Source organism: Neodiprion pinetum, chromosome 7, assembly GCF_021155775.2.
Source record: "Neodiprion pinetum isolate iyNeoPine1 chromosome 7, iyNeoPine1.2, whole genome shotgun sequence".
In the NCBI taxonomy this organism is placed as follows: domain Eukaryota; kingdom Metazoa; phylum Arthropoda; class Insecta; order Hymenoptera; family Diprionidae; genus Neodiprion; species Neodiprion pinetum.
The window spans coordinates 6,282,072-6,767,855 of NC_060238.1; the positions used below are offsets into that span (position 1 = coordinate 6,282,072).

The 485,784-nt window shown below is 36.6% G+C and overlaps 8 protein-coding genes and 3 long non-coding RNA genes across 26 annotated transcripts; 7 read left to right on the plus strand and 4 right to left on the minus strand.

Annotated features, from left to right (window-relative positions):
* The first annotated feature begins 90,365 nt into the window (after positions 1-90,365).
* LOC124222871 (uncharacterized) lies at positions 90,366-130,359 on the plus strand. Its single transcript, XR_006884140.2, has 3 exons — positions 90,366-90,452; positions 99,833-99,968; positions 129,971-130,359. It is a non-coding gene; the product is annotated as an uncharacterized lncRNA (long non-coding RNA).
* Positions 130,360-131,440: 1,081 nt separating this feature from the next.
* LOC124223009 (Ejaculatory bulb protein III) lies at positions 131,441-133,981 on the minus strand. Its single transcript, XM_046634594.2, has 4 exons — positions 133,829-133,981; positions 132,682-132,853; positions 131,867-131,961; positions 131,441-131,710 (listed from the first exon to the last, which is right to left on the minus strand). The coding sequence occupies exons 1-4, from the start codon at positions 133,832-133,834 to the stop codon at positions 131,609-131,611; spliced, it is 375 nt and encodes a 124-aa protein (XP_046490550.1). The 5' UTR covers positions 133,835-133,981; the 3' UTR covers positions 131,441-131,608.
* LOC124223011 (uncharacterized) lies at positions 133,970-140,926 on the plus strand. Of its 2 annotated transcripts, none has more exons than XR_006884174.2 (3): positions 133,970-133,984; positions 139,145-139,463; positions 140,386-140,926. It is a non-coding gene; the product is annotated as an uncharacterized lncRNA (long non-coding RNA). The 2 variants fall into 2 exon arrangements; XR_006884175.2 differs by having other exon boundaries at positions 133,974-133,988.
* A 2,203-nt stretch (positions 140,927-143,129) lies between these two features.
* Positions 143,130-146,913, plus strand: LOC124223012 (protein FAM98A-like). Of its 3 annotated transcripts, XR_011177590.1 has the most exons (8): positions 143,149-143,183; positions 143,353-143,530; positions 143,768-143,845; positions 144,084-144,167; positions 144,414-144,491; positions 144,730-144,852; positions 145,093-145,187; positions 145,668-146,913. XR_011177590.1 is itself a non-coding variant. In XM_069137635.1 (7 exons), the coding sequence occupies exons 2-7, from the start codon at positions 143,407-143,409 to the stop codon at positions 145,682-145,684; spliced, it is 504 nt and encodes a 167-aa protein (XP_068993736.1). In that variant the 5' UTR covers positions 143,130-143,183; positions 143,353-143,406; the 3' UTR covers positions 145,685-146,913. The 3 variants fall into 3 exon arrangements, 2 of the variants coding, with proteins under 2 accessions (XP_068993736.1, XP_068993737.1); XM_069137635.1 differs by lacking the exon at positions 145,093-145,187 and having other exon boundaries at positions 143,130-143,183; XM_069137636.1 differs by lacking the exons at positions 143,149-143,183; positions 145,093-145,187 and having other exon boundaries at positions 143,244-143,530.
* A 6,663-nt stretch (positions 146,914-153,576) lies between these two features.
* Positions 153,577-178,248, minus strand: LOC124223062 (uncharacterized). 3 transcript variants are annotated; one of them, XR_011177675.1, is made up of 9 exons: positions 158,548-178,248; positions 157,324-158,234; positions 156,960-157,137; positions 156,645-156,722; positions 156,323-156,406; positions 155,999-156,076; positions 155,638-155,760; positions 155,303-155,397; positions 153,577-154,822 (listed from the first exon to the last, which is right to left on the minus strand). XR_011177675.1 is itself a non-coding variant. In XM_069137889.1 (8 exons), exons 3-8 carry the CDS (start codon positions 157,081-157,083, stop codon positions 154,806-154,808), a joined length of 504 nt encoding a protein of 167 aa, XP_068993990.1. In that variant the 5' UTR covers positions 157,084-157,137; positions 157,324-158,234; positions 158,548-178,248; the 3' UTR covers positions 153,577-154,805. The 3 variants fall into 3 exon arrangements, 2 of the variants coding, with proteins under 2 accessions (XP_068993990.1, XP_068993991.1); XM_069137889.1 differs by lacking the exon at positions 155,303-155,397; XM_069137890.1 differs by lacking the exons at positions 155,303-155,397; positions 158,548-178,248 and having other exon boundaries at positions 157,324-158,373.
* A 103-nt stretch (positions 178,249-178,351) lies between these two features.
* On the minus strand, positions 178,352-440,169 carry shaker (potassium voltage-gated channel protein Shaker). 10 transcript variants are annotated; one of them, XM_046635189.2, is made up of 10 exons: positions 440,050-440,169; positions 438,815-439,102; positions 436,970-437,480; positions 203,236-203,359; positions 197,332-197,597; positions 194,610-195,253; positions 189,242-189,371; positions 185,684-185,874; positions 182,340-182,513; positions 178,353-178,694 (listed from the first exon to the last, which is right to left on the minus strand). In XM_046635189.2, exons 3-9 carry the CDS (start codon positions 437,131-437,133, stop codon positions 182,347-182,349), a joined length of 1,686 nt encoding a protein of 561 aa, XP_046491145.1. In that variant the 5' UTR covers positions 437,134-437,480; positions 438,815-439,102; positions 440,050-440,169; the 3' UTR covers positions 178,353-178,694; positions 182,340-182,346. The 10 variants fall into 10 exon arrangements, 9 of the variants coding, with proteins under 9 accessions (XP_046491139.1, XP_046491141.1, XP_046491145.1 ...); XM_046635187.2 differs by having other exon boundaries at positions 439,946-440,169; XM_046635183.2 differs by lacking the exons at positions 189,242-189,371; positions 436,970-437,480; positions 438,815-439,102; positions 440,050-440,169 and adding exons at positions 189,424-189,553; positions 317,138-317,262; positions 318,289-318,410 and having other exon boundaries at positions 178,352-178,694.
* Positions 324,092-343,180, minus strand: LOC138191272 (GATA zinc finger domain-containing protein 7). Of its 2 annotated transcripts, none has more exons than XM_069137892.1 (3): positions 341,827-343,180; positions 329,499-331,861; positions 324,092-325,562 (listed from the first exon to the last, which is right to left on the minus strand). In XM_069137892.1, exons 2-3 carry the CDS (start codon positions 329,897-329,899, stop codon positions 325,502-325,504), a joined length of 462 nt encoding a protein of 153 aa, XP_068993993.1. In that variant the 5' UTR covers positions 329,900-331,861; positions 341,827-343,180; the 3' UTR covers positions 324,092-325,501. The 2 variants fall into 2 exon arrangements, with proteins under 2 accessions (XP_068993993.1, XP_068993992.1); XM_069137891.1 differs by having other exon boundaries at positions 341,817-343,180.
* A 6,069-nt stretch (positions 440,170-446,238) lies between the features above and the next one.
* Positions 446,239-447,003, plus strand: LOC138191252 (uncharacterized protein in mobD 3'region-like). The gene has a single exon (XM_069137768.1). The coding sequence runs from the start codon at positions 446,239-446,241 to the stop codon at positions 447,001-447,003; it is 765 nt and encodes a 254-aa protein (XP_068993869.1).
* Positions 447,004-449,434: 2,431 nt separating this feature from the next.
* LOC124223341 (uncharacterized) lies at positions 449,435-451,940 on the plus strand. Its single transcript, XR_006884272.2, has 3 exons — positions 449,435-449,577; positions 450,872-450,930; positions 451,267-451,940. It is a non-coding gene; the product is annotated as an uncharacterized lncRNA (long non-coding RNA).
* Positions 451,941-462,067: 10,127 nt separating this feature from the next.
* snRNP-U1-70K (small ribonucleoprotein particle U1 subunit 70K) lies at positions 462,068-470,102 on the plus strand. Its single transcript, XM_046635193.2, is given in 9 exon segments — positions 462,068-462,378; positions 463,714-463,896; positions 464,019-464,081; positions 464,387-464,468; positions 464,750-464,794; positions 464,797-464,823; positions 467,705-467,948; positions 468,571-468,923; positions 469,472-470,102. Coding segments are annotated over 9 exon segments (1,302 nt in total). The 5' UTR covers positions 462,068-462,234; the 3' UTR covers positions 469,633-470,102.
* Positions 470,103-472,641: 2,539 nt separating this feature from the next.
* Tudor-SN (staphylococcal nuclease domain-containing protein 1) lies at positions 472,642-482,122 on the plus strand. The gene is made up of 9 exons (XM_046635179.2): positions 472,642-473,062; positions 473,666-473,784; positions 474,509-474,651; positions 475,354-475,860; positions 476,697-477,186; positions 477,425-478,055; positions 478,160-478,609; positions 478,792-478,995; positions 480,133-482,122. Exons 1-9 carry the CDS (start codon positions 473,012-473,014, stop codon positions 480,241-480,243), a joined length of 2,706 nt encoding a protein of 901 aa, XP_046491135.1. The 5' UTR covers positions 472,642-473,011; the 3' UTR covers positions 480,244-482,122.
* The last annotated feature ends 3,662 nt before the right edge of the window (positions 482,123-485,784 follow it).

The following is a 485,784-nucleotide window of genomic DNA, read 5'->3' on the forward strand; positions in this document are numbered from 1 at the left end:
CATATCTCTCTCCGTCTCTCCCCGGTTTTCGATCGAGCCTCTTCCCGTTTCTCACAGGCAAAGTTGTCAGTTTGGATTAACGATCGGATAAAGCCTGCAGTCTTTCTTTGCTCGTGGCTTGAGAGGTGAGGCGTATAATTAGAGAGGTTCCCCCATCTCGACCGATCGGCTTGCCTTCTTACCTTCTTCATCCCTCGGCGCAAGCGTACTTTATAACGATAAGACCTGCTGCAGTTCAGGGTGCCATCTTCTTATCGCTGACACCGTCTTCTTCTACTTCTTCTACTTCTTCTTCTTCTTCTTCTTCTTCTTCTTCTTCCCCCGTTCGAACAGCTAACGTGGCCATTAAAGGGACGGATTACTTCGCCGAATCGTTGACGCTTCGGAGGAACCGTAATCAGTTTGCTGCTGCGATTACTATGATCTACACCTTTTTACAAACATATTACGCATCGCTTTTCTCAACTGTCACCTTGTATGTAGCTCTTCAGTGATTACTCTTAAGCCGATTCGATTAGCTTGAAATTGGATTTCCTTTCGTTTCTTTTATTTCGCCTATGAAATCCGCCACGAGTATAATGTTGAAAGGGTTTTTTCGAGTCAACACACCGGTATGCTGGGCTGCCTACCACTAAGGGGTACAAATATCGGTAAAACAGACCTACCGAGTCATAATCACTTTAGTCGAGTCAAGTTATATAATCACTTTAGTATGACTCTGGAACGCGATCACTGAACACTTTAACAGATGTTATAAATGACGATCCAACTGTTTGGCCACATCCACACAACTTGGTAACACAGGCGCTTCCAGATCACTCGCGAGGACTTCAAAGGCCGTACCTACCGATAACTCAGTAGCTCTGTCTTACCGATATTTTCTCCCCTCAGTGGTAGGCAAAATTCTACGGTGTGTACACCCTGAATATTTACTTTCGAGTTCTGGATACTCGGCTTATATTTCTCCGCAGTTATTGAAAAAGTATGTTTTCTTTCTATAACACCTTGCTGGAAAGGTGTAGTAAAATTTCACGCTTATTTCGTGACACTATATTTTTTTTTTTTTCATTGCGTGTGCTCAGTGGGAAAAATTTAAACGTTCACATTATTTGACTTGGGTTAATTTTTACAGATAAATTTGAGAGTCTCAGAGTCAGATATCATGCTTGGAGCAGCCGCGATTGCGATTGTTTTTAAGCTTGAAAACATATGTGCTTATCAATTATAGTCAGTGTTGTACATCATCTAGATTATTTTATTGAAAATAATTATCTTCGATAAATGTACCTCATCTCTTATCTCATAGAGATAATGTGAGTCAATTTCATCTTCCATTTTCATTTAAATCAATATGCTACTCATCTCTATCTTTTTATGGCATACAGATAAGATAACAGCTTGTACTGAAACAACGTCGACACCATTCAGAGTCAAATCAATGATGTTATTTTTTGAACATAAATAGTTGACTTAAAACGTCTTTTTGGAAGAAACTCTTTGTAATCTACGGTCACTGAGAAAGAGTTTCTTTGCGCATTGTGAAAAACATGGTAAATTTCACACGATATTACTAAATTTTTCATTGCTAGGAAGAATCTGCACTGTTTAGCTGGTCCCACCAAATCTTTTGTTGCCTTAACAAAAAATTATTTTTAGCAACAAAATATTTTTTTCGCCAGACGCGAAGAAATATTCTATGAAACAAACCATATTTCTTTTATTTTATTTTTTTTTTGCACAGTAGGTATATCAATAATCTTTTGTTATCGGCATCATTTTGATGATCTGAATCAAAATTATACAGATAACTGCATGATAGATTATCTTTTATATTATCTATATGAATTTTTATATAAATAATCTAATCTTCATCTAAATAATTATACTCATCATCTTGTGGAGCACTGATTGTAGTCATTGCTCGTTGCTATTCCGCTGTAAAAATTCTCTGCAGAATCATTTGTTGCTCCCTTGAGTTATACATGCAGAAAGCCAGCGACTGTAATGAACGTTGATTCAAATTCAAAGCTTTGGTCAATACGCCAAAGGCATGGTGCCTTATTGGCCCGGTAAGCACGGTGACGTTGTTGTCCCGGCGTAAGTAATTAGGAGAATTTTAATAAGCTACCCTTTTGGGACGGGTAAAGCAAAATTGTACCCCGGGGTGGACGCTGTAGCAGCATGTCAAACGGTCCACTGGAAGTTTAATTTTTAATTTTTTTTATCCTTTCTCGTTTTTTTCTTTCCTTCGTATTTTCTCCTTTATAAATTTACGGAGGTAGTCAGAGGCCTCCGAACAACCGCCAGGAGTCTTTTCAACATTTTTCATATCCCCTACATAAAAGCCACGAAAAAAAGGTGTTTCTTACGCGTTAAATCAACCCGGGGTAATCCAGTAGAAAATGACATTTTTCAAACGACGTATTCACGTGATATTAATTTTTCCGAAGGAAAGAATGAAATTAAATCTTTAACAGTAAAATAACTTTTAGGTGCGAAGACTGACGTATAGAATGGCGAGTTGACGATTGGAATTCAACTCCTGGCGCATGACATACACCCTGAAAACCGATATACAGTTCGTTGGAGTTATTCGGTTAGGAATTCGATTAGAGAAAATTTATCACAAACATCACGCAGTAGTAAATTTCAACTTACAGAGACGCGATACTTTATTATATGTAGTTTGAGGTATTTTGTTGCGTGCTGAAAAACATAAACGTCTAGACATCGGTGTGAAAACGCTGTAGAAATATAGTTTCAAGCAGTAGCTGCAGATTAGAAAGTAGCATGAATCAGAAAAAACGAGTTGAAGGCCAAGTGGAAGTACAACTGTTCGTAAACGGAATGGTTTTCCCTGCAATTACGATCACAAATGATTAGCAAAAAGATCTGACACTAGAATAGAAATATTTTTTACCAGCTGCAAAATCGTTTGCAAGTATTTTCAAAGCGTGTTATTGTAATACTCTACCGTATAATCCACTGCTCTATTAATTTCGCTGAAATTTGGATAGAAAATTATCCACTTCCAGCTGTTCCATTTACTTTTCCCTAGACCGATTCTACATTCAATTTGAAAATGGCGAAGATTCAAGCTTCCAGACAATGCTGAAAATTCTATTTTATCATATTCGCTTAGACGATTTGACTGATATTCGAAATTTTAAGAATTACTTTCCAGAATTAAAAAGAAATAATTTTTTATATTGACGGTTTCATTTACAAGCATTCTGGTTTAGTCAGGATACCAGACCAACCGTTGAATCAATTTTGCATTTCCATGAAGAGTTATAAACTTTTTACGAAAAATCGAATTCACTTCCAAACAGTCGCTATTTCTTGGATAAAAACCTGGCCATGGCAAATAGAATAAAATATCCAATTAACATACTGTCGAAATTTGAAGTAAATCGGTCGAACAAGTTCGAAATATCGTGGGCATCGCAAAACATGTCACTGATTGTGAGCGAAATGGTTTACGCAATTGCGAAGGAAACGAAAAAAATATGCAAATGAAGTTCGATCTACATAAATTTGAATAAAACAAGCCGTGATTGGATTGAATAATTAATTGTCGATGTACAAATTCGCAAAATTCACCCACTTTTCTTCAGTCCTGCTTACTGGTATAAATCTTATCCAATTAACGCAGTATAACTCGAAATCGCTAATTAGCCGCTGTCTCGAATGCTTCTAAATTATTTTCTGCAAGCGACATATTGAATACCTAGTCGATAGCAGATGAAAAATCTTGTTTTGGCGTGGGCAGAGTAGCTGACTGTTTTCCCAGCTCGACTCGATGCGACGAGAGGGAAGTTATTTTTAATTTCGCTCGCATCACTTCCGATCTCGGTATACAGGGTGCTTCCGAGTAAACACCGCAGTATATGGAGTTGCCTACCACCGAGGAGAAAAAATATCGGTATTACAGAATACCGCGTTATCGGTATTCCACGCATTTAAAGTTCTCGTGAGCGAGCTGAAACTACCCGTGTTGCCAAGTTGTGTGGATTTGGTCAAGAAATTATTTCTTTGTTTATAATCATGCTAAAGTGTTCAGTGATCGCGTTCCGGAGTCACGTTGAAGTAATTATATGACTTGACTCAACTAAAGTGATTGAGACTCGGTAGATCTGTTTTACCGATATTTGTTCCCCTCAGTAACAGGCAACCGAACATGCTAAGGCGTATATTTGGAAACACCCTGTATACGAGGGTTTACATCTCTGCTGCTCCAGGAGTGTGTGATTAAAAAGAGTACTTCAGACTTCACTGTCAGCAGCAATGGATCGCCAATAACCTCCGTAGATCAATCCGGAACTCGTTGGAACATCACCAGCTGTTATATCAGTGTCAGAAATTACATTCTCCCGGTAGTGGCAGAGAGTCGAGTCCTAGGACGCCTGAACGAGTGGGGGCACCCCGTCGGCTTGGACAAGGGTGGCCACGTCCAGGGCGCTAATTAAATGGCCCCGGCAGGGGTGCCATTTGAATCCGCTTCGCGTGAAAGACTTGTCTGTCAATTGCCACTAGGCGCACGAACACGCGCGACAGGGAACAACCCTCTGCTCAAGTTCTCTCGGTATTGCGGCTTCGCACCCTCATTCTTGAATGGCAAGTGTGCCAGTCCTCTTCGAATTATAGTAAAATCGGTATAGTTACAACAATGGCTTAGGTTAGGTATGCTACTACCTATACTGCTAGAATTGCACGAAAATGTGGGGCAAGTAACTCCTGCTAAAAATTACCATTTCTTAAATCACGTAATGTTGTGACCGAAATCAACGTGTAATTTATTACATAATTTATCTTGTAAATTCGAGAAAAATATATGAATAATTACGTAATGAATTGCAAAAGCACCAATCATCAAGTACACTAAATCAAAAGTTATAGAGTCAATTGTATATGATTTTTATCGAGTTTTCTCTGATTTACCAGATAAATCATGTAAAAATTACTTGTTTGTTTCAGTCATAACATCTGATGAATTATGACATAAACATTTTCGGCAGGGACTATTAGTGTGATTACAGTTGTCACGTTGACACCTGATTTTTTAATTATTTGCGAAAGTCATGTATGGCCATATTTTAAACTTTTTTGGGGAGAGATTTTTAGTTACAGTATTGACTCCGAATTTTGGCCCGTCCGAATAGAGCCGCTTCTCATAATCCTTGTACTTTCTGTTTACAAGTGTTTGGACGATTGCCTCGGTACAGGGCCGCCATTGCAAAACGCTTCAAATCACACACTGATAATTCATCAAGTCGTTTTTGACATGTTTGAAAAATATTCTCGTACCTATATTATATACGATGCGTTCTCCACCAACTCAGCCCCTTTTCTTTTATCCTCTCGGTTCTGTTCCATAATTGGTTATACAGTAGTACGATTTAGCGGTAGTCTCTGCGAATTTTCTCAGAATTTTCAATTTACTCGTTTCTGAAATATTTTTTATAAACTCGTATATCATGGAAGATTGAAGCCAGGCAAAAAAAATTTTTCTTTGCATAAGACAGTTATATTTTTCCGTGAACTATTTAATTCAATATATGGCATCAAAATGGGTATTTTCAGCGAAAAAAAATGGTATATTTAATGTGATCTCCTGTTTTGACGACTTGGATTATGATCTCAAGAACTGTAATCTGTTGTACAAATGATTAATAACTGGGAATTCTTTATTCCGATGTAGCCATTCTAATGAAAAAGAGTTGAATTGTTCATTTTCGCACAGTTATATATATATAACCGTAACGAATCGCTTATGTTTGCAACTCTGATAATATTTCGAAGACGAAACTAATCTCTTTACATCGGTAGTCTCGAAAATCGTGTTTGGCAGAAAATAATTATCTGTATTCTTCCCATTTGTCAAATTCAACCCCAGCTTCGGCCCCTTCGACCTCGAAGCATCGATCATTAGTGAGGGGAGCAACGTTTTTTTCTTCTGAAGCTGAACCCTCCTGCACTTTTTTTTAATGCAGGTAGGTACCGTGCTGAACAGGGTGATATATCCAGGCAGTTAGACGGGTGATGATGATCCTCGGAAACTCTCGTGATGCGGTTATCGTCTTCCAACGCGGTTGTTGCGGCACTCTACGTCTAGACTGGTATTCCATAATGCTCGCAACAAATTTGTAACACAAGAAAAGCATTACCTTAACGTTATACCTTTCACACCGGTAATTTTCGCGTCGTATATTCTGTGCGGCTAAGCCACAAATCCACTTCCGTGATTCCTGTTGCTGTAGAACGCATGTGTGTGGCCAAGCAATATGGCGTCCAACAGTCAGCTGATCCTTTTGGGGTTAGTTTTGAAAACATCTTAAGGTATCACGTAGAAAACTTTAAAAAATATAAATGCGAGAAAAACACGTGCGGTTATAATAATAATTGTTTTCGAATATAAGATTAGTTTCCGTAGTTAGAAGGCATTTTTCTATATAGTCTCTATCTGGTGTATTTCTGCGCGTTGAGTTTCATAACCTGATTTATAAATGACCTTATAGATGGGAAACAACAAAAGCACTTGCCGAATAGTTGGACCTAATAGTTAGTCCGTTGATTCGACAATAAACTTTTACATCGAACTCGTCTTAGCTGATTTCATGATGTGTTCAAAAGAGTTAGATGGTATTGATTGATCCAACCGAAGGCGAATAATCTTCTGGGATATTTTTTGCGCTAGATTACATTAGTGAAATACTTGATAAAACTGGAATATTAATCGAGTGGGAGTTCCTGGGTAACCTCTCAGGAACTTCCCGCCACCTCATTGGGAATATTCTCGGAGCGGATAAGGGGGGTAAAATATGTTTGGCCCTCGCTTCACTCAGGCGGACGGAGCAGTCGAGTTCGGTTGAGGAGAGCCCAGGAGGCCTGTCCAACTTTCGAAAGTAATTAAAGCTACTCAACATACTTTCTAAACTCTCGCCTTCGAAACTGCGCGCCCTACGTTCCCATCAGTACGAAAGACGCCCTTCTTTATCGACGGGGCTAACACTGACGAGTGGAATTCATTTCTCGCCAATCGGTTCTTGGAAAAATTAATTTCATCGTAACGAATCTGCATAAATCAATTCACGGGCAAGCGTCATGCCTCGACTGAATTTTTTTATCTTCGAAAGATGGCGGCTGCTCTTTCGGTTCTGTGAATTCTGAGGGCGTACGAAATGTTCAATAAAAATAATCCCATTTTGCCGTTAATTTTATAGTACAATCAACGGCAATCATAAATTTACACATAACTTGTCTACAATTTTTGAAATCGTACTTAAGAGGATGCTATAGTGATTCTTTACCGGTCGAGTGAAATGTCACGTATTTTGACTTTTATCAAAGCCTCCGCAGCACTGATGTCTTCATGCAATGCCGAACAAAAATATCGAACTATCAACTTGTTTCGTAGTAGTAAAACGCCATCAAATGTATTCCTACCGTTAGCAGTGATTCTGTTACAGGAATAAGTTTTTTGGAATTATTATTTGGTGAAACAAAATTTCTTTCAGATATTTGTAATTGACATTACATGTAAAATTCCGGTAATTGCGGCATTTTCACATCAGTAATGTGTAGACTTTGATGATAATGAAAATAAGTGACACTTTACTCGATCGGTAAAGACCAGCATTTATAATATATTAATATATATTAATATATAATATATTCTTTTGACCTCAATAATTCAGAATTTCATTAATTTTTCGCGGTGTCTTTTTCTTGACGATCCTGGGCGGCTATTAAATAACTCAGATTGCAATTACGTTGCAAGTGCAAATGGGAAAGTCAAATATAGGGTTTGTAAGACTGTTGTGAGTGTAAAATGGCATTCTACTTCAGAGAATCGAATAGATTGAAATTTATTTTCCGGAATAACCTTTAAATTTCAACTAGTGCACCACAAGCTTTAAATGACAATTCTTCACGGATTAGCTATTTCTGATAACCATTTACGAAGACTCGATTCAATGACAATTAAGTATAACAGTCCGAAAGGTCTTTGAATATCTTTACATTTTCTTCTCCGTAGCGTTTTAAGGTCTGAAAAATTGGCAAACCAAATTTGCAAGTTTTTTGTCGTCGGCTAACATATTTCGAAAGATATCCGATCAATTCTCATTCGGTAAGCTTTGTCATTCTACTGACGACAAACAAATTTTGAAGGATAAATACCCACGGTCAATTATTTGTACTTGAAGCAAAATGACATTTCGGAATCTTGATTATTTAAAATTTTTTTTTTTATTTATCTTGTACAAGCTCCCAAAAAGTCTGACCGTTTTACCGAACCCCCATCTAGTGCGGAGTTACTCTCGACTTCTGAATTTGTTGGAACGCTTGAGCTTACCGAATAAGAAGTGAATAAAAGAAAAGTCCGAATCCAAATTTATTCTTTCAAAAATGGTATGCCTAATTAATTTTCAACAGGCGTGTAATTCATTTGACGCCTGATGTGAATTTTGGATATTTATAAGACAAAATTAGTTCCTTTCAAACTTTGAACTTATATTTTCTCCGACGCGCATGTAAAGGATTTTACCGAATTCGAACGGTGTCCATAAAAATCTGGGGTGACGCGAAGCTGTTTAATAGCAGGAACACTTTTGCGGTTACATTGCAATATATGTATACAATAAAGGGTCAGGCGATCGGATTATGGTTCAGCGAAGTTGCTCTAGTTCCCTTTATAGCCGAAGCCGTAAACCTCTTGATACATCGTAAAATAAATTTGAACGAATCGTAAACTGAAAAATGATTTGGTCGGTCATGATATCGTTTCAACGAAGGCGAGACACTTTAGCATCGTGCGATAATATGACACAGCTTCTGCGACGAAGCGAACAGACCTGCATACCATACACGCAACACCCTCTCATCCGTAGATGCCTGAATTCATTGGGAAAGTTGCAAAAAGCAAATGAAATTGTTATTACAATGTAATGACGATGTGAATTTAAAGCTTTTCACCTTCGTTGCATTACGTCAAGAGCATTCTCCAGCAATTCTAAATTTCACGGTCCTTTGGGAGTTTTTATGAGCTTCCAAGAGGTACCGCAGCATCAAAATTATTCAAACCAGACGCAAAAACTCTCTAAAACCGATTAAATCCAGTACGGATAACTCGCATGAGATTTTCTTGGAATCTCATTAGAAATAGAAACCACTCTCAAAACCCATAAGAATTTTTGAGATCCCGTAACGTTTTTCATAGTCCCATGGAACCCGTGTAGAAATCTATGATAAAAATGATTAGAACTCCATGGAATATACCGTCATGGTCTTGGTCCATTTGATGATTTTCACAGCAACGATCATGAATTTTTGTAGACGTATTGACTGAAAAAATTGAGTGAACCAATCGAACGGATTTAATGTTAAAATAATCAGAAAATGCAGTTTTTACAGCTACAATTACAGTGAATAATTTTTTGTACCGCATTTTCTTATCATTCCCGCAATACTTAACAATAAGTCGATCACTTCAATTCATTGGAAAAAATTAAAGAGGAGAATTGATGGAGACAGTACATGCCTGCAAAAAAAAAAAAAAATTAAAAAAGACATAGAAAAGAATTTTTTTTGACAAAAACCAATTACACCTACAGCCTTTTCCAATTCTCCAGTCCAATTGACAATCCATCAAAATAATACGTTGACATTAGACAAGTTTGGGTCATGTGAGTAAAGTATGGAATGAAATGAAAAGGGGCGTCCATTAGTTTGAGTTCGTCTGTTAAAGTGCCCCGCAGTTACCGCGGACCCCATACCAGGCAGAAAAACCCTATACGGTAAAGGGTGCGGGGTTTGATCTGTGCGAATTCAATAAACAAAAGCGAATGACCGCGTCTTCTTTTGTCAATGCTCTTTTGAAGTTAAAAGGAAATGGCGGATGCCTCGGCCGTGCCCCCTTTCCAAGGAGAAGAGCAGCTCTTTTGAAGTCTCGGAAGTTTTTCCGCTACCCTAGAGTGGTTATATAGGATTGCTCGAGCGTTTGTAACCGTTCCTACACGCGGCAAAGAGACGAACATTCCGGCAATATTTTCACCTCCAAGAGATCTCGACAGATCAACGTCGCGGATGAATCGGACTGTTGGAATGAAACGTTGAAAGATGCGGTAAAACCGTTTCAAAAATCTCTATTAGCGTTATTTGCGTCGACGACGGTAAATACGAATAATAAACTAGAACTGCTTTTACGCAGTAATAAGTGAATCTGAAAAAATGCGAACGCAAGTCAACATAAATCGACAATTTGAAAAAAGACTCTATGATTATAATCTCAAAAATGTATTGAACTCTCGTGTTTTTTACGTAAATTTAATGTTTTTGAACTCATGTTTTTCACCATAGACAAGCCGTTTTCAAGTAAAACCCGCAGTATGTCGGGTTGCCTATCACCAAAAGGAGAAAATATCGGTAAAACAGAACTACCGAATATCGGTAGTGACCATCTCTGTCTGGATTTGGCCAAAAATTTTTTTAGTTGTTTATAACCTATGTCGAAGCGTTCAGTCATTGCGTTCTGGATTCACGTTGAAGTGTAAATACTACGTGACTTGACCAAAGTGATTATGAGTGGATAGGTATGTTTTACCGATATATGTTTCCCTAGGTGGTAGGCAACCCAACATACTGCACATAACCAGGGATCGCCCGAAAGAAAACTCCATGACTAGTAATTTGGGGATTGGACGAACAGTACATTTCAAATTTGATGATATGTTGTCACGTACTATTCGAACACTGCTAAGAGTAATTTCTATCCCTTGGTGAGGCTGTTAATTACCGTTCCGTTCGCGGTGACCACCATCGGATATTTGTTGAACGATTTATTCCCCATACAGGCAATTCATACTTAAGAGCCCGATGCACGAACCACCGGAGTGTAATAAATGCCAGAGAATAACCAGCGTCCTGCACCCCCGAGCAAAATGGGGCTGAGAAATTGCACCCTCGCTTCAAGTACTCCATTCCATACCCGCAAGGCCGAGCCATGCTTCATTTAGGCGAACTTAATTGGTTGGGCAGCAACCGCTCCTTGGCTGCAGCAGCCTCTGGTTCATCTTAGCTGGTCCTGATTCCGGAAGTGAGAACTAAGTGTGAAGTACAACCCACGGGAAAGCGTGTGCTTCGTTGCTTTCTCTCTCTCTCTCGAGTAATTCAGTTTATGTCAGCAGCTCATTACACTTTACTTTTATGTCCATCATTACTCTGAATACCTACCTACCTACCTAACCCAAGTTCTCTCGCCCTACGCGGACTCGGTGATGGAAAAATTAGGTGCAGAGGCGCAAATCGAGGGGCTTCGGTACTTTTACCCTCGAGAAAACTGAAACACTTTTCTTTAATTTCAGTTTCACCTTCTTCCCCTTGCATCTTGGTTATTTTTGTTTTTTCTGTTCTTCCTTCTCTTACATTCGTCAGCTCTTTATCCCCAATTCTTTCGGAACTGTTTTCAGCCGACGATGAGATTGTTTAATGTCGACTACGGTACTCGGTTTTAAGATTTATTCTCTCAGATTCCACAGGTCGTTACTACATTCTTGCATCATAATGACTTATATATGTACATTACTTTTCGCGAAAATACAGGCCAACGTTATTTTCACCGAATTCCGGACTGTCTGTCTGTCAGATTTTACAATATAATTGCCATTCCAACAATTCACAGCCAAGCTAATAATTCCCGATTTTTTCACACCGTCACATTGCAACTGAATTCACGCTCTTTGCATAAAATGCTAAAGTTGCATACGTTAATCACTGTAAGAAAGTCACGTTTATTTAAAACGACAAACAATTATCGTTAGAAAATACAAGATTCTTTGATACAATTATAGGTACATCGTATAATTGTCCCAGAAAAATTATTCCGCTTCTCGGCTATTGCACTGAGGAATTTCTAAAGTTTGAAGAAAAGTTTGTCTCAGGGGGAAAATTATGGCCGTTTACTCGAGCAGCACTGCATTGCTGTATTCGGAGTGTAATGTACACAGCTGCCTCTATAACAGTAAGCTCAAAGTTTCAAGGGTCAAAATCGACTCTGCATACTCGGTATGGCAGCAGCAGACCGTTGTATGCATAACGTTAAAGTGCCCGTCGCCGTAGGTAACTATTGCTGGCTATTAGCTGCCTGATCTACACGCCCGTTTACTCCGGATAAAGATTCGATTGCCACCATTTCTGAAGACGAACTTCGAGGCAAATGTTAGTTAACACAAATGCCGTGTGGAGCTCGTATTATTTAACTGCAGTTGCAGCTGTAACTTCCTAAATGATTTATACCGTCCAAACGAACATCGATGAGGTTTTTTTCATTTCACTTTCTAAATAGATTTGACCTGCTGTAACACTGAAAAAAATCGACAGATAAAAATATCGATAACAAACATCTAATTGTGGTGAAATATCTAATACTCAGTGTATCGAACTCATTAATTTTTCGCATCGAGCCGAAATTAAAATTTAAACAGTACTTGTCAAATATTCTCACGAGAATGATTAACGAGGTTGCATTTACAGTAAATTTGAATCGAAGTCAAGTTTTTCAAGTCTGTTTAAACTTTGCATAGGCGATTTTCATGATCTCCAAGGATAGAGAATATCTTATTCGTACATAGGCAGATGTTTTCAAAGTTCCGAATCACCGTGTTGGAAAATTATATTTGATTAAAAACATAAATAATCATAGATCTTCACGAAAATTATCTAAAAAAACAATGAAATGTGAAGCTGTTACATTTTTACAGTTATTCCATCAATCGTTTACAGATTTTAAATGAAATTTTTTTGTAAAGCTGTACAAAAAAAAATATTCAACGAATTTGAGAAAATTTATTGAGGATTCCGACTAAACTCAATGTAAGCTTCTCATTTGGAATATGATCTAAAAACAGATATGATTTAAAATTGAGGGGTAATAATTTTAAAACGAACGAATACTTAATTATCCATTCATGTCACGAATTATTTATGATAATCAATCTTACACTGAGATTCTTCTGTCAATCGCCAAAAGTACTATATTGACTTGAACTCATTTCTATCTTATGTTTTGTTTTCAATCCATTCAGCGATCTCATTTGTCAATGTGAGAGCAAGTGAATCTGATTTTAAAAAACGTATCAACCCTCTAATCTGATCATCCTGCTGATCCATCCATACGTATTGAACGGAGCTATTCAAATACATAAATATCGTATTCCAGACCGTTTTTAACACGTATTCTGTAGAATCAGCCGATATAATATCCAACAGCTGGGGTTTTCACCAAGCGATTAAACCTAACCTCAGAACGTGAATATCGCAGGCTAGTACGAAAATTCAAATCTAAATCAACTTTGATATTTTTTATGAACATTTTTATCGAGTTGCGCAAATGTAAATCATACTAGCTACGAACGATCGATGCTTCAAATTCCTTTCGCTTGGGTAGGTGGGTAGGTACTTATTCTTTCGAATCGTAAATTCTTGATGAAATGAGGTTTTGCTATAGAGGGAAAAATTGACTCTGCACAAGTTAGACTGTTATGAGAGTTAAAAAATAAATTACGTCAAACAATGGTCATACAATAGAAAATTCTGTAAAATAGAAACACCATTTTTTTTCTCGTAGGTGCGTACGAATAGTTCAAGGTTCTCTAATCATCCGGTAAGAAGTGTAATCTTTGATTTTTATTTTCATGCCACGTGATAAAATATTTGTATAGCTTGTTCGTCGTCTCAAATATGCGATGTTTTAATCAGTTTCGTTTATAAGTTGACTTGGACATCACAGTTTTTGTTACTTTATAAATATGACAACTATTCTAATTTATACCATACTTGGACTCAAGATCCAATTCGTAATTTCAAGAATTTTGACAGTTCAACCTTTTACTCGACTTGTATAAAGTACATTGAAAAGAGAAAAACGAAAAGGTGAAATTTTAAATTTGTACTGAACGACCTGGATAATTCTAACTGTTTCAACAACTGACACAACAATTTGAACTATTCGAATAGCGCTAAAAATTCAAATTGGTTTCGATTCGAGCACTATTCTGGAACCCGTCTACTTTCTTGCATATCAATTAACGTAGATCATTCCTCTCTGTTCTATCCTCAAATTTGAATGACGAGAAACTAGAATTTTTGTTGAAACGGATAAAATTCAGAAATCAGTTGAGATAGTCAAGGTTAATTTTATGAATTACCTGCATTCCAGTATTCCTTGTGTACAGTGGATTTAACGAGGAAGGAAGAAGAAAAAAAATAAATAAAAATTGCACGAAATAAAGAATAGGCTGGGATATATCCGCGACGATTATATAAGATAAAATCAGCTGCCGAGGTATAAAAAAAGAAAAAAAAAGAAAAAAAAGTTGAAACTGGCGTAAACTCAGCCAGTGGTGGGGGTTTATCATAACCGTACCTTCCATAATAACAAAAAGGGTGGGCCATGGCGAGTTGGGCAAACACGCCTTCCCGGATGATTGCAAATTTATACTTTACCGTGGGTAATACGAGGAGATGAATTTCGGCGAAGCCGCGAGCGAAAGCAAGAGAGAAAATCGCGGGGGAGAGAGAAATCGGCAGAGCTTTCGCGAATCCTGTACACCCGATGGAACACGAGAAGAGAACGGAAAAGAGGAAGAAGAGGAAAAAACCGAAAAAACGTAAAAAGAGAAAACAAAGGGAAGAAAAAAAAAAAATGGAAAAAAACACACACAAGAAAAAAATAAAAAAAAGGAAAAAAGAACGAGGTAGAAATGTATAGGTATAATATAGTGCATTCGTCTAGCTTAGCCCCTTATCTTGCGACGCTACCGTGGTCTTCTGGGGGGAGGGAGGAGGGGGAGGGGCGAGAGGATCGCAAGAGGTGGATAAAAGAAGCGTAAAAGGAAGCAACCAGCCAGCGAGCAGAGGAGCAGCAAGAGAGGAAGGAGAACGGCGGAAAAGAGAAGGCGGGAGGGGGAGGGGGATGGAAGGGAAGGTTATCACGCAATTTTATTCCCCTCCGCGCGTGGAGAAAAATGAGTCTTGAATTGCCGAGTGAAACGGAAGCCGGGCCCCGGGAAAACTCGAGGTAACCTATAGGTACGTAGCCCAACTTTTCTTCTTCTCCCATGTTCGCCGTGCTATGGCGGTTATCGACGAGGAAGAAACACCCTTCAGCACACCCTTTTTTCCACACCCCCTTCTGCCTTTGCCGTTGACGCAGGTAATTAACTCGGGATCTTTGCGCGGGACGCGCGTTCTCCTTTTGTTTGTGAAAAATTGGTGCAGAGTTCGAAACGGTTCCGCCTCTTTTTTAACTCCGTAGCGTTGGGGTTGAATCTAACTTGACGCATTTTACTACCCGCGAACACTTTTGGTCGCGCCCCTGATTCAATCGAAGACTCGGAAATTAGAGACAACCCAAAGCCTGGATTTTGCGCCTACTTGATGCCGACACTCGTCGTTCGCGTCGATAATTCAATTTCTACTAATAAACGGAGCTCTCTGCTACGGACAGCTGCATTTACTCGTAGGTATCGGTCGAAATTGGGTTAGCTCTACATCGACGACGAGTTTCGGTTGTACTCGGCAAGTGTCCGAATTCCGATCCTCTGTACGCTAATTTTATCCGATTATTAAACTACAGTCGTAATCACTATTCCGAACAGCGACGTTCGCTCTGTTTCAGATTAGCTGCACAATTTTTTTTTTTTTTTTGATCGGTTTTACTATTCGTTACAATTTAGACATGTATAAAGACAGGCAGGTATCAAATATTCGTAGAAATATTCATCGATTAGAGTGTTATCTTTGCTGTTGTCGCACGCCTGTTCGAGTCAATTTTGTTTTTCAAGATTCTTTGAAAATCCATGTGTTCAAGAACGATTTCATGTGAATTTTCTTGAATACTGCACACTGTTTTTATAGAAATAGGAGTAATTTTGCAATGTATCTCAGGTATACTAAGAAAACATGCCAAGAATATTATATTCCGTAATATTACTCTCCTAGTACGTACTAGCTATATCAATTTCTTTGTGATCGAAACAATTCATCGTGTACGAGATCAAAGGATAAAAATGAAATTTTTTCTCCTCAACCGCCCAACGTTTTATAAGAAATTTTCCGAAGATTATGGATAATGTTTGTATCTCACAGAAATGTACTGTAGTCAAAATAAATATATTTTTGCTGATATTAATGAACCTTATGAATTGAGAAATCATAGAATCAATTAATTTCACATCGCCACTTCTATGTGATTCGTATCTTCGACGACATTACGTTTCAGTCGATAAAAACGGAATCGTTAGCATTTTTTTAGTGTAACCTAAAATGCGAAAAAAACTGTGTTTCAAATGATATCAACGAACTTTACAGATCGAAAAATTGTAGAATAAATTAATTTCACGTCACCGTTTCACAGTGATTCCAATGTTCGAAGACATCACGTCTCGGTCGATGAAAACGGACTCTATACAGCATCCTCTTAGAGAAAATCGTTATTCTGTCGTCAAAATTAGTGACATTTCTGTAAATCAAAATACGAAAAAGCGGTTTCGTTCTCGATATCAACGAACTTCATAAACCAAAAAATGATGGCATCAATTGAATTTACCTCACCGTTTCGCAGTGGTTCGAATATTCGAAGACATTACGTCTCGGTCAGTAAGGACGGACTCTGTACAGCATCGTTTTAGAGAAAATCGTCATACTATAGTCAAAATGAGTGACATTCCCGCAACTCAAAATACGAAAAAGCGGTTTTGTTCTTGATTTCAAATAACTTCATAAACCAGACAACGATTGCATCGATTAATTTTACGTCACCGTTTCACGGTGATTCGAATATTCGAAGACGTCACGTCTCGGTCGATAAAGACGGACTATACAACATCCTTTTAGAGGAAACCTTTTTTTTTATTTCCTCAGAGTCCGGGCAACGTGAAAGCGGAATCAAATAGCCGGGACACGTGTTTTTGCGCTGCCGTAAACACTCAGCCTGGCCGTTCGAGAGAAAACCACTGCCCAGGTTACTCGCATGGTTTCAGCGACGCGCTCGCGCGAGTCGAATTCAAGTGGGTTCGTATAGCGCGGGTAGTAAAGCCTCGCCTCGCGGCCGTGGTAATTCTATGTTCGGGTCCTGGTCGTGAAATTTTCCTTTTCCTTTTCCTTCTTCTTCCTTTTCCCGTCTCTTTCTTCACCCCTGCTTTTTCACCATACATGTTGCACGTGGCGATATTCAACCCTGAAACGGCGCACTTCCGTCTTCAATCATAAAGGGTACTAAACCGGGGCTAACATACAATAACTTCCACGATTTTAACCGAACGGCATTTCCGTCCCGATTCCCATTCTTCGATAAAACGAAATGGGATATTTTCTACGGACTTTTACCGAATGTCTGTATATGACGCTGTTTATTCTGGTATACATATTTCTATGAATCTTCGATATTATCGGTCGGTTTTATCCGTATGTTAGTTTGCTACCATTTATGAAGTTTATATTCTCACCGCTCTGAGTTATTTAGAAGATCATTTTATACGAGATTCTTTTTTCAAAAATAGTTCATCTCATCATTTATCCCATTCATTCTTACAGAGATAACCCGCGGCAAGTTCATCTCTTATTTTTACCGACATAATTCAGCTGTTTGTCTTTATTTATTTACTTATTTTACTTTTTTTCAATTCATAAAAGAAAAGATTGAACTACTCTTAATGAAACATATTTCAGGCAGCGTGATGTGGACTCAAGACTCTGACGCAACTCTACGTGGAAAAACGTCTTTCTGCGGAAAAAAATTCGTCACAATCTTCCAGCACTGAGACGAAATATTGTGTACATGAAAACTTATTTTCTGCGCGTTACGGAAAAACTGTTTATTTGTTCGCTCTAAATCGCACTTTTTCTCACCGAGTCTTTCGTTATTACGAAATAAAAAAAACGTTGACCCGTATTGTCTAACCGATCACACCAAATATTGTATTGCTTCAACGGAATATTATTTCCATCGACATATTTCATTTGATAACTACGAAGAAAAATTTTTGCGAACCAACAAATTCTTTTTTCTCAGTGTATTGGAAGTTTCCATTATTCGTCGTTATTTTTTTTTATTATCTAGATTAAATTGAGTATAAAATAATCTTTCACAGATGCAATTTGACGAGAAATTATCTTTCATCTTATCTATATGATTTTGAAGATAAAGAACAATATCTCGTCATCTCGTACGATAACGCTGAGTTAGTTGTTATTCAAAATCTTGGCAAAGCGAACATCGTCGAATGGTGAAATTTCTGAAACTCATTCATTGGCAAATTGTTGAGAAATTTATACAAGGTTGCGGGGATTAGAGTCTATGGTGCAAAACGGATTCGTTTCGGTTCAGCGCTACGTATAAATGTATGTGTGTGTACATATTATACTTGCACTAGAATTTGTGCACCGTGTGCAGCTTAATTACGTTGCCTTAATCCCTGACTGTACACTGCGAGCATCGTTCTCCAGGTTCCAGCGATCGTTTTAAACGGAGAGTGCAGCGCTTCACGCCAACTTACGAGGCAAAAAGCAACATCATTTCGATCCCGACCTGCCTGACCGTGCTGCTCTGTACGATAAAACTCGTATCGTTGCACAGTTCTGTTTTTAAACCCTGTTTATATACCGACGGAGCGAAGGTCTTTTATGTTGACCAGTGAATTTGTGATGACGTCGGAGGTTCGAGCTGAAATTAGCCAACATCCGGAGCTTTTACCCTTTTCGATCCTTTTCCGTTTTTATTTTTCTTCTTTTATTGTTTTTTTTTTTTTTTTTTTCTGCTCACTGCTTCAAGGTTCGACGAAAGTTTCGTACAATGTTGTGCGAAAGACAGACGGCTCCGGAGAATTGGATTCTCCAGAAATTCGTAACTTGTTTGACGTTTTGACAATTTTGAATCTTGTTGCATTTGAAATTCATCAAATATTTGACGTTTGTAAATATATGAGGTCTCAGAGGGAGAAGTTTCTTGCGCGAGACGGAAACGCTACGAGCTTGATTCTGTTCTTGTCAATATTTGACTCATACTCCCGAATAACGTTCGCAATTTATATTATATGTTGCGAAAATCTCAACCGTGTGTATCACCCGTATCTTGGCATGTGAGATTTTATCCTACTTGTTATGTATCGTCTTTTTTTTTTTTTTTGTGAAATGCGATCGATATTTAACCAATTGACAATAATTGAAACAACGAATAAAATTGCGATAGTATTTCTTCGGTATAATTCGGACAATTGAATAATCATACCGTGCAATATTGTTTATATTTAACTTTACAGCGGAACACTGAAAATGATTGCATTTGTTATTGGTTAAGAGAAAATTCTTGTAAAATGGGCATCGTTACAATAACGGTTCGAATATTGTTCAAATTTTATAGACAAAGTGAAACAAGTAACTGTTCAGAGTACATATTATAGCTGTCAAGACCACATTTTTTTGTTATCGTAACGTTAAAATTTCTTAGTTAAGTTGACTATATATTTTCATTTAAAAAAGAGCATAACATCAATTTATTCTTTACAAGAAAACATAGCACCAATGATCATAATCAAAAGGTATAGTAATCGGAACTACAAATTTTTCCAAATGAACAACGTAGAAAAGCAATATTTGGAATTACTAAATAACTCACCTAAAATGAAGTTGTGGCGTTGATGAAATAACCGCCGTTGGTCAACGCAGCACCAAATTTCTGCTGAAATCACCCTTCGAAATGTAATATTAGCATTCCTGTTCAACCGAGTAAATTGTGGTCGAATACCTGCTCAAAGTAATATCAGTAACTGACTCACGTCATGTCAACCGGTATTCCAAAACGTCATCACCATTTTATTTGCACAATAAACTCAACTCCATTGGAATGCTAAGCTTGGCTTTTCTCGACAGCGGATTTAACACTCGTATTAAAGCATGAAGAATATGAAACTCCAGCAGATATCGACACCTAAAGTACTGGAAAGTTCGTATCTTCGGGAATAAATGGTGGTTGAAAGTAAATACAGGCACTGTATGATTTCTCTAAAAAGATTTGTCGTTAGCTAAACTGATTAATTGATTGGGTTGCATGTCAAAACGAGCATAAGATGCCATTTTAACAATTCATCTCAGTACTGATCATAAATTTTATTTTAATTCAATGTACACTGGAATAAAAATTTCATGAACTGGTATGGATTGTGTAGTTTGGTACCAATCTAACACTATCAACTCTGATATTTGATTTTGGAACGAACCACAAAATTCTTGTATCAGTGTAAAAGTTTTGAAAGGGTCATCGTTATTCCTGGCCACGAAATAAGTCCAAATTTTTTCTCACACATTTTTAAAAAGTGTATTAGATAATAAATTTCAGCGAGATAAAATCCCTGATGCAAAAATATGAAATCCTTGCTTTCAAGAATTTTTTGTTTAACATAACACGTGACGAACAATTTCTTTTCTTGACTTTCGACGTCTACTTTCAGTTGACCCGATTTTTAAGGACTTGAAGCTCTTCTCAAAATCAATATGTCGCACGATTTCGAAGGTGATTAACCACTTTAAATATCAAAACACGAATAACCTGCATAGCTTCACCCTCTAATCAACAACTTAATATCATCAAGCACCACCGCGAGTGTGGAGGGAGCTGCTCTCTCATTTTCCGTGCCTCCGTCCAAGGCTGTAAATATCTTGTATCTCGTAGCTGGAAGCACGGCTACGTTTTACGCTCGGAATTCATTCGCGTCTAGACCAAGCTACCACCCAAGGGAATTTGCGGCACATATAATGACTTTAACGCTTAACGTTACACCCCACAGCCAGCTGAAGCTGAACTGCGTTCGTTCCTAATCGTCTCGCCGATTGAGCATCGTTAGAGTTCTTTGATTGAATTGAAATCACGTGTGATAGATACTGTGGTATCAATGTGTAGGCACACGTTTTTGAAGATTGTGTTGTTTTCAAGGATGGAGTCAAATTTTGGTTCAATGGTATCGCATAACTTCTTTCCATATCTGTGAGAAAAACTTTGGTACGTCAATCTAACATTATACCTGATGTCAGTATAACACTATCCGATGACGATCTAATACTTTATAAGGTCGTGTTAATTTGAAACGATTAACCAACACCATCTGATGATAAATTGTCAAAAAAAAAAGGAAAATCATCTCATTATATAGTCCACATCAGCTAATCTGATACCACATTCCTTACACTGTAGGTTACAATGACAATGACTGATGATTGGTGAATCTTGATCGATTCGAAACATTGGAATAGATTTTGGTATAACACTCAGCGATCTTTATTGACGTATTTTTAGTTGGAGTCTTGTGTTACTGCAGAACAAGTTAGAATTCAATACATTCACTAGGTCATGCACAGTCTCTAGTTTCTCAGTTTAGATCAGCTCTTCTGTATTTTAGTCAATCAAATACCAAAATACCGTAACATGCCGGATCGAGAGTCAGAGTGAGAATTGAATTCAGTAGATCTACAGAGTTGAAGCAATCCGTGCATACGTTCCCAACTTCATTGCTTGACAGTACCAGATCTATACTTTGATCATCTCGACATACGTGACAAAAGTGTCTGATTTTCACTTAATTTCTTAAGACATGATCGAAGAACAGTTCGATTGACATAAACAATTATAATTTGAAACCAATCATATTCTGCTATTAACACTGTCTCGTTTGTTTCTTATCCTTCTGGTTAACTCAGTTCAACCGTATCACCAGTCTTCTATCTCCTCTGGATATAGCTGTATCGGCACAAAATTCGTACGTCAAGGAATCGGTATCATAGCATGCAACGCAGATGACAAGATTTTAATTTGAAACTGATAAATCTATCTGAGATTCGCCATCGATACTCGCATGTAAAATTAGAAACATCCGTAAGTTGCTCAGCACAGATACCAAGCACATGCGGTTAAAAAAAAATGCCTGTGTTGATGAGGGATATTTTGTTCCCATGCAACGTTATCGTCGAAGTTTCAGCGGCGGGTTTATAATAGAAAATTAAATTTCTCTCACAATCGATTCACCGACATTTACGCTTTGACGAAAATTGATATTAGAGCTACCTTTACCATAAATACAACGATTGACTTCACACGCTACGTATCAGGTGAACAATTAATGGTGAAACCTGAGAGAGGTCGAATTACTAATGACGTAGAAAAAAATTGAAACAAATAACTTGCTTTTATGACTTCAACTAGCATTGAGTATATTCAAGTAACTTGTCATCAGGTACGTTAGATACCACTCGTACATCACAGAGAAGAACCTATTATTGCATCCCTGAGGTTGGAGAGTTGGAGTCAAATTGGATATTGCGTCGCAAAACCCTCGGTAGGTTTGAAGGATAATTTACAGCCGCACACACACATCTGGTTTCTTCCAACTTTAGCTAGGTTCTTAAGTTTCTCGTCCTTCCTGCTATTCTCAACCTTTCAAGTACCTAGCTCCATTTTTTCCCACCACGTCCGCATCCTGCAAATTTATGACCTTTGTTCTGGCTTTCCTCTACCTTCTTCCACAATCTTACCTCTCCAAAGCTTTCTTTCAATTTCAAAAGTTAGTTGTCCACGCACTCTTCATCAGAGCAGACGTGTTCACTCCGCGAGTCGTTTTCTACCATATTTCGATCCACTCGTGTAACAACGTAACAATCTGAACATTATATAAAAAAATCAATGCTTGATAAATATATTCGTTATCAATTTCAATCACTATCAACGCATATATTTCGAACCCAAATACCTGTAATTCTTTAATTAGCATTTTACACGGAGAGCAATTTTTAGTTCCAGTTACCGGTCAGTTCTTAACTATTTTCATTTCCTACCACAATCGAAAAATATAGTTCTAGATAGAAAATGAAAATTAGTTTTCTAGCTGTTACCGGAAAGTCTAGTATCCGTTACTATTCTTTCTCAATACGATCACTGTTACTATATTTTCTTGCAATTGTTGCGAAAATTTAACGCTTGTGCGAGAATAAATTGACGTTAAAGCCTTATTCAACTAAAAAAGTAGAGTAAACCTCACAAACTGATTTTGCGTTGCAATTATCGAAAAAAGGAGGTCTATGAGTTCACGTGACATCCGACGCAACAAAGGAGTAAGCGTGAACATTGAGCCAGGTGTATGTTTAAAGTAGAGAGATGTATGATTTGCGATATCACTTTATTACATGCCTGCAGAGAGGTAATGATCGACCTTCGCAAGTACCTGCCTGACAGCTTTTACACATTTACAACGTTTTCACCTCACGTATGTAGTTGAGTTGGAATACATCGTAAGGGCTACTTCAAGGCACAACATCAGGTGTGAGAATATTTGTTCGTGAGTTCGTATACGTTGTGTAAACATAAAGAGCGGTCACGAATGCAAACAAAACCGGCTAGCCGGTAACGGCGGAACGATAACTAACCGAAAAAGTCTACAAGACCTTCCGATTGTCAGCAAACAGGCCAATTAAACTAAAATAAATATTTGTCAATCAATTCGTAAAGTGTAATTTGGCTAGGATTGATATTCCAACGAGTCACGTCATTATGGTCTCGGTTTATGTTTATTGAATGAAGTGCCGATGAACAGATTATTATGACACATGAACGTTAAAAACACTGGTGTTTTTTACTACTAGTTCCATAATAGTTCGGCATCGTGAATTAATAACCAAATCTAAATTGCGTATCTAAACTATCTAGATTGTCAGTAATGTTGTTGATGTCTGACGTAATTAAAATGAAGCTTTTATCTGTATTACAATGCAGTGTTCAGGACTTTTCGAAAGCTTAGAACGCGTCATTCGAAATTCTGTTCTATTGCGTTGAGTGAAATTCGGAACATGAACAAAGTACAGCGTTAAATCCATCGGTTCGAGGATAGCTTTCATCGCATTTAGCGAGTGTCGAGTCAGGTTATTGGAAAAAATCTTTATCAGACTTTGGTTACTATTTGGTTTCGTTGAAAGGCGAGGTCTTAAGGAAACTTTTGAGACAACAACTACGTAGAAAAAAAAACGATGGCTTGAGGTATTAGAGGGGCGAAGAGGAGGAGAGAGGAGAGGAGAGGCAGTTTGTTGGTGTGAAGAAAAAGTTAAGTTGTATGCTCGGCACGCCGACACAATGCTACTCTTCTAGTCTTATCTTCAGGTTCGCTGTGTGCTCGGTTCGCGGCTTTTCGAATCTAGTTTGTTGTTTCGTCGTCGCGGCAGAACTTTAGCTGCAACTAATACCGACCAACTTCGTTCACCTGCAACTTCGAGAAGACGGCTCGACAAACCAACCACGAATTTTCTTTATCTTTGCTTGTTTTATCACCTGAACGAGATGGCTTACCGGTTACTGAAACTCACTCGTGCTCAGTGCGCTAATTTTAAACACTGCGATTCGTTGCGGACGACAATTTTCGGGAGTGTTTTTCACTGTGAAGATAATTTGCGCTCGTCAACATACCGGGACAATCTTTTCAAACTTTAAAATCAATCGCGCATGCGCGAATCTTATCAGCTGTTCGTGCAGGCTGGCCATCCCGAGTTTCAGTCTGTCAAACTTTTTATGGCAGCGATGTAGTTGATACGAATTTTCGAGGTTAGAATATCAAATAATTGGGGTAGCGACTCGGAAAGGTTTGGGAAGCATTTGTTATTAGGTCGGAAAGTTGATTCTTCAAAGAACTGTCGGAATTTAGTGCTTGTGCTCTTTGAAAATTCAAACGTACACGTTTTGTGTAAGTTGGCCTGCCTGTATTGCATACAAGAATATCGCTGCGGGAAGATTTCGCCGACCAATGAGATTGCATTATTTGGCGCATGCGCGGTTGATTTTCAAGTATTAAGAGATTGTCCCGGTATGAATTAGTGTTATTTCACCTTTCATGATTATCTTTCTTCATATCAAGCTGAATTTTTGTTCTAATGTCCAATTAAATTTTGGCGGGACGAATCGTGTCTAGAACTTCTAACCCTTGTTTGATACCCTGGCGTAAAAACGACCCTATGCCTTGCCTTCGTTAATTTAAAGTACCTGAGTGTAAAAAAATGGGATCTGTGACGCCATCTGGCATTTTATTATTTTGTTACATAACCTATATACAGTTTGAAAAGGTAGCTTTTTTAGATGTTCCGAAAAAAAATTTCAAGCACAAATATTTCACACATCAGATTTTGTAACCATTTTGACCCCAGTATGTCAAGTATGTGATTCTACAGAAGTGTGTCAAACAAGGATTGATAAACTAGGAAAATATATTGAGTAAAAGGTATCATCAAAACGTGCCTAATGTTGATTTTTCATAAAATAAATTCACCCGCCAAATTGGTTCGAGGAAATGAGGTCGTATCCTTCCGGCAAAAATATTCCTGCATCCCTCCGAATTTTCATTCAAGATATGATTCGAAGTACTCTGCAGTCAGACTATCGTACGGGTTGGTTAGTTGGTTTTCCGCGCTCTGAAGGAGGGCTTGAAAAATAAACGAATCTTGAGGTTCACCTTAAGAATTCCACCGGCGATGCCGGATTACCGTGCAGTAAGATGAGAATATTTGATTCCTCATTTCACTGCGGAATGTAAAGCATCTGAAAGGTAACCATGCTGCAACGACTCAGAATCAGACACACGGTAATGAGCACGGACGGTTTTTGAGCGAAGACATAAGTCTGACGATGAAAGATTTTTATCAACTCTATACACCGAGAGAAGTTCTTAGTAGTGGTGGTTACTCGGTCCTCGATCATATTCACTTTCTGTTTCTTTTTTTTTTTTTTTTTTCGAAACCATAACCGAAAAATATACATAACTCTGGGTGTAAAACGAAAACTGATTTTCTATGTGTAACCAGAGAATATAACATTGAACAATATCGTCGCTTATCGTTGCACATGCAACTCATTTTTTTGCAATTCAAACAATACTTTAAATCATTACTGTAACTATGAGTGCCTGTACCTTACTGTAATTTTCTAGTAACTGTAACATGTGTTTCAGAGACAGTAGTAGCCTAATGTTTTTTTTTTTGTCTTCCTTCGTTTCGTATTTTGTGGAAGTACTTAAAGGAGATCCTGATAATTACGCGCCGAGTGAAAAACAAAAAAAAAAGAAAATACGAACCACTTTTTTCGGGAGTTAGTAATTATAGACCCTAAAATAAACGAAGTAAGTAACAAACGGTGCAGTCAGTGTCAGGAACATTGCCCTGCGCGGACTAGAGCGGAGAGGAACCATCAATCAACCGAAAAAGAGGTGCTTAAGAATGGCGTTGAAAACAGTACATCCATCTTCATTGATGCTCAGGTCTCAGGCACTGACAAAACAAACGGATTTCTTTGCCTCCCGAGTGTATTTCCCGTTCAACAACCGATCAGGACTCTCATCGGAATTTTCAAAACCATGTATCGTCTTTGGAAATCATATAATGATAATAATAATAACAATAAGAGTTAGAATAATAATAACAGATTAATTCGAAGCTTTTCTGATACGTTTCCAATATTACCTTCATGTTTTATATTGACGTTACGACGAAATTAATTGTGGAAAACAAATGAAATATTTATATTTTACTGGTTCATCTTATTTCTCATTTGGGATTCTCTTCTCAAGTCAACTGATAGGCTAGTAAATAATTGGAAATTGTTTTTATTATGAGAATAGCCACGAAATGTGAATTTTGTTTCTTTAAATTTTTTTTCAACATTTATTGTTCGTGTAGTTGGTGGTTTTTTTTTCGGTCCTTTTTTCAACTTACAATTTTCCAAAGTGATTGATTAATCTTTGCACAAAACAATTGTATAATATTTTTCCCAATCAATTTCCCACTGCATTGTATAGAATGAAAATATTGATTTCATTATTGGTTAGATCAGCAATCAACTTATGAGAAATTTGAAAAACTGCTGAAGATTTTGCAATCTCGTAATGATCGTAATATCATCACGTTTCATCATTACGGGAAATTTAAAGTAGCATAATCACAACTAAAACGGCCAGGATAAATTGTATAATTAAGTTGAAAGATCGTTTTACTAATTCCTTTCACCAAAAATCAAAAGTCGTACAGACTGATGAGTTTTTTTTCTTTATTTTTTTAAAATTTATGTCATTACTGAACAAAATTTCAACATGACAATATATTGAGCCCTGAAAACAAAAAACAAAACAAAATGACTGAAAAATAATTATTGATCAGGTAGAAAAATTATTAAGAAATTACCGGTTTGCCTGCCCACTTTGATTTTGATTGAAATATTTTTGCTTTTGGTCTCAGAATTGATTGTAATTTTTTTCACTATTTTCAAAAATGTCGCAATCACCGTCAAAATGTCATCATCTAAGGAGTTTCGGAAGCATAGGAAAAAATCTGTAAAAAATTCGGGATGATTTTTAGTGCTGGGAAAACAATATAAAAAGTTGCAGTCCAAATTCAAAAGGGTGAGACCCTGTACTTTAAAAAAATTCGTTGTGGACTTCCATAGAATTAATTATTTTTTGATGTCAATCTAACACTATCCGACTTTCGATTTCTGAATTCACCAAAAAAATTGTTCCATGGTATTCCACACCGGCCACTTTTGGTCAATTTCAACACCACCAATTTCTTACAGTGACAGTCGAAGTCACGTGGAATGCACCATATACACCTTTGATACCAAAGCCAATTAATGACACCGCAAGGCCAAGAATTCCGGCATTCTCGCCTCCCGGTTATATAATACGACATCATTTTTATCGGGTAAGGAACTCTCGGCGCGCACTCGATTATCGCGTCACATTGATGGGAGGTGGAAAGTGGATGGGGTTCTCTGCGCGGATCGGGTGACTCCGGTATCAATAACATCGGGTCTGCGGACGTGACGTCGATTGGTGAACTGTATATTCCTCGGTGGCAGAGCTTTCCAACTTTTATATTCAGCGAGTCGAACGATTTTCCACTTCCATTTGACTATCGATGCATGACCGCGTGTCACGTATGCATCTTCAATTCCGACCTCTCTTCCTCGATGTTACGTATAAAAAAAATTGAAAATAGTCAAGTACTGCATAGTTACTAAGATCAGAAATTTTTCGTAGGTTTGTAACGCAAAAATTTACCAAGTTACGAAGCGATAAACATCAGCTTGCCATTTATCCATTTGTTATGGTGTTTTTCTTTCCACCGATTGATTTTTGATCTTGAAATCGCGGCTGATGATGGAGATGATTGATATCGAGTATGAAGTTTTCAAATTTGAGATTTAAGAATCGTTTGGATTTAGGTAATACAAATGTGAAAGAAATTATTGGGACTGGATGAAACTTGTTAGCTGTTAGTACTACGCTCATTACGTTTCTTAAGTCAAACTTGCGAAATTTAAAGCAATTCACTCAAAAACTCGGTCACTCTAAATTTATGGATCTTAATTTCAGATTCGTTATCAGCGACCCAAGAAGCCTCCAGATGTTCTATGTTTTGACAAAACGACACAACTCCTTTTATTTTCGTCAGTCATATCGGATTTGCTACTTGGAATTTTCAACTTTTGAGTTGAGGTTCCAAGTCAGCTACTTCAAAATTTCCCGATTTTCAAACTTCGAGTCGATCAATGAGTTGAGGAATAATTTAAACCCCGAAATGGTGAATAAACTGCAGCTTTTCTGAATCGCATAAATTCGTGAATATAGGGGTGGAAGAAACTTCACTTGCACTTTACTATATCAATTCATTTTCTATTCACCCTGTTCAATATGCCTATTGCTTATAGTGTACTTGAATTTTGCTGTTGAAGATTCGCGCGTCTGCTGGATAATAATGATTCACTTTATCGATTTTCGCTCATATTTATGTGCCCATCTATTGATTGTGACCTACGCGACACTCGCAGATTATTGTTTTCTTTTTCCATCTCGATGCAATAAAACTTCCATTAGCCCGTAAAAGATTGTTTATTACTTACGCAGAGACAGCAGCTTCTGTCGCACGTTCTGATGACACTTAAGAAAGAACCTGTATACCTATAAACAAAATCGTGACGCGATTTTATCAATAGATATAATTGAAGGATTATCGTTGAAAAAAAGTAACGAGTGGTAAAGAAGAAAAATGGTCTCGTAGTGAAAGAGTCAGACTTGAAACCGAAATTTTCAGAGCGAACATGAAACTAGGAAAATAGATCAGAGTCATCGATCATCGTCTCATTTAATCGATGACGTTGTTCTGCTCAGAATATACAATCTCCTTGCGGAAAACCATAATTTCGTGCAGTTTGTAACAGTAATAAGTTGACAGATAGGAAAAGGTCGATGAATGTTGAAATACGTGGAGTACATTGTTTGGAGAAGGTGAATTTAAGACCCTCGTGTAACTTCAAGACTTGAAATTCAGATATTATTGCAATCAGGTTCTATAATGCATTGGATTGGATATAAGTCACGAAACGAATTGTTTGGATCTTAATTTTCTCATCGGTGTTTGAAGTTTTTTTCTTGTACTTAGAATTGACCAAGTTTTTATTGTTTTTGGGAATTCTTTTCATGCCAAGCATCCTGAAATATGGATAAATGCGAGCCCATGCTTGATACGATACTGGTGATAAATGTTTCGTCGTATACGGCCTCAAAGTGTTCAAATATTGCCGGGTGCATAAGTGACTATAAAATGTTTGATTTCGTTCCATCAACCGACACTCTGACGACAGGAAAATGAAAACTTTGACGATCGTCAACGCACATTTATAGTGATGTATAACGCACGTTCAGTACGACCACTCCGAATCCTTCTACCATGAAATATTTATGATCGATGTCGTAACAACGTACTCGATTTTTTACACATTCCCTCGTATGCTTCGGTTGTATGAGAAAGAAACTTCTAGAAATCACGAAAATACCGTTTTATTCCGAAATAGCTATCGCTTGGGGGTCTGATCCCAGAATCCAAAGGATCATAAAACATAATCCTAACGAGATTCTTGAGCAATTGATTAAAAGGCGACGCGATTAACGTATTGGAAGAAAAGAAAATTCCCCTGGATTCGTTTCAATTAGGTTTATACTTCAATACGGTCAAACACGTGATTCGTAAGTTTCACCGTATTTAACAATTTTTTTTTTTTTACTTTCACCGGACGATCGATAAGCCCAACGGATTATTCCAATGAAGGCAGTATCTTTGAAATTTAAAATTCAAGTTTCCGGACACACGTTGGCCTAACGTATACTATCCCTCATGGTTTATTTATACTTCGTGACCTACGCAAGATACTAATATAATAGCAGGAATGTAGTTCAGGACGATAATAAACATGTGGCTTCCCTTAATCAATGTACCTCCACTATAGTTCCTGTCATATTGTAGCAAAATTTCAATTCATACGTATTGTGTTATTTCAAACATATATCTTCCAAAGCGATACACTAGTTTATTGTTAGTTCATACTTTAGGACCTAAAATATGAGTTTCATTGAATAGTTCCACTAACTGAAAAGTTTGTTTTATGCTAAGAAAAAATGTTCCGTTGCAGTAATGGTAGACACTTACCAAAACTGATTATCCATTTATATCATTTTTCGAAGTCAGCCGCATTTTTTTGATGGGTTGTAGTGCCAGTTAGTTGACACAGTGATATTCAAACACAATAATGCGATATTGACATTAATAGCTCATGTTTTTGGTGCACCTACGTGTTAACAGACTCATAGCAAAATTGTAAAAAGTTTCTTCAGCATGAGCGCCTGATTTTTGGCAAGATTTCAACCCGAACCTAACGTATTTGGATGGATGAAACAACCAAGTCCTCCTGTAGGCTGTATATCCATAAAAGCATCTATTACGATCTTTAAGGTACCAAAGTGCTACCAAGTACGGATCTTGGGTAACCCTCGGTAAGAGGTTAATATAGAAGATCAAGTACCATTTTTTTTTTTTTTTAACATCATTACACTACTGCCTAAACGTATAATTTTCAAATCATCACAAATCCCAGATAATTGTACCACTTGGCACTTGTTCAGCTGATCTTAACGTGGTCGGATCCATTCCAATAAATTGTCACTAACGATAAATCGTGATGACTTGACCCGTTTGGAAGAGAACGATAAAGAGAACTCTTGGCAACGTGATAAAAGTAAAGCGTACCGTGTAGACCAAGGAAATTGAAATGTACAGTCCACAAGAAATGGTTGTGTATCGGAGTCCGGCAGTCCGGTAATCCGGCGTCTGATGTTGTGCAGTGGACGCTGCACCTGGAGGCAGAGCATAGTAATTTCTCGCTAGTCGCACCTGCAGATTGGCACAATGTGTTCGGTACATGGACGTGGACCATAGCCGGGGCTTCGACACGTGTGCTAATAAAAATAACAGGGTAGAGAACGTTTCTGGAACAACTGCTGAGTGAACAATGTCTCCGTGTGTATCGACTACGTTGTGAGTCCGCCTTCAGGTATTGCCTCTGAGAAATTGCTGCACTGAACTGCGTCGCGATTTCTCTCCCGTGAAATTTCAACTGCATCGAACTACAGCCAGGAGGCAAACGCTGCTGTGTATTTCCTTCTCAGACCAATTTCCAGCTACGGTACATTTCTCTCCAATGATTAAGGACGGGTGCAATTTCGTGACGTTACATCATCCCGGGATTCTCAGATACGCGTTCAGACATCCGCTAAGCTGCAGTGCGAACTTGAAACAAAATGGACGTTGATTGATCAGGATACGTGCAGTTTCTGCAATTTTTGGATGCTTGTATCCTAGGGTGATCCTTATTTTGGGATTGGAAAACTTTTTATTGGGACGCACGTTGCAGGTCTGTTTCAGATCAATAAAAAAAAAAAAAATCTGTGTACAGTTTTAAGCCTCTACGACAACTGGAATACGTGCACCTAAGCTTCGAAAGTTTTAGATGTGAAATACATGTATTTTTTATAACAAGTTATTTCGTTTTGTATGACATACGTCTAAATTAAGGGACTGATCCGAAACTTGTCACAGCTTTTGCTTATGATGATAGGAAGAAACTCTGAAACTTTCAAAATTTCATCCTAATTTTATAATGTATTTCTCTTTATATATAAGCTTCATAACATACATTTTTATTAGTCTTTATATGCAAGGGAACATTGATCGTAAAATTTTGAAATTTTTATGGTTTCTTCCTAACATTTTAAGCAACAACTCTGCCAAGTTTCAAATCGGTTTCTCAATTTATACCAAAGACAGACGAAACTGAATAACTGTTTATAAAAACTAAATGTATTTTACATTTAAAACTTTCGGAGCTTAGCAGCACGTGTTCCAGTTGACCTAGAGCATTAAGTCTTCATACAGAGTTTCTTTTCTTGTTCAACCCCCAAATAAGGACCACCCTGATGTATTTATGTGGCAAAACAAAGTCGGTTATTTAGGTACCCATTTCGGGTGTATATTCTTCATTACGTCCAATTGACTCGAAATTTGGTAGTAGGAGAGTTTTGACCACGCTTATTGCGAATCTGAGTTCAATATTCGGCAATTCACAATGGCGAGATTAACATGGCTGACAACAAAGCAAGACATCGTTTTATTTAGATGAAATTTGGTACCCTGAGGTTTCTAAGGTTCATGATGACAAATTCGACAATGAAGGAAAAAATTGAGAAATTTGAAAAAGTTGAGTCTTTGAATCAGCTATTAGCAATGAATTGATACTTGGACACGTGATCGGAAGGTCTTTAAAATCCCCAGGGGTTTCTCGTATTTTTGACCTTTACATTTCAACTGTCTTTTGAAACTGCCAACTTGTTAGGAGTGATTAGAATTTGTGAAATTTTGCCTCGATTGCCAAAAAATGATATTATCGTACGAGCTTACATACCGCTTGCCCCAACACTCCCCAACCTCTTGAACAGTAACTGCTAGTCTTGCGTATAATTCGCTCATGTATAACGAAACATTATTGTTAGCGACTCCCGCCTTTATTGCATTTTATTATAAATGAATACTATCAGCCAATCTCGTATAATATGCCTGACAAATTTAATGGGGCAACCTGTCGACGGATAAAAAACCGAGGATGGTAAGTGAGACAAGAAGGAGGCGTAAAGCAAGACAGGGTGGTTATTGTGTCTCAGTTACTCGTCGTGCTTTCTGCCGAATAATGATTCAATTACGAGTATGACATGAAAAATAATTGCAAACAATAAACTGCAAGCATTGCCTCACGTTTTTTTAATACTGCGGCAAGGGAGTCAATTTCTTCAACAGCATTTCTTTTTATATTCTTTCTTTCTTCTATTTCCCAAACCATCCAAACATGTATCGATGTATTTGAAAAACAACCGACGCATATTTTACACAAAACTATACGTTTGATTTTTATTTACCCGCCGGTTGACAGGCAGAGCAAATTTTTATTTTTTTTCTCTACCGTACTTCTGTGATCCCCGATTATTTTCCGGTTCCGGTTACAGTAACCTAGCTTTATGTCAGCCCACTTATCAGCGGGATCGAACGGATGCAGAAATGTTTCAATAGCCGTCAGTTCCAGCACAGCACTGTCTGCTGCTGCTGTTGTGCAGTGAGATGAACGCTCTGGTATTGGTAGCCGGAGAATTTCCACCCCCCCCGGCAAACAGGAATCGATATTCATATTTATCGCAGCTCGGGTACATAACGGAGGTAAAAAAAGATAATCGAAAGTCGTTGCCAGAGAGAAGCAATCTTGTCGGATAACGTTGCCGGCAGCATGTTTTATACGTACTGTATAACTCGGAAAATCATCTCAAAGTTCTTATACATATCATTTCGGTCGTATTAGTTATTTAGCTGCATGTTGCTTTTTCGTGCGTTTATTAATTTTCAAGAATTTTTTAACACGTTTTTTAACGGTCATTACAAAACGTGGTTAAATCATCTTGGTTTCAATTTTTTTACAACAAGCTTTTTTTGTATCTACACGTTGACAAATTATTGATATTTCTTTTGTTTTTTTTTATCGGTCAAAACTTGAAACGTGCGTATCGAAACATTGTTTACCACGATACGACCGAGGAAAAATTCAGGCATAGAGAATTTTTGATAAATCTTTTGCTTCACGAAACGTTATTATTTTAGTTATAATACTATTTTGCGGGTAACTTAATTTTCTGAAGAGTTATGTGTGAACTGGTGTACTTTATTTTTGACGTCTGTGTAAGCAAAAAAAAAAAAAATAAATAAACCAACTGTTGGTAAAAGTTTAGTCCCGGAACTAGTTCAATGAATCACTAGCACCAGCTCGTAACTGAAAATTTTTTAATTAGCTCGTCCTCGTTTGAGTAGCTGATCATGTTTTTATCAAACAGAAGACGTGATTAAAAGTTAAACCAGAGTACGAAGTATTTACACCTTGTTCATCTTCAATATACAAATATAATTAATTATGCTATTGAGGAAAATCAATCAAGGCAGATGACGAAATTGCATGCCTTCGGCATTCGCATTCGGCGAATTTTATGTGAATTCAGAAATACGTTTTCATTAAAACATTACTTGAGAAAGATGAAATAAGTCAATTATTCCTGGATGCATATCATGTTTGAGATAATCACCGTCCGCACAACGGGTCGAACAAAGGAACTGATTTCACAAATATGCCCGGTAAGTATTCACGAAAATTATTCTCATGTCGATATTATATTTTAAATAATATCGAATACAGTGTGAATAAAAATTGAACGTAGAAACTCAATATTTCAAACAGATGGAAAAACATTAGTTAATGTTAATATCCACGAAAGAGAGTGTTCGAAGTAGTAGGATTTCTTGAATGCAATACAGATTACAGAAATTCTTATTATTCCCAGAGATAACACTATTTACCAAACAAAACAAATGAAGGGTGAAAATAGTACGGAAAGATTTTTGCTGTACACCGAGAAAAATTTTATTTGTTATAATAACTAGAACAAAACAGTAAAACAGATGTTAACATGAACTGTTTGAATATTGTTGGAATTACGAAAAACGAGGTACGCGTAAACATTTTGCGCTATCGTCGATCCTTTTTTGGTAATTGCAACGCAAAATCAGTTTGTAAGGTTTACTCTACTTTTTCGGTTAAACAAGGCTTTAACGTCAATTTATCGTTGCGCAAGCATTAAATTTTCGCAACAGTTGCAAGAAAATATAGTAACAGTGATCGTAATAAGAAAGAATAGTAACGGATACTAGACTTTCCGGTAACAACTAGAAAACTAATTTTCATTTTTTACTTGGAACTATATTTTTCGATTGCGATAAAAAAAGAAAATAGTTAAGGACTGAGCGGTAACCGGAACTAAAAATTTCTCTCAGTGTACGTCTGATTTCCTGGTAAGTATTTATTCCTACCTGCGACCGTATCTTCACTATTCGCTATCTATTGACATTTTTCTCCGAGGTATTCTCCCGGCGTAACGGTGATCCGGGCATCGGCTCACTTATCAGCGGTGCCAAATGGATGTAGAAATGTTTCAATAGTCATTAGCTCCGGGGTATATAGCGGTACTTGGAGCATCGCGGTTGGCGGTGTACTTCACAGCTAGGTGTTATCGCGGCGTGCAGGGCGGGTCCATCGCTTAACTTTTATCGGCTCGTCCCCCGAGCCAATATAGCGGTTAATCTCGTGCGATAAATTATCGCGGACCGCAGCCATTACTACTTAATCGGATTCGAATAGTTTGCTTTAATTGAATCAGCGTCAAGCATTGTACATTATATACCATGCACCGTGGTCAGATCAAGACGCTTGTCTAGTCTTCGTATCCTATGATTTTTCATTCATCATCTCAACCCTTTGAAGCATACATTTTTCTCTGCAGTCAAATTTCGTGAAACTGGGTATAAAAGGGGCCTCAAGGTCGCGAGTTGCAAAAATGGGGTCAGATGTGAGAAATTTAAAAAATTCAAAGTGGGTGATCTGATGTGGTGGACTAAAAATGTAGAAGTGATCGAAACGACTCGACGATTCACACTCAGGGGTTTTTTGAGTCACCGAGTACGAAGGGATCCGCCATTTATAATTTAAAAATTCTGACATTGGATTCGTTTTCACCGACCCCAAAAACACCAGATTGCCGAGTTCCACTTTTACAGTCCCCATAATCTTTCTGCAATTACATTTATTCTCTAAAAACAAGCATTTACCAAGCTTTGATAATAGTCGGAAAAAGTTGCATTTTACTCGATTGGTAAGGACTGACTGAAGCATTCTCTTAAAGACACGTGACAATCCGATTTTATCGACCAAGATGATTTAATCTCATTTTTCGTCGTCATTACTGAACTAACGAATAGTTTTTGATCAAATTTTCGAGACAAAATTGCTTCTCGATTGCAGAATTAGGAATAATCATTGGTACTCTGTAAACTCCCCGAAAAATGTATCGTTTTCTACCATGTGATACTATTTCCCAATTCTCGAATTTTCGAGGCAATGAAGTCTACGACCCAGAGGCTTTCCACCGTTCTGAAAATGAGTAGAAGTAAAAGCTTCCGACCGACTATTCTCATATGATATTCAGTCCCTGAAAGCAGAGCTACAATTCATAGTAATTTTGCGATGTCTTTTTTTTTTCATAATTATCCTGGTATTGATGATTCGTTGAATTTACACGATGGAAAGGCAACGTCCCGCAGAAATTTGAAGAAATATCATTCACTGGTTTGCAAGTGATGACGAAAAATAAGAGTCAGCCCACTCGGTCGATAAAAAAGAACTATCACATGGTCCTGAGTGATTACGAAGAGTAAAAATCTGTCGACTCGATCGATAAAACTAACTATCGCATCCCCTTGATTGCCGCCGGTATTGATCCGAAATTCGTTTTCTCCCTCGGCGTCGCGTTCATCGGGGAGATGCTCGAGGAAGATTTTGTTTTCAGGATTGACGAAAATTAAGCCCCACGCTTGACGGCGCAGACCGACACCTCGGCAAAGTTCAAATTTGAACGAGCCACGTCGGTGAAGGGTTGAAACGCGCTCAGGCGTTCCTCGACTTTGTCGTCATTTCAGGATCGGCGAAGGCTTCCCCAACCTTTTCACTTCGGGTCTCGTTATTCCGCGTGCAGGATCGCACGAGAGCTTTTTCACCCCTCATCTCGGTCAACGCTCAAAGATTTCGTTTAGGGTGTTGGTGTTTCATACACAGCATTTCATCCCGCGATACGCACATGTATGCATACACGTACCTACAAAATTCCACACTTCGTTTCGCCGGCACGTTTACCTTGTTAAAATTTTTGCTACATTTACGAACCAGCTAGCTCGCCTAGACGGAATCTGATTCGCGCGAATTGGATAATTTCTGAATCAGGCTCTCAAAATTAAAACCATAGGTCTCAGTCAGCATAAAAAACATGGAAAATTATTAACTATTTGACGATTTGCTTCTTTGTCAAGCCTCTGGATCAGCTTGATGCGGGCTTTTTTCATGTTGCCAAACTTTATTTCTTTCGTAACTCTTAACCACGGTATATTAATACGTAATGTCAAAGCTCTGAAGTATCGATCGATAAATTTTATGATAATTTACTGAGAAACTATTGTTACCAATTTCACAATGTACTTAATATAAAAGAAAAATGACAAGTATATAATACACTTCTTTCAATGCCATGACGATTTTATTCTAAATGGAATTTAGTAGCAAATTATTAACAAAATAAAGCAGAGAAATGCGGTTGATGACAACTTTAGTTCAAAGTTGCGTATGGTTTAATCAGTTTACAAATTTTTGTGCTCGCATTCTCTTTAGTTTGTACGAAACGTAAGTTAAAAAAAAACGAATATTTCACCAAAAACCATGCTCCGTTATTCACAAATTCCCATATGCTTTCAACGAACTACGAAACAAGTTATCGATGCTGCAGTAAAACTTGTGAAAAACAACGTTCAATTGCTCTCATTTCACTGAAAATATTCGCAATAAAAGCAGATGTCGTTACGCGTATTATAGCAATTTCATTCCCCTAGAATTTTCGCTCTGTTTTATCACATTCAAAGAAACAGACAGCTGAATAAACGTTATTACGTCGATAGTTGTCCAAAGACCAGCCGTTTCTGATGGCTGATGGACATATTACTGAGTTGAAAATTTCTAGTTTATCGTGCTCTCCAGTGACAGAACAATTACGATGAATTATGATGAAACATGGCGTCTTTATTGTTCACGTGATTTCTTGTTACTTGTAGGGGAGACGGATCGTCGTTGTCACATATTCTAGTTGTCACGAGGCTTTTATCTCCGCTGCTAGATATCGGAAAAAGCCGTGCTATAGATTGAAGTTGTAATTCACCGTTTGAAACAAATGAATGTTGTTAACTAGAATATCGTATCATACGCGGGCTCGTAGTGATTGAAAAAGTGAAATTGGACCTAATAAGTAATTATTTTTCAACTTCCAAATATATTGTTTTTCCATTTTCTTGGCTGCATTGCAATATTTCGCAATAAGATAATCGGAAAGGCGTTTCTTGTCGCTCTCATTTGATACATGTATATGTTTTTGATATTTGAATACCATTCTTAAACAAAATCGCGGATTCGGGAAAGTTTTCACTTGTAACAATAATTTCCCGACAACTTGCCCCATTTCGACTTTTCCGTGGTTTTATCAGTCCGCGTCAAGTTTTTCGAAATTTTTGGAGTCTTGGTTGAATTTTTCATCGTTTTTGGGGTTTTCGGAGTCCAAGTCGACTGTTTCGTGGTTACCAGGAAAAATTAAAGTGGAGAAAAGAATCGTTGCTCAAAAATATACATCGAACCTTCGAGTTTCTCACATCAAAACAGAAACAAGAAACAAAGGTGTGAAAAAAGAATTATTGATCATTTTTCATCAGTTCTCGTCATTTAACCACATAGGACACTCCGCCATGTATTTTGAAAATTTGAAAAACCCTATTCAGACTTGCTTTTTTAACTACCAAGAATTTTTCGTAGGTGCGCGAAAGGTGCATCTACAGTGCCTGTATCCGAATTGAATGAAAGTTTTCCTCATAAAAATTCTGAAAATCAGAGAATAAAGAGTGTGACAAGTAGCCCCAGTCTCCCCTATATTTTGTAAAGAAAAAGACGCGTGGATTTTTGATCCTCTATGAAAAAAAAACTTTAAGATTATCAAATCTTCAACTAGAAGCCTCAGAGAACTTGCCTAAATTTTTTCAGAATTTTTGTACCGCTTCAGGTGGCTAAAATAAAGACAAGACGCGAAAGATGTTTTCGCCATGTTTCACTTTAAAGATTCTGCAACATATGCGTATCATAGTTTCAGCCTGGCCTTCTGCTTACATACACGTAATATTACATAATTTCCAGAAATCGGTTTTCGTTTTTCAATTCGTTTTTCAGTGGTTCAATTCTGCGTTGGTTCGTCAAGTTTTGAGACTCAGCCACGTGTCGCCGGCAGGCAGCGATTCCATATTTCAATGTTATCACTCGCGCCAAGAGTTACGGGTGGGGTTTGGGTTTGCCGGGTCCCGGGCGCAAATAATTACGTCTATACACAGGCTCTTCATACGAAAGCCGTAGCGCTTCCCCGGGAACCATGGCTGCGTAAAATTAATGTCATCTAACTTTGGAATCACTGCTCTCGTTGCGGTGGCGTCGGGCTCGTCAATCTAGGATATCAAAGAAAATTTATCAAAGCGACAGAATTTCGTTGGTTGCGTTAGTGACATCTTTCTACATGTACATACACACATGCACACTATGCAAACAAATTCTCGAACCTTATTTCTTGCCTTATAATGCTGACCCGCCCACATCCAATCAGTCAAATACACATATTATGTACTTAGAACATCCGAATAAAACGAGACTGATTGTGAAATTTGTGCCGTAACTTTGCTCGTCGCAAATGAAGCGCGTACACCTCATCCATGGAAGTCGATACCTCTCGCAAGCTTTCATTTTAACACTTGCTCTGACTTCCTTCCCCCGTGACATTTCAATTTATAAGTTGGAATTACGTAGGCCCGTTTGTAGTCAAACCCAAATTCATTAGTTCATGTAACTTCACTGGCCTCGTAGATTTGGAACAGCAATTTGCTTGTGGGAACGACGTTTGAGCTTCCCTCCATCTGGCGGAGGATTCCGAAGTTAGACGCTGCAGCTGCACAAAGACTTCCATTATTCCTGCGCCGTTGAAAATTTGTGCTATTAAGTTTTTCTCTGCTCATTTGTGAGATAATTTTAGTTCATACCTTCCATGGCACTTTAGAGAAAGTTTCCAAGTTTTCAAGTTTCTGTCAACACTTTTAAAATCGGATCAGCAGTTTCTTGAATCAGGTATAACAGACTTATAAGCGCTCTCTCTTTATATTCTCAATGTATCTTCACGAATGACGTATAATAACCGTGTGATAAAAGTACCGATGCTCACGTAAAGTGCTTCGATATATTTGTGTCTCTTCAACTGTACTTTTGTACAACAATTCTAGTGGCAAATACTCGACCGTAGTAATGGACTGTTCTTTTTTTTTAAGGAAGTTTACAAAACAATCTCATCGTACGTTGAGTATATCTTTTACGACTGAATGAATTCGCGGAGAACAATTGTGAACGCCAAGATAGACTCTAACTTTCGTCCCAACTCAGACTGTAAATCATACTAGACCTCCTAGAATGATGGTAATCATTTAATCATTAACGAGAAAGACCTCCAGTTCATTTCTAAGTTTAAAATATCCAAACGACATGATATCCGGTGATTTGGTATTCAAAAGTTGAATCAATTATTTGGCCTATTGTGAATGAGGAGAAATAATCGCCACACTAAAAAGTCCGATTCGATTGCACTGACAATGTAGCCTATTGAACGCTTGGGAATAAAAATAATAATGAATGTAAAGCTCCCCGGATAACTTTGTTCATTGCCCAATATCGAACAAAGACTTTGAAACGCGTAATCATTTCACTTAATAAAATTATATCCCAGCATAAAAACGTTGGCTTTCTTTGTTATAAGCTTATCGGCATTGTACGAATATCAAAGACCGTAAACTACGTATTTCAGTATCCAAGAAATAAAAATATGGTAATAATTGCAAGTTGAGTCTGACAACCCGGTGTGAAAATCAACACTCAGTTTATTTTCACATCAAATTACCTATAGTATCAAAACGGAATGTATTGAGGTAGTTCATCAAATGAGAAAAAGAGTCGTCAGCCCAGTATCTATAAATTTGTCTTACAGATATCAGATTTCACATTGACATGATCGCACTGAGCAAGGAACAATGTCGGAAATAACTAAAGTTCAGCTGAAAGTTTTGAAATTACCTGGCATAAAATGGAGTTTGACTTTTTATAACTGTTGATACAACGTTGAGCTTCCATAACCGTACTATTATGGGTGCGTTATAGGTTTTACTGCTTTCCGCGTTGGCTTTTGGTCATTCGGTTTAAAAGTCTGAACCATTACGATCAGAAAAGCCATGTACGTAGTAACAACGACTATTTTTCAAGATACGATCAAACTTTTGCAGAACCATGTTACGTACATGTACCTATATCGGAAAGTTCGTACCAAGTCGACCAACGTCGAGCTCCTCACCTGTTTCCATTTTTCTGTTAATTTTTCAGTAAGCTTCTTACGCCAAAGTAGACGCCTTACATATTTTCAGATCGTTAATGACAAGCGAATACGAATAGCAACGAGTCATTATGACTATGATGAAAATCAGTTGGAAAACGCACATCGGAAGTTGGAAAAACGAAATAAGAGGACACGATGAGTTGTGTCTCAAAAGACATCAGGACGAATTTACAGTCACGAATCGACGTCAAATCAGGAAGCTGTCAGCGAACTCGTTCTTCCGACTCACAATCCAGATATTGAAAAGAGAAGGAGTCCCCCATCCATCGCTTGTTTGTCGAGGGTTCCGTACCCTCTTACTGTCAGAGCTTTGTGGGGCGTCAATGTCGGTGGAAATGAAGGGTAAATTGGCGTCGCGTGTCAGAGACAGGATCGTGGGGGGCAAAGTAAGCTGTCAAAAGTCGGAAGCAGAAGATACTGCTGGTTTAATTCGAAGGCCTGGGTAACCCGGCTGGCTGGAATGAGTCCAAGAAAGATCAAAAAGAGCTACATACAGTTTCGACAGCCCTCGAAGTCGTGAGATTTGGAAACTGCCACCGAGTGCACTTCACGTCGGAACAGATTTCTCTCGCTCCATCTCCGAATCCACTTCAGCCGGGATCGTTTTCTTGGTGGAAAATTTAGGGGGTCAAAGACCAAAGTGTGACGAACGAACGCCAGATGATTTTGAGCTCGTGAGCTTCGCGAAAACTTAGCTCGCCAAGAAGAAGAGAGTCTACAGTCTGCGGGATCCTCTGAACTGAATTTTCCGCGAATGGAAAGTTGTGAATTCGGCTATTGTATAACGCATACGTTTATCCTTTGTGTTGTTATAACTGGCTCACGTCATATCCACACACCTATAATACACTCGCAAAATTGAGTATATAGACTGTGAGCGAGAGGCCGGAAGAAGAGAGTGCGGAATGGGCTCGGTTCCGCAGTATGAATTGCAAATTGGCACAAAGTTGCCCGAGCTTGGAGCTTCCTATTTCTGTTAGCTCCCATGATTTTATTGTTGAACTTTTAAATTAAACGAAAACTCGGTACAAGAGGATATACAGACGTAGAATACACCTTACCTTAACCTTACCTTACCTACTTCAAGAAAGTCTCTTCTTACCAGTTTAGGTACTGCTTTCGGACAATGAGTAATATCGTAAAATACGAGGCTCCAATAATTTGATTTGACTGGTTCTTGCAAGGAAAGTAACCCAGATGTACCTCACAAAATTTCTTCATTCTGTAAAAACCACCCTTCAGTTCGCCATTAACAAAAAAGGATAGATTTCCAGAATATAAAGTACTCCGCGGATACTATCGTCTAATTATGATAAATAATTCCTGATTGATTTTATTAAACAATGTTCTCTCCTCATCCAGAAATTCTGAAATTTTTTTTTTTTTTTCAAACGACTATCGGACGTTAACATCAGGGGTGGTTTTTAGCCTTAAAATGGGCAAACTTTCTCTTTAAAATTAATACGTGTTGATCGTTTCTTGATGTTCTTTAACATATCACAGAATGAAAGAAATCAGTGAGGTAGGTACACTTTGTATACTTTTGCTTTTGGTGAACGGTTTACTCATGAACAGTCTGCAGGATGCGAAATTTGACATCGGTGGATTAAAATTTGAGATTTCGAAACAATATTTATTCTTTTACTTATTTTAATTTTTTTATTTTCCATAGTTACGGTCAGAATCATTGATCAGAAAATAAGCCCGACGTTCATGAACCTCAATATCGTGACTAATTAATGCTCGATACGCGGGCTTTGAATTCCGATGAAAAACTGTGGCAGGTCAGTTCAATTAACCGTTCCAAATTTTCGCAGAATATGCGAAACATTCATGATAATCGTTGCATCGGAATTTGTTGCAGGGCGAATAAGCCAAAAAAATGTTGCAATCAACATCGCTATCATGAATTCCCGACGCTACAGAGGTTCTAAAAAAAGCGACCATGTCTCGCCTAATCCAGCATCACGCAATATTTGAACGAAATGCAATTTAAAATTAATCTGAAAGGTCGTCAATTCTCATCTACCAATCGAATATATCCGTGTTACGTAAGTTAAGCAAATCCAAGGTATTGCACTTTCGAGTAAGACATGCTATAAATCTTTTCTCGCTTTGCAGCCGCGCCGCGAGACGCGCTTTAAAAATGGGAAACGGGCAATGCGGTTGTTCCTGCAATAATCAGAGTTTAGAATACACATAGATTTCAGTACAAGCTATTTTCATCAACTCTGCCAAATATTTGAGAATTTTGGCATATTTACATACCTTGTTAACTGAGATTTTATTTAATCTTGAAAACTATTTAAGGTTGCCTCTGATAAACATGAGATGGTATAACTTCTGGAATTAATGAACATATATTTCTCAGTTGACGAAATAAGGTTCGAGTTCTTTGATTCTGTTTTTAATTCAAACCGAGCAATCACTCTACTCGATCTGTGTGCGAGAAGAACAAGATTATCCTCGTATAGCCTGATTTATGTTGAAATTAAAATCCGCAAGTTATCCGTATAGTTAGAAAAAAAAAACCGACATGAATGCTTTTTAATCAATTACCTGAAACAGAACCATGACTAAAATTTCAAAGTTTTTATCTGCAACCATTTCCAACCTATATCTAAATATGAGTATAAAAATGACAAACGATATTGCATTCTCGACTATTTGTCGGAATAATTTGTGTGAGAAAAATATCGAAATTGAAACTGTGAAAAAATTGCACCTCATGTTTTTGTCGTCGGAATAGCGACGTCATCTTTCATCGTGAACGATGCGACCACGGTTGAAAAAACTTGAGTTAGGAACCCTCTACAAATTTTTATCGGAGTTGAGAATATCTTCGAAAAGTCGCTTGTTGCCAAGATGCGGAATTTGTTCGTTTTTGTTCGGTCTTCGATGCAGGCTGCAAAGGAATTAGGAAACGCCGTTGTCGATCCGAAGAAGAAGAGGAAAAAAGATAAGAATAAGAGAACCAGATTCGGCACTGACAGATGTGAGCGTATTACGCAGCTGCCTCCGTAAGGAGATAGGAAACATATAACAGTAGCAGCCGGGGTGGAGGGAAGAAGAGATGGGGGATGAAAGGCGATGAAGCGTTGCTCGTGGATGCGACAGAGAGCCGGAGAAAGCATCCACGATCTGGAATTAAGGAACGGGAAAACGAGAGGCGTACCCTCCCAGAGAAACCAGGCATCGTATCAAAACTCGAGCCACGTATTCACCAAATGTTCTGAGGTAATTTTCTTGCGGTTTAGGTTTAAGGAAATATTCCTGAATTTCTTTACTGGGAACCCGCGCGGGGTGTGGAAAGAGCGGGGAAGAGAAAGAGTGACTGAGTGAGTCGGATAAAGATTCCTGAAAGAGGTAATAGAGGGGCTAAGTGAAGGAGAAAGCATTGAATATTCAAAACACCAACGAAATGCGTGTATTATGCTTTTTTTTTTATGGCACTCGCACGATTCCAGATGTGAAAAGCAATCGCATTTGCATCGAAATAGAATTCGAGTGTTTGAGGAAACTTTCAATTTTTGAGAAACACCAATTGAATACCGAAGAAAATTTATCATTTGATTTATTAAAAAAAAAAAAAGAAAAAAGAAATACAGTCGATAAAGCGGTAGGTCTGTATTACCGATATTCTTTCCCCTCAATGGTAGGCAATCCAACATACTGTGGTGTTTTCTCGGAAATTTTGATCGTCGAATACTCTCGTCTTATTTGAAATAACACTTGCAATTTTTATAACGTACGAAAAAGTCGAGCAGATTAAAGATGAACTTCTCCATTTTCACCTTCAATCATATGTGGTGGGATGAATTCATCCTGCAAACTCTTGCCTCAAAAATGTTTTCGAGTAGAAAAAAGTACCATTTCCCTTCACTAGTTTGCCGGATTTTGAAAGTAGCATCTCGGTGACAAAACAACACGAATCATGAAACAAGATGGTGCCACGTATGAATTGATGTATGGTTGAACCATAAACATTGCGAGCCATGAAAAGCTCTCACAAAAGGCCGCACACAGTGTACGCATAAGCTATTTGACTGCAGTACTTTGCGTTATGCACTCGTAACGGATAGAAATTGCCCACTGAAATTTTCCAAGTAACGTCAGTTTATGAGGAGAATTCAGCCGCGCTTGATGAGCTTAAAATCGCTGAGTTGTAACTGAACTTCATTAAGGAGAAACAAGTGAATTCTGTCTATTCTTGACCTGTTTAACTGTGATTCATTTTTCAAATTTTATATTTCAAACAAAAATGTGTTTCTGTGTGCAGAATGAAAATGAGGTTTGTAGATGCAATCATAAAATGTAGTATATTATTATGTCACTATTAGTGATACGTACCTCTAATATTTTCTTACAACTATTGCGACAATTTGATGTTGGTGCAACAATAAATTGGAGCTACAAGGCCTGCGTTATCTGATTTTTTTTTTTTTTTAATGATCAGACAGATGTAAAATTGGTATGGTCAGAAACTGTAGTCTTGAAAATGATAATTATTCGCGCTGAATGGTCACTTGTAGCATATCATTTTTTTGCTATTCCAACAGCTTTCGAAATTTTACGAACGAATATCAACGTTTTACAAATACTCGATTTTTTATAACTATCTCTTCATGAGATCGTAAAAAAACATTGTTTTTCCGCAAACCAGCCTTCTCAAACGGACTCATTCCGCTATCGTCGCAGTAACGAGGCTAGAGTTAATCCATGATCAGGTTGAGTCCAAAAAGAGACCATTTGGGAATAGTGGGAATGCATTCGCCACGTGATTACCATCGTAAAGAATCGAGAACGAACCGATTCAGCCGAACCTAATGACCAAAGGCTGGCACAAATCCGGCGGTGAAAAAACATTGGGGAGCCCTTAGGCCAAGGTGTTCCATTCCGGAATAATGCTCGCCTATTTCACGAGGCGGCTTAGCGCTCAGGTGAATGTCTACGCAAACGTATGGCATTAGAACCAAGTAGCGCAGAGCAGGCTAAAACGGAGGTTTGGAAGGGGCGACAAGTGTGTGCTTTGTACCATGTGTGACATGAAACAGTGGTGTTTCTCAAACATTCACAGTGCCATGCCATTCATGTGTGCTGGCGAAGCTCGCAGTGCTCAACACTCGGATCGTTGGACAATGGCAAACAAAACCGTGGCGATAACCGACTGATATAAATGCTTCGAGAGGATAACTCGGGAGGTCTGTTTTACCGATATTTGTTTCCCTCAGAGGTAGGCAATCCGATATACTGCGGTGCTTTCTCGGAAACACCGTCTGTATGCATTATATGCTGTGCTTAACACCCGGATCGTTGGACGATGACAAACAAAACCGTGGCAACAACCGACTGAGGTAAACGCTTCAATTACTATTTGAGGACCACCTGCGTTATTATTAATGGGAATGCAATGCTGCATCGATCGATACATTAACTGGAAGCGAAAGTACGCTGATATTGAGGTACAAAATGGTTTTTTTTTCACTTCGCTCTGCAGCTTGCATGTAACTTGGAATTTTTATATTCATAATCTTTCATCTGATCACTTTCTGAGGTAAATTTTACGTCAGGAAAAATTTGGCTGCAGAAAAGGTTGAATACTTGAATCTCTGCATCGTTACTTTATAATATTCGGTATTAAAACTGTAACGTGTTTTACAAAAATAAACAATGATTACTCTATTCCGAAATGACTTTTAATGATACGTCTCGTGAAGTATTATCGTTGTACGATGCGTATTTTTTCATTAGGTAAACAATCGTTCAGTACTGTTACAGTCGTTAAATTAGTGTCGTCAATTCAAAACAGGTTTTTTTTTTTCATAATCTAGACAAATTATGGGAGTGAATTTTTACATCCTAATCTCAGACAATCTTGACGGTATTGAATTATCTAGTCTAGGTGTAATTTACAAATCGAACACGATATGTAATCATCATTAAAATTCAGGCCAGTTTCATACTTTGGTTCCTTTTTCCGTACTTGATACTTGTGAAAATCAAGGTTGTCGGAATAATTACACGAAGGTAGAGTGACACACCTGAGATTGGCAGATGATACGTTGCAGTCATCAGTGTCTGGTGCAGACGCGCGGTAAGATAGATTGTATTCGTATGATTGATAGTTTGGTTCAATTTATGCTTCGTATCCACGAATGACAAACTGTCGAATATCACAAATTGCGCATCTGGTTCAAATCTTCCTCAGAAATGCTGATCGGGTTTAATTTCCATTGATTGTTCGTGAAATCAAGTCGACAACCCGACTTGCATTATGTACAGTAAAACTCCGAGGATTTGAATCCAGGAAAATTTGAATTCTTTGTATTTGAAAGGTTTCATTTGGTCCAAGTTGAAATGCGTTCACGTGATAGTTTGAATTATAATATCAAAAATACTTGATACTTCCGAATGATGACGATTTAAATTATTTCTTCGATTAGCCTGAACTTTGAAACATCGCATTTTTTCTGAGCTTTTCCGAAATTATCAGAATGTTTTAAATTGCGTAATTGTGTTCCAAAATGTGCGACAGATTCGAGCCTTTAATTCTTGTAAGCTAATTTATCTGACTATGGGTAGAATTTTGTTGAATTTCAAAACTGCTTTGATCCCCGTTTGTCTTTGAACTTGATTTTGTTGAACTCTCTCGGTTGCTCGGTGGTTTTGCGTCTACTATATCTAGAACTACGTCAGAGTTCTCTTACATCTTCCCCGTTACGCCTGGAGGCAAGAGGTATAATATTTAATTTCAAGGAATAAGACGTAGCCATGAAGAATCTTTGTCATGAAAAAGTGGCATTGTCGACAATAAACAGATGTGTAAATTGTGTGCCTTGAATTGAACGGGATTAATTTTGAGGAAGTCCTAGATACGATTCGTACTGAATAGTATTGAACGAGAATCGTTCCCTTTAAGAGAATGTGAAGCTGATTTCAATACAACATATCCTCTCAATTCAATCTGCTATGTGATATTAAGTGGTAAATTATATTCGTCAATTCACTTTCCGAAAAATAATACTTTCCGTAGTACCAAAGTTGTTCAATTTTGTCCGAAAAAAGCACAGCGACGTTATAAATAAGCGCGAATCATATGACGAAAAATTTAAAACGTATGTTCGTATTTCAATAAAAAAATAATGTCTTACAAAGTAGGTATCAGACAGTGCGACAGACAGACAGAAAGACAGACAGACAGCTTTGAATTGCGATCCTGGCAGATATTGCCACCTTACCATCCGTTTCACCCTGCAGTCTGACGACTCTCTATTTTATATTATATACTCTCACCAAAGGTGAAATATACAAGAAAATATAATATGTGTGTGCCGCCACAGTAATTCGCAGTTTCACCAGCTGTTCGCGAACAATGCTTCAGACATGTTTTTTCCTCTTCCCTCTCTCTACTTCTCTATCTCTCTTTTGCCAATATAAGTAGGCGAAAGGGTGGTTAGGGGTTGAAATGGATGGGCGAAAGAAAGATAAAACTAAAACAGAGAGGTAAATACGAAGTCAGAAATAAAGAAGAAGAAGTAACATCTACCCCCGCGATTTGAGGGAACCAAGTTTCCTCGTCATGAATTCGTCGTAAAGGTGGCAGCACTGCTCCCTTCCCACCTTCCCGCGCGTTTTATCCGAAACTCGATTTTATCACAGCTTTTCGTACACCCAGCTGCAGGGTGTCTGTACTGAGACAGAAGTGAGTCATACTTTCGTTGGGAGTTTTCTCGCTTCATTCGTGCTCCGGTTCCGCAACAGCTTACCGAGAATGACATCCCTTAAACCTATTATACAAGTGTAGAGGGCACTGCCGTTGGAGAGGAGAGGAGATTCTTTTACGGTTACTTCGCACCCTTTACACGTCTTTACGACTCGTTGTTAAGCAGAGCTGTATAACGGGTATAAGGTTATATACTACAAAAGTCGGGTCCAGTCATTAAAATTTCAAATGTCCCATATAAACTGCAGGAGAGTGTCTTCGCACCGCCAATCTTGAAATGGTGTTTCTGCAGATGCTGAACAAAGTTGTTAACGGGGTATTATCCTACATATAATATAACTACTGAGTAAAATGTCACTCATTTCGAGTTTCATCAGCTGGGCCTACACTTATAATATTATGAACACGGGGTGAATTCCTAATTACAGAGTGGACCCTCGTCTGCTACAGTTTAATGCGCATGCGCTACAATCCGAGAGCAGTTGTTTGGCAGGGTGACCAACCGTCACGAAGGTAACCTCAAAAATTTTGACAATTTTCGATGGTAGTTGTGTTCTACACCGACGGTTGGTAAAATTTTTGAGGTTACGTACATCGCGGCGAAATGTCTAAATTTATGACGGTTGATCGCCTTTGCAAACAACTACTCTTGGATTCTAGCGAATGCACATTAAACCATAGCAGACGACGGAAAATTCTGTCGTTAGCAATTCATAGTGTGTGTATAGAAATAGGGATCTTTGCAAAAAGGGAGTTCAAGTTTTTGGTTGATTTAAAAAACGTTAATATATATATTAGGATGGTCCGTATTTGGGGATGGAGAAAATTTCCAATGCGACGTTTCGCAGACCTGTTTTAAATCATGAAAAAAGAAAATCTATGTAAAGTTTCAAACAAAGAATATCAGAAAACACTGGAAATTGACACAATACCGTATAATAGATTGTGCAGATGAATATGATTTCTCAATTTAAGCTTCTAAAGTCGTATTTTATTTTGAACTCGCTTGTAACAAACAGGAATAAGCTTAACAATAGTTTGAAATATTTTCCTCGTGTTATGCGACTTGTGGGGTCAAAATTTGTAATTAATTTCTCACGATCACTTCTCACGTCAGTGTTTTTTTGTTTTTTTTTTATTTTTTTCAAACGATTTGTAAACGATTTCAATTCCCAATCGATACGTTGCATCATTGCGGAGAAGTTTCAGGGAAACAATGATCAAAATTTGACATCTCGAATGGATATGTCAACCTGAAGCGGATTTTAAGATTTGACATTTTGCGAATTGGATAATACTCCATAATATTTTTGGGTATACCGGAAAAATTCCGAAGCAAATGATGTCCCATTTTTGAGGTAATGAAAATCTTTTCTTTCTGTTAAATAAATTTATTTTCCATACGATTTTCCATTACAATTCTTAATGTTGTGTAGTTTCTTTACTTAAGCTTTTATACGACTTAAATATAGCATTCAAGTTACATTATTATTATCGTAAATTTTTATTTATCTTGCGTAAACCAAGGAATTGTGAAAAAAAAAAATGAAAGAAATAAATTGAACGACAGAAGCTTTTTTACGTGTCGGTACGGATTTGCAGCTAAATAATACGCTTCCCTTGTGAATTTTATTACGCCAACAGCTTGTTATTCATACAGTAACTACACATAACCGTATACACTGTATCCGATGTGTGTGTGTGTGTGTGTGTGTGTGTGTGTGTGTGTGTGTGTGTGTGTGTGTGCGTGTGTATATACACATATACACGCATATACACACATAACCAATTTTCAACCCAGTCAGGGGTGCAGGAAGGAGGTTGGAAGAATTTGGGAGAGGGACAATTATTTTTACGTCAAAAGCAGGCGAACGTTAGCCGACTCTCCGTATATAACCTACCGGTATATTATATACAATATCTAACACATAGAGGCGAAAGGCACGAGGCTTAGCCGGCTTAAAGGATGTGCGTAAAAGGTACCGCGTGCTAAAAATATATAAACAGTCATAAATTGATGAAATTATTGTTATTTTACAACCCGTAAATATACACACCGATAAAAATGTCTTGTCACTGTCCTTGCCTGGGTATTTTCATTTGTTCACCGTAACAAAAAAAAAAAAAAAATAATCAATACATGTGTCAATCTTTTTGGTGATATGATTATTCGTAATAAATTTTCTTTGAACCTTAGCGATAATTTGATGTTAATTATGCAATACAATGTTGTCGAGCTTCTATTTAAATGAAACAACAAATGTGTTCGAACTGAATCATCAGAATTAACATTGCGATCACCATAAAATGTAATATTTGAAAACTGTAAACACACTGAACAGTTGCTTTTGCCACATTATCTTGTAATATTAACAATGTTTAAATCGTTTTTGTAACGGTATCGAATATTACTATAAATTTTCAGTAAGCATAACAAGTCAAATTTCATTTAACGTAGATTCGTGTGCTTTATACATCTGTTGTAAAGATGTGTGCATATCAGTAGATAACGAACCTCAGACCTTCAGCGTATGGATAACGAAATTCTCTATTTTTGCGTAATTCGTTTGCCTCGCCGCATAGAAAACGGTGCATTTTTATTTCCATTGTTTTGAATAATCTCATGCATTTGATTATTTCTCGTATTTTTTATTTTCTAGTGTTTCTTTCTTTTTTCTTTTTTTTTTGGTTTTTTTTTTTTTTTGCATTTCGGCTGGAAATTTCAATTTTGATTGCTTTTGTATCGACGCGTCTCGTTTGCCTGGAGGGACTTTAGTGCTATGCTGGATTTTCGGACTACGTCTGCTCGAATGAAAATACCTGCGTTTTGTATCAACGAATTATTGGAAAAAAAGTTTAAAAAAAAATTATCGTTCGCATATATGCCGCACAAATTGCATGTGCACGCACACTGAGTGTAAAATTTTTGACGGATATTTGAGTATTTCTATTATTGAAAAATTATTATTTTACTAAACTCTTTTTTCAATCGTTTTACGATGATTCGATTACTCAGCTTTTGCAATTGGACGTTTTTTTCTTTTTTTCTTCTTTCAACAAATCGACGAAGACTTTCGAACGAATCGTTTTTCGATTATTCAGCTCAAGACTAATTAATCGAAGTCTACGATTCTGTGAATCGCATAAATCTTACTAGAAAGATAACCGCTCTTTTCCTGCCTTCACAGCTAAAGATCTTTATTGATAAAAAAAAAAGTTTTTCCTCCTTTTGTTTGTCGTTCATCATTCGGAATACCCGGTTGAGTTTGAGGCCGGAAAACCAGGATAAAATATTTGAACCCAACCTCTCTTTCCTCGTTACGTAACGCCTAACAAGTCTTACGTTTCTTAAACAGCCTTATATCGACTTTTGCACGTTCTGACCTCGAGGAAAACGGTATGAATTAGCCTGAAAATTTTATGACACGTTTGAATGTGAATAACTTTGTGAACCATTTTTTTTTTTTTTTTTTTCTCCCAATCGATTTGTCAGGGAACATTCTAATAATTTTGCAAACATATTACATGTATAGACAGTTTTACACATGTGATTCGAATTAGAGTTACTTAGAATGTATAAGAGAGATAAAAAAAAAAAAAACAAGATTAATAACGACAGTTATAATAAATATATTCCATCTCTACAAACAAATGAAAATACAATTTATTGTCTTTCGTCGAAAAAAATTTTATAGATATTTCATCTTTCGTTCTCTTTCATTTTTTCGGAACACATTTTACTGTGTCTAGAAACAAATTATTAAAAGATTTTTCAAAATCATATCCTTCTGATAGAAAATTCGATTGTTTAATAATATTCGATCCCATTTCGGTAGAGTCTCTTTTTAATGAGGCTTGAAAATATTTAAGTAGTATTGTAGGTGAGTATTTGATAAAATTGTATCTCTCACTGTAATTTCGGGAATAATTAAGATATCTTACAAATATATACGAGAGTAAATTAGTGAAAGTAACATACGCTTTTGGAAACTAATGGAAAGTGTTGAATTTTTTTTTTTTAAGATTTTCATGTATCCAGTACTTGTTGGTAATAGTCTTCTTGCGTTCCTATTAATTTTCTCGTCCACCGTACGGTGTCTTCAACGAAATATTTAGATTTATCATTTAAATTGAATGAAATTCTTTGTCTCTTATTCGGCGCATTAGAATCACCCTGTAATTAAATAGATCATTCTGACCTCGATTATTTGTGATTTGAGCTATAAACCAAACAAACTTTCGCACAAGTACAGTATCATTTCGATGTTCGGCTGTTGCCAGCGCGGGGCGTAGTTGAGGTTCCGAATTTTAAAAGTTCCGAAAGCGCCTAATTTCAAATCATTTGGTGGCGAAGCTCAAAGTAACGAGATCAAACTTACGAATCAAAAAAATTTCAAACGGATAGATACCCGATGACTTAACGTTTGGAAATGCAAAATTCTAAAAATTCAAGTTACGACAGAACAAGGTTCCAAAAAATGAAGTTCTAATGGAGCGAAACATCAAAAAATAAAGTTTCGATAGAGTGAGTTTCCGAAAATTACAATATGGGTGGGTGTAAAAATATCATAAATCAAAGTGGTGAAATTTCGCTAGCCAGAAATGAACGGAAATAAAAATTTTAAATCATTCGGAAATTTTTGAATTATCTCATTCTCGGACTTTCGGAACTTTGACTTGTCGCATTTTGTCGTTTCGGAATTTTTCCCTTTCCGAACTTCAAGCGTCGAGTTTCGGACCATTCGAAACTTTGATGTTTCGTCCAAAGTTTGATTTCCTCGCTCCTAGTTTCGCCCAAAAAAAAAAAAAAAAAAAATCGGAATTCGGCGCTCTCGGAATTTTCAAACCCGGAATTTCCACCCCGCCCCTCTGGCGCATCGTTAAATCTTCATGTCGAAGGTTTCCGGCGGCGTCAGATAGGTACAACAGTCGCGTCTATATCTCTGTGCCAAAATCTCGCGGGGCAAAGTGAAGAGGGGAGATGAATGAGGACGGGAGAAAAAAGTATGCGGGACAGAGCAGCTCTGCGCGAGTGGTGGAAGGAAACCGAAAAAAAAACAACAAAAAAAAAAAAAGAAACTCGAAGGTCCCGGAGCTTGACGTTTGGCGCGTAAAATCGTGAGAGGTTCATGGCTTTCGGGAAATTGGTGCCCCCTACGTGCGCATTGCTATTCCGGATGGGTCGCCCAGGGGCGAAGGAAGCTTCGCCAAGGTTTCAAGCCTCGCCACCGAGCCGCGGGGCTACAAACCGCAAGGAGACAGAGAGCCGGAGAGTGGAAACGAGGCGATATCGAAGGAAACCCGGGAGACAGCTTTTTATTCGAGGAAACTTTTCGATCCTGGAAAGTCCACGTTGTAGGCAGGGCCGCTCCTGCCACTAAAGGATCAACCGAAAGGTTTCATAAATAATATTACGACTTTTGGTGTATGGGTTACATTACAGAGTTAACCGTGCCCTAGGGCTTAAACATGTGCATGCGTGGATATGTATACCTCATTTTATGCGTGCAAACATTTACAGCTCACATCACACGTAGATTATATATATATATTTTTTCCTTTATTTTGGGATTTCGTCGCGCTCACCCCTACTAAAGGGAATAGTGAGTTCTTCCTTCTGAAGTTTATCAATTTATCTGTCGAAAATCGTTTAATTTCTCTCGAATTGAATTCACTTTGCGTATTGTGTATGGAAAAAAAAAACAACAACAAGTATTAAATATGTGAAGCAAAACTGAAACCCTATATTTTTTCTATGTATAAATCTAGCTCTGATTATTCCTTAGTAATTGTTTTTCTTTTGATATTCTTCAAAAGTAATCACGTTATATAGGAAAAATATCAGGATAAAACCAAATTATTTTCCGACATTTTTATTTTTTTTTTTTTTTATTTTTTAGATTTAACAAGATTGTTCATTTCTTTAACGCTGTATATTATAGAGAAATTTCTTCTGGCTATTCTGTACGAAATTTCAATGCTCTACAAAAAAGAACCGATGTAACATTTTCGTAAATCAGATCGTTCGAAGGATCAGTTTTTTGCTGATAACGTGATAAATATTAGGCTTGTGAAAATTTTACAAGATATCCTTCTCGTAGAGCATTAAATTTCGTACCGAATAGCTGGGGGATTCTGTATTTTTTTTTTTTTTTTTTTATAAAATACAGTTTTAAAGTAATTAACGGTTTTCTTAAAAAAAAATTCAAATGCATTCATATTTACGTACAAAATGCGATTTCTTGGCGTGGCATGTTGGAGTTATCGTAAATTTTTTTGGATTTGGCGTGATCTTTTTCCATATAATATGATGATTTTTTGGGGGTGAGACCCAAATGAGAACGACCCTATTATACATATACCTAATGGGTTTGATTTTTTACTTTTTAATTTTTTTTTTCCTGTCTTCGTTCCATCGTCTAATTTACTTTCATTTTTTGCTGATACTTAACTTGGTTGCAGGAGTTTGGTTCACCGAATATCGAAGTTTTTAAAAACCTTTTAAATTACAAGATAGTCGTACGTCAAGTATTTATCAAATTATATGTTAGGATACATTGCTAAGCCTCAAAGATCTCTGCAAAGATATGCGACATTCCATGCCAACTCGATCAACGTCGGATCCTCACAATTTCTGATTTTGTTCAACATTTTTCATGCAACTGCCGCAACTCCAAAAGAGTAACTTAATTTCTTTTGTTAGACTTTTCTTATAGTAAATCTGTTCTAATCCTACTTTTTGAAATCGACATGTATTTGGCCGTAATTTAACAATCTGAAAGAAATCTCAGAAATCTTGTATCAGATATCAAAATTTCCAATATTTTGGGAGATGTACACAATTTCAAGAATTACCGAGTCATTATGATTTGTTACACAGTATAATTATAGCTTGTATTAGAAAAAATACTCGGTAATTTTCTCGGTAATTTTTGAAATTGCGTATATGTGAACTCAAAAATATTACTATTCAACGTGTTTTTAAAAAGAAAAATTCATACCAAAGAAAGAAAATGACAGTTTGATCAATGAGGGCATTTGAGAAACTGATAAAAAATTCGTAAAATTTGAGGGTTCAAAACTGTACGATTGCGCGTAAAAATTAACTTTTACGCTCGTAATCGGATTCCTTGGTCTGATAAATACTTGAAACTCATGCTTTAAAAAGTAAATATTTACCTTGGACACCAAAAACATTGAATTACTTTATAACGCCTTGGAAGTTGACAGGTTGATCAGCGTCTTATCGTTTCCAATAAAGCGATTGTAGAATCGTTTGGAAAATACGAGAATAGTCTGCAGCTGTGATAATACAACAGAAAAATATGGTGGCGGGAGTTTGTCTCCAGGCTTGAAAACCCCTCTCAAAGCAGCGGCGCGTTTCGCTCGGCGACTATCCGTTATCTCGAAAACGAGGTTCCGCGATTCCTCTCGTAAAAATAAAAAGCCTACTCATATTCGTGGGAGGGGTTGAAAATATCTGGTTTGGGTGAAGAAGGCCCGTCGCAGGTTCGCCGAAACCGAATAACGAGAAAGAGAGAGAGAGAGAGAGAGAGAGAGATTGAAAAGCGGGGGTAAAAGACAGGAAGAAAACTCGTTGATATCCTCGCACATTACCATAGCGGTATAACACTTTTATCCGATTTCCGCCCCGCCAAATCAATACTTGACACACGGATGCCAATTCTCCGACATAAAACTAATGACGCGCCAATACTTCGAACCATCGGCAAAAAGACGCCAGGCGTCGCGGCGCCGAAACCACGAAGCGTCGCTGCTCGAGCTGCACCCTCAGGGCTTACCGCACGCCACCCTTGGAGCTCGGCCACCGTAGGGTGAACCTGGGACCTGCGGCCGATCAGAGATCCGGCCGTCCCACCTGAACCCCGGCGATTCTTCCCTCAAAGTTTGCGATAAAAGTTAGAGCGAAAGACAGATTGAGCCAAGAGCCTGGATACCCCTTTATTTCACCCCTTCGCACCCCGAATCGACCCTCTTTCTTAGCTACGGGTCTTTGAGAGGCTCCGCGTTTGCCGAAAATCGATACTTATTTTTCTTTTGTAATCTTATCACGACGCAATAGTTTGTACGGTGTTCATATTATTGTTGTACTTTTAAGCTGCGATGATATATTTGTCAAAAAAAAAACTCGCACTGAGAAAAATTTCATTTGTCGTAGTAACTGGAAAAGTTCAGTAAAACAGGTATCGTTAAAAAAAAACTGTTTGAATATTGTTGGAATTACGAAAAACGAGGTACGCCTAACCATTTTGCGATATTGTCGATCTTTTTTTGGTAATTGAAACGCAAAATCAGTTTTTGAGGTTTACTTCACTTTTTTAGTTGAATAAGGCTTTAACGTCAATTTATTGTTGCACAGGCATTAAATTTTCGCAACGGTTACAAGAAAATATAGTAACAGTGATCGTAATGTGAAAGAATAGCAACGGATACTAGAGTTTCTGGTAACAGCTAGAAAACTAATTTTCATTTTCTACCTGGAACTATATTTTTCGATTTTGGTAAAAAATGAAAATAGTTAAGGACCGAGCGGTAACCGGCACTAAAAATTTCTCTCAGTACGGATAGTAGTGAATAAAATTTTAGGAATATCTATGCTTGGTTCTAGAAAACTCCAACAGATTTTTATAAATTATTTTCTGCAAACTCAAAGAATCGATCAAGTCACAGCTGCGATTGTTTTTACATTTTTTACACAATTCGAAATTATTGGTAATTATGAGTTGTGAAAACCGTGATTGAACAGTTATACTTTCATGCTTTTTATTTACATCCGTGAGTTTTCAATATCGAGCATAAAATATTGTAGTCCTAAATTGCGAGCAGGTTTCAAAATCATTCGGCAACATCAAGTGATTACTCTTCACATATAAGATGATATTTATACACTACGCTTCACGTTACATTCAATAAGCGTTTCTCCGAGTTTTCGATGGTGTAGAAAACTCAGAAATCACGATTAAAACATCAATTTTCTGTTATTTTTATCCTCAAACTTTACGAACAGCGCAATTCAAATTCAGAATCAAATTCAAACCGATAGATTCTGATGAAATTTCATGCCGCATCTGATAGTGTTTTCGGGCTCTTTATTTCTTTATTTCTATGGATTTTTTGACATCCATAAGAAAAGCAAGTTACTCGACATTTTTCCCAAGCTGTTGACACTTTCCGAAAACTTTGACATCTTAGCGTAAAATGATCGGAAACAATCCCAACATAATTATGAATATTCACAAAATTCGTATCAAGTAAAATGTCGAGTGAAATTGAAATTGTGAATTATTTTACGAAACTTTCAACGCTGTAGAAAACTGTTTCCTAATTAGAAAAAAATCCCCTTGACCTGGCAGCATACGAAATTCAGAAAACATAAAAAAAGAACTTGTTAATACTCACAAGGAATAGCCCATACAATGAAACCTGTAACTTTAAACCTGAGCGCATATAACCTCTTCTCACAGCGCGCTCTCCTCGGAAACAATTATCCTGTAAAACACGTCCCGCGAAAACTTCATTATAAACCTCACCTCTCGAATAAATCCCCTCGTCTCTAATCCAGCTGGGCATGTACGTACTGTTGAGGAAAAACACTCACCCATGAATATCATAACTTTGCGAAACCAGTTTTCTCCAAAAGCGTTGAGACCCTTTGTTTCAATACACGAAGTACTCGTATAACCGTAATTAGTGATTTATATCGGTGGTAAAATTTCATGGATTAAAAAAAAATATACATATTTTGAAGTTTGTAGTTCACCATCACTAGTTTACAAGTAATTCGCTCGCGTGAACGAAGAAGATATTTCAAATATTACGCATCTATAAACGAAGACGTAAAAATTAACATAAACTGTCTTAGGAACTCTTGCAACGACATATTTGAGTTGTTACGCGATAACTTCCAACACTCACCAGTTACTGAAAACTATTCAAACCACGACGAGATTTATACAGTAGAAAATATAGTTCAGTTAAAATTTTTCCACGGACAAAATGGGGTAGTACTTAAAATTTATCGAGTGAAATTCGCTTCTATATGAATTATAAATTTATTTCCATACCGAGATAATCCTGGAACGGTTGAAGCTGAAGAATTTTTGCAGAATCTTACAGTATTTATAATTTCAAGTAGATATAGGTAACGTATTCTGCAACGGTTGGCACTCAAGCGTAAAACACCGCTCAGCAGACTTGCTTCTTAGAAAAAAAAAAAGATGGACGAAAACAGGAAAACTAGGAAACGAGCTGCGTAGTATGCCAGAAAAGTGAGGATCAACAGAGAAACAAGTGTTGAAGTTCTAATGAGTTTTTACACCAACCAATCAAGGATTCAATTACAGACTTTCTCGGACTTTCAAATTTTGTGGACAGCTTGAAACTTATGTTCTTTTTCGTAAGATAGGAGACGTATTTCATTGATGGATGAGCCTAATTAGTACCTAGTATACTCTTTAGTCTATACAAATAAATAACAAATTTCAAAGTGTCCAACATTATTTATGGATCAAAGATTACAGATGAAAAAACAATATTCTTATTTTTATCCCTACTAATTGATGGTAGCGATCACTTAAGTTTCACCGTCATGTTGTGTAATTTTGCTCTGATGCTAACGGTGAAATTCAAGAGTAACGTTTGTACGTTTCTCGGTTCAGAGAATGAAATTGACTCACTTGATTCAAGGTAATAAAAAGAAAAGTTATTCATTAGGCGTGATCAAAGGTTACGATCACAAATAGTACAAAGGTGCTCTGATTTTGCTGAACGCCAATTTTCAAACAGTGAAGTGTATCAATCAGTATCAAAGCTTCTCTTCTCTTCTCACTAGAAGTCGGTTTTTGCGAACGTATGGGGTGTTGGAATAGATTTGAAGCAACAAATTGACTATAAAAGAATTTTATAAAAATTTATCACAATTATGAACGTCATGTGGATTCATTGAATGGGGATAGGCAAAACACGGAATCGTGTTTGAATGGATTTTGCAATGGTCGTGACGTATTAACGTCATTAGTCTGATCGCTCTTATATTGCTGTTATCGCGCCCCGACTGTGAGCATTGTTGTTATTTTGTCATTGTCATTATTACGATTTCACCCCATGGCCCGTCAATAAGAGTTTGGGGATGGCACCTCGGACGTTTAATTGCGTCTTTATGAGTCGCCCGATCAGCAGGGTCACCGGTTCGCTCATCCCATCGCCGTTTCTCCCACCCTACGGTTCACCCCTGCAAGTTCGAGGCGAGAAGCGCTGACAACGAGCCCCAGTTAAAACCGTTATTACCACAGGATGAGCCCATATTCCCTCGTAATATCTCTGCAGAGCGCTTCTTGCATTATTAACTAGCGTAAATGCGAATCCCGTGTCACCGAGGGCTGCAGACCTGCCCGCTCGGTATGGTCGAGCACTTTTCGCGCGAGCCTGGAAGGCCACCTTAAACGCCGGCGAATATTCACCTAAGTGTCGGAAATATCTCGGAGACACTCGGGGATGCGTCATCCTTAATAAAATATCACCTCCTCCCCCCCCCCCCCCCCCCCCCCAAAGCCCTTCTCCAGCGGGTACCACGCAACGTTTCTCATACCTCCTTAATTCACCTTTAACCTTAAAGCTGCCCACTCTTGGTTCTCATGCTTCATTGTCTTAAAATTAAATGTTCAGCCGGCAGACTCCGTCGATAACGTCATTGCGAATGTTCGATCGGTACACTCCGTCGGTAACGTCACTGTGAATGTTCAACCGGTGGACTCCGTCGATAACGTCGCTGAATATGGATGGCAAATCATTCTCGCTACCAGAAAACGTTGTCAATGCCATTTCAGCCGATGGCGAAGTCATTGTAATACGTATATTTGATGTGAATCTAACACTATCTTATATCAATCTAATACTTTTATTTAATGTGAATATCGTGCTACGGCAACTCGCAATGTAATAGTGTCTGACATCAACCTGATTTTGTCGAATGACAATTCACCATTTATGTTTGATATTAAAGCGACACTGTCTGATGTCAATCCAAGACTATGTGACGTCAAGATAACACTGACCGATGCCAATGTAACAATGTTTGCAGAGATTGGTATACAGTAATCCACACTATCTAATTTTGGTCAATTTCAACACCATAATTGTTTACGGTGTGTTTTACATCCAGCAAAGCGATGAATACGTTAATATTCACATCTGATCATAGAGCATGACAGGATATATTTTTTGGATCTTTGCCGTTGAGTTAAGATTTTTTGATAGGTACGTAGCATTTGAGAGTCATCGCATCGTGAGATATGCCGTAGATGTGTTTTTTATTTCGCTTCTTCTAGTTGTTGTATCGTTCATCACCTTTTCTTGATTTGGAATGTCAAGGTAGAACAGTGACGAGTTCAAAACGATGATAACACTATCAACATCATTTTCTTGGTGATTATTCTACACAAATAAAATACGTCAACTGCTCGATAAACGGTCACCAAAATCAAATTCAAGTGCTGCATCCTTATTATTTCTACGAAGATAAGCGTTATAATTTGGATAGTAATTGCATACGGTGAAAAAAGATATGGGTAATGCTAATCACACGAATGATTTTTGTATCAACGGTATATTCTTACCGGATCGATAAGTCCATAAAAAATCACGCGGAAATGCTCTCATCTTAAGTATACTGTGAGCTAGTTGATACCTGATGTAATTTCAATCTGACGTTTCACACAGAAGTTACACGAGACGCCAATGCAATTCCCGTTTACAGGCTCAAATTGCTCCTCCACACAGAGTAAGCTGCGCATGTACAAGTGAGTTAATCGAAGTTTACTTCGAGCAAGCCGAGAACTTCAGTCGCACCGAGCTAAGTGAGGGGAAAGAATGTCGTCGTCAAATAAGATGAATTTTTGATGATGCACAACGTGGCTTCGCTCGAACAATGGTAGTGCAGAACCTTTTTGCCCTCTCCGGGGAGTGGAAAACTGGAAGCAGATGGTTGTACATGGTAAAGCTTAAACGGCACCGGAGCTTTGCAGGAATGAGCTGTTGAAAATAGGTCTAATGACTTAATGGAGTGTCTAATTCTGACTAATTTTCCCTTTCGGAGCAAAGACATGGCCTTCACAGGTCGGGGACCTTGGAGTGATATTTGCAAATCTGTACTTCGATGCAATGAATAAAGTTGACAGTAGCTATGAATTTTTTGACAAATGTCGAATGGGAAAAAGCGTTTTGCAATCCATGTAAAATTCTAACAAAAATTCATCCAAACGCACTCATTTTTGGTATGTGTGTTTTAGGTGTGTCTAACGCACAATAGCGGTACATGCGCTATTTTTATGTTGGAAAGCAGAAAAACCGGTAATTAGAATGCCTCAGAGAGAAATTTTCCCGGAAAAGATTTATGGAGAGGTCACCGGTTGAAAAGGTGAAAATAAAATCATGCAAACAAAGGAGTTGAGAGAAATTAAACCGTGCAAGGACGCCGTGGGCGTGTAGTTTCGAATTCAACACCCGGGTCGCTGAAACCAAAAAAGAACTGGGGAGGAACGTTATAATTGAACGTATCATAGTTGGTTCAACACTGCGTTTTGGTGTAATTAGAACCCGGAATGGCGAACGTCGCATGGTTCGTTCTAATTGCTTAACCTTTTCATTCTTTGTTAGCGTGGTCCTTATTTCGAGAAACGAGTTCAAAAATGATATCCAGTTTTTGCTAGGCATGCATCGTCGCATGTGAGATTGTCAAAGCAATTGCTTCTTTTCAATAGCCACAAACCGACAGCCACATCCCAGCTCTGGTAATTTTAGTCTAAAGTAGGATTCAAGTTCTCGGCCTTGACCAAAGTTCGCGATAATTTTTTAGCTCTGATTGTCAGAAGCAGAAATTACAAAGTATAATATTACTCATAAATCATGAGAATATCATAACCACAACAATCAGTGCATTCCCAAGGACTAACAAAAAAAAAAAAAAAACTTAAGCACAAACAGCTGGCCGACGACCTCAATAGTTTTCAACGCCTAGTTGCATCGGTAACATTACTCTGGCACAATCAATTTACAGCAAATCGAAGCATCTGATAGGAATACTGACCATGCAATAACGAACCACGTTAATAACGTTGCGGATTTTCGCTAATAAATCCAACCGCTTATATGGCTTTTAATCGATCGATTACTCGAAGCATTCGAATCATCCCGTTGCGTAATTTCACTGATCGTTAATAACGAACTTGATCAACCAGACGAAACGTATTGCTCTCGATTGCTTGATCTGCAAATAAGCGGACCTACTTGTCAAATCTGTTCTGACCTAGCCTGACCTAAGCTTAATACATGGTTATACGAACTTGCATGCACTCCTTGCGCAGATATTCGCACATCTGACCCTATTCGACACGAACGATCAATATTAGGATGAACGCTTGTGACGCGAAGTCCCTCGACCAAAGTATTCTCTGAATTATTAGTAAGCGGATCACCTGCTGTTGTAGGTATCAACGCGATACAGCCGGACGGTTGAATTACATTTCCTCGATTAATATCAACGAAATACAAGCATTGAGCCGTCGACGACGCGTGGTTCTCGGAATCATGGAGGGACTCTTGAAATCGTTGGTGTATAACAGATTTGGGATCATCCCGCTAGCACACTTCTCATCGTTAGCTGCATCCGTCATGAAAGCCCTTCCGGCAAACATTCTTGCATAAATTCTTGCTAACAATGTGAGCTACAGAAACAATCTCTCAACAATATCTGGATCCTTCAAACCGATCACCTGAATCCAAGTTGTTAGGTGATTTGAAAATATTCGAAGTAATACGTGTCGTAGATTTGTTTCGTGCATTTCGAGCATGAACAGAAAAACAGTGTGTGACCATCAGAAATATTGAAATGTATCTTTTATCAGTGCTTAGTAAATTAACTCGCCTCGAAAATTGTTTGCAATACTGAAATGTCACTTGAGAAAGTAAAAGATGTAATAAATGGTGACAGCGGTAGGATTGGTATGCGTAACCAGTGTAACTTCATATTGTATTGCTGATATTCGGGTCACAGTTTAACGATTCACACTTTGCAGCCAGTCTAAACTTTTCATTGCGTGCAATGGAAAGTTGAATGTGCAACGTCATAACATGTCATAGTATCAGGCTGTTCTGCATTCTAAATTACCATAACAGAATGCTAATGATTTTACTTGTTTTGAAATACATGTGTTGTTCATTAAACACGATGAGATGAGAATTTGTTTCAGGTATTGTGTGTGAGGTGTCTACTTACGTGCAATGGACCAGTCGCTTAGGTGGCACAAGAATAATAATATCTTTATTTTAACAATAAAGCCGTTTGTTTGTTTTGATGTACCAAATTCTTGAAGGTGTATGTGTGTGCTAACCACAAAATCGCAAGTTATATTCGGGTTCAAACAGCGGTATGTGTAAAGCATTATTGCTCAACATTGAAGATACAATAAAATCTTGAAATCAAAATTTAGTGGTTTTTAGAATACGTGCTTTTCCGGTAGTTACTATACAATATTCTTGTTGAAGTTGGTCGATGGATTTCAGCAGTTAATGGGCGATCATTCAAATTGAAACTATCAGCTGTAAGTGTTCACTATTGCGACGGACCATCCGTTCGCGTTTTAAAGTTCCACTTGGAAGTGCAATAGCCCTCCAGAGAAGCTCGGTTGTAAAGTGGAGTGGCGAAGGAGGGAAAGCGAAGCTTTTCATGCAGTTAGCGCGACTAATGAATTAACTTCGTTATGGGATTAGCCTTATTATCTATCGGGTCGACAGTTGGCTGCCCCCGTCTCCGTAACACTCGCCACACGTGGTACCATAAATAGCGCCATACAGCTCGGGCTTTGCGTATGTATATATATTCGTATTACATGAGTGTCTGTAGGCTTTACTATAATGAAATGTGAGCTGGACCCTATTCCCGTAGTAATATAACTACATGTGAAGGCTTATCTCGAGCAGTTTCGTTACACAAAGTAGCTGTAATGACTTACACTTATAAAGCACATCCCAAATCTTATCAAGGATATCATCGGCTTGTTCTAACGTTAATAGATCACGGGATTCAACCGGAATGTCTTTATTTCATTCATTCCGATTTCTTGAAAATCTATACCTCCAACTTTGACGTTCTTGAATCTGTTCAGACTAGCTAAAAATTACGTTCATCTTATGACTATATTCGGTAGATAATATACAATATTATCACACGATTATTCTGCTTACTGAAGCCGCTTGAAATAAAATTAAGATTTCCATTTTAAATAATTTTCTGTCTAAAATATACCTTGCGTGATTTTTAGATTCAATCTCACGAATGAAACAAAGAATGAACATTCTTATCATGCCTCTTGTCGTTACTATGGCAACAACTATACATATATCGTACGTAAAAGTGTCTTATGGCTTGAATTATCAATAATAAATTATCGTTTCAGCACTGTTTAAAACCTCGTTGCTAGTACCCCAACAAGAATGGCTTATCCATCCATTGCAGCGAAGGTTCAACCAATTTACTTAATCCTTTCTGACCAGCACCTAGCCAGGGCCTTACCAAATTACCTGCTATATCTTCATTAGTCTGGACTAGGAGGTTCTTACTGCTGGCTTAAGAGGATGTGAGTCCTTCCTATTTTTGCGATCAAATTAGCGGACTTTATTCTAAACTTACTACTCCTTCTGGATGAAAAAGTGATTTACGCTTTGGGTAGTGTTGCCTTCAATACCATTCAACTGTAGTCGTAAAAATTTTACTCGCATTTTTATTTCTCATCGGTATTTTTCAGAATACGAGGGTGTCTCTTTTCAATCAATCCAGTCAAATATCTCGAAAACCAAAAGTGTGAGTGAAAAATGTTTCAGCCAATAGTGGTAAGGTTCAAAAGGGTGAAGAAGATGAGAGTATCAGATTTCTCGTAAGTGGAACCGCCAAGGTCAGATGAAGGTCAACTTGGTTTTTTTTTCAATGGAACAGTACGTTTTTTTCATCGGTATCTGAAAGGACATTAAATTCTTCATCAAAAAGTACACACATACTTACCACCTAAAGTCGACTGATGATGATATACGAGCCGGTCGAGTTGCTACGGAAGGTTCCTGTCGTACTTGGTTCATGAGTTCTGCATGTTCAGCAGGATTCGCAGACGCGTGCATCTGACAGGGGCCGCGACACGAAAGCTCCTGCTGTGACCCTTTTCACTTTTTTTTCTAAATACTTAATTTTTTTTTTCCAAGACTAATCTTTAATTTTACAAATAATTTAATTCTTTTAACTTACATTTTTAATTACTCAGTTTAAATTTTCATCATTCCAATATTTTCTTACCTCAACTGCTTTTAGAAGGATATTTATTTATTTCATTATGAACTTGAGGTATAAAACGTTACTCATACACCGTATTAACGATAGCATATTATCGAATTATCAACGCGTTTTGCGCTATTCTAAGAGCTATTTGTGCTACTACCCACAGTCTAACAATTTCAAACGAGAGCTGAACGGTGCATTAAAGCGCGCGAAAATTTTTACGAACATTGAAGTGATTTATAACTACGTAATTTGCCATCGTAAATATTGTTTACAAATAATATTTTATTTTCAAAGTTTTCAATAAAATCAACAAACGTCCTTTTAAAAGTAGTTTAGGTGAAAGATTTATGAATTAAACTAAACTTGAAACCAAAAAATAACTTGAAAACAGTCATATAACCCATACAATTAAAGATAAAACTTAAAAAAAAAAACATATAAATATTTAGAAAAAAAAAAGATAAAAAGGACCCACAGCAAAAGCGTTGACGTCACGGCCCCTGTCAGAAGCACGCCTCTGCGAATCCCGCTGAATATGCAAAACTCATGAACCAAGTACAACAGGAACATTCCGTAGCAACTTGACCGGCTCGTATATCATCATCAGTCGACTTTAGGTTTAAAAAATGAAGTTGACTTTCATCAGATCTTGGCTGTTCCACTTACGATAAATCTATTACTGTCGTTATTTTCCTCCCTTTGAACTTTACAACTTTTGTCCGAATCACTTTTCACTTACACTTTTGATTTTTGAGGTACTTGACTGGATTGATTAAAATGAGACTCCCTGTGTATTTCTCACGTTTGATGATTAGAGAAATTATCTGAAGCAATGGGATTCGAGAACGGGAATATAAAAGCTCACGATTGATGGAGGGGAACAAGCTAACAGAGTGGAATCTCCTCTCCGGGATCGGATAAAAGTTTTAAAACTGGTATACTGATTGTGACAAATGGCTACTTTTAAACTTACCAAGTTTCTACGTATGAGTTACTATTACACCAATGAGTTTGGTCACTAATAAATGTATTCTTTGCACTACTTTACAGAAAATATTAGAAAACATCTTCGTGGAAGAAAGAATTATTGGATCTATTAGAAAAATGCAACACTCAGTGATGTGGCAATGACACCGATTAAGACTAAAGTTCGCGCTTTGTGATCTCAAATATTTTTATAATATCGAGATCGAGACGGTTAGAATAAATAATGAATAATCACCACATGACATAGAATCAATAAAATCTTCTTTTTGTTTAAATTTCCAAGCGTTTCTTGAATGTTACTTGATGACGAATTAATTCACGTTCAACTTTTTTATCATCCCTCGTGAATCGACAATCTAGAAAAAGTTGATGAACTTGTGATTTGTATTTGGTCAATCATTCACTTTGAATGTGTATTTTTCATCACCTGACATAATTCTCGACTTTATTCTTGGTCGGCAATAAGTTCATATTCGTCTATAATACCGCTATGAACAAATACAGTGTAAACAAGTGAATTCAACGAGTTTTTATAGCGAGGCCATATATTTTTGGCTCGAGACGTTTTTCGTACTGCTCATATATTTGAATCAGGAAATCCTCGAAGCTAACGTACGGATTATCAAAAACAAAGTGAAAAGGATCTCTCGTCGAGAGGTATCCCATCGAGAAGTCATGTCTTAAAAAGAGTACCTGATTTTCAAATCTCTTGAGACATTAACGTTAGTTAATTTTTCGTCGTTAGGGCAGATTTGACGCAGATGTTTGGTCAAAATCGTTAGTGGCCGTTAGGTTTGACGATCAGTGCCCGTGTTCTACCGAAATGACCCTTTTACTTCATGAAGCTCACCACCTTGCCCATTATTCAGGAAGATAAGTATTGGTGCTTCCACCCAGCCGCTGTTAATCCCTTTCAAAAGACGGTTGGGATGTTTTTTCATGCCGATATTCAAGGGCCTCATATCCAAACTGTAGTGTTGACACACAGACACGCGGCGATGTCGTTTCAATGAACTTAGCTCGTCATTTTGGTTAACTGTTGGTCGTGCCAAGCAGCGAACGAGTCTCATACATTATTCTTGTTGAAGGTGGCAGCGTGTTGGATCCGATCTTGTGCCTGCTGGAAAAAACTTGCCAGCTTTCGCGCTTTTTCCACTGTGTCTCCTTCTTGTGGATCCACACTCTGTTTGATCGACGAGGTCAAGGGTGACCCTTCGAGAACTCTAGCTCACGCACTTGGTGTTTTACCGCTTGTTGTTGGTCCCCTGGACCAAAATAATTAATGCGTTCTTCACCCGCCCTCGATGGAATATCAAATCTCCCGATGTTTACTGGAATATAAAATGCCCCCGACCTCCTGTACACTCAAATACCTTATCGATTATCGACCCGTCGCCCCAGGGATACGATTTGTCGAGGGGAAAATATCGCGAACGGTGTTTCCGACATAGCTTACTTCCATGACCGGTGAATTGCATATTCATTAATACCCCAATCTTTCCACAAAGATGTAAACGTTTAATCGACACAGTATCACTGGCATGTATCAGCGGTAATTTAAAGAGCGATTAAAATAATAATAACATGTTGTGTCCTTGTTTAAACATATTTGGACATACCTTTTCTTATCACTATGTCTGGCTAGCTAAAAACTATTCTTCTTCAATTTTCCAACCTTTGAGTTTGCATTTCACGATGAAAACATCAAGTTTGACCAACGCTTGCAATGAGTTTCAGAGTAATTTGACTCTGTATAATTTCCGTAAAAACAAGCGACTATGAGCAATGTTCTCCGAAAGACGTAATGAATGTTAACAACGGCCTTTAATTATATATTCATTCGCTTCATCACATCTTTTATTTGTTACTTAAAGGGGATATGCTAAAATTTTTGTACTTCATAAAAAAGTCATTTACTCGCCAATTTTTTTTTTCTTTGAGTAACGAAATGAATTCAATTACAAAAATGAGCATGCTTAGACTTATATCAAGATTACAACTAGACTCAAAGTTATGTTTCATTGATGGTATGCTTAGGCGAAAGTGTCTAGAAAAAGAAGGTAAACTCTAAGTGTGATAGGTTCACATCTCACACGGTGAAACTGACATCACACTCACCATTATCAATGATGACTATACATACAACAGCTGTCATTATCGACAGTAATCACTTGGAATTATTTACCGTGTGAACCCTCATAGTCAGTCTAATCAACATAGTGAAACTCTTCTACCGGCAGTTCGAGTAGTTCGACATGAGCGGGGCTTCATTGCATTCGATGATTTCGATCCTACATGACATTCATCAGTTTGTTAGCTAGGTGCGGTACCTACTTGGAACAGTAAATACCCCACATGCAAATTCACAATCATATCCGGTACATAAACTCTACCTACCCCTCAACATTGATCGAGTTTTATTTTTTGTGCTCAGATGATGTGACGTGCTTCCCAATTCAAACACTTGATACCGATTTTCCCATTCCATTGGCGCATATCGCTTAATGTGAGTGAACTCTAATTCTCTGGACGAGAATGACGTGCTTGTGATTCATCAATTTATATTACATCGGCTTGTTACCTCAAAAAGTCTAGGATGTTAGGATTGGTTGAATTGGTCTAATGATATAGTAATGAAGATAACTAAGCATGACTTGCATAACGTATAACGTGTGTCATTTTAATAAAACATAAGTTTCCCAAGATTACCGTGACAACAGAATTACATCCAACGAACCACATGAGACACTACTTCATAAAAACGTGTCTACAATATTAAAGGTGAGGTGTGTACATTTTTTGTAACGTGTGAATCAATGATGTACAACATATAGCCGAAAGGCATGGAAGCCATCCAATCGAACCAATTGGACGTTTATATCATCAGTCTCGAAAAATAAATTCAAAGTGTAGTCGTTCGGTGCACCTCCTTCTTTGATCCTCAACCTGAGAGAGAAGGAGTGAGAGTAAGAGAGAAAAAGAGACAGCGAGAGAGAGAGAGAGAGAGTCGTTTGCCGTCGTAAAACTGGCTTCAAAAGATTCGAGGTCTGACGATCCGGTTTGAGCAAACCTAGGAATGGATTTATATTCAAAGTCTAGGTGGAGTAAAACTTAACCTAACCGAACCCAACCCAACCCCGACAAGAGGCAAGGGGTTACATTCGCGGTAACTGAATCGAACCCGTCGTTCTCGCAACGGCCGTGGTCTTCTACTTGGGCAGGGATAGACAGAGGATTACCTCGGGTGCTTGGAAGCGGTAACTTTCCACTTAGATTATGCATACAACCGCGGGAGCAGCCTCACGAAGAACTCGGAACCGGAGAGACACTGTTGACACTTGGAAGGTAAGGGTCGCATAACTGATCATTCGAATCAGGGACTCCTCGCTTCGACTCCTCTCTTTTGCAAGATTCGCTGGTCTCAGCCGCCTCGACGACGCTGCTCAGTCGGCACCGAGACGAAGGATCGATAGGTTCGTAGAAAGCTCTCTCCCCTGACCCCTCGATTCCTCCGCGAAACAGTCTCGATAAATACCAACTGGAACGTAATTAACGGTATTGTTGAACGCTGTCATTCGCATGGCTGGGCTGCAAGCGGAAGGCAAGGAACCCTTACGTTTTGCTGGCAAACTGCTGCCACCGAAATACAGATTATTTATATACCTATATCTCGTAATTTTGTTAACTTCTACCTCAGGACAATTTCGGATAAAGTTTTCTTTTTTTCCTGAAATCCTACTTCGCCGGCAATCAGGGCAGCAGACTAGAATAAAAAGATGACGTGAACTTACAAGGAAGGTATCACAGGTCGATCTCTCTGATTTGATTTCTTTTGCGATATGTTATAGTTGACTGAAAACCAAGTGACACGTATTATTTTTTAACCGTCATTAAAAACGTTAAGGGGATGAAACTACCCTTCAAAGTCAGGCATGTCAAGGGGTGATTTGGCAGTTTCATTAACAACAACGTAATACTTTTTAACCAATCCAACTGGAAAAGTTTTCTTGTAACGAGAAATGAAAAATGTAATTTTCTCAAAAAAAAAAAAAAACTGCCGAACCGCCCTTTGACATGCCATACTTTGCAGGGTGGTTTCACTCCCTTAAAGTGTTTATGGCAGTTGAAAAAAAAATATGTGCACCTAATTTTTAATCTACTGTAAAATATTACGAAAGAAGTCAAATCGGAGACATCGACTTGGGATACATTCATTGTGAGATGTGATGGCAAATCGTTAACAGTACTGATGACAACCTCTGCAATCTTCTGTCGATTACGATTTGAGCTTGAACAATTGGATGAGATGTCATAAGAACTGATTTTCTTGGATCCTGTGTACCACTTCCAGTCAAAGATAATCAAATTCAGTCACTGTAAAAATGGTCGTAGAATCGACGTTTATCGACCGGATATAGAATTTAGACACGCTTATTGGAGTCGTTACACTCCATCGAGTTTCAAGGGTATCTCCTAAGCTATCCTACCCAGCATTATCCTGCACTGTTACTTCGAATCAAATTAACTCCAAGGCTGAATTGAACTTGTCGTTGACTGTCACTTCAGGTATCATACTTATATGTATATTCAAAATTATCGACAAACTGCAGTGACAGCAGAACTGACCTTTTGATTACTTTTCTTGATTTGATCCTCAAAAGCTCTGTGATTGCCAGTTGTGTATCTGTACGTGTGCTGATTCTATTATTAATCAAGTCAAATGAGTACACGAACAATAAAAAGAGCAAAATGAAAAATCAGAAGCCAAGAGACAAGAAGTAATGCCTCACACCGGCGTTCTTTGATCTATGATTCTTTATTGTAAAATGTAATGAATCAAAGGGTCGATGTAATGTTAAAAATGATTAAACTAATCGTTCCAGCGTGACTGGAACCTCAACTGTCGCAATTCAATTGTCTCTGTAACTTCCGAGGTACTTCGCGATAAGCTTTCTAATGGTTCCGTCATATTCACCGTCATCTAAGAATCGAGTTTTATAAGGTATCACGTGCAAGATTGACACACTATAATTTTTGTAACACTGAATCTATCCGGTTTTATCACCATCATCTGATGTTTGGCGAATAGGCTTCGACGTTCGTGATTACGGAAAAATGTGAAAAGTTTTTGGAAGCTCCCGCTAATAACAACTTAAGTCACTAATAATCTAACTCGATTGCAGTAGGCCATTCGGCGGTAAGTTTAGGTCAACGGATCGATTCTTCTACCTGCTTGTGGCTGATGTCGAACGCTCGCGTTGCCAAGGAACTCGACGCCTTTGAATGGACTCAAAACATAAAGACAACTAACTTAGGCGACGGCAGTTACCAGACGCTGTTGCTGGCCCCGATCTTCTCCAGGGATTATAATTTCGTCTACTAAGGCAATGAGTTTTCTTCGTAGAAGTCAGAGGCCTTTCAGAGTGCCTATTAATCAGAATTTTGGGCAACTCAATTATACCGAATGACATGATTCGCGGAGACATTACGTAAATACTGACACATACAGCCGGTAAGAATTCCCAAAGTAACGAACAAACAGAATAATTTTTTCGAGCAACAGTTTCGTGAAGGCTTAAAGAGAGTGTTACATCAGATAGATTCAACCCTTCTTAGCCGGTACACCCTTTCGAGTTCGGAGCTAATTTGGTTTCTTTAAAATCAAATGATCGTGTAAAATGAACCTTCCTTCACCACCATTGAATTCGGAGTACAGTAATTCTAGAAAAAAGGTCCGTCTTGAACTTTTGGGTTCACCGATTTCAACCCTAATAGTTTGGTATTCGAAATGGTGTAATCAGTATTCTCAGTGAAAATTGATATCGAATCAAGGCTTTATTAGAGATATTCATTTCTTATTTTGCTTTACAATATTAGATGAGATATATTGTATACTGAATTGCAATATTCCAAAGCTAGATTCGAAGTCGGTGATTCCAAAACGCTCTGAAGACTGATTTTGAGTGGCACTACTTTATGTTTATATTTCGTTTGCCATTCGAGGTTTCCACACTTCTGGTGTCGTATCGCAGATCAAAGCTCTGAAATATCGCTTGTCTAATGTTTTGTTTGACAAGATTTCAGAATTTCCGCAGATCTCCATATTCTCATGCATTTCAACGATTTCTAAAGCGATTGCAGAAACAAACAAAAAATGGTTATTACGACCTTCTGGTTTCATGTACTTATCATTGGTGAAAGGTCGTATCTGGTTGACATACAACCTTTTGCCTTTAATTTAATTTTTTTTATTTTCAAACGTTTGATTTCGATTAAATAATACTTTATGATCATTTTCGGAGGTAATGGTGAAAGAAAAATAATTATACGCCCTGACCTCATTAGATACGGGACATGGCTTCGGAAATCAAGTTCTACTGATCGTAAATTTTCAGTAGATACTATCTCAATTCTAATACCACATTTATCAACAGCAATTCTCAATCTCTAGAAATGGGTTTCTTCCAGAGAAGAATGACTTCGAAATCTACAAGATACATCGATTCAGACAAACTCAGCAAATTTTTAGTAGCGATCTATTTGAAACCAAGCAGTTCTTGTTTCGGACATTTTCCTGTAATTTTGATTAATTTTACAATTATACCTTACTGCAGGATCTATCGAAATGAGACGCGATGTTACAAATATTCATGATAGCGTTTCCGCTTACCGAATAAACAATGCTCATTACTTATTCATTTGAAACTCGATCAAAGATGCAACACCCTGAAGTAAGAAGCCTCTCATAGTAAAGTATCAAAATTGGGTACTGTGGAGATTACAAGCACAAAATGCTTTGAGCTTTGAGCTTTGAGATGGTTTTCGACATGGTGTTAATACGGCGACGGCCTTTGATGCCGTTTCGTGGTAGTGACTAAACCCACGTTTAACGGCCAGGTCGCATACGTTTAACGGGTATAACTATATCGATCAATTTCTACCTGGTGGCACCGTTTGTTACCAACAACTGACTCAAACTCATCGGCATTATTCATACAGATCTGTCAAAAAATTATGTTGTTCTTACGAACACAGTTACCATTTTGCGCTGGAATGCAATACGGTGTTTTTTTTTTTCACGCCAACTGTCACCGCCACGCTTCAACCTCACTCAATTTCTACATGGCCACCCCACATAGATCAACCATATTGCCGCTGACTGGCTCAAGCTACCCTGACCGTGTCCAGAGTTCAATCCATAGCCACATAACCACGGCCTCGCATTGCCATATTGTGGCTTCTCGAGAGGATTAGCTGCTAACACCACACTCCGAGTCGATATCATATTTACATGACTACCATTTAGGACTTTGCATGGATTCCAAATTGGAGGAGCTGCCACGAAAAGATCATAGAGACTCATTCGACCTCTACCGGTCATGACCTCAATGCACCAGCGTCATCCAGTCATTCCCAATACTTCTAAAACACAATTGTGACATCATCCGAACTATTACGGTTTTCATAAGATGACAACTTGACTCAATATAGTTGAATTTTTTTTTCTCTCGTAGAGCAAATTTAAATAGCAAATTACTGATAAAACGCAGCTATAATTCCAAGCTCGAATAAAAAAGTCACTCCAAAATTACACGAATCACATATTTGTTCAAGTAAATTACTCCGTGCAATGAGTGAATTGATGCGTTTCCTAATGATTTTAGGAAAAACGCGACACATTTCAAAGCTACTCGTATGGTATGAGAAAGTGTAGTGTTACAATGGTCGCCGTGTGACGGCTGTGCCGCAGACTTAATGGTTCAATGTACTGGACTGAGTGAGCCAACATATGTGGTCACCGCATGGCTGGTTGACGGTTTATGCTAGACATTTAGCTAACCGCGACATCGACACACATGCGACTTCCAGACGGCTGCCAAATGTCTATACCTACTGGAGAACATTTTCATGATTCTGACTCCTGGATTTTACCCAGCCAAAAAGGTAGTACAATTTTTACATGCTCTGTAAGATCGATGCCACCTCAATGTTAATAGATACTATTGGAGTTTTCGAGACCAAGGAGCAATCGTGAAACTTACTCAGCTTTCCTCGTCCGTCTTTGAGACACGCCACGAACGTTGGTATCGTTGATGAGAAGATTACGAAGTGAAATTGTGAATTGTTGGTAGCCACCAATTTAGATGAATATGGCAGGTGCGAGTAAAAATTTTAAATTGTCAAACTTTGGACTGACCATCCAATCCACGGCATATTGCGCAAGTTGCTACATTCGAAGTTTTGACCATTGGGAATCCTGACCATTTTAAATTTTGACTATTCGGAGCTTCAACCGTTTGTAATCTTAACCATTCGGAATTTTGACCGTCGAGAATAACATATTTCGAACAGGTTTTACTCACCAGTTTTAATGAAATGCCTGTATTCAGATTTTTGACACTTCCGAACCCAACATTTCGGTATTAATTCTTATCCGAGAACTCGGCCATCTGCATCCTATTCGGGCGTGTATAAGTAGCTTGCAAAAATAATTTTTACGTTTCTGTCACCTCGATGACACATAAGCATGGCTTTATGCAAGGCGATTTGTGAAGGTGTGTCTGAGAATGATCACCCGGGGCTAATTTGTGGGAAAAAAATTTTGATGCATGTTTCCCACTGGGATTATGTAATGTAATGTAACACATATATTCCGGGTGAAATCCCTGGCAATTCTTCTCGGGTGAATATATACACAGCGTGATTGATTGCGAGAGCCGGAGGCGTTAATCTCGGAATAGAGTTTATAGAACACATTTCAAAAACGCATTTATCATGAAACCTTCGGTTAGCTGAACTCAATCCCTCCAGGGCCGCCCTCCGGATTACCAGCTGGAAGTGGATCGTGAAACGGACGGAAAATATGACGGCTGGTTTAATTAGTTACTTGTTCAAGTTGAAGCTGCGTCTCCCGGCCTTTCAAATCCACAGTCTCGGTGGGTAATACGAACGTAGGTGGGCAGGCAGGCTGCAGAGAATCGATCTAAATAGCCTCATAAAAGGTGGCGATGATAATAACAATGAATCTGGGCTCGATTATATTCGAGCAGGAGGAATTCATTTCCGAAGAAAATAAAAGGACCGTTTTTGTCCGCTACGGCGGCGGAAAATTAATTGACAATTAAACCAAATTAGCGAAACCGTGCAACGACTGCATCATCCGTTCAATTTCAACTCCACACTCAATGAACTTGATTGTTATACACTTTTTGTAAATTTGAATTCTCTCTCCTTGATTTAACCTCCAGCCGGCAGCTCTTTCTCCGTCGCTCAAAGTGCCCTTCAAAGGACAAGGAAACTCGATACATCGCAGAACCACAGCGGCCTGAGGTGAAAACATGACGCCGCAGTTTGAAAAATGTTCAACCTCGCGCCGGTAATTGTAAATTTCAGTAAATTAATAGTGCCAAGAAAACACAGACCTGTATAAGTTTGTACGTGATTATGAATCGAAAATTTTTAAACGATTTACAGTCAGGTTCAACAGAATAATAAGATTGATACATATTTGATGAATGGATTTTCCATGTTTGAGTGATTTACCCTCGGATTTATCCGCATTTCATTAATCTTATGAGGAATATCACGCATGATTTCAATGAGCTTTAGGTCTGATCCATGATTGAAAACCTTTTGCTCTCGCTCGCTCTCAGGGTATCCTAAAGAGGAAACCAAATTTTCTAATATTCTAGAAATTTCAATTTCTTGTAATACTCAAAATTCAAACATAGCCACAAAATTTCATCGGGCTTTTTTTTTTTAATTTTCTGTGGCATTTTCGAAATAAACAGAAAAAATTGTAATCATATAACACATCCAACACATGTGAGTATGTCAGAAGTCATGAGGTTGAAATTTGTAACGTTATCATAACGAAACATCGGGAAAAAACTGACTATCTTCTTATTTTTACAATGACTTAATAAACTAAAATTTCAAAATACAAATATGTTTTTTTTTTTTTATCGGTTTACTGAATTTCAACCAAATCCAAAGTCGCAAAATCAAGTTTTTCTCCAGATATGATTCATTACAATAACGTTACTAACTGCAACATGACCAGAAACTGCACGCCTCGTAAATCTTCGAAGACCCTGAACCTGGTCTCCTTTCTCCTGATTCTCATGCTTCTGTAAACAATTATTACATCGTATTAAAAATATTTAATGAAATGAGCTATTTCACTTTCAAGAGTTATAACTCCAAGCCAAACAATTTTGCTCAAGAAACTTGAGGGAACGTTAAACAACGTAACACACACTTCAGATCAATGACCGCTAACTAGGTCATCAATTGTACCCAAGACCAATATTTTTACCAGTATGAGAATTGGTGACAGCTGTTAATGTCGATTATACACGAGTGACAATAGTTGCCAATGTAGCATGATGAAATACAAGGAGACCCAGAAAGTTGAGAAAGCACTCTACTCTTCAAGCGGAGTATACCAAGCTAAAACCCAACGTGTTACTCACTGAAATCGGCATCTGATCCCAACCAACGGAATCGATCTAGTTTCCGTTGATCGGAGTTCAGAGATTGCAGCTACTTCACCCATCCTTCGTGTCAGTAGCCGAGAGACACGTGAACAGGAACATTGTTCCCTGGGAAACAATGGCGAGTAGAATGGGTAGAGTGTGGGAAATAACAAGGGTGTGTCTCTCCGTGTCCCCGCTTCCATCCTCGTCTTCCTTGTCTCGAACTCCATCGCCGCCTGTGTGAATCTTCCAGGGTCTTTAAGGCGGGCGAGTCACCATCGCCGACAATTGCACCAGGACTCCCCATCACCGACCGTTTCAGACACGCTTGTGCCTTATTATCTAGTTATAACTTACCCTACAGTGTAGGTTCCCTGTGGGCATTCCCCGAGGCTACTATGCCACTCGTTATATACTTGTATCAGACAGCTGGCACGGAAGTTACCCTATGCAGTCTCGGACACCCGTGTTCATTATGGTCGGTCAGACAGGCGTACGCAACTTCTTTGCTCCACGTGTCAATCAATTTTTTACGTATTTTGTAGAAAATTGTCTCGTGGGACCGCAATGTTTTCTTGTAAATACCAAATCGGTGAAATAATTTTCTGATAATCGCAATAGTACATTATGTAACGCGGGAATAAAGTACAAGATTATTTTAGCGGGTGGGTTTACTACCCGAGCTAAATCCAAGGAAAATATGAGGCCAATTTAAAGGTCCCAATTTTCAAATAAATATTGCGGCCAGAAATGAGTCGGAAATAAAGTCTTATATGTAAGACAGGAATGAAAGTCGACTTTATTCCCTCATACTGGTAAATATGAAATCTCGATGTTAATTTAGTCAATTTAATGAAATAATACTTTTTTCATGCTATTATCAAAATACCGAATACCTTCTGATCTAAATCGGTTCACTAGATAAAGTTAGTGAAATTTATGAAGTGATGAGAAATATTTAATGATTACCGCTATCAAATGATATACATCGTAAATCTACAAAAATTTTTGTCGAAGTGGCAAAATACTCTCGATAAAGCGTTAAAAATCCTTTCTCGCAACAGAAGTAAGTTGAACAGGCATCCACCTAGTATAATCAGCAAAACTGATTACATTAGTGGTCCAATACCATCAATTTGCAATGGCATATTTTTCTCTCATCGTTTGATGTGGCAGGTAAATCATATGACATAAATTACAATCGAATGGTAATTTTATCAATTACAACAATTAAACAATCATTTTCCAATCCTTACAACGTGATTTCACTGATTGTGAGTAGATTTGATTTTATATTCGCAACAGAATCTATGGGATTATGGTTCCAAAAATTTTCTTAGATATTACTAAAAAATGTTGTGTTCTGCGCACTATAAAATCATCTAAACTTCTTGGTTTTGTCAAAGTAATGTTTGGTAGGATGTATATTATCCCTGAAACTTCTGGCTTCGAGGACAAAATTTCGGTCACTACGACCAAATTATTTTCTCAGTGTAACCACTCGTGACCTTCATCTTCGATCTCTTTGATTAAACTACAAAAAAAGCATAATATAAAGTCGCATATGGTATTACTATAATGGATGGATTTTCCGTTGCAATATAACGATTATACCGACACTCCAAGCACAATTATTACCACAACTATAGCAGGTACAATTTTCTATACAGTATAAGACTAGTTTCCATCGAGAGGCGGCAAATCCACTTGCTAGCACACCTCGTACCATACGTGAATTTTTTAGCATACCCACCCTGTACTCTGTATAACTTCAACGATGTCATTGCTACTCTTTGAAAAAGAGTCGGTGAACGTATAAATGACTACCCCGTGTTTGTCGAGTGAGTTTTCCCACGACTTAAACACCTCGTGCAGACGTCGTATCGAACACTGTTCAACAGAATACTCATGGAATAATTCCTAGTGAAAAGTGCGGTGCAGGCATATAAAGGTTTAACGATTTTACGAAGGGACGGAATAAAGATGCACGAGCTACCAAGTAGCAGCAAACTTAAGCCACCATGAAACGGTGTCGGTTATACACCATGAATAAACCAAGATGTTACGCTGCTCCGACGTGTGCGACAGTTACATTATAATGTGGACAGTAAGTTTCACAGTTCGTGTAAACTCTCGAGTTTCTAGTCGTGTGATAATATCATTACTGTTACCGCAGTAACAGATCTGGAAAGCAAACTTCCAATTCTTATGCTAATCATTCGGTACATATTTGGCACTTGTAACAATTCAAATATTCCCGCCTCAAACCAAAACTAGTACTACAATTGGAATTGATTCAAGGTGTAATTACGTGGTGTCCACCTTCGTCGATTTACACTTTTGTTCTCGGAATCGAGATTTCTCTGTGACAATCTTTTTTCGGAACAAAATGTGTGAAATTCCCGTTCACAATAATTGTCGTTGTTTTTTTTTTTTTTTTTTTTTTTCATCGATTGAACTTTGATGATCATCAAACCGTTTTTCATTACAAAGTTCCTTGTCGAAGGTTCTGTCACAATAGAAACAAGTCAGTGACCGGTGAAGCATAAACTTTGGAAATTATCTTCGAGAATAAAACCACATGGATCTTGGTTTCCAACGAACGTTTCGCTGTTATTAATATCATCGAGTAATCTACGTTACTTGTAATCGGAAGATGAGTGATTATTAGAGAAACAATTCAAACATTAAAAAAACAAAACTTCAACGAAAACATATACAATGAAAGTGAGAGAGTATTGAAAATGAATAAAGATACATCGGAGAAACAATCGTAATGTGGAAAAAAAAAAAACGATTTACGTTTACAATTTTAACTTTAAACACCATTTGACAGATAATCTATGTATTGAATGAGCGAATGATTGAATGGATGAATGAATTAATATGCAATGTTTTTTTTTTTTTGCTATTGCTATAAAATTGAGACGGTAAAATGAAGCGAAATATTTAAAATTTTCATCATACGTAACAGAAAACTCTGGTTAATTTATTTTTAATCAACTTAAATTAATATACACTCTAACGGATCCCATAAATGAAAAAAATGTACTTAAGCTCAGGTATCGAATCAAGAACGGACTTGAAGGCCTTCAGTTGTACGGTGCTTGACGCATACGCGCTAACGCTTTTCATCCAATCATCTTGATGGTGCCAAGAACATCAGGACAGAACATAACGGCATTAGTTACTCAGAGCTTTCCAACGAGTGCTGATTCGGGCAACTCCCAATTAAAGTCCTGGAAAATTTCATTAAACTTTCCAAACAATGATCATTGTTTTAACTTGCTCAGAATCGAACAATTCAAACCTCGGTACGGTGAACGCTTGACTTTCTCAAACTTACCAGTAAATCCGTTACAGGTTAGACGGCTTAAGTATTAAATGAAGAAAAAATAAATAAAAAAATTTCCATGACTCCGGTTCACACCGTAATTCTACACCGAGAGAAATTTTTAGGTCCGGTGACCGCTCAATCCTTAACTATTTTCATTTTTACCACAATCGAAAAATATAGTTGTAGGTAGAAAATGAAGATTAGTTTTGTAGCTGTTACCGGAAAGTCTAGTATCCGTTACTATTCTTTCTCATTACGATCACTGTTGCTATATTTTCTTGCAACTGTTGCGAAAATTTAATGCTTGTGCAAGAATAAATTGACGTTAAAGCCTTATTCAACTAAAAAAGTAGAGTAAACATCACAAACTGATTTTGCGTTGCAATAACCAAAAAAGGATCGACAATAGCGCAAAATGGTTACGCGTACCTCGTTTTTTGCAATACCAACAATATTCGAAAAGTTTTTTCAACGATACCTGTTTTACTGAATTTTTTTAGTCACTATAACAAATGAAATTTTTCTTAGTGTACGTGTCGAGAAAGCTTTAACGATGTAGATTCGGTGCAAGTTTCTGGCTGTGAAATAACTCCGGGTTGGATTGCACAGAGTTCCTCGAGGCGTACGTAGCGTCGGGTGCAGCAAATTGACGGTATATCAGTTGCCCCTCGTTAGAGCAACTCTGCAGGAGCCGGCTGCACGAGCCAGAAAACCGGGAATCGAAGCTCACATAGACATCGCGGATTGAGAGAGGGCATGGAAATTTGCTGCCTTCTACTGCACGCAGTCGGAACACTGCACAAACGGAAACAAACGGAGGAGATACGCTAGCGGTAAAGTAAACGCAGAAAATGTACGACTTGTGAATATAACGATATTGCTTCTCTGCATTTTTCCACTTGACGGCTGCTTCGGGTAACGTTATTCACTCACAGGATAAATTTCAACATGCAGATACTCGATATCTGCTACCTACCAGTCGCCGGATGTGCGTTATGGAAAATTTCATGTCTTCAAAGGATTTAAATGTCACATTGGTGTCACTGGTATACTCATTTATACTCAGCACAGTTGATCTTTTATAATATAATGCCCGATTATGAGTCGTCTTCAACCAGTTAAAGTGCATGATCGAATTCCTTAAATTTCAGAGTAAAGCAAAATTTCAATTTTTTTTTTTCTGTGTAAACGAATGATCAGTCAATCATCTTGAGCGCATCGCTGCATCGTCAGAATTAGTTATCAGAAGTTTCTAATACGGTAAATTACTTTGATGTTTAGCATACTTGGAATAACAGGTAACAATTCACCGATTTCTTGAATTTTCGTACAAAGTGTATTTTATCACAGATTTTACAGTAAGTTCGTAGAGATGTACTAAAATTTTGAAATTATTTTATCCAATTGTGAAACACAACGAGTCTACCACACCTTTCTCATATTTTGTATTTTACGATGTAGAAATCTTGAAAACTATATTTCAAAACACGAAAGTTTTTTCTCCAATTTAACTAATTTCTGAGTCATAATTATCAAGGGTGAATTTATAATCTTCAACATAGGCGAAGTTGAAAAAATATCTTCGTTCTAATATTCCGAGAAATTTTCACGTATTTTCACGTCAATTACAGACAGATGGACATAATTGAGTTGAAAAGTGCGACGTCCGGTAACTCGGGAATGTAAAGTGGTAATCAGTTTTTGAATTTTTGACAAATTGATAGGAAGTTTCTGTTTGAAATTTTTTTATCAGCTCCGTACTTCATTGAAAGTTGAAAGTGTGGTTCATGTTCAAATTGATGAGAAACCGTCGTTTCATCGCCTGCGGGGTTTCGCCTGACAAGGCGTTTCGAAACTTTGGGAAAAGTTTCAAAGCAAATTTCCAAATATATTACAAAGTCATATCTATACTCATGCACACAGCAATATTGATATTAATAGAAGTGCTTCCGTACGAGTTTTCGCCCCTTCGGCTTTCGACTTCCGTGTAAATATATTTTCGATTTTTCCATACCATTGAACAAAGAATCGCGTGTCTGTAATTTATTTATAAACCCCCACTGAGAGAAATTTTTATTTCCGGTTAGCGCTCAATCCTTTTTACTATTTTTACTTTTTACCACAATCGAATAATTTATTTCCAGATACAAAATGAAAATAAGTTTTCTAGCTGTTACCGGAAAGTCTAGTATCCGTTACTATTCTTTCTAATTACGATCACCGTTACTATATTTTCTTACTACCGTTGCGAAAATTTAACGCTTGTGCAAGAATAAATTGACGTTAAAGCCTTTATTTAACTAAAAAAGTAGAATGAACCTCACAAACTGATTTTGCGTTGCAATTAGCAAAAAAGGATCGACAATAGCGCAAAACGGTAACGCGTACCTCGTTTTTCGTAACGCCAACAATATTCAAACAATTCTTTCAACGATACCTTTTTTACTGAATTTTTCTAGCCACTATAGCAAATGAAATTTTTCTCAATGCCGAACATCATTTGGTGGAGGAAATACCGTTCATGCCGAGCAAACGGAGAGGAAAGAGAAAAATTGAAGCTGCCGGAGTCTCGATATTTGGATGATCTCTGCCCGAAGGATACGGTTTGCTCAAGCGGCGGGTTCCTACATAATTCTACGGTTAGTTCGTTAGAGGGAATCCTTCGGGCTTTAGCGCCGCTCGTTCTGCAAGCACACCATCAGAAATGCGGAACGCGTGTAACTGAAACTCGGTCTATCCGACCGAGAGCCCCTCTGAATTTTAAATTTCTACGAATGTTTACATGGAAGAACAACCTGCCCGTGGCTAACCGCGAGTGTATGTCACAGTTGCGTTCCATTAATGCCTCAATTGTCGGCTCGCGTTGCAGACCCCGTTAAAGGTGAAACCGCGCAATTCGCGTTGTTGCAGGTATTTTAATCGAGGCGTGCAGTCCGTTTGCGGGAGTGGTGAAAATTGGTATTAATCACATCGCATCCGTGTATGTTTATCGGCCTAACGTTGGGCATAATTTATGCATGTTTTTGGGGCTGGTTTCACGCAAGTATAAAGCACGCGCACCGCCCGTTAGTGCCAGCCCAACTTCACCGATAATTCATTCCGGCTCCCGACAGACTCGCGTGACGAAATCCGCGATTTTCATATGCTTGTTTATTCATTTATTAACGCGTTTCGTTGTTTTATTTATACCGAGATGCACGAGGGACTTTCTCAAGAACCACGAAAATCGTGGAAATAAACAAACGTCTCTCTGGCAGCTTAGGTAGTTTGAAAAAACGGGGCGGGGTTGAAATTCCGAATTTGAAAAGTACCGAAAGCGCCTGATTCAAAATTATTTAGTCGCGAAATTTGGAGTACGGACAATGAAGAAACAGAAACAACAAAGTTTCAAACGGTCGGAAACCCGACGGCTCAAAGTTCCGAAATGCGAGATTCTGAAAATTCAAATTACGATAGGGCAAAGTTGCGAAGAGTAAAATTCCGAACAATAAATTTTCGATAGTGTAAAATTCCGAGAGTTGAAATGTACTCACACGGCATGATTTACTCGAAGAGCGACCGTAAATAATCAGAGGAACTGAACCGATTCCGAATGTAAAAATATTATGTTCATATATTTTCATACTCTACATTTGAAGTTGGGATTTTAATCAATGTTAGACGGTTGGAACAAATTTAGAAAAAAAATATTAAAAATTGTGCTGTAAAAGAGCACGCAAAGAGCTTCTTTGGTTTATTGTTGTGATTGTCCATTTCACAGCATCTTACACGATTGTTTTTCCACATATTAACGGCGATAAACTGCCTTCATTTGGAAAAAAACTTTATTTTTTCACACAGTATCTTACATGTTTTCAATGTAGACCGTTTCACACACCTTCATAATTTTTATTCACGCGTATCAACAGCTACCGTTGTGATATAAATAGCATACGCAGTGCACGCTACGAGTCTAATTTAAATCAGTAGCCATAGCTTATCTCTAGAAATCAATCGATGACGTATCTTTCTCGACGTATCCACGCTACTGCATTCATTATCATACGCTTATCTGCTATATCAAAAAGCCCTAAGACCTCTCTCAGCTTTCTCCCTGAATATCTTTCAGGTGCCGCAGTGCTACACGTTCATTCTGACAGAATATTACGACGGAATTCGAAATCCCGTGAATATATTTTTAACGAAGAGCATTGATTTTGGAAGACAATTTTAACATCCGTTGCAAAAAAATTATGGTATTCAATGCGACTAAATTTGGTCGATGTCTATTAACATAGCGTAATTTTTGCGGTCAATTTCGAAACCCGACGTCAAAAAGTGTTAGATTGACATTAAATATAGGTATTAGATTATCATCAGATAGTGTTATAGATTCGCACGAAACTGCAATACACGGAAAGCAATGCCGTGTGTTTTACTTGCAGAGTAAACTGCACACAAATTACTTGTTAAAACTACAGTGATTCAATTTATACGTTCTTTCGACGATTTAAAAGATGACGAAAAGCACGATGCAAGAGTTAAATTGAAATGATCGATAATCTGCGTGACAACCTGGAATTGTCATGAGATTTTTAATTTGGTCGTGGAAAAAACTGAAAACATCACTTTTCTATCATGGGAATTGGAAATGATTTTTTGAGGTAACAAGTTCACCTTTTTTCGTCGATAAAACAAGTTGGCTTGAACTGACTTTTATGTACATTATATTTTTCATAGAACATAGAGTTGATAAACTGAACGATTTAGTTTTTAATAACTTACTAGAACTGGAAAAATGTCAGGGAAAACCAGGTTTTAGGTTCTGGAAAACCTGGATGACATGGAATTTTTTTTCCACAAATTTGTGGCCAGCCTGAGTCGCGATAAAAAATGTCAGTGGCACCTATTCAGACATTCGTGTGAATGGCCAGAACCAATGGTCTTGGTCTTCACAGATTGGAAGATGATTATCGGAGTCTTCTTACGAATCGCTAGTAAAGTAAGAAAGGTAGCTGAAAGATAGTCTCTGTGAGGAGACTAGCTCAAAGAGGTCCTTGGGACTTTGGATAGAGGTGAACAAATGCATTGCTGGTCAGACGTAGTAAATCCTTCTTGCGGTGAAACGACGGGGCAGGACAATGAATTACTACTGAACCACGCATGGGACAGCGAATAAGACAGGAAGTTACGCCGAGGATACGGGTTGAGTGCTCCTCGGCCAAAGCTAGGTATGTGCTTTTAAGTGGATCTTCGGATACTCCGGCCGATAGCCTCGAGTGTATGAGTGGTCGCCACATGAGCCGTTACACACACGCCTTCAAGGCGCCAGTCGTGTGTTACACGGTACCCATTCAAAGAGATAATCTGTCTTTCGGAGAGCAGAGGAAACTCTCCTGTTACACATACAGGCACACACACGCGCGCAGAGGTATCCTCTCGCTAATTAATTGGCTGTCAGATACCGTTGCGTTCACTACGATTCGCATGGCTCGGGCAATATTGTATCTTGTTGTGATTTGTGGACATCTTACATCCCGATGTAAGATTACAATGCAGAAGGGACGGATTTTCGAGGGATTTGTTTGGGCATAAATTGAGATTCTTGTGAGTATTTAGGAGTGGATTTCACGGAATAACAAACGGACGATTATCGCTGTAGATTTCTCTTAATTATATATATATGTGGCGCGATATAAATAATCCACTCACATTGGGAAGGGTTGCAAATCAGGTCCACTGTTTCTCGACAGCTCATTTTTGAACTTGGATGAAAGATATCATTTAGTATGGATTTCAATTGGAAATATACCGATGACCTTTCTTAACCTTCAACCGACAGCTTGGGGTCGTTCGTAACGTAAGGGTTTTTCATTGAGATTTTTGTAACTTGAAAGTTTGGAAATGTGACTTAATTTTTGACTACCTTAAAGTTGAATATTATTATTGCCACCTTTTTTATCCTGGAAAAGACATTTCGGTGAATACCTCAAAAAAATTCAGGTCAAAATATGGAACTGCTTCATTACAGCAAGCAATTTTCGGTTGGGGTATTTAACAAACCCAACGACACCCAGCTAAAGGTTAAAATTGTACCTTTGGTGAAGTTGTAAAACTGTATGCTGTTTACTTCAAACTTTGATGTTCGATCAATTCTCTCCGTCACATCTTCAGCCAACATCTTGATCCGCTGATAGAAGTCGAATATCGTAAGTTATTAATAGTTAGCATTCAATAAACGTAGTTGCTCCCTTCTAAAATTTTTATGCATCCAGATAATCTTGTTTTTCATTCAATTTAGAATCATTGCATTATGTTTTAGAGCCAAAATGTCAAGTGGGGTTTCCTAACCTCCAACTGATACAGGTTCCGATAATTGCGTTAAAATTTCCACCCCGGAACTTGCGTAATTTTGTTCTCGTCTGTGAAGATTATTATACTTAACATAGGTTGTCTAACATGTTATGTTTCTTAATCGCAGAACTGAGGATGGCCGGACATGCAACGACCGAAACGTCGTAACAATATGAATCTTGTAATCTCCGTTTTCAAAAATTTTAGATTTCGAAAAATGGAGAAAAAATCGCGAATCTTGGATACGTTTGCGTAAAAACATTGTTTCCGATTTTTATCTTATCATAAATTATTCAATATTATCAACGAGACTCGCTTCTCGTTGAGATTGTATAGCCAGTACATCCTTAAGGATAATATGGTCTTAGAGAAGTTGAGCTAAGCCTATTCTAAGCTCTGGAGCACTCGATACGGCTTACTTTACAATTCGGCTAAGCGATATTGACGAACGACCGGAATGATTCAAAGGGTTAATGGTGAATCGTGCGGTGTACAAATGGCGTGATGAGGGTTCCAATGGTGGGTACGTGGACGAAGTCCTACCTGCAGTATTTGTACGGATGATGAATTACGCGAAACGGACGTCACGCCTTAACACCCGTCCGTTTTACGTATCTATAGATCCGCATGCCCGATTGTCCCTTCGAACAAAGCATTCTTAGCCAATATACACAACACGCATACGCGTAGACCTTCGGTGATCTGTACAGGCAGGAAGTCCATATGAAACGTAACAATTAACGGAAATGAAACGGACCATGAGACCATTTTCTAACAATTAACGTGCCGCTGCCCTTTGTCCTGGAATTGACTCAAGAGATTATCATTTGTCGTCACATACTTCTCATCGTAACGATTTTCTTCACGGTTGGATGGATGTTCTCTCACGAACACCTGATTTTTGAAAATGGAATAAAAGTTGATCCCGTGGAATTTAATCGGAAGAAGTTTACCATAGCGCAGAAAAAACTAGAAAATCATAGATTTTAGCCATGCACCATTATTGATGATCTCGAAGAGATCATTCAATCAATCATTTCTACAGTGGGAAAATTGCAACGTTTTACCGATTTCAATGATTTTATTCATCAACGAATTCTCTACAAATCAATAAGGTTATATTTTCTGCTTGGCTCTTCAGTTAACTTAGAAAGTCTGATTAATGAAATCATCGCAAGCGACGAACAGTAAATCAATGATACAATTAAAAATACTTCGCCGTTATCCAAAATTCGATTTCACAGATGTGTACAGAATTTTTTACGAACAACATGGGCTCTAGTTCATTTCAATCGGTTGAATGCTGTGGTTTCTTTATTGTAGAAATGATTCACAATGAGATCTCTTACAAGTCATAAACAATTGCGTCATTGTAGTTGAAAGTCATTGCTTTTTCAAATTTCTCCTGTCTTGAGAGAATATTGTTTCGACAGAACTCAACTGAATTACCTTCAGTTACACTTCCAATCGTTCGTTATATCCTATTTCTGTCTTTTTCAGCGCCTTAACTGGACTGTACGTCCGGCACACTTGTCCGCAGAGGTTCTGAGACGGTTAATCTTTCGGACAAGTCGGTCACGTTGGCAATGCAGAATCAGCACGTAGCGTCACCGTCGGCTGGCCGTAAAACAGGCTCGATCTTTCCAAACCTAACGTAACTCTTGATCCTCGAACCTTACATTTTCAAGATCAAAGGGTTATGGGTTATCGATTGTGCGAGGTTTACAAAGATTTAGATCATGTAGTACTTCTACCCTTACCGACTGAGCAAACTCACCCTTCTTCTTTCTGTATTAAATAAACAAACGAACAGAAAGGGTTAAAATTTCGACATTGCCTCGCTCTTTTTAGCGGATATTGCATCGCCAACGTAACCGACTTGTCCAAAAAATTAACCGTCTCAGAATCACTGCTGACGAGTGTACATCCATATCGCGAATACGTATGCAGATTTTGAATAGTCGTCGAAAGAAATATGAATCATGAAAGAACATGCATGGATTAATTCGAAACGTTGAAATTCTTTAGGTTTCTGGTTATTCTGAAGGGAATTAAATGAGTGGTCGGTGGTGGGTGCGGCGGCACATTTGATTGAGGAAGCCTAACGCGGGAATAATTTTTGCTTACAAATTAGTACTTCAGTATTCATGTATACAGGCGGACTCCGAGATTGGCGAGTTATTTTGCGCTTATATGCAAATCACCGGCCCAAGTCTATACGCCCGATGTAATACAGCAGCGATGCCATATAAGCAGGGCTACTGCTTTCTGTAATCAAATACTTCTACGTGGAATAATTGACTAGTCCACTCAAACGGCTTATATCACTATAAACTTATCCGGACCCGAGTTGAGTTATTCCGTTTTACAGTTGTTTCTCTCTATAATATCAAACGGCTTGAAGCGTACAACTTATAATGGCTTGTTCGATAATTACTAATATACACTCTACGAGTGGAAATTCGTTTAATTCTGCTATGGGTTTTCAGACAGAAACTTGCTGGCTGAAATCACGTGATTTTGATAACTTGTTCAGGACTTCGTGACCTAACCAAGTGCTGAAAATCACTTGCAGAAAATGGTGAGCCAATCGGATCAGGGACTTTGATTTCTCAAAACCATTGGAAATGGTATAGGAAAATATAAGGTAAGTTTATCAGTTATTTAACCCTTTTATTTTTCAAAATTATAAATTTACGATACAAATTGTTAATTTCTCGATGACTAAAACCAATCGTTGGAGGGACAGACACTAGGAATTTACTGTTCATTAGTTCTAGAAAAAAAAAAGGTGAATAATTGAGACAGGGTCAATAATTGATACACTCACCTTAGGTATGCAGGGTTTAACAATGTGTATTCATTAGTACGCTACTTTTAGAAATGTTCAATTTTCGAAGCCTGTCTCGAATATGTGACGCTTGCAAAAAATTTCCCTCAGTACTGAACTATATACTGTTACAAAATATGTGTAATCGTTCCAGACTCAGATTCATAACTCGAACGTGTAATTACTGTTTTTGCTCACACAAAAAAAAATTGATTATTTACACCAAAAAAATGCGAAGCTTGTACGTTTCTGTAACTGAGAGCAGGAGTTTGTTTGTATATATATTCGATTCTATTCAGATGTGTGTCGCACTTATAATTAGGTTTCTGTGTTGTATACGATATACGACTGGATTGGTGGCTATGCTGGAGTAAAAAAGACCTTGTGGCCGAGTAAACAGCATCATCAATTTCTTCCCCAAGTATTTCCTCTTTTAATTGCACCCCAGACGCATTAGATCAATTAATTCTTTCTATCATTAATATCCACGTGTGTAGATGGATCATTAATTTTTCTTGGGTAAATTTTCTGTGTGAATCTTTAGTAGTACGGAAATACATCGTAATTAAGTAGTTTTTTTTTTATGATATTGACTTTTTGTTACAATAATGTTCAAAGTGATTTGAACTATTTTATGAACGGGAAGAAAAAGAAGATTAATAATAACAAAATTATTCTTGACTGTGTTTTATTTAATCAAGAATTGTATAACGAGTTTATCGTCAATTTTTAACCTTCGACGGTCCGAAAACGTAATCACTTTTCTTATTGCGATTCATCCAATGGTAGGCTTACGATTTTCAAAAAACTTGTCGTCTTTTTATTTCTGAGATACCTGAATCGGAGCATAATATCAACGCTCGAGAAATCGATTCGAAATGGCGAATCCAATGCGACATTGGAAAATTGAGTTTTCATGGAACTAGATATATCAAATAATTCATCTTCCGTTCGGTATTCTTGAGAAAAAAAAGTATACGCAAAAAAAAAAAAAAAAAAAATAGACTTTCTTACGTGTGAACTTCTTCACTTGAAAACTTGGATGAAATACAATGCTCAGTAGTAAGATCCTGCAATTCTTTTACCCACTTCACATCACTATAGCTTGTGATAATTACTTCCATCAACCATGAATAAAAAAAAAAACTACCATTCTGAGTACATTTCACTCGATATCGAGTCTAATCAGAATTGAATAAAAAAAATGTCAAGATAAACGATTCATTTTCTGATATTCGGAGCACGGTTTTCGTGGCAATTCCACAGAGTGACCAAGCAAGTGAAATACGAAGTTAGCCCAAGTTTTCGATAGCGTATATACGGGGCAACGGGATAGATAGAAACACTCGAGAAGTTGTTCGATACAGGGAAAGATCGCGAACCTGGAGGAGGGTCGTTGGAGGAGTTACACCGTAGCGGTATCCCTCAGTTAATTAACACCGAGATAATCGCCGGTTCCTACGTGCTCTTTGGCCGAGTCCTGAGAACCGTCGGAGAGCTACGCGTGGCAGCCAGTGTTTGAAGGATAGCCCGAGAAGTTCCGGGTAACCGGAGCAAAGTGTTTTTGCAAACCAAGTCTCGTGACCGTTTCTCAATCTCGCACCAGTTCATTTTTATTTATTTTTTATTTTTTTTTATACATATCTTGAGCGTTAATCGAATTTATCCGCTAATTGGTTGGTCGATTAGAGTTCTGTATCGTAGCGTGCAGCTGCGATGCCCTCGAGGCAGATTTCGGATACCAAACCTCAAACCCTCGCTTTCGTTCTCGAGAAATCATTTTCAGACCGTAACTTTCCGGGGATATTTGGTATTCCAGATGGAGCACGCGATGGATCAACCCTTAGGCTTGGATAGTGACGGTTCTCCAGTGGAGAAAAAGTTTGGTGAAATTTTTTCCCCGTCTTCTTCTCTTCTCTTTTAACCCCCTTTCTTTTTTTTTTTTTTCCACCTCTTTTTTCGACATGCCTGCCGGCCTATCGACATTACTCTGGACTCTGAGCCGGAGGCGCCTACTGGCAACTTAATGAACCGAGGAATTCCAATTCGGGGAATTTCCGTCATGGACTGAGAGCACCGAATTTATATGCCTTTCACTCTTACGTCTATTTCTCGTACTAAACCACCGTAACTTTCGAATATCAGGCTCAGTCGGCGGAATCAATTTTTTTCATGATACTTTCGCAGAACACCGTCCAAGTCTTTTAGAATTACATGAGAAATTCTCGTTGGAACTTTCTACACTGTGGATTCAGGACCAAACTCTTAAATTTATTGGAGAACAGAATTAGTCGCTCTGATTTGATCGCAGTGAATTATTGCAATAAATATTATCCGATGATTACCACGAACCTTGATAAAACGCTACTTGCGCTACGACATTGAAAAATGAGCGAAAATATTCCAGTGACTCAAATTATTACATTCAAATATAATTTACAAATTTTGAACTCGTACGATTTTGTGAAAATTAATGATAGATCGGTTGTTCGAAACAGGCTTTACAGCTTTAAATTTTAGTTTTAATCACAATGAACCAAGTGAATAGTAAATAATCTCATAGAATCTCATTGTCAACCTTTTTTCTAAATTTCGGTCCATGATGTTGAAACGGTTATGATGATTTTCCCATTTTTAATATTATATTTGTGTCGGAAAGCTTGAAAAACTTCAGGATTCCGATCTTTGTAGAAATTTCAATAACATCGAAACTATAAAAAACACGTGTTGCATTTTGAAGCCAGATATTTGAGAGAGAATTTTTTTAATAAACTCTACATTTCTTCTTGATTTTTTGAGAATTACAATCAAGAGCGACGACTTCTCATTTCGGTTTGTGAAAATCTTACTATTGACCAGTAAAAAAAGTTTGGAAAAAGTTTGCGAAGTATATTGAATCAAGTAAAACCTATCGAAGCTGGCCGCTAGACATTTTCTAATTTGATATGCGTGAGCACAGTCGATGGAAGGATGGATCCAATTGTAAGAATTGTAATTGGATCGGAAAAGTTGGCGCGAAGGGTGGCGACAATTTCTGATTTTATGCAGTATCGATCTGCAGAAGCAGTGAGCGGAACGGCAATAATTCAAACAGCGAGATTTGCAGTCTCTCGTTACTCGGGCAATTTTAAAAGTAAACAAGACGGCAGCTTGGCTCGGTTCTCTGAATATTATATCAATGAATCATGACGAGACTGCAGGGAAAAATCTTCCCGGCATGTTTTAGTTTTAGAATACATAGGTAAATGTACAAAACCGACCATGTGAATCAACTCGCAATCATACCCTAGACGGCATGGCTTATTTATATGAACCGTAGCAGATTCTCAAGGGACACTTTAAAGCTCGACCGCTCGGTTACACAAACCTGAAATGTGGAAACTTCTTTAGCGAGTTACACTCTGGGAAAATTCTTTTCAGTAAATAACAGAAAAGCGTAATCAATTCACGTCTTCTTGAAAAATCGCAAAAAATCTACCGAAGAAGGCTAGCCTTACGATATTTCGTGTTTAAAACAAAAATTTGATTCTACCTTTTTCAAACTCATGTGCATAGCAGTACTTGCATATAATTATATTTTGTAATTGTAGTTGTTACGTTTTGATTGCAATTAACGTATGGACGGCAAAATAAATTGAAATCATTGCATTTACATTTCTTAATAAGAGTAAAATCAAACACGTATTATATTAGTAATGATCAATTGAATTTGATTTTCTAGCAATTTCGGCAAGTAATTCGGGTGGATTACAACTTTCAAATCTATTTATTATTTTCATTTGATTCAGTGACAGTTGTTGAATGCAATCGATCATTCCATTGAATTTAAATATTCAACATACTTCAAGATTTACACGATTGAAATGTGTATCTCATTCTGCTTTAATTACAAATTATAAATACATGTATTCTAGATTTTTCTCATCATAAAATATAAATGTAATCTAATTTGCAATTTACGTTTATTTTCCATTAAAAGTTGAATACGATCACAATTACGATAGTGAAATACAAATTGTGTTCATAAATTGTAATTCGTAGAATCCTATAAGAGTTTTTTTCCACCGTGATGAAAATTCTTATAGATTTATTTCATATTTCATGCCAATTTATATTGTGAAAATAATACCTGTTCGATTTAAATACACAGCACTTGCTTAGAGTATATTAGAGGGATCGAGATCAGAATGTATATTCAAGTTACATTCGCGAATGTTCTTTGAACTTGTCAAATACCGCAATCAAAGTAATTTTGATTCAAAAGAGTTGTTTCCGTGTAACGATCGCCAAGCATAGGAGCTTTTATAGCTCCTCGACTATTTAATGTATACTTTTATTATTATTTTTTGGTTCTTCGTCTTGTTTTCAGCTCAGGTATTGGTGGAAGACGTGACACGTGCTCTGTAAAATCCGTCCCTATCCCAAAAATCTTCCCACACCGTTCCATTCAATTTGTAAAACTGAAAATCCGTATTTTCCTCAGCGATATTGAAAATGAAACGATGACTCACTCGCCGTGAACCCTGAAATTGGTTGACTCCAATCGGCAATTTTTCACAATGCACAGCAAATTGAAGCTCGCGATGAAAGCACCGTTCGTGCGAGAAAAAACGCAGGTCATACCAATACATATGATTACGTAAAGTCTTAAAGAAGTTTATTTACGAGGAGACACGGACGTTCTTTCATATTCCCCTTCGTTCTCCCGCGAATTCGCTCTAAAGTCAGCGTTCCGCTGGGTTTTTCGGGATACCCTTGACCCGTGAAAATCGTATCTGGGCTGCTGGGAGCAGCCGGTAAATTCGTGGAAAAAAGCCTTTCTGGCGGGTGGATTTCTCCAGTCGCATGTATATATGAAACGACGGAACGACGGAGGGCCGAAGGTCTCTTCGACTGTGGGACGAGTCCGAGAGCTCGGGAGTTAAGCTGAAATGTTAGATTGTTCTCTCGCCTTCGGTGGACGCAGGTCTGGCTATGGTGGCCCCGGGTAATGGTTCCTATCTGTCCGAAAACCCTCGCCTCTCTCGGACGCCCGAAAGCGCTCCGGAAGCTCCGAAGGTCCCGAAGGCTCCGAAGAGCTATAACTGCGCGCAAGCCCATCGCCTACCTCTCGGAAGATAAACCTTACCGCAGGATCGCTCGATACGGCTGCAAACCTTATTCGATCACGCGAAGGACGAATCAATCTGACCGAAGAACCGATGCTCTTTGTTGAATGACCGTTGATCGGAGAAGCATTCTGCCGTGCATGGATTAAAGGGAAGACCTACGTGCAGGCTTTCGCGTTTTCGGGAAAACCAATTCTAGGTTTCGACATTGTTATGTTATTTCAGGATAAATAAATTGTACCTTTGCTGACCCTACGCTGGCATGCTGTTACAGGCACAGGGTGTTTCCGAGTAAAAGCCGCAGTTTGTTGGGTTGCCTGCCACTGAGGAGAACAAATATCGGTAAAACAGATTGACCAAGTCGTACCACTGGTCAACAAAATTTTGTAACAAGGAAGGTGCTTACTAATTTTGAAATACCTATCTACCCTCGTTATAAAACCATATCTATTTTGATTTCGATCGGGTCGAATTTTTGTGCTACAGATACTACCACTAAAATTCAATGTTTATCGTTTTGACTTACCTTTTTTGGTCAGGGTATTTTGGTATTTATTGTAACTAATTAACTGGTATTTATTGTTGATAAGAGAATACTTTGAATCAAAAAAGGTAAGTCAAAACGATAAACATTCAATTAAACTCGATAACTCGGTAGGTCTGTATTACCGATATTTGTGCGCCTCAGTGGTAGGCAACCCAACATACTTCGGGGTTCCCTCCGAAACAACCTGTATACTTATAAGCTCAGGTCCCACAAGCCAGCGACCCACCAAACCCCAATCCTTAACCTTAATTCGGGTCGCAGAATTATTTCTGGTATCAGGTGCAGTCCGCGTTTTAGGAACACGAGTCTTCCAGATGCTTCCCTGAATTGAACGGTGTGATGTTTATACGATCGCAAAGCAAAATGTCCGTGAATTCCTGGAACGTAAATAAAATATTATGTTAAAGATGGTCTCCGATATTAATTTACGGTGAAGGTTAATGGCTAAAAATAATATGATGATCATGATAATGACCAAAACTACCATTATCTCAGGCATTTAAAATATTCAAGCAGCAAAAAACTTACGATCAGCCGTCACAAGACCAATATACAATTCACCGATACTCCTGATGATGAAATATTATCCTTCAAGAAACGTCATATTCAGATTGAACTGCACACTGACCCTTCGACGTCACGTAAAGTTTGAAAAAATGACCTCAGAAGGCTTGTTTATATTCGAAGAACGTCGGTCTACCGCTGCATAATAGAACGGAATCTCGAGGAAAACCGGGTTCAGAGAAGTCCTCTCCTCCTTTAATAACGTCTCTTCGCGGTGGACTCGCCCCTCTAAAAGGTCGAGATTGGGGTCCTTGTAATCGCTAAAGCTCTGCTCTTGGGTCAGGCACGTATATGGAGAAAATAAAATAGTAGGTTTTACTTAAAGGTGCAGGAAAGGAGAAATTACTCCAGAAACAGTGAAAATCACTGTGTGCGTATCAAAATTTGCTACATTCGTAGTAAAAAAATTAATTGAAACGGGTGTTTTTGACCAAAAACCTTGATGTGTCTCTCTTTTTCTCCGGTCTTGAGCGAAATCTGTTTTTTTTTCTTTTCTTGGTGTATTTTAAGTAGGGCGCAAGGATCAGAACCCCCGTATCGATGGCTCAGGGTTTTCTTAAAATAATAAAGTAAACATAAAGCTGAGCTCTGTTCCTCTGTTCTACCCTACGGCAGTCGTATTGGCTTGAAATTTTCATCCCGCTCGACTGTTTGGTGGATTCAGAAAACGAAGCTAAAGTTCGAAAGTCCGATAAGCCGCCGCTTCTAGCGTTGGGACAATTCGAGAGGGAGTTTCGGACCCTCGTAAGACCATAGAAAGCCCAGAAATTCAAAATCCCTACCCTGCGATGTAAATTATGTTCTGATTTGAATACACACATTCATATATTATATATATTTGTTTGTTTTGTTTTATCAACTATGCAACATCGGGTGGATTGTTTTTGATATCTCAACGATGTTTGGGAAATATTCTGTACGAACCCCGACGAGAAGTGAACGGAATTAAGCTTTGTAATTTAACTACAAGCACGTCTAAGAGGATTACATTACCATAACATCAATTTATACACAGCGTAAACTTGTATAATTCCAACAACAAATCAAATAAATGCTAATAAGGTGCGAAATTCATTTTGTGTTGCTCCGTCCATGAAAACACTATAGATTACACTCGGTGGAAAACTAGGGCGGGATGAAATCCGAAACGGTTTTATGGTCCTGAATAGCCTGAGGTTATGTCACAGTTGGGAACTCCTTTTGTCGCGGGACCGTTAAACGCTCAGTGAGATGTATTCGGTATAATCCGATATATTTTCCGTAGTTTTTTATGAAACTAAAATAGGATTGAAAAAAACCTTCTAGCAGTTTAACCGTGTTTAACCAAATCAGATAATTTCTCTTAATTTCACCGTGCAAAAAATTTCAATGAATCGACATGAATTTTATGTACATATCTAAAATCAGACTCCAAAGTTTTTACTAATGCAAAGTTTTAACATACGAAAGACCGAAGGTTTACATAAATTCACCTCTCACAGCTTGGAGTGAGCTACATTACGTAGGGTACGTGGGACCCGCTATCCAGCAAGTATAGCTGGTATAGTAGTGTAGGGTGCTTGAGTATACGAGTAAACTAATGGCTCCAGAAAGTTAACTAATTCCCTACCACGCGCCAATGATGCGGACTAATTTGTTACGGCAAGGAAGCTAATCCAGAAGAGCAACTTATATTACAACGATCGGAACAATCTAGGAACCTGCTTCGTATTCGCTCATCGTCCGAGATTTCTTCGCTTCCTGGCTTCCTCCAAGTCACAACGGCGATACTAACAAATATCAAGGCTTACCGTTTCAACAACGACAGTGTAATTTTTTTGCATTTCGCGTTTTTTTTTCCCCTGTAATTTCCTCAATCCATTCATCCGTTATTGATTACAAAGTACCCAAGAGCACCTGATTATTGGACACCCAATAAACCGAGAATAGCTACCAACGGTACCATTGTTCAACAGCAACTTTATTTCATAGCGTCATGTCAAATTGTAATTCCTTAACCTCTATTAGCGATAAGTGTCAGCTACACGGTTGATTGGTGATAAACTTTTGACAGTTCAGTATATCACCAATAAAAACAGTGCTTTTCTGAAGCAGTATTAAGGTGGTATTTTAATCTTGTCATAGCACTTTCATTGTTCTGGTTTTAAACCATACAGCACTTAACGCTCTTGTCAATCGTAATTCGCATTAATTCTCGCTCCAATTTCGATTCGTTAATTGAAATGAGCTGCAATTCAATTCAATTTACGGCATCAGCTACTACAATTGATGTGAGAATATCCTCAGTCACTCACTTCTTAATAATCTGTGCCTTTTAATTTCGATGATTAATGAATCGAATCGTGCATTTGTTCATTCTGAGGACCTTAATTTCCGTGCAGCGCTTACTTCCGCTTCACTTACGTTTCGCGTACTTTTTGCTTTGTCATTTTTATTTCCCTCCCTATCATTCTTATCTTTATTTTTGTATGTCCGCTCAGGCGGTTGTATGTTCTTCCTCGTCTCGACTCTCAAGGGACTCGGTCGCAGAGCCTTAATAAACTTCTATCTACACATCTCTTTTTCCTTTTTCTTCTCTCCCGTATCGCTTCTCCCATTCCCCTTCTCTATCTCTTTCTTTATCCCTCTCTGTCTCTCTCTCTATCTGTCTCTCGCTTTCTCCCTATCTTGTAATTTATTTCCTTTTTTTTCTTCACCTGTAAAAATACACGAGTATACTCTAATTGGTTTCCTGTTGTTCAACGTAATATCGAACGATTCCGCTGTCTGTTTACCAAAGTCCGTCCAATTTGCGGAGCCCTTGTTCCACTCGAACGAAAAATCAATCGTCAATCAGTCGGAATCATCGCACTCTGACCTTTTTTTAATCTATTCCAATATTTAGAAATACAAGTACTGTGTATATGCATGTTTTAATGGAACTTAAAGTTTTCAATCCAACAATTTTTTCATGCATCATTCTGCATTTTTGTTTTCAGAAAAGACGGGTGCTCCTCCGAGACAAGTGGATTAACTGTGAAAACTCAAGACAACACGCCTCTTGGCTCTAATTCTGATTGACCATCAAAGAGATGAAAATGTCTATCGAAAAGTAGAACACTGAACCATTTCAAGGTAAAGTACGCAACCCAAAGTTCAAACGATAAATCCAACCGGATCTTACTTACAAAATACAAAGTTTCCAGCAACGTAGATGCATGTATGATACCTACAAAGTGTTGCGAAATTATTGCAATACGCGTTATACGGAGTATTTACTGGAGTAAATATTACACAAGCTTCAACGCCAAGGGGATTGTTTTCATACCTCGGAAATGTATCGGGTTTCTTCTCCTGAAATGCTTGGAATAATGTGATATTTATAACGACACAGTATAACGTATCAATTCAGTTGAATGTACACATTGCAGAGTACTGTATATGTATAATACATCGATTGAACATGCCTACTGTGTTTCCTTCAAGGCTTACTTAGCATTTCGATGTATTGTTAACGTTGAAGCATCATCAATTTTCTCCAGTACATACTACGTACCCTGTGTACGAAGTGAACTGTACATATGCTTTGATGACTTTGATGACACTGTCTAATGTCTCATTCCGATAAATGAAAATGCCCTGAAATTGATAAAGAGTAATAATAAGCAGCTTGGATGTCTACCCCAATATAAAGTTTTCTGATTTGGTAAGTGGAATGTCGCTATTCTAAGCTTGGATTGTCAGAAATGTCTTGTCTCCACATTGCACGTTGTTTCAATTAAGGAATATCTTGAACGGTGCGCAAGTCAATAATGATAACCTGAGAAGATTATATCAGAAAATGTAATGCCTGTCTGTAAATTTGATTATTGGTTCCTCTCTCCGCCTTAAATCCTAACATACACCCTGCGGCATCGAGAACCAATGGTAATCCACGCTTAAAGGAACATACCATAAAGTATATATTGTCACGAAAAGTGAAATCATCCGTTTTGCCCTGCTTTCTGATCTAGTAGTCGGCACAGATAAAAGACGTCTATAAGCTGTCATGTGTCACAAAATTAATAAGTTTGTCGCGTCAACCGTCATTATTGTAAAAACAATCATGTTTCAAACTTTAAACTGCGAACACGCATCGCCGTTGAAGTATTTTTCCGAACTTTTTAATTTAGCTGCCTGATTGTTCGCTTCATAAGCTCACGAACCTGTTTTATTGATTCTGTAAAACCCAGTTCGTTGAAATATTTATAATTGCATCCCATTCCTAGAAACAAACCAACGTCCCCAAATGTACGTTGGCACATCCGTGTGTGTTTACAGTGAGAATTTGACCCCGTGACGAAAACAGGGACTGAGGTGGACTCACTTAAATTAAAACCATCCCCTTGGGAGAGCAGCAGCAGCAGCAGCGTGCATTACGAACAAAACAGTTACGAGTGGTCGGTAGGTACGAGCCGGTATTGCGCGCGCTGTTTGGTACATACACGTAACCCACGTATGTTTTATATTATCGTGCAATAGTTGTACTTTGCCTCACGTACGCGGCGGCCCATTGTCATTTACCTCGAATATACAAAGCACGTGATTTTACTCTGATAAAAATTTCCTTACATAGTACAGCACAGTAGCTTCCGCGATTGCATCTATGTACGCGGATATTCATAGGTCATTTCCATGGATTGCCTGGTTGTACGAAACTCAAAGCTTTTCCTGATTCGCGATCAGAATTATTCTCAAGAACTGTTCGTGGCGTCCATGCGTGTCTCGCAAGCCATTTGTCGTGCGTAAAAATCTTCTCGGATTTTCTAACTTGTGTTGGCACATTTTTACTTTAGAAGGTACACCTTGCGTACCCGGAAAAGATGGTTTCAGCTCGTTAAATCTGACACTGATGGCAGACTTTTTTTCGGGTAAACATCCAATTAGATCAAAGATGACCCAACTACCGACGCGTGATGTGACCGAATTCGTATATTTGGCAGTCGTTTTCCGTTCCGAAAAGTAAGAGCGTTATCCATGTGGAAGGCAGGCAGCTTGGCAATCAGGTATTTTAATACATGGAACGGAACAGAAATACTGTACGGTTCTGGTACTCACGTCTTGAAATTGAGCGGTACAAAACTAAAGTGCCTGATATCGATATTTTATCGAACCAGCAATAATCGGTTGCCGCAAATGGATAGAAAGAAATTACAGAATTATGTTCGAAGACACAAATATAGTCAAGGCGTATGATTAACATACACACGTATTTGTGTATAAGCATCACTGTCAAATTGTTGAAATAAAATTTAAGTTTCGACTAATTGGAACTGCATCTGTTGGTCCTGAGAAATTATTTTTTCCGAAACATCCAAAATAAGGGTAATTTGTTATATAAGTGTATTTTGTAGAAATAAAGTGAACTTATTTGAACTAAAAAGTGTTGAATTTTGAAAATTAGAGGAAAAGAATTGGACTCAAAAAATTTTAAGTCGTGGAAATTAGAGAAACAAATAATTTCAACGTTACTCTATGAATCATATCCTGAAGATTTGCATATGAAAAATGTTTACAATTTCGAGAAGGAATTCTTCCCCGTGAAAAATTATTCGATGAAACTTGGTCAATTTCGTGAATATTCTATTTATAATTTGGAGATCGCCAGTGGATTAAAATATTGATATTTTAGTAAAAGAGTGTGATTTTGGTGAAACCGTAGTGGCAAAATGTGACAACTGAACCAAAAATTTCAGTGTAATTTCAGTTATGACCTGGAATATCACTTTAAAAGGAAGTGGCGTGAAAATAAACGAATACATGCCCTCTCAATCAAGCATGCATGCCTTCAGTCACACAGCGTCGACATCACATGCAGTCAATCAATGTGTCCCTGTTTTTAGAAGAGCTCCTCGGTTCTGCTGCGCTCCTGATACCAGGAGTAATTTTCCGCTGAAATTTCTCCGATTTACTAAATTTTAGAAGGAAGTGGCGTGAAAATAAACGATCACATGCCCTCTCAATCAAGCGTGCATGCCTTGAGTTACACAGCGTCGACATCACATGCAGTCAATCAATCAATCAATCAGTGTGTCCCTGTTTTTAGAACAGCTCCTCGATTTTGCTGCGCTCCCGATACCAGGAGTAATTTCCGCTGAAATTTCTCCGATTTGCTTTGTTCTAATAAGAAGTGGCACGAAAATTAGCGATCACATGCCCTCTCAATCAAGCATACATGCCTTCAGTCACACAGCGTCGACATCACATGCAGTCAATCAATGTGTCCCTGTTTTCAGAAGAGCTCCTTGGTTCTGCTGCGCTCCTGATACCAGGAGTAAGTTTCCGCTGAAATTTCTAAATTTTAATAGGAAGTGGCGCGAAAATTAGCGAACACATGCCCTCTCGATCAAGCAAGCATGCCTTCAGTCACACAGCGTCGACATCACATGCAGTCAATCCATGAATCAATGTGTCCCTATTCTCAGAAGAGCTCCTCCGTTCTCCTGCGCTCCTGATACCAGGAGTAATTTGTGGCTGAAATTCCTCCGAATTATCTATTTCCGAATAACATGACTATAGCGGCAAGCTTTACAATTCTGTTTTATCCGTGTGGGCTTATTTGTATGCAGTAGTCATCGAAATCGAAACCAACAAGCAAACATCTGTATCAATTTCTTGTTTTCATCTTATTCGACTTTAGATGTCTATTTCCACTACAGTAGCAGTTCTACGCTGAATTTTTTGCAAATCGCACAATTTTGACCTGCAGCCATCTATGAGTATTCACGCCATCGAATTTTGTCAATTGACAGTAAGATTGGCATTTTTATTGGTAATCGACTATTTATTGCTCAAACCGTAGAACTGAGTTCTAGGCTCAATATCATAACGTCAATTGTCATTCAGAAGCGCTTAAGAATATTCTAAAGTCCAAGTTAACTAGGGAAAACTGCGGTTAAGTTTCTAGAATTCACATACGTGGGTCAACCGTTCTTCGAAATCGGTCTTTCATGAAAAGCTTTTAATCAGAAAATGAATCTGAGTCTTATTCGTATAGAACCGAGTGACAGTGAATATGCCTAATTGGATTGTTCGAGACTACGATGTTGACTTCCTACTGTCAAAGTAAACGCGTCCGATCTTGTGCGACGTCAACAAACGACGTCCAATCCTTTTAAAAAATGGAGAAGTCTCTATATTTCTTTTTCCATTTGTTGCACTGCCATTTTTTAATTGAGATTTCACGATTTCTTTATTTCTATTTAATGCTATCAGAAATCTGTAGTCGTGTATTGAATAGGAAAATCAATAACGATTGTGTTTCATAGGAAATGTCAATAATGCAAATGACTTGAATTTCTTTCTCTGCTTTATTCATTTTGACAATGTATTGTTTATCACTTGTACAAGTTTTTTAAAACTGTGAAGAGAGGATATTTTTCACAATTAGTATTTTCATTTTTATGCGTAGGTCTATTTTTCGATTATTCCTTTCTATCCAATATCTTTTGGAAGGACATTTGTTAGCCCAAGTGAAATCTCAAGCGGTTATACAAAATGCCCAAATCGTGATACTGACACAGAAAGAAGATTTAGTTTATTTCATGAAATTCCACGGCGTTTCACATAGGTGCGAGTAGATTTTAATATGAGATTTCATTCGAGCTGAAACGGTTGATTATGTCGATATGTTCGAGTTGTACTCTAATGCAACAGTGAGAGGACACTGAGTTCCAGCTTAATGATGCTGACCGCTGTAATCCTGATCTCCCTATCTTGACACGCCACGATGTACGTACACTGGTACTTCATTTAATCCTGTTGCCGCCGATACGTCATGTACATCAAAGCCCCAGGATGTCCTTCGCAAGAAACTTCGAGGACCATCAACGATCCTTGGATTAATGGCGTAACCGTCAAAGCCAATTACTGCAGGAAATAATACATTAGTAATGGGAAGCCGTAGCTAAATATTCATTGAATGTGAATAGAAAATTTCTATTACGGAAGAAGTTAGTCAAATTGAATCAAATTATATAAACAGCTGAAATAAAATTCTGAACTAACATTCTGTACCCAAAGCCAAAAGCTCAGCTAGTGCGTATGTATCCGTTAGTTTTCAAAACTTCTTATTTCCCAATTTTTGAGTACGGGAAGGACGGATACATAAATAAAATTCATTAATCTACCAATCAATAATTTTTCAGATTCAAAGAATCGATTGATATCGATTCAAATTTTGTACAGTTTAGGGAAAAGTTACCTTTCAATAATTCACATGTTTTCTTGAATATCCGAAGTACAGTGATAATTTATCCGCATCAATGATTTCTTGATTCGGAGCGATTGGATGTTTTAGGCCGGTCATTTTTCTTGGTCTTCTCTCCAAGTGATAGCACGCATATTTTCCAAACTCATCTGAAACAAAATGGCATAATCTTGAATTGCTGTTGTTACTTTATAACTGAGTGTTTTATGAATTTCAATCGCTGTCACGAATTAACCAACACACTAAATCCGAATCCAGTATCAGAATTGCTCCATCACCCTCAGATTTTGAATATTCTTGTCCAAAACATTTGTTCGTTGACCTCGAACATTGCAAAATCTCTAAATGCGTAAGTTGGAGTGGAATACCGCATATATTTAACTTAAAATCTGGAGTTGATGAGTAATTCTGAGATCAGAACCGGAATCAGCATGTCCGAAAACACATAAGTATGGTGGTCTAATCCACCGGAAAAGACACTTTTTTCTTGGGTGGCTGTGTAATCGATTGAAAAAGTTAACTGTTTTGTTATTTGGTAGTTACGTTGACAAAGATTTAAAATTACCTTTGTCAAAGTTCACCTAAATACTGAACAACGATAACAGTACTTGCACTTAAACGGACTCTGCATGGATGTTACACAAACCGTTTACTGGTAAATCAATAAATTTTTAGAGGATGCTTCATTTACCTCGTATAAACGGAGCTCCACCTCATTCTGACACACCAAGGGGCTTTTAAAAGGCTAATTATACCCTCGACGGAGTGCGAGAAAAACGCCACGGCTGGTTCAATTCGCTCTATCTGTGTAGTGTACACCCTACTTTAAGCCTTCGAATGTGCAGTGCTCCCTCGAGTACCAAGGATAGTGTATACCCATGCATCTAGACAAATCCTCTACATTAGAAGAATAGCCTCGACGTTTTTTAGTGTACCGCATAAAAAAAAAAGAAAAAAGAAAAAACGAAACTTAACCAGAATTCAGTTCATCTCTTGCCATTTCCCAATCGCCGAACCAACCACATCTTCTATCGGATCAAAGAAAAAACTAACCTACCCAAAAATAAACTTCACCAACTAGTTTTGTGTGAAAGCGAACTTTCCTAGCTTGAAAAGGAGTCACCGTGAGCAGTCTCATTCCTCGTTTCTGTAATTGGCTATCAAGCTCCACTCACGAACCCGACTAGATGACACCAATGAGCCATGTACTGATATAACTGCTTCATATCGAGGGAAAAGAATTTGTGAGCGACGCGTGTAAATGCCGAAGGACATTTCTTCGCAGTCTATGGGGATGCTGGGTCCCCGAACGCAGGACTCTGTCTTACTCATTTTTGCTCCTGAATCGCGGGGGATTTGTTGTTGAGGTGTTTTCCCCGCCCTGCTACCGGGAAGTGGAATCCTACATCAACGAATCCTCCCTAGGGTCCGTATCTTGAAGAGGTATTAGGTTCCTCGATCTCTGTTCCTCAACAGCTCGTTGAACGATTCTTTGTCCCGTGTGTGGAAGAGGCGGTTCACCAAACCATATATGTGACTAGCAACAAGTTAGACAATAAAACTACTCTATTCTGTACTTAGAAACACCAGATTTTCTACCTCACGTACTAAAAGTGCTCGATGCATTTCAATCGCTGTAGCGTTACACGATAAAATAAATACTGGCAGGAATATCGTGACTACGTAATTTCACCAGTGTCAAAATGTCGATCCCTCAATTTTAATATTCCGAAAACATAGTCTAATTGGTTTGTAAAAAAATTTTACGACCTTTGGATTTGTGTCACTAATTCTGGGATTTCAACGTTGTCAAGTGTTGCATGTCCGAAAGATCGAACTTTAAAGGGGTCGGAACTTCGATTGCATCTCACTGACTAGGGTTTCACAATGAATTTCGTTTTGCATACCTCAGCTACCACTCTAATTTGAAAATAATCCCAAGAATCGTTCCTCGTTAATTTTTCAAAGTGTATTTGTAGTGGCCGTAATTTTGAACATTATTTAATCAATCCGTGGCAAAGACTGACGATTCATCTTACAGTTATTCGTTCACCGTAATGATTTTACGGAATTTTACAGCATCAAATAACGTAGGTGCGTTTGTATGTTAAATCTAGGAAAAAAACGCCTGTCTGAAACAATTGTTCGTTACTCTATGACTAGTTGTTGTTACAGTCGATAGATTAAAACAGTTCAATCTTCATTCTTTACCTGAAATTCTCGGGTTACAAGGAATTTGGTATCGCACATTGCGTGACACTGAAAACGTGACGCAGAGACTTAACGCCGGTGACCTAACAACATAAAACGTGTAAATGTTGTACAATAAAAATGTAATGTCACTGTAATGGAGCACTGTTCAATCTCAGTTTAACATCACGCCGATCCTTAGATTTCCTCGCAAAAAGCACGGCTTCTTTTATAACATAGTGCCAACACAGTTCCTCGATTGTTCTTTATCAATGATCTTTATTGGCTGATTGAGGAAATTACACGTCGGAATGTCACGACCCGAACATATAAAAAAAACCTTGGAGTGTATAAATTTTTCTCCCTGGTTTTTATGTCATTACTTATATTCATTCTTATATATTACGAATTGAAGTTGAGAGAATATTAAATTTTTATGAATATGTATGCACTGGAAATCGTAACTCTTATACCGCCAGTGTGTTAAAATATTCCGCAAACTCGCCGATCGAGAGAACTTGAGTTCTTTTCGTTAATATCTTGAATTGATTTCAAGTTCTCGAGATGCGGAAGAAGATTTTACGATTTCTTCATTATCCCATACATTGTTTCAATCTGCTCTTGTACATTTAACTACGCGAAAACGTATGGTGATTCCGTGAGAAATTTTCACTATCGTATTTTGGAAGTTGCATAATATGTATCGGAATACAAACATCGAAAATTTGTTGAAAAAATTTAATCAGAATCTAGACAGTAGGTATATATCATGGACCATATTATTTAAGTGATGGGCAATTGTATTGATCGATACACGCCTCGGTTACGGCCCGTTTCTGCTATGTACGTAACGTATCAATATATGCCTCAATATCAGTATATTGATCCATACAGTTGGCACGTATGGTCAATACCTGAATAATATACTATACATATTTATAACCCTATACATCATTAACGTATTTCGACGTGCGGCATATTGCTCGACGGGCGCCGACTGTTCAAGCGCAAAATATCGCAAGCAACTGCCTAATGTACACTCGGGGACAATGAATCTGAGACGACTAATTTTTTCCACTAGACAGTTATGTTGGCAACACAGAGAAACCTACAGCGCCACAGTCAGCCGAGCGCGAAAAAAACTCAATCTCAATAAACATAACATAACCCATGACCGTGGAATCTAACCTTAGAATTGACGTGTCAATCCAACAAATCATTATCCCCGCGGTATTCTAAGGTTAGATTAGACGGTCATGGGTTATGCTATGTTTATTGAGATTGAGTTTGTTTCGCCCTCAGCCGACTGTAGCGCTGTAGGTTTCGCTGTTTTACCAACATAACTGTCTAGTGTAAAAAACAAGCCGTCTCAGATTCATTGTCCCCAAGTGTACACTCATCGATACGATCGTTATTGAGTATAAAGTACAAAATGAATACCTCAAATTATATAGTTAAATTCATATCTTGTCTCTGTTTAATCTAATCCGACAGCATGCAATTTTATCCAATCTGCTCTAACCAGATATAATCCATTCTGATCCACCTGTGTTTAATCTAACCTATTTTGATTTATCGGTGTAATGTATACAATAATTTGGTTTGCTCTAATCCAACAATTTATCTTATAACATATATATATATATATTAGGCTGATTAAAAAAAATCATTATTTTTTTCGAAAAAAAGTGGTAGTGAAAAAACGATTCGAAATGACGAAAAAATAATGCCTGCACGCGGAAAAATTTTTTACTCAAGATTTAGAGGTAGCGCAAGTCGATTTTACGTGTTTATTCAAGGTTCTTTTTTCGTAAAATTTAGATAAGATCATAATTGCCAGTGTAAATATACATTTTACGAAAAAAGCACAAGATACCTTCATATATATTTACACCTTTATATTATACACATATTTCAACGTTACAGATCATTACAAGATTGTATAACCAGGCATAAATAGATGTAGTTATAATTTTTCGGCCCAAGGGTAAAATCTTTTGAAACATCGCACATCAGCCACGTCCGTATAATTTACCGGTACGAAATTTTCTAATTAACAAAAAAGTCCCTCTCTCACCTCGTCAGCGAGTGTAGTTAGCTGATGCAGAAACGATAGAATAGATAGGTATATATATATATATATATATATATAAGCTTAAGGTAAGACGTCACGAGGTTAGAACGAGGACATAATTTTTGAAGCAATTTCACGCTCCTGGTGGATTTTCCAAGGCGGCGGAAGCGGGTTATGGAGGGTTGGAGGGAGGGAGGGAGGGAAGGGGGCACGTGGGCCCGTAGTTTGGACCCCTTTCTCTCACTCGGTAATATCTGACTCCTACTCGCTCTCACTTATAGCTTTCTAATACCCCTCATAGCGGTTCTCCTTCCGGCAAGGGGCGCCATTCTTCGCGAGCTTCTGCCAGCTTCGGCGAATAGATATGTATATCCTCTACATTACCGCCGCCGCCGCTTCTTCGTCCGCGTCGTTTCACCCTTGCAGATTAAGCGATATACCTACTAGGTATGCAGTATACTTCGCTCACCCGGGTTTCTGCAGTGTCTACACATACACACACGTACCTCGTGTATACTCCAATATGCTTGCCGTCTTCACTTTCCCCGAACGAAGTTTAATGCCCAGCCTCCCGCAACCGCGAGGCATATATTAAGGTATTGGAGGTAGAAATTTTGAAAGGAGAGGAGATACCTAACTCTCACCGAACAGTTTATCATAGATTCTCTAGGCATTCCTATCCCGCTGCACAGGGAGGCGGAATAACTATTTCGCTTGCTAAATTATTAGCAGTCTTCGCGTCTCGAGGCTGCTGCAGGTTGAAAATCGCTTTATATCGAGCGAACTAATTACTTAGCCCCCGATCGCGTTGTAGCGATTATACGGTCAGTGGAAATCTCTCTTTTGACTTTTTTTTATCCTTCGTTAAGGACCTTCAATTCCAAATCCTGGGATATCTCGGGTTATATTTTCAGCAGGCCTTTTACTTTAATGCAAAACTCTCCGGATATTAGATTTGGATATTATGTTATCAAAAGTAGGATTCGGTATCTTGATTATCCGATATTCTGCACCAAGAAAAATTTTATTTGTTACAGTAACTAGAAAAATTCAGCGAAACAGGTATCGTTAAAAAAACTGTTTGAATATTGTTGGAATTACGAAAAACGAGGTACGCGTAACCATTTTGCGCTATCGTCGATCCTTTTTTGGTAATTGCAACGCAAAATCAGTTTGTGAGGTTTACTCTACTTTTTTAGTTAAATAAGGCTTTAACGTCAATTTATTCTTGCACAAGCATTCAATTTTCACAACGGTTGCAAGAAAATATAGTAACAGTGATTGTACTGAGAAAGAATAGTAACGGATACTAGACTTTCCGGTAACGGCTAGAAAACTAATTTTCCTTTTCTACCTAGAAGTATATTTTGTCGATTGTGGTAAAAAATGAAAATAGTTAAGGACTGAGCGGTAACCGGAACTAAAAATTTCTCTCAATGTAAATACTATTTAAGAAATCTGCAAATCATATTGACGGACAATTTTATATACGCTATAAAGAAATTATTTCGGCATTGTAAATCAAAGATTTATAATCCACGAAAATATCAGATCAACCTGAAAATTCTGAAGTTTTCTGTCACTGACTGTTGAATTATAGTTTGTCCAGCAGATTTATCGTCACTGCTTATCATTAGCATTAAACCATTCAAGGGGACAATTCTCTAACCTTTGAGATTTGCATAATTATATAATTTTGTAACATATTCCGTGATCGAGAACTTAGGATCAGTGCATGACTGGCATGAATTAGGGCCTGTATAATTATAGGCCTGAACTGGCTGATAGTAACCAAACCCGGACCTTGTCCCTGTTTGCTTAGGAAAATTTCAACCTTGATATTAGAGTGTTAATACGTAAGATACCTGCGGTGAAGTTAAAGGCGCATGATAAACTATGCGAAAGTCTTGAAGGGTCAATTGCTTGTGGAAAAAAAGAAATGCTTCTATCAATTTTTCACTTTTCATTCCGAAAAAATCGTTTTCACCGACCGTAAGACTGGTGCTACAGTGTTCCGTCTCTTTGAAGCTTCTTTTCAGACCAAAAGCAAGCATTTTCTGCGTAGGAAAATTGAAAAAATTTTAAATATGCAACACGCTATAATACAGATTTTATTTATTTTTTTTTTGCTAATTAATTCAATACTTAACTCACAAAATGCACAAATACATAAATAGAAAGGTTAAAAATATCACATAAATGATTTTTGTGCTTTTTGTGAGATAAGTATTGAATTAATTAGCAAAAAAAAAAAGTTCACAGTCTCAGGTTAACAGAATTAAAGTAATTTTACATAAAAAATAATATAAATATGGCATATGATATTTTTTTGTACTTTTATTGGAAAATATTTGAAATTTTTGATTAGTGTTATTTTTGATCGCTGATATCTTTGAAACGGTTGATCTGAAGAACTTTGATCTTTAGACGTTTTTTGTAGAACGTGAAATTTCCTACAAATTTCTTTTTTTCAGATTGTTGTTACGATTAACCGTTCCAAAGTAATAAGAATTCAAAAATGAAAAAATAGTTTTCCCGTGTTATTTAAATGGAAAATAAAGAAATGGATAGAGGCAAACCTTCCTATTGATATTAAGAGCTCATATTGGCGCCAAAATTTTTGTTTTTAGATATACTATCAATTTTTGGACACCATAAGAAAAAAAAAAAAATTCGTCTTTTTTTGAAACACCCTAATATATGTATATATAGAATTTAAATATCCGAAGATCTAATGAAACGAAAAAAAGGTATCACTAAAACACAACGAACTGTATAAAACGCTTCAAACTTCTCCATGGTTCTGAAATATTTAATAAGTATTTTGAAAATTAGCAACAGCGTAACGATCAATAATTGTTACTTTCGTTAATCAATTAGCTATGACTGAAGAAAATGTTAATCTATAGATAATGTTTATTGTATAATATCGCGAGCTTTTTCGTTCGATAAATTAAATAAATAAATGAATATACAAATAAAATTATGCACCCAACAATTATTCGCTACAGGTTAAAATGGGATGATAATGAAAATGAGAAGAGGTACGGAATTAAAAGTTTTATCCCAGTTTGGCAGAAATATGCAGATAGCCGGAGATTAGATTGGAGAAGGGTGCTTTTGGCCTCGAACTTTCCGCAGTTGTCCCAAAAGTTTTTCAATTGTGTTTCGAGGGAACAGGCAGTAGAAAACTGCATTTCGTTTGTACGCTTCGCATAGCTCATAAGCTCGTGATATACCAGAAACAAATATACCTACAGGTGCAGTATATGTATATACATCGCATACGAAAGATGCCGTATATCACATGTAAGGAACATTTCATTCGCTGAAAAATCCCTGGCGCACATTCGTCTTTCTAATATCGTGAAAAGTTTTGATTGCATCAGGCTTGCTCACTGCAGAAACCAAATACCGATTGCAACGGATTATTTCTCGATGAGTAGAACTTACAATAATACCCCAACAGAAATACTAATGAGAATGCAAATTATGAGCTAAGACATTGCTATTGGTGCTTTTTATTTTTTTACTTACAATTATTAATTATCGTGTCGTTTCTATTTTTCTGAATCGTTTCACACCTCAGCACATTCAACGTTATGAAAAAGTGTGGTCAAATTGTCAGAAAAAGGTTACAAAATATGGTTGGTAGTATGCTATATAAGTGATCATGGGTGCAGTGACGCGGGTTTTCAAATCAGAAACGTTATTCAAGCATTCAATCAGCCGATTACAAGTAGGAATATAAAGCTTCAAACTGAAAATAAAAGCTAGTATTTATTGCATGTCAAATTTACTAATGTTCTTCAAACCTGCATTTTTCGCGTCATTGGAAACTAATATTCTGTCCTATTATTCGACCATTCTTCTTTTTGACTCACATTCAAATATGATTAATCACAGCCCTGTTTATAGTGTGTCTAAACACTATTCAAAACACTTGAAAATCATCGATACTTGAAGTAATTGTTCGATAGTTTGGAATAGTGTTTTAAATCCCCAATAGCAATTTTGAGCGTGAGCAAGATTGAAAAAGAAGCACATGACTCCTGGGGATTTGTAATTATTTCCAATCATATAAACGTATACACAATCATTCGGAAGCAGGGCGCGATGATTGCATAATTGCCTGTGATTATTGGGTCTGAAAACTTTTAAGGTGTTTTTACGTGCAGTGAATAAAGATTTCATTTTCCATCACCGAATCTGAGTAGTATTTTTTCTTATTTCACCTAGCAAATTATTACGTTTATATGAATATACAAGAATACAGGGTGTTTCCGAATAAAGGCTGCAGTATATCGAGTTGCCTATCACTTGCGGGAAAAAATATCGGTAAGACAGACGTACCAAGTTATCGGCAGGTAGTGTGTTTAAGGATTATGACTTGGTACGTCTGTTTTATCGATATTTGTTCCCCTCCGTAGTAGGCAACACGACATGCTCCGGTATTTAGTTGGAAACACCCTGTACAAGGGGAGCAACGATCTTTCGTATTACAACGCAATAATAATATTCAACGCACTTTTTATTCATATCAGTTTTACGGTACGATGTTCGTGTCTTGTATTCCAACGTCTGAAATTAATGACTCATTTTCGTGTGCTTGAATTATACGCAAGTTGAGTGAGAGAAAAAAACCAGGATGAAAAAGAAGAAGGAAGAAAGAAAAGATTAGGCTTGATTACTACGAAAAAAAGAGCGAAGAAAAGGAAGGGAACAATACGGTTGCCATAATGCTCGCTGGCGAGGTAGGATAAAGTTATATAATATATGAAGCGGGCGCATAGAGGAGAAAAAATTAATTGAAACTTGTAAGAAGAGGGCGTTAAAGCGCCTATAAATAAGAGCCAGCGTGAAATATAGTATAGGTATAACGCTTCGGTAACTGTATTTTAATAGTAAGATAATATATTCTACAATCCTAATCAGAATTGCAATACGAGTAATTAGATATTCGAATCAAAATTTGTCCGTAGTTTAATGACACTCATTTGTTATAAAGAGTCGGATTATCGGATGAGCAGCTTTTAATCGCACTTAATGATAATAGAACGGTAATTAAAGTGCTGCAGTGACGCGTGAATCCCTTTGTCGAAGTCTAGGAGTAGAGTAGAAAGTTTAATTGCAGCGCCTAGCTCACTGAAACAAGTTTTAATGAAATTTAAGGCATATGAAAAAGACACGGATGCGTAAAACGCTTCTGCAAACTAAAATTGTGCAAAATCCACAACAAAGACCGCACACTTTTGCACCAGGGCGGAAAGCGGATTATTTTTTTTCGCAAAACAGCGTCGACACGTAGTTGAATTTGAATTTTTAGTAAATAAGATTTTCAACTCTTTCATTTGATTGAAATTTTTCATAATCGTTAAAAAAATATGTACGGGAGGATAATTTACCCAAAAATTAAATTGTCCTCAAATTTCAAGTTTCCAATTCCGATCGCTTGAACTGTTCTTCAGATATATTTGAGAAACTTGGAATGAAATAGTTCAATAGTCTTGGATAAAAGACTATCTTAAATGGATAGTCTTGATGCTAAATTTTGTACACATACCTGAATGTTCTGACATTTGAAAAAAAAAAAAAAAAACCTATCCAATAAATAATCGTCAAGACAGGAATTCCCGATACGATATCTTAAGCAGGTTGAATATCCAAAAATCGATGTCTTCTATTGTTTATATCACGAGATACAGTCATAAGTTGGGTATTCATGAAAAAGGTTGGGTGGGTCATTTCAAATCGTTGCGAAATGTCTAAAAATATAGTTAATTAGTTCGATTTCCCTCAACAACGACTGATTTTATTCGGAAGATTTTTTGCCGTCAGTCAATTCAATCTGGTTATTTGTCGTTGATATATTTAATATCGCTGCAAGTTGTAAAATCAAATATTCAACAATATCGCCGTGATAAAAAAAAAAAAAAAAATAAACCGGTTCTATAAATTTGTATAAAATAGTCTACTGAATAAAATGAGCCATCGAGGAGTTAAATCCGAAGAATCTGGGTTCTGGATTTTAAATAATTTTGAAGCGATTTGAAATGAAAAATCAATGCCTGAACTGTCGTTTATAATTTCACTATTTTCTGTCCTTGTATTGTTAAATAGATTTTCGCAGCCTACGAATTTAATGAATTGAAAAACGTACCCATTCTCGGCAATCCAACCCCTTTAAAGCCATCCTGCATAAATAATCGCGAATATATATTATACAACGGAGTTTATTGCTCGGCATTTATTTGTCGAGTGTCTATATGTATACATAATTATTCGTAGGGACGACAAAGCCGTGCGATAATTAGCCCTTTATTTTATACGCAATTCTGGTTGAATGCGGAAATGAAATGCGCACATCCCAATGAATTAGTCCTATAAAAGCACGCGAAGCTCTCAACCCCGGGAAATTCAAACTAGTACAGCGTATAACGGTAAGAATTGTCACTCAGTGGCGTCAATTAAATTCTGATCTACAGTCACGGCTTCTCCACTTTGCGCTTTGCCGCGTTACTTCGATTTTTAAAGTTTTATTGGAAGCGTTTTGTGATTTGATGCAAAAGTTCCTCTCCGTCAGATTCGGAGTGAGTGAAAGAAAAAAGAAAAATATAAAAAACAAACATAAAAACAAACGAACAAAAGAACGATTTTATCCAATTGGCAATTTCCATTTGATAATCAACCCTCGTCCCGGTCTCTTCTTTAGTCTTTAACCTTAGTAATTGGAGCAGTATCTTTGCTCTTCCCTCCTCGGTTTCTCAGAACCCTACGTAATATAAACCCCCAAAAATAATTTCTTGCTGAGATAAAATGCCCTGATTCATTACCCTCCGGCAAAAGATAATATTTTAGTGAGCCAATACCCTGATCTCTTATCGTTAAAACTTTATGATAAATTGTTAAATTAAAATACACGGCATGGATGGAAGAATAAATTTCATTCCTCGTTTATAATATAATCTCCCTGTTAACTATTGATTCATCTTAAGCGTACCTTCATACATTTATTTCAAACTCACTGATTATTTCACCAACGATTCTCTAAAATTTACCGCTGCGAAATTTAGTATTCCGAAAAATCTGACTGCCTGTTCGGACATCGTGTTCATCATTTTCGCAATAATTATATGTGTATTTTTCTTTTGAGATTTTTTGATTGAGACTGAAATCGACCTGTAAAGATTTTTAAGGTCACTAACTACTTTCGTAGGATATCTTAGCTTATAGTGGAATCACTTTGAATTTCTCCCTATGTGAGAGAAATGAGTTTTAACAAATGCTAACCCCAAGAGCTAAGATATTATGAACAATTTGAGAAAAGTCTCGAGATCAATAAATTCTGTTTTTCTTCTGAATCTATTTCAATATGCTAGAGCTCAGTTTGTTCACTAACCAGATTCCGAAAGATTCACTGATAAACATTTAAAAAGTCTCACATTGTAACGTAATTATTACGAATAAATGTATTTGTCAACGAATATATTCTGTACCTCACATATTCAAATCTATTCTCATTCACTCTGGAGATATCTATTCGTGAAATTTTGTTGATGCGATTTCTAAAGATCTCTATGATGAACAAACTACGTGAACTAAAAACATTAGAATCGGATCGAAAGCCTCAGTGTTCAATAATATTGGACGTTTCATCGGTACAATTTTTTCTCCGATTGTTCATATCGTTAGCTTCTGTAATTTGAAATTATAATAACTTGTATCACACATTATGGACGTCGCTTTATTAGTGTTTAATATCATCGGCGTGAATAACCTAGTAACAGATTTATCAGTCACAAAGAAAGGATTCATCGATCAAACCGAATACGGCGATCAGAGAAATGTCATTTCATTGAGAAAAAAAGTGCTTAAAACACAAATTAGTCTTTTTAAGTGACAGCGTATCTATTAAAATTAGCGAAAAATTTCTTTCAACGATCAATTCGATCATTTACCAGAGTACTCGGTAAAGTCAACAGACATCTTATCGTGAGTAACCTTCGACCATTCATCCTTAAAACCGTATGTACTCACTGGTTCGATGCAATTAGGATACACAGCAGGTTTACGAGCAGACTTCCACCCCCCGGGCTCTCCAATGCTCGTGCACGCAAGGGCCGAAGGTGCGGTCAGGGGCGAGGGTGCAGAGGGCCAGCTATTGTGAATATCAGAGGTCACAAACTCGTTAGCACGTGGAGGTGGGTGTGTCGGGACTGTTTGGTCTCGAAACGACACCCTGTCACGTATGCAGAACGTCTACAGGGTGTTTCCGAGTAAACGCCGGAGTACGTTGGGTTGCCTACCACTAAGGGGAAGAAATATCGGTAAAACAGACCTACGAGTTCGTCGTCACTTTAGTCAAGTCAAAGTCATATAATCACTTTATTATGACTCCGGAACGCAATCACTGAACGCTTTGGTAACTTTTTCACCAAATACACACAACTTGGAAGCACAAGCATTTGCAGATCGCTCGTAAGGACTTTAAAAGCGCTACCCACCGATAACTCGTAAGTCTGTATTACCGATATTTGTTCCCCTAAGTGGTAGGCAACTCAAAATATCGCGGCGTTCACTTGAAAACACCTTGTATACGTAATGTAGGTCGCAGTATGAACCCGTGTTAACGGCGTACATGCGCGAACCTTTGCTCATTACACAGGTGTACGAAACTCTTCCGCAAACAGCTTTAAAATTAGCCGAAAACTCTGCTCCGCCAATGATCACCCGGGATACTGAACAACCGTCTGCCTACCTCGACTTTCGGACCTTTCAATACCTGAAACTGAACGGATTTCAACCTCGTGAGCATCGATTTCCGCGTTATCTATAATCGCGAGTATTCTAGAGGCCGCTGAGTTGGCGAAAACTGTTCAGACGGATTTGATCTGGGATAATAGTCAGTGGAAATTGTTGTGAAAAGTGGACATCGTTGATGGATCTATTAAGGAACGTATTTCTTGTTCCCGCAAATCTTGTGAAACGTGACCGCTACGATTAGCAATAGAAGATGCCTTCTTTTTGGAACATTTGCGAAATTTAACTCGCGATTTTGATTTAAACCAATAATGATTTGAGCATCAATTTGCAAGTACAACACATATTATATCGAACATGACGATGCTTGGACTGTTCAAAAATTCTGAACATCGAATTTCAATTGTTCGTAATCGGAGAGAAAAACAAATTTTTTGTTACAATAACCACTACTATTGTTAATGTATAATAATTATTCTGCTGTAGCAGGACTTTCATACTGATTTGTAAAACTTGTCGTACAATTTCGTTGACCGTTGAAACCATATAATTGCTACGTTGATCGATGTCATTGATCGTAACTTGAAAAATGACAACGAAAACATCAAAAACGGTGTTATCTCTTCACCCGTGCGAGAAAATACGAACTATAAAAAATTTTACTGTTATTCTCTGACAGTGAGAATTTAGCGAGAAAAATTTGTAGTTGTGATTCATTTTTTACCATAACCAAAATATACAATTCTGCGTACAAAATGAAAAACAGTTTTTAAGTTGCACCCAGAAAACTTCGTAACGGTTAGTGTAACAACGAATAACGACTAAAACAAACCAAATTTTTCCCAGTGTGAGTGTGGACCGGAGAAATGACTCAAATCGCGTAAGAAGCTTCTCGCACATTCATGACAAAAAAAAAAAAAAAAAAATGAAAAATTAGGTAATTTTGCCTACATCTAAATGAATTTCTAAATGACCGAATGCCAATTTTTACGTTCGAGTTGCGAAAAATATAACACCTGTATTTGACGTGGAGCGGAATAAGTTTGCGAAAGTTACACACAGGAAGCATAAGACGGAATATAATAAGGTAAGAGTCGTGGACACTTGCTTTGTGTGCATTGAAAAGTCAAATACGGAACTAGGACGAGAGTGTACTTGAACAGATATATATTTCAAGGCGGATTTTCGAGACGTTGGGTTATAATTGTCGGAAAGCTCGCGGTTAGGGAGGAGAGAGCTAAGGGATGAAGAGAAAGAAGCAGAGAAACGGAGGAAAGACGTATGTAAACTCGGTTGTAAAGTTGGTTACAACGGTAATCTGAGATATTAAATTAATTCATCATGCGAGTCGGTTCGATGGAAGTTGATAATGTCTTCGTTGGAGTTCTGCCTCTGTATCAATTCCAGTCGCACTTGGTTTAATGAGCTCGGACCTACCTGCAGCGGATTTATATTTCATAATCTTTTACTTCGGAACGGTATTCGGTTTAAGGGTGGGAAAATTCTTTCGCCCGAGGGAAGCTACGCAGGTTTCAAATCGAGTTTTATACTTTGTCTTCTCTCCGTTTTTCACCCCTTCTCTACTCCCGGTAGATTTTCCCGTTACCTCAGGCTTCGTGAACAGAAATCCCCGAAGCTTGCACCCGGAAATGTGATCCTTAAGATCCTGAACGGAAATTCGTAATCGGTGCATAATTCGTTATTCCTACTTCCCTTCGCAATATTTTTGAATTTCCAACGTAGCCTAATTGTTGCCAAATATTGGCTTCACGGAGATTGACGACTAGAATATTATTATTCTTTCATTTGTTTTATTGAGGAACAGTCGTACACCGATTATATTAAGCTGTAAAGATTTTTCTGAAAACCCTCAATAATGAAATACTACATTTATCAGCAATACCTTATGTTATATCGATTTTTCATTTCAAATTGCTGTAAGGTGGTAAAAATGTTACGGATTTCTTCAACTCGGCTAATTGCGGTGACTTATTCTATTCACAGTTCTATTTTCTACTATCTCACTAATTGTAAAACATACTTCTTTCATAACGTTAGTTTCGTTGAATATTAGATTTTTCAACACTGCAATGATACTGGTTTTGACCAACAAAGTCGGCAACTGAACTGACTATTAAGGATATACCAAACGTAGAGTTCAGTCAAAGAGCTGTAAAGACAGAAATATCATGTAACGGAAGTTTCAAAGTGCAGCTGGAATTCAATAAGTTCAATTTAGTTAAAGCGATATTCCTTTGGAATGATAAATAGCATAATTATTGATACCTTGTCAGAGATCTCAGTACTGAATCAATTCTATAATAAAAAAAATTAACATCGATTCAACAATTTTAATAAACTAGAGCTTATTTTCATCATGAATAATTTTTTTACAAATAAACAGTCATATTTTCTACTTACAATTAGATTCTTGGTTGGTCAAAAAAACATGATTAGTGAAATCATCATGAGTGATGAATAGTAAACCATTACTGGATTGAAAAATACTCAACTGTTACGTAAAATCTAATTTTGTAGATTTGTAGTTCATTGAAATTGATCAAATAATACGACTTTTGAATTGTAGACAAGATTTGATGATGAAATCTCTTCCGAATCATGAATAATTATGCTATTATATAGCTAAAGTTTATGCTTTCCTGAAATTTTTTTTTTTTCACGGTATTACGGGAATATTGTTTGAACTCAATTGAACTCGATTAACTTTAGTTGCACTTTCAAATCTTTGTTATTTTGTATTTCTGTCTTCACAGCTTTTTAACTAAAACGTAAATTTCACACATTCTTAGGATAAAAAAAAAAATCCGTTTACTGAAATTGGAAAAAAATATAATTTGCTGACTGAAATTAAAATGAATCTTCTGAATTTTCAACCATTTTTAAGTGATTTGAGATGAAATATCGATTTATCAGCTAAATTGTTAAAAATTTTAGTACAAAATTTTCTTGTACTTCCATAAAACTCGGCACAGTTCGGAAATATGAGAATTTGATTAAAACTCGTTTTGCGATCTCATCACTTAATTAAATCAACGCAAAAACAATGATTTTTAGCCCACGAACCTCATTTATCATCTCGATTGAAGCCGAGGAATTTAGAAAGAAGAATTCAATCCGACCTGAGTCAATTTTCAGATACTATCGCATTCACGAGAAAAAAAGAAACACTCACTTTTGAATGACCCTTCTCCAATGAAATAAATAATAAATCAATTGAATTATTTGTTTGATGAACATACTTCTCCACTATACAACCACATATATTCATATGTATTGAGCTCTGTCAAACCACCATATTACATAACAAAAATTTCTACGGACGAAATAATGGTCCTGAACTGACTAAAGTCGACTTCTTACCAAGGCAACAAGATGCCCAAACATATGTATAATCAGGTACTAAAAAAAAAAAAAAAAAAAATCGCCATATTTTCACTCCAAGTTAGAAAACGTATCGTGAGACATACTATACGCAGATTGAGACACGCGCCCCGTGAAGATGAAGAAGTTTCGCACGTGCAGAAATATATCCGCAAAGATGTTTACCGGTAAAGCAGAGTGCTATAATCCTCGGGTTCTCATTTCGACTCCGTAAACCACGCCTGGAGTTCTCGTTCAGTATTTAGAGGTAAGGTAAACAAAATTAGGCTCATACATGTATATGTGTAAAATGTATCTTTGCTCAGCGCTCATCTCGCTTTCTCTCTCTCTCTGCTTACCGACTCAGCTTTTGCCTGAATATTGGCTTAGAAGCTGGTTGTATAATAACGTATAGTCTACACGTGACGAGCTGCGATAATAATTATCACTAAACGGGGGTGGTAATAGTAGTTTGTGACGGTGTTACAAGTCCACGCGTTTCCCATTTTAGCATGCCGCTAAGCATTTCGCCTGGATCACGAGTGCATGGCGGGATTAGTTTTTGAGCTTTCCAACTTCAAGTTTCAAAGTATTCCCGACAAGTTGCCACGTGCATGCTTGCTGCTCTTCACCGGGACCAGAAGCCATTACGCGAAACTAAGTAGTTTGCAGATTACACCTTGCGTTTTGGGTACGTGAAGACGGGAGGTTCACCATGATGAAAGGCACCGAATGTTAAGCGAGGTGACCGATATTACGTTGGGAAAACAGACCATTTCTGATATCTCAAATTGCCGGAATCCCAAAGTTTCATTTATCGACATCGATTCATTTTTTTGATTCATCGATACCACTCTGAATCCAATGAAGGGAACATTTTTTGATTACCGACACAGTCCAAAAGCTTTTCGTTTGATCAATTCCGGACTTTTTTTTACTCCTTCCTTAATTAATTAATGTATAAGTGCATTTAAGGAACGACGGAATTCGGTGATTCGTTTTACGTACGTGAGAAACTGTTCGCTCTTTCGGCTCTTGTCAGTTAATTAAGAGCAGGCCCGCTGATTTTCTACAACATTTTATTGAGTAAAAGGTCTGCGTTAATTCGACCCTAAAAGGAACAGTACTTTCGCCGCACTTTTTGTATCCCTAATTACGTTTGACTAATGGTTTGTCGGGAAAGTTCCTGTCATTTCGGGGTGATTTAAAGAAAAGCAAACCGGTTTACGGGCGCTTTAGTAACCGCCCTGCACACTCGCGTTAAAGGGGACAAAAATTAACGCAGGCGAAAAAGAGAAAAAGGGAGGAAAAAAAAAAAATTGTTGGAAACCCGAACGATTGGCCCCTTTAAACAGAGCGAACCATCAAACTCTGCGCGAAACTCACCCCAAACTTCCTACTCGATTGATCACACGAAGCCCAAAGCCTCGTCTCAGCCTCGTCAAACTCAGCAGGGGTCCGAGCCCAATGCAGCATGTCAGATCCACAACATCAGTGCGGCCTGTCCGCCCGTCTAACCACCTATTTTCCCCTCCATCCATCTGTAGACTTCCAAGAAAGACCCTTTATCGCGATCGAGCTTTGGGAGATGGACCCTCGCAACGCGATGCAGGGAATTAAGAAACGAGGAGTGGAAAAGCTCAGGATTCTCTGTCAACGACGGGAAGCCAATAATATTGACAATTCTTGCACCGACTTCTGCCAACCTGATCGCTGATAAATGTCCTGGTTAACAGCTACAACTGCAACAGCTGCAATACCTCAGCTTCGTTTTCTGACGTACGTCGGACTCGCGCTTCGCTGATCAAAGCTCCCCTCTATCGACGTCCATCGCTCAGACCGCGAAAAACGGTCAGCTAGCGGAGTTTGAAAGCTGCAGGTTCAGGAGAATGAGTTACTTTTGAACTGGGAAGAAACGGTAAAACTCAGCAGATTGAACGTCAGGCTGCGCATGCGCGGTCTTTGTTCTCACATCGTACGTGCAGGCTCGCCAACTCAAGCTTCTCAGGTTGTCAAACGCAGCTTGTAGAGGTTATGTACAGTGCTGAGAATTATAATGAGCATTACAATGAAGTGTAAAATTTCATTTGTTATAGTAACGAGAACAATTCGGTAAAACAGGCATCGTTGAAAAAAACTGTTTGAAAATTGTTGGAATTACGAAAAACGAGGTACGCGGTAAACATTTTGCGCTATTGTCGATCCTTTTTTGGTAGTTGCAACGCAAAATCAGTTTTTTCGGTTTACTGTACTTTCTTGGGTAAGTAAGGCTCTAATGTCAATTTATTGTTGCACAAGCATTAAATTTTCGCAACAGTTTCAAGAAAATATAGTAACAGTGATCGTAATGAGAAAGAATAGTAACTGATAATAGACTTTCCGGTAACAGCTAGAAAACTAATTTTCATTTTCTACCTAGAACCATATTTTTCGATTGTGGTAAAAAATGAAAATAGTTAAGGACCAAGCGGTAACCGAAACTAAAAATTTCTCTCGGTGGGTGTGATTTGAACAATATCCAACGCTGTGAAGCAATTTTAAACGATAATTATAATTATTACGGAGATAATCGAAGGCGAGCGAAAATCGGCGTGATCTCGGAAAGGAGATAATATTATTCGATTACTAGACTTCCGAGTGGTAACGCGATGATCGTGTGTCTTACGCTTGGCAAAGTTGTTTCACATTAGCAGAAATCGGAAATTCAATTATTTCGTAGAATTAAATTTAGGATACCTTGTTTGCTATACTCAGTTATAATCGGAAGCCGGTCGATTATCGAATATGGTATACAAACCACCGCCGGTCAGAAAGTTGAGAAAATTTGTCAATTATAGCTGTGGCGCTGTATTCTATTTCAAAATAAATAGTAAGTATGGAAGGTCTGAGCGGATCAGAGAGTCAGTAGGCTTACAACGTTTGATTGTGAGAGAGACGGTACGATTAGAATCTGTGCGAGGCCGTGAATTCCGAAAGTCTCGTACAATTTGCGGAAGTGTTGTTTCGTAAGAAAATCCTTATCAGGTAATTAATCAACCATCCATTTAATTCGAAGCTCAACGTAGAACGAGGAAAGAGAACGGAAAATTATTTTAACAGTCTAAATTGCACAAAATACTATTGATTTTCGATCTCCCTTCGTATACCTGACGTCATAAAACGCTCTACTGATTAATATAAATGTTAATCGTCGTTGTTTCATCATTTAATGTATTTCACCATTTACAATATTTGCCGTTTTGTTTTCTTTGGGTTGAAATTAAAGTATACTTTTATTTGTGCACTCTGTGCTGTGATTTATATTTCGTATTTAGTACTATCAAGCCAATTTTTTTGGCTTGCCACGAATAGGATTCGCTAACAACTAGCTAAATAAGTGAATAATCTTTCTTTCTTTATCTAGTCTCAACTGTATTGTGCATTTTTCTTTAGTGATCTATTTTACTTCATATTCAATCGTTACAAAAAACAAAACAAAGAAAAGAAATACATCACATACTGTATAAATAATTTGTCTATAGAATCAATATGTCAAAATTCGCATCGTTCAAAATTCGAATTTTTCGTTCACATGTTTATATCCGTATTGAAAGAAAAATTTATTTATCACAAAATAGGTAAAATTTATCAGTGGGAACTTTTGATGGTATGCAAGTTGTTCAGAAGTATCTGATCTCTAATTGTAAGGCGTGCTGAGAGTAATGTGTTAAAAAGTTTATCTAGATTTCTATTTCTACAGAATATTTGTTCTTATTTTTCCAACGAATGTTTCTACCGATTATTCGTGAAAAACGAAATTTCTTCAAAACACCGTTACGGTTTTTCTCACGTGGAAGTTTCCATAGAATTTTGAGGAAGATTTTGCAGATTTCGCATTACGAAAAATCATCTCTCAAGGTGCGTATTCAATTCAACACAGAGAGATATGAATTTTTATACTTCAACTGATGATCGGCTTTCAACTCGGAATCTTCTGTCTTAAATGTTCCTAAAAATTTTTGAAACTTAACAATAACTAAAAATAATCGTATCGTAGGAATGAAAAAAAGAACGGGAATAAAAATGATCGCGTGGATAAATTAGTTACACCGATCAAGAAGAAACCTGTAAAAGTACCTCGATGCATAACTACGATAATATCCGATAAGGGAGACTGCTAAAGAGAAGTAAATCGAGAGGTAATTAGCCTTCCTCGGATTGCCACGTCACGCGATTCGAACCTCACTTTTCACAGATTACGGTCTGAACGACAGGAAGAAAGACAGATTTTTATATCGTTCGTGAGAATCCCGGAGAGTCTTGCTGGATGACGTATAATTACATCTTGATTTCCGATCCCCCGTTCGTTGCGAATCCGGGCCGAATTCCGGTTTCGAATATCTTTCTGTTACGGAGAGGGATTAATTTGAATTAAATACGAGAATAATATATATACGTATAAGTGCAATAATTTGCCGAGTGTCGGTAGCGGAAGTTCGATTTATATGTGATTATTCGCAGTTAGGAAGGCGATTTCTCAAGGATTTTTCAATTTATTACTATAAAAATTTATATACGTATCAGGGTAACATTGAACTTTATCCTGATGTTTTTTATTTGTAAAAATAATGATTTCTAAAGTTGCTGTAGCTTATCTTCGGGAGCACCCTTAAAAATAGCGTCTTGCGGTGAACAAGATATTATCTCTGGACTGGATCATCTGTAATGCAAAAATTAAGACAGATTCAGTTAATATAAGGTGTTATTTGGTCTTTAATCTAAGGAATGAGGAAAGTATTGATTTTCAACAATACGGCGGCTTCTCAAAAAAAAGTTAAAATGAAAAATCTTTATCGGTGAGAAGAAATCTCGGATTAAGAACTGAAAAGTATATTCATAAAGCTTGTGTAAAAATTTGAGACTGATCGGATCAGCCGTTTCCGAGAAATCTTGACGCCTTTTTTCAGCAATGCTCCCAGAGGATCGGCCATATCAGTTTTAAAAATCGGTATATTTCCAGATAAAAGATATCAGAACGAAGTTCAATGTTACCCAGATATGTGTACAAATATTTGTATCGAGAAATTGAAATGCACTCTCCGTGAAAAATCGTTGAAAAATCGCCTTTTTCGTCATCCCGAGTGCTTAAAACACCTCATAGATGTCAACTGCAGTTGAATATTGTTGGGATTGGAGCGAAGTGTGGAGGGCATAAAGCGAGCTCGCATCCGGGGCGACAATTACGATCGGAATTCGGGAAATTTTGATAACGGCTTCATTATGCATGACGAGCGTTCTTGCCAAGGCGAGCGAAGAGCAGGAAATCGCGAGAATTGGTTGGCAGCAATTTCGAGCATTCTGAAGACCGTGCTCAGCGGTCATTCGAAGCTGAAATCCTCGATGTCGAATTGGACAAGTGCCAGGTACTAACCGAGAGACTAGCCGCCGCTGCCCGATCTCTTCGCCCCATGGATCAGCCACCGAAGCCACGAAGCCACGAAGCCACGAAGCCCTAGTTGAACCTGTCCTTCTGACTGAGTAAGGACAACTTTTCATTCAGCCTTTTGGAAAATACTCGGGTGTGCTCGAAGAGCGAGCTTATCCGATGGAAATAATACAGGAGATATTCGCTTATTTTTACGACAATCCCGCGGGACTCGGTCTTTTACTTTCTGTTATGAATCACCGGATTTAAAGACACACACACGCGCGTACATAAGTGTAAAATATATACAGAAGGAATTCCTAACGACTGCATGGCCCGTCGTCTGCTAATATTTAATGCGCGTGCGCTATAATCCGAGAGTGGCTGTTTGTCAGGGTGACCAACCGTCTCTAACCTCAAAATTTTGAATCGAGCCTAACTGCCACCGATGAATGTTAATATTTTTTGATACCTTTTAACCTCGAATAACTTTTGAAATAGTAGATTTATCGTACAACGATAGGTGGTCCTTTACATAGAGCCTTGAATTCCATAGAAAAATACAGTTTATTTAAAAGCGAAATAGAAAATCGCGATGATGCAATTCTAAATATTCATATTAAGAGCTGAAAGTTGGAAAGCATCTTTTTTGTTCGTCTTTCGAAACAATACTTTGAGTTAAATTTTCAAAATAATATTCAACTTTTTTTTTATACAGTCTAATATACTATACTATAAGTATTTATATATATTCATCTGCTGCTCTGTGTCTTCAAATCCACGGAGAAAACTTTCTACTTCTTCTATCGTTTTTTCTAAAATGTTTGGTAACAAATATGTTACATGCTTGTACAAAATAGTTCGACTCAACTTTTTATCTGGTTGTTTTTTTTACACAATGTTTTGTAGATCGTTCATGAATTCTAAAATTTGCTCACGCGTGAACACGAATTTGCCTGTCACAATTAGGTAACATTTTCCGAATGTGACTATATATGATATTAATAATCGCAACATGAATGATTATTATAATATCACGTACCGAACAAGCGTAATAAGCGTTCAGAGATTGATGCCGAATATTTTGAGATTCGGAGTGGATTGCAATATTTGGAATGCACATGGGATGACGACTTTGTAAAGGTTTATATTCGGACTCGGGGTATGCAAGCACAAATCAACGTTGAATATAGTTTCAATATTTCGTCCGTTCCTGCAGGAGCTGGAGTTCAATAGGACGACGTAGCCTCGAGCAGTGAACCTTTGAACTTCCAAAAGCTCCAGGTAATAATAAAATCCGCGTATATGAAAATACGCAACTCCGGCGGCATTTTAATATCACTTGTCGATATTCTTATGAAAATTTTAAACTACTGGGAAGTATTTCTGCTGTACACGAAATAATGACAAAATAATATCCTAGCTTGATCTGCAACTGTACTTAAAACTTCTCCAGGATTTTTTCATTGTGCCCGTTCCTGACTCATCGTTGAATCTTGAATTCACCTTAAAACTATAAGCGCATTTTTCAATACGAATATTCTGATATCCATAATACAGTATTTTCCAAACTATGGTACCAACGTCATTTCTCATATTCGAAAGTTCGACGTGAAGCAACACGGGCGAAAGGTTGATAAACTGTGAGCTTGGCCGAGGCGACGAAGTGCTTACACGATAACGTCGAGCTTGCAATCATACTTTCTTACTTCCAGCGTTGGCCAATAAGCAAACATTGAATTTCATATCATAGAAAGCTCGTTCCAAGAATATTTCAATCATTACTTCGCATTAGATGTAATATATTTGATGTATATACGAAAAACCGAGAATCGAGCTTGCGAAATAAGCTCGAAACGTAAACGTACAGTTGTCTCGAAAAATTCGTACGCGTGCATAAAAATTGACGATTAATCATTAGTGCGAGAAGTTTTGGTCTAATCGTCACGAAGTATTGCTGATTTCTTTATGCTGACCAGAAATTTGGCCGTTGTAATAATTTTCTCCTCGTTCGGATGAAAAGCGATAACTGTATACGCGATGAGGATACAGCGTCACATTAATGCGAGATCACCTTTCCCTCCGATCCTCTCTCAGCTTCGGCATCAACTCTACCCCCGGATGATTCTACCAGAAGTAGATGTAATGCTGATCGGGCGGCTCGAGTTAGGAAGCTCAACAGCACTCAAGCTGATAGCCTTTCGCCCTGCCACAACCTATTAGCTCTTTCTCTCCAATCCACTCTTTTCGGCGTCCGCGAGCTAATTATACTTCATGCCAACCGGCTCTGTAGCCACAAGTTCAAGGCCTGCGCCGTCATTAAGGGAGTTGTAACCATACGAGGATTCACGTTCGGTTTTCGATAAAATTTTACAATTCAATCCCCAGGTGAAAATTCTTTTTTATCGTATCACGGTATTTTTTATAAGATATAAGCAATATATGTCTTCGCTCATTTCACACATATTTTTACGTAATGAAGTTACATTAAAATATCGTCGAAGTACTTTGGCAGCAGAAACAAATCTAATAATTGTGGATAAAGATATTTCAGAATTATTTACCACTTCTGTGAAACTGGAAAAAGTTATGTTGAAATATAAAAAAACGTATTCAGGTCTGAAGTTGTATCTAGCTGTGCAGGCGATGACACGTTGCGATGTGGCAACAGCGCATCACATGCATAAAACATGAAATTGCTGGATTAGAGTAACTTTTCGGTTATAAATAAAAAATAAAGTGGGTCTTACGCATGACGGATCTTGGAAATATTATATATGGAGTGAATATACAAAGATTTCGCAATAACGTGACGCGACGTTGCCAAATTCTGAAAAATCTAATACCTAGGCTAGTCAGACACCCAACGAAAGCGAAATTTGACTAGCTGCGTAACGCCGTTAAAACTTTCTTAATGCCGTTATTGAATCTCTGCAAATGCGATTTGGATTTTTAGAAACTATAATTTCACGTCAATCCAACGCTACCTGATGTTGAATTTCCGAATTCATTACTAAACTTGTTCCATTTTAGTACGAACAGGACATTTCTGGTAAATTTTCATACGACTCTTTTTACAGCGCACTGCTGTACCGATAGAGAATAACGAGGCTGAGTGATCGACCACGCCTGCGCGAATCAATTGAATTCTATTGGCCTGCGAGAGCGAACCATGGCAATATTTCAGTATACAAGACAGGGGAGCCATTACACTCGGAACGTGTCAAGCGGTGAGTTAAATTTATGTTTTCATGATGACTTGTAAATGTAATCACGGTCGTCAGTCAGTTAACAATAATAGTTTTCCAAGCCCTTCTGCATCACTGTTCATCAATCTGATGTACAGTCTAACCTCGATCGATAAACTCGCAATTGCTACCGAACCTGTGTTGTATATAATAGAGATAATTTCATCTAAGATTGTCATCTTACATAAATATACCTGATATTTTGTCGCGAGTCAAGTTTATCTTTCATCTTTATTTAGGTAAATATGCTGGTCATCTTGGTCGTTTTTACGGTATAATAATAACATAACCTACTTATAGTGAAACCACGTCAACAACATTCGGAGTCGAAACTCTGTTGTCGTTTTGCGAAGATGAATAGTTCAACGAAGACGTCGTTCTGAAAGAAACACTTCACAATCAACGATCACTGATAAAAAGAGCTGTTGATTTGAAATGATTTTTTTGCGGTTAGTGAAAACAATATTTTGTTGTTCGACGTAAATATAACTTGATTTCACCAAATTTTTTGTTGTTAGGAAAAATCTGCACCGCCAAATTGACCCTGTCAAATCTTTTGCTATCCCAAGAATAAAATTATTCGCGTCAACAAAATTTTTTTCCGCTTCACCCAAAGAAATTTACTATGAGATCGACAGTTTTTTTTCTCAGTAATTATATCAAGAATCTCCTGTTTTGATCGTTACCTCTATGAATTAATAGCTGGGTAACTTCATGTTTTGTAGTGATAATTGCGTGGGAAACTGTGTTCACTTCATCTCGATGACTTTCCATACGTATGATTTTATTATCATCTAGACGATACACTGAGAGAAATTTTTAGTTCCGGTTACCGCTCGGTCCTTGTCTATTTTCATATTTTATCATAATCGAAAGATATAGTTCCAGGTACAAAATGAAAATTAGTTTTGTAGCTGTTAGCGGAAAGTCTAGTATCCTTTACTATTCTTTCTCTACTATATTTTCTTGCAACTGTTGCGAAAATTTAACGCTTGTGCAAGCATAAATTGACGTTAAAGCCTTGCTTAGCTAAAAAACTAGAGTAAACATCACAAACTGATTTTGCGTTGCAATAACCAAAAAAGGATCGACGATAGGACAAAATGGTTACGCGTACCTCATTTTTCGTAATTCCAACAATATTCAAACAGTTTTTTTTTTTTTTTTAACGATACCTGTTTTACCGAATTTTTCCAGTTACTATAACAAATGATATTTTTCTCAGTGTAGAACCGCGGGCACTCTTGAGCATATTCAACGAACTGCAACTGTGCTAATTATTTATAAATAAATGACTACCAATTATTGCATTTGTTATAACAATATTTTATTCTCACAAAACATTTTATAAACTTTACAATTCAATTTAACATTAACTATAATCCCAACTAATCAACGCGTTGCATTCTCTCTCTATTTCTCTCTCTCTCTCTCTCTCTCTCTCTCTCTCTCTCTGTCTTCTGTATTTGTTTACAGTTTGATTCCAGCTTTGGCGGCAGTGACCTCGAATTTACGCTGGTACTGACGATTAGGGTCGTACTTCTCGGCGAGTTTAGCCCAAACTTGCGGCCGCTGTAACGTACAAACGAATATTGACAGACCCGTCTTGATGCCAGAGGCAAACGCTGGATATGCGGAATAGTAACAAACTTACGTATCGATTAACTACACTTCTAAACTACGGTATAAATTGAGATGTTACGATATCTTGGATTCTCGTGTACATACCTCGTTGACCAGGAAGCGGATCACCTTCTCGCTACCGAGTCTTTGCTTTTCGCTGCAATTAAGACAATCGCTGGCAAGAGCGTCGGGCAGAGCCTCTGTAACGTAAGAAACGAATTTTCGTTAATTATTTATATAATTATTGCCAAACGTCACGGAATCATTTTACTGTCACGATTTTTCATTCGTTTATAAAATAATGTAGTACGAGTTGTCATAATCGAATGGACAGTAACTTATATATATATACTAGATTTTCTATGGTTGAATTTAGAAAACTGATTTGAATTCTCCAACGATAGAATTATACATACATCAACACAATTAAAGGGTATGAGAAAAATGTGTTTCCTGTAATATTTTCAAAATTTAATACGGTATCTAAGTAAACAAAAATAGTTCATCTATGAGTAAATTTCGTACAGGCTTAGAAAAATTCAACTGTTTAAACTATTTTAATTTTTTTACCACAAACGAAAAATACAGTTCTAGGTAGAAAATGAAAATTAGTTTTCTGGTTGTTACCAGAGAGTCTATAAAAAATGAAACATTTCTCATTGCAGACATGATAATCCGATTAAGGCTAATAAATTTGTCCAAGTAACGTGCTGCTTAAAAAAATGACACGAATAAGATTTTACTTACTCGTTGGAACTGTGTATTGAAGTTTTGATATAAGAGATTGATAAAATACATAACGTGGAGTATTTGTACATGCGACAGGAAAATTAAGTTGTATACGTTAATAATTATGATGAATGCGTGTATAATAATGATAATAATATAATGTTATTAATAATCAGCAATGCGCGACTCACTCTTGAGTTCGTTGCCATCGGGGGTGCAATTGCCGACCCCAAGAAGACAATTCACGTAGTTCTTGAGAAGACGTTCGCTCTGGAGGATCTGGTCCAAGTCGATATTGTCGTACTTGGTGGTGTAAGAGTTGGCGCAAACGCAAGCCACAAGGGCAAGAACGACCACAGCAACCTGAAAAAATTTTTCATGATGAATTAATTTCAGCCAAGCAAGGCCAAAGCTACGTTTCACAGGCAGTAAAATCCAACATCCGCTCGACGATTTTTAATATTCTTATTTTCTATGCTTTTAGGGAGAACGGGAAGTTTTTGTAATCACTCCGATCTTTGCCAAACTTAAAAGTGTTTTAACTTTTATCGGTAGAGTACTTTTACAATTACTTAAATAACAGTATTCTCAAGAGTAAAATACAAATGATTTTAGCTGGAGAATGAATGATTTTGGTATTGCTGATCATGAATCTGAAGTCAGATTTTCTGAATTTAAATTCGGTGTGCATGGATATTGGAAATAGAAAAATGCTGGAAAAATGAATCTACAAAACATTTGAACTTTGATAAAAATTGGTACTCGAAGCTTCTTTGAATCACTCATCACGAATCTAAAGTCAGATTTTCGATATTTTCTATTCTCATTCTTATTGTTATTATTATTTAAATTCAAAACAGTAGACTTTAGCTTTGATCGGTTCGGTACTTTTCCAATTATTTATGTAACGAAATTCTGAGGAGTATAATGAAAATGATTATATCTGGAGAATAAATAACGAATTCGAATGAAGACTGAAATATAACCGTGATGATTTTTAGATCCTGATCATGAACTTCAAGTCGGATTTGCTGAATTTAAATTCGGTGGGTCAGATATGCCGGAGAGAAGGAACTATATATAAAACATTTGAACTTTGATCGAAATTGGTACTCGAAGCTTCTTTAAATCGCTGATCACGTATCTGAAGTCGGATTTTCGGTACTTTTTATTCTCAATCTTATCGTTGTTATTATTTCGATTAAAAATATTCATGTTTATTCGAAACTCGGTGTTGTTACCGACGGAATTCGTAAAAAAAAAATAATAAAAAAAAAGAAAGAACCGGCTAGCGAAATCAGAAACTATATAGACTGAATCACGTTACGGTCACAGTACCTTCATGTTTGTTTATTGAGTGATGCTTGTAACTTCAGGATCGGAACTGATGCCGATGCCAGCTTACCGGCTGCTTATATAGCTCTTGGACTCCGCGAACTCTGTTTGAAATATCGAGACAAGACGCTTATTCGACGGTCATTTGTTTAGCCGCACGTAAGTATGAAGACAGTTTTGCATAACCGATTAGATTCACCGGTCGTATCACGTTTCGCTAATTCCATCTTGGCCGGATCGAGTGTGCCTGACGTGTTTGCTTGTGTATCCCAAAGAGTTCGCGTGTTGGGTGTATTTCTCTCTCTCTCTCTCTCTCTCTCTCTCTCTCTCTCTCTCTCTATCGTCATTTTTTAAAACCGTTTTTCACCGAATGAAACATCGCGGACAGACGTCACCTGGGTTTATTCATGAGATGGGATTTTCATACACTGCAATATTTGTAGCCGGTCGCTGTATTTGATTCACGTTCTCTGGAGGATAGAAAAGTTTTGTCAATATTTACGCAAAAACAGTTTCAAGGATTTATCTCACTTACAGACTGCGCGCATTGACGAAGATATTCCAAATTGTATTTTCGACATTTATTCGTAATCGAAGCGATGGATTCGATGAAAACTTTTCAAAAAATCTATATTCTTCAAAAATTTTACGTTTTTGCTATCACAGAGTGCGATAAACAAATTAATGGGTGTAATAAATATGATTTTATCGATTTTCAGAATGACAAACTGATAACATTGAATTTCTTTTCAATCAATTTCAAAATCATTGCTTCGAATGCTCGATTAATAATTGAGTATTTGATTGAAAGTTTTTTATTTCATATTCTTTCAGATTGGAAAACAATATTTTGAAGGTATTTTTTATTTTTTCGATCGAATCAAAATTGCCATTAATATAACAGATTGAAAACTATAAGATTGTGACGTCACCCGTGTCAAGATATATCTATATATATTAAAATCAGTGAAATTCAATCACCTATAAGATGAAACATTATCATTTTTAACGAAAAACAAAAAATACTTCCTCATTATTTTGACTTGCACTGCATTACGCACCCCTAAAAATGGAAAAAAAAAATTTCATTAAAATACTCGATTCAATAAAAAAACTTCTTTTCATATATACTCTATTTTTCAGCCTGAGTCAATTGTTCGTCATAGTTTAAATATGATTCTGAATTGTTTTAAAACAATTTTAGACATACAAGTCCGTCCAGAACAAGAATTTTGTGAAAAAAAAAATGTAATAATTTGAATCCTGAACCGAGAGTGAATTCGGAAAAGGTATTAAAAAAATCCTTAAAAAAAAAAAATAAAAGAAATTTTTGAAACTTGACGTAGAAAATATAGTTGAAAGTGCATGCTTGGATTATTCTGTTCTCGGACAAAAAGGGTCTTATTACGGGTCGTAAATTTGCGTCGAAAGCCGTGTTCGCAGAATCGATTTTCTCGAGTAAGGATAGGGCGTTCAAGTCGAGCGAAGCTTATGAATAAATCAAGAGAGCCACATTAATTATTTGTGATTAGTGCGAACGAAGAGACGTGGTCCGTTCCCGTGAGGAGGATACAGGAGGGGGAATTTGCCGAAGGAGAGACGGCCGTATAATTTCGAATTCATAATTTGTCGAAGAGATGTCAAATGATTGAAGATATGACGCAATCGGAAGATGAAACACCGATACGCCTGTTAAAAAGAAATCATCTACGTATTACCCGCTTTGTAAAAAAAAAAAACAAATTGTAGGAGTTTTGCAAACGGTTGTTGATTTATCTACCTTTCTTTGGAATAGTAAATAAACAATATCGAATAAGCCCTGCGAAAATTGATTTTACTCTTCTGAAAATGAGAGTTTATTTTTCGCGAACAAGTTTTTAACGACACCTGTTTTACTGAATTTTTCTAGTTACTGTAACAAATAAAATTTTTCTCGGTGTGGAAAACTTGTGAAAGATTCTAGCAGCCTCAAAAATCGTACCGAAGTAATCGTACACGCGTCGTGGCAACAGCTGGAGCAAAAAATTCATTAAGATCGTGATTCAGCATTAACGCGTATCTCAATCAGTGAACCAAAGATTGCGTCATCGAGTATTAGCAACTAGGTTTTTACCTTCTCTCTTAATTTTTTGTCGACTACGTCAACTCGAATAATTTATTATGTATAGCAGTATATTGATTATTTTTATCATTCTTAATCATCGCGATGTGCTGTACAAATCTAATTGAATTTTTATAAGTTACGTGAAAATTATACTTTTCAAAGTTACCGCTTCAATAACATCGGAGGTTAAAAAATATCTCCGGACAATTTACGCTCGGACGACGCTGAGATTTAACGGTATACTTTTTTTTAATCTAAGTTTCAATGAATGGACGTTTATCGACGAAACGAATAAAAAAAAAATTAATAACATTGGATTAAATATTGGAAAATCCCATCCGATTAAAATGGAACGTGGTCAGCGTTGCTTGCTTTTGAGAACGATGATCCTCAAATCACATTGATTTTTTATTTTATTTTTTTTTTGCTAATCAATACAGTGCTAGTTTTGCTATATTCTTTTATTTTCGATCCTTATTTTGCCAAACCATCATTACAATAATTAATAAACAGCTAAGGAAATATCCATGACTGAAACACTGATCAACTCTGAAATGACGTATTCCATTACAATTTCTTCAAAACTCTCAGATGTACCAGCATTTTTTCCGATTTTCTATCCGAAGAAGAATTTCTGGAGAAACCAACCTCAGGAACGGTAAATAAAAAAATCTTGATTTTCCGCGGAACGCTTAGGCTTGAGAAATATTCAAATTTCCAGCAAATTTCTTACTCCTCCTCAAATATTGCTTCAATACGTTACAGTTCTCTGATTTTGCCAGATGCTTTCGAATATTGTCAATTCGCGGTAGATATTCCGCTGAGTTTTTGCGAAAATTTAATATAAAAAAACCTTTCAAGTTTCAACGGTTTCTAATAATTATCACCAATTTGATCATGCCACTCCTCGCTTTCAAGTGTCTACCTTGAATCGATTAGCAACAAGCTTGCTACTCATCGTTTCACTCTTTACCCATCGTTGTTAACAACAATTGCTTTGCATTAGTCACGTCCGATTGTTGATCTCGAACCGCTTGGTTGGAATTTCATAGGAACAATTTCAATTCACATGATTCTACAATGTTATTTCACACGCTGTTTGTACGAAAAAATATTCTCTATCATCGAACGCAGAAATTATTATCATATTATGCATGATCGGTAAATTTAAGGGTACCAAAAGCCGAAAAGAGAAGCGCAATTGTCGGCATGCTACCAACTCTGTATCTGTAAACGGTCGGGTGACTTGAATTCCTTCTTTATCGGCACATTTCCTGCAATTTTCGCATTCTCTGTAAAACACAAAAAAAAAAAAAAAAAAACAACGTACGATGCTCGAAATTTAAAATTTCTTCAATTTAATTTGTCTGAACTCGTTGCGGTTATAAAGTGTCTGGAATGTCAATGACTGAGTCTGAAAAATGTTCGAATGACGATTCAATGTGAACAACCTTATTCAACGTCACCGGCTTATTAAAATAATTTGTGGTTTTTTGGCACATTAAAATTCGTTGCATTCTTCATCAGGCTTCGAACACAAAATTATACTTCCACTAAAAATTACCGCACGGATTTTGCATTTGCATTTAAGAAACTTTATTTGCTTCAAGGTGTCGGCTAACGGCACTTTTGAAAGTCATGACTCACCTTCGATATTTGCGATATGCAAATATTTAAATTCAAAGTTGATTCAGAGCTCACAGCGTTCGTATAATTGTTTCTATTTTTCTATTCACATACTATGTTTGTCCAATAACTAATTACTTATCCGATGAAACTTGAACGCGTTTTAGTAATAAGTATTGATTTTCCGAAGCATTTTTATTTTCACTGCGACTTGAAGAAAAAAGATTCGTTCAAGAAATCTGATTAGAAAATAGTTTCCTGTCAATTTTTATAAAACTTTAACCAATTGTATAAAACGATTGTGTTTATACGATGACGAATGTTTTTTATTTCGTAATTAAGATTACAGGTTTGACCAAGGTTAATGTACGCGTGAATATAAATCGTATCGAATTAAGCATCTCGTCGGTATATAGTTACTATAAAATTGATAGTTCCACGGAATTTTTCATACCGTCAATTATATTCCGGGGAATACCCGTCACAGACAACTATCACGATTAGCCCAAACCATAAACGTTGAAGAAACGTATAATTGATTGCCGATGTAAGTGCTTTCAACTTTGCGTGTGTACACAACTCTGCAAAACTGCTTCCGTAATATTTTTACCAAGAACCGTGATGCGTGCAATTTACTGCCGAATACGTCACGCCATGTATGAGGTACCTTAAAATTATACGAATTTTTCGCATGCGGGCATGACTTCTCTCTTCGTTGTTGGAATCGTTACCATACGTAATCAATGTTGTTTATTCTAGAGTTGCGAACCTTGTTCAGAGTCTGGGAATTTCGAGCAAATTTTTTTCAATATTTTACTTCGTTGACAAAAAGATTTGTAATCTGCACTCCGTCAGATTTACAGCGTACAGCTAAAGTACCTTCTACCGATCAATGATCTATTCGATTTTAACTTCAAACTTGTTTATAAATTCTGTCATGAATCACGCCGAAAATTTATTTAACCCATATTCGTCATTTATTTTTCTATTACTAACATTCTGTTATACTGGATCAAGCCTAGATTTCTTTATCAACGTGATCGAAAATTTTACACGAAGAAAATCTCATCTCGAATGACGTTCTATTAGAGTAAAAACCGCTAATTCTGCAGTGATTCATTCGATTCAACAATTTGCAATACTCATACAATATTTTGGTGAATTTAAAAATTCGCAATTTTCTTCTTTTATTTTTTTGTAAACTTCTTGTAATCCTTGTTTTGACGATTTTTCAAAATTCTGGGAATAGCAGTTTGAGAATTCACCATAATTTACTACAAACATGTATTTATCAGTTTCATAAACAGGTAAAATTAGTGACGTTGGTGAAGAAAAAGAAACAAAATGTCAGTAATGTTCCAGTTCGAAAAGGTGTAAAATAATAAATTAATAGACTCAATTTTTCTGATAATAGCAGTTTGAAAATTCACCATAATTTACTACGAACATATATTTATCAGGTTCAAAACCAGGCAAAATTATCAATAATTTCAGTGAAAAAAAAGAAACAAAATGTCAATAATGTTGGAGTGCAAAAAGGTGGACAATAATAAATCAATAAACACAATTTAGCACGTAATATTTTCTAGGGCCAACAATTCTCGGGTACATTGTTGAGGATACCAACAGTGAAATAAGGAAGAACCGAATGTTAAGAGAAATTCCCTCAGATGGCGCCACGAGTATTAAACAAAACAACGACTAAGAAAAGTGGAGAAGCTCTCTCGACTGCGTTGCGCGTTATTATTCCTCTCCTGTCGTTACTGCTGGCAGAAGTGAGCCAACAACTCTATTGCGATGAGCTGTTTAACACCGTCGCGACTCATTGAATCAACCTGCGTGATCGATGAAAGTCCGAATTCCACATCAACGAATGAAAAGTCGGCAACTTGCTTGCTGCAATTGACTGTGAGTACTTATAGCTCAACTCATCTGTCACAGTTCATTCCACGAATCGAGTCTCAACATTTTCACATCGACTGGCTCTGAAATCCTAATGGCAGATTTCTGTGTCTTCAGTTTTTCGATTGGTGATGATTATTGACTCCCTTAACCTTTGTTATATTTATTTTACACTTTTTTTTCGTTATCGAAAAATTGATATGACTCATTGTGTACCTTCGGTAAAGAAGAAAATCAATTCCACCAGTTACCGGTAGATGACACTGTAATGCTTGATTTGCAAACTCGAGAGAAACAAAAGATGAATAAATAATTGCGATCTTTTTTTGATACAATTAAAACGGTTTTTCAAACTTACAAGTCAGGACAGATTAATTTTTCTGTGAATGCTAGTATTTTCAAACTTTGTAAAAAAATTTCAGCGTTTATCTTATAATCTAATTCATGTGAATGACTGGATTTCTATTTTTATGGAATGAAACAATTTTCACGCGAATGACTTAAGATTTTCAAAAGTCTAATTGCTGATGCGAATTACGAAGAATACATTTTTCATGCCAGCTGTAGATATAAATGCAAATTTTTATTAGGTGAGAAAAATTGGCAACTGAAACCTAAAAAAGGAAAATGAAATTATTACCGTACTACATATATTTCAACTTTTGTACGTTTTTGGTACATGGTTTCGAGATTCAAAACGAAATTGTTAAACTAAAAACAACGGATCGAATTTATTGGATATTTTTTTCCATAAACGAATAAAGAAGGCCGAACATAAAAAGATTCCGTTTTCCCTAAAATAAACAGCTCATAGTTCAACAGTTCGAAGAGTTCTAAATATTATATATACTAAATATAATTAAGGTCCGAAAAAAATTAGGTAACCAAATTTCCTTGTGAATTTACGAATGTATGTAATTTGTTTCAGGTCGAGGAACCAAAATCTTACGAAGAAAGTGAAATGAAGACAAAAAAATTCGTTCTGGATCTCCCTCCGGAAACTTTGAACACTCTTTTAGACGGTCTTACCAGAATACGAGAACAACTATCAACCGTTGCCCGAAAATAATGTTACAGATTGTATAACATGACCGTTTAGTTAAGATCTATAAATATTGGTGAATAAAAAAAAAAAAATATTACTGTAAATTGAGAATGTGAGAACCGAGGAATAAAGAAATACGTATTATATTTTTTATAATAAATCGTTAAACTTTTTTTTTCTTCCTATTCAGTCTGTTAGTTATATTTAAACTGAATTATATTTAGCATTTGCATCTTATGAGGAAAATTAGATAATTACACGTATGGAAAGGATTATTTGAATCAAGTGATACTTGTTTGATTCAACTAGTTGCTGTAATCAATTTGGCGAACATAATATTTATTTGTCGAAGTAAAAGCTGTACCTGTTTCTTTGACGTTACGCTGTATTATTTGCGATCGATAATAAACCAGTTTGAGTTATACGTTGAGAGTTGATTTATTGTGAGCAGGGCTATACACGAAATTGGGTGTTATGGGATAAACACCAAACGTAGTCGCAGTCACGGGATTAAGGGAAACTTGATGATAAACACAAGGGGTACCAATTACGGGAGCGGAGAGAAACGGCAGTCGAAGCCGAGCCTCCAGACAAATCGGTCTTGATCCCGGACACTGTGAGTTCGTTGATTCCGCAAATAAGATGGACAGTGTCACGAACGATGGGACGAACAAGTCTCCATTGTGACATGTGAATTTTGTACCAAAAAATGTGTGATTGAAACGACTAAAAAATTAAAACAAATTAAGCTTGTTCTAAATCCACGTTTGATTCAGTCAAGAGTTCAATAAACGAACCACATAATGAGATTTATTGTTACACAAATCTTTAGTATCGACCAAACATTAATGTTATGCGAGTGCACCAAACGTATTCTTGGAATGATAATCATTTTCTAATTCTGTTTATAGAAAATTTTGGCCGATATACTCGATGTTCAACGGATAATACCCGACAACTTAATTATGTTCACGTAGAAGTATGAATGAGACACATGTCTCACTAGTTTTTGATTGTTTGTCGACAATAACAATGCCGAGACTCAAGACTTGGTATTGTGCCTTCATCGTTGGTAATACGATCGATTGATGACTTAATCTCGTGTTATCCGTACCGACTTGGCTAGCCACATAGCTAGTTTTATAATAATCCCTAAAGCTACTTCCGTAGCGAGAAACTTCGCCGCCTAGTGGCCGTTTATGGTACTTAGTACACTGATGTTTTACCAACCCTATATCCTTTACCCGTTTCAAATCATGTCGTGTTTCTTTTACCTCGTAAACGAACTAGTCGTTGACTGAAGAATATAAAGAAAGTTGCCCTAATGGGCTTTGGTGTGACAACCGAAAATCGTCGTGCGCTTGCGCTACCTGAGATGTTCTTACGATAGAGTTGAGAACTTACTGCAGAACATCAGAGAGTTACCGATTTCGACGTGATGCAGGCTGCATTCACCTTCCGAGTAACACAGACTTCGTTATGGTAAGCCCAGGCCAGTAGTCAGCCCGTGTGTACTTACCAACTTGTCGGCGATACAAGAAATTAATAATGAGAGTAAATTTCTTCCGAAATTGGTAGGAAAACTCGCAGTGGACGTCCGAAAAAAAAAACGTCTCCTAAAGTCGATCATATCATAAAAAAGTCATCAACAAGTGATGTTCGGAAGTCAGTTGTAATGATACAAAGAGAATTGAAAAAAAATATAACATCGACATTCACGTTTCCACTGTCAAACGACGCTTGAAACTGTTTGGATTACATGGACGAAGACCGACGGAAAAGCCTTTAGTACCTACAAAAAACAGGAAGGCTTGCGTTTGCATAACGGTACATATCGTGGTCAAGATCAGACTTGTCTAAAATTTTGTGGAGTGACGAGAGCAAATTTAATTTAATGTCATCTGATGGTATCAAGTATTTTCGACGTCCTGTAAATAAAAAATATGACTATCGGTACAAAATTCCCACGGTCAATTATGGAGGTGGCTGTGTGATGGTTTGAGGATGTTTTCCACGCTTTGGAGTTGGACCGTTGGTTCGAATTGAAGGAAATATGGATCGGTTCGTTTACAAAAAAGTATTGAAGATTCAAATGCTACCATACGCCAAACACCACATGCCAGCTGGATGGTATTTTCAACAAGATAACGATCCCAAACACAAGTCCAAGTATATTAGTGATTTTTTAAAACGCGAAAAAGTCAAGGTTTTAGAGTGGCCAAGTCAAAGTCCAGATTTGAATCCTATAGAACATCTGTGGGAGGAGTTGGATCGCAGAATAAGAATGAAAAATGATTCGAACAAAGACGCTTTTGATAAAGCTCTCGAAAATAAGTGGAATGAAATTCCGATGAATCGATTCCAAAAGTTAATCGACTCAATGCCGGATGCTCCGTATATGAGGCAGTATTTAACGCAGTGTCCTGATTTGAAGACCTAAAAAGGTGATTGTCGGCGATTTTTTTTTTCTTTTTTTGATGCGGAGAGATAGAACGAAGCTTCTTAAAACTTCGAGTGTATTTCAACACACGTTTGAAAAGTACGAGCAAGAATTAATATCTTCCAACTGTCGCAGAACGACAGCGTTATTAGCTGACCCGTTAACTGGAGAACATATCGTTAGTCAACGGCTGACCATCAAGGGGTAACCGCTTGAGTCTGGAATCGGCAGGAGAGATAAAGTGCGTATTTCTTGTCTGAAATGTAAAATCTAAAATCTTACATCATATCATATCATCGTACATCATACATCATACATAGTATTGAAGTTCGAAACCAACGTTTGGATGTTCGGACGTTCAGAAAGTGATGTAACCCAAAATTTTTTTTCTCTTGACGTCATCGGTCTAGAATCAGCTAGCCGAATTCCTCAGTCTGGAAACAACCGCGCGGTAGAGCGGACGTATGAGAATCGCGCTCCGCAGATTTCGAGTAACGGGTTCTCTACCTCCTGAATCCTGCGCTCCGGGTCCACTTTCTGGTGCAACTCGACTTCCAGAACAAGCGCTCCGTAGTTTTGGCTGTCCAGGTACTTGACCTGATGACTTTTGACCTTCCGGACTAATTTTTGAGTTTACAAGTTTGATCATTCAAAACGTCATGTTTTGTACTATCAAGGCAATAGCTAATAAAATTGCAATAATTTTTTATAATTTTCTCATAAATTTCTTGGTGAAATGTGTCGGTAAAAAAATTATATTAATCCTTATACAATATTTTTGATGTGTTACAATACTGAGAATATTTATCAGTATTCGAGTTATAGAACGAGGTGGTTGGCGGTGGTTGGAAGTAGATGGAGGTAGACGAGAAGGAGGACGAGAAGGACAAGGATTTGTGCGCGGTGAGTTTAACATTTGATTAGTATTTCATGGCAATTGTAATGATATTTCGTCTGAAATTTTTCAAACTTGTCATATTTACAATCAATTATCTCAATTCATTTTTCGCGCAAGCACATATTCAGTAGCTTCAAATGCACTGATAAATTTATTACATATTTATTAATTAATTAATTGTATTAATCCTTACACAATATATTTGATGTGTTCTTATACTGAAAATATTTATTATTATTCCAGGTATGACCCGAGGTGGTTGGCAGTGTCGTTGGAGGTGGTTGGAGGTGGTCGCAGGTGGACGAGGAAAAGGAGGATTTGTGCTCGGTGAGTAAAACATTTTCATAATATTTGATGGCAATGCAATTATATTTCATCCACAAGTTTTCGAACTTGCCATGTTTACAATGAATTATTTCAATTCATTTTTCGCGCAAGCAGAAATTCAGTAGCCACAAATGCGCTTATGAAATGTATTATATTATTGATTACTCAATTGATTATATTAATCCTTACACAACATTTTTGATGTGTTCTTATACTGAAAACCTTTATTACTATTTCGGGTATGAGCCGAGGTGGTTAGCAGTAGTCGTTGGAGGTGGTTGGAGGTGGTCGCAGGTGGACGAGGAGGAGGAGGATTTGTGCTCGGTGAGTAAAACATTTTCATAATATTTGATGGCAATGCAGTTATATTTCATCCATAAGTTTTCAAACTTGCTATGTTTACAATAAATTATGTCAATTCATTTTTCGCGCAAGCACATATTCAGTAGCTTCGAAGGCGCTAATATAATTTATTACATATTGATTGATTATTTATTCATATTATTCGTTACACAATATTTTTAATGTGTTCGTATACTAAAAATATTTGTTACCATTCTAGGTATAACCCAAGGTGGTTATCGGTGGTTGATGGAGGTGGTTGGCGGTGGTCGAGCTGGACAAGGAGGAGGACGAGGAAGACGAGGAGAACAAGGTGGACGAGAAGGACGAGGATTTGTGCTCGGTGAGTAAAACAGTTTTACAATATTCAATGGCAATTGTAATTATATTTTATCTAAAATTTTGGAAACTTGTCACGTTTACAATAAATTATTTCAATTCATTTTTCGCGCAAGCACAAATTCAGTAGCTATAAATGCACTTATAAGATTTATTATATTATCAATTAATTGATTACTTATGTTAATCCTTACACCATATTTTTGACGTGTTCTCATACTCAAAATATTTATTACTATTCAAGGTATATCCTGAGGTGGTTATCGGTGGTTGTTGGAGGTGGTTGGCGGTCGTTGGAGGTGGCCGGAGGTGGACAAGGAGGACGAGGAATTTTGCTCGGTGAGTTTACCATTTTTACAGTATTCGATGAAGTAGGATCGGGATCAGAAGTGGGATCAGGAGTAGAAGTAGGATGAGGGGTGGATGTAGAAACAGGAGTAGGAGTAGGTGTAGTAGTAGAAATAGGACTCGGAGTAGGGATAGGAGTAGAAGTAGGAATAGTAGGAGTTAGAGTGGGATTAGGAGTAGGAGTAGTCGTCGTAATAGGAGTAGGAGTAGGAGTAGGAGCAGAAGTAGGTAGGGCGGGGTGGGTCGTGAGAGGGGAGGGGATGGGCGGAGGGAGGGGCGCGGAGGGGCGGGAAGGGGATATTATCATATGAAGTTATCAGTAATAAGCGATTGCGGGTAAAATATTAGCTTACTTTTGTAAGTATTTATGAATATAGCCTCTATGAATATTCATTGTTGGTATATAAGGTCTGGCAAAGTACCTACTTTCTGTAAGAGATGTTGAAGATCTTTAACATAATTATGTTTCAGTTCTGTGCCCCACCTAGTGATCCGCTAGTACATATCCTCCGACGTGACATCGCTCTGCTACGTATGAAGAAGAAAAGATTTATTAAGATGCAAATTGCTCCTCTCTTCTTGCCATTGTGCTTTCAGCCATTGTTGTGCCGTGTGTTTAAAATTTAGGACAGTATGTAATATAGAATAACAGGTACAGCTACGAATATAGGACTACAGTAAATCTTATAGAAATGAGCTCTCATTGAGATTTCTCTGTATTTATAACTCGACGCGAGAAGGCAAAAATCAATGTAATGCCATCTGTAAGGTAATTGGACTCGTCTTTGCACTACGAGAACTCGTTGGGCATTTTGCGGTGAAATTTGAAAAATTGTTGTACAAGAAATTAAATAACTATAAAAATGGATGAAAAATATTATCTCTAATAGTGAATGTAGCTAATACAGCTTTAACCGTATATTGATTATGTTAATGATCTATTGTGACAAGATCGGAATTAGATAAGCTCTCTAAATACTCTTTTCTAGACTATTAATTTATATCATGTATATGTAAATGTATATTTCTTCAGTTTATACAATCACTGCACTAGGATTACCCTTGCCATGTTTTATGGTGCGCTCGTGTAATTTGTATATTATTAACCTTACGTTTTACTCTATTTGCGACAAGTTGTGAGTGTTTCTAATTTCTTGGCAATTATTTATGTACATGTATGTGTATATATGTATATGTATACTTATGCATGCGTATATACATATATACACATATATAAAACTAGATTTTTACAATAAACACAGAGGTTTTAGTATATTCACATACGGATTTCTGTGTGTAGGTATACTTGAACTAAAATATCCTTATCTCTAATACGGAGTTCTTCGTAATTCGCATTTGTTCTTGTAACCCAATGTCCTACATACGATGGCAAAAATCGAGATCCAACTTAACTGAGTCTCAAAGCCCTGTTGACATAAAAGCAGCTATTTGATAGAAATTATAGTTTATAGTTTACACAGCCCATTGCATGATATTTCATTTTAAATACATATGTTTCAATGTATTTAGGAATAATTTATCAAATATATAGAGGTCATGTGCAAATAATAAATGAATTGATTCGACCGCAGTTTGATGTATTCATTGGAGCTTTAACAATAAATTTAAGCTTTGTTACTTCTTTTATTTTATTATGGATAATCAAAAACATTTCCGACTATTCGTGCTGTGGAAGCATGGGGATTAAACCAAATGTAGCAAAAGATTAGAAACAGTGTATGTCGAGTACGGGTATTTTTCTAATAATGCAAACACGTGCCGCTAGCTTAGTTTTGACACATCTAGAATACCACGCCTTGCGAATTAGCTTTCCAGACAGAGATGAATAAGCGATTTTAAGGACTGCATTCTCGTTGTTGAATACTCTATGCCTCATGGGAAAAGAAAATCTGTAACGACGAAATTGATGCACCGGATCATCGTCGACTTCAACTTTTGAAATGTCCTAGCATTTCCGAACACCTCCAACCATCCTATTTACCTATATTACTAGATTAGCTATGATATGAAAAGAGAAGAATTATTCATTTTGAAATGGGATTCTATTCGACACGCGCTCGATGTATCCCATAACATTAATATTCAAAATTATTCCAACAACTTTTCATTTGCTCTCTCGATCTTGAATTTTCATAGGCATAGAATCGAAACGCTGTTTTAGCTGGTCGCAAGTGAAGTATTATAACTGCGTTGGGTGGAGGAGCGGAATTGTGTTTCGAAAAGTATTCGGATGGAAAAAAATTCAGAGTACTAATTTTGAACGAGATGAAATGGATGCTTCGTATATGAGACAGTATTTAACGCTGCGTAGTGATTCAAAGACCTAAAAAGGTGACAGGAAGAGAAAGAACGAAGCTTCTTAACACTTCGAGTGTTTTTTGACACACATTTGGAAGATACGAGCAAAATTTTTCATTGCCAACTGTCGCAGAACGGCAGCGTTATAAGCCGACCCGTTCACTGAAGAATATATCTTCAGTCAACGGCTGACCATCGAAGGGCCTGGCCGCTTGAGTCTGGAATCGGCAGGAGAGATAAAGTGGGTATTTCTTGTATGAAACGTGAAAACTAAAATCATTATACATCATATCATATCATCGTACATCATACATCATACATCATACATCATACATCATACATCATACATCATCATACATACATCATCATACATAGTATGAAAGGTCGAAACCAAAGTTTGGATGTCGGATGTTCAGAAAGTGACGTTACCGATCTAAAATCAGCTAGCCGAATTCCTCAGTCTGCAACGAACCGCGCAGTAGAGCGGACGGATGAGAGTCGCGCTCCGCAAATTTCAAGTACCGGGTTCTCAACCTCCCGCATCCCGCGCTTAGGGTCCGCTACGTATTTCGAGTACCGGGTTCTCAACCTCCCGGATCCCGCGCTTCGGGTCCGCTACGCGGTGAAACTCGACTTCCAGGATAAGCGCTCCGTGGTTCCTGATTCATGTTTACAATAAATTATTTCAATTCGTTTTTCGCGCAACCCCAAACTCGGTAGCTGTCAGTCCGCTAATAAAATTTCTCGACTTCCAGGATAAGCGCTCCGTGGTTCCTGGTTCATGTTTACAATAAATTATTTCAATTCGTTTTTCGCGCAACCCCAAACTCGGTAGCTGTCAGTCCGCTAATAAAATTTCTCGACTTCCAGGATAAGCGCTCCGTGGTTCCTGGTTCACGTTTACAATAAATTATTTCAATTCGTTTTTCGCGCAACCCCAAATTCGGTAGCTGTCAGTCCGCTAATAAAATTTCTCGACTTCCAGGATAAGCGCTCCGTGGTTCCTGGTTCATGTTTACAATAAATTATTTCAATTCGTTTTTCGCGCAACCCCAAATTCGGTAGCTGTCAGTCCGCTAATAAAATTTCTCGACTTCCAGGATAAGCGCTCCGTGGTTCCTGGTTCATGTTTACAATAAATTATTTCAATTCGTTTTTCGCGCAACCCCAAATTCGGTAGCTGTCAGTCCGCTAATAAAATTTCTCGACTTCCAGGATAAGCGCTCCGTGGTTCCTGGTTCATGTTTACAATAAATTATTTCAAGTCGTTTTTCGCGCAACCCCAAATTCGGTAGCTGTCAGTCCGCTAATAAAATTTCTCGACTTCCAGGATAAGCGCTCCGTGGTTCCTGGTTCATGTTTACAATAAATTATTTCAATTCGTTTTTCGCGCAACCCCAAATTCGGTAGCTGTCAGTCCGCTAATAAAATTTCTCGACTTCCAGGATAAGCGCTCCGTGGTTCCTGGTTCATGTTTACAATAAATTATTTCAAGTCGTTTTTCGCGCAACCCCAAATTCGGTAGCTGTCAGTCCGCTAATAAAATTTCTCGACTTCCAGGATAAGCGCTCCGTGGTTCCTGGTTCATGTTTACAATAAATTATTTCAAGTCGTTTTTCGCGCAACCCCAAATTCGGTAGCTGTCAGTCCGCTAATAAAATTTCTCGACTTCCAGGATAAGCGCTCCGTGGTTCCTGGTTCATGTTTACAATAAATTATTTCAAGTCGTTTTTCGCGCAACCCCAAATTCGGTAGCTGTCAGTCCGCTAATAAAATTTCTATAACTTTATGATCTTCTCATAATCTTTCTGGTAGATAATATCGATAAAAGTATTATATCAAACCTGACACATTATTTTTGATTTGTTCTCATGCTGAAAATATTTGGTGGTTGCGGGTAATCTCGGTGATTCAGGACGAGGAGGACGAGGATTTGTGCTGGGTGAGTGAAACACTTTTATAATATTTGATGGCAATTGTAATTATATTTCATCTAAAATATTACAAACTTGTCACGTTTACAATGAATTATTTCAATTCATTTTCCGTGCAAGCACATATTCAGTAGCTATGAATAATCTTATACAATTTATTATATTATTAATTAATTAATTAATATTCTTTTAATATTTGATGGCAATCGTAATTACATTTCATCTGAAATATTACAAACTTGTCACGTTTACAATAGATTATTTCAATTCATTTTTCGTGCAAGCACATATTCAGTAGCTATGAATAATCTTATACAATTTATTATATTATTAATTAATTAATTAATATTCTTTCAATATTTCATGGCAATCGTAATTACATTTCATCTGAAATATTACGAACTTGTCACGTTTACAATAGATTATTTCAATTTATTTTTCGTGCAAGCACATATTCAGTAGCTATGAATAATCTTATACAATTTATTACATTATTAATTGATTGATTAATTACATTAATCCTTACACAATATTTTTGATGTGTTCCTATACTAAAAATATTCATTACTATTCCAGGTATCACCCGAGGTGGTCGGAGGTGGACGAGGAGGAGGACGAGCTGGACGAGGAGGAGGACCAGGTGGACGAGGAGGAGGACCAGGTGGACGAGGAGCAGGCGGGGTGGGTCGTGGGAGAGGACCTCTCCTCTCCTCAGAGGAGGGGAGGGGGAGGGGGAGGGGCAGGGAAGGGGGAGAGGTGGGCGAGGAGGGGGGGAAACGGGAGGGGAGGGGAAGGGGAGGGGGACGGGGAGGGGGAGGGGTGACGGGGAGGGGGGGACGGGGAGGGGAGGGAGGGCGAGAGGGAGGGAGGGCGGGCGGGAGGGTGGGGGGGGCGGGAGGGAGGGAGGGCGGGAGGGAGGGAGGGTGGGAGGGCGGGCGGGAGAGAGAGAGTGGAGGACGGATGTCGATGCGAGCCCGTTAGAGTTAATAGAGCAGTACCGCCCCCCTACACGCCCTCCCTCCCTCCCTCCCTCCCTCCCTCCCGCCCCCCCCACCCTCCCGCCCGCCCTCCCTCCCTCTCTCCCTCCCTCCCCTCCCCGTCCCCCCCTCCCCGTCACCCCTCCCCCTCCCCGTCCCCCTCCCCTTCCCCTCCCCTCCCGTTTCCCCCCCTCCTCGCCCACCTCTCCCCCTTCCCTGCCCCTCCCCCTCCCCCTCCCCTCCTCTGAGGAGAGGAGAGGTCCTCTCCCACGACCCACCCCGCCTGCTCCTCGTCCACCTGGTCCTCCTCCTCGTCCACCTGGTCCTCCTCCTCGTCCAGCTCGTCCTCCTCCTCGTCCACCTCCGACCACCTCGGGTGATACCTGGAATAGTAATGAATATTTTTAGTATAGGAACACATCAAAAATATTGTGTAAGGATTAATGTAATTAATCAATCAATTAATAATGTAATAAATTGTATAAGATTATTCATAGCTACTGAATATGTGCTTGCACGAAAAATAAATTGAAATAATCTATTGTAAACGTGACAAGTTCGTAATATTTCAGATGAAATGTAATTACGATTGCCATGAAATATTGAAAGAATATTAATTAATTAATTAATAATATAATAAATTGTATAAGATTATTCATAGCTACTGAATATGTGCTTGCACGAAAAATGAATTGAAATAATCTATTGTAAACGTGACAAGTTTGTAATATTTCAGATGAAATGTAATTACGATTGCCATCAAATATTAAAAGAATATTAATTAATTAATTAATAATATAATAAATTGTATAAGATTATTCATAGCTACTGAATATGTGCTTGCACGGAAAATGAATTGAAATAATTCATTGTAAACGTGACAAGTTTGTAATATTTTAGATGAAATATAATTACAATTGCCATCAAATATTATAAAAGTGTTTCACTCACCCAGCACAAATCCTCGTCCTCCTCGTCCTGAATCACCGAGATTACCCGCAACCACCAAATATTTTCAGCATGAGAACAAATCAAAAATAATGTGTCAGGTTTGATATAATACTTTTATCGATATTATCTACCAGAAAGATTATGAGAAGATCATAAAGTTATAGAAATTTTATTAGCGGACTGACAGCTACCGAATTTGGGGTTGCGCGAAAAACGAATTGAAATAATTTATTGTAAACATGAACCAGGAACCACGGAGCGCTTATCCTGGAAGTCGAGAAATTTTATTAGCGGACTGACAGCTACCGAATTTGGGGTTGCGCGAAAAACGACTTGAAATAATTTATTGTAAACATGAACCAGGAACCACGGAGCGCTTATCCTGGAAGTCGAGAAATTTTATTAGCGGACTGACAGCTACCGAATTTGGGGTTGCGCGAAAAACGAATTGAAATAATTTATTGTAAACATGAACCAGGAACCACGGAGCGCTTATCCTGGAAGTCGAGAAATTTTATTAGCGGACTGACAGCTACCGAATTTGGGGTTGCGCGAAAAACGAATTGAAATAATTTATTGTAAACATGAACCAGGAACCACGGAGCGCTTATCCTGGAAGTCGAGAAATTTTATTAGCGGACTGACAGCTACCGAATTTGGGGTTGCGCGAAAAACGAATTGAAATAATTTATTGTAAACGTGAACCAGGAACCACGGAGCGCTTATCCTGGAAGTCGAGAAATTTTATTAGCGGACTGACAGCTACCGAGTTTGGGGTTGCGCGAAAAACGAATTGAAATAATTTATTGTAAACATGAACCAGGAACCACGGAGCGCTTATCCTGGAAGTCGAGAAATTTTATTAGCGGACTGACAGCTACCGAGTTTGGGGTTGCGCGAAAAACGAATTGAAATAATTTATTGTAAACATGAATCAGGAACCACGGAGCGCTTATCCTGGAAGTCGAGTTTCACCGCGTAGCGGACCCGAAGCGCGGGATCCGGGAGGTTGAGAACCCGGTACTCGAAATACGTAGCGGACCCTAAGCGCGGGATGCGGGAGGTTGAGAACCCGGTACTTGAAATTTGCGGAGCGCGACTCTCATCCGTCCGCTCTACTGCGCGGTTCGTTGCAGACTGAGGAATTCGGCTAGCTGATTTTAGATCGGTAACGTCACTTTCTGAACATCCGACATCCAAACTTTGGTTTCGACCTTTCATACTATGTATGATGATGTATGTATGATGATGTATGATGTATGATGTATGATGTATGATGTATGATGTATGATGTACGATGATATGATATGATGTATAATGATTTTAGTTTTCACGTTTCATACAAGAAATACCCACTTTATCTCTCCTGCCGATTCCAGACTCAAGCGGCCAGGCCCTTCGATGGTCAGCCGTTGACTGAAGATATATTCTTCAGTGAACGGGTCGGCTTATAACGCTGCCGTTCTGCGACAGTTGGCAATGAAAAATTTTGCTCGTATCTTCCAAATGTGTGTCAAAAAACACTCGAAGTGTTAAGAAGCTTCGTTCTTTCTCTTCCTGTCACCTTTTTAGGTCTTTGAATCACTACGCAGCGTTAAATACTGTCTCATATACGAAGCATCCATTTCATCTCGTTCAAAATTAGTACTCTGAATTTTTTTCCATCCGAATACTTTTCGAAACACAATTCCGCTCCTCCACCCAACGCAGTTATAATACTTCACTTGCGACCAGCTAAAACAGCGTTTCGATTCTATGCCTATGAAAATTCAAGATCGAGAGAGCAAATGAAAAGTTGTTGGAATAATTTTGAATATTAATGTTATGGGATACATCGAGCGCGTGTCGAATAGAATCCCATTTCAAAATGAATAATTCTTCTCTTTTCATATCATAGCTAATCTAGTAATATAGGTAAATAGGATGGTTGGAGGTGTTCGGAAATGCTAGGACATTTCAAAAGTTGAAGTCGACGATGATCCGGTGCATCAATTTCGTCGTTACAGATTTTCTTTTCCCATGAGGCATAGAGTATTCAACAACGAGAATGCAGTCCTTAAAATCGCTTATTCATCTCTGTCTGGAAAGCTAATTCGCAAGGCGTGGTATTCTAGATGTGTCAAAACTAAGCTAGCGGCACGTGTTTGCATTATTAGAAAAATACCCGTACTCGACATACACTGTTTCTAATCTTTTGCTACATTTGGTTTAATCCCCATGCTTCCACAGCACGAATAGTCGGAAATGTTTTTGATTATCCATAATAAAATAAAAGAAGTAACAAAGCTTAAATTTATTGTTAAAGCTCCAATGAATACATCAAACTGCGGTCGAATCAATTCATTTATTATTTGCACATGACCTCTATATATTTGATAAATTATTCCTAAATACATTGAAACATATGTATTTAAAATGAAATATCATGCAATGGGCTGTGTAAACTATAAACTATAATTTCTATCAAATAGCTGCTTTTATGTCAACAGGGCTTTGAGACTCAGTTAAGTTGGATCTCGATTTTTGCCATCGTATGTAGGACATTGGGTTACAAGAACAAATGCGAATTACGAAGAACTCCGTATTAGAGATAAGGATATTTTAGTTCAAGTATACCTACACACAGAAATCCGTATGTGAATATACTAAAACCTCTGTGTTTATTGTAAAAATCTAGTTTTATATATGTGTATATATGTATATACGCATGCATAAGTATACATATACATATATACACATACATGTACATAAATAATTGCCAAGAAATTAGAAACACTCACAACTTGTCGCAAATAGAGTAAAACGTAAGGTTAATAATATACAAATTACACGAGCGCACCATAAAACATGGCAAGGGTAATCCTAGTGCAGTGATTGTATAAACTGAAGAAATATACATTTACATATACATGATATAAATTAATAGTCTAGAAAAGAGTATTTAGAGAGCTTATCTAATTCCGATCTTGTCACAATAGATCATTAACATAATCAATATACGGTTAAAGCTGTATTAGCTACATTCACTATTAGAGATAATATTTTTCATCCATTTTTATAGTTATTTAATTTCTTGTACAACAATTTTTCAAATTTCACCGCAAAATGCCCAACGAGTTCTCGTAGTGCAAAGACGAGTCCAATTACCTTACAGATGGCATTACATTGATTTTTGCCTTCTCGCGTCGAGTTATAAATACAGAGAAATCTCAATGAGAGCTCATTTCTATAAGATTTACTGTAGTCCTATATTCGTAGCTGTACCTGTTATTCTATATTACATACTGTCCTAAATTTTAAACACACGGCACAACAATGGCTGAAAGCACAATGGCAAGAAGAGAGGAGCAATTTGCATCTTAATAAATCTTTTCTTCTTCATACGTAGCAGAGCGATGTCACGTCGGAGGATATGTACTAGCGGATCACTAGGTGGGGCACAGAACTGAAACATAATTATGTTAAAGATCTTCAACATCTCTTACAGAAAGTAGGTACTTTGCCAGACCTTATATACCAACAATGAATATTCATAGAGGCTATATTCATAAATACTTACAAAAGTAAGCTAATATTTTACCCGCAATCGCTTATTACTGATAACTTCATATGATAATATCCCCTTCCCGCCCCTCCGCGCCCCTCCCTCCGCCCATCCCCTCCCCTCTCACGACCCACCCCGCCCTACCTACTTCTGCTCCTACTCCTACTCCTACTCCTATTACGACGACTACTCCTACTCCTAATCCCACTCTAACTCCTACTATTCCTACTTCTACTCCTATCCCTACTCCGAGTCCTATTTCTACTACTACACCTACTCCTACTCCTGTTTCTACATCCACCCCTCATCCTACTTCTACTCCTGATCCCACTTCTGATCCCGATCCTACTTCATCGAATACTGTAAAAATGGTAAACTCACCGAGCAAAATTCCTCGTCCTCCTTGTCCACCTCCGGCCACCTCCAACGACCGCCAACCACCTCCAACAACCACCGATAACCACCTCAGGATATACCTTGAATAGTAATAAATATTTTGAGTATGAGAACACGTCAAAAATATGGTGTAAGGATTAACATAAGTAATCAATTAATTGATAATATAATAAATCTTATAAGTGCATTTATAGCTACTGAATTTGTGCTTGCGCGAAAAATGAATTGAAATAATTTATTGTAAACGTGACAAGTTTCCAAAATTTTAGATAAAATATAATTACAATTGCCATTGAATATTGTAAAACTGTTTTACTCACCGAGCACAAATCCTCGTCCTTCTCGTCCACGTTGTTCTCCTCGTCTTCCTCGTCCTCCTCCTTGTCCAGCTCGACCACCGCCAACCACCTCCATCAACCACCGATAACCACCTTGGGTTATACCTAGAATGGTAACAAATATTTTTAGTATACGAACACATTAAAAATATTGTGTAACGAATAATATGAATAAATAATCAATCAATATGTAATAAATTATATTAGCGCCTTCGAAGCTACTGAATATGTGCTTGCGCGAAAAATGAATTGACATAATTTATTGTAAACATAGCAAGTTTGAAAACTTATGGATGAAATATAACTGCATTGCCATCAAATATTATGAAAATGTTTTACTCACCGAGCACAAATCCTCCTCCTCCTCGTCCACCTGCGACCACCTCCAACCACCTCCAACGACTACTGCTAACCACCTCGGCTCATACCCGAAATAGTAATAAAGGTTTTCAGTATAAGAACACATCAAAAATGTTGTGTAAGGATTAATATAATCAATTGAGTAATCAATAATATAATACATTTCATAAGCGCATTTGTGGCTACTGAATTTCTGCTTGCGCGAAAAATGAATTGAAATAATTCATTGTAAACATGGCAAGTTCGAAAACTTGTGGATGAAATATAATTGCATTGCCATCAAATATTATGAAAATGTTTTACTCACCGAGCACAAATCCTCCTTTTCCTCGTCCACCTGCGACCACCTCCAACCACCTCCAACGACACTGCCAACCACCTCGGGTCATACCTGGAATAATAATAAATATTTTCAGTATAAGAACACATCAAATATATTGTGTAAGGATTAATACAATTAATTAATTAATAAATATGTAATAAATTTATCAGTGCATTTGAAGCTACTGAATATGTGCTTGCGCGAAAAATGAATTGAGATAATTGATTGTAAATATGACAAGTTTGAAAAATTTCAGACGAAATATCATTACAATTGCCATGAAATACTAATCAAATGTTAAACTCACCGCGCACAAATCCTTGTCCTTCTCGTCCTCCTTCTCGTCTACCTCCATCTACTTCCAACCACCGCCAACCACCTCGTTCTATAACTCGAATACTGATAAATATTCTCAGTATTGTAACACATCAAAAATATTGTATAAGGATTAATATAATTTTTTTACCGACACATTTCACCAAGAAATTTATGAGAAAATTATAAAAAATTATTGCAATTTTATTAGCTATTGCCTTGATAGTACAAAACATGACGTTTTGAATGATCAAACTTGTAAACTCAAAAATTAGTCCGGAAGGTCAAAAGTCATCAGGTCAAGTACCTGGACAGCCAAAACTACGGAGCGCTTGTTCTGGAAGTCGAGTTGCACCAGAAAGTGGACCCGGAGCGCAGGATTCAGGAGGTAGAGAACCCGTTACTCGAAATCTGCGGAGCGCGATTCTCATACGTCCGCTCTACCGCGCGGTTGTTTCCAGACTGAGGAATTCGGCTAGCTGATTCTAGACCGATGACGTCAAGAGAAAAAAAATTTTGGGTTACATCACTTTCTGAACGTCCGAACATCCAAACGTTGGTTTCGAACTTCAATACTATGTATGATGTATGATGATTCATGATGTATGATGTACGATGATATGATATGATGTACGATTTTAGATTTTACGTTTCAGACAAGAAATACGCACTTTATCTTTCCTGCCGATTCCAGACTCAAGCGGCTACCTTTCGATGGTCGGCCGTTGACTAAGGATATTCATAAGAATACTTTTCGAAAAACAATTCTGCTTCTCTACCCAACGTAGATACTTCACTTGCGACTTGACTAAAACAGCGTTTCGATTCTCTTCCTGCGAAAATTCAAAATCGAGAGAGCAAATGAAAAGTTGTTGAAAGAATTATGAATAATAATGTTATAGAATACATGGACGAGCAGGGGGACGAAGAAGACGAAGGTGGTCGGAGGTGGTTGAAGGTGTTCGGAAATGGTCGGCGGTGGTAGGCGCCAGCAGGAGGTGGTAGGGGGTGGTAGGAAGTGTTCGGAAATGGTATGAGGTAGTAGGAGCTGATAGGAGGTGCTTCCAGGTGGTAGGGGTCGGTTAGCGGTGGTAGGAGGTGGCAGGGGGTGTTTAGCGGTGCTTGGAGCGAGTAGGAAGTGTTTGGAGGTGGTTGGAGGTGGTCGGAGGTTGTTGCGGCGGTTGGCGGTGGACGCGGCTACGCGTCCTCTTACGGTGATGATCGAGCTGATCGACATTCCTAAGTCGCAGTCGACGACTAGTCTTACGTACTCACTTTGTACCGACTTAATCTCAAGCTTCCATACCGACACTATTTTGGCTGTTACGAATGTCGGTGCGAGCCCGTTAGGTAGAGTCAATAGAGGCAGAACTCTCCGAGGTATCCGTCTTTGTGTTCTTCAGTCAACGAATTGGTGCAACTGATTCAACCAGTTAGGCCAAACAAGCTCCGGTTCGATCAATGAAGTATGGCATTCGATCGATGTAAATTATTCCTCGGCTACATTCATGCACTTATTTTATTCGAAGTAGTTAAATGTCTCTGTCAACGAACATGCGACTTGGAGGAACGATACATAAACCTGAAATGAAATGATATTTAGTTGACTCAATTTCGGAAACACATCAAAACGTTCACTCGAATCGATACTTCACTCGATCGCGACAAGAAAGACTTTTGACGAATCAAGGAATTCGCTTGACTCAATCATTACGACAAACTAACTCAATCGAAATTGGTGAATTGAAATCATCGTGTTCGGAACAAACAAGGGATAATAGATTGAAGCGAATGGACTCCAAGAAAATTTATTTGCTTGGTTCAAGAATTCCTTTCCCTCCGTTTAGGAAGACTAAAATTGTCGTTAATTATGAAACCTTTGCATAACCACTTACCTGTAATGTTCGACACCTGTTGGGACATTCTGATAAAATTGTGAATCTGATATCTGTATTGTCTATACTTTGACTCAATAAACATTGGAATTTGTCCTCTTACATGTATTGATTCCTTTCAATCTGTTCCTGAAATATGCATGCAGGATTGGAAAAAGGAACGTGAGTGAAAAATTGATCAAAAATTGAGAAATTGCAAACAAATGTAAAATATGTTCAATAAGAACAGAACAATTGAAATTTTTTGTTACTCAAACTAAGTAAATCATTCTCAAGGGCACTTTTATAGATAAGAAGTGAAACTGACTTGTCGCGAGATCATATCGCGTTAAAATTTCAGGAAAAGCAGGTAAGATCATGCAATCGTAAATAATATACGAGGTGCCATATCCCAATTGGAAATATAATATCTGCAGTTAAATAGCCCGATAATTCCTTAATATACGATGTATATGAACTATAGTTGATGAAATTGCAAGGCTGCCTTTTTTTTTATATCTTTTATATATTGCGTGATAATTTTACAGTAACAATAAAATTAATTTTCATAATATTCGTTAATTGCGTATATATATATACGTACGATATATTCCTCCGGATATATATCATATCATATCATCCGCAGTAAAATAAATTTTGACAAAGGAGAATCTTTGTCGCGTCTCGCATTATACATGTATGCCTTATACTTTCTTATTTATCTCGATTTTAATTCAGAAGATACGTTCGTATTAATCAGGAGTTGTCGCCTCAATACTCGTCGCAGAGAATTGCCCAGCTTACAGGTCTTACAGTTAAACAAAGGAATGATGTATATAGTATAACGTACATTCACACTTAAAATTTTAGGATTAACAATTTTTATTTTAATTAATTTGCAAAAATTAAATAAATTATGACAGAGGTACATGGCGTATTGGACGGAAGGGCCCAAAACACTCCGCAGAGGTGAAAAACGAGGATAATTTTCTTTTCTTTTCTTTATGTATATATATATATATATATATATATATATATACATATATATATATATATTTTTTTTTTCTTCCTTTTTTCGTTCAAATTTTTCTTCTCCATTTTTTCGACATTATTTTTTGTTTGTTTTTCAATTTTTTTTCCCATTTTTTTCGAAGGTGCAATTGCTCTGACAAATATTAGGTTCGCTTCGAACAATTGAGTCTGAAATTTAAGAAAGAGTGTGAAACAAATTCTTTTTATTATTATTATTATTATTATTATTATTATTATTATTATTATTATTATTATTATTATTATTATTAGCATTATTATTAGTATTATTAGTATTATTAGTATTATTATTGTTATTGTTATTGTTGTTATTTTTGTTCTTTTTGTTCTTTTTCTTGTCGTTTTTTTTTTTTTTTTGTTATAAAAAAATCTATCGAAGCATGCCCAGTAATACCAGACAAACAGTTTGATATGCTCCTACTTATTAATTTTATATATTACAATAATTAACATCGTCACATACAGACTTAAACACTAACGATATGACTACAGCTCCAAACCAGCAGAGCATAATTGATGAGAATGAAAACTTTTTTTCTTACTTTGCGTTTATTTTTTATTTTCGTTTTAATTTTTGTTTCTCCTCCTTCTCGTTTATACATACAATATATATATACATATATATATATATATATATATATTATATATATATATATATATATATATATATATATATATATATATATATATATATGTATGTATATATGTATATGTATATGTATTTTTTTTTTTTTTATCTTCGTCAAGTGAAGTCTTGATTTAAAATTGATATGCCAATTTATTTACAAAACGTTACAAATTATTAATTACTGTTTCAGCAATTTTTTTCTTTTTTTACTTTTTTTTACTAATCTTCGCTTTACAATTGCAGATAAGAACAAATTTCAAATTGTGACGCTTAAATGTCGACCACCACGTTCGTAATAATATTATACGATAATAATGTTCGTTTTTTTTTTTTTTTTTTTTTTACGTATGTTAAACGTTCTTCACCGCCTTCATTATGAAATCGATCTTTTTAACCATTACGTACCCTACACTTCGCCAATTTATTTCACAAGTTATATATTATATGTAATAATGAGGATATTTTTTATCCGATTTTCCTTATTTCTCATCTTATGCGCAGAGTTTCATTCGTTTAATCTCGGAAGCTTATAATATTCCATGCAATGTTTGGGCAATCTATACGTAATGTAATATTAATTAACGAATTTCTGTTTTCTCTATGAAAAAAGCCACAAGTCGTAATGTTGTAACATAATACAGGCGTATATTGCTGAAATTACTTTTCTTCTCTTTTCCATTCACATGACGTATATACCGTATACATCACATATTACGTATATAGATATATGATATATGTGTATGTAGGATATCGTATTGTCTTAAACATCATGCGGAATCTGATATGTTCGATATGAAATTAATTCATCCTTCTACCGTGGATTTTAACCGTCGTGAAAAATTTTTATTCGGCGTAATTTATACAGTATGATAATAATAATAATATTTCATGTATACTGTACATATTCATTATATGTATATATACAGTCATTTAATTGGTTGTTCACCTGCGATAAGACTCTCGAATCATTTGACGACGTTTTTTTTTTTTTTCTAACGTAACGCAATTTCATGTCGTTGCAATGCAATCATGCTTAAAAAATACTGACGATATTGCTGCTACGTAAAATTTTTAAACTTGCGAAACTGTTTGTATAATATATTTAACTTATAATCGTCATGCCCGTAAAAACTTGCTGCTGTTATTATCTTCTTAGCATTCCTTCTTGTACCATTTAAGCGTTATCATTACCATTATTAAAAATTATTTTTTAACCGCATTAACAATTTTATTTACAACACATTTGGTTTGTAAAATTGTGTAAAACGATTCAAAATCAAAAAATATTACGGTATACATTAAACGAGAATAATCAAGGTTTTGTTTTTCATAACAATAACAGCGGTAGTAAAAATATCAATAATAATCAGAGTTCAACCGTCTTAAATGGCCAAGAATCGATTTGTTAAACTTTTTCTCCATTTATTTTTTCCTCTCATTCTTTCATTCTGTATGACAGTGACCTGATGATATATTAAATCGCAATGTCACGCGCAGTGTTTGCACAATTTATGATGATACCGTTGATTTTTATATAATAATAATATAGCAAATGGAAACAGTTATGTAATCGTAGACATCGGATTTTCGTTACTATTATTATACGAACGTCTCTTATGCGGCTACTACAAAATTTTTAATGTTTTAACTTGTTTTTTTTTTTTTCTTTTCTCCTCCTTTTATCTAACATTACGGTAAAAATTTTTAGCTCCAATGCTTATTATGGATACAACAGTTACAAATCCTTATACAAAACGCACCCTACATGCATTATAGATCTTTAGTCACCTTTTATCAGCGTAGGGGGGAAAAAAACGGAAAAAATTGAAGGAAAAAGAGAGAGGGGAAAAAAAAAGAAATGTTTAAAAAAAAAAACGTCTCCTTTTCTTTAACGGACATTACCGATTCGATCGTGCGAAGGTATTTCGGTTGTTGGAGGATAAAATTGCTGTTCAAAGTACAACATAATTGCGATTTAGAACGGTGATTGTATGTATGTATAATAACTTTTGTTCCCCCCATTGGTTGTATGCATGTACGGATAAAAAATTTATTTACAGTAGCTGAGAGAAGTTTGAAGCGATTATATTATTGTTATAACGAGACTGTGTTGAGTTGGTGTACTTTTGTTTCGTTTCGAAACCTTGTCTTCTTTTTTTTTTTTGTTTCTTACACTTGTTTAACAAAAAAAAAAATAATAAAATTTCTCTCCTCTCTTCGTTTAATGCGACACGTGTTTTTTTTTTTTTCACCGTTTTATTCTTTTTCAATCTAACTCGGTTGCGGTCCGCCTTTTTGTTTTTTTTCTTCCGTTCACATCTTCTCGCAAACAAGGAATGTCGTCGTCGTACATTATATCAACATTTAATAAAATATCTGAAACATCAACAAATAGACTATAATAATACATGATTATTATACGACTGACCTTAATTTATTATATAACCATATATATATATATAATGAATTAAAGGTAGTGATAATAATAATGATAATAATAATAATCACAATAATAATCACAATAATAATAATAATGATAATAATAATAATATAGATAATAATAACTCTTTCGATAACATTTACGTTACTTTACATTTAATTTTAGGAGTATTTATTGGTGTTGGTATTATTGGAAATGCTTGATGCTGTATGTATGTATATATACACACACACACACACATATATATATATATATATATATGTATATATCAGCAGTTAGCACACGCTCTCACCTCATGCAATCATACGCTAAATATTATAGCTTTCATTCTTACAACGTCAAAGTGACTCTGTTATTACCGACTATTAGAATTTTCTTTCTTTCTTCTTTTTGTTTATTTCTTTATTTTTTTTTTTTTTCTCTCCTTCTTTTTGAATCAATTTTTATGCAATTACGTGTCGTTATAATTGTATAATGTGCGTATACGCATGTAAAGACAGTTTTACGATACAGTAAGTTTGACCAGTCGGAGTGTTTTGCTACGAACAAATCCTGCGTCGCAATAACTTACGGTCATTAAGTTGAAATTAAAATATTACGATTCAATGAAACTGAATTTTAATTTTATTAACAGAGATCGGAAAAATCATGCGATTTTTTTTTTTTTTTGGTATTTTTTTCTATTTTTCGCAGATACGGATCGAGAGCATATTTAATTTGAGAATCACAAACGTTGACATAATTTCGCGTTGTATTCGTTAGTATTCAAATTTCAATATATAATTCACAGTTTTTCTTTCGGGACTCTTAAACTGCATTCAAATTACCCAATTCACGTATTTATTTACGTGCGACGTTTCTTGAGTTGAAATTTAAATCAACAATGCGTCGAGAAATTACTCTCGAGCTCCTCGAGAATAAAGATTCTCACGAATGAAGTAACTAATACATATAATATGACGATGCAATGTTCAAATATTGAAATCATAATCGTTATATAACCCACCATTGAGCAATTTTCCGACAGTAATAAGAATCGAAATGAGGAAATGAAAGGAGAGCGAATATATTAATGAAATAAATTTCTCTTAAATGATATTAAATAATTTTAGAATTGTGCCGTAACTAATGAAAATATAATTAACTCTCCGTAAAGATTCTTGGGGATCTCGCAAACTCTCAAATCGTACTGTACATAGAATATTGTCACGTATGATATACGCATTTACATAATTATACACGTTTTAGGGGAAGGGGGAGAGGGGGAGGTCTATAGCAGTTATACGGAGTGATTATCAAACGAGCGAACGGTCCGTCGTCTGCTGCAATTTAATGCGCATGCGCTACGATCCGAGAGCATTTGTTTGTCAGGGCGACCAACCGTCGTGAATGTAACCTCAAAAATATCAACAATTTTTCCGTGGAAGTTATGTTCGATACCGATAGCTAAAAATGACCAACACCAATCGATTAATTTTTCGACCACAATCGATTATTTTTCATCAGAGTTGGTTTTTGTTTTTTTCACTTCCATACGAACGATTGCGACACAATAACAATTTATGCGATTATTGTACGAATTATTATCATTGTCTCACTTATTTGGTATAAATAAGTGAAAGGTAAATGAATATTTTCACCTAAGAATTGAAATATATTTTTAACGAAACTACAAATTATCAAAAAACTTTTCCGCTATCAAGACTCCATACTGAAATTTACGAAATTTGGTTTCATACGTACCGTTATAATAAAAAAAAATAAAAACAAAAAAAAAAACGAAACAATCGATTAATCGATAAATTTTTACCGATTCAATCGAGTCGTGTTCGATTTTTTTTTTTTTTTGGTTTTTGTATTTTGGAATCGATTAATCGATGAATCTATTATATTAAGCTTGGTGGCCATCGCTGGCCGACAGCTGTGAAAAATTTTGTAGTTTAAACACATGGCGGCGAACTGTAATTTGATTTTACGACAGTTGGTCGCCCTGACAAACAACTGCTCTCGAATCTTGGCGCATGCGCATTAAATTGCAGCAGACGACGGATCGCTTGGCCGTTAGACAATCACTCTGTGTACGTATAACGTGTATTATGAAATTTGGATAAGTTCTAAGAACTGGCATTCAAGTTTTGAAAGACGACGTATTACGCAATTTCATTCGAATTATACGCATGCGTTTGTTGCAAGATACGTTTGCACGAATTCAAATATCGGGCATACAACCAATTATTATATGTAATCTATGCAGATCGTATAAATAAATTCATTGACGTATGCATACTGTTGCCCTGAGTGCCTTGGCTTGAATGGAAAAATCAAAAGCTTCTAAACGACGAATAATCAACCGTATAAATGATTTTTCTAAACCTGCGTTGGGTATTTTGTTTTTGCTCTTTTTTTTCGTTAAAGCGTATTATTCCAGGTTATTTAGCGCAATTCGAATTCAATAAAGATCGTTCAACACATTCCTCTACAAGCCTTTGTTTATTTATGGAAAAATTAGCTTTTCGCTGTGCTGAGGGTATCTTTTTTGGTTTTTTTTGGTTCTTCTCACGCGCAAAACGATAAATGTAAAACGTGTGTATTTTAATTCATCGTAATGTCATATTTTCATTACGTATAAATGAAAGATGGCTTAGGTGACTATGTATAGTTGTTAGCAAAACTCAGGGCAAGTCGGCAGGATGTTTACCTGAGCTAGTACCGTTATAAGAATAATAATATAATATATAATTTATAATAGGTATATGTATATTATATATATATTGAAGGTTTCTAGAATCGATGAAAAACGAAGACGCCGAATCAATAACATATTGAACAAGTTACATACGAACGTTATGACTATTTTTTATTTTTTTTTTTTGTTTTTTTTTTAAATTTATTTAATTTTTTTGTTTTTGCTTTTGTTGTTGCTTTCTTCCGTTTTTTGCTGTTGTTGTTGTTTATTTACATTGCTTTTTGATCGTATTTTTCCATCAAACCACTATTAAATCCTTTGTTACGCGATCATTATCATTATACCTTTGTCATCACTTCTCTTTCCCTCTCTCATAACTACATATATTTGTAACTTCGGCTATTATTTATTAACTTTAATACGACGTACCTCGGAGAGATGTTTTTTTTTTTTTTAATTTTTGTTTTTTTTTTTTGTTTCTCCTCCTTTTTTCTTTATGCCTCGAGAATGATACATATATATACATATACACACATATATATATATATATATATTTTCATACGCAAAAAGCCAAATATTATGATAATTAGTTTTTGGTTTTATTTTTTTTCTTTTCGTTTTGTGTTTTTTGTTTTTTTTTTTGTCGTTTTTTTTTTTTTTTTCTTTCTTCCTCTCTTTCCTTCTTTCCTCCCTTCGTTTAATTATTATTATTTTAATTTGATTTATTTGAAGCTTCACACAGCCCAAAAAATGAAAAGCACTTAAAACAGTGCTCAACACTATATAAATAAGTTTATCGATAATTATTAATTATTTTTTTTTTTTTCTCTTTTTGCTCCTTTTTTTTTTTCTTCTTTTACTTATCATTATTAATGAAACGGATTCCGTCTGGCTGGCGTTAGGCGCAGGTTATAGCTGCCACGCCACGTACAGCCCTCATACAAATTTATTTAAGCCTACTAAGTAGCTTAAGTATATCATATATGTATACATATAGTATATATATATATATGCATACTATACATATATATATACACACATATAGTCATTCATATACATAGTAACACATTAATTGTTTACCCCCGCAAATATGAATGATTTTCAAGTCTGAGCGATATTTTTACGTTTAATAATCATCGTCACCATCATCGTCGTCGTTATTTATCATCATCATCGTCATCATCGTCATCATCGTCATCATCATTATAATTATCATCATCGTCATCGTCGTCGTGATCGTTAGAATAATTATCATTATATATTTATAATATGTATATTATTATTATTATTATTATTATATTTATTCAATATTATTCATATGTTCAATATGGTTCAAATTATTGAAAACCTCAGTAACAACGAATATTAATTTTAATTAATATTACAATAATTCAATATGTTAATGTCGATTGTAATATCTAAATATATCACTTGAAAGCGGTCAGCTCGATCCACGAGCGGTCGCACGCGTTTTAATTAATATACACCACCCCTCGTGTCTCGTTCTATGCGGCAAGGCATCCCCCATACATTACAAACATCTTAGTCGCAATTTTCACCGCCATATATATATATATATATATATATATATATATATATATATATATATATATATGTGTGTTTGTGTGTGTTTCAATAATAATAACAATAATAACAATAACAATAACAACAACAGCAATAATAATTGTACGCACCGTTTAACTTTCACAAACTTGCGCAACCTTCGTCAAAGTTTCGTCACATATGCATACACACGTATGCGCGTACGATATATTTTTCACTAGGTTGCAAGTTTTCATAAATTCAGGATCGGTGGAATGCAAACTTGGAAAGAAACGAAATAAACAAAAAAAAAAAAAAAAAAACATATACATATACGTAATATGTTATATTTGAATCGACATGTCGCGGTGCATGAGTCATGTGCAATGAAATGTTTTTTTTTTTTTTTTTTTTTTGTTTTTTGTTAATATCGTGAAATTAACACAAAGTGAACTTGTGATGGCAAGACTGCACTTCCACCGTAGGTATACGATACATACGCTGCGGTTGAACGGATTGATAAAGAGAGCAAGGAGAGAGGGGGAGGAGAAAAAAAAAAAAAAAAACAGTATAAGTCGTACGAAGATACATATATATATCAGAAAATTTCTCAACAACAAACGAATGAGACGAATCTTGATAGTTGGTAGATAAGGTTTCTTCGCGAGTATCTAATGACGAAACGGTTTTAAGCCTGCTCATCGTAACTTCTCGTTCGAGCTTTTAGCTACCGTGTAATGTAATGCATATAACGTAAGCTTGCATATATGTAGAGAAACAGGGGGATGCCTAAAACGGCATTTGCACTAGTTTTCTCGCAATCTCTATCGCCAGCCCAATTACCCTACTTTATACAAGTCCTTAACGTTTCTATTATTATCAATATTATTATTATTATTATTATTGTTATCGTTATTATTAGTATTATTATTATTATTAGTATTATCAGTATTGTTGTTGTTGTTGTTGTTGTTAGTAAGGTTAGTAAACAGATATCTTTGTATTACAATAGCAGTTTGCCTCGTAGCAAAACTATATAATATTTATATTGCGGAATGCATGCTCGATCTTCTATCGATGTCTATCTCTCCCTTGTTTACAATCGCTCTCTTTCCAAAAAGTAGAAAAAAAAAAAGAAAAAAATCGACGATTCGAAATAATGAAACGTAGAAGAGAAAAAAAAAAGAAAGGAAAACACAACAACAATACTTATCGTGTTGAAATTCTGTTATCGCGTGCGCGTGTATGTCATATACGCGTATCACTCTTCATCTGTGCCTGTGTCCGATTATTATTATACGCGTGCCATTGGAATTTACAAACCGTAATTAAAACTGAAGCTACAGATATCACTTTCTCATTCTCTCTCTCCGTTACCTTGGATAACGAAATGAAATTTAAAAATCGATTTTTTCATTCTTATCGTACATCCGTTTTAACATACTCGTATTTTTCATGACTCGCGTGATAACGAGAAAAAAAAAAAAAAAAAAAAAACAACAGCCACGGATTTTGTGTGTGTGTGTTTTCTTCCTTTTTTTTTTATTCGTATTTTAACCTCATACCCAAAATACGGGAATTGTACTTCCGAAGTGAGAATGCAGGAAATAATAATATATATGTATGTATCGTCTATCAATGTTTTACATATACCGTATTAATTTCATAGTATTCAACGTAATTACGTTGAAAAAAAATTTTGGTAAGAAACAAAGAATGTAAGATCGTTAGCGCAGCTGGTTAAAGTTTTTTTTCACAATATAGAGAGGATGAGAATAATTTTTAAAAGCTTATCATTTTACGCATCACACAATAAATTATACGAGCCATGGTAAAAATTTAGTTCGACGACACGTATGTAATAATAATCCAAATTTCTATACACGTTTTTGACGATCTTCAATAATCGGTTCCAAGACTGAGAAAAAATATTCACAATTTCAACTTGCATTTGGTTTCTTCAAATCAACGTCCCAGTTTGAAATAAATTACATTTTAACGAAAAAAAAAAACGTATCACTTTTCACAAGATGTTATTTATTTATTTATTTGTTGTTTTTTTTCTTTTATTTTTGAAACCCAGTTAATTTTCAATTAATTATTTACCGGTAAATTTTTTTCTCAGCGAAGCGAAGAACCGAATTTCACGTAAACTCTAATACACTCTGTTCAGAACGAATAGAACAGTTTTGAGGCGAAAGAAGAAGACAGATGGAAGAAAGAAGGGAGTAACTTCGAACATTCTGCGTTAAGAATTAAAGACCCACCAAGCTATGTCTATACATTACGACCGTAAACTGTGGAATTATAGAAACGTGTGTGATATGTGATAAGGATGTGATAGCGGAGCTGGTGAGCTACAATATGTTGCCTTTATACGTGTGACGTGGAGTGAGCATGATATGGAAGTCCAATGGTGGAGTTTGTGCCGATTCCGACAGTGTTTTGAGTGCCCACACAAGCCTATAACGTAATCAAAGTCTGTCGATCTCATTGTTACATGCACAATGCGTGTGCATATAATTTATTGATGATAATAACAATAGGGTGGCGTTTGATAATGTGAATTCAGTACGTAGCTGCCGCTTCGACGCATTCGTGACGATCAAGTTTTCCATTGTTTCAACTTTTGCATTTCACGATGCAATAATGCAGCTATACATTGTAAGATGTCTGTAAAACGAGCCCACAGCGTTTCGACTGACAATAAAACTGAATTCCGCCGGATTCATAACCGTAACTTTATAACTCGCGTCAAGTTTATTACGCGTAATGCAGAAATAAACTTATTGCTAGCGAAACGGTTTAGCGTTGAGAAAAAATAATTTAAAATTACGTATTAGGCTGGATAATGGATAAACCGTTCGATTTCTTTCGCGTTGAAGGTTATGTGGTACTCCTACCCTTACCGACCGAGCAAACTCACCCTTTTTCTTCCCTTATTGAATAAACAACCATCGGAATCTGAAACCTTTCCGTTTGTTTGTTTATTTCATATGAAAAGAAAACGGGTCAGTTTGCTCGGTCGGTAACGGTAGAAGTACTACGTGACCTTCGGTTTTGCAAATAAATCGAGGACGAAGATTGGATCGTTAATAGTCAACCGCGTAACCGTTTCTTGTTCCGATACATGTAGACACGTGCGAGTGATTTTTTCGCGGATTAAATTCCCGGTTGTGAGAATTTATTTGAATGTGAAATTATGCTCCAGAAACTCTTGCTGCCGTTTTATCGAACGTGAAATAAAATTTGATATACAACGAGCTTCGAAAATCAGTTCAGAGTAAAAATAAAAATCCAAGCGTGTAACGTTATAGTGGCCATTTTGATTTGGCGCCAAGTTCAAATACGTCTGGACAATATCTTGAAAAAGCAATATTATCCTCGATTATAAAACTGCGGATCTGAAATTGTAGCGATTTATTTCAAGCCAAATGTTTCTCATCAAGTATTTGCGAAAAATACTTTTCAATTATATTAAATTTAACATACATGTACATGTATTGAAAAAAGAAACAGGCCGACTCTTTACGGATGAAACTCCGCTTGTGACCTTTCTGAATCAGAAATTGAGATACGACAGGCAAAACCAGTTAAAAAAGAAAAAAAACATTTCAATAATGTTATTTGGGAAAATTATACCGAAGGTTAACGAAATGAGCCCAAAGAGATGAAATTCGGTTCAAAAAAAAACCTACCAGAGTCCAATCATTCTTAACCGTATAACAATCGCTGGAGATTTTCCAAACTTTTTTTTCTATTTTTTCGCGAGTTTTCCAGTCCAGCCGAGTGTTTCATAATGATTCAAAAAAAAAGACAAACGAAAAAAAGCGAGTGATTTGCACTATCGAAATATCGAAAACGACGGTCATGTGAAAATCAGTAATCCAGTTATAACTTCGAGGTTTATTCCGAGACTAAATAAATTAATGGACGAGCTTCGAAGCGGTTGAATGTCACATGTGCCAGAATTTTAATCGACAAGTCTTGCTCGTATTGTTTGCTTTAGACAGGCATCGGGGTACCTAAAGAATTTAAACGCGTATGTATCTATTATGCACTCGACATGGCAATATAATCTCGGACGAAAAATTGAGAAATCTTTTTCTACGTACGAGTTATCTACACGTAACAATATTATACGCATATGCCATTATAATTCTGGGGGCGGTACGTTAACTTTCACTCGAATTACACCGCACAGACGATTCCCTCGCGATCCTACAATAATCTCAATGTTGAATAGTTTCGTTTTATTGTTAGTTATTCCCTTTTCGTTTTCTTCGATCTCTTCTAAATACAACACAATTACAAAACTTTCATACGGCCAAATTCACTAATCGTCTATTTTCCTGTACTCTAGTACCTATACACACTGTCTATAGCAGATTTAGTTATTCGTACTTCACCGTAGTTTCTTTTCTATTCTTTTCCTTTTTTTTTTCGTGTTCGTCTTCTCCCTTTGTTATACTTCTACATCGGTGTTAATAGTAATAGTAGATTTGTTATGTATAGAATATGTTTTATTTATTTATTATTATTTTTCTTCCCTTTTGAATTAGCTACGAAATTGGTAGTTGATGCGTCGTATTTTAAGCTTTCTCACTACGTCAGCGAGGCGAGAGATTCGAGTAATGTATTGTATCGAAAGCGTGTAACGTAAACCTCATTGTCAGTGATTTATCATTTTTACTTTTATTTTTCTTTTTTCTTCTAATACCAATAATGTGAATTGTATTGTTAAATTCTGTATATTTTTTTTTTTTTTTCATTCACCTCGTTTGCTTTTATAAGTTTTTACTTTACTCTTTACGCACTTATCGTTATTATCGTTTAATCGTATTAACATTATCATTATTATCGTTATTATTATTATTGTTGTTATTATTACTAATATTGTTAATATTATTATTATTATTATTATTATTATTATTATTCTGTTTCGCTCTTTACTGATCAAAAATGGATGTCCATGGAATTATTGAACTCACTTCTAGGCTTAAATAATCAAATTATATCTCGAGGTAATTAATTAATTATATATAAAAATGTCAGGCTTCGATTAGCGTACTGCAGTGAGTGCATAAAGAAGTTTCTCATAATATTATTATTCTGTGCTTTCATCATGGAACAACAGTGCCGCTGGGAGTCGATTGAACGATATATTTTGTTTGCACGACGGATTATACTTGATGTATATATACATACATACATACATACATACATACATACATACATATACATACGTGTAATATATGTATATACGTATTTAATCATTGTCATTACTATTCGTTATTATTATTATTATTATTATTGTTATTATTACAAATGTTATCATAATTATTACAATATAGTAAGTATTATTATTATTACTACTATCATTGTTATTCGGAATAGTATCTATCTAATTTTTAAGTCTTTGTCGAATAATTTCAAACGGTAAAGCCAAAGAGTTGAAAAAACAAAAAAAAAAAAGACAAAAAAAAAAACACAAACGAGAACGAAGAAAAGTCTTATTTTTAGGCTTTCTTTTTTGACTAGAATAACATCTGACTGTAAACCGTGTTCGCAATGTTCTATTGTTTGTAAAAAAAAAAAAAGTATCCAATTGGTACACGAGGCGTTGTCCCATGATTGTATTTTATAACGTCACGATTGAATTTATACAGCAGTATAGACGTGCGATTTTTATATTATATACTGTATTTCTGACTCGGCTCATTTTACTATTATTATATATTTAATTATTCATTGGAAAAAGAAATAAATATTGTCCAACTTTGTTTTTTTTTTTTTTATCGTAGTTTTATTCTCTTCTCATTCGCTTATTAACTTCTGAAGCCCAATTTCTTGTTAGTTATAGTTTCGGAGACGAGACGATTTTTTTTTCAACAAATTTTAATCCAGTATACGTGAGTGTGGTTTTTTTTTTTTTGTTCTCTTTCCATCCTCGATATCAAAAATCGCTTAGCGCGAACTTTTGAAACAAAGTGAAAATAATAGAAACAATGATGATGATAATAATGATAATAATAACAAGAATAATAATAACGATAACAAGAATAAGAGTAATAACGCACTTATATAATATGTAAATAATAATCATTCAATGTAATTCGATTTAATTGAATTGTAATTTTATTGTTATTGAAAATTCCTATTAGTCTAGCCTAACTAAGGCTACGATGCAGGTTACACCTAGGATTTTTTTCTTACCGTACACCTAGGAGTTTGTATATTTCGGGACACTTTTTGCCAGACTTGTTATACAATTATCATAGCTCGAGGCTGTGTGGGTATATAGATATTATAATACAGTTAAAGGTTGAGGATATATTACCAAAGGGAAATAATGCGAAGGTATATCTTTGAGTAGCTAACTAGTTGCAGGATCTAAATTTCTGTTAATCAAACTGCAGCGTGTTTGTCTGTGTGTGTTTGTTCGTGTGTAGAGTATTTTTTCCTCTGTAGATATCGATCAGATTCGTCCGACGACCTGTTTTCACGTAAATATTTCGTACCTACTCCCACATATACATATAAATGTAAGAATAACAATTCAATACGTTTGCACGAGGTACAATTTTTGCTAATGAAATTCAAGTCAATTTAAACTTCATTTCTTACTTCAACGTATCATTTCGCTCTATGTATTATACGTAGAAAAAAAAAAAAAAAAAAAACATTCGTAATAACGATAGTAGATTAGAATAAAATCAAATAATGTCACTTACGTATCGTATACCGGGACAATCTCTTCAAAGTTGAAAATCGACCGCGCATGCGCCAAATAATTCAATCTCATTGGGCGATAATCTTGCCTGCGATGCAGGCGGGCCAACGTACGAAAAATTTGTACGTTTGAATTTTCAAAGAGCACAAGCATTAAATTTCCCATCGTTCTTTGAAGAATCAACTTTCCGACCCTACAACAAATGCTTCCCAAACTTTTCCGAGTCGCTACCTCGATTATTTCAGATTCTAACCTCGAAAATTCGTATCAACTATATCGCCTACAGAAACAGTTTGACTGCTGAAAACTCGGGATGGCGAGCCTGCAACGAAGAGCCGATAAAACTCGCGCATGCGCGGTTGATTTTCAAGTTTCAAGAGATTGTCCCGGTATAATAAAAAATTCTTTAGACCTAATACCTAAATGCTTTCTTTCTTTCTTTTTTTTTTCTTTAATTATTATTGCAGTCACAGCCGATAAATAATTAATTAATAACAATACGCACCGAATATCATGGTCGGAAGATCGACTGCTTGTTTAATCAGTTTTCTCGCCGTGACAAAACTCGCGTTTATGTTTAACAAAGATTTGGATTTGATGCGGATTACCGTAGTCAATTTTAGGACAGGCATTTTTATATATATTTTGTTTTTTTCTCCACGTCCCATTAAACCGAATATTTATACTATTGAATCGATCGATTTTCAACGTACATAAAGCGTGACGTAAAGTACACGTGATTCAATCGCTTAGAATGATTTACGTCCTCGAAATACGATTTATCACCGTATCAGGTATGGAAAGAAAGAAAACATATTTTACCAAAGAGAATCAATTTCAAGAGAATTCAATGAGAGTCGATAGAGCGAAAATTTACGATTGGCAAGTTGGAAACTTCGAGAACTAGGGATTTGATTTGATTTTTTTTTTTTTATTCATTTTTTTCTCCTTTTTTATAAGGTTAAGGGCACTAGGCAATGGAATGTTAATTTAGCAAAGTATGAAATACTAGGCTAGGCATGTAAAATTTTCAGTTACTATCAAATTTCACTTTTCTTTTCTATTCAATTTACTGTTTGGAAGTTTGGGAAAAAAAAAAAAATTATTACCAATTTTATCGATTAATCCGAATGAAACGTATTTGCGATAAATTATGTATGAGAAACTTTGCAGCTCTTTTTCCAAACTCATTCTTCTGGATCTCAAGCTAAAAATCAAAGATATGAAAGACAGTAAACTAAATTCTTTTCAAAATAAATTCGACGCACATTTTGCATAGAGTCTGAATACATTGATTTCCTTACCGATTAAAATCTTGTCTCACTATCAAGAACAAAATGTCGAATAAACGGATTGTTTATTGAATAAAAATTAAAAATCTCAACAACACTTTGTCGCATCCGTTTAGAACAAAGAATTTCCATCGTGTTGAAATTTATTCGTACTTTTAGAAACAGGAATCAATTGAAAAATTCATCAGTTAATTCAGTGAAAAAATGAATACCCTTACAATAGTTTCTGAAACAATAGGTAGTTTTTTTTTGCTTCTCAACTTTCTTCTGATCTACAAAGTGTTGAAGACTGAACGATTTTCGTCTTACTTACACTGCCCAGTACCCTGAATCGTCATAATAATCGTCGACGATCGTTCAAGATCGTGAAATTCAGTGACCGAAAAAACGAAACAAGAATAGCATAAAAAAAAAAAAAAAAAAAAGGGAAATTTCATACTGCAACGAAATTGTTTTGATCCACGTTTCAAGTAAAATAGCAATTCGGGCCTGTGTGAATAATTCCACTGTAGATTGAGTTGACGGAATAATCTGTACATGGTTTAGTTGTTAGGTATTAGGCAGTTCACCAGCTGTGCTGGAAGGATAAAAGCACACCGTGTATATACATATACATAATATATGTGTATGCGTAATCGCACTCTGACACTCTCAAACACACACGCATATATATATACGTATATATACATATATATATACAGACAGTGACATAGACAGTATATAGAATAGTATAGTTAATAGAATACAGTTAGAGTAGATAGGTAGCTAGAACATGGACTTGGCTCAGGGATGATCGATATTGTGCACGCAACTATTTCAGATTTGAGCATCTATATACATACAATATATATACACACATATATATATACATTATACATATGTATACATATACATATATATATATATATATATATATATATTGAATTTGTTGAGAAAATTTTTATTGAAATCGTTGAAAAATATCTTCAACTTTCGTATAGATTAATTATTGGTGAAAAAATGGTGAAACTTCTTGTCTGTCTCATTTCTCATTTTCAACTGCTTGACTTTGCGTCGGGATTGATTTGTTGGTAGTGTTTTCGGTTTTACATATATATATTTTTTTTTCCCCTCCTTTTTTTTTCCATTCATTTAAACGTATCGTTAATTATTGTTTTCTAATAAATAACACGATATGGTTGTTGAACATTTTCGTCAGACATATAGCTACACATGTATGGATATTCGAAATTGAAATAGAGCAATTACGAACGCGAAGAGGAAGTTGTTTTTCGTTTTTTTCTTATCTGCTTTCCTATGACAATATATCGAGAATCAGGACAGAATTGTGTGTCGACTACTATTGCATGTACATACATGTCGCAGCTGGTGAGAAAAAATTTTCCGAAGACATGCGACGCTTTTCCTTCCTCCGTTCCGCTTTCGGAACGAATGGCAACAAATAAAAAGAAAAAAAAAAATTTGCGAATATAATATGCAAAGGCTGGATATGCTAATGTGAGAAAAAGAATATATATATATATATATATTATATATAAAAGAAATTGTACAACGGTAGAGAAGAAGAATATAATGAAGAAGAAGAAGAAAAGAAAAGAAAAAACAGATAGGAAAAGAACAAGAAACGAGAGCAAGTGGTGAGAGACCTCAGCGAAAAGCGTAACACGTCTACGCCGCGCGAGAGAGCTTTTTTTCACCTTAATTAGTAGAAACGTTTCACATTGCAGCACGCCTTTATATATACATATAAATACACATAAAGCATACATATATCCATACATATACATATATATATATGTATATATATGTATGTGTGTGTGTATTAGGGTGTATCGAAAGATTAAAAAACTCTTGGCTATCCTCAAAAATCAAAGATATCATTGAAATAAAGGTCTCCGTGCAATGATTCGATTTTTTGACAATATATAGGGGGCGCGCGGGACGTTTAAAAACGTCATTTTTAGCGTCAAATTCACTTTATCACTGACAAACGGAAACAGATCAATCAAAAAATTCAGCTTTCTATATACAAGGTGCCCAGATATGTACTCTTTCAAACCCATACTCACCGAGCATTAACAAATGGTTCGTATATTCGAAAAAAAAATCTCTGAAAATCAATATTTTCACTATTTTTCAATTAATCATCATTAAATATTGATACTATCAGTGATAAAATCAGTGAATTTAACGCTAAATATGGCGTTTTTAAACGTCCCGCGCCCCCCCTACATATTGTCAAAAAATCGAATCATTGCACGGAGACCTTTAATTCAATGATATCTTTGATTTTTGAGGGTAACCAAGATTTTTTTAATATTACGATACACCTCAACGTGTATATATGTATATATAATATCTCGTAAAAACGATATTGTTTAAAAAAAATTTCACCGCCGCAGAAGCTATAATAATAATAATAATATCCTCGTGTTCTTGCGCTTATTTGGTTGTTGTTGTTGTTGTTGTTGTCGTTTTTTTTTTTTTTTCAATTTATTAAAATTTTTTTTTTTTTTATTCTCATCTTTATCCTTCGCGTGTGGTTTTTTTTTCCCTTATCTTAATTTTCTTCGCGCGTTCGTTTCCTTGTTTTTTTTTTTTTTTTTTCAGTTTCATCGCAGTCGTTTTTTTTTTTTTTTTGTTTTTTGTTTTTTTTTTCACCCTCTCGTTTATTTTACTTTGTTCATTTGTTAGCTTCATTTTTTTTTTTTTTCGTGTTTTTTTTTCCCCTTATTTCGTTAAACCTTTTCCTTAAACGTAATTCTCTTCTCGTCCCCAATCCCCGTAAACATACTCACTTATATAGTCAATTAATCAATCAATCAATCAACCAATCAATCAATCAATCAATCAATCAAACAATCAATCAATCAATCGTTTCATCAATTAATCAATAATAATAATTATCATATAGTATTATCTGGTATATAATTTAATCCCCGCCGTCGGTGAGAGGGAGCTCCCTTTTCCAGGGGGAGTCCCCGAGCACCGTAAATGCGGAGATGCAGTTGAACACTGGAGTCGGTGGTGGGGGCTGCGATCGCCGCGTAGGTCCCTGGAGGCGGTGGGGAAGGGGGGATTTTGGAAATTTCGGAACGTTTTTTTTTTTTTTTTTTTTCTTCTTTCTTTCCTTTTGGATTTCCGATTTTGACGGGAAAGTAGGAGAGGAGGTGTGAGAGGGAGGGTGGAGGGGGAGGGGGGGGGGGGGGAGTGTTAAGTAGGAGGGTCTGTCCGCACTCACCAATGTCTCTACTACACATGCATTTGCACATGCATGTATGTATGTATAATGTATACACGAATTGTAATATTACACCGCGGAACACGTCAATTTATTTGTTTATTCATTTAAATATTATTGTTATTATTGTGTTTTTTTTTTTTTTTTTTTTTTGCAACGCATGCGTGAGATTTAATTTCCCGTGCTCCGGATTTTTTCTGTTGTTGTTGTTGTTGTTGTTGTTGTTGTTGTTGTTGTTGTTGTTGTTGTTGTTGTTGTTGTTGTTGTTGTTGTTGTTGTTGTTTTCTGCTTGTTCCTCGTTTTCATTCTTACTTTGATTTTGTTTTATCTTTATTTAATCAAACAATTAATTAAACATTGTTCCAAGTTTTTCAGGACTGCAGGCGAACGCGACCCGCGTTCAGACGGACAGACACTCACACACATGCAACACACTCAGGAGGCACGCACACCGTTCGTAGGTGTGCGGTGATACAGGCCTACGCCAGGTACTGTAACGGGATGCTCTTGAACAACTTGCCCAGCAACGGCCACCATACCGCCACCGTCTCCTTCACTGAAAATCATACGTACACACGTTACTTTTTGTAATTCGATACGGATGCGTGGGAATTTTTTTTTTTTTTTTTTTTCAACAAAGATCGGTATCCATGTATGAGGAATTCCAACCCAGGTCAACCCAGGTCGAATTGGCGTGGAATTCCCCATATATATACAGTTATACACTTAATTTCGTACGCAACGCGAATTCCCAAACACTGCTGACAAGGTTGCCAGATAAATAGATACCGCAAGTCGCCGAAAGGAGGCGAAGAGGTAGCCAAATGTAGCCAACCTCCCATTCAACAAATAATCCCTATGCAATGTGAAAACAAAAAATATTTGTTACCGCGCGTCTCAAATCGAAGTACTGTTAAATATGAAAATATATGAAGTATTGTCCAAAACGCAAAATACAAGCGATGATTCAAAAAGTCCGGTTTCATATAAGTACATATTTACTTTGTAACATTGAATGTAGAACTGATCATAAAATGATTCCCGGCAGTCTCTACGTACGAATGTACGAAGGAATTCAGGAGACTTTGGAAAAAAAATAAAATTCGAAGAATTATTACGTAGCATTTAATATTTTTTACTTATAAATCGCTTGTATTTTATAGTTTTCATTTTTCTTTGACACATGTAATATAATAATCGTACTGAACATTGGTATGTGATAAATCACACAATGTTATAACCGATTTTCGGAAATACCCAAAATATCGCCATGTCACGAATCCAAAAAATCTGCCGCGAAAACCAACTTCTGAAGTAGCCAATTTGGCGCAAAGTAACTGAATTTGGCAACCCTGCGACTGCATGCAGCGTCGTCTGTTAAAATTTAATGCGCATGCGCTACAATCCGAGTGCGGGTCTTTGCCAGGGTGGCCAATTGTCTCTAACCTCAAAAATTTTTACAGATGTAAACTGAGCACAACTGCCATTGACGACAGTGAAAACTTTTTAAGTTAAAGACAGTTGGTCACTCTGGCATAAAGCTCTTCTCAAATTCTAGCCCATGCGCGTTAGATTTTAGCAGACGACAAACCGTGTAGTCGTTAGGAATTCACTCTGAACAGTAAAGAATGGAGCAACCGTTTAACGGTTTTAAGAGTGGTTGAAATTTGAGTATTTATATCTCGACGACCAATTATTAAAATCGATTGGGGTTTCTTTTTTTCGGAAATGTGTAGATCGAGCGTTATTTTCATATTCTTTTCATGAAAGTCAATTTATAGGAAGCATATTTATTTGCAATAACGTCAACCATTTCGCTCGGTGACCTCGATGTCTCAAAAGGGTCTCGAATCAGTTTATGTCAAATTTGGACACAGTGTTTTTGAACGATTTATCCTGTGACCCACAATTCCATTCTTCTTCTTAACCGTTGTAATTTTTTATATTAATTAAACAGTAAAGTCAAAAATTCCAGACATAAAAACGAATTTCAACTTCAAACGATCATTTCTTTTAAACAAAAACAAAAAAACAGTTCAATTTTGGCAAAAATGTTAAACTATATAATTACTCTATGTAATAACAAACCGTTTTCTAATCGCAAGTAAATCGGTTTAGCCATTTTTGAGTTACTTTAGGCACCGAAAAATATGTGACTGAGCAAAATGACTTACGTTGTTGTTGCCATAAATCCTCTCTATCACTTGATTCGTACGACAGAAAAAAAAAAGACTAAATAAAGTTCGATCTGCATGTTTCCGAAGAAAGCAAACCCCAATCGAATTGAGTAATTGATTGTCGAGATATAAATTTCCAAAATTCGGTCACTAGCTTTTTAAGCCGTCTACTCGGTATCATCAAGTTGTCTGTAATATTTTTATCAAACGCTAGATCATATTTTTCAATTACTAGAGATAATAATTTTACATAACGTCAGAAACAATACGGTAATTTTACACCTCTTGAAAACGAAAATCTCAGGTTTCAAAAATTTCCATTTCTTAATTTTCTGATCAAATGTGTAACAACTGAAATCACAAATATGATTCGTAATTTTTTGAAGCTACAGACAATTCCCAATGGTATTCATATTTGATAGGTTACAATTTTTCAAGTTTATTCATTTTTTTTCAACCATCATTTCAACTATTTGATTAGGTGTTGGAATTAAAAAGTACCTATTTATAGAATCAACATTTTTTTCAATGCAAATCCGAGAAGAAACACGTGTCAAAATTCAGGTCGATCTGGAAAATCTGTTAAATTTCCATGCACCGATAACAATAGTCATTTCTGATATGTTCACCGAAAGTAAAGTTTTTCACATCACAGATGCTCGCTGCTATTATTTAACTAACTAACCGTTCAGAAACTGATGCTCGTGAAGAAACCATTTTAGTCAATTTTAGGTACCTACTGAATCAAGTAAATTTTTTACAATATCTGAGAAATTAATATTGTCAATTTTGGAGAATAAAAAAGGAGAGTCGAGTGTTTTGCTAAATATGTAGGCCTGAAAAAATAGATAATCGTTGTTAAGAAGTTGGATATCGAAAATTATATCAACTGATAAATTGTCCCTTTCCACATACGTGGATTTGTATCCTAGGTACATCAATTATAATTAACATTAAAATGGCAGACATTTCCAAAAGTTGATGAAATTATTAATCACGACCTTGTGACAACGGCAGTCAACAATATGTAACAAATTGAATACGTAATAGATTCACGGAGGTGTTAGCCTGGCTTTATACTATCCAAACTTGTTTTCATTTTTGATACAGTCATTAAAAACTCATACATCACGTGACGTAACGATTAAGATTAACACGCGGTTTGTAAAGTGGCATAGTTCAAATGGCGTGGAGATTACGATATAACATTTACGGGGGTTGGAACCGGTAGGAATTGGAATTGTACAGAACTGGTTTCTTGAATTTTTCATTCTTCTCTTAAAAGGTCCTACAATCATTCCCAAGCATTCAATTCATCTTTGATTGTTACAAAAATGGTTTCTTCGGTAGTAATTACAGCATGGTTTCATTATCCGTGTCTTAGATGATTAATCACATTGGAATAAGGTCGTTCCAAGGAAATTTGGTCACTCGTGGAATCAGGCCGACAATTTTTTTTCTTCTCCTATATTACATCTATCGATATAAATTCAGCTGCAAAACGTCACTGCTCGTAAAGTTTTTTTTTTTTCTTCTGTCGTAGGTACGAGTTCTTTTTGTGGAAAATATCCCAAAAGATCAAGTCTTCTTTTACCCAAACGATGCTCACGTATGGAGGGTAACATACTTCATCTATATTCTTCAGAGACGCGTGTATCAAAAAGGGGAGTATAACCGTACAGTGAAAATTGACACTAAGCTTCGAAAGTGAATTTTTACAGTGCTTGAATAATTCTGGCAATAAAAAGAACGTGTTTCTAAACAGCAATACAAGAAGTAAAAACTAAAACAATCGGATCCTGAATGATTTTTGATCGACGAATTCGTGTTCAAATGAAAAAGAATCTTTCCAAAGTATCATCGTTCAGTTATTTTCAACTAGCAAAACTGATAGTGAAATGGTTTCGTTGAAAGAAAGATGAGTGGCTTCCAGGAGTGGTCGTATTTCTCTGAGAGGACCCGATACTAGTCTATACATCATACTTTCGTGTGTCAATCATATTATCGATTTATATAATAATTACCTAGTAGTCAAACGTCAGTCTCAATGCTTACGCAGGCTGGGTTAATGTTATTGTTGTGGCGGGAGTTGCAGTTGGGCCTTCTGGCAACCTCGTGATGGGTCAACAAAATCCCCTCCTCGAGCTCAATTATGTCTGAAGATGACTCCGACATCGAGTTCTTCTTCATGTGTTGACCTGTCGTGGAAAAGAGGAACGCGGTTATAATAATGTGAGAATTGCGATAACGCCTCTCAACTGCAATAATAACATCGTGTGACAGAATCACCTTAAATGGAGATGTTACACTGGCTTGTTACTCTGAATCCATCGGCTGGTAAAAGGGTGTGAATACCTTTCACGCAAACTGGGCAAAGCCTTAAGTAGGATGAAAAGAGCATCTTGTGGCTTCGTAAGTAAAGGGATTACCGACAGCAGAACATTCAGCCTTGCACCTAATCTGACGTATGCCGGACTTTTACTCTAATTTACAACCCTCGACCTTCGTCTTCTACTTTCTTCTGACACCTTGATTTTCTTTCTTTTTATTCTTATCACGAGACGATGTGTTCGCGAGGCCAGCAGTTTTTTTTTTTTATTTTTATTTCGACATCTCAATCCCAGTGCCGATTCAACCCTTGTTTCATTCAATATTCAACCCCAGACTTGACGCAATGTCTCCCACAAATAACCGACGTACAAGCACGTAGGAATAACGATCCAAGGATAAAAGAACCGTTTACAAAATCTGCAGTTATCTTATGCGTGCTAATAATAGTGAATCATAAAGAAACGACATCCTTACTATGCATCAATATGAGTAAATTCAATTACCGCAACCTAAGATAACAACAATTCGATAAAAGCTACTGTAATCAGAGTGTTGAAAAATTATTACACGCTTATATTTTGGATGCCAGTTCCCAATGTTTTTCAACTTATTTCGAACATCTCCAAGAAGTTCGTGAAGAATTTTTTTTTCATATAGTCATCTCCAGCATGGGTGAAAATGGATATGTACGAGTAAGCTACGAATCAAATAACGTTTTGAATTTACGTCCGCCATATTGGACCCGCTATTTTGAATTTTATAATTTTTAGTTCAGATTCGTAATCAGCGACTCCAAAAGTTCATAAGTACAAAATTCTAAATGAATCGAATGTAGGTAAGGAAAAATGTATGCACGAAAGTGTCAAGTCGTTACAACTGAATTTGGAATAGTATCTTCTTCGAACGCGTTTTGAGATATAAAGTTCTTTCTCTGTAACGTCGAAATGATGATGAACAAGATTAAAATCACACGTTATAACTACACTTGAACGTGAAATTTCTTGAACAAAGAATTTCTTTCAAAATGAGCCCACAGATATTAGATTTGGATCAAAAACATTAGATTTCAATCATTTCGATCGTGGGTACTGATCATAAAGAAAAAAAATCTCAAATTCTTGATATTGTATCTTTCGTTGTTCGAATTTGCTGTCCGATGGTAAAAATGTTTTCTTCTTCGTATTTACTATTATTAGCACAGACAAGAGATTCACTGAAGATTTTCAAACGGGTTTTTCTCTCTTCTTTCCAAAGCCTTTCTGCAAAATGTAAAGCACAAATGATTCGCTTTGAAAATATCTCCAAGGACTCTCGTGTCAAGAACCTACATGGCGCGATCATCGAACGGGTTAAAAAATTATTCGCCCTGTTTATGAATCCGTCAATTCACAAAACTATCTGTATTTTTTGACACGAAGCAGCTACGCGATTCGATTCCGCTCGACTATTTTTAACAGAGGCACATCGACGTTAAACCCGTTCAGAATTCCGCGTGTATTCAATCATTTCGACAATAAAAATTAATAGACGCTAAATGACTTGTTTATCACACCGATTGATTTAGTACTCAACCCTCCAGCGGTCAGACTCGAGACATGTTAAGTAAATATTCAAGAAACCATAGAATTATAGGCATACCAGTGCTAGTTGAAATCATTAACCGATGTCATTTTTTCTACAATATGATGTTTTTTTTTCACGCAAATTGGCAATTGTTTTTCAATGAAAAAATCTAGCACCATGCATCAAAACAATCAAAAAAAAAAGCACACGAAAATATTCAACATGATTTTGGGGCTAGGGGTCGGCCGTTAAAAAAGTCATTGTATCATCCGTTATTGTAGGCATTTTGTAATCATTGTAATTACGTTGTAATTGTGAAAACGTGTGCAATCGAATAATTATTTTTTATTAATGTGATCATTTGCAGTCGTCTTGTAGTCATTGTGATTACAATAATCATGAAATTCTTAAAACTTTGACCTTGATTACATGAAATTTGAATAGCGCCGGTAAGATAGTCTTATTCGTTGTTCGTTATATGGCAAAAACAAAATCACTGATGATTACAGATGATTACAGATGATTACATATGATTGGTTTGTATCGTGATCGCAGTAGTCATGTAATTAACGTCCCGTTTTTCTGTTTCCAGAGACAAAAAAAAGATATTGTAATCACCGTGAAAATGAAAAGTTTGTTTTGAAGTTCACCTCCAATCATTGGAACGTATGTGATCAATTTTTTTGTTCAACGATATCTCGAGAAATAGTAACCGGATTTCAATGACTCTTGTCTGAATCGACGCAGCTTTTCCAAACATAAAAGTGATTAGATTTTAGGTTCAATTATTTAAATAACAAAATTCCAAAAAATCAAATAAAAATGTCGATATCACGAGAACGGATGGATGGATTTGAATGTAAAATTCATACGGTGATGTTTCTTGGATTGCTAATCACGAATCTAAGGTCAGACTGCTAGATAGAAACAGGCGATTTAATATGGTGAAAAAAAAAATCCAAGAATATTCTGATTTTGGTAGAAATTTGTAGGTGGAGCTTTCCAAGGACGGACTTTCAAAATTCGTAATGGTAGATCCATTAAAGCGGTTCGAAATCAAAAAAAATGGTTATATTTTCATGTAGTATGGTATCCGATGGCTTTAAAATCGTTAATCACGGTTCTGAATTTGTAGTTCGAAATTCCAGTTCGATATTATTCTTTTTCTTTCTCTATGAACTTGGAACCTGCACTGTAAGAATGGGAAGTTCGATGACTGGCACATGAACGGTCTGAGTGTGATTGTTTTTCCGTTATCATACATAAACAAATTTCAATATTCAAAACACGAAATATTATGTATTCGTGAGGATAAAAAATATTTTTTAAATTCATGTAATATCTGTAGTCCGCGATAATTGCGTAATTTTTTATCTCAACTGCCGACCCCTCGCTTTGTGAAACACATTCGAAATGGATAACCACTAATATTTCGATCAAAGCTGCAGGGGTGAATTGATTTAGTCCGACTCACCCAGTGTACCGGGAAGATACGGGCAACTGGTGACATGATTAAAGTTCTGTGACTGCATTTCCTCCTGGTCAGTCTCCCGATGATAAAAGTAGTTGAAATTCGAGACGATGACGGGAACGGGTAGAGCGATCGTCAGGACACCAGCAATCGCGCAGAGCGATCCAACGATCTTGCCCCAAACTCCGACGGGCCTGAAACACGTCAAATTAACGGTAACAACTTTCCGTCGACGAATAAATATATCGGTTTTCAACGTTGTGCGAGGTGTGGTGTCTATTTTGTGTTGGCGTGTCGAGGAATAGTGTGGCTCTACTTGCAGGAGGTTCATCTGTGAATAACTAGTGCTGCTTGTCTAATTCAAGTGCTCTCTAGGTCTATACTAGACTAAGAACTAAGCTAAACTTATAATTGGCTAAATAGGCTCGGTACATTCTATACTTTCGTAAAATCTCACCAAACTGACTACCTACTTAATTTTCATGTCTGGCTGGAGGCAAAGTTTTGATCTAAAACGTTCTTTCTCATCGTTGTCAAACAACTTGGAACAGGACGCCACACTGCAACTTCTGCGAACATTGCAGCAATTGACACTGGTCTTTTTACCCACCGCTAAACTTCCATCAACGATTCCATACCCCGGAAGTATGTCAAGTCCCATGACCACTCATCAGGGATGAGTTTATACCGAGGACCAGTGTTATTGGGAGCGAGAAACTCAGTGATTACAAAATTGTTTTCGTATGATAATGTCCAACGAACGCACGACTATTAGAAGCAGTCTCGTTCCTAGATTCCGGTATTTATATGCTGTAAAAATTATGGATCTTTGAGATGAGACGCATAAAATCATGGATGTGAAACACATGGGGATAAACAGTCGTGTGGTGTCGCGGTGACAGCACTAAACTCTATAATCAACATACCGACTTTGCCTCAGACCTTACATTATAATTATTGGTTATGTGCACCAGCCTCTAAATCTATATAAAATTGATAATAATATAATATAAATATATTTGCAACGCTAAGTCATTGTGCAGCAGTTTAACTATGGTATATAATATGATAAATATAATAACGATCATGATAATCAGTATTAACTTCAAATCCAATCCAATCGTCTACGTGTTCTTAGTTTAGTTAGCAAACAGAATGTATTAACAAAGTAAAACAAATGTACGTATTCCGGGACAGTCTCTTGAAACTTGAAAATCAACCGCGCATGCGCCAAATAATTCGATCTCATTGGTCGGCGAAATATTCCTGCAGCGATATTCTTGTCTTTGACGCAAGCGGGCCAACTTACGCAAAATGTGTACGTTTGAATTTTCAAAGAGCACAAGCATTAAATTCCGACCGTTCTTTGAAGAATCAACTTTCCAACCCTACAACAAATGCTTCCCAAACCTTTCCGAGTCGCTACCTCGATTATTTGAGATTCTAACCTCGAAAATTTGTGTCAACTACATCGCCCGCAGATACAGTCCGACAACTGAAACTCGGGATGGCAAGCCTGCACGAAGAGCCGATAAAACTCGCGCATGCGCACTTGATTTTCAAGTTTCAAGATATCGTCCCGGTATGTACATACACAGTGTATATATGTATATACTGAGAAACAAAAGTCGAGAAAAACAAACGTTAGTATAAAATATATATAATGTTGGTATATACGAAAATATCCCATGTGGATGGTGTTGGCCAAGGATGACCGAGGAATCCCTTCGTCAATTGACCGATTTATAAGCACTCTGACAATAGGATGATTATACCGTGTGAAACATGAAACAATGAGATGTCAAAGAGCATGCCTCTCTCAAGACTCTTGATCTCTGAATCAAAGTATGTACATGCATGGATTCGTGTAACCTTCAGATATTCGAGGACCTGCTCTTCAGGAGCTGCATTGGTTGCGTCAAACGCTCGACGGTGACGGGAATTCTTAGGTTTCATGAGGCTTCTACATGTTCGTGATAGTTGCGTTAATTTTACGATAAATTCGATGCAGTTAATAATTTGTTTTGATGTGTTGTTTCACAGCAGGAGTGGCTACGGGGCGAATGTTCACCCCGTGAAACTGCAATTAACGAACGACTGTATGCACCTATTCCTCTGTTATCGAAAAATTGGCGGACATGGGAAACGGTGAAATTTTGTCTGTTCCCAATTCGCCAACGAAACGGGGTGAGGGAATGCATGATTCGTTTCAAATCGTGACACAAATAAAAAACATCATGTGTATATAATAAAAAACGTATGTGGCGAAGATGATCCAGTCGCTGGGTTCATCCACCTAAATCTTCGTGGTGCTTGGATCTTTCTTTTTCTTGTTAGTTATTATCTCCCATCGGATGTTCGTACATGCGTGTTGGACGAGGTGACATATCCGTTTGTGATGCGGGTAAGGTGAGATAAAAAAAAAAATGAAAAAAAAATAAACAACCACCGACAAAAAACAACACTGCAATTAAACGCACGCCGCGAGGAACAAAGAATTTTTTACAAAAAATTATGTTCGCCAGTTTGGATTGTCGAAAACATTTCTCTAGAAATTTTCACTTGCAAAGAGCCGATTCGTTGCACGCGAAGTCCGTTTTAAAATGTCAACGACTTCCGTGAGTTACAGTAGCACGAGTCTTGTATAATTAAATAAATGAATGAATGAAAGATTGTAAAATAATGTAACATCTACGTAGAATGAACACAACTGGCAGAAGAGTTGTAACAAAATTGGTAAGGTGAAAAAAGAAATGCCAATGATCAGAAGAACGAAGGAAAATAGAAAACATATTAGATACCCAGGTAAATATATCAGTGTGCATAATATGTTGTTGTTAAACACCCTGCAGTTATGATTCAAGACAGTAAAATGGCATTCGTGTGAGAAATGAAAACAAAACATTCCAATCGTATAATAGGGTTATACATATCAGAGGATAGATAAGTGAATAATTCGATGTGTTGAAAAGCAGAGAAAAAGAAAGCGAGAGAGAGAGAGAGAGAGAAAGAGAGAGAGAGAGAGAGAGAGAGAAAGCGGATCAAAAGTTGGTGTACGATAGACGTTAAAAAGTGATTTGATATTATTTCTGAATTTCAAGTGAAATGTGAATGTCGAAGTGAAGAAGAAGATAATGTCACAAGACGAACCGTACGCGTAACCACGTACTCGTCAAAGAGATGCAAAGATATGGATATAGATGAGCGAGAGAGAGAGAGAGAGAGATAAAGAATCATCGATGCACGGTGGAAATGATCTATGTTCGATGACAAGTAGTAATGGCAGTAGTAGGTATGGTATAGTATTCTGTATTGTTAGGTATTGTTGAGTATAGTACAGTACTTAGTAGGTGATCAACCAACCAGCCAATCAGCCAACCAACCAACCAACCAACCAACCAACCAACCAACCAACCAGCCAACCAACCAACCTATCAACCAACCAACCAGCCAGCCAACCAACCAACCATTTAGTATAAAACCACGTACAAACGACATAACTGAAGAGGAGCATACTGTGGCAGATAACTAAAAATGTTAATGAAAATGAGTACATCATACGTCATGTCACCATAGCCCACGGTCGTCATCGTGACAACGGCCCACCAGAAAGCGTCCGGAATGGACTTGAAGAATGAATTCTCGGAGCCGGCCTCCGCGAAGTATACAGCCGACGAGAATAGCACCACACCTGCAATACAAGGGAGAAAACTCGTTCAGAAGGATTAAGTCGTAGCGTGTACCTCATGTCCCCGTAGCCCACGGTCGTCATCGTGACGACGGCCCACCAGAACGCGTCCGGTATCGATTTGAAGAAACTCTCCTGCGAGCCAGCCTCCGCGAAGTACACCGCTGAGCTGAACAGGATGACGCCTGAAACACGGCCCCTTTCTTTGCTACTACTGCCGCATCTACTCAACATTTTTTCCGTTCAAACTCTGCCTGCCTAGCACCTTCGTCTGCTACGTAATTTCATTCATCTTCTTATCTTTTCTTATTCTTTTTTGCTTTTCTTTACCTCTCGTTACCTCTTCAACCGCGATAATATCGACACTCTCCACCTCTCTGTCTTCTTCGCGTCTGGGAGAAGGTGTATTTTTTTTTTATTTTTTTTTTTGCCCAAAAAATGACGACTCCATTTTTCAAATCATTTCACGTCAGCACGTATCATGTGCAGTGACGGTGTCTGTTATCTTCAACCCTCACGCTGCACACGGTCTCTTTTGTACAAGACTCGTTTCACATCGGGTTCGCTGGAGACCCCAAAATGAAGAATTATTGGAAAGAAACGGAGATATCGATTCAAATGATTCGAAAAAATGTTTGGGATACTCTTTAACTATTATAATTCAAGGCAAATTAGTTGAATATGAAATGAATAAAAAAAAAACATTCATAAAACAACAAAATACCGGAAAATTGATCATTCTAATCAAAAAATCATAACTCACTGAGTTTGGAATATTTTTTTGGTGAAAATCGACCGAATAATTATCGAGACACAGATATTGAAAAAAAAAAAAAAAAATATGAAGATACCACGCAATGAAAAAAAGGTATTTATTTGAGTGAGCAAAGTTGCATTTTTGGAAAAAGAATGAATTTGAACACGGTGTGCAGAGTAGGGGTTAAAGATTGCCTGATTCTGTCGATAGTTCCGAATACATTGTCAAAACGGAAAGAAAAAAAAATAACAAGCTCCTTAAGAATTTTGTACGCGGCAATATTGTTTCAGTGCCTGCAGATTTTCAAAAAACGAAAACATCAATCCCACTTGTTTAATGATGCATAATTTTTCATTAGAATATCACATTTACCAAAAATGCGAATGAGTTTTATGAAATTGGTATGATAAATTTGAAAAATGCATAAATCTCGTTTCGATGTTATGGATTACCTTTGAAATGCAGCATGTGTTATTAAACTTAATTGTTAGTTTATATCGGTAAGAACAAAAGCCTTTTTGCCGAGTCACGACGAGCTTTGAGAGTCATAAAATTTAAGAACTACTCTCTTATGATTTGACCAAATGAACGGAATTTTTTTAGTACTTTGTCATCGTCGTGATGAAAAGAGCTGAAATTCCTTATTACGGTAAAATGATATTTTATAACCCTACATCAAATAAGAAGCAAATTATTCATCTTGTATTTCGTATGTTTTATCGCCTGTTTTATAAACTTTTCTTCTGTCACTTTCCGTTTCGTTTACTATCTGCACTACTCTAATTCGTGGTAGGCTAATATTGTTATTCACTACTCAGAATACAAACGCAATCACTTTTCACTTTGTTTATGTTTTCCCATGAATATTAAGATGAACGTTACGTACAAAATGCGATTATTTTTCATCGTCACTTTGGGTTAAATATCTTTTATCTGCAGCAGGACAGTAATTCTAATTATCAAGTTGACACGCGTGTCATTCACAGCAACGTGTTGTTAAATTAATTTACAATTATTATGGATGTACGGGTATAATGTTAATTTAAAAAATAATAAGAGAAAGAAAACCAAAATACAAATATCGGTGAATGCATCATATGCCTGTCTATTTTGCAAGTAACAACGTATGTAAAGGTATCAATCGATTGGCGGGAATATGTCGAATCATCTTACATAAAAATCGTTTTATGAGTATAATGCTTGCTCGGCAATTATCGTTAATGCGTAAAATATACAGCAGTTGTAGTCCGGAAGCCATAAAGAAATGGACACGTCGACTGCGAAGCAGCGAAGAAACTTTGTATTAATTTCTACATATTTCGACCCCCTTCAAACGAATCCATTGATAAGTTAACCGGGTAAAAAAAAAATTCTTTCCCTATTTGAACGTGTTTTCGAAGATTGTAAAAAATCAACGTTTTTCGGATATTATTTTGCGAGAGAATTTTTTTTTTTTTAACTTCCAAGCGTCGCGTACAGAAACCCGTCATTTTCCATTAAAAACTCTGCGTATAATGTAAATATCTAGTAGAATTTCATAATTTACATAAACTAAAGAGATCCAAAAAGTTTCTGCAACGTTCTACCGAAATTACGTATATCTTTCATACCTCTTTCAACGTTAAGAAAAATTCTACTTTTAATGCTTAAATTGTTACTCGACTTTACCTTGAAAAGTCTATCAGCACCAGGCAACGAACGCAAAAAGTTGAAATCATTTATCGTAAATCACGGTAACTTGTTTAAATTTTTTTTTTTTTTCCTCGTTTATACCGATAGAAACAAAAACTGTTTACACAACTAAAGACGGATACTTTTCAACGGGATCAAAATACATACGGTATAATAACATCAAGTTACCTCGTTGATTCCGCAGTCGTAACACGCGGCCATCCTTCACTGGCCCCTGGAAAATCACTACAATCAATACTGGAAACAATCACCGGAAAAGGTGATAGCGGATGGCACTTTTGCTTATAACCTGCCGAACTAGAAGCATGAACTCCGAAACATATCATGATTTATTTAACGTCGGTCATTTTACGAGTATCAACCCTTGACCTGCATGCCGGGGTCAAAATGACCCCACGACATCTTCACCGCAAGTTTCATGTGAAAAAATATTCGAAATCTGATCTGATTTGATCCAATGTAAACAATAAAATATCGTAAGAAACTTTAATTCATCGTTTTCCAAAAATTCAAATACACTCGCTCAAATAGATCACCTTTTTTTCATCGGGCAGTATTTGAATATTTTTTACTCTTTAACATCTGCGTCTTGAAAGTTAGTCAGTCAATTTTCAGCTGAATATATTTCAAACTCAGTATGTTGTGATTTTTTTAGTAGAATGATGCATTTTCCGGTATTTTGTTGTTTTGCAAAGTATTTTTTCATATTACAAATTTCAATTTGCTAAAGATAACTAATTTGCAGCGAAATATAATTTTTAACCCTTTGAAGCATACATTTTTTTGTTGCGATCAAATTCCTTGAAACTGGGTACGTAAAGGTTTTCGAGGTCACTCATTTCGAAAATGAGGTCAGATCTGTGAAATTTTTAATATTCAAAATCACGGATCCAATATGAACGAACAGGATAAATTTTTATATTTTCAATCCGTCATACTGGATCCGCCATTTAGAATTTCACGATTATGGTTTCGGATTTGCTTTCAGCGATCCCAAAAACCCCCGAGCAACAAATTTCAAACGAATCAGATGAATTTTTACATTTTCAGTCCGCCATATCGGTTCCACTATTTTGAATTCTGAAATTTTGACGTCAAATTTGTTTTCAATGACCCCAAAAATTACATTTGTTCTGTAAAAACAGGCAATTTCAACAATTTGTTTATTCATAGCGCTCACTATATTCGCGAAATCATCGTAATCTCTCCCTTAAAACATCAACATTGACATATTAGAATTTCAATCACGGAAAAAAAAAAAAAAACATGACAGCGTCATCTCAAAAACTGAATATAAATCTTGAATAATCAATTCAAAAAAGGTGTCTCACATATGAGACACTGTGCCGAAAAGGGTGAAAAAGTATCGAAAAATTGTTTCAATTCAAGTTACTTGAATCGATATCTCTGTTTCTACGCACTGATTTTTGCTGTGGGGTCTCTAGAGACCCCGGTGTGAGACCATTGACATACACAGGATGTGTGCAGCGTAAAAAAAAACCAAAAACAAAAAACAATAGATTATCGAGTAGTACTTTACTACATGACGAAATATTGAATAATCCCGAGGGCTCGATTATCCGATTTTTTTTTCTGTCGTTGATTTCACGTTAAAATCCAGGCATAGGTAATTTTTACTGTTTTCCAACCTCATGGCGATCACCAAATCCTAACCTATATTACTTGAGAGATGGTTTCTTTCACTAATCCGCACCATCGTTTGAAGCCTGCTCGTACTGCCGGACAGGCAGACAGGCTTACGGGTGCAGCCTAAGTGCCTCGTAAATGTTCAAGTTTGCACCGGTAATTCTCCAGTGAACTTTCCGAAGCGTTAGTTTCACGATTGGGTGCCAACAGAGTATTAATATTCATGGTACTAAAGTAGGTGACATTTTTGTTTCCATATGTTTGGATAAAAAAAAATTTCCAGCATCGCAAGTCCAAAATTTGAAATTTTTACTTCATGTACTTGATCTCGCCAAATTACCGGCTAGACATTGAAAGAAAGAAAATAAAAGATTACGTCATATCAAATTTGAAAAATATCGATCAATCGCGGCAACAGCATTTGCTGCTTTCCTGGAGCTACTATAACAATCAGTTGATTTGCGTTTATTCGTAACAACATCGATGATTTAATTCGTGTTTCCGGACATCGGTTGAACAGGTATTATACCGTTTGAGAAGTAATAAGCTTTAATATCAATACGCTGCGTTGTTTATATAATATAAAGAATGAATGAATTCGGTTAAGGAAAACGAATGGAACTTACCTGATTCAATAATCACTACCTTTTCTAATAATACAGTTCAAAGATTCTATATCAATTCACAAAATCTAAATATAATCATAGAAAAGCTCTTCTATTGTCTATTGATACTGTAGGTACTGCAGTTCCGATAGAATACTTTCGGTAATTAAAAGGGTGTGCCTAATGATTAAAGGTATATTCGTGCCAACACTTCTTTCTAGTGAAACGAAGATTCCATAAAATGAATGCAAAGGTTCTTACGTCCGTCGCAGATTGAAACAACATACTGAACGTAAATTGATTTTTGCTAAACTTTTCGATATCCTCAAATATCAATGCACATCATGACTTCGAAGTAATTAGCAGGGATCAATCGTACAGACTAATGCATTGTCCAGCTTGAAACGTAAGTAACTTTTCTCCACGCGATATAAACGTGAACAAGTGTTATTGGAGCCTAAAAAAATGTATCAGCCAGTGCCGATGGTTCGATTACTTTTATAATACGATATAACAATTATCCGTAATGGAGAAACTCACCAATGAACAGGAAAAAGATGAGCAGGCCAAGCTCACGCATCGAGGCCTTAAGAGTGCGACCTAGAATTTGTAGCCCTTTACTGTGCCTGGAGAGTTTGAATATTCGGAACACCCTGACCAGCCGTATGACCCTTAAAATCGCTAGGGACATCGCCTGGTTGGTACTCTTGTCCTGCGGGCTGACCGGAGCCTTTGGCAGGTTGAGCGTGTCCTCCTCCTCGGCCACCACCGTAGCCAGTGTAATGAAATATGGAATGATGGCGATGATATCGATGATGTTCATTACGTCACGGAAGAAGTTTAACTTGTTTGGGCAGGCGAGGAAGCGTACTGATAACTCAAACGTGAACCAGACGATACAAATAGTCTCTATTAGGAAGAACGGGTCCGTGATGTCCGGCACTTCGTCCTCTTCGATCTTTGTGACATTCGCCGTCGTGTTAAACACTTTGTAGTGCTTAAACTCGGGGAGGGTCTCAAGGCAGAAGATCACGATGGACAGAAGGATTACGAACACGGATATGATGGCAACGACTCGCGCCGCCTGCGAGCTCTCCGGATACTCGAATAGCAGCCACACCTTCCTCTGTAGCTCGTGCGACGGTAGTGGCTTCTCCTCCTCTTTAATGAAACCCTCGTCCTCCCTGTCAATCATCACAAAACACGTTCAACAACAAGGTATTTTCCTCGAAAACTTATAAGGATGGTATGTTTTTCAGGGAAATCGCACTGCGACCGTCAGATTCGAGGAAAGGACCTTCTCAGTATGCACTGATGTAGGAATTAGCCCCAACATTAAATACGCGACTATGCGATAGCCTTATTATCATCTTACAAGGAAGGTACCCCAGGTCGATATCTCCGATTTCACTTTTTTTGTAATATGTTATAGTAGACTGAGAACTAAGCGACACGTATTTTTTTCAGCTGCCATTAAACACTTTGAGGGGGTGAAACCACCCTCCAAAGTTGGGCATGCCAAAGGGCGATTTGGCAGTTTCACCCGGAAGAATGTAATATTTTTTAACCAATCCAACTGGAAAAGTTTTCTTGAGACGAGAAATGAAAAATGTAATTTTTCTCAATTGAAAAAAAATAAACTGCCAAATCACCTCATGACATGCCGTAATTTGGAGGGTGGTTTCACCCTCTTCATGTTTTTAATGGCAGATGAAAAAAAAATGTATCGCTTGGTTTTTAGTCTACTATAACATATTACAAAAGAAATGAAATCGAAGAGATCGACCTGAGATACCTTCCTTGTTAGTTACGTTTACCTTCGTACTAACGTAAAAAATTATGGATGTTGCTGAATAAGTGGTTGCTCGATTTACTGGGAAATGGTTCAACGGGTTGCAAAAATTTATAATCTATTACAGGAACTTCGTACAAGTCAACAATTGAACTTGTGCTTGGTAAGAATTCTCGAACATCTAAATACTAAACGATATCTAACCAAGCAGATGTTACCAATCGAATGTGGTTGAAAACGTTTTTCAATAAAGCAAGAATCAGTGTAACATTTTCCTTTCGTAAAAATCAATCTCTGGGTCGCTAATGCATAAATTAATATATAACGGTGAAGACAATTTCTAGATTCGTTATCCGGAGCATGATCAAGGGAAAAGCAGACTTAAGGCAAACCGAGAATAATACCAGGATTCGATGAACGAATTGTCATAGTTGCAGTAAATCAGTGCAGGTATCACAATTACCCCCAATCATCGTATGATCGTTGATCGTTAATTTTTTTCACCCACTTTGCATGGCTGTTAAAACGTGATGTGATTCATTTTGAAAACTTGAATACGAACAGCCAATGAATCTATTCTCAGTTGCAGGATTTAAATTGTCACACGTTATGTTTACATTATACTGCAGAAGGTGACGATGCGGAGAAGTAGGCATGGCTTACTTTTTGTACTTTGAAACAAGGGGGTATTTACTTATAGATCGGGTGACAAGCGATTTCAATGATTTCAATGATTTCAATGATTTCAAGCGATTTCAAGCGATTCCAATAAATTTCAAGTGATTTCAAAACAACTGCTTTTCAAAGTGGTTTGCAATTTCCAAAATTGAATAAACGTTCGATTTCAAGCGATTTTGAAATTAGAGGTGATTTCAAGTGATTTTAACTGATTCGGAAATGACTTCTCTGGATTGATTTTCGATTTCAAAAAGTAAATACACGTGTCATTTCAAGCAATGTCAAGCGATTGTTAGGTATTTCATGTGATTTAATGTGATTTCACGCGATTTCACGCAATTATACATGATTTCGAGTGATTTCAACTAAGTTCAACCGATTTTAAAGTGACTGCCTTCTAAAGTGTTTTGCGATATCAATAACTGACTACCCCCTCGCATTGAGAGCCGACTATCGAGTAGCCGGAAAATTATATTTCACAACAATTGTAATACGAAATTCTTTTCCATTAAAATGGCATCAAACTGAAGTTGTAAGCTAGTTCAGAGACAGTGTCTCATTAATTTCACAAGTAATAAAAGCCCTCCGGATCATTCCAGCCTCAATTTCTCCCGCGAATTACGATCTTGACACTAATGCCAATCAAACTCAAAAAACGTTAGACCTTTTGCCCTTGCATTATACTCCGGTACCATCAAATGTAGCGACGGTCGCATTGTTGTAAGCACCGTATCGTTCCCTGGCGTGATTGAACTCGCGTTGTTTTAAAATGGAATCGATGATCCCTCGTACCTGAACTTGTTAGTGGCCATCTCCCCCAGTTCGTAGAATTTGATTTCTTCGGAGAAGACATCGAGGGGCACGTTGACCGGGCGTCGAAGACGACCGCCGCTCTGGTAGTAGTAGAGGATCGCATCGAAAGAAGGTCGATTGCGGTCGAAGAAGTATTCATTTCGCAGAGGATCGAAGTACCTTATCCGCCGCGCTGGATCGCCAAGCAGTGTGTCCGGAAACTGGTTTAGCGTGCGAAGCTGTGTCTCAAACCGTAACCCGCTCACCTGTATCCAGGATTAAGAGTAAGAGTAAGACGTTACATTCAGAAGACGCGATCGTCACATCATGGATTTACACATTTCACTACACGAGTTTCAATCACGGTTACGTTTTCGTTACAGATATGTGACGGTTCTTAGTGGAATTAGGAGAAGAGACAGAGAGGCAGAGAGAGAGAGAGAGAGAGAGATAGACGAGTTTGGGTCGAAAGAGTTAGTAGATCTACGTAGCTCGAGAATATAAGACGTGTGACGATAATTAGTTGAAGCGTAAATCCTGGCCAGGTAGAAATTTTAACCAAATATAGGACCGAGAATACAAAGACTTCACTCAAAATCTTATTTTACTCATTTTCAACGTCACCGTCTTCTGTACATATATATATACGTCCGACTAAAAAACCTCTCTCGTCTCAATTTTATTTCACGGACAATTTTCTCCTCACTCATCGTTTCATCTTTTTATTTATACATCTGTGTGTTATTTGTTATTTATCATGTGTTTGTTTTTTTTTAAACCATCAGGATAAGCTTGTTAGACCTGCGACGAATAGTGTCCCTTTAATACTGTAATCATAGAATAACGAATTTGAGTAAGAGTGGAGAAATGAAAGAAAAAAATCGAAGTTCCAAAAATTATACAAAAGACTCAATTTCTCTAGTTGTCTGATTTTACGTTTTTATATCATTTTCTTATTTTATTGCTTAGATTGTACAAGAAACTAAAATCCTTACAGGTACCTAATCAGGCGTTCAGGCGTACTTTTTTTTCTTTTTTTTTTTCTATTATTCTTTCCTCCTCCCTCGCATGATATCCAAGCTAATCCGAACACGATTCTTTGTCACGATCGTGCGAACTGAATAACCCAGATCGAATGTAAGATTTTAACTCAGTGGGATGTTTAATCTTGAAGCCACACCCAAAAAGCTTCCTGCCAATCGATCAATAGTACTTAAAACCATATATATATATATATATATATATATATATATGTATATCATATAATATACTCGTATTAAAAACCCAATGGAAGTTACAAATTGATGTATCGATCAGTTTGTAAACCTTCGATGCTTCTATGTTATTCCGAGAGTAAACAACAATCCTGAAAGCTCAGTAGTTACCGTACGTTCTAAAAATACAATTTTCGATACTTTTGTGTAAAGGAAAAATTCAACGATTATCGAATCACCGGCGAACATGATGATGGGATTGATCATCGTTTTCTTGAAATCTTTTGAACTAAACAATGAGCAGGTTCACTAAAATTGTTAAGTTGATTTTACTATTTTTTTATGTGTTACTAAGTGAAAAATAAGTACAAAGTACAATTTAAATGTTAAAATTACAATAATTAGAGTCATATTTACTAACAAAGACGTTACAAGTACACTGAGAGAAATTTTTAGTTCCGGCTACCGCTCGGTCCTCAACTATTTCCTTTTTTTACCACAATCGAAAAATACAGTTTTTGGTAGAAAATGAAAATTAGTTTTCTGGCTGTTACCGGAAAGTCTAGTAACCGTTACTATTCTTTCTCATTACGATCACTGTTGCTATATTTTCTTGCAACTGTTGCGAAAGTTTAATGCTCGTGCAACAATAAATTGACGTTAAAGCCTTGTTTAACTAAAAAAGTCGAGTAAACCTCCCAAACTGATTTTGCGTTGCAATTATCAAAAAAGGATCGACAATATCGAAAAATGGTTAGGCGTACCTCGTTTTTCGCAACTCGAACAATATTCAAACAGTTTTTTCAACGATCCCTTTTTTCCTGAATTTTTCTAGTTACTATAACAAATGAAATTTTTCTCAGTGTACATAACACAAATAAAAAGTGAACCTGCTGGGACATTAAGTTTAGTTAAATTTTTCTATCAATTTACTATCATTCACGTGCAGAAATGAACAAATGCGGACTTTCAGATAAATTTTCTAGTTAGCCAAACTGCTAATATAACTGGTTACTATAATAACGTTTAACGTCGATCGTTTGCACGGCGAAGAGTGCGGAGAGAGAAGATTTGAAAGGTGATAAACTGTCATTTGGCTACTGCTACACGTGTTCAAATATGAGCTAACATCGTAAAGCGGATAGAGGAGCGACAGTGGCAGATGGTACCTCACCAACTACCCGAAAGCAGCTCAATGGATTAGTAATGGCATTGTTCCAAAAAGATTTCCAATGATTAAAGCAGCATTATTCATTGGGTAACATTCTGATGATACACGCAACTCATATATTTTCACTGTATCTTTATTCATAGCGAATACTTATCGAATGGCTGACGTTATGACCTGAAAAAGTCTATTGGAATGTTAACTGGTACTAGAGCCAAGGACTTTATCGTAAAGCCGAATTGCTACTCTTCTCTAATTCTCGTTTGTAAATTTTTCAACCAATTTCATCACCGTTGAATTCTTGTTGCAGAAATAACGTTAGTTCGTCTCCACGCCTTTTGAAGTATGTTGTAAATGTATAATCGTTCCAGGAATTTATTGCTACCGGTTAATAATACTTGACCCTCGACTAAAAATATCAATCTTTAGAAAAAAAAAAAAAAAGAAACAACAAAAAAAAAACAAAGTATAACTTGAGTAATTATCCCGTATAAAAAAGCATCGTACGTATTGTAATTTAAATGGTTTACCGCTACGGAAATAAAACGAATTGCGGCAGAAGCTTTGGGATCGTTTTAATCGACGCAATGCAGTCGTGTCAACCTCAGAAGACTAATAATTCCCTGGCACATGGCAATCTCGGTGCTTATATACGTGGTTCCCGATACCGAGGTGAACTTGGACTCTAGCCAACTTTCGGCTCTAGGTCACTACTGTCTTGGGTTAATCTTACTCCAACGGAGAACCCATAAGACGATAAAAATAAACACATTCTCGACAATCAACCGGACGATCTCAAATGCGGCAGCTATGCGGATCAGTATGAAAATATCGTAAATTTTCGCCTAACCGATTCTACACGCACTTATAATTTTTAACGTCTCTGTATGCACGGTTTCACGACTATCCGCGATATCCGATGTCGATCGATATCGATCGAGCGATCTGCAGTCATGCGGAATTCTCGAAACGATATTTATTTTTTTTCTTTTTTATTTATTTGTTTTAAATGTAAATTACGTATATATTACATAACCAAACATGTGCCGATAAAATGTATCGATCGATAACATTCGACACAATTCACGACGCTAAGTGAAACATCATTTATTTAAATTCGCCGAGAAATGCTTCGGGCTAATTATTTTCTCAGACTAAATCCGTAACGTTAATATAACAAATCCTTTTACCAGGATTGATCGTTCGAGTAAGAGTAAAATTCGCTTAGGTTCGGTTGGTTTGGGTGCCGTTGATATAACAAATCCTTTCACTAGGACTGATCTTTCAAGTAAGAGTGAAATTCGCTTTGATATTTCAAATTCTTGATTCTTGAGGCTTAAATTTTTACCGCGGTCATTTCGCGAAGCGTAAAATGAAGTTCTATTCTCGATGTGTGTGAAAACGCGTTTTGTTAAACGGTTAGCAAAGTTAGTCGTATTAAAAAATGGTAACGCTTTCTTTCATTCGCTTTTGAACACGTGTCAAGAATCATCACACAGAATTTCGAAAGAAAAGTCTTGAACCATTTTTAGCATCATGGTCACATGGAGCTTTCTTCAAAGTTGATTTTACTAAGAAAATAAATTCTTGTTTGGATTTCGAGTATCTAACGAATGTAGTGATTGAAATGACATTGGGAGTACTATATTTATCGCAGTGCAGACTTTGAAAAGTTTTGTTGCAAAATAAAACGTGTATTCCAAGGCTGACGAACGTAGGTTCGTTAGTATAGGTACGTTTGAAATTACGTGTCTATAATTAAATCTTCCCTGACCTTTGCCTTTGGCCATCACTGTTTATTACTTCATTAGCGTTACGTTGTTCGCATTACATTCACACTACTATGTAGTGTTCTGTTCAATGAACAATTGGCAACTCGCACTTTACAGAGAAATTCATGGAAATATATTATCCGCATTTTTTTATACAGGTGTACTGAAATATACCGTCTGGCTTTATTTTTCAAGAATGTTTCTGAATTTTTAGAAATCGTTCTCACGTGTGAGTTATTTCTTCAAAATGTTTTTCTGATAACTGTACATACGATCCTTGGAATCTCAGTAGAAATAAGTTTTGGCAATCAAACTTGCCGCGATCAATTTTAAACAATTTTGACTTGATTTATTTTGCATGACTCGTTTTCGCCCTGAAATTACAAGAAAATGTGATGCAAATACCTGTTTAGTTGTCTACATTGAGAGAAATTATTAGTTCCGGTTACCGCTCGGTCCTTAACTATTTTCATTTTTTACCACAATCGAAAAATATAGTTCTAGGTAGAAAACGAAAATTAGTTTTCTAGCTGTTACCGGAAAGTCTAGTATCCGTTAATATTCTTTCTCATTACGATCGCTGTTGCTATATTTTCTTGCAACTGTTGCGAAAATTTAATGCTTGTGCAAGAATAAATTGACGTTAAAGGCTTGTTTAACTAAAAAAAGTAGAGTAAACCGAACAAACTGATTTTGCGTTTCAATAACCAAAAAAGGATCGACAATAGCGCAAAATTGTTACCCGTACCTCGTTTTTCATAATTCGAACAATATTCAAACAGTTTTTTCAACGATGCCTGTTTTACTGAATTTTTCTCAGTGTACACTAAATTTTCTTGTTATCAGAAGAAATAAATATTCATGCTTGGTTCGCCTAATTTTTTCAGTTGAATAAAGTTTTGACGACGATTTATCGTTCCTTCAACGTCAAATTGCCGTAATGGTTACCAAAAGTATCGTTCAAGTGATCGTAACCAGAAATAATGAGCACATCTTAAATTCTCACGTTACAGCTAAAACACTCATTTCTATTTTGTGCCTACAACCATATTTCTCGGTCGTGTTATAAAATGAAACTTGATGCTGAATGATACGCCAGTCTGCTAATTCGACAACAGGTACTTAGAAACCTTCCATTTCATACCTGCTTCACCAATCCAGTGTTTTTAACTGTGCACATATGATGTTTTTTATGTCAACTCCACAGATCTATTCCTCTTATCATTTTTAATTCACTTCACGAATTTCAATACGATTCTCCAGTATCAAAAAAGTACTCCAGAATTTTCTCAAATCATCCCGACCCATCTCAAAATCAGCCTTTTTCATAAAAATCAAAAAATCCCATAACAGGATGTCTTCTCAATTTGTGTTGTTTCGATTTTTTTTTCTTTTTCTTTCAAAATTGAACATATTTAACAAACCAAACACTAATATTCCGAAAATTCTCAAAAAAAAAAAATTCCAAAAATTCTGTGTTCGTGCGTCGAACTATTCAGAATTGACTAAATCATAAAAAATTAACGGTTGGAGGAGAAAGGTATAAAAAAAAACTTTAGGATCAGGTACTGTTTTGCAATCGGAGAATCGTGTGAAAAATTCTTAAAACGAACCGAAAATGGTGAGAGAAAATCACTGGTCAAGTTGACATGGAAATTAAGCCTCATACGTACCTCCTGTTCTGTCGAATTACTGAAACGCGGTCATGTTTTATCGCGGATATATAAAAAGTTAGATGAACATTTCTTACGTTGATGACGACCCTTTCACAGAAGTCATGATCGTGAGGTATAGGCTCGAAGTGTGTGACGCCTGTGTATTGGGTGTGGGGGTTTGGCCCGTCCTCGTCCTGGCTGCTGAGCTTTGGCAGCGATCTGTAACAACGAAATCGAGGGTTAAAACACCGTCAAAAGTCCCATCCTTTGATTCGCCTGATGCCTACGCTAGGTTAGGTTAGGTTAGGTGAGGTTAGGTTGGGTTACGAAGTGGTAAATATTGGTAAACGGTCGGTAAGTGCGTTACGTAAAATTTTGTCAACATTTCGACCCGATTAGGGGCCCTCCTCACAACGAATCGATTATTTATTCAACTGCCAAGAACATAGAATTCAACAGTTAGGAAGATGAGATCAATAGATATCACAATATTAAGAATTATCATCCATTGTACATTGGAGAGTAACATTCCAAATATTTATTCCAACTAACAAATCTATTATAAACAATTAAGGGGAAGTTTAACTTGTATAAGAAGATCAGAGTATAAAAACACTATTCAGGAATCGTAAGGTTCAAAAAGGAGAGAGACGGTTCTTCGGATTAGATCATCGAAGACCATTGACGGCTGCTTCAATCGGTGAACAATGTATATTATATCAATTATTTACACTTATTAAATAAATTAGCGGTGAGATATTCCGGAAAGCAAAAGGTCATAAAGTTGAAAAAAAAATTGTTAGGTTATGTTAGGTTAGGTTAGGTTAGGTGCACCATTCGTGTCCCACCCTTGTACAATTCTGTATTCATAACGAATTCAACTTTCGATCCCTTGAATTGCTCGTTTCACTACCAAAATCCGATGCTGAGCAAGTTTTTTTTATCTAGAAAGCTTTCAATACTCGGTACCCTGATGAAAGCTTCTACTGCTACAAATTTTTACAGAAATCGGAACATATCGAATTATTTAGTACAAAATTGTATATATGCAGTTTTTCACGAAGAATTGTGAATTTTCTTTCAAAATTGTAGTTCTTTTGTAGATTTTTTAATGAAACGATACAAATTTTCACGACAATCCACAATTTTTTTTATGAGAAACAATGCATATCTACAGTTTTGTGTGAAAATAGTTTTTTGTACAAAATTATACGGAATGTTTCAATTTCTCTGAAAATTCGTAGAAAGTCGTAGAATCATTTTCACCAAGGTACACTTCATTGTTTGAAAATTAGTCTTTGTATGGATGAAATCACTTCCGTATCGTTTGTGATCATGACTTATTAAACTTCACGCAATAAATATGGCGACAGCTGGTATTACAACAAAGGTGAGAAAAACCGGTACATATCTACCCTGTAGTGTAAATCCTTGGTTGTATCCTGAATGAAAAATAGTTAGGCTAAGGTCCGATGAACAAGTTAGAAAAACATATGTGTATACGACGCTCCTCTCCAAATAACCAACCTTCTATGACCGAAGTGAGTTCTCAATGAGAGGTGTAACGTGAGCAAATTTAAAAGCAAGTTATTTATTAATAAATATTATTCGTTGTAATGTGAACTCCTGTGGGATTTTATTTGTGCCAGATTGTCGAGTAACTTTTCGAAATATACCACAATAGGTTGTTCAATAGGCTGGTTCACCAAAGAAAATTGTTTTTTTTATTTTTTTATTTTTTCAATACTACTCTCTTATAAAACTATTGTTTATGTTGAAAAACCATTCCTCTGAAAATTTCAGAAGTAGAGGTCCAGCTTTCGAATTTTCGTTTTCGCATTGAAATAACAATTAAAAAAAAAAAAATACTTCCCTCAACTCACTGCAGTCTCGATTTCGCGTAACAATATACATATACGAAAATAAAAAATAGCCAGAGACCGTTTTTTTAGGCAACAATATTCAGTATAAAAAAAGCTCTCCAGATATTTCATTCGGTTTTGCATATTTTCAGAATTATTCTGTCTTGAAAATTCAAAATAGAAAAAAAATAATATAAATGAATAAAAAAATTGAATGGTCAAAAATAATCGTATTAAATTCAAGCGTTTCAAAAATAAAAGCGACGGTTAAGGCAAGTATATTTTTTTTTCCAGTATTACTTCAATGTAAAAACGAAAATTTGTAATTGGGGCCTCTAAATCTTATACGATCGAGCTCAATGAATTTCCAGAGGATTTGTTTTTCGTCATAAACAAAACAGTTTTATCATGGAGCAGCGTTGAAAAAAGAGAAAGCCCCCCAAAAAAAAAATAAAATAAAATCTCTCTTTCTTTTCGAGTCAACGACCATATCGTACAACGTGTTTAAAAACCTATAAACACGTACCCTGTAACACACAATGGGTAAGTAAGTTCGATAAACGTAAACAAGATGGCGGCCGTTGTTACAAGTCTAATCGGTTGCGCAACCGCAAGATAAAGTTTCTCCACGCTAAATTAGACCCCGTATACGTACCTCTATACACCCCAAATATTATTCGGCTGTCGTGGACGAGAACAATAAACCGGGTGAAGAACGGGGCGAAGGACTAAGCTCGTGTGTGTTTAGAGAGTAGGTATAAAAGCGTCGGTCTACCTGCCGCACAATATAATCCGCGTACCCGTAAAATGCCATGCGTGTTTCAGTTGGACGGAAAAGAAGAAGAAAAAAAATTAAAATAATAATGGTAATGGAAAAAAAAAAATAAATAAATGAAAAAGAAACAAAGAGGTAAACGTGCCAAGGAACGTGCTCGAATACAAACAACTGTATTACCGGCGGATGCAGATTACAATCTATCCCGCTCAAAGTTTGCATGATGGCGATTCCGCAGCTACAAAGTGCTTCCTCGACGTTGACCTCATGGATAATTTTCCGCAATTATTAACGCCTGGCAATTCGGAGAGGTAAAATCTGCCGATACGAATAAACGCAGCGTTCACCGAACGTGAGAATGTTCAATTTGATAAGCCTGATTCAGGCTTAAGTTTTTAACGTTATTTTAACGATGCATCTTTGGACAAAAAAAAAAAAAAAACATCGTTATTTTGCAAATTTAGGATTACTTGAAATTTAGTAAACTTTTAATACTGCGTCGATAAATTCAGATTTTGTACATTTCAGTTTTTCAGATTTTCTAAAGGTGCAATATCGTGATTTTTGTTTTAACGTTTCGATACATTAACGTTACTAACGTCAGCCTCGTTAAACTGATCCGTATAATCGCGGCTGTAGAAACAACCGTTTCCTCATTATTCAGAACCTGTTTGTATAATGCACGTGAAATGATCGCTCGATCCGAACCGATTCATCTCATTTTCATTGTATAAAAATTCAGGCAGAGTACGTTTAAAATCATAAACTATATAATATAAATCTTTCAGTATTGAAATCGTTGAAAAATCGAGGACAAATGTGTGTTTTAAACCATTTATATATCGAATCTACGGTGAACATGCTGTGGGGTCATTTTGACCCCGTGTGGCAAGCGTGAGGTTTGAGCATGCAGAGCAATATGTGAAGTATCAGAAAAACAAACGGCATTCGAGCACGTACTAGGGATCAATAAAAGCTGAATTATTATGGTAGGTTTTCGCAGTGGGTTTCTCATTGATAAATTTGAAATAACGATTTTTTTTCTCCCTCACCGGGAAAGGATGCGTAGAACGCGCAAGCTTGCGGAACAATCGATATCAGACGTAATTACAGAGAGCCCCTTGCATAATCACGTCGATCACTTACGCTGCTACACTGAGAAGAATTTCATTTGTTACAGTAACAAGAAAAATTTCAGTAAAACAGGTATCGTTTAAAAAAAAAAACTGTTTGAATATTGTTGGGATTACGAAAAACGAGGTACGCCTAACCATTTTGCGCTATCGTCGATTCTTTTTTGGTTATTGTAACGCAAAATCAGTTTGTGAGGTTTACTCGACTTTTTTAGTTAAACAAGGCTTTAACGTCAATTTATTCTTGCACAAGCATTAAAATTTCGCAACAGTTGGAAGAAAATAAAGCAACAGTGATAGTAATGAGAAAGAATAGTAACGGATACTAGACTTTCCGGTAACAGCTAGAAACCTAAATTTCATTTTGTACCGAGAACTGTATTTTTCGATTGTGGTAAAAAGTGAAAATAGTTATGGACTGAGCGGTAACTGGAAAATCTGACTTTGCACTGATTCCATCGCGTCTTTGTTCACTCTGTACAGGACTCCGTAGAATTGTTTACACCGTATCAATTACCCAGTCGCAGGTCACAGATATTATGCATCGAACAATATCTGCCTCGAGTATAATGGACGAGGATTGGCTCAATCGAGCATGGAATAAACGAGCAATTTCCCTGTCTCGATTCAAGAATTTCACTATTTCCGTACAGCGTCGGCGGCTTGTTGTATGATCTGTAATATTACGAGTCGGTATTTCACGTGCAAACACTCCGTCATAAATGCTTGTCTGTTTCTGCTATTTTCTCTGGAGACCATGGAAATAAAATACCAACATAATTCCTGACGTGTTGGTACGCAGGGATTGAATTATAAGTTTCATTTCTCAAACTGCACGCATCTCTACTTGCATAATACGTCCGAGTAAATATGGATTGTCATAAACAGAATTACGGTTTACACGAGGTAAAAAATATAATAAAGGCAACTGTATTGTGACATAATGGTATTTTTCAATTCAATATTCGCAGTGAATATTGTTAAATGTGTGAGGAATTTTTTTGAAAATAATTCACTCATATATACATTAGGTTGTAGAAAAAAAAAACCATACAGGTTCAAAAGTTCTATTTAGGTATAAAAATACGCCTGTCAAAATTTCGGCGCTTAATATTAACGTTAAAATGTTACGCATCGCACTTTTCCATTTTCCACAAGAATAACATGGGAAAAATGGTTTTTGCTTCTTCTGATTTTTATAAGAGGCTAACAATGCGTTGTAGAAAAAAATCACGTACATATTTTTGTAGAGAATTGAACGCTCTTAAAAAAGATCTGTCATCGTTTTATTACAAATCTACTCTTTCAAAAGTTATTTATGACCCTTGAATAACTTTTCAACCAATGAATTTATCAGAAAATAAGTTGGAGACCTTTTTTGAAGATCGTTCAATTCTCTGGAAAAATATGTCTGTGAATTTTCTATACGACGCATCGTTAGCTAGTTGTAAAAATGAGAAGGAACAAAAACCATTTATCCCACGTTATTGTTGTGGAAAATATAAAAATGCGATGCGCAACCTCTTAATATTAATATCAAGAGGTGAAATTTTAACAGGCATATTTTTATACCTGATTAAAACATTGGAACCTGTTTTAATGTAAATGAAAAACAACATCTTTCTTTTTGAAACACTCTAATGTACACGATTTTAAGTCACGTGCTTTGGTAGATTTTACTGAGAAAAATATTCCTGATACAACAGTCGTTGCCACATTTGATGATTAATTTTTTTCCACGAACCCGCGTATTTTTGCGGTCAAAATTACAGATCATATGATTCGATCGATTCGCCAGCTTGAGAGTCGACCGTTAAAACGTATTCTGAGACCGTTTTTCTTCCCCACGAACTTGAAACAACGATGCTGAGAATAACTAAACGTAGTTACGAACTGATCGAGCGAGCTTTTACGTCTCTCTTGACTGACCCATTCGGTTTATCGCGTATTACATACGCTCGAGATTTGACTGTTAAATTGCCAGCAAATAAGAGGTGATACTGTGCTGCTGAAAACGTTGTGGAGTCAAGAATTGTCGAGAACACGTTAAGATTCACGCGATTTCATATAAACACACGTATTGTTAGACGGCTTTCTTTCAGATCTAATTTACTTCCGGGTTTCCAAAATATCTCAAAGTAGTCTCGAAATTTTTTTTTTTTTTTTTTCAAATATACACATCATTTTATAATAAAGATTAATTTTTCTCGACTAGTTTTCAAAGAATTCGCAAACTCGGAGTCTGGATTATAGTCAGTTTTTGAAAATTAGTAGCTATCAATATCGTTGAATAAATATAAGGATTACGTAAAATATACCTGCAGATGATGACTTTCATGTTAATCATTGCTTGATTTCCTTCGTTCGTAAGATAAAAAAAAATCCATTGAAAGACACTGGTATGTATGAAAATTTGAAGTCAAGGCAAATGACTTTCACTGAAAAATAGTTATTCATTATATAGTTAGCTCAAGTATTTTCGTCTGAAATTACCGCAGAATCGTTCCTTACGCTGAAAGAAGATAAGCGTAGCTTCAGGCGGACATTCGGTTACAGAATAAAGTGCGAACGGCAAATACAAGAACGTTCCACATTTATACATATTTTTACATTTGCATGATTTTCAACAAATCGACCTATTCGCGATGTTGCACCTTAATTCGGTCGCATCTTGCAAGTACTTCAGTGACGAATAATAGATGGTAAGAGGTTTGAAAAAAAAAAACGTCTGTACAAAGTTCAAGCTCGACTTTTGTTCAAGCGTTACACGCTTCAACGCTCAATAATATTCATTCATCCATCAGATAACGGGAATTACGAAGGTGAAAGAAGCTGCAGAAGTGTATATATGTATATATATATATATATATATAAGGAGACACTACGCTACCTAACTGTTAAAGATGTATCGAACTTCGATAATACTCTGCACAATACCGTCGAGTCGTTCATCCGTGGAGGAGTGGAATCAGATACCTACTTTTCATCGAATCGAATCATAGGTATGCACTGTACGAAAGAGTAAATGTATCGTGGCGGTAGAATGAGAATAGTAGAAATCATGGAAGTATCGGTGGAAAGCGTAAGGAACGAATTCAAAGCTGAAGGTCAGACGCAGGGTCATCACTCAAGACTTGTGCGTTCGATCTTTCGCCTTGGGATTGGCAAGAACAATTTCAAAGAAGCAGACTATCCTTTGACCCTAACGCTGCGAATCTCGTGTGCATAAAAACTGGTGGCGGGGTTGAAATTCCGAATTTGAAAAGTTCCAAAAGCGCCAAATTCCGAATTTTTTTTACTGTGAAACTTTAAAGTAAAGAAATCGAACTTTAAAGAACCATCAAAATTTTTAATGGTCCGAAACCCGAAGCTCAAATTTCCGAAAGGACAAAATGTTGAATAAGGTTATCAGCGACGAGTCAAAGTTCCGAAAGCGCGAAGGTGAGAAGATAAAAAAAATCTGAAACATCGAAATTTCGAATGATCCAAGATTTTCAGTTCCGTGAAATTTCACTACTTTGATCTTTCTTTGGTTTGGATTTTCGATATTTTTGCGTTCGGAATCCTGGTTTTGCTCTATCGTTATTCAAATTTTCGTAAACTTGAATTCCGACACTTTGTGCCGTCGGTTTTCCGACCATTCGAAACTTTGTTGTTTATCCAAAGTTTTATTTCCTTACTTCAAGTTTCGCCACCGAACAATTTCAAAATTAGGTGCTTTCGGAACTTTTCAAACCCTGCATGAAAAATCTTTGCGTAGAAACAGAAATATCGATTCAAGTCACTTGAACAAAATTTTCGGCCACTCACTAGCTAGTAAATTTCCAGGTGAATTAATTATGTTCAATAAAATGGATCATACTACAAAAAAATTCATAACTCACTGAAGTTTCATTATTTTGTGCTGTAAATTGACCAAGCAACTATCAAGACACAGATATTCAAGCAGGCAAAAGAAAAAAAAAACTCGGACATGCTACGCGCTGAAAAAAAGGTATCTATTTGTGTGGATAAGAGGAGGGTTGCAAATAATGCATTACTTTTTTAATTGCATTAGTGTTTTCGTTAAAACATTAAACTTAATGTTTCAATGGAAATTATTTCGATTGAATCATTAAATTTAATGTTTTAATGGAAATTGTTTCCATTCAATTATTAAATTTAATGTTTTAATGGAAATTTTGTCCACCACATCATTACATTTAATGGAAAATATTTCCATTAAATTATTAACATAGAAATAAAAGGATGAAAAAAGAAGGGAAATATTGAGTGAAACTGCGAGGGCATTTTACCAAGATGTTGTTTTTTTTTTGTTGCCATGTAAGAGCTATTTATTTTGATAAAGCTTATCCAGCAGTGCCAAGTTGAATCCGAATCGGCTCTTTTGTACGAGGAAAGAAAAATTCTTGACTCGTTTTCGAAGCGAAGAAAAAAGAAACAAACACGTGGCCTTAAAAATGAAAGCTTCTAAGATCAAATGAGAAAAGTAAGATATTCTTTTCAATCGATTGAACTGAACAGTAAAATTTTGAAATCGCGATATTCCTTTGGTGTGAATCAGGGTTGCAAATTTTTTAATGAAAAAGTAATGCATTAACCATTACTTTTTCAATTCATAATGGAAATAATTTCCATCGCAACATTAAATTTAATGCAGTGGAAATAATATCCATTAAAACGTTAAATTCAATGTTTTAGTGGGAATAATTTCCATTAAATCATTAAATTTAATGCTGTAATGGAAATTATTTTCATCATGAATTGAAAAAGTAATGGTTAATGCATTACGTTTTCATGAAATAATTTGCAACACTGCATAAAAATGAATATTTGGTAAACGGATAAAGTAACAATTTTTACGATATTTCATTAATCATCTTGGATCAAACAAGATTATTCCGGATGTTTGACCCCGGCTTACAGAACAAGGATTAACCTTCCTGCAGAGGAATAAATAACATCGGCTATGTGACGAAGGACCAACAGCTGTAATAGGATCCAACAAAGAGTGGAAACCAGAGACACTGAAGAGAGGTTGTTCTTCTCGAGTCAGATACTACAGGGTCCATTGATACAAGAGGAAATCATCCATCAAGGTGGTAAAATTTTCGGTAGCGAATTTCGTCCCGAAGTTTCATACTTATGCAACACCAAACATGCAACGTCGTAGCTCATCGCTAATTCAGGTCCTCGTCAGAGCGTCTAGTGGCCTCGGCACTCTTCTCTCTTTTTCTTTTTTTTTTTTTTTTTGTATTTCCACCCTCTTTTCTCCGCTCTCGTTTCACCGACCCCTTTCTCCTTTCACTCGCCTTCACTGCCGTTCCGCCAGACGAAGGTGCACCCCGTGAACAAGGTCTACACACCACGCGAACCTATCTACGACCCACTTAACGACCACCCTGCACTCATAAATCAGCCCTCCCTGCAACATCGAGCATACGGTGTACTGGATAAAACAATGCACCCTGTATTAGGCGGACCGAAAATATCGTCGAAGTATTTTTTCGATCTACCAGAAGTTGGTGAAAATATTACTGATCCAGTTATGTCAAAACTCGACCAACTTTGACGACTGATATACGTTTTTTTTTAGTTCCAAGTGATCCCTGTGAAACATTTCTTAGTCTGAAAAACAATGTAAGATTTATTTATTTATTTCAAAAATAGTCTCCTACGTGTAAACGAATGGTCGATATTCGTAGTTTTCCACGAAAACAAGCATTTTGTAGCCAATCTACCACGAAAATCCGAATGCCAATTTTTGCACAAACTTAATGCGCACCAAACAACTTTACAGTATTTTTTCAAAATTTTTATCGTTGGTTTTATCTGTCCGCCATATTGGTTCTGCCATTTTTAATTTTAGATTCTCGAGTTCAGATTCGTAATCGGTGACCCCAAAAACCATGTAACATTGAGTTTTATCAAAGTCAAATAACGTTTTGAAATTGTGTCCGCCATATTGGATCCGCCCTTTTCAATTTTCAACTTTCGGCTTCAGAATCTTAATTTAATAATCGTTCCTGAAAGCCCATTAATGCAAAACTTCAAGTGAACCTCATTTAAAGAAAAATGAATGCATGAAAGGGAAAATTTGGATTTTTTTTTTTATGCTAAAAATGTGAATACGTAAGTTATTAACTTGAATTCAGATGTTACCTAAGATCACTTCTAATCGAATTAATTTAATTACTTATTCACTGACAGAAATAAATAAATGTCTTTCGACTCAAGTATTTTTCCGCATAAAATAGATCTCGCAACAGCGCATCCAACAGCTGTACGTTGTTGGTGCCAGAGTTTCGTTGAATTTCATTCATAAATTTACAAAACGAGTAATTAAACAACTCAATTTAGACACAACGTGAGATTTTCTGAGAAATAAAAAAAAAAAAAAACAAATTATAAAATGGAAACAAAGTTTTTTTAACCGACGTTCTCATACTTTCACGAGTCAGATGCGTCATTCATTTTCAAGTATGGATGAGTAATGTTTTCGGAAATTTTCGATCATTGAGGTTAGAATATTTACAAAACTACACGTCAGTATACGTTTCTTCGTAATTTTTGCGTAATCTACGAAAATTGATTAATATAAATTATAATTTTTTGTACTTTTATCTTCAGCAGTTGTAGTTGAATTGTATAAAACAATGTGCGTTTCACACGATGTATCCTATTGACTGCATGTTAGATATACAATTTTTAATAATTAATTACACAAAACCTACACGTCGGATATTTCTCAAAAAATTATTTCATACGTATTCATTAGCGAGTAATAAAATAACAAAAATTCAGCTTTTTATAATTACATTGGTCTAATTTCAGAACAATTTCAAGATATAAGTCGACGAAACTGCGACGTATGGAAAATCTGATCGAATTATCTGATAAAATTTTCATTAATATTTTATCAAATTCTCCAAATTTCGACGGTTTGAATCAAACTCACGGGGCATTACCGTAAAATCATTATCTACTTCATCCTTTCAACTTTCGTGAATCATCAGTTTTCAAGAAATAGTGATGGAATCGAAGCCTCGGGGCAAAGTTTTAAAAATAAGGAAATGAACAGCCTTGTTGATGAAAGAGATCAAGTCGCATACGATGGGTATAGAAATACAAGCCGAGAAAAATAACGATATGACTGTGGTTGAGTTTGAGGTCGTGAGTTCGAGATAAAAACTGCTGCTGATCTAACCGCAAGATTTCAGAATTGAAGGTTGTAACAACTTGTGCCAGAGATTTAAAATCGTAGCAGCATGCGAAATATTCGTCGAGTCCATTACGCAACGGGAAGTCATATTTTGACTACATCCGTCAAACTCTCTTGACCGGATATCTTCCCCGGAATTTTGGCAAGTCAATTATTCGTATCAGACGTGTTCGTTTGCAATTTTTAAAATTTAAATCATCCAGCGCAGTGGTTTACGATGAAAAATTTTCAAAGTGTCGAAAAAAGTGTTGGATAAGATTACGGTACTTTTAAATTAAGATAACCTTAATATATTGTAAATTTTCTAACGTATTATCACACTAATTGAAAACTGAACGCTTGGATATGAAATGAAACAAGAAACTAAAATTTGAAAGGATCAATTCGAATTATTATATTAGTGTTACGTTTTTTAACGTTCAACAAATAAATTTCAAACAACTCTCAGTGCCATCGATCGGTATACCTAATTCATTATAAGTGTTGAATACAAAGTTTATAGAGATCCAACGATCCTTGGATCTAGATTACTCAATTTTCATACAACTTTGATTTATGCATTTGATGGATTCTTAATAACACATCCGATTTTGGCACGCCGAAGCAGATTCTTTTCGCTCGTCATAGAAAATCGTAAGGAAACTCGTTTTGAATACGGACTAAAAATTTCGTTCTAATTACTAATCTTCGTATAATATTATATATCATATATACATGCAGACAAATTTGTTTCCTGAATGTATCTTGTGAGTTAAAGATTCAATAAAGTTCCTTTACCAGTGTAATTCAAAGAAGTGTTATAAACATAGCCGAAAACTTATTTTCAATTTTTCTGGCTCGAAGCCGGCAATATAATTGAAACGCATTTTGGTCTTTTTGAAGTGAAACGATAAATACGCAATGTTAGGAATAATCGTATTAAGTTGATTCGTTGGACTGAAAAATCTCAAAAACACAACAATATATTATTTTTGAAACGTTCCAAACCGATGAATCAACTTTCTGCAGTCAAGATAGAATAGATGAAATAAAAACGACACAAATTAAAACTTTATCGACAAGATACCGGTGAACTGTTCAGTCGATGACGATGATCTGGTGAAATAAAAATGTTCAGCCTGCTTTTGCATCTGCAGGAATTATAGTCGTGAAAAATGTGTTAAGAGAAAGAGAAAGAGGGAGAGAAAAGAAAACACACATAACACGAGGTGGGTAAAAAAACAAGAAATGATAACAAAGAAAAACTCCGTGCTTCTGGAAACCATTTTTCCTTCCTGCAGTTGTACTCTATAAACGTGTGCCTTTTATAACAAAGACTAAAAAGCACTTGCCGGTGGTGAGGATTGCCATATACGAAACAAACAGTCGGCAGTAGAATCGTCCTTACTCATTCTCTCTACTAGTGGAACGTTTATCAGCGATGGTTCAAAAAGTATCAAATAAACTCGTAAGGTGCCTCCTTTCCCCAACGTACGGAGGGCAGAGGTAAGGAGAACTATCTGTGTCTATAAAAAGTGTCCATAAAATAGAGTACACTTAAGATCTCGTTGCTGTAGGAAAAATTTTGGCATTCAAAAGAGATAGCCGATCAGATTGAATTCTGATTGCTTATTAACGCCATTATGGTGACTTGTTGAACCACTAAGGTAAGTGTAACGGTTATTGACACGTTCGGACCCAATTCTTGACCCTTTTATTTTCAAAAATTATAAATTAGCCGTACAGATTATGAATTTATCAACGACTAAAGCCAATTACCAGAGTTAGGCACTGGAAATTTATTTTTTGGTAATTTTAGAACTAAGGATCAGACGGATGTAATCAAAAAAGATCAATCATTGGAAGAGGGTCAATAACTGGTACACTCACCTTATCCGTATCTTTTTTGGTGGACACTTTTTTCAGTTGAAAATCCATATGGGATATTTCTCCTTACCCTCCACCCTCCGGATCCCAACCAAAGAATGCCCGCTATACCTTGCCAGAGTAAGAGAGTTCCTATATGACTTACGACAGAGTTGTTGGAACAGAGCCCTGATCGCGGACGTTGAACGGTGCCGCATACCGCGGGTCGAAAGAACAATTAAGCATTTTATTTATAAATCGCGATTCATGAACAGACTGATCAACAGAGGATGCGTGTATTCGTAGACTAGCCGCGAATCCAATGAATCATGGGTTTAAATAACATTCCGTAGTGGGATACAGCATCTTCGTACCTGCACGGAATAGCTATGTAAACATGTTCTACACTAATACCTTATACTTGTGGGTTTGACTAAGGGAGAAAATAAATATATATGAGGCATTCCACGTCACTCGTCTTTACCCTGTGATTTTTGAAACTCATCTCAATAGCACATAAATTGATTTTTGTGAAACAAGAACGAAACACGTTTTAAAGCAAAACTCGGAATGGGACCTCGATTTTTCCTATTTTTTCTTTTTAATCAATTTTTGTACACATTTTTTTTTTATAGCATTTTCTGTTCTTATACCTCTTAAAAATCTATTATAAAATTTTGAAACAAATCGTGAGTGTATTTTAGAACCGGAGAAGTAATAAAAAAAAAAAACATCCGTCATCAAATCAGAGACGCGGTACGTGTTATGATAGATTTTTAACAGGTGTGAAAATAAAAAAAAAACCGATTTAAAAAGCGTGAACATTTTTCATTTCGGAAACCAAATGTGTTTGTGATATGGATTCAAAAAGTCATAGGGCTAATACGAGTGGTTAAAAAAATTCGAAATTTTTTTTGGAAACTTTTCGAGGGCTCGTACGAACGTGGGAAAAATCCTTGGTGAAATAAAAAAATGTCATGGTCAACCGTTTATCGAGTTGGCACGGAATGCCCTGTACGTACCTACAGTAAGCATGTTTATATTTACACACACCTGATAAACATATAATGCGTTGCATTTGGCGCTCAAGTTTAAAAATATACAACCGCGTCACACGGCAAAACTCTAAAAACATTTGACACGTGCTCTTATAGAACGGATTCCCGGCACGCAAATCCTCAGCTCACTGCGCCCGTTATACTTTTCGATTTAGGTCTACGGCTTGCTTTACTTTGGGATATTCGAATCGTCGAAAACTTTCTGACAACTCTATCGTCGGAGGTATAAATACGCTACTTTAATTTGTCTGACGGTATCAGAGGTTGTAATTAGATGAGAAATCGTTCCATCCGAATTGTTTCACTTTGTCAACCTACAACGAAAGATGTCGTGTCATCTACACTCCATTATAAACATTTTCAGTTTCAGATTTGTGAGAGACAAATTTGTAGAGAAAAAAGGGTACCTGGTTCTTGCTCTCGATTTGTGACGTACGATACCTATCTTTGAATAATTCAAACTCTATATCAGATAGAAAGGATTCCTAGAAATAAAAATTTACTCATACCTTGTACCGCATTTAAATAACTCGAGTAAGGTTTAAAGTGTCAATTTCTGAACAATCCGAGACTGAGATATCAAGATTCCTGTAATGATCGTTGGTCTGATTCGCTAAGAAATTCAAGAAATCTGTCTGTACCGTAAAAGTCTGTCCTAATGTAAGCACCAGTACGTGCTTTGAATATATAATACACGCTAAGGACCCTGTATTGCGATAAAGATGTAGTGAGACATTTTTCCAGACCGACCAGACAATAATGAATAAGCAAAATTGAATCGGTTTATATTTGTCAGAGATTTAACGCGCGTTGAGAGAATTTGAATATACTGCTCGAAGGAGAACGACACTTCACGTCAGTATGCGGTAAACGTAAAACGTAATTTGTGAATTGAGGTCTCGAATTATCATTATCACTATGATAAAAATACGGCGTATGCATGGTTGTGCAAGTCTTCAAACTTGATTCATGGTTGGGCTCACGTAAAATACGTTATTTTTAACCATTTTTGTGATTACGTGGCATTTCGAATGACTTATCTTGACCTGAAACGAATGTTGAGAACAATTATCATCATACTTTTCTTTCGACGCGACAGTCGGGAAACATTGTCTTCCACAAGGGATCGAAAGAAGGGTAAAACGTGTACGAAAATATCAATTTCATAGTGAGATCGTGGATTCGATTATCCCGTCAATCATTAATCCCGATGCCATCCTTGTGAACTTGCCAAGGTGTACAACGCCAGGGATGACAAGGTGAGTTCCGCATAGAACGGAACGGAACGAATGGAAAGGAAGAGACGGAAAAGCGGAACGGGGAAAGCAGTGCATAGAGAAGACACCTTGGTATGTATAGGAAGAGCACAACGGTAAAATTGTAGCTGTCGAGCTGTGTAGCTAGGGAACTGCGGCAGTACGGTATTGGCTACCTGCCATGGATCTACCCTCCCTTCCTGCCGCTTTTCGCCGCCCACCCTCTCTGCCACTGTTCTCTTTCTCCCTCGGCATCACCACTACCACTACCACTACCACTACCAACAGCAGCAGCAGCAGCTGTGGCACTGCCACTTACCCTTTGGCCTACTCGTCCCGTCATACCCAATACCCAGCGACCCAGGACCATAGAACCTCGAATCCATTCACCTGTCTCTGATGCCCAGCTCAACTGTTTCGTGTTAAAGACAAAGAGGGCACGACTTATCACGTTCAGGATGCGTCATTCGGCTCCTGCACGAACCTTGTCCAATCGCAGGACTGATTATATATGGAATTCAAAATGTTCTGCACCACCTATTGAACAGCGACCTGCACCGGCTTGTACCCTTACATAATTTTCGTTCTTCCGCTTCGCCGTTTCGTCGATTTATCACATCGAGATTCCAAGTTTAGAGAGAGGCGGAGAGGAAGATAGAGATAGCGAAAAATGGACTGACAGCGAGGCCGTCGAATGCTTGACTTGCGTGGGCGTGCACCATTCGCACATTGGGCAACTCGTACAGGAAATCTTCAAAGACGTCAACGAACGGAGATATTGTACTAGGATTTGATGTCGGTTAGATGAATCGGTTATTCAATGCGGAACGTAGAAAAGTGAATAAGTTTTTCTTCATCGATGCTTGGCATCGTTCTGGTATTGTAGCGCGTTATGTTCAGTTCTAGAAAAACTTGGTATTAACCGAATGTAAAAAGCAATTCCAACCGTCAGCAGTCTATGAACAAGAATATTGAGCTGCCAGATGATACTTCCAAACTCACACTGTCATTTGAAAAACGTCGGTATGACGGTACGCTGTGAATAATCTAGAGATGATGACAACAAGCGTAAAACACACTGTTAATAAATTGTTTTGTTTTCCTCGTATATTTCGTCTCATACGCCAATTGAGAGTATATTATTCCTCAAGGACAATTAGCCCGTACGGGTAAAATTTCACCGAGGCTCATCCGAGTGGATGATTATGCTGTAACGAGTATCCGCACTGCAGCTACGGCAAGATCAACCCACTATGGAAATCCTCATTGGTACTCGAAATCACTACTGCGGATACCATCTCGCACCTGCCCATTTGTAATTCGTAAACATTAGTACACCCTGAGGACAGATCAATAAGTAAGTACGGTATTGTCACGACAAGTTTTACCCAATTCACTCGACGCCGGCTTATTGATGAAATCTAGATTTGAAATGCGGCATTATACTAGACTATGACAGATGATGAGATACTGTCGAAAACGCATAATTTCAAGTTCCATGATATCGCATACTACTCATTTCATAATAGACAAGGTGGATAAAGATCAAGGTGAAAGGTGGAAGCTGGAACCTGATTGGATATGTGTACAAGATCACGTTTGCTTGCATTAAATCCGTGAAGAACCTTGAAGTGGGATATGAGTTGACGTGGAAAAGGGTGACCGGTTAGCGTTTGGCGTAAAGGACGTACCTCGTGCAGAGGAGGACAGGAATCTATATATCCAGGTAGGGCGCAACGCCGCAAAGGGGATAGTTCAAAGCCTCGGAGGGTTGGGTGGATGGAAGAAGAAGAAGAAGAAGAAGGAGAGGAGGAGGAGGAAGAAGAAATAGGAAGGACGAAAGAGGGTGAGAGAAACGAGGTAGCAGGCGCAGCGTCGTACCTCGTGTCGCCGTGTTCCTCCGCACCATTCCGGTGGGGGCGTAGTTCCTGCCTCGGTTTGAGGACAGGGGTCAGCCCCCATTTTTCGATGAACTCGATGCGGGAAATCTTGGCGCTTCGTGGCGGTTACGAGAGGGGGCTTCTCCCCCCCTCGATCCCCATGCCCACTGGCATCCACTGGCCTCCCACGACCCCTTCGCACCCGCAGCCACCAAAATGGCCGCTGCCTCTAGCCCTCCACCGTCACCTCGAGGTCACCTCGTGCGGGTGGCAGGATTACAGGTAATACTGGAGGTCGGAGGCGGCGCCCTTTTCCCCGATAACCCGCAGCCTTCCACGGGGCATCGCGCGTTCCCTCTAATTATAGACTGCCGGGTTCCCTTGACGCCGCGCGAACGTCACCGCCTGCACCACGACCACCGACACCACAACCACTGACACGACAACCCGCACCACAACGGCGAACAGCACTGCTGGTTCTGCTGGTTATGCTGCTTCTCCTGCTTCCGCTGCTGCTGCTGCTGCTTCCCCGTGCAGACGGGGATGAAAAAACCGCCCCGTCGCACCCCGTCACGCCGACAACGACCACTCGCTGCTCGCTCACTGAGCCTGCACCGCACAACCCGACAACTGCAGACAACACCACCAGGCGCCTACAACGAACGCTAGCTTTCATCTGAACCAAGCACTCTGCACCTTCTTCTTCGGCCGCCACCCCCCCCACCCGCGACTCTCTTTGACTGCACTCTTTGGACGGATATGCAGCGCGCTGCCTGCGCGGAGACAGACCACCACCTCCGTTCCACGGACACCCGTCTCCCGCGAACACACACCGACCGACCGTCTCTCGAGGCTGCGTACGCTTTCGAGCTTTTCCGAAGCTGCGGGTACGTGCCGCTGTCTGCTAGCCCAAGCTGCGCGCGCCACCGCCGCCGCCGCTGTTGCTGCTGCCGCTGCTGCCACTGCCTCTCGAGTTCTTCTCCGCCGACCCCCACCCACCCCTCCCCTAGCCGCCTTGACGCGAGGCTCACGCACACCCTACCATCACGGCTATCACGGCTGCCGGCTCCACACCAGCGCCGGTGCACCGTTGCTCCGCCGCCTTGCCTTACACCTTCGCAAGCTCGCCGCGCCGGCCGACGGAGGCGCCACCCTCGTCGAAAGCTGACGGATGGGTGCGCACGCGGCGCAAGCTCGCCGGCCGCCTGCCACCACCTTTTTTCGCGCCGAACTCGCTTTCTCGGCAGTGGCGTGTCCGCTGTTCACCGGATCCTGCCCACCGACACGCCAGGCTCGTAAGCCTCGCTTAAGTAACCAAGCAAGAGAGTAACGCGACTACTCAAATAATTCGTACCCCTCGATAAACCGAATCTCATCACGCGGTCAAGCCGCACAGACGACACCTTAGCCTACCTTTATTTCGTATTCCATCTTCTGTAGGTCGTTCACACGAGACAAATAACAAATATATTTGAATCTAGAGAATAAGAAATCGGATTCATCCGAGTTATTCTGCAGAGGGGCCCCGGAGATCGAGGCACGCCGATGAACCGAGCAGCAATCGTGAGGGTTCGTGCATCCCCGTAAATGCGCCACCCATGCGCCGGGGGCGAAGCGACGAAACTCGGATGCTCGTTCCTCTCCGTCTTTGAAGCGTGGCGCTGCGACGGGCCATTTCCGCCAACCGGGTACCACTCCTTCATTTTCATCCCTCTGCAGGTATCCACCGACGACACCCCTGATCAGAGCGTGGTCCGCATCGCCGGCTCTAACATGTATGCCTGCATGCCGATAACTCTCTCACTCCCCCTGTCTCCCTCTCTTTCCCTCCCCCCTCTCTCTCTCTCTCTCTCTCTCTCTCTCTCTCTCTCTCTCTCTCTCTCTCTCTCTCTCTCTCTCTCTCTCTCTCTATCCCTCTATCGTCCTGGCTTGGCGAGGACGTCGGCCTACGGGATCCGTTACGCGATGCGAAGGACGTGGGGCATGTGGCAGCATTGCAGTGACGGCATTGATCCCGAGGACTCGGGGAAGGGGGTGAGGAGGGTGAGCAGGGGTGAGGGTGGAGGGTGCCAGAGACAAGGCCGCAGCGACGATGCTCGTCCCTCTCTTCCGCGCTTCCCGCTCTTCGTCGCCTCCCTCTCGTGAACCACGAGCAATCAATACGCCCCTCTTCTCTTTCAACTTCACCGACACTACCATCTCTCCACCCTCCGTCGCATCATGGCTTGCCTCCTCTGTCAGTGTGTATCCTCACACAATCGTCGAGTCAGCTGATCAGACCCCCGTCTCCTTGTCCCTCTCTCTTCGCCGGCCTCTATCGGGCGTACTGGCTAGCGCTCGCATCACCATGAAGCCAAGGTCCTTAACGGGCCCCGTTCACGCTCTGCACCCTCGAGTGCAACCGTCGAGGAAACCATGGGACGTCCTTGTGCCACCAATTTGCTACCTCTGCTCTTTGGGCCAGACGCGCACGAAACTACCCTCCACTTCAACTCTCGATCATGCTTCCATGGGCGTCGGAACGAGCAGCACAAATTAGGTCCTACCCTTCTATTCTAGTTCGAGTTACCATTGCTAAAAAGGATTGCCGGGCTCACCTGTGACTGCCGCGTTCAACTTTCTTTCTTGTAGACTTCTTTCGTTGGAAATGGTACAACGGCATTTTTCATCCGATACTTTACCCTGAACGCATGGTTTCCAGATATGTTTCTTCGAATCTGAACAGGTCTGAGCATGAGAAGCTGCCTTCACACGAGGGAAGTGGCCAAGCGCGATAGGATCGTCCTTATTTGGGAGTCAGAAAAATTTTTATTGGGATGGCCCCAAATCTTTTCCAAATCATCCAAGAAAAAAAAGAAAATTGTGTCAAGTATCAAGGCTTTACGTCAACTGGACCATTTGCCTCTAAGCTCTGAGAGTTTTAAATGTAAAATACATGCAGTTTTTATAAATAGTTATTTCGTTTCGTATGACTTTGGTATAAATTGAGGGATCAATTTCGAACTTGGCAGATTCGTTGTTGATAATGATAGGAAAAAACCCTGAATATTTCGAGGTGTACCTTATCGAATTTCTTCATTCTGTGATGGATTGCAGTACATAAAAAATCATTAGATACGTGATTTTTTCTACGTGATAATTCAGCCGTTCAAAAAGCAAAATTCACCTCCAAATTTCACCCCATAATAAAAAGGGGTGCAGCCCCTGAGAGTAAAGCGCTGCGCATTTTATCTGGGTCTGTTGATAATGAGTAACGCCCAATTGGTTTCAGCAACAGATTCCACGTCATTTTTGTGAAGGAAAGTTTGAAGGGTGGTTTTAACCCCTTGAACGCGAAGATCAGCACACGTAAAAACGTGTTTCAGGCTTGCGGAACAATTATTCCCTCTTTATCGATGAAGATTCAGTCATCATAACCAATCTAAATTTATCTGCATTTTTTTCTGAAGTATCAACTGCTCAAAGCTACAATAACGAGCTTTCCCTCTATGCAGTATTTACAGCATTTTGATGTATGTATACTAAATCTACAATTTCCATTTTTTTACCACGAATTAAAATGGCGGTATCAATCTAGCAGCTTTACCATTCGCATCATAACATCTGTCACATGGACTGAATTTTCTTTGCAGTTTTCATTTGAAATCGAAAGTTATAGACGTTGTTGAAAATTGCTCTACGCGATAAATGGAACATCTATAGTTGAGTGGGAACAGAATAAGATTTTTCTTTCAGAAGCACTTTCAGGATCGGATTACCGAACGTGAAGTTATGTTCTTCATGCGCGAAGTTTATCAAGCTGTTAAAAATTATTTTCAAAAAAGTTCGAGAACGTGGAAATCCTTGAACAATGTAAATTGTATAGGTTACGTAAAATTATATCAGCATGGCCAATCAATGTACGTATAGGTATTTAAGTACCATCAAAACATAAAGTTGGATCCTTCCCATTTTGTAGTAGCTTGTATAAGTTAAGTTTGGTAAAACAGTTTCAAGGTGTGAAACAAAAATAAAACTCCCGGTGTCACTTTCGTTTCCACGTGTCGCTTCCTACATTCTCGATCTCACTGTTTCTCACTGAGATGTCAATCTCACTAATCGCTGAGGAATTATCGTAACAGAAATGACGAATGCTGGTGAAACTCGGACCACATTGTGAACGTCTACAAGCCGACCTGATATCGGCATTAATTTTCGATGGACATCAAACCTTCGTTACGTAAGCTGAATTTTTGTGATTCGTAATTCTTTCGAAGCGCAAAAGCTCGCGTGCAATCCCTAAAAGATGTCGAGAAACTGCGATCAAATTGTAAATTGAAAATGAAAAGTACAAAATCCGCCAAGCATTTCTGTGTTCAAACGTTTGGATGTAAATCAATTTATCGAATGAGTGTGCACAATGGGTAGAAACGTTACTGCAGGAATGCGCAACGGGGAAGGGGATGGCTGGCTCTAAGTATTTGGCAGTATAGATCGAGGCAAAAAGACAGGTTCGCATAATTGCTGCCCATCCATAAAGCAAAACTTTCGGGCAACCGAACTGTCGATAAAACAGATTGATAGTCCTTTAATATAATATACGTCTATATACGTATATGTACGTATGTGCATATATTCAAAACTTAACCTATTAACTCAACCTCGTGGATACCGTGACTCGGGCAGAGATATACTGTGGTTAACATGCACACGTATACATGCATACATATACGTGTACACACATATATGTATACAAGTATACTTTCCTTCGCGCTATTCTGGTGTTTATAAATAGCATGAAACCCCCGTAGAGGCTGTTTGAAGTATCTTTGCTTTATAGCATGCATAAGGGTACTCGTCACTTGACGTGAAAAAAAAATACCGATTGCCCATTTCTGTATTGATTTAAATTCTGATGGGAGAATACACCCGCTCTTACTGTCAGAAGTTAAAATCAAAGAGTTATTCTTCACGATCACGCAATTTTCATATTTGTTCAGAATTAAAACGATCACGGATACTAAAACTTTAACGATAATTTGTTGTGCATTTTTTTCAATAGCGTAATTAGCTGCGATATAATTGCTTGGGGTTTGGAGCAGGTGAAAAAAGGAATAAATCTCGTGCAAAGAATTCGAACTGGATTATTCAAAATCATAAACAAAGGCTTTAACGCCATGGAAACAATAATCCTTTGAATTTAAAGCAGCTATTTGTACTGGAATCTGTATCATATCGCTATGAAAATTTTAAAGTTCTGTTTTTAAAAAATAAGCTAAATACTAGATACAAGAGTATACAATTACCTAGATCAAGCAAAACTATAAGTGATAAAAAAAAAATTCATATAAAGTATTTAATAGACTGCCTAATGAACTTAAAACCTTGACTGTTAGTTGAGACATTATCAAAAGAAAACTGAAAATATTCTTAAGTGTATTAAAGATTTATTATATTTATTAAAGGTGTAACTGTTTTATTATTAACTTTAACAATAAATTTAATAAGCGTTGAGCTCATGAAGTTTTATCTAATGTTGAATAGTCTCAAGTAGTATGTAAGTTTGTTATTAATTTTTAATTTTACTGTAAGATATCAATATCGTACCAGCCTATCTAAAGGTTTTTACTTGCTGTAACTTTTAAATTTATAAATTATCTGGTATCAATAAATTACAAATTACAATTGCAGACAGATACGGAATTTTCTAATCAATATTCTTGCAGATATGTGTATTCAAATTTAATCAAACTCATGACTATTCAAAAAAAAAAAAAAAACGACCGTCTATTCTGGAGCATGCAAATGTTGAAAAATTAATTATCAGGCTAGATAAAGTAGTTACCAATCTAAGTTATTTTTCTACCCATCGAACAAATACGCCATGATGATTATACAAACCGAGAAGATACTTCATTCGCCAAAATTTTCAACGAAGCAATAACGGTGAAGTGAAATCGATCAAAATTATTTGATTCAAAATATAAAGAAAACAATTCCTACAAATCGCAACATTTTGTAGAATTCCAGAGTTAATATTTTGATAAACTGATACTGAAAATTTTCAAAAGATTTCACAAACAGCGATAGAAACATTTCTTCCAACATATTTATATGGAACGATATCAGTCATTGACAAAGTTTTCAACAAGTATAATTAAATCACCGAAACAAAAAATTCCGAAAAATTTCCACAAATTCCGTCACACAGAATGACGAAAAATAATTAACACGAATTTTTTCCTCTTCAAATTGAATGTTTATTAACAAAGATATACAGCCAGTTGAATTTGAGTGACGTCATAACGCTCACATTGTAGTACAACTATATCTATGCACGTTGTGACGTCACGCGTCAATTTCAAACTGGCTACATCTTTTTTAATAAACATTGAAATGAGAAGAGAAAAAAATACGTGTCAATTATTTTTCGACGTTTTATCCGACGCTTCTAATGGAATTTATGATTCAACGACCCAATTACGGAATTACTCGTAATCGGATTCTTCGTCTTCGGACACGTCAACAATCATTGCGAGAAATGGAATTGATAAAAAAAAAAAAAACAATCATAATCACAGAAGCGCCGCCTCTTAGTGCTGACAAGTCAAGCGCACCGATAGTCTGATCGCCTGATGCTAAGAAATGTCAATTTCGTTATATCGAAACGATCTCACCGTTGAGAATTCTATGGAGAATTCATCCGGGCATTGTAAATGTCAAGTAGTGGTGAAAAAAAAAAAAAAAAAAAAATTCAATTTCAATACGGTCGGAATTAATCAGGAACTGCGGAGTGAAATTGCTTGGAAAGAGAGACTGTATATATATATGTATGTATGTATAAGTAGAGATCGAGGTACGGAGTAATATTCATATCTGGTATTGTGGGGTAACAATAATGTCCAAGAATAGAAAGATATTCATCTATACACGGATGCACTTTCCCCTCGATAAGAGATTTTTCCTGCAATTTCCCATAATACCAATACCCAATGACATTCCATGTACCAACCTATACCTACCTGACCTACCGTTCCCCTGAGCTCGGTTGAATTATCATCGACGTAGAGAGTTCGGCACCAATATAACAGATCGTCTACGAGAGACGTGAATAGAGAGTCGTGGTTGGGTGTTCGATGGATACGGAGGAAGAATAAAATGCACAATATTTTCCCGCACGTTACTCCATTGAAAGAAAATTCATGCGATTGTCGCATTGAATCGAGTCACCGTGGAGTTATGAAATCTGGATGCTTCGTTTTGTCTCTTTCAGTAGCAGAAGTTACTACAGTGGCAACCCTCCTTTCATTTTTGTCATTTTTTTTTCTTTTTTTTTTATACTGCATGCAAAATCCTGATTTTTTTTGGCATTTTCAGGTAAAAAAAAACAAAAACAACGACAACAGACACTTAAACTTTGGAATGAGTAGGATTTTTGTGAATTCATAATTGTTTAAGAATTGTTATAAATAAACAGATGGGAAGAAAGGTATTTTCGTGAATGTAAGTCGTTGGCGGAGAAATTTGATGATAAGCTTATTTTAAAAACCCTTGGAATTTTGCATTGGCTGACGAACAGAGATATCAAGATGGCTATTAGATTTACAAAATTTAACGCATAAGGGTAGTTTTCACCCTTCTTAGGGGTGCGTATAAATCCTATTAGAGGTCGCGCATCTATTCTCGGTCTAAAATCATACTGTCTCAAAATAAATATTCATATAAATCTCATTCAAGAACACTGTCTAAAACAATGTTTATAATTAACCCCATTCTCGCCCTATTTTAGGGGTTGTTTCTAATTTTATCACATTTTTGACATCAGATTTGTATTCAGCGTTGCAAAATACGTAGGAAACTTACAATTTCATTTCCGTAACAATAAAAACTGAATTCCGTGACTGAAATGGTTATTAATTAATTAAAAAAAAAAAAAAAAACAATATTTCAATCAAGCTCATTCCACGTAATTTTGAGGAAAAGAATACCGATTAAATTTTAATAATTGAGTGTCTAGGTATGAATTCTCGAAATTAAAAAAAAACTGTTTCAACCACCTTAAAGTAACAGTTGATATTACCGTGTTAAACACCAAAGAAATCCAAAAAACGCATGCATCGATCCTTTGCCAACGGTGAATTCAATGCGCCCAATTTTTTTTACATGTCGGGATTCTGATAAGTGTCCAGAAATTTAGGGCAACTGGAATGAACTACAGGTCCGCAGCGTCGCATCGTGGATACTAGCCAACGGATCTCACAACTAGAGCCAACCAACCATTCAATATAATTTCTTGGAAGATCTCCATGTTTAGTGATCTCTCTTTTTATTTTCATTGCGGATGCTGGTAGAGATGTCGTATATATTTTTCACCGACGCGGCAGCGCGATTTTATCGATGACGTTTGCTCGCGGTGCTTTTATTGGCTCTCATTATTTCACCAGACTAACCAATTTTCGTTTTAATATGATGTATTAATAACAAATCACGCGAATATTGGATCGTAATTTATTTTTTAAATTAATGGCACACTCGCACAGATAGATGAAAAAATATATTAAATTATGTATTTGCACAGTGTTGAGAAAATAAATTTATCCAACCAAGCGCTTTACGGTTCGTCGCTTCAATGTTTGAAATGAAAACAGTTTTGGACAACGTGACGTCGTCACAAGTTAACTCGTAAGTTTCTATCGATGTAAATTTAATTTCCAGCACATCGACACCTCCTAAGAGCTCCGTCTAAGCTAAAGAGTCGTTGAAATTTAAGGAATGAATATTCAAAATACTTTGTTTGAAAAAAAATATCAAAGCTATTGTACCGATTACACGATAAAAATTATCTCTAAATATAACGCACGTTGGGTAAAATTTAATTGCATTTCGAGAAACGCAGATGAGGGATCGTATAAATAAGTATAAATGCAGTACCATTCGTTTCATTTGATGATGTTTTGTTGGGAAGTTCGGTATTCTTTATTTGTGAACTCAAAAAATTTACCACTCATTTTTTTTTTAATTTTTTGACATTCAAGACTCATTAGATTTACACGGTTTTGTCTTTAATGTAATTTAATTTTTGCTATTCCGATCGTATAAAAAGTGTGCTTTATTTATTATCACAGACTGAGGATTCTTTGTATCTTCGAATTGTTGCTGAGCAGTGTTACGTGATTTTATCGATCAGCGTGCTGAATTTGGCTCTGCAGGAATATTCCAACAATTCACGTTCCAATTCCTCGCAAAATATTATCAATCGACTGGGATAAATAATGCATGAATGATTCAATGTTTTCTGCGGCAAATACATTTTCCTAAGACAAATCGTGACTCACTTGAAACTGAGTGATGTCAAATGACAGTTGATAGCATAAGCCTTTTTTATTCTCGAGTTGTCAAAAGGTTCAATTATTTTATATCCTTCCTTCCATAGTTGAATGATAAATTACCGACCACAGCTAGTTTCTTTTCCCTTCAATTTCATTTCCAAGGAATTGCGAAAAATTTCAGATCACAACCTGAAGATTACAAGCATCGTGATTACGGTTGACTATAAGAAAGATCCTCATGCGGGGATTTGCTCAAAGTTATTTTTAACTGTCATTACGCGCCGATTAATTGACTATCTGCGAATCATTATTTCTCATACTATTTTCATCAGTCTATCGCAAAATGGTACATTTTGCGCTTTGTGCAATTGAAAAAAAAAATTAATCAACCGTATAAAGTACAGTCAATGCAATTACATCAGATCACAGATTCTGATTTGAAAAATTCTACATTACGTAACAAGGGAATAAAGTTCAAGATTATTCCCGCGTGTGGATTCACATTTCCGTTTCCACACCAAACATTGGCATTTGTCAGTAGAAGCAAATAACTACGAGTGAAAGTTTTGCATGCTTGTGGAAGTTACTTGTTCTTCTACGAAGTAAACCGTTTATGGTATTCAACTACAGAAATGTCACTTTTCAAGCCTACAGAATCGAACTTGGCAAATCCAAATATGGTCTCAATTTTTGAGTCGTATCACTTTCACTATCGCCGAGGTCCGATATGCTACTTTCGTCCCGGTTTCCAGGTAAAAAAAAATCTACATCACGGTCGAGTCGGGAATAAAAACGCTTCCGTCTGATTCTGAGATTGTCGAATGGACAGTGACGCGGGAAAGCGAAGGGATGCATGCGTGTGCATCATGCTCGGTCCATTCACCGGCTTCGTCGAGAAGCGAATCTGGGTCAGCCTGGTTGCACTGAGGAGGAGGGGGAGTAGCGGCAGGTTGGACTTCTTCAATGTGATCTCCGTGCATCAATGAAACATCCGTGACATCCTCGCCTCGTCGTCGTCGTCGACGTTCGTCGGCCCAGCTTTTTTACATCTGTCCAGGGTCGTTAACATCATCGTTCGTTTGCGAGAAGGCGGAGAAACTGGGCTAGTTATTGTAATTTTTATACTGAGAGAAATTTTTAGTCCCGGTTACCGCTCAGTCCTTAACTATTTTCAATTTTTACCACAATCGAAAAATATAGTTCGAGTTCCAACAATATTCAAACAGTTTTTTTAACGATACCTGTTTTACTGAATTTTTCTCAGTGTATCATCGACGTTTGAGACACGGAAATGACGTCGAGTCACCTGTCTGGTGCTTTCTTTCCATCGGAGCTATTCATACTGCATGAAATATCGAAAAACAAATCTACGGGTCACTTTGGACGATCTAATGATTTATCAGTGACGTGGTCGACGGATTTTAAGTACAAGAATACTTATTAGGGTGTCTCAGTTCAAGGGGAAATATTTCAGGTCACACATACGAGTGGTTTCAAGTTATTTCAAATCGAAAAAGTTTCAGAAGCATAACTTCACTCGGGTACGATTTGAAATTGATGGGTTTTCTTCGATAAATCTGTCACTTTGAATCTCCATAAAATGATTTACGATTCTCTGTACTCCGGTTGGTGAAAAAAATTGCAATTGTTTTACGAATCTTAGATAAAAGATTTTATCACAAAACATGACAGAAATATCTTCGCTTAAGTATTTGCTCCGATGATCCGTAAAAAATGCATCACACTTCAGTGGACTAAGACGTCGGATTATTTATTGAAAGAAAAAAATTCCTTGTAACTTGTTTTTCTTTCAGACTTATCGAAGTACGAAGGTAAGCGTACATTAAAATCAGAACAAACAATCATAGAGAAAAGTAAATCTCTTGGGAAATGATCGCGAACGTAGAATAAGCATGGCAACAATCGAGACGTGTAAAAATAGATCGAAGCAATGAAATTGGCGGGAAAACGTTGAAACAATGTAAACGATAACTAAAGCGCACGGCTACCGCGCAGCGCTATGCAGTTACGGAAGCGCATCGAAGTGGGGGAAGCCGATCAGGTATATAAACGAGTGCCTCAAGTCCAGTAGCCACTCGGGTCACATGACTCTTAGGTCACAGGCCAAAACACGCGTTCGCAAACAGAGCTAAAGTCCGACTGACAGCAAAAAATTTATCTTCGAATTCTATCTCTTCTCTAAGAGCCATTTGAGGTTATGTAGTGCTCCCACCTTTACCGACCGAGCAAACCCACCCTTTGTCTTCCTATATTAAATAAACCAATGAACGGAAAGGGTTCAAATTTCGACGGTGCATCGCTCTTTTGTAACGGAATTCAGGAAAGTGTGTTTTAAAAGTGATAGAAATGAGTTTGCTCGGTCGGTAAGGGTAGGAGTACTAAATGACATTAAGGCGTGTCCTCTACTCGCCAATTTCATACAACTTCGACTTATTTAATGCTTCATTAATCAGTTAAATTTTTAAATTGACATTCAAGTCAATCAAATTTTTCTTGTTTTCTGGTTCAATGATCGTATGTTAGAACATTTTTGTTTTTTACTTTTCACCATCTCTGTCGATATAAGAAGAGTACTGGTTTCGGTCGAAAATCTATTTTTCTAATTTCAACGAATCTTTGCGTTTTCAAACCTCTAGAATCCGAAAAACAGGTTTTTAGAAAAATGTCTGTCCGGTTGTCGGATTTTGCAACGAAATGCCGGACATGAAAAATTGCCATGTTCTGTTTAGACCGAACTGCCAGTTCTACCGGAAATAAACGGATTTTCAATGTTTTGACAAACATAATTTTTCCACCTCACTACTTTTTCTGAATAAATGATTCTCTTTTTCCCAGCGATTCTATGTGCAACCTACTCGCCTCACCATTCACTATATCAGTCTATGACCCATTGACCCAGTTTTCTATAGATTTTCAAAGAGAAACAGTTTAACCGTTTGATATCTCTCTATGACGTCAGGTGAAATCATGCAATTACGCGAATCTCGACAATTTTGTTGTATGGATGGACATAACATTCAATGACTTTGTAATGCTAGGCGAATAAAAATAACAAATCGGATGAAAAAATCAATATTGCATGAGAATTTTCATTAAAAAATAAAAAAATTGATTGAGAACACATTGATTACAATCTGTCTTTTTTTACAATTTTCACAATCTAAATTTCTGATAATTTTTACGTACGAATCATCATTCGCATCGATAAGATTTGCACTCTCGTTGCAGATTTAGAGATTCTCAGTAAGTTTGGCTCGAGTTCTGTTCTTGCCGATTTCACAATCAGCTGCTAACAAATTCCTAAAGATAGTCCAGATGCTGACAATTCAAACAAACGGTAGTGAAATGATAAATAACCACTTTGCTTGCCCGTTTAATTCGACGCCGGTACTATAATACATATGTCTAAAACGATAAAACGTCGGTCGATGTTTTGGAATTGTGCAGAATACTAGAAGCGTTTGTAATAATCCGGTCATTGGCCGTGTCAATTTTCTTCACACTATTACAAATAAACGTTTACCTCAATAAACTTACAGCTGCGTATTTTTTAGTACGAAGAAATTTATTCAACTCAATCCATCGAAAACGGGATTTTTAATTTCAGCATCGTCTGTTTAGATACGAATGTGTATTTATGTTATAAATATGTCAAAATATACGCACAGTATTAAAAGACACAAAAAGGAATTAAAAGAGCCCGATGTATTTTGGGAGATGAAAAATAGTGTTGTTAAACTTTCGCGGATCAAGTAGAGAAGTGAAAACAATTTGTTGCTACCTTCACCGTCAAATCTAAATTCGAAAGGCAACAATTTAGCCAAAACTTTTTACGGACACTCAAATACCAAACAATGCATTCGAATATCACCATCGAATTTGGAGAGAAAAGAAACGTACGTTGTATAAAAATCGTATTTCACTACGGTTCTTTTATGAAAAACTTATATATAAGAATCGTAGCTTAATTTTCAACTGAGAACTTTATGTGCCGTGAAAACTTTCAGTTTTAAACAGAAAATTGGAAAATAAGTAATAACTGAAACGTGTAAGTTTCGAAACTCTGTGAATGAAAATTGATGATGAATCGTATTCTTCCAGCATAGAAAAGCTTTTACCCTGCACTCATCTGTTTATTAACAATCGCAGACCGAAAACATGTATCGTGTACTTCTACAAAATGTTGCGTTTATGTCTAAGATCTGTCACTCAATGTCAATTTCACTCCTAACTGTATAATAAATTTTGCGTTTCGTCATATCGTTAGATTTGCAAAAGACTCTAGAAACTCTCCTGCAGAACTTTCAAAGTACACTCCTCTAAATATCTATGTAAATTTTTGCTTGTGTCTTTGTTTTTTATCATCAGACTCGACTTCTAACAAATCCAAAATTCAAAATCGACACTTCAGAAACTGCACTTCAATGTTCCATCTGAATTGCGCAAGCTTTATTTCAGAAAACAATGAAAGGATATTGTATTTTATTCAAAACATTTCACTAACGCATAATTGATCGAGAAAATTTTCATAGAACTTGATAGAATTAATAATATAATACCCAAAAAAGTTCCATTTTAAAAAACCAAAAATTGTATCGCTGAAGATCAATTTCGATTTTCCATTATTCGTACTGTTCGTAAACGATGTTGCCAGAAAATCAGAAAAAACAAAAGCCTTATCCAAACTTTTGCATTGCTTATTGCGAGTGGATCTCTATTCCGCAAGCTCAAATTTTTCGACATTTAGGCGAAAGCTCGGCACAGTTCGATGCTCCGCTTGCGACGGCCGATCAGAGGGAATTTAATAAAATGAATAGTATAATATCCAAAAAAAAAAGCTCCATTTTGAAAATCCAAAAACTATCCCGTTCACGACAAATTTCGATATTCCATTACTTCTACTATTTGTAAATGATACTGACAGTAGAAAAAAAGCTTTATCCAAAAACTTTTGCATATGTTATTGCGAGTGAATCGCAAGATTTATTCCGCGAGCTCAACTTTTTAGCTATCCGAGAGAATTTGATAAAATGAATAGTATAATATCCAAAAAAAAGCTCCATTTTGAAAATCCAAAAACTATCCCGTTCACGACAAATTTCGATATTCCATTACTTCTACTATTTGTAAATGATACTGACAGTAGAAAAAAAGCTTTATCCAAAAACTTTTGCATATCTTATTGCAAGTGAATCGCAAGATTTATTCCGCGAGCTTTAATTTTCAGACATTCAGGCGAAAGCTCCGCGGTTCGATGCGCCGCTTGCGACGGCCGATCCGAGTGTGATCCGAACCGGTGAAGCGCAGGGAAGTTAAAGGCGGGCAGACGCAGCGCCGCGAGCTTGCAAGCTCCAGCTCTCGTTCGAGGTGAGTTCCGGCCGTACCAGCAGATGGCAGCACTGCCTAGGCCAACCGGCACTGCGCTATCGACTTCACTGCACCAGACTACCCCATGCCCGCCATCCACCCCCACCTCGCCACTATTTCATTTCGCCACCATCACCTGCGTGGGAAGGTGATCGGAAAGACATCGTCATGCGCTAACACCGAGGAAAACTTCATCTCTCTCATAGTTACTGTAGAAAAATTCGGTAAATTTGTCATCGACACAACAATCGCAAAGTAAGAATCAGCTTGACCTTAAAGTTTATATATGGAAAGAAATTTTGGAAATGTAGGTCGATCAAAATTAAGCATCAATTTTTTACTAACGTTTTGGCCCCTTGTGCAGGCCCTTCTTAGGACACGTACTTATTTAAATATTTAGGGCAGAAAAAAAAAAGAAAATTTTGGAGACATGACATTGACCTCGTACGAATTCAAACCATAACTAGTGAAGATTTAAATTTTTACGCTTCACGCATCGCCGATAACTATTAATAATAACGACTGCAAAGGTTCGAATGTTTTTTTTAAATTAGATGGAAAATCGGCACACGTAATACTGTTCGGTATATGAATATATTTGTTGAAAACTTTTTGCTTTTCAAGCAGAATCAATACGTTCATCCATTTTGCACACATTTTTTCCTCGATTGGACAGAATATTTTTTTAGAGAAAATCCAGAATAAATCAAACGATTTATGTAATATTAGAAAGAAATTGATCAAATGAAATACACTTATTATCGCGGAATCTCGACTGAAACGACAATTCTTTCAATTTCTGTTAATCCTCTTTGTTAATTCAGTTAAGTTCAGTACATTTAAGGTTCGTTTCGTGGTATACTTCTAACTGTTTTTTATTAAACTCAGTTTTACCCTTTTATCTGATTTAGAGTCCTTGAAATAGTAGAATTTGAATTTCATAGAGCCAAAACTGATTAATAAAATCAACCGTACAAAGCCGATTGACTCATTTTACACGAATGAGTGTGCGAGAATGAATGCGATGTATCAATTTTGTCAGTCGTTGATAATTTCTAAGTTTATCATGTGCCCATAACCCTGATTTACGCAACTATTGTTCCAGATAAACAACAATTTTCCACACAACTAAATGAAACTGTTTTCCATAAATATTTTCTTTTCAGGGACAATCAAATAAATAACTCATTAACTGTCTAATAAATCGTGACAAATTGCAACAATTGATCAACCATTCTGGGATATTTATAAAATGATTTTAGTACGCAGGTCGAATTTCGTCGCCGCAAAAGAATATTTCGAAATGTGGTATCAAAGCTTCTCGCGAACAAAACCACCTATTTTTATTTCGTATACGAAATAGTTCTATTATAAATTTTGAATTCCTCCGAAAAAATATTTGGTGAATTGTATGTTATACGTAACATTCATTCACTGTAACACAATTCTTTTGTTGTCAAGAATGAATTTCGTTCTGTATTAAAAACTATATTTATCGGACAGCTAGAAATTTCTCCAAGTACAGCTGTTCAGTTTCGAAAACTGTGACATCGGTTTACTTTCAATCGCTTTTTCGCTTCGTTACAAGTCGAGAGTGAATGAATAAATGATTTTTCTCCGAGAAACAATACGGCGGAGAAAACTTCCGAGAAATTATTTATTTTCATGACTGGGTGTCGAGTCTCCAAGTTTATTTATACGCGAATAAAATAAAATACCACGGGTGCAGGAACAAACCAAGTTTCGTCCAAATTGTCAAGATTCTTTCAGAGGCACGTGACCTGAAAATCAATAAACTCCTACCCATGTGTTCAAGATACGAGCTTTCGAATCTGCTTCCTTTCGATGTAAGAAACTGCAGGCTGAGAATACTGCGCTTTGAATAATCGAGAGGAACACTTCAACCGGTACATAAAATTCTGTTCAATTTTATTCGCCTCGCGGAGAATTGTTCTCCCTCCACAAATTCGGTTAAAAATGCCGAACAATCCATCGCAAATTAATTCCACCTCAAGCAACAAACTTGTCTGATGATAATATTTTCAATCGTGCGATTAGACAGACGATTAACTCAATTAGAAAGAGTCTTCCGACCCTCTAAATTACCATTCATTCACAGCATAAGTCTACGCTTCGATGTATGACCGACGTGGGAAAGAGATAAAGGCGGTTCTAGCCCAGATCCGAACCTTTCGCATGTGTTACCCTCTATCGGAGAGTTGTGTAAAGTATTCGCGTGAGACGTGGTAAAACAGGGTCAGTCGAAGGATTCGATTCGGGTGCTTATACGTAAATCATAGAGACATAAAACGAACGGTTGATTTTACGTCTCGAAAAACATTGATCGGAAAACTGTCTGGGTCACCGGATCACGTGGTATAGAATAACAGCTGACGGAGTCGTGTCGGTACAGGGGATGTGCAGAGTTCTTCTTTATCATGCGTCACTTCGAATTCGCAGGAACAATTCGAGCTTTTTATACTTGCGAAGGAATGAAAAATTATTCAAGAAACTAGCGGATACGGTTGTTGTCGTAAAAAATTTCAAACTACAAATCCTGTCAAGAAACGTACTTATTTGTTTGTTTTTTTTTTTTTTTTTTTTCCTCAGTCTTGGACACGATCAGTCAAAGAGATGAGGGATAGACGGAAGGAGGGATGTAGGTATAACTTTTCTCAGCTTAACTTACACACTTTGAAATTGGGTTTCTTTGCAGAACTGAAATGCCCCCCAGGGAATTTTCTTCTCATCGCACAGTTTTATTACATCACTGCATAGTCTTTTCGATGTGTGTAATCGTATAACACTCCGTTGGATATAAAGTGCGATATTACCTTTTCTAACACTTAAAAGTCGCTTTGACTCTGAATCTTTCATCATCCGACGCTGATTCAAAGCACCCACTAATTCCTGCAGTCTACATATAAATTCACGCATAATATCAGTTCAATGTCATCTGTTAAAAAGCTTTTTTTCAAGTAAAACAACAATAAGAGACCAAATTAAACTGCCACTTCCACTGTGTTTGTGGATAATGCGAAATGCGATGTCACGAGACTCTCTCTCTCTTTCTCTCTCTCTCTCTCTCCATCTCTCTCTGTCTCTCTATTGATCGAACTGAAGACCTTTGTAATATTTTAGGCGTCACGCCAATGACCGGAGTAAAATTGTCAACATCTACTTGAGTGCCCCTTTAAACACTCATTTCATAAATTCACAGTCTCGTCTCTTCAGCCGTCCCTGCATAGCGTTATCATAATTGTTCTAGCTTCGCACTCGAACTGGCTAATCTGTTTACTTGCTACACAGTAGTTTTTACGAATCAGCTTTGAGAATTTGAGCAAACGTATCGCTGAATTAACGCAAAAACAGATAACCATCATCCGATCAATTTGTTTGCGCAGCTTTGAGCTTTCTTACGTTATTTTACTCCTGGGGAACATTTTATTCCAACAGCAAGCAATCTGTATAGCAAGTGCAAACTTAATTTTTAAACGATTTGAAATGGGTATCATTATGCTTAGTGAGATCATGTCAGTTTCCCGTACTATGAAAACTATTCTATATCATAACACAGGTCTGGAAGCAAAAAACTGCACATTTATTTTACACCGTTTCTTATTGATTTTTAGTCACCAAAGTCGGGAAAAATACGAAAAAAATTCCACCACGTCGGGTTTTTTTCTTGAACTTCAGTCTGCAGTTTCATTCAGAGTGAAACTCCCCGTTTGACTCGAAATCTGGTATCCTATTCTTGATTTTGAAAATCTTACGCAAAAGTGATCCCTTACTTTCGTATAATATGTATAAAGTGAGACTCGAGAATAAATACAAACAGATGTACAAGAAGATGAATGTAGAGAAGAAGAAAAGCTTTCATAGGAAAAACGAATGAACACGGAATATAAAGTGCATTTCATAAAGAAACTGTTTCTTCACTTTTATGATAAATATTATTCAGTTCATTGTAATGGATTGATGGTTTTTTTCATTATTATTGTTTTTTCTTTTTTTTTTGTGGCAACACTTTGTATTTTACAAAAATACTATACGTGATGGAGGGAAACGGGAATCATTTTTGGATTCAGCAAACTCGAAAACTTTAAAAATTTACCAAAAACATCCGATGCCATCACGATTGCAAATGATCGATATTCAAATTCCGAGTCTTGGAATTCGAGGTAATGAGCCCAGCTGAGGATGTCTTACAGTCGCTATATGAAATCTAGATAAGTTTTCCGATGAGAATATTGGAAAACTGACAACGTTATGAGATTGGAAATAGATATCTGCAATTGCAGGTCCTTAAGATTAAATATAAGATTATCCTCGCGATTGAGAGAATTGATAATCCCGGAACGCCGTGACTTCCAATCGTTTATGTCATTTAAGCAGAATCCGGATTCGTTATTTACGATGGCATTGACCTTCTCTAATAACGAAATCCTCGTTCGTATCCTTCTCGGGTGATCTCAGCTTATATCATTCAACAATTTTCTGTAATATTAAATACAGGAGCCAAATCGATGCCAAATTGTGATACGGAATGGATACGGAAAAATATTCGAATGGACTCGGAAAGAAATCTTTATCACCAATAAATCAGCAAAATTGTAATCAGTTTTGATCGAGATGAAAATTATGAACAGTAATTTTATTTTTTTTCACGAATTTCACGAAATCCTGATAATCGTCAATGCTAATGTTGATTAACAAATATTGCTTATAGAACAAAGCAGAAAGATTGAAAGAAAATTGAAAAAAACTTAAATTCGACTAAACTCTTTCTTTTTTTTTTCAATTATCTGAATGGAACAATTTACGAATAACAATCTTCTTCGAAATTAACTACCAAATTCAATATTTTTTTAAGGTTATGAATTTCCAGGTTGGTCTTATTCCAGCGATTCGAGTTGAACGGTAAATCACATCCATCGTGAGACTCTTATTTTCCTATCTCATTAATTTCGATTTAATCCGACATCCGATATTCAAGAAAAATATTCAATCACGCCGTTAGAAAAATCCACCCGTATTTTCCAAAACCTAAGAAATCTTCAAACTAGATAAATAAAAATTACTAAATACGTCCGCTAGTTTTGCAACTGCTGCTTTGATCGAATATTCTCTTTATATGTGAAGCACGAACCGAAACGTTCGAATTCGATAATTAAGTTGAGTCAAATGAGACGCGACTCGAGATTAACTTGTGAAAATCAATAGCAATTAAATAACTTTAGAAACGAGAAGTTGAGGGCCCTCTTAAGAGTTGGACTGAATTAATTCTGTCGATTAAATGTCAACGAGCAGAACTAAAGCAACTTTATCCAACGCATAATAACCTTTCCCTGCAGACCTTCACCTGTACCGATATCCTTGAAACAAGGCCACTGAACTCATCACTGACCTTCCGCAACTTCGGAGTCACAAAATAGCTACTTTTTACCACGAAACAAGAAAAGTTGAATCAATTTTCACCTTTAATTTTATCGAATTCCACAATATTCAGAGTAAATTCAGGCACCTTGAGTCTTTGGAAATGACTTCGACCAACTTCGCATGTGAAACACTTCGTCAAATCGAGTTTGTAGTCTCCACATCCTTGAATGTTGTTTAATTTCTTCAGTAGTATCGTAGTTTCAAGGAAAGTTTGAAGAAATTAACGACAACAAGTTCCACGAACACTTTTTCACGATCAAATTTATAACACTTTCGAAATCGTGAGTAGATACGATCGCTATTCTTGCTTAAATTGCTGATGATCAATATCAGGCGTCACTTTGTACCGTCGATTTGAGGTTTGGTCGGTTTAATCGTTTCCTACCTTACTGTTAATTTCATTTCTAAATTTTGGATTCTTTTTTTCTCTTTTTTGTACTTGGAGTAAAAATTCAGTTTAAATTATAACAAGAATCTGTAGATAGTGCAATATTTTCGTTACACCGAGAGGTTAGGAAGAAAGAAAATAAAAATTGTCAATGAAACGTTTTTTCGCATGAAATTCGATAATCAATCTAGTTTTCCTGTATACAAAAATTGTTAGTTGTGAAATTGACATCGAATATCATAAAACTGTATCCAATTTATACAGTGTATGGTATGTTTATTCAATTCTTTGTATCAAAAAGTGGGAATCGTTGCCAAACTAGGCTATTGCTTCGAACGCAACGAAGAACTTAAAAGCATGCTGCTCCGTAATTTCGTAACCTAATCGATTGTTCTTGTTTTGCTATAATCGTTATTTTTTCAACTCCATTGTTTTTTTTTTTTTGCTTCTCGCTAAGCGAATACACCAGAGCATTATAAATTAAATTATCGCTGTAAAACATGCCTCATGTTCCCGAAATATAAACCATTATTTACCTATAAATGCTAAGACTAGAATGAATATTCATTGCACTCTGTAAAATAAGTTCCACGTGTTTTATTCCAGTAAAAAGTAAATTCCCCAACATTTCCGACTTTCCGTAAAATAAAATAAATCTATAATGATAAATATTTCGTACAAGAACATATTCTGTATCTAATCATCGCCACTCGGAGCGTAATAAGAATTGGAAATCCATATAGAAAAGCAATTGCATGACCTAATTTTCTCCTCAGGTTCTTCGCAGCGCGATCAGATAAATGAATGTGGAAATGTAGAAATTGCGAGTGAGCTGAGAAACAAAAAAAAAAAAAAAAAATATTAAAAAAAAAAAAAAACGGTTATTGTGTTCACGTAGCGCGGCGATTGGTGAAAACGATGAAAAGTTATTTTTTATCGACGCAAAGGATACGTAGTGTGGCGACCATACACGAAGGTATACCATACCGTATGACCTACATCTACGTACGATGTTATACCTACACGGTACGTAGGATACATATAATATATTCGTATAACGTGAGGTTAGCCACGGGTGGAATTCACTGAGGTCTTTTGTCAAAGAACACGTGGCTAGAAGCACTGCGAGCGGACGATCCGGCAGTCATGCAGGCGACTGTCAGCCCTAATTTTCGTTAAAGTCGTGTGGTACTACCACCCTTACCGACCGAGTATTCCCGCCCGTTCTATTCCTGTGTTAAATAAACAAACGAATGTAACGGGGTTCAAATTTCGAAGGTTCGTCGCTCTTTTCTAACGGAATTCAAGAAAGTTACTTTGATATCCCAAGAATCGTTAAAAAAAAAAAAAAAATGAGTGTTTTTTTGTACGCGTTACTATTTCCACATTTCACGTGTGAAAGGATTTAGAAATTATTGCAACACCTAGTTCTCGTCCAGCGAGCTCAATATTGCATGAAAACAGTTACAAGATGGTTCATTTTGCTCCTCATTCTTTCCGGAATTGCGCAAAGTATCTCATATAAAATTATGATTGTATTAGATTGGCTCCAGGTTATATGTTTCTGAAAAGTATTAGGTTTTGTTTTTTTTTTTTCTTTTTTCAATTCCGAGTGAATAAATTAAGTATAAGTAAATCCATTGATGGTATTTTTTTGATAAACTTTAGATATTGATCGAAAAGAAGAAAACGAAATCGAATTTTCGATCTAAATATCACTTTTTTGAGTCATACGTGAGAATGTCGATAAAATAAATAACTGAAGTCAATTTCGTGCACCGAAAGAAATTTTTAGTTCCGGTTACCGCTAAGTCCTCAACTATTTTCATTTTTTACCGAAAATCAGTTTTATAGCTGTTACCGGAAAGTCTAGCATCCGTTACTATTCTTTCTCATTACGATCACTGTTACGATATTTTCTTGTTACTGTTGCAAAAATTTAATGCTTGTGCAACAATAAATTGACGTTAAAGCCTTGTTTAACAGAAAAAATAGAGTAAACCTCAAAAACTGATTTTGCGTTGCAATAATTAAAAAAGGATCGACAATAGCGCAAAATGGTTACGCGTACCTCGTTTGTCGCAATTCCAACAACATTCAAACAGTTCTTTCAACGAAACCTATTTTACTGAATTTTTCTAGCTACTGTAACAAATAAATTTTTCTTAGTCTTGAGAGTCGTTGACATCAAATCTTTGGCAAAATAATAATTGACTCTTTATTACTCCAAAGTTCAAACGCCTGTATCAATTTTGTGTAGGTAATTGATTGAAACTTGTGTGACTTGTAATGGAGAAACTGATTTCCTTATTCAACAAGTGTAACATATATAATAGTCTTCAATAGCGAAGATTAGATATGTAAGGGTTAGAATAGGGAAGGATGTTGGATGTCCTTTAAATCTGTTCAAAACTTGACTGCATTTTCTGTTCCGAGAAACAAGGGGTAAAATATGACATAAACAAAGTGGCTAATTTCACAGTTGCTGCGGTATGAAATTAATAGGAGAATGACTTTATCCCTCAGAAATTATTAACAACTGCGCTATTTTTATTATACATTCAGCTGAGGATGTTCTGGAGTTAAAGGTATGTTAAAATTCTAAAAAAATATAGTAAAATCGTACTAAATCTCTTGAATTTTAACAAGTTTTTAATTTGAAACTTACAAAATTGAATTCCGATCTCCAATCATTTCAGTTCATGAGAAAACTATATAACCAAAATAAAATACGTATCAAGTTTCATAAAAATCATATAAACGATTTCAAAGTGACAATATGAAAATTATTGACGAACGTTTTTCCAAATAAAATGGCTGCATTTGAACAATTATACACCATTTTATAACTGCATAACCGTTGCTTGTTTGAGAACCTGAGCATATAAATAGTGCAGCTGTTCAAATTAAGCTTAAAAATCAATCGTCAATTAGATGCAATGTGAGAAGAATATTTTAGTCAATGAATATAAAACGGGTGTCTTAAGCCTGTCTAGATAAAAAAAAAAAAAATAGTCCATGACACAGAGCCGAAATCCTTTGAAAAAAAAAAAAAAAAAGGAAACGCGTTACCGCCGATCAATGAATTCCAGCCAGTCACCAGACACACACGAGGTAAGCTATAAAGGCCCTCGTGAACTCGTTCGCCAGTTACGAAGCTCGCTTATAATATGTATGGAGTCCATAATACGAAGCGGGTATGCATAATGCACGAACGATATGATACTAGCACGCAATTCCCTGTGTACAAGATATGCGAACCAACATAGCTCCATAGCTCATCAAAACTTGCAGGTCACACACTCGGGTTCCGGTTTTAAAATGCAATTGAACTTGCACTGCAGTGTGTAGCGAAAGCACAATCGAGTCTAGTGACGCAGCTAGTGCGCAAAATAGGTTATTTCCACACGTGTTGCGCATATCATTTTTTCCTAGCTGAGTGCGTGAAATTCGATTTCGAGTACGCAAATGAGTGCGCAATATAGTACATTTCCGCACTAGTGCGGGAATTTAATGCAAATATCTAGTTACACCACAAGAATAGCATCAAGCCTTCGCTTTTCGTCAAATGTTAGTATAGTGCCTGTATGCATCCGAGAAACAATCAATGGGTACATGATAGGCGGTTTGTCGGGTGAAAGAGTAGATTGCGCAACTAGTGCGTAACATATGTGATTTACGCACGTGTTGCACGGATCATTTTTTCTTAGCTGTATACGAAAAATTCCATTTTCGCACACAATACTGCATTCCCGGACTAGTGCGGGAATTGAGTCCAAATATTTGATTAACTAAATATACTATACTACAAGAATGGTATATTGTGCAATGAGTGGGCAAGAACGACGATTCTGAATTAGTGTGATGTACGCACTTACTCAGAAACGGCATTTCCCACTCGTTGCACGTAATACTTTTCATAACTCGTGCGTAAAAATAGGTGATTTTTACTACCTGCTGAAAATAAACAAAAGACGCTGTTTCTCAATGAATGACTCGCAAGTTAGGAAATAGCTAACCTTTTACTAGCGGGCAAAAACGATGAAAAAACATTTCGCCACTAGTGGAGGAATGGTTCAGTATTTCCCAACGCGCGAGTCATTCATTGAGAAATATCGTCTTTTGTTCATTTTCAGCAGGCAGCCAAAAACGTATAATTTTACATTTTTATTATGAAAAATATCGTCTGCAACGTGGAATTGCTGAAACACAATCTGAACTGATGGCTCTGACAGCACTCACAGAACTGATAGTACTGCCAGTGTGAGCACAATGAAACTGCCACGATTCGTAAGAAGCATTCACGAGACGAATGGTAGAGAGCGCTACTGTACGGAGGCTATTTGCTCTATTAGTGGGCAAAAACGGTTTTTATTCGCTAGTGGGAAAAACGGTTCGAAAAGTAGCGTGTTTCGTTAATTATCAACAGGTGGTGAAAATCGCATATTTTTACGTTTAAGTTGTGAAAAAAATATTGCGATTTGAATATCGCACCAGTGCGGGAATGTACTACTTTGCGCACTCACTTGGGTACGCAAAATTGAATTTTACGCACTAAATTAGTAAAAGTTGACTATCGTGTACTTTTGGAAAGTATTAGATTTTGCGTGCCACTTTCTACAGCAATATACGATGAATTCCCTTTACGTACTGATTGCGCAATTGTGCTTTTACTAAAATAAACCAGCTGCACAAGAAACATTGAAGCTCGCTTGTATTCGTACATTTTCTATAAATTCCTATTTTCACCGAATCTTCAACATCTTTTATCACACACCATATACATAATGAATCAACTATTTTCAACAAGTTAATTTGAAAATGAACTTGAATCAGTTAGCATAGATAAAACTAAATATTACAATAAATTTTGTCGGCGACGGATTTTGAGACACTGCTTTTCTGATATCGCACATGACTAATTCCGACTCATTATACCTCGATTCGATCTCTTATTATACACGCCTAACTTCCACGCACAGTTTTTAGAGTCAACCCATATTAGTCACGAGGTTTTCCCAAAATCCAGCTACCGTGAATATAATCGTGAATTTCAATTTGTGATATTTTTATTTATTTGTTTTTGCTACGATTGAAAGGCACCTAATTCAAATAAACGCGGTTTGAGAAAAAGAAACGATTTATTATATCAGCCGGGCCAAGGGTTAAATAAATTTTGAGTCCTGCAGGTTGTGATCGAAGTGAAACCCTCGTAGTTTGCCTCATGCGATACAGCGCTCGGCGTCATTATACGGCCCATTGCGTGGATATGTGTACATATATACTCAGGTATACGTATATTCGTATACAGGGGGTGGGATACGGTGACACGGTTATACAGTTACTAACTCACATTATAGTTGCGTAATTAATACCGGTGGATACCTACGTAGCAGAAGGTGCGTGAAATTGCGAGCCACGTTCTATTCCGTCCAGTGCCGCATTTATTCACCATATCTATAGGTGTAAGTACACACATACATATACGTGACGTACTATAGATGTTGCTAATTTTGGTCGGACGCTGCGCGCATTCAATTCGCGAAGCGAATAATTAATGTGTAATACGCGGACACGTGAAAACGATGGCAGGTGCGTGATTTGCGCGCGCGTGTGTGTGAAATTTTTTATTTATTTTTATTTTTTTCTACAAAACTAGACGAACGATCAAAGATATAGAAAAGTTGGGAAAAAGTTGGATTCAAAACGTTCAAAAATTACCAGATCAATTTTATTCAAACATATGATAGTGAAACACGAATTTGAACGTGTTCGAATACCTCAAGTTAATATCATCGATGATTTGAAAATTTTTTATATCATCAGAATGCTAAACTGATTGAACTTTGTTGTTGTTAATCCGACCTGATACTTCAATTCAAAGATATAAAATTTCTGTACTGGGCACTCGGATTACCAAAGACTTATTCTTTCTGCTTTTCTTTCGGTCAAATCATTGAAACACAACACTAGCAGGCTACAAACTCAACGTTTGTGTCACAGTCCATCTGGACTGGTTCTAAAATTTGAGATTTCCATCGCAAGAGTCAAGGGATTATTTATCTGGAACCATTGATCTATAAATTTTTGTATGAATTTATTACTCCTAACTCAGTTCTGACAAGGAACATCAGCTTGGTATACCCCTCCAATTTCGTTGCAACTTATGTAAGTTAAAGAACATTGAAAACTTTAAAGCATTTTTCCACGGATAAAAATAAATAAATGTCTCTTGGTCTTCAATGTTCTCCAACATAGATACATAAGTTGCAACGAATTCAAAGTGGGACACCAATCTAATGTTACTTGTCAGTGTTCCAATTGAATCAGCGTGGTTGATTACATTCACAGATCTGATAAATCACGAGCCTCGAGTACATGAAACAATACCAAGAAGGTTTTCGTTAGCAAGAAACACGCGCTGCACATTGTGATTGAGTTTTCGGTGAAGCTTAATTGTATGCCATTGTTCCAAAGGGTCGTAAAATTGCCGGACAACAAACCTTTGAATAGATATCTGAAATTAGGTGAACAATGTTCGAGTGAGACCAATATGGAGAAGCGGAAATTAGCTTAGGAGCGATGATACGATAAATTTGTTGGGAAAGTTTATGGAAAATCCCAATACCAATTATATAGTAACATTGATCGAAATATATATAAGGAGTGACGACTCAAACTTAAAGAATTAACATTTATTTTTAAAGTATGACGCCTCAGAAAAGATAAGAGTTACTTTTGATTATTTTTTTTTATTTAATCTCTCGTCGATATTTCCAGTCAGCTTGATCTGTATAACCATTTATATAATTATAATATTTACACTATGATTATTTGTCTTATAGAACCTGACCTAATTGTATTACAAATTCGTTACAAGTTGGAGACCTTCCTTCCATTTTCGTTTGACAAACTGCATGACTGTATATTTTGTTTAATGTTCCTCACGGCGAATATTTCAAGTGTTTTTTACCAACATTTTACAGCTTTCTTTCACCCCTTAAGAAGTTACATATGTAGCCTGGGTAGGTAGAAAAGAAATCGATTGTTTAAAATGGTGCTCATTCGAAAGAACCATCTTTTGAGTATCTACTCCGAAAATTTTATTAAAAAAATTCACAGTAATGACAACGTTATAACGTAATCAAGAGAAGGAAGGATGGGGTTGAAACAGCAAAAAAAAAAAGATCTAATGAAAGCGTCGACATGTCAGAAAGTTCCGTCGTATGGCCCAAGTTTAAAATAAATCAGTTACTTCATTGTCAGTGTAAGCTGTACTAAAACCTTCGAACACGTTTTATAGAAATATCTCCGCGACTACTGGACCTATCGGGATCTAATTTTGCACAGTTATGTTTCACACAATAATCTAGTGCTTGCCAAGTCATTTTTTCGATACCTGGCATAGTTTTTTTGTATTTTTTTTTTTCATCGTAAGTTGCAACGATTTATATATTCCCACCTAGAGTCGGAACAACGACTAAATGGAATTTGACTCCTAGTATCCGTCACGTGACCTATGCCAATTACACCGGATTTCTTGAAAACGCTCCAACTCTCTCAAACAAGTCGTCAACGGAACACGAGATCCTCGCAGTGGACCGGTAGTGGAAATCAATAATCTACATACACTTCGAAAATCGATCCATGGATCACCGAAACTTCTGACCGGAGTTCATCAGGCTGCAACGAACACATCGCCAAACTTTTAACACCATCCGCTCATGAGATGCACAGCGTAAAGATAACAGCTGAGTTAGAATGTTAAGAAAACTTTAGCCAATAAATGCAGAGAGAGAGAGAGAGAGACAATTTTTACAAAGAAAGACAATTTAGAAGCGTAGTTTTAAACGGATACACCTTTTTTATCAATAATTTATACCTTGAATAAGTGTCGGATTATTAAACGGATGTATGAGTAATTTCACTCACATATCTAAAGTTGGTATTCCATATTATGTTTACAAACTTGAAATTAATAAAAATAATCACTGCTCAATTTCGTGCAAGAAAAGAAATTTGTTCATTATGTCTGTCGTTTGGTAGAAAACAAACATATAAACAAACATAACACTATAAATAAAAACGCGTTGCAGGAAAACGACTCTAACATTTTTACAGTTTGAAATTTTTCAACCAAATTTTCATACAATATGGATAAAATGTCGTATACTTTAAAAGATGCAAAATGGTTGTTTAATAAAATTCAATTTTATACAGGAAAAAAAATTCTCAAACATAGCTCTAGTTTTAACCGTCCCAGGTATATATTTTACAAGACCTTGATTCGCTCGAGTTAAGCAGCTCGCGGTGTATGATAATTCGTTCCAACAGTGACTCGTTACCTCCGTTATAAAAATATTCACCCTGATCGGGTCCTACTGATAGCGGGAGGCGTAAAAGCGGAATGTTGAATTTTTAACTGCCGACACAATCAAGATGATACACTCCTGCAGGCGTGCCGGGGTGATACCATAATGTACACATGCTGTCATTGATTTCGCAGGGTGATACATACCGTCTGTGTTTCATGATTCAAAGCGAGCGAATTGCCGAGTTGCAAACTGTGAAATAATTGCTGGATGAACCAAACGTCTCGTTAACTGTATACAAAACTACGACTTAAACAAATTTCAAGTCACGTAGAGTCTGTCCAAATTGTACCAACAGTTGACAATGTAATTCAATGCAGTAGCGTCAAGGAATAGAATTTATATTACTTGTTTTTCATACCTACTGTATATTTTCGACATTTTTCAAGACACTAATTTATTATTACAGAAATGTAGCAACATTGTGAGTCCTCACTAAAAAACCCCTTCTCATATGGCGATTATCCTTGATCTGCAGACCTGCAAGGAGGGCGTTGGAGTCCAGAGGTTTGAGTATCGAGTTATTCATTTTCACCAAAAAGCTCCCAAACGGAAATAAAGCAAAAAACTACTGGTAGTATTAACGAATTCAGTAATTGAGACAGTAGAGTATCCAACCATTGCAAACCCAATAGTATGATATTTAAAAATTGTACCATTTCATACCGCGATGGTAGATTTTCAGATACTGCCTTCAGTTCGTCCGCTAATAGACGCTCTGTTCAGTAATTAATTGCCGTTTCGTATTCTGTACGGCATGCTCCTTCGATCAAACTAAAGAGTCAAAGCGTTACTCTGGAAATCGAAACTAGAAACGATGTGAATGACGAGCGTGAGATCGCACTCATGACAGACATCAAGCATATCGATCAAGACCATTTGCTTTTGGCTGGTTTAATTGATATCCACTCTACGAAGCTCTTTTCAATGCAATCTCGTATCTTGAGGCTGTATTAATCCCATTAGTTAATAACTTTACTCTAATCGCGGAGAGATTTGAATTTGGTGAGAAATGCATTAATGGGTTGCACATACGGGTTAGTCCGAATGAATGTGAACGAGGTCTGATCCCGACTCCCACGAAATTGGTCGCCGATTTATTTCCCACTTCTACTTAACCAAATCTACGTTTTCCAATTTGCTCAGATCTTTTTCCTCCCGGGGCGTTTCTGAATAGATATTTTAGATCTAAACTTCCATACCTCGAAAACTGTGGATTTGGGAAATAGTTGCGAAGGAAAAAGAAAGGTGTTTACTTTTTACAAATTACTTTGCAATCGTTCCGATACCTGCTTAACTTCATATTTCATAAATAAACGTTCCAGCCGTTGCAAAAGTGTAGAGAAAATCAATGGAAATCGTTGATAATTCATCTGCAGACAACCTCGGCTATAGATTATAAATTTTTTTCACCAGAGCTTTGACGGTACCGTCATTTTTGCTATTGACTTTTACTTTCGATCAATGCGGTTGATAACAGGTGGCGATCAGACTTGGCACAAGTGAATGAGTTGTGGTTAATCTTCGGTTACTCGTCCCTTGTTTTTCTCAACAAAAGAAAAGCGTGCCAACATTTTTCCTTTTAGGGGGAGAAAATGAAACGTCCACTTGCCAATGGCATTCCAGCCCGATTGGGTGTCGACGTAATTAGACCACCTCGGCAGAATAAAGTCTCTTCAGTCAAGTAGAACTCAACGTAAATAAGCCCGAAAGAATTTATCGACTAAAAAGTAACCTCGGAACCGAAGAATATTCAGTCAAATCAAAGCGTCAGAGTGTATCAAGTCTAACGTTGGAATTATTGGAGTGGTCATATTTACGATTAGATGGCTAAAAAAGTGGATGAATTTTGTGGGACTTTACGTCTCGCTATCCAGTCATTCAGTTTGATTGGTTTTTTTTTCTTTTTTTTTTTTTGTCTTATTCAAAAGTATGCAGATCGAGCTTCATTGGCACATGTTTATTTCTTTTTTTTACTAGAAAATCGCTCGGCAAAAAGACTTGACATTAACAATGACATCAACTATTTTGCTCGGCGAAATGGTTCGTTGTCCTACAATATCCCAAAATTAGATCATGACGACTGACTTAAAATTTTGAATAGTTTATTTTCATTTTCACTGCACCACTATTTTTCCAATAATCACATTCTCCTTGTTCAATGCTTCTTATTAGTTGGAACACATGTAAATTTCGATCTATATAATTTTAAACACACCAAACTTTGATAGAACTTAAAAATTTGCTTATCGAGGTATAATTTACCCCGAAAATTGATCGTTTAATTTTTCATCCCACATCTACCACGACGATGAAAGAATAATCGTCGATATCGTTTTTCCTGCAACCGGAGTAAATGATTCTTTTCCTCGGATCGTGTAATTTTTCCGCACGCCAATTAATTTCGACCCTTTGATCCTTAGTTTCGTTGTACAGCGGCTATTCTCGTAGTCCTTTATAATACGAAAGAAGCGTTCACGGTTGCAAATTACAACCTGACCGTGTAAAATCCTCTTTCAATTTACCCGACGTGTTGTTACAGCCTACTCATTAATATTCAATGCACACCGTACGAATATCACCGCCGCAGAAATACCCATGAACCCAACTATACTTGGCAGGTATGCAAATATCAGCTCGCGAAGTATCTGAGCCAAGGTTGGAAAAGGGCCGCAGCATAAAAACACAGCCCGTCTTGCAGGTGGCGAAGGTTTTATTCACCCTTAACGAAAGATGAAACGACTCCGGAGCTTCTGCGGGAATTAATTAACACTCGTTAACGTTACATTTCGGTCACACATTTTTCAACTCGATATTTTGACCTGAATTTTCTTACTCGAGGGTTTTTGGGCTCGCTGATCACGAATCTGAAGTCGGAATTTCATAATTTCGAAATCCAAGATAGCGGAACCAACATGGTGGATGTAAAATCAAGAAAACTATCAAAATTCGATGATTTGACAATGTCTCTGAGCTAAGTTTCGAAAAGTGTATTCGAAACGTGAAATTCCATTTATTAATTTCCAGTAAAAAAACGATTTGTTTTTTTTTTTTTTGTATCAGAATTTCAAAAATGTGTAACTTATTTAGTCATAACTGTGAAATACCGATGTATAAACGAATTCTCTTGAAACTCTTTTCCCAGCATTTCCGAAAGGTTCTCTGCGATGGGGCATGAATAATATTCTAATTTTTCACTTTGATCTTCACAGAGAAATGCTTCTCTTTAAGAATCTGTTTTTCTGTAATTAAGAGAAAAGATGACTCGCAATTTCGTCGACAAAGGTTGTTTATCATTAGGAATACCAAGACAAGAAAAAAAATTAAAAAAAAAAAAAAAAAATAAACACAGCGTAGATGCTATTCTTCTAATCTTATATACTTATGTCAGTTTATAAATTCCGAACGATGTACGTGAAATTCTGTTTATTTTTAACTTGCCAACATAATAACGTGCCATCCATTTTGAGATTAAAATATCTGTGATACGTTTATGAGGGAAAACCTTTTTAACGCGGTTTCAATATAAATCTTGACAGCGAATGACGGCCTGTAAAATTGATCCGTCAATTGGAAATCAAGTCCTTCGATGAACAAAGAAATAATATTACATGCGCAATTTGTTTACGGAAAAAAATTTCACTGTAAATAATAACGTTGGTCTAATTACCGCAGTTTCTTGACGAGAAATTGAATTCGAGGAGGCAAAGTGCAATAAAAGTTGGAAGAAGCGAGTGCACACACATCGGTGTCAGGAGGTCAATATCTAAAGTTTCCAGACCCGAGGAAACGATGCCAAGAAGGATATTGTATAACGTCTCGCGAGAAGAAGTTGGTATCATTTGATAGCGATTTCGGTTTCCGCCTAATGTTCTTTTTTCAGTAATATGTCATCAAACTCGCCATATTCACGGTAAAACGATCTGACTCACGGCCAACTTTTCTTCCGCGTTAAAATATATATATATATATGCATATCCTAACCTAACCTAACTTAACTTGACCTAACCTAACCTGAAATAGCATGACCTAGCCTAACCTAACCTGAAATAACATGACCTAGCCTAACCTAACCTAACGTGACATAACCTAACCTAACATAATCTGACCTAACCTAACCTATATATATATATATATATTGGGCCGGTTTTTTGAATTTTTAATTTTTTTAGTTTTTACGCATTCTTAAAAAACTTAGTTTTTAACCTCAAACGATGCCTCGTGAAACCGGAACTCGGTAGCAAAATTCTAAAAGGTGAATCATTCGGGTGGAATTTTTCAAACACTCCGAATGAAATATCTCGAAAACTATACAAATTTGGAAGCTCTTTTTGATTTCATTTTGTAGACAATAAAATTTTTTTTCAAGAAAAAGTCGTGACTACGACGTGACATTATTTTTATCAGCTTAGAACACGAGTCAGATACAAATTTAGAAGGTAATGAGCAATTTCATTCGTTTATTCAATGAATTCAACTTTTAACGTTCGTGTCGAATACAAAATGAGCATTTAGGTGTATAATAGGCTTGAACTTTTTTTTTTAGAAAATTTGATTATCTACAAAATGAAAGCAGAGACAGCTTTACAACTTGCATAGTTTTCGAGATATTTCGGTTGGTGTGTTTTGAAAATTCAAACCCGATGAATCACCCTTTAAACTAAAACTTATGAACTATTTTTTCGAAGGGAAAGGGATATAATTATATTGTATATATATTATAGTATAATCAATTATGTAAAATCGTTTTTTCTTTTGTTTTTTTTTTTAACGGAAAATCGTTTACATTACACAAAAAGTTGATTTGTAATTAATATCCTCCACCTCATTTCACGCAATCATTCTTCTGCACACCCGCAATTTCCGCGAATTTTTGTACGGTTTTGATAATTGTGTGAGGTAATTGTAATGTCTTTATACAGGTATATTTGTCCGTGGTATGTTCGCAACGATCTGAAAGGTACGATTCAATTTCAATTCCACACCACGTGAAGAACGATTTCAAATTAATACAAGTTACGAAATGCATCAATTACCGCAAGACCAAAGACATTATGCAACGGGGCGTCAACTTCAGTCTGATTGATCGTCACACTTCAAGTGTGGTAACGTGACGTAACGGGAAATGGGTTCGAGCTGTGAATTTTCCGGATACGGCGCTGTTGTCGTAATTTCAGGGAGAAGGAGAGGAAAGAGGGAAAACGAATTAGGATGGATATGGAAAAGAAGTCTTGAACCAATGAAATAGATTTTGAAAAAATTATCAACCGATTTTTAAATTCACTAAACTTGTGGATATAAACCCAAATTTGTTTGTTAATTTGAAACTTTTCTGTACATTGTTGTAAATGTACTAAACGTGCGCATAAGAAAATTAAGTAACGGGAATGATAGTTTTGCAACCATGATTAAAAAAAGGAATTCTTTTATATTTTATTTGAATTTCCCATAATTTGTCGATTTTTTTTTGTTTGTGAAACACATCAAAATATCCACTGGATAGTTTTTCATTTTACTCATCATTTCTACTGAAAACATTTTTTTTTTTTTTTATAATTTTATTTGAATAAAAAGTAACATTTGAAACTTTTGTTCCCCTTAATTTTTGTCAATTATTTAACCTGATCAGTAAATTCCATTTACAGTGTATAGTAAAATTGATACTAAATTGATAAAAAATTATTTTAAACTGACTTGACAAATTTATCGTCAATTTAATGTACCGTTTGTGTATAAAACTTCCTATACATGTAGATTAGTAAATGTACAAAAAAAATAAAAAAACATTTTTAACCGTGCCTCAGCATTCTTAGATGATTTATGAAGCTAGTGAATTTCTCATCGAGAAACATTACGCGCTTAATTTCATTCACCGAATAATTTTCCAACATTTTTCAACGCGTTTTTGGGTGTGAATATCGAAAATTTGATATACATATACCCTAAATTCAGGAGATCGATTCGGATAAAATTTAAATAAAACTTTTCACTATAAATTTTTCGAGTACCAATTCTGGTTAAAAAATCAAGAGTATATCATTATTAGAACAATTATTACGTGTATCCTATAATCCAATACAAAGACTTGCATCAATTTGGATACAAAACAGCGAGTAATTTTGATTTTTTCAATTATTAGTGCCAGAATCTTAAAGGGTGTAGTAATTTTCATAAGAAACGGTGATTCGCCAATGCATGAATTGAATTTTAGTTCAAAAACGTGTATCGAGTGGAAATGTACAAGAAAATTTTCTCCAAATTTTTGATAGTACCTGTACATGTCTTATGTAATTTGAATTTCGTAAAAATGAGTCTTTGAAAAATCTAAGAGTTATATTCGGTGCAGGACAAGTGTCTTATTCATTTATTTATTTATTTTTTTTTTTTGTTATTTGTTGTTTTATTTTATTTTTTTTTTCTTTCTTGTTGATTGACAACTATAGTCATACTAAATAGTTACTTTTACCAAATATTCTTTACAGTACCAAACAAAAACTTGGACCATTATTAACAGGATTTTCCGGTAACTCAAACACTCTGTTGTAAGTTGGATATTTGTTGTTAATAATTGACCAAATCGAAGTAGCAGCTTGCACGATTAGTTACAACCATCTTTGGATACTTTCATTGCTACATCGATTTCCGATGTTTCCTTGACGGGTCGTCAGGAAGCCTGCACTAAGAAACTGCGATTGGGCTTGCAAGCACCCTCCGAACTTGACCCCGAATCCTTGGCTGAGGTTAGTTATTTGCGCATGTTATACGCAGCCGGCAATCAGCCGCGAAAAACCCGGGAATATGAATATTTTATAAAGCTGAAGACGCCGGTCGGAAATATTTATCTGTAGAGTTAATCTTACGAGTAAGTTGTGTAAATATTGCAAAGGATCAAAAACGCGATAATGCATTTCGTATATGAAGTGTCGAAATACGGAGAAGTCAAAATTTGGAAAGGTAAAATATAGGAAATCGAAATATCAGCATTCGGACGATTATCTACACGTTTTGACGATTCTACATTTTACCTTTTTCATTTCTATCGTACGAATTTTTGCGTCACTGAGAATTCAATGTTTTTACCATCGATATTATATTTTCGCGCCTCTTCAAACTTTTACCCTCTGCAAGGAGGGAAAAGATTACTTTAGTCAAGTTATATTCGTTTCGTTCGACTAAGCGCTGTAGTCAAATGTGGCGAACACAACACTTACTAAATTCAACAAAATACTTGTGACAACTTGATAAAGAACTGAATCAAGCCTTTGAATGATCATGCTGACTATCAATTTATTCAAGCCAAAATGATGCGAGTTTCTAGCGATATGTCAATTTTGTACCAAGAAAATGTGCGATTGAAATGACTGAGAAATCAGAACAAATCAAGTTTTTTCTCTAATTCATGTTTGGTTGAGTCAAGAGTTCAATAATCGAAACTGGTAATAAAATTTGTTGTTACAAAAATCTTCCGTATCGACTGAACATCAAAGTTATACAAGCGCACCAAACGTATTCTTGGAATAATAATAATTTATAATATTGATTACTCAAAATTTGTACACTTAGAAGTATGATTGAGACACATGTGTCAATAATTTTTGATTGTTTGTCGACAATATCAATGCCGACGACTCAAAACTTGGTATAGTGCCTTCTTCGTTTGTGATACGACTGATGACTCTGTCTCCCGTTATCGGTACCTGACTTACCAGCCGACTAGCCAGTTTTGTAACAATCCCTGAAGCTACTTCCGTAGCGAGAAGGTTCGCCGCCTAGTGACCGTTTATAGTACTAGTACACTGACGCTTACCATCCATATATCCTCTACCTGTTTCAAATCTATCTAAATTATCCGTTGGCTATATTCATGCACTTATTTTATTTAAAGTACCTAAATATCTCTGTCAACGAACGTGAGAATTGGAGGAACAACGCATAAACTTGAAATGAAATGATACTTAGTTGACTCAATTTTGGAAACACATCAAAATCTTCACTCGAATCGATGCTTCACTCGATCGCGGCAAGAAAATCACGGAATTCGCTTGACTAAATCATTCTGACAAACTAACTGAATCGAAATTGTCCAACCGCAGTCTATATATCGAAGCGAATGAACTCCAAGAAAATCTATCTTGTTGGTTCAAGAATTCCTTTCCCTCCGTGAAAGGTCGGAACATAAAATAAAAAAGCATATTACTTAAACATTATAATTAGATAGCTACGGATGTGGAGGGACGCAAAAAGGATATCCTAAAGTTTGCATTATTATTTTGATCATTAGGACATAATTGACCTGTATTATGAAAATTCCATTTTGGGATGGCAGTCTCGGCGAAAAATTTCCATGCCTTGTAAATGAAACATGAAATTAGCGTGGCCGCAGGTGTTCCATTTCCCACATGACCAAAGAGCAACTGCAGGAATAATCAATTGAACCAATCCTTATAAATACGTTAAAGCATGTTTCGCGGTATTTTCGTTTGACATTTCGGACCCGGTCAACCTTGCCCTGCTAAATGCATGTATAAGGCTTCGTAAAAAAAAAAAAAATAAAATAAAAATGCTGCAGGATCCACGATCCTAGACGTCGAGGCGCCAGCGTCTCGTTTTACGGCGAGATTCGCAAGACGCGAGAAGAGACAATATTATTACTTTTTCCGTAAAGAAGAGAAGCAGACGATGACGGCGCCGTCGTTACTCGTTTCGTTGAAATTTGGCGCCGGTCGGTAAGTCCGTGGAATCTTTATTGCCGAATTGAATTACGGTTATTTCAACCCAACAAGGAAACTTCATACGGAATAATATGTTTTTACAGACTCACTGTGACAGGTCTGATTTCATTTTTCAGTGGTTAATTCAATGTTACCCATTTTTTGATTATCGTGAATATTCATGCAATGTTTTTAAATCGAATATCCAACGATGCTGACATAATGAGAAAAACATCGCTACACTGAGAGAAATTTTTAGTTCCGATTACCGCTCGGTCCTTAACTGTTTTCATTTTTTACCAAAATCGAAAATTATAGTTCTAGATAGAAAATGAAAATTAGTTTTCCAGCTGTTACCGGAAAGTCTAGTATCCGTTACTATATTTTCTTGCAAGTGTTGCGAAAATTTAACGCTCGTGCAACGATAAATTGACGTTAAAGCCTTGTTTAACTAAAAAAGTGGAGTAAACCGAAGAAACTGATTTTGCGTCGCAATTAATAAAACAGGATCGAAAATAGTGCAAAATGGTTACGCGTATCTCGTTTTTCGTAATTCCAACAACATTCTTTTCATTTTCAATTTCATATTCAATTCTCAATCGAACGAATGAACTTTATTCATTAACTATTTTGAAGTGATTTAAAATTTCATTCTACAAATTCACGAAAACAAATTTAACACTTGTTGAAAAATAAAAACAAAACATTGTTGCAGTAAATTTTTAAAGAATGGTCTTCACAACGAAATGTTTTATCATGGAGGAAGGAATTGGAACGATCGACTAGATTTTTCACCGATTTTGAAACGATTTGAAACAAAGGATGGATATTTGTTGAAAGCTTTTTTCTATAATACCAGTATTTATGAAAAAAAATTTTTTTTTTAATTCCATTGAGAGATTTTCGCGACTTGGGAAAATAATGATTTGCAGATTATGCAACGCGTGCACATCCGGTAATAAATTTAATAAAAAAAGAACGATTTTTGGCCAACCAGCTTTCTTGTAAGACCGGAATAAAATAATTCATTGATTTCGTGAAACGAGTCCGTTTCAGCAGTATCGTCGATTTCCATCGATCGTTGATATGCACAGGCACCTCATACAAGGTTATACCTGTGTAGTGTAATAAATACTTTATGTCACGAAACAGTTTTTCGCTCGGTATGTATATATATATATATATACACATATATATGGTCAATGCCTGCTAACAGCCTCAAACTTCCTCGTTTTCCTAGCATTCTACGTACAGTTAGAAAATCTAACCGGTGGAAAAAAATCTGCGATTAATTTCCACCCCAAATGTAGCCATTATAAATTTCTTTTGTTCCCCTCTTTGATCGTTGATATTTTAACCCTTTTGGAAAAAAATTCATTACGAAATTTTCGGACGAGGGATTTTTTTTTTGTTTTCTCAAGAGATGGAGTTTTTCAACAGATTCAATACTTGGCTGAAAAAAAAATATATTCAATACTGTCTCTTCGTTAAAGAATATTTCCAAGTCGAAAAAGTCCAGGTAAAGTGGTCAAAAAAAGTTGCGTGTAATTTTCGTGCTCATTTCTAATTTTACAGGCTATTTAAAATTAATTTTTCACGTGCATAAAAAAAAAAAAATATTCACCTTTCCAGAATAGCTTCAAAAATCATGAAAAAAAAAAATTTTTAAGCTCAGCATTTGTTAATAAATGCTTATAACTCTTGATATGAAGATAGTTTCGAAAAATTCTAGATAATATTCAGTTTCGAGAGGATGATAACGTTGTTGTTGTCGCAGTTGTTTTTGTCCAACTGTTTCTATCTGGAGGATAAAAACATAAAACTGTTAAAAAAAAATAAAAAATGTATTTTTTATACACATAAAAGAGATTTTGTTGGATTTATCGAATAAAGCGATAAAATATGTCGAAAGAAATGTTCCATTAATTCAAATAAATAATCATGCTTCAGTCTCTTTTTCTGAAACAAATGACAAATCTTTGAAGCAAGAAAAATATTTCTATCGTCATATTTTATCGCGATATTTGGTAAAATCAAAAAATCCTTTCTACGTTTGGGGGATTGTTAGAAAATTCTAGTAACTTTCTCATTCAGCTACCGTCACAACAACGGCTTGAATATCGCTACGATTACATCTGTAAATGTATCACAAAAAACTGCACCGCGAAAAGAATTTATTTACTGTAAACAAACGTATATTTCGATACGGTGAAAATAAGTGTATCGTTATTATTATGAAATTTTAGTTGATCCAAACATGATTAAGTTAACCGTTAAATAATTTCTGTCGATTGTTACTTGGCTCAATTAAAATTTTATAATTATAAAAAAAGAATTTTATTTGCCGTGTGCAGATATGTACGTTTGTTACTAATAAAAAAAACTCTTTTCTCAATGTATTTAATACGCTGCTCGTCTAGTTCACTAGATTGTTTGCACAAAATACCTTAATTTTTTTTTTTTTTTGCCTCGAACAACCATACAATTTTCGCTTCAATTACGGTGACAAATTAGTTGGATGAATATAATCAGATTTTTTCTAAAATCGATCATGTAAACGGGACCCTTAATTTGGGACTCACGCGTGATGTCGATGCTCGATGAATCTCCCGTGACGATCGTCAGCAATTCCATAAATGCCGGCGACTGCAGCCATGCCGAATTAAAATTACCCTCGCCAGCATAGATTTACACAAGCGGTTATCCTCGGCAAAATGACTGACGGGCAAATGACTTCAGATTCCGCATCAGTATCGTCATAAGGAGTAGCAGCAACAGCAACGTCATGCCGTGGCTGCAAACGGCATCTGATAACCGGAAGTAATTCCGGCACGCTCCGCAGCGATTCAGGCACTGCATGTCTTTCACCGAAGTAAAATAAACCTTCTGATACACGTAAATTTATATGCATGTGTGTACAGTTTTAGTCGATTTTAGTCCCTTTCATTTTACTCCTCGACGGCTCTTCCATGATTTCATCGGTAATTCGAATGTCAGCCCTGATAAAAAAGCGTCTTTTAACAAAAATTCGTCAATTTTTAATCACACCTGTACGATAGGTTCGAGTTGATTCTTCTGTGTGAACGAGGTATAACAAGAAGTTGTTACTAAAGATTGAGCTAATCTCGAAAAGTCGAAACGTCTCTGAGAGAATGAAGACTGTTGTTATGTAAGGTCACAAGGGCGGGGTTGAAGTTCAGAATTTAAAAAGTTCCGAAAGCACCTAATTCCGAATTATTCGGTGGCGAAACTTGAAGCGAAGAAATAAAAACCTTACGAAACAACAAAGTTTTGAATGTTCGGAAGCTCGACTGATCGGAGTTCCGAAATACTAGATTCTGAAAATTCAAGTTACGACAGAGCAAAGTTCCAAAAAATAAAGTTCCGGTAGAGCAAAATTCCGAACAATAAAGTTTCGGCTGAGTAAAATTCCGAATATTAAAATACACTCGCACAACGAGTGGGTATAAAAAATCAGAATGACCAGGATTCCTGACACAAAAATATCGAAAATCCAAATCAACGTGGTGAAATTTCACCAAGCCAGAAATTCATAAAACTGAAAATCTTCAATCATTCGGAAATTCGATGTTTCAGATTTTGAAATTTTTCAATTTTTGCACTCTCGGAACTTTGAACGTTGGATTTCGAACAATCCGAAACTTTGATGTTTCGTCAAAGTTTGATTTCTCTACTTCGAGTTTCGGCACAAAAAAATTCCACAAATTTGTTGCTTTGAGAACTTTTAAAATTCAGAATTTCAACCCCTCCCCCAAATTATAGTCTTCTTATATATTCAAATTAGTAAAAAGCAATTCTTCGCAACATTTTTTATGAAAACTAAACGATTATTTGACCACGTTTTTTCATCAATTGATCGGTTCATTTCGTTGTACCTAATCACTTGGCTAGAATCGAGTATAAGCTATCAGTGACGAGGAAAAAAGAGAGAAAATAAAAAAAAAAAAAACAGACACAAGATATCGAACGCTCGCGGTTACGCCAAATCAATGAAAACATCGAGACAACTGTGCTGTACTACGGAACGTTTCAAATAAATAATTCGTTCATGCACGTCCCTTCACTTCATACACGCGGCTGCGTAGCTTCAATGAAAAGGATGTACTTCTGTGTTATATGCATACGTGAAATAGAATTTCAACCGTTGCGGTAAATTTTTCATGTTTTATCCGATCTTTTCTTTTTTTTTTTTTTTTTGTTCGTTTGTTTTCTTGATAAAAAAAAACCTTGTCCCATTTATATAATTACTCCCTCGTTACGATTAAAATTTATTTCTGATACTATTTTGAGGTGGTTGGTTTTTGCAATAAAAAAAAAAAAAAAAACATTGAAGCCTTTTATCAAGTTTATTAGAACATCTATTTGAAAATACATAAATGTAAGGATGCTCTGTTTGATATCGTTTGAAAATATGTATTAACAAAATCTATTTCAATTTCTTCGATTTCTCTTTAAAATGGTTCATTTTATTTGAAAAATTATTTTCTACAAATTCACTGGGACACTTTTTTTTCTTCTATCGTGTTGGTATCATTAAATGTTTAGTTTTGGAATATTGTACTCGATAATAATTGTGACCAATAAATGATAACGTCGAATTGACTATTCAAAAAAAGAAAAAAAAAAAAAGAAAAACTTTTTCAGTGCATTTTTATCAAACAGTCTTCAGAATAAAATGATCGATCTAAAAATGAATTCGAACGAATCCGCAATACAATTTTCAACAATTTCACAGTGATCTCGACAGCAGCATCGACACTTGAGCTTTCGTTGATAACTCCGGTATTTTTCACTTATTTATATTGAAAAAAGATACTTGCAGCTCAAGTATACAAAAATTTCTATCTCACGATAAACCCAATGAGATGCATCGATTTGTAACCAACCATTATCCTCAAATCTACTCGGATTAAATTTTTCACCGTATACCGACAACCGAAGCTTTTCGACTAGATTCGATTAACGATCGAAGAGGAGAATAAAAAAAACGATTCTAAATCCCATTGCATTGTTTTTGAAAGCACTGGATTTCCGCAACTAAATATTTTCCAAAAAAAAAAAAAATGAAAAATATTACGATTAGAGTCGCTTTTCACCCTAGAACGGTAAAGTTGTTTTATTTATAATTTTTTCACCTCTTTCAGTGACGGGGGGCGTGAAAAAACTTCCCAATCTTGTAAATTCCATCTTTCGGGTACACCGTATCGTTAAACGTCTTACAGGGTCTCATTTTCTTCGTTTTTTTTTTTTTTTAAATAAAGAATCACGCGTGCCGAAACAACTTTTCACTCGAGTTCGAAAAAATTGGTCAAAAATTGACGAAGGGTTTTATCGTTGCAAAAAAAAAAAGAAACCATGCAGGCCAAAAAACTTTTTGCTAAAAACTTGGACAAAAAAGTGGTCAAAAATTGATTGACGTGTCTTGAGTAGTAAAAACGTTAAAGACTGTCCTCTTGCGGCGGTAAATTTGAATTCGCGTCAGGTGTTTTTTTAACCACCCTCCGTTACCGTTCCGGGGTTAATTCTCCTCTGGTACGGTTAATCGGTGCTTTAAAGCTCCCGGCGAGTACTTTGATCCTGATCCCGATCCTGATCCTGATCCCGTTTGGATCTACGAGGCGTGAGGAACGTCACGCGTCTGCAATGAAACGATTATTATCATCCGCGAGAGAATTATACGGGATAATAGGACGTGCATCAGCCGCATGTCGATGCGACTGCTTCTGGATGGTAGATCCATACAGGCATAGTTATAGGCGGTTTATAATGGGCGCACGTTGCGTGAGTTACACGTTGTATACCATACGAGTGACTCCGTTGGTCCGTTGAAATTTGCAAACTCGAGCGTATTTTCCACGTAAGCGCTCGTCGATTCGATCGTCACACTTTCCCAGGATATCATAATAAAAACTCCACGCGACTCGATGGTGACTTTTTCATGTACAAAACCCGTCGCTATTGTTACTTATTACCGACTATACTCCACCCTTCTTTCTCACTCTATCATCGTCACTTTTTCATTTATAATTTATTCATACGTTTATATTTATCCCCTCACTTTGCCACACACCGATGCGCACAAAAACTACGAACCGGCACTTCACCCCGACGATAAACGCCGCGCGGTGAAACACTTGAGCGGAAAAAAAACCATAAAAAAAAAAAAATTGACGAAAATTTATCAAACTCGAAAGAAATGTCGAACGTTTTGAATTAACACTTCATTAAAATCCACTCGATACGATACACCAACGATTAATCGTCATTGAGAATTCGATTTATTCATCGAAAATCGTGGTAAAGTAAAAACAGGGGAAAAAAAAATGTTTCCCCATCGTCAAACATTGTCGGTGAGAAATCCAATTTTTGATTTGCTTATTATTTTTTCTTTGTTACTTTTCTTTTCCAAGTTACCGCTCAATCACCGTACAAAATCACAAACTAATTATTGTTACACCGTCCGTTGTTAAAAAAAAAAAAATCATTGAATCTACGACGTTGATTTTTGCGCGATTTTTGTACGAAAAATTGGGGAAAATTTCCAACAGATCGACAACAAATATCTAATTTTTTTATTTTCTCTTCTTAATTTTTTTTTTTTTTTATTTTTTTTTTATCGTTTTGTTTCGTTTCCCTTATCTTTCACACACGCACGACGACGACGTAACTCCGGCACACACTGAAATACACCCGGAATACGAAGTTTCATCGAGGAACCGGAGGTGGCTCGCAATCAGCGACGACGTCTGCTGGTCCCTCGGTCACAATGCGACGCGACGCTGCTCGCCGCGTCACCCTCGAGGCGCGTGCCTCTTTCATCCACCCCCGAACCCCGCCAGATGGCCAGAGTACGCCACCGTAGGTGGTTTAAGGCACTAGCGTGCACGAGGATTTGGGACGAGAAAAAAAAAGAAAAGACTTTTTTTTTTACCTTGTGTTTTTCTTTTTTTTTTTTTTTTCTTGAAACTTGAATTTTTTGATATTCGGGGGCGATGAAAAATAACTTCCTCTTGTTTTTTCTCTCTCGAAACAGAGAAACGGGAAGTCAAATCAAAGAAAAAAAAAAAAAAAAAAGGTAAAAACAATACCGTTCTAGGGTGAAAAACGACTCTAATCGCAATATTTTTCTTCTTTTCCTTTTTTTTTGAAAATATTTAGGTGCGGGATTCCAGTGTTTTCAAAAACAATGCAATGGCATTTAGAATCGGTTTTTTATTCTCATCTTCGATCGTTGATCGAACCGAGTCGAAAAGCTTCGGTTGTCGGTATACGGTGAAAAATTTAATCGGAGTAGATTTGAGGATAATGGTTGGTTACAAATCGATGCATCTCATTGGGTTTATCATGAGATAGAAATTTTTGTATACTTGAGCTGCAAGTATCTTTTTTCAATATAAATAAGTTAAAAATACCGGAGTTATCAACGAAAGCTTAAGTGTCGATGCTGCTTTCGAGATCACTGTGAAATTGTTGAAAATCGGATTGTGGATTCGATCGAATTGATTTTTAGATTGATCATTTTTTTTTTTACTACTTTTTTTTACCTTGTTTTTTTTTCGTTCCGACTTCCCGTTTCTCTCTGTTTCGAGAGAGAAAATACAAAAGGAAGTTACTTTCCATCGCCCCCGAAAATCAAAAATTCAAGTTTTCACTGGATATTCACGTTTTGAAGCTTAGAGAATCATCTCGAAATATTTTCGGACAGACGCCTCTGTGTGTGATCAATTTTTTTATTCGACGATATGTGGAGAACGAGTTACGAGATTTTAATGATTTTGGTCTGAACCGACGCGGCTTTTCCAAGCTTGGAACTAATCAGATTTTGGGTTTGATCGCTTCGGTACCTTGTCATTTATTGAAATAGTAAAATTTCAAAAAAACGTATAAAAATGATAATGGGTTGAGAATGGATGAATGGATTTGAATGAAAATTAGCACCGTGACGATTTTTGGATCGCTTATCACACTGAGAGAAATTTTTAGTTCCAACTGGAAGTTTGAGGGCTGCCTCATGGACAGTCTAAAGCCACCTGTATTTTTCTTTTTAAATTTTTTTACAGTTGGATTTTTGAACACAGTTAGTAGGTACAAGGTTTTATAGAGCTTCAGTTTCTATTTAGATTGAAAAATATCAATGTACAATGGACTTATAGTCGATACAAAAAATTATATATTCAATTATCAGTTAGCACAATAAATCTATTCGCCCGATTTATTTGAAATTTAGACTGATTCAGTTAATATTAACATGTTTTCATAAGATAATCGGGTGACTTAAAAAAAAAAAAATGTTCGTAATAACAAATGATTGAGTTCGTTGTTATATTTTTTCACCAAATCACCAGTTTCACAATTCTTCTAAACATTTTTCTTCAAAGTTTCCGGCCATACATTAAGAAAATGTTATAATCAAGATATCTGTTCAAATTTTAATTCAATTGGACGAACATCTTTTTTGTATTATTAATATTCTCATTGTCAATTGATAGTTTTTGCTTGAAGAAAAAAAAAAAAAAAAAAAACGAAACTCCGTTACAACTTTGTACTTTATAACTGTGTGTACAAATCCGACCTCGTACTTTTAATATCCTTAAACGAAATAAAAAATTTGTGGAAAATCGACGTATATTTTGGTACAAATCATTATTTCGGTACTTTCTTTGCAAAATGTAACGATATAGCGAGCATGAGCTGTCAATATCGAAATATCCAAGATCTTAATGTTCCTGGTTATAAAATTGATGAAGCTTTGTTTGCCTGGATTTGCATGGTAAGCTGGATGTCAAGAAATTCGATCAGCTGTTTAGACACGTATCTTAATATTTCAATGAATGATTAAGTATGGAAATTTAAATATTTGCTCGTTATCTAAAATTGTTTTCATTCTTACTACTGTTTGTATCGGAAAACGATGTTTCGTTACATCGAATTTACCGACTGAGAAAAATTTTTGCAGAAAATCGATATCAAATTTTCGGTACCGAAACATTTCCATTCATACATATATTACAAAATATAGTTTTATAATTTTGAAATCATCGCGTATTGAATATTATCAAAATCTTTTCACTTCAGAGAATTATTTCTTAGTTTCGGATAAGAATTTATACTTACAAAGAAGGGAAGACGCACATTTTTCATTTCCATAATTTCAATGTTAAATTCAGTGAATTTCAGAATACTTTTCTTCGAGTGGAACAATTTGGAAATCAGAGAACGAAAAAATCGAGACACGAAATTTTCTTCAACTAGATCGTTTAAATGTTGAATAAATTGTTTCTTCTGAATTTCAGATTCTTGTGTATTTCAGATTTTCTAATCGACTCGTTTCCGAAATCAAGCCAAAAGTTTGTCAAAAATTGAAAAATCGAATTTTTCGGAATACAGAGGTAAAAAAAAGTAACGCGATTCACAAATTTTTCAACCACATTATTCGAATGTAAAATAAATTTTGTCTTGATAAGTTAAGATTATTTCAAAATTGAGATTTTTCCATCCGGTCGTTTCCGAAATCATCTCCATATCACCTAGAAAAACCTATTCCGGGAGGCAAATAAATTTTTATAGCTGTATTATATACATATGATTAACCTACTAAAACTTGAGTGACAGAAAATAGACTTAATTCAATTGGAAGAAACTTTTTATCGTAGACTAATCAAACTAAACTATGTCAACAAAGCATAAAATTGTGAGGATAAAGAAACTCCATTCATTCAAGCAAACATTTGTATAATATATCAAATAGAATTCCCACAAGTAGGTTCATACATCTACGATAAAAAAAAATTCAAATACTCTACGTTTATTTCATTTCTGTCTTTCATAATTTTATTTCACGTGTGAAAAGCGAATAATTGACAGTTATATACCGATATAATCGTGTGTACGTGAATCAAATCTCGTTCAATTGGATTAGTTAAATATTTCAATCAATTTCTCGCAGGAAAAAATATCATTTCATTCTCTGTTCCCATTTTTTTTTTTTTTTTTTTTTTTCAATTTTTCTCCAGTGTTTATTCCATTAACTTTATTGCCAACAGTGAAAAATGTACTTGTTTAACGAAACATCAAAGTTTCAAACGTGCAAAATTCCAAAAAGACTTAACTCCGATAAGTCAAAGTTTCGAAAGTGCAAAAATTAGAAAATTAAAAATTCTGAAACATCAAAATTCCGAATGATCCAAGATTTTCAGTTCCGTGAATTTACGGCTTTGTGAAATTTCACCACGTCGATCTTTCTTTCTTTTGGATTTTCGATGTTTTTGTGTTCGGAATCCTGGTCAATCTGATTTTTGGTCTTTCTAATTTTTTACAGCCACTCGCTGAGTGAGTATATTTTAATTGTGGGAATTTTACTCTATCGAAAGTTTATTGTTCGGAACTTTGCTCTATCGTAATTTGAATTTTCGGAATCTTGCATTTCGTAACTTTAAGCCTTTGGGTCTCCAACCATTTGAAACTTTGTTATTTCGTAAAAATTTGACTTCTTTATTGAAGAACTTGAAAATTTCGCCATCAAATAATTCGAAATTGGACGCTCTCTGAACTTTTTAAATTCGGAGCTTGAACTCCGCCCCGTTGAAACAACAAAAAAGCATGAAACGAATGGTTTCTATGTAAACCAGCAATCTTAAAATTACATCTCAAAGTAAGTCTTCGTATTTTTCCCTGACATCGGAAAGCCAATTCTGAGACAAAAGCGCGAACTCCGAGGGAAAAAATTTACACAAAGTCCGCTGTAATTAATCCTCGCTTTAGACACAAAATCAAAAACGTTTCATTTCCATTCTCCAACGCATGATAAATATCAATACCGGACGATTGCTAGTTGAGTTGATACACATTCGTCATTTGAAATATCACTTCTACGTCATGGACTTTACGAACTCGACAGCTTCCGATTATCCGATCCGTAGCAAAGCGATTTGAACGCTTTATCTGTTCACAGAAGCATTTCTAGTATTCCGAAAACTTATCTCCTTTGATGTATTCTCTGGAGAAATGATCCGTTTTGTGGTTTGAGACAATAAACTGTCGATTGCCGGTTAAATGTGTTTCAATATTTGTTATATAATACAATTTACGAATACAGAATGAATTACGCGGAGTATAAAATTTAGTGATTCGAAGTAAATTTCATTCGATTTATACAAAGATTTAATTAAATTTAAATTAAATGATATTTGGTTTGATATTAGTGAAGAAGCCAACACTTGTCAGGATATTTTTAGCAAGAAAATAAAACGCGAATCTCGTGTCGAGAGATAAATTTTGTTGTTTCAAATTCAAATAACTCATTGACATTAACGAAACTCTAGTTTCTTAATATGCCTTCATTAATCCACGATTGATTACGACGAAAAAACGTGTTCTGAATTTTATCCATTTGAAAATTTGAAAGGGGAATTTTTTTGAAATTTTCTAACTGTAGAACAGATTTAGATAAAAATTTCGTTTCAAGTTGAGAAATTAAAATGCTAGGCGTAAAAAGTAATACGAATACAACGAACATCGTCCAAAGTATTTTCTGAAATAAAATGAGTGATAAAAACTCGCGTCTTTTCGTCAAGTAAGCAGGACTTTTATCCTGTAGTTACTTGAAGTGAAAGTCAAGAAATTATACAATATTGGCAAGTCACAAAGTATGATTCAGAAATATTTACCAATCGATTTTGTTTACATCTCTACCGTATTATTTCAGTATTAAGAGACCGCAAAATAGAAAATAAAAACCATCAAACTCGATGAATAAAAATTTGTGATACACATTTTCTGCGGCGTGAACCGAATATTTTAAAACGAATATTGAAATGTCTCGAAATTTATACAGGACAGAAATATTCCGAATGAGTTCGTTTTTTCAGCTTATTGAAAAAAAAAAAGATGTATGTATATATATTTTACAAACAATTCAAAATTTGATCAGTTTTTTTCAGCGATGTCAGGTTGAACAAAATTATCTGAGCGTCAATTGTTGGTTTTTCATCTCAGGTTTAAATGCATGCATTAAAAATTAGGAAAATTTTGTCCATTACAAAAATCTCGAATTCAAAACTTAAGATATGCGAAATTTCAATCATATCCGCAGATTTTTTTTACCCAGTCTAATAACGATGTGTGCACTCAGAGAAATTTTAAGTTCCGGTTACCGCTCAGTCCTCAACTATTTTCATTTTTTACCGCAATCGAAAAATATAGTTCTAGGTAGAAAATGAAAATTAGTTTTCTATCTGTTACCGGAAAGTCTAGTATCCGTTACTATTCTTTCTCATTACGATCACTGTTACTATACTTTCTTGCAACTGTTGCGAAAATTTAATGCTCGTGCAAGAATAAATTGACGTTAAAGCCTTGTTTAACTAAAAAAGTAGAGTAAACCTCACAAACTGATTTTGCGTTGCAATTACCAAAAAAGGATCGACAATAGCGCAAAATGTTTACGCGTACCTCGTTTTTCCTAATTCAAACAATATTCAAACAGTTTTTTCCACGATACCTGTTTTATTCAATTTTTCTAGTTACTGTTACAAATAAATTTTTCTCAGTGTGTATAATTTTTATTATGATCAGTCGAACAGCGCGATGTTTGGTTTACATGATGTGAATTGGCGCGAGTGAATCCGCCGTGGCAATAAATTTCAACGCCCACACTTGGCGTGATGGATTATACATATATATATGGATGTGTATGTATATGTATATCTACTTTTTGCAATACCAACCGCGATGTTAATTCCAAACGTCCGTCACTCCCGCATCCACCGAGAAAATAGTTGGCGTAACGCGTCGCAAGATTTGAAAAGTGGATACCGCGAGTGAGAAAAAAAATTCATGTCAGTACTGAAGACGAATCAAATATTCCTCCGTCAGCTGAAATCATGACGACGTGAAATAAGAAACAAGAAACCTTTAACGCGAGTCCGAATTCGAGATTATTTGCTTACATATCTAATTTTTCGTATCCACATCTACGGATTAATTTTTCATTCTGATCACTGTGCAGTGTTCGATTCTTCTCATTTTTCAAAATGATCGGAAAATAAAATTCTAACCAGAAAATGAAAACGAGTTTTACATCTGCGATCAGAAAATTTTATAATACTACTTTCTTATTCTTCATTCTCTTTTTTCTTTTTCACATGATCAGAAGTACTATATTTTCTTGAAACTGTTGTTTAACTAAAAAAATATACTAGAATAAACGAACAGATTTTCCATTGCAATATGATTATAAAATTTAGTATCACCAACTCTGATCATTATGTTAGAATTGCTTACTTTAACAACATCTTCTTACGATTCCGCCAATATGTTTACAATTTTATTGTAACGACGACGTTTTTATTTAATTCAATTTTATAAATACTGTAAGAATGAAAATTTTCCTCCGCATCCAGTTTCGGATAATGAGAAACAATTAGGAGTCTGGACGTTGTTTCGAAAGTAACGTACGAGCTTTTCTCTTTTTCTCTTTCTCGGTTCCTTGTCTCTCTCTCTCTTTCTCTCCGCGATTATCCCACATTTAAAAGCTCTCATTAAAGGCTCACGTGTTAAACTTCGTCATTTCCGCAAGCAGCCCCTGCATTAGTAGATAATTCTGCTGCCGTTCGGAAAACGTGTTTTGTAAAATAGCGCAGTCCACAAGGTGTCGTTAAATTCAATTCAAATCGTTAGGGGTGGTAGTTTTTTTATCGATTTCGTTACGCGCTGCGGTAAGTCGTTACGAAAAATCGTCTAGCGATTTTTACTACCCGTAGAATCGATCGGAAAATGGTCAAGAAGTAAACGTGGAGTGACTCGCTTTGCTCCGTTTCGTATGGCAAACAGGTTACCTTCTTATTCTCCATCTTCCTCTCCACAAAATTATTTCCCTGAAGAAACTTTCAATCCCTGAAACTTGTCTCATGATTGCACAAAACAGTGAAAAATTAACGACTGTGAAAAGAATTAAAAATATTTCTCTCCTCTTATATACGAATAAAAAAATAAAAATAAATAACGTCCTATACATCGTCAAGGTACTTTATCCAGCCTTACAGCGAGGTTTAATCTACCGTTCAGTTCTGTTCAATACCCAGAGTTTCGCCGGTGAACTTTGACCTGGAACATCATGCCTACACCGCATTTGGCTGCTGCGGCATCCCGATTCGTATATATGACCGCAAAGCTCAATGCAATTATAGGGACTAAATGGTTGGTTTAAGGCCGCGGCTAAGGTTCTATGTGGATGTAAAACATATCAGCCATTCCGTGCCAAGTCTAGCCGTATGATAGATTTTTTTTAATCGTGTGTGAATCGATGGTTTCCAGATTTAAAAAAGAATGGGACGCCAGTTTTTATATTTTTTTTTTGGGGGGGGGGTTTCAATTTTTCATCTTAATAATCCTAACATAATTAGTTATCAGTTTTTTTTTTTTTTTTGTGGATTAATTTTTCTAGGGATTTGTCGAAATTTAACGATAAAACTGAATGATTTAAATCACTCTGATGTGAATAGAAAAATCTTAACTCCCATTTCCATTCCGTTTTTAAAATCATTGATCCGCAAATGAAAAAAAATTGCGCAGTGTTTTTCTAAAACCGAATTATAATCGTTTTTGAATTGATTTTGATGATTTAGTGATTTGTAACAAAGAAAAAAGGGTGAAGACTGTTGAAAACAGAATTTGAAAAACAGGTTTTATGGTTCTTGGGATAAGGACTCTTACTTTCATATAACCTGGACGAAAAATATTTATAAAAAAAGACAAATATTGAAACATCAAAATTCAACTACAAATAGCTCAGTTTTTCAAGTATTACGCAACTATTTTTTTACTGTAAATCATTTCAATTTGTTATTATACAATCAAAATTTGTATACATATTTGGGCAACATTGAACTTCATTCTAATATTTTTTATCTGTAATAATAATGGTTTCTAAAGCTGCTATAGCCGATCTCCAGGAGCACCTCTAAAAAAAGGCTTCTTGCTGAACTGAGAAAACGAAAAAGATTGAATTTATTGAAAGTATTATCTGGTGCTTAACCAAAGGTATAAAAAGAATATTAATTTTCGACCAAACGATGCCTTCTCAAAACAAAAATTCGACTTCCCGTTAAAAAATCTCGCTTCAATTTGTTTATAAAATGGAAAATTTTTACGAATGAAAAAAAAATCTTCGATCAAGGACAAAAGAATATATTCATAAAGCTTGTGCAAAAATTTGAGACTGATCGGTTCAGCCGTTTTCAAGAAATCTTGCTGACCGACTTTGAAAACACAGTTTTGAGAAAATCGTGTTCAAAGTTTCAAAAGCACTTTCAAACGCTTCAGGGCGTCTTTGCACTGAAAAAAATTTCAATTGTTGTAGTAACTCGAAAAATTCAGTAAATCAGGTATCGTTAAAAAAAACTGTTTGAATATTGTTGGAATTACGAAAAACGTGAAATTTTTCGTTTACATACTTGAATATATGTTTGTTACGAAAATGGAATTTGAAAAAAAAAAAAAAATATTGTTTCAAAAAAAATCCAGTCTTCGTATAAACCCCTCGAGTTTACGCGATCGCAATTGAACCGTGACAATCACGAAACAATTATAGGTACATATAACGGTGCTAATGTTTTCCCCGTCCATTCGACGGGTCGATATATTCCCTCGTATCAAACAATGCTAGTTGCAGGTGGTCTATTACACGCTAGTCTCATTATGCAGGCGTGTTCGGAGATGACATCGAGCCAAGGGTTGACGGAGCACTGCATGCGGGGGTGTTAAGTAGACTGTTGAGTAATAATACTCCGTGGGTGCGATTCTCACTCGACAGCGCGAGCTATTGAGACTGTTTAATCAAATCACTATATCCTCCGTTTCAGAATTTAGGTGTAGGTAATCCAGATTTTCCACGGGTATAGTATTCCTGAGTCCATATCGTTTTCCGTGCATCGGTGAAACACGGAGTGGAGCGAAAGTTAACCCTTTAAGTCGCACGTTTTTCAACTCAATCCTTTGGCCCGCATTTTATTGCTCGGTGGTTTCTCGGGTCAACGATTACGAATCTCAGGTCTGAATTTGAATGCATCGCCATGCTGGATCCGCCATCTTGGATTTGAAAATTATCAAATTCTGACTTAAAATTCGTAATCAGCGACCCCAAAAACCCCCGAGTAACACGTTTCTGCCAAAATCATCGAATTTCGATAGTTTTTTCGATTTGACAACCGCCATCTTGGATCCGCCATCTTGGATTTGTAAATTATCAAATTCTGACTTCAGATTCGTAATCAGCGACCCCAAAAACCCCCGAGTAACACGTTTCTGCCAAAATCATCGAATTTTGATAGTTTTTTCGATTAGACAACCGCCATATTGGGTCCGCCATCTTGGATTTGAAAATTATCAAATTCAGACTTCAAATTCGTAATCAGCGACCCCAAAAACCCCCGAGTAACACGTTTCTGCCAAAATCATCGAATTTTGATAGTTTTTTCGATTAGACAACCGCCATATTGGGTCCGCCATCTTGGATTTGAAAATTATCAAATTCAGACTTCAGATTCGTAATCAGCGACCCCAAAAACCCCCGAGTAACACGTTTCTGCCAAAATCATCGAATTTTGATAGTTTTTTCGATTAGACAACCGCCATATTGGGTCCGCCATCTTGGATTTGAAAATTATCAAATTCTGACTTCAAATTCGTAATCAGCGACCCCAAAAACCCCCGAGTAACACGTTTCTGCCAAAATCATCGAATTTCGATAGTTTTTTCGATTTGACAACCGCCATCTTGGATCCGCCATCTTGGATTTGTAAATTATCAAATTCCGACTGCAGATTCGTGATCAGCGACCCCAATAATTCCCGAAGAATAAAAATTCAGGCTAAAATATTGCGTGGAAAAATGGGTGATTGAAAAGGCAGACTCGTATGTGTTTGTTATTCCAAAACTTATACTACCATAACCTAAAAATTTGTGGAAGAATATTTTGTACGAATTATAGTAGCGGTTTTCAAAATGTCTCCAAAATCTCCCCTCAAATCCTATCGAGATCACAAAACAGCGAATGGCTAATAAACCGAAATATTCAAGAGTAGCGAAAATTTTTCAAGCAAACAACTTCACCTCTCAATGTAATTAAAAATTCTATGTAATTAAGCGTGTAGCCTGTAATTAAAATTCGATTGAAAAGGAAATTGTAATTAAGTAATGCTCGAAACTGTTTCTATTACTTTGTCGGAGTGTTGTTTTATTCGTCTTCGCTGTTATTATATAGTAATCAATATTTCCATTAAATTATTAACATAGAAATAAAAGAAAGAAAAAAGAAGCGAAACGTTGAGTGAAACTGCGAGGGCATTTTACCAAGATGTTGTTTTTTTTGTTGCCATGTAAGAGCTATTTATTTTGATACAGCTTATCCAGCAGTGCCAAGTTGAATCCGAATCGGCTCTTTTGTACGAGGAAAGAAAAATTCTTGACTCGTTTTCGACGCGAAGAAAAAAGAAACAAACACGTAGCCTTAAAAACGAAAGCTTCTAAGGTCAAATGAGAAAAGTAAGATATTCTTTTCGATCGATTGAACTGAACAGTAAAATTTTGAAATCGCGATATTCCTTTAGTGTGAATCAGGGTTGCAAATTTTTTAATGAAAAAGTGATGCATTAACCATTACTTTTTCAATTCATAATGGAAATAATTTTCATCGCAACATTAAATTTAATGTAGTGGAAATAATTTCCATTAAAACGTTAAATTTAATGTTTTATTGGGAATAATTTCCATTAAATCATTCAATTTAATGCTGTAATGGAAATTATTTCCATTATGAATTGAAAAAGTAATGGTTAATGCATTACTTTTTCATTAAAAAATTTGCAACCCTGCCCCGAAACAAACAAACGAAGATTTGAAACTGGTTAATAGTCCGCTCTCCCTTTGTCTGCAGCATAATGGAAAAGTGTTCCACTTTGAAACGCTTAAGCTAGACGTGCCTCCTTGTTTAACATACCTTCTCGAGATGAGAAGCACTCGAGCAAAAGCAGAGATTACACGATTCTCCGAATAGGTGCACATATTGTATGTGGCTACTCCGAGCAGCGGTAAAGTGATTAGGAAATCGTCTTACCTGTGGCAACGTGAAAAATGAGACTAATCAATTTCGCGTTAAGTTTAGCTCTCATTAGCACCGAGGGGTTGAAGTAAGAACGGCTCGAATCCGGCGAAATTTCATGGACGATAAGGATAAAATCAATCGAATCAAAAGGTTGGGAGAAAAGATAAAACCGTTTGAGAAATCCCTACGGATTTTATTTTCATCAATGACGTTCAACGCGAATGGAATAACAGTTGGTATTAGATACCTTAAACTGATTTCTTCCCTTCTAAGAAACAACCAGAAAATGCTTATCGTCTTCAATATTTTATCGCAACGATTATAAGGAGACGAAAAAAAAAATTATAAATAGGGTTCTAAGACTGTAAAAATTTTTGCTTCGTAACGGAAAAAGAATCACCCGATTAACAGAAAAATTAACTATTTCGCAATTGTTGCAGCGAGTTATAAAAAAAAAAAAACGATTCCCAAAATGATGAACTGGGTTGTATGCAAACGAAATATCTGAAAAACAAAAAACTAGGAATTTTGAAAATTTTCAATGCTCGTTCTTTAAGCTTCTGTGGAACGGATTTTTGGAACACTGAAATTTAGTTCAATGAGAAATTTCTTTTTTTTTAATACGATTGCATTTTGCGGGTTTTTTTAGAGATTGTTCAGTTGAATTTTTCAAAAACAAAACGTCAAATGAGAAATTCGCTGCAAAAAGATTTGGTTGCTAATTCGAAGATTCTAAAAAATTCTGTTATTTGTATTTCCAATATTCCATTTTCCTGAAAACGAGGCCACCGTTCCGCAAATTTTGTTCTTGTCAATTCTCTTCCGTCCCTTCTTCTCGCCGCAATAAATCACTCAACACAATGAACATTATCTACAGCTTTTAAATTGGCACCCTAATTTGAGCCTTAAAAATATGGAGAACTGCCCAATTTGTAGGCTTTTTGTCGAAATCGCATGATTGGCTTAACCTTTTCATCCATACATTGTTCCTTACATGTGATTTATTTGATACTTCGCATTCATGTGCTGTTGGGGTTACTGATTACGAATCTGAACTCGAAATTCGAAAATACAAAATGGCGGACGCAATATGGTGGACGTTTCAAAAGGTTAGTTGATTTCGATAAAATTTTACGCTACACGATTTTTGGAATCACTGATTACGAGTCTGGACTCAAAATTCGAAAATTCAAAATGGCGGGCCCAATATGGCGGACAAACAAAAACAACAAGAAAATTTTTTAAAAAACGTTGTAAAATTGTTTGATGCGCGTTAGAGTTGTATCAAAATTGACATTCGGATTTTCACGGTGGATTAGCAAAAAATGCTTTCCTTTTCTGGAAAAGTACAAATTTCTACCATTTGTTCACATGTGCTAATTTAGCAATAAATAAATGATTGGATTTTTTATTTTTTGTAGATTTAGAAATATTTTAGGGAATATGTGGGACCGAAAGACTCGGCAGTCGTTACCAAAAAAACGTTTTAATGAATAAAAATCTTTGAAAGAAAAAAAAAAAAAAAAAAAATTAAAGAAAAAAAAGTGAGACACTGAGCGTCCCGGCGTGAATTAGAATGTTAATTTAAAAGAGAAGCTCACGAACCATTCGAACAAATGCTCACCGTCAAATTGCTGTCAGAGAACAGCGCTAAAAATATACTCATCTGTTTACTCTTCGAGATCGTAAATCAATGTCAATTTTAATGTGGTAAAATATCTTGCGAATTTGAGTATAACGTGAACTCCTACAAGTACAATAAATACCTAATAAACGACTGTAAATAATCTGTGCCGCGTCTAAGCTCAGACATTTTTTCGCCGGTTTTTGCATTTTCACTGACTTGTTCAATTTTACAACAAGCTGAACGATTAAGCAATTCGTTCTGAGCTTAAAGCCTGATTTAATTGAAAACAGGTGGATTTCGACTCCTGACCCGACGCTTCTTGATCTATAGATCAAGACACGCATACCGACAAAGGGCGATCTCTGTGATTAACACTCGAAGGATCAGCCCGAGCCCTTTGATCAAACGAAGTGAGGCAGTATTTCGATACGGAATTTAATTTGTCCAAGTGCCTTTATATTTTCGAGCCTCAGAACCAAATACTGGAAATAACTTTGGAAAGAATTCGTTTCGGAGGCTGCGTCCGCAGGTTAGCTTCGAGTGTTTTGTACTCATCGTCAGCTGCTAAAAAATTGAAAATCATTGTGCCGATATAAATTTCTATGCTTTTGGTTACGCTAACAGAGTACCTGACAATTTTCCTTTTTTTTCTACTTATACCAAAAACAATGCGGTTCTGAGTACAAAATGAAAATTAGTTTGTAACGGTTAGGTTAGGTTAGGTTAGGTTAAGTTAGAAAATCTATTACGTCTTACTTTTCATTGTAATTGAAAATGTGGTGAGCTAAAACAAGCAAATTTAACGGATTTTATAACCAGAAAATCTAGTCTTGACAGCTATAATTACTCGAGACAATTACTTGTACAATTTTTTTTTTCCAACTCAGATAACGCTGGAACCATTTTTGTGACGATATCTAATTTATTAGAATTTGCTGGTCGATATAAAAAAGAAATTTCTAAATTTCGGAATTTTACTTTCCACAATTTTCCACACATTTGATTAAGAATTTATATGTTCAATAGGAGGAAACGTGGATGAATAAGCCTGCGGAAAACGTAAATAATAAATTGTTTATTTGTTAGAAAGTAAATTTTCAAAGATGATCTATTTTTGAGCCTATCGACGTAGAAAGTTTTCTGAGAAATAGGGGAAGAAAGATTTTATTCTACAGAAATCTATTCTTTCACCTAAAACAATTCACAAAGGATTTGTTTACGAAGAGTAAAATTACTATTTTTTTCCTAATTTAAAAAAACAATTAAATGCCAAGAGTGACATTGATTACATATAAACAAACAGTGTTGCGCTCAAACCGATTCTCAAGTTATGCGATTCGTTGGAATATTTCTCCGTCGGAAAGAAAAAGCTCTTGGGATTGAGACGTGAAGTTGGTAGGAGAAAATAACTCCGACACCTTCTTGTGAAATTATAAACTTTACGCTCTACAAAAAAAATAAAATAAAAATCTACCGGTATATTTTCAGCTTTGCTATTTTGAAATGGCTCGATCTTATTATAGAATTATACGTACTAATTGCTTCAAAAAGAATACGATTGTGTCATGGGTTGAAGCGCCTGGCATTTGGTTTGCCAAAAATCGATGGTCTTCATTTATTTTATTACCAAACAGTCGTAAATTCAGCATTTATCAATTTATGATAATCACGAGCTGCAAATATCTCTTTAAATGTATTATATAATAAAAAAACAAACAAAAAAAGCACCGGAATTGTGAACAACAGCTTAGATATCGATGCTTAGTTTCAAATTTCTTCAGATTATTATAAAAATGCAATAGATTCGTCCGATTTTACTTTATAATGAATTGTTTCATTCGTAAGATTATATTCTACAAGATTCTGTTTGTTTCAATAAAGGATCCGATATTGCCATCTATGTTAATTATAATCAAAATCGGTGCAATTTTGTAAAATTAAACATTCAACGGTGTCGGAACGATAAGAAAAAGTGTTTGAGTGAATTCACCGATAATAGTCTTCTAAACGGAGCATCGAATCATTTGTTTATGATTCCAGTGTTTTTTTCTTTTTGTACCTTATTTTATTTTAAATTTTTTCATTTTCTTTCGTTTTTGAATATCTTCGTAGCTGACGTATATACTGATTTTTATTAAATACTCGATATACGACTGATTGTCTTCTGATAAAATTAATAAACAGTATTGATTTTTGGCCATTTGACATTCTCATTACAAGCAGTCGCCGATTGACGATCAACTCGAATTCCGGATCCCCGAAGTCGTTTTAATTTCGCATTTTCTTTACGAAATCGATTTACTGACTCGTAAAAACGGAGTGACACAGAAAAGAGAAAATTGTGTCAAACGCAGAACAAAAAAAAAAAAAAAAAAGAGAGAGAGAGAGAGAACAGCTTGCAGCACGTTCGTCGCGTGAATATCTAAAAATAACCACATGCGTGTATAAACGCTGAGCTTTCAGCCGTGAACTTATCCATGTGCCCTATAATTATATTCCGTGTTAAGAAATACATCAAGTGATTAATTCTGATCACTTGGAGAAAATTATTTGAAAACTGTAATTACGTACCTATCATGAAAAATGATTTTATCAATTTTTTATTTTTGTTTTTTTTTTTTTTGCTTGTTTTCTATGGTCTTGGCATTTAGGAAAAATTATATCGAGTTCCGATTAATTTTCATGCTTCTATTATTTCTCAATTCAAGAATTTCCTTAAAGCGATAAAAAGTTGGCAAATTTTGTTCACTCATGTTTGCTTCTTCAAGATTTCCTGTCCCTCTTACAAAAACTAACCTGAATCTATACAAAAATTTCACCGGTACATTTCAATTTTATACGTATATAAATTTTGAGTTGGATGCTGACTTCAAATAGAGTCAACACATTTATGGTGCATTCCACGTGTCATCGGTCGGACCCCCTCGGATTCCAATCTTCGATGAATTCTTTTGTTTGTTTCGGTTAAAAGTAATACCTCGAATTTTTTCAAATTTTTCCGCCATTTTGTAAAAGTCTGGTGAGCCCATGATCCTTGACATGAAAGATGGATATTTTTAAAATTGATGAAACTTTATTGTAAAATCAAGGACTTGAAATCAAATTCTTAAGTCGTGGTTTCAAAATGGGATAGGAATGTTGGATATTTTTTTTTTTTGTATTTTTAATTTTTGTTTTTCAAAAAAAAAAAAAAAAAGAAAATAAGTTCATTGAATTTATTTTCAATAACGGTTTCTTGTAGTAAGAAATGAAGTAAGGAGAGAATCCGTTTAAGTGAAATCTGATTTTGTTTTGGTTTCAGGAGAAACGCGAAGGAAGCGTTGCTTGATTCGAAAAAAATTATAGAAGCTCAATCAACAAGAACCTTGAAGAAGATACATAATTTATTTAGAGAAATCAAGTAATTCAACCAATTATATGCCTTTTTGAGGAAACGGACCTTGCAAAATTTTTTATTTATTTTTTTTTTTTTTCTCTTTTCTTCAATCTATCCCAATTCTTCTTCAATTTTGTTACACCTTTAATAGAGAAGCTCACTGAGACAGCCGAAAAAAATAACCAAATTTTCGGTATTTTATTAAATGTATATTAAACTTGTTTTTAGGAAATTTTTATTAAAAAATATTTCAAATATTTTTTAAGGTCTTTTTTTCTATTCAAACCAGTAACATTTTTTTAAAAAGAAAAGTAGAAAAAAAAAGAAAAAAAAAACAGGTCACATACAACGATAGCTATATTTGTATGGATATTGATAAAATTTTGTTTATTATTTTCAGACAATCCTTCACCGAGATATCAATGCCACAATAGATGGGAAATTTTTTTATCCATTGTCAAGTCAAGGCCAATATCTTTGTTAATTTTAAATATTTTTTGATAAAAATTTCTTCAAAACAAGTTTACAATATACAGCTAATAAAATAACGATAATTCGATTCCTTTAATAATTAGTTATAACTGTGAAAAAAAAATCTTTAAAAATCGGTTATTTTTATCCACCTTAATGGATCTGTGAACGTTGATTGCAAATCTATGCAACTACAAACTTCGGCCAGCTCTGAATTCATTCAATTCGAATTCTTGATTCTACGCATTCCGTTTAATCTTCAAGCCGCGATTGAAAAACTTTGCGAAAGGTGTGCAGCGAGCTGCTTAATGAGAATCAATGATTAATTAGTTGTCCCGGGAATTCGTTGAAACGCGGGAAATCGTTTTTCTTCTTTGAAAAACTCTACGATCACCGCAATTTCGAGCCAAAATTTCGGCTGAAAATATACGTAGATTCGCAGTATAGTCTTACAAATGAATTTCGATAAAATTTCATTATATATAGTCAACAAATCACGGTTTGAACAAACATTTCTGAAATTACAACAAAATATAGTACAGGTAAGTACTTATTTAATGTAATTACTTAATTTTCTAATTATTGCGAAGTTTAATCTGTTCATATGTGTAGTTGACTTAATTTTCTCGTTTAAATAAAGGGTTGAAATATATTTTACAAGTCTCAAAACCTGAAATACATTTTCAAACAAGTCTGTGAATTTTACTAAAAAAACGTGGATTCATTCATTAAAGTCAATATTCTATAATTTTGCAACGTATCGTTTTTGAATATAGCTCGAAAACTGTACAAAAAAGTATTTTTCACTTTTAAATTTAGCATTTTGACGCTACCGAGACATGTTACGATTTGAATTGGAAGAAAAAAATATTACGTGAAACGTAATCGTTCGATAGTTACCGACATCTGTCTTCTGATTAGAATATTATATCATATATTAAATCCCAATGAAACGTATGAAAAACTGTGATGGGAAAAATTGTTATTCGATTTGAAATAATATCTTGCCCAGTCTTTCATATTCAACGTAAAAAAATCGGTGTTCTATATTTCCGCAATTTATACGACTGATTTTTCTCTCCTACCGCATAGAAATTAATATCGTTAACAAATACAAAACATGCGTAAAACTCGTTTATGAAAACTGTGTAATTTTTATCGGAGAAATTTTGACCTCGAATTATATTAGCGAGAGAGAAACACGGTTTTTTATCAATTCAATTTCGAAGCTACTTTACAATTAATTACGACTCATCCGTGCGGAATTTTCGTTCGGAAAGTAAAAAAAAAAAAAAAAAACACTCAAAGGTTCGAAAATATTCACGTCTATAATACAACAGCTAAATTAAGCTCGCGAGTTTTTATTTATTGTTTAACTGTTGAAACTGCTGGCAAGCCTTTTAATGTTTCTCCCGGATCAATACTCCCCTTTCTCTATATTATACCAGTTTGAAACTTGCATCAACGCCGTTTCACTTAGCGGTTATATCCGCAAGCTTCGTCTCTGTTTTCTCACAAATAATATCAGGAAAACTTGTTGAACAACAGTAAACGAACGGTGGTAGAAAACTGGAATTGTTGATTGATAGAAGTGGAAAAATATCGAATTTTCAAAATACGCGAAAATCTAATACATCGAATTTTTGAAATGTAAAAAGTTCAAGTATAGAGAAATAGAAATTGCGGAAAGTCAAAGTACAGAAAAGGTAAAAACGTAGAACGGCAAAATTTTTAATCTGATTTTATATTATCGAGACAAATTCTAACGATTCTACATTTTGTCATTCTATATTCTGACCATTCTCTATTTCTTAATTCTATGTATAAATCAAATTTTCGCTTACTTAAATATTCGAAATTATAACTCTTCTACTTCTTGATCTTTCTATATTTTTATCCCCAGACCAGTAATCCCATCTCAAAAAGCTTTCCCGATATTTCGACGATTTGTAAAATTGTTACGAAATTCTGAAAGTCAGTCAACATTTCGACAATGAACCAGAGACGGAAAGCTTATTTTTTGTAATCGAGGTTAATTGTTGCTATTAAAACCACACGACGCATTTCAATTTGAGTGAAAATCAGCAGAGTGGTCAAAATTCTGATCGACCATTACGTCGAATCTCATCAGTTCGATGAATTAAAACGCCGAATAAATTATATTGCCAAAAATAGTCGTCAATTTACTTTGAAAACTTTGAATGAATAATTTTTTGATTTTCATTTTTTATTCTTCTTTTCAAAATATTCACTCACCATAAAATCAGAGAACTAAAACAGCAGCATAATATTTTAATTGTTACAATTGTATAAAAAATTTCTCTCTCAACGAATCAATGAAATTTATTTTCCCACACCAATTGTAACATGAAATGATGTAAAATTTCAAACCACCCACGCTATTTGTTATTATTCTATGACACAGGTTTTCAAGTGTATTCAGAAAAAACTGACTAATCCAAACAAAAAGTCAATACCAAGGAAATATTATTTAATAATATTTTGTACAAAAGTTTTTTATGTTTGTAAGTGCAGGCCAAATTTTGGTAAAATATTTATGCTCGAGTGAAAGATTTTTCTATTTCATCCAAGATGTTTGCTTTATCTTTTGAATACTCAGATCTGCGGAATTAGAAGGGGAACAAAAGTTGGATGTAAAGGTTTTTTTTTCACCAAGTTCCACGTTATCGGAATATTCTTGTGATGAAAGAAAACAGTTCATAGATTTGAAACACAATAAAGATCTATGAGATTGTCGGCATTGTATTCTGAATTAATTTGAACCATTGTGTACAGGGCGGATAAAAGACAAGAAAAGAAAAAATAGGGACGGATTAAGCCGATGATTCCTTAACCCTTATATTCACGCTGGGACGCTCAGCGTCCAACCTTTTTTTTTTTTTTTTTATCGCAGCTTTTTATTTATCAAGCTACGTATTTCGTAACAACGTAAAAACACTGCCGAGTTTTTTGAATCCACACGGTCTCTGAAATCTTTCCAAGTCTAAGAAAAAACGAAATTTATTTTTCATTCTTATTGCAAGAATAGCGCATGTAAACAAATGGTCAAAATTCGTATTTTTCCACGACAAAAAGCATTTTCTGCTAATCTACCGTGAAAATCCGAGTGCCAATTTTTACACAAACTTGAAACACGTTAAAAAATTTTACAGAATTATTTCAAAATTTTTCTTCTTTTCGTTTTTGTTTATCCGCCATATTGGATAAGCCATTTTAAATTTTCGAATTTCGAGTTCAGATTCATAATCAGCAACCCCAGAAGCCCGTGAATTCAAACTTTCAAGTGAATCGCATGCAATGAAAAATGCATGCATGAAAGGGTTAAATGCAAATCGCGAGAATGAGCTAGAATAACATCAATTACGTACAAACTAGAGTAACCGTTGTGGAAAATTGTAGGCAAAGTATTCGAGCAGTAAACGAGTCAAAATCCGGTTTCGACGTAACAAAAATATTGCAAACTGATGGAAATTGGCATTCTTGAAACTAAATTTCACAATCAGACATGTAGTAAATAATGTCCGGATGAAAAACGTTTGAAAAATATTTTTCTGCATTACCGAAACTTTCGAAAATACTTAAATTGTATAAAATCAGTTTCACAAGGTTGTGAAAATTAACAAAATTCGAGACGCCAAAAAAATGAGACAGTGCGGGAATTCAACAGGGAAGTTTTTTTCTCGCCAAAGTCAGCAAATCTTAACGACTGTCAAGGGATAAATTTTGGAGCGGGAAGAAAATTTATATTCTTTTTTTTTCCCCTCCCTTAAATTTCCTACCGATAATAAATATTTCAAGCGAGTTCGTCTGGCGGGGGAAACTCCGTTATAACCCGGTACTCAGTTTCCCTGAAATTGGTCCAGTCAGCAGTTATCGAGCCACATTATACATGCACCGTAGTGAAAATTCGAAATGCTTTCCGCCCCCACACGCTACCTGCTGAAATCGTTATACATTTTAATTGAAAAAACGAGAATGAAAAATACGATTATATTCATATACACATCGATGTGTTCGTACAAACTTTGTAAACGGTTGACCGTGACATTTTTTAATTTCACCGAGGATTTTCCCAATACTTTCGAAATCTTGAGTGAAAATGTTTTGTTCCTAAAACGAAATGTTTTTTTTTTTTATTTTTATTTTTATTTTTTTTTTTCTTGTCTGATCAAAATTGATCCGGGCGTTTTAGAAATGAAAGTATGAAAAAATTAGCAAATCATTTTTTGGAAGGTTTTCAGGGGTTTGACTAAGATAGAAAAAATATATATGTCATGTATTGGTCATGGTCAAAACATGTCCAAATTTTTTCACCATCCGAGCAGCAATATCGAAATTTTTTATAAAAAACGTTTTCCAAGTGCGTTATTCGATGTTTATGGTTTATTGAAAGTGGCGGTTCACGTTTCTCTCATTAAAGTGCTGCCCGAGTAAAGTTTGTATCGAGCAGAGTGAATAGACGCTAATCAAATGCGGAAAGCTTGAACGTAACGAGAAGAAGGAGAAAAGTTCGGTACTGGGTGGAGAAAAGTTTACGAGGTGTAAACGAAAGGTTGAGATTAAAGTTGGTAACGTTAACGTGATGAAAAATTTTGCAAATTTGGAACGACTTTGAAGTGGTTGAATTTGAGCAAACAGAATTTGTCTTATCAAAATGACCAGCTAGTGAATTGCAGATTGAATCCGCACGTGTTATTGTAATGACGGTAAAATTCTTCGACCAGTTACACAGAAAAAAAAATTCACATAATTTCTCTTTCTTTACATATCATGTTATAATATACAGGTATGATTCTTGAATGATTTGTAAAAACTATAACGTCGTAAAAGACGATTGATATGCAACTGAAGAGATTTTAAATTCCAGCTCTATTATTTGTACCACACGAGGTTGTTACTTGGTAGTCCAGTCGAGATAAGTCTAAATAAAAAATATTTGGGATACGGCTGTATTTTTGTCGTGAGGGGTTTTCGACCCTCGTGAACTCAAATCTGAAGTCATTTTTTAGCTGCGTAGCCGGGGTTTCGAGAAAACAATAAACTTCTCGTTTCGTGCGTTTTTACTCAAAAACTGTTATCGATAGACCAAAAATGACTCGACCATCGTGTAGAGCGGAAATATCTGTATCGAATCATGTCCTCTTATGTCGAAAACGGAGTCGTATTAACAAAATAAGAAAAAGGAACTCCTACTTATCGACAGAATCTAAGGAATTTTGGTAAAATAATTTCTTTTCTCTTAACTTGTTGATCCGACTCCGTTTTCAACATGTGAGTACATAATTCGATGTACAATTTTCCGCTCTACACGATGGTTAAATCATTTTTCATCTATCGATAGAAGTTTTTGAGGAAAACAATAGATACTTCATATTTAGCTGTTTTCTCAAGACTTCAGATTTGAGTTCAGACTTGAAAAAACTTCTATACACAAATATTCAGCCATATCTCGAGTATTTGTAATTCCGACCAATTTCGTCCGCACTATTCGGTGCAGAATATGGAAATCGCAAACCGATGCCAACTGATTAGTCCATCAATTAACGACAGTTAACTGCATACGTGTGAATATGTCGTTAGGTATATTCCGCAGAACTGCGGGAGATTCACAGATCATTTTACCGTGTAATTAGACTCAACGTGCATGCATACATTCATCCATCCATTCATTACGGGGCAGATAATAATAGTTTCGATCACGTATTACGACCAGAAATTAGCACGATAATATGCAAGCAAAGTGTCATTGAAAGTTCACGAAACGCAAATTTGATTCCCAATCTTGTACAAACTTTCAAACTCATTGGAATCAATTTTTTGTCTATGGTATTTTTTTTTTTTTTTTTTCAACCGCGAATATCAAATTTTCGTAGCGCTTACTCTACTGACTATTAAAGGAATAAAATTTTCAAACCTGATCAAAAATCCACTTCATTACTCTCATTCGGTTTCAATTGTTCAAAAGTACCTAATTTTATTACAAGCTTGCCTATCAAAATCTGCAAGCTTAAAACAGAGATTGATTAAAAAAAAAAAATCATCAGTTTCCCACTATTTTTCAACATCGATGAGACAATTTTTAGTTTCAGGTGTATTTATATCACAATTTCGTCTACCTGACCTGATCAGGTCAATTTCACGCCAAGCGCAACCGTTGAGTCTGTTCACTTAACTTCGACGAGTCGACCCAGAAACCGTTTAGCCATCTAAATTTTGAGTACCTAAACCGAAAAAAGCACGTGGCGTTTCCGTGTCATTTTTCCGATCGAAACAAAGGGGCGAGAGATTTTAAGAGTCCCTTTTTATTGCGGGACGCCGCCTTTAACGTGAGCTATTTTTATTTTTGCTTCTTATTTTACACAACCTACTAGCCGACTGGATGCTCTTCTCGTGCTGAACGTTTGTACGATTTCACGCCTACGCGTCTGGCTGCAGCAGCTTTACACACACAGAGAGGCGATACGAACGCTCGTCTCGTCTAGACACGCAAGCTCCGAAAAGCCGAGGGCGATATTCGCCTTTACTGACCAAGAAACGACCCTATGAATCGTAAAACGATGAGCGAAAAGATTCTCGCGTTGCGGATAGTAAAGGAAATCCGGGATGGCTGCACTTCCGGTGCAGCGTATAAGAAGGGTGGTTCAATCTTAAGGTCGTGTACCAAACCTACCCTTACCGACCGAGCAGACCCGCCCTTTTTCTTCCTGTATCAAATAAACAAATGAACGAAAAGGGTTCAAATTTTACGTCTCATTCTTTTCGGAATCACGGCAAGTATCTTAACCAAACATTTTTCAGGCCCGTAAATTTCGAGAAATTTGGAAACGGTAACGCGTGTCGAAAAAAAAAAACACAATATTCTTTGACGATTTTCGATGCGTGACTAACTTTCTTGAATTCCGATACGAAAGAGCCGATTCACCGTCGAAATTTCAACCTTTTTCGTTCATTTCTTTATGTGATACAGGAAGAAAAAGGGTGGGTTTGCTCTGTCGGTAAGGGTAGAACTGCTACATGACCTTATACCATTTATCGCAATAAATTCAAAATCAGACGGTTTTCTGTTTTTTTTTTTTTTTTCCAACTTGGCAGTAGAGTTTCACGATTAGGTGAGCCGTGAAAGTACTATAAATACTGTAAGCAATCATTTACGTCCTCGATAAGTTTTTAATTTTTTCTGTAGAAAATATTGTGTGATAATAATAAATTTTTGATTTAAACAAAACGTTCTATAAATGTAATTTGTGCAACTGCCATGGGGAGCTCAGAAAAATAGCAAAATCGTCGAATTCAAACCGAGGAATTCGTTTCAAGATATGCTTCGAACGTATGACGAGGATCTGGGTCATTTGGAAGAAGACTGATTTCGATGGAAAGCTACGCCAACGGCACACGATGAGAATAATATATTTACACTGTGCAGACTGTCGAATATGAAGGTTGAACACTCGATAATTTACATCGTAAAAAATACCGCGATTGGGTAGTCGGTCGTTTTCGAAAGATCGGGTATGTAATGAATCCAATTTTAAACCTACTTTGCGGTATTTTCCCTCCCCAAAGTGATAATAGAATTCCACAGGTTTGCTGAAATAACTTTCCAGCTCAGTTTCAAGGCCGTATATTATATAATATGTATATTAAACTGTGTAAAAAAAATCTAAGTTTTCTTTTTACCAAATTCAAGCAAAAAATATCGTTCCAAATGACGTCAAAAAAAAAAAAATTCTCTCAAAGTTGGAGTCCTTAATATTAATATTTAAAGGTGCATCGTCGCTGTTTTTATATTTATCATTTAGATAACGTGGGAAAAATTTGTTTCAACTTTGAAATTTTATAACTCGTCCACGCGTCAGTGCACCGATAAGACGAGAATATATTTTTGTAGGGAATTGAACCCTCTACAAAAAAAGTGTCCTATCATTTTCTGATAAATCTACTCTTTCATAAGTTATTTAAGTTTAAAGTTGAATTCACAGTAGATTTCATGATTTCTCTACTTTTTCAACGAAATTATTACAATAATCGTAAAATTTGACGAGACTTATTTTATAGAAAATTTCATTTCCTTCAAATTATCTCGCACAAGATTTTTGAAATTCCTGAACGATATTTAGTTATTTGGATTTAAACGTAAATTTATTTTGATTAATCCCGACGTATTCTAAGAACTCTTAGAGATCGTTCAGGAGTTTCAAAAACTTTGTGAGAAATAATTTAAAGGAAATAAAACGTTCTGTAATATAAGTCGTATAAAATTTTACGATTAGTCTGATAATTTCGCTAAAAAATTAGAGAAATCATGAAATTTACTGTAAATTCAACTTTGAACTTAGATAACTTTTGAAAGAGTAGATTTATCGTAATACGATAACAGACTTCTTTGCAGAGCATTCAATACGCTCCAAATTATGTTCTGTTCTTATCAGTACACTATTGCGTTGACGAATAATAAAATTCCAAAGTTTAAAACAAATTTTGTCCATGTTATTTAAATGGGAAATACAAAATAGCGATGATGCACCTCTTAATATTAATATTAAGAGCTCAAAATTCGACGATATTTTTTTATTCGTTTATAACAATATGTTTTATGTGACTTTAAAAAAAAATTAATTTTTTTCCATACAGTCGAATATATATATATATATATATCACTAAATGTAGAATCTAATCGCAAGCTCAGCTTTTTTCTTCCTTCATCTACACTGTACAACACAACTGATCGTAAATCACTAATCGTAATAAATAATTTTGTCACTTTTGTACTAAAATATTAGGCTTGTTCTTCGTTCGATTGTACAACCATATGCAAAATATCGTTAAATTTATCGAAATTTTTTCACCCCGCCATTGAATTCTACAATCAATATACCTCGTTGTAATTAAACTGAAATGACACCATTAATTTGCTTATGCGATTTCACGGTCAATTAAGCTGATGAAATGTTGAGGAAAATTGATTGCTTCATAAACTATCTGATTCTATTTTTAACAATCGTATAATCCGGCTTTCGCAGTGTAATATTATCGTACTGTAGGTTGAAGGAATACTTTTAATCAAGTGATACTGCGATTTGGATTTCTACGTTGAATTGCCGGCACTAAAAGTATACGAAATAAGAAAAGCACGGACACTAAAACGCAGATGTTCGTTTCATGCGAGAAGCAATCTTCGCATTGCATACATCGATGTATCGTGACATACATTGGACATTACGAAAGTGCTCGGAATTTCATTTTCTCTAATGCGAAAAAGCAAAAGATCTCTACACAATATCCTCACCACATGTCTTCGATAAATAAGAGCTTTTATTCTCTGTTATAATTAGTAAAATAAGACGTTTTATCTCGGACGATACGTTCTTCCTTTTCAAATAACCACTTTTCAACGATTGGATAATCCAAGCAGCGATCTACACTGAGAAAAACTTTATTTGTTACAGTAACTAGAAAAATTGAGTAAAACAGGTATCGTTAAAAAAAAACTGTTCGAATATTGTTGGAATTAGGAAAAACGAGGTACGCGTAAACATTTTGCGCTATTGCCGATCCTTTTTTGGTAATTGCAACGCAAAATCAGTTTCTGAGGTTTACTCTACTTTTTTAGTTAAATAAAGCTTTAACGTCAATTTATTCTTGCACAAGCATTAAATTTTTGCAACAGTTGCAAGAAAATATAGCAACAGTGATCGCAATGAGAAAGAATAGTAACGGATACTAGACTTTTCGGTAACAGCTAGAAAACTAATCTTCATTTTCTACCTAGAACTATATTTTTCGATTGTAGTAAAAAATGAAAATAGTTAAGGACTGAACGGTAACTGGAACTAAAAATTTCTCTCAGTGTATATAGTCATGATCCGCAATACGAGTCAAGTTATATGCAGTATTCGGATTCGAGCTTGCCAAAATTTCTCGCTTGTAGGCCAAGGACGAAGGATATATTGCCCCAATCACAGGACACCGTCACATGTGAGGTAGGTACACACAGTAATGTGGTAACAATTACATATTCCGTAAAATATTGCTAAACAATTATTGTTAAAGTACCCGTTTTAACGTCTTTATATGAAATATTATCTTTTGTTGAATCTTGAACGAAGCTAACTAACTAACAACAAGTTTGTCAGTCCTAATAATATACTAAACAATACGAAGTGAAAACATGTAAAAATTATATAATTGTTTAATCAAAACAAGAAATTTTATCAGGTGTAAAAATTATGCACTGCATTATGCGGTTTTTGCAATGACAATTTTCTGTCAGAAAGAAATGAATTTCACTGTATTTCATTAGAGTGAATAGAATGAACGATGATGCGATTAAAGTTTATAACTTGAACGCAGCGAAAAATTGTAAAGAAATCACAACTGCGTGATGAATATTTAAACCTTGCAAAATTTATCTGCGAATTATCCGTGAAGTTAAAGCGACGAACTTGAACTTCGAACGTATCACCTTCGCCTATAATTACATTGAATTGCGATAAAGTTGCGTTCAAATCGTTGCAGCGTGTTCGATCTACGAATCATCTGCTCTTTCGAATCAGGCGTTTTAGCAAATGTCTTAATCAATACCGTTTAAAGTCTACCAGCGGTATTTTACAATTAAAGAGATATCGCGTACGGATATTCAAACCGCATTGCCTATTCCCAGATTCTGATCATCGCCCTTGTCTCATTTCACGTGTACACTTTCGAAACCCTTTTATTCGTTGTTACATGCAAGTTCACGACTGAAAATTCTTTCTCATATATACAATAATTCTAATACACGACCATATAACGATATTACAAAACCAAAACTTTTACTTGTTAAATTCTACGTTTTTTATATACTCCTTAACTATTTTCATTTTTTACCACAATCTCAGTGCTGCATTAATTATAACAAAGATTTTTTCATCAGCCTAACCGAAAAATCTAGTACCAACATAATTTACGTATAAATATTATCCTAAGCGATTGCGTGTAACTATTTTTTTCGTTCCTACTTTTTTTTTTCTTTCTTGATCTACTATCGCAATATTCAGACTGTCATTTAACAAACGATACAAATTCCCATACGACCAATGAAAAATGATTTGCTTCTCAAACACGGGCAGAAACGGTGACGATGATCGTGCCTCGGAAAAGGCCGAATAAAGGACAGTCCGTAAACCACTTAAGTAGTTTGAGGGGGAGGGGGAGGGTCTTAGTCTGCGATACGTGGTTTTATGACCGATGCATTAAAATTCGTTTCTCATTATATCTTTTTGCATCAGAGGTTTCAACGACGTGCCTTCGTACAAAGTAAGCTTGTAACTCAACTTCATCAACACGAAAAATCTAACAACAATTTTATTCCTATTAATAACGATTAGCATGCGTAACTATAGTCTCGTCACTTTTTCTATCTTCAGATGTCTTGGAATAATGAAAATTTTCAAAAAATTTGTTTGTTTTTTTAATTTATCAACGCGTAAAATATATACACATATAAATTTTTTTTCAAACCACGTGCCTTTCTGTGGGGCGGGTGAGGGGTAGGGGGGGGGGGGGGGGGAGAGGATATCCACGATATACGACATGGTTCCGAAGTGTTCAAAATAGAGCTACGTAGTTTATGGACAACCCCTGACGGGGTGAGGCGGGGACCTAAGGCGCAAGCACGTGATACCTGCGGTGCCAGGTGGCGCGTATCTACATGTCATACCTGCCCCTCTTTGTGCGCGGTACGTCACGCACGTTTCACCTGAGGGTGGAAGAAGAACGCAACGCGATAGTAAAGCAGCACTCGCGGTGAGAAAAACGAGGGTACGTAGGTACATGTATGTAAAATTGTTACGACATCGGCGCGAGGCCGTTGGTCGAATATTACGACGAAATATTACCACGAAAGCTCCGAAGCTCGAAAGCTCGAAAGCGCGAAAGCTCGAAAGCTCGAAAGCTCGCAAGTTCGAAAAGCTCGAAAGCTCGAAAAGCTCGAAAGCTCGAGCTTTCCGGTTTAACGGAGAAACGGATGGACTCACCCGCCAGCAACTAGGATCATCTGCATGGTGCATGGGGGCGGCTGGTCTCACGACTACGGCGAGATCCTCGTTTTCGTTTTAAAATGGTCCTTGCGAGGGGCTAAGAAAGCCCGGAAAAACAACGTCGGAGGATCCGGGCGGCGTCGGTGCCGGTTCTTCTTTCGGGCTATTTCGAGGGTCGCCGACGGGGTCCTCCGACGTACCCGGAGTAGTCTTCGACGGTCCTCCACCTCATGTCGCGGTCGACGCGCCGCGCCGGTTGCCTCCTCCACCTCCTCCTCCTCTTCTTTCTCCTCCTCCACCTCCTCCTCCTCCTCCTCCACCACCTCCTCCTCCTCGGGGACGGTATTTACCCGGAAGCACGCCACTGTCACTGCCCCCCGCAGTCATCGGCCCGCGAAGAACCGCGCACCGTGTTCCCGAAGGATTTTTGGATCCTTGCGAAACGACGAAAGGGGTGGGTACGGGGGGAGGGGGCGGGACGGGGGAAGAAAAAGAGGGAGGAAGAGTGAAAGAGAAACAGACGGAGAGACGGAGAGTGTGATAGACAGAGAGAGAGAGAGAGTGAGAGAGAAAAAAGAGAGAGAGAGAGAGAGAGAGAGATTTCAGGGAGAGAAAGACGGAGAAGAAAGTGACACACTAGACCGCACGGCACTCGGCAGCCACACACTGACTGGCGCCGCGCTCGTTCAGCCGCGCGGAGAAGGCTTCTAAGTGGGTTTCTGTCGGGCACACGGGTTGGACCTGGGATAGGTTGGAGCCGGAGGATAACGGCTGATGCCACGCGCCGCCGCAGAGCTCGATGGCGGCGCCACGGCCGCGGGAAAACTCCGAGGGCCCGCGCTTCCACCCCCGGACGTCGGGGGACGCCGCCTTCAGTCGATATCCCAAACCTGGCTCGATCTCGCCCCAAAACCACCCTCCGCCCCCTTAACGAACCCCCTTTACACCCCGCGGAGAATCCCGCTTCCACTACTCGGGATCCGAGTCGTCTTCCTCTTCCACATGTCCTCTCTGCTTGTCATCGCACACCCGCGATTATTAACCATTTATCAAGTCATTAGCGCGAAGAATTATTTCTCTTTAATATTTTGAAGGGCATATTTTTTTAAAGAAGAAGTTTATAGAATCATAGGTTTATTTTTACAGGTTTTTCGGGTAACTGATTACGATTTTTATTTGGCTCAATTGTGAAATTGAAAATGGCAGGAATTTTCTGAAATTTATCGCCATTTTTTTTTTTTATTTTGTTTTTTTTTAGAAAAATTTGACCATAAATTTATACTACAATACTGTGTATGGAGAATTTGGGAAACAAAATTCAGAGCCTCGGCTGTCTGAGTTACAAAAAGACCGATTTAAAATAAAAAGACTAGTTTTTTCACGTTGATTGTTTGTAACGGACGTGTAAGTAATAGAATTATTGCAATTTAGCATTAAATTTTTATGACTTAGGCACCCGACAGTCCAAAAAGTGTTTATGTGTATCCAAAAAGTGCAAAAATATATTTGAAATCTGAAAAAACAACTTAGACTAAACAGGTGGGCGTGTAAACTGCCCTTTAAATGGTTAATAATATAAACGTAAACAGTGATTTCACACGAAGAAAGAACAGAGGGATCTTTATGATTTCGTGGCCAGACTTTTAGTCTCTTGGCGATATTCGAAGGGTGAAGACGGGTCTATCTCCTCGTGCATTTAAATAGAAGATCAAAGTTAACCCGTTCACTTTGGAACGAAAATATTGACTCAAAATCCCTTTATTTGAGTAACGAAACACTTTTTGGACGATTTTGACATGTTTTGGACATGTTTCAGAAATTGAGTTTTGTTTTTTTTTCCCAAAATTTATGTTTTTCTAGCAATGCGAGAATAATTCTGAGTAGAATAAATAGCAGCAATCTATTTTTCAGAAAATCGTACCGCCATTTCATATACTTGACAATTATTTAATACGTACACTGAGAAAAATTTCATTTGTACAATAACTAGAAAAATTTAACAAAACGAGTATCGTTAAAAAAAACTGTTTGAATATTGTTGGAATTACGAAAAACGAGGTACGCGTAACCATTTTGCGCTATCGTCGATCCTTTTTTGTTAATTGCAACGCAAAATCAGTTTGTGAGGTTTACTCTACTTTTTTTTTTGTTAAATAAGGCTTTAACGTCAATTCAATCTTGCACAAGCATTAAATTTTCGCAACAGTTGCAAGAAAATATAGTAACAATGATCGTAATGAGAAAGAATAGTAACTGATAATAGACTTTCCGGTAACAGCTAGAAAACTAATTTTCATTTTTTGCCTAGAACTATATTTTTCGATTGTGGTAAAAAACGAAAATAGTTGAGGACCGAGCGGTAACCGGAACTAAAAATTTTTCTCAGTGTAGTATGTATCGAGCAAATCGTAAAAAAACTAAAACCAAAATTGCACACGTTTGAAGAAAATTCACTTCGTTTTTATATTATTTAACTTCACATTTTCAATGACCGTAAATTACACGCGACAAAATCGTACGGAATGGGTTATTAACTTTAAATTTCACTCGGCAAACTTTATCACGTCTTCCTTCCCGCAAATATCCGATAAGACTGACGAACCGAGGTGCTGAACGAGAATCTGTTATTCATTCGTACTTGTCGCTCCGGAATCGTAAGAGCGTAATGTAAATATAAACAGACTTAGGTTCGACATATCGTCCTTGCATACAATACAGAGATTAGTTTTCGTCCGTTCTAATTTATATGTACGTGAAACCAACGATAACATCAAAAATTATCTGACTTTATTCAAGACAAATAACGAAATATCGTGACAATCTTTAATTCATTCTTTTTCCAAAAATTCAACCTCACTCGCTTGAATAAATATCTTTCTCTCGTCTCGCGGTATCTCCATACTTTTTTTTTTCTTAAATATCTGTGTCTTGAGAGTTATTCGGTCAATGTTCAGCTGAAAATATTGAAAATTCAGTGAGTTATGACTATTTTACTAAAATGATCAATTTTTCGGTTAATCCTTGTTTTATCAATTTCTTTTTTCCGTATTCAAAATTTAATTTTGCCAAAGACAACTAATTTGCTTTGAAAAATCATATTTCAAGAGTATCCTAGAATTTTTTCAAGTCATTTGAATCGATATCTCCGTTTCTACGTAATGTTTTTTAATGTCAGGTTCCACGTGAGGGTGAAATAAATTAACGATTCATTTTTCGATTCGCTATCGTTCATTGCTGTTTCTGTTGATTATGTGAATTTTTTTCCTCAAATAATAGCACTAATGCCCGCTAAAACATCGCGGTTATAAATTTTTTTTAACATTATTTACCCTTACAGTATTTATTATTACCCTTACAGTAAAATATATATACTTTGAATATGTCCGAAACACGTTTATTTTAAATGGGGAAATTTTCACTCTTACAGGCACGGGTTAGAGTTGAGATAAAAATGCGAAAAAATTTGGATATCGTTTTTGAATTGTTTAATGTAGATTTGGGGGTGCGGTCCGGAAAAAATTCGTCATACATTTTTCGTGTGTAACCGCGTGTTGTCAAAAAAAGAATTGACACGTGAATATAGTATAGTGACCGTTTTTATATTTCATCACTTGTACAGGTGACATGAAAAAAGTATCGACTTACACATTATTGGCGGTTTTTTTTTTTTTTTTTAGAAACAAAATAAAGATGCCACGATATCTCGTGTTTACTGGTTTATAGAACGTGACTTTTTATCGGAATTGGATTAGAATACGGATTATTCTGAAAAATTTCGATTAAATGGGAAAATTGTTATTATTATATTGCGTTCGCAATTTGATTTCAATTTTAATGCAATCAATGATTCGATTCACACTAATCTCGATACGTTTGATGATTAAAGATCGATGTTGGAATCAATGTCAACTTAAATATAACCTGCAGCGATAACACAGGTCTGCAAAACAAAAGTTTTGTTCTTTTTTTGAGTTTCTATTTAATTAAATAATAAATTTGGATTCTGTTCATCGAGTAATAACGAAAATCTTCATTTATTACTTGTAAGCTTTGCTTCTATCTTTTTTACGTTCACAAACAAGTCTTGAATTTTTTGGTTAATAGCTAAGCAAAGACAACAGCAAACTTTATAAGTATTAAATTGAGATTTTGGTGATGATATTTATCAACTGAAATATAAACTCCAAAAAAAAAATATACATATATTCCGCTGACCGGTGATTAATTATTATTTTTGAATACAAGTGATTGAAATGCGAAACTAAAGCTTATTTAATTGTTATTTACATTAAATTTTTAAAAAAATAGGTAAAATCACAAAAGCAAACTTCATAAAATACAACTGTCAGTTCTTTTATTAGTTACCTGGAAGAAATGATTTGACATCTAGAACCCAACCTCAAAATTCGTGATGACCGATGTAATTTACGTGTAAACTGAGAGAAATTGTTAGTTCCGGTTACCGCTCAGTCCGTAACTATTTTCGTTTTTCACCACAATCGAAAAATATAGTTCAAGGTAAAAAATGAAAATTAGTTTTCTAGCTGTTACCAGAAAGTCTAGTATCCGTTACTATTCTTTCTCATTACGATCACTGTTGCTAGATTTTCTTGCAACCGTTGCAAAAATTCAATGCTTGTGCAAGAATAAATTGACGTTAAGGCCTTATTTAACCAAAAAAGTAGAGTAAACCGAAGAAAATGATTTTGCGTTGCAATTACCAAAAAAGGATCGACAACAGCGCAAAATGGTTTCGCGTACCTCGTTTTTCGTAAATCCAACAATATTCAAACAGTTTTTTTTAACGATACCTGTTTTGCTGAATTTTTCTAGTTACTATAACAAATGAAATTTTTCTCAGTGTATAACGGAAAATCAATTAGGTTAATTATTTCAACGTTGATTGAGACTTTCAATATTATTTGAAACCTTTCCGTTTCCGAAAGAAAAACTGCATGTCGGTCTTGGGTTGGCTGCGGCCACGTTTCAGTCCTCGTCCTAATTCTAAATGCAAGGACTTAGCATTGTAGCGAAGCGCAAGGACGAATACTAATCCTGTATCCAGCATACGGACTCACTTCCAAACTCGACGGGTCAAATTCATAAAACAGCGGCGTTTCCTTGAAGAAGAAAATAGACGCAAGAGAATCGAGGAAAAGTTTCCAACACTAATGGTGAAGAATTAAAGTGTTGAGAGAGTATTTTATTCTTATTGCCAGCTTGCGGAGTCTGATGAGAACCGATACTGAAATGTAATTGCTTCTAACGCAGCTGGTAAATTTTATGTCCTTAATTTTTACGTCTCCTGATCACTTTTTTCCATTCGTTTGAAATTTTACGATTCTTTAGAATCGATAACTCGCACAATTCTAATTTATTCTAACGTGACTCGTTTTTCAATCGATATGCGAATGAAAAAAAATCTCATACATAAGTGCGCATTTTGAATGACGAGTATATTATTTTACCACCCCACGAACTATGCTTGTTTTTGATCAATACGGACAAATTGTGATGCAAGATGTTGTCTCCCGAATTTTTGTTTTCCACTTTATTTTATTACGGTTATTTATTTATTTCGTTCGTTACGAGAAGTCTTATACATTTATTGCAAGATAAATTGGTGATTTGTTTAAGATGTTTCCTTTTTAGTTTTTGTTAATTTCCGAAATCATTAGCTGACTCTTTAGTTATCCGGAAGACTTTTCCTTTTAAATAAACTAAAGTTGCCAGAATCTCTTTGGCGAACTTTTACAATAGAGGTGGAACGACGTAAATTGAATAATGAATTCAGATAAACTTTTCCAGCGCACTTGATGATACCAGCGATATGAGATTCGTAAATAAATTTATTTATTGTTCACAGAACGTCTCAATTTCTACATCTTTTACGGAATGCCTTCTCCTACCTTTTCGCAACAATCACGTGAAAAAAGCGTTGTTCATTAAACTAGAACTTATTTTCAACCGATCAAACATTTACAAATACCTCTAAATTAACTTTGAACTAATTTACAAACTATAAACCAACGAACAAGCCTTTCCTACACAAAATGAGGATCGGTGAAAAATTACGCGGAGCAAAATTACGTACCTTCAATCCATTATAAACAAACCCATCGCTTTCATATATTCGAAACAGAATTATTATTATTATCATTTTTTTTTCAAAATTCATCGACGATTAATGATCTGACGAAAAATCCGCACGAAGAGGTCAGTTCGTGGAAAAAGCTCAATTTCACGGTTGGGTAAAATATCTTCCGAACCTAGATCTTCAGCGACTTATAACTTGGAAGTTATTTATAACTCAACCTTCACAACCAGCCGTCAAGTTTACAGCAACGTCAATTTGTTAGTGGCTGAGAGGATCGTTCTAATAATTTGTTATCCGAATGACTTGTACAGATGTATGAATTTTTCATATTACATTTAATCAGTATGTGACCAACACGATAATGTTACCATAAATTATCTATCACTTTAACGCTGACATGTCGACGCGATATTAACATCCAGGCAAAAATGTGCATTAGGGCGGTCTTCGTTAGTTTTTTTTTTTTTTTTTTTGAATTTTTACACTCCCAGGAGCTTAAACGCTTTTACATTGATAAAAAAAATATTCCCTGAAAATTTTTAACTGTCTATATCAACTCTAAGATAGTCCGTTTTGTGATCGAAGTATCTAATCGAAATAATATGGGAAAAACTTTTTTTGCTCTTAGAAATTTTCATAAGCCGTAAGCGAATATTTTTTTTTCTTTTAGAGAATTGCGATCAAATCAGAATATGAATCGATACTGAAATTTCTCCATTTTTTTTTTTTTAAGTTAGATCGATCAATACTAGTAGAAAATAATTTTTATTTTCGTGCATTGTGCAATAAAGTTTTATGGTAATGCAATTACAAGAATCTATCTTAAATTTTGTAACCTAAAAAAAAATGTGCAATATATTTTACAACACGATTGTTCATTTCGTATCTATACTTGAAAGAATTATAACTTTGTACAAGTTGAACTTTGAACATTGATTACCATATGACCGCTTTCGTTTACAAATTTTACACATCGGAGCTTTTTTGTAGAGCGTTCAATTCTCTACAAAACTATCAATTCTCTATTATTGTCGGTATATTCGTCAACGACTTGTAACGTTTAAAAAACGCAAAAACAGTTTTTCCCATTTTATTTCCATAAAATACTTCGATGACGAAGCGAACTATCTTAAAAGTTGATACGGAGATCTCAAATTTTTAGTGAATTGTTTTGTCACGAATTTCAAAGCGTTCAAGTTTCTGGGAGCATAAAAATTAAAAAATATATAAAAAAAAAAAAAAACCTATTAAGGAGCACCCTTATGCCCATATAGTCTAAACTTTTCCCCGTTGAATTTCAGGCTATCCCAGAAAAGGACGCATCCTTGATGAGACATTCGTGGCGTAATTAAAACCTCGGGAATATTATGAAATAGTCCTCTTCGTGGTTTACCGCGTTATTCTCGAAATCTCTACAGAGCAGCACTAAATTGCGCGCGGTAATGCGAGCACTCTGAGTGCTTGGTAAACGGTGCACCATTTTAACCCTGAACCATTGAATAATATTACACCCGTAATACGTGCAATTCGAAGACGTACCTGGAGGACTGCTTCCTCTATTTCCGTTCCTTTATCGGGCTGTTAAAACTATCCGCGCACCGAAATCATCCCTAAATATTATTTATAACACCGTTGAACGAAAGAAATAAAAAAAAAAAAAATTCCTGAGCGAAATTCATTATTTGTTTTATTTACCATCCATTAAAACAATGGAAAAATATTACATAAAACCCTGTCAAAATTTACTTTTGTGATCTTGGGTGAAATATTAACGATTTTATAGTTTTGTTTAGCACGGTGAGTATTATAGGTCAAGTGATTACTAGACAGAGAATAATTACTATTTGGGGAAAAAGTTTGATTTTGCAGATATTTGAAATAATTTTTAAACCTGTGATGGAGGTTAGTCGGCTGATAAGAAATCGGAAGTAATATTTCTGATTAAATTTGTTGACAATCTTGTATGTTGTACTTCAAAACTTATGATTTTAATGATTCGGATGATAAGAATCATTTATTTCCTTAATTTTTGAAATTCTGGTTGCAAAAGCAAACTTTTTCGACAAATGTTAATTATCTTTTGTTCAATGTCATTTTACATTAAACTGGTAAGCTTTTTATTTTGTATCGAGATTCTTGAAGATATTGTTGTTGACAATTAAATATGAGGGAAAATTTCCTTCGTTTCGCTCCTGATTTTTTCATAAATTATCGCATACAGATTCCTCGTTAGACTTTTTATTCATTGAATGCGAAAATTTATAGCATTTTTAAAAAACTTTTTACCACAGCGTCAGAGGCTTGTCTTTGTTCGCTTTACATTTTAATTCAAGCTTATACCAGCTTGTAAGCTTTTCGAGGATTAACTTAATCCGCCTCAAAAACCTTTTATTCGCAGAAAAAATCAACATTGATCAAATTTCTTCAGATTGTTATATATTTTTGTTGTTTTCATTTGTTTTTATTCTACAGTGTCCATGATTATTTCCTCGTTAATTTTTTGAGAAATATATTTTTTGAGGCTCGAAGAAATATTTATTTAGTCTGTTTCCTTGTTTCGTTTAGCTACAGTGAAAATTTTTACATAAATAAACTTCTTTGCATCACAAGTCATCATATATTATCAACAAGACTTCGAATTGTCTATTTTTTCATCTCAGTCAAAATTAACTCATAGATCAGATACATCTGTGCCAATATCTTCTAAACACCAGTTTTCACTACCGTCGATAGATATGTAAGAAGCGATCTGGTTGCTCTGAGTTTTGATTTCGTCAAAAACACCTAAATGCTTGGATTTATAAAAAGAAATGTAAAAATCGGCAGTTCATTCAAGTAAAAATCAAAAAATATAATTTTAGATTGAATTGATGCTTGATTTCGAGTTTTGAATTCTTCACGTAACATTTAAACTCTTGTAGCTAAAAAGAAGGTTCCTGTAATTAGACGTAATGTTGTAGAATATTTTATCAATCATGTTAGATTTCGAATTTTTGAAAACTTGTTCAAAAACATTCATTCAAAAGCCGTGACATATTTATCAGTTTAGTGGGAAAAAATGAGATTCTGAAGTTTCTTCCTATCATATGGGATCAGCCATGGTCGTATTCTTAATTTATAACATCACATTTCTTTTCTTCTGAAAATCAAAAACAATCTTCTAATTTTCGATTAATTTTTGACGAGTTCGATTGGCAGCATTGCAATGTGAAAAGTTGTACAAACTTGAACAGGGAGTGGAATTTAACTTGATCGTTTGCAATCACACGCCACGCTGTGCAGATGAAGAGAACCTTTAAACAGAAGTACTGATAACGACTGTCTCATCAAACCTCGATATCAATAGAAAATCCTTGAATCAAAAATCAAGGTTTAATTCTGGTTTAGAGGTGTGAGTAAATTTTGCCATTTCATTTGATACCGTTCGCAAAGAGCAAAAAAATTATTAACCTCACTTCCAGAACGTAAAGGACATTCCATTGTTCCATTTAAACACAAAACTCAATTACACACTGCTCAAGTCTCAGCCCATTTTGCTCGCGAGTGTTCGAAAAAAAAAAAAAGAACAACAATGATTATACAAACGAAGCAAACTCTGCTGACTGTTGCATCGCTTTAACAATCCCGAATCGCCTCGAGGCGATGCTGAAATAGATCTCTGTGTTGTGAATAGAAAAAGGTCCACGGAAACGCTTCAGTCTATCGTTCTACAAAAGAAGAGTAGTTACCCGCAGCATCACTCGAATGGTTTTTTTTTTTTTTTTGGCTTATTTTCTCTTGTTTTTGTTCGTTCCTCCGCTTTTTCACTTCACTGCGGAACAAAGCTCGGTCTCCAAGAGGTCGGGGTGAGGGGAGGGGGGGGGGGGGGAGGAAGAAAGCGATGGTAGGCATGTACGTGGCACGTGGTGGTTGTTCAAGTGGAAGCTAGCGTTGGAAGGGCGAAGAGCGTTAAGGGGGAAGCTAACTGTCACTCAATCAATTACTAACGTAGCCCTGAACCAGTTGTCCTTGCCTCGGTAGACGGCTAGTGTGGCCGGGAAATCCTACGCCTTTATGCCAACTCGGAATCCCACCAACTCCGTCCTGGGAAACTGACTGACAAAGAGGCGAGGGTGAAAGGTCAGAGCAGGAGACGCAAGGCAGCCAACGAATCCGTACAAATTCTTTTATTTTACATTCCTCTTTAACCATACTTCATTATCTTCAACTACCTCGTTTCACCCCAACCCCGAATTATTCATATCGTTCGACAAAGATTTTTTCACTCACTGTGAGAAAGGATCGGCACAGCATTCTATAGACTGCGATTGGGTGGCAATTTAATACTACCTGATGTCAATTCGAAATTTATACCTCATGTCATCCTCATACTACCTGATGTCGATTCAACATTTATACTTCATGTCGATACAACACTACATGATGTCAATTTAGCATTTATACGTCATGGCATCCTGATACTACCCGATATCAATTCAACATTTTTTGTCAATCCCATAGTGCCTAATGTCAATTAATACTTACATGTAATGCCAACCCATCACTACTTGATGTCAATTCAACATTTATACTTGATGTCAATCCCATAATACCTGACGCTAATTCAACACTTACATTTAATGATAATCCAAAACTACTTGATGTCAATTCAACATCTATATTTGATGTCAATCTCGTAACACTTGATGTCAATTCAACACTCACGTGTAGCGTCAACCCAGCACTACTTGATGTCAATTCAAAATTCACATTTGATGTCAATCACATAATACCAGACGCCAATTCAACACTTACATTTAATGACAATCCAGCACTACCTGATGTCAATTAAACATTTATATCTGATGTCAATCTCATAACACTTAATGTCAATTGAACACTTACATGTAACGTCCATCCAGCACTAGTTGATGTGAATTCAACTTTTATACTTCATGTCATCCTCACACCACCTGATGTCAATTTAAAAAATTACGTTCAATGTCAATTTCACACTACGTGATGTCAATTTAATATTTGGAATTCATGCCAATCCCATACTACCTGACGTAAATTCGACAGTTATATTTCATGTCAAGGTTATGCTACCTTGATTGATGAATATATCAGCTGTATTATATATCACTCCAACACTGTCTTATGTCTTATTCATCTCTTAGATTTAATATACACATAACACTATCTGTATCTGATCTAATTCCACGAAAAAATTCTTCTGCATAGTCGACACCAGGTAATTTTTGTCAATCTTAACACCACCATTTTTTACAGCAGAGTGAAACTCGAAAGATTTATCCACCCCATGAAATATCTCGAATCCTGTAGTAGATACACGGTAACAACAGGTGTATTTTCCATTTGCAAGGCTCACTGTAGATGAGTTTACGGGATATATCAACACAAAAGCGCGAAACCGTTACTAAACCTAAGTTTGCGATTCAAAGGCTTAAGACACAAGTGCATTATACATCCACGCTTGGGAAGTGGATGTATCTTTCGAGAGCTCCAAGATGTCTCGAGAGCAATATATTTCGTCGGCATACTTGCAGCGCACTGCTGAACAGAAATGGCTTTTCTCTGAACCCAGAGCCACTTTTGCATTCTGTCTCTGTACCCAACGCTGCCTGATAGAAAAAGCCGGAATTCAAGGGTCGCCATGTTCGGGGCAAAGATATTTCTACTCGAAATCGAACTACAGCAGTTTATCCTTTTCCAATGTGTCATCGCATCGAATACAAAAGTCAGGTTTTATGAAACGCTGTTTTCTGCCAATCTTATTCGACTTTCAATCCCTTAACTCTCTGATTAACTGTGTAGAATTTAGTGTTCCAATTATAAAAACAGCGGACATCCTAGCTTTGACAATAAAGTGATGAAAAAAAAAACAATTTACGATCGCGTGTTTCTCGGTTTCTTCAAATTTGATCGTGGTGCTAATTCCGGGAACGTTTACAACTTGGGTGACATCTCGTTTTCAATGTGACAATATTTCACGGCAACATCGGTTGTGCGAACTGACATTTTTTTATTGAAAACTGAAGTCGTAATGAAATCGACAAAAACTACGTTTTCATAGTCACAGACACACCTGTTAATAAGTTGAGGTCCGTTTTATTGCATGAAACAGCATTTTTCACGAGCACCGCAGGTTTGCGGTGAGTCTGCACACCACAATATAGGTATACACACTTTGAGAGTCAGTCGTGCCTGTCTTTTGCTGGCCGTTTGCAAAGCGAGGATTTAAACATACGACGCTATATACCTATCTGGAGAATATGAGAAAGTAAGAACCTTTGGCACCGGTGATAAAAATCGGTGCCAGAATAATCAGACGTGATTTTAGCACACCTATTATTTTTAACGCTGTATTACTTGAGGCAAAAATTCCACTGTAGTTCACAAGAAATCAACGATTTTGCCTGGAAAAGGAATAGTGGCAAGTGCATGAGACGCGACAAATACTTTGAGGCCGATCAATCAACGAAAACTGCACTTGACGAGAGCTCAGTGATTTCGAATAATTGGGATCCATGATGCAGCGTTTAACGATCCACCTCGACCAGAAATACGGTGGAACCCTCAACGAGGATGGAGATTAAGTTCGGGCCGAAGGTGCTGATGGGGTGCAAACAGGGTGCGCGTATCACGGGAAGCGTATAGGTGGGGGAGATGAGGGCCAAAGTGGCCACCCGGGGCGAAGCGAATTTACTGAATATTTCATAATAACCGTGGGAGGTGCCTAATTTAAGTGGCTGAAATCACATCTATCATTTGTTTCGAACCGGGGGCTGAATGAAATCAAAACTAATTGTGAGACTGTGGCTTTCATTCAATTCAATTCTGCCGTTTTCGAGCCAGTAGGAAAATACAAGAAGACCTAAATACTACCTTTCAGCAGGTAAGTAGCCTTTTCTGAATCGTCACGTTTTATTGGATCGAAGAATAACGGGGATTTTTATGGCTAGTTAAAGGAGCAGAATCAGAAATGTAATGGTGGAATCTCGTAAAAAAAACATGTAATAAATAAAAGGATGTTCGATATTTTTATGTAAAAAAATTTGTGCCTTTTTAAAGATATTTAACAACGGAGAATCCTACTGGTAAGATTTTTCCCGTTTTTTCATGAGGTGACGCAATGAGTAAAAAATAATACATGAGCGCGAGTATTATTGGAAACGCAGTTCAGAACATCAGTGGTGAAGATTGCTTTAGTAACATAAATAAAAGTAGTCAGAAAAAATTTACTTTTCGTGTGTAACATGAAAACTTTTAACTGGTTTTGTTAGGAACAAGATTTCGTGAAATAGAATTGATATTAGAATATTTTAGATACGAATAGTTGTGCTGTATGATTTTTTTTGTATTTACAAAAATACAGTTTTCATGAACAATAGTGAGGTTATATATAATGTTACAGTACACTGGTCAAAAAAATTTTGTAACAAGGAAGGTGTTTACTAATTTTGAAATACTTATCTACTTTCATCTAAAACCATAATTATTTTTTGATTCAAGGTATTGTATTATTTATAATAAATACCAGTCAGCTAGTTACAATAAATGACAAAACACCCTGAATCAAGAATAGTAAGTCCAAACGATAAACATTCAATTTTACCGGTAGTATTTATACCACAAAAACTAGACCTGATCAAATCGTAACAAATATGGTTTAATAAAGAGGGTAGATAGATGTTTAAAAATTAATAATCACCTTCCTTGTTACAAAATTTTGTTCATCAATGTAATTGATCGCGTTAAAAATATGTCATCCCACCGCTGTCACCAACAATAATGTTCTGGTTTCCTACTCGCAAGTATGATTGAGACGTCTAGTTTCTTGAGGGAACCGACACGGACAGTTATGATTGATAATAGTTACGTATAGCGGAGTGACACAGTCTTCCAAGTAATGTATATAATCATAGGTCCGAACGAAGGGGGAGGCAGCACTAAAAGTTCACATTATCAGATCATACTTGCACTCCTTACGTGCCGCCACTTACATGCTTAATGTAACAAGATCACAGCGAACTGGAAAAATTGCTGGAGAATGCAATTGAGATGTGTCTTGAAAGTTGACGTGACATCGAAAGAAACGCATTTATGCCATATATTGGTTCCATAAGTATTTATCTCGATTTCGAAAAGTACGAGGTAAACCACGACACCATACCATTTGATACCTTTCTGTCTGAACAATTTACACACAGATCATTAAGAAACCATCGCTGAGGTTGAAGGAAATATTTTATTTATTGTTAGCACACAAAGCTCGGAACTTGCAATTTATACGTTTTTTCCATCAAAGAAGACTGACAAGGCTTCCTTATTGATTTGCACGCAAAGATCAAGTGTTCTTTTTTTCTTCTATTTATTCATTTTATCAATCATTTACGAAACTATTACTACTCAAAGGTCTCTTGGCAATTAACATGAACTGATGTAACGTCGTGATTTTTCTATTAAAGGTTTAGAGATGGAGACAAAAATATTTGTAAGAAAAACGCGGGCGAAATGAGCCCCTTGAGCAAGAAATAATGTTACATCAATTTCAACAACGCAATTTTTTTGTCTTCAGCCTAGAGATGGTTTGCAAGCGTAATCGACGTTTTTTAAAATCCCATTTGATTATACAGGGGACTCATTTTTCCCGCTACTCTACTTGGAGTGTGAAAATTTCTTCACAGCTCACGTGACTTGATTAACTGATTCGACTTGTCACCACGATTGTTGTGTATCGAACGTTACGGAAAGAAAAGGGATGAGGAAAGTATGACAGAACATAAATTAAATGCTTCGTTTCAAGGGTGCTTATGTTTGAAGAACCAATCATATTGTGAACCGTACGGTTCAGTCATGAACTACCGGGTAGAATATCAGGCACGACTCTTACGGAAAAAACCTGCTTAATACTTTACGGAACTAGAGAAACGGAGTAGAATCTCGCGGACAAGTCGCGATTGCTTTCCAAAAATCGCGAATGTGGATAAGATTCGTGAACACAGCGAATGTGGAACAAAATATCACAGTATCAGATATCCCCATCACGTTATGTAGGAACACAAGAAAAGTGATGAACTCGAGCTTTTTAGGCGTTCAGGGACGTCGCAAGAAGCTGTGGTGCCCCATCCTGGGGATCTCACTGGGTTCCGTTATACCCTTCAAAGTATTTAAACAGGCTATTTCTGGAGTGCCGGTAAGTCACCCGAGTCAAGATGGTTGGAATTTGACGACAAGGATTCCGGCACAAATTCCTGCTTAGGGAAATTGCCGGTCCATCATGTACGGTTCGGACTGTTTGAGTGCGAAGTACAAATTTGACAACGAAGCAGGCTGAATCAACCGACAATCAGGGGCAGATTGGTCTAGAAATTGTGAGGCGAGCTGCAGCGAAGCCAGAGTTTCAGACTGGAGCCGCTACATAAATATTGGAAAATGTCATCATGACGTCAGAGCCTGGTTGTCGGCGCCATTTTATCACCCCATAATCTAAGTTTTTAATTTTGATGGAAGCAAATCGTAATTCTTGAGTTTTCTAATTAATCGTATCACTTGAATTAATGAAACGTAATCAATAATATATCTGTTCTATCATCCACACGCGAAACAACACGGTCAACGGTCAGCTGTCAGCCTGGTTGCATTAGTTTGATTTTTGCCCACCAGATGACGCATTGCAAAGTGACAATCCCAATACGAATCTGGTATTTTCCTTATGGTACATCAATCCGTACATCGCGCAAGTCTGAATTCACGTTCAGAGAGCCGGTATGAAGATATTCCCTTTAAAACGCGCTTGTGTTCTAAAGCGGATCGGCATTCGAATTCCAAGGGGTGAAACTTGTAGATGCCAATTATCTCTGGTGTAATTGATACTGAAAACCTAGAGGAGGAAAAAAATCGATCCGATAAATAAAAACGTCTTTCGGTAAGTAAATCGTTAAATTGTTTCGTCCTCGAAATATCGTAATCACGTGACACGATGCTCCTAGGTAAATTTACACAAATTTTTCGTATCATTTCAAAATTATTTGATATGTTGCTCCTGCGGTAGTTCGCTCGATTCTTCTTTTGTGATGATAGAAAAAAAAAAATTGTAAGAAACATATTTTTTATGTGAGTACAAACAGAACGATCACTTTTCAAAATTAATAAATACTGATGTGCACTTGAAATAACAATCAAATGTATTCGATTAATCCAGTGAGTTATCAATGGATATTTTTGGTCTATTCGCAATTCTCTTAAAAATTGTTACACGCTTTATGCGATTACAATGCTTCTTGCGTGGAATGACATTATATATTTATCTTTATAAAAAAATATTCTTTGATTATTTACTGAATTGATTAAAAATATTTACTTGTTCTTAAAAGTATACATCAATCTTGATTAGTTTTTGTATGTAATTATTATATTTGTACCCATAGAAAGAATAAATTTTTTACAATTATTTCAGAACAAAATTTTGTTATTGTTGAAGCAAAACCGTTGAGCGGATCTTTTTTTCATTCTAGGCTTTGAAAATGACTCATCTATCGCAGAAGCAACGTATCAAATAACTTTTAAACGAAAGGAAATATTTATTTAAACATTCACAGGAGCACCGCGGTGAGGAAAGTATTTAATTAAAACTTCTACTGTGTTTAAAGAGATTGTCTGACCAAAAATTGATACTTGTATCAGTGATCAAACTCTACAAGTGTCTTCGATATCTGCGGCAGCTAATTGAAAATCGAAGAAATATATAGTACACAATCTTTGATTACAGTGTATCGAGTATTAATATAAATAACGGGAAAATTCTATACCCCAAACAAACGCTGTGACCTTGGCAGAATTAACGATCATTATTGATCGATTATAAATACCCCCTGTTCATAGTTGAACAAAAGTTGACGCTGGGAGATATTTTTTTGATTCCCAAGGTCAATGATAAAAAACATGCATAGATGTTCATGTTTCAACCCTTTCGTGGGAGCCTCTTCAGAACTATAACATTTATTGAACATAACTTAACGTTATTGGTCATTAATTACGTTATACATAATTGCAGACGACGACCTAGCTTACACAGAGTAAGAGATGTCGGTTTTGTTTACATATAAAATGCATGAGTAGGTTCAACGATTGACGTTAACTGGTCTTTTTATACAAAATTAGTAACTATACCATTGGTTTTTAATTGTTTATTTTATTTTCAACGCTTATCGGTTCTTGATAATTGTTGTGCCGGATGGCAAAAGTGGTTCCTCGTTTTGTTTTTGGTTTTTGTCAAATGGATTACGTATACCTCAAGTTATGTTAAATAAATGTTATAGTTCTTCGGGGAAGGCCCCCACCAAAGGGCTGAATCGGAAAAACCAATGTCTATCTTTCATCATCAACCTTGGATACCACAAGATTAAAAATCGTACGAAACAAGAAGTTCGATTAATTCGTCTACAAAAGTCAACACTAATAACCGTGCTCGAGGAACTCGTTTTACAGGTATTTCCACTCTGCGGTGAAATCTTTCGAGATCTACTAACGATCCGATGTTTCAAGAACCTGCCGAGTGTACAAGTAACGCTTTTTACTATAACAGCTACCCTCGAGTCCGGTGAAACGTATACTTTGCATTATTTACGACTTGATTAATCGCCGTTTTAATTAAGCGTACTGCAAGGCGACGGCATTCAATTTAAGGTACAGTCTCTTTCTCCGTGCTACTACGTTGGAGTGAACGAGTCTGCGGGTGACGGATAAGGTTGCAGACGGTGTGCCGGCGAAGATGGCAGACAACAGACGAGCGACGAAGAGATGGAGAGACGAGAGGCAGACAGTAAGGCGCTGAGACGCAACGCGTCCACCACGCATCCGCATTGTGATCGAGGAATGGTGGGGGTAACGGGGAGGGGGGGAGAACGAAGTTAGCCGAGCCGCCCGAAATTTGCCGGAACACGCCGAAGTTATCCGAATCGAAATAAACGAAGGTGCAGACATGACATATCCCGCCTCCGCTGACTATTTTCAGGTGAATCCGCGAGAGCAATTTCCCCCGTTTATTATTCGTGGTCAATCTTCATAACAATCCATGCCAAAGACATTCTGATTATTTTTTCAACCTGCTGGAAAATCGTAAATCAGACATGTACAGTGCGGCTTGTATTGAATAATTTGTACGTGAAATCGAAGCTTCAACTTTCGTTCAGTTTTTCTTTGGAATCGATCTTTTCTCGCTCTGTAATAAACCAAACCCACCCGGTCAGATATCTACGTTTCTTCAATTGCTCGAATTTACGAGCTTGTCGAAATAGTTGCGGCTCGATTAATTTTACGATAAACGTCTTGTATCCGGTTGGACTTAATCATTGTTTCGTTTCATTTCATATTTTTTTTTTTTTTTTGTTCCTTAGCACGTATTTTTGAGTGGTGAAATTATTTACTAAATCTCAGATTTATTATACATCGCCGAATGACCGGATACTATGAAACTGTCTTCATTGGAATAACGATTATTTTTAAAGTCAAGATTTATTGGAGATGATATTTTTTTTGAATTATCATTGTACTAAAATCAACCAACTTATTGAAAAACAAAAATACACATTCGTTTGAAGTTTAAATAAATTTCTCAAAATTTATACAGTTTTCAAATAAACGGAAAAGTCATGAATATTTATTCCACATCTTGGTTAAATGAAAAAATTGCACCAGTTGCCTAAACACCTGAAAGAAGATCGTTTACCATTTCGAGTCTTGTGCAAAAATAATGGGTATAAAATGCAACAGTTTTAGTACTTCGTTCAAATTTTGAAATTAAGATTTTCTTCGCGGCATTCGGCACTTTTCAAATATGTAGCAGTAGAAATTAACTGATTCCAACTTATAAGTATTTATACCACTGAAAACAATCAAAGCATATACACCGACTATTTAGTGACTTTTCACTAGTTTTTTTTAATGATTATCAAAGTACATGCGCTGATTTTTATCCAGTGATATACTTATTGTATCTGCAAATCGGTAAATTTTCAATAATTCAAATCTAGAAAACAATTATTGCTCGTACCCGATTTCTCAGATAAATATTAAGAAATAATTTCGGTGTCTTTAATTTCCTATTGCATCCAGGCAAAAGTACACATATTGATATTACAAGTATCTAATTATTCGATAAAAATTAGTCTATTCCATTTCAATATAGACCAATACGGAGCCAATGTTTGATCACAATTTGATTTGAAATAAATTGATTCATCATCAAAGCCTAACTACCAAAAAATTCCCAAGAACGCTTAAAATGTATTATTCTTAGTTCCCGTTACTTTTTCTGGCGCAATTATTCATGTGGACACTGAATTAATATTCAAATTCAGCGCTTCTTTGAGAGACTTTTGAATAAGGGTGAATTTTTCTTAAAGTAAATAATCAATAGATATGTAACAACAAGAGAAGATAACTGAAAGAAGAAACTAGACGTATTGTGGTAATGTGCTGGACAGAAAAGTACTTCTGAAATTGAGTTGAAGAAGTATTTTACCGAACTACAATGCAATGCACCGAGCAATGAAAAAGAATAGCTCTCCCTTTAATTTCATCCCTTTGAGGAAACACATATTTTATTGCACAACGTGCTAGTGTTTGATATTGAAAATTGAGATCTTTTTCAACTGGATTCCCTTTCAGTGTTTCCAAATATTTTACATAGCTAGCGACGACTATAAAACTGTCAAATTTTTACGTCGAAACTTTTACCTGGCGTGAGCTAGGAAAAAATTGATAATCTGCAGGGATGAGGCGGTATTTGTGGCTCGGCCTAGTCTGGCCTGTACTTACTTTTCTCGCCTCACCTTGCCTTGTCTAACCTTGCTAACCTAGCCAAGCCTAGGCAAGAGGTTAACCAATCGTTAATCTTGTTAGACAACCTCCAGCGAATCTATACTTTACCTGCCACATTTCTTATCCAATAAACTAATGAAAGATCTTGGTCAGATTATGTTACAATTTTTATACCAAGAATTTTTCAACCCATATCCGCGTAGCTTACTGGATGAGTAACTCAGTGTTCTAGTAAATTTTAACGAGTCGATAAACTTCAAGATTTCATTTCAATAACAAGAAAACGCCAGAATTATATGGGAATTCCCTTGATAGAATCAAAATACGTTTCACTCGGTCATCCGATATATGAATATTTGAAATGAGTCGAGTGGTGAAAAACGAAAAAAAAAATAAAAAATAACATGCAGTAACGACCAGCCAAACGAAATTGGGGGAATTAGGTCAACTACGAAAGCTTCCTTCTCATCTTCTCCCTACGCTACCCTTTATTCCGTGAATTAGTCTGTGATCAGGGATAGCAAAAAAAGTAGATCGATGCTCGAACGCTAAGGATTAAATACACTTCTCGTATCACAAGAAATTTTCCCTGGAACAATATTGTGAAGCCGCGTCTACGTTACCGAAAATTTGTAGTTTCAGCTGAAATATTTCTGTAATATTTTTCAAAGATGGAAGAAAAAAGCATTGCAAATATCACTGTAGTATCCTAACTATCCTCGTCTGACAGCAAAATTCGTTTTGAAATTTTCGGACAGTTGATCTGTCCAATAATTTTTGATCAAGATATTGTTATATGAGAAAGATATGGAAGAAATGGATGGTCTAGAATGAAGAGTGCTGATTGTGAGAGAAACGGTGAGCGTTGGCAGCTGTGATTCAAGAGAATGTGGGAGGAAAAAAGAACGACAAATCATGCGCAATTTGTCGTGTTTTACATATTCTTGTAAAGGATATGATGCGTGTAGACGAACGAGTCGATAAACTAAAAATAAAATTCACTCTGTTTTTTAAAACAATAAATCAATAGAAATTCCAGCAAGACCAATTGGGATTAATTCGAGGATTTGGAAAAAAAATTGAACTATGTTCTGCAACCTTAAAGGTTAAGGTACCGACTGACCCATTCAGGAAACCACCATCTGTGGCTATCTCAGTCGGAAAAAGGAGGAAAAAATTATTCAGTGCAAGGTAAACTAGAATTCTTTGCTTGGATAGAAAGAACTTTTCCCACTGCTCGCGATGTTCCTTGCCAGTTGCTTAATGCGAAACAGGATTTGCAGTACGTGCAATATTACTGCTGATACAGCTAAGGGTTTTCTGAATTCTTGTGAATACAGAAACTACATTTTTGTGTACCCTACCAGAAAGCTTCTCTTCTTTGTTTCTCTGCGTTTGATATCTCAACCCAACCAAAGAGCATCGCAGCCCAAGGTATTCAGAAATTCGTTGAACTCGTGCTTGAATAAAAATTACCAAACTGATGGTACAATTTACGTAAAGTACCGCACCTCAAAAAATGAATATCTTTGATCAACAATGCGAAAAAAGAATCCTGTGGCAGCAGAAAGATGCAGTTCAAAGAAATCGGTAGGTATTAGGTAAGTGTACCAGTTATTGACACGCTGAGACCCAATTATTGACCCTTTTATTTTCCAAGATTATAAATTTACGGCACAAATTGTGAATTCCTCGATAACTAAAACCAATTGCTAGAGAGTTATACAGTAGAAATTTATTTTTTGATAATTTTAGAAGTAAGCATCGAACAGATACAACCAAAAAGGGTCAATAATTGGGACAGGCTCAATAACTGGTACACTTACCTTATAAGAGAAAATTATAATTCCTTGGCCGGATGTGCGGTAGAGAAATATTTTGCTCCTGGAAAAATTGATCTTTCCTCAAAATCTTAGTCACAGCCAGTCGTCGACTATACCAATCGAATTGGTTCCAAAGATATAGCGACCGACGCAGACCGTATGCGGGATAATCTATGGCGTTTTCTACCCCCGCACAGTAGGTTAGCATCGATTTCCCGCCTCCCCACTCTTCCGCTCTTCCACCCCCCAGCCCCCCGTCCCATTGGTATCTAGGCAAGCCGGCGTGCTTTCCACCCCTTCGCCCACGGTTACAACCGTCCGCCCGAATCGGTCCTGCAGCCAGAATGCGTCAGCGAGCGGATTTCTTAGTAATTCGGCTTTACTGCACCGTGGCGCCATCCGGCGGAGGGTTGACGAACAATCTGCCGAGTCGTCGAAGCTTTTTGTTAGGGAAAGCTTTGCTGCAACGGCATGGGCAGAGAGCTTTAACAATCAGGCAGCTGTGTTACCAACTTGGGAACGGTGGCTGAAGGATGGAGGGATGCTTAAGAGCTTGAGCTTGTCGACTCTAGAGGGTAAGATGTGTTGGCGCTGAAGAAAGTTATACGTGTACCGATAGCACGAGAGCGAAGATGGGTTAAGCACGTTTTAAAGGGCATGCTCTTCCTCCACCCGGAGTGCGCAAGCTTTTACTCGTCTCTCCTCAGCTCTGTTTTGTCATCTATTTTACTTTTCCTTCTTCTCGAAGAATTTTCACTGCAGTCTTTTCACTGGCTGAACGGGATTCAACCGTTGAAGTGAAAAGTGATAAGTACTATCGATGAGTCGTCGAACCGTCGTTTTCTTATATTATTTCGAATACCTAAAATATTCGTATTTTACACTTCAACGGCGGGGAAAAATTTCACCCTCTTTGCTCGTTTTACATTATATAAAGAGGGATGATTATAGACCCGACCAGTTTATATAACTACCTTTCTACACGAAGTGTCGACTGCGTATTAGAAGCTGAATTTTTGCCGTCCGATCAATGGTGTGAATATTACTCGGCACAAGATTAGTTGGGTATTATAAAATAACAACTTGTAATACGTTCCGTGGCCACGTGGAAACGGACGAAAGAGAAGTTCTATGGAATCACTATGTATATTTAGAAGACCCTGAATATTAATCGATGCATTTCAGTTCTTGACTAACATTTCTGACCCAGTGCTTCGTCGTAAGATTTTCAAAAACTCCGATATATATCTATTTAAATCCGTATCACGTATCTCCGTGCATTTAAAAAGTTTCGATTATCTTCAAAAGCTACAGAGCTACCAAAAATGATCCGACGTTATACTTGTTCAAGGTCGTTTCTTTCTCAGAAGCTTAATAAACCTATGTCGAAAAATTGAGTATAATATCGAACAACATTCATTCCAGCACAAAATCGCGAACCGACTTATCTACAAGGTCACGCTGAGTTGTAACAATTATCAAAGACCAAATTATAACTTGTGAAAGAATCACAAAGCAGATTCCGAGTTGATGTCTTAATATTTTCAAATATGTATTCGCTCGCGATGCACGTCAGGGTGCAAAAAAGAATGGTTTAAAAAGGGGATTGTTCGATTGTTTGCAAAACATTTCGTATCCTTCCTTGAATCGATACCTTGAAGTAATCTCAATCAGCGCTCCAGAAACTTGTTCGCTCTCGTCGTCAGTGTTTCGGCGTCAAGTTCAGTCGAGTACAATCATGAGGTACCACTCGACAGCCTGTTCGAAAGATCAAGGGCTCGTGGTTGCGGAGGCCTTGATGGGTGAGTTAAGCTGTACGCTACAGAATAACGTTCGTGGTGTGAATGAAAGGGAGTAAGCTCGTCGACACAGCTACTCAAGGCAAGAGGTAAAGGTGACTAACAATGAAGTAGCAGAGTATCTATAAGAAGGTGGAGCTAATTGTGAGACTTCTTTGAGACGTTTTAACTACTGTATCACCGTTTCTTTCGTCGTTGAAACGGTTTCCCGGCTCCGTGCCCCGGGAACAGCATCCAGATAAAGAACAACCCGATGATCCAATCCAGCATCTCGATGAGTGACCGTTGAAGCTTCGCCAACGGGAGCTGCCAAGCAAGTTTATGCATCATGTCAATTTCGACAACCACTGGCTGCTGCTGTTTGTACGTCAACTACCCCTCGGGCCGCCATTACTCACACCGTAACGGTAATTCACCATCGTCTTGACATTTGACACTGGAATTAGCCGCGCTTAGCTCAGCAGCTCCCATGGCTACGCTGTTCAACCCAAGCCCCGAGATCTAGGGACATGCGAACTAGTCCTGGAAATTACCAGCCGTTCTGCACTCGGGCTGAACTGGCGGTCAAGTCTCTCCGATGGTAGATCGTCCAGTCACGGCTGAAGGCCAATGATATTTAGCACAATTTTCTCCCAAGTCACATATACCGATCTACGTACATGTGTATACATATTCTCTACTACAGAAACTGTTTCGCATGACAGTATTAGGTACAATTTGTTATCAAACTTTCCACAAGTTCCTCCGTTGGATGACTTTTATCGAGAGCTTCACTCTGCACAGAAACTTCCCGACAACAGAGCTTGAAAGTTTCTACACGGTAAACGGGGATACGTTACCAGTTGAAAAATTTTCTCTAGCGCGACGGTACAAGGCACTGTGGGTATACACGACTAAACGAGGTATCGTCATGAACAAAGGGAATCAATGGAGAAGACGGCCCCGAGGATTGGTTGTACGTACATGAGAATATACATATAACAAGTTTAGGATCACTGAAACGATTCGTATGTAAAATTATTGGAAAAAAATTATAGAGACAGATGCTTGAGCATGAACACGGCGTCCGGTAAAAAATCTGTAACAACTTTAAGGACATTTCCAGGACATTTTCAGATTATTCAAGAACATTAAAAACAGAATATTTTCAGAACACAAGATAAGTTCAAGGACATTTCCAGGACCAGTGTGCACCACAATGAAAGAATATTGATTCAAATAGTACAAATCGTCGAAATGATCCTTGACAAGTATATATACTTTGAAGAAGAATAAATTGCACAGTCGACAACAAATGATAACAATGTGTTATAGTTTCGTGTCAACACTCACATGAGAATGCAGCCAATGATGAGAACGGTAAGGAGAATCGTGTACGGTATGCAAACGTCGCATACGCCGAAAAGCTTCAAAGCTACATTAGCACATATGAGAAAAAGCACAAAATCCAAAAAGGAACCTCCCTCAACACCCATATCATCCGGTCATTTTCGATTATCACATCCGAACTCCTCCTCTAATGCGGACGTACGGTGTATAATCCAATGTCCACAACACACTGAACCCAAAATGAGCTACCGTCCCCCAGCCAAGCCCACGAACCACTGATCAGTCTTTGCCTGAACACATGTCGTCACACACGTATGTACCTATAATGTAACGTCGTTTAACGTGTATATCCAGTGCCGTACCGATTAGCAGCCGACAAAATTTCTACCGTCACTGTTTACCCAATCACCTGGATCGTGAAATATCCGTCACTTTGTATCCCCGTTGACAAATTTGAAGAAGCGAGTGAAGTGCAATGTTTAAACGGCAGATGAGCACGTTATCAGTCACTTGGTACCGAACTATTCATCCCAAATCTCCGTTTTTTCCTTCTTCTTCTTCTTGTCGAACTTTGAAATTACTTGGAATTCTTTCGAAACTTACGCATTTTCAAACAAAGCAAGGGTGAAGCTTCTTGAACTGAACGCGAAGAGTTTTCAGACATTTTTGTAAGTCATGGATTTTACGCGGCGTGTCGTTAGCAAAACTAACATGCAAACCACTGCCGGTTCTGAGCGCAAAGTAAATCAAATTTAGAAGGGCAGGGAAACATGAAACGGCGAAAACAGCCCTGCGAGGTGAAACACTGCGTATGTTTATCACACAGGAATACTTCAAAGGTTTCCTAAACCCCACGACTGTGCAACAAGGGACGACAAGCATTGCTTAAGAAGGGGTTGGCATTGGCTAGATTGTGGTAGGTTGAGTTGGACTAGGTCTTGAGGTTGGAGTTGCTCACCTCGTGTAGGAGTGTATAATTATGCAACTTCAATCAGACACGCCGTGCTCGATATTGATAGTGTGAAATCTGCGATGGCATGTTCGGAACGAAGGGAATTTTTATTTTTCGTCCCTCTGACTGACGTATCGTGAGAAGCTGAGCAGTCACCATAACTTGTTGCAGTGCAATCTTTGGATCGATATGTGTTACGGATAATTCAATTGAACTAGTCTATGAACTAAAATGTTTTGATGTCGATACTGGTGAAATTTTGACGCAGGATTGCAAAATTCGTTTTGGATTTTCGACGTCAAATGTCGAGTAGAGATGAGAGAGAGAGCATGTCAAATTGGATTAAGTTAGCTCGAAAGTTTAGTTCAATTTGTTCTCAAGCAGCCACCTTGTTACTCGCTTAACGTGATATCGGTGAAAAGCATGAACGTATAGTTTCTATCCCGAGTCCTCTTTTCATCCTCGCCCTCCAGTTATACACTGATTGTAACCAACTCCAGCTATTTCAACTTTGTGCCAAGGCAATAAAGTTGCCAAGTTAGATTATTGGTGTCGACGAACAACGATGAATCAGTAGATAACGGTGATAAATGAAAGCGGTTGGTGATATTAATTTCCATTCAAGGTGATAGCGTATGCCGATAAATAGTGTCTGGATAGTTTGCCGACAGAATATCATCCGCGCGACAATGAGCTTAACGAGCTTAAAATTCACGTTCTCAGAGTCACAAAAATGCGACTCGCGTTTTTTAGGTCAAACATAGTAAACGAGAGTGTTTTTCTACTTTGAAAAAATACTATGACAAATCCAGACCAATTAATCCCAATCAGCATCACTCTGTGAAGGGTTACATTTTGATATTAGTCAAGTGACAGGTGCACATGATTTTTCTGATTGAAATGTTCAATGCGTTAGTCTGGCTCATTTTATTCATAAATAAAGACTACATACTATGAATATACTTCATTAATTCAACAGAATAATTGAGCTTTTGTGAAAGAGTGACTATAAATGAGACATCCTTCTTTGTTCATTTAATTAATTGGCCCTCAGACACCAACCCAAGTACCTAACAAATAAGGTGCACTGGTAAAATATTGATTCAACCATCGCTGATTTTTAGGCATTGCGATAATTTTTTATGTTTCCGTTGCTAACGTGTCTGCAAAGTTGCGTCGTAACCAGATCGCGTTTTTGAGAGGAGCTATACAAAATAACTGTCGTGTTACCCGAAACACGCGCGTATGTATATAATGCCACAGCTTATTTAATGTAGTTGTACGGTATACTTGAGACATCAATTATATTTTGCATATGCCGCAGGTCTGGAAAATGGTCTCACTCAATTTTCTCAATAATTTTCCCAATTACATTGGAAGAAATGAGTATGGTAAAAATCTGTCCTCTATCTTCACTGAAAGTCAAGATTAGCCGTGAAAAATGTCATCGTGACTGCAAATATGGTCAAAACTATTATATTTTTGGTAAGTTTAACCATAAATCCAGATTGCGGTACTACAAACGTTACATGATATTTTTCTCTCAGTGTATTCGATGTCAAAAGGTATTATGTAGTACAAGCACAACTAATGACGAATACAGACAAAAGTTTCACCTTCGAAAATAAGCTTTAGTTACTAAGTTGCATGCAAATGTAATTCATGATCGATATCAGCTGGTCCGGACTGAACCTGTTACGTCGCTAACATCGCAGATGTACACAAATAACAAATAATAAACACGTCGTACTAAAGGCAAACAAAGAAACAACACCACCACAAGATCCATTCATCATGAAAAATTCACCACTACCAGAGATTAAAACAGAAATTCATATTTTCTCTTTACCTCGTACAACACACCAGAAGTCACGCACACTTCCAATGGCGTCTTTACCTCCCAATAAAACCGACCATGTTTTTGCCTCCAGCTAATACTAACGATTGTACAAAATTGATATTCCAAATCCTCTACCAGGTCATTTAACATAGAGGAATCCAGTGTGGTCAAAGTTGGAACACTATTCAGCAGAAAACTCGTCAACCACTCAATTTGCAGATGTTTTGGAAGTATTGTGACGCATTCACGCTTTTACAAGTGTTCGAGACACACCTTGATCATTGTGTAGTACTGATTCTCTGTACCGTATTAATCGACAGTGACAGCTGGTGGTGCTGATCATAGCATGAGTAGGTACGGTGTGAATATTTATGTAAATAATACTGCAAATGTATCCTTGAATGATTATTCACGGTTACCAAATTGTTTCGAAGTGTTTGACGGTAACTCTTTTAAAAAAATCTTGATATACCTTACAATATTCTCTTGTTCGCAATCACATCGCCTAGCTGTAACTTATTCTCCTTTCCTTTCTAGAAGGCTTTGGCGGTGTAAGAAGACGCCCAGGGAGACCATGTGAAATCGATAGTGACTCTCTACCTCTCACAGCAACCCCTTGCCGCACCGATCCAGCCTCTTAATTACTCTGATGGCAGCTACTGATACGATTAATTCTAGCGATAAGAAGGAAACCTGCTGACTGGACTCGTTACCTCAAGATTCTGCCGCTGATCCGGACGCCAACTAAGATTCTCTATTCACCTAGCGAGATCATGGAGATAAATTGTTACTCTTAGTACCCAAGTATGCAATTCTCACGTCTTCGATACGAAAATGCTCCTACTTAACACTTTACGAAACAATCGGTGTCTTGAAACGTTTATTTTCATTGCGACTACCATAATTGCGAAGTCCATGATAATGACAAATTATGCTTCGGAATGTGATTCACATTGGCGTGCGACACGGAGAAAATGAAATCCAAGAGATGAGTGGATTTTATTTGGATATTTGAGCAGTTGTTTGAATTCGTGGCTGGGCATATTTAGTCAAGTAATAAATGTTCTTTATACAAAATTAATTACGCGTATTTTTGGTCAACAAGGAGTTCGAAGAGCAAAGATGATCATTCTTGTACTTTTCTGACCGGCTTTCGTGTTTGAATTCGATTTCAATATGTTTCGATGTTTTCTTTAAAGCATAGGACATTGATGTTAAGCATCCCGAAAATGGCTCAGAGATCTAAATACTTCAGAATGGTCCGAAAAATGATAAAGTTTTATCATATTCTTTAGCAATTTAACATCGATCATCGATCAGATCACAGAAACCTGTACTACATTTGCGTTTTCGAAACAATTACAAAGCGTGACTTCGTGTCATCTGACCTGTTTTATTTTTCCGAAAGCTACAATTACTTAACGAACTATCAGTCTACAGAACGTGAAAACTAGACTCGTATAAGGCAGTTGTGTAGTTATAAAAAAACTAGGTCACCGAGCATTTGACATTGAGTATACACCTGTGCCTATACTCATAAAAAGTTCTTGCCCCGAAGTAGACAAACATTATTTTGAAACGTTGTCGGATGAAAATCATTTCTCCGACTACGGCCTAATTCGTATTATCCAAAATACTCACCGAACCGCAAGTGAGGTGTGAGAAATTATGAAAATAAGCACCCCTCAGAATTTAAGTATTACTCCTGAGCAATATCGGTGCACCACAAATCATGTCGAACAAAACCGGTGAACCTCTTCGGCAAAGGTAAGAATAACTCACGTAATCGATGAATGGGACTCAAATAATGAATTGACAAAAGATGTTCAATTTCTTATTTGCCTTTCGCACGCACACACATTCACACATAAAACCGACTCTGCATTATTCCATCGTGATCCACTCACTCCAACGTTTCGAAAACCGGTTTCCAACTCTCGCGAAATATTAACAGTGCTTGTGCCGCGACGTCGATCGATTCTTGGATTCCTCTGCTGTTATGACCCGACTAGCACGTAGCTCAACTGTTTTTAATCTTAATTATTCACGTTAACTGGCACATCACGCGTTGTTTGCTGTACCAATTTTTTTTTTTTTTTTAATTTGTTTTCGTTACTATGCATCATAATTATGGTGTTATTGGCGCTAATGATGGCTTGTATAGTGTTTGCGACCGTATTCGAATACCATTCATTGGAATAAGGACTGTTAATTGCTGTGACTCTTAGTTTATAGATGGTAAATCGATTACAGACAGCGTGTCTTCGATACATATTTATTGTAACGCATATCGCTTCAAAGCATTAAGATTTCCGAGAAAATATCATTTTCTTCAACGAGGTTACAGTGCACTGAAGGTACGATAAGATTCGAGTTGTTCTTCGATCTTCTAGTTTCTTTTTCTTATTTTTTTTCTAATAAATAATTGTAAGAGAATCAGCATACCTATAGATGTCGCGAATAGAGTCACGAATAGCATGTAAACGAGGGTGATTCGCTTATCTATCTATTATACATATATTGTAGGTACCTGTACTACATAGCAGTATATATACACCTACATTTGCGTGAACGATAACCTCCCTCAATGCTATAGATCACTTCAACCTTTACGATGAGGGATGCTGTCGGAAGACAATTTATCATCTTGAATAAAGTAAGATACCGACAATGTGTTTACGTCACTTTCATATTTATGACCGTTGTTATTAATGTTTTTTTTTTTTTTCTGCTCAGTCACGCCTGAAAAAACTATTCCATTTTATCACCACCTGCTCAATATACGTAAGGTATCTTGAATTACCAAGAAAATAGAGAATTTTCAAATACATATAATGAATAATATATAATGCATACGTTCATTGAATTGTATACTACATTACATGTTGATAAAACGGATAAAGTATAAAGCAGATACCAAAAAAAAAAAAACAAACACATTCCATCAAGTAAAACTGCATACATTTTTGCATTGATATACGTGTGCTCGCCATCGAGAAAGCAACGCCACTTAAATTTGAAAAAAAAAAAAAAAACAAACAAACAACGTAGGAAATACGTGCTCATTTGGATACACTGAGTGAACCAAGAGTGAATACTCGAACCCTGGCTGACATGGTTATTTGTCACCTCAAGCATGAACGCGTCATTTCGATATTTCGATGGGTGTAATTACGTCTACCCCAGAATTTTCCAGTCACGAACGTTATCGTGAAATAGAATCACGCACCTTTTTCTGAGTATATGATCGCCGGAAGTTCAGTTTATTTTCGAGAAAGTGATCGAGAGAAAATGATGCAGTAATGACAAATTATGAGGAAACAAGTCAACAGTCATTTAGAAAATTTGTATGGATTTATTCAATTCTCTTATATGATGTGAATAGGATATTTCCTCAAAAATTTAGAATATTATATTTTCTGCCGCCAAAGCATTTTCAATTTTATGGAGCTTATTCAAGACGAGATCCAAAACTCTCACTACTCGAGACCTGCTTTTTCGTGTACTTTTACAGTTTCGATAATACCGCTAGTCTGATGCGTATCTCTCATAGGGTTTACAAAATACTTTGTTTTTGTCGTAAAAACGAATAAGATCGCTAGATATGATCGATCATTGAGTTATCGCAGAATTTGACAAGTGCTTATCATCCATTGCATCGATTACAAACAACACGTGTTTCAATTCTGAGATTATTGCAATATTATTAATAATATAACAATTCTTTATAAGTTGGGTGAACGAAATTTTATTTAGAACCTACAGACGAGTTGATTTTAATCAATTTTGTATACGATGACTGGTATCGCACTTGAATTTCATTATTCGAGGGTCACGACGTAAACATTATATATGCAAAATATTTGTTGAAAAATCTAAAAATGAATAACCTCAGGGAATTGGGTAAAGATTGAATATTACAATAACAATGTGTATAAATGTAATACGATAAAGTAAAAAGCATCGTAAGCATAAGTGCGTAAGGTCAGCACCAATCAAGCGTCCATCTCAATCCATTAAACTGTCATGTTTCAGACATTGCAATAGCAGGAGAGTGTCGGGAAGATCCTTGAGTATGGCCAGCCTTTGAAGCCATCACCGTTCACGTCAAAAGCGTTTCTTCTCCAGCCAGTAGCAGTCGTTAGATAGCTCAAGGTCCAGCGTCAGAAGCTCTGCGAAGCGGCAAAGACATCGACATCGACTGCGTCGGAGTAAGCCGTGACGTCGTAGGTCAGGGTTTGACACTTGACCGCGCAAAGCAGCTCAACCAGCCAACCAGTGGTCCAACATCAAACAATGCAAGCGAGTGTGTCACGGTGCGAAGTAGTGGTGCTTTGTTATATGCCTGTGCCGTGCCTGCGGTGGCTGCAATGTGGCCATGTGCTGCGTGTGTTCAGGGCGGGGTGGTTTTCCGGGTTGCCGGCTCAACCCGGTGGGATCCGAGGAACGCACTCTCGGGATGATCGCAGAGGACATGGAATGGCTCTGTGAACATTGCGTACAGATAAAGCGAGTGAGTTAAGGTACGTCTTGGCTCGAGGCTAACTATTTAAAGATTTGGGAGGAGGATCGGGATCACCCACGTTCACGTTTACACCGAGCCCACACGGAACATTTACCTCTATTAGACGTACCACGGACCACCGTGATGGATATGCGATACCTCTATTAGACATCCATTTCAACCGCAATGGATTACCATAGAGCTCTATTAGAGATCCAAATGTAGGTTTGTTATCAGTCTAGCAGAACTCTACTGGATATTCACACAGATATCTGTTACGAGATCTCATAGCTTTTGTGGGGAAAAAATTTGGACCTCCAAAGGTCGTCCTTTCCAACCATCATTCATGTGCACCTTGATCCTTACCTACATGTAACATTCACCTCTCACGGACGTATCATGAAAAATATTAGAAACTATCGTGTGCACATTTTGTTCTCCCTCAAACATAAAGTCCATAACCTAGGCAATATAGACTAGGCACTCAAGAACGACCAAGTACGTATATATCAGATGAAATTCGAAGTGAACGAAAGGGGTGAATTGCTGGGGGTTTGTTTAATTTAGATCTATTTTTTGTGGTGAGAGAGGAAAGCGATCATTCGGCGCCTGGTGGTTATCTATAGTACATCCACTTATGTGCATGGATATTCATAGACATACAATGGATATCCAGCACCGACTTTAATCTGACCATAGATGTTGTGGATTTCTGTAAATATTGATTAGATGTCCACCATGTATATGGGCCCTGTATGGACCTCTGATAGATGAAGTATGCCGTGTGGGAGTTGGAAGTTCGACGGGATCTTCAAGTGACGAATCATCTCTAGTCATAAAGTCTCATAATTCACCATATAAATCGAGATACGACTGTGCTTGGACTATTTTTTTTTTTTTATCGACTTATTCAAATATTTCTCTGCACGCCTGTACCTTTGATCGAACCAAACAAACTAGAATTACTTCTTTACTTTTCATGTACCAAAAGCTACAGTTTGTTACTTTTTCAGAGTTTCGACAACAAGCTCTTGGCGATCAACAAATCTTGGTAAATTGGATTGAGGTTAAATTTTGTGCTGGCCTATATTCGTTTTGATTACTTAATCTTTCCGTCGGATTTGACTGATGAAAACTTCATGTACACGCCTTTTTCAAACCAAGGGGATGCCCACTAGGCAATGACGTTGACCATTTCAGTTTATGATATGATAATTGGCCTCAAGTCATTTCCAATACTATTAAAAGATTTCTTGAACAGCTTTCGGTATCAATTTCTGATTTTACTAACAGGTATTTGAGACTTCCTATTGGAAATACTAGAACTCTGTGCTTAAACAGCCTGGATCGTTTGCCGAAAATACATTCTAAGATAGTGTTTATATTTTTTGATCTGAATTATATAATAATCTCCATGATACCTTAATTTTGATCAATTTATAAGAATCTAAAAATCGGTATTCGGATCTAGAAGACACGTCAAAATTGATCACCGTAATACCGAGGATATTCCGCAATAAAATTTTTTACGCACATCGACTTGTTTCGAATCTGAAGTTACCGATCAATCGATAATTAGTTCAACCCGGTTTTGGAAACCGTAAAACTTGTACGTCGCATGAATAACATGAATAATAATGAGCACAAGTGAATTTAATATATTGTTTTTGTTTTTCATCTGTGACGATATTTTCACAAGGCCAATCTTCTCCGATAACTATCCAAGTTAGACATGGTTAAAGAATCTACCTCGGACACGTGTGCGCACTCCATCATGAAAGAATAAATACAAATCCAATAATTATCGATTGAAGAAAAGTGAAAAAGACAGGAAATCAATTACGTCAAGGGATGATGTGATGAACAGATGGTAAGACGGTGAAACGTGACCTGAATCACACACATACTCAAGGTCGACAAGGAAGGATAAGGAAGCACTGGCACGTGTCTTACTCGATGTACAGGGGGGAAAATGTATAACAGTGTTCACGTGTACGTGTCAGACGAATTTCGTGTAATGGGTGGATGGTCTCGCAGTGTGGAAAGCCCGGTATCAAATTTGACACTGTTTAAGGGTTACGAAGAAACTCTACCGTCAGGTACACAATCCAGGACCCAACGCTACTTTGCGCCGCTTAGACTTTGGAAAAGGGTCTCCGTCCCTTTATCTCTGATGCAAAACAGGAGTAAGGTTTCAGTTTCAAAGAGTTAGGAAAGTGTTGAATATAACACTCCGAAATTTCTGGAAATGGGTTCAGACGACAGTAAGGAACGAATGTGAAACGGCACATCCGTGACGAAAATATTTCTCTCAAAATTTTCGTATTATGATCATTTAAAGAAAAAGTGCAGGTCTGTTCACAGCATATTTTGTTCACTTTCCAGATTTTTGTGAAAAGTTGTGAGTTATTTGGAAAAACTATATGGTTTATCTGCATCTCTGAACATCATTCTCTTTTCTTTTTACTTGCATTTCAATATCCTACGGTGAATAAAACATCTTATTGAAGTTCCAAAATTATTACTTTTGTCTCGGTCGTAACTAAAAAATATTAACATGATTCACTTTGGCCAAAATCAAAAAGGATTGATTTAGTGAAGTAGATTAAATTTGAAACCTACTTTGGAAGGTTGGATGGAATCCGTAAAATATGAGAAGTTTTCAACGATCAACAAATCACTTTCCGCATACATAAGAGACATATTACAAAGTAATTAATCGGAATGTTTACAAAAATATCTATTCAAATGTTGTGGTACTTCTTCGAAAAAAAAATTAATCAAACCGGATAAAAAAAAATCTGTGTATTAGCAATGATAATTTTCACCAGGGATGCGTTGTAAGTTTGACACGAGGTTAAAATTGGTGTAACATTAACGAAAAAAGTCACTATTTCGCAACATTGGAATAATTTTGAAGTATCCGACTTTGCGAAGTAAAGTAAATACCTTGATACCATAGGTATTACCGTTGACTGGACATCAGACAACCCTATAGTTGTTGAAAAACGTGTTTTCCTACAAACGCGTCGTCACATCAATAACTTACGAATATCAACATCACAATCTGAACCCATCGCACGATTGCGAGACCATCCGCTTATATGAGGTAGTTCATAGACTTGAATCAGTACTTTTCTAATTAAATCCATAGGCAGTAATCGCATATTGGATATTAATGACATTTATCTACTCGTGAGCTAAGAGAATTTCCTTTAAGTCTCCCAAATAAAAAAATAAAAACTTCAATCTATAAGCAATAGCTTAGATATGAATTTTTCATTTCAAAGTATTTTAAAATTAGGAAGAATCCATTATATTCGACGATTTCATTCTACATTGGCTCATTGAGTTCAGTCAACTATCGTATTTTCCACAAATTCATGGCGACACAATTCTTTTACAATGTTTTGCTGTCCAATATTGAATATCCTAAGATTGAATGAACGGCAATTTGGATCAGCAAATACCAGTATTCAATAGATTAGAAAAAAAAGAAATTCATTTCCACACTGAAATTGTGGAAAATATTTGGCTAAAAAAAAAAAATAAGCCCCAAGGTAGATTGAAATCGATCGAATCTGATGCATATTTCTCAATTTAAAAACACTTTGAATTGAAAAAAAAATTCATCATTCAAGCTATCGCTTGTGACGTAAACATTTTTTTCGGATGATTCAAAAGAAATTCTCTCACCTCACGAGTAGACAAATCTTATTGACACCCAATGTTCGTTTTAATCGCCTATGGAATTAATTACAAAAGTACTGACTCAAGCTGATGAATCACCTTAAAGTATGAAACAATAACAATAACATTCACAACACCGATCGACGTTCACAATCTCTGTGATGAAAAAAGTGTACGAGTTTAACAGCCGAGGTCGTTAGGTGCCTTTGAGGTTGTGAAAAGCTCACCTCTGTCGTGTCTTGACCCGTCTGTACCTCCGGAAGTCGTTGGCCGTGGCGTCGTTGGGATCGAAACCCCGTCGATGCTTGGGGGGTGATGACATGGCCGCCTTGGCCGTTTCCTCTACCGTCGCCTCGGCGTTGTTGTTATTGTTGTTGTTGTTGTTTTTGTTGTTGTTGTTGTTGTTGTTGTTGTTGCTGCTGCTGCTGATCCCGTATATGTGGAGCAATGCCAGTGGCGGTGGCGAGGGCAACGCGGTCACCGGTGGCGGCGTCGTCGCCGGGGGGCAGCAGCGGCACGCGGTTGCTGGCGACTCGCCGATCACCAGGACTCGCTCCCCGTGGCCGACGTGGTGTGGCACGATGTTCAACTCCTGCCTCGTCGCCCGCCCGGCGCCCGGCCCACCCATTCAACCCTGTGCTTTTCCCAGATCCTTTCCCTTCCCCTACCCCCCTTTCCTTCCCCTATCCGCGTATCTTTGTCCCTTCGGAACGCTCTCGTTCCTCCTCTTCTTTATCTGCAACCTCGTTCCTATAGGTATGCTGTACTTATCGTCGACACAGTGTCTAACTAGTTGAGACTTTCTCGTACAACCTTGTAATCCGGACCCCCTTCCCTCGATATTTATACCATTTTACGATCCACCCTCCGTGTGTCTTTATTTTGTCTCGATTTATCTTCCCTCCGTCAATTGGCGCCGGATTTATTCCTCGAGGGATGGAGAATCGCGCCCCGCGGTCTGGGGCCGCGTCGACGACGGCGGCGTCCGTCCGTCTCCCGGCTCGTTCACGCACCCGCAGTTTACTGCCCTCGGTTCGACGTCGAGAGAGGGCGTCTAGTCCTTGTGGCGCGTGGCTATCGCGATGGCGTAGTCGCGACGAGGGTGCGCGAGTGAGGTCAATACCGCGAATGGTTCTTCCTTTCAACCCCCTTGCTGTCAGCGACCTGCTGCTGCCGTTGACGAAGAATCTGTTCCTCGATTCTTCCGCAATTCTTAAAACCTCCAACTTGTTTCGCTTATTTGTTTATTTATTTATTTATTCTCAATTTTTCCAACGATCAGTTGAACTGCACTGTGACGTAGATCACCGATCAAATTTTCGAAGCCTAACGAATTATTGTTATTATTATTATTATTATTACAATATCCACGTGGAGCGTCGCTTTCTTGAACCATCACCGGTGCAATCGTACAATCTTTTGAATTCGGGATGAAACTTTGATTACGGGTCGAAGCTCGATGAGGGTCGGTATCGAAGTAGTTCGATAGACGTCGAATGTTCGATGAGAGAGGCAGCAACGCCAGCGACGTCACACGGCGGACGATGAAACTGGCTGAATCAGTCCGAGGTGCCCGTCTATTCGGCGGTCGAGGATGCAGGGTGGCGCTGGTGGGCAGTCGGACCGATTAATCCGGTGGAGCGTTGATTCGCAGGACTTTCGTCCGGCTTGATATTCGGCAGATGTCGTTGCGCGACGCGTTCCGAACGCGTTCCGATCGGTTTTTCCCTCCCCGACACGAATGCCCGACGACTACCGGCGAAACCGTTCTTTTATTTTCACCTCTGCGACGGGACTCGAGACGGATAAGCACCTGGTGCGCCGGCGGCTGGGGTATGACTGCGGCTTATGGGCCGACTCCGCGGTTCTCCGCCACCGTCGACGCCGACGGAGATTATCTCGGCCCGCTTTGCAACCCCTCGCGTGTGCTCGACGTTCCCCGGCGAATCCACCGCTAAATCCACCCCAATGATCCCCGTATATGTGGGGAAACAGGAGGCGGTCGGTCGCCGCTGGTGACCCTGGCTCCGGAACCGAGCGCTTCGCCCCTCTGTTTTTTATAAACCGTACACGCACGTTCGACGATTCACGTTCGTGTCGGGAACTTACACGCGACACTGTCAACGGCGTCAATACAGCGGATGCGGAGCATGAAGAAGACGGATAAGGAAGAGGAAACTAAGTCTTCTGATTTCTTGACTTGTCTTTGTTTCTCGGGACTAGAATATCATCGACTAAGAATTGTCGAAAAATTTTTTAAACTTTTCAAATAGTTATAAAATTGTTCGTGTAAGTCCAAAATAAAATTAAGCTTATTTACAATCATTAACATTTACTATTTATTCAGTCTTTTTTATATTCAAATTTTAATTACTTACACATTTTTTTAACAAAACTGGCTAAATTAAACTTTTAATATCTTTCTATAAAACTGTTACACATTCTTTTCCCACAGTCTTACAGTCACTATTCACCTTGCATCCTCCCCTCCCATAAAGTCACTCTCGAGTCGTCTTCCATTTTGCCAACGTCTAAATTCATCTCTCTTCTCTTTGCCCTCCTCCACCTCTTTTCACTGTACTCTCCATATCTTTGATAATAAATCAATTATATACTTATGGTATTATTGAACGGATATTCTCAACCAAAAGTTAGTCTCGGTGAGAATATTGAACACTTCTCGATGGGATGAAAATCAATCGTAACCAAGTTGATAAGATAATTCGTTTTGATTAATAAGCAATGCCAAAAATTTGTGTAATAAATCTCTAGCGACACGTTTTTAATTCCATATGAAATGAATTCTTTGATTTTTCTGAATACCTATGAAATTTTTGGAAATTTTCGGCTATTTTGAAAAATCCGTTTTCGATGATTAGAATAATTTAGAAAAATGGATCGAAGGTCCTGAATTTTTAGATATGTTTTCGCAGATGGTTGTACATTAGACTGAAAAAGTTTTAGAGGCATGCAACGAATAGTTTCATGAATAGAGCGTTAGAAAAGTTTGGAACACGGAATTATTCGAAAACACCGAAAATTCAAGAGAAAAAAAAATTCAAAACTGTTCAGAAAAATTAATAAATTCATTTTATGTGATATAAAAAAATTTTCACTGGAATCTTGTTGCACATATTTCTGTTTCAACAATGAATCAACAACTTTTGGGCACCGTTATTATTCAAAACGAATTATCTCATCAACTTGGTCATGATTGATTGTTTTCAGATTTTTATCTCATCGCGAAGTGTTCAATATTCCTACCGAGACTTACTTTCGGTTGGGAATATCCGTCCGATAAGACCTTAAACATTCAACTCCTCGATACAAGTTCCTCTCATTTCCTTTTATCCTTCTTACGTGCGCGTAGCCGACGGGTTACGAACCCGAAATAGGTCGTAATAACATCACCGCTCACCGATGGTCACGATGACAATCCTCCATCCCGTAACAAAACTTTTCATCTGTCTTTTCATTAAAAAGTAGGTACTTTAAATACGCATCTTGCTTCAGTCCTTAACTATTTTCCTCGTTTTTCGTAATTCCAAGAATATTCGAACAGTTTTTTTGACGATACCTGTTCTACTGAATTTTTCTAGTCACTATGACAAATGAAATTTTTCACCGTGAGGTAAGTAAGAATATTAATCACACCGTCACAAAAGTATCTCGACAAAAACAATGTTTAAATTAAACTTACATACAATAAAAACGCAATTTGTCAATTTTTCGACGTATTTTTCTCGTCTCAAGTAAGGCGAGATTTTCCGAGAATTCTTGCTTCGAGAAGCCCCGACCGGAAACCTTATTCTTACGCATAATCCAGCCCGGAAATTGTATTCTGTACCTATACAAAGCGGGACTAGCCCCGGGTTGTGGCCCTTTAGAATATTCATCTTATAAAGCTTCTCGGAAAGACCTCGGATGTACGATGCGGGACCGCCACTTACCGCCATCGTTTTTACTTTACTTTGACTGAGCCGCCTGCAACAAGAGGTTCAAGACTTTCTTCACCCGAATATACCTGAAACGACCGGTGAACCGCTGTAATGTGACTACGCGATAAGAAGATTCTCTTGAGACGCGCCGTTTTTTCAAAGACATCCCTTTTCCAAAGCGCGTACCGTCTTCTTACGCACCCTGATACTGTCGGGATGAAAAATTCAAAAAACGGGCTGTTCAAAGGGCCCGAGAAATCCGCGAACGTTGCAGGCTGGCCTTTTATTTTTGAAAAATGTCAACGTTTTCCCAGTTCCGTTTCAACTTCCACATTTCTCGACTTTAACGTCACGGATGCAGTTTTTCATGAAAGAATCTACGTACGATCGACTCAAAGTTTCTGAAACAGCAATTACCCAGAAACTTCGAAAAATTTTTTTTTCAAACAGCTTCAAAATTACCCTACGCAGAATCAAATACAAAACCAAAACATACTACAGCCACGAGGGAAAATTTTTATTCCGTCAAAACGACGGTTATTCCCGTAAAAACGAACGATATTGTACCACACTGAGAGAAATTTTTAGTTCCGGTTAACGCTCAGTCCTGAAATATTTTCATTTTTTACCAAAATCGAAAAATATAGTTACCGGAAAGTCTAGTATCCCTTACTATTCTTTCTCATTACGATCACTGTTACTATATTTTCTTGCAACTTGTCCGAAAATTTAACGCTTGTGCAGCAATAAATTAACGTTAAAACGTTATTTAACAAAAAAAAAGGTAGAGTAAACCTCACAAACTGATTTTGCGCTGCAATAACCAAAAAAGGATCGACAATAGCGCAAAATTGTTACGCGTACCTCGTTTTTCGTAATTCCAACAATATTCAAACAGTTTTTTTTGAACGATACCTGTTTTACTGAATTTTCTAGTTACCGTAACAAATGAAATTTTTCTCACTGCATGTGAATAAGTGAATCGAGCGACAAGTTGACACCCGAGGGTGAAAAACGATACAATAATCCCTCGATCTCTATCGGACCGTGACAATATTTCCATTCCTCGATACCGAAGAGGAAACGGCTGCTTGTGTGTTCGTGTAGCAACAGTCTGCCATTATTCGCAGGCGATGATCGAAGTCTCACAACCCGCGGGGTCAACGGTACGAAACTATTTTTGCGCATGGGGGAACGGCTAGGTATGAGTTGTATTTTACCGTTCCATAACCCCTTGCACTACATGCATTAGTTACGTAACTTGTGAACTCGTCTTTCAGTCCTATTGTTGAAGTTCTTCCGCAACGATTATAATATTTTTTTCATTCCTTGGTGGAATCTAAAATTCATTTCGAAACGATTCGTTGACTGTAATTGTACACATAGTGTTGAGAATTTTTAAATTATGTACCCATCGTGAAGTATGATTGTTTTTTTTTTTTAGGAATGGCCTCTTTAATTCGAACTCACTTAGGAGGTTGACCCTTTCACGAATTCATTTTTCCTTGCATGCGATTCACTTCAATTTTTGCATTCATGGGACTTTGGGGTCAATGATTACGAATCTGAACTCGAAATTCGAAAATTCAAAATGGCGGTTTCAATATGGCGATCGTAAATTTAAATGGTTGTTTGATTTTGATAAAACTTTACGGTACATGGCTTATGGGGTGACTCATTACGAATCTCAACTCGGAATTCGAAAATCAAAATGGCGGATCCAATATAGCAGACAAACAATAACGAACTAGAAGAAATTCTTTTTATCGTCTATCGAATTTGTGTAAAAATTGACATGCGGATTTTCATGGTAAATTAGCAGAAAATACTTATGTTCGTGGAAAAGTACAAATTTAGACCATTCGTTTATATGTGATATTTTTTCAATAAATAAATAAATAAATATCGTCTTTTTTTTAGATTTGGAAGTATTTCAGCGACCATGTGGAACCAAAAAACTCGTCATTTGTCACCAAAAAAGTAGTTCGATAAATAAATGACGCTGAGCGTCCCACCGTGAATGAAAGATGTAAATCAAGTGGAAATATTAGAGAAAAATACTTGCTCGAGGTAAAAAATCTCGGCCTCAGAATCCTATAATTTAATTCTCTTGAATCGATCCGAAAATCAATACTATCATTTTAATTCCATGCTGGTACTCCGATTAATCAAGACGTGAAACGGATTAAAAATTGCAGGATTTTTCCTCACACGGAACCGTGAGCTTTTTCATTACATAACTTTTTCCCGAAAATTCTAATATATATTCCGTAACGGATCTATTCACTCGAATCGACATAAAAATTTTTGTTCATCAGATAAATGTTTATTTCCACGAAGTGTAAGTATATATATACTACATCTTTCAACGACGAGGTAAACATTCGTTTCCTCTCAATAAAATTTACACTCAACCAAATATACAATCCGACCGTAGCTTAAGTGTATTTCAGACAAAGCAAGATTATGTATTATTGTTTTCCACCACTTGGCACGTTTTAAAGTAGTCAGAGTTAGTCTGTTGGACTAATTAAATTGGATTGTATATTATGCTTATAATTAATTCGGGTGCAGTTCTCGCGTTTAACGGTTATGGTTTAATACTCTAATCTGTTCGTCGTAAAAATATTCCGATACTTTTAGAAAATTTTCCCGATACTTTTAGAAACGTTTCTAGACATCACGCGCAACTTGAATTGAAAGAAAGTATTTAAAGGAGTCAAACAAGTTGGACTCAATGGAAAGAATATCTTCGGAGTAGAAAAAAAGTCTCGAAACTGACAAATTTCAAACGGAACAGCAAAATTGTTTACAACTTCAGAGAACTCACGTTATCGCATCGAAAAAATGCAAGATTCGCCGGATAGTAAAAATGTATGGTTCAATCCGTAAGCGAATGAATTCGAATACTTAACGATTCAAGTGATTTCGTCAAAAATTCCTGAGAAGCTTAACGCTGGTCGATTGCTGGTAAAGTCCGCGTAAAAATTATGATCGTACAATAATTGATCCAAAAATCTTGGTATAATATCTCTACATATCCAGTTAATCAATTCGTCGAGCTATAAACCGAACACACGCATTACGCGTTCCTACGCTGAGAGAAATTTTTAGTTCCGGTTATCGCTCAGTCCTTAACTATTTTCATTTTTACCGTAATCGAAAAATATAGTTCCAGGTAGAAAATGAAAATTAGTCTTCTACCTGTTACCGGAAAGTCTAGTATCAGTTACTATTCTTTATCATTACGATCACTGTTGCTATATTTTCTTGCAACTGTTGCGAAAATTTAATGCTTGTGCAACAATAAATTGTTTTTCGTAATTGCAACAATATTCAAACATTTTTTTTTTTTCTTTCAACGATACCAGTTTTACTGAATTTTTCTAGTTACTACAACATGTGAAACTTTTCTCAGTGTACGCTAAGAAAACATACAGGCGACAATTAGTATCAATCCGTTACTTAGTATCAATAGCCTCACTTCCGTTATCTACGAAACTCGGAGTTGAACGTTTCAAATCCGAAACGATGGTCGCCCGTAGATCAGAAGTGATTAAACCAATTGTAGCTGAAATTAGGTCGATTCTAGATAGGAAATTTGCAGCAACTAGGAGGAAATGTTCATTGTGAATGCGCATAAATTTACGTTTGCTTAAGGCTTGTCGTCCGCGTCGTCGTGTCGCTGAGGATATTCAAGAGAGGGCACGAAATGGTTTATACCCTCAACTATCGGCTTCTCATACCCGACGACAGATGGCGCGATCGATGCTGTTCCGGTATTTCAAATTACCAGGAGTGAGCTGATCTACCTCGACGGATTATAGAGACACCTTAGAGTGTGGAAGAAAGAAAGAAGTATATATGTTTTATTTATTTTTTATTTATATTTTTTGGAAACACGCATCAAAAATTCGGTAGAGCATCTCAAATAGAATATTTTAGGGAAATATGAGCTCTTGATATTGATATTTGGAGGTGCCTATTTTTTTTTCCTGCACTTTTCATTTAAAGAACACGTAAAAAAATGTGGAAATTTTTTTCATTTTTTCTACCTCTGTATATATTTTAACTGTCTAAATACAGATTCTTATAGGAAATTTTACGCTCTGTAAAAAAAGTACCGAAACAGAATTTTCTTGACTCTAACCGATCAAGAGACATTTGCATATTGAGTCATCTTGAATATTTTTTAATCAGTTAGAGTTAGGAAAATTCTATCTCGGTACTTTTTTATAGAGCGTGGAATTTCCTATAAGAATCTCTGTTTAGATAGTTTATAAGTTGCACCGTTTATTGTTGGAAAGACGAAAAACGAGGTACGCGTAACCATTTTGCGATATTGTCGATCCTTTTTTGGTAATTGCAACGCAAAATCAGTTTGTGAGGTTTACTCTACTTTTTTTTAGTTAAACAAGGCTTCAACGTCAATTTATTGTTGCACGAGCATTAAAATATAGCAACAGTGATCGTAATAAGAAAGAATAGTAACGGATACTAGACTTTCCGGTAACAGCTATAAAACTAATTTCCATTTTCTACCTAGAACTATATTTTTCGATTGTGGTAAAAAATGAAAATAGTTAAGGACTGAGCGGTAACCGGAACTAAAAATTCCTCTCAGTTAAGGTATTTAATTCTATGAGAACGTTAAGATTTTTACATTCTTATGACAACTGCAACGTGAGAATTCAATAATTGAGGCTCGACAAAAATCCTTCGTAACCTCAGAATCAGTGTAATAAACCTCGCCAACTATATTACAGGGCGTAAAAACGGAGCACCATTCACCCGTTGAGTAGATATCGATTTACACCATGCTAAATTATGCACGTGTATGAACTGGTTTAGATATTTTCGAGCACGTTGATAACTGCACGCAATATTTGCGCCACGAGTTGGTACGTATACATGTACGTATTGCATACGAACATGCGATTCCACGTTCAGATCGTAAACAGTGCGACTTGTTTTTAATGGGTGGGAAAATAAATTTATACATCTAACGCTGATGCAAAATGTCTCGTATTAATATCACGTGCTTTAAAATTCACGCTGTAGGTAAAATAAAAACGAATTATAAAATTGCAAGATACTTGTAAAAAAAAAAAACACAAAAAAACACAGAAAAAAAAGCAGCACGGTACTATTTTTAACGCATAATAATTATCTGATAATGTTACGTCATCCTGTAATTAGGCGGTTCTTTCCTATCCCTAACATTTGGCTTGAGGAAAAGGTGAATTGACTTTCTTTTGTTTGTCGTTGACATGACCTTTGAAACGTGGTTTGATATTAGCGTTAATAAGTAATTATACCTTCGTTCGTCTCAACGAAGACGGTACTCGACGGTACTCACGAAGCTTCAGCGTGTAGAAGTTGTTAAATTGTATGTTATAATAATATCGACTCGTTAACAATTAATTGTAAACAACCTGAATATATTTCGTTCGGTATTCTACTTCGATAAAAACTGGACGCCATCTGACAAGTCGTTTCTATTCCGATCACTGAACATATTCGATGAGCTAACAATAAGATCTCTGCAAGTCTCGTTAACACAGGCTGTGTGACAGTGTGATTTAACGATCTTACCGACCGAGACACCTTGTAATTGTCCAAAGCAGAGACGAATTTGCTGAAAATTTTATTACGCCTTAATTTTACACCGTGAAATGCAGGAAATTTCCTTGATCATTTGTTCATCGATTCAGCGATAGATATGAATAAGGTAACTCGGTCGGTAATAGCTGGATCACTGATATATCGTCACTGATCTAAATACAGCGGAAATTTTTCGGCGTAAAATATTTGTGAAAAAAGTGCGTTAGAAATCTAAAGTCGGACTCTGATTGTACGGTTTTTATTGCGCCTAACAAAAAAAAAAAAAAAATACCTCAAAGAAAATTTTCAAACGAAGCAAATAAATGAGTCTAACTAGGTACATAAATAATTTTCTGCAACAACTGAAGCAGTAAAATACATCAAGGATAAAACCGCAAGCGAGTAAATTGACGGCGTAGTTTAACGGCAAGAATTGGTCGATATTAACGAAAGTCTTATTACCGATCGTCAATCGACTCTGCGGATTACAAAGGGCGTCGATATATCTTTCCAATGAAATATCTGTCCCTTTTACCGCGAGCTCTTTTGTGTCTAACGACGAGCTCGAGAACACTCGAATGAAGAATAGAGACGTCTGTGATGAGATTTTCTGCGGAAGAAGAATACAGCCAAGCTGCGATGCGCCGAATGGCGCTCACAATTCAAACTCTTATACAGACCGCTGTTTCAAGTCGATTATTAACTGACGCAAAAGTGCGCCAAAAAAAGAAAAAAAAAAAAAAAAAAGAAAGCATTCGAACAAGGGAAAAACTGCGGAATGACGAGAAGAACTGAAGAACTAAAAAAGATGTGACAAATCGTCCATCCGTTGCCTGGTTTGGTAAACAGTTTCTTCGCACGCGTTGCAAGCTCGCATACTAAAGCAATATTTTATTGTATAACAATCGTAATGGAAGCGATATTTGATCAGTCGCTTTTTTTTATTTAACAATTATGTCCGCTTCCATAAACAACTGAAATTGTTATTCACGATTTATTGTTATTTATCGAAACTGAGTATATAAGGGTTCTCACGTTCAAAAATGAGATCAGACCTGGAAAATTTTCAAAATTCAAAAATTTTTATATTTTCAGTCCGCCATGTTGGATCCGAAATCTTGAATTTTTAAATTCTGATATCGGATTTGTTTTCAAAGACCCGGAAAACCCCCGGGTAAGAAATTTAAAGTGAATCGGATCAATTTTTGTATTTTCAGTCCGCCATACTGGATCCGCAACCTTGGATTTTGAAATTTGGACTTCGGATTCGTTTTTAGCGACCCCAAAAACCCAAGATTATCGAGTTCGACTTTTCTCGTCTCCATAACATTCCAACAATTACATTTATTCTGCAAAAATAAGGCATTTTCAACACTTTGTTTATTTATAGACTGAAATCCTAGAAGTCCAGTTATGCGAAAAAAAAAGAAAAGAAAATGACAACGATGTCTCAAAAATTGAATGTGAAATCTTGAATAACTGTACGATAGTCGAAAGCTCGGCTGTGATTGCATTGAGAAAAAGTTCATCTCGTCTAAATTACAGCGTCTTATATTATCGGTACATCTTTTTCTTAAAAAAATCAATTTTGTATTTGTCTCGATGACGATACGACATTTTTTGCCAATAATATATATCCCACCTAAAAATCCTTGTGCTACCTATTATTTGTTCGTCATCGCCGATGACGCGAAGACTCTATATATAAACTGCGTTTGTCCCATTGGCATTGGACATTTCGTTCTTAGCTCGAATAACCCAAAGATAAACACAAATGCTACAAGGCTGAAAATATTAGCTGAGCTTACTTGAATGATTGTTTAAAGCACTTTTCCCGGGTAGGTACGGGAGTTGAAAGACGTAAAGAATTGTTTGTTAAAACGTTGATGAAACGCTAATTGCACTTATTTTGAGCGAATGTAGCACAGCTGATAAAATGAATTACAATTTGTATTCCTGCGTTTAATAAAAACAGAAATCGACCATAATATCGGGGAAATTCGCACATTCAACGATATGTTTATATAGTTACTGTAAATACTGAAAGACATGTATTTGTATTTTCTTTTTATAAGTATGGACGCGATAACCAAACGATTGTATGTATACTTTTTTCAAACCACATAATTTCGCTATTACAAGCTACAAGTCAAACTCATGTAGAACAAATTAAACAATTGACCGTTCAAACCTTTTGCAACACCAAGTCTGAATAGTAATAATATTGTAAATAGTTTAGTTTTCACTATTGGAATAGCGATAATAGTTTAAATGGATTAAAACTAAATGAAAATGGAAATAGACTCAACAGTTTTAACTATTCAAATAATAAGACTACACTGATAGAAATTTTTAGTTTCGGTTACCGCTTAGTCAAGAAAAACATAGTTCTAGGTAGAAAATGAAAATCAGTATTCTAGCTGTTTCCGGAAAGTCTAGTATCCGTTATTATTCTTTCTCATTACGATCACTGTTGCCATATTTTCTTGCAACCGTTGCGAAAATTTAATGCTTGTGCAAGAATAAATTGACGTCAAAGCCTTATTTAACTAAAAAAGTCGAGTAAACCTCAGAAACTGATTTTGCGTTGCAATAACCAAAAAAGGATCGACGATATCGCAAAATGTTTACGCGTACCTCGTTTTTCGTAATTCCAACAATATTCAAACAGTTTTTTTAACGATACCTGTTTTAGTCAATTTTTCTAGTTACCGTAACAAATGACATTTTTCTCAGTGTACCAAACAGCAATATTGAAAACCATACTAATTTTTTACTTCACGCACTAACATGAATAACCATTCGACGCCAATAGGCGCGACTAATTATTATTTTCTCAACGATCGCGGAAGGTGTTGAAATTTTGTCTAGGTTTAAAAATTTCAACTATTCCCTGCCGGGTGTTTATCTATGAATAAAAACCGCTTCGGGCGTCGAATTAGCGCGTCTTTGATCCTTCCGGTTGTTTCATGAATTATTAGGAGTGAACGCCATCGTCATTACCTGTTCGTACCTGCGGAAGTTTGAGGATGGGGGGACTCCCCTGGGGGATCCCAGCATGGCGCTTCTCATCCCGGCATGCATCGCGGCGGATCTAACACCTCTTCCAGAAGCCTTGGACCAGTCTATCCCATCATCGCCCCGGATTAACCAGATGCTGATAAAATTATATCGAGAATATTCGCGCCGGATTCGTTTTTGAGATCTTCGTATTGAGATGTTCCAAAAACGCTCGAAGCGCGGTTCTTCTTCCTTTGTGTTTTATTTATTTATTCATTCATTTATTTAATTTTATTTTTTCAAGCTGCTCACTATGTTCGCCTTGTACTCAACGAATTTAAAATCAACGTTTTCACTGGTACATTTTTAATAATAAATATTTCACAACACTGTGAAAATTAATTGACGGTTTGCCGAAGCGTTTTCACATCCTTTAGATTAGCCATCGCTGAGAAAGGGGCTTTTTTCTTACGGCCCTTTTTTTATTTCGTATTTTTTAACGCAAAGTTGGGTGAAATATCGGCCGACTCGAAGTCTTTCGCTTCAAGGAGCTAACGTGGCCTGGTTTTTTGGCGCCGGTGAGCAAATTGCCAATACATTCTACTCGTTATATATAACCCGCGATCCGTATAGGATACCTATAAGACGTTATGCCGGATATCTAATGTCGCGATGCAGAAACCGACCTGCTTTCTAGCTTCGCAAGGCAAACACTGCAGTTTTTCATCTTGACTTTTTGCACCGAAATTACGATGTATTATTTTATACTCGCGGAACTGAGCCGAGTGACCGGAAAATGAGGTCCGTTGGCTTAATTATGCAACTCTAATGCCTTTCTGTTCTGCAATAAATTTTCAACGTTTTTATTCAGTGAAAACGAATGAAGAACTTTTGAACTCGAAAGACTTTGAGATAAATATTTTCACCAAATTCAACTTGTGAGAGTCGATAAAAAAAACTCTCTCCCTTCTTTCGTGCACATTCGATTTTTCGCTCACTCCACGTGTCGGCTTTACACACATATAACGTTTAAGTCACTTCTCTATAAATAAAACAGTTGATCCAACGTAAACTAAGTCAGGATCACCGGCAAAAAAATTCTGATAAGTTATTTTGAGCAAAACGTACGAAGAGAAAAAGAGAGAAGACGTTTAGAAAACTTGGAATATTTGAATATATTTTCGGGGATATGTTAATTAATTATCCGTCGGCACTTTTTATCCTGAATTTACCTTTGTTTTTAATATAATTAATGCCAAAGTTTTCTCGGCACCGACTGACGGAAACTCGGTCACGTTTTCACGAGGACGAAGTTGACAAAACAGCGTCGACGGCGATTATGGCTCGTGGAATAAACGGTCGCGAAATCCGTTGTGGAAGCCTAACGGTTACTGCAGCCTCGATCTGGGTGAACGATATTTAAGACTGAACTTATCGTGAGAGCGTCGCTGCCTATCGGCCGAGTCGGAACGACGAGCATATTCTCTCCGAAAGCGGAGCCGAAGACAAGAATGTGCTCGACTTTTGGAAGGCCCTGATCCAAGCTGCGAAACTTCCCAAAATCCGAATGACGGTATGGCTGATCCAATTTCGATTGACTACGGAGCAATCGGTTACTCTGAGTTAGAAAAATTTTCAATTTTGACAATAACGATCGTATTATCGTGAACATGTTTGAGGGTTGATAGTATTCAACCCTTTCAGTCACAGTGGGATTACAGTTTATTTACAACTTCAAATGATCTTTGTTACTTCGTATAACCCTAAAAACTCCAGAGTAACAATTTTCGGCCAGAATCATCGAATTTTGATAGTTTTTTTTTTTTTTTTTTCATTTTACATCCCGCGTATTGGATCCGCCATTTTGGATTTAAAAATGATGAAATTCTGACTTCAGATTCGTGATCAGCAAAGCCCAAAAGCCCCCGGGTAACAATTTTCGGCTATAATCATCGAATTTTGATAATTTTTTCGATTTCACATCCACAATGTTGAATCCGTCATCTTGGATTGGATGACTGAAAGGGTTAACCTAGCAAACGTTGTGTGTCTGAAGAATGAAAATTCTGATTAAACTATTTTGTACATATGAAACAAAAATATTTTGGTTCCTCTTACGAAACGGTTTCATACCAGAATTCGATTCTCATTTGCTACTTTAACAAAATATTTTCTATCCACAATGTGTAACATATTATTTAATCGCAGTAAACAATCAGTCACGTGATTTTATGGATTCAACCAATCTCCATCCTCCGAATGAATTGAGTCATTCGTTATTTTAACAATATCACGAAACAAGTATTATTTGTTCAAATTTACTACAACAAAACCAAAATCTCGTGTTCATAAGTATATTTTGTTCGATCGATTTTTCTTTTGCAATCTCGAAGCAATAATTTCATTGATTTTGGTATTCGCAATGGAACATTGCATCCGCTCGAAATAAAAACATACTGCAGAAAATTCATCTACAAATTAGCTCTGTTAAAATAGAAAAAAACGTTTCCTCCGACTAACTGCAGAAGTGCAAATTAATTCAACGTACAAGGGAGGCGCAATCAGCGTTCCATTTAGCCCTGTCTGCACGGACATGTCCATCCATCCCTCGCGTCGCGTGTCTGATGCGCAACCATCCACCAAAGGACATGCTTTCACGGAGTAAGGCGAAATGCCGGTGATTGAGTGACGCGCGTTTGTCACCTTCTTTCTACCGACATTAGACGAAATGAAATATGGGAAACTGTGAAGATCGTTTCAACGTCTGTAGGCACTTTCTTGCCGCGGCATATGTCGTGAAAATAAATCCCCGCAGCCAGTGTCGTTACAAAGTGGATTCGACTTGTGTACTAACGGCCACCAAATTGTTTCCGTCTCTCGGGATAAATTGTCTTCCGCAGCTCCGCTTTACGACGATTTCTTAACATCGTATCGCTGTGAAAAAATGTTCGTACTAAACTTGATCAAAATTGAACAGAGTCTACTATTATGGAACAATTTTGTAATGGCAGTTCGGAAATTCAACGTCATATAGCGTAGGAGTAACAATAAATGTTAGTGTCATATTGTCATCACAAAATCTTAGGTAACATTGAACTGACATCAGATAGTGTTGGATCGAAATTAAATGTTTGTGTCAGATTGACGTGAAGTATTTATGTTGACATCGTGTAGTCTACGATTGACATTGAATATTGATGTCAAGCTGACGTGAGCATTAGTGTTGTATTGACATCAGATAGCGTTCGTTAGTGTTAGATTGACATTAAATATTGATGTAATATTGACGTGAAACATTAGTGCTGCGTTAACATCAGATAGTGTCAGGTTGACATCACAAAATCTAAGATGGCGTTAAACTGACATCAGACAGTGTTAGATTGAAATTGAATATAAGCGTTGTGTCGGCATCAGATAATGTCAGATTTACGTAAAACATTAAGTGTTGTGTTGAAATCAGATAGTGTTGAACAGAATTAAATTGAGATTGGTGTGAGATCGACGTTAGTGTTCGAATAACATCAGACAGTGCTTGATTGGCATCAGATAATTACAGATTTACGTGAAACATTAGTATTGTGTTGACATGAGACAGTGTCGGGTTGACGTCACAAAATCTAAGATAGCGTTGAATTGATATCAGATAGTGTTGGATAGTGTTGAATTGAAATTGAATATTAATGTCAAGCCGACGTGAGCATTAGTGTTGTATTGACATCAGATAGCGTTCGTTAGTGTTAGATTGACATTAAATATTGATGTAATATTGACGTGAAACATTAGTGCTGCGTTAACATCAGATAGTGTCAGGTTGACATCACAAAATCTAAGATGGCGTTAAACTGACATCAGACAGTGTTAGATTGAAATTGAATATAAGCGTTGTGTCGGCATCAGATAATGTCAGATTTACGTAAAACATTAAGTGTTGTGTTGAAATCAGACAGTGTTGAACAGAATTAAATTGAGATTGGTGTGAGATCGACGTTAGTGTTCGAATAACATCAGACAGTGCTTGATTGACATCAGATAATTACAGATTTACGTGAAACATTAGTATTGTGTTGACATGAGACAGTGTCGGGTTGACGTCACAAAATCTAAGATAGCGTTAAATTGACATCAGATAGTGTTAGATAGTGTTGAATTGAAATTGAATATTAATGCTAAGCCGACGTCAGCATTAGTGTTGTATTGACATCAGATAGCGTTCGTTAGTGTTAGATTGACATTAAATATTGATGTAAGATTGACGTGAAACATTAGTGCTGCGTTAACATCAGATAGTGTCAGATTGACATCACAAAATGGCGTTAAACTGACATCAGACAGTGTTAGATTGAAATTGAGTATTAGCGTTGTGTCGGCATCAGATAATGTCAGATTTACGTAAAACATTGAGTGTTGTGTTGAAATCAGACAGTGTTGAATTAAATTGAGATTAGTGTGAGATCGACGTTAGTGTTCGAATAACATCAGACAGTGCTTGATTGACATCATATTACGGTGTATAGAAGTTCCTAACGCATTTCTCCGCAGTGAGACATGATCGCAGCCGACAGTTGAAGAGGAACGCGCATACGACGCTATGACTATGATTGACGAATGCATTTATTTGCGAACTAGATCCGAAGTCATATTTCGAAATTTTTCAGACTTTCCGCAGACGGTGCCACCGCATCCTACGGTTCTGATCCGTTTCGGTTGCTGGTGGGTGGACGGGATATATATTTTGGAAACAGAGGTAATGGCCGCTCTGGGAATAGCTGCAAGGTACCGCCGGACTCAGTGCGTGGACATTATATGCGCGTCACCAGACGCTTGTATAAACAATTCAATACATGTTCCCGATACGTGCCAATGTAACATTGTGTGAGTACCCGACTAGCTTTGACACGCGACTCACTGGCGTGAACCTACAATAATAGCACACCTAGAATTTAAGTACGCGGGAATGTGTTTCAGGTATAAATGTAACAACCTAGGTATTTCATACGCGTTAATAGGCTCATGTACCATTCGAATGGGCGCAGGAAATAAGTATCATCCATTCAGCTGCACCCTTCAGGGTGAAGGTCAAATGTCTGAAAGAATTGTCCGAAAGGTCGATGGGTCGAAATCCCGAAAGTTGAAAACGTGGGAAAAGGTGGATTATAAAAAAATGAAAATTCAAAACTCTTAAGAAGAAGCAAGATTACGAAGGGGAAAAATATCGAACACTGGAATGGTCGAGTGTTTAATTTTAAGAGTCGTACTTTTTATTGAAAAATAAAAAGGCGAAATTCATCGAAGCGAAAGATCAAGAACTCGAAAAGTCGAAATGTCTAATCTCCTTTAAACACAAGGGCCAAAATGGCGAAAGCATATTAGCTACCAGTTTCAGTTGATAGATAGCGTTGGTCATTTGGAACTTTGGCCCTTCGGGATTTCGGTCATTCTACATTTATAGGATCAAAATTTTACTTCTTTTGAACTTTTATTTTCGACAAATTTTGTTTCGCTTCATTGGCTCTTCAAAGTATTGGCCGTTCTCAATTTTCAAATGCATAAATACCAATATTCTATGTCTTCACATTCTGTGCTTTGTTCATTCGAGATTGAAACTATTCTGAAAAACCTTTCTCGGTTAGATGACTTTTTGGTAAAACATTTATTCCACTCAAGTTATTTATCGAGAGTGAAATTTTCGTTTCACTGATCTTTCGTTATTTTAGAATTCGTATCTTAAAAATTTCAAGTTTTCGGCCAGTCGACTTTTTGGTCTTTCGGAAATTTGACCCCCACCCATCCTTTATTCGAAACAACATTCTTTCCGGCTCAATTGGAAGTCTTATAATAATATCTCGAAATTCACAACTGCGGAACTGTGGATATTTTTTGTAGTTGAAAGTACAATGAAACACTTGGTCATGAACTATGAATAAAGTACTGCGACAACGTTTGATCGAAATTGTAATAATGTAAATATGATCAGATCTAATTTTACCCGGACATTCACAATATATCTATTTCCAGGCTTCTCCCAATTGAAGTGTCAATATCCCGAAGCATTGAAAGGCTGCGACTCTATCTCGTGTTTTTCTACCTTCTGTCCTGGACTGAATATCCAATAGCATGTAAATCGGTGGCAAAAGTTGTTATACCGTGAGAAAAAACGTTCTGTTTTGCGCTTGTTCGATCATTGAAATTATTACGACATTCAATCCGAATCTCGGGCCAACTCGAACCACGATTTTCGCAGACACTTTTCGATCCATTCATTTGGACCACCTCCAAAAATATGACCATGGTGATGTTGGTGCATCGATGTACGTGGGAAGCACTCGTCAAATAAAGCAAACAAAAACAAGAACAAAATAGAAAGAAAATAAACACTGTTGCGTAATTGAAGATTACAACTGGAAGTCCTAACCGTAAAATTTCCAACCGCATACACCGTGAGAAGAATGACGCATAGACTTTTATGAATACCGTACTCAATTACTCCTGACAAAATGTGATCGTTAAAATCACACATTTAATCGTCAATTTCGTAAATTTTGATTCAATCTAACGTGATTTAATCTAATCAAATCAATTTCTCAAAACCGTGAAATTTTATCATTTTCCAGAGTTATTGAGTGCGGCCACCGCTCTCATAGACTACAATTTAGTATCGATCTAACACTATCCGATGATAAACTTCCGAGTTGACGATTAAAAAAAAATAAAATAAAAATACGACAATTCTAGTCAATTTTAACAGCATAAATTTTTACAGTGTATAAACTACTCAGCTTTTTACAACCTCGGATCTCTCGGAGTCAAACCTCACACGATGGTCATTAAACCACTTTAGGGCAGTCCAAAGTTCGAGTGTGTCAAAATTTACGAATTTTCTGCCCGGATTATACAACTCTCGGGTCAAAAGTTCAAGCTAATATTAACGGCGCGTGAACTACCTAAATCATACGTTGTATCTATTTATACGTCTTGCGTTCGTAAAAAATGCACACATTCCGAGATGTGAAACGGACGAAAAGGTATCGAAGTGTGAAAGAAAAAGAAAAAGAAAAAAAAAAAAAACATATTTCGACAAAAAAAAAAAAAAACGGTGAAGTTCGCAAAAGTCGTCCGCAAAGTATTACCGAATTTTGGCCGTCCGTCCTTGAGGGAAGCTAACCACTCAAACGCTGATCCCTATTATACATGCCATGCAGAGGAATCTTGGCACACATTCACCGTCTAAATTCCTCCGAGTGTTACACTTTCCCGTAAATACATGCGTGCACAAAACGCTGACTCGTGTACGGTCTACGTTCTTTTACCAGCGTGCTAATCGCCGGCGCTTTGTCCCAGTTACAATTCGCATAATTGTAACGATTTTGTAAGGGGGCAAAGTACACGTGTGAACGTCGGGAAAGAAACGTGAAAGACATCGGATGACGATTAACCGTCTGTCTTTGGAATACTGGTGTAGTAGTGGAAAAAAAAAAAAATAATTTAGTACAAAATTAACGCAGCTTACCGAATGATCATTTGTTCGATTTATTGGAACGAATTTTAAGTACATTCTTTTGGAGAACCGCTTATGTCTATTCGTCGTAAAGAGTGTTTATCGCATTTACGTAATTCTAAGTGAACTTTCAAGTTTTATTGAGAAGCGATAATTTTGGCAAAGAAAAATGTTCCTCGATTATTTTAAGCGAGTTAAATTCTGCGAAAAAGTGACTTTCGGAAGTAGTTTTGGATACAAACATCAATCATCGAGCTTGCGTAATAATGATCAGTCATTTTTGGTATCGGAAGAAATTTTTTAAGGTATAGACGGGTAGGTACGAGTAGAAGGTTTAAAAAATGGGCTAGGTTTGAGAATTTAATTAGTTATTATTTAAATCTTTATGTGCGAAGCATTGTTATTGAGAATATATAACGTCACAAATATCACTCGGTGACATATTCTGCGGTGCTGTTTAGGATTTCTTAAAAACGGCTTCATCCGATTCATTTCATATTTGCAAAAAGTATTGTTGAATAGTTAATCCTCTTTGCCACGGTTTCAATTTGAATTTTTGTTTCATTACCATCATACATTTTTTGTCAATTGAATATAAAAGTCACAAATTTTGAACGAAATATGCAATTCCAACTTTAAACGTTCTCCATTTCGATTTTTTTTTTTTTTTTTTTTAATGTGGTTAAATTTGGGCAAAGATATCAAACTGTCCAAAAAAATCTCCAAATTCAAAGTGAATTAGTTGAGACGTTTTTGAGATATCGTACGGACTGCAAAACGTGAAATAGTTGACATTATTGTCAACAACATTGAGCATCGTATTAAATGATTCTGATAAAAAAAATATGCGAATGAAGCTCTAGTTACGTGTTTTTAAATCTTACAGTTGTCGAGATGTAAATTCGCAAAATTCACTTACTTTTTGCAGCCGCTTATACTCGTACAAATAAACAACTAAAATATGAAAAATCCTGCCAACGAAGCGTTACAAAATATTGAATTCAATCTCCACCCGCCTCGCTGTTACCTATTCCCGAGACAAACTACGAACATAAGTCATGCAAATGAAATTCTCGAGATCTCGAGGTGATTGATCGTTTGAATTTTTGCTCCGGTGCGGTAAAATGAAATTTTCGCAACGTGCGTTGTAATTCGATACCGATGAGTATTCGATCGACGTATGGAACAGCTGCTGATTTCTAATTATTAACTTTTTTTCATTGTATCTGTTGGATCCTGGGTTTTAAAATCACCAAAAAAATTAATTTCCGACGTTCAAGCCTCTGGCAAATTGGCTTTAGTCATCGAGAAGTTAGCAATTTGTGCCGTTGATTTGTAATTTTTGAAAATAAACGGTTCGAGAATCCGGTTTAAGCGTGTCAACGACACTTACCTTGCCGGAACAATGCTGGAACGCGATTTGTAAAAAAAAATGAGCAGACTGCACACGACTGTCCTTCATCCCCTGAAAATCCGCGCCCCTCGCTCACGCCTGCGGGTAACCATGAATAAGTGATACGTTCGCAATTAATCTTGCCTTTCAGGCTTATACGCGAACGGGGGACAAGCATTGACCCAAAACTTCAACCGCTAACATACTACCCTACCGGATTACCTTCGATCAGACAGATTTACGAGATAAATATAATCCCGTATCGTACGCAGTCGGTATTTCTCAGGCAATGTGTCAGGCGACAGGCGATCCGGTCAACCCCGTGCTCTTTGAACTTTCTTTCAACCGCCCACAAGTCGCGCTCAGTTCCATGTTCGTCTTGCACCGAAGGAGAAAAGTGGAAAAGTGGCAACCCTTGAAACGTGGTATACCTACACCTGCATGCACTAGTTAAATCTTACGGAGGTCTCTGAAAACACAAAGTGAAATCTCCTCAAATCCTCGAAAATTTTGTGAAATCATCTGAAACCTCTCAAATCTTGTCGAGACGTTGGAAAGTTTTTGAAAGCATCTGAAATCACCGAGTGAAATCTTTTCAAATTGTAGGAAATTCTATAAAATCTTGTCCGTAAGCGTCTGTTTTCCAAGTTTCTGAAATCACGCGGTGAAATTTTCCCAAATCCTAGGAAATCTCGTCAAATTTTGTCAAAATGTCGGAAATTTTTGAAATCCTGTCAAGTCGTTGGATACTTTTTGAAATCATCCGAAATCTTGGAAGTCTTTGAAATTAGATTGTGAAATCTTCTCTAGTCATAGAAAATCTTGCCAAATCTTATGAAATCATATGAAATATTCGAATTCTCTGAAATCACACTGTTAAATTTTCTCAAATCCTAGAAAATCCGGTAAAATTTTGTGAAATCATCCGCAACGTTCTAACTTTCTGAAATCACACAGTAAAATTCTCTGAAATCCTGTAAGATCTTGTGAAATCCTTTGAAATATTTTATAACCATTGAAAATAATCTAAAGCCTCTGAAGTCCTGAAAAATCGATACGATTTTTCAAAATCTTTGAAGTAGACGTTCATTGGTAATTTCGTTACTTGTACCCAATAAGAATTAGAGTGAAAAATTCGAAATCGAATGGAACGGATCGATAACATTCCATTACCGCAGAGCTGAATTATTTTAAACTCGATGCTGATAACAACTGAAATAAAACCACTGCTCGCAACTTACATTGCAAAAAATGTAGTAACCAGTACGAATATTTAGCTCCAATTTGTAATTTCGAAAACAGTTAATCGTTTGCGAAACAATAAATTTTCTCTTACCTCTATTTCCAAGAAAAATAGACGACAGCGGATTGCCGTTAAGAGAAATAGCGTGCTGGTTGTGCGTAATGGTAAATACCAGTAAAGAAGAAGAAGATAAAAAAAAAAATGGGTGCGTGTACTTATGTACGCGCGTGAGAAGTTATACTTCTTTGGCATCATTAAAGAACAATAAAACAAATAACGGATGTCTTACATTATATTTAAATAATCTATTAAATTTTTGTCACGAACTTTTTATTAAATGTTCTATTAAATTTATTTCTTTATTTTGTAAATATTAAAAAACCATTAATAAATATTCAACATTGATAATTTAATAATATTTGGTATTAATTATATTAAATAATGATATTTTAATTTATATCAATAAATAATACATACGGATAACTAACCTCAATTATATTGGAGCACTTGAAAAAGTATTTTAGCACAATTTTTTCACTAATATTCACAAATTTTTCGAGACTTAATGAATTCGGTTGAGTGGGCAACTTCATCCTGTTAATTTTGTGTTACAGTGATGCGCGCGCATCTTGTTTCGAGACTTAATGAATTCGGTTGAGTGGGCAACTTCATCCTGTTAATTTTGTGTTACAATTTTGTGTTACAGTGATGCGCGCGCATCTTGAAATTTCACTCTCATCAGTTTTTCATAACGCGCCTAGAGAAGTATAACTTCAAAAAAAAACAAAAAACCAGCGGATTTCAACGCGTCTATCAACAGCTGCGTAGAGTCCGAGGTGGGGGGATCACTCTGATAATAATAGAGCAGGGGTCTACTCTCTGTCTACTGCTTACCATAAACGCTTTCTAATAATACATTTGCTTCGGCCGACCCTCGAGTGCCTTATAAACCCGGGGAGACCCGCGAGGCCATTTCCCGCTGTGTTTCTCTCCGAGGTTAGTTTGCCTTCGTGACATTACAGACAACCGCTTTACCGCACTGTAAACTTTAGACGCCCGATGCAGGGTAAATTTTGAGAAATTGTCGGGAGGTGAAACGAAACAACGCTCAATTGGAAAACCGAATATTTTTTTTTTCTCCAAAGGAAGCAACGTTGTTGCAACATCGAAAGGGAATTTTTATCGTTTGATGTTGATAGAACAAAATATTATTCTCGTACACGATACATTTTTATACTCCAAAGCTACGAAGATTTCTTTCATTGTACAAAAATGTGTAATTAGAACAAATTTCAGGCTCGTGAATCGATATATAATAATAACAAATATGTACCACGTATGCCTTTCGAGTGATGTTTCTTTTAAGGATTCGGGAGTGGTTTTTAAAGAAAATGAAAACAGCTGAAGCAATTTTAGTTTGAAGGCTTTATTATTTGTATAGTTTCAAGAACATTTTATAACGTTTTCATTGAAATGAATAACGAATGCCCCGGTCAATTTTTGTCCGATCGACTTGAAATTTTGACACAATCTTCGAAACTTGTTGACCGATTCAAACTCGTGGCTAAATTTTTGAATTTCGATCCTAAAATTTTTGCATAAGGATTCTTTTAACTATTTTTTGGTCGAAAAATGAAGTTTTTCGTTTATAATCATATATATATTTGATAAAGATTTTTTTTTAACCATTGGACTACGAACTTGAACCCTGAAAAGTGTTTTCAACTCAAAAAAGATTCTCTGTCTGTTACAAGTTGGACAGTTATGTCAGGAGATGCGCCACCGCAGAAGTCCTCGAAATCGAAGTCATTTGTTACTTAAATGTGCCATCCCGCATTTTGTTATTAATTTCATCGAAAAAATTCTAAAATATTCTTCAAACGATAAATAATAAAGCCCTTGAACTCAAATTACTACAAGTCTTTTCATTTGATTTAAACTTGATCCTCAAGATGGATATGATATTGGACCGTCCGAAACTGTATTCCTGCTTGCAAATTGTAATCGATCACTAATGATGGTAACAATATTTATTTCAAAAAAAGTTATCAAGTTAAAAAGTTTGAACATTCAAATCAAAATATTGGAACAGATTAAATTAGTGTAAATGGAAAAACAAAACACAACAAATTCTAAACTTTCAACAATAAATTTACATCGATTCAAAATGGTTGAAAACCTAGCAGATTTGTTCGATTTCACTCTAAGATGGCTCATTTTATTCAAAAGCCAGGTTTTTTCTCTGAATTTAATGAATTGAATTTTTTTCATTTTTCATTTTTTCATTGTATCCCAAATATTTCACTCCAGAAAATTAAATCGGTTCGATTATGATCAACAAATGGAAATATTATGTAATTCATCACTGAAAAGAAATGAAATCATGCTTTCAAAGAATTTGTATAAAATAATGTCCCGTGAATAAAATTAGACACTTCTGCCCCAATATTTGTATACTAATATCTATGCCACGAAATATTCAGTTTTCATTTTCACAGCTATCTTATTCACATAACACGAAGAACGATTCCCTCCTGCATACATTCACAATGTGGTTATCTGGTTATCGATGTCACAGATATATACTTAATATCGCTCAGAGCTACCGTGACAACAAAAGTTAGGGCCAATAACCTTCGGCAATCCGGCACCGCCTGCTATCGAGTTTCTAGTATTTTCAGCGCCGAAACAGTGTCGGGTGTGAATTCTTTGCAATAAAATGTCAGTTTCGTTTTCGAGTGAAATCTTGATTTAACCGAATATGAGTAAGAACGATGATTATTCGTGTTATTTGAGAAAAACTGATCACTTGATTTTCTTACATTTCAACTTCCGGATAATTTATTTATTTTTTAGAATATTGTTGTAGTAATTGAGGCGTGCGAATAATTGCTTTCCAATATTATACAAAATAGCCAAATTCACCAAAAGAGGGTGAAAATTTTGACAAATTGGAGGCGTTATCGCACGTTGAAAAATATGTTATTGGTAATTTTTGCGGCAAGAGACGTCTTGACGAAACCATCTAAGCCAGAACACGCCTTAATGAAAATCATCGAGCCAAAAAACGTCTGAGAAACAATATTAAAACCGAAAGACGTTAAATTGACAACAATCATCAAGCCGAAAAAAGTCTTAATATCAATATTCAACTCAGGATACGTCAACGATAAATTTCCAAGAAGTCAAAAGACGTGATATTTAGACCAGAAGAGGTCTGAAGAAAAATTATCGAGTGAAAAAATTGCGTCTTAACGACAATATATAATATTTGAGCCAAAACGCGTATCAACGAAAAATTGAAAGGCAAAATATTTCTTACTTCCAATTCTTGAGCCGACCAAACGAGATTAATCCAGCAAAATTTCGACTCGAAAAATTTGAGACAAATACTGGAAAAAAAAAATGTCGTAAAATCTGAAGGAGTTAGTAAAATATTTATAGATCGCTAACAATTGTTGTAAAATTTTTTATTTATTTTTATGTTCACAACTTACGGACTTACATTGTATATTAGTTTATTTCTTTTTGTATCGTGGTCGAATTAATCGTTCACCAATCAACAGCAAACTGCGTCTAACAATTACGCAGTTGGCCGTTCTCGTCTTTTATTATCCGAAAGATTAATCGTCTCGGAGAAATTTGTGTAACAGTTTTTGTTGCCGGAACAGAAGTACCGCATCACCTTGTTGTACCTATTTTTTCGTTTTCATTACTAATGATTTTTATGAACAACGATTAATCGGACTACGATACGAAACAAACAAACTAACGTGTATAAATATTACAATAATTGATAGCGACTTCTAAATATTTTCCCACTTCCTCCAAGTTCTACGACAATTGTTTACCATTAAACAAATTAAAAAATAAACCACCCTAATCAGGGAGTTGGCACGAGAAAGCCGAAAATCTCGTCGGAATACAAATGTCTCAGCGTTGCGTCGAAGGCGGAATTTAAGACGCGGTATTCTTCGAGGCGAAGTTATAATTTTCGAGTTTCCCCAAGAAATAGTCGCCGCATAGTCGCAGCCAACTTCCCCATTCATTGTCCGATTCTTCTCCGCGCGTTTCTCTATCAAGCTTTTCCGCAAGAGTTTGATGAAAGTTAAGCTTGGCCGCCGTTTCCAGACCGACTCTCCTGAGTGCTTTTTCTAATCCCGTCCCAATTTTTCCCCCCCCCCCCATCTTCGAACCTCGAGGTAAATGCCTGCCTCGAGAATTGAATGGAATTGTTTTTGATTCAAACACGATCACCGCGGAAGAATAAAGCGATCTCAGCGAATTCTGGTAAATCGGAAAAGAAACACGAGACGAACTTCACTCGCGGAAGATGATTAATCGATTTGCAGATTTCGACAATCCCAAATCCCAAACAGAGAAAAACGTCTTGTGATAATAACTATATTCTGACCGGAATGTTTAGTCAAATTTTGTGACAACTATGCGACCTAGTTTTTTATCAACTCAACTATGCCAGATGATCATGATGCTGATATCGTTCGAAATCACACTGAGATTAGTAATATTGAGATAAAATTCTGGATTTGTAATCTTTGGTAGTCATGAGAAATCATTTAGGATTATAGAAATCTTTTTTCTAATCTTAAGAAATCATGTGAAATCTTTGAAATCTTGAGAAATCCAATAGTTAAAGTGTAGTTACTCGTCAAGTAATTTATCGTAATCACTCTATAAAATGTAGGTAATCATAAAATATGTAACGACGGTGCCAATTTCTGCAACCATACAGAAAGTCAAGTCAAATGTATGAATAGTCAAATGTTTCTACTATATTCGAGTAATACACTGTGAGAAGGGATGTCAGAAATTTTTCTATTCAAATTTATTAGAAACATTTGACTGTTCAAATCGTTGATTTGACCAATGTTAGATTTATTTGACAATTCGCATAATTGATTTGGGAATTTCACGCGGATAGATCGCCATTCGAATTCAAATTTCAAAACAGTTCCGGCAAACTCGAAAATGTAAAACGTATTCAACTGCAAGTTTTAATTTCTAAGTCCTGAAATTTCTTCAAGTTATGTTCAAATCTATAACAACTAATTCACTCGCTAATCGCGCACCTTCTTCGATATTTTTGAACAAAAAAACCTTCCATTATACCGAGTAATTTAACATACTTTGCTTGTATTCATTTATTCAAGCAGATGTTAATTTTCGATGCAACTGTTAACTTGAATCAGAGCTTTTACTCACCGTTGCTCCTCGTCATTCGTGAGTTGTAAAATTCAGATTGTTTTTTTCCTTTCTTTATTTAGTTATCAGGACTTACCTGGAACAGAAAGAAAATATCATATGATTAACAGTGCAATGTACCTTTTTTTTTACATCAAAGAAAGATTTACATAAAAGAATGTTCGAGTTCACTTTATAGGAAATTACAAACGGCATAAATATCAAATTACATACATGGTTATTATGGGATAACAACTGTTCAATTTGTTTGAAACAATCCGATTATTTTCATTATCACGACATATTATCGTTCGGTAAAATTGTCAAGTTTTTTATTTTTTTTTACTTTTCGTATATCTTGGAGCTACAGAATGTCTCTACTTCAAGAATGTTATGAGTTGAAAATATTTCTGCTCAATGCAAGTGATCTTTTACAAAGAAATTCGGAAAAAGAGTTCATGCTACCAGCTATGAAATGCTCAGCTCCAACTAAACTGCGAGTAATTGTACGCGATGCTTGTCTTTTTGAAAAAATCCGCGTGTGAAAGAACTTCATTTCATCTTTGACAGCTGCAAGTAGGTACATTGAAAAACGGAAACTTTACACGTGCAGAGTGTATTTATGAGCGCACCGGGAGTGCGAGGTAAAAAATTATACCAAGGATTGTAAAGTTTTTCAAAGGAAATACCGATCCAGGTTGAGAAAAGAGTCAGACGACTCAGAAATGAATAGAAAGGTTAGCTTGTATCTTTGTGGATTTTATACTTTAATCATTTTGACCATCGAATAAACAGTTTTTCTATTAATCCTCATGCAAAACGAAAAATATTTCAACCAAAATTGAAGTGGTCTGGCAAAACGGTAACTTTTTATTAATTTATAACCAATTGTAATAATTTTTTGTCACTCCATTAGATTTTTTTTTTTGAATCATCATAGTTCAATATATCTTCTCTAATACAACAACAATTTGTGAATTTATGTTGAAGTTCAAAAAACGTTCAAAATTCAAAACCATTTTTTTCCTTATTTTGATTTTTCAATTTTGACTTTATATAAAAATTTCCAGATTATTTTTGTACTGAGAATGATGTATCGAATCTTATAAATTCAAAGAAAAAAATTAGACTGACTAAGAAAAATTATTAATTAGACAAAATAATTATTAAAAAATTACCTTTCGTCCGTCCGCTTCAATTTTCGTTGAAATATTTTTAGTTTTGGCTACAGGATGAATGTTATTTTTTTCATAATTTAAAAAAATGTCACTATCGGTGTCAGAATATCATCATTTAAGGAGCGCCGAGAGTGGTGGCAAAAATGTAAAATAGAATAGAAATGTCTCTTGGAGTTGGAACAGCAATATAAAAAATCGTGGGCCAATTCCAGGAGGGTGAGGGTCAGACCTCGGTCAATTTGACGTGGAATGCCCCATATATATATTTTTTATTGTCTCAAGTTACTTCCAGGGTAACTCATCGCGCAATTAGAGTTTGAGTGTTTTTATTCATTTTCAAAACTTTTTGTTATAGGAATATATAAAATAGGAAACAAAATAGTTTCCAATGGTTCGATTATACGCTATTAAACTCAAATATTTCGCGTCGTTTAAATAGGTTTGCGCTTGGTTAACCATAACATTCGATTCATTTGCCAGTCGCAAACATCGAGCTGAGGCTTTTCCGTTGTTTTTCGTTGGCTCTGACTCCACCGCCTCAAGTGGCAAACTGACTTGTTGAGCCGTTTGTCCTCTCGTTATTGTGATCGAAAACGGTATCATAAAATACATTGATTGTCAGGAAATCGATGTTGCTCGAGTGAATTCCCGAGAAAAAAAAAAAAAGTGGATAAAAAGGATCCCAAGCCCCCCTAAAAAACCTTTCGACAATTTTTCTGAAGTATTTACGTGAGCTGATTGAGACTTTCGCAAATGAATGCGAAGAATTATTGAAATGAATTACTCTTGCAATCAGCGTGAATGTAAATTTTCTAACACTCGAATAAATTCGAGAAAAAGTTCGTTGGCCAAACTGTTCGAGAAAATTGACAGGTCAATTTTTCAACAACTTTGATAACAAATGAGCAAAAATTACCGATCTTAATTTGCCGTGAATCTTCCAAAATTTATTTCCCCGAGTTGTTGAACGAAGTTGTTTACGAATAGAATGGTAAAACTTGCACTCACCGGTGCGAGTCAAGGGTTTGAAAATTAAGGGGGTATTCTAGTGTAGAGGCATGAATTTGAGGTGTTTTTTGAAGTGCTATAAACAAAAAACAAAAAATATTTTTACCATCCATTTTTTTATCAGGCGTTTATTATTATTTCACGATTACAAAAAAAAAAAAAAAACAAGTCAAAAAATACAAAATTGAAAGTGCTATGAGTTGTTGAAGTGGGGGGTACAAAAAAAATGGCGCGCCAATGTTGTCACGATTGCAAGCATTTTCAAAATCAGAAAAAAAAAAAGATTATTAATCTACATAAATGCAGCTATCGTACTAACTAAAAAAAAGTCGAAAAAAAATTTTTTTTTGCCAAATTACGGCTGTCCGAAAAAATAATACGTTTTTTTGACTTTTTTGGACGTTTCTGAATTTTTTAAAAATAGTAAAAATTATTATTTCGTTATAATAATAGTTCGTGCGATAGAGACATGTATTGAGAAGATTCTCACCAAATTTCAAGTAAATCGGTTCAATAGAACTTGAGTAATCATGTCAACCGTTTTGAAAAATGTAGTTTTGAGAAAAACGCGTTTAAAGTTTCGAGTAAAATTCGTTCCAGCCGAGCCAGTATTGAAGACGTGTCACTAAAATAGCTATATCTCTGAAAATAATTGAAATTTTGACTTGTATTTTTAAGGACACATTCTTGAAAGGTTAAGCTTTGAAAATATAAAAAAAAAAAAAAATCGATTTTTTCAAATTTCTACACTAGAATACCCCCTTAAGTTTCCAGCGAACGGCTGGAGTACCTGCAAAACTTGAGTCTTCCTAACATTTCGTAGCGTCGCGTCGCTTCACCTTGCATTTTTAACCGCGCCAAATAACACGCAAAGAACAAAAGTTCGCGCTACGGAGTTCGGCCGAGTATATCTAACCTGGATTAAAATTCAGCGGTAATTTCTATGAAGTGAAATATTTTACCAGGCAGTAAGGGGTGCACGAGTGGGTAAGTGAACAGGCTGCAGGTTCACGAAAGAGGGCTTGCAGCGAGTGCAGGATTTTTTATTTATTGCTTTAAAGCGCCCCACGATTCAATGCCACCATGCTCAACGAGACCCCGAAGCTTAATGAGGCGAGGTTATCGTTCAGCGAAAAAAAAATCCCATCCACGAACGCGTGTTTATAGAAAATTTGTAATGACTTTTGGAAATCACGCGGAATTATGTACACGATGTTAAGGGCGTGCCGCGGCCCTTCTTTATCGACCGAGATAGCTGATTCTTATTTCTCGTTACGAATATACCGATAATAGATATTAATCGGATTTTGGCAAAGCTTTGCTTCTTCGACTCAGAATTCGGGAAAATTCATTGATATTCGGAAGATTTTCAGACAATCTGGAAAAGAGAATTGCGATTCATTACCATTAATTATATTATTAATCATTATTGATATATTATCAGGATTAATTTACAATATAACGACTTTGTTTCGTTGTTCAGGAAACGAAAGGATAAATCAGTCTTGAAATATTTTTACCAATGTACGTAGTATTTATATAAGGCATTCCAGCTTAAGCCACCCAAAGCCGATCAATTAGGGAAAAATGTACACATTTTTGGAAAAGTCGTTGATAATTTATTTTATCAGCAAAAAATTGCGATAAGATTGGAGATATTATTCGAAAACATTTTCAGAAGGTGTGATTCAATTTCAGATGCAATAATCCTGCTATTTTATGCAGAAACAGGAAACGAAGCACTCAGTGAAGTCACTCTACTAAAATTTGATCGAAGCAATATGCTCACGATAATAACAAAATCTAAAATTCCCAATTTTCGAGTAAACAAGCTTGATTATTAAAATCTTCTTGGCGATTAAACTACTCTGCGTTTTTTAAAAGCACCTCGATCCAGTGAATCAAGTCACAAACGAAATGAACCATGACCAACGAAAGTTTTACAAATAATGCGTTCTATCTAAAGTATAGGTAAAGAACTTAAATTTTTGTATCTGAATTCCTAGCTTCTAATTTATTTCCCTGCACGTTAAAAAGGGATTATCGTAAATAAATTCAAAACAATAAGTCTCGCCTATTCTGGGACAGCAATAAAATCTACCCTCGGTTATTTTCTACGAATTAGAAACGCAGCCATTGCGGGGCTATTTTCCGCGCATAAACCAGCTTCTCGGGTCACCAAAGGAGCCGGAAAATTGGACGTGAAAAGGCTGGTCGAAGTGTTAAAACTTCGTCGCGAGTCACTCTCTTTCAAGTCACCCTCCGTGCAACGACACCCGGCGACGTAATAGCATTCTACCACGGTTTTAGAATCAAGTTCGTCGTCCATGTTTTTAACAAAGTGGAAATCGAGTTAGTCCTTCCGCCATTTGCTTCATTTCGAAAGACTTTGTAACCCGAAAAAGTGACAAAGCGACCGCAGACTGCAGAGACTGTATGAGATTTTTCATCGTTAAAAAAGATTTCCCGTTTCAAATATTCAAATTTGACTGTATACGATTACAGAGAAATTACGTGACTACTGCGATTACAAGAAAAAAGAAACATATGTAATCGTCGGACTATCTTACTGGCACGATTTTCAAATTTCGTATAATTAAGGTCCATTGAGGTATTGTAACCTTCAGACCTTTTAAAAATCCACGGTATGATTCAATCAGGACATTCAGTTAACCTTTAACTCTTTGAGTCATATTGGTAAGTATTCTTATCACCTATTTTATAACCATTTTTGTATATTTATAGAAATTATCGACATATTTATATACCCACATATACGTGTTTTACATAACTTATAAGATTTTCGGGCTCACTGATTACGAGTCTGAAATCGAATTCTAGTAATTCAAAATGGCGGTTCCAATATGGTGGACATAAATTTCAAATTCGATCGAATCCGGAGAAAAAAAACTCTGTCCAGGGGTTTTTAGGGTCGCTGATTACGAATCTGAAATCAAGATTTGAAAATTTAGTATGGCAAATCCAATCAGCGACCCCGAAAACTCCTGAATAGAGTTTTTTTTTTTTTGCCATATTCGATGAAATTTGGAATTTTCGGCCGCCATATCAGATCCGCCATCTTGAATTTTTGAAATTTAATTTCAGATTCGTAATCAGCAAGTCCAAAAATCACAGATACTACGTTATTATAAAAGTTAACTCAGCACTAATAATGGGGGCTTCGAAGGGTTGAAAACAGTTTTTTTTTTTTTCCCCCGCCTCTTTAACCGCAATATTAATATTCTCAAAGCCTTTTTTCTCAATCATGCATGCTTCTAGCTGCGGATTAATAGCGTGAATTCTCATTTGGCGCAACGGACTTGAGCTTGCGAAAGCTCCAGGCAAGCTTACGAACAATGCCTTTGCCTGCAGCGACCTCAAAACCCATCCCGTCAAATGGATTCAGCACTAATTGTGAATCGTAATTTAATCAGTTAATTGCACGTCTACTTAAAAATAATTAATAACAGGAGAATCTCGTTGAACGCAACGTATTTTTCTATTTTCAGCTTCGCGTATATATAAGCGTTTTGCTAACCCACGAAACGATCGTAATAAGTACCGTTTATGTACCATAAAAGTGGCACATTGCATGCTGCCGTCAAGTATTTCACAGCTAAACGACTCTTGGCCGTGTAACAAACTAGTTCAACAATTCACCGGACTCGATGTTAGTCTGTCATATGTTATCGACTATAACACAGGTTAAAAATCGAGGCATAAATTGACAGTTTTTCGTACCACAAGCTTTATGTTAAACAGTGTTTTTTCCCTAGAAATTTATACCGATACGATGTACCTGCTGAAGTAATCGGAGGCGGTTATCAATAACACGAGAATATAACGAAGCACCCTTTGCGAATGGCATATTGCTGTATCGGAATCCGGCTGATCTGCATGACGGATAGTTTGATGCTATCTCATCGTGGAATGTGATTAATCGTTTCGAACCGGAGAGTAAACGTTATTATTACACTTATATAGCTACAATGCCAGTATAACGTGATACCTTGTATGTAAAGGAAAAATGAACGAAGTTGTTGAGGCAGCGAAAAAATTTAAACGGACGTCGAAAGACTTTTGGTTACTTATCGAAGTACTGTAATAGTCATATTCCTACAATAATAGAAGGTCATAATATTTCTATATGAATTATTACAATCTTGACGTACAAGAGTCGGTACTGTAAGTTCAGAAACAGAATTATTTCCAAAATGGCGATCCAATGTGGTGTAAAAAAATCTAAAAATATTCCAATTTCGATCGAAATTAGTAGGCGAAGGTTTTTGGGTCTTCGATAACAAATCCAAGGTCAGGCATTCAAAATTTGTAATGGTGGATCCATTACAGTGATCGAAAATAAAAAAACTTGGCTTATTGTCATGTGATGTGATATCCGAGAGCTTTAAAATCTTTTTTTGAAAAACTGTACTAATCTTCGTTATTTGCTAATACTGTAAATTCTTTCGATGTAAGAGTCTGATACTCTTACGAGTCATTCCGAAAAAAAGATAACAACTCTGCATTTTCACAATTACTATCCGACTTCTTGGAACTCTACCTCGATTATACTTATATTTGTAAATTTTAATAAGCAATAAAACATACACTGATACAAAGAGTCTCTCTGTGTACCTGAAATTTTTCAGCCTCTTTTTACCAATGTTCGAACAGGGTTTATATCATAATGCGGATGTACTCGGAATAAAATCGCAGATATTTTCGTATCACGTATTCGAAATGAAGTATAAAAGGATACAAGTTCGATTTTACCAACCTTTTGGTAATTTATATATGTATGTATATTTCATACTGTGATACCATTTCTAGAACTCGGGGTTGATAAAAAATAACGACGATTCGCACATTCGTTTAATAAATCATGTAGCTTTTCAGGGTGAGAGCAGAAGAAAAATAATTCAGATTTATTTCAATGCTCGTACATGGATTTTGATTCACCGTGAAACTCCCTGCAAATGAGAAACAAAAATTTATGCGCATATTATTTATTCATTTTTTTTTTTATCCGTCTCAAAGGACAGTCGAGATTTTAAATTTGTTTTGTAATTCATTTTTACATCTCCCTCTTTAAAGATTTCCAAACCGTATAATCAAAAGGATGTATATAAAAGCTGCGCGAATAATTCTGATCGTAAAACTGACATTGGAATTAAAGTTGCAGCTTCGGATAAAATCGCTTTCCTTAAAGCTTGGTTTCATCCATTCTTTAAAAGGAGGAGTAATCGAGCTTGTGATTCAAAATGTTTCGTCCGGCATGATTAATGTGCGAAACGAGCAGTATTCGTGAACAATGCTAAGAAGTCAGTATCATCCGATATTTTTCTCTGATAATACTGGCCCTTTATTGGAAAGCTTTTCCGCAAGCTCGCCTCGAGAAATTCTTTATTTCGAGCCATTCTGTGTATTACAAGTTCAGATATCGACCTTTCCGAGAACAGAATTTCATCAATGTGTAACGGATAAAGAAGTCATAAGAGGTCATTTTAAATATGTAATTCAGGACGTAACATTGCGATGTCAATACTGAAATGATAACTACTGGACAAAAATATATTTTCCTACGATCGATACTCGGTGGTGAAATTTTTCGAAACGATGTTGCGCTGTTTTAATACACCGGTATTTTCTTAGACCGCGATACAGGCAAAATATTTTGACGTATCGTTTCAAATTCAATGAAAAAAAAAAAAAGGTTTCTACATCAATTCCGGAGAAACGTGTCGTTGCAGGACTGAAAATCTGAAAAACCCTCATATAAGGTTGTCGAAATTTTGGAAACCAAGGTTTTCTACAACTCATTGAATGTCAATTGATGAAACGATCTTTTGTGCATCGTATAAGGCTTTTCAAATATATTAAAAAAGAAGAAGAAAGTTTGATTCAGAACAAGATATGAGTTAACTTTTGTCAAGTTGTAATGAAATAAAACTCCTTCAATCGAATATCTCTTTATTCGTAGTGAATGAAATGAGTGGGGCTAAAAATGTGGAAAGATTGAAGAATAAAAGAGTTGCAATATTGAATTTCGAAAACCGCAAAAACTTATTTTACAGAATTTTTATACGCAAAATGTCCATGTATAGAGTAGTCAAGATGTAGAAAGGGTGAAGCAAAGAAATCGTACAGTTCAAATTCGTCATAATACAATGTTTTGGCCTGTCGTATTCTTATTCATTTAGAATTCTAGACGATTTGATATTCTGATTTTTTCAATTACCTTTGTTCTACCATTGACCGCCTGCATTTCAAAAATTCTTCTGATAAGAAATTTTCGCGTCGTTGAAAATTGGACACTGTGCTCGTTGTAACAAATTGTTACATATATATAGGCCTAATATATATATATAGGTATATATGTATATATTTCCCGCGGCAATACAAATAAAAAATAAATAAAAATACAAGTATCAATCGGATGAGAAACCGATGAATCATCTAACCGCTAACGTAATATTATTTCATATCTCTACGTGCATCGGTTTCGGGAGGTGAATTTCCCTGTCAGTGGGAAAACGGAAAGAGAATCAGATATAGGAGAAGGCGCGAATAACCACGCTCATCCCCTCCATCGAATGAATATATTCATTCTCGTGGCACGCCGTTTTCAATTTTCATTTTCGCCCGGTGCCTCGCTCCGATTGGTCGAGAGTCTGTATTCGGGGGGCCGCAGTGACGCGATCCGCGCTCGCAGCGATAGTTATAGCCGAGCCATGCGAGGAGGGCATGTCGCATTGCGTCTCGACGTCACCGAATGCGGGGTGGGGGTCGCGGCTAGAGGAGCAAGGAGAGGGCAAGAGTCGCGAAAGGTGCGGAGGGCCGCCGATACGCGTCGCCACTTGTTGGCAAACTCGCTTTCGCGTCACCGTTGACTGAAGATATAACCGTCGGTTCGCTGGCGCGACGTACGATCAGCGTTGCCAACCTCAAAAAAAGTTCGTTGGAGCCAAAGTTAAATGAAGACAATTGATAGAAAAAAGAACCGTCAACGTTTTATTGGGAAATACTGTCGCTTAGGCCGGAATCTCTGAAAAAGGTGAGTGAAATTTAAACAACAAAGTAAAAATTATAACCAATTTTGAGGTTCCTGAGAAATTATGCATCAGTTAGATAGCATCTGCAATTATCAAACACGTTATTTTCGACAAGTTATGGTGGTCCTGAATATTGGAAATAAAATCATATTATTCGAGTCAAAGTTCCTACAAGATCTTTATGCTTACTGTTGTTCAGATTCTAGGATATTAATCTGTTATATATTTCGAGAAAAATTGTTCATGATTGTTATAAAGCGAAAAAATTAGATATATTACGTATTACTGTATTTGTTGAGTTTCAATACCGTCAAACGATCACTTTTGAAAATGTGAAATATGAAGAATTATTGTGATGCCATCATAAGACATCTAAAGAATTGTTTTGGCGTCATTTAAAGAAATATTCGTGTGAAAGGTTGGCAACGCTGAGTGAAATTGGATTTTCTATCTCAGGCTCTCTGCACCTACGTTCACTGAACAGCGATGCAAAGTTTCGGAACTAGCCAAAAATTGGGTAACTAACGTGCGCAATATCGAATTTGCTAATTGTTATTTTGCGAAAAAACATTCCTTTGTTCAATTTCAAGGTCTCCTTCGCACGAGTCACGTAACAGATTGAAGAGCAGGTACGGGATTTGATCTCACATTTCGCTAATACATTCGTTCGATTTGAAATTTTTCATGATACGCCATCGCTCGGATGATGGGAAAGTGTACTCTGATCAGTTCGGGCGGATAAATTATCGTAGATGAATTAATGATCGAATAATTTGAAAAACATAACCTCAAAGTCCGTCTCGCAACGGAATAAATGAATTAAAAATCTGTGCGGTATTTCTTTAGCCTTGACTTACCAGAACGGATTTTCCTATAACAACACGATCATTTCAAACACAAAATTCAAATTGATTCAACGTTTTTTTTCAAATTGGTCGTGTAACGTGCTCGGAATACTTTAATAAGAACAATTCGATAATTGTCAAAAAAAGTTTCACGATTTTTGGGGAGTTTGTTTATCGAGTATATCAAATATTAAAACTCATTTTTACCGCAGTCGAATATATTCCTTTCCTAAGTAAGTTCAACACGGGTTCCGTCGATATTTCAAAGTTTTTGCTGTGATTTTATTATTCTCATTATACTTGCCGTAATATTATCGACCATTTTATCACCGGTTATTATAAATTATTTTTTTGTTTATTCAATCCATTAGTTGTATTAATTTACAATACTAAAGTACGTTGACTTTTTGTTTGGAGACTGCAGTTCCTGGCGTGCTTGAATAAAATTTGTCTTGCAAATCAACCGAATTACGAGAGCATTAATGAATAATTTTGCGGTTGATGAATGTCCTTAAGGGGGTAGCCGCATTTTTCCACGCCTGACTTTCAGAACTTGAATGACTCTACTTAATACTAAAATTTAACTTTAACTTAAGAATGCCCAACTCGTGCATAATGTGAAAACATTTTCACGGTTATGTAATTAAAAATTCGAATTGCAAGTTATTTTTAGACAACGAATTCACGACCGTAATGAACCCGTATTAACCAAAATTTGACAAATAGTGCAATTTCAATGTTAGAACAACCAAAGCTTAATGTGATCCCAAATATTTGCAGACTCGCAAATGATAATTCTGCGTCAGTTTGAAGTTCGCAACGTTAAAGCGGGCAGCGACGAAGCGACAGCCATATTTTACTAGAATTCTCTAGTAGCTATAACAGTTGAAATTTTTATCAGTGTGCAAATCGAAGCCAACGATCAAGGGAAGGCTTCGGGTTTCACCAAAATCCCAATATGGAACGAGGTCACATACAGGCCTGCATGTGCTGCACGCATGACTGGCTGAGACACGACTTTAAAGGAACAAGGTGTTTCAGATTCACGGACTTAAAACAACCCTCGAGTTCGTCTTCCATCGACATCGGAGATTTAGAGTGCCGAGGGATCTGGGGATCCGGTGAATTAGATTTGTATTATCCTTCTGGGGAATCAATCGGGTCTGCACCGAGTGATTCTGCAACTTCAAAACATCACAAGAATAACGGAAACGGAACAAAAATTTCATGCGGCAAGGTTCAGTGCACGAAATTCACAACTAAATTACAGGCTACAAATAACCCTGAAAGGTTCGTGATCCAGAAGTGAAAAGTCAGCCGCTATTTTCCAAGGACACAAAACGTTTCTGGCTGTCATTTTTCTAAAACGTGAGGAGAAAGCTCACTGAAATTTCATTGAATGCATCGAAATTCATCCATTTCTTCCAATTTACTCAGTTTTACGACGATATTACGACCTTTCCACTCATTCTTACAGCGTTCAGAAATGTTTTCGGCAGGAATCCAAAGGATCAGAAATCACTAGCATGCTTCTTGACTTATTACAAACTTAAGCATAAAATTGAGCATGTCGTAGATGTCAATCAGTAGAAACATATATTTTGAGTAATGGATCCGTACAGTAGCATCAGCTTCGTTATTTGAAATTAGTTTATTCCCGAGAACATTTTATAGACGATGCGTACTAAGCTGATTATAGTCGCATATCTACAAACGAATGGAAAATGTTTTGTTATGAAATATTTAAAAGCTTATCGCGAAGACGAGAAAGGGTTGAAAATTTTCTGTTCAGTGCATTAGGTATCTTCGAATTATAAATTTATTCATGTTAACTTTCCGGCTGTCTTGTAAGTTTCCTTACTTTCTTATGCAAACTCGAGTGAATAGATAATTTCACAACGAAGAACTTTCCTTCCGTTCAAGACTCAGTGGATGGGTCGAAGTATTTTCAAACAAAATATGTTGTAAATACTTCAGTATTCGTAATCCAGGAAGCAAAACTTACACGTGAAGAAGATATAGATCGAGTAAACGTAAATTTTTAAGATTGTCAAAAAGAAAGCTACTTAATGAGTCAAAGGTTGACTGTTTCTAAAACTCAATATCATTCTTGTATTTTTACCCATGACCGTTTTTCAACAGCGTGGCTGAATGACTGAATTGTTGTGTGGTTTCAGCAAAGAGCAGGAAAATTTTGCTTTATCTTCCGAATATCGTGGCAATTATCATATTCGACTGGAACATTAATGTTGATGAATTGCTAGGATACCCAACGGAGAGAAAAGTTCAAGAAGCCTTTGAAAAATATTTGTAAAGTTGAGGAATATCCGCGAAGCGATCTACCTCAAGTTTTGATCGAAAACTCAAGTTGCCACTTATACCGAGTTCCGATAACGAGTTCCTGATGGGTGAACGAATCTTGGCAAGTTAGCTGGAGGCTAAATGTTATGCTGTACTATAAGGTAGGTATTACTTTTCAGAAGAACTCGGTATTCGCAACTACTTGAGTATTCGATCGAGCTTTCGATACATCTGGTGAGTGGAAAGCGGAAACCCTTGACGCGACGTACACGAGAATAGAGGCCAAGACACTTGAGACAACTATCAAAGAATCTCGCTTTCGAGTAACGAGAACAAAGTACGACGATGATCCTGGAGGTTGAGTCAGAGACGCTGCCAGACATGCAAACAGGGTTGAAGAAGAGACGCTGGAGAACAGTTGACAAGGTCTAAATTTTTAACCATGTTACAAAGAGTCAACTGCTAATGGATGCCGAGGAACTTAACGTCTTCTAACTTGACGGACCCAAAAGCAGACTGAATGAGTATCCGGGAAACAATGGAACCGCAAGTAATTTGGGGTAACAATCATAAACAGAGTAAAGAGAATACATATATACCAGAATGGAGGGAATTTAGGTAGTCAAGATTATAAGGATTAACGAGTGCTTGAATAAATAGTCGGCAAGCATCTGAGTCTGAATGCCAATTCATACGGAGACAAAAACAAACAGGATCGAATTATCTATGAACAAAGAGACCAAGGAAATTTTTGGAGAACGCAAGAGTAACTGGCGTGAAAAACGTTCATAGACAAAAAGTGTGATACAATTTTTTGGAGGAAACATGAATTGAACGGTCAGACGAATAGCGAAGTAGAATTGTGAAAAGAAAAGAAACCTTTGAGATTCAGCCTCCGTTACAAAAACTCGTGAACAATGCTTATAAGAACCTTTTGTTTCTGACGATTAAAAAGCGATCGCTTCTTAAACCAGCGTGTAACGTGAAGTAGAGAGAGTCTTGCAAAAAGCTTGAAACTCCATTCGTCGAAATAATTTCATCCGTTAGTCGATAAAGGACCGTTTATATAATTATTTGAGAAACATGTAACATTCATTTCTATAAATACGTATACATACCTGAAAATTAAACCTAACACTGAGAAATCTGAACGAGTCGAAGTAAGACGAACTCATTAGTTTGACTAACGGATTGAAAAACCAATTAGATTAGCACCAGCCTTACCAGCGATTCAGCAGAGGGTTTTACGTACTTTAAAATATTACGGCATTACAGTCAGCCTCGGTTCAGATGAAAGCACGAACGAATAACATCGCCAGACAAGTGTTACAAGTTTTACACTGTGTTTCACTAATTGAATTTAATTCAAATTGTATAACATAACGTTTTAGTAAATTTCTCCCTTTCGTGTGGTGGATGTGTAAAAGGTGAGAAAAGTGTGAAAACAGCTCCACTTCGCAAGGCTGCAGGCTCGTTATAATTAAGTTTATACATCGGTAGATGAGATCCCTGCAACCTGCTGTATGGAACCTTTCTCTCTATCTCTCTCTCTTTCTCTTTCTCTCTTATTTCTCTTACGGATATTCATTAATACACCAGCATACTCATTGGAATGGTTTTTGAATTTACACCGGCTCACCCCGTAAATAGTTTTCAAATAATTCCAAAATGATGTCTTATTTTTTCAGTTTTTCTTATCTCAACTCTAACTCGTGTCCGTAAGAGGGTTGATTTCATCAATTAACCGCTTGGCGGGCACGTTAAATCTACCGAATGGATGCCGATAAAATTTGGTATACGGGAGTTTCTTGGGACACTGACTACGCATTTGAACTCAAAACTTACAAATTCAAAATGGCTGATTCAATACGGTGGACCACAGTCCAAAAAATCATTCAATTTTGGTGAAATTCGTTACTCAAGCATTTTTCAGGTCGTTGATTACGAACCTGAACTTGGAATAACAAAATTCAAAATGGTAGATCTAATATAATGAACCAAAAACCCCAAAATTCACTTGATGATCCAATACTGGATCCACCACTTTGTATTTTGTAATTTCGAGTACAGATTCGTAATCAGCGATCTGGAAAACTCCCGAGCACCGAATTTCGTAGAAATCGAATGACTTTTCGGATTTTGGACCACCATATTGGACCCGCTATTTTAAATTTTCAAATTTTGAGTTCATATTCGTAATTAGCGACTCAAGATATGCTCTTACGGGCACCGTTTGGAGTTGAGATAAAACTGTGAAAAAATTATGAAAACAATTTTGAATTATTTGGAACTGATTTGGGAGGTGAGCCGGTCGAAATTCAAAAATGACCTTTGCTCAAACGGTTAAACGCCAAGATCTTGACCGTGGTAAATAAGTGAGAGCTGGCTATCATCTCGCTGTTTCTTCACGTTTTCCATTTTTATACCGCAGTCGGTAGCCACACTGCGGATGGATCTTACCGCAGCGCAATATCCCACCTCTCCCGCCGGTGTCGAGGCGTCGATAGAAGTTTCCGGTTATGGTGAACCTTTCGGGGTGTTTCAGACTTGTGCAGGGGTGGCTATATTACAGCTGCCTCTGCCACTCACCGCTCATCCTGAACCTCAGCCCCGCATTTTAATAAAGTCACTTTGATTCGTACCAACTGATCGAAAAACACACTCGAATACTCTTCGAGGCCAAGAAACGTGAGAGCTAACATATGTGCGATGCAAAGATTTTTGCAGAGGCGAAAAAAGGTCGAACCGACACTTGTGAACTTGAAAAACGTACCTACAACAAACCAAGGGAAAACAAAATTTTACTTTCATTGAAATCGGTACAAAATTCTCGGAATTGTTGCAGTTTTGACCATTTAAAAAATGCAAACTTAAATTCTATAATTTCAGTCTATCGATTTCTCAGCAACCTGTAATAACACAGGCCTGCGAATCGTAACTTAATTTCCCCTTAGAATAATAATGCTTTTTTTTAGATATTCAGGTTATGTTGAATTTTTTTTTTTTTTTTTTTTATTTATTTATTTTTATATAAGATACGAATATTTATAAATTTCTGTACAATCTTTATGTAAAAATGAAATATAATGAATATAAAACTAAATGTTCAATTATAAAATGGACAGCATTAGTTTCAAACAATACTTGAGAGACTGGTTAAATCAAAAAGACTTTTCATATCTTTTTCTACTTGCTCCAAAACTCCCGTTCAATCTTTTTCTCTCGTACTTGCGTAGCTCTAAATATACTTAAAATCACAGATTCGTACCTAATACCTACCAAAATTCCTATTCAGTTTTGTCAGGGGAAAATCATCGCAGGCCTGTGTAATTTGATAAACTCTCCGTCAGGGTTATCATGCATATAATTCCGAGCTTTAAAACCTTGTAAGCAGTACCTGAGGTCAGGACAACACTGAAATCAGAATCTGAATCGACCTCTTTAGTTTCACGACGGGTTAAACAACTTTTTAACACCAGTTTAGACCCTGATACGTTGGTTTAGCTCATCGCGTTTGTAACTCAAATGTCATCGCTGCAATTACTGCTGGTGAAACGATAACAAGAACACATCCTCGTGAAAGCTCGGAATTTAGTTACCTCGATACATGTTTCGTACGTATCTTTCCTTTCGCGGCAGAGAAAAAAAAGTTTTGTATATAGTTTAACTCGTCAATTATACACACTTGGCATGTTGGATTTGGACCGTGGGTCAAGTGGGAAACACTCACGATTAGTTTATAATTGTCAGAATTTGACACGCGTGGCATGCGTGAGTCGTACATTGTTTCAACTCTTTCCACGACGAAAGGCTGTATCATTTGTTTATTTGAAACGATTTATTATGAAATTGTCAGTGAACTTCGTGTGAAACGATTCGAACTGTCCGTGCATTAAATTGTCTACTACCTTACCCGCATACGTTTGGAATTTCAACACAGAATGGAACGAATGACGATTTTTAAACGAAACGTCTCGTTGCGTCGGTTTCTACTGTTCCTCTTCGCAGTCCATGAAGTTGAAAATAACGATTATGCGCCTAATTGTAAGTAGCAAATATAATTCTGCAAAGAGTGGCTTTGACGTCAATTAAAATATTCGCTCTGTGAAATCGGCTTTAAGTTACAGCTGATTCGATTATGTGCTGTGTTCTGACGTGTATTTTCTAGCTGTTTATTCCGTCCCTCGTTAAGTGTAGATCTGAACCTACACGCAACATTCTACATTATTTCCTCTTCAGTTGAATTAATCACTCCGCGTACAAGGGAGGAGAACCTATGAAATTTTCTCCACGCATATTTCCCCGTTGGTTTAAGACTAGATGCTCCTCACAGTCTTGCGTGTCTTTATATAAATTTCAATGAGATTTAGAGTGAGATGAACTTCAGACCTGCGATTCGTTTCCGCACTGGCAAACGAGTTGCGAAGTTTAATAACATTCGAATACTCGCCACTTAACGATCATTATCAGTAACAGCCACAGAAGTGAAGCTAATAGCCTGTCAGGTCAGTTTCGCCTCCTAATACAATTGATCAGAATCTCAAATGCACGCTTCCAATATGCGGTACAGCTAATTGCACCGACATCTGCTTGGGTGATTTCAAAGTGAAAACCATTAGTGGATTCTCCGGTTATTCATTCTACCAAATTTCGCTTTCCTCTATCGATAAAACTTTAATTAACCCGCTCAGCGTTCCACCTTTTTATTTTATAGCTTCTTATTTATTTTTTTGGTTCAACATGGTCTTCAAAATGTTCCTAAGTTTCAAAAAAGTACAAAATTTATTCATTTATTTATTGAAAAAATAGCACATGTGAACAAATGGTTGAAATTTGTAATTTTCCACGAAAATAAGCATTTTCTGCTGATCTACCTTGAAAATCCGAATGCCAATTTTTACACAACTCAATATACACCCAAGAAAAGTGATAGAATTTTTGCAAAATTTTTCTTGTTTTTGTTTGTCCGTGATATTGAATCTGCCATTTTGAATTTTCGAATTTCGATTTCAGTCCGTAATCGGCGACTCCAAAAGCTCCTAAATGTAAGATTTCAAGTGAACCGCATGTAATGAACAATATATGCATGGAAGGGTTGAACCGTCCATTATACACGTCTATTTGAACATCCAGTTCAGATACTCAGGCAGTGCTCGACAATCGATTTCGACACGTCTCACAGCTTTGTACATTAAATTAGGGAGTCAGAATCACGTGGCGTTGAGTCTATGCCAATTTGACTATTCGTCTTCAACAAACGTTCTGTAACCACTCAAAACAATTGATGAGAAAATTGAAAAAGAAATTTGTCCTAATCTCAGCGTCATGGCTTCAGTAAAACGGTAGATATTCTGATAATCATAACCTCGTTCTACCGTGCCGTGATTTCTTCAAACAATGCTCGCTTATTTTCCTCTTCAATTAAACCGAGCTGCCTTTTTTACATTCTTTCTGATTCTGGGAAATTCTGTGTACCGTTAACGGCATATTTGAACTTTCCTTGGATGGAATTTTTATTATTGAATTCATTCGTTCGTTTGGGGTACCTCGGTTATTTTGGTTGTTCGCATTTCGTGGAATAACCGCGTCCAAAGGAGAGTTTTTCTTCAGATGAGTTTCCTTGAAAATAAAAAATCCGTGTTTTGCGAATTGTGAGGGAGGTTTCCCTGCAGCAACTGAAACCGAATAAGTGGAAGTCCTGGTTTTTGAACACTGCAAATATTCTGGTTCTCGGAATTAGCTCACCGTAAGCCTTCGTCTCTGTGCTTTATTACCTTTGTCCAAATCTCCCGAGAATTCATCAATCCCAAGTTTATAGTAACGCGATTTTGAATAAATAAAACCCAAAGCGTCCGGTATGTTTATAATGGAAACTGATTACTGTATGATGCAAATATCAATTTTCTCTCTCTGCTCTAGTGCGGAGATTTTATCAATTTCAATGTTTGACTGATTTGTTACATGTGCAACATTTTATGAATGATTAGAAATAAAATAAAATAGATATATCAAGAATAATTGCACAAAAATGATTTGAAAGGTGTTGAATGATGGCTTATTGATTTATTTATATGGTTATTAACAATTTCGTACCAGACTATTTATAATATAACGAAAAAAGAAATCACGCTATCATCGCAAACCAATAAACCTTGCTTGATAATTTAAAATAAAATGTAAATGGGTTGCTAACACAAAACAATAAGTAAAAGCAGAATCAATGCAAGGTAAATAAATGAATAAATCAACCAACAAGTATCATAAATATGGATGATAATATAACACGATGACAATTAGAATGTAGATTTGAGATTACAGTGTATTAATTATATCGTATAGCGAATGGAGATCAAGTATCCGTGTTATTTTATTCATCTAAATGATTTTCAGTTTTGTTCGATATTTTCTGTATTCAATTTTTTTTCACGCATTCACACACTCCAGCAGAAACGGCGCTTTTTCTAAACAGAACCGTGCCTTGTAAAGTTAAATTGCTCCAACGATGTATCTCATACGTTAAAAAAACCGATGTTTTTTTTGCTCAAAAACGGACCTCATATGTGCCGACTGATGTAGTGCGTACGAATTTATTACTCAAAATGTAATTTTTGACGTTCAAGTATCGAATATTAGCCAGGAATTATTCTAAATCATCGGAACTGATTCCACTCGAGGAATAAAAACTATATTTACATTATCAGTTAATCTTTAGCTGGTACATTTACGTCGTTCGTGCCCTGAGGATTTTCAATCGAGATTTGCATAACTTGAATGTTCCTGCCCATTAAAAAAATGTTCACCACCTTCAAATTAAACACTATTTTTGCGACCTTTTTTACCTTGTGAAATAGACTTGAGTGAATTCCCAAAAAAAAAAAATTCAAGTTAAAATATAAAATTTCTTCGGTGCATGACGCAAAGGTGCCAGTAAAGTTATACCAGCTAAAGGTTAAGCAAAAGTCTGGTTCCGTTAATGCCTCAGGTGGTCGAGACAGCCAGTTAATTCCTGGCATCGTTCATGCCAGTAACAAACATAGGCATGCCTAATTGACCGGGATAATTTCTTCCCCAAGGATATCGGAAACGGGAGCAGCGGATCCGAGCTTTCGAAGTGCTCCCGAGCGAGTGCTCGGCTAGGCAAACCGACCCTTGATCCCGGAATAAATTGACGACGTCCCGTCGCAGCAGTTGAGGATGCGCAAACGTTGTCACAGCCAAGCCATGAGATTGGGATACCACCTGCCTGCGGTGCGGGCGAACGGTTCAACAATGTGACGGAGAAATGAGTGGTAAGTAACAAACCCATTATAGCGAATGTCCAGACACGCAAACTGCGGATGATTGGACGCGTGTTCCAGCAAATTTCGCTACGTGGATTCTGGTAACATAATTTTTATTGCTTGGAGAGGTAGATTTTCGACGCCTATGGAGCGTGCGTAAAGTGCTCCATTTCTCAACAGTACGGGAAAACGACGTTGGCGCATGCGCAGAACTTAAGTGCTTTGTTTACACACTTGGGCTTTATTTTGCAAATGCGCAGAAACGAAGTTCTTGATTTTACAGATAAGGGCTTTCTTTCAGTCGAGACACGTAATAATTAATATCCAGATTGTAAGCATTTACTCAACTCAGTCGAAAAATTCTAATTTTATCCCCATTCTGACAATTAATTGTTAATATCTACGGTATTGTTAAAATTTTCGATATTATTACGGTTAGTATCTGGAATGTGATGATAATCTGATTGTACCAATTGCTATTACTTACTATTCCACCCCATCTTTCTGTCCTAGCTGATCAACAGTGTATGAGCTTATTGTTAATTTAATTGTTGATGTATAATGCTTGTATGTTTTTGTGCCGTATGGCTTGTTTCAAGTCAAAGCAAATGCATCGAATTCACTCACTCTTTGGCGCCTGCACACAACCAAAGTGCTTCATTTTACAGACTAGGGCTTTCTTTGGCGCATGCGCACAACCAAAGTGCCCGGTTTTACAAACTAGGACGATTTTTAGCGCAGGCGAACTTCGAGCAATTCAATTTTACACACTGTGTCGTTGAGCTTAAGTTACCTAAGTCCGATTTTCTCGCGCTATCAGTGGCACTCATACAGTGCTTTTTAAATCAAACTTTCCGTCATAGGTGTTGGGAAAAAAGCCTGTATCGCACGTATGAATGAGCAGTGTCTGACTCGACAGTGTCTGATTACAGCAATCGCCTTTGTGGCTCACGGTGCAAACTTCACACTCATCGGAATTGGACCACTTTCCGCACTCGTGACCAATTTACTAGTAAAACACCATATTAACGGCGGAGTCGTGAGTTAAGAATGAATCGAGCTGAATCAAAAGTTCAGAAAAAATTAAAACACGTTAAAAAAAACCTCCAGTAATGTTATTCACGTTATTAATAACGGACACGAATAAAACGACATCCCAACTATGTACTTCCAACGAATCTGAGCAAGTTCGAAGAATAACGTAAGCTATAAGATACATTGAAAATTTGAGAAAAGGTTTTGTGAACGCTCGAAATAATTGAATTCTGGTATTTTTGATCCGGTATAAACGTTTTTTAGGTTATTCTGTTCGCGGTATGGATTTCCACACATGATTTGAAATTAATTTCACAAATGATCGTCTATAGAGTGAATAAAAATATATTTGTATGGGAAAATTACGTTATCACGTTAAAACCCTCCCTACTGTGTAAGGTCAAGTTCATGGGAATCGGATCAAAATGGCCAAAGTTTAATCATTTCGAACAATTTCATCATAAAACCCTCTCTCAAATTTTTCATGTCGCAGCGTGCGTTGTCCGGATTTTCCCAGATTTATTTCTGTCTCGCAGCAGAGACGTTAATTTATTTATCTTCACTATCATTGGCGCAAATAAGATTGCTGGAGATTTATTTCTTCACTCTTTCCTTGACTTTTGATTTCAACGTTTGTCAGTTGGTCAGTTTTCTGGACAATTTCAGCCAATTAATTACGATCCCGTTGATTTCTTTGTTATTCCAAATATTCATGTCCGTCATTATCTGTATATTTTACCAACGTTTTATCCAAACTTCTAGTGCTATTTTACGCCTGACTCTCGAGCCTAATGAATCACTTCTGCGCCACAGATTCGGAAAATTGATTTTAATTTTAGAACGTTCAGCAAACAATGTTCCCTCGATCATAACACATGTGCTTTTACCCCCAAAGCGTGCAAACAATTACCAAAATGTTATACATTCAAACTGATGGCCGATACAGACGATCGGAAAAAATTTCGCTCGTTCAAATAAATTTTATATATACAATGAAGTAAAATATCAGTACGTGAATCTAATAGACATTCATTTGTCTGAACACTATTGGCTCAAGGAAATAATATTTTATTCAAGAGGTCTAAATGTAATGCCGAAGAAAGTGGTTTTGATTAAAAATAAAAATAAGAATTTTCACCGAATTTCGGTAATTATTACTTAATATTTGTCAGAGATACGTTTTGACACGCGAAATAATTTATTCACCGTAACTGACAATGAATAATATAGTTACAGCTGTACAAAATGAATATGAGTTTTGTTTTTGTGACCGCAGAAAATCTAGTATTTCCTACTGGTCTATTTAATTACATTCACTGGAACTATATTTTTTCCAACTATTGTAATAATTTTAATATTGGTGAAATCATTAATTGATTTCGAGGCTTTGATTGACAGAGGAAAAATGTGTAGTTGACCAGAAAAAAATACCGATCCCACTATAGCTTTCTGGCACCTACAAAAAATAATCGTTCTTCTCAATCAATGGAAATGAGTTCGATTTCAGAGACTATACGCACTGAGAAAAATCTTTAGTACCGGTTACCGCTCAGTCCTTAACTATTTTCATTCTTTACCACAAACGTACCTCGTTTTTCGTAATTCCAACAATATTCAAACAGTATTTTTTAACGATACCTGTTTTACTGAATTTTTCTAGTTACTGTAACAAATGAATTTTTTCTCAGTGCAGGATTAGCCAAACCAGGGCACCGGACAATCTAAACACTGTCGAACGGCCGTAGAAGCAGCGACGTGCTGTGAAACGGATTTCAGTGGATATAAAGCTGCGCGCCTCTAACACCGAAGCAATATGATAGTTCGGATCGGGTAGCGAAGCGTAATGCTCGTCGAACACTTTATAAAGGCGTACCGGATCGTGGCGTTAACAATATCCGCGCTAAAGTAAAACCAGTGCAAGTAACTTTCACGTAACTTCCTGATTGTAAAGTTGGCTCAACTTCAGAGTGATGTATTTCATGTACAGAGTGAATTCCTAACGACTGCATGGTTCGTCGTCTGCTAAAATTTAATGCGCACCCGCTAAAATCTGAGAGTTGCTGTTTGCCAGGCTGACCAACTCTCTCTAACCTCAAAAATTTTGACAATCGTCTGTGGCAGTTGTGCTCAATTTACAACTGTCGACATTTCTTAGGTTAAAGACAGTTGGTCACCCTGGCAAACAGTTGCTCTTAGATTGACGCGCGTGAGCATTAAATTTTACCGGACGACGGATCATGCAGTCGTTAGGAATTCACTCTGTGTAATACGAATTATATGCGTATATGCAAAGGGCCAAATTAAGGGGGCAAACTTCTGTAAACGTACATTTTGTCAAGTTTTGTTTTCTTTCTAAATAAATGGAATAGTTTATCAAATTATGATAAAGCATATCTCAAACTTTATACGATCTAAGGTGTATTGACAAATTTTTTTATACTCAAATATTTCAAAATGGCGACGGTATAACGACTGGAAGTTGACAGCTCAGATTTGCGCCATGCATCTTACAGGTTTCAAACCTTGACCAAAATCAAAAAATCAAAATCTTATCGTTAGAATACATTACCACGCTTTGCATGACCAAGAAAGAAAAGAAAAAGTTGGGATCATATTGAAATAAAAAACACTCATTTCTGCACAAACAATCGGTAGAAAACAACATTTATATATATATATATATTTTTTTTTCAAAAAACTTTCTGAAAAACTTTATTGAAATCGGTTGAAATTTCGCTGAGCTTGCAGTGCAGTCATTTTGAAATATTTTAGTCTGTTTAAAAAAAATTTGTCGATATACCTTGCATCGTATATTTTGAGATATGTTTTATGTTAATTCGATAAACTATTCCATTTCTTTAGAAAAAAAAAAAATCTTGAAAAAACGTACATTTACGGAAGTTTCTCCTTCTTAATACGAGGTCGCATCACTCAAATGATTGAAATTTAAAATATTACAGATACGTTTTTTAAACGGTGATCCGAAATTTGAAATTTGAAAATGGTGCATTACGAAATTTTTACCATCCCGTGTTTTCAACTTTTCGGTGTTTTCTACGTTTCCTGTGCACGTGGTGAGATCTGGTACCAGTTTAGTCCGCCTATTTCGAAAATCTGTAATAAAGTTTGTATCCACACCTGGTGGACGACCGGACGTCCAGACGTTGTTGGATATTCGTCTCTCAGCAACGCGCAGCTCTCTTCACTTTGAATAGGTAGACGTAAATTCTAGATTCCCTGCCACTTGTCTTCGTGACGGATTAGTTCACCTAAATTTCACCGGCCATTCGAGGGGAAGGAGGAAAGGAATGCTTTTAAGTTCTGAACTCCCCACTCTCACGGGGGGCATCAATTTCAACCAGTGAGACGTAGTGCTGGTCTTAAACGTGTCTCGTAGCTGACAGATGTATATGAAAACTAAACCGTACGCCATAAAGTAAATATGCCTCCGAGATGCTTTTCTCGATCCTTCGGTGAATTCTCGGTACCAAAGTAGTTTGGTACAAGCTTGAAATAAAAGACTGCAACTGAGTTGTACGATAAATTTGTCTAAAATGAAATAAAAATCTCGTGTTCGGAATACGAAACTTGGCTGATAGAATGCGGAAGAGGAAACTGGCGCTGACTAGACAGCTTGGCGACGATTTAAAAATGTTGGTTACCCGAATATCGATACTTTGAATAACCTTGTACGAAATAATTGTATGTCTGATATTTACCGAATTATTATATTGTGAGCTGCGAAGAACTCTTTAAAAATATTAAAATATAAAATACTGAAATTATATAATACAAAAGCTCTTAGATACCGATGCCTCGTTTCAAATCTCTTCGAAATGATCGAAACCATGTTGATTGTCGAATTTCATCTTACGACAGATGATTTTATGATAAAAAAAAAACAAACAAACAAACCATTTTTAACAAATTTCCTAGAAAATTTTTTTTCTCATCATATCGGCGTCGTTACATATTCAATTTTACAATAGTGACTCTGGGAAGGAAAATAAAACCTGGATAAGAAAAGAGATTTTGTCAAATAAATGAGCCATCGCAGATCAGTGAAATAATTTTCATTGCAGGAAACCGAATTTCGTTTCTATTGAAATGAAAAATTAGTTTTTCGAATTCCTCGCGAAAAATAGTTGAAGCACAATTTGTGCCAAACGGTTTTGAAACAGTGTGTGCCAAAAAATTAGTTTGGAATTGGACGTCGTCTACAAAGGTTGTCGAAAGATATTTCACAGTGCATTTGAGGGACGGGAGAAATTACACGTATAGAACACAAGACGCGGCATGAAAACGGGTGGTAGTGAAAATAAGACGTGTGTAAAATTGTTTCTGTTTGGGGAAAAATGAGGGAAATTTCAGCGAGCGTGTCGGTCGTACCCGAAAGGTGGATTGTTTGGTAGGTAGCGGAGTAAACCGTATGCAGCAAATTGGCATCGTTGCCCTGGTACTATCTCTTTGAGCCCAATGATTGTGAGGAAAATTTCATTTCTTAGAGTTAGGAGAATATTATAGCGGAATAAGTTTCGTTACATCAAAAATTTAAGTATCGATGGAATTACGGGAAATGTGATACAATACACTTTTTAACGCGAATATATAATTTGAAATAAAACGTTTTTTCGTTATGTATTCCAATATTAAATCTGTGCATCCGGTTTACTACCGTTTTTTAGTTGGTTGAGATTTTAACATCGATCTATTTTTGCATCGATATTGAATTATACGGGAACAAGCGGCTTTAGACTGGCCATTAACCAGCCCTCGAACTTCACCTTCTCACAATGCAGGTTCCAAGTTCATAGAGGAAAAAAAAAAAAAGAATCATATCCAATTCGGATTTTTAACTACAAATTCAGATTCGTGATTAACGATTTTAAAGCCATCGAATACCATATTACATGAAAATATAACGATTTTTTTTCATTTTGAACCACTATAATAGATCCACCGTTACAAATTTTGCAAGTCTGACCTTGGATTTGCTATCGACGACCCAAAAAACCTCTGCCTACTAATTTTGACCGAAATCGGAATGTTTTTAGATTTTTTTTCACCATATTGGATCGCCATTTTGGATTTTGCAATCTAACTTGAGATTCGTGATGAGCCACCCAACAAACCGACGAGTATCAATTTTCGTCAAAATCCAAATGTTTTTAGTGTTTTTTTCAGCTTATTGAATACGCCAAATTTAAATTTTGCAAATCTGACCTTAGGTTCCTGATAAGCAACCCAAAAAACCTCGCGGTATCAATTTTCATTCAAATCTATCCACCCATTCTCAAGATATCATCATTTTTAGATGACTTTTTAGAATTTTGTTACTGAATAAATGAAAAAAGTACTGAAGTTAAAAAACAATTCTACGTACTAGATTTTTTCGCTACAGCTACTAGACTAATTTTTATTCTTTTCCCAGAACTACATTTTTCGCTTTTTGCGAAAATTGACAACAATGAAAAACCTTACATAGTAACCACAACTGGAAATTTCTCTCGATGCCCGCACAAGCAAGAATTTTTTTGTGAAACTTGCCAGCAGATAGGAGACAAAAAATACATTTTGAAAATACAGAAACACAAAACGCGCAGCTTTGACCGCCTGAAATCTACCGGAATCGAGCGGGCAGTTTCACAAAAAACTCCGAGTACAGGATATACTTGGATAATCGCAAACGCCTTCCGCTCTCAGCAGTTTCTTTATCTCTCTGTACCCGGACGGAGCAATAATTTTTCGCATTTCCTCGCATTTCCGGTCGCTCCCTGCGTCCTGTTTCTCCCTTTTATTGCGCCTGGTGTTTCTCGAATTATTTCCATTCCGGTTCTTTTCTTCTCTATGTTATTCAGCTACCTCGGCCTGAAGATCGGATTTAAGTACGGCAGCTGCGGTGCGCCTTAAATTCACTGGAGCGAGGAACTTTTTTCCTTCTTCGTATTTACTTATCCGCTTGCAATTTTCCTCGAAGTTTGAACGTGGATACCATGCCAGTCCTATTTTGTAAAAATATCAGTCTTGTCTACGGCAGATTTTTTGTCGCTTCGAAATCGTTGTCAAATTCACATAGAAACATAGAATGATCAAAATTGTTGCATCGAAGCTTAAGAATTTCTCACAGTTACAGATTCTTCGCGCAAATAGTTAACCTCGCGATTAAAGTGAGTACTAAAAAGTGAAATGAAAATATGTGTATTTTAAATTGCAAAATTCACTCTTTTCGCCTGAGAGTTTAAGATCCAAATGAAGGACTACGCTTTCGAAGATAATCTCATTCATTGATCTACAACTGACAAAGACGTCGGTACGATTTGAAATTTTTCTTTTTTTTTTTCGTTCTACGTTCGTTTAGGTCACGTCGAGAAGGGCGCTCGTGGTTAGCTAGAACCGATAAATTATCATACATGAATTAATAACCGAATAATTTGCAAAAAAAAAAAAAATACATCTCGTCAAACTGATGTTTTCAAATAATAGTCATATTTCCTCTAATTTTAAATATTTTTCCACGAATTATTTTTCACAAGTATACTTAAAAAAAACATGTACTTTTCAATGTCGTTAAAATCTTTTCAATAAATACTTATGAAACGCATGAAAAAAAATTCATTATAATCACATAATTTTTAAATACCAGGTTTCAACCTCTTGAGGAAACTGGAGCGTCGGAAAATTGTTTTCTTTTTTTTTTGTTTTGCTTCGAAAGTGGCATCTTTTCTGTGTATTTTGGCGTTTCAATGTTTGAAAAATTCGGAAAATTAGAGATTTGGCAGTCAAAAACTTGAATCATCGCGCACTCCGCGAACTCAATTTCTTTGGAATCCAGATGCCGCACCATTAGACGCAAAAAATCGTAAAGGAACAGAGGATCGAGAAGAATGCTGCAATAGATACTTCGTATTACAGCGCATGGAACGCGCATGGAAAAATGAACTCAAAACTTGAAGAACGTTTTTTTTCCATTCCATTTTTCGAGAATTTTTGCACGATTTCTCGAAAACGGAGCTTCTGATCGACTTAAAGTTTTAACAGCATCTCTATTACATCAGTCATTTTCGAGCCATGTCTAATAGTTGTCAGGATAACTTGAATTTATTAATTATAAATTAACAAAGCTATGAATTCCAGTGAAAAATCGATCTTTTTACGAAAATGGTTGAATTTTATTCGTTTAAAAATTTTTTTTTTAAGTAGTATGGCTCAAAACCTACAAGTCCTAGGAGCAATACGGTGAAACTTGACTAAAATTTGTCCGGTAAAACTGAAAATATCGCTGCAAAACGAAGCATGTTTCAAAAAAAAAATTACTTCACCCTGTAATATTTGTTTTCTACCAAACGACAGAAATATAAACAAATTTCTTTTCTTGCACGAAATTGAACAGTGATTATTTTTATTAATTTCAAGTTTGACCAGTTGTAAACATAATATGGAATACCAATTTTAGATATGTGAGCAAAATTATTCATACATCCGTTCAATAATCCGACACTTATTCGAGGTATAAATTATCGATGAAAAAGGTGTATCCGTTTAAAAGTACGCTTCTAAATTGTCTTTCTTTGTAAAAATTGTCTCTCTCTCTCTCTCTCTGCATTTATTGGCTAAAGTTTTCTTAACATTCTAACTCAGCTGTTATCTTTACGCTGTGCATCTCATGAGCGAACGGTGTTAAAAGTTTGGCGATGTGTCCGTTGCAGCGTAATGAACTTCGGTCAGAGGTTTCGGTGATCCATGGATCGATTTTCGAAGTGTATGTGGATTATTGGTTTCCACTACCGGTCCACTGCGATGATCTCGTGTTCCGTTGACGACTTGTTTGAGAGAGTTGGAGCGTTTTCAAGAAAACCGGTGTAATTGGCATAGGTCACGTGACGGATACTAGGAGTCAAATTCCACTTAGTCGTTGTTTCGACTCTAGGCGGGAATATACAAATCGTTGCAACTTACGATGAAAAAAAAAAAACAAAAAAACTATGCCAGGTATCGAAAAAACGACTTGGCAAGCACTAGATTATTGTGTGAAACGTAACTGTGCAAAACTAGATCCCGATCGATCCAGTAGTCGCGGAGATATTTGTGGTACCGATTTCGAAAACACTGTTTCGAGAAAAACGCGTTTAAAACGTTTGATTGTGAGTACAGTTTACGCTGACAATGAAATAACTGGTTTATTTCAAACATACGTGAAACCGTCGATTCCTGGACCATACGACGGAACTTTCAGAGATGTCGACGATTCCATTAGATCTTTTTTTTTTTTGTATCAGGAGTGAAATTCCTTTCAATCGTTTTTCTGGCTCTAGGCGGGAATACATAAATCGTTACAACCTTTGACCCCTCATCCCGTTAGTATTAACAACTTAACGTTACTTAGAAAAATTAGTTTTGTACCATTCAAAGCATAATTATCCATTTTTGAAAAAGTCAATTTATTTTTTACCGGCATCCATTCGTTCCTGATTAATCTTCGATGAAAATAAGTGCATTCTCGGCTGTTTAGACGCTCCATGTCCCCTCAAGGAGCACCCTGGTGAACACGCAGAGTGGCGCATCATCCCCCGTATCATCATCTCCGCACTGCGCCAACCCCGGCCAATCGCCGCTTACCGCTTCCACTGTGATAATTATTTTGCTAAACTCCGGCTCCAGCCTCCGCCCGTCTTGTTTTCGCCCCCGGGAACCGTGGCTCAGACCCTAGCATGCTGTACGCGTCGTATGCGTCGAGGTCCGTCCCGCTGTAAGCACCTTAATTTCCACAGCTAGACGCCGCCTTATCTCCCGGTGCAAATTGTTGCCAGTCCCACCTCGGTCTACGTATTATACCGGAGTTCCTGAGCTGAAATTTTATCAGGCTAGCCCGATGTCTCAGCAGGCCCAGACCAGGTTCAAATCACGTGTGCCCCGTTAAAGGGTGTCGTCTGGTGTGAAGGCTGTTTTTTTTTTTTTTTTTTCTCATGTTTTTTGGGTATTTTTTTAAAGGGTTAGGCCACTGTAGAAATTTCGAAAGATTGGTTTTTGTTTTAAATTTTTTTCAAAGATCATGCCTTAATAACTTAAAAATGATATACCTACTCAAATGATTAAGGTGGAAAACATGCCGAAGGAATCGTAGATGCCAAACCTTATGAGAATTTTACAGTGCTCAAGAAAGAATGCGTTGACCACGTGCAAAACGGGATGGGCACCCGATTGCGTAATTTTGAAAAAATAGTAACAAGCCTTGGCGGAGAAGGAAAGCTAACCGGAAAGACAATTGACAGTTTGACTATTTATTACGGATTAGCGATCCGAAGAAATACCGAATCAGTTTTCCCTACCGAAAACTTTAAACAGCGTTTTTGTCGAGACTACATTTTTCAAGTCAGCCGAATTCATAACTCGAACAAATCTTGACCGATTGACTTTAAATTTTAACTGTGTATTCACAATTACATTTTGCATAGAAGTACGTAGGATTTTCTCGATATATTACATAGTTTTTTTTTTTTATATAAACAATTTTAGGACGATTTTTTTTCAGGATTTTCAACTCTTATTTCGAAAACGCGCCGTTTTTGCAAAAATCGATGTATCAAAAATATCCTACGCACTTCTGTAGCTATTCACACGTATAATCGAAAACAAATTTTTTCATTCACCGTTAATTAACAATTGCAAGTGCAGTTAGTCCGGTCATGCAACTTTGAAAGAAAAGGCTTCGTCGAAGAAAAGCTGTGCAACCGTCATTTTCTTTTATATTACTTTGAAAAACATAATTTATCCAGTTTGTGATATGTACAATTAACGACCTTTTTCAGAATTTTGATTTATTTCATTGTTCCGCTGAAAAAAAATGCCCAAAATATGCTTATTTTTTCCCTCGCTATAGTGGCCTTACACCTTAAGGGGAATCGTCTAGTGTGAAGGCTGTTGTTTTTTACAGATTTTTTGGGTATTTTTTTTTTTAAGACAAACCATTGAAATCCAATTTATCATAATGTTTACATTATATTTATTGACGTTTGAATAAACTTTGTAAATTTTTTGGAGACCTAAGAGTGAATATATCCTAATGTATACTGCCCGATAGGAACCTGAGTAAAAAAAAAGTGTAGACATGATCTCAAAAAGCAGTTGACCGATCCTGCTCAAATTGTTACAGCATCATTGTTATACATATACCTATCGTGTGGACTAGGATAATCGTGAATGCTTTGGTAGTTTTTGTTTTACGAGAAAAAATCGCCATTTTGCATTTGTTTCCATTTCTTTAGCTCGTGAAACAAAAACTACCAAAGCAGTCACGATTATCCTAGTTCACTCGATATGTGAAGGTGTAATAAAAATTCTTTAAAAATTTCAGCAGGATCGGTCTACTGCCTTTTGAAATATGTCTACACTTTGTTTTACATACGTGTTAAGTTATACTCACTATATCGTTTCCAAAATATATAAAAGGTTTGTTTGAATACCAATAAATGTAATGTAAAAATGGTATGACATTTTAATTCAATGATTTGTTTTCAAAAAAATAGCCGAAAAAGTTTTACAAAAACAGCCTTCAGACTGGGCGACCCCCTCAAAGCAGACCTGAGGCATAACTGTTGAGACCCTTGTCAGGTTCTCATGAGACATTCCTTATGGAGGCGTGCCTGTTGGGCCCCTAATCAGGTTAATATCAGCCATGATTGAGTAGGATATGACTCGTCTGGCCCTAAGCAGGCTTAAGTCAGGCAAGCTACACTACGACGCACATGATCTGACCCTGACTAAACCTGACTAAACCTGATGCATTGCAAGTACCGCGACCAGCCACCAGGCGTCGTGAAAGTCCTTAGCGTTCTCACGAAAAAAGTATAAAATGACTTGTAATAAAGTGCGGCCATCGATCTGCTATACCGTACGAAATATCATTTCGCAGTTTATAAACTTAGTAGATATCTGCATACAAACATCAGCTGCTGATTTTTGCTAGCCTCGATTTCCTTCTAATCAAAACAAATCAATCTTTTGCTTGATCTTAGAAAGCAGTAAATCTGAACAATCGCTGACCGAGTCTGATCAGTGCATCAGACTGCCCTGATAAACGCCCGATCAGGTCCTGATTCAGTTCTGATCAGGGTCTGAACATCGTTTCTGATCAGGACATTCTGGAACATCACCTTAGATTTCTGGTCAGGCCCTGACCAGGTAGCCTGATGTGGAACTGATCAGACGGTAAGGCAAACCTGATCGGGGCCTCATCTGAGCCTGATGAAAATTTCTACTCGGGTTATTTTGGGTCGAGGGAGATGCTTCGACTCCCGCCACTCACTGCTCGGTAAAATCCACCCCCAACCATTCGTCGGGTTTACGTGTCGTTCGTCACCGAAGCAGCATCCCCGGTGAAATTGGAATTGGTTCGCTTGAACCGCAAGAACAGCGCGTCGAAGCTTTCGCTGGTGATGTGTGATTTTTTCAATACTTTGAAGCTTTGATCTGCGCGCTCTTTACGCTTTCAACCGTGGTTGCAGGTTCGCCGAGGATCAATACTTTTGTATTATCTTACTCTGAAACGGTCGCATGTCAAGTGTTTATTAAATTTTTGTATTCGTAAGATCTCTTTTGAAATACAAAAATTTGTAATAATTGAATTAGAAAACGAATGCTTAAATATCGATGCTTCGTTTTGAAACGCTTCGAAATTTTTAAAAATCAAACAGACTTTTTCGATCTCACTCTACGATGGCCCTTTTTATTTGTAAGACTAATTTTTGTGAAGTCACTGACGGTAAAAACACGATTTTTGTCAACTCTATATTGCTATTTGATCAAACATTTAACGACACCAAAGTGAGAAGAAAAAACAAGTCAACACTGGTTTAAAATAGATCATCATAGAATAAATTCACAGAAAAGAATTGAGAATTTCCCTCAGCTTCGAGTTATGAGTACCCATTTCGAATTGATTTCTTCCCATAAAAGATGAGTGGAATAAGAAACTAAAAAAAATCATTACGATCATCGGAAGGCGCTGAAATATTTCATCATTTTTTGTATCAACCTGCTCATTTTCCATAGCCATAGACTCGGGCGATATTGTGACGGCATAATAAGTTCGGTAACTCGACGTCGAAGTTTTTCTTGTTTCTTTTAATCTCATTTCTGCCAAGTGATTAATTTCGGGATTGAGTTTCTCTCACGCAATATATCTTCGTGAATTCGATCCTCGCGATTTCAAATCTTCTACTACATATTACGCGTGGGAAATTGTTGTAATTTTTTTATCATGTTAGTTGACAATGATCACCGACCAAAAAATATTTCACACATTTTTTTAATCCGTGATGATCAAATGAATTTAGTTCCCTTTTCTTTTTTTCAACGATGCAAAGTCTACAATAATTTTAATGTATTTTGAAAATTTTAAGGCATATTCAAACTTCCCAAGAAGCTCACTTTATGAAATTTAAATTTCAACAAATAAAAACTTCAATTTTTCGAATAAGCGACGTTAAGCGGAGTCTTCGGTGAAATCCAATCCAGTTTCGCATCTTTGATTGAATATATTTCCGAAATTTTTACCGTTTGTCTAAAAAATCCTGAAATCAGAATTTGATCCAAGTTCGAGTTTAACAAATCGTACAATTTGAAAGTTGTGAATATTTCTCTGAATATTTAAGCTTTGATCGTAGAAGGTTAAAAATGTTTATCTACACGCTTACTACCGTGGACTAAAAACTGTTGCAATGATTTATGACCGGGTATTTTCAAGTCGTTTAGTTTATTGCCCGAACTGACTGAATTTTTTCTGGTCGTCATTGACGCAAATTTTCTCCTTTAATGAAACCGGTGGTGCAGAAACAGTTCACTCTGGCCTTAACGAGCACGTCCCGTATCTGTATACGTATGATGGCAGAGTAAACATTAAAAAGTATAACGACCGTGAGGACGCATAATAATAATTGCATGCGGCCCCCGTGCGTGTTTGCGAATCCATTCTCTGTCCACGGACACCGTGATTTTCACCTGGCAATTATACGAACAGCCGGCAATTGGAACGTGTCACCCGGGGTGGTTTTTATTTCGCTCGTTTTCGAATTTTGTCTTGGCCGCCCGCAGTTTGGTTCTAAATAAATGAATATAAATCTCCTCCGAAGCACAGATCGCTATTTCAACCCTAAACCGTGAACTGTGCGATTTAAAATAGAGACGTTTTTACTCGACGTGTTAATCTCTTGAAGTCTTTGAAATCTTCTGAAATTTTTGTAATCTTCGAAATCTGCTGAAATCTCTTGAAATTCACTGAATTCGTTTAAAATCGTTTGAATTCTTTTGAAATCTCTCAGAATTTTTTAAATGTTTTGTAAACTTTGAAATCCTTGAAATCACGTGACTCTCTTAAAAGTTTACGAAGACTTGAAATCTCCTGAAGTCATTTGGAATCCTTTGAAATTTTTAGAAATTTTGTGAAATCATCTGAAACCTTTTGCAATCATTTGAAATCTCTTGTACTCCTCTGAAGTGTTCTGAAATTTTTTTAAATATTCGAAAGTTATCTAAAGTCTCTTATAATTTTTTGAAATCCTTCGAAATCTTTGTAATCTTGAAACTAAATATACATCAAAACGATGACTGATTAACACCTCGTTTTTACTCAACTTTCAGTACATATTTCGTAGCGGGATCGATTGTTAGCAAAAGAATCCATTATTACGAGAAATCTGTGGTGATTGATTCTAATCTTCAACAAAAAAAATATCAGCATCGTGTATAGAGCATTCTATGTCACCTAATACCAAGTTAGAATTTGACGTTTTTCTGAGTTTAATATCAGTGGAAAATTGACACAAAATTCTCCATTGACGATGCTGCTATTTAAAATTATTATCAAATAGTAGCATCGTTGCAGATTCGTTTCTGACACTTGTAGATTTTTTGCAAATCGTTGGTCCCACGATCAAATGTATGTATACTAGGAGGTGGTCCTTATTTGGGTTGTTTGACGAATTTTTTTCGTTCAAAATTTAAAAACGACCCCCAAATTTTTTCAGACTTTCATCTCAACTCCTTACGGTGCCATTCGAGGCTTTTTTTCCATAAGAATAACATAGGATTTTATGATCACTTCATAATTTTTCTTCTTCTTTTCTGTTTCTCTGGCAATTTTAATGGGAAAAATCAGAATCGAACAGGGATTTATCAAGTATAGTTTTGCTCGTTCCGAGGATATTTTTTTCTTTCTAACATCTTCATTTTTCAATTATTTCCAGTGAATTTCTGATAAAAAATTCTTAAAATCGCGTGTTAGGTGTACTATACCTAACCTATACGTGCATTCTTCTCAAAAAAAAAAGAAAATAAAAATATCTTTGTAAAGTGCTCGTTAACTTGGCAGTCCCCATTTCAATTCAAATTTGTCCCATAAAAATTACCAAAGAAATAAAACAAAGTGATCATAAAATTCCATATTGTTTTATTCTTATGGCGAAAAAAAAAACCTCGCGAGTCTTCGTAAGGAGTTGGGATAAAAATCTGTAAGAATTATGGAATTGTTCGAAAACTTATTTACAGGGTACAGAAAAAATTTGTTGAAAATTTCACATCCCTTGCGCGATGGCTTAGGGTTGAAATGTAGACACGTGCTTTTGAGGATATTTCTATTTATTCATTAGGAAACAATTTGAGTTTCGTCCTTCCGGAATTTCGAAAAATTTCGTAATAAGGACCACACCCTAGTGTCACAGGGGTTGGTAAATACGATTTCAGCCGATTCTCTTAGCTTGTCTATTGACAAACGCATGGCATCGGTGTTGAAATTTCATACGGAACGTAAAACTTGGCCCCGCACTGACGGGGAGCATTATCAGGGAAAGTTTGGCGTGCGGAGGTTGTCCCGAAACCTGTCAGCTGCAACCCCCGCCGCTTCCCGGATCGGCCCTTTTGTTTTGAGCCCCGTTTTAGAAGGGGGCAATAAAGCCTCGAGCCAGAAGGGAAGCCAAACTGGGTACCTACAACCAGGGGATCACCACGGGCAGCCTTCGTCTTAAGGGGTTGGATGCTGGGCATAATGGTGGCGTGAAGAAAGCTAATTTTGACAGACTGGAGCGCTTTAATGGAAGAGATCGTGTCGCAAGATTAAGGAATAATAGCTTCAGGGAGTCGAGAAAAAGGGAATTATAAGGGATTCATCGATGCCCTTGAATTACCGACCCTGTTGATTTTTTTTTAACAGAATTCAAACGTGACGATATTTTTAACATCTGTCTGCTCAATTTCTGCAATCCCAAGTAAAGCTTCTGCATCTGAAAACGTGCCTCTGAACCGTATCTTGGTTTTATTTATTCAAACACACCAAGAAGTCACAGATCGAATTGGTTCTTCATCCGAATGTGACGATAAAGTTCTTCGGAAAATTACATTGAATGAAATACTGCTAAAAATTCATAGAGAATTTGGGAGCTTGCGATAAAGTTATGAAATGTCTAAAATTTGCACAAAAAGCTTTCTGAATCGAATGAAATTGAGTTTTTTAACAACAGAAATTATTATTTTCGAATTATGACGTCAGATACCTCTTTTGGACGGGCAAACTACTAAGTTATAGAAAAAAACGTTGCGATACTCAAAACTGATGTAAAAGCTGCGTAACTTTAAAGCCGAAAGTTCAGACAATGTCGCGTAATTTTGCACAACTTTTACAATAATTAGGTAGATGTCAAGGTTCGAAATCGTCAATTTATTCTGTTCGAATGATTTTCCACACACGGTACAAAACTGAACTATTGATTGTAAGCATCATTCGCCTTTTTCGGAGTTCAAAAACGCACTAAATCTAATGGCACTGGAACCCATTGCAATACTCAAATATTATGTATCGACAAGGTTTCCTCGAAACTGAAACAACACGCTGGAAGATAAATTATCAGAACGGATGGACGGATTTACTGAAAATGTAATGAAAGAAACCTCGTGGGCTTACAGTAAGAGAGACGGTGCTCCGTCGACCGGAATGCCAGAGATTATAAACGCTGCTGTAGCCATTGCGATTAGTGAGACCCAGTACCGGGCAGAACCGTGCACGACGAAACTTAACCCCCTTCCTCATTGTTTCTCGTGCACCGTGAAACTTGGTACACAAAACCATCGTTCGACTCGGACCATAAATGTCTTGGAGATAAGCGAAACGAGTGACCGTACTTTTACACCGAGTGAAATTTTTAGTTCCGGTTACCGCTCGGTCCTTAACTATTTTCACTTTTTTTCATTGCAATTTCATGTTTCATTGCAAATTTGAATTGATCATACTGAATGAAATACGAATCACATTTTCATTTTGTACAGTAAGAAGAGAGTACTTCTTATTGTGGTTTATTTTGTTCTACCCTTACAAAATCCATTCCGATGTGCATTTTATTTTATCCAAATTACAAAACCATCTGTGAAAAGTGGGATTATTCCGTGGCACGTGATGGGAAAAAAAAGAAACCTGGGTATGCATTCGTTCAGCAGACGTGTGATGGTCGGTAACGGAATAGAAAATGTGCAATGGTGGTAAAGCGGACGATGCGACAATCCGCAATCGCATTGCGGATTTTACGGTTTAAAGTAAAAGATATAGGATTCATTAGCTAGCTACATACGGCTTCGCGAAGCTCGTATAGTCCAGGAAAATAGATCGTATAGATATAGGTATCTACTTGAAAAGGTCGTCCGCAAGTTTCAAGCGGTTGAGCTAATATATATATTATATATCCATTTGTTACGCGCGACTGCACATCGCAAATTCTCGTGCGATTCAAATCGTTCTCCGACCCGAGCCACGCATAAAATAATTTTCAAGTCCATTGGAAACAATCATTCTTAAGGCCATGATAAATCATTCATAAAAGAATTATCCAAAAGCTTAAAAGTATCTTTTAAGTATTTGCATAATTTGCATAATCACTCGTCTTAGATTTCGCTGATTATTTTATAATACGGAGTATACACTATTCACAAGGATTCATTAATAGGTATATCATCAGGTTATAGCTTTGAAAAATTCTCAAAATAAAGAGTGAGTACGAAAGATCCAGCTCGCGAAAAATAAAAATTGTATTTTATACGAAGGTAGTGAATTAAACAGACTTTTCGCACATATCACCATATTCATAAAACTTCGCGAAGTTGGTGATAAAATATTTAACAAGTGAAAAAATGACAATAAACACAAATTAATAAAGTTATTTTCACGCACGTTTGCGCATAAAACTAATACTTCATCCCGACGAAATTTATTACGAATTCGAATATGCAGTAACAAAAAATTGACAGACACTTTGACATACTTGTATTCGCGATACCGTGATTTAATTTATACCGACACCTGTACAGAAGAAGAATTCGGTGCTTTCGTGCGGAGGATATAATTTCGCGGGCGAATCATCGTGAAACTTGAACGATTTAATAGATTAGAAACTAGTTAAGCGGCGAGCTGCTGCTGCTGCTGCTTCTGCTGATGGTTAAAGTAGGAAAATGACTGTTAACTTAGCTGCAGTGGATCTGAACTGTAATTTATTCGAGACCATAGAAGCCACGTCGGGGAATCGCATGTCAGCTATTCATTCTTCACTCGCCTCTAGTTTCGCTCAGATTCATACCTATGATTCATATATAAATATTCATATATAAATATATTGTATATATATATTGTATACACATACAGTATATAATATATATTTCGTGTACCGCAGAAACTTTTTAATGGCATCAACTTTGTGCTGGAATTAGCCACGTGCACGACTGGTATCGGGTATTGTTTTCTGAAATGAGAACAGCTACTCGAATCTTAAACCATAACACGGACTTCACGTTATAAGTATATGTATGGCTAAACGTCTACGTGCCTGGAAATTGCTTACAGATTCATAAATTCGAGTTTAACCAGTGAGAGAAACGGGAAACGGGCTCTGCTGGTTAAGTGAAATCAACTTCAAAGTCACTTGCCCAGTAGGTTATACTTTGGAGCGTTAGATTCGTCAGGCCTTTACGTGAAGTCAATTTGCTTCGTCCTTTTGATCGAATTCAACGGAAATCAAACATACTTCTTAACAGATTTTCACTTGCTGTTACTGTTATGATATCCACAAGTTATTCAAAGTTAAAAAAAAAAAAAAAAAAGCTCGCAACAGGTTGGATAAGATTGTTAACGATCGTTTTAGACGATAGACCAGAGAAGGAAATCGGCAACTCGTTTTAAAAGTATCGGCAATACATTCGTATATGTTTTATTTGGACAGCCAAGTGAGTTTCCTAACAATGAAGGCATGATTGCAATTTGTGAGAAATGTCACACCGATGTTTGTCTCGTCAGTTATCGTGATGCAGTATCAGTTTGCTGTTAGTGACACGTCGCGTATTGTCGAGACTCTGACTTGTCTGCCCCGGAATTGAAACGAACTTTGGAGGACAGGCGATGACGATGTCCTCAGAGTGGCAAGTTCGTGGAGAATTGTGACAACTTTGATAGTCAAAGTATAAGGTGGTCTAAGCAGTGCAAAGATAAATTTTATTTCGGAAATTCGTGTCGCGTAAATTCAATTGTTACCATTCCAGATTTCAACTCCTTTTTACAAAATACTCTCATGGTTTGTGCAGTGGATAAAGTTCGCCTGATATAACTGAGTTGAAATAGTCAACAAGGTATGGGAAATGAATATTCGTTTTATACCGGTAGAAACGAAATGCTAAATTTCATACTCAAACATACCAAATTTTTGTTAATTATAACGCATGTCTGTAAAAGTATTCTCCATAAGCTAATTTCGTCGAACATTCATTTTTTATTATTGTGTTAGACCGTTTTATACACGCGCAAAACTTTTTTAAATAAAGTCTACTACCAAGGGGAAATTAACTCGTTGGATTGAATTAACTGAGAAATAACTAAATTATGTCAAATTAAGTCAAGTTTGTTTTAATTAGTTTGGATTTCTACCAGAGTTATCTGCTTGGGGAGAAAAGAAATTAAATTGAAATAAAAAAATTAAATCAGATAGAAAAATTGATTTGAATTAACAGGAGATATAAGAAAAATGAATTGTAATTTTTTAAAACTCACTTGAATCGGAATGAATTGAAATGAGTCGAGTTGAATTAAAGAAATTCATCTTAATTAATAAAAATTTATATAAAATAAAAAAAAACTAAATGAAATAACATCAATTAATTTCAATAAGTTGGAATCAAAAAATAATTGTGACGGTCAATCTAGAGTTATTTTTCTCTTATTTTTTCAACTAATCTAAAATTTAATCAAATACACTGGATCGAAAACAACAACAATGCGTCGATACTGATTGTTCCAAGTTATATTTATTCCATACTAGTTCGTGGAAATGTTACTTGGGCAATTGACATAGGTATAGTAAATCCGCCTACATTTATACAATTCGGTGTACATTTTAACGATATCCACCTGCACGTATGCAATTCAGGGTAAATTTTACTCGATCGTCATTTGTCTCGAGGTCCGCGATTGGACAAAGTGAAGAGGTAGTTAGCCAATCGCAAGTAGCGAGACAAACGTCGATGTGTACTCTGAATTGCCGAAATTCAGGCTGATTTCAGTAAAATGTAATCTAATTGATATGAATTCTGACGGATTTGACCTGCGTTAAATTCCGCATGCGACGTATGAAAGAATGCGAATACAATTCAGTTTCATCTTCTTCAACGAAACATAAAAAATACTAATATATTACATCAGCATTTATATTTCTTCTGCGATTCATTTTTTATTCCTAATCGAAATGAAAACGATTACTCTGACTGTTTTACATCCGCAATTAAGTGTCACGTGTTTCTGTCTGGCGCTTGAGGCCATTTTCGCACCTCGTCAGCTTCCGCGCCATCTGGATTGGACCGTTACGCATAAACCGCGGAGCAAGAGTGTAGAAATGACTCTGCGAATTTCCTCTTTCCCAAGTGAAATACGGTCCGGTCGCTTTAACGCAGGTATTTTCAGCACATTCCCGCGGCCCGATTCAGGAGAGATAGCCAAGAGTTATAAACTTGCAAATCGTATAAATCAATATTTCAATATGTGTTGTGGGTTAGGCCTACAGGTTGCCGCTGCCCGTTGGCAACAAGTGACCGCCTGCTACGTAATGTACAGATTTCTGTTTTACCGGCAAATCTGGACGGCCGCGTAAAGTCGCCGCTTGCACTTGAGATGCAAATATAAATATTTTCATAAGAAGAGCTAAGCAAAATAACTATCTGCAAACGGCGGTGTTTTCTGAGGCTAATGAGATGCTTCGCAATAATAATAGTTTAAACTAGAGATGTGAGCGGTAAACGTGACCGGCAAATTTACCATATTTTTACCGACGCAAAACTGGCAACGTAACTGCGGATAAAATTACCACATTTGTACGTCATAAAATATGAACTTGATCTAAGAAAGATATTCTAAGCAAAACTAAGAGACGAAATCTAAGAATTGTTTTTTTTCTTTCTTTTTTACAATGAAACTATATTAAATTTATCAATCAAAATTCATAATTGGCTGTCAATTTTATATTGCTTTCTACTGAACAAAACGAAAATTTTGATTATGGGAGGCGAAAACAAATGACGCGCTACTTTTATCTAGTTGTAATAACAGTCACTTTATTGAATAAAAAACGTGAGCGATATTTTTGCATTTAAATAGGTGATGTGACAATATTTTTACCGTCAAATGATCGAAAGTAAAATTGTTACTTTTATTTCACAAACCAAGAGTAGATGAAATAAAATTAAGTCAATTTACGATAAAATTACGATATTTTTTTAGTAATTTTACTGAGGGTCGTAACAACGGTATTTTTACATCTCTAGTTGAAACTGCACATTATGCAAATTTTCAATTCAAGCTCAACTACGATATTGTATTTAGACGGTATAAATGTGAATATTTATGAGGGGTGCGCGTATTGTTGAGTGGAATCAAACAACCTCCTATCTACGATGAATTAGCAAAAGAGTCTCTCGTCTGACAATGAATTTCGTCAAATTTTCAAAAATATGCCATATTGCTCCGTTTATTGGTTTACTTTTGCCGCAAGTTACCGTACGAAGCCTTCTGTGTTAACCAAGCCAATTTCTTCTTTCAGTGACTCATCGATTTACACGAGGCTCAAGTATGCTGAAGAGCTTCTCTTGGCTTGCGTAGACTTATTGGTATAAATATACTTTCAAGGTTTACTTGCCGCATCTGCTGATAACTTTGCAAGCTAGTCGCAAAGAGGTGTTCAGAATAATCTAGAAGGTTCGAAAGGATTTTTCTAAGTCTCAAAGCACTTGCAAACCAGTGAAATTTGTTTTCACGATTATTCAAAGTCCTGAGGCTTCTGGCGCTTTGAATTACGATACAATATTACGAATATGCGAGTGGTTAAATAATATTTAGATACAGTACTAATTGAATCTCGTACCACTTTTGATTAGGCTCAATTGCAATTCCGTTCCCTGAAGAGTTGAAGATTTGATTTTCGTCTTGATTATACAGGAGGAAATTATTCATACCGCAGTCTGTGTTTACCGTAACAAAACGGATTGGAAATGAATGAGGATTTAAAAAAAAAAAACCGAAATCGTTGCCATTTTGGGGTTTAATATCTGCAAGTAAACTCGATCTGTTGGTGAATTTATGAGGCTGGTAAATTTCAGTATGAAATTCAGAGCGAAACACGAGATGTAATAATCGCGAAAAACGCGCCGCACTCGATATTTTCGAAATATTTAAAACATCATCACACACCATTTCTAAAAACTGCAAGTATCGGAGCACCTTTGGCCTTGATCAGTGACATTTATCCGAGGTTAAATTTACGGGTCAAAACAAAACTATATGATTTTTTTCACACCGCGTAAAGGTTTTAGAAAATGAAGTTAGTCCCTTCTCATGTATCAAGTATAAACTTCGTCGTATACATTTCCCTCTGTATCTCACGATGAAAAAGCTCAGCGCTACCTACGAAATAATTAAGTAAACAGTGTTAACAGAGGCAGCCAACTCCGAGATTGTAGGGAAAAAGTTCTTCCTGACCTGCAGGAAAGGCTATATTTCGCTTTGTGTACGTATGTATACATATATAATATCATACATTTATGTATGGTAAAAGAGTTAACACCGGAGGTGAATTTTTCTTAGTAATATTTTTAGAATAGTCAAGTCTCATGTTTAAAACATTTTGCAGGAAAAATGAAACCACGCTTCGTAAGGTAGAAATTTTGTGAGACTTTATGTGTACGGTTAAATTACATTCCTCATCAATTTCCGGACGAACCAGCGAGTGAAGGAAGTAGCTGATCGATGAAGTTCGACGACGTAGTAGAACATTGAGGTCCGATGATCCATATCTTTCTAACAAAAGTGCAGTCGCCTACAGGATTCCAGAACACAGAATGCATGGAAAATAATTGCACCATTGTACGATCTGTGACCCGCCTTCGCCGGATTAATAATATCATCCATGTTGAGCACCCTTGCACGGGTTTACAGAGGGCGAAGAAGAGTTTGAAAGCGAGAAAGGGAGGAGGAATTTTACGTGTGTGTAACGGAATGCGGATGTTATGCTTGCATAGGCTCCGCGTCAAAGTGGAATTAAAAATTATCCCCCAGCGTTGAGCAGCGGAAAGATTTCAGGCACGTTTAAAGCTACTGCACACGTGTGGCTCATCACGGAAAAATCTGTCAAGTGTAGAGTAACCGGTTATAGCTTTTATCGAAAACCTATAATCCCATCGGAACTGGTCTCAAAGCGATTCATCCAGGTAACGCGAATAGTCCAGGTAATTTTCTCGTTATACGACGAGCTCCACGTGATTTCGATATTGACGTACACGAGTTATCGCAGCTGAAGCATTTAAGTATACTTCACTTTTCGAACGACATGCTGAGAGAAATTTTATTTGGTCTCATACGGGATGTATTCGCGTATCACAATATGCTGGGTTGCCTACCACTGAGGGGAACAAATATCGGTCAAACAGAGCTACCGAGTTATCGGTAGGTAGTGCATTCAAAGTCTTCGCGAGTGAGCTGGAACTGCTGATATTGTCAAATTGCGTGGATTTGCCCAAGCAGTTGTTTCCTTGTGTATAACCCACGCTGAAGCATTCAGTGATCGCGTTCCGAAGTCTTGGCAGGTCTGTTTTACCGATATTTGTTCCCCTCAGTGGTAGGCAACCCGTCATACTGCGGTGTTCACTTGAAAACACTGTTTATAGTTACCTGATAAAAAAAATTGTGAAATGGATTTCGTTACAACGACGATTTACGTATTGCCGAAATTGAAAAAAAAAATGCAATAAGAGTACATACTATTTTGGTATCAACACATATTTGATTTTCCAGTTATATCGTGTACAAAATTCATTTTCATTTCGTAACCAGAACCGTACTTTTCGGTTATGGCAAAAAGTGGGAATAGTCATGGTAACCACATCTACGAAAATTCATCTCGGTGATAGTGACGTTTACTATGAGTAATTATGGCCAGGCATTAACCTGGGTCAATTTTTATATCGAGAATAAGAGACGTAATATATTGGCACGATCCACGGAATGGTATTTTTCCAAAAGAAAAGGGAGGCGGGTAAAACGAGAGCGTAAATTGTCAGCACTGCAGGATACGATGAGATAATGGATATGTCAGATCGTAAATAACGCAAATCCAGCTGCTAGATAACGGGGATTTCCTTTGATGTAAAAATAAAATCAATAAAGCCTTTAAAAAAAAAGAAAGAAAAGCAAATATTCCGCGAAATAAAAAAAAAAGTTTGTTTTCCTGCAAGATTGATCAATTTATAAAGTGGATTTGGCGCTGTTACCGAATGCCGATTTGGCACCGGTGACTCCGGTTATCGTCGTGGTTGAAAATTGGCACCGCAAACACCTGGGATTTTCCTAGGATAGTAAAAATTCAGTTTAGCAGCATGGAAAACTGATAGATCGAACAAACGCGCGAGGTTGCCACCCGATAAATTGAATGTGAGAAAAACAATTATTCAAATAACCAGTCGTTATTTTATCGTAATGAGAATTTAGTTCAGGTAAATTTTACAAATATTAAATCACAGAAAACATTGCAAAAGTTGTCAAACTTTCATTTTGCACCATTAAGTCAAATGTGCAGTTGACCAAATATTACAGCAAAAAATATCTTACATGTAATTGTAATCGCTTTTGATTAATTGCTGATCGAAACTTTGGCTAAGATTAGTAATGAAAACGATTGCGAAAAAATTAATACATTACGATTATCCAAGAGAAATCTCTCTGAGAAAATCTGGATCTTGAGTTTCTTGATCGATAATTATTTTAAGTGTTTCATTTTTCAAATTAAAAAGTTTCACTGATCAGATCAAACGAACGGGTTCATCTTGGCGATTCTGCTAAGTATGCATCTTGAAAAAAGTGTGGAAAACTTGAAGTGGATTATATACAATAAGTGCCGCAGGATCTTCCTGCAAAAGACTCAAAGAAAAAAAAAATAGTTTGCTCTACGATTCTGGAAGTAAGAAATATTCACGGACGAGCTCTGTACGTAAAAGTAGTATAATTTTGCAAATTATAATCAGCTTCAACATCCTGTAATGAATTGTTGAACTTCCGAAACTAGGAGGAAAATTTGTACAGCGAAAGGTGTGTAGATAAAAGCAACTTTGTTTAACGCAATAACGAACTGTGCGTATTTGTATATCCCGCATGTTTGCGTGAGTAATATTAGTCAAGTTTACCGATTAAATTAAACATTGAATGATTTGCCCGTTTGTTCTGATTAAATTTGCCTCGTTAAGGTCCGCGAGAGAGAAACGCGGAAACGCGTTCCCGATAGCTAATATGACGACGACGGTTTTGTCATACAAGCGCGATTAATGTGAGGACATAGGTTTGAATAGGCGAGCAAATCCGGTACCCCCGAAATTTATTCAACGCACGCGTCCCGTTAAGAAAATTATATGATATACACCATCGATTTCTGTCAGAGAAGACTCGGCGTCGATTCAATAACGCTAAAAATCGTTTCCATGGGGTTGAAAGGTAGTATGTCAACGCGCATAATAGAAGGGTGAAAATTTGGACTTTTTACGCAGCAGTAAATGCAATTCGTACAGAATGCCGAAATGTATAGGAAGATAAAGTATACGAAGCTTTTATTATTTTGTATTTCGTTTTTTAAATCCTTTTTATACACAATCAGGGTAGATATTTAAAGGATCGATCGCGATTTTGTTCCGATTTTTTAAATTTATTCGAGATTTTATTGATTCGGCAATTTTTCAGATTTACGTAACTTGAAATTTGCATTACGTATGTTACAAAAAAAGATTCTTCACGCGAACATTTTGCAGCAATTCATGCGCTTTATGGTGGTAATTAAAAAAAAAAAGTTAAATTCATGTTAAAGCCTAAATATAGAATCGTCAAAATGAATGACAATTTATCAAGCTAAGACATACAGAATCATTTATAGTTTTTGACGATTCAATATTTTGGATACTTTATGATAAGATACAAATCTGAAGAAAATTAACCACACTAAAGGCGATAAGAAAATTAAATTGGCATAATAATGCCCAAAAGTTATCAATAAATTGTTTAAACAAAACATTGTTCAACAAATTTTGAGGAAATATTTTTACTTGTCACGTGAAACGAATTCGTTGATTCTTCTGAACACACACGAATTTTTAAAGAATTTTCTCATTAGTTTGAAATTTCTGTTTTCGAAAATTTGTAAAGGCTATATTTACGAAACTATTCGTTCAATGAACCGGAAACTTCTTAGTTGTAATGTACAACGTTTTTACGAACACGTATTCAAAATTCGCGATTTTTCTTTCACTTTTCAAAATTAAAAATTTTTTGGAAAACCGAAATTTCAAAATAATGAGAAAATTTGTATAAAAATTCATGTGTATTAAGAAAAATCAATGAATTCATTTTACATCCACCAAAAAAACAAAACATTCTTTAAAAATTTGTTCAACAATTTTTTGTTTGAACAGTTTATCGATAACTTTTTGGCAATATTATTATTCAGATTCAATTATCTCGTCGTATTTTTGTCCTTGACTTTTTCCCGATTTACATCTCATCACAATGAAATGTGCTGTTAGTAAATCCTTAAAGGGAGTGACGTTTCAGCCAATGGGTCACGCCGTAGAGCCGCAAGTATAATATGCCAATTCCAAATCCTGATCCGATGTAAATTGCGTCGCTGGCGATTGACATATATAGCCAAGTCCCAAGGTCTATATTTGCAAACCAATCTAGCCAGCGGTAGATGAAAACGCGTTTCAATTACCGATCGCCTTTAAATTCCCCTCACAAATTCGAATTACAATCGCTGTAGGAAAACCCGTCAAAACTTTGCACGGAATGGCGAATCAGCCATAAATATTCGTTCCCTTCGCGTCGATAAATCCTGGGATCGAATGACCGATGGGACGCCATAAAACAATCCGTCCTTTCCATGAATTCAACCCCTTCAGTCACGGTGCGATGCTCAGCGTCACGTCTCAAAAATTTTCGTATCCTAGCCTTATCACTGCATCGTTATATTCGTCTGTAGTTTTTTTTTTTTTCTTTTTTTTTTTGTCTTATGGTACTTACAGGCTTTTTTAATTTGCGAATGATACTTATCGTGTAACGAAAGTAATAGAAAAATAATAACACACAGGCGAAATTTCGGTGAAGTATTATTGGATTTTATTTTACTCAAGGATTTTTTTTGATCTTTATTTTATTTTTTTTTTTGTGCTCTTGTTCGTAGACTCTTAAATTTAACAACTTTGATTTTTCATAACCCTTTTTTAGAACATTACTTATTTATACATGCATTCCACTCGTGGATAGAAAATTTGTCCAATTTATGTAATAGAAGTCATTTTTCGTGTATAAATGAAAGATATGAGAAATTATCGTTTATAATCAAACTGAGGACTTCGCCTCGCTTACGTGGTTTCAAATTTTATAAACGTCTCGTTTTTTCTTTTATCATTTCACCAATTTCAAGTTTTCTTTGCTCTATTTGTGAAGTATACTTTTTGTTAAGATAAAAGTGAACAATCAAATTTTATTAAAATTCACACGTCTCTGAAATATTTTCTAATCTAATATTATTAAACACGCGTCGGTCGTTTCGTCAACGTTACAACAATAGTCAAGCGTTCATGTACCTACAGATTTATGAAACTAGTCAACTTACGGTTTGAATTAAGCGGGCTTGTTCGAAGCGCTTTTTGTTACACCCTTAATTTTTTCATAAATTTTCAACAACATTCCAATTCTTGACAGCTAACCGGGTGATTCGAAAGCACTCGATGCAACGCCCGATTAATTCGCGGACGAAACATCGTCCGTTTCGCAACGTCGTTCGAGGGAAAGGTCATGGGCTTGAGTACTGCAAATAGGGTTGATTCAGCGGCGGCGGTGAGACGGAGTGAATGTGTAACCAGAGAGGGTAGCAACATGTGGCACATTATAATGCCTACCCTATTCGAAGCTCTCGCGTCCAACGTGTGCCAAACGGTCGCCACTGCTGCTCTTGGCTCGAATCTCCCGGTGACGCGACGAAAGCTCTCCGAAGAAGCTCGTCGAGGGTCGTCACAACGAATAATTGAATTGTCGGCGGAATAGCATTATCGCACCTTCGACTCCCGAGCACGATATTCAAACAGCGATGTGCCCGCGGGGTGATGTTGAAGTTCCGAATTTGAAAAGTTCCAAAAGCGCCTGATTCCGAATTTTTTGGTAGCGAAAGTTAAAGTAAAGAAGTCGAACTTTGAAGAAGGATTGAAGTTACGAATGGCCTGAAGCCCGACACTCAAAGTTCCAAAATGCAAGATTCCAAAACAGCAAAATGCCGGAAGGGCGTAAGTCCGACAAGTCAGAGTTCCGGAAGTGCGAAAGTGAGGAAATTTAAAAATCTGAAACATCGAAATTCCGAATGATCCAAGATTTTCAGTTCTATGCATTTCTGGCTTGGTGATATTTCACCGCTTTGAGCCTTCTTTGTTTTGGATTTTTCATATTTTTATGTTCGGAATCCTGGTCAGTCTGATTTTTTACACCCACTCGTTGAATAAACAAAGCTGTCTGAGTACATTTTAATTTTCGGAATTTTAATCTTTCGAAACTTTATTTTTCAGAATTTTGCTCCATGGGAACTTTACTTTTCGTAACTTTGAGCCGTCGGGTTTCCGACCATTCGAAACTTTATTGTTTCTTCAAAGTTTGATTTCTGTACTTCAAGTTTCGCCACCAAATAATTTGGAATCAGGCGCTTACGGAACGCTTTAAATTCGGAACTTCAACCCCTCCTCACCTTCCGTTTCCACAAACCTGGTTTTTTACCGACTTTAAGCAACAGAGTTTAGTTTGAGGGGGGGGGGGGAGGAATTCAGTGAAATTATGATAACACCAAGTTTATCGTTTTCGAAATGACTAAAAAAGATGCTATCGAAAATTCCTTGTTCAAACATCTAGATTATGATTGTATGTGTTCCAAAAAAACGTTTCAATCTTCAGCGATGAAGTTTATGCGCATCGTATTTTTGCCAGCTGTGCACAGTAAATTTGGCAAAAATTTCTTGCACATGCGGCACCTGTGGTGGAAAAAATTCCTCCGATTTTCTACGAGAGTTTCTAGTATTTTTTTGTGAAATTTGGAACTAGATCTTAGTTTTTAAGTGGAATTATTTTTCGTTAAATTTTCATAGACAGTTTTAGAATAGCTTACTTTTCGACGATTGTTTTTCTCACATCAGTCGTTGGAATGGATATGATTTTATTGCGGAATATCGTGGAATTTCTGCTACAGAGAAACAACTTGTGTTTTTTCTTATTTTCACGAGTCTCACCTATTGAGACAAAATTCATTCAATGATATTCGAGAGACTCTCTAAACTCGCCTTGATCATAGTCAAAAGACGAGAAGGGTCTTTGAAAGCAGACCCGTTATCTACTAGGTACTAAACTTATTCCAAGTAATTTTTCATTTTGAAAAAGATATGAAACGTGGGGGTGGCGATGAAAAAAGTATTTCGCGCTTTTTTTTACAGATATTCGTGATCTATTCAGGAATAATTCCTAGAAACTGATATTTTTCAACGAAATTCTAGAGAAATAATTTCATCGTTTTCGAGGTATAGATTTCTTCAAACTTAAAACTATAAGTGTTTGTAACTCGTACAATTCTAAAAGAGCTCACAAAACTTTTATTTATCTATTTAACAGTCAGCGAAATTGTTTATTATTACGATTTTTCCTTGAAGTTCATTACACTCTTTTACCAAAAGTGAACGAGTTTATTTTTTCGTGTAGAAAAGTTTTTTTTTTTTTAGTATTGAATCTAATTGTAAACGATTTCAATTTCTCATAACGCATCATCGTTTTTCGGGTAAAATATACAAAAACAATCGCATTATTTTACACATTTAATAACATATTTTAGAATATCGCAGATATAATTTTCACTGGGATATAGAATTTTATAGAGATAGGCGAAACGCGAGTTTTTCCCAAAAGCTTGTTTATCTGACATCTCGGAACTCACGCGACGTTACGAGTAGTGTGGTAGAAAATGAACAAGGTGCCTAACATTATAATTATAATAATATTACCACATGGTTTCAGGCACCATTTTCACGGTGATTAAACCGTAGAATAAAAAGAAAACCAGCAAAGAATTCCATTCGTCTAACCTTGATTGAACACGTACAAAGCACTATATCATGTCTGGTTTTCATATTCATTTTGTTGGTTCACCTCTCATGACAAACTAATCCATCAACTCGGATATTCATATGCAGGGAGTATAGATTTTCGATGAAGATAAACGAAAAAAGAACCAAAAAAAAAAACAATTCTGTCTCAGAACGCGCGGAGATAATTAACTATATTTTTTGCCAAGTAACAACGAAAAAAAATGTTTGCATAATGCATTTCAACCCCTTGCCCGAAGTTTCGTCGGCTCAACCGAAATTAGGGTAAAAAAACCTAAAGTCCTTTCTCGGTGTCCCGTTGCGTTTGGACAAGGTTATGGAATCCCCGCATAAAATATTCATTATACACAATATCGCATCATGAATTCTTCAATTTTAACAAAGTGTGCTGCATAACCTTACACACATTTTCAAATCCATTAACGGCGACTGTAACCATTGACAACTACTATATCTATGGGATAGTGCAAATGAACGTAAACAAAAACCTTGTTTTTACTCCCACCGATTGGTCGCTGATTTATTTTCTACATCTAATCCACCAAATATACATTTTCTAATTTATTCAGATTTTTTTCAACTGCCGTTTAGGAGCAAATATTTTAGACATCTTTCATAACTCGAGTACTGTGAATTTAGAAAAAAGTTGCAGAGGGGAAAAAGTTGTGGTTTTTCTTCTGAATTTGTCGAAAATAAAAAATTTTCAGATTTTTTTAGTGATCGTAAGTCATCATTTTCAACGAAAAGCGCACAGAGATTGATTTTTGTCAACAATTGCGTTCTCGAAAATTTTTGAAACGTTTTGCGAATTTACTTTGACTAAGAAGAAAACTTTTTTACATTTAAAGCAAAACGGTCCGGCCATTGTTTGGGAGCTACGCTTCTTTTTACACATCAATGTGCATGTTATTACATGAAAATTGGATTGAAGTAAAGTTGCGGCCAAATGTTACAATCCAATAACATGCGCATCGATGTGCAAAAAAAAGTGTAGCTCATAAACAACGGCCGGATCGATTTGCTTGAACCGTAAAAAGCTTGAATAATTTAAAAAAGTTTCCTTCTTAGTCAAAGAAAATTCACAAAAAGTTTCAAAACTGCGAGAGCGCAGTGTTCAAGAAGAATCTAGTCTAGTCTAGATTTCCAGAAAATTCGGACAAAATTATTTTCAACAATTTTTCCTCCTTTGCAACTTCTTTCCAAACGCACAGCTTTCGAATTATGAAATATGAGATCAAAATACCTGCTCCTAAACGGCAGGTGGAAAAAAATCTGAAAAAATGATAAAATGTACAATTGGTAGAGTAAAAGTAGGAAATAAATCGGCGACCAATTCGATGGGGGTCGAGGTCAAACCTTGTTCACGTTTGCTTGAACTACCCCACATGTATTCATATTCCTCGTGCAACTGTTTTCGTACATCACTTGAGGCAACAGTTTGCAAGGCTGTTTACTGATTGTGAACACCCGAACAACAACAACTGTACACTGAACACATTATGCACATACCGGAGCAAATATATACCCTATACATGCGGCTGTTGTGGATCCTCTTGTTTACGCCACTCTCATCCCATCAGCCTGCACTGTCATGTCCTTTCGCTCTTTCACGTGCCGTGCAGAATAGGGTTGGAAATGGCCTTCATACGCTTACAACTGTTACGTTCTCACGGTACCACCACCACCATCACCATTTCTGCCAGCTAATTTCACCTCCATCGCCCTTTACGCTTGCTTCTTGATCGAAACTGAACTCGAAATTAGTCGGCACCTGAATCTATCCTGACACACGAACTTAAGCAACAGTTCAACATTGAACTGTCGTAAAAGCCATTGGAATTTCAATACAACAATGCCAATTCATGGTAATTTATATCGTCACTTAACGCATAGTTTGACAGTTTCACGGTACGAAAAATCGGACAGTCACTTTTGCTGAGACTGTATAAAGTGGTAGGTGCTGTTTAGGTAATTAGAAGTGATGTCAAAAGTTTGATATTGACTCAGTCGAACCTTGGGGTAAGCGTGTACTTCACATCGTCTCATGCAATTCGAGGATTGGCATACCAATATTGGGAATTCGGTATTGAATTGGAACTGGTCCAACTTTTGGTAAGCCTGTGTATACATGGTGCCTATAGATGTATTACGGTCGAAAAGCCTTGCGGGACGTGAAAGTTTTTTCAATATTTGTTTCCCCGCTGACTCGAAATGAAGGTCAAAAATCTTCATCGGATGTTCCCTATTTCGTGGAATTAATTCCAACGTGACTTTCATTCGTTCATTTTCGTTTTTATACCATTCATAATTTTTGGATTGTCGAAACATTACCGCATCATAGACAACTAATAAATTTGAATTCATAGCTACCTCTGTGGGAATTTTTTTTAACCGTTTACAGTGTCAAGCATCGGAATCTGTAACTAACCAAAAAATTTATTTCTGCAGGGTACGAAATGAAAATAGAGAGTTATGAAGCTGTAACTAGAAAATGTAACACATACCGCTATTCTTTTTGATTATGCTCACTCGTACAATTTATTTTCTTCCAACTATAAATGTGATAACTCGATGTTATTGTAGCAATAAATTAACGAGAAGGCTATCTTCAATTGTAAATACTATGACAAGGGAAATTTTTCAGACTCAAATATCGTCCTTCTCCCATGATAAGCCCATGAACGCCAGTAGTTAAAGCTGACCAATTCATTCCCCCCACAGATTCGATAGGTCAAGTCAGATTGAGTAAACTTTTGAATTCCGTGATAAATCTTGGCAAGAATACGACGATTTCGTGACGCAGTATCGATCACGAGTAATCGATATAGGAACACCCCTTTAGATATTTATCGTTGAACACGTTGCGAATTAAACACGTGGCTTGTTCGCGAGCTTTTTCATTTCGCCTGCGGGCAGAAAATGGCCAGTGTAATTACAAACGGTGTGACACAACGGAGTGGATTATGCAGAGCGTTCGACACTCGACCTGGAGTTAAATACCTCGATGAAACTATAAATACCTCTGGGCAAGGGGTGAAAATTATTCAACGAATGGAGCGCCAACGCGATCGTTATATCATGTGGTGAAAAGTGTATTCATTGTTTTTAATACATTTGGAAGAGCAGAAAACGAGCTATTAACTTCCTTTGACGCGACACGTTCCAGTGTGAGATCTCATCGTGGCATTGAAGCAGACCCGTCTATTTTGCTCCGTATCGTAGTTCCCCCGATAATCTTCTTCCTCTAGAATAGATTACGTTTTAACACAACCAGACGATAATGGGCAAGAGAAATGATAGCCATTTTATTTTTACATGTACTCAAAGCTGAGAGGAGTTGCTCACAATAAGGACAACGCCATTCCAGCATTTTTATGTAACCGATTCTTACTAAAATGGTCCATGAAATGGTCGTTATGCTACTTTGTTGCTCCCATGGGTTTAAATAAGTTGAGATAATTTTTTTAAACGATATTCAATTTTTAGCACTTTTCGATTAATCGGCCCGAGTCGAAGTTTTAAAACTCGTTTATGTCTCTTAACCCTCCATTCCTTTGTAGTTCAGCTATATCGACTCGAATTTAGGTCACATTTGTACTCTCCAAATCTTCACGTTTCAGTCGTACTCAATAAGACCTCGAATCTGCGGAACTTGAGAAAAGAAAACCTCATGGAGTCATTGAAGTCTTAACACGGGATATTGCGAATGAGGCTTATGAGGGTCAAATGAATTCTAATTTTGGTTCTCATCAGAACCTCAAACATCGGAATCGGGACTTACGCACAGTTTAAGGGTTCAAACGAGGTTTCTTTTACACAAGATTTTCATACCTGAGAAGGTTTCAAGTTCTAAGGCGTAGAAACCCTCAAAATTCTCTTGAGGTTCAAATTGGTTAAAAAATTTCGTCACTGGTTCCCAATAATTATTTTCGAAATTTTTACCAAATACTTTCGTCAGTTTTCACCAATATAAAAATCCTACGTCTTCGGAAGGATTTGTTTTTTTTAATGCAAGATCTGATGTTTTGACCTTGTTCCAACGGAGGGAAAAGTACCACTCTAATTTGAAATGGTTTGATACCAAGAACTGAGCAGAATAGTGGAAACCAGACATGAAAATTTTGCGAAAAGATCTGTTCCGAGAGTCGATAAAAACCCCGAACCATTTCCGAGCGAATGTAGGATCATGAGAGGAGTGGTTCTGCAGTCGTTTTCAAGGGTGACCAACCCCTCGCATATCAATAAATATTGGGGCTCATGGTATACTCAGTTTTGCGTAAAATCGGCTCTACTCAACGAACGAGCACCAATTACTTTGACGATAGCTCGAGTTTCGGGGCGGCCCGCATGGCAGCTGCTGGCGGTGAGCCACTTGCATAAACGTGTTCCGGACCAACGGAGGGAACGTAGACGAAGAATCTGAAGGCGAAATTGGATGTGGGTGGATAAACTACTGCCCATAAGAATACCGAACCCTCTTGTTCTCCTTCCTCTTTCAGCCCGTCGAACTTTCAGTTACCGAGCCTTGCATTTATATGTTGACTGCATAGTATCCGTGGTTCTGATCCCCCGGCATAGCAAATCTGAACCCTGAATACTGTGCGAAGATATTCAAGCCACGAGACTTCGTCCTCCAGCAACATGCACTTTACTTTCGCACTTTTCACGTAATTTGAATACTACGACGGCGTGAAATCGACGGATTACCAGGCATTCTGCATCGCGAGTTCTTCGATCGTTGCTTCCTTTTCTCCCCCTCGTGTCGTCATTTATGGGCCTTAGACATGTCGAATTCAAAACAGGTTATATTATACGCACGAGCATGTTTTCGATTCTTTTAACCGAAAGGAAATAGCGTGGGGTTCGCGATTTAGAGACTAGCAATTAGTGTCGCATTTTTCAGCATCCTATACAGGGTCTTTCCAAGTAAACACGGCAGTATTGTTGGGTTGCCTACCACTGAGGCGAACAAATATCGGTAAAACAGACATACCGAGTTATCGGTAGGTACTGCAATTAAAGTTCTCGCGAGTGAGCTGGAACTGCCGATATTGCCAAATTGTATAAATTTGGCCAAGCAGTTGTTTCGTTGTTTATAACCTATGCCGAAGCGTTCAGTGATCGTGTTCTGAAGTTACGTTGAATTGATTGCATGACTTCACTTGACTAAAGTCAAAGAATTGGTAAGTCTGTTTTACCGATATTTGGTCCCCTCAGTGGTAGGCAACCCAATACACTACGACGTTTATTTGGAAAAGCCATGTATGTACATGTTATGTAAAATCGCAAGGTGCCTTAATCCGCAGACAAAATTTGTTTAATTTTGTACAGGTATTCAGGGATGGTGTGAGAAAAGGATCAAAGAAGAAAAATCTTCTACCTACGAATTATTCAACCCCAGAGAAAAATGAAAAATGTACTAGACTTGATATCAGTGTAAACGTACACGGAGTAACGGAAGGTCGAACCGAATGAACAGATGTGGCTCGACTGAAATATTTTTATAACTTTAACCGTTTTAAAATTCATTTCAAGTCCAAAATTGGATCGATTACAATATTTGGTAACTTTGCAGTGATTTCGCATCGTTGAAACTAAACCATTCCATCAAAGAACCCGCGATATTTATCAATTACATGTCCAAGATTTTGCTGCAAACGGTCGAGTTCATTTGTGAAAAGAGTTTAAAAAAAAAAAAAAAAAAACCGATTAGTTCGCAGTGAGGAAGTCTTGCAAGCTGTTACGAATTTATTAACAATCAACAACTGACAAACTGGCGCATTTCAGCATCATTGTTGCTTAAGCTTTGATAATAGTGAAAAACAGACTTACTCTGTCGGTAATCTTACTCCGTAGGTAAAACCTGACTGTAGCATCATCTTGAGCATAAAAAAAAAAAAAGAAAAGAAATTCAGAAAATAGAGTTCGTGGGTCGACACGCCCCCGGCGAAACTGTTAGGTAGACACAACAGCTGCCGGCAGAGGAAAAGCGGCAACGCTCCAATGCAGTCTATTAAACATAGATAGAGGAATACCGCATTGCCGTGAATTCGGCCCGGGGAAGTGCCGAAGAGGCTCCGAAGTAGTGGAACTGGTAGTCAGGTCAGCCGCAGTCAAACGAACGCGAAGTCGAGTCCCCTTCACCCAGGCCGCACACCACGTCTGTGTGTGTTGCCGCCATTTTGAATGCGAAAATAAAACACCAACGAAGAAAGGGAACGCAAGGCGCAGAAAGCCGACTGCTTGAATTGATTACGACGGCACGTTCAGGCGCAAAGAGCGCATTATGTGCTTCACGTGTTCGTAAGGTCTACATTTTTTTCCTCCCATTGAACGCGCAAAGACAGTCGACCTCTATTACCGCCGAATAACAATAGACATTGTTCTACCACCTTTTTTTTTTTTTTTGCAAAAAATTAACATAGTTGAAGATAAATTTGATGGTGAATTTACGATGCGTTATAATTTTGTTTTAGGTTAGAAAATTGTAAACGTCATGTACGTACAAATTCAGTTTCAAGCATTCGTGTGATGGATTGATAGACAACATTTATATTCGTTAATGCGGAGAGCAAATTTTGTCGGTTATTTTAGTGATATTTTATTTATACTTCCTCATAATTTATTGTATATCAAGAATCATAACACGCGCAAATATTACAGCTGCTGCATTGCGGCACAACTTTCTTAGCAAATGAAATAGTGAACTAACACGCCTGTTTTTTAACATGAGATACTATGAAATATTAGTTGCTGTTACAAGAAGATATACTTGTGGAGTATTTTTCTATCATCGATCTTACTTTATTGGAGAAACCAATTTTTTTCAGGCAGTCTAATACCGAGTATTGATGACAAAATCACACAACTTTCGACGAAAATGATCATTCGATTGAAACGAAAACGTTAGGGAATGGAAAATACGTGAGATGATTGAGATTTAAAGTTAATTGGATTTTCGTGGCGTAATGAGTTAATTGAATTGACGACGAAACCGAGCAAACTAGTTGTAATAGGCTATCGACAGTTAATCGCGCTCCGGGTGTAGTAACTACGTAATTATGCGGTTAAAGTCATGACTGCTTATAAGTACCGTAACCATACAATTATAGTGACTGTACGAAATAAACCTGAACTTGGTTACAAATGAATTATAGGTAGAACATTTACTTCGGTGAGTTGTGTCTTAGGTCTCTGTAATTTCAAATTTACGTCTGTAATGTACAGAATATTATATCACAGGATTACTTTTTGTATAGAAGAATCTAACAAGGAAGGTATCCCAGGTGAATCTCTCCGATTTCATTTCTTTTGTAATATGTTATAGTAATCTAAAAACTAAAATACACGTATCTTTTTTTATCTGCCATTAAACACTTTGAGGGGTTGAAACCACCCTCCAAAGTAAGGCATGTCAAGGGGTGATTTGGTAGTTTCACGCACAGGAACATAATAATTTTCAACCAATCCAACTGGAAAAGCTTTCTCATAATGAGAAATGAAAAATGTAATTTTCTCAATCAAAAATAAGAAAAAACTGCCAAATCGCCCCTTGACACGCCTTACTTTGGAGGGTGGTTTCAACCCCTCAAAGTGTTTAATGGCAGATAAAAAAAGATACGTGCCTTTTAGTTTTTAGATTACTATGACATGCTGCAAAAGAAATCAAATCGGAGATATTGACCTGGGATACCATCCTTGTAAGAAGAGTTATAACCTTCGATAATAATTGCAGGAATCCACGGTTCCAAAATCCAATCGTCAAATTGAATTCGCCGGGTCTCGCAGCTCCGTGACATCTAGAATTTTCTTGCACGTCTGGAGGACGCGCGACGCATTGGCGTCCGCTTTGGAATGAACCCGTTGAGATATCGAGAGTCCAGTCAAGCTCGAATTCACTTTGCTCCGAATTTTATTGAATAGCCGAGGCGATTCCCATTCCTGTTTCCAGTATCAACATCTCACGAAAGTTGATCGAATAACGGAACAGCTGTCTCTACATATCGCCAATAAATTATAAGTCCCAGTAAAAAATAAGTCCAAAAGTATAAATTATGGTAAATAAGATTGCGCTGTGACAGGAAAGAAAAATCGTTTCCGCGTGAAGGAAGAAAAATCTATCCAGACGAGACGAGGTCGGATGTGAATTATTTAAGCTTCTTACGACTCTGTTGCGATTCCGCAGAAACTGGATAAATGAACATGGAACCATACGCTGAGAAAAATCTTGTTTCGACTAGAAGATCATAATGTGGTTACTGATGTGGTTGAAACGATTCATCATTTGATTCCATTACTCTATGCGGATAATTATGTTTGGAAAGGTGATTTCAATGAAAAAAAAACAAATTTCGATGAATCTAATCAGTTTAAACAAGTAACGATTTTCTGTATACCCAATAACTGCGTTTGGGACAATTTTACAAGCCTTGAAACGACCCTTACTGCAAAGTCTTTGACTTGAGGTAAGTACGTGGTAAATTATCCGTTTCGTGTTATTCCGCAATTTAGCAGAGTCCGAGACAAAGTCGAGGAGGTTGGGCACGACTCTAATGAAGATCCCCCGCAGATTAAAAGACGCCGCAAACAAGAAGAGTCCTAATCGCTGGAAGGAGGTGCCAGAAATTTTAGCCAGTTGGAAAATGTCCCTGCAGATACGAAGCCCGGGTAGGGCCAAGCTGTTTGAAGTCTAAGCTGACCGCGGAAGAGTAATTCCGCATGGTGGAGGACCAGAGGGAATCCCGTAATCGCCCTCAATTATAAACTTGTCTCCACGGACCCTCCCGGTAATTGTTGTCCTTGGATATTCCGCCGTTTCCTCGCTTTATGAGCCATTACGTTAACCCCTGTACTCAACAGACTTCAGCCGTGACCGTTGAAGTCAAACTCTTCATCTACTATTCTGATTGTAACGATGAAAGTACCCATTTTCCCCATTCTCTGTTAGGTTGTATTGCATGAAAAAACATTGGACATGTATATTTTTACTTGCTCGTTTAATCGCTGAAGGGGTGAAAACCACCCATAAGGTTTACCCCCAAAAAATAAAGGATGCAACCTCCGAGGTTAACAATCATCAAAAAAAAAAACTCCTAAAAATAGATATGATTTTACACCGTCCAAGCTTTACCCCCCCCCCCCCCCCCCCCCCTTTAATGATAGTGTTGAGTCCCAATTACTTTGGTCAATTTTATCCGTCCATAAATTTCATAATTCCGAATTTCTGGTGTCCTTAAAAAACGCACCCCTTCCGCTCATTCCTCGCTATATCAGTCCTGACTGAATGAACTCGGAAACGGTCTTAATTCACCTGCCAGTAGTCAACGGCACCCCCTAGATTTGCAATAAGATATGGCACGTCAAAGGTGTCAACGAGCAACCAACGCCGCTCCGCGTTGAAGACAGTAAATTAATTGTTCGGGAACAAAAGCATTCAGCTTTGAAACAACGGCAGGTATTCGATCGCCTGGACTGTGAAAGAAATCAGTAATCATGTAATGTCTTCGAGAAGTATAATGATTCAGGTATCTATTGAGTGACGATTCGATCATACGCCGATTGTTTGTTCTGATCCAAATGGGATTGAACCGAAATTCGATTAAACCACATAAATTGCTGGTCGGCAATCGGATTCCACAACTACACTGGTAGCACCAATCGTGACACTCGAATGCACTCCAGGCTTCGAATAACAGGGCGGTTGATTGTGGTCCTGCAGAAATTAACTATCACATTTGGTATTGCCGCAGCGTATGTGGAATTGCACACGCGTACACCCACATGCATGTACACTTGGAGACAATGAATCTGAGACGGCTAATTTTTTACACTAGACAATTATGTTGGCAACACAGAGAAACCTACAGCGCCATAATCGGCCGAGCGCGAAACAAACTCAATCTCAATAAACATGACGTAACTCATGACCGTCGAATCTAATACGTGTCAATCTAACAAGTCATTATCCCTGCGGTATTCTAAGGTTAGATTCGACGGTCATGGGTTATGTTACGTTTATTGAGATTGAGTTTGTTTCGCGCTCGGCCGACTATGGCGCTGTAGGTTTCTCCGTGTTGCCAACATAACTGTCTAGTGTAAAAAATTAGTCGTCTCAGATTCATTGTCCCCAAGTGTACAATAATATTTATCAGTGCCTTAACCTTCCGGCTAACTTGCTTTAGATCCAAAACAAAATGCGAGTTCAATTCTATACAAGTTATGTGACAATGACTGACGATGAAGCCGGCTTGAGAGATTGGGAATCATTGTCACATAATTCGTACAGAGTGTAACTCGCAGTTTGTTTCAGACCGAAAACAAGTTAGCTGGAAGGTTAACACTTTGAGGCACAACGTCTCATATGTGACATGTCTTTTTTGAATCGGTTGTTCAATATTTATGTTAAAATTTTGAGATATCACTGTCATTTTTTTTTCACATAATTGGACTTCTAAGGTGACGATGTTAATGTTTTAAGGGGGACTATGATGATTCCGCGAATATGGTGAGCCCTACAAATAAAAAAAGTGTTGAAAATGCCTGTTTTGACAGAATAACTGTAATTGTAAATTATGGGGACTAAAAAAGTTGAAATCGGTAGTCTTGGGCTTATGGGGTCGCTGAAAACGAATCCGATGTAATAATTTAAAATCCAAGATGACAAATCCAATATGGCAGACTCACAATATAAAATTTCATCCGATTCGCTTAAAATTTGTTACGCGCGGATTTTCGGGGTCACTGATAACGAATTCGACGTCGGAATTTCAAAATTGAAGATGGCGAATCCAATATGGCGGACTGAAAATATGAAAATAGATTCTATTGGCTCATATTAAATCCACTATTTTGAATTTTGAAATATTTCTCAGATCTGACCCCATTTTTTAAACCAGTTACCTCGAGAACTCCTATGTACCCAGTTTCAAGGAATTTCACTGCTAGGAAAAGTTTATCGTTCAAAAGATCAGGACATTAATATATACAATTTGACAAAAGGAGCATGTAAGTAAGAGGGAAAATAAGAACTGTGGACGCGCTGGTCGCCATTGGGGTCAGCTAATCACAACAGAATTATCTCTCCTTGGTCCTCACTTCGCTTTATTAGGAACGCGTGACGAGGTTAGGTGAGGTAAACGGGACTGCAAACAACCCGCTCGAGGGGGAAAAGCTTTGTCGTTTTATTCTGACCAACCTCACTTAGTGAACAAAGAAAGGACTGGATAGTGAGGCGACGGGGTTAGGAAATCGCGAACGGAGAGAGGGTCCGACGACGTGTTCTGTAAGCTCTGAAATCAACATACATATACGGAGCTTCCACTTCCGGGCCGAACTCTTCGTGGTCCTAGATTTTTACGCAACTCTCTGCTACGGAGCTTGTCGGTTTTTGCTTACACCGGCATTTCGGTTTATACGATCCATGAGACGTCTTTTTTTAAGTATTTCTCTGCTCCATTCACTATTCACGTACCTGACCTTTGTTCAACATTGCCTTGGACATGAATAAACTATTATTGTCGTTGTTGCTGTTGTTGTAGCAGGAAATCTCACAAAGAATAACCATTACTTTTATTACAGAATGTGACTACAAAATGGCATGTCTTGCTGTTTTATACGTTTAAATTCATCAGTGAGGAAAAATTTTGCCATCTGGCATAAAGTTTCTCTCTTTCTCTCTCTCTGAAATAAATAAATAATCAATCAATCAATCAATCTCCCTTTGACAGGTTCGATTCCTTTAAATCCGTTTATCGACAAACTGATTCATACTACAATTCAATGTTTAATCAATTTCAAATTACTTTTCAACCTCAAAATTAAACTTGTCACACTTCGTCCATATTTCGGTTCAATACACAAAATCACAGAAGCGAAAAGGTACGTGAAAAAATAGTTATACTATAAAATTATATTAAAATTAATATCGTTTCAATAACGGCTTAAACATTATTGGAACACCCAAGAAAATGTAGTAAATGTAACTATTTACCATAAATTAAAGTCGTCAGTAATACATTTTCTGATTATCGCACCATTGAATCCCTTCATTTAGTTTACTACATTTTATCAGTTAAATTAATTGACATTGACGTCAATTTAGTGCTGCGCCAACTTCAAATTATCGCAATAGTTACAAAAAAAAAAAAACAATACAGTACAATTTACCACGGTAAAACAGAATAGCTATACACTTCAAAAAATTTCTGGTTACAGTACCAAAATTCATTATCATTTTACACCCAGGACTGTATTTTTTAGTTACGATAAAAAAAAAATGTGAAAATTGAAGACTGTACAGTGACCACAATCAAAATCTTGTCCGTACTGCTATTAAGATGTTGCAGATAATATGAGAAGTCGAATGGACGAAGAACTGCCACGTCATGTCACCGAGAAAGGCAATCGCAGTCCATTATTGCGTGAGGACAAGAAGCGCTGCAGGATCTCGATCGCGAATTTATAGCATCTATAGTTATTTGCAAAAAAGAACCTTGAGGCTTAAACTGAGAGCCGATGTTATCGATTCATAAAAAAACGAGCCAAGTTTTTCGCCCTTTGGACCCAACATCTTCCGCGTTGACGTAGATGGGAATTGAGAAACAGTCCGATTGTCGAGCAGAGAGAGAGAGAGAGAGAGAGAGAGATAGATAGATAGATAGATAGATCGAGTTTATTATGCCATGACCCGCTTGGGCTTTAAGGCAAACAAGAAAGCGATCGACGGAGAAGCTTCAAAGATCGATGCAGATACTTCTGATACATGGGTAGAGACATAAAATACAAGAACCGGATTGTACAATAGATCCAGTGATGGTAGTATAACATAACAAAAGTATAACACAATAAAAAGGATATATTACTGACCACCGACCAGAAAGATAAAGTAAATAGATAGCCAACTAGTAATAGGTATACAAATTAGAGTTGATAATCGTTGAAAATGATGGTGATTTATAATTTAAAGAACCAACGGTAGGAATAAAATAACAGTGCATAAATAGATAGATACAGGATAAGAATAAGTAGTACAAGAAAATATATATAATAAATTATAAATAGTAATAAAATTAAGAGTAACAATGAGAATAAACGTAAAACATAATAAAACGGAAATAGAAATAGATTTGAGAAATAGAAAAACAGTGGATAGACGAAAACCAGATAATTGATGGTTAGTCCAAGCTGTGAAGTTTCCTACTCTACGGCCGCTGCCAATCACAGCCTAGATCTTATTAGGGTCACGGAAGAGCCCAGTTCTGCTGCTAGGAGATAGTGATGGAGCCTAGGCTTGAAAACTTCAAGCGACGGGGAGTTTTTTAGGGATGATGGAAGGCTGTTCCAAAACCGCATGGCAGATAAGAGAAATGAGTTTTGGTAGACCGCTGTCCTGGCCAACGGAATAGGCAGCGTCATGCCCTGAGAAGAGGCCGCTAACCTGGATGATCGTCGCGTACTACGATCATCCTCAGGGATTAACTTACTCAGACAAGATGGCCTAGACGTTACGAGCACTTGATAGAAGAGACATCCAATAAAATAAAGCCTACGATTCAGGACAGAGAGCCATTGGAGCTTGACACGATGAGGGGTTACATGGATGTCTCTCCGCAGGTTAAGGATATATCTAATGCCACTATTTACTAGTCTTTGTAACTTGAGATTCAAGTACTCTGTGGCATCATGGTAGACTAAACTACAGTAATCAATGTGAGGCATGATGAGCGCATGGACTAGCATGGCCTTCACCTGAGGAGAGACCGTATCGCTCCTGTGTTTGAGCCTATAAAGCTAGGCATAGACTTTTCTCGACACTTGCGCTACGTGTCCATTCCAAGAGAGAGAGAGAGAGAGAGAGAGAGAGAGAGAGAGAGAGAGAGAGAGAGAGAGAGAGAGAGAGAGAAAGAGAGCTTTATCCGGTTGTAGAAACCTCTCCTGGCCGGGGGTCACTTGTTGATCCTAAGAAAATTCACGACGCTGTTCTTTTACGTTAAATGAAATCCTCGTCGCCTCAGCCCCTCGCCGCGTGACGTCACAGATCAGACTCTCGGCTGTTCCTCGACTTCCTTCGATTACAGATAACTCGGTAATTTTCCTTCTCCGTTGCCTGTCGCCTGATCCTTGCTGGTTAGAGGAGAATCGTTATTAAATTTCCCCTCCACCAAGATATCGTTGCAGCCTTCGGAAATTCAGTGCAGGAAATTCTCCGTGGGTGATATATATATATATATATATATATATAGGTATGAAATCGCTCGCGATTACATCACAATAAGTCGTTAAGCGAAAATTCACCCAGAGTTCAATGATCGACGCGGTAAACTTGAGAATAGATCGACAAACGATGAATCTTGGTCACGTATTTTATTCACCAACTTTCAATTCATTCATTATCCATCTACTGTTACGATTTGGTAGTGGAAATAGGAGAAGAGACAGAGAGAAAGAGAGAGAGAGAAAGAAAAAAATCGAAGTTCCAAAAATTATACAACAGACTCAATTACTCTTGGTGTCTGATTTTGTGTGCTTACGTTTTTTTTTTTTTTATTTTATTGCGTAGATTGTAGAAGAAACTAAAATCGTTAGAATACTGATACCTAATTTTTATTTTCGAATGATGTTTTAGTTACGAAGAAAGGTAGTGTAACGAAACTTTACTGAAAATATGCTCTTTTCTTTTTTTTTTCGTTTAAATCTCTATCAAGAATCGTTATACTTTGTGGAAATGGGTATTTAATAGTGTCCATCTTTTGGCACTTTTGTGCTTGCCTGGATTGTGTCGAGATTAAGCAAATTCAAAGACAAGGATGAATTGCTAAAGTTGATTTTTCAATTGGTATCTAATTCAATTTTTCGGTGAAAAGTGTCTAAGGTGTTCCATAATCTGTACATTCTCCAATGTACAACTGATTTCACTGACAAACAATACGAATACTTGGAATTTAGGTTTGTAACAAATTAAATTGCGCGCCTACTGTACGTAAATCAAATGAGAAAGTATTTGTGTAGCGTGTGTGAACGAATGAATTTCATCGATCAGCAGTCTACGGTAAGACGCCGAAGAAGCAACATCGAATTAATACCTCGTGGTCCGCATTTCAATTTATTATTTCACCCGTCAATCTGGTGAATTTTACACCATAAGTGTGTTCTTTACTAAATAAAATCGAGACAAATTCTCTTCTAAAACTGTGAATCGGAACATAAGAAATTCAGCAAGTTAATAACCATGGAAGGTGAAAAATTATTCATGAAAACGAGATCTATGTCACGAAAATTACCGAACCGCCTTGGACAACGATAAAGGGACGTAAAAGCTAAGTGAAACAATTAGAAAAGTAAAAAACTGTTATTACCTTGAAGACAAGATTAGTCGCAGAGGAATTATCACTAAAAAATCACTTGACGATGATCAATATACATATTGTATGTACATAAAAGGCGTATTTTAAATCTTGCGAGTGAATGAATAGACGAACGAATGATTAATTATCATAACCAATTAGTATTTAAAATTTTATGTTTGTCATTTAGACACCCCTAATTCACTTATTTGTTAAATAAAAAGAAGGTATATGCTGTTTTCATACAAAGAGAATAACAATTCACTCGAAATTTCTACAATCAAACAACATTGATTGATTTTACATCTAGAAATACAGGTTTGAACAATTTCCTTTATAGGTTTTTTTATTTTTTGTTGCTGTATTGTTTTCTTTCGAAAAATCTCTTCTCGAAGTCGACAATAACCGTTACAGTCATCGAGTTGAAATTTGCAAACCACACACATGCCTACAAAAGATGATGGCGTTAGATGTTAAATTTTGAATATCCATACGCGATACTGACGTGTTTTTCCAGCATCTCTGAGCATACGATAAAAACTTTTCTAGACCCTGTATCTCTTCTCCGTTCGTTACAACAGTCATGAATAACGTTGAATAATAATCGTATTTCGCAATGTGCCTCCTAAAACGAAACATTGCGCGGAGCCAATGCCGTGGAAGAAATTTTGCATTCCCGTAAAGTGCTAAGATGTGACATATAATATCACGAAGCTCACAATCAGCGGAAACGCGAATATTTCGGTATCGCGAATTTATTCATACAGCGTTGTATTTCGCGAATGGAAACGCTCCGGATTCCACTAGATAACACAAAAGGCATTGACGCGAAACGAATTCGAATTTGAACTCGAACAATGTTTTGGGTAGACAAAAAAAAAAAAAAACCTGCGGTCTTATCTAACCCAGTTGCATATCACCTCTTATATACACGTTTACTTCGTTATTTTCAACCGAATTTCGTTTCTTTCGTCTTACGGAAAGCAAAACTTACGAATCGTTAATGAAATATAACTTGATTTGTGAAAAATCTAATATAACTTGTAACAAATTATCACTAGCTGTGATAGAGGCAGCATGTTTCTAATCTCACATAACGCTTAGATAAATTATTATTCATTCTAAATTAGATCCAACGTAAAATTCATTTGCGTCCGATACGCTTTTTTTCGTACCTACGTATATCAGGGTGAGCCAAAAAAATTAACCTATCGAATTTGTGGTCTTAAAACGACCTGTTTACTAAGAAAAAAATTCTATCGTTGGGAAAAATTTTTAGCTCAATTTTAAATGGTGTCGGTGGTCATTTGAAATTTCCCATTTAAATAACACGCAAAAGAATTTTATTTCATTAAATATGCTACAACGTTTGAACCGTTTGAAATAAAAATATTTTTCAGGCATATTCTTCTAGGGCATTAAACTCTAAGAAAAAGACCACGGAGTTGATTTTTTATAACAAAAAATTCGTAGACTTACGGGCCGTGAAAGTCGAAAAAAAGCAGAAATATGCAGTTTTAGGGCTCTATGATTGGAAATATCCATACTAAATGAAAAAACTTAAACTAAAATGAAATAAGGTGTGTAAAAGATGTTGTTTATAAACTAGATTCGTCAAAGGAGTAGAATTTTAACTCATTTATTCATTTTTTATTGCATTTTTAAACATCAATATTCTGTTTAATTGTTAATAAAACTTAGTTTGTTACAATCAGGATATTTCTGCGACACAATTGCACTAATTGCAAAATAAATTGTTTTTGTTCTTCACTTTTCGTTAACGTTGGATTACAATTTTGTATCAACGCTATACTGCATATTTCTGCTTTTCTGCGACTTTCACTGCCCGCAAGTATACGATTTTTGTGTATAAAAATCAACCCCTTGGTCTTTTTTTAGAGAATTTAATGGCCTACAAGAATATGCCTGGAATTTTTTTTTATCACAAACGGTTTAATTGTTACAGCATATTTAAAGAAAAAAGAAATTTTTTGCATGTTTTTTAAATGGGAAATTTCAAATGGCCATTGACACCTTTCAAAATTGAGCTGAAAATTTTTCTCAACAGAAGAATTTTTTTCTTAGTAAATAGATCCTTTTAAGACTGTAAATTCGATAGTTTGGTTTTTTGGCTCACCCTACTATATACAGCATGGTAAAGATTTTCATCGCAGTTTACAACAGATTTCGAATTTTCAATCACTTTGTCGACACATTACTCTGTGGAATGTCTTGGTAAAAAATTTCAAACAGGTTTCATTCAAAACATGTCGTGCATCAAATTTTCGTTACACTTTGAATACGGCTCGATGCTCGAATAGTTATCCGCATACCGAAAAAAGGGAGGAAAATGTTGAACTTGCATCGTAAAAACTGAGTTTGGATTCCTACATTATCATGTTTTTAGACATTTTTTTTTCTGTATATATCATTATTATTTTCAGTAGGAATAAATTCGAGCTATTTTACCGCTGTAAATCATGTCGTTGGCACGTTTTGACTTCTTGTTTCATAAAGAAAAAATCTGAAACACGAAATTACTCATAAATTCAAGCAAGAGTAGTTTAAAAAATTCGTAACGAGTCTCGAATATACGGGTGCAAATGACGTGAACCCAAAGATAATTCAATAAAAAAGGTAACTTTTTTTGAAAATGAAGTATGAATGAAGTTGAATAAATGAGAGGACAATAAGGTCCATAAAAAACTGACTAATAAATTCGATGTCTGCGTCTCGGAACGATCTGTCGGATTAATTCAAAATTCATATCCAACAGTACGTCTAACTACGATTAATTAATCTTGTTTTTAACGAGGTTAAGAAGGTTGAAAAAATACCCGGAGTAACGAATTGGAGACAAATTCACTAAATCGTGAAGAGTAGGGAAACGGATTCTAGCAGCCCCGTGGGAATGTAGGAGATTATTGCTTTTCTATTAAACAGAGTCAGGACTCAACAGACTTGATTGGTTTTTAAATTACAATTGCACATCAATCTCCCCTGGGGTTTGTACGAAGCAGATAAACCTCGAGTTCCTTTTATATTTGAATATCTTACCAATTTTCTTATTGGATTCGTAAAATATGCCCTCATTAAAAATCTACACATATTCACAATTCGCACGGTCTGCAAGCTTCGCATCTACAAATGTCGCTTTGAAATGTATATATATGGGGCATTCCACGTCAAATTACCAGCCCAAGTACCTCACCCCCTTCGATTCTGATCATTTTTTAGTATGATGTTATCACCGACTCAAAAGGGTCTCGGGAATTTTTTCAAATTTTCTTCAGCCACTGGGAAAATTTACACAAAATCGCAAAGTCAATTACAAAAACGTGGTTTTTTTAAATCTTAAAAAATTCACACTAATTCTGTGATTCAAAATGTGATTTTTGAGCAACACACTTTAACAGGATCTCAATACTTACTATTTTGTTCGCAAGTTTTTAGTTTTTCCATGTTGTAATTGTTTTTGCTTTTTTTATTCTTTGTATGCCTTGATCGAAATAGATTTCAGAATCACGTTATTTTCATTATGCCGCGATCTATTTATATCGGGGAATTGAAGAAAAAAAAAAAAAATTAAATCTACAATTCCGACGTGGAAAAACTAAAGACTTGTGACAGAAGTTGTAAATATTAAGATCCCATTATCGCGTGGTGCTTAAAAATGACATTTCAAATGATAGAATCATTGCGAATTCTTTCGGATTCTTAAAAATGGCATAATATATTTAAAAAAAAATTTCACTGAACCCTGTGTGGAGCTCGTAAAAACGTGAAATATGAATAAATTTTTGATCTAGACAATACAGGAGTCTGTTGAACCTTTCGCCCAGATTCGGATTTCCGTTAGGGGAAAAGGATACTCGTCCAAGCGAAACCTGACATGTAATGCCCTGAGGGAAATTCCTTGCGAAGAAATTACGCCTCGTAAAAAAAGAGTTCTTGTTCACCTGTCGAACTTTGGACACGGGGCGAATTCGGGAATCGAGAAACGCTGCAGTTGAAGGGCCAAAAGAACTTTTTGTAAAGTCACCATTTTACGGACGGTGAATCGCTTTCACTGCAGGAGAGATGAAAGATGTACAATGTAATATACCACCGGCTTCCGCATAAATTTGGAAATAATTTGTTAAACGCTTTACCTGAGACAGCTTGGTAATAATTCTCGATAATATTATCGGGTCAAGAGTCGATTACTCAAAACGCAGCATCGCTGTAAATAATCGCTTGCACTTATCGCGGGGCGTTTAATTTAGCGTTGATATAAACCAACCTCGAGCTAATTTTCTCTGTTAAATACTTCGCGATAATTAGACTAGAATTTTAATGCGCGAAAAAGCTTCTTATTTTATAGGAGAGGAGAAAAATCGTTGCCGTGAGAATTATAGTGCTTAAGTCGTTGGACCGAAGCCAGCGATACGATCTAAGCCGCGGTATACGGAATGAAAGAGATAAAAAAAAAAAAACACAAGGGTCGCAAGTATGCGCTGTAGAAACAGTCTGGTAAAATAGAGCGTCACTTGTCACATAGTTTCCCTGCAGGCTGTTTTCACCCATGTATAAGTGCTTCTTTTTTTTTTTAGATTCAAAGACAGAACGAAATCACGTCGCGAATCGTGAAATCGAATTTATCAAGTCGACGATCCCTTAATCACCGAGAAAAATTTCTAGTGGTTGTTAGTATACTGTTATTACAAACTGTGATTACCATTTTTTACTATAGCCGAAAAATATAGTTCTGGGTGCGAAATGAAAATATGAGTTGTGTAGCTTCGGTAGGAAATTAAATACTTTTTTTCATTGTACTTGTGTCTTACTACAATCAAGAGGTTAATCACTTTTGTTATCTGGTTTAGATATGTCCTGTGATCTCATGTAATCTCTGTAATCTCGTATAATTTTTGTCATCTCTTGTATCCTCTTGTTACCATTTGTAATCTCTTTGCAATCCGTGTAATTTTCACGCAATCTTTGTTATCGTTACTGTCTCAGGAATATATGTGAATCTTGTAATCTCTTTGTATTCTTTGCCATTTTTTTTTCAATTCATGCAATCTTCGTGTAATCTTTGCAGTCTTGTGGTAACCTTTGTAATCTCCGATGTCGCTGAAATCTTTGTAATTCTTGTAAAAATTTTGTAATCTTTCTGCATCTTTCTGCAAAACCTGTCTAATCTTCTTGTAATCTCTTCACTTTTTTAGTAATCTTTGTTACCTTTATTATCTCTGAAGTATGTGTAATTCTTGTAATCTCTTCGTATTCCTCGTAATCGTTCTGCATCCGTGCAAACTTCGTGTAATCTTCGTAGTCTTTTGGTAACCTTTGTAATCTCCGATGTCGCTGAAATCTTTGTAATTCTTATAAAAATTTTGTAATTTTTGCAATCCATTTAAAACCTGTCTAATCTTCTTGTAATCTCTTCACGTTTTTAGTAATCTTTGTTACCTTTATTATCTCTGGAGTATATGTAATTCTTGTAATCTCTTTGTAATCTCTGCTGTCTCTGAAATCTTTGTAATTCTTGTAAAAATTCTGTAATCCTTGTATCTTCTTTGAAATCTGTCTAATCTTCGTGCAATCTTTGCACTTTTTTTGGCAATCATCGTTATCCTTGCTGTCTCTGGAATCCTTGTAATTTTTGTCATCTCTTTGTAGTATTTTTGCCTGTGGAATCTTTGTAATTCTTGTAATCTTTTTTTATTCCTTGTAACCTCTCTGCAATCTGTGCAATCTTCGTGCAATGTTTGCAATCTTTTGATAACCTCTGTAATCATTGCAATATTTTAGTAATGTTTGCTCTCTCTGGAATCTTTGTAATTCTTGTAATATTATTGCGATCTTTGCAACCTCTTCGAAATCGGTGGAATCTTTGCGTCTAATTTTTACAGTCTTTTCATAAACTTTATAATATTTGTAATTACATGTAATACCTGCAATCGTAGTCGATATACGCCACTTTTACACGGTGATTAACCCATTGACTAGAATGTTCCAGTATAACCCACAAGAAACGAACATTCGAATACAGTGGTTGCGATTATTTTAATTTCATTAAAACGCGAAAAATCATGTCATCCTTCAGCGGCCTGCATAATTATGTTATTAATAATTAGAGCCTCCGCACCCCGCTTGCGGTTCTCGGGAAAATGTTGTCGTATTGTTGAAATTCGCCGGCGAAAATTACGCTCGCCAACGAAGTGTAATTAGCCGCCGTCGGAGCGTACTTATAGTGCAGGGTTGTGTGCATGGAGGACGGGAGAAAGCCTATTGGCAAAAGGTGGTTCGGGCTAAGCGGTTAATTCGTTTGTTTTATTCCTCAAGGTAGAAGTGAAATTCCGAGCGAATGAATCTCTCATACCGCGAAAAGTCAACCTCCGGCAGGTAAGCCGTTGAGTATAAAGTAAATAGAATCTGCAGGTGCGGTTAATCCAGGGAAAAACAATTCTCTTTAATTCATTACCTCTTTCAAGTCCGACAAGCGAAAAGATTTTCGGATTTTCGTGCCAATTGTGTGAGGAACGAAGGGAAATGATTTTTCAAAATTCATTACAAATGATTTGAAAGAAAAAAAAATATATATATATAATCACAAAAAACGGGCTAGTTTTCACTCGTCGGCTCTTGTTTTTTTACAAATAATTCGAACATACTCCGCTGTTCAAAATGACCAAAAATACATTTTATCGCAGTGAATATCGAGCCTCGATTTTGTAAACAAGAAAATAAGTTTGGAAAATCGAATATCGTCGAATTTTTTTTTTTTGTTTTTGGTTTTTCAACTGTTAAAATTATTCAATACTTCAATGGTATCCCTTTCACCATGGTAAGAGATATTGATCGTCGATGTTGACATTTTTTCCTACATTTACAACCGATCTTTGACGAAATTATTGCCTGATTGAGTGTCAATTAGGTATTCGCTAGAATATCAGGGCTGTAGGAAAAATAATTGTCACCTCGTGCCCTCTCGATTCTAAGGCACTCGCCTCTGGTGTAATAGGATCAGATATTCCGAAGGCTATAAATAACGGTTAAGATGAACCTATAATTACACATGAATACGACACGGAGTTGTAACAGTTTCATCCCGATCCTGGCGACACCACCACGCGAATGTCACCCTTCAAAGTTAGATATTCCGAAACACGTCACGTCAGATCGAATCACGCTGGTTCGCTTCAGTTATTCCCGCAAAGAAACTTGACGAGAATTATTCCCATCCCTCGTCTTCGAAGAATATTACGTGGAATTATCCAACCAGAAATTTGAAACCGGCAAGTTTCATCAACAGTACAGAAATACGGGTATTAGTAAAGGCACACATATTTTACATGGGGCATTCCATGCCAATGTAATCAGATTTTTATAACACCACTTTGAATTTTGTTGAAATTTTTTCAAGTGAGAGTAGAACTTGGTAAGATTCTCGATTTTTCTATTTTTCATTTTTTCGTGCGAAGATCGTTGACTTGATCATCGATATTCGAACAATTTTCTACAGCACTACCTTTTTCAAAACTCTCGTCAAATTGGCAACAATTTAATTTTTCATACGGTCATTTTAATATCGATTATATGATGGGATCGCTTTTTCTACTACTTTTCTTCAGCATCTCAAACAATTTCGATTCACAAAAAATAAACAGCTGAGCGTTTCTTAGAATTTTGAACAATATTCTCGAATCATTTTCAGCTATCTAACAGATGTATTAAAATTATACGTAACTTACACAAAACAAAATTATTTCTTCACTATCCGTTTAAGTCATAATTAAAAAAAAATTATCCACTATCAATTTCACCTTTTTTCACGATCTTCACATGCTGCTCATGAGATCAACACAGTATTTAAAAAATTTTTCAAAATATTTCAAACGATTCGACGCTGACTTCCGTATCACATAAATATTCAAAGTGTAAAAACAGCAAACAGAATTATAAATTATTTCGTTATAAGAACCGATCCGAGAACAATCGGTGCTAAAATGAAATATTTTAGAATTTTTCAAAAATTTCACTCTGTAAGTCCGATATCTACTTTGATAAAAGAATTTTTTTTTCTCAACCGTTGAACATTACTCTGGATAAAAACACGTAAAAATTGTCAGTTTTTCAATACTTGTCCTCGATTAAATGAACTTTTCAATGCATTTCTGAACCTTTGTTCACAATACCGAAAAACCCGTCAAAATTTTCCAAACTTTTTCATTTCATATCGACGAACCGATCCAAAGCTAACGTCTGTTTGCCTAACGTGCCAAACGTAAATAACGCATTGACGTGTCAAACAAAAGGTGGAACTATGTGTACATAAAAACATGAATATTCATAAATAAAAACCGTTGTACGAGAAATTGATGTTATTCTTTTTTTTTTGTTTCAGTTTCATTTGTTTATTGGAGCACTACTATCGCCTGAAAAAAATTTCAAGAAAATCAAAAAAGGTGAAGCCAAAATCAGGGGTTAAATTTTCACGGAATGCCCCGTACAACATACATCGACGCTATCTCAGTCAATCCTTTCGCCATTGTCGTTGGAATATACGGGGGGTGGGGCACCCTTTATTCTGACCTTCATATTTCACTACACGCTGCTTTAGGTATATCCTCGAACCGAAGAGTCTGACGGTGAAGAAAAATGACGATTGCTCAAGAAGCACTATGTTCTGGGAAGCCATGGCATCGCTGAGTTCTTTGCGGAAACCGAACCACCGCCCCCCTGTTTCTGCCGGGGTGGGCAAACAGAGAAGGATTTCCGGAAATGGAAGTGCGGGGCGGCTGAGAGAAACCCTCTTTACGCTGCAGCCAATATCTTTGGGATTTCATCTTTTATACGCAACCTCGCCAACGTTTTTTCTGCTTTGACACACACGCGAGAGAAATTATTTTCTAGAAATATGTTTTTATTTTAGTACCGTAGTCCTTGGCAAGAGGATAATTCGATTCGTTTGTTTTAACCTTCCAGTTTTTTTTTTTTCTTTTTTTGTTTTTTTTTCTCTATCCAAAAAAAAATTAAAACCAATCGTGTATTTTAGATTTATATTCGATATCTCGATATTATGCAAACGGGAATGAAAAAACACAACGAAATTATTTTCGTACATGGTACTTCGTGAAACTATGAAAAGCACGGATATGCACTGTTAAAAATTATTGTGAATTTTCTACATATTTACTGTACAAAATAGTTGTCAGATTACGAAATCAGGTTGCAAATTTACAAATTTGGTCCAGCGACGTAAAGTATTATGTATTTGCCTTACATTTGCGATAAAAATGTTTGATTTTATCAAAATTTTATAAGAAAAACGCAAGAAAGTAATTTGACTTTTACATGTTGTAGATTCGAAAGATAATTAATGTTCAATTATTTTCTTACTCAAAATTCACTGAGATGGAATTACCTAATTTTTACCAAACTGTGAGATTCTTATCATCGTCTATGAAATGTGACAAAAAAACAGATTAGCTTTAAAATTGACCAAATGAGAAGATAGACACTGACTCGATGATTCAAAAGCGAATGCTGCTTTATTATGTCAAATGAATTGGTGAAAATTGAAACTTTTTTCACTGTACGATTCACCGTCACTGTGATCGATCAAGATCAGGATGTATATATATATGTAGCATTGATTTTTCTGTATTCATTTAAGCTCGCGCTTAAGAAGAAAAACTTTTTCATAATCCTGTCAATTTTTCAAATACTTTAACATCAGCAGGCTGAATTTTTATGCCAGGTTCAAAATCAATGAGAGGATAAACCTTTTTATGTAGAACCTCGATTAATTTTAGCCACATCTTTTAAAGCTCTGTTTGATGGACAGTTCCAGACACTTGATTTGACAGATAGATAAAATTTATCGTTATTTTAGAGTCCTTCAGCCACACTCAAGGAGGTTCAACACTCGTAAAATACGTTCGCTCGTATAATTCGGTCGGTTCAAAAGAAAAATTCAATCTAAACAGGCGAGAAGATATTTCCCAACCGAAGAGTCAACATCACGTAGTCGGAAAAATCAATTCAACTAATAAGCTGGAGAAAAAAAAATAATAATGATAATCACGAAAAAATTTTAACAAATACATCGTGTATCACAAAATCGCTTACGAAATTTCTAAAAACTTGGTGATGTATTTTTGAAGGTATAAATCTTTGAAAATACTTTGTGCATTCTTAACATGAGAAAAGAGCTTTTTTGATTGCCGCACGATAAGTTTTGAATTCTATTTACTCGCGAACCAACCCACTAAAATTCATGAAACTTTTTGTAAAAACAATTGCACGGTTATTTTTTCGGGAATTTCAGCAACATCGTTATCGATAGAGGTGTCGAACCTTCTTAGAACAGTCACCGTGATTCGACAATGATTTACGTACTTCTGTAATTACCATCCACGTAACCGATCAAAGATAACACTCTTGTTTCCGGGTAACACAGAGAACGGGAAACTCCCTTGTGCTTCAACTGACTATGTAATTAATTTCCTATCTCTGTGTGACTTATTGCTAGCGTTAGAGAAACGGCAGAACGATTCCGTTCCAAGCGTAAACCAATGTCAAACTTGGCGAGCCGTAGTATCAATTTGCTCAGGGTACTGAATAAACTCGACCATTCCTGTTTCATTATAGGTATACTATATGGTAATTAAGCATTCTAACTGAAGATGGTTTCTAAACCAACTACGAATAGTATAGGAAGCAGTCTTATGTTTATTCGATTTCAAAATCAAAGCAAAGAGAGTGAAAAATTTATAACTTTACAAATTGAAAATTTCAAGTGTTTCGCAATGTCGAAGACGGTGACAGAATTTTTAAATCAAAACTTATATCGGCGAAACATGAGCCGAATATCAATTGGCTTCGCGTCAGATGCGAGGGCAAAATTAATTCTGTTGGACAAGCAATTACAAACAGTGACAATTTTTTAACTATCAAGTTATATATCAGAGACCGTAAGTTTTCCCGTAATCAAGTTTAAACTGGTGGAAACAATGCATTCTATTTTAACGTGGAAGAAAGTGCTGAATATTTATTTTAGAATGCTGATTAAATTTCAATGATCTGTGATTTATAAATTAATTCAGCTCTTGGTAGCTCAATTCATTTCAAATGAATTTTGAACACCGTTGAGTCCTTTAGAAAATGACAAGCTAATTTGAAAAGCCGAAAATTATTTGATACCCGCTACGAAAAAGAAAAAATTCTATAACGGTTGTTTGACAGGGAATTAATCGTGCAGAAACAAAATTCATTAAAATTCACCACAATTGGTAAATAATATGCCTGGATTACTCACAGCACTGAAGCCGAAAAAGATGTCAAAACTTTGAGAAGGTTCGATTGCAATTTAATCAACTTCCAAACTCCGGTAAGACAGTCGAATAGAATCCACTTCCGGAAGAATATGCACCAAACTCATTATTTTTAAACTCTTGTAACTTTTAGATGAGCGACCTGAGGTTACGTTACTTTATTAAGGTAACTTTATAAAACTGATACTCGACTTGATCTAATTGCGTTGGTCGAATTTTTTCACCACTCTCACAGTATCACCACAATCACAGTATTATCGTTGAAATTTTTTATCAACTTTAGTTTGTTGCCTAAGGAAGATCGAAGAGTGTTATTCGAATCCAAATTTCTGCATTTAAATCTAATGTAAAAAATGTAAAAAAAGATAAAGCTGACAAATCAGATAACTGAAAAATACTAAAAAGTTGGCAACATTTTATTTCAATTTGAATTCCGTTTACTTTACATGTATTATAATTAAATAAATGACAATGAATTGAATTGACTACTAAAAAAGAAAAAGAAAATATTTTTCAGTAACTTCGTTGAAAATAATCCTGTTAATGAAATGATCCATCATAGAGCGAAAACGAACGAATATGTTATATTTTTAACAATTTTTTACCGATTTAAAATGTTATCGATATCCAAGCTTTCGTTTGTAATTTCACTATTTTTTGTTTTTCTATTTCTTGCACAAATCTTCGTGGCTTAACAATACGATAATTTGATCAAAACTCAATTTACGATTATCTCGTAATAAAGTTGAAATAAAGTATCAAAATTCTACCAACTACCCTCCTTGACAAAAATAACTTAATTTGCATTGATATTGCATATTTCAAGCTGTTAAAAATACTGTAATTTTTTTATTTTTACAGACACTTTTTTCTTCGTACTCCGCAGCCCGAACATCGTGATAATGGGTTCAATGCATTCGCGGCAACAATCGAACATTCGATAACACCAATCAAATCTTCTGATTACGGCCACGAATACCAACATGAGCGGGGAATTGTAGTCAATTCAGTTGGTGGTTGACGCACCCACAAATAGCCGCCCTTGCACCACGCCGATGTTGTTACAGACCACCCTTCCCTCCTGGCTGTACGTAATTTAGATATTATTGTAGTCAATTTTCGGATAACCCACGAAATGAAACCAAAATTTTGAACTTTAGTTCCGCAACTCGGCGAAGCAATATCGAGTAACAAATCATCTTTGAAACTAAAGGGAAATAATTTTTTTTTCAAAATTTACATCAATATCGCAATCAAACAGGCGAGTTCAAAAAACTGAATAGCTGCAACAGCTGTAATCGAAGGTAGAAAAAATCCAGCTACTGTACAGCCTTCCTCGCTAAAGAATTTTTATAATATGGGACCAGTCATTTGTAAAGTTATGCCTGGCACGTAAATGACCAGGGTTATTCGGGTCATTCCCGGTTAAGGGAATAAGGCTCTTACGTATTTGTTATGAATTCAGAGATTCATGAGAGCTATTCGTCTCAAAATTTCTGGAAACTGGATTTTCCCTTTACCTACATGAAAATAATTTTTATATTTGGCATATCTCTTTGAATGTCATGAAATATTATCTTATTTTGAGTAACTGAAGAACACACGATAATATCGTTTGCAGTTATTTTTGGATGTTCTTGACTGCCGGAAAATTGATACATTTTCCAATAGAGTTTTGAAAAAGTGCCTCATACAACCCATTTCGAAATGTATGTGAAAATGTTAACTGTGACATCCCTTATCGTATCCAGTCTGGAACATTTTTCCCACAAGAATATCAATTGTTATTTTTTTTTTTTTACCATTATTTTCTTACTTACCAATAATGGAAACTATGAATGCTTCATTATATTCAACCAGTCAATTCATATTACAGATTATCAGTGAAATTGAATAATTTCTCTGTTCCAATATCCGCCACATGGGATCCGCGATTTTTGAATCCAAAATTTAAACATCAGACTGGAGTTCAGCGATATTGGAAAGTCTATTATTCTGCAAATTTCACTGTGAATCTGTTGATATTTTCATTTGATATCAGCTGTATCGTACCGACAAATTAGAATTTCGAAATATTACAGAAGTAGTAATTTGAATTTGGACTTACTGAAAACATTAAAAATATCTATTTTATAGGGATTAGTCAAGTCTTAGATTAGTCTTAGACCCTTAGGGTGAGGGTGAAAGAGTAGAATGGCTACACAACAAAAAGGCCAGAACGTCGAAATTGCAGACTCGAAAATTTAAATCAACGGCATTCATCACGAATCGAAATCTGGTGACAGCGGTGGGATATGAATTGTTCTTTCTTCAGTTTCTTTGACTCTGATAATTTGTTCAATCATTCGATTTGAAACGTAGAAAGATAAACGATATATTCGTAACCATTCCGACGATTCAATATTCTGGCATTTCGTACTGTGAAATTTCCGCATTTTAATTTTCACAACAAACTTCGACTTGTTCCGTATTTCGAAGTTTAACGCATCAGATTTCCGACTCTTCTATAATCCTATGTGGCCATTCTACGTGTCGACCCGCACCCTCGGCGCTGTTTCTGTCCCTCATTCCTCTCGGTTAAATTCTCCTGACAGCCCAATTCTCGAGGTCAAGCACCTCGCGGGGGCGTGCGAACAAGGAAAGGCGGAAATGAAACCGGAGGTGGCACGGATAAACGAATGCCGGTGCGCGGATGCACATAAAGAGAGGGGGAGGGGACGTGAACTCACTGGTTGAGGTTCCGATCGTTGCTTCCGGTGGTCGCCGACGCCTGCCCCCCGGACGCCCCGCCGCCCCCCGAGTCGTGGTGTCTCCGTTCCTTGTGGACGATGCCCATCAGCTTCATCCACGGGTTGTTGGCGGCGTGGCCACCCATGCCGCCGCTCTGCCACATGGCACTCGCCAGCCTCGCTGCTTTCTTGGGGGCTCCGGAGGAGCTCCCGACTCAGCCTACCCGGGGAACCGATGAGGAACCCCTTAACGGGGGTCCCGAGGGAGGTGGGGGAGGCTGAGGGGCTGCTGGGGGTGGCGCGTCGTGCCCTGCACGACCCCGTTGGCTCCCAAGGCCGCCACTCGAGGACCTCGAACATCTAACCTATATGACCGCTCCGCACCGCTTCCCTCCCTCGACCACCCCCTCCAACTTCCGGCCTCGACGTTATCGGGGTTACACTATCGCGCTCCGTCTTCCTCGGTCTTCTCTCCGCAGTACTTCTTCGCACAAATTTCGCGCACTCTGCACTGCCAACATCAGATCATACACAACTTGCCGAATCGGAGGATGTTGGTGAAAGAGGGTAGGGAAAGGGGGAGGGGGGGGGGTGAACCAGCGGCAATCGGATATTACGACCACACGAGCGACCCGTTCCCCGATTTCTTTGCCTCGATCTGATGGAAGAATTTATCCTCGAATCGACAATTGCGCGAAGGTTACAAATTACTTGGAGCGATAACTGAGACTTGATTTTATCACCGTGTAATGTTCTGATACCAACCCTCTCCACCCTTCATGCCGGTAAGAGAAAAAAGTTTAACCTTCGTCTCCTCGCCTTTTACGGATTACGGTGTAGGAAATATAATGCTATAATATGGATAATTGTATTTAGTGGATGAGAAAGAAAAAATAGGCATCCCTGATTGCACTTCGGTGTTAGTACATGTATTGCGATATAGCTTTTTTACCGCCTTATATTTTCCTTTTCTGTGTTTAAAATTTTTTTAAATTTTTATGCCCTGTTTCACGTTCATCGCAGTACAGAAAATCCAATTTAATACGTAATGTAGATTCATAAATTCCTGGGATGAGCGAGAAATATCCGTTTTCAAAAGGAAAGAAATTTTCGCTTGGGAATACAGAAGTATGGGAAACTTTATAGATACACGATTTTGGGCACAATTTTTGTGCTTGATAATAATTGTGATATCAGTTGTCACGAAAATTGGTTTTTATACTTCTAGTGGTGAGTGACTTTGTTCAGAGATTGAGGAAAATGCAGCGAATTTTCAAATCCCGAGAATAATGCTGTGATTGACGTGAGACGCAACTGATGTCTGTATTCTCGTTCGTTTTGATGGAAAATTTTTCTGTCTGAAGTAGTAATATTTGAGTATTATGAAACGATTTTTTACCTACAACGATCAGCGCAAAAAAAGAGATAATTTAAATCCGCGTAAAAGTGATCGTATTAAAGAATTACGAAGTTTGACTGAAACCTTTATACACGCAGAAGTTATTCCTCTTCCTCAACGGCACTTGAAATTTCTATACCCATTGAATTGATTTGATTGATCTCCTCTACTGCCTCTGTTCCGATCTCTAAAATTCGGTAAAAATATACAAGTGTATTACTGCCACCGTGCTGTAGATGGTATATACACACAAGTCGCTAGCTGAGAATTAGGTCATTAGTTAATCCGTTAATAACGTCAGGGTGAAGAAGATTGGCTCCGAATCGTGATACTCTCCTCGAAACGGAGAACGGGTCGCTCATTGTCCGCAGATAAATAAAGGGAAAATAAACAAGGGGCGAAGTAAATAAAATGTGAATATAAATTCCAGAGATTGATTTCAATACATCTGTACACTTTCACTTCCGGGTTACGGTCGAAAAACAGGCACCACCTCATGTACACCTCGGGCTATCGCTGGTTCCGAGTAGCACTGAATGGGGACGGTACTCTACAGGCACTCTGGACGAAGGCCTTCCGCCTGTCCATCAGTCCCTCCGTCACTTAAGGCTCCGAGCACCGCGGCGGTAATTGCAACCGAGATCACGTCACGATACTAATTGCATCTTGAGGTCTAGTGACCGGGGTCACCGGCAGTTACACTCGTCGTCGCTAGCCATTCGTCGTTTCGAGGACTGAAAATGCGAATAAGGTTGTAATTCTTTCCAGAAAATCAACGGTTCGCACGAGCGGTCACAATACACCGATAGATTTCCCAGAAATCACGCGACACTCTACGTAAAGGGGCGAGAACACGCGCCAAAACACGAGGAGGTCGACTGGAAAGGGTTGATAACTGACGACAACGGCAACTATTCATTCACGGATCATTGGGATTGCATTGAACAGCTCGTAACGTTTCAAATAGTGTACGCTGATTTTTCGAACCTCACTGATTAACGAAATTAACGGAGTAAAAGAAACCAGAAACAACAACAATTTCTATCCCACCGCTGTCACCAGATTTCAATCGCGTCTGACGATTAACGAAACGAATGAAATTCGCAAATAACCGTGAAACTAATTCGAAATAATGACCGATCTATTTTACGAACGTAAGTGATTCGAAAAATTAGCGAATGAACAATCACAGCATCTACGGAATTGTACATCGTACATGGTACACCGCGATAGGAAGTGAAAGAAACTCGGAAAAGTCAATTCCTATCTCACCGCTCTCACCAAATTTCGTTCTAGCCTGACGATTAGTGAGTTGTAAAAAAACGCGCGATGAATCGTAAAACTAAATCATAAAATAAACTAAGCAAGTCATCGCGTCTCGCTGTCTTCCGATCTTGCTGGATCAGTGTTGGACGAGTGATTAATAAACTAGTCAAAGTAAGAAAAAATAAAACTAAAATTGGAAAAGGGACAATCCGTATCCCACCGCTGTCACCAGATTTCGTCGAAGCCCGCCGGTGAGTCAATCGAATAAAATTTGCGATACATCATGTAACCAAATGAGGGAAGTGGATTACCCTTGAGTGAGAAAAAATCTCTGACCCGATGACTACCGGGGAACCTTGTGCAGGTGGATACGACAAAGGGTACTTTTTTTAGGGACGGATTATTCCGAGCGTACAAAGGGAAAAGCTCGCGGTCCGGCGCGTGTTCTCGGGCAATAGCTGCAGTTCGACGGGGATCGACACGACGACCGGGTTCGCGGAGAGGGTCTCAAGTCGGCGGCACCAGGCTCTCGGGTCCGGCACGGTGCCACGGTTTCGCCTCACTGCCGGGCTCACTGCAGACACTGACGCACCGCACCCCCACCCTCGTGGTTCACCAGGCGTACGGGACGGCAGCGGCCCCGGCCAGCGCCGAACACCTGCGCCGTGCTCCCAAAGCGCGGAACCTCCGGCAGCCCGTCTATATAGGCGGGGGTGGATGGTGCAGGAGGACGATGGGGGCGGCAAAATCCACCCCCGAACCCCAGGAGTTGTAATAATTAATCGCGGGTCGTTGGCAAGTCGTGCCTCCTACCCGTGCGTGCATGTCCGCAGCGCAGAGTCTCGCCGTTTTACATCTGCGCTGCGTATCGCACGCGCCGGAATTTGCCGGATCGAGACGCGGATGCGTGCCTCTGAGGTGTCTGTGGCAAAACTGAGTTAAGAGGATTCGTATCCTGACTAGGGACTGAGAACGACCAAGAGTAATCTATTTTCGATTAACCCTAGTCCGTCGCACTGGATGAAATTCATCCCAAAAGTGTTTTTTTTTTTTGTTTTCTTTTGCTGCAAAAATTAGTTATAAAAATCTAAAAATATCTAGGTATTTTTTAAGGATCGCAGATAAAGCTGTCTCTGTTTTCTTAATCAAAATTTATCGTTCAAATATTGTAAAACGTCGGAAAAGTTAAAGAGAGTGTAAAAAATTTCGAAAACCATTTCCATGACTAAAGGACTCTACGAGGAGTTTGAAAAATGTTTAAGGGGTGACCTAACCTAGGGTGACCGATTAGGGTTAAATCGATTATTTTTACCCGATTGATGGTGTATAGTCGATTATTTTTCCTTACAATCGATTGTTGTTTTTTTACTCCCACGAACGACGCAATGCAGTATCAATTTGTGTGATTAAAATATCAATTGTTATCATTGTCTCACTTACTAAATACCTATTTTATTCAATAAGTTAATCATAAATGAATATTTCCACCTGAAATTAAAAAAAATTTGAATGAAACTATAAATCATGAAAAAACTTTTCCGCTATTAAGACAACATACTAAAATTCATTAAATTTTAGTTTCGTGTGCACCGTTCCAAAAAAAAAAAAAAAACACGAAATAATCGATTAATCGATTATTCTTAGCTTATTGATAGTGGCCATCGCTACTAGAGACCAATGATAGTGTGAGGAATTCATTTCTGTGAAGCGGTGATTGGAGAAATTTTACTCACAATCAGTCTTATGCAAATTCGAGAAATATTGTTTCTTATTCAGACGAGGATAAGATGCAAATCACGTGTTTTTATTTTGTAATAACAAGTTTACGAAATCCAAATTACAAATATCATCAAAGTACATTGAATTAGACCGAAATGAAGTAGAAATTAAATTTCAATTTTTGTAAATGAATTGAAATAAAATACGAACAAAATTTGTAATTTGTTTTTGACGGTGCGTATTGAAATACGAATTGGTTGAGTTGAAAAATTGTAATTGGATTGAATTAAAACTTTGATTACACTTTACAAATTGTAATTTTTCCTAGTAGAAAGATCAATTTCTTGTACGAGTTTCAACCAAACTGAAACTAACCACTGATTAAAAATCGAATGCAAACTGTAATTTCTTTCACGCTAGTTACAAATTTCCTTGATTTAGATACAATATTAGAATTGAGGTGGAGAATAATGATTGCTTTAGTAATACACCGAACTGAATTTCTGCTAAATTGGTGCTTTGAGGATATCATCCCATGGCGCAATACACTCAATCAATCAATCAATCAGTCTTGATCGGTGCTTCGAAGAGAACGAAACGTTTTGTTACATTCCGCTTGAGAGTGAACCGTAAGCAATTTTTTTTTTTCAGAAGTGGATTTCGGGTAAAATCGTTATTGCACAAATTATCGCTGGGATAAAAGTATTTGACGTGAAATACTGCAGTAGGATTTTAGACTTGACTGAAATTGAGATGAGAACTTTCTCGGGCATTTAAGTGATGAATTTAAAAGCTGCCTAAAAACCAAGATGGCCGCTATTGAAGCATTTGTAATTTCATTTTGAATCGAGGATCATTTTTCACGGATGTAGACGCTCGTAACTTTACATATTTGTTAGCAAGTTACGATGCATGGAAATCTATTCCTCAAGTAGAATCAAGTTGTTGCTGTATTGTTTGATGAAAAGTCGAAACTTTATATTCAATTGCACTGTTTTTTCAGCCAGCTATTCAATTTACTTCTTATTAAAGAATAACTTCACCTAATCGTACAAGAGGATAATTTTGGAATAAAATATGAATCCGCACAGCTATTGGATGTGCGATGAGTTGTAAAACTTTGGAGATATAGTATAAAGTTCCTTCTAGTAACTTTTTGCATTCGCTGCAAGTACCAACTCTCGTGGAATAAAGTTAAAAAAAAGTTTTATCGCTAGCGGTTGAACTTTTCAACGAAAGCAAAACGCGTCGACGTGCATCCCGCGTGAAAAAAAAAAAAAAAACAACCAATTATGCCGGACGACGAGGATATTTTATTACAGAAACTACGCTAATTAGTTACGGTACGTGAACCGAAATTAAAATGTCCTTATACTAATTGAAAAATAAATGCATCTCATAGTCTTCTAAGTTTTGCATACTTAAATATGTTAAATGCTGAAAAAAACCTTGACGATTACCAATTTTCATACCATTATTTGTATTTTTTACGTCTCTTGCACAACCATTATAGAATTTCGGTTCAAATCATCAATCGTCAAGATTTTACGGTAATTGCTCGATCACATTACATAAAAAAAATTCGGGCGAATGGCTTCGTACTCGTTTAGTCAGTGTCACAATTACTGTAAAGTTTTTAATGTAAACTGGACGAAATTTGGGAGAAAAATCAAATATTAGGTGGAGATGATCCATCAAACTCTCCGGTCTTCTTCCTCTTCCGGTTATCAAATAACAAATTTTTGAAGTTTCATATAATCATTTTGTGCATCCTAAATTACAATCTCCATCGATTTGGAACGAAATTTCAACGATGAAGTAATTATCTGGCAAAAGGATGTAACGAAACTTTTCAAACTTCCACTATTTTCAGCTACGTATATTCTGAAATTAAAGAAATTAGGTCGTATCTTCATCGAATACATGATTTATCGCCTCATTTCGAGTGAAGTATTCTAATATCTATGGAAAGATTGGTTTCGCCGAAAAATATTTTTGTGGATGTAAGTTTTTAGGTGTCAGGGCAGAAATGAGATAGTTTCATCGACCTTTGTACATTGATTTCTTCCTCAGCATCGTTTACGATGTCAAAATTTTTCTAATATACGACTGTTTTCCCCAGTCTCCATTATTCAGACATCTAACAAATCATCCAGCTATGCCTATCGCAAAAAAGCTAACCTTTTTTGTTTACCCGGCAAGTTATGAATGCGCGAACTGTTTTTTTCGAATCAGAGCGAAATCTCTGCAATTTCCGCGAATTTTTTTCCATAATAATTTACACTGTCTTCGGTAAAAATGAATATTAAACGAGACTGTGTATCTTAGACGTCTTTAAGATCTCTTGAAGATGTCTTATACGATCCGAATCCACACACCAACTTCGCGAATTCGTCTTAAGAACGTCTAATGCCTGAAATTTGACGCATAAGTCGTCTTTAAGATGATCTCAAGATGTCTGAAAAACATTTGACTTCTCTTTATTATATCTCGAATCTTTTCAGAAAAAATTTCAAGCCCTCTGTCACCTGTTCTAACGATTTTTAAACCTCTTCAAGACGTCTAGAGACAAGGAAACGTATTTTGAAGTAACGATATCTCGATGAAGTTCAGAAGATGTAAAAACAGATCACGTAGGAAAATTTACCGAAATACTTATTTCGGACTCAATATTTGGGCCTGGAAATAATCGTGCAGAGGAATCTTTTACTGTTCCGAATTTAAAGAATCCTTGACCGTGAGATTATATCTACTGATTGATTATTTTCTGAGGCGAATCTTATCGACCAAAAATGCATTCATTTCATATCTCTAAGAAGAGGCACCGTTTTTTTTTTTTACAAAGACCAAGGAGTTAATTACGATGCAAAAACGGTGTACAATGATTAGAATTACAGAGATTAGAAATTGATTACAGGGACTACAGAAAGATTGCAGCAAGATTGAAAATAAATCACAAACGATTACAGAGATTGCAAGGATTACAAAATTACAAAAATTACAAAAAATTACAGGAATTATAAGATTACAAAAAATTACAAAGATTGCAAGAATTCGAAAAGATTACAAGGATTACGGGGAGAATACAGAGATTACAAATATTACAAATATTACAAAGATTACAAAGATTCGCAAGGATTACAGAGATTACATGGAGATTGCAACACGATGAAAGACAATACACAAGATCGCAAAGAATGCAAAATATTACAAAAAATACAAATTATTTCCAAGAATATATGAGATTACAACAGCGATTAACCCCTAGACAAAAACGTATTAATCAAACCTTAAGCCGAAATGAGCAATTACACAGGAATTGAAAATGTCGATAGGATTAGAATCGATGCGATTCAGCCCCCTGCCTATTTTATGCTAATGCTGGGAAACGTTGATACATTCATTTACATATCAGTAGTCGGTAAAAATTCGAGTGCAGCTGATGTGAGTCGGTGGGTGGTTTGAACGTTTGTTACATATATATATATAGGTATATAAATATATATATGTATATTATACGAAACAGTCTTGTCGACATGCGGTACAAAACTCGTTGCCGCATGATATTGCGGGGATCCTAAAACGCAGGTTGTACGCTTTAACCCTGCTTCACGTCCGCCCACGTCAATAAATTTGAGTCTCTTCGTGTCCCTCGCGCTAAGAGAGATGCACAGTACCTAAGTGAGTTTGAGGATCCGAGGAACGAGAGCACGACCGAAAAAACCACTTGATTTTAAAGATGCTTGAGCGGAGACTTCACTGGAATATTTAATCAACAATGATACTTTGAAAAATAATTTACCATCATTATTATTGCTGAGAAGAGTGAGATCGAAAAAATCATTCCACAAAAATTCAGTCCACGATTCTAATCATAGGGTGCGTAAAAACATCAATTTCGCATTAGTCCGAATTTTCATGGCTCTTGATCTTTATCATTTCCATCATGAAAAATAGCTTTTTTACCTGAGTACACGATAAAAATTTTCCTTATCCTATAAGTGTGACACAAATATTTACGACATTTAATTAATAATTAATTCAAAAAATTTGGCAGTTGTAAATTGAGCACAACTGCCATCGACGATTGTCGAAATTTTTGAGCTTAGAGACAGTTGGTCACCTCGTAGGTGACATGGCGAATCATTAAATAAATTTGTTCAAAATTTGTCTCGAATCAATTGACTTCGCGTTGAATTTAGTACTCCGAAAACCAGTGGAGACATTCGGTCTGGAGGCCACGCCGTATTTTTCATTTTCAGTTAAAACGAAGCTCAGATATGGGCAACGGATTTTGGCTTGTGTGCAGACACATCGGCGGTGCCAAAACGTTCCACTGGCGACACCCAGATTCCGTGACCTAGACACTAAAAACACCAAACCATTGCAGACCAAGCTGCGCCATGCGAGTGTAAAAGCAAAAACCGCGGCTGCGGTTGAATTAATTGATTTAGTTCTCTGTAAAATAACGATTTCCAGACCTCATTGTGCCCTTCGCTATACAACGTATGCATGTCCCCTCCCTTCCGTTATGGTCAATTAAATTTTTCTGAGGAAGTTTTTTACCGCCTCCTTCCATCGTCCAACGCCTTCTCTCTCTCTCTCTCTCTATCTCTCTTTCACTCGCGCGCTCTAAGAACGAGCTTTTGCTCGCCCCACGTCGTTAAGCCGCTCGTCATACGATTAGTCGCGATTTACGAGGTACTCAGCTACCCCTGGAGGTATAAGTCCCCCCCCCCCTCCGAGTGCAAAGGTACAAGCTGATGGCCAGATATCATATACCTACAGAGCTATACTGTAAGAAAAATTTCGTCCATTTCTATGATCTATAATTTGATGTCAATCTGACACTTGTATCTATAACGCGGTACTAAAATTATCGGATATGAATCTGAATCTAAGACTGTGTGCTGTCAATCTGACACTTGTATTTAACGTCAATCAAACACTGGTTGATGTCAAACTGACACTTGTATTCAACGTGCATCTAAGAATATCTGGTGTTAATCTAACACTTATATTTAATGTGCGTTTAACAATATCTGATTTCAATCTGACACTTATGCTTAATGTGAATCTAACATTATCTGATGTCAACCTGACACTTATGTTTAATGTCCATCTAAGAACAGCTGATGTCAATCTGACACTTATGTTTAATATGAATCTAACAGTATCTGATGTCAATCTGACACTTATGCTTAATGTGAATCTAACATTATCTGATGTCAACCTGACACTTATGTTTAATGTTCATCTAACAACATTTGATGTCAATCTGGCACTTATGTTTAATGTCCATCTAAGAACAGCTGATGTCAATCTGACACTTATGCTTAATGTGAATCTAACATTATCTGATGTCAACCTGACACTTATGTTTAATGTTCATCTAACAACATCTGATGTCAATCTGGCACTTATGTTTAATGTCCATCTAAGAACAGCTGATGTCAATCTGACACTTATGTTTAATATGAATCTAACAGTATCTGATGTCAATCTGACACTTATATTTAATGTGAATCTAACCACATCTGAAGCCAATCTGACACTTATATTTAATGTGCATCTAACAATATCTGATGTCAATCTGACACTTATGTTTAATGCGAATCTAACAGTATCTGATAGTAAATTTCCGAATTGACTAAGAAAATTGTCCACACCGGTCATTTTTAAAACCACATTTTTTTGCAACGGCATATTTTGTTATTCTGCGGAATTGGTTTTTTGAATATTTTAACAACGAGATCATTTTCGAAATGAGACCATATATATATATATATATATGTACAAAGTGTCAAATATTTTACCAGGTTCCGTCGTTCATAAAACTATTATAAGTGATGAAATCACTTCTTGTGCCTTCCTTTTCTGATCGAGAAGCCATCATAGACAAAATTCGCACAAAGGCTATTAAATATTTATAAAAATGAATAAGATTGCTCCGTCAACCCGGATTATGGTAAAAACAGTCTTGTTTCTGAGTTCCAACTAAAAACAGGCATTGCGTTTGTTCGGTCAGTTGTTTCGCTTGCAAGCCGTGTCTTCTTTGCGCTGCAACGCAGTTTTACAGCAATATATCAAAAATACTATCGTTTAAGACATGGTGAGCACTTAATCGCGCTTGACTTTCAAGTTGATTTCGAATAACTGCTTATGTGGGCTAAATGTGGGTACGGCGATTTTCTCAAATCATCGTTAATTATATAGCTGTGAGATGTATTGAGTAATTTTATATTTATTTTAAGATTTAGGATTTCAAAAAATGATCTATAATTATTTCGTAATGTATCATAATTGATATAACGTCGAGCAACGCATTTTACACCACGAATTACGAACCATTCGCGCAATTTTTATAAAATCCGGTATAAAAATTCCATTCTGAATGGCATAATTATCGCAGGAGGTACAAGAATGATTCTTGTTCCGATTATATTTTGTGCGATAAACACGATAAAACTACGACAAATGTGTCAAAAAAAAAAAAAAGAAAACAAATTATTATTACGAAATTAGAGTTTTTGTTTAACTAATAACCCACACGGCACGAAATATGTCAGAAATATTTCCGAAATGTTACAACATTTCAGATTCATTACATAATTTCAGGAATATTTCTGAAATGTTTCTGAAATATGTCAATTGCAATATAACATTCCCAATATTTCGGAAACCTTTCAGAAATATTTCAAATGCAATATAACATCACTGGTACCTTCGAAACGTTTCAGAAATATTTCAAATGCAATATAACATTTTCGATATTATAAATATATTTCAGAAATATTTCAAATGTAATATAACATTTTCGATATCATAAATATATTTCAGAAATATTTCAAATGCAATATAACATCACTGGTACCTTTAAAACGTTTCAGAAATATTTCAAATGCAATATAACATTTTCGATATTACAAATATATTTCAGAAATATTTCACATGCAATATAACATTCTCGATATTATAAATACATTTCAGAAATATTCCAAGCGCAATATAACATCACCGGTACTTTCGAAACGTTTCAGAAATATTTCAAATGCAATATAACATCACTGGTACCTTCGAAACGTTTCAGAAATATTTTAAATGCAATATAACATTTTTGATATTATAAATATATTTCAGAAATATTTCAAGCGCAATATAACATCACCCGAACTTTCGAAACGTTTCAGTAATATTTCCGTTTATGTGTGTATACATAAGTATTTTTCATAAAATTTGTCATTTTTCAAATTTTCCATAATGGACACGTGCATAAAGTTTTTCAATATTTATACCTTTCATAAAGTTATGGATCTTTAATGATTATGCATACTGAGCTACGTCCAGTCAAGAAGACCGAAGTGAAGATTTTTTGACGGAATACGAATTGGGCGTCATAATTCTCATTTGTCTTGTTGAATCTACCAATTTTCTCGAACAATATCTCTTAAGGGACAACACCACTGTGACGGCTTCAAAAAATCGATTTTTTGAAAACCATCTAGAAAAATCTAGAATACATTTAAGAATAGAATGCCGTTGGTCCCAGGTGGAAAAAATAATTATTTTGGGAGATATAGGAGATATGGGAGATGCCAAAGGGACTCGTGAGAACGGGTCCGAAAGTGTGGTCCACACCGAATGCGTGTTTACTTTAAAACCAGTATAACATTGACCAGATACTTCCAAATTCCAATGTTTAGAATATTCAAGTATTGGACGTGGTGGTTTCGAACGCCTTAAACGGATACATATAAATATTCGTTATTTACGTCTGAACTATATAAGAATAAACAAGCAGTGTTTATATTTTAACTAAACAATTCATCAACAATTAACATTCCTTTTTGATTCCTGGGTGACCGGTTTACACTAATTGTAATATTATAATATTTATTCACATTCTTATTCTACGTATATGTTTATTAAAATTACCGTCGTACTTATATTAATTCAAATTAACGCGCCTTATTTATTCGCGTTTTATCCGCGAGTAAGCGCTGAAAAACCCTAAAAATATGGCATCACGTCGCATACTCGAGCGCAAGTGTCGAGCGTCGCGCGCCAATTTTTCGCGCATCACCGTCGCGCAGCGTCGTGCACTCTTCCATCCTTCATTCTCGAGCTTTCTTGTTCTTTCGCACCGCGTTTCACAGGTCGTTAGATACCACGGATCTCTTGAGAAAATTACAGAAACCCACGTGGCAAGAAAAGTGGATATTTGGTAAGTAAATGTTTAATTTCCAATAAATGTGTAGAGGATTAGACCAAAAAATATCCTCAGCTACTTGGCATAATTACATATTTACGTGCATATTTGCTATGTACGCGGTTCTGCAGTTTGCTTGCTAAATCGGCTATCCTTGGCCACCACGTGTTGAATGGTATGCAATTGAAATACCGGCTTATGTGTGAACAGAAAGTACTATACTGCTTATAATTTTTTGTCAAGCTGTGAATTAAATAAAATAATTACGATCGTTGACTTCCCAACTATGAAACATCTATAATATTAAATCTTTTTATAGTTTACTCAACAAGGTTATTTCCTAACCGCAGTTGACCTCTCACGAGTGAGTACTCGTTTGCTTTTCCACAGAATTGAAAAAATCATGCTACGTATTTGAAGGATAACTTTTTGTCAGAATAACTTTTCCTTTGGAGAATCATTGTGATCTGGATGAACTAAGAGTGTTTGACCAAATATTTAGAAAAAGTCAGAAATAGTGGAAATTGTGTGTGGAAATTTCTGGTTTTTTTCTCATATTTTTTGGTTAACAGATCTTCGTTTATCCAAATCAGAATGATTCACCAAAGAAAAATTCGTCCTGATAATTATCCTTCAAATTGCATAATGATTTTCCCCCTTGATGGAAAATCACACGATACGGCATAATTGCCTTATGCAGTATTAAATTATGCATATTCCGATATTCGTATAGTGTCGCGATTTATTAATAAAGGCTAATTTTAATTTATACTAAATTGTTGATCAATTGAAACTTGAAGATACGCCGACCGTTATCAAACTTCGGTTTACTTTTCACTAGTTAATTACTGATTGAGGCCTGTATATTCAAAACTGTACGTTTTTAACATTTTAACTATAATTATTATAGGATATTATTATGCATTATAATTATTTTTCACGCTATACATATAGACGGGCCCTAATGAAACACTTAGTGTATCTCGCTGGCCCAAATAGAACAAGGCTATTTCATAAAAAGCTGTATAAGGCATGTACAGAGCTCTGTATATACGTCCTATGTCAGCTTCAGTTTTATGCACATTCCTATCATTGTTGATTATAAAATAGCAGAATATACTCTCACAAAACATTCTGCTTATACGTTATTTCAATCTGGCGTATACCACCTTGAGCCTCGTGTAATCTAGCTTTAGTTAGAAAGATATCAGACTAGGTGGAGACCGCCGATCAGTAATTACATGTTATTTGCTTTGAATCACACTCACGTATTTACAACTAAATCTTGAAACATCTGTAATAATTGCAGGAAAAGGTTGAGCAGCTGACAGTCAACTGTGTATTCGAAATATACAACATACGTTTTAGGTAAGACTATTATTAACCAATCATTTAGTTTATGTTTGATCAAATGATTGGGTAACCAGCTACCATTCGATTGGCAATCACACTAATCTAATATCAATAGTGGCATGACGTCCATATTTTCAGTGTATATTTTATGTTAAACAACTTAACTTTGCAGTCAACTGTATAGTAGACCCTGACAAACATTAGTTCTCAGACTTTTCAGAATAAACTTTTATTTTCCTGCACATCAAATGAGAAATTATTGACTGACCTTTTGTTATTCAAAGTTTTATGTTCGCAACATTGAATATTATACTTTATTATACTTGTATTATTTATGATATTTGATTTCAGAAAATGACACGTAAAAGAAAAAGTAACGACTGCTATTCAGATAGACATAAACGTCGACTCGTTGAACAACAAACTAAATTAAGTATTATTAGAATGAAGCACGTATAGTACGAAATGTAAAGTCGTGAACCAAACGCTTTTTTTAAAATATACATGAAAATAAGTATAGTTTTTTCTCGATTTAAACTTATTATTATAATATTATAATAATTAAATTATTTTTAAATCAATAATACATATGAAAATATAGGTTATAATAATTAAGCTGATACAGGGCAGTCTTTTGCTATACACCATATTTACTAGTATAGTAGTAACTATACGTAGTAACATGTACTACGTGTATTACGTAACATTTCTTCGTAAATATTGTGCAGAGCAAAAGACTGCCCTATATCAGCTTAATTATTATAGCCTATATTTTCATATGCATTATTGTTTCCAAAATAATATAAACATAATAATATAATAATAAGTTTATATTGAGAAAAAGACTATACTTACTTTCACGTATATTTCGAAAGAAGCCTTTGGTTCACGACTTTACATTTCGTACTACGCACTAGTATAGTATGTGTAGTAGGGTGGGCCAAAAAAAGTGAGTATTTTTTTTTACTTTATACTCTGAAAATCGGTTGCTAGATACCTCTAAAGAATTATCACCAAATATGAGCTCTTAATTTTGATAACAAGGTCCTCCGCTTTACAATTTTGCATTTTTTCCTGAGTATTAGAAACAAAAATTCATATCTCTTTGACAACTGTTCGTTAAAAAATATCTCCCTTCATATTCTTGTAGGAAATCGAACGCTCTGCAAAAAAGGTCTCTTACAATTTTTTCGTAAACCTTACCGTTTAAAAGATATCAAAGCTTAAAGTTTGATTATTTTGAGAGAAATTTCTGTTTTGCTTATGAATTTTTTAACTCGCTTACAAAAAATTTTGATGAATTGCACAACTCATAGTTTTGTAGGAAATTAACTGCTCTACAAAAATGGTGTCTTATGATTTGTCGATTAAGTTAAGCGTTTAAAAGATATTCATCGTCAAACTTCAATGCATACTAATTTTAACAGTTTTTGATGAATAATTCGAAAAATTTCAATTTAATTTATAAGTTTCATGAAAATTTATTCCAATGTGAGTTCCTAAGAAAAGAGAAATGTTTTAAACTATTTTTCTTTTATTTTTTCAGTTCTATATAATATATAGAACTAAAAATAAAATATATTTTTTAATTTTCAATTTTTAATATATATTTTTATACTATTTTTCTTTTATTTTTTTAGTTCTATATAATATATGTAACTATATATATATTATAATATATAGAACTAAAAAAATAAAAGAAAAATAGTTTAAAACATTTCTCTTTTCTTAGGAACTCACATTGGAATAAATTTTCATGAAGCTTATAAATTAAATTGAAATTTTTCGAATTATTCATCAAAAACTGTTAAAATTAGTATGCATTGAAGTTTGACGATGAATATCTTTTAAACGCTTAACTTAATCGACAAATCATAAGACACCATTTTTGTAGAGCAGTTAATTTCCTACAAAACTATGAGTTGTGCAATTCATCAAAATTTTTTGTAAGCGAGTTAAAAAATTCATAAGCAAAACAGAAATTTCTCTCAAAATAATCAAACTTTAAGCTTTGATATCTTTTAAACGGTAAGGTTTACGAAAAAATTGTAAGAGACCTTTTTTGTAGAGCGTTCGATTTCCTACAAGAATATGAGGGGAGATATTTTTTAACGAGCAGTTGTCAAAGAGATATGAATTTTTGTTTCTAATACTCAGGAAAAAATGGAAAATTGCAAAGCGGAGGACCTTGTTATCAAAATTAAGAGCTCATATTTGGTGAGAATTCTTTAGAGGTATCTAGCAACCGATTTTCAGAGTATGAAGTAAAAAAAAAATACTCATTTTTTTTGGCCCACCCTAATGTGTAGTAACATTTACTACGTGTGTTACGTAACATTTCTTTGTAAATATTGTGTAAAGCAAAAAACTGCCCTATATCAGCTTAATTATTGAAACCTATATTTTCATATGCATTATTGTTCCCAAAATAATATAATTATAATAATATAACGATAAGTTTATATTGAGAAGAAGACTATACTTACTTTCATGTATATTTCAAAAGAAGCCTTCGATTCACGACTTAATATGGACATGAGTCTGTACGATTTTATAATGTATTTGAAAATAAATAACTTTGTAAGATACCTATATAATTAATCATTTTACTCAGATTCAGGACTTTCTTTATTACCTGAAAGATTTTTGAAATGTATTGTGGAATATATCAGAAATATTTTCACTATATCTTTCGGAAATGTTTCAGCAATATATCAGTCACCATTTTCAGATATATCGCTGAAAAATTTCTGAAATATATCGCGGAAATATTTCTGACATATTACCGAAATGTTTCTGACATATTTTTGACATATGTCAGCTATAAAACGTTAGTTATATATGCGGACATGGACATATTTCTGACATATTTCTGAAATGTTGCAATGGAATATAACATGTTTCTGATAAGACATTTCTGAAACATTTCTGAAATATATCGCGGAAATATTTCTGACATATTACCGTAATGTTCCTGACATATTTCTGACATATGTCAGCTATAAAACGTTAGTTATATATGCGGACATGGACATATCTCTGACATATTTCTGAAATGTTGCAATGGAATATAACATGTTTCTGATAAGACATTTCTGAAACATTTCTGAAACATATTGTGCTGTGTGGGAAGTTACGCAAGTTTGTTGAACCTGAAAACATATGGATTTCTTGTTTTCCATTGTTAACAACGTAGTGTTATTGACGTGAAAAGTGCAGTCTCGTCGAAAATTTTGTTACATGCTGAAGATGTCATAACTACAACAATTACCGAACATTTTTCAAGTCTTAAAGCTTACAATTAAATGAATATAAAATTATTACTACTAGGTTATTTTGTAACCTTCCCGTAACAGCAGAATCAGAATTGAACATGTTGAATTTTATTAAAACAATCTCTTCGCAATACTGAGAAAAAAAAATTAAAAACCGTAGAAAAAATCAACATCAATACTGAATTTATATTCGATTTCTAACATATGAGAGACTCATGTGAATGCTGCTGCTTGGAAATTCATCACACTGAAAAACATGTAAATCAGTATCAGCGACAAGCCCCACCGCGCCGAACTCGTCCTTAAAAATCACCCCGTGAGGGTGAAAATGAAATATTCCGTTTTCACCGCAGAGAATGAGCGTGAAATTGTACGTTAAGCATTAAATATCTTGATACGCAAATCTCGACACCATCTTATAAAGAGCAACTCCCCGGGGGATAATTATAATTTATTTCGTGGGTAACATGGCTGTAATTATATTGTACATTAATTCAAGTGGCTTCAACACCGAAATGATACATTTTATACGATGAGAGAAATTCTTAGTTCCGGTTACAGCTCAGTCCTTAACTATTTTCATTTTTTACCAAAATCGAAAAATATAGTTAGAGGTAGAAAATGAAAATTAGTTTTGTATCCGTTACCTGAAAGTCTAGTATCCGTTACTATTCTTTCTCATTACGATCGCTGTTGCTATATTTTCTTGCAACTGTTGCGAAAATTTAAAGCTTGCGCAAGAATAAATTGACGTCAAAGCCTTATTTAACCAAAAAAGTAGAGTAAACCTCACAAACTGATTTTGCGTTGCAATAACCAAAAAAGGATCGACAATAGCGCAAAATGGTTAGGCGTACCTCGTTTTTCGTAATTCCAACAATATTGAAACAGTTTTTTCAACAATACCTCTTTTACCCAATTTTTCTAGCTACCGTAACAAATGAAATTTTTCTCAGTGAGCGGATTTGTACTCTCGCAATTTGTTCACGTATTTTCAAACTGTGCTATTTCCTCTTCGTTGCGTTATTCTGCATTGTATGTTAATTAATTAGTCCATAAATTTAACCTGAAACCCAAAGCAAGTCTAATTTAATCATCAAATATCGCCTTTGAAGACCTACCGAAAATAACTACTTCGTTCATTCCCATAATTCTTTGCTGCCAGTTACAGGCCGCAACAGATAAGCTAACAAACATCGTCAGACACCTTTGACGGTCCAATTAATTAACACGTTACCAAACGGCTTTGTAAACTGACTTCCCAGCTCCAACTGGACTAAGAAAGGGTCAGACACGGGTCGATTAACCATCCCCTACTTTCATCCCTCCCTTCGAGTCCCTATCTTGCTAGATCTCCGCCAGCTTATCGTTAGCCAGTTGTATTTCCGGTTCTCCGCTTGGCCATTGCCACTTCGTCACGTTTCCCATATGATCGCCTGCTCACAATCCACCGGATGGTTTATTATTTCATTACACGATTTGTATTATTGTTATTTTTTTTTTTTTTTAATATTTGTTACATATCCACGTGGATGTTTCTTTCCGTTCAAGTTTTACCTAACCATTTGGGTAACGACTAATTTTATTTAGGAAATATATTCGTCACTCAAATTGTTCTCAATTCTCTTTTTCTCAACGATCGGTAACTTTCGATTTAAAACTATGGATTAAGAATTACCAAGAAATATAATGTCATAATTTCGTTACGAAGTTCTTGAGCTTTAATTATGAGTAATAGCTTTATTCTAATCAAGTTTTATGCAATTTTTATACATGAAATTTGTTTCGTTAACATTCAGATATTCACGTCGAAAAAAAAAAAATAATTGCCAAATTTTCATCAATTTTCGAATGAATTTATACGCTAGAGTTCCACCTACTTTTAAAACCGATATCTTAACCTAATATTGGGATTATAAGATTTCATAAAAATATAGCAATAGAAATTGTAGTCAGTACTTTACTTGTTATACAATGTTAATGTATGATCAAAAAAAATTTTGATGAGTCTTTATGTCAACCGAGCCATTTGATCTGCGATCTTGCGAAATGTCTTGAAACAAATTCTTAGTTAGCATTATAATTCGAGAAATATTTCGTCATTAATTATTCCGAAATATTTTCATTTGTTAACAATTTTATAATAAATTTGGTAGAAATCGTTGAATTTTGATTACGAAGTTTCACCTCGAGTACGGAAAAACCTACATTTATGCTATTAGAAAAATTGTAGCTAACTAATTTACCGTGGTGAATGCGGTAAATCTTTAAGGTCATATCTATCATGATTTAAATTTATGACGCAATACACGCTGTATTACGAGTATAGAGAATTATAAAATTCCTCTTAATATAACGTCCGCACTGCTAATACCGTTGTACATAAAACTGCAAAGAAAGAAAATATCTAAGTAAAATTAACTGTTATTCGCATTTTGTCGAGCCATATATTCCGGGTACTTGTATTTACTGCACGCATAGTAAATATGGTTGACTGCTATTTAAGATCATGTAGTACTACTACCTTTACCGACCGAGCAAACTCACCATGTTTCTTCGTATATTGAAACAGTTGAAATTTGAACCATTTTCGTTCGCTTGTTTATTTAATATATCAAGAAAAAGGATGATTTTGCTCGGTCGGTAAAAGTAGGAGTACTATACGACCTTAACGTACCGCTACATTGGAATTCTAAACACTTTTACTTTATACATATATATTGCAAGTGTTACCGAGCTTTAAAAATCACATTTAAACTACTGCTATCAAAAGTCAAATGGGTTTGTAACATGCATGGTGCATGAAAAAATATAGGTCACGTGACTAACGATAAATGTATCCCGGATTGTGCTAAGCGTCAGAATTCAAGTGAACTCAAACCTATTTCTTCAGAGTCAGTGGAAACAATGAGATTACGATTAAAAATAGAATTCAGTTAACCTATGCGTAAAATTTCATACTCCGAGTACCTTGAAGCGAATAATTCTCGTGGTGAAATCGGAAAACTGATGCGATTGAAACTGTTGAAATAATTTCCTCAAGTCTTTCTCAAGTTTCGTATGCTATTATTGGCCAATTTTAATTTCGAAGTTTCAATGTTGGTTCAGAATCAGCGACTTAAAATGCTATATGAATATGAACTTCACCATAGTTGCGTCTCTTTTGAAATTTAAATGTATCAAGTTGTATTCAAAAATTTCGAGGCAAAGTTTTATTTCCATAACGACCCAATAGTCTTTCGAAAACTGTACGTTAAGCTTCACAAACTCGACCTCATCCTCGAATTTCAAAATTCTGTGTTCATATTTGAATTCGACGACAGCGAAAATTGTTCAACGACCAATTTTGACGGGAATTTCAACACGTTTTAAATTTCTGTTGGTGAGCTCAGAATAAATAAGGTGAACGAGAGGAGAACCTAAACCCAAGTTTTGGGAAAATCGAAGCTATTGACCTTTCAGAACAAGAAGCCAATTGCTCGTCACCGAAGACTTAACTACCATAACGTAAAATGTCGAAACTCTGTCCACGGAACTTGTAGCTACGAAGTTTGAAGTCTGTAGAAAACTATACATATGCCTTAGTCCCTCAGACAGCGGAGAAAGCTTTGTTGAAACTTCTGAAGAGAGCTGATGAACTTTTTTGTCAACTGTCCGAAAAGCTTTCGCACATGTTATGCCTTTTTTGAGACTGTGTCCCGGATTAGTAACTCCCCTTGAACTACTCTATACCACATTCATAGAAGTATCGGAAAATTTCTCTGACGCGATGTTTTACACTAACGCTGTTAACCAAAGTCGTGTACAGTATTTTAGTATCTACATATATGTCAGAGCAGATATATTGAGATCTGAGAAATAGTTGTGACTGACGAATCAGGCATGAAAAAATAATTATCACATGGTTGTGTTGGGAAAATTTTACCGATATCAAAGTAAATACAACTTGGAGCAAGCTGCGTGCTTTTGCTTTGTCACATTGAGCTAATTTATAGTATTGAGAAAAATTTCATTTGTTATAGTAACTAGAAAATTCGATAAAATAGGTATCGTTAAAAAAAGTGTTTGAATATTGTTGGAATTACTAAAAACGAGGTACGCGTAAACATTTTGCGCTATTGTCGATCCTTTTTTGGTTATTGCAACGCAAAATCAGTTTGTGAGGTTTACTCTACTTTTTTAGTTAAACAAGGCTTTAACGTCAATTTATTCTTGCACAAGCATTAAATTTTCGCAACAGTTGCAAGAAAATATAGTAACAGTGATCGTAATGAGAAAGAATGGTAACGGATACTAGACTTTCTGGTAACAGCTAGAAGACTAATTTTCATTTTCTACCTAGAACTATATTTTTCGATGGTGATAAAAAATGAAAATAGTTAAGGACTGAGCGGTAATCGGAGCTACTAATTTCTCTCAGTGTAGAAACGAGAGTAGGCAAACCCGGTTTTTCTAGGCCGAGCATAGGTTTGCGATATGAATACGGAAGATTAAAATACCGTTGCCTCCTTGATGCACACGATTCTTCATATAATATGAGTATATTACGCGTTTTTTCACGACGCACGCAATTGAGGTTAGGGTCGCGCAATGCCAAATTTTTTCGCAACAGCGCATGCGCGCAGTACAGAAAAGACGGTTTTTTATTCCTAGGACTTAAAAGTGGTCTTTTCAGTACTCCGCGTATGGTTATTCGTAAACTCAATCGACCGTCATAGAAAGGTGTACTTTGTGTACGGAAAACACGCATTGGAAAAGGCGTATAACACGCTCGCGTTATATAAGGAATATTTTCGAGTAGCATATTTTGTACCGTAAAACTGCACCTTCCGTTACATGCTAGAATCCAATACCCTGTGTTCCGAGCATTTTTCATCGAACACGGTGAATCGAAGGAGCATATCCCCTAAACTGACCCAGGCCAATCGAATACGTATACGATATGACGGCGAACGAATTGCTGGGATAAAAATAGCTTTCGTTTAATTCGTAGGGTGACTCGATTTGAGTGATGGGATGTAGAGCCTAGATGCGGGGGTTGGGAAATCACGCGAGTCGAGAGATAACCGAGCGGTGAAATAGGCAATGATGCAGGGCGATGGGCGCGCGAAAGCATTAGAATCGTTCTATAGGGACGCATAAGGCGAGAATCTGGGTCCCTCCTGGCGCCCCGAGGTTCGGGGGTGAGAGAGGGCCGTAATTTCCGGCAAGCATTAATGCACGCTTGCTTCGCCTCGTGTTGTTACGTCACACTTTCAGTCGATAAGCGGAAAACCGACCTGCTACTCGATTCTGAAGGTATCTAGATACAAGGAAAGGGACAAGAACCAACAGGCCAGACCCCATTATCTTGCACATGATTTATTGCGACGGACAATTTATGGTAGCGTCCTTCCAAGCTGGACTGCCGCAAACTAGATGGCCAGCTGTATGTATGAATATATAGTTGTTCGAACACTGAATAACTATACAAAGTGTATATGATTCTGTTTCCTCTTCGAGGTAACAAGGTTATAATAAACGCCCTCAAAGTGATCAATTTCAACTTGGCAAAATTCCACACATAAGTACTGTATCGTCACTGTTGCGAAGAAAAATATTCAATCATTGGAACCTCTGGAAAAAATTCTTCATGGTGTTCTCGATGTTTCCACGATGTATTAAAAAGATTGGAATTGCTCGAATTCCCGGTTAAAATCGATAAATCATGTTTTCTCTTCTCACAAATACTAAATAGAATACAATCAGAATATAGCTGTTGGTGATAAATGATTAAATTTTACGTCAACTCGACACGGTCTTATACTACTTACTAGTATTACGTAGGTATCAGGCATTCGGAACACATACTTTAATATACGTATTACTGTAGATACTAAAGTATCTAAAAGTCCTGAATACTCCGTCATGATAGATGCTGTCTTTTTCCAGCATGGGTATCTAATATTTCTAATCTAAATATCTAAAACTTGTAATATTTTTGCAGTCCAAGTGATAAATGTTTCCCAAGTCGCGAATAACGTTATAATTTGTAAAAACATTCGTACAATTAGCGTAACGCTAGTCTTGGGAAAATAATTAAAATAGAAGAAAAAGAGAGCTGAGATGACACCTCGGCGTGGCTTATACAAAATTTTTACCACTGTTATACTCTTTTTATACACTTCTGGAAAGTGCTGGAGGACTTTCCACTTATCGCACTTGATGCGCACTGGTTGTGAGTGCAATTTCCCTAATAGCACACACCCTTTCCTATTGGCCACAATGTAGGGAAATTGCACTTGTTGGTGAGCATCAAGCGCATTATGTAAAAGCTACTGACTGTGTTTATAGCGTACTGACAAAGAGTATGAAGCTACAGAAGAACGCTATTGTTGCGAGTCGACACACTTGAAGTTATCGTTCCATTTCAGATTTTCATAAATCTGTATCACCCGTCATAGTTAAATTACACCGTTATTCTAATCTGAAGATTTTTTCAGATTTCTCGTTCATAATAGACTTCTGGAAAAATATGAGTTTTCTCCGGCTGATTTTCACCTCTAACTCGACTTGCTGAGAAATAGTTAAAAATACGATAATTCGAAATTTTTCGATTTTTCAATCAAAAATAAAGTTCCGAAAGAATAATAGATGGTCAACGATAAGATTTCTTTACAGAAACTTTCTAGAATATCTTAAGAAAACTCGCAAACACTATTAGGATGATTCCAACTTTCGGAATGATACAGAATTTTTCTAAAAACTAGCTACATCTCGATGCAGGTATTTCTGATAAATATGATAAGAATTTTTTGAACTTTTTTTCACGTTCCGTACCCTTGCATCGGATTCGTGCTAACTTCCTCACAACCAGGTAAATTTATATACACTAGTTGTGTATTTACCATTGTGGATCTGGAAAACTTGGAAAAGTCGGAAAATTTCACACTCTAAGATTATTGGCAACCCTGTTTGTGTGTTTGTTTTTCCTAAATGACACGCAAAACGAAGATCGCTGACTATTCCAGGTTTTCCTCAAGAGTGTTCCATGAGTGCGTTTTATTTGCCACATTTTGGAAATGAAATTTTTAAAAGAAATTGCCGATTGGCTGATTTTTGAATATTGACCAACCATCTGAGCTGTTCATTTGAAATCAGAAAATCTGAAAATCTCTGACGAAATCTCAAGACTAACAACGAAATCTCTAAAAATGGTTTGTGAAATCAAACCATAACAGACTAAAAATCAACCAATTCTGAGGTTCCTGAGAAAATAAGCACCAATTAGATAGCGTCTACAATTTTCAAACGTATCTGTTTGACAAGTTAGTGGTCCTAAATATTAAAAATAAAAACATGTTATGTGAGTCAAAGTTCGAAATATCTTTGTGCTTACAATTCAGATTCTAGGATATAAATCTGTCCGTGTTGCCTCGATCGTTTGATAATTATCATTATACATTTGTAGGAAAATTGTCCATGTTATAAAGCGAAAAAATGAAATATATTATGTATTCCTGTATTTCTTGAGTTTCAATACCGTCAAACGTCACTTTTGAAAATTAGAAACATGAAAAATTATTGTGGCGCAATTGAGAAATCTACACCCGTATTCATTGAGAAACAAGGATTCCTTGTTCATGAAACGTGAAATGAGAAGAAGGAATCCTTGTTCCTCAAGGAAGGACTATGAATACGGGTGCTAGAGAATCATTTTAGCGCCATTCAATGAAATATTCGTCTGATAGGTTGGCAACGCTGCTAACAACACCCTTGCAGGGAATTTCGTTCTTCGTTCTAGAGTTGGCAGCGGATTTCGCATCGCGCGTAGTTGAATAAAATACCACCAGGGGGCAGGCGTCGAACGCATGCGTGGGCTCCATCGTTGAATCGGCGCCGCATCGGGAGACAAGGGAGAAACACCGAGCCGCCATTTTGTAAAGTGTGTGTTTGGTTCGCCTCGGGTCGTAAAGTTGGTTTTCGGTCGTCTATTGTTCCCGTCGTAAAGGGGAAACGGTTTCTCCTTTAGATGCAGAACCGTTAGCGGAGCGTACTTTTCACGATGACTCAGTTTTTACCGCCGAATTTACTCGCGTTATTCGCTCCGCGAGAACCGATACCGTACCTTCCACCCGCCAACAAGCTACCCCACGAAAAGAAGAATGGAGGATATATCGGGGTCGGAGCTTTTCTCAAGTTCTTCGAGGTCAGTATACACCAGGTTACAAATCCCGCCTGATATTTATCTCATCGCCGAGGCGGCACGCGTCAAAATTTACACTCATACCCACTGTCCACAAAGCATCAAAGATTGGCGACTCTAAAACCGCACCTCTCAATCTACGCGGTCGTAAAGTTCCTACCCACATTTACAATGCGCCTAACGAAGCTTTTAAGAGGAGTGCTCGGAATTGATCAACTCGCAATTGATTCAACTCGCTCCACGTCTTAGCACGCATTTTTCTCTTCACTTGTCCATATACCCTCATTCATCGCTATCAACGAAATGTCACTCCGAATGACTAGATGAAAATTATAGTTTTACCACAGTTGAGACTTTTCATCTGTCTGTATGAATTTGAACAGTTTTCTAATGTATGAAATAAAACATAACCGTTAATTACGAAGCTGAAATTAGTTACGTTACCGCATCGAAACGTTGAAACAAAAATTACTATTTTGCACCTTTAGAGTAAATGGAAAAGTTCTTTGTGCTTTATTAATGGTTCCCTAAATTTGAGAAAATCATAGAGTTGTAAAATAATGAGTTTTTATAAAAATGCATTATTACAGTAACGTTATAAATTTTAGCCTGTTCTTTAACTGGAATGAGGATGGTTGCACCTACTATTTTCGCGCAAGTTTTTTCAGCTGTATTTGCGTCACAGAGTAAACCTACATGGATCGTTTTAGACATGTACAGTCCATACACGGTTACTGGCAAGTGTAACCATATGCAAATCGCACAATAACTCATTCATATGTATTTTGTAAACCTCTAAAGATGACAGAAACTGCTCACATAATTTGCACCTCATGTGTATGTGGTTATGAATACCAACCTACGATAAAACATAAAGACTCTTATTACTATATGACGGAAGGATAGCTTATTCTACTCTCAATCAAAAAATTTCCCCCATCAAATATTTGGAATGTTCGAAATTACCACATCATTTTTTTTTTTTTTTTTTTTTTACACATTCAGAGCTAAACTTGTGATCATTTGTCAAAATCATGATATCACATGTAGAGAATATGTAGATACAATATTGAGTATAATGCATCGTTCCAACTTTCCATATCGCCTTGAATCGCAATTACGTGTACTTTATATCAATTATTGACCTGTACTGTAGCAGAAAGTACAAGTTATATATGATATTGAAGTGAGCGAAATTTGCCAATAATTAGATACTGTAAAATTGGAGTTACGTTAATGTAATGGTACATTTTTAAGAATTATTTTTGCAGAATTTAATACAAGTCGTATAATATCTGATGAATCGTTTAGGTTTGATGAAGTCTGCTTATGTTTTAGAATCCAAAAGATACTCCGCCTCCAGTTCGTGTTGAGACTCGTGAAGAACGACTGGAACGCCGTAGAAGAGAACGGGCAGAACAAGTTGCCTATAAACTTGAACAAGAAATTGCTGTTTGGGATCCAGCGGGCATTCCCAATGTCACTGCCGACCCTTTCAGAACCCTCTTTGTAGCACGCATAGTAAGTAACTCGTGATTGATGTGCGTGTTCTGTATTTTCAGATGTAATCAAGTTGTGGTTTAACCTATTCACCACTTGTTTCCATTAAGTGATGCGATACACACGTATTTAACTTTTTACAGAACTACGATACTTCGGAATCCAAGCTTAGAAGAGAATTTGAGGTTTATGGTCCTGTAAAGAAAGTAAGTTGCATAATACATAATTGCTTATGTAAGCATGAAATTCTTTTTTCTTGATATTGGAATGAACATCAAGGAAATACACACGACGAGTGAACTTTTTAATCTAAATTTACACTTTTTAGAATTTGCTCAAAACCATAAACGTACTATAGTTTTTTGTACTGACTTTTGAATCTACATGAAATAGCACTTGATAAGTAGCGAAAACGTGAAATAAATTTTTAAATTCTAATTCTTTTGTAACAGGTTTTGAATACTAAACACGTGGAAATTTTCTGTAATAACTAATGAATGTTTTATTACAGATTGTGGTAATCCATAATACAATCAATGGCAAGCCGAGGGGTTATGCGTTCATCGAATACGAACACGAGAGGGACATGCACTGTAAGTAACCGGGTGAAAAAACAGCCCTCTCAAAAGTCTCTATTGCCCTCTAGTAAGAAACTCGATATTTCCTAAAATCACATCCAGATAGTATAGTTGGGCTGGGCTATAGTTAGACTATGTATTTCCATTGATACTAAACCTGAACGGTAAAGGGGGTCTCGCCATACATCCGTGCAGGACTACTACTGTCTACTAAAAATACACATATGGTAAACGAATCACAAAAAACAATATTGGCTGTCTTGATTAATACAGTTTTTATCTTGTTCTTGGTACAGCGTGGCGGCCGCTGCCGGCAACTAGTGCCGTTCACTATTCCATGCAAAATCCCTGAACCTGCCTGATATGATAGGTTTGTATGTGTGGTAAGATCCAACATACAACAACGTTTGTTAGATTCTATGCTTACCCTGTTTACCTTACCTGGTTCAGTTTCATTTTAATGTCTGAATGAGCCAGATGGGAAAATTGAAAAAAGAAAACCACCAAAAACACTCGTCAAACTAGTTAGCCCTTGGTCACGTAAAATTTAGGAACACCCTCCCCTCATAATATACCTAAAAATATATTTGAAAGAAAAATGCTGTGCGCTGAATTGGTGTTCCACATCGAAATTGTTCAACTTTTTAAAAACTGACAAATAAACAGAAGGAGGTTCAGGGACGTGGTCAATGGACATTTATCGCTTATATCACCAATATCGCTTTCTCACTAGACTGAAAGAATCATCTTTCTTATTCTACCTAGTCGATGTCTTTTTAAAGATTTTGAAACACTTATTTGAATTATACTCAAGTCGAGGACATGGGTCACTCATAAGCCAACTCAAATTTTAAGGGCAAGGAAGACAGAGCAAGCCTATATATAAAAATATACTTGTCATATTAAAACTTTTGCTGCGAAAATTGAACCGTCACATGCTGAATGCTATATATTTATATAAAGCATTGATAAATCAGATAAAAATCATTGAATATTTATTTTTGAAATCGAATGAAATCTCTTGCTTGTAAACGTTGGATTACTGTATGAAAGTAACATTGCGTTATCCCACCATGTCTTACAGTAGTTTGTAAAATTTTGTTTTCACATGTTTAGCCTGAAGCAGCTTGTTTTTCTATGCCTTGAAATGGGTACTAATTTTACAACTAATGATACTGGCGTGGATGACTCGTGTCCTTAATGAATTCAAGACTCGCAACTAAAATTTAATTCTGTGGACATAGAATGGTTTTCAACGTGAAAAAAATGTCCTTCCACTGCAGATATTACCATTTTTATTAAACCGGCACGTTAACAAAGCCATGTTGATATAAATAACACCAAAGTAATTGCAATGATCAAAAATATAGAGTACTTGTGTTGTAGCTGCTAACAGGGCTGGTAGCAAGTTTACATTGTCACGTTTTCTTTTATGATAAATAGGCACATTGGTTACAGCATTATTCAAATTTTCAGGTCCTTGATATTACATAAAACTATAATCTATCCTAAAAATGTTTTATACTTCCGTAAAATCTAAGATGAGCTTTTAAATGCAGATACCAAAATATCAAGTTGATTCAATTACTGAAAACGCAACACACCGGACTGTTATCATTACTATAAAATGAAAAGCACTTATAATGACTGCTGCTACCAGCTGTGTGAAAACACAAGATATTTCAAACTAATCATGACAGCAAAACTACGTAGTAATTGTCATTTTTCGGATACCAATCCAGTGATATGTTCCAATTTCTGTATGGAATACTAATTAACCGTACATTGCTTTTTTTTTTCAAACAAAATTTCACTTCCCACCCCCACCCCCAGAGTGTCTTAACAAAACAAGTGTATGTATGAGTAAGTAGAATGGTTCTGTGAGCAGATGCCTTTTTAGGAAGAAATATTAGAAAGGAAGAAAAAGAAAGTAACGAGAACATAGAATAGAAATGGGATAGAACGATTTAAATCGCCCATCAATTTAATGTAATGTTAAACTCGAGTACAAGTTAGAAGTATAAATTATTAAAATAAATGCGCACGGTTTGGTTGTAAGTAAAAATAATATAAAGCGCACCAGGTAAAAAAACAAAATAATCTTCTCTGGAGATTGAACGAACATACGAAGACTGGGCACCTTCCCAATGAATAGCGTACGCGCTGGCCTACTACTCTATCCCCGCGAGTCACTTACAAGTTCGATTCACGATTAAAAGTACCTAGAGTTTGTGTTAACTTCCGTACGTAAGTAGCCGCGGTAGGTATTTTTTGTATCTGCTATACTTTTTTGACAAAATGAAGTAACCTACTAGAACTAAGGTCTTGTGGCATCTACGCGTTCATAGATGACTTTATTATATTCATCTTCGCTAGCGCATTGTAATTTTTCACAAGTAGACTAAAGCAAAAAAAACTTTGCTGGAAAACAGTCCGAAATTCTGTATTAACATTCAATAATCTTTTTCAACGATTGCAAAAGCGTAGCGAAATCATACAGAATATATTCTCAGATTTCCTTCGCGCCCTGCACTCGTATTCATAACCTGTGTCAAATATAGAATATTCTGACTAATTCCGACTTTTTTACTATGTTCTACTTTCCGAAATATTACATGAGTCTTCCAGACAATATAATAACATGTCAATCATCTAAACGAATAAGAGCCTCATCTCCTTTATTGTTGATGAATAATACATACGTATAATTATCCTAGTAGTCATTGGGTAAGATGACTTGAATGCGAAGACGTGTTGGTTCTTAAAAAAAAAATCTATTGGAGAAAATGTATAAAATTTCCAGCTCCCCGTTCTACGTAGGTATCATTAAAAAAAGGCACAATTATTTCTACCTGAGTAGGGGCATCGAATCAAATTTAGAAATCAATTCGAAATGATAAAAAAGATTCCTAAATTCCGACGCTTTCGTTAGAACAGAAAAACAATAAAACAACATTGCAGACCGTCTGAATGAATTTTTCCATCATTATAATCATTATTCATACTGCATATATTTTATAAAAGAAAGAACAAACGTGTATGAAATGATCTATTTGTTTGATCAATTGAACTTTCTTTACGTGGGTACAGCTCAGTAATCTGATGGTTGTAAAGCCACAGTGAAAAACTTTATGCTGTGTAAGGTTATTTATTCAAATTATCGAGAAAATTTTAGGTAGAGAAAATTTGCTCCCACTCAGGTACGTGTGAAATTGTTGGATCTTTTGAAAACGAACTATTAATCATTTTAGCTGCGTATAAACATGCGGATGGTAAGAAAATAGATGGTCGAAGAGTGTTGGTTGATGTGGAACGAGCAAGGACAGTTAAGGGTTGGCTACCTAGGAGACTTGGTGGTGGTCTTGGGGGTACCAGAAGAGGCGGTCCTGATGTCAATATCAAACACTCCGGAAGAGAAGACAACGAACGTGAAAGAGAACGTTATCGGCTTGAAAGAGAACGAGAAGCCACTGGGCGTGGCCTTGATAGAGACAGGTGACTTCCACAAAATTAACTTTGCAAATAGTGATTTATATTAAAATTATCTTTTTTAAAAGACTTGAATAAGTACTGGTGTGTTGTTCTGGGGACATTTTATCATCTAAACCTTACGGCGGATGACTCGCATTCGAAAATGAAAGTAAGCAAAACTTGAGCAACGTTTCTATGTAACAAAATATTACCAGTTTTCCCTGTTTTGGTGTGTGAAAAATATTTTTTTCACAAAAATCTTTAAAATGGAATACTTGCAAAATTTCAAAAACTTGTGATAAACGACCTGATCTGTACCCTATGCCAACCACTTCTGCTTCTACTAGCTGTAACTAAGTTAAACAAAGTCATTCTAACTTTAAATACTGCACCAGTTTATTTTGGAATATAAAAAAATCTGCTGTAAGAAAGTTCTAACAGATGAAATATTCGATTACGACTTACAGAAAAATTAATCGGTTACTTTTTCTTGCATACTATTTGAAAAAACTGCATGTTACTGGGGAAAAAAGTAAATATATTTATGGTGAAATGGACGATGAGCAACGAAAGCATCATTTTGCATACTCTTCATTGTACTGTCGTCTTGATTTTTATACTAATCTCATGAACCTTGTTTTTTAAGGGACCGCGACCGTGGCTTGGACCGAGAGCGTCGAAGATCGCGGGACCGTAAACGGAGATCCCGCAGCAGATCTCGTGATCGCAAACGTAGACGCAGCAGAGAGCGTGTTCCTGACCCTGACATCGAAGAGATTGAAAGAGAAGAGCGGCCTCGTGAAAGGCGAGAACGCGACCGAGATCGTGACCGAGAACGCAAACGCAGGAGATCCCGCAGTAAAGATCGCGAACGCGATAGAGAGCGCAAACGTGATCGACGAGATCGTGATCGAGAGCGCAAAGAGCAACGCAAAGATCGCGGTGATCGTGAAGACGAGGACGTTAAAGAAGTTCGCATTAAGGAAGAGCCACTCGATGGTAAGCGTAGTTATTTGCTATTGCTGGGTTTACTCATCGGCAAGTTTTGAATATATTGCAGGGTATTATATGTCAATTCTAAGGTAACAAATCTACTGCGGCTTAGCTTTCAAGATTTTACCAAGTTCCAAATTCGGTGAAACTCACTTTCAAATTAGAAACAACCAGGGTATTTGTTAATCTAAACTTTCAGCAATGCTATGAAAATGTCCCCGAATGTCGGCTGTACTTCAAGAGTTTCAGAGAATTTGTCAGGCTCGTAAAAATTCGAAACAGTGAATCGACGTACTCCTTCAATGAGTTTTGTTCTCTTCTTTCTGTCGCCTAGGAAGCTAAATGATTGTAGATATTGATCTTGGAGAAAATGAAGCTCATATTCCTCGTAGGTCTAAATTTTTCCAGTCACTGCAAATAAAAAGTTTCAGGACTAATAAAAAACGAAACTACTTGTACGAACTCTTTGGAATAACCCTGCATGATATATTTTGAGATTAATTCGGCTTCTGCCGTCAGTGAGATATTTTTTAATTTGTCATTCTCCTTCGCAGATTATCCGGACTATAGTAATAATTACACAACAGCATACAATGAAGCAGCTGTTAAATACGAAGATGAACATGAAGAAAAATATCGGATCCCTGACGGAGATAGTAATGGTCGCCCTGATCAATCCCAATATAACAATTATGAATCAGGCCAAGATTATTAAGCTGTTTAATTCAATTTACGTTGCTCGAATGATGAAATATTTGAAAAGGATCACCTCTCTTCTATACTTCTTATTGTACCTATAACTAGATCGCAATGTTTTATCGAATACTTAAACCTCTGGTGTGAAACGCTCTTACATTACGCTAAATCGTAAGCTGGCAAGGACGAAATATTCACATCTTTGTTGTGTTTTACCACTACGTTATCGTATAGTTACGCGAAGTTTTGATCAATTTGAAACGAAGCTAAAATAGGATTACTTTGCAACTCGTTTATTTCGAACTTTGTAACAGGCATTGGCGTGCAGACACCTAAATTAATTCAAATAGATCAAGCAATTGTATTTACTAATTAATTAATGAGGCATCGTTCGGTATGTATATAGGACTATATTCTATCATTTGAACTATTGACATTGACTACTGTATGTAGCTTATTAATACATATAGAAATAAAATGTGATTGCTATTTCTGGACTGGCTTATCTCCGCGGTTGATGATCATTTTTTTTTTTGCTATTCTTGAATCAATTAATAAGAACTTTGATCAAATTTAGTATACGATCAGAAAAATTGCTAATATATAATGTATACGAATACTTCATTTGTAATACATAAACCATTTATATCCCTGAGAAACTACTTATGGCCAATTCGACTTACAGAAAGAGCGCGCACCGAGTTCAATTTTCCTAGTTTCCTAGCGTTTCCATTGTTGAAAACTAGGGAATTACACTCTCAGTCAGTTCGCACGTTTTCTCTCGGTGGAATTCGATATTAGTTAAAAAATCAATACACTTTTATACACTCACATACACTGTACTCACCATATTTCTACAAAATATCTATAGACACAATAGAGAAACGTCGATGTTCAAAGAAATAGTTTGTGAATTTTCGAGTTTTCGTGCGAGGTTTATATTTGTATAAATAAAAACTGATTATTATTATTATTAATAATTTTTTTTTTTTTTTTGCACTTCGCACAGTACAATCGGCGATCTAATCATTTTTGTGACTGTAGACATAATCTCCAACTATGATATATTAAAATAAGGTAATTTTTTTTTTTTTTTTTGTTCAACTGATTTAAGTGACGGAGCCATTTCAAGTGGCTACGCCGAGTGCCCAGTCAATAATCCCTAGGATTCCGCTTTTCTTATTGGTTGAAAATAGGAAATTGCACTCAGTGTGCATGCTGTTCAACCAATTGAAAATGGTGCCGTTTTGTCTTGTTAAAACTAAGTGTTGCTTCACTACTTTTTAACCAATAGAAACATCGCTGAGCTAGAGAAACCGCAATTTGTCCGCACCGGGTCAGATTCGGATTATAGCGGCGGTTTCAACTCTGCACAATGAGTACAATTTTCCCAGTTTTTAACCAATAGCAGATGCGAGATTCTTGGAAAATCGCACTCACTGCGCACCAAGTGCAGTCAGTGATACCGCTATTAAAGTTTAGTATTATTTTACCGAGCATTCGAATCAGATTAGAGTTAATCCAAAATTGATGCACAATCACAGAAAAATACAGGATAACACATCAAAACCTATAACTATGCAATAATAAACGTTAAAAAAATTAGGAAAGCCATGTATTCTTAAGAAATAAAAGAGCGTTTATTAAAACAATAAATATTATCGTAGCATAATTTTTCATTTTTGTGACAAATCGTCTGTAGAATTTTTGCAGAAAATGAGAGAGCACTGTAGTGTAACAATAGTACAGATGTTCCGAATGGTAAATTGAAATCATCATAAGAACCAATAATCATAATGGTATCAAATTTGTTCTTTATATTTTACCAAATTAATTACCACACTCTGATATGTCAACTAAAAAGTTTGAAAAAGATTTAAGTAGAATAAGTAGAGTATTGTAACTCAAAAGGGAATCAATTATGAAAGCTTTACTACTAGACGTAAATTTTCCATTTGAAATAGAAAATGATACAATTAGTGAAAAAAACGAGCCTATGAACATTCAACTTAAAATTTGAATATTAATATTTAAACTGATCAATTTGATCTGTTATCCACGAAAAATATCTCCAAGTATTATCTAATATAATAAGTACTGTACGTATTTTCTATTCGATGCGTATGCAACAAGAAAAAATCTCGAAAATAGTAATGAGAGTGATATGTAAAACGGTAGAAAAGACAAGCTGACATCCGATTGACGTAAATTGTAAGATACGAGTTCAGGATATAGAGTGTACAGAACGTACAGAAGGAGGGATATTTTAGGGTTATGAAGAGTAAGCTGATTTTGGGTCAAATAAGGTAGGCGCTGTTAAACGTAAGTTGCTCATCTGGGGGTCGATTATGTAATATCACATTTCCCACCACCCAAGCATTCTGATTGATACACAACGTTTAATCAGAAAATTAGAATGCTTGGATGGTGGGATATGTGAAAAGTGAAATTACATAATCGACCCCCTGAAGCACGGTCGTGTATACAGGTCTGGGCACTCCGTCCAAAAACCTGTGCCTGTAACTGAGGCCGATATTTCCAAATTTCGCCACGTCGCTAGTGATGGAGGGGCATGCGCGCATTACAGCCCCGCCACGGTCTATATCGCTCTGTCTCTGTCACACACGTGCCCCCGAGATTGCAGCGCTCCGCGCTTTTGCGACCAATGAGGGAAACATGTGCCTCAGACAGATGCACACTGTGGGGTATACGAAATATATGAGAGTTCTCAGACCTGTATATGTATACGACCGTGCCCTGAAGTTAGTTAGATATAAGTGTAACTGTGTATCTTACTTCACATTCAATTTTGTATCAATCAGCGCTACGTCGGTTATCCTACGTACCATTATTTGACTAGATTTTGAACGCGCCGTCCATTACAGAGTGCCCTTCTTCTATACACTCCGTAGTTCAGGGAGTAACACGTGCAGCAAGCAGTGAAAACAGCAGCAGCTGGGCTGCGATGTCGTGTCGTAACGAAAATACGAACTTCGAGAATCGGTCGTCAGAGGTGTGACGCGTCGTGTGTCGCGTGTTGCCACATCACCACCAACATTAAGTAAAAGTTCCGTTGACATCCGTGTGTTGTGGAGATCGCGCTGGTGCCGAACCTAGCACTGCCAGGTCCGAAATACGTGGTAACAACCGCAAATAGAGAACCGACCCCCTTGTAAAAGATGCAGCATTCCCTTTGAATATCCTGCCAAGCAGTGGGGAAATTATTATTCTGAAGGGAGGAGCGCGTAGTGAAACTCGGAAAAGTCGTTGATTATTCATACGACGATAACACGTCTCTCTCTCTCTTCGTGTGCGTGTAGTATTATTATTAGTTTTTTTTTTTTTTATTTATATTTATTTCATCTTTTCGAGTGAGGGTTACCCGAACAAACTCCACGATGAGCACGGCCGCTCCGCAAGTACAAACGAAGCATGGCATCGTTAAACAGGTAATTAATAAATCTTGTTAAATGCATCAGTCACGAATAATTCGCATTCGCAATACGGTAATAAACGTTCCTTCAAGCCATTCACCTTTTTTTCATACAACGAGCAAATTCCGAACATTGTCCTGCTGGCAGAAGCATGGTGGTCAAACCAAGCATATGGTATCAGGCCCTGTTAAAATCATAACGGTGTTTTCATACCTTTCATTAATTACCCCAATCGCATCGACATCAGTCGTCACAAACAGCACTGAAAATATGTGGAAAATAGATGATTAGAAAAAAAAAAAAAAAATTGTGTTTCTTCTCACCCGTTGCGAAAAAGGTTAGAAATCTCACCTTGGCTCGAATAATTTTACTTGTAAAAAACTGTTTCACCATAAATCTATTCGAGTTGATGTTAAGAACTATTTCGAGTCATTGCTTTTGTCAAAAAATACTCACCAATTATGCATTGCTGTGACCATCTGTGAGTCTAGACATTTGTTTCAATGCTGTATTTGCATAAAAAGTCATTGAGAAATGTCGTCCCGATAAAGGAAAATCAAATTCTGCCACAATTATTACCGGCTATTTTATATGATGATAATTTTGATTCAATTTCAGGTCAATTCGGGTGATTCTATCATCATTCGAGGCCAACCAAAAGGTGGCCCACCCCCCGAAAAGCAGTTGATTCTGTCCAATGTGACTGCACCAAAATTGGCTCGCCGAGCATATAACAAGTTAGTATCCAAAGCTAGCAATTTCAAGGTTTTTAGTTAGGATGATCCAGGAATCGTTGCAAAACATAGCGAAATTTATTGAAAGTCTGACAATTAAAACAATATGCTAATTCATTTCTTATTATAAGAGTTCAGATTCCTAGGCAACACTCTGCGATAGATTCTATTAGTATTGTTATAGACATTGAATTCTGACAGTTTTTCAAAAATATTTTGAATGCGCTAATTTTGAATCGTTAACATTCTCTTACATCATTTGCATTTAATTACATTTTTTTATACTTTGATTACTTTATTCTAAAATACCAATGTCTAAAAATTCATTAAGAAACATTGGTTTGACTCTAGATGCACATTTTTGATTTGCAGAGTGTGATGGCTAAAATTAAAGGGTAATCAATTCATTAGACTCCTAAGAAAAAACTAATTTCGTACGGATCCCTAGTGAATTTATAAAAGTATAATTCGTGGTAAAATATAAAACTTGGGAATTAAATGTTGGAATTCAAGTAACATGTATAAAGCGAATTTTTCGCGAAGCAACCAAATTTACAACAAAGCTAGAATTTTTTTACTAGTGATTAAAATCTGGCAAATGTTCAGTGGATATCAAACTGAAGATATTTGGGAAGAAACAAAGAAATGGTTCAATTTGTACGGATAAAGCAATTCGATAAGATTTCTTGAATGCAGATTTTAAGATTCTTTTATTTGTACTTTGCAGTGCGGACGAAACTAAAGACGAACCTTACGCTTGGGAGGCTAGAGAATTCCTGCGTAAGAAGTTGATTGGACAAGAAGTAATATTCACATCTGAAAAACCTCCAAACGCTACCAGGGAATATGGCGTTGTATGGTTGGGAAAAGGTGAGGATATCCGATTAATTGAACGTAAAATTGTTGTATTACTTTTGTGACTAGTCAAACCAGAATTATCAGACTTTATTTTAAGACTGGAATCGATATAAAGGAATCAATTATCACTGTGGTTTGCCTGTTTTCGAGAAAGGCAAGAATTAAGTTTAATTTTTAAATTCTGTTGCACATTTTCACATTATCGAGCTTAACTATTATTAAACTACAAAACGTTCTCTTTTTTGGATTACTGTGTATACTACCACGGTCTTACCACGGTTACAATTTTCTTTTTCACTTACGTACCAAGTTTATTATAAATACGGACTAACCGTAATGAGCATTTTGTAGTTAATTCTTATTGAATATAATTTCAATTAATGACATTATCTCGCCAATTTTGCATTTTTGTAACATACTCTGCTGGTCTGCTGGTCTGCTGGTAATATATAAAATATCAACAACTACCATCTTGTCGTGTAAAATGCTCCAGCCCAAAAGAGTTGTATTTATAATGTCACTATTCTTTTGGTACTGTTACTTAACCATCCCCATAACCTGTATCGTGATTTCCCAAAAACTTTCATTTCTATGTTAATTTTATAAGTGTTTATGTGACCGTAATTTGAAAAGCAATGATTAATGATATCTTGAAATACAGTATTTCCGATTATTATGCGATGATAACGTGGAAATTTGATCATTGGTCCTCAGACACAACCACTGGTGAGAACATCACTGAATCCCTGGTATCGGAAGGATTAGTTACAGTTAGAAGAGAAGGCGTCCGTAACGTAACACCTGAATTAGCTCGCCTACATGAATTAGAAGATGCTGCGAAGGCAGCGGGTAAGGGGAAATGGGCTGGAACCCCTTCATCTGAGCACGTTAGGGACATCAAATGGAACATCGAAAATCCTCGTAGTTTAGTAGATAAACTGGGTGGCAAACCAGTTAAGGCTGTTATTGAACATGTGAGAGATGGATCGACCGTGCGTGCATTTTTAATACCTGACTTTTATCACATAACTTTGATGATCTCTGGAATAAGATGCCCGGGCTTCAAGCTTGAAGAAGGAAAACCTGTTCATTCTGTTGTTGTACCTTTTGCCGAAGAAGCTCGCTACTTTGTTGAATCTCGGCTATTGCAGAGGGACGTAGAAATTGTACTGGAATCAGTTAATAACAACAATTTTGTTGGCAGTATTCTTCATCCGAAAGGTAAATTCTTTGAAAATTAATTTACCATATTTTTCTCAGTGAATTTTTTATTTCTCGAAATTAGTGTAAAAGTGGCACAAGTTATATCCCCAAAGAAAAAAAAAAAAAATATAAAACTGCCCTCATCCACATAGCCTGCGAAATGCATTGCAGATTAATTACGAATCTTATTAGTGAAAATATCGTAGTTGCTTTTGAATTTGAAACTCATTTTCAATATTCCGTTTATCCAAATTTCTAGGTAATAGCACACACACACACCGTTTTATTTCAAAATATTTATAGGTAATTGCAATTTCACAACTAACGGTCTTTCTTTCAAATACCAGAAATTACTTAATTCAATGAAAATCCCTGAACATCGGATTTCAACATGAAAATGTGAAAAGTTCTATTTTGGTTTGACATTGAACAATTTTCAAATTTTCAAATTGAACAAATGGAACAAAGGTGCTGTATTAAATCAAAACTGAAGTATCACATTCTAGTGTTATGGAAAAATGAATATGTCCTTCCTTGAAACCTGAAAATGTCAATCCATTTTAAATATTATTAGTACTAGACACTCTAATAGCCAAAATTGAAATATTTTGGAATCAAATAATATTATTGATGCATAAATGGAGATCACAAAAAGCCTTTGCCATGATCTGACTCAGTAATATTCAGGTGAGACCAGATATTGGTAGAGGTATATAAATGGGCATTTTCCACCTGGCTTACTATGTAGAATGATCAGAACTAAGGGTGCCCTACAAAACGATGTGATTCTTTCATCGATCTATCAGTAATATACTGTTTGAATTGATGTAACTTACGAAATTATATAAATGCAGGAAACATTGCCGAAGCTTTGTTGCGCGAAGGATTTGCACGTTGCGTCGATTGGTCGATGGCATTTATGAAGTCTGGTGCGGACAAATTGTACCTTGCCGAAAAGAGTGCAAAAGAAAATAGATTGCGTATTTGGAAAGACTACGTTCCGTCTGGTCCCCAGATATCTGGCAAGGAGCGAGAATATACAGCTACAGTTGTAGAAATTGCCGCCGGAGATGCATTGATCGTTAAGACGCCGTGCGGAACTACCAAGAAGGTCTTTTTGAGTAGTATTCGTCCTCCACGAGGACCTGTTGGCGAAGATGGAAAGGCTGCCTCCAGACCAAAAGATTTCCGCCAGCTTTACGATATACCGTGGATGTTTGAGGCCCGTGAATTCCTCCGCAAGAAACTTATCGGCAAGCAAGTTAAAGTCGTTGTCGACTACATCCAACCTGCGAGGGAAAGTTACCCCGAAAAGATTTGTTGTACCATCACTATCGGCAAAATGTGAGTAGCACAAAATTTAGTAATAGTTGCAATTTCATGTCAAATATGTCAGTCTAATTGAGATCTGTCTGTGTTTTTGAGGTGAAATTCTTTTTAGAAATCCTTTCTTGTAAACTACAATATGCTCCCCTCTTTCAGTAGATTCTTCATAAATTCTTAAAAATATCCCTGTTGTTCGCAAGTGATTTTTTCCAATGTTTAAATACCTGACAGTGTACATATTTTTTGTCACTTACAGCAATGTTGCTGAAGCGATGGTATCGAAAGGACTGGCTACAGTTTTGAGGTACAGACAAGATGACGATCAGCGATCATCGCATTACAATGACCTTTTAGCTGCAGAGAGCAAAGCCATTAAATCATTGGCCGGAGTTCATGGTAAAGAGAAAATCCTAGCGCATCGAATCACGGATGTTGCCGGAGATGTAATCAAGGCTAAACGTTATCTGCCCCACTTGCAACGCTCACGTAACGAAGCCATCGTAGAGTTTGTAACCAGTGGATCTCGGCTAAGATTGTACTTGGGTAAGGAATCGTGTCTGATAACTTTCCTGTTGGCGGGTATAAACGCGCCACGTGGACCACGCTCAGTTCCCGGAGGTGGTGGCATCATCGAAGGTGCGCCATTTGGTGAGGAAGCCCTGAACTTCACCAAGGAACGATGCCTGCAACGAGAAGTTGAGATTCAAGTAATATCGATGGACGCTAAGGGAGGTAATTTCATTGGATGGCTATGGATAGAAGGAGTCAACTTGTCCGTGGCTCTTGTCAAAGCAGGTCTTGCCTCTGTACATCCGACAGCAGAGCACACAGAATTTTACAGAGAATTGATCGTCGCTGAGGAACGTGCGAAAGAAGCACAACTTAAGGTGAGCTCATTGTTAGATCATGATATTTGTCCAGGCAAAGGAATCTCATCGTGTCTCTTCATCATCATTGATACTAAATGAATTGAGTAAATTTCACATTTCAGATATGGAAAGATTACGTCGAGGCTGAGGTAGAAACAGAAAAGCCTGAAGAAGAGGTACAAACTGGTGAAAGGAAAGTAGACTACCAGAAAGTCGTTGTGACTGAAGTGACCGAAGAACTTCACTTTTTTGCCCAAAATGTTGATCAAGGCGATGTTCTAGAAGGCTTGCTATCTCGCATGCGTCAGGAGTTGGCGGCAAATCCCCCACTTCCTGGTGCTTACAATCCCAAACGAGGTGATCTCGCCGTTGCTAAATTTACAGAGGATGATCAATGGTATCGTGCCAAAGTGGAAAAAGTTTCCGGACCAAACGTCAGTGTTTTTTATGTCGACTATGGCAACAGGGAAACATTGAATGTAACCAGAGTTGCCGCCATGCCAGGATCCTTTGCTACTGATAAGCCTTTCGCTACGGAATATGTATTGGCCTATGTCACTCTACCCAACGATGTAAGTAGTTTGTTCTCTGAACGACGTCAGGATGAAATCAGGGACTTGTGACATGAAAATATATATCTTCCACGCACTTCAGCGGTACAGAAAATCTGATGCATAATTGGAATTTGAGGATTACTCAGCTCCAAATTGAAGTATACGTATTTGTTAATGATTGTTTCCTCCTTGTTTTACAGAACGACTACAAAAAACTGGCAATCGAAATGCTACAGCAAGATACAGCAGGGAAACCTTTGCTACTCAATATTGAATATAAAGTCAACAATCTTGCTGCTGCTACCCTAGTTGATGCTACTACTAAAGAAGACGTAGCACGAGGTCTTATTCTGGATGGGTTTTTGCTGGTCGAAAATCGTCGTGAAAAGAGGCTTGCCAAATTTGTACGTATAAACTAAATTCGTTGATTCACTTTTACACTTCTTTTAATAATTATACTATAAAAATTAGCTACTCTTGTCAACAAATTTTACCTATAAAATGGACATGATATTTTTCTTAGTAAATTAATAAGTACTCTGAAAGAACGGCATGATCTGATGATTCTATTTTTCGTCCAAACAGAATTAATTTCATCTTGAACAGTAAAATATTATTAAATTATACAAGTTTTTACTTGAAGAAATACCACTTTGAATTTCCAGAAAGCTACTGATAACGCGTTTAAAGTTGTACGCATTTCAAAAAATTGATTAGTTTTAAGAACTTTACACCAGATGCGTAAACTTCTTAAAACTAACAATATTAACTTAGTTAACATTTTTATTCTTTAATCAAGTAGGGTAAAAGGAAAAAATTATAAAAACATTCACGAAAAATTCGGAAACAGTTAGAAAAAAATTGTAAACATGCGTTGGAGAATGATTTATTGTTTGTAAAGAAAAAAAAACGCGTTTTTATCACGCCCATGAAAAGTACAGCTTTGCGTAGCAGTTTAGCAGGACGAAAGTAGCCAATTTCATGTCAGTGTTCCACAAAACTACCACGCAAAACCCCACCAAATTTCATTCGCTTGTTATAAAAACTAAATTAATATTGGCGATTGCAACTCGTGTGATTGCTGCCCTCGTGTCGCTCTGGCGCAAACTTCATACCCGTCGCAATCGTCAACTTTTGTCCTTTGTCACACAATATAAAGTTAATCAAGAAAAAATTGGTATGAATTGTCTTTGAGAACTTTATGATCAACAAAGTAATACCTTTCAAGTTTAATGACAAACTTCTAGAGGGGCTGAAACCATAAGCATACCAGAAGTTAAATTCGTTGTTGATCCAGATGATTAGGAAGGGGTAAAAAAAACTTCTTTTCTGTTCAAAAGCATTTTAACGAGTCCCGATTCGTTCATAAACCAAGAACTTTTACCCGATTCTGAAACATCAAGATCAAATAAGTTGGTGGAACACATGTGAATCTTAGAAAAATTGATTCCTGTAGTTTTTTCGAATGATTGAATGAGAGCTTACGAATTACGTATAGTATAGAACGATGTGATTGTCAAGAACGTTGTTACCTTTTGCAGATTGCGGACTATCAAGCTGCTCAGCAGGACGCAAAGAAGAGTCACCGTAATATATGGGAATATGGAGATATTACCGAGGATGACGCTAGAGAGTTCGGTGTTGGTCGTTAATTAACTTTGCTCAGAAAATTGTACATGGAAAAACAAATAAGAAAGAGATGAATGTCGACGGAAGAGAATATATAACATTGGCATAATAAATACATAAATACAGTACTGGTATATTATGTATGTACGTTTACAAGTAAGCATGTGTGACAGTGTAGGACTTGTGTGTTCTGTCGGTTGTGATTCAATCATAATTTGAATAATATAAAAAACGAAAAGTATAAATTATAAAATATAAATATTATATCACAAGCAAAGGTGAATAGCGCTAAATAGATAAAGGAAAGACAAGAAAGGGTGCCAATTATCTTTGCCCCTTATAAATATATATATATATTATATATTAACTACCCTATCTAATGAGACTGTGTTGCCATTGACGTAACGTATTTCCATTTATTCTTATGTCAGACATACGTTTTGCATGTTTTATTATCATCCCGAAAAGTCAGATCGTTCGTGGCTTAGTAACTATGATGTTTACACAATTATAGAAGTATATTTAATAATTAAATTTCCACTGAAGAGTGGAGAGCGGGAATGGATGCTGGGTGTGATAGGACTAATAGAGACCTTAGAGTCGATAATCAATACGTATATAGTTAAAGGTGTTTCAAAAAAATCCGTCATCTATTTCTTTTATCTAACCATCCATCGCTGTTAATTTGCTGCTTCTCATCTGAACCCCCCTAAAATCTGAACTTTGGTAGAATGTGCTGAGATGCATCTTAATTCCCGTTGGAAAAGCATATAAATTTTTATGTTTCTTTAGAATCCCAAAAATTAGGAAATGAGTGGCGAAAATATTTTAAAAGAACACATGTGAAAAATCAGGGTTCTTTCTTTCAAATTCTGCTTTGTGCATCTACAGAATACACAAAGAAACTCTGCTAAAGCTGAATTGAACTAATTATTCTATATATATGTGTATTTTAAAATTAAAATAGCGAATTTAAACAGTGGAAAGTAAAAACAAAAAATTTTGGCATTTTCTTTTGAAACACTCAAATCTCTATATTCATAAATCATGATTATTGCATCGATGAAGTCAGTACTCGCATTTATTCCATACATTTTATTGCCTAAACACATCTATACATATAAATATATGTACATTATGTACAATATTTTTTTCTATTTTGTACACTTGAGATTAAAAGAAAATTATTAGAGGCTAAAATGCCTTTGCAAAATAATCTAAATTGCTTTTACACTAATCGTGTAGTAAGATTGATACATTTACGGCAAAATGTGCTTGTATAATATCCAACCAAATGTTTATTCAAAATACATCCTCCAGTTTCAGTACAAGTTTCGTTGTAAACAATGCAATGAAAGTGACTCAAAGTTCTAGTCTGGTTTGTTTGTGAAACAGCATGAGACATTGTTTTGGACTTTTATTCAACAGATTTTGCGGCACTCAAAATAGATAATCTAGAATTAATTAATTTTCAACGTAGTAAATGGTTATTTATAACCTAAAGTTATCGCATTTGCGAGTAAAACTAAATAAGAATAAAGTAAATGGAAAAGGGCCATGGGGATTGCATGCTAGACGAGTATTTGTATACAATTTCAGTGAATGTTCATCACCTCCCAATCAATTTTAGTAATTAAGTAATAATTGGTACAAGACAGTGACGGTATATTTATCTATTTATCTAACTAAGTAAATTGTAATATTGAACACAGGAGAATAATTAATTGCTACGAACTCCCATGCGGATATTACCTTTTTGCATAATACTTACACCTTAGTATGAAGTAATTATTGTTATAACCATTCTGTCTATATACATACACTGAACAAAACCTGGGTTATAGGGCGCTGTCAGTACATATTACCAATAAACTGTTGAACAATCTTTTTCTTAAATACAAATATCATGCTCATTGTCTACCTATATGTATACTGCAATGAAGTTTTCAATTCGAGTAACAAAAATGCTTTCTCAAAACTTTATTATCTTCCAACTATGAACGATAAGGCGTTAGCGCCTTTTTTTTTTCTTTTAGAAGAATTGCATTGACGTGAAACAAATTAAGACTCAAAATTCTTAATATGAGATGCATTCTGAAATATAAATACTTAGAAAACTTTTAGATGGAACAATTACATGTATTTAGTTGAATCATTCCAGTATGACAGAAATATGCACTATGTTTCACACTTTTTTTAATTAAATATTTGAAATTCATAAGTTTTACCTTTTAGAAGATACCTGCATTGTTAGCCTGCCTTCAAAATTTTGTATCTGCATACTAAATTTAAAAGAGTCATCGAAATAATAGAAGGGCATTAAAAGACACGTAAAAAGGAAAAGAATTAGTTTAAATTTGTTCAATACAAAGATAGATAGTATTTAACGCCATCACAAAAATTTCAACTAAAAAATGATTTATCTCGTATGTGTATTTTCCAAAAACTTGTTATTTCCAAAATTATAGAAAATATTTTACAAAAAGCTATTGCTCCTGAAGTATTAGATGACGTACTTACAAATAATTCTTATTTTGCTGAATTCTATGTAGAAAAGATTTATCACCAATCACCAACATCGATGAGATTTATTTTCAATTGTGATATCAGTGCGAGGATTGTTTTTTGCTATTTCCGGCATTAAAGCTGACGATTGGTCAAGACATTCGTGCAATTACTATAAGCGTAAATAGATATATTTAAAGTATATAACACATACCTGAAGTTCCTGGTGCAAAGTAAGAACGGGACGCTAATAATACCGGAGCAAGGACGCTGATGCGTCTAGCTATTGAAATATTTCATATAGTTTAAACTCTATATCACGAAGGTCACGTGATAAGATTAACAGTGGTGTTATCGAGTAAGTACTACGACGGGAATTCTTAAGTCACGCAGGTTTACTTCAGGTTGAAAGGAAACACGCGGACGGTACCAATTCAAATACAGCCGTAACATAGAAACTCCTATTTTTACCCTACACACGTGGTTTCCAACAGTAGGTACTATACTTCTATTACGTAAGGACATAAGTCGTGAGTCGTAAATGCAGACCTTGGCTGAGGTTTCGCTTGAAAAATAAATTTATTCTGTCAGTTATTTTACCGAAGAACTTACGACTCAATGATATAATTACAGAGAAATCTAACGATTTACAAGTAACTAACTATAAACGAAAGAAAAAATATTTAAATGAAACCACTTGCAAAAAATGGTTAAAGCATTTAATATTCACTTGTAGAAACTGAAATATTTATGCAAGCCTGCTGAATGAACGGGAAAAGTCATAGTTTAAAATATTCGGTGTGTACAGATCATCGATATCAAGAGCTTTATTCTGGACGGTATATTTCATCGAATATATCGCCGCCCTTGAATTTCAAAATCTTGACTGACGATCAGGCCGATTAAGCGAGGCGAGTCAGATTTGAAGTTCTTATCTATAAAATATGATTCCTCGTAACGTTCATTGTAAGTTGAACCACGTCGATTCCGGAATACATTTGCTACAGATACAAATCAACTTCGTCTAGTTGATAATAAACTCGCGCATCAACTTCATAGTATCAATCCATAGATATCGATTATTTACGCAATGTAACAAACTGCACATAGAAGTATTGTATGGATATTGATATCTGACGATAAGCTTGAAGCTTCGAATCTAATTCGAACTATTGCAGTTGCATATCGGAGCCAAATCGGAGCGTTTTGCCCAGCTTGCAGAATACACAGATATAGAAGTGCAGCTGCACTAAATAATCGATAATATTACGGTTGCAGTCGATGCTACCCGACCGGCTTCCTCTGCGCTTGCTGCAAGTGGGCGACGTGCATCTAAATGCAGATCGCACTGTAAATTTCTTTTCGGTGTTGATGACTATGTTTACGAATCACAATAACTTTATGACTGACCCAAGAATTTGTACGACTGTAATTTACTATTTCTAAAAATAAAACGACGCTGACCACAGTTTTTTGCAATGAAAATCAATTTATTTGACGTGTGACTATATAATAAGTTTTCATAATCAGAAGAATGTAAAATTAATTATGATTACTTCTGTGGTATAAGATATACTATCGTAGTGTTATTTACAATAGGATCTTGGATGGTTCACGTTACCGCAACATGTGAACACTTAACACAGGATACAAATATGTATGTGTGTAAATCGTGTAATCATTTGTTGTATCTTCATGGTACGCGACATGAAGATCCAATTGCACGTAACATTTCTTTCGGTGCGGCAAATAAGCGGTATAGGTATTACAAATATAAGTATACGATTTAATAGACGATATTATAAAATTTCGAATTATTGCCTAGAAGAGAGCTAAATAACAGCATATCTTGCAGGGATATAAATTTTCTTTCTACACATCAGTCAAGATATGAATTTTTTATAGGACGTTGGACAGCAATAATTGAATATCTTGGTCTTCGAAACCGAAATCCGAGCATCGTCGGATAAGTTTTTAATCCCAATTCACTAAACAGAGATTTAGCAACTGTTCTGTTCCGCAATTTCGTCACATACTGTCACTTCAGGGAGGTCAGCCGTGCGTCAACGATGGCAACGGCAATTGTATAAATAACTCACTCGACGAGGTGAGACGTTTTGAATGGAAAGTGTCAAATAGGCATGTACACTTCAATCCTTATATAGGTGGTTATTACAGGTGTTTGTTTCGGAAATGGCAGTTTTCCTATCTTACTTAGAATGAACCGTGAACGTGATTCTGATTTTCTGAAAACAGGGCACTTAAAGGATTCACATCAATGTATAAATTCGTTCCTGTCACAAAAAATGCATTTCTCGCCTGCAATCAGTCTTTGACAACGAATTTAATTCGGGGTGTAAGATTCTCAGGAATCCGAAGTCAGAAATGAACAAATGAGATTTCATTGAATATAAGCAACCTTTGTTCTTAAATTTCTGTGCCTACGTCCAAGTGCACCTGGCCCTGGCATTGTTGGCAGGTACAGAAAGGCCGCGGAAGTTTTGCAGTTGGGCAGCAGAGACATAGAGTGCTCGACGTTTATAGACACCAGAATAAGCAATCGTCGAGTGCAGAAATGCAGTTCGAAAGAAAAATCCGGAAATCTCTGAAACGACGAGAGAATAGAAACTGGGTGTAGAGGGAATTTAGTATCGTAATACGAGAAATAGCAAAGTTCGATGGCAACGAATCAGCTGTTCTGAGACCAAGACTCGTGCATCCTCAAGAGTATAAATATATGCGACTCTGAGTCCCCGTTGCTCCATTGAACTTTGACGCTATTCCGGCACTGGCAGCGAGCCACAGTTACGCAAGTTTCGTTCTGTTAACCTCCTTGCCTAATTGATTGACCTTGAGACACCTTCTTGAGACCTAGTCCTAATACTGGCTAAGAATCTGTCTCTTGGCTGGCATCACGAACTGCACCTCGGTCAGCGTGAAAATAAACAATGAGGAAACCCCGGACATTTAGGGGGCCGTAAGAATCGGTTTTGCGGAATCTCAGGTAAACGAGCTGACGGCTGATAAGCTGGTTACGAAGCGATGCTCTAGATACGAAG

Excerpts from the sequence above, each read along its gene's own strand:
- LOC124223009 (XM_046634594.2), bottom strand. Across the intron at positions 131,962-132,681 it reads CGATGGCAACGAACTCAAGA|AGGCTCTGCCCGACGCTCTT; the intron begins GTGAGTCGCGCA and ends CTTACGTTACAG. Across the intron at positions 131,711-131,866 it reads TCCGCTTCCTGGTCAACGAG|CGGCCGCAAGTTTGGGCTAA; the intron begins GTATGTACACGA and ends TGTACGTTACAG.
- LOC124223012 (XM_069137635.1), top strand. The coding sequence starts at position 143,407 with ATGAGAATCGCGCTCCGCAGATTTCGAGTAACGGGTTCTCTACCTCCT. Across the intron at positions 143,531-143,767 it reads CCGTAGTTTTGGCTGTCCAG|AACGAGGTGGTTGGCGGTGG; the intron begins GTACTTGACCTG and ends TTCGAGTTATAG. Across the intron at positions 144,492-144,729 it reads AGGAGGAGGATTTGTGCTCG|GTATAACCCAAGGTGGTTAT; the intron begins GTGAGTAAAACA and ends TTACCATTCTAG.
- LOC124223062 (XM_069137889.1), bottom strand. The coding sequence starts at position 157,083 with ATGAGAATCGCGCTCCGCAGATTTCGAGTAACGGGTTCTCTACCTCCT. Across the intron at positions 156,077-156,322 it reads AAAAGGAGGATTTGTGCTCG|CCGAGGTGGTTAGCAGTAGT; the intron begins GTGAGTAAAACA and ends TTCGGGTATGAG. Across the intron at positions 155,761-155,998 it reads AGGAGGAGGATTTGTGCTCG|GTATAACCCAAGGTGGTTAT; the intron begins GTGAGTAAAACA and ends TTACCATTCTAG.
- shaker (XM_046635183.2), bottom strand. The coding sequence starts at position 318,351 with ATGCGACGTTTGCATACCGTACACGATTCTCCTTACCGTTCTCATCAT. Across the intron at positions 317,263-318,288 it reads ATCATTGGCTGCATTCTCAT|CTCCCGTTGGCGAAGCTTCA; the intron begins GTGAGTGTTGAC and ends CTTGCTTGGCAG. Across the intron at positions 197,598-203,235 it reads GTGAAAGGGTCGTCATCAAC|GTGAGCGGGTTACGGTTTGA; the intron begins GTAAGAAATGTT and ends TCCTGGATACAG.
- LOC138191272 (XM_069137892.1), bottom strand. The coding sequence starts at position 329,899 with ATGGGTGGGCCGGGCGCCGGGCGGGCGACGAGGCAGGAGTTGAACATC. Across the intron at positions 325,563-329,498 it reads CGGGTCAAGACACGACAGAG|AGCCATTCCATGTCCTCTGC; the intron begins GTGAGCTTTTCA and ends CAATGTTCACAG.
- LOC138191252 (XM_069137768.1), top strand. The coding sequence starts at position 446,239 with ATGAATCTGAATCTAAGACTGTGTGCTGTCAATCTGACACTTGTATTT.
- Tudor-SN (XM_046635179.2), top strand. The coding sequence starts at position 473,012 with ATGAGCACGGCCGCTCCGCAAGTACAAACGAAGCATGGCATCGTTAAA. Across the intron at positions 473,063-473,665 it reads AGCATGGCATCGTTAAACAG|GTCAATTCGGGTGATTCTAT; the intron begins GTAATTAATAAA and ends ATTCAATTTCAG. Across the intron at positions 478,056-478,159 it reads CGAAAGAAGCACAACTTAAG|ATATGGAAAGATTACGTCGA; the intron begins GTGAGCTCATTG and ends TTCACATTTCAG.